Raw genomic sequence first — 549,071 nt, 5'->3', positions numbered from 1 at the left:
ACCTTACTGTGTTGCAAAAGGTTTTTGGTAAGCTACTTTTGTTTTAATAGAGATATTCATACATTTATAGCACATTACAGTTTCCAGTGAATTTTCACATTTCTCATTTGAGCAAGATACAGTGGAGAGGGCAAAGGTACTGGATTACACAGAACTGGGTTTGTCTTAATTCTGTTCTCAACCATGTGGATGATCTTGGGCATATTTTTGTTTTGGTTTCCTTTTCAAAGTCCTTTATCCTGCATACATGTTTTAGATCACCTTCAGCAATTATTGTTAAGCTGATGGCACCTATCTGCAGACTCAAGTCTGTCTCCAACCGAAATTTCCTTTCTGAGCCATGTAAACAACTGCACACTGAACATGCGTCTCTGCTTAAATATCCCACAGAAAAAAATCTCAGTGCCTTCCAAACTGACCTTCCCCTCCCCACCTACCCTATGTCCTGACAGTACTATGTTCTCTGCTCTGCTCTTTGGAGTTTCAGCTGCTTAATTGCTTAAGCCACCATCTCTAGTCAGCTCAAAATATCTTTCAATATACTTTTATAGTTCTGTTGCCTCTGTTCTATTCAGTCTTAGTTTGGACATACAGTGCCACAGCAACTTAACTGATCCTGCCTACAGGCCTGCCTCAATCTGATCTCCACTACAGCTACAGTAAACATTCCCAAACAAATCTAGTTTCATACCCCCTCTCCTGACTTAAACTAATGGTTCTTAACTGCCGTCAGGGTAGAGGCTGAACTCCCTTAGCCACTCACTCTGGCTCTACCTTCATTTCTGCTGTACAGCTGTAGCTAGCCAAACTGAACTAGCACCATCGATGGATCATGAGCTTTCTCTCCCTTTGCAAGTTGTGAAAACTCCCATAAAAGGTATAAAATCAGTAATGGTTCATTTGAATGGTACTCATCCCTCCAACAAATTCAATTAGAAATGTAAATTGATAAATGGCCAAAAGTTGTCAAAGTGCATTCTCTGAAGGTTGAAAGAAGCACTAAGGCACAGTTCTAACGTTACCATGTTCAGCTAAAGACCTGAGGAGCTCCACATGTAGCTCCCCCCTGTCTTGTGCCCCACATATTCCAGCTGTCCTCCCTAAACTCATTTGTCTCTTAACTGCAGTGCTCTGCTTGGTACTTTCTCCCTCTGCCATGACCCAGAAAGTGCTTCCACATAGCCATGGACTTGTCTCATTTGTTTTCCTTATTGGGGATCACAGTTCTGCATTGCCTGTTACCTAATGTCTGAAAGCAGCTGTTTCACTAGTTGCTTACATGGGAGGAAAAGTTCAGTGCCATTTGTACTTGTCATAGCTGTAAGTGGGAATCCAGTTACCAAAGTATCCATTATAAGGTCCAGAAATCATTCCTTTTCTTAGATGAGACTTAAAAGAGCAGAAGGCTACATACATAGAGTATTTTGTGACATTAATACCTTGAGACATCAACCACTGTTTAATTTCTTTTTTGAGGCAGGGTCACCCAGGCTGGAGTGTAGTGGCACAATCTCAGCTCACTTGCAACCTCTACCTCCCAGGCTCAAACAATCTTCCCACCTCAGTCTCCTAAGCAGTGGATAGCTGGGACCACAGGCCCCTGCCACCACCACACCCAGCTAATTTTTGTATTTTTTGTAGAAATGGGTTTTCACCTGCCCAGGCTGATCTTGAACTCTTGACCTCAGGCAATTCACCTGCCTCGGCCTCCCAAAGTGCTGGGATTACAGGCATGAGCCACCACAGCCCGCCTTCATTTCCTTTCTTAGCCATCTCTACATTTTGCTTAGAACAAAGACAATAGTTAATGTCACAGCAAGTGTGCAATGACTGAAAGTTCTTCCAAAATGAGAGCTTGAATACACACCGTTCCCATTCAGGAAATGGGAGAGAATTCGAGGAAAAAATAATGTAGGAAGGTTTCTGCTTACCACCCCTTCTCTCACAGCACATATCTGCCGGGGTTTGGGGGTAATAAGAGTTGGCAGTGACAACTGAGTCAGCCCTTCTAGAAGTTCAGACAGGAAAGAGTGGCCTGATGTGCACGTGTTTGGTCCGTGGTTGACAGTTTGAAAGTTAACTGGAAGAAAAAGCTGATGTGCCAATTTCTGGAAGCCATGCTGCAGACCTCCCTGTGTTAACAGAATGTGTAGGTACAGTGTCCTCAAGTAAGCAGCTACAATTTGGTGGGATCTTCTGTGCTGTGAAGCTACACTCCAGACCCTCTGAATGTCACCGATGCCACAGGAACAGATCAGAATATGAATAGTTGTGCCAACTTAGGGATCAGCCCAGACAACAAGAAAGAAGACATTAACTTTAGCCAAGCATGTATTTGAATACCAATTTCCCTCTTTCTGAATCTGGAAACAGAATTGGGACAGGAGGATAGTAAAGAAAACCAAAAATGGAATTTCTAATTTGGAACTGATGTGAATTTTGGTTTTGACTGTGAAAACGGCTCCTGAATTCTACTGTATTTACCAGAAAGACTTAGACTTGAATTACTGTCCAGAAGACAAAAAGGGAAGTTTTTTAAAGTTGTATTTGTGTAACTTTCATATTTGCAGACTGTTCTATTACATGTAGTATAAAATATTTCTGGACCATGTGGGGAAAATTTAATATTGAATCTCAAAGTTAACTGAGGTTACCTGAATTTCTGAGACTATTTTAGTGATAATTTAGCTTCTAAGAAAAGATGTTGAGGAGAGGTGGAGCAAGATGGCTGAATAAAAGCCTCCAGTGATCATCTCCCCGCAAGAACACCAAACTGAAAACTATGCACACAAAAACCTTTGTAAGAACCAAAAATCAGGTGAGCGATCACAGTACCTGGAAAGAGGTATATTGAGGAAAGAGGCATGGAAGAAGGTAGGAAAGACAGTCTTGACTGGCCTACATCACCCCTTCTCTATGCCCTGGCAGCGGCCACATGGCGCAGATAGAATCTGTGTGCCTGGCAGTGGGGGAACAGATTGCGAGACTGCGTTGGAACTCAGTGCTACTCTATCACAGTGCAAAGAAGAATTTAGCCCATGCCCATGGAGGAAACATTTATACCTAGCCAGAGATAGCTAGGTATATTGATACCTAGACACCTAGATATTTATAGCCAGAGATGAATTGTCCTTCCCAGTGGTTGGAACCTCACTTCTGGCAAGCCCTGCCACTGCAGACCAAAGTGCTCTGAGGTCCTAAATGAAAGGCAGTCTAGGCCACAAGGACTGCAATTCCTGGACAAGTCCTGGTGCTGTGCTGGGCTCTGAGCCAGTTCACTTCAGGTACACACAACCTAGTGAGACACCAGCTGGGGCAGCCAATGGAGTGTTTACGTCACCCCTCCCCCAAAACAGAAAGCACAGCTTGTGGCTTCTAGAAAGACTCCTTCCTTCAGCTGAAGAATGGTTCAACATACGCAAATCAACCAAAGTGATAAATCATATCAACGGGATGAAGGACAAAAAACATGATAATTTCCATTAATGCTGAAAAAGCATTTGTTAAAATTCAACCATCCCGTGGGGTGGGGGTAGGGGGGAGGGATAGCATTAGGAGATATACCTAATGTAAATGACTAGTTAGTGGGTTCAGCACACCAACATGGCACATGTATACATATGTAACAAACCTGCACGTTGTGCAAATGTACCCTAGAACTTAAAGTATAATTAAAAAAAAAACAACCATCCCTTCATGATTTAAATAAAACCCTCAAAAAAACTGGGTATAGAAGGACATACCTCAATACAATAAAATCCATATATGACAGACCCACAGCTAGTATCATACTGAATGGGAAAGGACTTTCCTCTAAGATCTAGAACAAGACAAGGATGCCACTTTCACCATTGTTATTCAACATAACTGGAAGTCCTAGCTAGAGCAATGAGACAAGAGAAAGAAATAAAGGGCAACCAAATTGGAAAGGAAAAAGTCAAATTATCCTTGTTTGCAGATGATATAATCTTATATTTGGAAAAACCTCAAGACTCCAGCAAAAAAACTACTGGAACTGATAAATTTGGTAAAGTTGTAGGATACAAACAGACATACAAAAATCAATAGCATTTCTATGCCAGCAACAAACAATCTGAAAAAGAAATCAAGAAAGTAAGTCAATTTACAATAGCTACAAATAAAATAAAATATCTAAGAATAAACTTCACTGAAGACATGAATGATGTCTACAATAAAAACTATAAAACACTGATGCAAGAAATTGAAGAGGACACCAAAAAATGGAAAAATATTCCTGTTCTTTGACTGCAAGAATCGATATTGTTAAAATGGTCATACTACCCAAAGCAATCTACAGATTCAATGCATTCTCTATCAAAATACCAATGACATTCTTCACAGAAATAGCAAAGATAATTCTAAAATTTAAATGGAACCACAAAAGACCCAGAATAGCCAAAGTCATCCTGAGCATAAAGAACAAAACTGGAGAAATCACATTACCTGACTTCAGATTATACTGTAGAACTATAGGAACCAAAACAACATGGTACTGTTAGCAGCAGAACATACCTGAGTCACACAGCACCAAAGTATGTTACTGGCGGTGAATTCATATGAGTCTGCAACGACCTCATTTCTTGCCTCCTCAGAGGAAAGAATTTGAGGGGCATAAGGCAGAAGGAGAGACTGAGGCAAATTTTAGAGCAAGAGTGAAAGTTTTCTTAAGAAGTCTTATAACAAGGGCCAGGCCCAGTGGCTCACGCCTGTAATCCCAACACTTTAGGAGGCTCAGGCAGGTGGATCACCTGAGGTCAGGAATTTGAGACCAGCCTGGCCAACATGATGAAACCCCATCTCTACTAAAAATACAACAATTAAGGCCAGGTGTGGTGGCTCATGCCTGTAATCCCAACACTAAGAGGCCGAGGTGGGCAGATCACCTGAGGTCGGGAGTTCGAGACCAGCCTGACCAGCGTGGAGAAACTCCATCTCTACTAAAAATACAAAATTAGCCGGGCGTGGTGGTGCACACCCGTAATCGCAGCTACTCAGAAAAGCTAAGGCAGGAGAATCGCTTGAACCCGGGAGGCAGAGGTTGCAGTGAGCTGAGATCGCGTCATTGCACTCCAGCCTGGGCAACGAGCAAAACTCCGTCTCAAAAAAAACACAAAAATTAGCCAGACGTGGTGGAGGTCACTTGTAGTCCCAGCTACTCAGGAGGCTGAGGCAGGAGAATCGCTTGAACCCAGGAGGCAGAGGTTGCAGACAGCCAAGATCATGCCATTGCACTCCAGCCTGGGTGACAGAGTGAGACTCCATCTCCCAAAAAATAAATAAATAAATAAATAAATAAATAAAAGTTTTATAACAGGAATAAAAGGAAGGAAAGTACACTTGGAAGAGGGCCAAATAGGTGACTCAAGACGCAAGTGTGCGGCTTGACCTTTTGACTTGGGGTTTTATACACTGGCATACTTCTGGGGTTTTATGTTACTTCTCCCCAGTTGCCAAACTCCTGAGCTCTTATCAGGAAGCTGCTGATCACCAGTTTCAGGTGTTTTCTATTTATTAGGAGAGACTGCCTTTCCTTGGCACTGGCTGTGACCAGTTATTAGTTTAGAGAGACAGTTGACCACCTGACCATCACCTGATGGTTGCCTGACACTCCTGGTGTATTGTGGGGGATGGGGGGAGGGGCGGAGCTCTCTTCTGCCCCACTCATACCCAACTAGCTACCCACTGTAACATTACTTGCATGAAAACAGGCACATAGACTCATGGAACAGAATAGAGAAATTAAAACAGTTGAACTCATGGAGATAAAGTAATGGTTACCAAAGGCTGGCAAGGGTAGTGGTGGTGGTAGAAAAGTGGGGATGGTTAATGGGTACACAAATATTGTTAGATTGAATGAATAAGATTTAGAATTTGGTAGCACAACAGGGCAACTACAGGCAACAATAATTTACTGTACATTTAAAGAAAACTAAAAGTTTCCTAGCCAGAGCATCAGACAAGAGAAAGGGCATCAGAGTTGGTAGAGAGGAAGTCAAACTGTCACTGTCAGTGATGTGATTGCATACCTAGAAAACCCTAGGTATGCAGTAAGACTCATCCTAAAAGCTCCTAGATCTGAAAAATGAACTCAGTAAAGTTTCAAGATAGAAAATCAATGTACGCAAATCAGTAGCACTGCTATAAACCAACAACAACTCAGCTGAGACTCAAATCAAGAACTCAATCACTTTTGCAACAGCTGCAAAAATAAAATACTTAGGAATATACCCAACCAAGGAGGTGAAAGATCTCTTCAAGGAAGACTACCAAACACTGCTGAAAGAAATCATCGATGACAGAAACAAATGGAAACATATCCCATGCTCATGGATGGGTAGAATTAATATTGTGAAAATGACCATACTGCCAAAAGCAATCTATAGATTTAGTGCAATTCCCATCAAAATACTATCATCATTCTTCACAGAACTAGAAAAAACAATCCTAAAATTCGTATGGACCCAAAAAAGGCCGGCACAGCCAAAGCAAGACTAAGTGGAAAGAACAAATCTAGAGGCATCATATTACCTGACTCAAACTATACTACAAGGCTATAGTTACCAAAACAGCATGGTACTGGTATAAAAAAAAGGCATGTAGACCAATGGAACAGAATACCCAGAAATAAGTCCAAATATTTACAGCCAACTGATCTTTGACAAAGCAAACAAAAACATAAAGTGGGGAAAGGATACTGCATTCAACAAATGGTGCTGAGATAATTGGCAAGCCACACGTAGAAGAATGAAACTGGATCCTCATCTCTCACCTTATATAAAAATCAACTCAAGATGGATCAAAGACTTAAATCTAAGACCTGAGACCATAAAAATTCTAAAAGATAACATCGGAAAAACTCTTCTAGATATTGGCTTAGGCAAAGAGTTCATGACCAAGAACCCAAAAACAAATGCAACAAAAACAAAAATAGATGGGACCTAATTAAAAACTTCTGCACAGCAGAAGAAATAATCAGCGTAGTAAACAGACAGTCCACAGAGTGGGAGAAAATATTTGCAAACTATGCATCCAACAAAGGTCTAATATCCAGAACTCAAATCAGCAAGAAAAAAAATCAAAAAGTGGGCTAAGGACATGAATAGACAATTCTCAAAAGAAGTTATACAGGCCGGGTACAGTGGCTCATGCCTGTAATCCCAGCACTTTGGGAGGGTGAGGTGGGTGGATCGCCTGAGGTCAGGAGTTCAAGACCAGCCTGGCCAACATGGTGAAACCCCATCTCTACTAAAAATACAAAAACTAGCTAGGTGTGGTTGTTGCACACCTATTATCCCAGCTACTCGGGGGACTGAGGCAGGAGAATGGCTTGAACATGGGAGGCGGAGGTTGCAGTGAGCCGAGATCGCACCACTGCACTCCAGCCTGGGCAATAGAGTGAGACTCCATCTCAAAAATAAAAAATAATAAAATAATAAAAAATTTAAAATTAAAAAGATATACAAATGGCCAAGAAACATATGAAAAATGCTCAACATCACTAATTATCAGGGAAATGCAAATTAAGACCACAGTGAGACACCACCTTACTCCTACATAAATGGCCATAATTTAAAAATCAAAAGAACAATGGATATTTGTATGGATGTGGTGAAAAGGGAACACTTTTACACTGCTGGTGGGAATGTAAACTAGTACAACTACTATGGAAAACAGTATAGAGATTCCTTAACTAAAAGTAGATCTACCATTTGATCTAGCAATCCCACTACTGGGTAGTTCCCCAGAGGAAAATAAATCATTATATGTAAAAGACACTTGCACACGTATGTTTATTGCAGCACAATTCACAACTACAGAAATACAGGACCAGCCTAAATGCCCATCAACCAAGTGGATAAAGAAAATGTAGTATATACATACTATGGAATACTACTCAGCCATAAAAAGGAATGAAATAATTGCATTTGCAGCAACCTGGGTGGAATTGGAGAACATTATTCTATGTAAAGTAACTCAGGGATGGAAAAACCAAATATTGTATGTTCTCACTTATAAGTGGGAGCTAAGCTATGAGGACGCAAAGGCATAAGAGTGATATAGTGGACTTTGGGGACTTGGGAAAAGGGTAAGAGGGAGTGAGGGATAAAAGACTACACATTGGATACAATGTACACTGCTCAGGTGTTGGGTGCACCAAAATCTCAGAAACCACAACTAAAGAACTTATTCATGTAACCAAACACCACCTGCTCCCCAAAAACGATTGAAATAAAATTTTTAAAAAAGATAACTAAAAGTGTATAATTGTATTGTTTGTAACAAAAAGAAAGAATAAATGCTTGAGGTGATGGGTGCCCCATTTATTGTGTGTGGTTATTACTCATTGCATGCCTGTATCAAATTATCTCATGTACCTCATAACTATATACACCACTATGTATACACAAAATTAAAGATTAAAAAAATAAATTTTAAGACATAGAAAAAAGATGTAAAAAGAATCTTTACTTCCTGGGAACTGACTAGAGTTGCCAAATGCCTCAATTGGCCCAGGACTATCTGTTTTCCTAAGACAGAAGAAGTGCTAAAACTGGGAAAGTCCTGGGCAAACTGGGATGAATTGGTCATCCTAGGATTTATCTTAAATGGAAGCACTTTTAGGAATTTTCAAACTTTGAAATTCCATATTTCTTTCATACCTAGAAATAAATTTAAGATAAAAGTAACAAAGCAGTTGGCTATATAATCAAATGTTAAATGTTTCTCATCTTAACAGGCATAACTGTCAAACATTTTTCATGCTAACATGTAAAAAATAACCAATAAATACATTATTTTAGTTTTACATTTTTGTGTTAATATAATACATTATATGTACATTATAATATATATCTATTATATAATAAATAATCTCACATCTCAAGTTTTGTTTTTGTTTTTTTTTGAGATAGAGTCTCACTCTGTCACCAGGCTGGAGTGCAATGGCGCCATCTCGGCTCACTGCAATCTCCATCTCTCCCAGGTTCAAGCAATTCTCCTGCCTCAGCCTCCCAAGTAGCTGGGATTGTAGGCACACGCCACCATACCCAGCTAATTTTTGTATTTTTAATAGAGACGGGGTTTCACCATGTTGGCCAGGATGGTCTCGATCTCTTGACCTGGTGATCTGCCCACCTCAGCCTCCAAAAGTGCTGGGATTACAGGCGTGAGCCACTGCGCCAGGCCAAGAATCTTATTTTTTTAAATATATGTATTTAAATATATATAATATATAAGAATATATACATATTTAAATATTTAAGAATATGTACATATTTAAATATTTAAGAATAAGTATATATATTACACTATATATTATTTATATATTTAACTATATAGTTTATAGATTATATTATCTAGTATATAATCATACATAGTTCTTATATATGATTATTAACTTTTAACATGTAAAATATATATTTTAAAAGTTAAGAATCATATATATATAATTATATATATAAAGTTAAGAATCTTGAGATGTGAGATTACCCTGGATCATCCAGGCAGGGTCAATCTAATCATATGAGTCCTTAAAAGTGGAAGAGGGAGGTAGAAGAAGGAGTCAGGGAGATGAGACAAAAGAATAGACAAGAGACTCAGAGGAGAGACACTTGATCCACTGTTGCTGGCTTTGAAAATGGATGGAGGCCATGAGCCAAGGAATGCAATCAGCCACCAGAAACTCAGCTGTCAACCGTCAAGGAAACAGGGAACTGAATCCTACAACTACAAGGAACTGAATTCTGTCAACATCCAAATGAACAAGGAAACAGATCCTTCCCTAGAGCATCCAAAAAGGAATGCAGGCCTGTCAACACTTTGATTTTGGCCCAGTGAGACCCATGTCAGATTTTTGACCTACAGAACTGTAAGATTATAAATCTGTGTTAAGCCACTAAGTTTGTGGTGACTTATTATGACTGCAATGGAAAACTAACACAATATATACAATATATAAATTCAGTCTTTCATTTATAAGGTATAGGGGGAAAAGTAGGGGTGGAAAGGTAGAAGAGGAAAAAAATTAATTTTATGAAATATCAAAATTCTTAGAAAATCTTAAAAATGCTTTATGCACGTTTTAGAATCATGAAACGAAAAAACAGCATCACTATATTCTGTAGTTGGCCTGGGAAAAGACAAATAGGTTAGAAACCAGTGGCAGCAACAGAAGGGAGGTAGATGGCCAGAGTAAGAAGTTTGTTTACACAAGGCTACTGCTTTTATTGTATACCTTCAAAGATATTACTTTGCCCATTACCTATTCTTTCTGAAGCCAAAAACTGAGAAAGGTAGGGGAAGAGGATGGAAAAGGAAAATCCCCACCCTTAACACTCACTACGTTCATTATAGAAAGATGTTTCTTGTTAAGGCCCCCAAGGACAATCCTGGAATTATTTTAACAAGTCTTTGTGTACACAGACTATGTATAATCAAAATCTATGGAACTGCCTATAGGTTTTCTTCTTTTAAAAAAGTGCTGTTGGGCCGGGCGCTGTGGCTCACACCTGTAATCCCAGCACTTTGGGAGGCCGAGACTGGCGGATCACGAGGTCAGGAGACCGAGACCATCCTGGCTAACACGGTGAAACCCAGTCTCTACTAAAAATACAAAAACAAACAAACAAACAAACAAACAAAACAAAACAATTAGCCTGGCGTGGTGGCAGGCGCCTGTAGTCCCAACTACTCGGGAGGCTGAGGCAGGAGAATGGCGTGAACCCGGGAGGCGGAGCTTGCAGTGAGCTGAGGTCGCGCCACTGCACTCCAGGCTGAGCGATAGAGCCAGACTCCATCTCACAAAAAAAAAAAAAAAAAAAAAAAAAAAAATCAACTCTCAGCCTCAAGAGATTGTTTATGGCAATTCAGCGTAACCTTTGTTAGGTTACAGATAATATGAAGTAAAAGTCAAAAGTTTAAGTATTTAAGCCTGAATGCTTAAATTTCTTTTTATATTCTTAAGTCAACATAAGCTCTGCTTTGGGAAAAGACCATTCGTTGTTTCTTAGAAAATCAACTCTCTATTTTAGAGGCCACATGACCATCCAATGTAAAGATTATATTTCTCATTTGCAGCTAAGCGTAGCCACATAATAACATTCTAGGTAGAAGCATGAAAGTCAAAATAATGTGTGCAACTTTGAAGAAAGGTTCTTTCCCTTCTGCTTGGCTGAAAACCAGGCATGAAAGCTTGATTACCAATTGCTGTCTTGGATCGTATGGTGATTTTTCATGGAAATCTTACAATCGTGAAACAATATAGAAGAAACCTGAATTTCTGACAACGCAAAACACCTACCTACCTACATACCTACCTACCAGCCCTACGCTGAGTTCCCACAAGGAACATCTATTAGCCCTATTCTCTGCAAGTCTTGACTATGAGGGAGAAATACATTTCTGTATTGTTTACCTCTCTTATTTTGGATTTCCTTGTTTCTTGCTGTTGAATCTATCCTATTTTTTTTCTTTTTTTCACTTTTTTCTTCTAAAATGTATACCTACAAGAATGAGCTTAAAGAACCTATCTTAATATATGACATATTATCTTATTCTGGTTACTGTGTATTAGTGATAAATTAAATTTTGTCTCGTCTATATGGAACACCTAATGCTTTTTATTGGAGGAGTATTAGAAAACAATATTTAAAACCATATTTGTTTCTGGATTAAATAGTGATGACTGTACTATATACTAAAAATATACTAATATCATTGAATTGTACACTTTGTAATGTGTGAATTTTATGGCATGTGAATTATATCTTAATAAAGCTGTTATTTTAAAAATATGTAAAATGAATCATTCAGTGAAAGCATGATATTTAAATATTTTTTAATTAAGCTTTGAATTGAAACTACCATTTCAGTGGGATATGAGAATCATGTATTAAACAAATTTGTGAAATATAAAACTTTAACATCAATTCAGACGCTTTAACTTGTGACTATTCTGATATCCCCCTTGACGTTTGCTTCTATCTTATTATTATTCATTTCCAGATTCAGATTTTGCATTACTTTGAAGAGCATTTTATCATCTTTTTTATCTCCTGAAGAAGCCCTTTTGTTGAGAGCTTCTTCTGCTATGATAAAAAACTGTTCCGTTGGTTGAAGAATGCTTACTCCATAGCCTTTGTTGCTATAAATATGATTATTAGTCATCTTCAATTTGGGTGCTGGAAGAACCTATTAAATTATTTGAGGAAATTAGTTTTTCAATGATTTTATTTAAAAAATGAAGTAATGAACATATAAAAATTAGCTTAGACTTTATTCTTGGATTAACAGATTTTTTAAAACAACCAAGACTCTCAATTTTGAACAAGTGTTAAGTACTGTTTTCATGACACCAACTAACGTAATATTAACTACAAAAAATATTTAATAAGAATTTTTTTTTTTGAGATGGAGTCTTGCTTTGTTGCCCAGGCTGGAGTGCAATGACACAGTCTTGGCTCACTGCAATGTCCGCCTCCCGGTTCAAGTGATTCTCCTGCCTCAGCCACTCAAGTAGCTGGAACTACAAGGCGCGTGCCACCACACCCGGCTAATTTTTGTATTTTTAGTAGAGACGGGGTTTCAATAATTTGGCCAGGCTGGTCTCGAGCTCCTGACCTCGTGATCCACCCGCCTTGGCTTCCCAAAGCGCTGGAATTACACGCGTGAGCCACCGTGCCCAGCCAATAACAAAATATTAAATGAGCCAGGTGCGGTGGCTCATGCCCTGTAATCCCAGCTCTTAAGAAGGCAGAGGCAGAAGGATAGCTTGAGCCCAGGAGTTCGAGACCTGCCTGGGCAATATAGCAAGACCCTATTCTCCACAAAAAGAAAAAGAAAAAAAAATAAGTGTAAGAAAATATTTAATGAAGTTTTCAATTTACTTTTATCAGTTATTGATAAAAACAACTAATTCTGTATGGCAATACAACCCATGAAGCCGATCTCTTATAACATAATAAACATGAAAATAAGTAATTTCAAATAATATGTGATTTGGAGAAAATAAGGTAATGTGATAGCATGACTGGGTGGGGAGAGGTTACCACTTGAGTGTTCTTTACATTAAAGGCTTCTTTGAAGAGGGACAACCACATTCAGATAGTAATAAGATCTATAGAAAGAGTGTTTCAGGTCAGGCGTGGTGGCTCACACCTGTAATCCCAGCACTTTGGGAGGCAGAGGCGGGCGGATCACCTGAGGTCAGTAGTTCGAGACCAGCCTGACCAACATGGAGAAACCCCGTCTCTACTAAAAATACAAAATTAGCTGGGCGTGGTGGCGCATGCCTGTAATCCCAGCTACCTAGAAGGCTGAGGCAGGAAAATCGCTTGAACCTGGGAGGCAGACATTGCGGTGAGCTGAGATCGTGCCATTACACTCCAGCCTGGGCAACAAGAGCAAAACTCCATCTCAAAAAAGAAAAAAAAGAGTGCTTCAGGTGAAGGTAACAGCCAGAACAAGGTTAATAATTTCTGGGAACACAAACAAAGCCAGTGTGGCTCGAATATAATGTATAAGAAGAAGATTGGAAGGAGATTACGTTGGAGAAAGCAGGGGCCAGATCTTGTCAGATTTTATAAACCATGTTTATCAAATTTTAACGTATGTATATATCATCTGGGGAGCTTGTTAAAGACCACATTTTGTTTAATAGGTCTGGCGTGAGGCTCAAAATTCTCCACTTCTAACAAACTACCAGGTGATGCCAGTGCTGCTGGTCCATGGCTCACACTTTGAGTATCAGGAATATGATTCTTAAAGTGTGAGTTAAACCAGCAGTATCAGCATCACCTAGGAAATTACTAAAACAAATTCTCAGGATTTACCCTAGGCCTACTGAATCAGAAAGCAGAGTGGGCCTCTGCAAGAATGATTCTGAGGCATGCTAACATTCAAGGACCACTGAAAAATTGAAAAATATTTAAGAACAGAAAAAACGTTTTAAGATAAATCAAAGATTTTAAAACTGCTCCTATTTACCATTTGTACCTTCTTTTCTTTTCTTTTCTTTTTTCTTTCTTTTTTTTTTTTTGAGACAGAGTCTCAATCTGTCACCCAGGCTGGAGTGCAGTGGTGCACTGCAACGTCCACCTCTCGAGTTCAAGTGATTCTCCTGCCTCAGCCTTCTGAATAGCTGGGACTACAGGCATGTGCCACCACGGTTGGCTAATTTTTTTTGTATTTTTAGTAGAGATGGGGTTTCACCATGTTAGCCAGGATGGTCTCAATCTCTTGACCTCGTGATCTGCTCACCTCGGCCTCCCAAAGTGCTGGGATTACAGGTGTGAGCCACTGTGCCTGGCCTTGTACCTTATTTTCAACCAATTATCTGACTTAGTGTCCAGAATCATACAGAGAGTGGGAGGCTACTAGTAATATATAATACAATTCCTTCCCTTAGATAATTTGTAATCTATTTGAGGAGACAAAATGTACATTCATAAAACAAAGAGTTAGAATGTTCTAGAAAAAACTTCACTAACATAAAAGTTCATTAACTACACAAGCCTAGAGAGGGACTTAGAAAGACAAGATTTATAGAAGCAGAAAGGATGGAAGACATTTCACCTAGAAATTATTGCTATTAATGTTTTAATTGGTTAGCTTAAATCATTTAACACAACTTTGAAAGTAAGACTTCAAATGCTTCTTAATATATTATTATTCTTAATTTGCTTTACTTTGTAATTTGAAATACCAAAATGTATTACAGATCTGATCAAAGAAAACTCTAAAATGTCTTTAAGAGAAAAATCTATCCCATTTCTCATATTCAAGGTTATTTGCAAAGAGTTTAAGTACAAATTATTAAATTATAAGGCTAAACTTATTTCCCAGCAGCCATCATTTAACCATATTTTATTACTTGTACTATTCTTTTCCAAATCAATGATAATATTTAGACTGCCTTTTAAGACTAAAACTAATATTTTAGTACTTATAATTACTTACAATTCTTATAACAATGCTACATCAAGAAATAAGAGAATACCTTCATATTAACTCCACCTAAGGTGCTTTTTGAACTGTCACTTGTTCTGAGGTTATTACAGTGATGAATTTCATTTCTTTCCAAAATAGCTATGCTTCCAGGATACAGTTCAACACCAGCACCCTGTAAATTAAAAGCAAATAAAACTATCTACAAAATATATACACAAACCTCTCTCCAAAATCTTTAGACTTGAAAATCGTAATTCTGTATTACCACTATAAACATTGAGTTACGTGCAAACACGTGATCATGCATGCAACTGTTAATTGTAAAGATAATATTTAAAAATATTGAAAATTTAAATATCTGTTAGAGAATCATTAGACTTAGAAGGTTGAGGTCATATAATCCATTATCTTACTCTTCCACCCAAATGATTCTCTAGAAAGGAGTCCACTCTTTAAGCAATTGTTTCAATAGTTATAAAAATTTATATCTACTGTAAATCCCACTTAATGCCACTAAAGTATATTTCCTCATTTTAGTGGAAATTTTAAAAATTCTTTAAAAAGATGCTCTTATTTTTCTACTTCCTTTAATCCTTTTTCCCATTCAATTCTCCAGTCCTTCAATGATCTTTGTGATTGTTATCTAAAGACTCAAGCTCTTAATTTTTAATTATTTATTTATTTATTGTTAAAGACAAGGTCTTTCTGTGTTGCCCAGGCTGGTCTCAAACTTCAGCTCAAGTGATCCTCCCGTCTCAGCTCCTAAAGTGCTGGGATTACAGGAGTGAACCACTGTGCTTGGCCTCAAGTTTTTTATGTCCTGATTATTCAGAAGCTGTTAGAACTAATCACAACACCTAACAGCAACATCTGATAACTTACATGTCTTATTTCTTTAAACTATCAAATGACTGACTCATGATTTATGTTATAGCCACTCTTTTCCAGATTTTAAAAAGTCACCCTTATAAAACAAAGCTAAATATTCTTTACTTTGGACCTAGCATTTCATTTTTCCTAAATGTACTATGACACTCCAGTACTCATTTTGTTGATGTCTACCAGTTACTAAGTTTAATTAGAATTCCACTAAAAGATGAAGAAATTGCTACCCTTTATTTGTATATTAAGATCACTCAAAGCTGTTATCTATAGTCATATAAGGCCATACTTTTTAAAGAATGAAATACCTGGGCGCCAGTTATTTCACTGTCTGTAATTGTCAAAGCAGCCCCTGTAAGAACACACACTCCTGTTCCTTCACATTTTAATATGCAGTTTTCTAGAGTCATGTGACCAGACTCCACCACCACGATACCATCAACCGTCCCTTGTTGTATCAAAGATAGATGCATTAGTTTCACATTGTCAGCTTTGGACACCACAAAACTGTCACGAGAAGGTTCAGAAGTAATCATAATTTCCTCTCTCTTTCCAACTCCTGATTCATAGGGATAAAAATACATTAAATCAGTAATCTCCCATTTTAAGGCCCTTTATTGTCATTCAACAATACTGCTGTTACTAAAGTTTTTCCCTGTGTGCGTGTGTGTGTGTGTGTGTGTGCGTGTGCGCATTTTTAGAGCTGGTTCTCGCTATGTTGCCCAGGCTAGTCTCGAACTCCTGGGCTCAAGTGATCCTCCTGCCTCACCTCCTGAGTAAGTTGGGACTACAGGTGCATAGCACAGTGCCCAGCTTCACATATTTTTAACACCAATAATATATAGTACATACATAACTATAGTGTAATCTTTTTCTTTTTTTTGAGACAGTCTTGCTCTTTCACCCAGGCTGGAGTGCAGTGGCTTGATTATGGCTCACTGCAACCTGGGCTCAAGTGATTTTCCCACCTCAGGCTCCCAAGTAACTGGGACTACAGGTGTGTGCCACCACATCCAGCTAACTTTTGAATTTTTTGTAGAGATGGGGTTTCACTATGTTGCCCAGACTGCTCTCAAACTCCAGGACTCTAGCAATCCACCTGCCTCAGCCTTCCAAAGTGCTGGGATTACAGGCGTGAGGCACCATATCCAGCTTTTGTTGTTGTTGTTGTTGTTGGTTAGACAATGAGAATACTCTTACTTCAACGTCAAAAAGAGAGAAAGTTTCTAAATATGTTCAGGACCTAAAATAAATTTAGTAAATTCTGCTTTTCTACTTCTGTTTTGGTGAGTTAGCATGTGATATTAGCTTTTTTGAGAAAATGATGAGCATATTTTAACATAGCTTTACATCTGGGTTTTCCTTAGTAAAGTGATGTGAAAAGCAGTAAAGATAGATAAGAAAAAAGTGCTTTGGGTAAAAAATATAAATGGAGCTATAGAAAATATGAAGAACATGTCTTAATTATAAAATGAACATAAAGGATTTTTGTAAAACAGAAATTCTATTGTAATTTCCAATAATTCCATTAAGCATGTTTAGAATACACAATTTGTCCAGTATACATTGCTGTAAAAAAAACTACAAAGGATGCCCTGCTAACCCTTTATAATGATGTCATCTGTCAACAAAGCAAGATTTGCAGCTTGATATTCTCCTGGAAAAATTATTACTGTATCTCCACTATAACAATTATCCAAAGCCAAATCCAAATCATCATGCTGTTGGAGAAGTGTGTCTGAAGATAAATCCTTTATCTAAAAAGAAATAAAACACTTGCGCTTTCAATAATAGGTTAAACTGAAACATGTCATTTTAATCAGTTACTTACTGGACAAGTACTTTTCCCAAAAGACTTATCATTTATTAAAGACTAGCATTTATTAAATGCTCAAAGTATCAGTTCATCGATTAATGTTGAAATAAAATTTTTCTTTACAATCGTTCATCATTTTATAACTATTAAATACTGGGTATTAGCTATGTGCCATATTTTGAACTTTACATATTACCTCCTTAAGCCTTGCAACAGTTCCTTGACGTATTATTATTATTATTTTGAGACGGAGTTTCGCTCTGTCGCCCAGGCTGGAGGGCAATGCTGCGATCTCAGCTCTGTCGCACAGGCTGGAGGGCAATGCTGCGATCTCGGCTCACTGCAACCCCTGCCTCCCGGATTCAAGCGATTCTCCTGCCTCAGCCTCCTGAGTAGCTGGGATTACAGGCGCACACCACCACGTCTGGCTAATTTTTTGTATTTTTAGTAGAGACGGGGTTTCTCCATGTTGGCCAGGCTGCTCTTAAACTCCTGACCTCAGGTAATCCGCCCACCTCGACCTCCCAAACTGCTGGGATTACAGGCATAAGCCACCGCGCCCGGCAACGTAAGTATTATTACCCCCGCTATAAGGTTAAGGAAATTGAACCTTGGCAAGATTAAATGAATTGTCAAAATTAGTAGTGAAGCCAAGCTTTAGATACAGTTCAATATGACACCAGATCTCATGCTCTTCCCTATGTATCATTTTGTTTTCTTTAACTCAAAATGACCCTCCAGTTTTAGTAAATGAACAAAATTCTTTTTTTTTTTTTCCGAGATCGAATTTCACTCTTGTCACCCAGGTTGGTGTGCAATGGCACGATCTCAGCTCACTGCAACCTCTGCCTCCCAGGTTCAACCAATTCTCCCACCTCAGCCTCCCGAGTAGTTGGGATTACAGGCGTCTGCCACCACACCCAACTAACTTTTGTATTTTTAGTAGAGACAGGGTTTCGCCATGTTAGCCAGGTTGGTCTCGAATTCCTGACCTCAGGTGATCCACCTGCCTCGGCCTCCCAAAGTGCATGAGCCACCGTGCCCGGCCCCCAAATAAACAAAATTATACTTATCAAAGATTCTAAAATATGCATTGGGAGTAGAAAAGAGGAGATAAATTTGTTATTAGTGTCGTAAAGACTGGAGGGCTTTATTTATTTATTTTGAGACAGGGTCTCATTCTCTCGCCCAGGCTGGAGTGCAGTGGCACGATCATGGCTCACTGCAGCCTAAACCTCCCTGGCTCAAGTGATCCTCCCACCTCAGCCTCCTGAGTAGCTGGGACTAGAGGCACACATTGCCATGCCTGGGTAATTTTTGTATTTTTTGTAGAGGTGGGGTTTCTCTATATTGCCCAGGCTGGTCTCAAACTCCTCAGCTCAAGTGATCACCCACCTCAGCCTCCCAGAGTGCTGGGATTACAGGTAGGAGCCATCATGCCCAGCAGTGTGAAGGACTTTTAATATAAAATATAAATCCTGGCCGGGCACAGTGACTCACACCTGTAATCCCAGCACTTTGGGAGGCCAAGGTGGGTGGATCACTTGAGGTCAGGAGTTCGAGACCAGCCTGACCAACATGGTGAAACCCCGTCTCTACTAAAAATATAAAAATTAGCCAGGCATGGTGGTACATGCCTGTAATCCCAGCTACTAGGGAGGTGGAGGCAGGAGAATCGCTTGAACCCGGGAGGCAAAGTTTGCAGTAAGCGGAGATGGTGCCATTGCACTCCAGCCTGGGCAACAAGAGCGAAACTGTCTCAAAAAAAAAAAAAAAGTAAATAAATAATAAATCCAAATATAAAATTTGGAAATATATTCTGAAAAAATGCCTATCATTCTTTGATCCCAATGAGAATGGCATTATCATGCATATATCTTTCTTCTTCTTCTTCTTCTTCTTCTTATTATTATTATTACTATTTTGAGATGGAGTCTTGCTCTGTCGCCCAGGCTGGAGTGCAGTGGCACAGTCTTGGCTCACTGCAACCTCCCGGGTTCAAGTGATTCTCCTGCCTCAGCCTCCCGAGTAGCTGGGACTATAGGTGTGTGCCACTGCACCCGGCTAATTTTTGTATTTTTAGTGGAGACGGGGTTTCACCATGTTGGCCAGGCTGGTCTCGAACTCCTGACCTCAAGTGATCCACCCGCCTTGGTCTCCCAAAGTGCTGGGATTACAGGCGTGAGCCACTGCACCCAGCCTTTTTTTATTATAAAAGTGATACTTGTTATAAAAACATGGAAAAGAAAGCATAACAAAAATTGAAAAATTAACATGTAAATTCTTAAAGAAAACCTTCATTTATATAGATATTTCCTTCTAGTATATTTCCCATGCATATATTCATTTATTCATATGCCAATCAATCATACCATATATTGTATATACTTTTGAATTCTGATTTTGTCATTATATCACCTTCCCCATGTCTTTAAATAATTTTTCAAAGCCTATTTTTTTAATGATTAAAGTTTCAACTTATTTTAGATACGGGGGTGCATGTGCAGGGTTTACTATGTTCGTTTATTGCATCCAGGTATTGAGCATAGTACCCGATAGGTAGTTTTTCAACAAACATCCCCTCCCTTCTTCCTCCTGCACCAGTAGTTAGCAGTGTCTATTGTTCTCATGTTTGTGTCCATGTGTGCTTAGTGTTTAGCTCCTGCTTGTAAGTGAGAACATGCAGTATTTGGTTTTCTGTTCCTGCATTAATTCACTTAGGATAATGGCCTTCAGGTGCATCCACGCCATGGCAAAGGACATGATTTCATTCTTTTTATGGCTGCATAGTATTCCATGGTGTACATGTACCACATTTACATTATTCAATCCACCATCAATGGGCACCTGGGTTGATTCTCTGTCTTTGCTATTATGAATAGCACATCAAAGCCTAACTTTTAACAATTACATACTAATGTATCAAACAGATATATTACAACTCATGTTATGAATTTCTCACTCTTATTTGGATGGTTTATGAGTTTTCAACATTATGAAAATACTATAACAGATCCTTATGTATATCTCTAGTTATTTCTTTAGGAAACATTACTAGACAGGAAATTGCTGAATCAAAAGGTATAAACATTTTAAGACTCTTGGATATACTTTGCCAAATTCCTCTCCAGAAAAGCTTAATCAATTAAAACTTGGGTTAAGAATGCTCGTTTTGTCATAAACAAAACAACATGGGATTTTTAAAAAATTTGTACAATATTTGCCATTTTAACGGACAAAAGTCCTCCTCACCTCATTTTCATTTCCATTTATTTGATAAGTGAGAGTGAACACTTTTTCCAGATATATGTAAAATTCCTATAAACCTTACTAAATCAGCAACCTACAAACTCATTTGTGCAGGTATTACATACATTGGAAGCAGATAGCACAAGACTACTTCTGTAAATAAATAATTTGTAAGAACTCTGAAACCCTCCTCACTTATATTTTTTTTATTCACTGAAATAAGAAACACAGGAGAGAGAAAAAAGTGTGATAGAGGAAGACGATGAGTTTAATTTTGGTGCCAATAAATTTGAAGTGCCAGTGGAGTCACTAGATAGAGGTATCCAGCAGACTATGGATATAAGGGTGTAGAATATAGGACCTGACTAGACATAAGGTCATAGAATTATTTACTTATATGATAATTTGAGCACAGGAATGGATGAAATTAGCTACAAGAATGCGTAAAGAGGGAAAGATAGCAACCTAGAACAGAACACTGAGGAATATTTAACAAACTGGCAGAAACACAAGATCTCACAAAGAATATTGAAAAGTAGGCAAAGAGGGGGTAGAAAAAAATCAGGAGACTAGGATGTCATGGAAGGAGGAAGTACAGTTGACCCTTGAACAACATGGGTTTGAACTGCATAGACCCACTTATACACAGATTTTTTTCAACCAAACACAGATCAAAATACAGTATTTGCAGGATGAAAATCTGAGTATATGGAGAGCAGACTTTGAATTTTGTATATATGGGTTCTGCAGGGTTGACAGCAGGACTTGAGTACACACGGATTTGGATACATGCCAAGTGTCTTTGGACTAATCTCTGTGTATACTGAGGGACAAATGTAGTTGGTAGTGTCAAATGCTGCTCAAAGATTAACAAGATGGTAATCTCTGAGTTGTACCTACTGCAATTGGCCAGAGGGAGATTCTACATGACCACAACAGCATTTTCAGTGATATTCTGGAGACAGAAGCCGGATCACAGTGAGTAGAGGAATAAATACGAAGAAGTGGAAATAAATGCAGATAAATATTTCAAGTAGTTTTTCTCTGCAAGGTAAGAAAAGAGATGTGGTGTTTAGGGTAGATATTGTTTTGCTATTTAAAATAGAACAGAATTGAACATATCTCACTGCATTCAGGAAGGAGAGAGTAGAGAGGAGAGGTTAAAGACACAAGGAAGAGATGACAGCACAGAAATGGTGAAGTAATGGCTCTTCCACTGAAGCAAACATTAAGTTGGCAAAAACTATGGAATCAACTTTTGGGAGCTCTAGAACCTAAATCAAACACAGCAACAAAGGAAATGCTTAATGAAGTGGCTGCTAAAATTCAGTAAACAAGTGTGGCATTTTTTTGCTTACCCACCTACCATCCCCCAATCCCCTGCTCTGCAGCAGCAATGGAAATGGCAGCCCACATTCCTGGTGTAGCTTGCTGGTGCCAGCAGGCCACCAGGTGGTAGGGTGCAATATAGGCTTTGTTCTCAAAATACTATGGTTGTAAATTCTGACCTATCTGGTAGTTCTCTGACAGACTGGCAAAGAAAGATGATTTTTTTTTCACCCCTCAGGTTGGAGTGGCTTTCCCTTTGCCCCATAGATGCCTAGCGCAAAGAACACAGAAAGAGACAAGCAAGATTCCTTAGACGAGGGGCTGAGGAGAAAGATTTTTGGAGGAATAAGGGCTTGAAAGGAATCAGGGCTTCCCATATACCAGGAAATCAATAGTGAAATGCACATGCACTGCAGGGTTAGACGTATGCTCAGAAGATACCCAAGAAGAACCTAGGCTTGCACCTTTGGCTGCTCTTTGGGCCTTGTGCAAACAGGAAGCAAAAGCTAATACAAAGTTTTAGGCAGCCTGGCTTAGCTTTGAAGGAGTGCCTCAGCTCAGAGACAATCTGCAAACACTGGGAGAGTTTTTGGTTTTGTTTTTCTCTAGTTATTTATCTATTTTTTTGTTGTTGTGTTTTTTTTTTGAGATGGATCCAGGCTCTGTCGCCCAGGCTGAAGTGCAGTAGGACAATCTTGGCTCACTGCAGCCTCTTCCTCCTGGGTTCAAGTGATTATCCTGCCTCAGCCTCCCAACTAGCTGGGATTACAGGTGTGCACCACTATGCCCAGCTAATTTCTGTATTTTTAGTAGAGGTGGGGTTTCACCATGTTGGCCAGGCTGGTCTCAAACTCTTGGCCTCAAGTGATCTGCCTGCCTCAGCCTCCCGAAGTGCTGGGATTACAGGTGTAAGCCACTGCACCTGGCCTTGTTTTTTCTTTTTAGCTGAGCCATTTAAGGAAATCTCTGTTAGATCACTCACTATCTACTGAGATAACACAACAAAGACTTCAAGTGCCACAAAGAAAAGGAATACAGCCTTTGCAAATTAGTTTAGAAAAGTCATTAAACAAACATATAGCTGCGGTCATAAACAACCGAAACAAACCCTGGGGAGGAGTAGAATCCAATTTCCAGAGTTACGATATTATAATATCTAAAATGTCCAGCTTTCAACAAAAAAATTGCAAGGCATACAAAAAAAATAAGATACCATGACCCATTCACAGGAAAAATAAATTGACAGAAACTATCCCTGAGGAAGCCCAGATAAGACTTTGGACTTACTAGACAAAGACTTTAACTCTACTGTTTTAAATGTGCACAAAGAGCTAAAGGAAACAATAGAGAACTAGAAGCAACCAGGAGAACAATGTCTGAACAAATAAAGAATATCAATAAAAATATAAACAAAATAGAAATTCTGTAGTTGAAAAGTGTGATAGCTGAAGTGAAAAATTCACTAGAAGGGTTCAACAGCAGATTTGAGCAAGCAGAAAAAATAATCAGCAATCTTGATGAAAGCACAATAGAAATTATCCAGCCTGAGATCAGAAAGAAAAGAACTATAGAAAAAAATGAACAGCATCAAAGGGACCAGTGGGATATTATGAAGCATATAAATATACTTATTAGGAAGTGTCAGAAGAAGAGGAAAGAGAGAAAAGGGTGTGTTGTTACTTTGTATGTATATATGGGTTTTCATTCACACCTCCTGACTCATAACTTCCACAGTCCTTATTACAGCTTTTTGTTATAATGTTGGGTGCTTTAGGCCTCATGAAACAGAATCTCCCTAACCTTCTCTTGCTCTCCTTTCACCTGCCCCAGGGCAGGACCCTAATATTCCTGTGCTTTTCTGATTGTGGGTCATAAGACCCTCATTCCAAACCAGATTCCGCCAGGCACGGTGGCTCATGCCTGTACTCCCAGCTCTTAGGGAGGCAGAGGTGGGAGCATAGCTTGAGCCCAGGAGTTTGAGACCTGCCTGGGCAATATAGCAAGACCCTGTTATCCACAAAAAAGAAAAAAAGAGACAAAACATAAATAAATAAACTGGGTTCCACCCCATAACTTGAGGCCAATCATGTTTTAACACAGTTGTCCAAAGAAACCTAAGAGGACTAGGTTCAGAGAGCCTTCAGAAAGCTGACCTCATAACATTTCCTGGAGGATGATATACCTGGAGGAGGGCATGGGAGCTCTGTGTACTTTCCCTGATACCTTCCCCTACACATCTTTTCATCTGTATCCTTTGTAATATCGATTTTTTTTTTTTTTTGAGACACAGTCTCACTCTGTCACCCAGACTGCAGTGCAGTGGCGCAATCTCGGTTCATTGCAACCTCTGCCTCCTGGGTTCAAGTGATTCTCCTGCCTCAGCCTCCCAAGTAGCTGAGATTACAGGTGTGCACCACCACACCCAGCAAATTTTTGTATTTTTAGTAGAGACGGGTTTTTGCCATGTTGGCCAGGCTGGTCTCAAACTCCTGATCTCAAGTGATCCACCTGCCTCGGCCTCCCAAAGTGCTGGGATTACAGGCATGAGCCACTGTGCTTGACTGTAATATCCTTTATAATAAACTGGTAAACATAGGCCAGGCACTGTGGCTCATGCCTGTAATCCCAGCACTTTGGGAGGCTGAGGTGGGTGGATCACAAGGTCAGGAGTTCAAGACCAGACTGACCAATATGGTGAAACCCCTTCTCTACTAAAAATACAAAAATTAGCTGGGTGTGGTGGTGTGCGCCTGTAATCCCAGCTACTCAGGAGGCTGAGGCAGGAGAATCACTTGAACCCAGGAGGTGGAGGTTACAGTGAGCCGAGATCGCACCACTGCACTTCAGCCTGGGTGACATAGCAAGACTCCATCTCAAAAAATTAATTAATTAATTAAATTAACTGGTAAACATAAATGTTTCTCTGAGTCCTGTGAGCTGCTCTAGTAAATTAATTAAACCCAAAAAAGGAGTTGTGAGAACCCCAACTTGAAGCCAGTCAGTCAGAAGTTCTGGAGGCCTAGACTTGTGACTGGTGTCTGAGGGAGAGGAGCAGTTTTGGAGGCTGAGTCTCCAAACTGTAGAATGTGACACTATCTACTGTATGCTGAAATAGAATTGTAGGACACCCAGTTGGGGTCTGCTGGAGAACTGATTGATTACTTGCTGGTGGGGAGAAAGCCCCACATATTTTGGGGTCACAGAAGTTTTCTGTGTTGATAATTCTTGTTTTGTTGTGAAAACAGAGGGAAAATATGGTTTGAGTGTTTTCCTAACAAAGGCAGAAAAAATACTTGAAAACGTAATGGCCGAAAACATCCCAAATTTCATTAAAGACATGAATCTACATATCCAAGAAGTGTAATGGACTTTAAGTAAGATAAACACAAAGAAACACACATTAACATATATTATAATCAAACAATTAAAATCCAAAGATAGGCAGGGCACAGTGGCTCACACCTGTAATACCAGCACTTTGTGAGGCCAAGGCAGCTGACCACCTGAGGTCAGGAGTTCCAGACCAGCTTGGCCAACATGGTGAAACCCCATCTCTACTAAAAATACAAAAATTAACCAGATGTGGTGCCACATGCCTGTGATACCAGCTACTGGGGAGGCTGAGGTAGGAGAATTGCTTGAACCCGGGATGCAGAGGTTGCAGTGAGCCAAGATCATGCCATTGCACTCCAGCCTGGGCAACAGGAGCAAAACTCCATCTCAAAAAATAATAATGATAAAAAACAATCCAAAGATAAAGAGAGAATCTTACAAGCAGCATGAGAGAAGCAATGCATTAAGTATAAGAGATCTTTAATAAGATTAAGGCTGCTTTCTCATCAGAAACCATGGAAGCCAGAAAGCAGTGGGATTTAAAAGTGCTGAAAGATAAACAACCAAAAATTCTATATCTAGAAAAAATACCTTTTCAAAATGAAGAAGAAATTGACATTTCTAGATAAAAAAAGTTAGGCTTATCCTAAAAAAAATGCTAAAGGAGTCCTTCAGACTGAAATGAAATAGATAACAGAAGTAACTCAAAGCCATATAAAGAAATAAAAAAATTCCAGTAAAGGTAAAATCAAGGGTAAATATAAAGGCAGTATTACTGTATTTTTGGTTTGTGACTCCTTTTTTTGTTTCCTATATAATTTAAGATACCGATGCCTAAAATAATCCTCGTAAATCCATGCTAATGGGGAAACAATGTATAAAGATGTAATTTGTAACAATAACAACATAAAGGGACGATGGAGCTGTATGCTATTAAAGCAAAGTTGGTATCAATTCAAACTCAATCGTTATAAATGTAGGATGTGAATTACAATTCCCTTGATAATCACCAAGAATACAACTAAAAAATACATACAAAAGGAAATGTGGAGTAAATCAAAATGGTACACTAAAAAAAAAATCATAAAACACAAAAGAAGATGGTACTGAAAGCACTGCATAACAAAAAAAAGATATTACTTGTAGGAAAAACAGTAGCCAATGACAGAAGTAAGTCCTTCCTTATCAGTAATCATTTTAAATGTAAATGGATTAAGATCACCAATTAAAAAAGACAGGTAGAAAGGATAAAGAAAAATAATCCAACTATATAATGTTACAAGAATCTCATTTCAGGCCAGGTGTGGTGGCTCATGCCTGTAATCCCAACCCTTTGGGAGGGCGAGGTGGGTGGATCATGAGGTCAGGAATTTGAGACCAGCCTGGCCAACATGGTGAAACCCCATCTTTACTAAAAATACAAAAATTAGCCAGGCATGGTGGTGCATAATCCCAGCTACTCAGGAGGCTGAGGCAGGAGAATCACTTGAACCTGGGAGGCGGAAGTTGCAGTGAGCTGAGATTGCACCGTTGCACTCCATTCTGGGCAACAGAGGCAGACTCTGTCTCAAAAAAAAAAAAAAAAAAAAAAAAAAGAATCTCACTTTAGATTCAAAGACACAAGTAGGTTAACAGTGAAAGAATAAAAAGATATTCTGTACAAACAGTAATTGAAAAAGAGCTGGGGTGGCTATACTAACATTAGATAAAATAGACTTTAATAACACAATTGTTGCTAGAGACAAAGAAAGGTATTATATATTAACAAAAGAGTTAATTCATCAAGAAGATGTACCAATAAGCATATGCAAACCAAACAACAAGGTCTCAAAATGTATGAAGTAAAACATTCACAGAATTGAAGGAAGAAATAGTTTTATAATAATAGTTGAAGATTTCTATACCACTTTCAAAAATAACTAGAACATCTAGACAGAAGAACAATAAGGAAATAGAGGACTTGAACAACAGTATAATCCAACTAGACCTAACATACATATATACACTGCCCCCCAAGTCCAACACAAAAGGATATGCATTCTTCTGGAATGCATATGGAACATTCTCCAAGATATACCATCTATTAGGCCACAAAACAAGTCTCAATAAATACATCTTCTCTGACCACAATGGAATTAAAGTAGAAGTCAATTATGGAAAGAAAACTGAAAATTTTAGACATATGTGAAAATTAAACAACGTATTCTTTTTTTTTTTTTTTTTTTTTTTTTTTTTTTTTTTTTTTGAGACGGAGTCTCACTCTGTCGCCCAGGCTGGAGTGCAGTGGCGCGATCTCGGCTCACTGCAAGCTCCACCCCCCGGGTTCACGCCATTCTCCTGCCTCAGCCTCTCGAGTAGCTGGGACCACAGGCGCCCGCCATCACGCCCGGCTAATTTTTTGTATTTTTAGTAGAGACGGGGTTTCACCGTGTTAGCCAGGATGGTCTCTATCTCCTGACCTTGTGATCCGCCCCTCTCGGCCTCCCAAAGTGCTGGGATTACAGGCGTGAGCCACTGCGCCCGGCCTGACAACATATTCTTAAATAACAAATGGCTCAAAAATGAAACAAAAGGAAAATCTGAAGATACTTTGAGATAAATGAAAATGAAAACACAACATACCAAAATTTATAGGATGCAGGAAAAGCAGAGCTCAGAGAGAAATTTATAGCAGTAAATGCCTACATTAAAAAAGAAAGATCTCAAATCAGCAATCTAATTTTACAACTTAAGAAACTAGAAAAAGCAAATTAAACCCACAGCCAACAGTAAAAGGAAACGATACAGATTAGAGTTCAATGAAATAGAGAATAGGAAAAATAAAAACAAAATCAAAGATTAATTATTTGAAAAGATCAACAAAATTGACAAAAGTTTAGCTAGACTAAGAGAAAGAGGAGGCACAAACAACTAAAATCAGATATGAAGGTAGATACATTACTACTGACCTTAAAGAAATAAAAATTATTTATAATGATATTCTATGATTATACTATCATTATATGTACACCTATGAACAATTGTACACCAACAAATGCACTGATTTCATACCAACAAAAATTAAGTATACAAATTCCTAGAAACACACAGTTTACCAAAACTGGCTCTAGAAGAAATATAAAATCTGAACAGACCTATAACAGTAAAGAGATTAAAAAATCAGTAAGCAAAAATCTCCCAACAAAGAAAAGTCCAAGATCAGATAGCTTCATTGATAAATCTACCAAACATTTCAAAAATTAACACCATGAACACTAAATAATAACTTATGAATGCAAAGAGGAAAACAACAGACACTGGTGTCTACTTGAAGGTAGAGGGTGGGAGGAAAGACAGGAGCAGAAAAGATAACTATTGGGTACTGGTCTTAATACCTGGGTGATGAAATAATATGTATAACAAACCCCCATGACATGAGTTTACCTATGTAACAAATCTTCACGTGTACCCCCAAACCTAAAATAAAAGTTAAAAAAAAAGAATTAACACCAATCTTTCCCAAATTCCTCCAAAATCTGTGAGAACACTTCCTAATTCTCAGGCAAGCATTATCTGATAACAAAGCTAGACAAAAATACCAGAAGAAAAGAAAACTATACAGCAATATTCCTTTTGAATATAAATGCAAAAATCCTCAATAAATCCTAGCAAACTGAACTCAACAACATATTTAAAAGGTTATACATGATGATGAAGTGAGATTTATTCCAAGAATGCAAGAGTGATTTAATATACAAAAATCAATCATAACACACCACATTAATAGAATGAAGGGGAAAAATAAATTACACAATAATCTCAATTGATGCAGAAAAAGCTATGCCCAGCTAATTTCTGTATTTTTAGTAGAGGTGGGGTTTCATCATGTTGGCCAGGCTGATCTTGAACTCCTGACTTCAAGTGATCCACCCATCTCGGCCTCCCAGAGTGCTGGGATTACAGGCGTGAGTCACTGCACCCGGCCAGAAATTTATTTTCTTACAGTTCTGGAGGACGGAAGCCCAAGATCAATGTGTCAACAGATTTGGTTTCTTCTGAGCCTCTCTCTGCTTGCAGGTGGTTGTGGTTTTGCTCCCTCTTCACATGGTCATCCTTCTGTGCACATGCACCCCTGATGTCTTTTTCTGTGTCCAAATTTCCTTTCTTTTAAGGATATCAGTCAGACTGGAGGAGGGCCAACCCTAATGGCTTCATTTTAATTTAATCATCTCTTTAAACACTTGCTCTCCAAATATGCTTACATTTTAGGGTACTGGGGTAAGGACTTCAATATATGAATTTTGGAGGGACACAATTCTGCCAATAACACCCCAAAGTATCAGAAAAGACAATGATGCCCACTTTTGCCACTGCTGTTCAACATTGAACCAGACGTCCTAGCCAGAGCAACTATGCAAAAAGAAATAAAATGTATCCAAATTGTAAAGGAGGAAGTAAAACTTACTGTTTGCAGATGACATGACCCTATATATAGTCTCCTCTCTCTCTCTATATATATATGTATATATACACATATATGTATATATACACACACATATACGTGTGTGTGTATATATACACACACGTATATATATGTGTGTGTATATATATACACATATATATACATATATACACACATATATACATATATACACACATAGATACATATATACACACATATATATACATATATATACACTATATATACATATATATACATATATATACACACATATATATCTCCAAGGAATGCACCAAAAACATATGATAGCTAATAAACAAATTCAGCAAAGTTGAAGGATGCAAAATCAGAACACAAAATCAGTTTTGTTTTTATATATCACTAATGAACAATCTGAAAAGAAAATTAAGAAAATTCCATTTACAATAGCACACAAAATAATAAAATGCCTAGAAATAATGTAAACCAAGGAGGTGAAGGACTTGTATACTGAAACTACAAACCACTGCTCAAAGAAATTAAAGAAGGTCAAATAGATGAAAAGCCATCCCATGTTCATGGATTGGAAGATTTTAATATTGCTAAAATAGCAATACTACTTACATTGATCTACAGATTCAATGTAATCCCTATCAGAATTTCAATAGCCTTTTTTTTGAAGAAATGAACATGCTCATCTTCAAATTAATAATGAATTGCAAGGGACTCTGAACAGCCAAACAATACTGAAAAAGAACAAAGTGGAGGACTCACTCTTCTGATTCCAAAACTTACTACAAAGCCACAGTAATAAAATAGTGTGGTACTGGCATAAAGATAGGCATATAGACCAGTGGGATAGAACTGAAAATCCAGAAATAAACCCAATTATGGGCAAGTGATTTTCAACAAGGGTTACAAGATCATTCAATGGGGAAAGAATAGTCTCTTCAACATATGGTGTTGGGACAAATAAGTATCTACATGCAAAAGGATAAAGCTGAACCCAAACCCAACACCATATACAAAAATTAACTCAAAATTGATTAACAACCTATATATAAGAGCTAAAACCATAAAACTCTTAGGAAAAACCATAAGGGTAAATCTTCATGATCTTGAACTTGGCAGCGGATTCTAAGGTATGACACAAAAGCATGAGTAACAAAAGAAAAAATAAATTTCTGCCTTAGTCTATCTGTGCTGCTGTATAACAGAATGCTACAGACTGTGTAATTTATAAAATAAATTTATTAGCTCACAGTTCTGGAGGCTAGGGAGTCTAAGGTCAAGGCACTGGCAGGTTTGGTGCCTGGTGAGGCCATTCTCTTCCAAGATGGCACCTTGCCTGCCACTTGGATCCTCACATGGCAAAAGGCAAGAACTCTGGAGAGGAACTCTGTCTTCACATGGCAGAAGAACAACAGAGGCAGAACCAGCTCCCATAATTCCTTTTTATAGGGGCATTGATCCATTTGTGAGGGCCCTATCCTCTTGAAATACCTCCCATTAGGCTTCATCTCCCAACTCTGTTGTGTTGAGGATTAAGTTTCCAAAACTTGAGTTTTGGAGTGGGGCAAAAACATCCAAACCAAAGCAGCTGAATTTCCTCAAAGTTAAAAACTGTAAGGCATCAAGGGACATTATCAAGAATGTAAAAAAGCCTAGGCACCATGCATAGACCACTGGGTGAGGGATAAGGTAATTTTGGGCAGGTCAATGGGTCAAAGCTAATTTCAATTATAAGCATAAGACTGGAATGGTCATTCACTGAGGAAGATCAAACTGGGTGTTTGTTTTAACATTTATTGAATTTTCTAACTATGGATCCATGTTTCTTATTGTTACCAAACTTGATAAAGATCTGAAAGTTGGAGGCCATGACTTGCTTGTTGTAACATATTAAATCAAGAAAGAGGGATCCACACAGCCTCCCCCTACCACATCATCCCCCACTGCTTTGGAAGTGCACACATACAGGCAGATGTCACCACCCCTCCCCTACCAGCACACATGCATGCACACTTTGTTGTCCTGCCACCACTAGCACTAATGCATACATACAAACACCACTGTCCCACCCTCGCTGGCACCCTGCCCCTGCTGATACATGCACACCCTGCTGCACCGCTGCCACTGTTGGCACATATGCAGGAGTGCAGACCTGCTGCCACTGCCCCAACAAAGGGCTTTGGTCAGCACTCACCATCGAAGTGTTGTTACCAGCAGACTGTGAACACCTCAGCCCCTCCAGTGCAGGAGGTGATTAACCTTGAGAGGCCAGAGAACAAACCTGTGCTGTGGGCCTGGTACCAGCCCCCCAGGGTTGCGCATGCAGCCCAGTAGTACTGAGGTAAGAATTGGACCCCTGACGTCTTCCAGAAATGAAGCCAGTTGACTGAACCCACCTTATACCACAGTAAAACCCTCACACGCATCAAAGAATATAAAAGCAAAAAAACCCCATCCAAAGGACATCAACTTCAAAGGAACATCGGCCCAAGCAGATGCGAAAAAAGCAGTGCAAGAACTCTGGCAACTTAAAAAGCCAGAGTGTCTTCTTACCGCCAAACAACCACACTAATTCCCCATCAATGGTTCTTAACCAGGCTGAAATGACAGACAGAATACGGAATCTGGATATGAACTAAGATCATCAAGATTTAGGAGAAAGTTGAAACCCAATCCAAAGAATCTAATGAATCCAATAAACAATACAAGAGCTGGAAGATGAAACAGTCACTTTATGAAAGAATCAAACTGAACTGATGGAGCTGAAAAACTCACTCCAAGAATTGGAAGTATTAATAGCAGAATAGACCAGGCCGAGGAAAGAATCTCAGAGCTTGAAGACTAGTCCAACAAAAATAAAAAAAAAGAATAAAAAAGAATGAACAAAACCTCTGACAAATATGGGATTATGTAAAGAGACCAAACCTACGACTCATTGGCATCCCTAAAACAGAGGGAGAGAAAGCAAGCAAGCATATTTCAGGATACTGTACACTAAAAATTTCCCAACCTCTCCAGAGAGGTTGACATTCAAATCCAGAAAAAGCAGAGTACCCCTATGAGATACTATACAAAATGACCATCCCCAAGACATAGTCATCAGATTCTTCAAGGTCAACGTGAAAGAAAAAATATTAAAGGCAGCTAGAGAGGAGAGGCAGGTCACCTACAAAGGGAACCCTATCAAGCTAACAGTGGACCTTTCAGCAGAAATCCTGTAAGTCAGAAGAGATTGGGGGCCTACATTCAGCAATCTTAAAGAAAAGAAACTCCAACCAAGAATTTCATATCCATCCAAACTAAGCTTCATAAGTGAAGGTAAGAAAATGCTAAGAAAATTCATTGCCACCAGACCTTACAAGAGGTCCTTAAGGGAGTGCTAAACGTGGAAATGACAGACTGTTATTTACCACCACAAAAACACACTTAAGGACATAGACCATTCACACTATAAAGTAACTGCACTATCAAGTCTGCATAACAACGAGCTAATAGGTTTGTTAGGTTTGTTTTGACAGGATCAAATCTGCACATATTAATATTAACCTTGAAAGTAAATGGGTTATATGCCATACTTAAAAGGCACAAAGTGGCAAGTTAGATAAAGAAGGAAGACTCAACTCTATGCTGTCTTCAAGAAATCCATCTCAGGCAGGGCATGGTGGCTCACACCTATAATCCCAGCACTTTGAGAGGCCAAGGAAGGTGGATCACCTGAGGTCAGGAATTCGAGACCAGCTTGGCCAACATGGCAAAACCCCATCTCTACTAAAAATACAATAATTAACCAGGCGCGGTGGCAATGTGCCTGTGATCCCAGCTACTTGGGAGGCTGAGGCAAGAGGCAGAGATTGCAGTGAGCTGAGATCACGCCACTGCACTCCAGCCTAGGCGACAGAGCAAGACTCAGTTCCAAAAAAAAGAAATCCATTTCACATACAATGACACCCATAGGCTCAAAGCAAAAAGATGGAGAAAAATCTACCAAGCAAATGGAAAACCAAAAAAAGCAGGGGTTACTATTTTAATTTCAGACAAAATAGACTCTAAACCAAGAATGATTTTAAAAAGACAAAGAATGGCATTACATAATGATAAAGGGTTTGATTCAACAGGAAGAATTAACTATCTTAAATATATATAATCCCAACACTGGAGCACTCACATTCATAAAATAAGTTCTTAGAAACCTATCAGGAGACTTAGATAACCACACAATAGTGGTGCAAGACTTCAACACCCCACTGACAGTATTAGACAGATAATTGAGGCAGAAAATTAAGAAAGATGTTTGAGACCTGAACTCTACACGACCAAATGGACCTAACAGACATCTACAGATCGCCTGAGGTCAGATCACTTGAGGTCAGGAGTTTGAGACCAGCCTGGCCAACATGGTGAAACCCCATCTCTACCAAAAATACAAAAAATTAGCCAGGCATGGTGGTGCATGCCTGTAATCCTAGCTACTTGGGAGGCCAAGGCGGGAGAATCACTTGAATCTGGAAGGTGGAGGTTGCAGTGAGCCAAGATCATGCCACTGCACTCCAGCCTGGGTGACAGAGCGAGATTCCATCTAAAAAAAAAAAAAAAGAAATCAATACTAAGAAGACCTTTCAAAATCATACAATTACTTGGAAATTAAGCAATCTGCTCCTGAATGACTTTTGGGTAAACACTGAAATTAACACAGAAATCAAAAAATCAAAAAATTATTTGAAACTAATGAGAACAAGGATATAACATACCAGAAACTCTGAGACACAGCTAAATTAGTGTTAAGAGGAAAGTTTATTCTGCTAATCGCTCACATCAAAAGGTTAGAAAGATCTCAAATTGACAACCTGACATCACACCTGGAGGAACTAGAAAAATAAGAGTAAACCAATCCCAAAGCTAGAAGAAGAAAAATAACCAAAATTAGAGTGGAACTGAATGAATCTGAGATGTGAAAAACCACACAAAAGATCAACAAAACCTTTGTTTTTTGAAAGAATAAATAACATAGACTGCTAGCTAGACTAAGAGAGAATATCCAAATAAACATAACCAGAAACAACAAAAAGGACATTACTACTGACACCACAGAAATACAAAAAAACCCTCAGAGGCTATTACAAACACCTCTATGCACAAAAACTAGAAAATCTAAAGGAACTGGATGAATTCCTGCAAACACACAATCTCCCAAGATTGAACCACGAAGAAATTGAAACCCTAAACAGACTAATAATGAGTTCCAAAACTGAATCAGTAATAAAGAGCCTACCTACCAATCAGAAAAAGCCCTGAACGAGACAAATTTACAGCTGAATTCTACCAGACGTATAAGAGTTGCTACCAATCCTACTGAAACTATTCCAAAACATTCCTCCCTAACTCATTCTTTGAGGCCAGCATGATTCTGATACCAAAACCTGGCAGAAGCATCAAAAAAAGTAAACTTCAAGCCAATATTCCTAATGAACACAGATGCAAACATCCTCAACAAAATATTAACAAACTGAATCTAGTAGCACATCAATGACCTAAGTGGCCATTAGTCAAAAAGCTAATCCACCATGATAACATTAGCTTTATTCCTGGGATGCAAGGTTGGTTCAACATACAAAAATCAATAAATGTGATTCAGCACACAAACAGAACTAAAAACAAAAACCACATGATCATCTCAACAGATGCTGAAAAGGTTTTCTATAAATTCAACATCTATTCATCTTAAAAACTCTCAACAAGCTAGGCACTTAAGGAATATACCTCAAGATAACAAGAGCCATCTATGACAAACCCACAGCCAACATCATACTGAATGGGCAAAAGCTGGAAGCGTTCCCCTTGAAAAACAACAAGACAACGATATCCACTCTTACCACTTCGATTCAACACAGTACTGGAAGTCCTAGCCAGAGCAATCAGGCAAAAGACAGAAATAAAAGGCATCCAAATAGGAAGAGGGGAAGTCAAATTATCTCTTTAGAGACTATATGATTTTATACCTAGAAAACCTCATAGCCTCTACCCAAAAGCTTCTAGATCTGATAAACAACTTTAGCAAAGTTTCAGGATACAAAAATCAATGTACAAAAATCCATAGCATTTCTATACACCAACAATGTCCAAGCTGAAGAACTAAATCAAGAACACAATCCCATTCACAATAGCCACACACAGAAAATAAAATACCTAGGAATACAGCTAACGAGGGAAGTGAAAAAGCTCTACAACAAGAATTGCAAAACTACAAAATGCTGTTGAAAGAAATAAGAGACAACACAAACAAATGGAAAAACATTCCATGCTCAAGAATAAGAAGAATCAATTTTTTTTTTTTTTTTTTTTGAGATGGAGTCTCGCTCTGCCACCCAGGCTGGAGTGCAGTGGCTGATCTCAGCTCACTGCAAGCTCTGCCTCCTGGGTTCATGCCATTCTCCTGCCTCAGCCTCCTGAGTAGCTGGGACTACAGGCGCCCACTACAATGCCCGGCTAATTTTTTGTATTTTTAGTAGAGACGGGGTTTCACCGTGTTAGCCAGGATGGTCTTGATCTCCTGACCTCGTGATCCTCCCGCCTTGGCCTTCCAAAGTGCTGGGATTACAGGTGTGAGCCACCGCGCCCCGCCAAAAGAATCAAGGTTGTTAAAATGACCATGCTGCCCAAAGCAATGTACAGATGCAGTGCTATTCCGATCCAACTACAAAATAAAGGAAAGAAAAGAAAGAAAGAAAGAAAGAAAGAGAAAGAAAGGAAGGAAGGAAGGAGGGAAGAGGGGGGTGGGGGAAGGAGGGAGGAAGGGAGGGAGGAAGGAAGGAAGGAAAGAAGGAAGGAAGGGAAAGACAAAGAGAGAGAGAGAAAGAAAGGAAAGGAAGGAAGGAAGGAAGGAAGAAAGAAAGAAAGAAAAAAGAAAGAAAGAAAGAAAGAAAAAGAAAGGAAGAAGGAAAGGAAGGAAGAAAGGAAGGAAGGGGAGGAAGGGGAGGAAGGGAAGGAAGGGAAGGAAAGGAAGGAAAGAAGTGAAGAAAGAAAGAAGGAGGGGGAGGAAGAGGGATCACGTATGAAATAGTGAATAAGGTTAACAGCAATGACAGTGATCACGGACAGGCGATGCTCCTAGCATCCCCTAAGTGGCAATAAAGAGCACAAAAGGAAGTGAAAAAGCCTAAGGAATGGGGGGTAAAAATTTGCAGAGCATATATCTAATAAGGGTCTAGTATTCAGAATATATAAATAACTCTTATAGTCAATAACAAGAAGACAAACAACCCAATTACAAAATGGGATATGAATTTAATAGACGTTACTCCAAGGAAGATACACAAATGGCCAACAAGTCCATGGAAAGATGTTCAACATCTTCAACATCATTAGTCATTAGTTAAATGAAAATCAAAACTACAATGAAATACCACTTCACACTCGCTAGGATCACAGTAATTTTAAAAATAAAAGAAAGAGAAAAAATAAATAATAAAAAAAGATAAAAGTTTTGGTGAGGACTGGAGAAATTGGAACTCTAATACTTTGCAGATGACAATGTGAAATGTTTCAGCCCCGGTGAAAAACAGTTTGGCAATTCCTCATAAAGTGGCACATATGACCCAGTAATTCTAGTCTTTGGTATATACCCCAAAGAATCGAAAACAAGTAGTCAGACAAACTCTTGCACACAGATGTTCACAGCCCCACTTTCCCCAATAGTCAAAAGGCAGAAACAACTCAGATATCCACCAACTGATGAATGTATAAGCAGATCATTGTATATACATACAAAAGGATATTATTCAGCCAGAAAAATGAATGAAGTACTGATAAATGCTACAATGTGGATGAACCTTATAAACATCATGCTAGATGAAAGAAGCCAGACATAAAGGTCAGATATTTTATGATTCCATTTACATGAAATATCCAGAATCATAAATCTACAGAGATAGCAGATTGTTGGTTGTCAGGAGGTGGGGGAAAGGGGAAATGGAGGTATGGGGTTCTGGTTTTGGGTAATGAAAATGGTTAGGAACCAGACAGATGTACACAGCATTGTGACCCTACTAAATGTCACTGAATATCACTTTAAAACAGTTAATTTTGCTATGTAAATTTCACCTCAAGTTTTTTAAGAAAGGAAAAAAGATACCAAAAAAAAGAAGGAATAACTGAGAGCACACTGTCTCTGAGGAGGCAGATGGCAACAGAATCAGTAGTACAGATGGAAGAAAACTGATTAAATTCTTTTTTGTACTTCGTATATTTTCAGACATGGTTATCACCTTCTGTAGCACTTCAGGAAAAATCTGGCAAAAATGATGGCTATATTATTGGGATATAAACTGCAAAATAGTAATAATAATATCAGTTGACATTTATTTATGTGCTAGGCATTTTGCTAAAAGATTTATATAAATTATTTCACTTAAGCCTAACACTCTATGGAACAGACTTCATTATTCTCTTTTACAGATGAGGAAATAAGAGAAACCATGTAATTTGTTTAATCTCATAGAAATATTAAGAAGCAAAACTGTGAATCAAATCCAGGTTTTTATGATCTTAAAGTCTATGTTCTCCAACATCACACTATACCGTCTCCAGATTGAAAGAAGGAAAAGCCTGTGATCAACAAGAGGATAAAGGCCTATGATACACAATGGGAATACCACTGTTTCTCCTAGATCTGGGAGAATGACTAATGTTTAACTTTAGTTCAGAAACTGAAACAAGTGGTAAACATTTATTGAGCATTTACTATGTGCTGGGCATTATTCTAAGCATATTACAAATATAAACTCATTTAATCTTTACAGCAACTCTATAAATATGAAACATAGGATTATTATCCCAATTTTACATATGAGAAACTAAACTACAGATGGGTTAAATAATTGGTTGAAAATCACCTAACTAGTAAGTAGCAAAACCAAGAATCCAGGCAATTTGTCTTTAGAGGCCATGCTCTTAACTAGCTATATATATATATATATATATATATATATATATATATATATATATATATATATACTCTCTCTCCTTTTAAAGCATTCTGCAAGTAAGGAAATTGAGGCTTAGAGGTTATGCGCTTTGCCTAAGATTGTTTATTAAGTGGTCTCAGGGTATTTGAACATTGGGTAACTAACTACAAAGTCCATGCCTTTCCACTGCACTGCTTGTAAAGATCACCAACATAAGATGATGGGCATGAATAAACTGCGTCCAAGGGGTGGGTATAGAGCAAGAATTCTCAGTCAAGAATCTTCAAAGATGAGGAAATTGTTAAAGCTAACATGCACAGCAGCCGGGCGCGGTGGCTCACGCCTGTAATCCCAGCACTTTGGGAGGCTGAGGAGGGCGGATCACGAGGTCAGATCGAGACCATCCTGGCTAACGGGGTGAAACCCCGTCTCTACTAAAAATACAAAAAATTAGCCGGGCGTAGTGGCGGGCGCCTGTAGTCCCAGCTACTCGGGAGGCTGAGGCAGGAGAATGGCCTGAACCCGGGAGGCGGAGCTTGCAGTGAGGCGAGATCACGCCACTGCACTCCAGCCTGGGCGACAGAGCAAGACTCCGTCTCAAAAAAAAAAAAAAAAAAAAAAAAAAAAGCTTATATGCACAGCTATACTACTATCAAACTATATTTCATGAACCTCAAAAGTAAATCTAAAATCCAAGGTCTAAGTAAAGTGGAAGCTGATGATACTTTCTCTTCACAGTAGTCTCCCTCTAATTATTCTGGCCTCCAAAGTTCAGGTATAATTACACAAATGAAAACAGAATTGCAAAGCACTGAACAAAAAAAATCATAGAAATTTCTCTCATATAAGAAAGTGAATAAAGACAGGACCTATTTAAAAGTGAAAAGGAGAAGTAAAAATAAAAATGACAAAATAAAGCTGAGGATAAAAGCAAGATTTATACCTTTTTAAAAAGATGTTTTAAAAGGTGTTTATAAAGATGTTAGCGGAATAATCAACATGATTGAATAATATGCTCCAATAAGTAATTAAAAGGAAAATTAAATTTTGTTGAAAAGAATAAAAATTGGTAGAATAGCAGACAAGACTGTCTAATATGCCAGCTTTATCTTTCATCACTCTCTTAGATGTTAACCACCAGCCTTGGTGGCCTTCTTTCAGTTCCTCATATATACTAACCTCTCTTGTTACACACACTAATTTATTCATTCACCAAAAATTGCTGGGCACCTACCATGTATCAAGCATCATGCTAGGTGACTGGATGAGTGGTAAATACTCTTTGCTCTCAAGAAGCTCACATACTAGTGAAAGAGACAGACATTAAATAGCCACAAAAGTGTTAAATGTAGTCATGATAAAGGAAAGTGCCAATAGGGAAAAGTACAAGGTACTATAATTGTATACAGCAGTCTAATGTATTATGAAAGGTTGAGAAGGCCTTTTCCTGTGGAAATATTTAAATCAAGACCTGAAGGATGAACAGTGGCTCAGCAGGCAGAGGAAACAACACAGCTTATCCCAGGATGTGGGGTGAGTGAAGGAAAAAAGTGAGTGTGTATGAAAGTGATGAGAAATATGAACAAGATAACTCCCAGAAAATTGTTATTAGCAACCAAGTAGATGATGGTACCATTTATTGAAACAGAGAACTCCAGAATGAAAGCAAGTCAATGGGATAAGATTATGAAATTAATTGCAGACAATTAATTGATGTACTGGTGAGACAATTAAGTGGTCATAAGCAATAGGCAGTTGGACACATAGGTTTGGGGCTTAGAGCAAAAGTTTGGGCTATGCAAATACACTCTGGAAAAGTACCTGTATATATAAGTGAAGTTATGGGAGAAGATCAGCTAAATCACTTCGGGATAATATAGTGCATAAAAAAGACAAGTACCAAGCATTTAGAGGACATGAGAAAAAAAGTAACTAGAAAGAATGAAAACCAGGAAAGTATACTAACATAAAACAAGGAAAGAGATTATTTCAATGAGAGAGATTTGAAATGCTACTGAGAGGTCAAGTGAAATGAAAATATTTGCTCTTTGGCTCAGAACATTTGTTTGTTCTTGAGCTGGATAAATTTATATTCATCCTTCAGGATTCAGCTGAGTTATTTCTTCTATTCAGCATTTCCAGACTCCTAATTCTGTCTTATGTACCCATCCTACATGTACCCTGTACATATCATTATCATAGCATTTATCATTCTGTGTCATAATTGTAACTGCCTATATACTTGTGTCCATATTTCCACCATGCTTGAAATTTTCAAATGTGTGAAGAAGGAAGACTGTGGGTCTGGATCAACATTTTGTCTCCCCTAAATGCAGTCTTTCTCACGTTTATGTCTCATCTTCACCAAGCAACTAACATAGTACCTGGCTACAAGGTTAGTACTCAGTAAATAGTTGTCACCATTTATTTATTTAGTATCTATTATATGGCAATAACTGAGCTGGAGGTAGTTGAGAAAATAAGGCATTAATGATTAGACAAGGACTCCACCCTCAGGGAGCTTCTCTTCCAATTATACACAGCTAATACTTAAATAACAAATAAGAATAGTTTATTTCTTACCATTTCAGTAGTCATCATTTTTGCTACAATATGTGTTATAGTCTTTCCAAATTCTCTTTTTCCTTTCCTACGCCTCAGAATTCTTGGAAAGAAAGGTCCATGAACTCTATAGTTGAAAATATTTAGTTATAATTAAATTAACATGAAAAAGACTGACCTTGTCCTTACTTGTAAATAAAAACTTGGTACTAAGCATCTTTGAGAAATGTTTTCATCAATTATAAGTTCCTTGAGAGCAATGAGCAACTTGAGAGCAATGTAATGATTCAGATCTTTTAGATCACTGCATATTTAAATCCTTAAACTCTAAAATATTTTCATTTTAATTGATAGTACCTGGAAATCTGCATGCAACCCTCTGCAACCATTGCCTCAGCTACCTCAACCTTCCAATACAGTAGAAAAATTTCCGGGGTGTACTTTCATAATCCATTGAGTTGTAGACTCACACAAAGATGGGTTATGCCTGTGACAGGGAGGCATCAGAATATTTTCGAATATACGTAATTTTAGATACTATGCTCAATTAATATATCGTTTTGTTTCAAAGGATATTATCTCCATAAAATAGTTGGCTGTTGGTCTCCCAGCAGAACTGTTTCAGCTTCTCTCTTAGTTGTTTTTATATTGTTTGCTATTCAGCACTTCTAATTAGTTCTTTCTCTTCTTCCTGCTTTTCTTTATGTTTCCTGTTCGTATCTCTATCATTTAAGTGTCTCCAACAGAAAGTCAGATAAAAAGTTTCAGTATAGCTGTTGGCTTTTATCATTACTGTCAGCCAAAAGGGACACTCTTTTTCCAATAGATATGGATTTACCAGTAATCTCTTTAGTATAATCTTTTGCATTCTCTGCTGCACTTTGATTATTGCTTTATGCTAAGAGGATGTGGCTTTAGTGTGTGTATATATATATATATTTTTTTATTAAAGACAGGGTCTTGCCCTGGAGTATATATGTGTGTGTGTGTGTGTATATATATATATATATATATATATATATATATATATATATATATATATTATTAAAGACAGGGTCTTGCCCTGGAGTATATATGTGTGTGTATATATATATATATATATATATATATATTTTTTTTTTTTTTTTTTTTTTTTTTTTTTTTTAATTAAAGACAGGGTCTTACCCTGGAGTGCAGTGGTACAATTATGGCTTACTGCAGCCTTGACCTCCTGGGCTCAAGCAATCCTCCCACCTCAGCCTCCCCAGGAGCTAGGACTACAGGCATGTGCCACCTTGCCTGGCTTTTTTTTTTTTTTTTAAGAGGCAGGGTCTCATTACATTGCCCAAGCTGGTCTTGAACTCCTGGCCTCAAGCAGTCCTCCCACCTTGGCCTCCCCAAGTGCTAGGATTACAGGCATGAGCCTGGCCAGTACCAATATTTTTGAGCTGTATCTCAATTATTATATATTTTTGTAAAACTTATGATTTCAGGAAACTTTCTAATAATTTTCTATGCAAGTTATTAAAAACTGAATTTAAACATATAGCAGTATCCTCCAAAAGTTTCATTAAACATTTCAAAATCAAACCCACTCAGCATTTTTATATCTATTTAAGCAAGTGGTCTTGATCTTGAGAAACAGGGAACCATTCATACATTTTTTTTTTTGCTATATACCAGTTAATTAGCTGCTCCAAAAGTAAGACATCCTAAACATTCAGGAAACCACAGTAGTTTATCATGCTATCCTAGTTTTAAAATCAAAGGTATATATAGGTGTTTTTTAATCAGGTTTATTAAGGTATAATTTACATACAAGGTATTCATTTTAAGTGAACTATTCCATGAGATTTCACAAATGTATATATGTTTTTAACTCAATCACAATAATAAAGATATAAAAAATTTCCATCATACTGATAAGTTTCCTCATGCATCTTTGCAGTCCTGAACAAACATTGGTCTGCTTTCTGTCGTTACGTATTTCCCTTCCTTCAAATTTTTCTTAATAGGCTTTATTTTTCAGAGCAGTTTCAGATTTTCAGCAAAGTTGATCAAAAAGAAGAGAGTTCCTGTGTATCCCTTGTTCCCCCCGCACACACAACCTGCCCCACTATCAATATCTGGCACCAGAGTGGTACACTCGTTACAACCGATGAACCTATATTGATACATCATTATCACCCAAAGTCCATAGTTTACATCAGAGTTGACTCTTGGTGTTGTCCATTATAGGAGTTTGGACAAATGTATAATGACATGTAGCCACCATCATAGTATAATACAGAAGAGTTTCACTGCCCTAAGAATTCTCTATGCTCTGCCTCTCCCTTAATACTTGGGAACCACTGATTTTTTTTTTTTTTTTTACCGCCTCCACAATTTTATCTTTCCAGAATGTCATATAGTTGGAGTCATACAGTATGTAGCCTTTTCAGATTGGCTTCTTTCACTTAGTAATATGCATTTAAGTTTCTTCCATGTCTTGTCATGGCTTGACAGGTCTTTTTCTTTTTCGTGCTGAATAACATTCCTTGTCTGGGTGTCCCACAATTTATATATTCACCTGCTGAAGGACATTTTGGTTGCTTCCAAGTTTCAGCAATTATGAATAAAACTGCTATAAACAACCATGTGCAGGTTTTTGTGTGAACATAAGTTTCCAATTATCAAGGAACATGATTGCTGGATCATATGATAAGAGCATCTTTAGTTTTGTAAGGAACTTCTAAACTGTCTTCCAAAGTGACTATACTGTTTTTCCTACCAGCAATAAGTGAGAATTCCTGTTGTTCCACACCTTTCTAGGAATTTTTTATGGAATTTTATTATTTATTTATTTATTTGAGTCAGAGTCTCGCTCTGTTGCCAAGGCTGGAATGCAGTGGCACAATCTCAGCAGCACGATCTCAGCTCACTGCAACCTCTGCCTCCCGGGTTCAAGCGATTCTCCTGCCTCAGCCTCCCAAGTATCTGGGACAACTGGCCTGCACCACCTTGCCTTGCTAATTTTTGTACTTTTATTAGAGATGGGGTTTTGCCATATTGGCCAGGCTTGTCTCGAACTCTTGACCTCAGGTGATCTGCCCACTTCAGCCTCCCAAAGTGCTGGGATTACAGGCGTGAGCCATCCTGCTCAGTCTCTCAATGGAATTTTAAAGTGGAATAATATACTATGCATTCTTTTGTGTCTGCTTTTTTCACTCAGCCTATTTTTGAGATCCATCCAGGTTATTGTTATTGTGTGTGTTAGCAATTTACTTCTTTTTTTTTTTTTTTTTTTTTGGAAACAGAGTCTCACTCTGTCACCCAGGCTGGAGTGCAGTGGTGCGATCTCAGCTCACTGCAACCTCTGCCTCCCAGGTTCGAGCAATTCTCCTGCCTCAGCCTCCTGAGTAGTTGGGATTGCAGGCACACACCACCACACCTGGCTAATTTCTGTATTTTTAGTAGAGACGGGGTTTCACCATGTTGGTCAGGCTGGTCTCGAACTCCTGACCTTGTGATCTGCCTGCCTCAGCCTCCCAAAGTGCTGGGATTACAGGCATGAGCCACCTCACCTGGCCAGCAATTTACTTCTTTATATTGCTGAGCAGTATTTCATTATAGGATTTTCTATATACAAGACCATGTCATCTGTGAATAGAGATAACTTTACTTCTTCCTTTCCAATCTGTATGCTTTTTATTTCTTTTTCTTGTCTAATTGCTCTGGCTAGAACCTCCAGTACAATTTGAATAAAAGTGGCAAGAGTAAATATCCTTATCATGCTCCTGATTGTAGGGGGAAAAACATCTCTTCTTTCACCACAAAAAATGATGACTCTAGCTGTGAGTTTTTCATAGATAGCCTTAAACAGGTTGAGGAAAATGCCTTCTATTCCAAGTTTTTTTTAGAGTGTTTATCATGAAAGGGTGTTAATTTGTCATATGATTTTTCTGTGTCTATTGAGATGACTGTGTGTCTTGTTTTTTTATTCTATTAATATTATATATTATACTGATTGATTTTCGTATTTTAAAACAACATTGGATTCCTGGGATAAATCTCACCTTAGTCATAGGGACTGATCTTTTTATATGTTGCTGGACTCCATTTGTTAGTATTTTGTTGAGGATTTTGTATCTATATTCATTAGTGATATTCGTGTAGGTTTTCTTTTCTTGTGATGTCTTTGCTTTTGGATTCAGAGTAGTATATTGGTCTCACAGAATGAGTTGGGAAATTGTTACCTTTTATTTTCTGGAAGAGTTTTTGAAGAATTAGTGTTGATTCTTCTTTAAACGTGTGTCACAATTCACCAGTGAAGACATCTAGTCCTTGACTTTCCTTTGTGAGTAGTTTTTCATTTGCTAATTCAATCTACTTAACTTGTTATAGAGCCAGTCAGAATTTATGTTTCTGCTTGAATCATTTTTGGTAGATTGTGTCTTACTAGGCATCTGTTCATTTATTCTTGGTTATCTAATTTGTTGGCTTATTTATACTATTCCTTTGTAATCCTTTTTATTTCAGTGTAGGTTTTTAATGTGGACCTAAGTTTTCAAATTAATTGGGTAAATACCAAGTAGGATTGCAACTGCTGAGTCCTATGGTTAAACTATGTTTCACTTTGTAAGAAACTGCCGAACAGTGCTCTAAAGAGGCAGTACCATTTTGCATTCTAACCAACAAAGAATGAGAGTTCCTTTGCTCAACATTCTCAGTAGCAATTAATATTATCAGCTTTTTGGATTTTAGCCATTTCTAATAGGTATGTAATGGCATCTCACTGCTGTTTTAATTTGCAACTTACTAATGACAAATGAGGTTGAGCATCTCTTTATATGCTTTTTTCTGTCTGTGTGTCTTCTTTGGTAAGGTGTCTATTCAGATCTTTGCCCATTTTTAATTGGGTTGTTTGTTATGTTTGAGTTTTATGAGCTCTTTGTATATTTTAGATACAAGTCTATCAGATATGCATTATGCAAATATTTTCTCCTAATCTGTGGCTAGTTTCTTCATTCTCTTAATAGTGTATTTTTCAGAGCAGTTTTCAATTTTAACAAAGTCCAACTTATGACTTTTTTCTCTCACATAACATACAGTATTGTTGTGGTACCTAAAAACCCACTGCCAAACACAAGATTATCTATAATTTCCTATGAGTCTTATAGTTTTGAGTTTTATGTTTAGGTTTATGGACCACTTTGAGTTAATTTTTGTGAAAGGTCTGTATCTAGGTTCACGTTTTTGGATATAGATATTCAATTATTCCAGCACCATTTGTTGAAGAGAATATCCTTTTTCTATTACATTTCTTTCGCCCTTTGTCAAGTCAGTCTACTCTATGTGTGGATCTTATGGACTCTCTAATCTGGACTATATAAGGACTCTATTTATGGACTCTATTTCCTTCCACTGATCTATCTGTCTCTTCCATTAATCTATTCTTTCACTTATACCATACTGTCTTGATTACTACAGCTTCATAGTAAGTCTTAAAATCGAGTAGTATGAGTCCTTCTACTTTTTGGCTATTCTAGGTTTCCTGCCTTTCCACATGAGTTTTAGAAACAGTTTGCCAATCTCTACAAAATATTTTGCTATGAATTTCACTGGGATTGCACTGGATCTACAGATCAAGTTGGGAAGAACTGACATTTTTAAAATATTGGGTCTTCCAATCCAAGAACATAAGATATCTCTCCATTTATTGTCATCAGTGTATTGTAGTTTTCTGCATTATAGGTCCTATATTTTGTTAGGTATATACCTAAGTATTTCACATTTTTGGTTCTATTGTCAATAATTTTTAAAATTTAAAATAAATTGCTCACTGCTGGTATATAAAAAAGCAGTTGATTTTTGAATATTAACCTTGCTTCCTGTAAACTTGCTATACTCATTTATCGGTTTCAGGAGTTTTGTTCCTTTTTGATTCTTTGGGATTTTCCACATAGACAATTATGTCATCTGCAAATAAAGATAGTTTTATTTCTTCTTTTCCAGTTTGTAGGCCTTTTGTTTCTTTTTCTTGTCTTATTGCATTATTTAGAACTTCTAGTATGAAGGTGAATAGGAATGGTAAGGAATTGTTACATCTTCCTGGAGAACCAAACCCTTTATCATCATGAAATGTCCCTTTTTGTCCCTGATAATTGTCCTAGTCCTTAAAGGCTGCTTCATCTGAAATTAATATAGCCACACCAGATTTTTATTAATTAGCATGAGCATGAAATATCTTTCTCCATCCCTTTACTTTGAACATATCTGAACCTTTATAAAGTGGGTTTCTTACAGATCACATATAGTTGGATATTGTTTTCTTAAATCCATTTTCATAATCTCTGCTTTTTTATTTAGACCATTTACATTTACAGTTATTTTGACATAATTAACATTTACCATATTGTAGCTGGTTTCTATTAATACAGAGGTTGCACTTGTCCTTTGTTTCCTTTTTCCCTTTCTTTTCTGCCTCTTCTAGTGTTTTGGTTGCTTTTTTGTTTTTTGTTGTTTTTTTTTTTTTTTTTTTTGAGACAGAGTCTTATTCTGTCACCCAGGCTGGAGTGCAGTGGCATGATCTCAGCTTACTGCAACCTCCACCTCACAGGTTCAAGTGATTCTCGTGTCTCAGCCTCCTGAGTAGCTGGGATTACAGGCATGCACTGCCACAACTGGCTAATTTTTTTATTTTTAGTAGAGATGGGGTTTCACCATGTTGGCCAGGCTGGTCTGGACTCCTGACCTCAGGTGATCCACCCACCTTGGCCTCCCAAAATGCTGGGATTACAGGTATGAGCCACCACACCCAGACCTGCCTCTTCTAGTTTTAATTTAGCATTTTATTTTGTTCCATTGTATCTACTCTCTTAAATCAATTATACTTCTTTTTTTAAAAAATTAATATTTGCCCTAGAGATTGCAACATATATTTTTAACTAATTTAAGTCCACTTTCAAATAACACTATACTACTTCACATGTCATGCAGATACCATATAACAGAGTATTCCAATTCTATCCTCCCATCTTTTATGATATTGTTTCATTTATTTCAGTAATCCATGAGCTTTAATTACCTAATGAATCATTACCACTATTATGTTAAATAGCTATCTTTTAGATCAATCAACAATAAGAAAAATAGAGGCTGGACACAGTGGGTCACACCTGTAATCTCAGCACTTTGGAGGTCGAGGTGGGAGGATCACTTGAGCCCAGGAGTTTGAGATCAGCAAGGGCAATATAGTGAGATCCTGCCTCCACAAAAATAAAAATAAAAAAATTAGCTAGGCATGCTGGCACACACCTGTGGTCCCAGCTACTCAGAAGACTGAAGTGAGAGGATCACTTGAGCCTGGGAAGTCGAGGCTGCAGTGAGCCATGATCACGTCACTGCACTCCAGCCTGGGTGACAGGGCAAGATAATAATGATAATAAAATAATTTATTTTACCTTTATTCCTTCTCCCACATTGTTCCTTACTATATGTAGACATGAGTTTTTCTCATTTTTCTTTTCCCTGAAGAACTTCCTTTAACCTTTCTTGCAGAACAGGCCTACTAATGATAAACTCTCAGTTTTGTTTGGTTTGTTTTGTCTGAGCAAGTATTTCTTGCTCACATTTGAAGAATAATTTCACTAGATACAGAATTCTAGTTTGGTGGTTCTTTCAACATTTTGAATATTTCTCTCCACTCTCATCTTATTTTCATAGTTCCTTCTGAGAAATTCTTGTTCACTATAGTAGGTAATGTGGGTTTTTTCCTTTGGCTTCCTTCAGGATATTTTTTCTTTATTTGTCGTTTTATGCAGTTTAAATATGATATGCCTAGGTGTTGATTCTTTGATATTTATCCTGTTTGGTGTTCTCTGAGCTTTATGGATCTGTGGTTTTGTGTCTGTATTTAATTTTGGAAAATTCTCATCATTATTAATTCAAGTATTTCTTCTGATCCATTTGCTCTTCCTTCTTCTTCTGGTATTACAATTACACATATGTTAACACCTTTTGAAACTGTCCCACAGTTCTTGAATGTTCTCTTCAGTTTCTTTCATTCCTTTCTCTTTGCATTTCTGTTTGGGAAGTTTCTATTGACAAATCTTTAAACTCATTATTAATTCTTTCTTCCCACAATAGATCATGTATCCCAGCTATTGATGAATTTTAAATTCTCTGACTGATGAATTCCAAAATCATACCTGAGTCTCTGTGATATTTGCTTTGTTTCTCTGAAGTGTTTTTTTTTTTCTTGCCTTTTAGCATGCCTTATAATTTATTGTTCAAAGCCCAACATTACAAATCAGGTAACAGAACAGGTTAAAAGGCCTTTAGTGTGAGGTTTTATATTAATCTGGCCAGGTTGTCTTTAATGGGTACTATAGCTGTAGGTGTCAGAAGCTTCAAATTCCTCTAGTTTCCTTGTTTTTGTCCCCCGTCTTGTCTTTGTGCTTCTTATTTTTTCTTTCTGAGACAGAGTTTCGCTCTTGTTGCCCAGGCTGGAGTGCAATGGCGTGATCTCGGCTCACCGCAACCTCCGCCTCCCAGGTTCAAGCAATTCTCCTGCCTCAGCCTCCCGAGTAGCTGGGATTACAGGCATGCACCACCACGCCCGGCTAATTTTGTGTTTTTAGTAGAGATGGGGTTTCTCCATGTTGAGGCTGGTCTCAAAACTCCTGACCTCAGGTGATCCGCCCACCTCGGCCTCCCAAAGTGCTGGGATGACAGGCGTGAGCCACTGCGCCCAGCTTGTGCTTCTTCTTTTATTTTTTTCTTTTAAAAGACAGGGTCAAAAAAACAAACAAACAACAACAACAAAGAGACAGGGTCTTGCTCTGTTGCCCAGGCTGGAGTGCAGTAGCATGATCGATGCTTACTGCAGCATCAAACTCTTCAGCTCAAGTGATCCTCCTGCCTCAGCCTCCCAAGTAGCTGAGACTACAGACATACCCCACTACATTCCTAGCTAAATTTTAAAAATCTGTTTGTTTATTGTAGAGATGGGGCCTCAATATGCTGCCCAAGGCTGGTCTCAAACTCTTGGCCTCAAGTGATCCTCCTACCTTGTCCTCCCAAAGTATTGGGATTACAGGTGTGGGCCACCATGTCCAGCCTGTCTTTGTGCTTCTTTTAAAAACTGTTATGTAGACAGACTCTGTCTATGTCTTGCTACTCTTTTAGCTATAATCCAGTTATCTTGTTTGCTTCACATATTATATATAGAGGAGGTCCACCTCTTCCTTTCTTATGCTTTGGCCAAAATCAAAAGAGTTAAAATGAAAGATAAGGAAAGAAATGGATTAATGAGTTCTTTTGGTCAAAAAAAAACAATGATTTCAGTGAATTCAGCTAATACAATTTTCTAATACTGATAGTTGTACCTTGTGCTTACCTCATAAATTAGACATCTAATTTTATACTTCACTTTAATCAGAACATATACCACAAATTAAGTGCTATGATAAAATAATAACCATGTAAACTTTTGCTTCTATTTGAAATAGAGCAAATTATTACCGGAGGCGTAAATCTTCCCACATTTTCAGTAATCCACAGAGCATGACTATCTCATAGTATTTTTTCCAGCATTCAACAGCCTCTGCTGCAGATGGATCTTCTTTAATATTGCTCTGATACTCAATGAGCTCGACACGTTTGTTTTTATATTTCTCCAAAGTTTTTTTAAAACGTTGTGCGATAGGACCAGGTATTGTTCCATCCTGTATATCACACCACCTGAAAATTATCAACATAATTACAATGTTTATTTTTTCTAATGTGCGGTATAAGTTTATAAACTATACTTACAAATTAATTCTTTCTTCAATAAGTGCAGTATAATTCTCACAACTTTCTTCATCATCCCAGTCTCTCCAAAGAAAGTCATAAAAAAACCTACGATAAACCAAATTAAGATGACAGTAATCAAAAACAGCCACTACTGATTTAGAGCTAAACAGATATTCTGATGTCAGAATTCTCTACCTCAATCTTAATTCTTAAGCAAAATATTTTAAAATGACCTTTGAGTGAACTAAAATAAAAGGTAAAACTTCAAAAATTAGATGATTTGCATTCTATTTTAGGTTACAGTAAATGAGATAATGAGTGGGACTGTAAAATTGTTTCTAAATTTTATAGATTTTGGCTATTATTTGCTCAAAAAATAAATAATATGTAAGATACTACCAAATTTGTATGGGAGGAAAACATTAGAAAAACAAAAACATGCCAAAAAATATTCTGTATTTTGTTTGTGGATAGCTTCCCTCAAATTGTATCAACTTATAAGAAGCAATCATAATGTGAATGATGATATCTAGTATTTGTAATGCCTTTAAATTTGAGAAATGAATGCTAATAAATTTAAGATGCTTAAATATGAATAGAAGTTAATGTTACTTATTTCAAGAATTCCTTTAAATTTTATTTTTATAAAATGCAAGATCAAAAAATTGCAAACTTTTCATTACCCATATATAATGTTTCTGCAAGGAAATGTTTTTACTAAAAGTTACAAATACAATATGTTGATTTAAAATGGACAAATTTAATCCAGCAGTAGTGAGTGAAAATTAAATCAGTAAGTGCTTGTAAAGCGATTATATGAGCAAAACCTTCACATTAACTTTTGGATATAATAAATTTAATTTTCAAAAGTAAAGGCCCTAATACCTGACAACTTCCAAGGCCAAAGCAATAACATGTATATCAGTATCTTGTCCCTCAACAGGATACACTTCCAAAAGAGGCACACTGTGTTCCAGTTCCTCCAAAATCTCATCAACCAAATCTCTTGGAATATTTGCAATGTTGGAAGAAAAGGGCTCAGCAACAGAAACAGTAACTTTGAAACGAGATGATGAGTCTTGGTATGGTTCACAAGTTACCTAAGATAAATATCATAAGAGATAAGAGATAGTTACAAATATCAGTAAACCGCAGGATTTCTTTCTCATATATGAGCTCATTATAAAGTTTCTTCTTTTAAATTTATGACTTCTTCAACAATCAACATACAGAATAATTATGGATCAATATTAAATATACTACCAATAGTTTTACAAACCCTACTTCTTAAATACATTTTTTTTCAGTTTCATGAAAGGAATTCTGTATCTCCTACATTATTTGTTTCTAAGATTGAGTTGCCAGACTTTGAGATTTCATAAAACAGTGTGTGTGTGTGTGTGTGTGTATATACACACACACATATGGCAGGGTCTTACTGTGGTTGCTCAGGCTAGTGTGCAGTGGCTATTCACAGGTGTAATCATTGCACACTAATCCTTGAATTCCTGGGCTCAAGCCATCCTCTTATCTCAGCCTCCTCAGGACCTGGGACTACAGGAACATGCCACTGTGCCCAGCTAATATTATCGAAAAATTTTTGAACAAATTTTGCCATAAAAGCATGTTAAATATAATAAATCATAATTATAAGCTTCCAGTGGGCATCTAGCACACAGTAAGCACTGAATAAAGTAGCAAAATAATAAAAATGACAATGATAATAACAAAAAAACAAAAACAAACAAAAGCATGTTAAAAAAAAAAAGCCCTGCTATCTGTATTACACCATTGGTAGAAGAATGGCTATTCAAACACCAAAAAAAAAAAAAAGGAGAAAGGACATAAAGAGTAAAATTCTTTTTTTTTTTCAAAATTGAGATTTTATTGGTTAAGGATCAGTTCAGACATTTCAATTTGTACACAATTCTTGACATATGTAACGAAAATCTAAAAAGCCATTTACTGTAATTCTTTTTTAAAGTTATTCCAGTGACTTTCCAGCTTAAAATTTGGAAGCAAATTTTCTTTACGAGGCTATCAAGTACCAGTACCTTCACATGTTGGTCAGCTGTTACATACAGCCCACCAGTTCACAACTGAATAGCACCTACACTACATATTCAAATTTGTAACCTTTCACAGCACAATAACAAAGTTATTAGGAAAACAGGACTACCACAACCAAAGATGTTACAGAGTGCACACAATTCTGACAGGGAGAGCCGTGATCAAAGAGTGGTTTTCTTTAGGAAACAATTCTTCTAAAAAACATGGGAATGGAAGTAATTTAAAATGTTCAAGACATTAAATGCAGTACTGACTCCATACTGCCATTTAATATGCTTTGTATTATAGGATATAAAAACTAACCCCCCACCTATGGAATGTTAAGCTGATACCTGAGACAGTCAAAGCCTCCCGTAATTCAATATCCCACACTATTTTCTGGTTGTACCAAAAAATAAACAACCAGCAAATGATTTCACCTCTTTAAAAAAAGCATTTACACTTAAAAAATGGGATGAGGTGGGATTCCCTCCTTCTTAAAAATGTTTCTAGAGCTACTAAAAAACTTGCATTTACAAAATAGTTGATAAAAATATTCCTCTGGATTGTACAAGAAGGGAGACAGGGACCACTGATAAGACATGGTATATGGTATTAATCAGACTTGGCTTCTTTCTCTCCTGCTTCATCAGAAGCTGGACTCTCCTCAGTTTTCGTTTCCCCATTTTCTGCAGGTAAATCTTTAGTTTCTTGGTTAGCCACTTCAGCCTGTTTTCCCTTTGCTCCCCTTTTCCCTTTTGTTTGCACTTTTTTGTCTGAAGATTTATCCTTCGCTGCTGCCTTTTTCGGCTTCGCTTCCACTGTTGCAGGAGGCTTAGCTGACAACCGCCCCGATCTCCTGTTGGGCTCTTCCTTGGCGGCCCCTTCGGCGGAGCTGACCTTCCTCTTGGGTATCCTGGCGGCAGGCAGGGCGCGTGCCGGGTGCCTGCGGGCCGTGGCGCGCCGAGAGCCTCCGCGAAACTGGGCTGCCTGGCCGCTGCCACCCCTCCCGCCGCCCGAGCTACTGAGACCTACCAAGAGTAAAATTCTTAAGTTGATTTAGCTTCATGAACAACATGCTATATTGTTTATTCATCTTATTTCACCATAGTATAGTGATACTTCCCTGCACTTGTCTGAAAATCAGTGCTTCAGAACCAAAGTTGATAGTTTTTTAAAAATTTAATAAATTACATATTAATACAAATTTTAAAATGTTGGCACAAAATTAGTATTAACACAAACACTTCCAAAATCTGTTCTAAAAATTTTCAAGTACAGCCAATGAAATTCTTTATTTTTCGGTAGAGTTATGTCACAAAAAAATTTTAAATATCCGTAAGTGTTATATAAGTGATAAAACAATAATCACTTGAATACAGGAAATATCTTCAAATCACTAACCAAACTTTGAAATACAAAGTTTATGACTAATTTAATATAAATTATGTTCTTCAAAGCAGTTATGGGACAGAAGAAAACTTAGAAAATAGAATAACAACTTAAAACTGGGTGTTTGAAGATAATAAATGATCTGCAATCCATATTTGTGACAGGACAAAAATATATTTCCAAAGAGTCATTACGAAATATGATACTGAGCTTTATATTTTAATATTTTAGTTCTCTCTCTTTTTTTTAAGAAACAGGGTTTCACTCTGTTGCCCAGGCTAAAGTGCAGTGGCACGATCATAGCTCACTGCAGCCTCGAACTCCTGGGCTCAAACAATCCTCCCTGCTCAGCCTCCCAATTAGCTAGGACTACCTGTGCCACCATGCTTGATTTTTTTTTTTTTTTTTTTTTTTTTTTTTTGGTACAGACAGGGTCTCACTATGTTGCCTAGGCTGGTCTTGAACTCCTGGCCTCCAGTGATCCTGCTGCCTCAGCCTCTCAAAGTGCTGGGATTACAGGAATGAGCCACCATGCCTGGCCTAGTTTTTTTTGTTTGTTTGTGTTTGTTTCTGTTTTTTTTTTTTGAGACAGGGTCTCACTCTGTTGCCCCAGCTGGAGTGCAGCGGTGCAATCTCAGCTCACTGCAACCTCTGCCTCCCAGGTTCAAGCGATTCTCCAGCCTCAGCCTCCCAAGTAGCTGGGATTACAGGCATGCACCACCACAGCCTGGCTAATTATTGTATTTTTAGTAGAGATAGGGTTTCACCATATTGGCCAGGCTGGTCTCAAACTCTCGACCTCAGATGATCCACCCGCCTCAGCCTCCCAAAGTACTGGGATTACAGGCGTGAGCCACTGCACCTGGCCTGGCCTAGTTTTGATTTTTTTCAGTATTATACATGCATATAGTTTAGAATCAAATAGCTGTACCAGGTTTGTCATGAAAAATAGAGTTCAGGCTGGGTGCGGTGGCTCACGCCTGTAATCCCAGCACTTGGGGAAGCCGAGGCGGGTGGATCACCTGATGTCAGGAGTTCAAGACAAGCCTGGCCAACGTGGTGAAACCCCATCTCTACTAAAAAATACAAAAATTAGCCTGGAATGGTGGTGCGTGCCTGTAATGCCAGCTACTCAGGAGGCTGAGGCAGGAGAATAGCTTGAACCTGGGAGGTGGAGGTTGCAGTGAGCCGAGATCGCACCACTGCACTCCAGCCTGGGCAACAGAGCAAGACTACTTCTCAAAATAAATAAATAAATAAATAAATAAATAAATAAATAAATAAAAGAGGCCGGGAGGCCGAGGCAGGCGGATCACCTGAGGTCAGGAGTTTGAGACCAGCCTGGCCAACGTGGTGAAACCCTGTCTCTACTAAAAATACAAAATTAGCCAGGCATGGTGGCGTGCATAGTCCCAGCTATGTGGAAGGCTAGGGCAGGAGAATCGCTGGAACCCAGGAGGCAGAGGTTGCAGTGAGCCAAGATCATGCTACTGCACTCCAGCCTGAGTGACAGAGCGAGACTCCATCTCCCATCCAAGCACTAACCAGGCCCGACCCTGCTTAGCTTCCGAGATCAGATGAGATGGGGCGTGTTCAGAGTGGTATGGCCGTAGATGATACTCAGTCTCAAAAAAAAAAAAAGAAAGAAAAATAGAATTCCTTGATGGTCTTCTATCACCCTCTAATTCTTGCTCCTCAGAGGCAACCATTTTTAACTCTTTTAGCTGATTATTTTTTGACATTTATATCTTCATCTTTAAATAATATGCTTATATTGCTACTTAAAGTTTTGTTTCCAGTTTTGGCATTGGATATTGACTTCCAACTCTGAAAGATAAGAATTTAGTTATCTCTTTCATTTTGCCTCATTTCCTTAATATACAACCACTCTTTCCTGGCCTTTCATTCACCAATATGGTTATATCTTAAGTATTCAGCATTTATCTTAATATGTTTGAAAAATGTGATTCACAGGTGAGCCATATGGTGTGAGCTGATTTTTCATTCCTGCAAAAAATGTTGTTTTCCCAGCAGTCAATAATTGTATTGCTTTTCATTTGCTCATTTTCTTTTTTCTTTCTTTTTTTTTTTTTTGAGACGGAGCCTTTCTTTGTCACCCAGGCTAGAGTGCAGTGGTGTGATCTCGGGCTCACTGCAACTCCTCTGCCTCCCGGGTTCAAGCAATTCTCCTGCCTCAGCCTCCCACGTATCTGGGACTACAGGCGTGCGCCACCACATCCGGCTATTTTTTGTATTTTTAGTAGAGATGGGGTTTCACCATGTTAGCCAGGCTGGTCTTGAACTCCTGACCTCAGGCAATCCGTCCGTCTTGGCCTCCCAAAGTGCTGGTATTACAGGCGTGAGCCACTGCGCCCAGCCATTTGCTCATTTTCTACGTGGCTTTCATTAATTTAGCCCCAAATTCCTTAAGTTGTAAAAATCTCCTTTCAATATGTTCAAAGCCAATAGATTGTGTTTGAAATAAAATACTGGTTTCATTTTATTTAAAGCACTCTTCCAGAGTTCTCTGACCAGTTCTATTCTGAAGTGGCTCTCTAGGCCTGCTATGTACATAGCTGTTATCACTTTGCCATCATCCCAGGAATTCCCTTTGTTTTTCTCTTAGGTTGTGGCTTCTCTACATTTTGAATCTGATGTCTTCATATTTCTTGATTTACTCCCTTGACTGTAGATGACATCCATTAACTTCCTAAGAAAGGGTGCATTGGACATAACTTTTGAGACCTCACATATTTGAAAATGTATTTTTTCTACACTTGACTTATAGTGTGCCTAGGTATAAAATTATACAGTGGGATATCACTTTCCCTAAAATTTTTGAAAATATATTTTCATAGCTTTTTAAAACTAAGAATTACTTTTGAAAAGTCTGGACTGGGTGTGGTGGCTTACATCTGTAATCCCAGCACTTTGGGAGGCCGAGGTGGGAGGATGTCTTGAGGCCGGGAGTTCCAGACCAGCCTGGTAAACATAGTGAAACCCCATCTCTACTAAAAATACAAAAATTAGCTGGGTATGGTGGCGCATGCCTGCAGTCTCAGCTACTCGGGAGGCTGAGGCATGAGAATTGCTTGAGCCTGGGAAGTGGAGGTTGCAGTGAGCCAAGACTGCACCACTGCACTCCAGCCTGGGCAACAGAGCAAGACTCCGTCTTAAAAAAAAAAAAAAAAAGGAAAGGTCTGATGTCTGATGCCATTCTATGTCTTGATTCTTTATATAAACCTATCTTTTTCCTCTCTGGAATCTTATTGGACCTTCTCTTTGGTCCCAGTATTCCCAAATTTCATTATGTGCTGGACACTAAGTGGGCCCTTTCAGTCTAGAAATTTATGACCTTTGGTTCTGAGAAACCTTTACAATTTGACAATTTGCTTTCTTCTGTTCTTGCCACCAACCTCTTCCCCCAACTCTCTTCTCTCTTCCTTTCTTCTCCTCCTCATCTCCTCTTCACTGGTTGATCCACCCAGGCTCTTTCTGTGGTAAATCAGTATCATTAAGTCTTTTTTTTTTTTTAGCATATGATCATACAAAAATATTTCAAATCTCATTCCTGGAGTGATATGCCTTAGCTGCCTGTGTTCTAGAAGCAGAGTTGGAGGGTAGAAGATAGAGGATCCCAACATTCAGTACCAGCAAATTTTCATGTAATTCCCTTCTTCCCAATGGGAGTACTCCCACCCTTAACCATGCTCCTCAATTTGGCTTCTTAAATTTGTAGGTTTATATCTTTTGCCAAATTTGGTAAATTTTCTGCCATTCTTTGAATATTTTTTAGCCCTCCCTCTTTCTTCTCTCCTTCTGGAACTCTGAAGACATGAATGCTAGGTCTTTTGTTATAGTCCAACATGTTCCTGAGGTTCTGTCCTTTTAAGTCTATTTTCTTTATGGTGTTAGGATTTGATAATTTCTATTTTTCTATCTTCAAGCACAATAATTGTCCTGTCTTCATTCTGCTTTTTGTTGTTGCTGTTTTACACGTTGATGTTTCCAGGTTGTTAGCTCTTCTAGTACCCCATCTAGAATATATGGTGCAAAGAAAAGCCCAGGTGGCTGGGCACGGTGGCTCACGCCTGTAATCTCAGCACTTTGGGAGGCTGAGGCGGGTGGATCACCTGAGGTCAAGAGTTCGAGACCAGCCTAGGCAACATGGTGAAACCTCGTCTCTACTAAAAATACAAAAATTAGCCGGGCATGGTGGCTCGCGCCTATAATCCCAGCTACTCAGGAGGCTGAGGCAGGAAAATCACTTGAACCTGGGAGCTGGAGATTGCAGTGAGCCGAGATCACGCCACGGTACTCCAGCCTGGGTGACAGAGTGAGACTCTGTCTCAAAAAAAAAAAAAAAAAAAAATCACCATGATCACCTTAACACCTAAATCTTTTTCTGCATTTCTACACTTGGATCTTAGGCAAAAGGCCAAGAAGCAATGTTTTTCCACATTTCCTATTTTCATAGAAGACATTTCCAGAAATAAAGTGCTAGTTTAAAGTTCTTGATATATTTTGCTAAACTGCTTTGTACAGAAGTTATAAAAAAGTTTTCTTAATTTCTGGACCATTTTATAACCAAAATTAAGGATATGCTAGATTTCCTTCCCATCAAATACAGTTGACCCTTGAACAACACATGTTCCAACTGGATGGGTCCACTTATATGCGTATTTTCTTCTGCCTCTGCTACCCTAGCGACAGCAGGACCAACTCCTCTTCTTCCTCTTCCTCCTTCTCCTCAGCCTATTCAGCATGAAGACAACAGAAATGAAGATCTTTATGATGATCTATTTCTATATAATGAATAGTAAATATATTTTTCTCTTCCTTATGATTTTTCTTTTATGAGACAGGGTCTTGCTCTCAAATTTCTGGGCTCAAGTGATCCTCTCACCTCAGCCTCCCATGTAGAGAGGACTATAGGTGTGCACCACCACCCAGTTCATTTTAAAATTTTCAGTAGAGATGAGGTCTTGCTATGTTGCCCAGGTTAGTCTCAAAGTTCTGACTTTAAGCGATCCTCCTGCCTTGGGCTCCCAAAATGCTAGGACTACAAGCACAGACCTCTGTGCCCTGCCTTTACAATTTTCTTAATAACATTTTCTTTTCTCTAGCTTACTTTATTGTAAGAATATAGTGTTTATCATATTTATGACATACAAAATATGTTAATCAACTGTATACGATATCAGCAAGGCTTCCAGTCAACAGTAGGCTATTAGTTAAGTATTTGGGAAGTCAAAAGTTATACACGGATTTTTGACTGTGCAGGGCCCTGCACTGTTCAGGAGTCAACACTATGTTTCTAAGTTTTTTGTTTGTTGGTTGGTTATTGTATGAATTCATGATAGGCATAATAATGGCCCCCAAAGACGTCCATTCCCTAATCCTAATCTGTGAATATGTTACCTTACATGGCAAAATGGACTTCACAGATGTGATTACAACTAAAGACATTGAGATGTGAAGGTCATCTTGGATTACCCAGTTGGGCCCATTCTAATCACGAGTCTATTAAAAGGGGACTGCCTTTTTAGCCTGCAGTGAACCAGAAAGATGCAGTGTGAGAAGCACATTGAAGATGAAGGAAGAGGGCCACAAGCCACAGAATGCAGGCTGCTTCTAGAGGTTAAAAAAGGCCAGGAAACAGATTCTCCCACACAGCCTTCATAAAGGTATGCAGCCTTGCATACACCTTGATTTTAGCTCAGTTAGGCCCATGTCAGACTTCTGACCTACAGAGTTGTAAGATAATAAATTTGTATTCTTTGAGCCACTGAGTGTGGTAATTTGTTGTGGCAGCAATAGAAAACTAATACAGCATCTAAAGAAAAAGCGAACAGGGGCCCATAGGAATAAATTATTGTGACATCAGAACAAAGAGTATTATATAGCATTATTAATACTTCAACTGAAGTAAGACTAAAGAAGCAGAGTCAGATAAAACAACAATATGAATTGTGCAGCACTATCTTAAGAGGTCCCAAGAGCCAGTCTCACTTGTTTTTCTGCCACAAAAGAATTAGAATCTGCCAATATACTGCTCTGCTTTTTCCTCTGTTCTTATGTTTCATCCTGTCTTTCTAACATTTAGAGGACATTACTAGACCCTCACAAATTCTAAAGCAAGGCAGGGACAGATTAAATAATCAATGTATTGCAGGTAAAACCTTAGAAATTGATAGAACTTTAAGGTTACCTAATCCACTGAGTTTCCATGGAACTTTAGAGATCTTGAAAAGTTTTATGGAGTATAGGGGCTATCATGAGGTATTGAGAGAGATGCTAAGACACCATCATCCATTTCAATCAGAAATGTTCTGCTTTAATGTTAAGCTTCCACATAAAACCTGATTGAAAAAAAACCCACAAACTTATACTAAAAAAAAAAAAAAGTCATAAAGCCAGATGAAAACCATTTTTATCCAGATGAAAAAAATTCAGAGAAGTTGTGAAAGATCTCGGCAAAGCTACTCAAAGTCTGAAGATGAGCAAACCTCTACAAAACAGAGTACTACTGGCTGGGCATGGTGGCTCCGCCTGTAATCCCAGCACTTTGGGAGACTGAGGTGGGTGGATCACTTGAGGTCGGGGGTTCGAGACCAGCCTGGCCAACATAGTGAAATCCCGTTTTTACTAAAAACACAAAAATTAGCCAGGTGTGGTGGTACACGCCTGCAGTCACAGCTACTCAGGAGGCTGAGGTGGGAGGACTGCTTGAAACCAAGAGGAAGAGGTTGCAGTGAGCTGAGATTGCACCACTGCACTCCAGCCTGGGCAATAGAGTTAGACCTTATCTTGAAAAAAAAAGAAAAAGGAAAAGAAACAGTATTACTGAAATATTAACTAATAGAGTCTTATTGAAAAATTAACTAATCCCAATAATCTTTTACATTCCCTTGTAATCTCTACGACTGAAAATATGGTATTCTTTTTTTTTTTTTTTTTTTTGAGATGGGGCCTCACTATGTCACCCAGGCTCACTGCAACCTCTGCCTCCCAGGCTCAAGCGATCCTCCCACCTCAGCCTCCTGAGTAGGTGGGACCACAGGTGTGTGCCTGTTTTTCTGGTAGAGATGGGGTTTCACCATGGTGCTCAGGCTGGTCTCTAACTCCTGAGCTCAAGTGATTCACCTACCTTGGCCTCCCAAAGTGTTGGGACTACAGGCGTGAGCCACCACGCCCAGCCGCCATTCTTTATCTGTAAAACTGACACTGACTTTTCCACAGAACACATATTTTTAAATTGTTTTCAAGTAGTATATAATACAACAAGTTACATACATAAGTTTTTCTTGTATCCAAAAATACAGATTTAAACTAACTATCTGGGGTAAGGGTATCATTTGTGGTTATAAATATTAATTTCTATATAAGGATAATTGACCTTTAACAGAATCAAACATGCCACAATGTTTAGCCTACAGGCCTAACAAAGAAAAATCTTATTAGGGCCAGGTGCAGTGACTCATGCCTGTAATCCCAGCACTTTGGGAGGCTGAGTCAGGCAGATCACGAGGCCAGGAGTTCAAGACCAGTCTGGCCAACATGGTGAAACCCCTTCTCTGCAAAAGATCACAAGGTTAGGAGTTCAAGACCAGCCTGGCCAACAGGGTGAAACCCCGTCTCTACCAAAGATACAAAAAATTAGCTGGGCATGGTGGCATGCGCCTGTAATCCCAGCTACTCGGGAGGCTGGGGCAGGAGAATCGCTTGAACCGGGGAGGCAGAGGTTGCAGTAGCCGAGATCACACCACTGCACTCCAGCCTGGGCGACAGGACGAAACTCTGTTTCAAAAGAAAAAAAAAAGAAAAATCTTATCAGATAAAGGCTTGGAAGATATTATACTAGAAGGGTACTTTTTTTTTTTTTGAGACGGAGTCTCACTCTGTTGCCCAGGCTGGAGTGCAGTGGCATGATCTCAGCTCACTGCAAGCTCCGCCTCCTGGGTTCACACCATTCTCCCGCCTCAGCCTCCCTAAAAAGGGTACTTTTCAAAGGAAAAAAATTTCAAATTTTGCCAGTAGTTTTCTGATCCATTTCTTTTTTTTTCCTCATCTGAACTAAACTTCATAATTCAGATAAATGAAGATTAAAGGGAAAAGACAGAAAAAGAAGGCCCAAGTTTGTTAAAGACTGAATCACTAATTTTATAAGAAATGCATTTTTGTTATTTTTACATTAGTTGAGCAAAAATTAGGCTAATAAATATTGTCTGATACTACTAGATTCCATTTAATGATAATGGTTTACAGGCACTAATATTCCCCTAACCTTCTTTTTACACTATTAATTTTCTCGGAAACTTAAAACAGAAGTAAAATGTGTCAACTCTTGTGTATCAATCTCCAAATAATAAAGTCATATTTTAGTCTTTAAAAGAACTGATTCAAAAAGAACAAAGATCAAATAAAATTTATTTACCTCAACCAATATACCAACAAAAGGGATAGAAGCTTCTTCATATTTCACAAAGAATACACTGGGATTAGTCTTCCAGACTCCAAGCCATTTGTCTTTCAACTTTAATTTTTCTGATAGGTATTTACCCATAACTTCATCAGCATCTTCTGCCTAACAAGAGAAAAAATGGATCTACATATAAATATATGAAATTATAGATTTTAAACTAAGTGGTTTTTTGGTTTTTTTTTACTGATTTCTATTTTAAAATGGAACCAATATAGCCTTAAATAATGAATGACCTGGAAAATTAAAGATTTTAACTGAAACCGCATCTAGTGGAAAACATCACCAACAAAAAATTAAACTTACTATTCACTCGAATAATTCATAGATAAGACAGCTAGTTATTGTTTATGTCTTAATTTTCAACTTTTTATAAATATCACTGCAGTGAATATGCAGGTACACAAATTCTTCTGCTACAACTTAAAAAAAATAGGTTAGAAACATGAAATATTTGCTCTATTCCGTTTTATCAGATATGTATTTTCTATAAAAGAAAGTCATGCCACCAGGCATGGTGGCTCATGCCTGTAATCCCAACACTTTGGGAGGCCGAAGCGGGCAGATCACCTGAGGTCGGGAGTTCGAGTCCAGCCTGACCAACTGGAGAAACCCCGTCTGCACTAAAAAAAAAATACAAAATTAGCCAGGCGTGGTGGCTCATGCCTGTAATCCCAGCTACTCGGGAGGCTGAGGCAGGAGAATTGCTTGCACCGGGAGGCGGAGGTTGTGTGAGCCGAGATTGCCCCACTGCATTCCGGCATGGGCAACAAGAATGAAACTCCGTCTCCAAAAAAAAAAATATATATATATATATATATATATACACACACACACACACATTTATATGTATATATATACACACACATATATATCATGCCGCATTGTGGACTGCTGAGTGGGAAGTACCCTTAAAGTAATTTCTAGCATTCTAGTGTAAAAGTCAAGGCTAAGTGATCTTACTCATGTTTGGACATAAACTGTTAAATAAAGGTACCAAGATTCATGCCTGTGCAATGATAAGGCCAATATATCTTCATTTTTTAGGAGCTCTCAGAAAATTCTCTCTCAGGGCTGTCCCGTTAACTGACGAATTTTGTCGGAAACTCGAACCTTAACTCCTCTAGGGCAGGACGCGGGCACCTCTAACAAGGTGAACGCTCTATACATGTTGACTCCATTTACTTTTTTGAAACGCAAGTTTTCGTTGTGCCCTGTGGACCCCCATCCGCCTAAGAGGGAAGCCCCAGATGCCTGTCCCCAGGTTCCGGCGAGCTTCCGACCGTCGTCTTCCTGTCCCAGATCCGCTCACCTTACAGTCCTGCAGCACTTCGTCGCAATATAGCGACACCTTCTCGTCCCGCCACATCCCCCTCATACGGGACACGCAGACTGGGGGCAGGGGCTGCGCCTCCTCTTCATCCTCAGGCACTGGCAGCAGGGGCTCCTCCTCCGCCGCCGCCGCCGCCTCTCCCGGGTCCTCGGCCTGAGCCGCGGGCAGGCGCTGGAGCCGCAGCCTGGCCGTCTCCCGGCCCGCTTTCCCCTTCACCGGGCGAGGGGAGGCCACCACCGACCGCACTGGGATCGCGGTGCCCTTCAGGGTGGTCGCGGCCGCCGTGTCCCCGGAGACAGCGGAGGCAGCCTTCTCGCCTCGCCTGTCCGGGCTGATGGTGCGGAATGAGTCCGCGGGCACCGAGGCCTTGGAGCCTGACGCCATCTCCTCAGCAGCCCGAGGGCCCAGGCAGCCGTTGGCCGCTTTTCCCGCCCTCGGCCGCTCTGGCCAATAGGCGCGCTGCGCTTCAGGCCCGCAACGAGCGGCTGCTCGAGGGCGTCCCGCCGGGTGGGGTGTTGCGGCTCTGGGAGGGATGTGAGGCGCGGCCCAGAGCTAGGGGGTGCGGGGCCTGCGGGTAGAGCGCGGGGTCCTGCGGACGCATTCAGGGTGCTGGGGGGCGCTGCTCAGAGCTAGGTGGGACAGGGCGAAGCGCCTGGGCTCAGGACAGGGGTGGGGGGGCCCGGGGCAGTGTTGGGTGCGGCTCCGTGCCGAACCCCCACCAGGTGCCGCACACACCAGAAGGTGCCGGACGAGCCCAACGCACTGGCTCTAACCCCAGCCCTCTGTCTCCCCCAGGAGAGGTTTCCTTAGGGTCCTCATACGTTTCAGGGTGATTATGAGTCACCTTCCAGGTCATCAGGACCTAAAAAAATGCTCCACCTACCACTCCACAAACAAAGCCTGAAAGAAAATTTATTTTCATACTGGGAGGTGACACTAACTGGAACCCTCTGGCTATTACTAGAGGAAACCCTAGTGACAAATCCAGCAACCTAGATTTCCCTTTTAGCCCCCACCTATTACAGGGTTCACCAAATAGGATTTCCTTTACATTTTAAATAGGACTTTCACTTTTTGCCAAGATGTGGTCATACCAAGGAGAAGTTAGTCTGTTTTCTTGTCTCTGTTGTGCTATTCAAAATTCTCACATAAAAGATTATATTATATAACTGTTAAACTGGACAACAACTTCCAGCTGGGAGTGATGTGTGCAAACTATGAACACTTTCACGATAAAAGTCTGTTCCAGATCATACATCTTGGAGAACAACAGAGACCACTCACTTCTGGTATTTTACTGTTGAATGTATATTGAGCCAATTGGAATTAACGTTTGTTTACAGTCTAGCTGTGAAATACTGCACTGAAGCTGACAGCTCCCAAGGAGAACAGCATTGGGAAAACACCTGCCTTCCTTCACACTCGTCTGGAAGAACACTATGTTAAATTCTGAGTTTATTTTGAGGAAAATATTAACATCATGTTACTGTAGTTTAGGGAATAATTACAACATGCATCATGTTTCAATTCTATTCTTACTTTATTCCTTTCGTTGAGTCCTGGACTTTGTTTATAACAATACTAACTGCATATTTCACTCACACACACACACACAAATGTTTTACTCTAGTGTTTCTTCAAAAGTTTGTTTTTGATAAATTATGGGTTTTTTAATTCTTAGGTTCTGAATAATAAAGACCACCTGTCCTGGGCCAAAGTTTAAAAACAGCAACAGCTCCCTTTTCCTCCAAAAGGCAAATACTTGTTAGAAATCTGTTACATGCCACGCAATGCGTAGATGCCACAGTTATAGAGGTAAAAGACCAAATCCCTGCCCTCGTAATCCTAGTGAAAGATACAGATGGGTCAGTAGATGATTGTGTTTGGTAAGGACCATGCTTTTATTTATGTATATACACATAAATACATACATATATATATTTATATACACACAAATAATTTGTATTTATTTATGTGTGTATATATATGCGTGTGTGTGTGTGTGTGTATATACACATATATTCCACATTGTAGGAGAAAAGGACCTTTCTTCTCCAAAGAAGGGATACTTAAGCTGAGTTTTTAAAACACCTTTTTTCTTTTTTTTGCCTCCCAAAGAAATTTAGCTTGTTTCTCCCACCTCCTGTCTCCTCCAGGATGCTTTGACAAATGGAATACCACTGTCCCTTTTTCCTACAATGACTCCCTTCTCCCAACACAGAGCTCCCAACGCCCAGGCTCAAGATCGGCTTTCAGTTCCACCCATGGCCACTGCGTTTCTTGGTCATTCTTCAAGGGGTCTTTGTGTTCTCAACCTTCTGCCGCATTCCCAAGTGGAAGCTCTGTTGGCTCGCCCTCTAGTCCTCTTCCTGCTGAGCCAGTCTTCAACTAGGAATCACACCAGAGTCACCAGGACAAGGAAAGCTAGGCCCATCTGAAGGAGATTCTGGGCAGTGTGGTCTCAGAGGGCACAGTCTTTCTGGAGTCCCATCTCTGGTTAAAAGGTAGGTGTCCCAAGAGCCAGAAGAGGTGGGGTCTGCTGGTGTTCTCAATGTCACCTATGATCAGGAGCTTTGCCAGTTCACTGGGGAAAGACCACACATGGTTGTTATAGGAGCCAAAACATCGGTATGTCCCTCTGTGGGTTGTGGTCACAGGGCCAATGGGGAACTCCGCCTGGACATTCCCATATCTGCACTGTATGCGGCTGGATCTTCCCTCCTGTTACCACCAGATCCAGAGTCACTGGGCTCCGACCAGAGCTCCCCAGCCAGATAGAAGCAGCTGTATAGCCCTGCTGTGTGGGAGGTCATGAGTAGGATGTGGAATTCAACTTTGTTAATCCATTCAGGGGGTTTTGGTCTCTCCATGGCAGAAAGGCTTCCTTCAAAGTACAGCTGGTATTCAACAGCCTCAGAATCTCCCCAGTGACAGATGGTCACCAGCTTTTCATTTGGAATCATGAACTGAGTTCAGCCCAGATGATGGGTTTTGGGAGAGTCTGCTGCTGAGCACTGATCCTCTGGCTCAGACACAGCCAGTGGCAGAGCAGGGCAGGGAGTGCAGAAGACATCACTCAGATTCTGCCAGGCGAGTGCCAAGCAGTGGGGTGGGGACTGAGCCCAGCAGGCCAGGAGATGCACAGTATGTGGTAGGTGAGGCCCAGCGCCCATCACCACGGGGCAACTTTCACCTTTTTTTCACAAGAAGGTTCACAGCTCCTCTCCACCTCTGACCATGAGTCTACAGAAAGGCCATGGTCCCTATGACACATCTGACCACAGCTGTGGTCTAGCCAGCTCCTCTGATAATTGTCTGCTCAGCCTGAAATGCATTTCTGGGTCAACTTCTCAATTCTGCAATGTGGAAGTCACGCCCAGGGCATGAGTCAGTATTCAGACCCATGATACCCCCTGAGAATCATATAAAAATATAGGGAATTTCACAATGAGATACCATTACCATCTCACACCAGTCAGAATGGCTATTACTAAAAAGTCAGAAATTCACAGACGCTGGTGAGATTGTGGAGCAAAGAGGAAGGTTTACACACTGTTGGTGGGAGTGTAAATTAGTTCAGCCACTGTGGAAAGCAGTTTGGAGATTTTTCAAAGAACTACAAATAGAATTACCATTCAGCCCGGCAATCCCATTCCTGGGTATATATCCAAAGGAAAATAAATAATTCTACCAAAAAGACACATGCACTTGTATGTCCATTGGAGCACTTCACAATAGCAAAGATATGGAATCAACCCAGGTGCCCAACAGTAGTGGATTGGATTAAGAAAATGTAGTACATATACACCATGGAATACTATACAGCTGTGAAAAGGCACAAGATTTTTGCAGTAACATGGATGCAGGTGGAAGCCTTTATCCTAAGCAAATTAACACAGAAGCAGAAAACCAATTACCACATATTCTCACTTATAAGTGGGAGCTAAACACTGGGTACATGTGAACACAAAGAAGGGAACAACAGTCACTGGGGACTCCAAAAAGGAGGAGAGAAGGAGGGGGCAAGACTTGAAAAACTGTGTATTTGGTACTATGCTCACTAGTTGGGTGACTGGATCATTAAAAGTGCAAGCCTCAGCATTACATAATATACTCATATAAGAAACCTGCACATGTATCCACTGAATCTAAGAAAAGTAAGTAAAAATAGGGACTTTTTAATGGTGGATCTTCTGTGTACAGCATGCACATGCTTGGATAAGTTAATTGGTTTTATCAGAATGGAATGATAACACTATCTTCTTCAATGATTTGTTATAATATTTCAATAAAATAAAATAAAAGTGAAAAGAAAAGCTTCCCACTTAAAGACTTAATAAGGGCTGGGCACAGTGGCTCTCACCTGTCATCCCAACACTTTGGGAGGCCGAGGTGGGCTGATCACAAGGTCAGGAGTTCAAGACCAGCCTGGCCAATATGTAAAACGCCGTCTCTACTAAAAATACAAAAATTAGCCAGGCGTGGTGGCAGGCACCTGTAGTCCCAGCTACTCAGGAGGCTAAGGCAGGAGAATCGCTTGAACCCAGGAGACAGAGGTTGCAGTGAGCCGAGATCACACCACTGTACTCCAGCCTGGGAGACAGAACGAGACTCTGTCTCAAAACAAACAAACAAACAAACAAAACAAAACAAAAAAACCTAATAAGAAAAGAAACATTTCTAAGTAAGTAACTAACTCTCCACTTAATAAAAAAAAAAAAAAAAAGAAGAAAAAACTCTCTACTGAAGTTGCGAAGATCTACGGTAAGAACAAATGTTCTATCTGTGAAATTGTGAAGGAGAAAAAAGTAATTGGTGCATATGTAGGGTATGGTACCATGCACGGTTTCCGGCATCCACTGGGGCCTTGGAATGTATCCTGGTGGATATGGGGGACTGCAAAGAAATGTGCTAATTCAAAACAGTGAGCAACATTGGAGAATCTCCCTGCAGGTACAAGAGGATGGACTGAGTGAGAAGTAGATTTCCCATTTACTCTTGGGAGATGAATAACAATAGCAACGATTAGAGTGATAAAAGCGCAACAGCAGAAAGGGATTCCTCTCTCTCTCTCTTTTTTTTTTCCAAGACAGAATCTTGCTGTGTCACCCAGGCTGGAGTACAGGGGCGCAATCTCGGCTCACTGCAACCTCCACCTCCCTGGTTCAAGCGATTCTCGTGCCTCAGCCTCCCGAGTAACTGGGACGATAGGCATGCACCACCATGTCTGGGTAATTATTGTATTTTTAGTAGATACAGGGTTTCACCATGTTGCCCAGGCAGGTCTCCAACTCCTGAGCTCAAGTGATCTGCCCGCCTCGGCCTCCCAAAGTGCTGAGATTACAGGAGTGAGCCACTGTGCTCAGCCTGATCCCTCTCTTTCTTCACCATCAAACTACTCTGTGCTGTATGAGAAGAAAGGGGTGGAAGAGTTTTTCGCACTGTTCCAAGTGGTCCTGAAAAGTGAAGCATGCACAGCCACTGTCCCTCTTCTTGACAGAAAAGCCTTGTCTCTTTCTCACTTCCCAAATTTGGCTTGACTCTCATGGTGTAGTCAACTTCTTGAAGATTGCAGGATAAGATGCCAGGCAGGACGAGGGTTCAAATACCAAGTCTCTTTTTTCAGTGCCTTCAACTCTTAGCCCCAAATTCCAGAATGTCATTCCTCCATCTAGCCAGTATCCGTCCATTCTACTTGTCTAGATAGTCCCTACCCAAATGTCCTTATAACATTTTGAGGGATGGCATCATTCTCATTTGTCTATAACATCTTGCCTAGAGCCATCGGTTTTACAGGCTGTACAGGAGGCACAATGCTGGCACCTGCTCAGCTTCTGGGGAAGCCTCAGGAAACTTTCAATCATGGCGGAAGGAAAAGAGGAAGCAGGCACATCTTACATGGCTGGAGCAGAAGCAAGAGAGCTAAAATAACTTTTATTGCTTTTTTTAAAACCTCTGATCTTTTTATTAGCCTCCTCCTCCCCAAAGAGTATCCTGCTTCTGCCGGTTTAATGTCTCAGAACTTTGGTGTCGTTGGTCTCAGACACCACTTTGCCATCCACTATCCAGCGGGTGGTGGTCTTTTGGATGGTTTGCACGGACTTGCTCCTGTCCAGGGTATCACCAAGATTGAAGTCCTTGCCATCTTCCAGCAGGCCGCAGTAGGTGGTGATCTCAGCCTCCAGCTTGACTTTGATGTTCAGCAGGGCCTCATACTCCTGGGCCTGGTGCTGTCCCTCTGCCCAGGTCTGTGCTAGCTCTGACTCCAGGTGCAGCAGGATCCCATTGAGCTGCTCCATCTGCAGGGTGCAGTGGGCCTCCGCCTCCCTCAGGCTGTTCTCCAAGCTAGGCTTCAGATTTCTTATGAAGTCCAGGTTGATCTCCAAGGACTGGACTGTATGTCTCAGCTCCGTGAGCGTCATCTCAGCAACTCCAACCTCAGTGGACTGCATGGTGACCACTGTGGTCCTCTCCTTAATCTGCTGAGACCAGTACTTGCCCAGCTCTTCTTGGTTCTTCCAAGCCAGCTCGTCATATTGGGCCCAGATGTCTGCCATGATCTTGGCAAGGTCCTGAGATTTGAGGGCATCTACCTCCAAGGTCAACCCAGAGCTGACAATCTGGGCTTGTCGGCCTTTTACTTCCTCTTCGTGGTTCTTCTTCATGAAGAGCAGCTCCTCCTTGAGAGCCTCGATCTCTGTCTCCAGCTGCAGCCGAGTGACACTAGTGTCATCAATGGCCTTGCGGAGCCCCTGGATGTCACTCTCCACAGACTGGCGCATGGCCAGCTCTGTCTCATACTTGACTCTAAAGTCATCAGCAGCAAGATGGGCATTGTTGATCTGCAGAACAGTGCAGGCATTGTCCACAGTATTTGCGAAGATCTGAGCCCTCAAATCCTTGATGGTCTTGAAGTAATGGCTCCAGTCTCTGACCTGGGTCCCTTCTTCTCCAGGTGCTCCCGGATTTTGCTCTCCAGCTTCCGGTTCTCGGTCTCCAGGCTCCTCACTCTGTCCAGGTAGAAGGCCAGGTGGTGGTTCAGGCTTTGCATGGGCTCCTTTTCATTCTGGATGCCTCCCATTTCTGCCAGACCCCCAGCCATCCCCGCGGCCAGGCCCCCGGACCCCATGCCGCCCTGGAAGCTGGTGGAGCGGGACATGGAGATTTGGGAACCAGAGCCCCCAACGCCTGCATAGACGCTGGCTGTGCTGCTGACTGGCGGAGGGCCATAGCTGGGCGCCTGGACAGAGCCCAGGGACTGGTAGTTGGTGGAGGTGGAGCGAGTGGTGAAGTTCATGCTGTCTGCAGAGGAGAGTAAGAAGACAGGACTCCGGCTTTGCCGACGACCTACTTTTTACTAATTATGAAAGCAATGCCTCTACCCTGAGCCAATTTGGACAATACAGAAAAGCATAAGAAAGAAGAAAACTTAAATGAACTGTAATTCCAATGCTCAGCAATAACTACTACTAGATTTTGGTATGTTTTCTTTTAGTATTTTTTTTTTCTATCACACTATTACAAAGTTTAGATCATATTAAATTTTATAGTTTGTTTTTCTATTTAGATAAGCATTTTCATATCATTAAAAATTACTTAAACACATAATTTTCAAGAGTGGCATGTAATTTCTTGGTATAAATATAATTTGTATAACCTTATATTTTCAAGCATTTGGGCTACACTAATTTCTATAGCATCAACTATGCCATTTTGAATATCTTTGTGCATAAGCTTTTGCTTATATTTCAGATATTCCTCTAGGGGAAGGTGGGATTACTGAGTCAAGATGTAGAAACATTTTAACGCTCTCAGTATTGCCAAGCCATTTCCCAAAAAGAATGTAATTAATTTCTACTTCTGTTAGCAGATAAAATTCCCAGGTTGGCTGAGTTATGAAAGAGAAGGAAACTATAGGCACCTAAAGCAGGGACAGAATGCGGGGATGGAGTAAGGTAAATATTCTAAGCAGAGAGAGTAGTTAGTGGCTTTATCCAGGGGTAGAAGAACTTGGTCTAGGTAGCTGAATATAACAGGAGTAGAGGACAATTTGGGACAAAAACTCAGGCTGTAGAGATATGCATAAGCCATGTTACAAAGAGTCACCTAAACTGGCTTTAGGTAAAAAGTTAGGACCAAAATTAAAACGAACTGAAGAATCTCGTTGGCAACACGCTTGAGATTCTGCAGAGGAGAGAGAATAGCTCATTTATTTTACAGATATGTATTGAGCACCTATTCTGTGCTGGCATGGTATTTGGTGCTGGTGCTGAAGACAGACAATAAACATGATTTTTTACGTAAAATTGTCAAGAAAATAAAAACACATATCTACCCCAAAACTTGTACATTCACGTCCATAGCAGAATTATTTATAATAGCTATAAAGTGGAAAGAACTTAAATGTCAATCAACTGATAAACAGATAAATAAAATGTGGTATAGCCATACAGTAGAATACTATTTGGCTATTTAAAAAGGAATAAAGTACTGCTGATACATACTACAACATGGATGAACCTTGAAAACATGTTAAATGACAGAAAATGAGGTCACAGAAACCCATATAACATATGATCTCATTTATATAAAATGTCCAGAATAGGCAAATCATCATAATAGCATACCTGTTTGCTAGGCATTTTTCTAAATGTGTTGTATCTATTAGAGACAGAAAGTACCTTAGTGGTTGCCTAGGGCTGGGGGTGGGGGGGTGCCAGGGAAGAGGGGCAGAGTTTGAAAAGGAATGGGAGCTGACTGCTAATGGGCCCAGGATTTCTTTCTGGGGTGATGAGAATGTACTATAATTGATTGTGATTATGACTGCCCAACTCTGAGAACTGAAACCATTGAATTGTATGCTTAAATGGGTGAACCGTATGGTATGTGAATTATATCTCAATTTTTAGAAGTAAAATTTATGGCACATTATGTGACAGTTAGGTGCTATGGAGAATGATAAAAATATGGAGATGGATAGGGCAGAGCAGGGATGAGGACATTTTGGAGAGTAGGCCCGGGATATAATTTTTGTACAGAGCACAGAGGGAAGGTCTCACCCGTAAGATGATGTTTGAGTAAAGATCTGAAGGAGGTCAAAAGGAAAATCTTGGACTTTGACAGCTGCAAAATAAGGAAAGTTTTTTCCATCACCAAGTCATTCCCAGGGTACAGTTCAGTTATAAAGAACATAGATAAATTAGTAGTAACACAGTTTTAGGAAGTCTTTAATACTAACACATTATTTTCATATTTCCCTATGTAAGAATAAATAAGGCTCACATCAGTCAGAAAACACGAAATAAGTACACTGGGGATTTAGGTATTTTGGAAGTTTTGTATGGTGGAGATTTGGTTTATATTATTTTGGAGGTGCACACCAGGATGCTGTGAAATGTAATTGTATTTCTTTTTCCTTTTGTTTTCCTCAATTGAAAAAATAAGTATTAATGAACACTTCATTCGGCCATTTATTCACAAATAATTTTTCTCTCTTAGAACACTAATTTTTTTCCTCCTCAACTCTTTGACATTAACTTTGTAAACCACAAAAAAACTAAACAAACAAACAAAACACTTTGTAGACAAATACTCAATGGCAGTAAGAAACACAACAGTTCTTTGAAGCCTGTACCTCTTTATTTTGACCAGAGGAGAGCACTAGAGAGCTTTCGGGCTATTGAAGGGCCCCCCCAGTCCCAAAGGGCTGGGTGGAGCCTGAAGCATTCCTTCAGCCAGGCGTAGCTTTAAGTCCTGACTCAGAAGACAACAGCACAGCACTTCGCTAAAGGGCAAGCTCGGACACATTTCCGTAACATATAACACTTCTTTCACCTCAGACGTGATGTTCTGCTAAATCTTCAACATTTCATAATGTGTACTAACCCCTTGATACTTGTTTTGTGTTCTGCTTTTGTTTTCAGCTCTTTGGGAGGTAAACAATGATTTTAATTTCATTTTACATAAACCACACAAAAAAGAAAGAATCACCATACATGTTTAAGGGCACATGAACTCCACTAAGGAGAGGCAGTACTGGGTATGGACAAGACACAACCTAAAACTTCCGACTAAAGCTACCCTGGTGAAAAGCCAATGGCCCAAACTTGTCTTAACTATCAGAAGTCTTAGGTTTCAATTTTGTTAGGAAAAGACACTAAGAATAACATCAGCTAATTATCCTACAATTTGAACAGTGTATAAATATCTAATAATGGAGCAGACACTTAAAATGTATAATAACTGGGGTATCAACGGCAGAAGACAACAGACACTCTCAACCACTGTGGATGGAAATAGAAATAGTTAAAATCTTATTGGAAGGCATCTTGTTAAAAAAAAAAAAACTTTCAAAATTTTAAGTGTGCATAATTTCAACCCAGCAATTCCATCTCTAGATATAAGTTCCCCCGAAATGCTGCACATGCACACAAAAAATTTATTTATAGTAGTTTTAATAATAATGATAATAGCATTTAGCACTTACTGTGGTAGGTGCAGTTCAAGAACTTTACATACGTTGACTAATTTATCTCTAAAAACAGCCTGGCGATCCCCATTTTATTGATGAGGAAGCTGAGGCAGGGACAGGTTAAGTAACAGCTGTGAAGAGGTGGAGCCAGGATTTGAATGCATGGAGTCTGATCCCAACGCCCCTGCTCTTAACCACTATGCTATGCTATGCAATACGAGGATATTTGTTGTAGCATTGTTTATAGTGGTGTAAAACTGGAAACAGCCCATGTCTAGCACTAGTGGAATCGTTAAATAACCAATGATGTATTCATATTGTCAAAATGAAGTCAATCTAGGTGCCCTGACTCAGAAAAGGCCCCAAAGGTATACTGTAGAGAAGGGGAGCGAGAGAAGCAATTCTCAGAATAATACATATCATATGATTCCATTTGTGTTTCTTTTCAATTACATGTTTGTATTTGGACATATATTCAAGCATAGAAAAAGGATGGAAGAACATACAGACACCAAACTGTACCTGTTGTAGTCTTTGAGGAGAGTGGTATTGGGAAGGGGGTGGTTGTAAAAGAGGAATTTCAATTTCATGTTTTACCCTATGTAATTCTGTATTACTTGAAAGTTTTAAAATAAAATATACTTACATACTACTTCTGCATCTTTTAAAAAACCGGAACACTCTTTCAAAGACTAAAAAAGGACACACTTGGGCTGGGTACAGTGGCTCACACCCATAGTCCCAGCACTTTGGGAGGCCGAGGTGGGTGAGCCAAGAGTTTGAGACCAGCCTGGGCAACATGGTGAAACTCCATCTCTACAAATGCAAAAGAAATTAGCCAGGTGTGGCAGCGAGTGCTTGTAGTCCCAGCTGCTCGGAAGGCTAAAGCCGGAGGATAGTTTGAGCCCTGGAGGTCAAGGCAGCAGTGAGCCATGACTGCACCACTGCACTCCAGCCTGGGCAACAGAGTGAGACTCTGTCTCAAAATAAAATAAAATAAAATAAAGACACAGTGTAAACATCGAAGGGAATCTTAGCAAACAGTTCAGTCAACTCCTTCATAGTACTAGTGAAGAAACCGCAGTGTTAGGAAGTAAAATGGAGCCTGTATTGTTACACCTATAATGGCTGCTCTAAGCTAGAGGCTGCCTGCCTGACTCCTGCCCCAGAGCTCTTTTTGTGTTACTACTTTGCTTTCACCTGGAGAAACCTCTAAAAGTGAGTTATGCACTATCTTAATGTGATTTGACAGTTACATTTTATTTCATAGATTCATAGTTATGTGGCCTTTTAAAACGTTTTGGAGGAACATATGTCACTCATTCATTCAACAAATATTTATTAAATAAAATAATTAGATATTACTAATTAGGTGCTAATTGTTATATGCCAGGTACTGTTCTAGGCCCTGGAAATATAACATTGCTCAAGATATACACAGTTGTCGCCCTCGAGAATTATGGGAAAATGTTCACCACCTAACCACATAGGAAAAAACACATTATGAAGCTGTACGTCCTAAATGAAAATGCACAAAAATGTTAACAGTTATCTCTGGAGTTTTAGGAGATTTTTATGTGGTTCTTTATGTATTTCTATGTTTTCTTTCTTTAGGAAGTTTTCAACTGGCATGTATTTCCTTCATAATGAGAAAAATATATTTTAAAGAATCAAACAGTAGCTCTTTGTGTAAGTTTTGAAACCTGTTGAACTATATGGAAAGAGAAAAGGGTCATTATACCAGGAGAAAGCAAATGGTTCCCTGAAAAGGAAAGGCTTAGACAAGCTCTTCTGTTCTTGTTGCTGAACCATAAGTCTATGGAATTCCCAGGGAAAAGGCTTTTCAGAGGGCACTTCTGGAGCTGTGAGACATCTTTTGTCATATTGCTAAGGAACATCAGACAGTACACTTTGGGGGAAAGAGCTATGGAAGCCAGTCCAGGCTAGTGGTTTAGTCTTCAGGCTTTGGAGACAGACTGTATGGACGCAGATCCCAGCTCAACCCCTTTCTAGCTATGCAACCTCAAGAAATTTGTTTGCCTTTTTGAACTTCGGTTTCTCCATCTGTGAATGGGAATAAAAATGGAACATACATCATTTGGTAGTTAGGAGAATTAAGTGAGATAATGTATATAAAGAGCTTAAAACTGTGGTTGGCACATAATTGTGTTTAGTTTATGTTACCTGCCACTTAGCTCAGAAGCGGAATCAAATTCTCACTTCCCTGACTACCCACCTCCCCACCACACATACAGTCTGCACATTCATATGCACCCACACACCAAAGAAATATAGGCTATACCTTAGAGAAAATGTCTTCAGTACTGTTTCAGCAATTACACAAATTAACTCATCTACCTAACAATTGGACTAAAAATAGAACAATCCTGCATATTAAAATATAATAAATAGAAAATGATACACTGAAATGTTTTTCTTTTCACAATGTGTTTTGGGCTTCCTCAATGTCCACAGAAATCAGTCTCAATATTTTATTATATCCTTTGCTTTATTTTCCAAATCCCTTAAAAGTAACTAATAATGGAGGAACTCTGGCAACAAAAGAAGGCTTAGCCCTGTGTGCCAGAGCTCCCAATTAAGCTAAGGTCTAGGCGCTGCCCTGACATATGACAAGCAGAGCTATCCAGCTTGAAGAGACCTTATAGGATTGGACAATGAGGACATCCACAGCACCCATGATACCTTAACCCTTACCCCTTGCCCATTATCAGAGGGTTGATGCGTCAGCACTTTGATACTTTGAAGAACCATTGTCAAAGACCCTGCTTTTGTGTAATGCAGTGTGTACTAGATTTTGAAGGAAAGTAAAACAATTTATTAAACCTACAATGAAATAATAAGATTATTTTCCAAGAGGTAGCCCTATTGCTGAGAGCCCTCTTGTAACCATGATGGAAGCCAGCCTGGGTACAAAGACAGCAGATGGCATAAATAATGGCAGAAAGAAGAAAAGCCATACTTCTGATCCAACTATGCCTGAAGCTTGGAACAACCTCTGGACTCCTCAGTTATGTGGGCCAATAAATACCCAAGCTTTTTTTTTTTTTTTTTTTTTGAGACAAAGTCTCACTCTGTCACCCAGGCTGGAGTGCAGTGGCCCAATCTCGGCTCACTGCAACATCCACTTGTGGGGTTCAAGTGATTCTCCTGCCTCAGTCTTCTGAGTAGCTGAGATTACAGGCACTGGCAACCATGCCCGGCTAATTTTTGTATTTTTAGTAGAGACGGGGTTTGACCATGTTGGCCAGGCTGGCCTCGAACTCCTGACCTCAAGTGATCCGCCCATCTTGTCCTTCTAAAGTGCTGGGATTACAGGTCTGAGCCACTGTGCCCAGACAGTTATTTTTTTTTTAATTAAACAATACAAAAATTAGCCAGGCGTGGTGGTGCACGCCTGTAATCCCAGCTACTCAGGAGGCTGAGGCAGGAGAATCGCTTGAACCTGAGAGGCAGATGTTACAGTGAGCCAAGATTGCGCCACTGCCCTCCAGCCTGGGTGACAGAGAAAGATTCTGACCCAAAAAACAAAACAAAACAAAAACTAATAGTTTATGTTGTAATGAAGCAATCAGGTATTTGGTAGAACAAGTGAGTTTCCCATTTTGGTGTTTTTGTTGTTTTGTTCTTTTGTTTAAGAAAGAGTCTCACTCTGTTGTCCAGGCTGGAGGGCAGTGGTGCAGTCTCAGGTCACTGCAACCTCCGCCTTCTGGGTTCAAGCAATTCTCATGCCTCAGACTCCCACGTAGTTGGGATTACAGGCATGAGACACCACGCCTGGCCAGTTATTTTTTAAAAAGTTTTTGGCCAGGCATGGTGGCTCACGTCTGTAATCCCAGCACTTTGGGAGGACAAGGCAGGTGGATCACTTGAGGTCAGGAGTTTGAGACCAGTTTGGCCAACATGTTCAAACCCCATCTCTATTAAAAATACAAAAAATTATCTATAAAAATTATTATATTTATTTTAAAAATATTATAAAATTATCTATAAAAAATTAGCTGGGCATGGTGGCCAGCTCCCATAATCCCAGCTACTCAGGTGGCTGAGGCAGGAGAATCGCTTGAACTCAGGACGCAGATGTTGCAGTGAGCCGAGATTGCACTACTACAATCCAGCTTGGGAGACAGACCAAGACTCCATCTCAAACAAACAAACAAACAAACAAAAACTAATAGTTTGTGTTGTATGTACTAGTAAAGCAATCAGGTATTTGGTAGAACAAGTGAGCTTCCCATTTTGGTGGGTTTTTTTTGTTTTGTTTTGTTTTTTTGAGAAAGAGTCTCACTGTTGTCTAGGCTGGAGGGCAGTGGTGCAATCTCGGCTCACTGCAACCTCCACCTTCCGGGTTCAAGCAATTCTAATGCCTCAGACTCCCAAGTAGCTGGGATTACAGGCTCACGCCACAACACCTGGCTAATTTTTGTATTTTTAGTAGAGATGGGGTTTCACCATGTTGGCCAGACTGGTCTCGAACTCTTGGCCTTAAGCGATCTGCCCACCTCAGCCTCCCAAAGTTCTGGGATTACAGGTGTGAGCCATGGTGCCTGACCCCTATTTGCTTTTGAGTCATAGACCCAAATTTACAGAGCATGGACTTTCATGCACAGTCACACTGAGTTTTTAACAAGAGTATGTTCTCTATCACTAAGAATTCCAAATCCTGTTTCTTTTGGAGTACTCTTTAACTTAGATTCATTTTATGTTTTAAAAGTCTAAGCCATAAATGTGTTTTGCTGGTAACATGTTTCATAGGTCAATTCATTGGTTGCAGGTTTGGAAGGCTCGCCACATGAAGGAATTACTGCTGGATGAGAGATGCTGGAGCTTTGGACTGACCAGGGACTCTGGCCAGACCTAGGCTGGCCCAGGGACTTAAGACCCAAGGGAACATAAGTGAACAAGTGCTGTTCAAGGGAGCCACTCACCCATCTTTTTCTGTGGATTCGTTCCTGCTGGGAACATACCAAACACGAAGGAAAGGGGAAACTATCTTCATTTTAGATAAGGAACTGCACGACTTAAACTTTATTTCTCCATACCATTCTCTTTGATCTTAGGGTGAGTAAGAGGGAAAAAATGTGCTTGTAGAGAGGTGAGTGAGAAAAGTGGTCATATCTTTGCCTCATAAATGCTGAAAAACTTGAATCACTGAATAGTTTTAACTGGCTTTTGCCTGTTGAGATAATAACAATCACCTTTAGGCAGCTCAGGGAAGAATATAGTTATGGGGAATTTTAAAACTCCAGTCAAGGTCAGTTCAAAGTAGGTTCCAATTTGTCTTATAAATGTAATGTATTTCATCTTGCCAACTTGAAAAGATATTTTTCCAAAGAGCTTAGAAATGGAGGGTAACTATGGACTAGAAAAAAATGGAACAGTCTGGGATAGAATGATTTGGGATGGGTTGAAGCTCCCCAGGCACAAAACAATTAAGATTTCATTACATTCATCATCAGGTGCCTCTCCCCCAAGTAGCATTTAAAGCACTCCACAATCTGGTCCATGCTGCCTTTTCTAGCCTTGTATCCTACTAACCTTTCCTTATCTCATGCAAACACCTGATTCCTTTCATGTCATTTCTTACCTCTGGGCTTTTTTCAAACTGCTCTATTCCTGTTTGGAATGCCGTCTTTCCCTTCCCCCCTGCAATATCTGCCCATCAAATTTGCACTATTTATTTAAGACATAGTTAAAACCTCACAGACTCCAAAATGTCTCACAAGGTTCTTGCAGAAAAGACTCTCACCATCCTTAACAGTTACATAATATTTTGTGTGTACCAATATTGTACACTTATCACCATCACTATCTGTCCTGTATCACAGTTTATGTGTTTATCTTCCACATTTTCTTTCCAATGCATTGAGTGCAAGGGTCACATCTCGTTCATCTCTGAGCCTCCATCTATGTGCTTTGCACATATTCTATAGTTCATAGGTTCAGTATGTTCCCATTTGGTTGTAGTACTTATTCATTACCCATTATAATAGCTCACTCTGATTCAGTCAAGCACTGTTTTAAAAGCTCTGCATACATTGACTCATTTAAAACATGCAATGCAGGTTACCATTATTATCCCCAGTTTACAGTTCAAGAAACAGATTACGTAAATATGCCCAAGGTTACACAGATAATAAGGAGCAAAACTGGGATTTGAATCCGGAAGATCTGCTTCCAGAGATCATGCCCTTAACCACTAGGAGAAACACAGTCGGCCCTCCATATCTGTGGGGGGATTTGTTCTAGGACTCCTGCAGGTACCAAAAACTGTGGATGCTCAAGCCCCTTATATAAAATTGTGTAGTACAGTCCTGGCATACTCCATACTCTATTGGCAGGTTTCCATCTGGTTGGTTGAATCCTTTGCAGATACAGAGGGCTGACTGTATATACAGTCACCACAGATTTTCTTGTATTCTTTTGGAGAAATCAGAGATTTGATAAGCCACACACTGGATGTGGAATTCTAGAGCTCTGGTATCATAAGTCCTGGATTAGGAGAATTTGACTGAACATACATACATCCACTGAAAATTGTAAGCTGTTGATATAGATATTTCTTATGTTTTTAGTCTGTCCAGCATCTTTTGATCATTCTTGCTATTTTTAGGAAATCTCTGGCCTTAGGAATTCTGCTTCCCAAGATACAAACCCAGAAAACTCAGTTCCCTGGGGTCTTTGTAGCTAGAACGTAAGCATGTGAAATTTTATTTCAGAAAAGTTCTCACCCAGGAGATAGCTTTGGTGCTGGGCCACAGTACGGGGCATTGTAAAGTCAGTCCTAGGCAGCAGGGCCAATGGTGTGCCCCTCAGTAGTGGGAAGGACAGAAGCAGCAGCAGCAGGTTCCTCATCAGCCAGTTCTGTACCATGGTCTTCAGTGTTATTCCTGGAAACGTAGCCTTAAGCCAGTCCTCCCACTCTTCTGTTAGCTACCCAGTATCCTTTTTTTCTTTAACAGCTTTATTGAGAAGTAGTTTACATACCCTAAAATTCACCTGCTTTAACCCAATATCTTTTAAATAAACTTAGGTTAATAAACTGCTTAAATATCCAGAGTCAGTTTCTCTTGCGTGTAACTAAAAATGCAAATTGAGTTGTTTATAATCATAAATGAAAAGGCATTTTCTTTGGAATGTTTTGTTGCTGCTTTTATTATTATTGTTAAGTTATTTATCAATCTCTCTTCATTGTTCAACTGCATTTCTTTGGCACACTTTTTCACATTCATGATACACTTTATACTTTTTTTTTGTTTGAGATGGAGTCTCGCTCTGTCGCACTGGATGGAGTGCAGTGGCACAATATCGGCTCACTGCAACCTCCACCTCTCAGGCTCAAGCGATTCTTGTGCCTCAGCCTCCTGAGTAGCTGGAACTACAGGTGCGCGCCACCATACCTGGCTAATTCTTGTATTTTTAGTAGAGACGGGGTTTCACCAAGTTGGCCAGGCTGGTCTCGAACTCCTGACTTCAGGTGATCCACCCTCCTGGGCCTCCCAAAGTGCTGAGATTACAGGCATGAGACACTGCACCCGGCCTATGATATACTTTTCAATAGGAATATCATAAAAACGGCTTAAGTCAACACTAAAATGTACTTTCTTAACAACATCCACCTATCTGAGCTACCTGATGCCTATAGCACTAACTCTTGTAGCCAGGAGGTGGCTACTCCATTATGCTTGAGGCATTTGTTCTGAGACTTTTTTATATCAGTTATTTTTAATATTGTGTCACCCACATCTAATTTGAAAACTAAAAAAGTTTAAGTGATTTAATCAATCAAGTGGTTCCAAGGCATTCAACTTAGTTCTCATAGAAACACTTTTCTTTCTTTTCACTTATATTTTATTTGCTTATATAATTTTAAAAATTAAATTTTGTAATTAGATAATGCAAATGGAAATGTCAAACTGAAGTATTACCAATTAGGAAATCTATTCTTGGAGGCTACTTCTGCCTAATGTCACTGTGATATAATATGAAACACTGCATAACTCATGAGAGAGTGAAGGCTGTCCTACGTCAGTGTTGAAAGCCAGGTTAGCTCAACAAATATGTTTTGCTTATCACCAGAGAAACTGAAGATGAACTGAGGAACCCAAAGCAGTTCAGGCCTTTAATTGAAAACTGACAGTTACAGCAGAGGAATGAAGAGTCCCATCCCATACAAGAGTTTGGTATCTAAATGATAGCAAGATTAAGTTAAAAATGACAAGCTGTTGGGGGGGTTTGTTCTTCTTCTTTTTTTAATCTGAGGTCTTAGGGGTTTTAAACATTAAATCAGTCTGCTTATAAATCTTGCCGTAAAATGGGCTGGGATGAATTCAAGACACTATAAGACATGAACAGTATCTTCAAATGGCATATTTTAGATAAACCTATCACTTATCTTTTCAGCATTCAGAATTCAACCGAAGTCCTCCCATACACAGCAGTACCCTATAAACAAAGGTGCAGAGTCTAAGACAAATAGGGAGGATCAATGCCCCTTGGAAGTTCCTTCTAACAAGAAAGTAAATATGGTCAAACAGTGGAGAAGGGCTGTGGTATTTTTCAGATATAGGCTAAATTCATCATGGTTCATTTCCAGTCCGCTCTTACTCAGTATGAAATGTTTCAGTTCACAAGAAGGTGTGAGGAGGAGTCTCAGTTTACTTAACTCGCAACTGTAGTTTTGGAAAAAAGATAAAGTTTAAAAGTGATTTTTCTCATTCTAAAGTTTATTTTTGGTTTTTAAGGACTCCGTGGTTTCTAAGGACATTGGGGCAAGGCATGCTTATTTTTTTATTTTTTATTTTTTGCCATGAAGTTACAGGATAGCTTACAATTACAGTAACTAGCTGGTGGTTTTTAAGAAGACATGGAATAGGGTTGCCTTTGTCAGAACGCTATTAGAAATAGACTGTTAATCAACCACTGCTCAAAGTCTGATGTTTAACTTCTTGAAGTAAACATTTGAGGTCACAGCAGTCCCTCCTTGTAAGTTTTATGCATTACTTCAGTTGGAGAGGTAAAGGCATTAAAACAGTTAACTACACATTTGATCAATGAACCAGTCTCCCATGTTTGATTTAAGGCTTGAAAGTGAATTAAACTTATGAATAAAATCAGGCTCTTAGATTCTAAACTATAAATTCATAATAATTTCATTAAAATGTTTATAACTTTCAGAATTTCAGTATGAAACCATGCTTTTTTGACATTAAAAAGTTTGCATCAGAAAGTATAACCTTTAAAAGGTTTATAAAACATTTTAAATTTGTTTGTTAAATTTCTATCAAACAGTAGGAATCTAAACATTCTAATAGTTGCTACACTTCTGGAAATAATTACCTGAAAGGAGATTAACATTGCTCAACTAGTTAGTGGCCCAGATCTCTGCTATTGTTTGTTAGTGAAGGGGCTATTCATTCATAAAGCTGGACCCACCCAACCGAACAAAGAGACCCTTGGTGGCTGTTCAGGTGGACTCTAAGCCAAGAAAAAGGAATTGCTTCATTTCCTCAAGACTAAACTTTTGATCAACGCTGTGCGGTCAGGCTAAGAACTTAGATGGAATTTTAAACAAGGCATTAATGGCATTTCGGAAGCCACCATCAAACATCCTCCAATTAAGGAAGCAACGTAACAAGGTAAATTGAACCAGACAGGAATTTATTAAGGAAATTCACCTCTATTACCACAAAACACATCTCCTGCCAAGTCCAATGAATATTTCACAGATAATAATCAATTATTGACTCTGGCACATCTCTGAATGTGATGTGGGTCTTACTTACAAGTGTGACGTTTTAGTAACCAAAATGGGATTAAGTTTTCAAAATGCTGGGTAAATGTAGCGAAAAGACTGACAAGGCTTCTGCTCCAATGGGGTTTATGTTCTAATGGAGGAGGCAGACTGTAAACAACTTTTTCAAATATATTTTTACAAATGTGATTACTGTTTTGAAGGGAATACAAAAGTTGCTGAGACAGAAAATAACTCAGGGGAACTAAATAAATAGGGTGGTCCGAGAAGTTCTCTCTGGGTTGAGGACTTTTAATTAAGACCTGAAAGATGAAAAGAGGCCATCCATGGGAACCCTGGCAGGAGGAGCATTGTAGGCAGAGGCAGTGCAAGTACAAAGGCCCTGCAAGGCAAAGGGCTTGCCATATTATGGAAGGACTGACAGTAGCCCTGTACAGCCATGGCGTCAGACCCTGGGAAAGGTGGCACAAAGTGAGGTTAGAGAGGCAGATGGGGACAGATCACGTAGAGCAGCTTTTCTCAAACATGTTTGACCATGACTCATAGTAGGAAATATATTTTATGTCTCACCCACTACTCAAATAAAACAAAATGTTTACATAGAAAATCCTACCCTTACAATATGTAATGCCTATGATATTTTCTATTCATTTTAAAATACTAATCAATATCCACTAAATTCATTTCTTCACCAATGAATGGACTTTTGCAAAAGCATCGATAAGAGTCTGGGAAACTTTTGGAAGTCTTTTTTTATTTTTATTTTTATTTTTTAAAATTTTTATTTATTTATTTATTTTGAGACGGAGTCTCCTTCTTTCGCTGAGGCTGGAGTGAAGTGGTGCGATCTCGGCTCAATGCAACCTCCATCCCCCGGGTTCAGGCAATTCTACTGCCTCAGCCTTCCCAGTAGCTGGATTACAGGTGCCCGCCACCATGCCTGGCTAATTTTTTTGTTTTTAGTAGAGGCAGGGTTTCTCCATGTTGGCCACGCTGGTCTCGAACTCCTCACCTCAGGTGATCTACCTGCCTTGGCCTCCCAAAGTGCTAGGATTACAGGCGCGAGCCACTGCGCCCAGCCAGAAATCTTTAAGGAAGGGAGAGCTTGATTGATAAATGGAAACTTCATTTTAGTCACTATAGAAAGATTGGATTTAAGGATAACAAAAATAAAAGTGGAAGGATCTGTTACGGTATCATTGCCAAAGCTCAGGTGAAAGACAATAGCTCCAGCTATGTTGGTGGCAATCGAAGTGGAGAGACATTCAGATTCAGGATATATTTTAGAGGTAAAGCCAACAGGACACAGTGAGGAATTGACTGGGTAGTGGTGAAGGAAAGGAAGGCATTAAGAGTTAGTGCCAGGCTACTGGCTTCAGTAGCTGAGAGTATGATAGTGCTGTTTATTAGGAGCCTAGAGTTGGCACTGGATGTATGGTGAAAAATTTAAAATTCCATTTTAAACATGTTAAGTTTGAGATGACTCTGAGTCATCTGAGCAGTTAATTACACAAATAGAGTTCAGAGAAGAAAGCTGAGGGTCAATAGAATTAGGGTCTAAAACAAACAAATGGTATTTGAAGTCGTGGTAATGATGCGTTCTCCTAGAGAAAGTGTGGATAAAGTTGGGAAAAGAAAGCACTCACTAAGTACTTTCAAGGAGCTCTGATTTTAAGAGGTAGGATAGAGAGGATTAAGAGAGCTGGTAAAATACAGTGAGGACGAGCTGCCTTTAGAATGGGAGCTATGTCAGGGGTGTGGTGCCTGAGAACCACTGTAGTGGAATGTGAACCAAGGAGGGAAAGACTGCATTGAATACTGTTGAGGAACCAAGCATAAGGAGAACAGAACATTGCTCATCTGGCACTATAGAGACCTTTGGCAACCTTGACAAATGTGTTTCTGTGTCATTGAAGGGACAAAAGCTAGATTGACCCTATACCCCAGAAATTCCACCTCTAAGTTATAGCAACTAAGAAACTTGTGCACATGTGCGCCAAGAGAACCGTATACAAAAAATTCATAATTGCTTTGTTCACTGGAACAAGAAACTGGAAATGACCCAAATTTGTATCTTTGGGAGAATAGATAAATAAATTATGATATATTTATACTGTGGGATGAGTGCTCTAACTTGAGCAAGTATATTAACAAAAAACACACAATAAACAAATGAAAAAGTCACAGAGTATATCTGTAGTATGATTCCATTTATACGAAGTTCAAAAAATGAAAAATAACACATTGTTTAAGCATACATAATAAGTAAGGGAATGATAAGCAAAACTGAAAAGGGCTATTACCTGGGTATGGGAATACTCAAAGATTAAACTCTATCTGTATTACACATGCATTTTGGTGTATATAAAATATTTCATTAAAAATAGCTACTTAGCACTGTCTCCTGAATAGGTCTAAATATATTGACCGACTTGGTAACAATAAGCATTGCTAGTATCCTACCTGTGGTCTCCAAATACTATTTTTTACTGAAAGAAACAAGAACTCTCTGAAAAAGGGCTGATTTTAAGAAAAAGGGATTGGGAATATACAAGACAAAGCTAGACAATCTTGTCTTTGGGGAACAGCTAGAGCTGTGTCAAAAGAACACAGAATCCAACTTGAAGTGGTTCTCAGCGGCAAAGATGGAAATGCTTGATAAGATGGAAATGCTTGATTATCGTTAAGGATATTTACTGCAATGGATTGAAAAACATAAAATATGCTTATCTTGCTTTTTAAAATATAAATTATTACTGTTGGTTATTCAAATAGTAAGTGAAAGAAGTTCCTCTTTGTAGTATTCCAGATAATAAAAGAAGAACTGAGAAAATATAACCATTTTTCAATTTGTAATAAAATAATGGGTTTAATTCTCATCAACTGCTGCTAACATCACAAAAGAGAGAGAAACAGACATTGTGTGCCTCCTGATGGAAGAGCACAAACCAACTGTGATGTCTAGCCAAAAGAAACTGAACCCGAATCTGATCAATCTTCTAGATCCAACTACCATTTTATAGAAAATACAGAGGACGGAGGAAATCTCACCTATACCACAGGGATGCATTCATTCTATGAAATCCACATTGTGGAGAATTCTAAAAGACAAATAGCTCTGTTTTTTCAAAAACAGCAATAAAAACACTACAAACTAGCACAAGAAAAATGAGAGAGGAGGGGAAAACAATAGCTTCAAACAGACTTAAAAGATATCCAACCACTCCCAATATGTAAACCTTATTTACATTCTGCTTTGGATCAACTACTAAAATTTTCTAATAAATGTATGAGATGATTGGAAATTTTGGATACTAACTGTGATATTATGATACTGGTGATATTGAGAAATTATTAAATATTTTAATAAGTGATAGGTGTATTGTGGTTATGTTAAAGGTAAATTTTACATTTAAAATGAGTTTTATTTAAGGGTAAAAATTGATCATGAATAGATTAATTTGCTAAATTAGCTTAATTAATTAATTAGTTAAAATAGCTGATTAAAAGTACTTTTACAGCTGCTTCTTCCCAAATAAACTAGACTGAGAGAAAATATGTACATACATGTATGAACTTTAAAGTCATAAATCCACACATATAATATAAAAGATAAAGGGGGCCGAGCACGGTGGCTCATGCCTGTAATCCCAGCACTTTGGGAGGCCGAAGCAGGCAGATCACTTGAGGTCAGGAGTTCGAGACTAGCCTGGACAGCATGGTAAAGTCCTGTCTCTACTAAAAATACAAAAATTAGCCAGGCATGGTAGTGAGCACCTGTAATCCCAGCTACTTGGGAGGCTGAGGCATGAGAATCACTTCAACCTGGGAGGCGGAGGTTGCAGTGAGCCGAGATCTTACCATTGCACTCCAGCCTGGGCGATAGAGCGAGACTCGGCCTCAAAAAAAAAAAAAAAAAAAAAAGAGAAAGAGAAAGAAACAACAACAGAATTTTGGACTTCAGAGTGGATCAAAAACAGTATTAAGTGAAAGTTTCCTTGGCCAATCCAACTTGGAGAGTGTTCATTTGTTATTGCTTTAATTTCCATTTCCCTAATTACAGTCATGTATTAATTAACAATGGGGATACATTTTGAGAAACTCATTTTTAGGCAATTTTGTAGTCGTGTGAACATCATAGAATGTACTTACACAAACAGAGATGTTATAGCCTACTACACACCTAGGTTACATGGTATAGCCTTGTGCTCGTAGGCTACAAACCTGTATAGCATGCTACTGTTCTGAATACTGTGAGCAACTGTGACACAATAGTAAGTATTTATGTATCTAAACACATCTAAACACAGAAAAGGTACCGTAAAAGTACAGTATAAAATATAAAAAATGGTACACCTGTATAAGGCACTTACTGTGAATGGAGCTTGCAGGACTGGAAGTTGTTCTGTGTGAGTCAGGGAGTGAGTGGTGAGTGAATGTGAAGGCCTAGGACATTACTGTACAGCACTGTAAACTTTATCAACACTGGACACTTAGGCTACTCTAAGTTTATTTAAAATTTTTTTTCTTTAATAATAAATTAACCTTGGCTTGCTGTAACTCTGTTACTTTTTAAATGTTTAAATTTTTAAAATTTTTGACTCTTTACAATAACACTTAGCTTAAAACACAAACATGTTGTACATCTGTCCAAAAGCATTTTCTTTCCGTATATCCTTATTCTATAAACTTTTCTCTAACTTTAATTTTTTTAAGCTTTTTTGGTGAAAAACTAAGACACAAACTTACACATTAGCCCAGGCCTACACAGAGTCAGGATCCTCAGCATCTCTGCCTTCCACCTTCATATCTTGTCTCCTGGAAGGTCTTTAGGATGGAGCTGTTATCTCCTATGATAACAATGCCTTCTTCTGGAATACCCCCTGAAGGAACAGCCTGAGGCTGTTTTACAGTTAACTTTTTATTTTAATAAGTAGAAGAAGTACACTGTAAAGTAATGATCCAAAGCATTATAAATACATATAACAGTAATACGGTCATTTATTATCATTATCAAGTATTATGTACTGCACATCATTGCATTTACTGTACTTGTATAGGACTGGCAGCACAGTAGGTGTGTTCCCACCAGCATCACCACATCCACGTGAGTAATGCATTGTGCTATGACATTTCCATGGCTATGTCAGGATAACTACAATGTCACTAGGCAATGGGGATTTTTCAGCTCCATTATAATCTTATGAGACCACCGTCATGTATGTGGTCTATCATTGACCAAAACATCGTTATGGAGCACATGACTATACTAGTGAGGTTGATCATCTTTCTTACTGACCATTTAATTTCCTTTTTTATGAGTTGGCTGCTCACGTATTTTGCCTGATTTTCTATTGGGTGGTTTGTTTTGAAATATTCTGAGTACTAATTTTTTATTAGTCACATATGTTGCATATATCTTCTCTGAGGTTGTCATTTGTATTTTAACTTGTTCATGCTGTCTTTTGTCATAGAGATGTTTTTAATTTTCTTTTTCTTTTTTTTTTTTCTTTTTGCCAAGACAGGGTCTGGCTCTGTTGACTAGGCTGGAGTGCAGTGGCATGATCTCGGCTCACTGCAACCTCTGCTTCCTGGGCTTAAGCCATTCTCCCCACCTTAGCCTCCCGAGTAGCTGGGACTACAAGCACATGCCACCATGCCCAGCTAATTTTTGTATTTTTTGTAGAGTTGGGTTTTTGCCATGTTGCCCACACTGGTCTCCAACTCTTGAGCTCAAGCAATCTGCCCACCTCAGCTTCCCAAAGTGCTGAGATTACAGACATGAGCCATTGCACTCTGCCTTTAATTTTTATAGTCAAATTTATCAATATTTTTCTTTGTGATTTATGGTGTTTATGTCTTGTTTAAGAAAACCTGCTCCTTTCAAGGTCATAAAGACTTTCTTCTACATTTTCTTCTAAATGTTTTAAGATTTTACCTTTCAGCTGCATGCAGTGGCTCACGCCTGTAATCCCAGCACTTTGGGAGCCCAAGGCAGATGGATCATGAGGTCAGGAGTTCAAGACCAGCCTGACCAACATGGTGAAACCCTGTCTCTACTAAAAATACAAAAATTAGCCAGGCATGGTGGCATGCGCCTGTAATCCCAGCTACTCATGGGGCTGAGGCAGGAGAATCGCTTGAACCCGGGAGGCGAAGTTTGCAGTGAGCCGAGATCACGCCATTGCACTCCAGCCTGGACCACAGAGCAAGACTCTATCAAAAAAAAAAAAAAAAGGATTTTACCTTTCATATAGAAATCTTCAATCCCATCTGAAACTGATTTTTGTGAAAGATTTGCTGTAGAAATCTAGTAGTTTTCAAAAATACATGAATTACCGAATTGTCCCAAGATCATTTGTTAGGTAGTTATCATTTTCCCCCAATAATTTACACAGCTTTGTGTTACAAGTAATCCTTTTGTTGGATTGGGCAAGTAAAAGAAGACTTTGTCTTTTCAAGTGAAATCAAAACATATTATTAGAAGAGAAAGGAATTAGATTGAGGAGAGAAATGGATACAAAAAAATAGAATGAATAAGACATACTATTTGATTGTTCAACAGGGTGACCATAGTTAATAATAATTTAACCATATATTTGAAAATAACTGAAAGAGTGTAATCGGATTGTTTGTAACACAAAGGATAAATGCTTGAGTGGATGGAACCCCTGTTCTCCATGATGTGATTATTTCACATTGCATGCCTATATCAAAACATCTCATGTACCCCACAAATATATACATCTATGTGCCCACAAATTAAAAATAATTTTTTTTTTTTTGAGACAGAGTCTTGCTCTGTTACCCAGGCTGGAGTGTGGTGGCATGGTCTCGGCTCACTGCAACCTCCGCCTCCCGGGTTTAAGCAATTCTCCTGCCTCATCCTCCCGAGTATCTGGGATTATAGGCACCCGCCACCACGCCGGGCTAATTTTTTCTCTTTTTAGTAGAGACGGGGTTTCTCCATGTTGTCCAGCCTGGTCTCAAACTTCTGATCTTGTGATCCACCCGCCTCAGCCTCCCAAAGTGCTGGGATTACAGGTGAAATTTTTTTTTTTAAAAGAGTGAAGAGACAAAAAGGCCATAAAATGCTACACTTTAAATAATCTATAATGGCTCATCGTCACTTTCAGTCTTTTTTTTTTTTTTTTTGAGACAGAGCCTCACTGGGTCACCCAGGCTGGAGTGCAGTGATGCGATCTCGTTTCACTGCAACCTCTGCCTCCTGGGTTCAAGCGATTCTCATGCCTCAGCCTCCTGAGTAGCTGGAATTACAGGCACACACTACCACGCCCGGCTAATTTTTGCATTTTCTTTTTTTTTTTATTGTTATACTTTAAGTTTTAGGGTACATGTGCACATTGTGCGGGTTAGTTACATATGTACACATGTGCCATGCTGGTGCGCTGCACCCACTAACTCGTCATCTAGCATTAGGTATATCTCCCAATGCTATCCCTCCCCCCTCCCCCCTCCCCACCACAGTCCCCAGAGTGTGATGTTCCCCTTCCTGTGTCCATGTGATCTCATCGTTCAATTCCCACCTATGAGTGAGAATATGCGGTGTTTGGTTTTCTGTTCTTGTGATAGTTTACTGAGAATGATGATTTCCAATTTCATCCATGTCCCTACAAAGGACATGAACTCATCATTTTTTATGGCTGCACAGTATTCCATGGTGTATATGTGCCACATTTTCTTAATCCAGTCTATCATTGTTGGACATTTGGGTTGGTTCCAAGTCTTTGCTATTGTGAATAGTGCTGCAATAAACATACGTGTGCATGTGTCTTTATAGTAGAATGATTTATAATCCTTTGGGTATGTACCCAGTAATGGGATGGCTGGGTCAAATGGTATTTCTAGTTCTAGATCCCTGAGGAATCGCCACACTGACTTCCACAATGGTTGAACTAGTTTACAGTCCCACCAACAGTGTAAAAGTGTTCCTATTTCTCCACATCCTCTCCAGCACCTGTTGTTTCCCGACTTTTTAATGATTGCCATTCTAACTGGTGTGAGATGGTATCTCATTGTGGTTTTGATTTGCATTTCTCTGATGGCCAGTGATGATGAGCATTTTTTCATGTGTTTTTTGGCTGCATAAATGTCTTCTTTTGAGAAGTGTCTGTTCATGTCCTTCGCCCACTTTTTGATGGGGTTGTTTGTTTTTTTCTTGTAAATTTGTTTGAGTTCATTGTAGATTCTGGATATTAGCCCTTTGTCAGATGAGTAGATTGCAAAAATTTTCTCCCATTCTGTAGGTTGCCTGTTCACTCTGATGGTAGTTTCTTTTGCTGTGCAGAAGCTCTTTAGTTTAATTAGATCCCATTTGTCAATTTTGTCTTTTGTTGCCATTGCTTTTGGTGTTTTAGACATGAAGTCCTTGCCCATGCCCATGTCCTGAATGGTAATGCCTAGGTTTTCTTCTAGGGTTTTTATGGTTTTAGGTCTAACGTTTAAGTCTTTAATCCATCTTGAATTGATTTTTGTATAAGGTGTAAGGAAGGGATCCAGTTTCAGCTTTCTACATATGGCTAGCCAGTTTTCCCAGCACCATTTATTAAATAGGGAATCCTTTCCCCATTGCTTGTTTTTCTCAGGTTTGTCAAAGATCAGATAGTTGTAGATATGCGGCATTATTTCTGAGGGCTCTGTTCTGTTCCATTGATCTATATCTCTGTTTTGGTACCAGTACCGTGCTGTTTTGGTTCCTGTAGCCTTGTAGTATAGTTTGAAGTCAGGTAGTGTGATGCCTCCAGCTTTGTTCTTTTGGCTTAGGATTGACTTGGCGATGCGGGCTCTTTTTTGGTTCCATATGAACTTTAAAGTAGTTTTTTCCAATTCTGTGAAGAAAGTCATTGGTAGCTTGATGGGAATGGCATTGAATCTGTAAATTACCTTGGGCAGTATGGCCATTTTCATGATATTGATTCTTCCTACCCATGAGCATGGAATGTTCTTCCATTTGAAAAATATGGAATGCTTCACGAATTTGCGTGTCATCCTTGTGCAGGGGCCATGCTAATCTTCTCTGTATCATTCCAATTTTAGTATATGTGCTGCCGAAGCGAGCACTAATTTTTGTATTTTCAGTAGAGACGAGATTTCATCATGTTGGCCCCAGGCTAGTCTCAAACTCCTGACCTCAAGTAATTTGCCTGCCTTGGCCTCCCAAAGTGCTGGATTACAGGCATGAGCCACTGTGCCCTGTTCATTTTCAGTTTCCTTTTTACAGAGAAGAATTTGTTCTAGAACAAACTGAACCTTTTTTGTGTGCTGCAACTAAAAACTAACAGAGAATTTATATTAGACAAAACAAGAACTTGTCCTTTTGTAGCTAATGTGTTGATGCATGGACTTAATTTTCATCCAAGTACTGATCAGATATTGGTTAAGCTTTTGCTGAAAGTGAACATATTATGAGTAAATTATCCAGATGAGTTACCTACTTTTTATCTAAAATGCCTAAGTACAACTTGCTATAGCGAAGCATGTGCCACACCATGGTTAGGAAAACCAGAGATATTCTGTTTTGAAAGATTTCTAAGTTGATAGAAACTGTGACTTCTATTAGTGGTTCTTTTAATAATTGTCTCACAAACAGCTCAGATCTGATATCCACTTGAAACAGTAAATCACTTTTTTAAGCAAGATTTTTTACATGATAGAGGTGGTTTTATGACAAAGCAGTATATTATGAGCCAATAGCCATAGTATAGAGAATTTAGACAACTGAGGCCAACAAATCTCATACACTCTTAATGCCCTAACACACATTTTTTACTATTATTTTAGTGAACATTTTCAGTATATTTTTCACCTGAATACATTTTTATTAATAACTTTTTATTGCATTATACATAGACAGGTAAAAAGGAATCATTTTCTATTTGATTTTTCACCTCGAATAGCTTGCTTGTTATATATTCTTTTACTATTCTTCTAGCAGTTGCACTATAGATTCCAACGTGCATTGTTCACTTTCCTAAAAAAAAAAGTTGTAAAATATACATAACAAAATTTGCCATTTTGGATCATTTTTAAATGAATAGTTCAGTAACATCAAGCACATTCACATTATTGTGCAACCATCATCACTCTCTACCTCCGGAATTTTTCATCTTCTTAATCTGAAACTGTACCAGTTAAACCATAATTCTCTATCCCCAGTCCCCTGTCCCCTGAAAACCACCATTGTTTGTTCTGTCTGCATGAATTTGACTACTCCAGGTGCTTCATATTAAGTGGAAGCACACAGCATATACTCTTTTGTGACTGGTTTATTTCATTTAACATAATATCTTCAAGGTTTATCCATGTTGTAGCATAGATCAGAATATTATTTCTTGTGGCTGAATAATATTCCATTGTATGTATAGACATTTTGCTGATCCATTTATCTGTTAATGAAAATTTAGGTGGCTTCCACCTTTTGGCTTATGTCAATAATGCCGCTATGAACATGGGTGTATAAATAACTTTTTGAGACTTCTGTTTTTAATTCTTGGGGGTATATACCCAGAAGTGGAATTGTTGAATCATATGGTAATTCTATGTTTAATTTTTTTAGAGGCCTCCATACTGTTTTACATATTAGCTACACCATTTTATATTTCCAATTCAAATTTACCGACACAGAATGAAGAATTGTGGTTGACAGAGGATAGCGGGGAGTGGGGATGGAGAGTTACGGTTTAACTGGTACAGGGTTTCAAATTGAAAAGATGAAAAATCCCAGAGACAGGTAATGGTGATGGTTGCACAATAATGTAAATGTGCTTGATGTCACTGAGTTGTACATTTAAAAATGGTTCAGGCTGGGCGTGGTGACTCACGACTGTAATCCCAGCACTTTGGGAGGCGGAGGCAAGTGAATTTCTTGAGGAGACCAGCCTGGCCAACATAGTAAAACCCCATCTCTACCAAAATACAAAAACCAACTGGGTGTGGTGGCGGGCGCCTGTAATCCCAGCTACCAGGGAGGCTGAGGCAGGAGAATTGCTTTGAACCCAGAAGGTGGATGGTCCAGTGAGCTGAGATAGCGCCACTGCACTCCAGCCTGGGCAACGGAGCAAGACTCTATCTCAAAAAAAAAAAAGGTTCAAACAGTACATTTTATGTTATGTATATTTTATATAGGATTTCAGTTTCTCTACATCTTCACCAACAGTTGCTATTTTCTGGTTTTTGTCTTTGTTTTAATAATAGTCTTTCTAACAGATGTAAAGGGGCAGCTCATTGTGGTTTTGATTTGAATTTCTCCAATGATTAGTGATGATGAGTCACTATTGACCTTTTGAAGTCTAATTCAAATTATCACTTTTACTTCTTCCTAAACAGTGGAAGGACCTTAGAACACTTGATCTCCATTTCCCCTCTTACTGCTCTATGTGCTGCTATCATCATGTACTTTAATTTAGATATATTTTTATTTTTTATTTTATTTTTTGAGATGGAGTCTTGCTCTGTCGCCCAGGCTGGAGTGCAGTGGCGTGATCTCGGCTCATTGTAACCTCTGCCACCCAGGTTCAAGAGATTCTCCTGCCTCAGCCTCCCGAGTAGCTGGGATTACAGGCGCATGCCACCATGCCTGGCTAATTTTTGTGTTTTTAGTAGAGATGGGGTTTCAGCATCTTGGCCAGACTGGTCTTGAACTCCTGACCTCGTGATCCACCCGTCTCGGCCTCCCAAAGTGTTGGGATTACAGTCATGAGCCACCGCACCTGGCCAATCTAGTTATATTTTTAAACCCTTCAAGGCATTATGATTATTTCATATAGTCAATATTGATTTATATTTTTTGAAATATTTACCCTTTCCATTCTTATATTTGTTCTCTCATTTTTAAGTTTCTATCTTAGGTAATTTTTCTTCTATACCAAGAACATCCTTTAGTGTTTTCTGCTGGTTTCTTGTTTTTTTGTATTTGAAAAAAAGTGTTTATTTAGTGTTTTGTTTGTTTGGTTGGTTGTTGGTTGGTTGGTTAGTTTTTATAGAGATGAGGTCTTGCTGTGTTGCCCAAGCTGATCTTAAACTCCTGGACTCAAGTGATCCTCACACTTTGGCCTCCCAAAGTGCTGAGAATACAGGGGTGAGCAACTGTGCCTGGCTTTAATATTTATTTTAAAGTATATTTTTACTGGATGTAGAAGTCTAGGTTGGCAGGTTTTCCCACCATCATTTTGAAGATATGATTCACTGTTTCATGGCTTCATTGTTTCTGTTGTGAGTGAGTAGTCAGTCACATTGTTGCTCTACTGCAGGTATCTGGGTTTATTTGACTTCTTTCATATTTTTTTTCCCTTTGTGTTTGAGATTCAGCAGTTATACACTGATGTGCTTAGGTGTGATTTTCTTGTATTTATTTATCTTGTTTAAGAGTCTCAATATTTCTTGAACCTGTACAGGGCTCAATTTTTTTTATCGGTTTTGGAAAATCCTCACCCATTATCTCTTTAAATATTGCATCTGCCCATTTTCTCTCTCTTCTCCATCTGCATCTCCACTTATATGTAGGTTAGACATTTTTAGTGAGTCTCATTTGTTTTTTATGCTTGTTTTGGTATTTCCCCTCTTTTATTCTCTCCATCCTCAATCTGTCTCTTTCATCTGACCTATATTTCAGCTCATTAATTCTGTCTGCACTTATGTATTCTGTTGTTAAATCCATCCTTTGAATTCTTAATTTCAGGTTTTTTCAGTTCTAGAATTTCCGTTTGATTCTTTATATTTATTTTTAGTTCTTTGCGAAATTTCTCCATCTGAGATTTTCTTTCTATTGTTTTTATCTCTTATTTTGGGCAGACTTTTAGTTCCTATTTTGGTTTTAAAATCAACTGTTGAGGCCGGGCGCAGTGGCTCACGCCTGTAATCCCAGCACTTTGGGAGGCCGAGGCGGGCGGATCACCTGAGATTGGGAGTTCGAGACCATCCTGACCAACATGGAGAAACCTCGTCTCTACTAAAAATACAAAAACATTAGCTGGGCATGGTGGCACATGCCTGTAATCCCGGCTACTCGGGAGGCTGAGGCAGGGGAATCGCTTGAAACTGGGAGGCGGAGGTTGCGGTGAGCCAAGGTCGCGCCATTGCACTCCAGCCTGGGCAACAAGAGCAAAACTCCGTCTCCAAAACAAACAAACAAACAAAAAAAAACAGTTGAATATGGAAAATTGCAGCCTCAAATGCCAGCTCACCTCTCTTGGTTTGTATGTTTGGCTATTTATTATTCTGTGTCAGATATTGTGTATTAAAAATTATGCAAAAAATTAATTTTGATGCTCTGGATGACATTATCTTTTTCCACAGGTGATCTCCTTCTGCTCCTGACAAACAGGTAAGCTAGGGAATATCAGTTTAATTCATTCAGGATTTAAGGTTATTCACTGTTTGGCTTCAGCCTTTGTGAGGTCTGGTCTCTTTCTGATCTACTTTTACTTCCAGAATAGAGCCTGTCAGGTCTCATTCAAAAGCCTAGTGCTTACTGGGATTTTTCCTCCTCCTTCTTGGGCCTGGGATTCCAATTTTTGTCTTTCTTTTACCATGAAATAATGAAAACTCTGCTAAGCATTGCACCCTTTGGCTGCTGCTTCCACTTTCAGAAGTGACAAGCACATCAAGGGAAAAAGCAATCCTAAAAATCAATAGCTTTTCTCCTCACAGATCTCAGTCCCGCAAGGTTTTATAGCATTGGAAACTTTCTCTTTAAATCAGTTTGCTTGACCAAGCAATACATTACCACATGTGAGATAAAGCTTTATTTAATGATGCTTTTTTTTTCCTTAACAGACAGGGTCTCACTTTGTTACCCAAGCTGGAGTACAAAGGTACAATCATACAGCTCACTGCAGCCTCAAACTCCTGGCCTCAAGCTATTCTCCCACCTCAGCCTCCTGAGTAGCTGGGATTACAGGCATAAGCCACTGCTCCAAGCTTTAATGATGCTTAATAGTTAAATATGTTAGCTAACCCAATTTCTACAAGGTACAGTTGAAATTTTTAGTCTCCCCAGTAAATGGTCATATAGCTTCTGCTTAAATATTTTCAGGAAGGACAAGTAGTTACACTCAAGCCAGTCCATTCCACTTGGGATGGCTATAATTATAGTAATGTCTTATTACATTCAACAATAACAACAATAAAACCCACTTATTTTCTCATAAATTTGTTAGTCCTAGTGTTAGCTTCTAAACCAACAGAGAACAAATTATTTTCCCTCTTTCCTAATGCATTCTTTAAAACATATTAGTGTGGCTGCTGCATTCCTTTTCATTTAAAACAAACAAACAAACAAACAAACTTCTACTGGCTGAATATTAGTAGCTTTTTTTTTTTTTAACCTAATCTCTATCAAGCCAGGCCTTCCCCTGGCTATGATGGTGAGTTATTTTTAGACATATATGTGGGATTTTATATTTAGAACTACTAACTTTCTTTTTAAAAAATGTAGCTTAATATCTCAGTCTATTGAAATCACTTTAAAACTAGGTTTTTGTCATCCCCATAAACTTTGTGTCATCTTAAAAGTGGCAAACATTCCTCCAAATTCTTAGGGACATTTATAAAGATTGTTGAATATTAAAGTGCCTTGAATAGATTCCTGTGGAAGTTGATGAGAGACTTTTCCAAGCTTGCTCCTCAGCCATTAATCACGTGTTTGGGCACATTCTACAACTAGATTTAAGTCCACCTAAAATTTATTGTCATTCCTATTTTTCAACCATCTTATTCACTAGAATATTTTCTGTGCCAAACTCCTTAGAGAAAAAATTCTTATGTCTATAGCTTTCCTATAATCAATCAACTTAGCAATGCTATGAAAAAAAGAAATGAGTTTTATGTGCCATGACTTATACTCAATGAACAAATCACACCAGTTAATCCAGGTTTTTGGAAGGTGGGACACACATTTTTAAATGAATAAATACAAATAGAATAACATGTAGGCTAAGTAAAAAACTAAGAAAAGACATTATTAGAACTTGGAATTTTATAAATGCTTGTTGAACGTAATAGAAAATTTTACTTACTAGAGTCAACTGAATGAATTACCTAATTATTTTTATTTACTTTATATCTGCACATATTTTCTCTGTCCAATTCGGTTGTACTCTAATTATATTTCTTTTGTTCCTCATTTCTACTTCCATCCCCAATATCTAGTGTAATACCAGGCACATTATAAGAACTCAATTGTTGGTTGATTCACTTTCTACCAGTGACATCAGTGAAATGCTTTATTCATTCCTTCAGTAAATATTTATTTATTTATTTATATTTTTTATTTTTGAGACAGAGTCTCACTCTGTCACCCCGGCTGAAGTGCAGTGGCATGATCTCAGCTCACTGCAACCTCTGCCTCCTGGGTTCAAGCAATTCTCCTACCTCAACCTCCCTAGTAGCTGGAATTACAGGTGCCCGCCACCTCGCCCAGCTAATTTTGTATTTTAGTAGAGGTGGGGTTTCACCATGTTGGCCAGGCTGGTCTCGAACTCCTGACCTCAAGCAATCCACCCGCCTCAGCCTCCCAAAGTGCTGGGATTATAGGCGTGAGCCACCACGCCCGGCCAGTAAATATTTATTGAACCCTTAATTTATTCTAGGCATTGTACCAGGAACTGGGCTACATTAGCACAATGCTCCCAAGTTGCTGTCAGTCTGATACAGAACTGGTGAGCAGACATCCAGACAAGTGGATAGGCACTTAGAATCCCATATATTAAAAAGCTAGTAAAAGATAGAGTTCCTTTACTTTTAAAGGCAGATTCTAAATCTAAGAGACCATTCTAAAACTAAGGGAAAAGTCTCCTTGGCAACATATATCCACTGAATATTTGAGTCACAATATATTAATAGATTAATTTAAATATAATCTTTACCTGGGCTATAATGTCTACCTTCTCCTGCCCCATGAGGTAGGAAAGTATTTTATCACATAAAAAAGTTATTGGTGGGGCATGGTGGCTCACGCCTATGATTCCAGCACTTTGGGAGGCCAAGGCGGGTGGGTCATTTGAGGTCAGGAGTTTGAGACCAGACTGACCAACATGATGAAACCCCATCTCTAGTAAAAATATAAAAATTAGCCGGGAGGTGGGCACACGCCTGTAATGTCAGCTACTCGGGAGGCGGAGGTTGCAGTGAGCTGAGATCACGCCACTGAACTCCAGCCTGAGTGACAGAAAGAGACTCTGTCTCAAAAAAAAAAAAAGTTATTGATCTTTTAATCTGTTAGGAAGTAGAAATTGGTGGTTACAAAAGAGTGTGTAAGAGATTGCCGCAATTTTTTAAAAAATATAATCTATGAATATAAAAGAAATGGGTTTGTGAGGGGTTTTCTCACTCTAGGCCGATTCTTCAAGCAATCACTATGTCAACAAAAACAGATGTTTCCCTTCCTTCATATGATGATCAGGCATCCAAACTTATTTGAAGAGCTAGAGAGGCACCATTTGTCCGTATTGTAATGGCAGGTTTTGCAGCAATTGTTGCATATGGATTATACAAATTGAAGAGCAGGGGAAATAATAAAATGTCCCTTCATCTGAACCACATGCATGTGGCAGCCCAAGGCTTTGTTGTAAGATCAGTGATTGTTGGTAAGGGCTATTCCGTGTATCAGGAATTCTGGGCAAAACTTAAGCTTTAGAAGAAGAGATGCTGTCTCGGTCTTGTTGGAGGAGCTCTCTTCAGTTAAACATCTCATTATCGAAGTTACATATTAATGTTGAAAATAAACTATTTGAGTAGATTCAGATGATGATAACATGGTATTTTGAATATCGGTTTCCTTTCTTGTAGGGTTGATCTGCCTGTGACCGAATTACTAGTAGTCACTAGTTTACTAACAAAGTCATTTGGGGGACTCAACACTAAAGAAACATGTCACTTAAATCCACTTGGTGGTTTTGAAAGGTCTAGCTTCTTAAACTGTTTAGATGAAATTAGTTCTAAAAAGGATAGCAGGCCAACCCTGAAGTACTCCCAGTTTGCTGCAGAAGCTTGCATATTTTGGATGTTATATGAGTCTTATTTGCCCCAGTTAATTTAACTTTTTTCTGCCTGTCCTGTGGACTAGCTTCTCTGCCTTAGAACTCTAGCAAAAAAGTGCATGGAATATAACTTGTAAAGCCTCCCACAACTGAAAGTATATATATATATGTGTGTGTGTGTGTGTGTGTGTATGTGTGTTTGATACGGAGTCTGGCTCTGTCGCCCAGGCAGGAGTGCAGTGGCGCCATCTGGGCTCACTGCAAGCTCCGCCTCCCAAGTTCACGCCATTCTCCTGCCTCAGCCTCCTGAGTAGCTGGAATTACAAGCACCCGCCACCATGCCTGGCCAATTTTTTTGTATTTTTAATAGAGAAGGGGTTTCACCGTGTTAGCCAGGATGATCTCGATCTCCTGACCTCGTGATCCGCCCACTTCAGCCTCCCTAAGTGCTGGGATTATAGGCGTGAGCCACTGCGCCCGGCCTATATGTGTGTGTTTTTAAACCAAATCTAGAAAGCTTACAATAGAACTGCATAGTCGTAGTATTTATTAAAGAATCACAATTGTAAGCATGAGAATAATTTATGAATTCTAATTTAGTTATTTTGTAATTGCAGAATTATATTTTTGCTGCTATTATATTAGAATACTTCTTAAATGTCATCTTGAAATAGAAGCATGTATTTTAAGCACATGTATTTAAGCAAAGGTAAATGAAGAAACTTTTAAAATGTGTGGGTTGTTTATTTTCTCCATAAGAATTGTAAACATTAAATAAATTACTTATAATGGAATTGATTAATGATTTATGAGAAAGCTAGCTTGACCAGACATTATACACAAACTTTCATATGCTACAGAATGCCATTGCACTTGTGAAATTCTCTTGTCTAACCTGAATTTACATTCCATGGTGATATCATGGTATATGCATTGTTATTAAAATAAGTGACCATGTCAAAAAAAAAAGAAATTAGAAGGTTGCACCTCAACATGCTAATAGTGGCTGACTATGGAGGAATTACTACTTATTTTATTTTCTTTGGGCTTTTTTGATATTTGCAAATTTCCTAAAATTGGCATATTTTATAAAATATTATTTGCAAAGAAGGTCATAGTTGATGAATCTCCCATGCTTTGAGAGGAAGAACTACTTTTAATTTCAGTATTGAGAATGCTGTAAGGATTAGGAACAGAGAAAAGACTGAATGAAACTAAATAAAATTCTTAGAATGAGAGAAGACATTGCTGCTTTATTTATCCAGGAACTGACTCTGAGTTTTAAATCCTAGGACTGTTACCACATGTGGTATTTCTCTGGTAGAAAATGAATGATCTCCATTTTGAAAAATCTGATTCAAGTGGCAAGCTGCAAAAGGGTCCTTTACCTTCCCTCATTCCAACATAAAAATATTGAGGTTTATCCATCTGTTCCAGGGCTCCCTACTTCATAATTTGTCTATAGGTATAAGGCCATTTAACCCATGTCACGTGACTGGTGTTTGAAATAGAAACAGATGTTAGCATTTTCTTCCTCACCACCCCCACCCTTATAATTTTGATGTAGAGGATTCAAAGACCATGAGGATGCCCTATGTCAGACATGAAAATTTGGATAGACAAAAGTTACTTTAATTGGATGGCAAAAATGCCATGAGTGGTTTGTTTTTATGGCATCTGCTATCTCCTACAGCACCCTAGAGTTATCTGTATACATTGTATATTTTTCATTTTGTTTTTATTTTTTTATTTTTATTTTTTTTTATTTTTGAGACGGAGTCTCGCTCTGTCGCCCAGGCTGGAGTGCAGTGGCGCGATCTCGGCTCACTGCAAGCTCCGCCTCCCGGGTTCACGCCATTCTCCTGGCTCAGCCTCCCGAGTAGCTGGGACTACAGGCGCCCGCTACCACGCCCGGCTAATTTTTTGTATTTTTAGTAGAGACGGGGTTTCACCGTGTTAGCCAGGATGGTCTCGATCTCCTGACCTCGTGATCCGCCCGCCTCGGCCTCCCAAAGTGCTGGGATTACAGGCGTGAGCCACCGCGCCTGGCCTTCATTTTGTTTTTAACCAGCAGGGTAAGCCTCCGGACAAAATTCTATTTCGATTTCTTTCGAAATTTCTTTTTCTTCTTTCTCTTTTCTTGCATACATTCCTCTCTTTAGTTGCCTCCTTCGGCTTTTTCTCCCTTTTGTCCTTAGTATCCAGTATCAGTCCCAGTCATTGCTTAATCATACTGGGGGTCAGTCCCAGTCATTGCTTAATCATACTAGGGGTATGGAAAGCTAAGGAACACAATAACTCAATGTGCCACATTTGCCATTTGTTCTCATCTCCCTTTCTCTCTGTTGCCCTGCTCTATTTTGCATCACAAGAATTGTGTTTCCCAGGATTCCTTACTAACTGCTTAGGTTCATCCAAATGGGAGGCAATGGCAAAAGACTGGAAGGTAGGAGAAAGGGTGCTTCAGGTGATATCTCCAGCAGTCACTGTGCCTCCTCCGTGGCTGCAGCTCCTACTGGGCATTCCTTCCCTCCGGGGTCCTAGCACCCACTGGCAGTCCCAGTTGTGGTGCTAGTTCCCTGTTGCACCCTGGCCTCCAGACTCTGGGAAGAGCTCCCCACTGCATTGTCCCTGCTAATATCTCGGTGGCTATACTACCCGCTGGGATAGTGCAGCTTCTCAGTTCCTCCATCATCTACGGAATCCGTTTCTCATATTTAAGTCTCTTGGTTTATAAGTCTTAGAGGGGTTTCCATTTCCTGACTAGACCCTATTGTTACACTCTAGAAAAAGATATTACATAGTTCTGAAAAGAGACCCAAAACGATGAATACAGTAAAGTCCATGTTAATTTTAATTCTTGGGAATGGTGTGGGTTGATTTCAGTTCTATTGTAAACTTTGGAAGCTTCAGATCAATGTTTGCCAAATAGGAAAGAATAAATACATTGGTACTTAGGGGAAGGAAATGTTATTTTTAAGAGTCTAAGCTACATGTTTAAAACAATAGACTGCTTTAAAAAGAAAATCTTAAGATATATAAAAATAATCCCATTTCCTCTGAAATATTGCAAATCATTATTTCCTTTATGAAAAATTCAGTCAATATCTATTTAGAAAATAAAAATATTCAGCTGTGCTTTTACAAACAAATTTAAATTTATTATGTTTTTAAATTAAAGTTTTAAATTTGAATTAAATAATTAAAAATATATGGGGTACCTGCTGTGTATTATGAAGCATACAAAGATGAATAAGACAAAAGTAGTTCAAAAGACAAAATACCAGAAAAAAATGCATATGTATGAAGACAAAGTCCACATATAAAATCACCCTTCATTTAAGTTAAATTTAACTGACATTTATATGATACCTATTTTTGTTTTGTTCTGGAATCAGAACAAAGATTTACTGTTAGGATACTAGTGATATAATGCTTTTATCTTTTTTTCAATCAGCTTCCTCAGGTTGAAAATATAATGCTGATTTCATCTTATACCACCTTCCTTCTTGCTCCCCTCACTCCTGCTATACAGGCCTTATTGCTATTCCTTAAACAAGCTAAACATGCAGCAGAGGCAGTGAAAGGATGGTTACATAACAGAAGATCAATGAAACAACAAAATATATTAATGATGATGGATGGGTGCCAGGTTCCTCATTGTCAGAGAAGAGAGTTACAGATACGTGAAGGAAGAAAAGTGGAATGAACATTCTGTGTTGGATTGCAGTTAGAGATATAAGTGTGAATCCCTGGATTTCAGTATGTATAAAAATAAATGTAGACATAACATACATGCATGTCTTAATTCTGGCCTGGAATGGCAATTCCCAAGTGCTAATGAGTACACCAAGTGTCCAGAAGTTGGCTCCTAAATACTATTCTCCACTAAAAAATCATCAGGACTCCTTATAAAAATGGCTGATTCCAGGGTGGTACAGGGAGGGTACAAGATCACCCTGGAACATTTTCTTGTGCCACTGAGAAAGAAAATACTTAAAAAATGATGGAGGTATGTCAAAGGGACACAGAAGCCAATCTGAAGGAAGTTTCCATTGGCCCCAAATGGGGACTATTTTAACAAGAAAATAAACACTGCTTGGAACATAAACTAATAAACTGAATTTTGGTGAAACTTTATATAGTTTCAAAGTACCACTTTACAAAATACTTATTAACTATAAAGGGAAAAAGAGTAACTGTAAAGTGGAGAAACCTGGCAGACATCACGTTAATCAAGTAATCAGAGTTAAATGGAACAAATCTAAGTTCTCTGCCCTCTGATAGGATGAGACGGGAAGAACAAAGCATTACTTCCTGACAAGGATTCAATACCTGAACTCATGAGGATCCCTCAGACAAATCCAAATTGAAGAACATTCTACAAAATAACTTGCCAGTAATTCTCAAAAATATCAAGGTCTTGGAGGTCAAGAAAGACTGAGGAATTGTTTGGTACTGAAGGAGTCTAAGGAGATGTCACAAGTAAATTTAGCAGGTGATTCTATGCTGCTTCCATTGTCTGTAAAGGAGATTTTAAGTGTTAATTTTCTGATTTGATGGTTGTACTGTGGCTATGAATTCATAATCTATTCCAAGTTATGGGGCAACTTAGCAACTTGACTCTCAAATGATATAAAGAAAATTTCTTTGTACTGGATTTGCAACTTTTCTCTGAGCTTCAGATGGTATCAGAATAAAATGATGTATACAAAGAAAAAGAATACAACTCTTATAATTCTGTAGGTCAGGTATTCAAGTGGGACTCAGCTGAGCAGTTTTTGTGCTCCGTGTAGCAAAGGTTTGGTCACTCACTCGGCTGCATTTAGCAAGATGCTGAGCTAGAAGTTCCAAGAAGTCTTCACTCACTGTCTGGCTCCTCTCTGCTCCTCCATGTGTACCACCCTCTTCCCCTGCATGGAGTGTCATCATTCAGGAGTCCAGCCCAAGATTCTTTCGGTCTGATGGCTGGATTTCCAGAGCCACAGAGGAGACAGCCAGGACTCTTAGTCTTTTCACCTGGATGGTGGTTACACAGGAGTGTTCGCTTTGTAAAAAATTAATCAGGCCATATATTTAAGCTTTTGTGTACCTTATAGTATATAAGAAATACTTCAACAAAAAAAGTAAAAATAAATTATAGTTACTGTTTTTCTAATTGCATATCCTCCTTTTTCACTTTTCTACTTAACACCATGTAATGGGGCAGATTCTTCCTCGGATGAAGCCAAGATGGTAACATAAGCATGGGCATTTGATCACCTCCCTATCCAACCCCCTACAGACACAGCCTAGGCAAATATAAAATGGGTAAGTTTTGACTTATTCTAGAAAATAAAGATCTCTCTCACCTCGATATCTCAAGACTCAAGGACTCTTCACTGAGCTAACATAAGAAAGAAAGGCCTATCTGTCAGCAGTATTCCTTTCCCCATTTTCTGTAGGGAGAGGTAGGAGGATAGCTTTGACGCATATCATTTTGCTTGCTATGAGAACTGGCTGGTCCACAATGTTAGTCTCCCACCTTAGAAGAAGCTTCTTCACAGGTCTGCCCCAAGGAAAACATGCCTGGCCTTGCTCTCAAAACCACTCAACAAGGAGGAAGCCTGCTTGAAGACTCACTCCAGGGAGATAGAATCTACCACAGGCTCCACTCCTGCTCAAAGGAAACAATCTGAGAATTTGAAAGAAATACACTTCTTATTTATTTATTTATTTAGAGATGGAGTTTCACTCTTGTTGCCCAGGCTGGAGTGCAATGGCACAATCACGACTCGCTGCAACCTCCACCTGCCGGGTTCACGCAATTCTCCTGCCTCAGTCTCCCAAGTAGCTGGGATTACAGACACGCACCACCACTCCTGGCTAATTTTTTTATATTTAGTAGAGACGGGGTTTCACCATGTCAGTCAGGCTGGTCTCGAACTCCTGACCTCAGGTGATCCACGCACCTTGGCCTCCCAAAGTGTTAGGATTACAGGCGTGAGCCACCGCGCCCGGCCCAAGAAATAACAAACAAACCCAGTTAAAATAGACTGCAACTGAATGAGTACCAAATTATGAAAAATTAAATGTGTAAATTAGGTCTTGGTCAGTTTTCCCATAATGGAGAACAAACAGGCTGATGAAAATTATTAGGAAAAGATTAGGCCGTGCGTGCTGGCTCATGCCTATAATCCCAACAATTTGGGGGGCCGAGGCGGGGGATCATCTGAGGTCAGGAGTTTGAAATCAGCCTGGCTAAAGTGGCAAAACCCCATCTCTCCAAAAAAAAAAAAAAAAAAAAAATTAGCCGGGTGTGGTGACACATGCCTGTAATCCCAGCTACTCAGAAGGCTGAGGCAGGAGAATCACTTGAACCTGGGAGGTGGAGGTTGCAGTGAGCCAAGATTGCATTACTGCACTCCAGCCTGGACGACAGAGCGAGACTCCAACTCAAAAAAAAAAAAGAAAAAAAGAAAAAAGGTTAACACATAAAATATAGATGAAAGTAATTTAAAAACATGAGTTGCAGAAGGCAAAAAAAGGAAGAGAAGTAAAAATAAAGTAAACAACAAAAAGAAGTTTATAAATAGATAGGCAGTCAGGCACTGAAAAAGATATGTATACTTGAACACATTCTAATAAAATTTATAAATTCCAAAGATAAAGAAGTTTTATATTGTTGTTGTAGCTGGGACCACAGGCACACGCCACCATGCCCAGCTAATATTTTTCCATTTTTGGCAGAGACAGGGTTTCACCATGTTGCCCAGGCTGAACATATGAATTTTGAAGGATACAAACATTCAGATTATGGCATCCACCATCCTTTTACTCCCATCTCAACTGATTGCCCTGTGGGCCTCAGGTATAGCTGTTAAAATAAGGCATTCCTGCATGATTTTCCTGTGGTGGATCCCTGTTCCCCTGCTTTCTGGCTCCCTATGGATTCTTTTTTTTGAGACAGTCTTGCTCTGTTGCCCAGGCTGAAGTGCAACGGTGTGATCTCGGCTCACTGCAAACTCTGCCTTCTGGGTTCAAGCGATTCTCCTGCCTCAGCCTCCCGAGTAGCTGGGATTACAGGCGCACACCACAGGCCTGGCGAATTTTTGTATTGTTAGTAGAGACGGGGTTTCACCATGTTGCCCAGGCTGGTCTCAAACTCCTGACCTCAGGTGATTTGCCAGCCTTGGCCTCCCAGAGTGTTGGGATTACAGGTGTGAGCCACTGTACCAGCCAGAGATAATCAAATCTTAACCAGTCCATTCTATATTCTGTAAGTTCAGCTGCTTTAGGAAAATGAATACATGGTGAGATAAGTATATCTCAGTAGTATCAGGTCACTCTTGCTTCTTTTGCTGTAAAATGAATTATTTGGACAGAAGCAATGTTGTGTGGAATACTATGTTGGGGATTAAGATATTCAGTAACCCCATAGGTAGTATTGCTGGCAGAAACATGGTAAGTAGTAAAGAGAAATCCATATTCAGAATAAATGCTTACCTTTGCCTTCACCATAATGGGAAATGTTGTTAGCCCCTGACTGTGCCACATTTCAAGGTCTCAGTGCTGATTTCTGTGTCACTGAGCATTGATGCATGGGTTGTTCTCACAATATTCTTTCTTTGTTATACAATAGTAGAGTTTTTTAGCTGCCCACTTGGTTGCCCAAAATAAAAACTACGTTTCCCAGCCTCACTTGCAGTTTGACCTCACAAATTAAATTCTAGGAAACAGGATGTGTAATCTCCAGTTCATGCCCTTAAGGGGAAGTAGTGGGCTCCCGTCCTATTTTCTTGATTTTAGCCAGCTAAACTGTGGACTTGATTGTGGGAGCTACAGTAGCTGCCATCAACCACAAAACGAAAATTGCATTTTGAAAATGACAGAAAAAAGCAAGCCGGAAAGAATCAGGATCCCCAAAACTCTAAAGCCTGGATTACCTACTGGGATTTTAATTTAATTTTAATTTTTAGAATAATTTCAACTTTTATTTTAGATTTAGGGGATACATGTGCAGGTTTGTTACATTGTTTGATTGCCTGTTGGTGAGGTTTGGGGTATGAATGATCCCATCAACCAGGTAATGAACATAGTTCCGTAGGTCGTTTTTCAGCCCCTGCCCCACCTCTAGCGGTCCCCATTGTCTATTCTTCCCATTCTTATGTCCACGTATAGCCAATGTTTAGCTCCCACTTGTAAATACATGCAGTATTTGGTTTTCTGTTCCTGTATTAATTCACTTAGGATAATGGCCTCCAGCTGCATCCATGATTTTATTCTTCTTTACGGCTGCATGGTATTCCATGGTATGTATGTACCACATTTTATTTATCCAGTCCACTGTTGATGGGCACCTAGGTTGATTCCATGTCTTTGCTACTGTGACTAGTGCTGCAATGAATACATAAGTGCATGTGTCTTTTTTGGTAGAATGATTTATTTTCCTCTGAGTATACACCCAGTAACAGGATTGTTGGGTCAAATGGTAGTTCTAAGTTCTTTCAGAAATCTCCAAACACTTTCCATAGTGGCTGAAGTAATTTACATTCCCACCAACAGTGTATGAGTCTTCCCTTTTCTCTGCAGCCTCACCAGCATCTGTTATTTTTTTACTTTTTCATAATAGTCATTCTGACTGGTGTGAGATGGTATCTCATTGTGGTTTTGACGTGCATTTCTCTGATGGTTAGTGATGTTCAGCATTTTTAATAGGTTTGTTGGGTGCTTGTATGTCTTCTTTTGAGAAGTATCTATTCATGTCTTTTGTCCACTTTTTAATTGGGTTATTTATTTTTTGCTTGTTGATTTAAGTTCCTTATCCTACTGGCATTTTTATATGAGAGAGAATCACACTTCATTCCTATTACTTTTGCTTTGTTTAAGCCACTGTATTTCCAGACTAATTTGTAACCTATTTTGTACAAGTACTTTGCAGTAGCAATCCTGAAATCGACTTTGATAAGGGGAAGTCCATTTTGCTGAGCTCATACATAATCTCCATTATTACCATCATAGCTTATTTGTACTTGTGCCCATTAAACATTAGAAGGCTGGAGAAAAAAGTTGACTGACATTCATTATGCAAGTCCACTTTTTCACCTAATTATTTCTCTATAAGGTAGGGTAGAGAGTTAGGAGCTCATTCAAATGGGACATAATGACCTCACATTCTGAATTTAGTCTGAGAAGCTCATATATATAGTTTACCCAAATCTCCTTGTTACTAATTCTTCCAATGAGCATTATTCCCAAGTCCCTGACCATTGGATAGTGTCCATAAATCATTAGGTGTTGTTCTGTTGTTGTTGTTGTTTTTTGGGGGGATTGTGTGTTTGTTTGTTTGTTTGTTTTGAGACGGAGTTTCGCTCTTGTTGCCCAAGCTGGAGTGCAATGGCATGATCTCGGCTCACTGCAACCTCTGCCTCCTAGGCTCAAGTGATTCTCCTGCCTCAGCCTCCCTAGTAGCTAAGATTACAGGCATGTGCCACCATGTCCGGCTAATTTTGTATTTTTAGTAGAGACGGGGTTTCACTATGTTGGTCAGGTGGGTCTCAAACTCCTGACCTCAGGTGATCCACCCACCTTGGCCTCCCAAAGTGCTGGGATTACAGGTGTGAGCCACCACTCCCAGCCTATTTGTTTTGTGACACAGAGTCTTGCTCTGTCACCTAGGCCAGAGTGCAGTGGCATGATCTCAGCTCCCTGCAACCTCCACTTCCCAGGCTCAAGTGATCCTCCTAGCTTAGCCTCCCAAGTAGCTGGGACTATGGGTGTGCACCAACATGCCTAGCTAATTTTTGTATTATTTGTAGAGAAGCAGTTTCACCATGTTGCCCAGGCTGGTCTTAAATTCCTGGGCTCAAGCTATCCACCTGCCTCAGCCTCCCAGAGTGATGGGATTACAGGCGTGAGCTACCGTGCCTGCCGCATAAATCATTGTTTATTTTTGCCTTTGGTCTTCCATCATTCCAGGCAAAGCAGGTAACCACATTGCTGCTTGAAGTTCCTCTTACCAGGAAGGGAACTGTCTTTCAGGGCCACTTCCGGGCAGAGGTCTAATTCCATAGCAGCCTACTTCTTGCCAGCACCAGTATATATTCCAAAATCATCTGTAAATCAGGCTTGAATTTTTCCTCCTCAATTAACCAATGATACTGAATCATGAAGTCATATACATGGATTAAGGGAAGGGAGCCAGTGTACAGCATGAACTGATGCATTGGAAGAGTGAGCCACTGTGCTTTAAGGGTCTACTTCAGATGAAACTCAGTTTTTGCATTCACTGGATGATGAAGCACAGGTCATGCCCAACTTTACCCTATAGTGGATTAGAGAAGAAGCACCCTGTTTGTGATGAGTAATCAGGCTGATTAATCATTTAGTGTCCTATGGCCATGTGAATAGTCTTTATCAGGTGAAGATTGAGGAGAGAATGTCTTTGTGATAAAATCCAAAGGGGCTTTGATGTGATTGTCTTGTTTAGAGCTGCCCCAGATTTCTACACAGCATTCTAAATTCACCATGAATACCTTAATCACCATTGTATCCTCTGGGACTCAAGGACCAGGTACTTTCATTGCAGCCGGGACCAGCTGACAGCTTCTCTTACTCTAAGCCTTACTCAACATGAATGGCATTATCAGTTACTTGGTAAAGAGGCCAGAGCAGTACACCCAATGATGGCACACATTAACTCCAAATGAAAACAATCCCACCAAGTGTTGTGTATTTCTCAAAGTAGATTTGCAAGGTGCATCAAGATATCTTTCCTTTTGGAGGGAATATCCTGATGTGACTCAAATAATTAGAATCCCAGAAACTTTACTGAGGTGACAGGACTGTGCACTTTTATGAGATGTATCTACCACTCTTTGGCACACATGACACCTGCCCACCAAGATAGTGAAAGTGTACTGCTGTCCTCGTTAGTGAAAGTAGGCTATTTCTAGTATTCTCAGCTTATAGGTAGAGAAAAAGTGCATTTATAAGATCAATAACTATATAAAATATGTGATATTTTGTTGATTTGATCCAGCGAAGAGATCATAGCTACAATTGTCAACTCTTCCTGATGTCTCCTAGAGCTTGTAATGCCAAGACCTATTTGTCTTTAGCAAAAGTCAATGTCAAGTTCAATGTAGATAAGATGGGGATTACTACTTTCATTTATTTCAAGTATTTTAAACTCTTTCAAGCACCAGTTTCTATGATTCTTCCAGGAATGCAGCATTGCTTTTGATTTGCTGTTTTGATTGTGAGGGACCTTCTACTTGACACTTTCTACCATAATAACACTTACTACTTGAATTAGGGTGTTAATGCTAGAATTCTACCAGCTGCTGAGTATACTATCCCAATTCTATACTCTGGAATCAGGGGAGTAAACATAGGTGGGTTTTTAAGTGTCAAGACCCCTTGTGAGATGGACTTAAGATCAACTCTATTTATGACCTGACCCCTATAAGTTAAATTCCACTAGTAATAATAATGTTTTGGGATCTCAGAGATTCGTAGCAGCCCAGAGCTGCCAGTGTCCACTAATCCCTGAAAGTTATTTCTCCTCCCCCAGTGCACAGTTTTCTCAGTAAGTAACACAGGCTCTTTTTGGGAAAAGATAGGAGCTCTAGATTTGAAACAGTATTATGGTGAGGGGTCATGACTATTGGGGTGTCTTAAATCAGACTCCATATACCAATTCAAGGGACAGACTCAACAAAGAATTATCCTGCATCCTGCGTAACATTCAATGTTCTCCCAGATATGACTCTGTGTGAAAAATCTGTATAATGATCTGAATCTAGAACTTAACACCATTTACTATATAACAGAAAAGCATTTTTGGAAGGTTTTAATATACACTAAATTTTCTGTAATGCAAGAATTATGTGCATACAGCTATTACTATGTTTTGTTTAAAACTTTATCAAGAGTTGTTTCATCATTTTGGAAAAATCGCATCACTGACTGCAATACTGCCTGCAAAATTTTATCTTCAAAACAACAGATCTGTATAAGTCTGCATATGGAGTTGTTGTAGTCATAGTGATTCCACATATATATGCAAACACATGGCTACTTTGCTGTGTCTTCTAGTAGAGTTGTGCCTAAGAATTCATATGTAGAAATACTAATACTTTCCTTTTATTTCTTCTCTATGTTATAATTAGAATATTAATGTTGATTTAAACAAAGGTATAGGTAGGTCATATTAACTATGAATTTCATTTGAGAATAATAAAAGTTGTGTTGTAAAAAATTATCAAAAAGGGGGCGTTAGGTCCACAGGGTTGAGAATCACTGTTTCATATAATACCAAGGAATTTCTCTTATCTCAACTTAACTCAGCTTAAGACACTGTTAAATCCTAGCCAACAATTATAACTATTCTCAGCTGCTTGAGTTAGCTCACTGATTCCAGAATTTCTCATAGACACATGCCAATTGAGAAATTCAGCCTAGTCTAAAATTATGTGCCCGCCTCCTGATCTAACACCCTTAGAATCCATTGCCACACATATTCACCAGGGTTTGGACGATAAAATTAGCACTTAGAAAAAGCCAGCCCACCTGACAGTTTTTGACTGCTTTTGCCCTCACTTAAGATATATTGCAGCAGACATGATGTCTCCTAGAGCCTTGCCTTCAATGGACACTTCCTTCAAAGTAATCACAGGTGGTAATTTAAGTGTTTTGTCACTAGGTGCTTGGACTACCAATGTCTCATCCTTTTTTCATTATTGTTTTCTGATACTATTTCATAGAGAGTATGTCTTCTGGAATTTTATGGAGAAGGCAAAAAAAAAAAGAAATTTTCTTCTGAATAATGCTCTAGATGATTTTCAGAAGTATGTTTCATCTCACTCTCTTCTTTTGGATTGTCAGTCCACAAATGTTTAGCTAATGTCCAGAATCTACTATGTGCTGGACATTAGCTTGGTGTGGGAGGCAATAAGCCTGGCAATGTCCCTGCTCAAATGGCATTTTAAAAATACTGTTCCTGGCCGGGCATGGTGGCTCACGCCTGTAATCCCAGCACTTTCGAAGGCCGAGGCGGGCGGATCACAAGGTCAGGAGATTGAGACCATCCTGGCCAACATGGTGAAACCCTGTCTCTACTAAAAATACAAAAATTAGCTGGGCGTAGTGGCATGCACCTATAGTCCCAGCAACTTGAGAGGTTGGGGCAGGAGGATCTCTTGAACCCGAGAGGCGGAGGTTGCGGTGAGCCGAGATCACGACACTGCACACCAGCCTGGTGATAAAGCAAGACTCCATCTCAAAAAAAAAAAAAAAAAAAATACTGTTCCTTTCTTCTTATTCTGCAGAATTGTTTCCATAGTCCACACTTAATTTTTATCTCTTTCCTCATTTCTCTCTGAGATGAAATCTTTCCAGACTTTATGTCTGTCTTTGTCAGTAACAGTGACATTTGAGTAGATCTGATATCTAATTCTGGGTTATGCCTAAGTGCCTTCTAATGTAATTCAAAGAGAATGTATCTACGATGTGAAGAACATTGTGCTGAGGGCTGGGCATGGTGGCTCACCGTGGCTCACAGAAGCAGATGAGGTGGAACATCTAATCCCAGCACTTTGGGAGGCTGAAGCAGGAGGATGGCTTGAGCCCAGGAGATCAAGACCAGCCTGGGCAACACAGTGAGACCTGTCTCTACACAAAATTTTAAAAATGAACTAAGTGTGGTGATGCACACCCTGTGGTCCTAGCTACTTGGGGGGCTTAGGTGGGGAAACATTGCTTCAGTCCAGGAAGTCAAGGCTGCAGTGAGCCAGACAGTGTCTCAAGAAAAACAAAAACAAAAACAAAACAAACAAAAAAACCACTGTGCTAAGAGGTGTGGCAGATAATAATATATAATAATAGCTAACACTGAATGCTAAATAAATGCCAATCACTTTTAAGTACTTTGCATGTACAACTTGGTTAGTCCTCAATCACTCTATGAGGTGTTGCTGTTATTACCTGTATTCCCATTTTACAAATGAAAGAATGGAGGCATTAATAGTGACTAAGAAGCTTGCTCAAGGTCACACACCAGTAATTAAATACAGGTAGTCTGGATCCAAGACCAACTCTCTTAACTACTTCCTTGTGATAAATAAGATATTAAGTTGAAAAACATGCCTTGCCTCAAACAACTTGCCATCAAGGGAATGCTGAGGAAATTACTAAAACTTACCAGTGTGAAAAGAGTCAACCAAGAGTCTTGAAGTTTTTTAGAACAGCTAGCTCAGGTAACCTTTCTGTTTATTTTTTTCTTTCTCTCTTTCACTTTTTTCTTCTCTAGTGATTCACTTGACAATTCATCGTGGAATTGTGCTTCTGTATTTTCACCTTTTGATCTTACTGCTTCTCTTTTCTACTAAAATGGAGAATTTCTTAAAGATAGGAACTATATATTATTTCTCTTTTTATCTTTAGCCCGTAGCATATAATAGAGGACCACTCAATATAAAGACTCAATAAATTATTATATTCAAAGAAATGACAGTAATTATTCATAATTAGTATCTATGAATACATTGCACCTAGGGGCACTATAGTATTTTAGAGCTTTTGATTGAGTAAGTCCCAAAACTACTCTGGTAAGAGAGTTAAACATTATTATCCATGTTTCACAATCAACGGCTTAATTGTCAAAAGGTCAAGTGGCTTACTACAAGTTAGTCAGTAGGGGAAAAAAGAGAATCTAGGAGTTTTTTTTTTTTCTTATTACAAAAAAAAAAAGAAAGGAAAAAGATTTCCTCAAAGTTAAATTAATGCACATAAGAATATCAAAAAATACAGCAAAGATACTTTGTCAAAACCAAGCAACACTTAAACACAAAACATTAATTTATGTTAACTTTATGTAAGTAAGTTATTTTGAAAGTCAACTCTAAAGATTATGTTCAGAAACTTCTATTTATACTATTTTTGTTTTCTACACATTATTTTAGTAATAAGGGCTATATCCTCCCATGAGATCTACAGGGCGGATATTAGATAAGCCACAGATGAGTTAACTTGTTTTGGCTTGAATGAGGAAATGTGGTGGCTCCAGATGCTTCCATGCTCCGAGCACATCGGATCCAGTAGGCAAGAGAAACTGGGCTAAGACTCAAAGAAGGGAGGTGCTTTTAGCTAATAACAAAGTCTACTCTTCCAGTGTTTCTGTAGGCAACGATTTTTTTTTAAGAAAAATATTATTACAACATAGTTATAGATTCGTCCTTGGTAAACAAACTTCAACAAAGGATGATCCAAAAGGCTTGAATTTCTAGCTGCAGAAAGAGTTATTTTTACTCTTCAGTCTGTTCCCGTGACTTTTTTCCCTACCTTTGTTAATGGCTTCACCATCCATTGAACTGACCAAGCTAGAAACCTCAAATTTATTCTCCACAGCTCCTTCTCCCTCACCCTCATATGCTACTGGTTTTAGTTTTACTCATTTGCCCATTCTGTCATCTAAGTAGATATATTTATTATATCTACTTACACATCTACTATATCTACATGTATAACACATCTGTTGTAACCTCCATGGCCTCTTCTAAAGGTTGAGCCTCTCACCTCTCTGGACTATATGACCATCTCCTAGATGGTTTTACTGCCCCTGATAAAGTTATTTATTTGCCTAAAAACCACCAATGGCTCACCCTCATCTACAGATCAGAATACAACCTCTTTAGCATATCTGTGCTCTCCCCAATCTGTATAATCACCTATTTTCTTCTACTTCCCTGAAAACCTCTACTCTGTCAGTTTCTTCTCACCATTCCCCAGACATCTCCAGCATATCCAGCTCTTACATATTTCAGTGGTTTTGTATGTGATGTTCCTTTAACTTGCGGTCCTTCCTCTGCCTTCATTACATGACCAATCCTAAGGATTCCTTTACTCCCAGCACAAATGTGGCCTCTCTCTCTGAAAGATGTCTTGACTCCTCAAATAATTAACTACTCCCATTTCATATTTGTGGCAGAGATTCTTGCTCCTCATTGAATAGAGTCTTTTGATGCTGCACATTTGCCAGCTCCTTTCCAGTGCGGTAAGGCCATGTGACTTCTTCTGGTCAAAGGGCTGTGAGTGGAAGTGAGATGCGCCACTTCTGATCCAAAACACCTAAGAGTTGGTGCATGACCCTCCAACTCTCTCTTCTCTTGGCAAGTGTAAAGGTCTTGTGATGGGATGGTAAAACCACAAGATGGAAATGGCCTAAACAGACCACATGTAGGGAGCTGCTCTGGGAAGTCCTCTGATCCTGCATTAGGCGTCATGTAAGCAAGAAATAAACTTTTGTGGGTTAAGTCACTGAACTTTGGGGTTTATTCACTACCACAGTGTAAACTCCCCTAACCAGCCTAACTCAACATCCTACATATCTCTATTTAGCCTTTTGTTTTACAAAACTATAATAATGGATATTATTCTGTATTGTTAACCCCAAGGTCAGGCACTACACCTTATTTAGCATCTAACACAGTATTATAAAGAAAATTGAACTTGAAAACTGGACTCTGTGTCTTCAAACTTAATTTCCAAACCTGTTCTCCTTCCAGTGCTTCTGATCTCAGTAAATGGCATCATCACTAACCCAGTCACTCAATCCAGAATATAGAAGTATATTTCTTATGTCTTTTCAAGCTTCTAAAGCCAGAAATACCTTGGAGGTTCTTATTCTACCTCCCAAGTATATCTTAAGTTTGCCATGTTTCTCCATTCTCTCATTCATCACTTTCTACCTCTTACTGGAGTGGTAGCCACCAGCTTTCTTTATATATATATATATATATATATATATATATATATATATACACACACACATACACACACACACACACACATATAGAGACATATATGTATGTACACACACACACATGCACATATATAAGCTTTCTTTTTATACACACATATGTAACATTATTAGGTAAATATATATGTATATTAACTTCAATAGCTTTTGGGGTATAAGTGGTTTTTGGTGACACAGATGAATTGTATAGGGGTGAAGTCTGAGATTTTAGTGCACCTGTCACCCGAGTAGTGTACATTAAACCCAATATGTAGTTTTTTTTTAAATCCCTCTTTCCACTCCCACTCACTCCCCTTCTGAGTCTTCAAAGTCCATTATACCACTCAGTATGCCTTTGGGTACCCATAGCTTAGCTCCTATTTATAAGTGGGAACATGCAGTATTTGGTTTTCCACTCCTGAGTTACTTCACTTAGAATAATGGCCTCCCGCTCCACCCAATTCATTGCAAAAGACGTAATTGTGTTCCTTTTTATGGCTGAGTAGTATTCCATGGTGTATACATACCACATTTTCTTTATTCATTCATTGGTTGATGGGCACTTAGGTTGGTTCCATATCTTTGCAATTGTGAATTGTGCTGCGATAAACATATGTGTGCAGGTGTCTTTTCGATGTGACTTCTTTTCCTTTGGGTAGATACTCAGGATTGGAATTGCTGGATTGAATGGTAGGTCTACTTTTAGTTCTTTAAGAAATCTCCATACTGTTTTCCATGGAGGTTGTACTAATTTACATTCCCACTAGCAGTGTATAAGCATTCCCTTTTCATCACACCCATGTCAACATTTATTGTTTTTTAACTTTTTTTTTTTCTGCTGGGCGCGGTGGCACACTCCTGTAATCCTAGCACTTTGGGAGGCCGAGGCAGGCAGATCACGAGGTCAGGAGATCGAGACCATCCTGGCTAACACGGTGAAACCCCATCTCTACTAAAAATACAAAAAATTAGCTGGGCGTGGTGGTGGGCGCCTGTAGTCCCAGCTACTTGGGAGGCTGAGGCAGGAGAATGGCGTGAACCCGGGAGGTGGAGCTTGCAGTGAGCCGAGATTGTGCCACTGCACTCCAGCCTGGGCAACAGAGCAAGACTCTGTCTCAAAAAAAAAAAAAAAAGAAAGAAAACTTTGTTTTTGTTGTTGAGATGGAATGTCACTCTGTAGCCCAGACTGGAGTGCAATGGTGAGATCTCAGTGCACTGCAACCTCCGTCTTCTGGGTTCAAGCGATTCTCCTGCCTCAGCCTCCCGAGTAGCTGAGATTACAGGTGTGCGCCACCATGCCTAGCTAATTTTTGTATTTTTAGCAGAGACGGGGTTTCACCATTTTGGCCAGGCTGGTCTCAAACTCCTGACCTCAGGTGATCCGCCCGCCTTGGCCTCCCAAAGTGCTGGGATTACAGGCGTGAGCCACTGTGCCTGACTAGTTTTTTAACTTTTTAATAATGATCATTCTGGCTGGGGTAAGGTGGTATCTCATTGTGGTTTTAATATGCATTTCTGTGATTAGCGATGTTAATCACTTTTTCATATGTTTGTTGACCATTTATACATCTTCTTTTGAGAAGTGTCTATGCATGTCATTTGCCCAATTTTTGATGGGATTATTTGTTTTTTTCTTGCCGATTTGTTTGAGTTCCTTGTAGATTCTGGATATTAGTCCTTTGTTGGATGCACAGTTTGCAAATATTTTCTCTCATTCTGTGAGTTGTCTGTTTAATCTGATGATTGTTTCTTTTGCTGACCAGCTGTCTAAATAGCTCTCTTCTATTACTTCTTTGTGATTCACTTTTTTTGCAATAAGATAAATGTTTTTTTAAAATTTACAAATATGATCATATTATTTCCATGCTTAAATAATTCCCAGTTGTTTAGCATTTAGTATTCCTTTCAATAATTTCCAGTAGTGGCTGTATTTCTTATATCATATACCATCTTACTTTATTTTAATTGTTTATTTAAATTTTTGTCCTCCTCATTAAATTTCAAGTGTGTTCAGGGCATAGCATAGCCCTGTCTTGCCTATTCACTGCTATATTTCCAGCTTCTGACACAAAACAGGCAGTAAATAAGTATTTGTTGAATGAATGAATGAATGAATACAGGGAAAATAGTATATAGTCAATAGGAGTTTACCGAATAGATAAGCAACCATATATCTTCAAGCAGGTATGAATTTTTCCATACATTCTGAAATATTTTATCAGCATATATTTTTACTTGCAACACTCTTTCCTTTCCTTTATGCTAGCCCACAATCCTTGCAACCTTTAAAATTCTAATTCATGGCTGATTTATTCACTCATTCATTGGGGGTGGAAGCCCTTTGCATATTAATTCATACCCGCTTTATACATTTGAGTTATATAATATGACTTAAGCTTTTGTTATTTTGTAAATGTGCTTGAATAATTTTTACACTTATATACTCTATCTTCTAGACTAAATTATAGATTCCCCTACAGTTGAAACCATGATCCCTATTTGTTTTGAAACTCTTCCCTCTCCTCATACCTGTAACCTCCAGGTACTTAGCATGGTGTTCTGCATTTAGAGATCACTGATTTTATTGAAGGATTGGCAAGAGTTAGCTTGTAAGAGTGAAAGCTGGATGGGAGAAATTCTCAACAGACAGACACTGGAATGGATCCTGGCTTTGCCTGGAGGGAGAAATGAACTTTGGGGAGGCTTCTAAGGCTTGAGTCAGTGGTACAAGGTGTTTGGTGTTCATTGTCTTAATTTTGCTGGGCTCTATCCCAAGATTCATTTTTTTTTGACAACTCAGTCAATCATACTTTCATGTATGTAGGTATGTATATATGTATGTATTTATTTATTTAAGACAGAGTCTCGCTCTGTCACCCAGGCTGAAGTGCAGTGACAGGATCTCAGCTCACTGCAACCTCCACCTCCCGGGCTCAAGCAATTTTTCTGCTTTAGTCTCCGGAGTAGGAGGGACTACAGGCATGTGCTACCACACCCGGCTAATTTTTGTATTTTTAGTATAGACAGGGTTTCGCCATGTTGGCCAGCCTGGCCTCAAACTCCTGACCTCAGGTGATCTGCCTGCCTCAGTCTCCCAAAGTAACAACTCAGTCAATCATACTTAACAGGACTTTGATATATGTAAGACACATTAAAAACAAAAATGGAGAAGAAAAATAAGTTTCTCTAATGTTCTTTTAAATTGTATTGAAAACCCACAATATCCGAGGTAAATTGCATTTACTTATTAGAAATAAGTTAATGTTAAGATTTGATTTATCTGTCCGGGCGCAGTGGCTCACGCTTGTAATTCCAGCACTTTGGGAGGCCAAGGTGGGCGGATCACCTGAGATCAGGAGTTCAAGACCAGCCTGGCCAACATGGTAAAACTGGTCTCTACTAAAAACACAAAAATTAGCTGGGTGTGGTGGCACGCATCTGTAATCCCAGCTACTTGGGAGGCTGAGGCAGGAGAATCGCTTGAATCCAGGAGGCAGACGTTGCAGTGAGCCAAGATCGTGCCACTGCACTCTAGCCTGGGCGACAGAGGGAGACTTCATCTCAAAAAAAAAAAAAAAAAAAAAAAAAATTGGTCTTTAACTTCAGGTAATCTGGAATATAAGAAACATACTAACTGAATGAAGTCAGGCATACCTGCAGATGTATTCTTTGTATGTCACTGGTCATGGCCCTGTTCTGCTGTGCTAAGAGGGACTCCTTGCTTGGCAGTTCTGCTATGGCAGTGGGAAACACACTCCATTCTCTGTAGCCTCAGTGCTGCCATGTAACTATATAACTAAGGATGGTGCATAAGACCAATCAAGGGGACAGCCTGATGACAATGATTCTTTCTTGTGCTCAAGAGACATTGATATGATGTCTTTTTTTTTTTTTTTTTGAGACGGAGTATCGCTCTGTCAGGCTGGAGTGCTGTGGCGTGATCTCAGCTCACTGCAACCTCTGACTCCCTGGTTCAAGCGATTCTCCTGCCTCAGCCTCCTGAGTAGCTGGCATTACAGGCACGCACCACCACGCCCAGCTAATTTTTTGTATTTTTAGTAGAGACGGAGTTTCACCTTGTTGACCAGGATGGACTTGATCTCCTGACCTCGTGATCTGCCTGCCTCGGCCTCCCAAAGTGCTGGGATTACAGGCATTAGCCACCTTGCCCGGCCCTTTTTTTTTTTTTTTTAATTTTTAAATTGAGATGGGAGTCTTGCTGTGTCACCCAGTCTGGACAACGGCATGATCTCGGCTCACTGCAACCTCTGCCTCCCGGGTTCAAGCAATTCTCTCACCTCAGCCTCCTGAGTAGCTGGGACTAAAGGCATGCACCACCATGCCAGCTAATTTTTGTATTTTTAGTAGAGATGGAATTTCACCATGTTGGCCAGGCTGGTCTTGTTCTCTTGACCTCAGGTGATCCGCCTGCCATGGCCTCCCAAAGTGCTGGGATTACAGGCATGAGCCACCATACCCAGCATGATGTCTTTATAATGAGCGTCTTAAGAAGGAAGTTCCAGCGTAAGAAATATTCCAGTATTTCAGAATAATGGTAAAGCTATCCTGTTGCTTAAAATGATCCCATACACAAAATAAGGGAAAAGTACTATTCTTAGTTTGTACACCTAACCTCCATGAAAATGTTCAAATGTCATACACATTGGGCAAAGAAAATCTATTCTTATAATTACTAAAATTAAATATCAAATACATAAAATTATAGCATTTCAGAGCTGAAATATACCTTAGAGCTATAGGCACACAGGATTTTGGCATTTTGTTGTTGTGATTAATTACTTGAACTTTACTGAGTTACTAAGGAGCTACTTTTAATGGCATATTTTAGAGGGCAGTGATTACTGGATTATGACAAACTTCGGCATTTTAGGATATAACTTACTTTTACTTTTAGTTTCCACACTGATTTAGAAAAAAAGCAGGCTCATCTTTTGTACACACAAAGGGTCACAATCTCTGAGATGCTGCTGGTTCATTTTGTGTCTACTGAAATCTGGAAGGTAGTTTTTAACAATTGTATTAGTCAGTTTGGGCTGCCACATCAAGTACCATAGACTGGGTGGTTTAAACACGGAAACATATTTTCTCACAGTTCTGGAGGCTGGAAGTCTAAGATAAGGGTGCCAGCCACTTGGGTTCCTGGTGAGGGCTCTCTTCCTGGTTTGTAGACAGCCTCCTTTTTACTGTGTCCTCACACGGTGGAGAGAGCCAGCTCTCCGGTGCCTCATTTTATAAGGGCACGAATCTCATCAAAATAGGGCCCCTCCCTCATGATCCCATCTATCGGGGAATCTGTCCCGATATTCACATAGGTTCTTTTCTATTTTCCTTAAGCATCAGCCAGCTTGAGAAATAAAGGCACAGAGTACAAAAGAGAGAAATTTAAAAGCTGGGCATCCGGGGGAGACATCACATGTCGGTAGGTTCCATGCTGCCCCACAAGCTGCAAAAACCAGCAAGTTTTTATTAGGGATTTTCAAAGGGAGGGAGTGTGTGAATAGGTGTGGGTCACAGACATCAAGTACTTTACAAGGTAATAGAATATCACAAGGCAAATGGAGGCAGGGCGAGATCACAGGACCACAGGACCGAGGCGAAATTAAAATTGCTCATGAAGTTTCGGGCACCATTGTCATTGATAACATCTTATGAGGAGACAGGGTTTTGAGATCAACCGGTCTGACCAAAATTTATTAGGCAGGAATTTCCTCTTCCTAATAAGCCTGGGAGCGCTATGGGAGATGGGTCTATTTCACCCCTGCAGTCTCGACAATAAGAGATGGGCATGCCCAGGGGGGCCAGTTCAGAGACCCACCCCCAGGCGTGTATTCTCTTTCCCAGGGATGTTCCTTGCTGAGAAAAAGAATTCAGCGATATTTCTCCCATTTGCTTTTGAAAGAAGAAAAATATGGCTCTGTTCCGCCTGGCTCACCGGCGGTCAGAGTTTAAGGTTACCTCTCTTATTCCCTGAACAATTGCTGTTATCCTGTTCTTTTTTCAAGGTGCCCAGATTTCATATTGCTCAAACACACATGCTGTACAATTTGTGCAGTTAATGCAATTATCACATGGTCCTGAGGTGACATACATCTTCCTCAGCTGACAGGATTAAGAGATTAAAGTAAAGACAGGCATAGGAAATCACAAGGGTATTGATTGGGGAAGTGATAAGTGTCCGTGAAATCTTTACAATTTATGCTTAGAGATTGCAGTAAAGACAGGCATAAGAAATAATAGAAGTATTAATTTGGAGAACTAATACATGTCCATGAAATCTTCACAATCCACGTTCTTCTGCCATGGCTTCAGCCAGTCCCTCCGTTTGGGGTCCCTGACTTCCCGCAACACCCATCTAACCCTAATTGTCACCCAAAATCTCCCTCTCACAAATACCATCACATTAGGAGTTGGGGCTTTGATGTATGAATTTTGGAGGGGACAGAAACATTCAGTCCATAACAATAATTTGAAGTTCTTTTTTTTTTTCTTGAAGCACTTCTGGCTGTTGGTTATTGCCATGGTGCCAATTTCCAGGGAGTTACTTTTATCTATCTATCTATTTATTTTTTGAGACAGAATCTCACTCTGTAACCCAGGCTGGAGTGCAGTGGCACAATCTCGGCTCACTGCAACCTCTGCCTCCCTGGTTCAAGGGTTCTCCTACCTCAGCCTCCTGAGTGAGTAGCTGCGATTACAGGCACGCACCACCATGCCCAGCTAATATTTGTATTATTAGTAGAGAAGGGGTTTCACCATGTTGGCCAGGCTGATCTCAAACTCCTGGCCTCAAGTGATCTGCCCACCTCGACCTCCCAAACTGCTGGGATTACAGGCATGAGTTCCCAGTCACGGAGTTACTTTTAAAAATATTTTGCTGATTATCGTGTCCCCAAATTTAGCAATTTGCTTTGATCTTGCTGAATGTTCATGGGCTGTTTATTTTGTGAAACACTAAGAAGAATTCTTTGAGGGTGATCATTTTATTTTTGGGCTTAAAGTTTCAAAACCTTTGAAATATTTTTTGTTTACTTGCCTTATGTAGTGATTATACTGAATTCCTGCTTTATAGGCTGGATTATTTTCTTCGCTAAAGCTGCAATGATGTCACAGAATTCTTTTCTATTCAGATTGTCCTTTCCACAACTCATTCCAGAATAAGTGATCAATGCTTCCATTAGCACAAATGTTCAGATGCTATTAAAAATAAGACAAGGGTGCTTTATGCCTGAAAAATTCTGTGGATGCTTGTATAAACTGGACATCCAAAAAGTCATCCAGCTCTTTGAATGAAAATGTCATTCTTGTATTCAGTGAGTTCTCTGATGTCAAGTTACTTCCTGGAATGACCTTTCCATAAATTCAGTTTGAATCAGTAGCAATCCTTGCTTTGGAAAAGCATATCCTGTGTGGATAACAAATGGATATAGTAAACATACACCAAAGACAAGAGGTGAAAGGTTAGTAGGAAATTATCATTACCACAGTAAAAAAATGATTGGATAAAGGATTTAAAGTCTTACACCTGGCACACTAACATTTTAAAAATTTTTCAAAAACTAAAAAAGAAATTTTTTGAGACAGGGTCTCACACTGTTGCCCAGGCTGGAGTGCAGTGGCACAACCTTGGCTCACTGCAACCTTTGCTTCTCAGGCTCAAGCAATCCTCCCACGTTAGCCTTCCGAGTAGCTGAGACTACAGGCATGTGCCACTATGCCCAGCTATTTTTTTTTTTTTGTATTTTTAGTAGAGACTGGGTCTTGCCATGTCACCCAGGCTGGTCTCAAACTCCTGGACTCATGTGATCCACCCAATTCGGCCTCCCAAAGTGCTAGGATTACAGGTGTGAGCCACTTTCCATTACAATTGAAGGACTGTATAATTTGCTGAACAGTTTTTAAAATGTGATGTATGGGGAGAGGATTCTTTGGCTTTGCTGCCAGTAAGCTTACTTGAGTATGGCCATCCTGTCTCTGGACTTGGATAAAAATGGACCCTTTTTTCCTTCCTGTGGAACTAACATTGAATAAGCCTTGTCTCCACAGCATATTTATGAAGTCCTTGAGTGGTTTAACATTAATGTTTAAGTTTTAACTTTAATAATTCAGATTGCAGCCATGGAAGAAATAATCTGTGTGCACAAATTAATGGAAATTGAATTTTTATTTCCCTGAGCTGATCTTATCTACAACAGTGATTCATTTTTGCCACAGAATACAAACTGAGAATACATGTATTTTTGTTTAATGATATTTATCAACATTATTGTTTGTAGGTTATTTCTATTATGCCTATAAATTATGTTTTTACATTTTAAAAATTCAAAAAAACTTTATGAAGATATTATTTATTAGCAAAACATCCATTCAAAGATTAATGTTTTGTTATTTTGGACATAGATATCAAACCTAGGTGAATGTTAATTTGTGACTGATAGTATGACAACATACACATGAACCGATGTTTGACACTTGCTGTGTCTTTGATAAGTCAATACAATTTGAGAGGCAGTATTATGTAATGGTGAAGACAGAGACTGCAGCCAGACTGCCCGTGTCTGAATCTCAGCTCTGCCACTTATTAGCAGTATAATCCTAAGTTACTAAATCTTCCTATGCCTCTGTTTTCTCACTTATAAAATGGGATGATACTAAAACTATATATCTCATAGGATTATTGCAATGATTAAATAAGTTAACATACACTGAGCACTTAAAATGTCATTGCTACAAACTCCAAATAAGTATTTGTTATTGTTGTACATAAGGGGTAAGAACATTGACTCTAATGTCAGACATCCCCAGTTTGAATCCAGCCTTCACCAGCAGCTGAATGACCTTGGAGAAGCTACTTAAAATCACGGGACTTTAGTTTCTTCATCTGAAAATGGGGATAATAACAAATACGAGCACTAACTAAAATAATAGAGGCAAAAGTCATAGAAGAGTGCCCAACATATAGTAAGTGGTGAGTGAATATTAGCAATGGGTATTATTTTCACATTAGAGAGACTAAATTATATATATGTCTCCTAAATATCAAACACAGTGTGAAATGATAAGTATGCTGTCAAATGAAAAATATTATTTCCTGTTTCACTAGCTTGGAGAATAACTTAAGGTCACATATTTTTAGTAGTAATATGACTCCAAATATCTATCCTGCTTATTATAAGAATGTCTTTCCTTTTTTAGGTCCCTATATCATGGTAAGTCCAGGAACCAGGGGTTGCTACTCAATTTCAAGGCATTGATTCTGATTATTCTTTTTTGCCACTGAAAGACCATTGCTACTTCTATAGTAGCTCCTCAGAGTAGTGGGTCAGACAGGTTGTGGTGCCAGCTCTCCTTTTCCAATTTGTTCAAACCACTGAGTCTTTCTTCTCATCTCTCTAAAGCACAGCTAGGACAGACTCCATGATCCATGCAAGGAAGAAAATCGAGTCCCAGTTATTTACTTTTAAATAACAATATATAGTAATAACAAACAGTATACTAAGAAAGATAACTAGAAAATCTCCTAATGTTTGGAAATTAAGCAACACATATAAGTAACCTATGGGCTAAAATAGAAATTGCAACCAAAATTAGAAAATATTTTGAACTGAAATAATAATAATAATAATAATAAGCCACATCAAAAGTCATGAGATGTGGCCAGGTGCAGTAGCTCATGCCTGTAATCCCAGCACCTTGGGAGGCTGAGGTGGGCAGATCACTTTGAGGCCAGGAGGTTGAGACCAGCCTGGCCAACATGGTGAGACCTTGTCTCTACTAAAAATACAAAAAATTAGCCAGGCATGGTGGCACACACCTATAATCCCAGCTACTTGGGAGGCTGAGGCATGAGAACTGCTTGAACCTGGGAGGTGGAGGTTGCAGTGAGCTGAGATCGTGCCACTGCACTCCACCCTGGAGGACAGAGAGAGACTCTCTGTCAAAAAAAAAAAAAAAAGTAATGAGATGCAGCTAAAGTGGTGTTTAGAGGGAACTCTATATCCTTTAGCATGTGTTAGGAAAAAATGGCTGAAATTCATTATCTAGGATTTCATCTCAATAGGTTAGAATATGACATCCATTGTTTAGCTCCCACTTACAGGTGAGTACGTGTGGTATTTGATTTTCTGTTTCTGCATTAATTCACTAGGATAATGGCCTCTAGCTGCATCCACGCTGCTGCAGAGGACATGATTTTGTTCTTTTTTTATGGTTGTGTAGTATTCCATAGTGTACACACACCATATTTTCTTTATCCAATCCATCGTTAATGGACACTTAGGTTGATTTCATGCCTTTACTATCATGATTAGTGCTGTGATAAACATACTAGTGCAGAAGACTTTTTGATAAAAGTATTTATTTTCCTTCGGGTGGATACCCAGTAGTGGGATTTCTGGGTTGCATGGTAGTTCTATTTTTAATTCTTTGAGAAATCTCCATAATATGTTCTATGGAGATTTAACTAACTTACATTCCCATCAACACTTTTGCTTATGTTTGAATTTTTTCATAATAAAAATTTCAAAAGGAGAAACACTATGAAAGAGGGAAAGACAAACCACAAAGAAGACATTTGCAACACATAGCACCAGAAAAGGGGACTATATCCAAAACATGTAAAGAATCCCTACAAATCAATAAGAAAGAGAAAGACAACTCAATAGAATAATTAGCAAAAACATAAAGTGGCACAAAACAAGATACTCAAATGGTTAATAAATATATGAAAAGGAGGCCAGTTGAATTAGTAATCAAGGAATTAGAAATTAAACCCACAAATTATATAGTACACATCCAATAATACACATAATTTATCTTTTGTGAAAATATGTATATAAACTGGAGTTAGAGTACCTCAAGTTCTGTGCCAATATCAAAATAACATTAGCCTAGAACAGCTACAGTTTAAAACACTCGAAAATACCAAGTATGGTTGAGGATGTGGTGAAACAGCAACTCTTTTTTTTTTTTGAGACGGAGTCTCACTCTTTCGCCCAGGTCGTACTGCAGTGGCGCCATCTCGGCTCACTGCAAGCTCCGCCTCCCGGGTTCACGCCATTCTCCTACCTCAGCCTCCCAAGCAGCTGGGACTACAGGCGCCCGCTACCGCGCCCTGCTAATTTTTTGTATTTTTAGTAGAGACGGGGTTTCACCATGTTAGCCAAGATGGTCTCGATCTCCTGACCTCCTGATCCGCCCGTCTTGGCCTCCCAAAGTGCTGGGATTACAGGTGTGAGCCACCGCGCCCGGCCGAAACAGCAACTCTTGTATGCAGCTGATTGGAGCGAATATTGGTACAATTAATTTGGAAAACAGTTTGGTAGTGTCTACCAAATTTGAATATATGCCTACCCCTATGACCCAACAATTCCACTCCTAGGTATATACCCACCAAAAATGTGTGTGTGTAAAAAACGTGTCTGCAAAAGACAAGTAAGAATGTTGATAATAACATAGTAACATTCTTCAGAATAGTTTCAAACTGGAAACTACTGAAATGTCCAACAACAGTAAAATGAATAAATAATTTGTAGTGTATTTATACAATATGATAGCATACAACAAAGAAAAATAAGGAATTTTTGCACATACATCAATTGACGTCAAAACCTAATATTGACCAAAAGAAGCCATTCCCACGCAACGTACAATGGACAGGGCTTTGGGGTTAGGGTAATATTTCATTTCTAGACCTGGGTAGTGATCACAGATGCATGCGCTTTGTGATTCCCTCATCCGACTTTCAAACTATACCCTTGGATCTTGTGTATTTTTCCATATCTACGCTGAATTTCAATAAAAGATGTCTATTACAACAAAAGAATGATATGAACTAGGAGAGAGTTCTGATAAATGAAAAAGCCATTTTAGTGCATAGAATTATGGGGGAAATGTTTTAAAATCTTGCTTTAATTTGGTTGTTACAATAAACACAGTTTGGGTGGGAAGAAAAAGTAATTAACATTTGCTCAAATACAGACATAAACTAGAGATGGAGGCTGTTAAGTTCTGTGCCAGGACCATAATAATTTCGGCTGGAATTTTTTTTTAAAGCTGGTGTTATAACATTCCACCACAGCCCCAAAAATAATCTTACTCAAAGAGCTGTAAACTTCTAATTTTGAACAATATAACTTCCAGGTACACCCTCCAAAAAAATCTGTTGCAATATATACCAACGTAGTGGAATGAGGTAATAAACTATTTAATATAAGGCAATTAAATTCTGGGGGAAACTACCAATAATAATAGTTTTGGTTTTAAAAGAATTACTTGGTCGGGCGCGGTGGCTCACGCCTGTAGTCCCAGCACTTTGGGAAGCTGAAGGGGGTGGATCACGAGGTCAGGTGTTTAAGATCAGCCTGGCCAAGATGGTGAAACCCCGACTCTACTAAAAACTACAAAAATTAGCTGGGCACGGTGGCAGGTGCCCAGCTATTCAGGAGGCTGAGGCAGGAGAACTGCTTGAACCTGCGCAGCAGAGATTGCAGTGAGCCAAGATCGCGCCACTGCACTCCAGCCTGGGCGACACAGTGAGACTCCATCTCAAAAAAAAAATTAAAAAATTACCCTTTCTTTCTAAGGGTAATCAGTTGATCCTGTCAGGGTCAACAACTTATTAAGGAAATTCTGAGTTCCCGTGACAAAACCATGTTATCTACATATAAAAGATTATTTATCTCTATTCTTTATAGTGGGATACAGTTCGCATTTGGTTAGTGGAATAATAAGATTTTTGAGATTTGAAGTTCTCTCTTTTCTTCATGGGAAAATTTTGGGTAGGGGTGAGGTTGGTCTTTGCTACTCATTTTTGGAAATACTTCCTTTTTTATTGTACTTGTATATTGTTATAAATAAAATTCTGGTTTAAATATTATGAATTATGGATGTGTCCTTTTGTCTCTCTTTTAAAACTAGTATCATGATATAAAGATAGTTTGCATTGGATGCATGGGTAAAAACAGGGGAACCCTTATACACTGCTGGTGGGAATGTAAACAAGTACAGTCATTATGGAGAACAGTATTGAAGTTCTTCAGCGAACTACAAATAGAACTATCATATGATCTGGCAATCCCACTACTGGATATATATTCAAAGAAAGGAAATCAGTACACCAAAGATACATCTGTTCCCTAAGTTTACTGCAACATTACTCACAACAGCTAAGATATGGAATCTACCTACCTGTCCATCAACAGATGAATGAATAAAGAAAATGTGGTATACACAGACAGTCACACACAATGGAATACTATTCAATCATTAAAAAGAATGAAATTCTGTCATTCATAGCAACATGGATGAGCCTAGAGGACATTATGTTAAGTGAAATAAGCCAGGAACAGAAAGACAAATACCACATGTTCTCACTCATATGTGGAAGCTAAAAAAGTTAATCTTGTAGAAGTAGAGAGCAGAATAGTGGTTACTAGAGGCTGGGAAAGGTAGTTGGGATGGGGGATAGATGCAGATTGGTTAAAATATATAAAATTACAGCTAGTTAGGAGAAATAAATTCTAGTGTTCCATATAGCACTATAGGCTGACTGTAGTTAAAAATAACTTATTATATATTTTTAAATAGCTAGAGGAGAGGCTATTGAATGTTCTTAACACAAAGAAATGATGACTGGGCACTATGGCTCACACCCATAATCCCAGCCCTTTGGGAGGCCAAGGCAGGAGGATCGCTTGAGCCCAGAAGTTCAAGACCAGCCTGGGCAACAAGGTAAGACCACATCTTTACTAAAATTAAAAAAAAATTAGTTGGGCATGGTGGCCCATGCCTGCGGTCCCAGCTACTGGGGAGGCTGAGGAGGGAGGATTGCTTGAGCCCTGGAGTTGGAGGCTGCAGTGAGCCGTGTTTGCACCACTGCACTCCAGGGTGGGTGACTTAAAAAAAAAGATAGATGTTTGAGGTGACATACATGCAAATCACCCTCATTTGAAGAATATACACTGTACGTATCAAAACATCATTATGTACTCCATAAATATGTATGATTATTATTAGAAAAGTAAATCTTTTTTCAAAACAAAGGAGTTTTGGCAATTCTGTTAAAAAAAAAGAATTGGGTGCATGGGGCTGGGTGGGAAGGAAGGGTTTTACCTCATACAAGAGGAATCCTGTCTTTACCTGAGCTTGCCACGAAAGATACCTTATCTTGTTTTGCTTGGATTTGTACCAAGGACCTAGGCAGGATCTATAAACCTAACACAAATCATCATGTGTAGTCATTGTAACTTTGAAGAGGGATATTGTCATTCTCTTCCAGTATCACATTAATTTTTACCTAATTTTAAATTCTTATTTGATAACCTAAAAACCTTGGAAATGTGAGAACGCTCTTCCCTTATCCTCTTTCCTATCATGACGTTGACATAACAGAAAAGGAAACAGCATTGGTCAGGGAGCCAGAAAGAGCAGGTTCCTGGCCTGACTTTCCTCCTACTTGTCTACAGAGGTTACTTAATCTCTTTGAGCCTTAATTTCTTCAGCTCTGCATAGGTGATAACATTCTTTGCTTCAGTGTAATTTTGAAAAGTGTAACATAGAATGTAAATATAGGCTAACATTGTCAATCATTATTAATAATTATTATGTTTAGGTTGCATTTCTAAATATAAAAAGATAAAGCATATAGTATAGTGATGCTTAGGCTTGGGAAGAATACAAGGAAATGAGGTCAGAAAGAATAAGGACTGGAAAAATAAACGCGTTGGTAATTACAAAAATATAAAAAAATGACAAAGTTGCAATGGAAAGGTCAATGCAAACTTTTAAATTATTTTTCTAATTATATCACACATTCTAAATCCTGCTGTAGTAGACATCCGTTGTTTTTTTCTGTCTTATAACCTGCCCTCTTCTGGTAACAGCAAGCTTTCCTTTCAATTGCTTTTCCCACATTCCATGGTTTTCTGTTGGGCTGCCAAACACCACACACATGGTATTCTATTTACCTAGCTTTGGGGGTATGCCAGGTGACCAAAGCCAAGCCAATCAGCATCCTTCCTTGAAATTATTTATATAGATTATGAAGGGAGAAATATCTTTTCTCTGGAGTTTCACATTTTTTTTTCTTTAATTGGAGCTCTCTTGCCCATACAATAAACAATAAACAATTACATTTCCTCATCCTGCCTTTGTTGCTGCATAGAGACACTGATGATTGGGCACTAAGATCATCTTTTGAGGGACCTGAATAAAATTTTCCCCATCCCTTCACATTTTTCTTCTAACTACCATGTCTGGAAGATAATGAAACTCCCCTCCCCCTCCCCCTCCCCCCTCCATCCCTCCTTTTTCTTTCTCTCTCTCTGTCTTTCAGATAATAGAATTCCTCTCTCTTTCTTTCTTTCTTTCTTTTTTTTTTGAGACAGGTTCTCACTCTGTCGCCCAGGCTGGATGGAGTACAGTGGCGCAATCTCGCTAATTGCAACCTCCGCCTCCTGGGTTCAGGCAATTCTCCTGCCTCAGCCTCCCAAGTAGCTGGGATTACAGGCATGGACACAACGCCGGGATGATTTTTTTCCTTTGAGACAGAGTCTTGCTCTGTCGCCCAGGCTAGAGTGCAGTGGCGCGATCTTGGCTCACTGCAACCTCCGCCTCCCTGGTTCAAGGATTCTCCTGCCTCAGCTGCCCAAGTGGCTGGGATTACAGGCATGCGCCACCACGCCTAGCTAATTTTTTAATTTTTTTAGTAGAGTTGGGGTTTCACCATGTTGGCTAGGCTGGTCTAGAACTCTTTACTTCAAGTAATCCACCCGCCTCGGCCTTCCCAAGTGCTGGGATTACAGGCGTGAGCCAACGACCCCAGCGGGCCCGGCTAATTTTTGTGATTTTAGTAGAGTCAGGGTTTCACCATATTGGTTAGGCTGGTCTCGAACTCCTGGCCTCAAGTAATCCCCTGCCTCGGCTTCCCAAAGTGCTGGAATTACAGGCGTGAGCCACCGCGCCCGGCTGATAATGAAATGTCTAAGCACTTAAGAACATGCATTCAAAAGACTCTGGAGTTTTTTGAAAAACAGGGTAACCTGCAGTAAAAGAAATTCTTACACACTTTCACTTTTTTTCTTTAAATACTAAGTCTGTTTAGTAGACTGTGGCATCTCTAGGTGGCTAAAATAATTTGTCGATAACATCAAACATCTAGTTAGTGTTCAAATTTCTCAAATTGTCTTAAAAATTTTGTTTTAACCGTTGATTTGTTTGAATCAAGATCCAAATAACGGAGCAAAATTTTTATCATCAAGCCCACTGGCTGGTTACACTTTACCTCTTTTCAAAATAGATGTTTATCACTGTGACACATTTCCATAAGCAAGAGAATTGAGAGATTAATTCAAGGTCTCTTTATGTGCTTTACAAATATCAGATAAGCTCTGGTAATTAAGTTACGGAAAATTCGCATAAGTAATATCTTGATGTTAGTCTTGGACATTAGGACTCAAAAGGCAGCAATGACAAACCCATTTATGTTGATTTCACAGCCTTTGGGGGTCTCCTTGTCTTTATTTTGATTGTTGGAAATAGAGACCCACGCTTTGGCCACTATATAACAAAGTACTAAAAATGTATAATAATGCAAATTCACTAATATGTTTATTAAAATATAAATAAACAAGTTTATTACAAATCTGTAGCTTTATTCACAACTAACATCCTTATTTTTGTCCTATATGCCCACGTTTGTCCTCAAGTACAACGAAGGACTGAGAGAGCATATAATCCCCTCTAGGTGTAAATGAACGTATTTATTTCGCTTCAACTCATGTATGAAAGGATTAAAAAATTATTAGTCCCCACAACTTAATTCTCCCAAAGAGAAGGTGCCAAGAATGAGGCACCTTTAGCCATGCATAATCTCCACCCATCTCATCAAATAAACGGAACAGTGATGAACATAACTTGCTAAGTAAGCTCAGCCGTGTAACAAGACCCTAGATTCCCCTCCCTTCTTCATCCTACCAGAACATTATCCTTAAGGTTTTCCTCATCAGCAGTCTGCGTCTAACCCTAACTATCCAGAGTCACCTAGCATATACTTATTTCCTTGTTTCAGATTCCCATTATGCCTATCTTAATGGGACAACTGGGTCCGACACTATGCATGTGTTTTTTTGTTTTGTTTTTGCGGTGTACTTATTATCCGCACCTTATCATTAAGTTCCTGAAAAGCTAGAACAAAACAAATCCGTGTCATTCACTATGTGCATCCTCTCTGCTTGGGGACGCCAAGGGTTTCAAGCTGCTGCCTCCCTGCCCTGGTCTCTGCTTGCCGTATCAGCACTGGGTAAGCGCCCAGGTTCTGCTCCGGGACTAAAACTCATGATCTTCTGGCTCAGGTTCTGTGAACTGAGTCATTCTGGCACTGAGAATATTCCGTGACTCAGCAGGCCCGAAAAGGAGGATGTCAGAATCCACATAATTTCGAGTCTTTTAAAGGCAAGCCGAGGAACACAAACAACACAGTGGAAGAATTTCGCAGTGGGTCGTGCGTACCCAAGGGAAAAATTCATTCCATTCCCAGCCTTTTCACTTCCTTCCTTGCCCCGGTAAAACGACTGGTTACACTTTAAATCAGCGGCAGGAAATCGCTTCACGAAACTCATCTGGCCGCTGCGACCAGGCCCTTCTGATTCTCCAGGGACCGTGTCGGCCCCATGAACGCCCCGGGACCTCTGTTCGGGAGGGGCTGGAGCGGGGCCCCGGGCAGCAGCGGGCGCTCCCGGTTGGGACCCACACCTGGCCGGGCGGGGACCCTCTTGCCGCAGCCCAAATTGGCGCGAGGCCCCAGGGACGACCCCGAGCGACCTCCTGACCCGGCATCGCCCCTCTAAGGCGCCCTCCCCCGACTCCTCCCGCAATCCGGAGTCTCCCAGGCCGCGGAGCCCAAGGACCCCAGCGACTCCCGCGCGGGGAGCGGGTCTGCGAGGCCGCCCTTCCCTCCCGGCATGCACCACCCAGCCGCCCTCCCCTCCCCTCCCCTCCTCTCCTCTCCTCTCCTCTCCCCTCCTCTCCCCTCCCCCAACCCCCTCCCCGGCTCCCCGCCCACCTCGCGCGCCCCTCCCCCCGGGTCGCGCGCCGCGGGCCCGAGCGCGAGACGCCGCTGCTCCCGCCCCCGCCGCCTCCTGGAGTCGCCGGGGCGGACGCGCAGTCCATGGGGCGCGGAGGGCCGGGGAGTTGCCCCAGGGGCCGCGGGAGTTGCTGAGAGGAGACAGGGTTGGGCGTTCTCCTCGCCCAGACCCCACCCCACCCTGCCGACCCCACCCCCTGCTCCTTCCTCCCCGGGGGCGCGCACTCGGGCACGCGCTCGGAAGTCGGGGGTCGGCGCGGAGTGCAGGCTGCTCCCGGGGTAGGTGAGGGAAGCGCGGAGGCGGCGCGCGGGGGCAGTGGTCGGCGAGCAGCGCGGTCCTCGCTAGGGGCGCCCACCCGTCAGTCTCTCCGGCGCGAGCCGCCGCCACCGCCCGCGCCGGAGTCAGGCCCCTGGGCCCCCAGGCTGAAGCAGCGGAGCGGCCTCCGGGGGACGCCGCTAGGCGAGAGGAACGCGCCGGTGCCCTTGCCTTCGCCGTGACCCAGCGTGCGGGCGGCGGGATGAGGGGTAGCCATCGGGCCGCGCCGGCCCTGTGGCCCCGGGGGCGGCTCTGGCCCGTGCTGGCCGTGCTGGCGGCGGCCGCCGCGGCGGGCTGTGCCCAGGCAGCCATGGACGAGTGCACGGACGAGGGCGGGCGGCCGCAGCGCTGCATGCCCGAGTTCGTCAACGCCGCCTTCAACGTGACCGTGGTGGCCACCAACACGTGTGGGACTCCGCCCGAGGAATACTGTGTGCAGACCGGGGTGACCGGGGTCACCAAGTCCTGTCACCTGTGCGACGCCGGGCAGCCCCACCTGCAGCACGGGGCAGCCTTCCTGACCGACTACAACAACCAGGCCGACACCACCTGGTGGCAAAGCCAGACCATGCTGGCCGGGGTGCAGTACCCCAGCTCCATCAACCTCACGCTGCACCTGGGTAAGCGGTGACAGCCCCGTCCCCTGCTACTGCTCGCCAGCAGCCCAGCTCCCGGACCGGCTGCGTCCCAGTGGCCGGCCTCACGGGCGCAGACAGCCGCGTGTTTGCTCTCTGTTCCCCGGCATGGGCCACACAGAAACTCCTTTCTCCAACTTCTTAAATAGATATCGCTTTTAACATCCCGTGAGGGCCAGGATGTTCCGCACGAGTCTCTCTGCTTTCCTGTTCTTTCTGACTTAACGGGATTCTGGCTCTCTGATTATTCTGCATTTCGGCTGTTAGGATTGTGATTTCCCCCTTTTTTTTCTGAAGCGTTAATCAGAAACTCCCATCCCCACTTTTCTCTTTGCTAGCAAGGTCATCACAGCGCATTCTTGGATCGGAAACAAGAAGGTCTGCCTTAAACACTTTCGCCTTTAAAATGTTTAGATGTCCTTCCAGGGCTGAGGGTGATTGCTCTGTTGAGTTAAGGGGGAATTTGAGGGGAGCAAATGCCTTCGCTGCCTATATTGCCTATGTGTAATTAAAACATAAATTCACTTTTGAAGATATTGTTCTTTATAGCTGCTCAGCCTTAATTAAGAACCACAAAGCGATTTGACTGCTAATCCTGGTGCAGAATGAACAAAAGGAAGTGCACTCACTGTAATTGCTGGGCATAGCCTTGTCCCTGGGTAAAAAGGCTCTCCTTTACTGTCTTCCCTTTTGCTTTCATTCAAAGCAAGTGTAGAAACACGTGTAAGTGATGTTTCAGAAATCAGGACAGGGATGTGTAGAAAACTTCATGGCAGGGCAGTGGATTGAGGATGGACATGTGTATCTGGAAGCACCAAAAATAATGTTCGATCTAGCTAAGGTTTTCTTCATCATTGAGATATGTAAATAGGCAGAAAGTTTCATTATTGTGCTTAACAGAGGAATCTATGTGTGAGAAACACGTTTGACTTAACACTTCACTCCCCGTTGCCTTGGAAGGCTTGATTATTACCAGTAGCTGGTACTAATGAACTTCCAGAGAGAACAGACTGCCCCAAGCCATTCTTCTGTCAAGGGAGGGTAATTTTGTGAGGCTAATATCACTTAGGGGTGTTGGAAAGGAACATGTTGTAGGCAAATGGTTCTTTTGATCATGATTTTGCTGCTCTCCGGTACACTAAACTTTATGTAAGTATCAGGATTCCAGAGAAAGAATTGGACTTACAAAAAGTACTTTGAAAAGTGGGATTAAATTATTGTGTGTGGAATAAGTGTTAGAAAAGCAGAATTATTTAACATGTTATTTCCAGTTGAGTCATTAAACAAATGAAACATTTTGAAAATAATTTCATAAAATGATACTATGAGGTATCTGTTTTTCAGGGATTGAAGAAGTGCACTGAGTTCAGTTTTTTACAGGTGCCTTTCTGAAGACATAGCTAGTGACCGAGGATATCCTAAGATCTGTGAGATTGCTCTTTATTTTCTCCTGTTATATTTTTTAAGTTGGCCAAAATTATTTTTGAAATGTGTATCTAAGTATTTCTGTTTAACTTTTGACTTGTTAAAGTTTCTGTGTTCAAGTTTGAATACTCTTGAAGTCTTATTTTTTTCATTTTCAGATTTTAAAATTTTCAAAGAAAAGGCGTTGCCTGATGTCTGAAATCTCAGATGCCTGAAATTCAATTGACAATTACTGAACAACAGTCTCTTATTTACATAAAGGTGGGGTTGTCAATCTTGGCTCTCAGAATTTTCTCTTGTAGGCACTGTGTAGCTAAAGGTTATTTAAGGTGATTTCAGAGGTAGATAGATTACTCAGTGATTACTACCCTGTTGCAAAGATAATGCGGTAGAGTAACCCGGTATCAGTTAAGTTAGACTGCTCCCACTGGGAGGCAGATATGTTAACTTTGGGTCATGGTTGATTAAAAGGTCAAAAGAGATCTTAGAGTTTACCTCTAACATCACTTTTTACCATAAAATGTTTTATGCTTGGACTTGGTTTTGCTGAAATTTTCCTCAACTTTTGGTAATATTCTTGCTAAATGAAATTCATAAAACTATGAGTTTAAAACTTGTAAGTTAAAAGTTAAAGTATTTTCTTACAAGCATTGTGATTAACTCTAAAAATATGTACTTTAAACTTCCAGTTTAAACTAACTTGACTAGGATACTTGACTTGTTCTTGGATCAGAAATGACATCCTGGAAGAAATCATGCATAGTGAAGGAGGTGGGAAGGGGGAAAGGTTTGTGTGTAGTGAGGTTGAGGTTTCTCTTTCTGTCCTCCCCCCCTTTAATGACAAGGTTATATGTATACATGTATGTTTCGATCAACAATTTATGACAAGTAGGCAAGGTGTTATGTGTCACTGTGTGTTTTGATGTTCAGCATATTCACTCCCCAACTCCAGTTACTCCATGGGCTGTAGCTAACTAATTATTTCCCATGAATTAAAGTACCATGACTGTTTTGTGCATCTATTAAATCTCCCTCCCAGTTCAAATTTCACATACCCTTAAACAAGTGATGCATATTGTGCTTTGCTCTTACAGAGCATGTGAAGCTAGAAATGAGTAGTGTGAAAGAACTAGGTCTAGCCACCACTTTTCTAGCCTTTCTTTTGATGTTGAACTTTAAATACAGTAAACTTTAAAATAAGCAGTCAAATCATACATAAGAAATGTAAGTAGTTATGTAAGTGTTTTGGCACTGACTTTTTTAAATTATGAAAATGAAACATGACATTGTAAATTCAAACAGTAAGTGTAATGACAAGTGAGTTTCTTTATCACTAGCTGCTAAGCTCCATGCCCTAGAGACCACCCTTCACAATTTCTTACATTAATATGACCCTCTAGAAATTTTTCATGCATACACATGTGTATATAAAATTATAGGATCATTTTAACTGATACTTTTTGGGAGGCTGAGGCGTATTTTAACAGATGGCAAATACAAATCTGATTATTGTGCCCGTATCATCACTTGCTGTACAAAAGCCAGGAAAATCAGTGTTGATTCTGAAAACAGCCGTCTCTTAAGCACCATACACAGTCATCCAGGGTTCAGGGTGCAGTGCATCCTCGGATAAAAAGAGTTAAAGTTGCTATGGGAACCAGAATTGCACTTTCTGCTTGTTGTGGGGAGAAATCTCCACCAGCCACTCTTTTCTAAAAAGAAGTCTTTTTTGTTTCACCTTCAACTTCTGGATGGATTATTCAGTTGCTGTTAAAAAGTTTGGGTTTTATGTCTTATAAGTTATAGTAAGTTTTTATCAGTACCAGTGGGGTAGTAGTTGATACTAAGATTGTAGCTAAGGATTTGCCTTTTATCAAAGCCCCATTAATTAATTTGATAATCATTGTGGATGGAAACTTGGCAGACAGGATCCTAATCTTGAGAAAGGTAGCTTTTCCTCTTTCTAAAAACAATTAGATTAAGGGAAAGAGTGCTTATAAAACCAACCCAATCAAAGTTTATGGAACTCCTAAAATTAACACTGAAACCAGATTAGTTTCCAAGCTCCTCATAAACTGTAGGAACCAATAGTGATTAAATGAAGCTTTTAAATCTGCATCTGCGTATCTTTTTTGTGTGTTTAAGTTAGAATAATTGATATATAAGGCTATTGCCTTTTATTCTCTTTGGTCCTCTGCTGAGTGTGTATGTATTTAACATGGAACAAATGGCAATTTTTCCCCCCAGGAAAACCTTTGCAAGGTGGGTTCTGACTATGTCAGGGAATAGCTCACTGTGGTGACTTCACTGTGGTATTTGTGCACCCTGAGGGGACACTATTTTAGTTTGTCTCACAAAGGCCTGATTTACATTTTGCAGGTTTCAACTTGAGAAGTTAAGGAGCTCTTCCTTAATGGCCAGCAGTTGTTGAACACAGTTTTATAAAGTTGCTGTTGGCTGCTTTCCTGTTCTACAGTTCACTGCTTTTTCTCCAAATTCCTTCTCCATTCTAAGGGCATTCAAAAAAGAATTTACACATTAGGGGAGAAGTTGGAGCTATAAGGCATTCCCCCCCCCGACCTCTTCCATTTGTCATTGGTCACATTTGTGGGAGGAATCAAGTTTTGACTATTTCAGTTCTAAATAATTTTAGAAAATTGGGTGTGCCTTTTGCTATGCACTCCTTCCTCCTGTGCATACATTCTCATGTTATTGCCGGATATTCTGCAAACATTTTAAAAAATACTCTTGAAATACATACCACTGTACCTGATAGAAAGATGTAGAAGATTGAGGGTCCTATCTTCAGAAGATTATACTCTGTTAGGAATTTACACACTCATAATGGCATTACAATAATAAATCAAGGATGTCTATATAATGTTTTACAGCTTATAAGGCCTCCAGTTTATCACTGATGAGATTTCTCACAACGCAAGGAAGGCAAAGATGCCTAAGGTTGTGATTTGCCTAAAATCATGTGGGAGATAGGTCTTTGACTACCTAGTTGATTGCATTCGTTCTTGCAGCTTGCAGCTTCTCTAACGAGTCTCTCAAAAGAATGTCTACTTTATTCTAAGCCACTTTTAAAATTTCATGTATACCCTGGTTCAGAGATACCAGACTCCTTTGGTTTTTCTTGTTTTTTCTTCTGCATACTTCTTTTTATTTATGTTCCTGGATTCCTCTCTTTTCATGCTGTTCACGCTTCGTGGATGAACTCGTGTTTCTCTCAAGGCTTTATTTGCAATTTCATTTGTAAATTTTTAAATTCTAAAGTTATATTTCTAGTCAGCTCTTTTTCCAGATCTAAAAACTTGTTGGTTATGGTCAATTTGGGATGTCCAGAGACCATATTCAAAACTAAATTCACTCCTTGTTGTCTCACCCAACTCAAAGCTCTTTTGGTATTCCCTATCTCAGTGAACTACACTGCTGTCTAACACTGAGGTTCTCAACCGATGTTGCCCACGTCTCTCCTGAAAGAACCATGCTTGACAGGCTTCATGAGTAAAGACTACTCTGGTGAACAGATAGGATCCACTGCTGTGAGGTCGGTCGGTTCTGGGTAGCTATAACTTCACCCGTTTCTTTCCCACCAATCGTTACTATAATCTGTCCAAGACTCTACTCTTACCTTCTATATCCAGACACTATGTGTCTTGAATGCTTATCTTTCTCTCCATCCTCTTTGTCTCTGCCTTACTGTAAGTTCCCATTGCATTTCACCTGGATTGTTGCCACAGCCTCCTAATAAACTGGTGGGCTTTCTGCCTCCAGTTTTGCCCTTTATATTTGGGCAGCCATCCTTTGGACTGAGTGATGATTCTAAAATGCAAATCTGATCATACAATTTTGCAGCTAAAAATTCTGCAGTGGTTCCTCAAGGTTTTAGGATAAAGTCCAAACTCCTTGGCGTGGTGTACAGGGTACTTTAGGATCTGGACCTTTTTGTTGCTTCACGTGTTCACAGGGCTGTTCTTTGGTTTGGAACACTTCTCCCAGGTGTTAGGACTCCTTCCCCAGTTTCTCTCTCTCTCCCCTTTCTGCCCCACTCCCTGGCTTGGATTAAGTCTCCCACTCACGCCACCCTGTAGGTATTTATCACAGTCCCTATCACATAGGATTATCTGTTTCTTTACTTGTCTGTTTCTACCTTTAAACCATGAAGTTTTTGAAGGACGAGTCAGGGGTTTAGTAATCTTTTAGTTCAGTTAAAGATGACTAATATTGGTTAATTGCTTGTTATGTATTAGCACCAATGCAAATTCCTGGATGTGTAGTGATTCATGGGACATTGCCCTGACCTCATTCTTAGATGAGGTGTAGATACAGAGACCCATGTCTCTCGATTTGGGGGTAGGCAAATGATGGCCTTCTTAGCCAAGTCCAGTCCAGTCCTGCCACCTGTTTTTGTATGGGCTGTGAAGAATGGTTTGTACATTTTTAATTGGTTAGAAAAAATCAGAAGAATAATATTTTGTGACGTGAAAATTTCATGAAATTCAAATTTTAGTTATCCATAAAGTTTTGTTGGAGCACAGTTTAGCCCATGTAACAAAGCATTGTCTGTGGCTGTTTTTGCACAATAAGGGCAGAGTTGAGTAATAGCGACAGACTCCATATGTCCCAGCCCACAAAGGCTGAAGTATTTACTATCTGGCTCTCATAGCACAGGTTTGTTGACCTCTGTTCTAGAGCAGTACTTTCATGTTATATAGTAAGTCCTAAGTGAGAGATGCAAGCACAGAGAGGATTCACTTCACTGACTGTTTGGGTGGAGGCTGGAGGCATTCTGTCTCCAGTGACCCTTGTCTGGCATAGTGTTCATAAAAATATATGTACAGTGAGTGAATAAATGAATGCCTGAATTATAAAACTCCCAGAACATTGAACATTAAATTCTTCAAAGCAAAACTTTTGAGCTTGTGTTTATTTTTTTATCAGTGCCATCTCTCCATTTTATAAGATATATGTCACTGTAATAGCTAATACTAAATGTAGTATGTGGTTTTATTTCTGTAAATTTTTTTAAAAAGTACTAAGGTATGGAACTGGTATGGAATTGGAAAGGCCTATGACTGTCCTTTTTTGGGTAAAAATTAGACTGTTATGTGACTTGAAGGCAGCCTAGATAAATCTTAGGAGAAAACTCATGAATTCTCACATGTGAATATGTATTTCTGAAATGTTAATTTGTATTTTTTTCCTGTAAAAATGGACATAAGCAAATTTTATTTAAAGTATATATATTCTGTAGTTTCAGCTACTTGGGAGGCTGAGGCAGAGGGATCATTCGAGCTAAGAAGTTTGAGGCTGTAGTACACCATAATTGCGCCTGTTGAATACCCACTACACCCCAGCCTGGACGACGTAGACCCTATCTCAAAAATTAAATAAATAAAAAATATATATTCACATGTACATTGTTGAAATAGATTCTTAAAGGGAATTATTAAGCAGCTGAGGGGAAAGGTTACAATGAAATATTTGCTTGTTGTATATAGCATCCTTTTAAGTTTAGTGAAGTCATCATGAGTAGATTTAGAAGATAGGCATACTGTTTCTTTAGGATAGTGAAGGAACTGTAAATGTAGAGTACGGTATAGCCCAGTGTATTCCACATTAAAGTGGTTAGGCCGATGAGCAGTAACCACATATTCATCTAAAGTTAATAGGCAGCAGCAACAGTTGCTTCTTTTTTTTCTTTTTTTTTGGAGACGAGTTTTGCTCTTGTCGCCCAGGCTGGAGTGCAGTGGCACAATCTTGGTTCACTGCAACCTCTGCCTCCTGGGTTCAAGCGATTCTTCTGCCTCAGCCTCCCGAGTAGCTGGGATTACAGGCAGGTGCCACCACACCCAGCTAATTTTGTATTTTTAGTAGAGACGGGGTTTTACCATGTTGGTCAGGCTGGTTTTGAACTCCCGACCTCAGGTGATCTGCCCGTCGTGGCTGCCCAAAGTGCTGGGATTACAGGCATGAGCCACCACACCCGGCCCTGCTTCTTTACTTGTTCATTTTTCCTGCTGGATTTTATTGACAGCTGTACCACTGTTCTGTTTGGGTTTTAGGGAAAGGTGTTAAAGTTTAGAGCAGAGCTGTTTGTTTATTTTTACTGCTGAAAATTTCTGAGAAGGTTTTTAAAAATATGGGATTAATGTTTCTTCAAGTTGTCAGCTTGAAAGTGTAAAATTTCAAGATGATTTTGTGCGGATCCTATTACTTTGCCTTGGTTGCTTGCTATAAGACTTGTTTAAGATAGAACTTGCCCTGTGGAGAAGAATAGAGTAGAATAAAATAATTTTAAAATAAGAAAAAAAAAAAGATTAAAGAAAAAAAAAACACACGTGTAAAAGGGCCCTGCTGGAATTTGCAAGCATCTCCTTTCTTGTGACATAAAGTTAGGTGTTTGCTCATTTGGGTCTAAAATTGACAGCTTGCTAATGGGGTTACCAGAAAACCCATTTATAGAAACATTCCTGAGATTTTAGAGTACTGCACCAGACTAGGGTGGCACTAATTAAGTATGTCTGCTTTTCTATGAGTGTGCTCTTCTAGGGGCCAGCCCGAAATAAGTGGGCCCAGTCAGCCTGGTACAGCTACATATTCATGAAATAAAATAAAGCAGACTTCTCTCTTTCTTAGACAATGGCACCCTCAGATCTCTTGTGGGAGAAGAACCTTATGGTAAGGCTGGGAAATGAATAAGGGGATTTACCTTATTTCTTTTGAACTTTAGGAGTTACATTTCCTCAGTTCCCTTCTTTTACTCTTTGTTTCCAACTGTGTGTGGCCGCTTCCTCTTATATTGAGGGCAACATTAGATTCTTTTATTTTTAGATTTTTGTTATTTTATCTTTCTGTTTTGAAAGTTGGAGGAGATATTAGTTCAAAATCAGTCTTCTTCACATTCCTTGCTTTTTTTTTTATTTTTAAAGAGACAAAGTCTCACTCTGTTGCCTAAGCTGGAAGTGCAGCGGTGCAGTCAGAGCTCACTGCAGCCTTGACCTCCTAGGCTCAAGTGATCCTCTTGCCTTGGCCTCCCACGGTGCTGGGATTATAGGCATGAGTCACCATGCCTGGCCTCTTTTTTTTCTTTTTTTGAATTTGGTACGTGGCCTTATATAGAGTTAAGGACTCAGTAAATTTTGTTTCATGATGATAAATCACAGTACTGTGTATATATGAAAGTTTCTGCTAACCAGAATGATTGATTGTGGCAGTGACTATACAGGTACCTGTCTGTTTTCAGAGACACGGTTAATGACCAGTCTCTTTTTTTCCCATCTTCTTTAGAGTTCTGATTTTGTGTTCTATTCTTGAGCTGGGTGGAGCTCAAGAATAAATTTACATATGTAAAATTTCAGAGCTATGCATTTAATATTTGTATACTTCATTATATGTAAATTATTCCTTGAATAAAAAAATGAATTAAGAAACTTTCAGCCAATTGTAGTACACTATAATATAGTTGATTTTGTTTGTTTTTCATATGATTTTTGGCTTAGGAGAGAACACAATGTGAGGCTTCATCATCTAAAATATATTTCTCTTAGTGTCTTTCTCCTCTCTACCAGAAGTTGCTGGCATTAATAGGCATTAACAGATATTTGTTGAGTGATCAAATCAGTGAACTGGCTGGTTTTAATTGAGTTATGAGCCCATTTTCATTGAAGTACCTGCAGAGCCCTCTCATACAATCAAGCTTGATAGACGCCTCAGGCAGTGGAGCATGGGAAACCTGGGGAAGAGCTGTCCTCTGTTCTCACCTCACTTTAAGCAGGTAGTGGTTTTGGTTGATGCTTCATTGTTTGATGTGGTAAAATGGTAAGTCTGTGGGTTTTGCTGCAGGTTTAGAGAATTCTTTAAGAATGTCTTTGTGTGGCATATGCTTTGGTCACAATGTCTGGTGCTTAGGTAACTTGCTATTTAATTTCCATGGTGAAATGTAAATGTTCCACATATCACTTAAATAATGGGAAGACCCCATCTTCATTCATTTAAACATGGTCTAGGTAATGGCTTTCTCTTATTGAGCCTTTTAGAAATAAAAAGTCTGAAGTTTGAATCATGTGGCTTTCTTGGAGAAACTTATTTTTTATTTTTTTTGAGACAGAGTCTCACTCTGTTGCCCAGGCTAGAGTGCAGTGGCATGATCTTGGCTCACTGCAACCTCCACCTCCCAGGTTCAAGCGATTCTCCTGTCTCAGCCTCCCGAGTAGCTGGGATTACAGGCACACACACCACCATGCCCTGCTAGGTTTTTTGTATTTTTTTTAGTAGAGATCGGGTTTCACCATGTTGGCCAGGCTGGTCTCGAACTCCTGACCTCAGGTGATCCACCCTCCTTGGCCTCCCAAAGTGCTGGGATTACAGGCGTGAGCCACTGTGCCCGGCCGGAGAAACTTATAAAGCTATGAAATATTTCCAGTGATCTGAAAAGATCTACCCACTTAAAATGAGATGAGCTTATTGCATTTTGATTCTAATTAGTGGACAAAGGACTTATGTAAATAAGACTGCTGGGGAGAAAATGGTTCACTCCGACGTTATAGTATGGGATGTGTGATTTATGATAGATGTTGAAGATACTTTTTATATCCTAAAGATAGATTTATTCGTAATGTATTTGAGATCAGACAAAAACATTGACCTGTAGGCAAAATAATTCAGTTGAAACTTTTTTTCTGAGATGGAGTCTCACTGTTGCACTGGAGTGCAGTGGCATGATCTAAGCTCACTGCAACCTCCGCCTCCCGGGTTCAAGCGATTCTTCTGCCTCAGCCTCCTAAGTAGCTGGGACTCTACAGGTGCATGACACCATGCCCAGCTAATTTTTGTATTTTTAGTAGAGTCGGGGTTTTACCATGTTGATCAGGCTTGTCTCGAACTCCTGACCTCGTGATCTGCCCGCCTCGGCCTCCCAAAGTGCTGGGATTACAGGTGTGAGCCACCGCGCCCAGCCCAGTTGAAACTTTTTAAATTGTTAGGAGAATACCTGCAGAGCATTTTGAAGAGTAGGGATTGAAGTCAGCCAGGAAAAGCTTCCTGGATCTTGAAGAAAAGTAATAGACATGAGTGTAGGGTGTTTCCAGGAAGGTTGAGTTGTTTGAATAAAGATCTAAAAGTAGTTAGATAATGGTGAAGGTATTATTTGCCATTCATGGAGCAATGAGGACGTGCCAGATGGATTCTGAGGAGAACTTGAAAGCTGGGTGACAAAAGAAACTAAATTACCTTTTGTCAAGTGCCTCCTGGTTACCTCTTTGAGTTCTTCAGTCTTGAGAACTATTGTTAGCCCCGGGGAAGAATAATATGACTAGTGACTTTTCTGAGGTTGCATAGGTTGAAATCCAGACCTGCTGTGGTACATAGATTATGTTTTTGCCACTCTGCCATTTTAGGTCAGACCTGCTGTAAGTGATAGTGAATTCTAGAAAGACCTCAAATTGAGGAGTAAAATGAGAGTGCTAAAGAACTAAGCATTGTTTCTCTGATAGACCACTGCTTTAGGATCTCTGAATTTCGACTGCTTTTGTTAAAAGGGCTTTACACTTATTCTTAAGAACAGAGGATTTTTTTTTTTTTAATTAAAAAAATATATTTTTTAGACAGGGTCTTGCTCTGTCATCCAGGTTGGGGTGCAGTGGCACGATCCTATTTCATTGCAGCCTCAAACACCTGGGCTCAAACAAACCTCCCACCTCAGCCTCCTGAGTAGCTAGGACTACAGGCATATGCCACCATGCCTAGCTAATTTTATTTTTTTGTAGAGATGGGGTCTCTCTGTGTTGTCCACACTGGACCCGAACTCCTGGCCTCGAGCAATTCTCCTGCCTTTGCCTCCCAAAGTGCTGGGGTTATAGGTGTAAGCCACCATGCCCAGCTGAGGATTGTTTTCAGTGGAAGAATTTTAGGTTTTGGGCATATGTACTAGTTGTATGATATTTAGCTGTTAATGCTTCTAGAAATTTCTAAGGAATTTATTGAATTTGAGAATGAGGTCCTGGATTTTGTCAGTGTCTGTTGATAGAAAAAATATGCTCTACCTGTGAAAAGAAAATTTCTACACGTTCTGAATTTATTATGCCAAGCGGAAAAGTTAGGCCCTGGAGACTGAGTCACATAACATGGCTGTTTTTCTTCTCTGGTGCGTGACTGTTGCTTAGGGACCTTTGTGTTGAGATGTTACCTATAACCAGATACCCTATTCTTTATTCAAACCTAGACTAAATGCAGCTGGAGGTAGAGACCCCTGTGATTGTTACTGCTTTACAATGGAGTGTTAAGCAACCCCCTTAGAGTATAATAGTAACCAATCAAATCTTGTATCTATATGTTAGCCTTATGCAGAAAATGTTGTAATCCTGTTTCACTCCCCTATTTTTCCTATATAAATGATTCTCACCTTTCCCAATGCTGGGGAGTGCTGAGCACCATTCTTCAGTGTCCATGTTTCCTGGAAAACTACCCTCACACTTTGTGCTTGAATGAATTCTTTTTTTTTTTTTTTAAGACAGCATCTTGCTCTGTCTCCCAGGCTGGAGTACAATGGCGCAATCTCGGCTCACTGCAGCTTCCGCCTCCCGGCTTCAAGTGATTCTTCTGCCTCAGCCTCCCGAGTAGCTGGGATTACAGGCGCTTGCCACTGTGCCCAGCTGATTTTTGGATATTTTAGTAGAGATGGGGTTTCGCCATGTTAGGCAGGCTGGGCTCGAACTCCTGACTAGGTGAGCCATCTGCCTTGGCCTCCCAAAGTGCTGGGATTACTGGCGTGAGCCACCACGCCAGTCCTTTTTTTTTTTTTTTTTTTTTGAGACAAGAGTTTCGCTCTGTCACCCAGGCTGGAGTGCAATGGCGTGATCTCGGCACGCTGCTACCTCTGCCTCCTGGGTTCAAGCGATTCTCCTGCCTCAGCCTCCCAAGTAGCTGCGATTACAGGCATGTGCCACCACACCCAGCTAATTTTTGTATTTTTAGTAGAGATGGGAGTTCACCATGTTGGCCAGGCTCCGACCTCAAGTGATCCGCCCCCCTCAGCCTCCCAAAGTGCTGAGATTACAGACGTGAGCCACTGCGCACAGCTGAATGAATTCTTTTAACTGGATCCTCTGTAAAAAACACATTACACTTATTTGTGAAGAACAAAGGATTGTTTTCTTTTTTTGTTTTGTTTTGTTTTGTTTTTTAGATGGTGTTTCACTCTTGTCGCCCAGGCTGGAGTGCAGTGGCACGATCTTGGCTCGCTGCAACCTCCACCTCCTGGGTTCAAGCAATTCTTCTGTCTCAGCCTCCTGAGGAGCTGGAATTACAGGCACCCACCACCACGCCCGGCTAATTTTTGTATTTTTAGTAGAGATGGGGTTTTGCCATGTTGGTCAGGCTGGCCTCGAACTCCTGACCTCAGGTGATCCATCTGCCTTGGCCTCCCAAAGTGCTGGGATTACAGGCGTGAGCCACCGCACCTGGCCCCAAAGGATTGTTTTCAGTGGAAGACTTGTAGGTTTTGGGTACTTGAACTAGTTGCATGATATTCAGTTGTTAATGGTTCTAGGAATTTCTAAGGAATTTATTGAATTTCAGGATGAGGTCCTGGATTTTGTCAGTGTCTGACAGGAAAAGTGTACCCTACCTCATTTCCTGAGGGATGATCAGTGGCTTCATTTATACAGGGAATGCCACCATCTTATCTCCTTTCTGCCTTATCCGTGACTTCTTTCTGGTTGTTGAGAATTGCTGAGTTTAGTTCACTTGCTTACTTTATCTGACATTATTAAAGATAAGGCTGCCTGGTCTGTCTTCACATTCTAGTTCTTTCCTTCTCTGCTCCAAGTAAATTCTAACCCTTACATGGTATGTTTTGTTGTTAAAGTTTGCTAACTGAATAGGTCTAACCCACCTTTTGTTAATTGATGGATAGATAGCTACTGTAGTCCCAGGAGCTTTCTTTGTCAGTATTAACATTATTCAGGTTCAGAAGTGATACTATTCACTTTGATGTCTGTGTATGTGAATTTGCAAATCTGTAAGTCTCTCTTTACCTCTTCCTCTCTCTCTTTCTGCCTCCCTCCTTTTCTCTTTAGTTTCCCCAGAGTGTTGCCAAGCTAAGGTTCAATCAGAGGACTCTTAGATACCTTAATTTTTTTTGGCTTTATTTTTGAAGAAAGGGATCATCGTTCCCATTAGGACATGTATTTACAATGTGTTTTCTTTTGCTCGCCCACCACACTCTACCACTACTTCTAGAACTTAAAATTCTAGGATTGTTTTTTTCTCCCTCATGCCCTATCCCCTTTTTAAAAAAAGTCAAAACTCTTATTATAGTAGAACTTCACAGGTTTGAAGTTGGCTGATTAAATATACTAAGTATTACTGAATCACTGCCCTGCCTTTTCTGCTTTCTTTACAGACCTGTTTAGTATACATTGTATGTATTTTTTTTTTTTTTTTTGAGACAGAGTCTTGCTGTGTTACCCAGGCTGGAGTGCAGTGGTGTGATCTCAGCTCACTGCAACCTCCGCCTCCCACGTTCAAGCAATTGTCCTGCCTTAGCCTCCTAAGTAGCTGGGACTACACGCATGGGCCACCATGCCTGGCTAATTTTTGTATTTTTAATAAAGATGGGGTTCTACCATGTTGGCCAGGCTGGTCTCGAACTCCTGACCTCAGGTGAGTCACCCACCTAAAGTCCTGGGATTACAGGCGTGAGCCACTGCTCCTGGCCCACAGATGATTTTTAAATGCTCCTGCTCAGTTTCCTTTCTTACAGGGAGAGTGGGTGGCACCCTGTGCTACACCGGAGGGCTGAGTGTTGGGTTTAAAATGTCCTCAATGTCTTCCCTTCTCTCTGCTGTTTTTTGTTTTGTTTTGTTTTTGGTCAATTGGTAAACTATGAATGCATAAATGTTTTCTCAGGACTTTTCCATCAACTTTCTTCAGAGAGAATGAAGGGATCCCAATGATTTCCAAGAAAAGAGTTTTGCAATTTTTAGAAAGAGGGTAGTGACAGCATGATGAAATGAGCTGAACAGCTTTTTTTGAGTTTTCACTGGCAGGGACTGGGAAGTGATATTTTCCTGCCCTGGCATCACGAATCCCAATTAGAGGCAGGAGTCTGCTGCCCACATGTTCTCAAAATCCTCGACCATTTTATTATCAAAAACTGTAAGGAATAAATAATTTGACAGTGTAAAATGGTTAGATCAAGATTTGGAGTTTAATAGACTCTTAGTTTTCTGGAATGTCCACAGAGACATCCGTGGACTCTGAAAAATATGTGGCTAACTAGAATAATAAAATCATAAAATTTTGGAGTTGAAAATTTAAGCTATAAAAAAAAAAAGAAAAAAGTTTTAGGGATAGGTCCTGGTTTAATTTATTTAATCTCTTACCAAATAATTTAAGGTAGGCGTAGTTGCCTTGGGTGAGCAGTTTTACCTGTAGACTCGTGCATCTGTGCTACCATTCTTCAGTGGTTCCCATCCATCATACCCCTATTATGATGGTGCTGGTGACATCATCTGTTTTGATGCCACTAAGTTTAAAGAATTTTTTCTAAAAAAATTCTGGATCATGATCTGATAGAGCTGAGCATGCCGGAATTTTCATTGAAATTGTGTTCTTTTGGAGGTGGGAATAAACAAGTGACTAAGGATAAAGATTGTGGTGGGGTCGGGGGAGGGTTAGAAACCAAAAGAGCAATTGTGTACTTGAATTGCTTTGGTCATGTGATTGCCCCTTCTTGGGTAAAGGGTCGTGATCAGTGGCCGTCAGTGTCTTGGATTAACTTTCGGAGCAGTCCATACATAGTTTTGAATTTGTGGTATTTTAGATAAGTTCATGGGATAGAAAGTCTATTGGAGACTATAAATTCTTAGAATTCTACAAATTATGAGCATTTGTGGGAACATCTGTAATGCAGCTGTAATAAAATTTGTTTATTATCAGGATTACTTTAGAGGCTCTTGCTGGGTTGTTTATTATTGTTTTCAGCATTTTTGCCATACGCCCTGAAATAGCATCAACTCCTGGGTAGACTTCAGGATCATTCAGTTTTGTAGCCATTCTAATCAGGTTTGGGTTTTAAACATATGTCCACTTTAGAGCTCTTACGTCCTGGCACAGACGTCGATGGTGAATCCGGACCATTTCAAGATGGACACTGATTCTGGAATTAACATACTTCCCAGATGTTTGTAGTACATATTTGTTTTCTGTGCTGTCTTTCATGTGTTCTTCTGTGTCTGTCTGTATCTGTGCTTTCCTCTGTTTTTACTTTTAGAACCCCTGGGGAAAGGTAGGTATCTGCTTTTTGGATTGGGAAATAGAATAGGTATTAAATTTTTGGTGAAAACCTTTGAGTGGGTATTGACATTTCTGTGAGAGGAGAGGCTGCTTTGTTCCCTCGAGGGAGACTGTTGGTGAGGGTGGTGTTGGGGGTGAGACTCTGAATGTAACTAGACTTGGACTTCTTCACATCTCTAGTGGTTTTCAATTATGAAATGGGCAACTGATGCTCTGAGTCAGCAGCCTTTTAACCATGCCTGACTGAAGAGAACTTGTGTTTGAAATTCACAGCATTGCCTGGATCCCTGCTGTCTTTTTGTGCCTCCCGCTAACACACAGCTGTTTTTGTTCGTACATCATTTTGTGTTCAACTGCCTGGTTACTTCCTCAGGTCCCTTTTATGGTGAATAATGGACACATGGGAGTTTGAACACCCAAGTGTGTGGTTATTCAAACAGGAAGTCTCAAGGAAGCACAGTAACTTTGTCAGAGGAACAAAAGATGGGACAGGAAAGGCTATTGATGATTCTAGGCTTCAAACATCTGCTGGGAAATCTGACAATTTCTGAAATACAGATATTCCACAGCTTACAAACAAGTTGGTTTGTTTATTTGGAACTTGTTCCATTTTTTAAAAATCAGGGTATTAAATCTTCATAAAATAGAATTGGAGGGGAAAAAAAGGATATAATGTGGCATCATTAGTGTTAAAAGGAGGAGAGAGGCTCTGCCTGTGGCTTGACTGGGTTTCAGGAGAAAGGCTGGAGCAGCTCATGTTGACTGAAGGTAACCCTGAGGCTGTAACCCAGGGTGAGCACATAGGTGGGACTTGACAGAGGCTGCTAGAGCTGACAGAATTGGATTAAAAGATGATTTTATGCAGAGCTTTTGATGATTGAGCACTGGAGGAATATGAGATAAAGAAGAATGTAGGTTGCACTTAAAGAGCATGCAGTCCAGTGGGAGAGTAAGAATGTGTGTATCAACAAATATTCTCTGAGACAAAACATAAAGTGCCGTGAGAGAAGGATAGAAATTCCATGTGATTGCAAAGGAGATATGACTATAGAAGATCAAAATAAATGCTTCCCAGAACGTTTATCTGGTGACCATGAAGATTCCTTATGACCTTGGGATTCCTTGTTTATATGATAAATGACTTGCCAGAAATAGTCAAATAAATCCTGATTTTAGATTTAAAAATGAAAATTAAATCTGGAAGTCAAAGAAGGGGGAGCTCTGGTTTCATAACAATTTATATTAAGCAAGCGGGGTGATGCAAATGCTACAGAAAAGAGTACTGTGTCAGGCTTAATTAATGGAAGTGATAGTATTCAAAGGAGTACAAGTTCTGTGCATCTTATTCCCCTGCCTTTAATTTCAGTCATGGTAAACTGTTCATAGTAAACATGCTCCCACCGTGTGGGTACTACTACATTTTTTTCTTGACTCTTTACTTTTCTGTTTTTTCCTTTGGCTACTTCCTAATCATCTTTAAAACTCCTGACAAATTTCAACTCCTCCAAGAAGATTTTGCTAATTTCTAATTCCTCTGTTCCCTCCAGAGCACTTGCCTTTATGTCATTTGATGTTTATACGTCCACTCACTTCTAAAATCCAGTAAGCATATTGCATACCTAGGACGTGAGGGGTGCTATATTGTATTGTTTTCTCTCTTTCCCCCATTAGCTGAGTTCATCAAAGACAAGACGAATTCATAGATTTCTTCATTCATTCATTTACAAAGATTTATTAAGCACCTGTTAACGCAAAAGGTACTGCATAGTACCGGAGACAGGGCAGAGAAGACCTAGAGCTTAAGTTCTGGGTAAAAAAGCATGCAGTACAAAGGACCTGACCTAGGGAGGATTTCATTGGCTTCCCCTCCACCACCCCACTGACTTTTATGTCCCTAGTGTACGGCATAATACCTTTTATATGGTAGTAGGGGTTCAAAAAAGTTTGCTGAATGAGTGAATTTCTGTTTCTTTGAGGCTATGGACACAGAATGCAGATGAGTGCAAGAAACAGCAATTTTGTTTAGGTTTTCCCATGATGGAATTTGCCTTGTAGATAGGGTTTTTAAAATTGATCAGGCAGAATAGGATGGCTAGTACATGGTATAGTTTCCTCACCAGCATTGTTAGATGAAGAGTAAGTCACTGTATCAAAGAGCCCGAGTATAAAGTAATAAAGTAAATAAAAACCCAGTTTTAAATCATTGAAGTTTGTTTCTCCTTCAGGTGGTAATTCTGAGGTCAGTGGTTCAGGACAGCAGGGTAGTTCTCCACGCTGACATTCAGGGACTCATGAGTGTTTCCTGGAAATAATCTGGGATCCTTTAGGATATCATTCTTATGTGCCTGGTTGAGGCTGGGTGATAGGCCCCTGTGCTTTCCAATTGGGAAGATATTGAGGAGTGTGTGCCTAAATCTTAACACTTGAAAATCTTACCTCCCCAAAGTGCCATAACACCTGAAAGTGTATTATCTGCCACCAGAGAGAGCTTAGTCACTTGGCCACCTCAAACACAGTAGAGGCTGGAAAATGGGGTCTAGCTGGGTGGTCTTGTGCCTGGCCACAGATCTATTACAGTGATGGATGGGTTGGTGGGGAGAGAACAGATTTTTGGCAGACAGCTCTGCCATGCCAACTCCTGTGCTGAAGAATCTGGTTTCTCCCAAGTTCTGGTCTTTCTGGAGAGTCTTCAGAGGTTCCCATTCTGTGGCTGGCAGTTGTAGGGAGTGGGTATAGAAAAATAGGGACCACGCTTACTGTGGATCCTCACAACTTTAGCTTTTCAGTAAAAGAGCCTCTGAAGAAAGGGTGTGTACTCATTCTGCTCTTAGTGCACAGCCTTCACTCCCTGACTTTGCAGAATTGGTTTATTCTTTGACCTTTTCCATTTTCACACCCCCAGCCCTCTCCTGGCACTGAGATCCCACTGTACCTTCTTGGTGTTGTGTACTTACACTGATGGGCTCTATGTCTATCTGCCTCGGAGGAGCATATCCCACATGGGCATTGTCTCAATTCACTTGACGATGCTGATGGTGTTTACCTTCAGCTGTGACAGACCAATCAGAGCTGTTTTAAAACCCAGATGTCTTTTAGGAATGAGAGTTCCAGAAGTGATAAATCAGTGCTTTTTGTGGCTTGAACATATACAGTTTTGTTGTGGAATCTTCTTAAATGTATATTTATCTTTTTCTTCATTGCGAGTTCATTGAAGGCAGCTGCGAATCATGTTTTAACCATTAATTAGGTGTCCAACTTAGAGTGGGGTGCTTATGATCTAGTAGATTTAGGAAGATGGGTGTATGTTACATAACACCCTCAGCAGGACCCCCATCTCCAAGCAATTGAATATATCTGCAGTAAAATGTATTCATACGAAACAGGCTGATGAAAGGCTATCATAGCCTCACACTAGGTCATGTTTTGTTGTCACACATTATGAAAATCTCCTGCTGTTTAGAGCTTTTTGAATTGAGAATCACAGATGAAGGATTATGGACTTATATCACATTTGATTACATAAGTTATATCACTTTTACAGATAGTGATAAAACTACTGAAGACTATATAAAAATGTGAACAATAGGCATCTGGTAAATTGGTTGTCTAAATAAGCAGATAAAGTTTAATAGGAAATTTCATTTCATTGAAAGGGTGAATTTTGACATGTTCTAACAATTTGAGTGAATGGATTATGAAATTATGGTAACAATATTTAGAACTACAGATAGGGCATTACATAAATATTTAAAAGAAGAAAAGAAATAGGGTTGAATTCTGATAAAAAGTGACCTATTAGAAAAGTATTTCTATTCCTCTAGGGACATCCGTTCAATTTTTGTTGTTGCTTCATTGATTTTTGTAAAAAGGTGTTGCTTCATTGATTTTTGTAAAAAGGTGTTGCCTTTTAAAAATCATTTTAAAAAGGCAGTGTCATTTTTAATGACATTACTACCATGCATAGTTTTGTGAGAAACCTGGCTATGTTAAAGCCATTTCATTTGAGATACATTTTGAATTGAAAGTTATTCTGTTGTTCTTGTTTTCAGAAGCAGATAATTTTGGCAATGTCTGTGTCCTTCTTGTCTGCTCTTTATCTGTTTACCTACCTGCTTATCACAACTAACTTTCTGTCCAGTTTTTTTTAATCCTTAGTAAATCAGTGTCTAGGAATCTTTAATCACTCAGTTTTGAGGATGACTGTGTAAATGGTTATAAATGATTGCTTTTGCCTGTTGTGTTCTGTCAGCTTGGTTTTTGCTTTCTAAAAGATTACAGTCTCCTTGAATTGACATCTTTCTTTTTTATTTTTTTAAAGTCGAACTCATTCTCTTTATTTGTGCAGAGTCCTTTGCCCAAAATACATCATGTTGTCCTCTGGGCTTTACTGTCCTAGTTTCTTTTGGAAGAAAAATGCCTTCTCTATAAATTCTTCCCCACATCTTAGAAGTGTGACACAGCAGTGCTTACTGTATCACTCATTGGTCACTTGAGCATACCATCTTCTTTGGGAATCTTTTTTATGTTTATTTATTTATTTTCATATGCACCCAGCGTGGGAACCATGTTTTAAACCATTAGGTCAGTAACTTAGAGCTGGGTACTTGACTTGTAAAACGATAGGCATTTAAATATTCTTTGGCTCTTTTGATAAATCAGAAGATTCAATTCTAAACTGACAGAGAAGCCTAGGACTAAATTAAAAAAATATATCCAGGCCATGGCTTTGGAAGGGTGTTTGGAAGAGCTGTGTTCACTAATCATTGGAGAAAGGCCACGGAACTATTTCCTCAAGATTTAAGATATCCCCCTTTTGTGGACAGTAGTAATAGAAGACCTGTCTGCTCTGTTGAACTTTCCTTTAAGAACTGGAAAATAACTGAAACCAACCACAAAATTGTTTCTTTTTAAGAAGTGTTGTCTTCCTTTCCAGGATCCACAATGCCAAGTTAAATACCTTTCTTTTTTTAGGGTAGCAGAGTTTCTCACACTGAGACTTTTAAACGTTTCTGTTATATTAACTGTAAAGTGTCATGAAGTTGGTGTCTCAATGCTTAAAAAAAAAAAAAAGATCCACTAAAGCCTTCTTCTTGTCATTTGAAGGTTATTAAAATGTAATACTTCCCTTGTACATTCTTAATACTGATTTCCAGTGAACCCAGGGATTATTTCTCAGAGAGGAAATTCTGTTGTCACCTAGGCTAATAATTACCAAGTGCTCACCAGTAACAACTAGAATCTTCTCAGTAGGTTTTTTTTTTTTGGCTTTTTTTGTTTTAAATATATATGGCCAGTTGATTAGTATGAATTATTGTTTTGTACTTGCAAGTCAATACAAGGTAAAATAGATAATTGTTTATGCAGCCAAGTATTCTGTTTTAGTGCACATAAATATGGAGTAGAAATAAAAGTTTCCATATGAAGTAGATTAGTAACTCTAGGGACATTTCTTCCAATTTTCCTCACCCCAGGTATCTACTACCATGGATTTTATGTTTTAGTCTTTTGCTTTTAAAAGAAAATAGTTTTGTAATTCCTAAACAATGTATTGTTTGTTTTTGAGCTTTGTAAAAATGGTGTTCTATATGTGGTAATTGGCAACTTGCCAATTGAAAAAAAGTTCAGTATGTTTTTGAAGTGTAGCTGTAGTTCATTCATTTGCATTCCTGTCTAGTTAAGATTATACTACACCTAAGCTTTTGATTATCCTGCTGATGGATTTTTTGTTGTTGTTGTTTTACGAATAGAATGCTCCTATGGGCATTCTCACACATGTCTCCTGATGCCTATGTGTGAGATTCTCTCTACCTGGGTTGCTGGGTCATAATACATGAGTTTTTCAATGTTATAAAATAATGCAAATTGTTTCCCAGAGTGATCGTGCTAGTTTAGATGCTCAACTAGCAGTGTTAATAGGCCTGTTGATCCACATTGGGTATTGTGAGAATTCTCAAATTTTGATCATTTGGTGGTATAAAATTGTATCTTAGTGGTTTTATTTATAAAGGAGAGTATCTTTTCATGTGTTTATTGGTCTTTCATATTTCCTCTCCGCAAAATGTCTCATCATGTTTTCTTTCCCTTATTGATTTGTAGAATTCTTCATATATTCTTTATACTAATCCTTTGTCAGTTATGTGTTTTCCTTATCTTCTAGTGTGTCCAGTGTATAATTTGTCTTTTACATTTTTTCTGTGATATCTTTTGAACAAAATATCTTAATTTTAATGCGATCACATTTGTGGGTACTTTTTCTGTTAGCCCTTTTGAGTCTTATGTAAGAAGTCTTTCCTTATATTTTCTTTTAAGGATCTTCTGAAGTTTTGCCTTTCTACATTTAAGTTTATCTGGAGTCGATTCATGTGCATTGTCTTTATCTGCTAGGACAATTTCCTTTCCAACTTATTCTTCTATTTTAGAAATATCTTAGCTATGTTTAGGCCTGTGCTTATCCATGTAAAATTTAGAATCAGGTTGTCAAGTTCCTCAGTAAGCTGTTTGCATCTCGATTGAAGTTGCATTGAGTTTGTGTATCCGTTTGGATTGAATCGACATCTTTATTATTGATTTTTTTCTCCATGAACATGGTATAATTTATATCTTCTCTGTTTAACTCCAATAATATTTAATAGTTTTCTCCTCATGAGCCTTGCTCTTTTCCTGATGGATTTATTCCTAGATACATTTTATTTTTTATTGCTGTTATAATTTTTTCTGAATTACACTTTCTAACTCTTTTGTCACTGGTATATAAAAATAAAACTTTTTGTGTGTGTGTTGACCTTATAACCACTTGCTTAATTGTTTTATTCTAATAATTTGTCTTTAGCTTCTATTGGGTTTATATGTAGGTAGTCATCATCTGTAATAATGACAGTTTTGTTTCTCCTTACCAAGCCTTAACTCTTTTACTTTTTTCTTTGTTGATTAGAACAATATACCGAATACATTTAAAAAAACTCCCCTTAAATATTATGCCTTTATAAAGCTCTGCTAATTTGATAGGTGAGATATGTTTTAAAGTTTATCTCTTTTATAATTGTGAAGGCCATTCTGAATTCTGTTGCATAATATTTATTTCTGTAAGCTTCCTCACTTTTTTTGTAAAGAGGTATGATACTAACAGTTTCTTTCAGCTTAATTTTCAACTTCTTTTGCTGTAAGGCCATTTTAAGAAATGTTTTGGGTACAGGTTTCAGTTAATTAAAATAGCTCTAAAATATCAAATTAGGTAGTATACAGATATTATTCACCTTTTTGGTAAAATTAGCTACCAAATTAGTTGCTGTTCGTACTGTTTGATGCAATAAGTGGTAATCTGGAAAATGGAAACATTTCTATTCATGAAATTCACTGGAGATTTGATTAATACATATATTTCCCTAAAAAACAAAGCAAACTGAACCAGTGGTAACTCAAGGAAGCATTGATAGAGGGACTTGGGTTTTGTTTTGTTCTTCATAACTTAATCACTCAATTACAGAGTGTGATAAATTTCTCAAGCTTCTGAGATATTTTAGGTCAGTCTTTATATTTTTATATCAATTCTGTGGATCATGTATTTTCTCTTTTTTCTCTTTCTCTTTAAAACTGTCTAACGCCCTCTGAAACCTTATTTATCATCTGAGAAAGGATTGCATTTAAAAGACTTGGAACAAAGAGTGTTGAATGTATGGGACCTTGTTAAAATGTTGTCTTGTAAAATGTGATAGATATGAGTCTTTTAAGTTTTGGGGATAGATAGACCCATGTAATTTGTCTGTAAACACTACAGAAGTAGTTCTCAAATGAGTGTGGTACTGTCCCCGTAGGGGTATTTAGTGGACAGGAGGGGGTTGTGGGGAATTGGAGGGGATGGGAGACAGTCCCATACAACAAAGAATTGCCCAAATCCTGCCTAACTTTTGGATTTCTCACGGGACATTTGTGCTATTAAAAAACCTGATTATAAATACCTGAGCCTAGAACATAACTTTGTCTTTACACATAAACAGTTTTTTTCATAACTTTATTATATGTAATTTCCCATGAATACAACCACCATGTATATAAATATTTTTTTTAGCTTACCGAGAGTTAGTTCACCAATTCGGAAGGCCCCATCTCTGCCAACGCTGCCTCTCATGATATTCAAGTTGCCCATACAACACATATGTAAATCAGTCTGCTTTTCTAGCAATCAGGGTGAATCTGTGTACCAATTTGTATATTCTTAGCCTCTTTTTTTCTAAAATATCAAATGTAAATAAAAGTGTTGATAGTAGCTGAAATTTTGAAATTTGCTTTCAACCATCTTTTCCTAAATGTGAATAGCTATTACTGTGTCTACCCTGTTTCTTCTTACGGAACAATGAAATCACTAAGAGTAAGTGAACATTTTACAAGGAAACATGCTGATAAAGTTGACAGAGATACGTCATTGTCCCTCAGTGTAATTTGTTCTGACCTGTTATACCTACTCAGTTAAAATGTCCTCTTTATCTTAAAACATACAGGTAAATCTGCTGGTGCTACGTTTCCCAACACTGATTTTTATTGCAGTGTCCACCTATAGCTCTATCCTTTCATTTCCTGTATGCCTTGTACAGAATGACATCCAATTCTGTTTTTAAAAGTATAAACTTGTTATAAATAAGTACAAATGTCTGATAGCTTTGTTATACATTCTAGTAATCCCTGAGCTATTACCTATTAAAAGGCATGTATTTCCTTTGAACTTCTGCTTTATGTTATAGTTAGAGCTACACACATGTACACCACCCACCCCACTTGTAAGTTATATATGTTGTAGATTATATAATTTATGAGTTTTATTTTGGGATGGTAAAGGAGAAGCATTTCAAAATATTTGTTATAGTAGTGGGGGCATGAGTGTCTGTTGGGCTTGAAAATCTTCACTTTACAGCACCTCATCCTCACACGTGTCTTTTAAATAGTCTTCTGCTCCTATATTCTCTCTCCCTTCCACTCTGTTGTACACAGGAAGCCAAAGCCCTCTTGAAAATACCAGGTATCACTTCCTCCTAATCAGATTCTTAGCCAAGTTATTACCTGGTATTAACATTGTGGTATATATATTGTCTCACCAACTGGAGATATGATGGCAGGGACTACATCTTGAATTTCTTCCTGTCTTTATTATTAATATAGTTCTTTGCATCTAATGTGTACTCCAGAAATGTTTGCTGATATTTCTAGTCTACTTTCCCACTCTTATAGAAGAAACTAAATTTGGAGCAAATTCTCCTAGTTTTCTTACTAAATCTTCATATTTGTTGTATACAACTGCTCTTTAAATAGGTCTCAGCAGAATCATCTTAATATTTTTCTTGGTAAAATGCCATCTATAGCATCCCCAGGTGTAGAGAAGACATACAGAAATGGAAAGACTTTAATACTGGTCTGATTGTAATTACAGTATTAGAATAAGTTGTGGCAGAAGTCTTTTTTAAAAATTGTATAATTGTGGTAAAAGAAATCTAATTTTTTAAGTTTATCTACAGAGGTTGTGTCAATACCATATTCTTGATTTATTTTCTTGTAACTATTTTCTCCAATTTTGAATTTAAGGTTTTTTTGGTTTTTTTTGTTTTTGTTTTTGTTTTTGAGACGGAGTTTAGCTCTGTCGCCCAGGCTGAAGTGCAGTGGTGTGATCTCAGCTCACTGCAACCTCCGCTTCCCGGGTTCAAGCAATTCTCCTGCCTCAGCCTCCCGTGTAGCTGGGATTACAGGCGTGTGCCGCCATGCCCAGCTCATTTTTGTAATTTTAGTAGAGACAGGGTTTCACCATGTTGGCCAGGCTGGTCTGAAACTCCTGACCCCAAGTGATCCACCTGCCTTGGCCTCTGAGAGTACTGGGATGACAGGCGTGAGCCACCATGCCAAGCCAAAAGTGTCTGTTTTCTTATCTCCTTAAATACCATACTCTCCCATTCTCACCAAACTAAAACAAAAAAAAAAACCATTCTGGATTTTCTTCCTTTGTGTCAATTGTGTTCTTTATTTTTTAAACTGGGCATAATAGGAATAGTTTGGGCAGCATCAATAGTAAATCAAATCTGTAGTAGATACCATTTCACATGTGTTTCCGTGCATTATTTTTTTCAAATTCAGTCTCCTTGCATAATACACTTAGAATCTTATGTGCTAAAGATGTCGTTCCCACTCAAGGTAGTGTTATCTGCCAGTTGACCTTTATCAATCAGATTTCAAAGTTGGTGTTGGTTATATTGTGTACTCTCCATGTGAGCTTTTATTATGTTGTTTAGTCATCTTTTGAAAGATAGTGTTGTCTCTATTTAACCCTATCTCTTATTAGAAATTACTTCTACATTGTGACTGTTGTAGTAGTTCTTTGATATATTTACCTCACTTTATCAATGTTTCTGCTTGTTTTCTCAGATTCTTTTTTGTTTTGAGACAGAGTCTCGCTCTCACCCAGGCTGGAGTGCAGTGGCGTGATCTCGGCTCACTGCAAGCGCCACCTCCCAGGTTCACGCCATTCTCCTGCCTCAGCCTCCCAAGTAGCTGGGACTATAGGCACCCGCTACCATGCCTGGCTAATTTTTTTGTATTTTTAGTAGAGAAGGGGTTTCACCATGTTAGCCAGGATGGTCTCGATCTCCTGACCTCGTGATCTGCTCGCCTCAGCCTCCCAAAGTGCTGGGATTACAGGCGTGAGCCACCGCGCCCGGCCTCTCAGATTCTTAAAGATAGAATCACTGGGCCAGGCTCGGTGGCTCACACCTGTAATCCCAGCACTTTGGGAGGCTGAGGCTGGTGGATCACATGAGGTCAGGAGTTCGAGACCAGCCTGACCAACATGGTGAAACCCCGTCTCTACTAAAAATACAAAATTAGCCGAGTCTGGTGGTGCATGCCTGTTATCTCAGGTACCTGGGAGGCTGAGGCAGGAGAATCTCTTGAACCTGGGAGGTGGAGGTTGCAATGAGCCGAGATCGTGCCGTTGCATTCCAGCCTGGGCAACAGGAGTGAAACTCCATCTCAAAAAAAAAAAAAAAAAAAAAAAAAAAAGAATTACTGAATTAAAAGACATGGATATTTTTAAGGCCTTTAGATGTTTCAGTCCTAAATTCTGAGTTAGCAGGTTATGAGAATATCAGTTCCTCTGAGAATTACCTTTCCTCTTCTCCTTTCAAATTATTTTTTTTATCTGAGGTGTTTACTTTTCAATATTCAGTAGTTAATAAGTCACAGCTGTCTAGGATGCAACTCTGATTTTGATTGTTATGATGGATTAAAGATGACCACAGATGCTTTGACACTCCTCCTTTTGTGTGTGGACTGGGCTGTGACTGCTTTAACCAATATGGGACAGTATGTGTGATGATATGGCAGTTCTAGGCTTAGCCTTTGAGAGGATGGGCAGCTTCCATCTGCCTTTTGGATCCTGAACTGCCTTGTAGAAGTTCAACTATCCTGAGACCACCATATTTGACAGGACATGAGCAGGCATTTCTGGTGATCATTCCTAGCTCTGTCCAGCCTTTCCTCCATCCGCATCAAGGCACCAGGCAGATGAGCCCACCTGGCAGCTGAGTACCACTGTGTGACTTCAGTCAATACCGTGTGGAGTACACGAATCATCCAGCTGAACCCTTCCCAAATTCTTGACTCTCAAAATCGTGAGATAAAAATGGTGGTTGTTTTAAGCCACTGAGCTTTGGAGTAGCTTCTTGTGCAGCAGTAGATAACTGGAACACTTACTGAGTCTCTGGGATTATTGAGTTGGAGTGCCTATGCTGCTCTTCCCAAGGGGAATCAGCCTTTTTTCCTTCCTGGAATGGTTGCTTAGAAGAACCTGTAGACACCCAGAGGAAGTTACACTTTTCTTTGGCTTTAACTAGAAAGCCATGGGAGAGGAGCCAGAAATATCCCGAGGCTATGCATTTCTGAGTTCTAACTGAAGCCTGGCAGAAATTTCAGACCAAGTTATCACAGGGATCTTGTGTCTGAGAGAGCAGACTGTCTTCTGGTCAGTATCCTTGTGTGTCTAATGAAGGGAAGACAGGTGCAGGGATCCATCTTCAGGGTGTTCTCCAGGAGAGCCATAAATGTAACAGTAGGAAAACAAGCTATGTTCATATTCTTGGTTTCTGCTTATTTCTCTGATAAAAAATCATTCCTTTCATTGGTTTCTGCTTGTTCATCTGATAAAAAAAAATCATTCCTTTTGTTACCTGTCAAAACATACAGCCCCCTGATTGTAACTCAAGGTGCTCTGCACTGCGTGTCCAAGAGTAACCATCACTTCTGCTTCCCCTGTTTTGTTGCATGTGTTGGCTAGCTACCTATCCATTTTTGTGTTCTCATCCCTTTTTCTTTCTGTTCTGTCTTTCACAATTACCCTACTTTCCATTCCTCTTCCCATCTCTCCCAAACTCTGCTAATTGATATTCTGGTCATACTAAAAGGCTAATCTATCTATCTTTCTTTTGTTCTTTCTTTTCTTTTTATTTTTGACACAGTCTCGCTCTGTCACCCAGGCTGAGTGCAGTGGCATGATCTCGGCTCAATGCAACCTCTGCCTCCTGGGTTCAAGCAGTTCTCATGCTTCAGCCTCCCGAGTAGCTGGGATTACAGGCATGCGCCACCACACCCAGCTAATTTTTATATTTTTAGTAGAGGTGGAGTTTCACCATGTTGGCTAGGCTGGTCTCTTAACTCCTGACCTCAGGTAATCCGCCTGCCTCAGCCTTCCAAAGTGCTGGGATTACAGGTGTGAGCCACCATGCTCAGCCACTTAACTTTCTTTTTCTTACATTTTCATCTCTTTATCCCTCCTGCTCATGTCCCTTCCTCTCCCTCACCTTAAGCACAGCCTGCTTGGGTTTTTGGGTGTGTGTCTTATAATAATATATCACTTAGTAAATTATAAGCAGCTTGAGAATAAAGAAGGTTCTATTCAGTCATAATGCTTAAGAGTGTTCATCAAATTATTTGGGTTAAATAAAACCCTTTATTTCCATTTTCTTCTCCCTTACTGAAAAAAGCTACACTAATGTTCTCTAGGGGTGATGTGCATAGAGAATGGGAACTTAAATAATTATTGTCTTAAGGGTATGTGGGTTTCCTTATCCAAACACAGGTAAACGAGGCAAGAGACGTAAACAACGATTACTCTGTTCTTCCTAGTGTTGGTTGGAGTTCTCTGTACTTCTGTTTCCTGTCCAAGGAGGGAGAGATCCGTCATTCTGAATTTATTTGTTTGAATTTATGGGACAAAAATGCTATAAATCAAATCCCTTGTTAGGGTTTTCCAGTGCGTTAAATGTAAAAACTTGAAAAGTTTGCTGAAAAACTTGGTTTCCGTGTCCATATTTAATAGATCATTTTTTCCCCAGATATTTTCGACTATAGCCATTATAAGAAATATATTTTGTATTGCCACCTAGTCAGTACATATAGCTGAAACAGGTTTATCAAAGCAAGTCTAACCATTATTTCCCGTATCATACTCTGATATTTTCTATTCACTTCTAATTCTTTTTTAAAAATGCTCATCTGGATCTGTTTTGTGTGTGTGTGTTTTTTTTTTCATTTCAAACTAATGGGATGTTTGAAAAGTATTGAGTTACATAATAGTTGCTTGAATGGTAAGGGTCTGATTCTGAGTCTCATCAGTTCTCCTGAGAGAATTGGTGTTCTTAGACTGCATTGGTGGATGAATCTGATCAGAACATTTACATTTTGTGAAGATCTTGTATAATCCAAAACATTCATAATGAAAGATAGTTTTGGTGTTTTTTTTTTGACAGAGTCTTGCTCTGTTGCCCAGGCTGGAGTGCAGTGGCACGAACTTGGCTCACTGCAACCTCCATCTCCTGGGTTCAAACGATTCTTGTGCTTCAGCCTCTTGAGTAGCTGGGATTACAGGCGCACACCATCACGCCTGGCTAATTTTTTGTATTTTAGTAGAGACGGGGTTTTACCATGTTGCCCAGGCTGGTCTCAAACTCCTGAGCTCAGGCAATCCACCCACCTCGGCCTCCCAAAGTGCTAGGATTACAGGTGTGAGCCACTGCTCCTGGCCAAAGATAGGTTTTATTATTGGGAAAAAGCGTTAAGATAGGTGAAATCTATAGTCTTTGCTCAAATGTTGCTTTTTATTTTCTAAGTGTCATCACTAGTGTTTTGCAGAATGTTCTCTCAACAAGCAGTACTGCCTATTGAGGTGGGTTGATTGGTTGTTCTGAGTAGTTCTGCCACCTCCAATTTCATTTTAAAGTCATTGATTTTCAGGTGCATTTGTAAGACTAGCATCATTAATATCAGCACTTAATAGCTAACATTTATTAACTACTATGTGCTATGCATGGTGTTGAGTGCTTTTCTTAGATTAATTTAATCCTCAGCACAACCCAGTGCGGATGGAGCACTCTCCCAGTTTACGGAGGAGGAAGCCGAGGCATAGAAGCCACACAGCTATTTGTGAGGATTCAGGCTGTGCACTCTAGGGTCTGGTTATAGAGGCTATTCTCTGAATCACACTGTGCTCTGCCTCAGAATAAAATGCCTTCTATACAACGTGGCTGTAACCTTAACTTCTGGGGACTGGTACCACTTGTTACTCTTTCCTAAATTTTGGGGTCATTTCCAGTATTCTAATGGCAACAATACTATAACACAGCCCCTAGGATACTGATATTCTGTTATATTGAGAAGAAACCAGGGGTAAATAAGGTCTTTTGACATTTTAATGAACTGATTGCTTAGGGTTTCAAGATTAACCCACCCCGTATATTGCAAGGTCGCTTCTCAGCCTGAAGTTTACTTAGGTGAAAAACAGGACATTTTATTTCTTTAGTGTCTACTTTATGCTAGACACAGTTCCTGGCTTGGAGACTACAAAACTCAATGTGGAGCATTTGGCTTTGATTAAGAGGGAAGCCATTGATTATTCATAGACTTCTAGGACCACAGCCACCTTAGAGCCTTAGGGGCTTTTCCCACTTGACCCCTTCTTCTACTGAAGAGGAGCAGGCCAGGAGGCCAGTGGTTCCTCATGGTATCAGGATTCCTTGTTCTTGGTGCTCTATTGTGTTGCCTTTTCTTCTGCCATCTTATTCCTTTGATTAGTGAGAACTTTGTGCATCCTTTTTTTTTTTTTTTTTTTGAGATGGAGTTTCGCTCTTGTTGCCTAGGCTGGAGTGCAGTGACGCAATCTCGGCTCACTGCAACCTCCACCTCCCGGGTTCAAGCGATTCTCCTGCCTCAGCCTCCCAAGTAGCTGGGATTACAGATGCCTGCCACCGTGCCCGGCTAATTTTTTGTATTTTTAGCAGAGACGGGGTTTCACCATGTTGGCCAGGCTGGTCTCGAACTCCTGACCTCAGGTGATCCACCTGCCTTGGCCTCCCGAAGTGCTGGGATTACAGGTATGAGCCACCGCGCCCAGACACATCCTTTCTTTATCATTTCTCTTCCTACTGTGTGAAATGTGGTGATAGATGTTTATAACCACTTACTAGGGATTGACTCAGCTATGAACTTGACACCTGCTTAGGGTGACTAATTTAGCCTCTTGAAGCCTCAGTTTTCTCATTTGTAAAAAAAAATAGGGTAAAAATATACCCTATTGTGTAAAAAAAAAACCTACTTTATAGGATTGATGTGAGGATTAAATGAAATAAAGGCATTAGGCCGGGTGCAGTGGCTCATGCCTGTAATCCCAGCATTTTGAGAGGCCAAGGCGGGCAGATCACAAGGTCAAGAGATTGAGACCATCCTGGCCAACATGGTGAAACCCCATCTGTACTAAAAATACAAAAATGAGATGGGCATGGTGGCGTGCACCTGTAGTTGCAACTACTCGGGAGGCTGAGGCAGGATAATCGCTTGAACCTGGGAGGCAGAGATTGCAGTGAACTGAGATCACACCACTGTACTTCAGCCTGGGCAACAGAGGGAGACTCCGTCTCAAAAAAAAGAAAAAAAAAAAAAGAAATAAAGGCATTAATAGTGTTTATGTGGTGTTTGGTGCAAAGCAAGCATACAATTGATGATTATTTTTCATGAGCTTAATAAAATTGAGGGTGTAGCTGGGGACACCTTTTGGAAGTGAGAGATTATAGAGTTACTGTTGCATTAAAAAGTGTCTTGTGTATGGATTAAGAATCAAGTGGCATTTTTATATTTTTATATTTCAGTCCTCTTTCTTTAGTAAAGATGGAGTAGAACTGGCCCAGTCCCCTCTGCTGCTGCCCAGTGCTGCTGAAAGGGCAGTGTGGTGCAGTGGTTAGAGCATGGGCTGTGGAGGCAGATGGATCTCAGGCCAGCCGTGCTTCAGCTGCCTGCTGCCATGTGTCAGGCCTCCTTGGATATAAAGTTCCATAATTTCCTCAGGTATTAAAAGTGAACCATAGTGTTTCCCTTATGGGATTGTAAGGATTAAATAGAATGGTGAACATAGAGCAGCCAGTGCAGCACCCACCCCATGGTCGATCCACCCTCTGCTTCCTTTTCATTTTCTCTGATACTTGACGCTTGCCATATATGGGCTCCTCTTGCTCCCAGTTTCTGTTTCTTCCCTGTATGACCTTACCAAATCTGGTGTGTTTATTATCCACCAGTCACGTCCCACTGTCTTTCAAGGCCTGACCTGAGCCATCTTCATCCTTGAAGAGTTCTTCCACCCTCCTCCCCCCATCCCCCTGTTCACCAATTCATTGATCTGTCCTGAATTTCTCCAGTAATACCTTTTTGGCACTTAACTAGTCCATGAGGGGGCATAAAGGGACCTCGTAGACCTTGGAAGTCATTTAGTCGACCACGCTCATTATACAGGTGAGGAAGCTGAGGTCCAGGGAGATAGCAATTGCTTAAGATCAGGTTTCCCATTTCTAGACTAGAGCTTTCTCCACCACCCTATGTACCGTTTCTGTTTTTAAGCCTGTAAAACAACAAACACCACAATAAACACCAAAACCTGGAAATAGGAGATTATGTATGCAGACTTGTACTTCATGGGACAGAGAGCTGCTTCTGGGTTTGTACTCTGCTCAGAAGGTGTATGCTTTATTTTACTTTAGTTGGTAGGTATACTATATGAGTAATTCTATTTTCTTTAAAATTGTAACACATGAATTAATAAACATACATTTACTAAGCATCTCCTGTGTGCAAAGCTTTGAGGACTGTGAGCTTCATAAAAGAGTCTGCGCTTTCAGGGCCTACTTGGGCTGTTAAAAAGCTGTAAGGATAAGGAAAATGCAATCTGTATTGAGATTCTTGAGCTTTCTAAAGTGTTGTTTCCCCACAAGAACTAAAAGGAAACAGATTCAGAGAAACACAGATTGGTGTTCTTACCTTGTTCTCTCCTGTACCCTCTCCAAGAAAAGGTATTTGGTAGTGGAAGGTATATTCGTTTATATTTCAAAGGCACAATGATGTCTGTTTCACAGCTTTCTGGATGTGGTGAGGGACTTTATTTGGTCAGCCCTCATTCCTTACCACTCCCTTTGCTATCTTTGATGGGTAAGCAGATTTCATGAGGCAGGCCAGTCTCTCGTTTCACTAGGTTGCCTGACTCTCTGAAAACTTCCTGACTATCCCAAACCATATAGAAATTTATTTTAAAAGTTTGACAGCTGGCCGGGTGCCATGGCTTACGCCTGTAATCTCCGCATTTTGGGAGCCCGAGGTGGGTGGATTACCTGGGGTCAGGAGTTTGAGACCAGGTTGGCCAGCATGGTGAAACCCCGTCTCCACGAAAAATACAAAAATTAGCCGGGCATGATGGTGGGCGCCTGTAATCCCAGCTGCTCAGGAGGCTGAGGCAGGAGAATTGCTTGAGCCCGGGGAGGTTACAGTGAGCCAAGATCACACCACTCCACTCCAGCCTGGGTGACAGAGCAAGACTCTATCATACTTTTTTTTTTGACAGCTGTCAAACTGTAGCCTAAGCCTGAAGGGTTGGGAAGTTGAAAATATATGTCATATATATCACCCTCATTTAATCTCTATTGAGATGTTCTTTTTTTCCTTCTTACATAAATATTATGTGCTCTAACTAAACATATTATATATTTTTATGTGCAGTTCAATGCATAAGGAATTGAATCACAATTGGAAGTCCTCTTTAGAAGGATTTGCTCTTGTTTGACAGATAATAGCAGACTTCATCTCTTTTTAAAAATAAACCATCAGTTTATGTCATTGAGTATATTTGATCCTTCTAAAAAGAGGTTCTCTCTCATATTTATTTTTTGTCTATGATGTAGTTTTCTAAAAGTTCGTCTCTGTTGGCTACTTCATTTCTGTTCTAAATGTAGTAAGTTCTTGGAAGTGTCCTTAGAGGCAATTTAAGGATTTTATCTTAAGCCTGCTGACTTGTGTAGTTGAGTGGATGCTAGTTTTTGGTCAGTTCTATTTCATACCTGTAACATAAGGATATTGAGGGTGACTAAATTTTACAATGCTTTGCATTTTGTACATCTTTATATGTGTCTGCTTCTTGAAATCATTGCTTTTTGTGATAAAGACCCGTCTATGGTTATTTCAATTTGCTTGGCAGGTGTATATTTAAGTCTGGTTTTGTTTCTTCTAGACAGTTATTTGATAATAGAGATTCATATTGTTTTCTGTCTCCAGCAAATACTCACTGAAATGAAGAATGATGGATTTGGTGATTTGGGAGTCTGGTGTGTGAAAACACATCTTAAAGGATTCAGGTTTAAGTTTTTTAGTTCTTATACACGGTTCCCATTTTTCTGTAATGTCTTCTTATGTCTCAATATGTAAATATTTTGTCTTTACTTATACTAATGTTTCTTGTTACCCAAATTATCTCCTAAGACTGTTTATGTAGACTTGAAATATTTCTTCTGTCTGTGGGTGTGGGTGTGAGTACCTTCCCAAAAACATCCAGGAATTTTTGCCCACCTACTTGGTTTCCCTGGAGCATGAAAGAAGGTGATTAATGGGGTAGAAAAAAACTCACAAAAAGCCACCAACAAAAAGCTACCTACATGTTTACATGTATTTTAAAGGAAAAGCCTGTCAGCTGCAATCAAAGCAGCAAGGGCTCTTCAAGGAAGGTAATATCTATATGTTGTTCTGTTTTATAACATGTAAAATTTTCTCCCCTTGGGAAAAAACGTCTCACAGAAGATTTTCTTGCAAGATGACTATGATATGACAGGCTCTGTTTTTGTTATGCATAGGCAGTTGCTTCTATTGTGTTCCCTGCAGCCTAGTGCGTGTGTATTTTCTTAGACTCATCTGTTAGTGAAGTGGCCTCTAGCTCAGGTCTTCACAGGCAGAACATCCATGCTTTGAGGAGGCTGTATTAGCAAAATAAGAAACCTACTCAGAGATAAGGGAGAAGCTTCATTGTTGATGCTGTTATTAACTCAGGCTCAGCTTCCTGGTTTGAGAGATGTTCTGAATACATATTGATGGATGGGTTATTAATACATTACATCATGGTGGAACTTGGCATCCCAGACTGGATAAGCCCACTTGCCCTGTTATATACCAGCATTTGTGGTTTGTATTAATAACTCTGTAATCCCAGCTACATGGAAGGCTGAGGCAGGAGAATTGCTTGAACCCAGGAGGTGGAGGTTGCAGTAAGCCAAGATCATGCCATTCTACTCCAGTATGGGCAACAGGAGCAAAACTCTGGCCCAATAATAAAAATAACTAACCCAGATTGTGTGACAGGAGATAATGGAAATGATCTGAGTGGCCACCTAATTTCAGTGAAGGAACTAGCCAAGGTAGGTGACTTGCTCAGTGTAAGTCCACAACTAATTTGTGGCCACTCAGGACATTGAACTGGGTCTCGGAGCAAATTATAAGATAGGTAAAACAGAGGGGACACAAATGTGGAATAGTGAGAGGGTGAGGAGAGTGCAGTTCAGGCTGGGATCGTGTGTGGCATATTCGTAGGAAACCACAGAATCTGAAGTTAGTTAGGTTTGGATTTCATTTACCACTTACAAACTACGTGCATCAGAGTAAGAAATTTAATTTCTCTGTAGGTTCCTTGATTATAAAGATGTTGTAAAGATTAAATGAGATGACATGTTGGAAGTGTCTGGCACTGTGTAGGGGACATCACATGTTCCATGATGGCAGCTGTTATTGTTCTGGTACCTGAAGTGGGAAGGGGAGCAAGGAAGGAAACGTGAGGATTGTGATAGTAGGGAGGGCTCTGTTGATTTTGAAAGGAGAGTCCTTTCAAAGCAAGCCTTTAGAAACCTCACATCTGATCATGCCACTCACTGTCTGCTTAGAAATCACCCTTGGCCCCTCATCATGTAGCTAGACTTTTAAGTCCTTGTGAATGTGCCTTTCCCACTTGCTCCTTGCAATCCATTTGTGCTGTATCTCTGGCAGTTCCTGGAACATGACATGCATTTTCATTTTCATCTTAAGTAGTATGGCATGCACCAATAGTTCCAGCTACTCAGGAGGCTGAGGCAGGAGGATTGCTTGAGCCCAGGAGTTCAAGGCCAGCCTGTGCTACATAGCAAGACCCCATCTCAAAAAAGAAAAAAAAAAAAAAGCAATTACCCCTTTACCCTGTCCCTCTGTCCTGCATTTGCCATCCTTTAAGACTCAATTCAAACTTTATTTCTACTGTGCAGTCTCTTGGACCAGGCTCTCCTCATGTCTTACTTTCTCTTGCAGTGACTCACTACGCCTATTGTGTTTCCATAGTACCCTGTACACAATATTACAGTGCTTACTACACTGTGTCCTAACGATTTGTTTACATGTCTGACTCATAATTATCATTACATTCCCTGGGGACAAGAGCTAGATCTTAATCATGTTTGTATTCTTAGCACTAAGTTGATGCCAGACACACAGTAGGCACTTATTAGATGCTTATATGACCGAATGAATGGGTGAAAAGCAGAAGTAGAGAAGTTATCTTAAGTTGATATAACAGTATGAGCAAAATATGGATGCAAAATCAGTGCTATTGTGATGGCAAGAATGAGACAGTTTGAGAAAATATTGTGTTGAGAAGTAGGTTTGTGTAAAATAGAGATAGGAAGATATGATCACTTCATGAAAGGCTTTGAATATGAAGCCGACCAATTGAGATGTGTTAGGAAGGGTAGCCATTTTAGTTTTTTTGTCGGAAGTGACGTGGTTAGATAGCAGAGTTGCAGGAAAATTAGTCTAATGGTAGTAGGTTAAGTTATTGTAGCAATCCAGATGTGAGTTAATGAGGGGTAGGACTAGGGTGATGTCGATCAGAAAGGCAAAAGGAGAGACACTGAAAACAGCAAACCACAAAAACTCTGGCAAACCAGTTCACTTTTAGATATCTCACATTTTGGTGTGCCAAGGTTCCCAGCCCCCATACTCCCTTCAAAAATAAAGTCCTTTCCGTTTTAGTCTTTGGTTATTAGTGTGTGAAAACTCTGCCTAAATCCTGAACTTTCTACTCTGATTTGTCAGAGGAACAGTTCTTTCAGTTTTAATTTTTGTATTTAGATTTTTTGGTTGGTGTTTTTTTTTTTCTTCCCCTAGGCTCATCTGTATAGGACTGTGAGCCCAGAAGGAAAGTTGGGAAATAATTTGTCAGTATTCTTTGGCATTTACAAGATGTTCCTATAGTCTCATTATAACATGGTTTCCTGACATTTTGTTATGGTTGTTGTTGATAGTGCTTTTTGGAAAACAACATCTATATCTTTTTTTCTTTTTTAAAAAGTGCTTATATCTTTTAAGTTTTATGTTACTTTGAGATATTCCTGTAAGTTCTTTTGTTCATAGATTATGAAAAATGTCAAAAGGAATTCTAATCAGAAATCAGTTTTGCTCTGTGAATTTGTACATTGAAATTTAAATGATTCTAGTTAATACATTCTGTCTCTTATTTTCATTTAATGTTGAGGTGAATACACACATGTAAGGCCATATAAGAAGAGAATAACTAATGAGTGCCTATTCTGTCCAGTCTTGGGCTTCACAGACATCATTTATATTGAATGCTCATAATACCTGATAAAGTAAATATTAATAATCTAATAAGGCAATTAAGACTTTGGGCAATGAAATTCTCACTGTACATCATTGGGACATGGCAGAGAAGGAAGCCTATGTCTTTTTCTGACTATAGTGCCAGTTGACTCTGCACGTTTGCATACAGCAGTTCTCAGATCTTCTTAGTAACAGAATCCTTTATCCCATGAAATCAGACTCCCAATATATAAAACAGGTAAGAATAGTGTTCAGTTATATACGTTTATTGTATTTGGTACATTAAATTTAAGGTGGAAATCTATGTTTCAATCTTCACTTGGTTTCATCTTGAAACTTATTTCTATATATTTTGTTTGCAAAATTTAAAAAGTTCAAAGTTTCAAAGATACGAAGATTCTAATAGCTTTTTTGCTGCATCAATACTATTTTCTTGTCAGAACATGATAAAAATTACAATGTGGAACTTTAATAGCTTTTTAAATAGTTTGTCTTGTAGTTTCAGGGCAGCGTTTGATTATATGGGTGCAGAAAACTTGAGAAATAGGAGGAAATTTTGTTTTAAAGTTGTATTAGGTGAGGTGCATGGATCACCTAAGGTCAGGAGTTCGAGACCACCTGGCCAACATGGCAAAACCCCTTCTCTACTAAAAATATAAAAATTAGCTGGGCATGGTGGGGCCTGCCTGTAGTCTCAGCTACTCGGGAGGCTGTGGCATGAGGATCGCTTGAACCCAGGAGGCGGAGTGAGCCAAAATTGCACCACTACGCTCCAGCCTGGGTGACAGAGCGAGACTCTGTCTAAAAAAATAAAAAACTTTTATTTACTGGCCGGGTGCAGTGGCTCACGCCTGTAATCCTAGCACTTTAGGAGGCTGAGGTGGGCAGATCATTTGAGGCCAGGAGTTTGAGACCTGCCTGGGCAATATGGCGAAACCCCATCTCTACTAAAAATACAAAAAAATTAGCTATGCTTGGTGGTGCATGCCTGTAATCCCAGCTACTTGGGTGGATGAGGCTCAAGAATTGTTTGAACCCAGGAGGCAGAGTTGCGGTGAGTCAGCATCACACCACTGCACTCCAGCCTGGGCAGATAGAGCAAGACTCAGTATCAAAAAATAATAATAATAAAAAGTAGTATTACTAATCATATTTAGTGACATCCACAGTAGTTATCAGTTAAGTACATTTTGAGGGCAGGAAGGGAGTTAGTGAATGCCTCCACATCCAATATTAAATTCATTGTTTGGCAGAAAAACAGTTTTTGAATGTACCTTGTAATCTTTTAAGATGTTACTTTGAACAGTCAAAAAAGGCTGTCAGCTTTTTACTCAAAGTTCCAGAATAGTCAAATTTCTTTTGTTTTACATGTTGAGTCTAAATGAACACTTTTCTGCAGTCCTTAGTGTAGTAAGATGGGAGCTTGTTCAGCAAGATAGGCAAGTTCATGCATATGCGTTTTATTTCAGAGCTAAGTAATTGACATAATTTATCAACCAAAGTGATTTATTTTTAAAACACCTCATTAGAAATACTCAGATCTGCACATTGCCACAAAGCAAATGAAAATAAGTTGGAAGTTGGAGTTGTAATGTATTGGGTATACATACCCTGGAAGTGAGAACTTCCAAGGTACCTTAGTGAAAATGACAGCCTAAATGGCATTGTCTGTTACTATTTGGAAGATGCTGACATCTGATGTTTCTAACTGACCACTAGAACATGTGTCAGCCGTTGCTTTTGTAGGGGCCATGCTATTCTCCTGCTCTTTCCTATCATTGCTTTAAACAGTACACTGTAATGTCTTATAAATCTTCCATGTATTTTTTCTGCAGAAACAAAAACACAGGAAGACAGAGACACATCTGTCTCATCAATTCTATTTGAATCATTATAAAGAGTTTAGTCAAATTCATACATCGGATGAACTTATCAAATACAGAGGGTGCTTTTGCTTGAAATTTTCCCCAGGTGGTATTGTGAGGATAATGCTCTTAATTTTATTAATTTTATTTTTGTAATACCTTGCTCATCCATCGTAATTGATACGGATCCCTCCATTGCCTTTGGATAATGTTTACCTCGCACATAGTTCATTCTGTGTTATGGTAATTTACTTTGAATGACAAATTACTTAAATTTTTATTGACAAGCTTTAAGTATAAAAAAGACCTGAAATTTGAAATCTGTATTAGGTATTGTGAAGCAAAGTGGGTAAACTTTATTATTGTAGAATTGACTCTTAAACTATGGCCAAGTACAGGCACCAGCCAGGCAGATGTGTTTAGGCTTTCTCTGGCATTGGAGCTTGGTACAGGGCAGTAATGATGTAAGTGCTTCTATATATATGTATATATAGTCATGCATTACTTAACAATGGAGTACGTTCTGAGAAATGCTCGTTAGGTGATTTTGTCATTGTGTGAATGTCATAGGGTGAACTTAGACAAACTTTGATGGTATGGTCCTACTACATACCTAGGCCATACGGGATGGCCTATTGGTCCTAGGCTATAAACCTGTATAGCATGTGACTGTATTGAATACTGGAGGCCATTGTAACACATAGGTAAGTATAGTAAGTCCTTACTTACTGGCTTCAATATGCTTCTGGTCACAAAAACATAACCAAACATAAACACTTCTAAAACTAAACTTTGAAATAAGCATGAGTTATATGTATATTTTTAAAAGATTAATAAAAACAAGTAAGACAATTTTTACCCAATTTTTGGTGAATCAATGAGTAACAGTGGCCGTAGTGGTGTTGGGTTAAATCAAGGAATAAAGTTTGTAAAGCAAAAATTGTAAGGGGCACCTCCTGTTACCATATAATTAAAAAACAAACCAAAAAACCAAAACAAAATAACAAATATGGCAGGTCACCACATACTTTTGTACTGTATCGTTCATTGTGATACATTTATATGATTACTGTATATTCAATGAATTTGTAGTTGACAATAATTTGTATTCATTTTCTGACTTATTCTAGTTTAGGGTCATATGTGGCTGGAGCCTATCCCAGCAGCTCAGGAACCAACTTTGCTAGGATGCCATTCCACTGCAGGGTGCACTCACACACACCCACGCTCACTCAGACTGGAACCATCTAGACATGCCAGTTAACCTAAAGTGCACATATTTGGGATGTGCACATGGGGAAAATGTGCAAACTCCACAAAGACAGTGGCCCTGACTGGGAACTGATTTTTTTTTTTCTTATCAGCATTATAACTGAACAGTGTTGAATGAAACAATGTTGAACAAAATGACACTACTTAAGGACCTGCTGTATTTGTGTATCTAAACATGCCAAAAGATAGGAAAAGGTACGGTAAAAATACAGTACTATAATTTATAGGAACACCATCTTATATGTGGTTCGTCTTTGACTGAAACATTGTTATGCAGTGCATGACTGTATGTATAGCGAGGGAGACAGAGACTGTATATATATAGAAAGAGATTTAAGTAATTGACTTATGTGATTGTAGGGGCTGGCAAGTCCAAAATCTGTGGGGCAGGCCAGCAGGCTGCAAATTTGGGTAAGAATTGATGTTGCAATCTTGAGTCCAAAAGCTGGAAACTCAACCAGAATTTCTAGGTTGCAGTTTGGAAGCAGAATTCCTTCTTCTGGAACTTAAGTCTGCTATTAAGGCCTATGACACATTGGATGAGGCCCACCCATATTATGGATTTGTTTTACTCAGAGCCTACTGATTTAAATAGGTTAATCACATCTAAAAATGCTTTAAAAGCAATGGCTAGACTGGTGTTTGATCAAGCAGCTGGATACCGTAGCCTAGCCAAGATGACACATGAGATTAATTGTCACGTGTATATTTTTGATTATAATTTTTGAAACATTAATATTTTAAAATTAAGTTTGATTCAGTGTGAATATGTCTTTGGAAGTCTGGAGCTCTGAGTAGAATGAAAAGTAGTTGTTTACTTTGAGAGGCAAATGGTATTGAAAGAGCCAGTGATTTGCAGCTGGGTGATTTGGGTTCAAATAAATTCCAGCTATGCCATTTACAGTTTGTGTGACTTTGGTCAGGTTTCTTGAACTTGAGTCTCAATTTCCATGTTAATAAAATAAGGTATTACTTTATCAAGCTACTTTAATAAGCGAGAGAATGCTTGTAAAACTCCCACTGAAGTGACTGGCATATAGTGGCATTTAATACATGATAACGCATTATTGTCATAGTGATTATCATTATAAGCTTAGGTTTATATATTACAAAGTTTTTTATTTCCCTTTATATCTTTTAAACTATATCCTTTTACCAAGTGTACTGTACTTTCTGTAGTTTATGGGAAAAATTGAATCAAAATCTAGCATTCTCAACTTTAGAGTTCTTTTTTCTAAGAATGTTGTAATTGAACAACTAAAAGAGACAATTGACATTATGCCATCAGAGGGTTGGACGAAGGTTAACTGAGGTATCCTGAAAAGCATCTGCCATGCTGGAGAGGACGTGGGGAAATAGGAATGCTTTTACACTGCTGGTGGGAGTGTAAATTAGTTCAACCATTGTGGAAGACAGTGTGGTGATTCCTAAAGGATCTAGAACCAGAAATACCATTTGACTCAGCAATCCCATTACTGGGTATATACCCAAAGGATTATAAATCATTCTACTATAAAGACACATGCACACATACGTTTATTGCAGCACTGTTCACAATAGCAAGGACTTGGAACCAACCCAAATGTCCGTCAGTGATAGACTGGATAAAGGAAATGTGGCACATAAACACCATGGAATACTATGCAGCCATAAAAAAGGATGAGTTCATGTCCTTTGCAGGGACATGGATGAAGCTGGAAAGCATCATTCTCAGCACACTAACACAGGAACAGAAAACCAAACACTGCATGTTCTCACTCATAAGTGGGAGTTGAACAATGAGAACACATGGACACAGGGAGGGGAACATCACATACTGGGGCCTTTCAGGGGGTTGGGGGCTAGGGAAGGGATAGCATTAGGAGAAATACCTAATGTAGATGACAGGTTGATGGGTTAATGGGTGCAGCAAACCACCATGCACATGTTGTGTACCTATGTAATGAACCTGCACATTCTGCACATGTATCTGAGAACTTAAAGTATAATTTAAAAAAAAATGTAAAGAAAAGCATCTGCCACAGAGCTTGGGCCAATAAGTTTGGTTTATTGTGTTTTAGTCATTGGTATATAGCTTTTCTGAAGTTATGCATTACAGTTAAGTACATTCTAAGAGTGCATTATAAGGTTAATTTCTTGTTTTGATACCAGGGTTTGTTAAAATGGAACAATATTTTCTAGAAAAGCTTTAAAGTAGTCATATTCTTACAGATTTTAAATCTAGGACTTTGTCTAACTATTGATGATTTATTGAGTAGCTCTGGGATTTTTTTCAGAAATTAAAAAAAATCTTTCATCTGTACAATTTTTCAGTTTTGTTTAGAATTCTTTTTTTGTCATTGCATTTTTAAAGCACTCATTTTAATTTAATAAAACGATGAGTGTGTCTCCTAAAGTTGACCACACAACTGCAAATTGTATTTTTTGCATTTCTTTGTTGGCAGTAGTAGTTTCCTATTGGCTGTTCTGTACTTAAATATATAGATATACATATATTTTTTTTTGTTGTTGTTGTTGTTGTTGTTGTTTTTGAGAGACGGAGTCTCGCTCTGTCACCCAGGCTGGAGTGCAGTGGCACGATCTCGGCTCACTGCAGCCTCCGCCTCCCAGGTTCAAGTAATTCTCCTGCCTCAGCCTCCTGAGTAGCTGGGACTACAGGCGCACGCCACCACATCCAGCTATTTTTTTTTGTAGTTTTAATAGAGATGGGGTCTTACTGTATTGGCCAGGCTGGTGTCAAACTCCTGACCTCGTTATCCACCTGCCTTGGCCTCCCAAAGTACTGGGATTACAGGTGTGAGCCACCACGCCTGGCCACTTGTCAATATATTTAAAAATTTTTTTATTTTTGGCTTGTCAGTATTGACCTTAATATTTGTAGTATTGGGAGTATCATGATAGCAGAAAGGACTTTGGAAAATCTATTATTAGAGGGCTTCACATGGGTGCTTCTGTAATAAAATGAATGGTGAAAAGAGACTTAACCATTTATAGTTGTTGGCTTCGGATAAATCTCCCAGAAAATAAGTGGATTGGAGTCCATTAACCCAAGCTTCCCATAGCATAATGGGAGTTGAGCTTAGGGCCTGTTTCCTAGTGAGTGACCTACTGAGGCTTAGGGGCTAGATCAAAAGGATCTGGTAGTACTGAGTTTCTTAGTACCAAATTGAAAATGGATTTCTTTTTTTTAAAAAAGGCCATTTCTTACAACCTTATTGCCTGAGATGATGTAACATGTTAATGGGTTATCCATTTTGTATTGTTTTGTGTGTGTGTGTATGTGTGTGTGTAAAGAATACACACAATCTCAATGCTGAAATGAATTTGAAATGTAAGCTAATTATTTTCAAGCGCTTAGGATATTACAGTCTAAGGTAAGAAACAGTAAGCTAGTACTCATTTGTTGTGCTAAGCAAATTACTAATTATTTAGGTGAGCATGAAGAAGAAATCCAAACCAGAAAGGTTTAGGGATATTAATGTTCTTCAAATTAGTTAAGAAAGTTAGCAGCAGCCACTGAATGAGGACCTACTATGTGTAAGCACTGTACTACTATTTTATGCTCATTTTCTTCACAAGAACTCTATGAAGTAGATATCAAATTATTGCAGGTCTCTAATTGCATATCCAACACTCAAGGCAAGAGGTGTTTCACAATTCATGACTTTTTTAGGTTTTTAGAAAAGTGACACATGGGCTGGGCGCGGTAGCTCATGCCTGTAATCCCAGCACTTTGGAAGGCTGAGGTGGGTGGATCCATGAGGTCAGGAGATTGAGACCATCCTGGCTAACATGGTGAAACCCCATCGCTACTAAAAATACAAAAAATTAGCCGGGCGTGGTGGCGGGCGCCTGTAGTCCCAGCTACTTGGGAGGCTGAGGCAGGAGAATCGCTTGAACCCGGGAGGCGAAGGTTGCAGTGAGCCAAGATCGTGCCATTGCACTCCAGCCTGGCAACAGAGCGAGACTCCATCTCAAAAAAAAAAAAAAGAAAGAAAAGTGACACATGTATATACTTTATATCAGTGGTCCCCAACCTTTTTGGCACCAGGGACTTGTTTTGTGGAAGACAGTTTTCCACTGTTGAATTCTGCCTGGAGTATATGTTTTAAAATTCAATATGTAACTTCGTATTACAGACTCTCTACTGTACCTGCTATATTGTGTATTACAACAACATCTGAACTCAGTGAATGGTTTTAGGTTCATTGTCAGGACTCTGGGTCCATTTATATGGCATATAAGCATTTTAACTTGTTTCTTGCCATATTTTCAAAACAGCCTTGTGTATGTCTTGGAACAATAAATAGGGAGTTTCATTATCACTGTTGTGCTAATGCATGTTTAAAGTTAGACAGATGAGTAGCTGTTCATCAATATATGTAAAACCTAGAGAAATGATTAGCTATTCATCAATATATGTAAAACTTAATTATTAAAAAAATGTAATGTCCTATGTCTGTGCATTGGGAGATCCAGGAAAGGTAAAAGTTAAGTCATTATCCTCAAGGAGATTACAGTCTAGTTGGAGGTGTATATTATGCTATTTATTGTGTTGTTTCAGTGGGATTTGTTGTGGGAGAGAAAGATAAGTTAAACAGAAAGCCTGAAGAGAGGTATGGGTGTCCAGTGTGTCAGGGAATGCCTCCTTCTTGTAGCATCCAACCAGATTGTTTTGGGAGTTAGAAATGTAATGCAGTCAGTCCCCCAACTTACAGAAATACAACCCAGACCATCTGGTATGTCACAGTTGTGTGGTAACAGCAGTAAGGAGCATCGGCTGAGTCTGAGGGGAGAGCTGGGTGCTCCTTGCACCTCCCTGGCCCTGGCAGGTCTCTTTGCTGATCTTGTGCTGCTTTCTGAGGAGCCTGTTTTTAGAATGCTTCTCCAGGTAGCCAGCACCAGTGGACCATCATTGAAATAGGAGTGGGTGTTGAAAGAGATAGGGAGGGCATTCCAGGTAGATAGTGTGGACAAAGGCACCAAGCCTGAAAAAAGAATGGCCCGGTTGAGTAATTTTAAGTAGTTTGAGATGGCACAGTGCCCGGCACACAGTCTCTTCATAAATGATTACTCAAAGATTGAGTGAGTGGACAGATGAATGAATGGGCTAGATTGTGGCATGTGTGTGGAATTAGGTAAGAGATTCTTAGACTTGATCATAATTGCCTAGTAAATCATTCTTCCATAGCCCTTTTATAAGGTAAATACCTAGTCGTAAAGTTCAATCTGTGATTCACTAGTTATATTTGCAAATTATTTAGTCTCTGGGCCTGTTTCCTCACCTATAAACAAGGTAGTTAGGCTTGAGAACTCCTCTATTCTTTCCATCTTTAGAATAGCTATGAGTTTAAGTAAAGGGACAGGGACCAACTAGTGCTTCTGTTGGGGGTTCAGAGCTGAACCTCTTCTGCTGTCCTGGCTCTTTAGGCATCTCTCTGGCCTGTCACAGAGGTTGGATGACTGGGATGCCTTGTGGATGCCCAGATGTTCCTGGGATACTTCCAGTTTTGTGGGTGATGGTAATGTCTGTGTGTTCTTCCTTTGTCATCTGGGCCGTGATTTGAAGGATATACCACCATTTGTATTTAATGTCTAGGGTGGTGAGATAAGAGCTCCTATTAGATTTTTTAACTAGAAATGGAATAAATGCTGTATCTAGTTAATAATTAGGAAAACTTTACTCATATTTTTTATTTGGGGCTTAAGGAGAAAATAAAATTTAATTTAGGGATTTTTTTTTTCCTGCTTGAATTCAGTGGGGTCTTCCTCAAAATCTTAAATGGGAGTTCTCAATTCCCCTTGTAATGTCAACCTCGGCAAATTTCTTCTGTTGATATGGAAAGAATTGTTGGACAGGTGGTAAGGGTAACTGAGCAGTGGGTAGGGATGAGTTCAAAGAAGAGAAATCCTACAGACGATGGTTGGTTGGATGATAAATATGAAGGATTGTGTGCTGATGTATTCCCTGTGGTGGTCTGCAAGAGTGTGTGGGAGACATTTGTTCTCATTTCCTGTTTCATCACAGCCTGCCACCTGCTGTGTCGCTATACAAAGTAACATCACTTTTAAAGATTGCTGTTTAGGAAATGATGTTTTATATGTCAGGAAGCTGGGTTTTTTTTGTTTTTGTTTTTTTTTTTGAGTCCCATTAAAGACTGATCCAGGAAGCATCTATATGAAAGTTGGTGTGTATGTGTGTGTTTGTGTGTGTGTTGACAACTTAGGAAATTGGTGATTGATGCAGAAAGGAAGACAATGAGTAACTTGGGATTGTGCCTGTATGGATGTTTTGTCTACACGTGGGTGGAGGAAAATACTTGACGCTGTGTTCTGTAGCTATTACCCTGTGGAGTTTCTCACTTGAAAATTGAAGCTGTGTCCAGATACAGCTGTAATTCAGAATAATAGCAAGCATAGTACTGTCTTTGTTTTTCTGGGCCCTGGGAAGACAAGTCTACAGCTCTTTGAGGTTCATGTGTGACTCTACATTCCGGCCTCATTATTTGCAGGTTTGATATTTGCATGTTTGCCTACTTGCTAAGCTTTGAAACCACAGAAATCAATCTTTATGGTAGTTTGTGGTCATTTGGGGACATCTACAGAGCAGTGAAAAATTTGAGTCCCTGAAACACACACAGCTCAGCTGAAGTAAAAGGAGGTGATGTTCTGCCTTCTTGTTTCAGCTGCACTGCTGTAAATAAATATCACTTTCTTAGCCTATTTAACGCCATATTTTCCCCATTTCTGTCCTTTTTATTGGTGATTTCACTGCCTAACATGACCCTCAAGCATAGTGCTGAAGTGCCGTCTTAAGTTCCCAAACACAAGAAGGTGTGTGCCTTAGGGAGAAGGTGCATGTGATGGGTAAGCTTTGTTCAGGCAAAACACATGGAAAACAAGGTTATATTCTGTCCAGTTGACGAAAATGTTGAGACCAGAGGTTTGCAGATGTCAACTTCTGGAACAATGATTCTGTATTCTCTAATGCAGTGTTATGTTATAGAAATACAAGTACCATGAGCAGTAAAAATTGTATTTAGAGTAGAAGCTAATTGGTCCTAGTCATGGTTCACATATCTGGGTGAACATGGGGAATTTTTATGCCTTGTGAAACATATTTTAAAAGTTACCTTTTGAAAGTTGAAGGAACTGTTTGGTTTGGAGCTAAGAACAAATAATAGCACATAGGTAGTTTGACTTTCTGAATTCTTTTAAGTCTGCTATTTGGAGGCACTGTTTGTCATAATGTGACCATAGTGAGCTTCTGAGTATGGATGAAATCTTGTTATAACACATTCCAAAGACGATGAGGCATGGGGACATTTAATTCAAGTGTTCATTGCAGGGTCTGCAGACAGCTCTTTGAATATCTTAAAACTCCAAGGGTCCTGTCTGACTTACGTATCTGTCTGCTTCCTTAGAGGCCAGCTTCATAGAGAGCCCTCTTTCCTCAGATTTTCAACATTGTATTCCGTTTGCAAAGACCCTTCTTTATGGGTGTGGTCACTTCTAGAACGAATGCCTCAATTGAAGCTGGGAAATGATGGAAGAGACTTTTTCCAAGTTGCTGTTACTGGGAGCTGTGAGAGACTATTGAGGTGTGATTAATGAATGTCTTTTGGATATTGCAGGTTAAAACAGGGGTCCCCAACCCCTGGGCCACGAACCGGTACCAGTCTGTGGCCTGTTAGGAACTGGGCTGCACAGCAGGAGGGGAGCAGCAGGCAAGCGAGCGAAGCTTTATTTGTATTTATAGCCGCTCCCCGTTGCTTGCCTTATGGCCTGAGCTCTGCCTCCTGTCAGGTCAGGTGCAGCATTAGATTCTCATAGGAGCATGAACCCTGTTGTGAAATGTGCATGTGAGGGATCTAGGTTGCGTGCTCCTTATGAGAATCTAATGCCTGATGATCCGTCACTGTCTCCCATTGCCCCCAGATGGGGCCGTCTAGTTGCAGGAAAACAAGCTCAGGGCTCGCACTGATTCTACATTATGGTTAGTTGCATAATTATTTCATTATATATTACAATGTAATAATAATAGAAATAAAGTGCACAATAAATGTAATGTGCTTGAATCATCCTGAAACCGGTTCCTGGTGCCAAAAAGGTTGGGAACTGCTGGATTAAAGGACAGAGTCAGCTGGACATCATTGTAACATCATTGCTTGGTGTTTTAGTAGCATTAAGACTGAAGTTTTGCTTTTTAAATTTACTTCTATATGTTGCTGGAGAGGATTTACTTCTGCCTCTGGTGATATTCAGCTAGGTTTTTTAGAATGGTCTTTCTGTGGGACAAGAAAAAAATCTCAGCTAACAAAATAGGTAGGGATTTCTGGATGTAAACCTAGGAGAAGTTAGGAACCACAGAAGTAAGCCTTAAATGCCTTTTCCAGTCTGAAAGAAATAGCTATAAAAACAAAGGTTTTGGCAGGCTTATGGGGAGACAGAGTCAGAGTTCAGGGCCTTTCAAAGATAGGTGGTCTGATAACCTCCCAAACCTTTGAGCTTGTTCTCTAAAAAGCTTTTATCATCTGTGTAAAGGGAAAACAGAAATACACCATTCTGTGAGTAGAGTTGGAGCCAGCTTTGCATCACCTAGGTAACCCAGCGGGCACTCAAGCCTTGAACTTGTGTTAAGGTCAAGCCAGTTTGGTGTTACTCCCAGGTGTCTGGTATAAGCAAGTGAACATTCTTTTGGAGCAAGATACTAGGCCTCAAAGTACTCATATATATGTGTATGTCTGTTTTAAAATACAGTGTCCAGCACATAGTCAAAGATGGTTAGGCACATTAAAAAACAGGGCTATAAATGAAAGAAAACCTAGCAAAATAATAGACAAGAGAAGCAGATACCCAAATTTCAGGTATAGAAATTACAGCTGTGTTTAGTATGCTTAACAGAAAAAAGGACAAGTTTGAAGATCAGGCCACTGGAAACAACAAAAAAGTGGCATAGATTACATAGATTAGAAAAAAACCTTGTAATTCTGGAACTAAAAAAATCCATTGCTGGGTTTAATTTGCAAGATTTACACATGTTGACCTATAATTTTTCTTACTCCTTTTTCCCTTATCTGATTTGGTATCAAAGTTATACTAGCTTCATAAAGTGAAATGGAAAATATTCTTTATTTTTCTGTTCTAAAAAAATGAAATTATGCAATTATTCAAATGGAATACATAGTAACATTAGTCATATGTATCTTTTACAGACTGACAGGTTAGTGCCACCAAGTATTCACAAGTTTCTGTTCATAGAGTATTTTTATACAGAAAAACAGTGAATTTAATAGCACTTTTTATTCTCTTGAGTTTTAGGGACGTATAACTCAGGAAAGGCTGAGTATTTGGAATCTAAGAGTGACATGTGCATGTGTAAAACAAGTGCTGTTATCTAAAAAATACATCATAAAAGTTTACCATACAGTGTGTGCTTTACCCTTGGACATGAATAGAAGACAAAAGCAATAAAGCCACTTAGTAGTGGTTTACTAAGTGTTCTGCCACTCTTGACAGGGTCCTGGTCTAAAGCTGACACTGTCAGCATGTGAAAGACTGCAGTCTGTAAGGACCTGGGGAAGAGAAGACATTTTCTGTATGAACATAATTGTACAGTAATACTGAGCCTGAGTTGTAGGTTTTATAAAGGAAGAGGAGGCTAAGTACTTACTGAAGGAAGAGCTAGATATAGAACACCTTTTCTCTTTATTCTATTATGGGAGATTTTTGACATTTTATGAGTTAGAAAAAGTTATCTTTTTCATTCTGATCTGTTAGTTTTATACCTTTAATCCCCAATCTTACTGTGAATTACTGGAGTCTATTTTTTAAATCTTGGAAATTTTTTATTTAGTGCTGCAAAAAAGAAAAATGAAACTACCTGAATACTAGGTAACTGAATAGACATAACGGAAACCTCTTCCATTTATCTACCTTGGGTGTATATATTGGCCTTCATGTCATTTAGTTTTTATTTCCTCCCAAATTCAGACACAACCTCAATCCCACTTAAGACTAAAAGAATTATACTGAAACAAGATTTGCCCACTGCTTATATTTTTCTTCTCTAACGGAAAGTATTTTCCAAGATAGATTATTAAAATTATAGATACATTTGAGCAAGAATGAAAAAGAAAAGGGTTACCTCAGAGTTCTGTCTGATGTGGGCTTTTTTTTTTTTTTGAGACAGGGTGTTACTCCTGTTGCCCAGGCTGGAGTGTAGTAGTGTGATCACAGCCCACTGCAGCCTCGACCTCTCCAGGCTCACATGATTCTCCCACCTCAACCCCAAGCAGCTGAGACTGCTGGTGTGCGCCACCACACTTGGCTAATTTTTACAAGGACAGGGTTTCGCCATGTTGCCCAGGCTGGTCTCAAAGTCCTGGACTCAAGCAATCCACCCATCTTGGCCTCCCAAAGTGTTGGGAATACAGGAATGAGCCACCGCGCCCAGCGTATCTGATGTTTTTAATCTCTTTACAAGCATGGGTTCCAAGTGGCTATCAGTCCTGTGGTCTCTAAACTTTGATTAAGCATGTAGTAGTAAAATATTTCTTGGCATACTCCTGTAATGCCTGTAAATTGATTTATACTTACAAATAATACACATATATGGTATTGTAATATATGTATTACAAGGATAGGAAATAGCTCAGAAGGATGTGGCAAAACTAAATATAGTGTTTTTAATATTTTCTCCACATCTCAAGGGACCTCTTGTTTACTCCTTTTGGATACTGATGATCCAGACTCCCCACTCCTTCTCTCAGAAACAGGGAATTTACACTTTCTAGAGTTAGCCCATTTCAAGTGTTGTGTTAGTTTGTATAGTACAGTGATTGGAATGAGTAGCCACAAGCATTTGATGGAGCAAAACTCTCATATTCTGGGAGAGTTTTTAAAACTTAATTTCCTTTCAAACAGATCCTTGAGTTCTGGGTATTTGAAATGTTTGGTTTGTGACTTTCAGCCACCTCCTTTGTGGAGAGGAAGAATAAGAGCTATTACAGTAACAGTTTCTTAATTTCTTGGCACTCTGGGACATATGAAATCAGTAGATTTGACATTATGTTGTCTGGTCAATTTCTCTAAATGTTTCTGCAGCTGTCATAAGCAATGGCTCATAAAACCTCATTCTGTCATTTTACCAGATCTTATAGCAATGGGTACAGAAAGAACTTTTTTTTCTTTAGCAATTCCTTTCCAACAGTAAACCTGTAACTATGCCTCCACAGTAAAGAAGGATGGATATGAAGAATCCCATCACCCTTTGGAAGTTTGCGTGCTTTCCAAGCTTTTTTTGTTATTGTTGGGCACACTTTATATTCATGCTTTCAGCTTCCTTTCGTTTTCCTTTATCCCTGAGTAGGGAAGAAGAACATTTTGTCTAATTGAGATTTGTCATTTTTAATTGTTAGCAGTAAGGAACAAAAGAGTGCTGCAGTGGGATTTTTGATGAAAAATGAGAAACTTGAGGGAAAGCACCTCAGTAGTTGTACTTTGCTCCTTCGATGTTTTCCATGACCGTTTGTTCATCCTTCTTTACCATCTTTGTCCATCAGCCCAGGGGAGCAGTGGAACCAAGCTGGGTGAGAAGGCAGGAGGGGCTAGCCTCCATTTTCTCTTCCCTAGTTATTCCCCCTCACATCAGCATATCCTACCTTTGTAGCCCTTTAGGAAGAGACAGTGTACCCAGACCATATTTCATCAAATCCCCCATCAAGACAAAGTCCGTCTGCCACTTGCTTTCCTTCTTTTCTGCCATTTGTTGCCAGTCCATCATGTGGATGTACTGTCTAATGTTGTAGGTTTGACCATTGGTTATTGAAGCTTGGATATACATTTGTATAGAAAATCACTGGCACTCAAAACATTTGTACACATGCAGAAGAAAAATCTCTTAGAGACCCTACTGTGTCTCCCCTTACCATCTAATACCTTGTCCTAAATACTTAAACACAGAAAAATAGTGTAACTTTATACCCAGGTACTTAAAGAAGGACCTCTTGATTTTAGTTGTTACCTAGTGACTTTTCACTGCGGTCTCTTGAAGTAGCCAAGATTGCATTTCATGAGTTCATTTTGGTAACTGATGTAATTAAGAGATACTTTGGAGAACAGTGTGGGTTGCTTTTGTCTAATTTAGAGAAAACAGAAGAAAGGACCTAAAAGGAAAACAATCTCAAACCCAACTTGCCCCTGCATTTCTCCTTTTTTTTTTTTTTTTTGAAAAGCATGGATACTTGGTGAAAGTCTTAGGGAAGGGATTCCTTTGAAGTACCCAGCAGAATAATTATATAGCATTTTCATTTTACATTGTGATCCTGTTAGTCGTTTTGGAGAGGGAAGACTAATGATAGCAGACAATGCTGGCTATTTGCAGGAATGCCTTTCCCTGTATCCTCTTCCCTGTTGCTTGTTCTCAGTGCTGTTCTGATGACTAGCTCTTTTTCCAAACAAATTTTTAATTTTTCCATAGGTTACTGGGGTACAGGTGGTGTTTGGTTACATGAATAAGTTCTTTAGTGGTGATTTGTCAGATTTTGGTGCACGCGAGCACTATACACCACACCCTATTTGTAATCTTTTGTCCCTTGCCCCCCTCCCATCCTTCCCATCAAGTCCCCAAAGTCTATTGTATCTTTCTTACGCTTTTGCATCTTCATAGCTTACTTAGCTCCTACATATCATTGAGAACATAGGATGTTTGGTTTTCCATTCCTGAGTTACTTCACTTAGAATAAGAGTCTTCAGACTCATTCAGGTCACTGCAAATGCCGGTAATTCATTCCTTTTTATGGCTGAATAGTATTTTTATGGCCATTGTATGTATATATACAGCACAGTTTTTTTATTCACTCATTGATTGATGGACATTTGGGTTGGTTCCACGATTTTGCGATTGTGAATTGTGCTGTTATAAAACTGATGACTAGCTCTTACCATTTTTCTCTCTCATGTGTTTGGGGAAATAAGTTGTCTCTTAAATTTATTCAACCGTGACATTATATTTTTCTTATCCCTTAAAAGTTGTGTTTTGCTTTTTGTTTGCTTGTGTGTGTTTGTGTGTTTGCATTTTAGTGTACTTATAAAAGCTTTTGGTTCAGAAAGATTACTCCCAACAAGAATTTTATTATATTTGATATTCTTGACTAGTTATGTATCCTGTTGTTTTCTGCATCTGGAGATAAGGTGTTAACTGGAAAGATATTTATCACATTGGAATGTTAGTTGCTTTTTAAAATGTGCTTAAGGCCCAAAGCTCAATTAATAAGATAGGATCCTCATATCCCAAAATCTTGAGCCAAGGGAGGGAACTAAACCTTTAACAGATGAGCTGGTCAGGCGCGGTGGCTCATGCCTGTAATCCCAGCACTTTGGGAGGCCGAGGCGGTGGATCAGGAGGTCAGGAAATCGAGACCATCCTGGCTAACACGGTGAAACCTCGTCTCTACTAAAAATACAAAAAAATTAGCCGGGTGTGGTAGCGGGCGCCTGTAGTCCCAGCCACTCAGGAGGCTGAGGTAGGAGAATGGCATGAACCTGGGAGGTGGAGCTTGCAGTGAGCCGAGATCATGCCACTGCACTCCATCCTGGGCAACAGAGTGAGACTCCGTCTCAAAAAAAAAAAAAAAAAAAATAGATGGAGTAATTTTAACTCATTCTTATGTTGTTGTTTAAAGGCAACACTGTGAGATGAAGGGGATCGTGACATGTAATTCATGTAAGAAATTGTAATAATAGAAGCTTTAATAACATATAAAGAATATTGAGTCTGGGCACGGTGGCTCACCTCTGTAATCCCAGCAATTTGGGAGGCCGAGGCAGGCGGATCACCTGAGGTCAGAAGTTCAAGACCAGCCTGACCAACATGGAGAAATCCCATCTCTACTAAAAATACAAAAAAATTAGCTGGGCGTGGTGGTGCATGCCTGTAATCCAGGCAGGAGAATCGCTTGAACCCGGGAGGCAGAGTTTGTGGTGAGCCGAGATCGCACCTTTGCACTCCAGCCTGGGCAACAAGAGCAAAACTCTGTCTTAAAAAACAAAAGAATATTGAAAATAAGGAGGAGTGAAGAGTGAAAATTTTAATCTCTGTCCTGCTCTCTGGGAGAGAGAGTGCTCTAATTTTAGACAACTAGACATTATTTTTAGACAGAACCATTGCTACAGAAGGGCAGTTTGCCATAATTTGATAGAACTGTTGCCTAAAAATGTTCAACTTTTATTTGTTCCAATTCTCTGCTTATCAAGCAACTTTCTGATCTCTGGTTTTTTTTTTGTTTTGTTTTGTTTTTTTTTGTTTTGTTTTTGAGCTGGAGTCTCACTCGGTCACCCAGGCTGGAGTGCAGTGGTGTGATCTCAGCTCACTGCAACCTCTACTTCCCAGGTTCAAGCGATTCTCCTGCCTCAGCCTCCCAAGTAGCTGGGACTGCAGGCACATGCCACTACACCCAGCTAATTTTTGTATTTTTTGGTAGAGACGGGGTTTCACTATGTTGACTAGGCTGGTCTTGATCTCCTGACCTCAAGTGATCTGCCTGCCTTGGCCTCCCAAAGTGCTGGGAGGCAATTCACCTTCCTCAGCCTCCCAAGTAGCTGGGATTACAGGTGTGAGCCACTGCACGTGCCCAGCCCTCTAATCTGGTCTTCTGTGAGGACTTGTCCTGTGCAGATATCTATTCCCATTGTTTTAACAAAAATAGCTTTCATTGAAATTTTACATATGATTGTTTATGGTATTTAAATTAGTTTGATTATCACAAGTCAGTTCCCTAGAACCTAATCAGCATTTAATGGACTGATAAAAATTCTGAATTTGAAGAGCGGTAGATCAGGTGATTTTACTTGAAATAACTAACAAGCATTATTAGATTACACAGAATTCTGCCAAAAAGAAACATAAATGTTTTTATTACTGTAGTCGTTTTACAGTGTTACTCAAGATCTCATTGAGTAATGATAATGCCATCCATGACAATGTCAAAAACGTGTTTTTTTTGCATGGGTGTGGTGGCTCATGCCTGTAATCCCAGCACTTTGAGGAGCCGAGATGGGTGGATCACCTGAGGTCAAGAGTTCGAGACTAGGCTGGCAACATGGTGAAACCCCATCTCTACTAAAAATACAAAAAATTAGCCGGGTGTGGTGGTGCACATGTGTAATCCCAGCTACTCTGTAGGCTGAGGCAGGTGAATTGCTTGAACCTGGGAAGCGGAGGTTGCAGTGAGCCGAGATTATGCAATTGCACTTTAGCCTGGGTAACACAGACTCTGTCTTAAAAGAAAAAAAAATTTTTTTTGCTTTTTAAAAATTGTACTAGCTATTTTTTCCACAGAGCTGTTTAAGTTATCACAGTTTCTAGGCTGTGTCCTTCATCATTGATTATCTACATCCAGATAGCTGATCACTGATGAAATATACATGTGCAAAACTTGGAGATGTGGACACTAGTTTTAGCTGCAGCTTCTGAAGTGGCAGGATGGGGTGGGGCGGGGTGAGGTAGTGGGTATAACTGGAGTCTTCAGCGGATCAGCCCCACTTTTGTCACCTCCCTTTCTCTGGAAGCTAAGGATTCCCTCAGCTGCAGCCTTGGGGCTTAGGATGATTGATAATAACCCCAGCTCCACTTATTGGTCACTGAGTTGAGTCAGACCTGCTGGGGATCAGAGGTTTTGTTTCTTCCTGTTTATTTTTTCCATACTCAGTAGCTAGTTAAATCTCAACCATTATAGTTTGATGCCAGTGTTTTAAATCCTGTGTTAAACAAGAAACTTACGTTGTTAGACTGTGTGGTAAGGTTTTAGTTTTTAGTTTGTTTTTTTTTTTTCAACACAGTCCTTGGCTTTGCTGATTTGGACCTAACAGCTGGCCTTAGGACAACTGTTTGGCAGTACTAATGTTCTCAGATATTTTTAAAATGTATTTTATTTATTTATTTTTTTGAGATGGAGTTTTGCTCTTGTTGCCCAGGGTGGAGTGCGCTGGCGCGATCTCGGCTCGCTGCAACCTCCATCTTCTGGTTTCAAACGGTTCTTCTGCCTCAGCCTCCCAAGTAGCTGGGACTACAGGTGCCCGCCACCACGCCCGGCTAATTTTTATATTCTTAGTAGAGATGGGATTTCACTGTCTTGGCCAGGCTGGTCTTGAACCCCTGACCACGTGATCCGCCTGCATCGGCCTCCCAAAAGTGCTGGGATTATAGGCGTCAGCCACCGCGCCCGGCCTGTTCTCAGGTTTTAATACTTTTGAATGTAAACTGCCTTTGAAAGGCTATAACACAGTTCAGTTGGCTTCTAAAACAAGTGTTTTAAATGAAATTTAGTAATAGTGTTTAAAAAATGAATAACTTTATGGCCAGGCATGGTGGCTCACACCTGTAATCCCAGCACTTTGGGAGGCTGAGGCAGACGGATCACTTGAGGTCAGGAATTTGAGACCAGCTTGGCCAACGTGGTGAAACCCCATCTCTACTGAAAATGCAAAAATTAGCTGGGCGTGGTGGCACACACCTGTGGTCCCAGCTACAGTGAGGTGAGATTGTGCCACTACACTCCAGCCTGGGCAACAGAGCGAGACTCCGCCTCAAAAATAAATAAATAAATAAATAAATAAATAAATAAATAAATCTTTAGAGTGTTTTTAGGTTCACAGAAAAATTAAGTCAAAAGTGCAGAAGTCCCACATATTTCCTTCCTGGATCACCACACACATAGCCTCTGCAATTGTCAACATTTCCTATCAGAATGGCATAGTTGTTATAATCAATAAAACATTAACATGTCATAATCCCCTAAAGTCTATAGTTTAGGCTCTCTCTTGGTGTTGTGCATTCTAAGGATTTGGACAAATGTTTCATGATATGTGCTGTTACAGTATCATTCAAAATAGTTTCATTGCCCTAACAATCCTCTGCTTTGTCTTTCATCCTTCTCTCCTCCCCCACCTCCAGGCAATCACAGACCCTTTTACTGTCTCCTTTCCCAGAATGTCATATAGTTGGAGTCATATGTTATGTAGCCTTTTCAGATTGGCTTCTTTCATCTACTTATATGCATTTAAGTTTCCTCTGTATCTTTTTGTAGCTTGATAGCTCATTCTTTTTATCACTGGATAATATTCCATTGTATGCATGTACCACAATTTATCCATTCAATTACTGAAGGACATACTGGTTGCTTCCAAGTTTTGTCAATTGTGAATAAAATTTCTATAAACACATCTGTATACATATTTTTGTGTGGACATACATTTTCAACTCAGTTGAGCAAATTCAAGGGATGGATTACCATACATTTATCATACCATTCAGCAATTGTATGCTAAGAGTATGTTTAGAAGAAACTGCCAAACTGTCTTCCAAAGTAGCTGTACCATTTTGCATTCCCACCAGCAATGAATGAGAGTAGTAATGCTTTTGAATACTAAAGAGATTGCAATGTTAAATGTATTTTTGATGATTTCCTTGTGGAGATATCATTATGGCAAAGGACCATGAAGCACGGTAAAGCAAAGGACCATGAAGGGTCATGGTAAAGGAGGTTACTGGTGATAGGTGTGTGTGTACGCAGGAGTTGAAGGGCAAGGGCTTCCCAGTGTTTTCCCATCTCCAAATTACCACAGCCCACCCAGAAACTGTGTCTTACATTTTAGAATCACTGCTGGAAATGGAGTTACATTGTTAATGTGATTATGCACTGATGTGCTTTCATTATATTAGTATTGATGATGAAGGTATCTCTGTCATTTTAGGCATGTAACTAGGCCTGTAAAGATGTCTTAATTGGGGGTTTATTAGGATTAGTGTCAACCGTATGGCAACCATATCCCAGTGCTGGGAGTCAAAGTTAGAACTGTGACTTTGGACATTGCTCTTTAAGGTCAGGGTAGTGTCCTGTGAGGTTCTGCCAGCCTCAGCCTTGATGTGGATAATGCCATCATTTGTAATGTTGTGATATGGTGGAGCAGGAGTTCTCTGGCCTCAGAAAACATAGCTTGTGTGAAGTTAGTGAAATGCTCATGCTTCTGCTGTCTGTGATACTGAATCTTTCAACATTTTTGGCCTTAACTGTGACTTGTTCTGGTGGGAGAACTTGGAAGAAGTGAAAAAAGATCAATAACTTTTTGAATTGGTGCAAGACAGGTAAAGAAGAGAAGTGTTGGGCTTTCTTTTACATTATTCTGTTACCATCAAAGGTAGATTCCCTACTATTGCCATATACAAATATTCTTTCATTCCACAGGATTAGAGTTGATGATGATCTATCTGTCTTTAAAGGTAGAACTCAACTTTAAACTTTAAAGTTGAGTTTTCTTTTGTAAAGTAAGAGTAAAATGGCAAGCAGATGGAAGCATCTCAAGCAAGGCATCCTTCCATCTGGGTGAATTGTAGCTAATGTCCAGAAACAGTAAGAATCACACCTGAACGAGTTGCCAGCCAGCTGCCCATATACTACCTAATGTATGCTGGTATGTCCTGAGACTGAAACTTTGGTATAGGTACTGCTCAGTTAAATGTAGGTCATTCTCACACAGAATCCCATTTGGGCTACCATCTTGTTTCTTTTGAATCATAACATGAAATTTACTATATAAGTATGTGTAAAACATTAGGCTATCATTTTTCCTTTTAGAAGTTTTTTAAAAAGGTTTTTGCCAACTTGAAGGTGTAAAAATTTTAATATAGGTGAAATAATCAGATGTATATTTAAAATATTTATTCATTTACATGTTTTAAATCACATATATACAGAATTGGGATTGTTTTCCACATTCTTAACATTTTACAGGACAATTTTATTCCAGTTCTTTTACATACATCTTTGATATCAGTAGTTATTGAAGTCACTTTTAAATCATCAGCATAATTTCCCATATCATATTATATTCATTTTCATGAATAAATTGTGATACAGTGCTTTTTTAAATTTGCGTAAGATTGCTGTCACTGGAAGTTTTATCTCAAGCCATGCATACTGATCTACATAACATTAGGATAGTTTTTCCCCCCATTTCTCTTATTGCTTTATATGTGGGATCTTTACAATATAACTACTCACTCTCCTGCCTCAAAGTATTCTTTAAAAAGCATATTATTGGCCGGGCGCTGTGGCTCACGCCTGTAATCCCAGCATTATGGGAGGCTGAGGTGGGCGGATCACAAGGTCAGGAGATCGAGACCAAGTGAAACCCTGTCTCTAGTAAAAAATACAAAAAATTAGCTGGGTGCAGTGGTGGGCCGCCCGTAGTCCCAGCTACTCAGGAGGCTGAGGCAGGAGAATGGCGTGAACCCGGGAGGCGGAGCTTGCAGTGAGCCAAGATCGCGCCGCTGCACTCCAGCCTGGGCGTCAGAGCAAGACTCCGTCTCAAGAAAAAAAAAAAAAAAAAAGCATATTATTTACAACATCAGCACTTTTAATTTTAAAGCCATACCTACTAAGAATGACTACATAAACCTGGGTTAATTTATTTTTCTCTTAAGAAAAGCAAAAGAAAACGAAACAAAACACTTTAGATTACATATCCCAAATAAGTTTCTGAAACTCGTATTATCTGAAGTCATATTAAGCTAATTTGATTTCCCCACAGTAATTGGTGGTCTAAAATGAAATACTTGGGAAGCTCTGTAAGAACTAGAAGATAAGACAGTTCTCCCTTTTCTGAAAGGACAACTTAGAGGAGAAATTCTTTCATTATATTAGGCATATATTGTATTTAGAACTAGACTCTGTCCCTATCTGTACATTTATTCATTTAAATTCTCCGTGGTTTCCTTACGACGCATCCTTTTTTTATTGTGTCATTAAGAGAGACAATGCTAGGCATTTTACTCAATGTGAATATTCTTAAAATTCATTTATGAAAACGTCAGGAGAAGCCCTGAAAGAAAATGTAGTTGAGGGTGTATATTTTATTGGTCCATTGTGTCAAAACCATCCATTCATATTTTATTACTTATTCAGAGGAAGAAATGTAGATTTGGCCGGGCATGGTGGCTCACGCCTGTAATCCCAGCACTTTGGGATCACGAGGTCAGAAGTTCGAGACCAGCCTGGCCAACATGGTGAAACCCCATCTCTACTAAAACTACAAAAATTAGCTGGGTGTGGTGGTGTGTGCCTGTAATCCCAGCTACTCGGGAGGCTGAGGCATGGGAATTGCTTGAACCTAGGAGGTGGGAGGCTACAGTGAGCTGAGATCACGCCAGTCTCACTCTGTTGCCCTCCAGCCTGGGCAACAGAGTGAGACTCTGTCTCAAAAAAAAAAAAAAAGTTTATGAAATCATCCATTTGGGCTCAGTTTTTGCTGTTTGTACCTTTCCTAAGGCTTAGTACACCCTGCTCTATGTTGCTCCTTGACTGGTGGTTTCACTGAATTGTCCCCATTTTTTGTTTGTTTTCTTGTTTGTTTGTTTTGTTTTTTGAGTCAGGATCTTGCTATATCACCCAGGCTGGAGTGCAGTAGTGTGAATATGACTCACTGCAGCCTCGACCTCCCAGGCTCAAGGGATCCTCCCACCTTAGCCACCTGAGGAGCTCGGACCACAGGTGCAAGCCACCATGCTTGGCTAATTTTTGTGTTTTTTTTTTTTTTCTGTAGCGATGGGGTTTTACCATTGTTGCCCAGGCTTGTCTTGAACACTTGGGGTCAGGTGATCTGCCTGCCTTGGCCTCCCAAAATGCTAGGATTGCAGGCATAAGCCAGCATTCCTGGCTGTATACTTTTCGAGGGGCGGGGGGAATGCATTTGTCCTTATAGGCTCCGTTACTGTAGGCATTTAGTACTGCTTGAAAATTAAATTAGAAAGTAAGTGCCACTTAAAAAGTTTATAAATATGCTTTATAAATTCTAAAGGTGTGGAAAATTGGTGATGATTGGTTTAGCCTCATACCATTCTTTTGCTCTTGTTCTCTACCACTTAGCTCTTTTTCTCCTTCTCATATACCTTTTATTTTTCACACTAATATTGTTCTTTTTCACTTATCACTGGACATTTAAGAACTTGGAGTGCTTGATCCTTAGCATACATTTGTGTCCACTTAGGTCTTTTAGGGGAGCCCTTGAAGGGCACTAAGTATAAGCAGACAATAAAAACAGGAATGCCTATATCCATAAATAAATAAATAAATAAATATATGTATATACAGGCCTCATTTATGCTAAATTACACAATTATACTATATAGTAGACTTGAAATTATATTTTTGTGGAAAGAAGGAAAGTAAGGAGACAAATCTAGTGAAGGCTGCCTTGACTTAACAGTGCAGAATCACTGTGCAGCAATGTGCTTATATGGCCGTGTTGCGATTATAATCCGCCTACATGCATAAGTCAATGGGGTCTTTGCTCCAAACTTGTGGAAGAATGAATGAGCCAAGTAGTGGTGGGAGTTCAGTTTAGTTCCACTGTTTTGTAAATTGGGCTAATTTTCAAAGGTATTCAGACATTTACCTTTTCAAGTGATAGAAGCAAGAGCAGAGAATTAATCCTTTCTTGCTACTAAAGAATTTATTCTAAAACATTACATGTCACTTGTCCCTCGTGGCTAGATGTGGATAGAGATGCTGGATTGTTTGTTTGGAGCATGCAGATTGCACTGTTTCATCTTTTGTAGACACAGAAATCAAGAGTTATCTTTTTTCATCCACAGATGGAAACAACTATTTGAGAACCCTATCATTAGAAAATTGTAAGCCTTTAAAATAGAACCTTACCTTCTATTATTCATTGCAAATTATTTTAACACAAACTTACCTGCAGCTGGGCATATAGGACTCGACTGAGTACAGAATATTGGCAAAAGCATTGTAGAGGGTCAGAAAATTACTTAAGTCTGAACTTGATTGGAAATCAGCTGATATTTCATGTCTCTGATGTCCTTCATCTTTGCAAAATCAGTTCCTGTGGCATTTTAGCATTTCTCTAGAACATTACTATGAGAAAGGAAAGTATTGAAAAGATCTAGTAATAGAGATATTTTCAGAACTCTAACAGATAAGATGGTAGAGTCAAGCTCTTTGGAGCTAGATGTATGCATTAAAGTTCATCTTGTATAAACTCTTTATTTTACACTTAAGAAAATTGAGGTATGGCTGCTCCTTACTCCCTAGTACAATACTTCTCTCACTGTGTATCTTAATTATTTGTATCTTATCTCATCTGTCATATGGAATTCCTTTAGGGCAGGTTCTCACCCTTATTTTATCTATGTATCTTCAGTACTCAGCCTATTGCCTGCAACTGAGTAAATTTCAGGGTATGTTTGTAAATTGAATGAATCATTGACTGAATTAACCAAACAGCAAGTCAGACTCACCTGGGTTCACTCTCTTTCTTCTATTGGGTTGCTGCTTATTTTACAAGTCAGACAATTCTCTCCCCATAAAAGGCAACAACAAAAACATACCTCAAAATAAAGAGATAGCTGGGGATGAGTCCTGGCCCTCAAAATCTTACGTTCTTATGTGTGTATGTGTGTGACATGTGAATAAAACATGCAGAAAATAAAGGGGATAATTCCAGGTACTGATAATACATGAAAAAAGTGTCATGAGCATCAGACAGTAATTATCTAAATGTCTTCTTTTTAGTAGAAATCTAACCCCACGCACTGGGCCTCAGTCCATCTATCTCACAGAGAGGAAATCCTTGCTACTACCATGAAAGCTTATCACATGCTCATGGCTGAAGGAGTTCTTCTGGAAAGCCAGAGCTGCTAAAAGGAACTTAGGGGATCTGTTCCTAAGTTCCTCTAAGATCCCAATAGAGGACTAGAGGCTTCTTTCCCTCTTGGGGGATGCCATGTTGATTAATGAAGTTTTTGCTACTTAGCTTTAGGAAAAGGGCATTTCTTTCTTTTCTTTTCTTTTTTATCTTTTCTTTTTTTTTTTTTTGAGACGGAGTTTTGCTCTTGTTGCCCAGGCTGGAGTGCAATGGCGCGATGTCGGCTCACCACAACCTCCACCTCCCGGGTTCAAGCGATTCTCCTGCCTCAGCCTCCCAAGTAGCTGGGATTACAGGCATGCCTCACCATGCCCAGCTAATTTTGTATTTTTAGTAGAGATAGGGTTTCTCTATGTTGGTCAGGCTGGTCTGGAACTCCTGACCTCAGGTGATCCGCCTCCCAAAGTGCTGGGATTACAGGCATGAGCCACCACACCCAACCAGAAAGGTCTATTTTCTTTGATCTTATTAAAGGCTGCCATATACAAAGGTTTTCTTTTAATGTTGATCTGTTTTTAAAATATGGAAGAAAGCCTTGAAAGGCATCATCATAAGCTCTTCGTCAATATCCAGAAAATATCGTCTTGTTTTAGAATTCTAGCCTGTTTTGTTTGGTAGATGAGTCAGTCTACTGTAAATAAATATTTATTGAGCACTTGTTTTGTGCCAAGCACAGTGCCCTGGGGATTGTAGTGTTTTTCAAATTGTGGGTCACAGCTCCCTAATGTCATAAAATCAATTTAGTGAGCTATAACCAGCATATTCAATCAAATGGAATGAAAAATAGAATATCAGATTGCATCATGGATACTATTGTATTATTTTATCAAACTTGAGTTTCAATTGTGTATGTATGTGTGCAAGGTTGCAATGTAAAGTGTCTTTTTTACTTGTGTCATGGTTAGAAAATCTTGAAAAGCACTATTATAAAGCATACCCAAAAGTATATATTCCTTGCTTTTGAATAAGTTAAACTCTTGTTGGAGCAAAGAAACACAAAAGAATAAATACTCAAGTAGTGAATTATAATAAGTGCTATGTGTTCGGAAAAGTAAGATGATAATACAAGTTGAAAGTGGCATGGATGGATATGGTGGAACTTGAACCAAATCTGGAAAGATGGATAGGGCTTGGAAGGGGTGAAGACTAGAGAATGGCTTAAAGGTGAGACGTGGCATATGGATAATAAAGATGGCAAGACTGGAACAGAGGTTTCAGTTTACATTAGAGAACTGTAGGATATAGTTTGGAGATAGAAAATGAAGCACAATTGTCCAGACTTATGGATGCCTTGTGATAACATGCCTGAGGAGTGTGTATTAGATCAGGTAAGCTGCACAGATTCTTAAGCTGGGGAGTGATAATGATATAGGGTGGGTTTATAGAAAACTTTCCATCTTCTTCCTAACTCCTCTTTAGTCATGGGGAGCTCCTAAGGGAATTTCTTCTAGGTAGGTGTTGGATACCAAGTCTCTGGCATCAGATCAAAGAGAGCCAGAAAGGACTTTGGCTGTTCTCCAGAATGTAAATAGAAAGGTAGAACAAGTCCCATTGTGGGTGCATGTGAAATACTCCCATGGAGGAGAACTGCAGTGCTGTCTGTTTGAAATACGGCAAAGAATGGATTAAAGAACATTTCTTCTGATATCACTGTTTAATGTTTGCTCTCAATGTAAAGGGAAAAGCAGATTAAAGGGCCCATGTTTTTGAAGTACTGGGAACCTGACTGACCTACCTGAAATATGCTGTGTAAATAATTTGTCATGTGATCTCCTTACCCTCAAGACACCTTCACTGAATATGCTATATACATAATTTATAAAACAGTTTCAAGCGTGATTGCAAAAAGTTTCTCCTCATTGGAAAGGGACGTTTGATATTTATCTGCCAAACTCTTTACTACTTTCCAATTAAAGATAAATTTAAAGAAGTTTCTGAAATGATAATGTGCTTTACGGGGAAGGTGATTTAACTAGAAAGAAGCTTTTAAAAAAATGACTATTTAATCTATAACACTAAATACACCAATAATTTAGATCGACTTCTGATTGAAAGTTATGATTCTTTGTTGTGGCAGATTATCAAATGTTCTAAATTGAGGCTATTCTAGGACATAGTTTTTAATCTAAGTCATATTAAATAAAGTTTATGGGGGCCCATTGTTTTAGACTAGCCTCTTGGACTAGGCCCCAGCAGACCAGACTAAACTAGAATGGAGTTGCTCATGCTAGGTACCACATAATTAAACTGAATTCTGAAACAGGCCTGGTTTGTTTAAGTAACAAACCAGAAGATTCACAACAACCAGTCAAAAGGGGCCCAGTTTACCTGGGCATGATAAGAAGTCTCCTCTGTTTTAACCCTAAAAGGAAAGTAACTTTTGAAACAGTCAATCTGCTTTTTGTTCTGTTTCTGCTTTTCTCAGAACTTTTTTGTCTATAAAACCAATTCCTCTGCTCAGCTCATTGGAACACTTATTCTATTTTATAGAGTAAGATGTTGCTCAATTCTGGAATCACAAATAAAAGCCAATTAAGACCTTTAAATTTGTTGTAATTTTATTTCTTAACAGTCATTAGAAAAAAAAAGCGGATGCATCTAGGAGTGCAAGATTATTTACATGTAGTCCAGGGGGATTACATACATTTTAGCTATTTTGTAGAAGGTATAATTTAATCAGGAACACAAGTTCAAGCACAGCCCATGAGAGATGAAGGGATATGAAGAACACTAACTTTGGTTTCTAAAGGAAAGTGTGTAGAGTGTACATTCTTACTCGTCTGCAAAGAGGGTGGATGAATGAAAAATGAAGAAGGGGGTGTATTCGTTTATACTTATGAAGGCATCTGCTCACAATCAGTCGCTTGTAGAGAGAGTGCCAGCTGGCAGGGTACTTGAGTGATGTAAATTGTCCATCCGCTCAGAAGAGCAGAAGTACAAGGAGGCCTTGTGCGAAGGACTGAATTCCTACCCAGAGGACAAGGGAGGGAGGTTCTTGTAGATATCTAAATGAGATCTACTTCCATTTTCCACTTTATTTGCAGTTTTCAACATGTCATTTTTCCTGCTGTCCCAGCTACGATTACTGTTTGACTTGAGTAATCAGTTTCCCCCCTTCACTGCAACTGCTGCTTATTAAGCCTCTGCCTGGTGGGGGGAGGGTGGGTATAGGAGGGGGCACTGCTGGAAAAATGGTGTCACTTTTTCCAAGAGTGTTGTTTTCCTTGTCTTTCTGCTTCACTGGTTGATTTTTGTGAGCTGTATAAGAGCTAAAGGATATTATTACAGATTTCATTTTTTGAAATGCATCAAAATCTCCATCCCCTCCCCTACCTGCTAATCTTTTTGCTTGTTAAGGAAGAAAGTGCTTCTTTCTGTGAAATCGTAGGTAATTCTAGGGGTATCAAATGTAATTGAATTAAATCTTATAAAATTTCTGAATGGACTTCCTTCTGCTTTTTTTTCATGATAGTAGAGAAAAAATTCAAACTTCCTTGGACCAAATTTTAAAACAGTATGCCCTGCAGAAGAAGAGGTTTTAGTAGAAATCTTTGTTTTTGTATTCTTTGATTTCTTAGATCTGGATTGGAGTGGGTCACCAAACTTTTTCTGTGAAAGGCCACTAAGTTAATATTTTAGGCTTTGCTGGCCATGCAGGGTCTCCACAATTGCTCAACCCTGCCCTTGTAGCCAGAAAAGCAGCGATAAACAGTGTAAAGCATTGTTTACAAAAATAGGTGGTGGGCTAGATTTGATCTTCCAGCTGTGGTTTGCCAGTCTCTGTCTTGGATTCTAAGCTACTTAAAGTGTGTCCTACCTCCCTGCCTCCCCCCTTCCTCTTCCTCCTTCCCCTCCCTCTCTAATTACTATGTGAACATCTGGCACTTCGTACTTAAGCCCCCCTTTTAATGTATATTTTTTAAATACCTAAAATTTCTTCTCTGAAAAATAAATATTTCTATGCTAGTCCGTAGCCAACAGAATGTAACGCCCTCCCTGAAAATGCCAACATTACCCGACACAGACTGGGATTAAACAAGTCTAGGCTTCTAGACAAAGAAGAAACAGTGTTTTCTTATCTTTTTGAGTGTACTGAAGCAGAAGTTAGCTCTTTGCTTTCAGATGTGTCCCTTATCATCGAGAATTGCTGGTGGTCCTGTATCATTTTATTATAGGAAGGAAGGATGGACACCAGAGAGGGTGGGGAATTTGGTTTACAGGGAATCTTGACCAGTGCCTGCCTATAAAGGGTACCACTGTGAAATCCCCAGCAGTAAGTAGGTTTTCTAAAAATCAAGTGTGTATTTCTACTTGCCTAGGTTTTAGGACCTTGTGAATGCAAGTTGAATGATAGAGGAAATTGGCTTGGAGGAAAATGTTGGGGAGTTTGGGTTTAGCTGGTGCAGTCACCCCTAGACTTGGATGTGGAGTGAGTACCCCTGTTGACTTTAACATCTGTGTGTGTCTTAAAGAAGACTGCTACTTTTCTGGTTTATTGTCTATGCCTACAGTTGACACGTGGAATAAATTGCACATTAAAATGTCTGACATGAAAATCAGAAGAGCTTAAGTTCATTCCACAGAAGCCTTTTGTTAGAATCTTCAAAGGATGAGAACCAGGATGAAGAAGAGTTTACAGTAGGGAAGTATTTCTCAACTGTAATTGTACATAAAAATTGCCTATGGTGCTTTAAAAAAATACAGAGTCTGGGGACACATGTTCTCGGGATCTCCTAAGGGCTGTCACAGACCATAAAGTTTAAGAAGAAAAAAAAAAAATACAGAGTTTGGGACCTCACCCAAAACCTACCAAAATGGAACTTGTGGAGATGAGGCTTAACAATTTGCATTTTCAAAAGCTCTGTGGGTGATTCTAATAGCCAGTCTGGGACCTTATTGTGGGCCAGATTATGAGAACTACTATAACAGGAAGACATAGACCTGGGCTGGCTCTAATGGAAAGGAGCCTTCTAGAGCGCCTGGGGGTTTTGAACTGTTGGGTACAGATAACTCTTTTTAGTCTGGATACTTACAGTGATCCTGAAAATGTATATTATGCCTTTTCTCTTTAGGAAATCTTTGGGAAGGCTTTTTTAGAGAACGTCTTTGTGGATGAAAGGGGCTCTCTTTCTCCACATCTCTTAGACCCACTCCAATCCACTCCAAACCACCAGAGAAAGTCCTCATTGTTCAGTAGAAATCCAGCTGCCACACTGGATCATTCCCATCAGCACAACACATGATGTCTTCCCATCTTAAAAAGCAATTTGTTCTTGAACACCCCTTTCCCCCTTCAGCTACTACCTCATTTCTTTATAGAAAAATTACTTAGTGGGCTGGGTGCAGTGGTTCACGCCTATAATCCTAGCACCTTGGGAGGCCCAGGTGGGAGGATTGCTTGAGACCAGGAGTTCAGTGTTGCAGTGAGCTATGATAGTACCATTGCACTCCATCCTGGGCGATTTAGGGCTCTCCCCTGTCTCTAACAGAAAATAAGAAAAATTACTTGGAAAATTGTTTTTATTACCTGTCTCCAATGCCCCCTTCCCTTGTGCCCAGCATTCTCTATGGCTTTCATTCCTGTCAGTTCTAACAAAGCACTTCAAGGTCACACCTCCAGGTTGCCAAATCCAGTAGCCAATGCTCAGTCTTCATCTTTCTTAGCATTTCAGGAGTATATGACAAAGTTCAGTTGGTCACTCTCTTCTTCTTTTTAAAAGAAGCTTTTTAAAATTTGGCTTCTGGAATTCTACTCTTTTGGTATTCTTTCTACTTCAATGGCTTTTCTCTCCAGTCTCCTTTTCTGGGTCCTCCCCATTTCCCCCATTGCTAAAAGTTGGTATGTCCCGAGACCCAGTCTGTGTACCTCTTATCTATCTATGTCCATTCCCTAGTTGTTTTCCTCTAATCCCATGGCTTTGAATACTAACTGTATGCTGACGACTTCCAGATTTCTCTCTCTTGCTGCAGCCTTTTCCTGAACTCCAGACTTTTATATCCTACCTGCTGAATTGATATTTTCACTTAGAGGTTTCGTGGGTATCTTCAACTTAGTATATCTGAAACTGAACTCCCAGTTTCTTACTCTCCATCCCCCCATGGCTGCTTCATCATTCCAGTTGTATAAGCCAAAGCTTGCACCCCACATCCAGTCCATCAGTAAAAGTGGTTTGTTCCACCCTCAAAATATGTCCAAAATACCATTATCTGTTAGCTGGATTGTTGCAAAACTCATCTAACTCATCTTCTTGTTTCTCTGTCATCCCTTCTGTAGTCTTTGGTCAGTACAGCAACCAGTCATCCTTTTGAAATGCTAGTTAGAGCCTGTTACTCCTTTGTATAAAATTCTCCAGTGGGTTCTCATCTTATTCAGAGTACAAACCAAGTCTTACAGTGACCTACAGAGCCCTCCATGTTGGCATTCCCTCCTCCTTTCAGCTTCTCTCACCTCATCTCCTAATACCTTTCCACCTTACTCACTGCTGCTTCAGCCGCACTGGCCTCCTCACCACTCCCTGGAACTTGCCAGCATGTGCCTGCCTCAGGGTATTGCACTTGCCATTCCTGGAATGCTCTTCCCATTCCTGGAATGCTCTTCCCCCAGATGTTGCACTGTTTTACTTCTTCAGGACTCTGCTCAGATTTCACCTTATCCATGTCATGAGACCATCTCTGATAATGCTGAATTAAATAGGCTCCCCACAAACTTTCTATTCCCACTTCGTTTTTCACCGTCATCTGACACACAGAATTTTCATTTTTATTTTAAAATCTATCCCTTACCCAAGCATGCTCCCTACTTTTACTGTAAGTTCTACAAGGTTGAGACCTTGTCTTATTCTCTGCTGATCCCCAGTGCCTAGAACAGGGACTGACACATAGTAGGTTTTCAGTAAATGTTTGTTGAATGAATGGAAGAATTTGGACTTGAGCAATTATCAAGACCAGTCATAGCTGTTAACCTTGACCTAATGGGTGGCTATGGTAAGAAATTAATAAGCAATTGTGAAAACTGAGAAAGCCGTTTTAGTATGTAAGATATCTTATGGTATTTGTAATTTGTAATTATTTCCTCTTTTAAGGACAGATGTAAACAGTACATGATCAGGGGAATTAGGGACCAAGTTTATTAGGAATGAAACTAAAGAATAAAAGGCACTGTAGCAAAATGAAGGATTGGAGGGTTTTTTTTGTTTTTTGTTTTTGAGATGGAGCCTTGCTCTGTCACCCAAGCTGGAGTACAGTAACACGATCTCAGCTCACTGCAACCTCTGCCTCCCGGATTCAAGCGATTCTCCTGCCTCAGCCTCCTGAGAAGCTAGGATTACAGGCACCTGCCACCACACCCAGCTAATTTTTATATTTTTACTAGAGACGGGGTTTCACCATGTTGATCAGGCTGGTCTCGAACTCCCAAACTAAGGTGATCTCCCGCCTTGGCCTCCCAAAGTGCTGGGACTACAGGTGTGAGCCACCGTGCCCAGTGGATTAGAGTATTTTAAATAGCACATCACAGTGGACTTTTAAGTTCACTTAGCAAATAGTTGTTGAATAAAAAAAGTAAACTATTAGTCAACTTTTTGTGACTTTGTGGGATTATTGGAGTTGACCTTAGTCTATTACTATACCACCATGACTAGGTATTAGAATCTTGTTTTTCTAATTAGATTGTTTTCTCTTTTTAAAAAAGCTATTTTTCACTCTTCTGTTATAGATAAAAGCCAAACTATAGCCAGCTTTCAATAGTATATGAATATCACAGAACAAGAAATAGCTTCCCACAAAATTATGGTGTCTTTTTCATATCTTAACAATTACACATTTCTGAAATATGGGCTTGTGTAGCTTATATTTAATTGCCTTTTTATTTCTTTAGTGTTATAATTAACTTAGTTGCCTTCTTTGTGACTCCGTTAAATCTCATGTCAGTCAAATCCCTGTAGTGGGATCTTTGTTCAGCAGAGCGAGTGGATTTTTTGCCTCAGCTTACACGAGTGGGGGTGAATATTGGCCTTGTTCCTTTAGCCCAGCTCAAGGACTTATTCATGCCTGTAGTCTACCACCATGAATTAGGTCTGGTATTGAGTCTTGGAAGCATGGGGTTTGGGTTAATAAGGCATATTCCCCAGTTCTTGGCTTAAAATTTCACTTGGGAATCTTATCTTTTTTGGTGAGTATATCAAATAAAATGGCAAAGATGTGCAGATTAGGATGAATTTATTGTATGTTTTGATAATGGAAATTGTTTGTACCCTCTAACAGTGATTTGCACTTATTTGAAATTACTCTCCAAGGGTGTTTGACATTCTAGTGTTCAGTTAAGAATTCTCTCTGTATGCATATAATGGCTGTTTTATGATCACATTTTAATTACCATGATAAGTCAATTTTGGCCCTTCAGTTTATTGAAGTGTATATGGCATTTTGGGGCATTGCAATTAGGCAATGCAAGCAGAAAGCTTTTATTTTTTAGAACTTCTGCATTAGGTTAGTGCTGTGATCTTATTTAACCATAGCACCAAGTAGTATTTTGAGGGTGATAGGGAAAGAGAATTGTCTTTTTGGCTTAAACTTTAATTTTGATACTTCATCGAAAAATCTAATTTCCATAGAGATTATGGGTTTATCTTCTCCAAAATCATACCGTCTATTTCAGAACTTTTGTTTTCCTCTTAGCTCCATAGTGATAATCATACCATTATTTTTATAATAGCTTTTGATACAGAATTCTGTTAGCTTTAAAAAATTCTAAAATGATATCTTCTGTTTTACCTACCTGCTTTGTTATATTTCACTGTGGCAACATAGAATTGAGACTTTCCATATTCCATCTCTGTTCATCTTAGTTAGCGTGTCTTTCCGTTATTAACAATGGCCCAAGTGTGATAGGAAGTGCTTATTGCCTGTACTCAGAAAACATGACTGTTGAAGCCCTTTGTTCATTCATTTGAAAGGGATACTTTCTCAAATTGTAAGTTCCATTGCATTTGTTGTCATAAATTTAGTTAGGAATTACTATTTTATACAAAACTGTAAAGGTTACTTGTCTGCATTTTTAAGTTGTGCTGATCTAAATATACTTTCTAAGGGATTGTCCTCTTGCACTGTTGGCATTTGACTGATTGACAAGGGGGAGGCCATGAAAAGGGAGTACAGAAATTTAGGGGAAAGGAACAGGATAATAAGTTTTTAAAAACAAACAATTTTGAAGATAAGTTTTAGCCAATAGAAACTAGCCCTTCAACAGGCAATAATGAGGACTGAGTTTTTCAGCATCTGGAGTGACTGCACTGTACCAGACCATCTTGGTATATTCCTTATGTGCTTAGTTGTTCTGTAGTGCTTCCGATCATCTGCCTGTGTCTGCTTGAGGATCCCACAGTCAGTATTAAGTTGGCCTTGGGTCGTCTTAATCAGTGAGGCTCTATTTGTGCAATCCATCCGCTGAGGTGGAACAATAACAGCTGGTGTGCAGCTGGATATGTTGTCCTGGGAACTCTTGTTTCAGCCAGCAGTTATGCTAACAAAATTGAAAACATTTTCAAATAGTTGCTTTCTGTGACTACTGTTTGTGTTAACTGTTTGGAGATCCCATTTAGTAGCCTAAACACACCCCATCTCTAATTGACTTTGTGCTACAACTTTATTAAAGTTTTATATGCCTAAAATCAAGTCTGGCTTCAAGGAGAGCATTCCTTTTCTGACTTCCAAAGAGTTAACACATAAGAGCCAGTAGTGAACCAGTGACTCCTAATTTGATACTTTAGAATGAACTAGTTTTCTTTTTCTAATTCAAGCTGTGGAAGGGCATTTTGCAATTTTGTAAAATTCTATATGGCTATTGTCATTCATTACTAAACTCTAAAGGAGGTTGTTTCACAAGATCCTTATGGAATTTTTCTGAGTAGCACATAACAGAGGAGCATTTATGTTCCCCAGCAGTCAGTGCTTGAATCCAATTCTAAGACAAGAAGAGTTTCTCCCTTATTCAGAGAGATGAGAAATACTTTACCACGTAGGAGGCTTAAGCAGAATTCCTTGGCTTGGTCCCACATGAACAAAGGCTGGATTCTCATTGTCGACGCGGCCTGTTCCCCTCCTCTCATTCCCTCAACCAGCATGAACTGTAGGATCTAGAGCAGGAAGTATTGGTTACTTTTGTGTGCTTCATTCTAAACATCTGCCCTTGAGTTTTTTGTTTATGGAAGGGATATGGCAGGGGGAGGAAGAGGGGCAGTAGAACACTCAGAAGCTAAACATTTTTTTGGTGGTGTGTATATCCATGGTTAGTCTTCGTGTGTGTGAACATGGGGTGAGGAGTGGAAGATGTTCTGGTTGAATAGTTGCTGGAATACATCCAGAAATGCACTTACTGTTTTCCTTAATCATTTAGCTTGGCTACTTTACCTTAAAGCCATACTGTCTACTTTCACTTGCTCCCGCAGCATGTTGATAATCTAGTAGTGTCATCAGACTGGAAATTAGAAGACCTGGTCCTGTTTTCTATTCATCTATCTGTTAACTGGATCTTCTTACTTTGTCAATTGTGAAAATGAGTAGGATGGACAGAGTAGGGAAGTATAGTGAGAGAGAGAGGACATGGTAACCCTCAGGTAGAGCTATTTAACAGAATAAAAAGCTCCTTAGTGTTCCAGTTCTGGTTGTAGTTAATTCCAGATAACACATATACCTCACACTTTGACCCCTCTATTCCATTTTCTGTATTTGCCTTCTTATTTATCCAGACTGGATTCCAAATTCCTTGAAGCAACTTTATTCCCCTTGTCTTGTTGTCTTTCTTTTACATTGGCAGAGGGGATGCTGAATGCTGCAGCAGAAATCACACCTCCACAGAGATGTTTGTACAAAGGCATGGCCTCCTGCTCTCTTCTCAGCCACCTGGTCTTCGCCCAGTAAGCCTTCTTTTTTCTAGTCAGCTATCTTTGCTGGACTTTACATTAGCTATTATAAAGTTTCTACACTCTGTTCAAATATTCCCCACCCAACATTACTCCCTGTCTTTGCCGCCAGTCTTTAGCAGGTATCCTTGATTTTCACTACACAGAAAAAAAGTCATCAGTAGAACTCGAATTTTAACTTCTGCCCCTTAAAACCTACAATGTCACTTTGCATATGCACCCAGACAGAGAGCAAAGAGGCAGGTTTGCTTCTGTAGAGAACCAGTCTCCCAACAAACATGGAATCCCATTCTTGTTTTCCAGCTTCTATTTTTCACCTTTCCCTCTCTGCTGACTCAAATACAACAGCATTTAATACACGTTCATCTCTATCAGAAAACAAAAAAGAAAAGAAAAGTCTTTCCTTGGCCCTGTAACCCTTCCAAATATCATCTTCCCCTCCTTCTCCTCTTCTTTAGGCAGACCACATGGTAGATTAACTACACTCACTGTGTCTGCCTGCTGTCTATTCTCAATTCCTTTGTTTTTGTTGTTGTTTTTTTTTTTGAAAGGGAGTCTCACTGTGTTGCCTAGGCTGGAGTGCAATGTCGCGATCTCGGCTCACTGCAACCTCCGCCTCCCGAGTTCCAGCAGTTCTCCCACCTCATCCTCCTGAGTAGCTGGGATTACAGGCGCGTACCACCACGCCTGGCTAATTTTTTGAATTTTTAGTAGAGACAGGGTTTCACCATGTTGGCCAGGCTAGTCTCGAACTCCTGACCTCAAGTGATCTGCCTGCCTCGGCCTCCCAAAGTGCTGGGATTACAGGCGTTAGCTACCGCGCCCGGCCCATTCTCAATTCCAACCACTGCCATCTTGTCCCTGGCACTGCTTTTGGTGCAGCTGTGACCTCTGTGGCTTGAAGCTGACGGATACTTAGTCATTATCTTACTTGACTCTCCTAGCAGATTTGAACCCCATTGATTCCTCCCTCCTCGAAACCATCTTTCCTTGGCTTCTGTGGCATTTTTATTCTTTTACTTGCCTTCCTCCCTCTGGCTGCCCCCTCATAGCCTCCTCTGTCATCTTCCTCTGTGTGTGCTGTGAATGTTTGTGCACCTCAGGGTGGTCTCAGAAGTCAGCTGTCACGGAACACACTTGCTCCATATGCTTCAACTGTACTCAAGTCTCCAGTGTCCATCTACATACTAGTGAGTCCCAAGTCTCTGTCTCTAACTCAGACATCTCTCTTGGCCCGTCAAACTGCTCACATCCAGCTCCCTACAGACATTTCCTCATCTACTGACCTGCAGGCATCCCAAAACTAGTGTATCTGAAACTGAATTCATCTTCCCATCCTGTCCCTGCGCCTGCCTCCAGTCCTGCCCACGCTTCTCTGTTCTCTATTTCAGTGAGTAGTACTAGCCTCCACTTGGTTCATTTGAAACTAGAAAACTGAATGTTATTCTTAATCCTTCCACCTCATGGAATGGGAAAAAGCAGCTTTGACAATGAAACAGGATACTAACAGTGACAAGTTGAGGAGCCTTTCAAAAGCAGCTCCCTATCGCCTTTGTAGTACATCAGTTACTAAGTTACTATTGAAAACGGCTTCCTACACCTCACTGAGGTCCATTCATTTCTCTCCATTCCTCTGTTCCCATTCTTAGTTCAACCTCTGTCATCTCTCCTGGATTACTGCCACATCTTGACCTCCCCATCTTCGTTCCTGTCCCTTCCAACCTAATCTCCACACTGATCTTTCTAAAAAATCAAACCTGATCATGTATTTTCTGGTTTAATGCCTTCAGTGGCTGGCCATTGCCTTTAAGCTGAAGTTGCTCCTTAAACGTGACCGTAGCCTGGTGTGCTCTGCTTCTTGTTTGCCTCATCTCCAGCCACTTCTGTAGTTCTAGCTACCCTAGACAACTCTAATTCCTACGGTGATCACTCCTCTGTGTTCTCTGGGCTTTCATACATGCCATTTCATGTGCCTGGATGATGGGTCCCTGTTTGCTTAGCTCATTCTAAGCATTCCTCGTGTCTTGGATTTAGATGCTACTTCCTCTAGGAAGCATTTCTTGAACTCATAAATCTGGGTTAGGTGATCTTCTCCATGCTTTCCAAACATGATGCACTTCCCCTGTCATGGAGTCATCTCATGATGATTTGTAAATTGCAGTTGTCTTTATGCGCCGTTGGGTTGACTGCAACTCTGAGGGCAGTGCACGTGACTCTCTTGTCATGGAGATGTGTGAGCCTCCATACAGACTGCCACAGAGCTCCCTCATTTCCAGCTGTGGCTGTAGATTGGCATGAGAAAGGTAGCCCTGCAAATGAAGCTCAGTGCCAGCAAGGCCAGGCCAGCACCTGCAAGTAGACTGCATCAGAGTTTAATGCTAGCATAATTGCTTTCTGGACATTTTGCTACTTGTGGCTCTGTGTCTGTGGCCGCAGCAAGAGACATATGCCTGGTTCTTTCAGAGGGTGGCTTTGTAGTACAGTTGTTGATTGGAACACAGGATGCCTTGATTGATTTTACCTTCTCTCCTTCGGCCCAGTCTGCTGCCGTTGGGTTGCTAAAGAACAATGAGATATCAGAAGGATAGAGAGAAAATAGAGAAGGAAGGATAATCTATAATCTACAGACTTAGTGAGCAAGCCTTTGAACAGTCCAGGCCACCTACTCATGAGTAAAATTACATTGTTTAACCATTCTGTAATGTCTTAGATAGTGAGTCTCTGGAATGCCACAGATACTGTACTATAACCTCGCCCTCATTCAAAGGTGATGTCTTGACATTTTTGACGCAACAAAGAGATACAGGTAAAACTTGCATTCTTTTAACAGAAAGTGTGTAAACTGTATTTGTGTGACCTGTGTCTAGGCAAAATGCACTGCATCCTAGATAGAATATTCATGTTTGTATAATATCCTTTGGTAACTGTACCAGGAACAGTCAGGTCCTTTTATGTGAACGTATTCAGAATCCCAGTTCAGGGATTTTCTTTATAAACCCTATTGTGGTAATGCCTTCTATTTGTATAGAATTTTACGATTAGTCAAGTATGTGTAGATCTTAGTTTGACCTTCCAACAACTCTTGAAGTAGGTGGGGCAGGGATTGTCTTCATTTTTACAAAGAGAAAATGGCAGAGCAGAAATCATATGGTTAGTAAAGGAGGGAGTCAGGACCTGAACTCAGGTCTCAAAATGCCCCATCCTGTGTTCTTTCTGTTATGCCACGTGGCTTTATGTTGAAGCTAATGTGTGTGCAAGTATGTTTCATGTATGTGGGGGACAGTTAATCCAACCTCCTCTAAGATCTGGGCCAGTTGAGAAATAGTCGGATATTGCTCATCCTGTCAGTTTTATTATAGAGAACGCTCAGTTGAAGAATGTGGCCTGGACACATAGCTCACATGGGCTTTCTGCTCTTTTCCTCCCTGAATTGACCTCACCCACTTACTCCCAGATCCAGCAGCAGGACAGCGGCAGGCCCCACCCCACACAGAGGCAGAGCCGCACTGTATTGCACTGAGTGCAGGAGAGGAGAGAGGGGGACTCCAGCCGGCAGCCAGAGAGAGACAAAGCGGGGTCCAGGCCACACATGAGGAATCGCTGCTTGTCTCTCAGGGACTAGTGGGTACGAGGAAGTGAAAGTGGCAGAAGTCTCTCCTCAACACTTCTGAGAGCACAGAAGTTGCTGTTCTGTGGGTTTTGTAGGAGAGGGTTGGGATGGTTCTTGAATTAATTGGCTTAGGGAGAAAAAACTGTAAGCTCCTTGAATACAGTGATCTCTGTGTCTTCACACATTCTGTCCCCTGATGTGTATAGCATAGAGCTGAGCATAGATTTGTGCCCAACAAATTCTTGTTGACCAAACTGGGATCTTCACTATAACATAGAAGTAGCAAAGTATAGATATTGTTAGAGTTAGCAAGACCCAATGTGTGAATGAATGGTGATTTTATATTTTACCCATGTGAAGACACACTGGCTGGCAACCAAGCCATCCTGACCATAAGATCACACTCTGGCTTTTGCAGGGAACTGTCTGCCCCAGTGACTGCTGTCTTTACCTCTCTGCTCAGAGCTCATTTCTCATATATTCTCTTTTGAACATATTCAAACAACCTTTTTAAACCTCCTTTCTCCCTGTCTCTTTTTTCCCGCATTTCATTGTTCATCCACTGAAGGAATTTTTTTTTCCTCTTTCTTATTCTACTCCCTGCTACATCTCTCAAACACTGTCCTCCCTTCTTCAAATGTCTGTATCTTAACTTGGTAGATAAGTAGAAGAATAGAGCTGATGATATTCTTTCTGCGTCAAGAGTAACGTTACAGTTAATAGAGAATGAGGTTTTTAAAAAGTCTTAAAGGGCCTGGAGACCCATTTAGAAAGTTAGCATATATTTGCTTTTGTATCTTTTAATTAAGCTTTTGCTGAAGTACCAGCATTAAGAATAAATGTACTTTTTATTCAACTTTAGTTTTAATTAATAGTATAAGTACAGTACTGACATATGCCACCAGTTTTCATTGCACACAACATTTCCACAATGCACATCACGACAGGCCTTTATGAGCCAACTTATGGACCCAACTGCAGTTTGTCATTTTGGGGGAAAATACGTAGTTTTCTGTTTAGAATAGCCTGTCTTCTTGGTTTGATGTGTACAAGGAGATTTATATCCTTTGTCAAGTTCCAAACTAAGCTGGGAATAGAGGGCATTTGTTTGCTTCATACGTATGATTTATGACCTTTGATGTGTTTGTCCCACAGGAAAAGCTTTTGACATCACCTATGTGCGTCTCAAGTTCCACACCAGCCGCCCGGAGAGCTTTGCCATTTACAAGCGCACACTGGAAGACGGGCCCTGGATTCCTTACCAGTACTACAGTGGTTCCTGCGAGAACACCTACTCCAAGGCAAACCGCGGCTTCATCAGGACAGGAGGGGACGAGCAGCAGGCCTTGTGTACTGATGAATTCAGTGACATTTCTCCCCTCACTGGGGGCAACGTGGCCTTTTCTACCCTGGAAGGAAGGCCCAGCGCCTATAACTTTGACAATAGCCCTGTGCTGCAGGTAAATTCTCACAGGTTGGCCTGAAGCCAGCTAGTTCTACAACATGCAAGGTGTGGGAAGATTATTGTAGTGGGGCTTGTGGTCCCACTTCTGAGGTACGGGGTCAGAGTAGAATACTTGAGCAACACAGACAGAGAGCTCGATTCTGCTCTCTGAGTACTATTAATAAGTGAAGGAAAGTAGTTTTGTTCCTGCTGCCTGGTTGATGTTTGTTCTTATGCACTTGCAGATCTATTCTGGGATGTAAAGTTTACACATTTTTTAAAAAGTCAAACAATTTTAACGTTAGTCTCTGTACCTGAGGTGGAAACATTTTCCTTCTGACCTTTTGAAGAGAACATTTGACCTAATTACCCAGATTTCTTGGATCTTTTCTTGCCTATTTTTTGATTTGACAAAATAAAATGTATTTTTTAAAATTAGCAAAGGGGAACTGTTGAAGCAAGATATTTAAGAATGCCATCTTCTTTCATTTTTACACAAGAAAATTTTGATTAGGTTTGTCTGGCACGATTGCTGATCATTAAAGAAACTCCTCATCACCTAAAATGGATGATGTTAGTAACAGGATATGGATGTTAGTAACAGGATATTAATTTAGGTACCCATAGCACTGTACTTAAACATTGTGATAGAAACATTTCCCTGTTTGAGAAGGATTTCTTTTTTCTCTTGAATTCTACATGCATATTCCTTATACACCATAATACGGAATTCTTCTATGTTGCTCATATTTCTGCGAACTTTTCATATGTCCTGGCTATTTGATTATGGAAAAGCTGGTGAGCCTCATGCTGTACTCAGCACTTTAACACAGAATTGGAGATGCTGCTGCATGTGGCTGAAGTCAACAACCACATGGGGATAGCCTTTGTCAGTTGACTGAAACAAGAAAGTCTGATAATGGGTTTTTAAATGCTGTGTACATTATATGAAAAGCTATTGTGATTTCTAAATAGGAAATACCCCATTTTTCTAGGGTTTCTAATTTGGATCTTCTTATTCTTTCTCACCGTTATTATGTTCAGGGACTCTCTTTCTAATTGTATGGTTTTGGACAGTGACAAAAGATAAGAATATATTTTTCTGTGGGTCCAGTTGCCCCCCTTCCATTGTATTTCTGTAAGTTGCTGGGAAAGCATGAATGTGAAAGCTGTTGGTAAACTCTGAGGTTATGGTGAGCAATGAGTGTGCTTGCCAACACCTTGCAAAAAAGTGTTTCTTGCAATGGAGATAAGTTGTGTTCAAAATAAATGGCCGAGAGAATAGCTGATTTTGATAGATGAAAAAGCAGGGCCAGGCGCAGTGGCTCATGCCTGTAATACCAGCACTTTGGGAGGCGGAGGCAGGTGGATCACTTGAGGTCAGGCGTTCAAAACCCACCTGGCCAACATGGTGAAACCCTGTCTCTACTAAAAATACAAAAAAAAAAAAAAAAAAAGTTAGTTAGGCATGGTGGCAAGTGCCTGTAATCCCAGCTACCCTGGCTGGGAGGCTGAGGCAGGAGAATCACTTGAACCCGGGAGGTGGAGGTTGCAGTGAGCAAAGATCATGCCACTGCACTCCAGCCTGGGCAACAGAGTGAGACTCCATCTCAAAAAAAAAAAAAAAAAAAAAAAAAAAAAAAAAGAAAAGAAAAGAAAAAGCAGAAGACCGAATGCCCAGTGGAGAGGTGACCTACAAATACTCTTTAAGTTGATCAGCTAGCAAACATTTGCCAGACTTCTTTCTTTCCTACAGCAAATTATTGCATTTTCCTGTCCTGATGAGGCAACAATAGAAAGAACAGAGAAAGAACAGTGTGGTCAGTAGAAAATGCAGTGATACAAAGTTGTAACTGTGGTTTTCTGGCACCTTTGCTAACTGTACACCCGGTCAGCCTGTCTTGAGCCATTTCCCCAACTGTAAGAATTGTGATGTTTGTTGCTCTTTATGCCGTAGAAACTAGTGAGACTATATGAGGTAATGAGACTATGTGTGGTAAAAATGCTATGGGTTATGACCTTGCATTTAAAAAAAAAATGCTGTGGGCATCTGCATAGACGTGGTCAGTCAGTTTCATTATGCAGTAACATGAGTTACGTGTCTCTGGATGTAAGAGCTCTGTCTCTGATATCCAGTTGCCAAGGAGGTTGAGCTAATTTGACTTTTAGCTGATCTGACAATGAGAGAGAACTCTTGCCTCTCTTCCTCTCTTCATTGCTCCCTAAACCTCCCTGCAGAAGCTGTAATCTCCCAGATGGGGAAGGAGACCCTTCTTGGTTTCACCATATTATAAGTATTACTAAGCATGTATTGATTTATGGTAATAATTTACATTTATTAAAGCACTTACTATAGCATACTATAATGTGACAAGCACTGTTCTAAGCCCTTTGATTTTCTACCTCAGTTAAACCTCACAGTAACCCTGTAAGGTAGATACTTTTATTGTCTCCATTTTACAGATGAGGAATCAGAGGCCCAGAAAGGACATAACTTGCCCCAAATCACACAGTTTAAGTGGCAGAACTGGAATTCAAAACCTGCAGGGTCTAGCTCCGGGGTCTGTTCTTTAAAGATGCCCATTAGGAAAAAAAAATGGCTTAGCTTTTTGAGAAGCTCTTATTCAAAGAGAGCTGTGATAAGGTCGAAGCCTTGTAGAAGATATAATAAGCATTAAACACAGAAATATGTTTAGCTATTTACATTACAGACGACTAAAAGATTCCTACTGTTGTGGCCATGAGTAGGAGTTGTTATTGGAGTTCCAAGTTTGGATATGGTGAAATCGTCGTCTCTTTTCCTTTCTAATTATACTTGAAGGCTTTGTGGAGATTAGCTTTTATGAGCTCTCCATGTTGTTCTATATGCCAGGTATTTGGTGTGGCTTAAGGCAGTGGTTCCAAATCAGAGCTGTGCCTCCCAGACTCACCTGGAGCCTTCTGAAAACATAGATGTCTGCACCTCTGCACTTGCTTGTTACGTCTCCAAAGGTGATGTTGTTGTGCAGTCCCTAGGAAAGACTTAAAATGGAAATGCTGTCTTTGAGTGGTTATATGTAATACACCACCCCAAAACCTAATGGTTTTAGATAACTGTGATTTATGATTTCTCATGATTCTGTGTTAGCCTGGGTCAGTCACCTGACAGGTCAGCTGGGGCCTGGGTCTCTGTCTCCCTGTGGTCTTTTATCATCAGGAAGCTTGACCAGGATTTACACCACAGCGGAAGTGATCTGGGAGGGTGAGTCCCTGTGCACAAGTACTTGTCAAGCCTCTGCTTATGTCACATTTGTTGATGTACCCTTGGCTGAAACCAGTCACACACCCAAGCCTAGAGTCAGCAGAGAAAGAGACTGCACTGGTTGTGGGCCCTAGCAGACATGATTCACTGGGATCATTAGTATAGCATTCTACCACACATGTAAACATCTGCCTAAGATTAGCTCAGTGTAAGGGCTTAGATCTCATAAAACCTAGGGAAAAACTCTACAGCCCCCATGCTTGTCCTCTGCCATTATGGTACACCTACCAACTTGATAAGTTGTGGTTTCTTCAAATTCATTCATTCACTTAGCAAATAATAGTTTGCATACCTACTGCATGCTAGGGAAATGGCAGTGGACAAAATAGAAATTTCCTGCCCTCATGGTACTTACAGTGTGGTGGGAAGGGGAAGGTGTGTGTGGAAAAAGACAATGTAAATAAAATGAGAGTGGGAAATAGGGAGTTGGGTAGTGGTAGCAATGTTAGATAAGGTGGCCAGGGAAGGCCTCAGAGAGAAGGTGATATTGTGGGGAGGGTCAAGACAAACACAGACAACATCCTGTTGGTTCAAGCCTAAGTAATGATTTATTAGCGAGTACTTGAGCATCTCCCTCAGATCTGTCAGTAGGGGATTGGGTTGGCAGGGAGGAATAGATGTTATAAAATGGGCAGGGGTGGCCAGGCGTGGTGGCTCACGCCTGTAATCCCAGCACTTTGGGAGGCCGAGGCGGATGTATCACGAGGTCAGGAGATCGAGACCATCCTGGCTAACACGGTGAAACCCTGTCTCTACTAAAAATACAAAAAATTAGCTGGGCGTGGTGGCGGGCGCCTGTAGTCCCAGCTACTCGGGAGGCTGAGGCAGGAGAATGGTGTGAACCCAAGAGGTGGAGCTTGCAGTGAGCTGAGATCACGCCACTGCACTCCAGCCAGGGCGACGGAACGAGACTCCGTCTCAAAAAAAAAAAAAAAAAAAAAGGGCAGGGGCAGGCAATGACCAGCATCTCTGATCCAAGTGTGGTGCCCCATGAGCTCTAAGCTGGTATCCCTTACTGGATTTTGGGTGCAGATACAGGATGGAGGGAAGGGGCATGTGTATCGAGTCCCTAATGTATGCTGCACATTATATTTTATTTAAGCCTCTCAGCAGCCTTGCAAAGAAATTAGTTATTATCCTTGTTTTTGGAGACTCCGAGTAGTAAAGTAACAAATTAAAGAAGGGAAGAGTCAAGAAGGAGAAAAATATTAGAAAATTAAAGAAGTCATTGAGTATTATAATAGATTTAGTGCTAGAAGAGGGCGTAAGTTAAATGATAAGTTAGTGATTTAGAACATTTTGTCACATTTATATCATTTTCAGTCCCTCCACTTCTCTTTTATGTTTCTATTTTTGCTTCCTGACAGGAATGGGTAACTGCCACTGACATCAGAGTAACTCTTAATCGCCTGAACACTTTTGGAGATGAAGTGTTTAACGATCCCAAAGTTCTCAAGTCCTATTATTATGCCATCTCTGATTTTGCTGTGGGTGGCAGGTAAGTAAACTATTAAATTAGTCTTGAAAGTGTTTGGAGCTTTTGCATAGAGGTGAATCTAGCAACTTGTTTACAACTATGTTAATACCGTTGTTAGATGTTTTCTTTACCAAGAATAGGAGCGGCAGTCCTTCCTGTGTGATAATGCTTAGCTGAAAAGACAGACAGCAGCCTAGGATATTTTCACTGTGAGATCTTCTTGTTGTTCTGGAAACTAAGCATGTAGGTTTTCCAAAACCTTGTCAAATCCACACACTTAGTGAATTCTTATTGACAATTTAAGTGCAAAGACACTGTGAAGCACTTGAGGAAGGGTAAGACTCACCTTATCCTACGGAGAAGTCCTGACCTTCTCGGATCTTACACATGAACAGGGTAGGCAATGTATGAATATGTGAAAACTGAAATACTTGTAATCACCTGTTTTTAAAAAATTGATAAAGCAGCAGTAGAAAAGATGCCACATATCAAGAATGATCCAAAACTGCCAGGCTAGAGAAGCAGATGCCATCTAAGCTGGGTCTTGAAAGCTTTGGATAAGGAAGGAGAGGATGCCTTGGTTGGATGCAAGAGGATGGACATGTCGTAAGCAGAAGTTTAGAGACGGGAGAGTATAAACACATTTAACTGAAGGAAAATCTCTTAAATTTGTAGAGTTGTAAACCAGAAAGATAGTTTCGTGGCCAGAGACCTTAAACAGCAGGTGAAGAATCTTGGACTTACCTCCCCTGTGTTAGACCATGAGATCCCAAAAGGAGAAAACTTATTTTTGTTTACATTGTTTCCGGTATGGGATTGGTGCTTAGTGAAAGTTGATGGGAACTGTACCCAATGAGAAATCAGGCAGAATTTTTGGAGTAGGACTCTGGTAAGAAAACAGTGGGCCAGGAGGATTAATGTGCAAACAGGGTAAAAATAGTGTACAATTGAGGGAATTTATATTCCTGTTATGATGCTGGATTAGGCAACAAATACATGACATTAAGCTGGTGGCAGCAGAATGGAAAGGAACATATAGAGGCATTTTATTGTGAAGGAAACGTTACCAGGACTTCAGTCAAAGGTCCTTTTAAGATTTAGTGATCAGGAGAATGGTTGGTACCATTAACAAAATAAAGAAGATGAGCTAAACTGAAGAGTTTGGTTATACATATGTAAAATTTCAGGTCATGGGGGACATCAAAGTTTGTGCAGCAGTCAAGGATAAGAGCTTGAGAGAAGATGAGAGCTGGAGATCTAAATTTGGGACTCGTCCTGCCACACTATCAATGATTCTGAAGTATTTTAGTGTATCAGTGAATGGTAGTTGAAGCTATGAGACTGATTGCTGTCATTAAGGAAGCAAGTGAGGGGAACATTACGACTCCATGGTGCACATTAGTATTGATGGGAATTTCCATGAGTCCTTAATTTGTTATCATACTTGCATCTAGGGGATCTTTCAGGGATTCTTGCTCCGGACAACCTCAGGGGATATTAGTCTGACTACCAAACATCCATATGGGGGTGAGGTATCTAATGTGTCTCACCACCTTTAGGTCGGAATACTTTAAAATCATTATGGCAGATAATTGCTGATGTTCATCAACTTATTTTGTGGTTTTGCAATCCTGAGCACATAAATAAAGCACTCCTTGATCTTCCCAATAACCTTATGAAATAGGCATTATTATCATCCCTGTTTTACAGGCGAGGCACGGAGGTTAAGTTACATTGGTAAGTGACAGGGAAGGGTTTCAAACCCAGGCAGCCTGGCTTCAGAGTCCATGCTTTTCTGAACCACTATATTCTGCTACCTCTTGACACACATGTTTGACTTCAGGAATTCATCCTACAGATAGCCTCAGAAATTGTCAGGGACTTTCTTTTCATGTCCGGTTAATCCCTACCCCTGTTAAGTAAAGCTACCTTGTTTAATTTTTTTTCATCCTTAAAAATTCAGACATCCATTACTTAATCTTGCTCAGTTCCTCAGTTTACACTTTTGAATGGTAAAACTTCTTTGTGTACATAGTTTTTCTGTGTGCCTTTCTGGGACTTTGCAGCTGTTCCATTTTTTGGAGTATCTCTTCTCTCCCCAGATGTAAATGTAATGGACACGCAAGCGAGTGTATGAAGAACGAATTTGATAAGCTGGTGTGTAATTGCAAACATAACACATATGGAGTAGACTGTGAAAAGTGTCTTCCTTTCTTCAATGACCGGCCGTGGAGGAGGGCAACTGCGGAAAGTGCCAGTGAATGCCTGCGTGAGTGCCCCATGGCATCAGTCTGTCAGTTGTCTTAAGGACTTCCAAGGGTGGAAGAAGGAATGGGTGACTTTCTTTTATTCCTCCTTGAAAGGAAAGCTCTGAAAGGCCAGCTTTTTGTGTAATTTGAGTAGTATTCAAGTCAGAGGAAAGTCATAGATGAGGGCAATTCACTGTAAAGGCAAACTGAGGGTTTTGTGTTTCCTTCATGAACACATGTCCCAGAGTTGGAGCAGCATCTGCAAGGTTTAGAAATTTGTTTGGATCCAAATACTGGGCCAGTGTAGTCTACTCCAGAATATGGTTTCTCTAGTCGTATTTGTTCCCCTTTAAAATACTATTATTTTTATCAATGCTCAGGCATCCAAGGTAATTAACATGTATCAAATATAATGAGTTCTAGGCTAAGAGGGCCATTCCAAGATTATTTCTTTTTTCTTTTCTTTTTTTTTTGAGACTGAGTCTCACTCTGTCACCTAGGCTGGAGTGAGTGATCTCAACTCACTGCAACTTCCACCTCCTGGGTTCAAGTGATTGTCTTGCCTCAGCCTCCTGAGTAGCTGGGATTACAGGTGCGTGCCACCACGCCGAGCTAATTTTTGTGTTTTTAGTAGAGACGGGGTTTCACCATGTTGGCCAGGCTGGTCTCGAACTCCTGACCTCCGGTGATCCACCTGCCTTGGCCTCCTAAAGTGCTGGGATTACAGGTGGGAGCCACTGCGCCTGGCCGCACAAGATTTTTTCTCAAAACTATTTTTTCTTTATCTCACTAAAGAGTACAACGGGGAGAATTTTCCCACTCCCCTGGTGGAGAGGTGGGTAGCTTTGGGAAGAAGAATAGGTCCTAGTATTCCTAGAAAAAGGTAAAAATGAAAAAAAGGTAAAATGAAAAAACTTAAAACATTGTTTATCCCTTCATAATGTCATGGTTTATTCTGAACAGAGAAAGAAATCTCTGGAGAAAGGAACCTTTTAATCATGATTTTAAAGCAGCAATAATTTTCTTATGTCCTTACAAATATTGTTTATCATATTCTGTTAAGAATAAAGAGAAAAAGAAGATACTCTTAACTTGCAGAAATTATTGGCAGAGGCTGGGAACGGTGGCTAACGCCTGTAATTTCAGCACTTTGGGAGGCCTATGGGGTTGGATCACCTGAGGTCAGGAGTTCGAGACCAGCAGCCTGGCCAACATGCTGAAACCCCGTCTCTACTAAAAATACAAAAATTAGCCAGGTGTGGTGGTGCACGCCTGTAATCATAGCTACTCACTTGGGAAGGTGAGGCAGGAGAATTGCTTGAACCTGGGAGGCGGAGGTTGCAGTGAGTCAAGATTGCGCCACTGCACTCCAGCCTGGGCAACAGAGTGAGACTCCGTCTCAAAAAACAAAAACAAACAAAAAAATTATTGGCAGAAACCCCGAGAAGGGACCACTATCTTAACTCACGACTATTTCCACTGAACTGCCGAGAGGAGATTTTCTTATTCATGTTTTCAACAAATCCTAAGATTTGCAAGTAAAATTTACAGCCTCCTCTAACATTTGTAAGCACTTGCTTGACCTTCTTTAATTCCATTACTGAACTGTAATATTCAGTGTTGGAAGCTCTACAATAAAGGCTGGTACAAGAATGAAATACTCCTAATATGTGGCATCTAAATAAATGGACATGTGTGCTTGAAAAGCATTCTGCTTAATAATGTCGTATTTTGAGTCTATCCAGGAAGTTACTTAAAGAACCAAACATTGCCAATTCACCTCTAGCAAATGGACTGAGTACTGTAGCTAAAGGACTTTGATGAGGAACTAAGTCAATTTGCTTTTCTCGTTGGTCCCTTCAGCACTGTGACACTTCAAAGAGTGACATTTCTGGATGTTGTGACAATACTACATTAATTGTCAGGATGCTAGGGCTAGGGAAGAGAACTACCCTCTCTCAAGGAGGGAGCCATGGCATTTGCTTTAGCTGTAGGTTGGGACAGTGTGGACAGTGGTGTTATTCTGCTTCACCGTCTCAGAACATCAGATCTTCAGGTGGGTTGGGCTTGGTGGATTGAGGGGTAAGCTAGGGCGTCTTGAGGGAAGAGAAATAGCTAATGAAGGAAGGAAAAGGGCACTTGAAAACTAACTTAACAAAACTCTAATTTTTGGTGGCAATAACTCAAGTTTCTAAAAAAGTTTTCAATTGTAATACTGTACTATGAAATAACTGATCATAAGAAAGAGAGAAAAAGAACAAAAGGGGCTGAGTATGGTGGCTCACACTTGCAATCCCAGCACTTTGGGAGGCCAAAGTGGGAGACTCATTTGGGACCAACCTGGGCAATATAGTGAAACCCTGTCTCTGCAAAAATAAAATAATTAGCAAGGCATGGTATGTGCCTGTACTCCCAGCTACGTGGCAGGATGAGGCAGAAGGATCACTTGAGCCTGGGAGTTTGAGACCAGTCTGAGCCACAGAGCAAGACCTTGTCTCTGCAAAATTTTTTAAAAAAATTAGCTGAGTATAGTGGCACACACCTGTAGTCCCAGCTACTTGGGAGGCTAAGGCAGGAGGAGGATCACGTGAGCTCAGGAATTTGAGGCTGCAATGAGTTATGGTGACACCACTGCACTTCAGAGTGAGACCCTGTCTCCAAAAAACAAACAAATCAAAATGTGTTCATGATTTTGGTTAGAAGTCTGCATTAAAAAAGAAAAATATATTCCAAAAAAGATGTGTTCGAATATTTTTTTTAAACATCCTGTTCGATTTGAAACCAAATAAAACTTCTTTTTATTTACTCTTCAAGATACTGTCTACATTTTGGGAAGAATCAATAACTCAGAAAAAAATCTTTTTATTATAAATATAGTAAGGAATTTTTGTGACTACAGATACTTGGTCTTGAAATATGGTTGTGCCCTGCAGGGAATATAGCTGCTTAACAGATCACCCATTTGGAGTTGAGGCTTCCCTGTACATGGATGTTTCTGGAGGATCTAGATTTCTTTTTAATTCTGCTTTCATCTGTCGTGGCACTAATTTTGACCCATATGTCTCAAGTTACCCCAGTCTAGATATATAAATAATCTGGCACTTTGGAAGTTAGTGTCTTAATGTATTTGACTCATCTGAGGCCTAAAAAGTTAAGGTAAATTGAAGCCTGCATATAAAATGGCACTTTGTTTTTGGAGTTGATACTAGAATAAAGGCTAAAGATTCAGGAGAATTGTAATTTGACTTGACTTTTACTTGTATATGAACAATTACCTGGAGGCAGATTATTTTCTAAGTACTAGAATTCCTTGTATCTTATGATGGTGCTGTTTTTTAGAGGGAGGAACATTTCTTTATCATCTGGCTGTATATACCCTTTATTGACATCCTGTTGGGTTTTGTTGGTGGTGGTTTTTTGTTTGTTTGTTTTTGAGACAGAGTTTTAGCTCTTGTCGCCCAGGCTGGCGCCCACTGGCGTGATCTCAGCTCACTGCAACCTCCGCCTCTCAGGCTCAAGTGATTCTCTTGCCTCAGCCTACGGAGTGGCTGGGATTACAGGCATCTGCTACCACACCCGGCTAATTTTTTGTATTTTTAGTAGAGATGGGGTTTCACCGTGTTGGCCAGGCTGGTCTCAAACTCATGACCTCAGGTGATCTGCCTGCCTCAGCCTTCCAAAGTGCTGGGATTATAGGCATGAGCCACTGCACCTGGCCTTCTTGTTGTTGTTAATGAACAGTGCATCTGGTAATCATTCTTAGTCTACCACCATCTGTCTGTCTTAGAGATGTGGGAAATTATGTTTGGTTTTAAGTCTTAAAATGCTCTTCTTAAAGGTACCCAGATCTGATGTAACTCGTGTGTTTTGACTGACAGCCTGTGATTGCAATGGTCGATCCCAGGAATGCTACTTCGACCCTGAACTCTATCGTTCCACTGGCCATGGGGGCCACTGTACCAACTGCCAGGATAACACAGATGGCGCCCACTGTGAGAGGTGCCGGGAGAACTTCTTCCGCCTTGGAAACAATGAAGCCTGCTCTCCATGCCATTGTAGTCCTGTGGGTAAGTGACAGGAAGATGGATTGAAAGACAAAATGATAGTTCCGTGGACCCCCAGAAAGGAAAGCTTTGTTTCCAAGGCATTTGAACAACTAAATGTGGAGATGTATACATTATTGTAACACAGAAATGAGTCAAGATCTGTCTCTACCCCATGCCTCCACCTTTTTTAACCAAGTTGAACTTTCAGATGAGTTTCTGGTGTGTAAGAGGGGGGTGGTGGCCTGAGTAATGGTTCTGCAAATAATTAGCAACAGGATCCTAGAGACAATTTGAACTTTGACTGTAAAAGGTTAACTGCTTTGTGAGTTCTTCCTTGTTAATGATTTTGTTTAGTCTAATCTCCTTAGAGTGCTGAAATATTCTTAGCATGTTTGTGTGTGTACAGAGATGCACAGCATTCTTAGTCTAGCCCATTCTTAAAGAGTTTAACCTTTATATTTGTCATTTAGGCCTATATATACTTAAATTCTAGACATGGGCCTTAAGGGGCTGTGATCACCCACAGAGAAGTAACTGATCTTGTGTGCAGTGTTTCATTGGGTACAAAGTGATTTTCAACATTGATGAGTAAATTCATCTTAGCATGTGTCTAGAAACTTAAAATCCCATGACTTAAAGGGTCATGATTTTGAGAAAGTTCTGATTTAAAATTTGGTTTTTATTACCTTTGTGACCATCAGGAGATTGCATACTGGTTCTCAGGCATTGCTTTTAATTACCAGTTATCTTTCTTTAACACATGGATTTTACTTACATATCTGGCCGAATTTTTGTTTGACAATAGGCATTTTACATTTTAGGCTCTCTAAGCACACAGTGTGATAGTTACGGCAGATGCAGCTGTAAGCCAGGAGTGATGGGGGACAAATGTGACCGTTGCCAGCCTGGATTCCATTCTCTCACTGAAGCAGGATGCAGGTAAAATATTTTCAAAGCCAGAAGAAGGGGGCAGAATCTATATATAGTCAACACATATTAATAGATCTTATGGCTTATTGGCAGCAGGGTAAACATTTTTCCTGTAATAATTGTCAATAAGACTGAGGACTAGCTGTAATGGTGAGCCACAAGGGGTTTGGCTTGTACAGAGAGTAAGCAGAGTTTTAATGGGATGACTATCTTAAACTGAAACCAAATATAAAAATGACTTTAGGCTCACGCCTGTAATCCCAACACTTTGGGAGGCCAAGGTGGCTGGATCACGAGGTCAGGAGATCAAGACCATGGTGAAACCCCGTCTATACTACAAATACAAAAAAAATTAGCCAGGCGTGGTGGCGGGCAGCAGTAGTCCCAGCTACTCGGGAGGCTGAGGCAGGAGAATGGCGTGAACCTGGGAGGCGGAGCTTGCAGTGAGCCGAGATCACGCCACTGCACTCCAGCGTGGGTGACAGAGCGAGACTCTGTCTCAAAAAAAAAAAAAAAAAAAAAATGACTTTAGGCTCCATTTTGTTCTATGTGTATTTCTTTTAAAAAAATCTGTTGGCTGGGCGCCTGTGGCTCACGCCTGTAATCCCAGCACTTTGGGAAGCCGAGGCAGGCGGATCACAAGGTCAAGAGATCAAGACCATCCTGGCCAACATTTTGAAACCCTGTCACTACTAAAAATACAAAAATTAGCTGGGTGTGGTGGCATGCGCCTGTAGTTCCAGCTACTCGGGAGGCTGAGGCAGGAGAATCTCTTGAACCCTGGAGGCGGAGGTTGCAGTGAGCTGAGATGGCGCCATTGCACTCCAGCCTGGGCGACAGTGTGAGACTCTGTCTCAAAAAAAAAAAAAAATCTGTTAACATGTAAAACAAAGGGCTGACTTGAAGAGTGGAAGTTTTCTCCCTTCTCTGATTGTTTTATCCATTTTTCATTGAATAGGCCATGCTCTTGTGATCCCTCTGGCAGCATAGATGAATGTAATGTTGAAACAGGAAGATGTGTTTGCAAAGACAATGTCGAAGGCTTCAATTGTGAAAGGTAGTGCATTCTTTCTCTAGCTGCATTGTGTTTTCTCTGTTACCATATTTCAAGTAAAAAAAGTAACTAATTGTGTCTTAATCTTTTTCAGATGCAAACCTGGATTTTTTAATCTGGAATCATCTAATCCTCGGGGTTGCACACCCTGCTTCTGCTTTGGGCATTCTTCTGTCTGTACAAACGCTGTTGGCTACAGTGTTTATTCTATCTCCTCTACCTTTCAGATTGGTAATTTAGACCTCATCCCCCAACCTGTTAGAACTGTGAGATTACACTTAAAATATTTTAAAAAATAAAATCAGTGACTCTTTGAGGGCTTTTTGATGGTTGGCAACACTTTGTATTATTTAGCATGCATAGTTTTTGTAGTTTGGCCTTTTAATTTAATGAAAATGTACTTTTGGCTTTAGAATTTATCTCAATGAATAGTGATTACAAATGTTATATAAATAGTAATAAAGTAAAATATAGTTTGAGTGGTATAGCATATATTGGTACTGTTGTAGGATCCATTTATTCAAAAAGGTTTATTGATGCCTTTCTGTATACAAGGTGTGGCCTTACACATTTTTATGATACATAGAGGACCTGAATTCAGGATGTTTACAGTGTAAAGTACTTGTGTTTTCCTTCTCTACCTGCAGATGAGGATGGGTGGCGTGTGGAACAGAGAGATGGCTCTGAAGCATCTCTCGAGTGGTCCTCTGAGAGGCAAGATATCGCCGTGATCTCAGATAGCTACTTTCCTCGGTACTTCATTGCTCCTGGTAAGTAAGGCTAGAAAGCAGTCTGACCTGCTGTGTGCCTCTGTTTAGTCTCAGTCTCACATTCTTGCCCACCATTGTGTCTGTATTCCAGCAAAGTTCTTGGGCAAGCAGGTGTTGAGTTATGGTCAGAACCTCTCCTTCTCCTTTCGAGTGGACAGGCGAGATACTCGCCTCTCTGCAGAAGACCTTGTGCTTGAGGGAGCTGGCTTAAGAGTATCTGTACCCTTGATCGCTCAGGGCAATTCCTATCCAAGTGAGACCACTGTGAAGTATGTCTTCAGGTAAGATAGCCTTCTTTGTAAAGTGAGACTTGACGAACATTGTGAAAGTGGTGTCTTTATTTAAGTTTAACTGGCCTCTAGATGTATTTTAAAGAAAAACTTCTGGGTTATTGTGGTGATTTTGTAAAAGGGAGCCTTCCTTTCTTTACCTTTATCTTTTCCAATTGTACTACCAAACCAATAGTCTTATTTTTTATTTGATTTGATTGTTAGAGCATTGCATTGTTGGGGCATAAATGAATAAGAAATATTTCCCCAACATCCAGAATTATCCTTACAGAGGTTAATGTGGCCCTTTCTTTCTCTCCAGGCTCCATGAAGCAACAGATTACCCTTGGAGGCCTGCTCTTACCCCTTTTGAATTTCAGAAGCTCTTAAACAACTTGACCTCTATCAAGATACGTGGGACATACAGTGAGAGAAGTAAGTTATGGTATAATTTAGGAGAGTTGTTTAAAAAGATGATTGGTTAGAAAGATTCATGATAATGCAAAAGTTTCTCTTTCCTAATAATATAACACTGAGAAGTGTATAACAACCACATTATACATGAATTACATATAAAGACAATGCATTTTTTAACTGCTTTCAAGGACCTGGAAAAAATTTGGTAAAATTAGTAAATAGTATTATTTACTAATTGATTACTCAATTGATCAGTAGGTCAATTGAGGTTATATTGTATATAAATAGATTTTCTAAAAAACCTAATTATAGGCTAGGCGCAGTTGCTTACACCTGTAATCCTAGCACTTTGGGAGGCTGAGGCGAGCAGATCACTTGAGGCCAGGAGTTTGAGACCAGCCTGGCCAACATGGTGAAACCCCGTCTCTATTAAAAATACAAAAATTAGCCAGGTGGGGTGGCGAAAGCCTATAATCCCAGCTACTTGGGTGGCTGAGGGATGAGATTCGCTTAAACCCGGGAGGCAGTGGTTGCAGTGAGCTGAGCTCATGCCACTGCATTCCAGCCTGGGCGACAGAATGAGATTCTGTCTCAGAAAAAAAAAAAAAAAAATCTGATTATAATTCTACTGGCTCAAGTTGCCTCATCTTCATTTCTTTTTATTTACTGTTGTGTAATTATAATTTATAATTTGAGCCATTGGTTAAATTATTAAAAGTCATAAATTATTGAATGATTTTGTTATAATTTTAGGTGAACAAGAGTTTAAGACTTAAAAAAATTTTTTTTTTGAGACGGAGTCTTGCTCTGTCACCCAGGCTGTGTTGCAATAGCATGCTCTTGGCTCACTGCAACCTCTGCGTCCTGGTTCAAGCGATTCTCCTGCTCAGCCTCCCAAGTAGCTGGGATTACCGGCACGCCCCACCACACCCAGCTAATTTTTGTATTTTTAGTAGAGATGGGGTTTTACCATATTGGCCAGGCTGATCTCAAACTCCTGACCTCAGGTGATCCCCCCGCCTCAGCCTCCCAAAGTGCTGGGATTACAGGCATGAGCCCCTGCACCCGGCCAAAATTTTTTTTCTTAAAAAAAAGTTTTAAACAAGGACCTTTTTCTCTAGCAAGGTACAGCTGTTTGGGGAGGTGGAGTTAGTGATGTGGTATTGGGAGAGGCATCTGCAGCTTAGATGTGTTGATTTTTGAAATGCCTGCATGAATATCCAGATAAAAATGGCTTATAAGTAGTTAGAAATATGAATCTGGGGCTTAGGAAGAGATTAGGACTAGCGATCCAGATTTAGAAGGTTGTCAACATAGGGGCAATAACTTTTAAACTTGGAAATATGACAGAAAATATAGATGGGAAAGAAGGATGGAATCCTGGAAACAGTTAAGTCCATGCTCTAAGACCCAAGGGCAACATGGCGAAACCACATCTCTACTAAAAAGTACAAAAATTAGCAGAGTATGGTGGTGCATGCCTGTAGTCCCAGCTTCTCGGGAGGCTGAGGTGAGAGGATCATGTGCACTCAGGAGGTCAAGGCTGCAGTGAGTGGTAATTGTGCCACTGCACTCCAGCCTGGACAATGAGTGTGACCCTGTCTCAAAAAAAAGTAAAATAAATAAATAAGAGCCAAGGGAGAAAAAGAATTTTAAGAAAGAGAAACAATTAACAAGTTTAGGAAGCTAGCATCGTTGGGTTTTGGATTGGTGATTCCTTAATCGCTGCTGAGTTTTTGTTTTTAAGAAGTGTTAAAACTGTCCAGGCATGGTAACTCATGCCTGTAATTCCAGTACTTTGGGAGGCTGAGGCAGGAGGATTGCTTGAGGCTAGGTGTTCAAGACCAGCCTGGGCAACATAGCAAGATTCTGTCTCTATAAATCAAAAAAATTAGCTGGGCATGGTGGCACACACCTGTGGTCCTAGCTACCTTGGAGGCTGAGGGCAGGAGGATGCATGAACCCAAGAGGTCGAGCTCGCAGTGAGCTGTGATCGTGCCGTTGCACACCAGCCTGAGTTTACAGAGTGGATCTATCTCAAAAATAAAAAATAAAAAAGGTGGCGGGGTGGTGTTGAAACTGAAAGATCACAGTGCTTTAAGAAGTAATTTGAAGTTGAGTAAGTAAAATAAAGAATGTTCTGTTAAGAAGTTTGGCTATAAGGAAAAGACATGGACTATAATTTGGGAGTAGGAACAAGATTGAAGAAAGAGTGTTTTTAGAATGGGGAGACTTAAGGATGTTTAGAATTGGAAGCACAGTAACCAATAAAGCCATATCTCATGACCTAACTAGGCAAGATAAACCTGTAAACATACTAAAAGTAGTACATTTAGGGCAGTAATGGAGGTGTCCTTCAGCCTTAGGTGGTTAATTTTCAAATGAATTTTATGAACAGCAAGTGCTATTTCATAACATGAAAAATACGCTTTAAGCATAAGACTGCAAAATACTAGAGTGGAATGGAGATTACAGGGAAATATGATGATGTTACTGAGGCCTGTACCTCTCTGATAAAATGTTCCTGTTGATGCTTGTATCAGGGGCACCACTAGATTGGATGAACCATTGGTCTAAGGCAATATAAGGTTTCCTCTGATTTCTTATAGAAATGGAAAAGCATTGAGCTTTGGAGTAATTGTATACTTGTAAGAAGTAACCCTGAGTATTAGAACTTTACTTGAGAGTTTTTGTTTTTTGTTTTTTGGGGGTTTTTTTGGCTGTTTTACAGAGGGCAGAAATTATATAACCTGAGTATTACCTGTTGACAGGTGCTTTCCCTTCTATCTTATCCTTGAACTCTGTAGTGCCTGCTTTTGTAGCAAAAGAATGAAAACACTCCTTAATGGCTGTAGACGTAAACTCTTCTTTTCCCCCCACACTCTTGTTCATATCTCTTCTCACTCCAAATGATTGTCTGATGCTTTTCATTTTTCACATTGGTGGGGACTGTAAAATTCAGCAAATCTAGGGGTACATGTGTGTGTTTTTAAAAAAATAAGTTTGGGCTGGGCATGGTGGCTCAAGCCTGTAATCCTAGCACTTTGGGAGGCCAAGGTGGGCTGATCACCTAAGGTCAGGAGTTCGAGACCAGCCTGGCCAACATGGTGAAACCCTGTCTCTTCTAAAAAAAAAAAAAATAGAAAAATTAGCCGGGCATGGTGGCACGCGCCTGTAATCCCAGCTGCTTGGGAGGCTGAGACAGGAGAATTGCTTGAACCCAGGAGGCGGAGGTTGCAGCGAGTCGAGATTGCACCACTGCACTCCAGCCTGGGAGATGGAGTGAGACTCCATCTCAATAAATAAATAAATATATATATAAACAAACAAATAAATTAATAAATAAAATAAAAGTTTGCTGTACCACCACTCCAGATACTTAGCACTCAGTGCCACATGATTGTTCTAAATGCTGTTTTCTAATTCTCTTCTCCAGGGTGTAGACGTGGATATCTTGTTTAGTGTATCAGAGCCCAGTTAAGCTAATGGCTAATTTTCTCTGGAATTTGGGGTCTAGTTACTTTTTAGTGTTACTGACTTTACACAAGGTTTGGAAAACAAGCCAGTTCAGTGATTTTCTTTTCCTCACTATACACAGGTGCTGGATATTTGGATGATGTCACCCTGGCAAGTGCTCGTCCTGGGCCTGGAGTCCCTGCAACTTGGGTGGAGTCCTGCACCTGTCCTGTGGGATATGGTGGGCAGTTTTGTGAGATGTGCCTCTCAGGTTACAGAAGAGAAACTCCTAATCTTGGACCATACAGTCCATGTGTGCTTTGCGCCTGCAATGGACACAGCGAGACCTGTGATCCTGAGACAGGTGAGATGATCTTTGGCAGCTCTTAGACTTAACTTCTCTTTAGCAGTTGTGTAGAAAGTGCTCATTGTCTTATATACTTGTACACTTGCCTGTTTCTCACACCTGCCTTCCAAATAGGTGTTTGTAACTGCAGAGACAATACGGCTGGCCCGCACTGTGAGAAGTGCAGTGATGGGTACTATGGAGATTCAACTGCAGGCACCTCCTCCGATTGCCAACCCTGTCCGTGTCCTGGAGGTTCAAGTTGTGCTGTTGTTCCCAAGACAAAGGAGGTGGTTTGCACCAACTGTCCTACTGGCACCACTGGTAAGTCTGCTCGCTTCATCTGCTTTCAGTGTTCCCTTCTATAAAAAGACCTAGGGGAAAGGGGCTTCGGAGTTGTTTTGGATCTTTGTGTTTGGTTCAGTTTCAGTGGTTATGGTTTTCCTAATAGGAAGCTGAGGCTCACTCTCCTTGTTTCCTTCCATCTCTTTTGGGTATCCCCTGATTGTCTCCATCTGTCAACCAAGGGCTTTCATGTCACCTTGATCTACCGTCTCCCCTTTAGGTGATCAAATCTCATCTTGAGGCTTCAAAAGCCTTTCTATATCTATGATAGCTAAGTTTGTATTTCCAGCCCTGACACCTCTCCTGAGCTACCTACTTGCCATTTCCACTTGTATGGTGGGGCTAGAAGCCTTCCACTTGCCTTTCCACATCCCTGTTCACCTTTCTCCACCCTGACTGAGACCTGCATGCACTGCATCAAATGTCAGGCTCCATTTGCATTCAGACAGCAGAAAGCACATACGGGAGCTCACAGAGAAGGAGGAGGGTGAGGACAGAGTATTTATCCCATGGCCCCTTCTCTATGGGGTTCTCTGGATTGATGACCTCAGATCCATCATTGATGAGCCAAATCAGCTCCTGGGAGGCCTTCTCCAAACAGCTCTTTTTGCCTTTAGGTTCTGCTAGCTGCCCCACCCACCACCTGAGGCCCGGGGTATGGAGCCTATCTCAAGTGCTGCACTCTTCTCGCAGTTTCCCTACACTCCGTGCTGATTTGATTGTGTCAGCCATTTTCTGCTGTGATTTTGATTCACATAGCCAAAGGAACTCAAATTTAAACAAATCCAAGTTAAATATTTGATTTCCTCCCTTTTTCTTCAACCTTTTGTTTCTCCTCCAGTCTTGTTCTTCTTAGTAAATATGCTGCCATTAGCCTAGTTGCTCAAGCTGAAACCTTAGGGCCTATACTTGATTCATCTTCCTTTCAAGTCCTAGAAACAGTCAGCAAATCTTACTGATGTTATCTCAGATCTGACCACTTTTCACCACTTCGACTATCACCAACCTGATTCAAACCTCTGTTATCTCTCACCTGGGATTGCCTAATTGTTCTCCCTGCCTCACCTGCTCCCCTACAATGGATCCAATCTCAACATGAAAGCCAAAATGGTCCTTTCAAAATGTACCTCAGATTACACCACTTTTAAACCCTCCAATAGCTTCTTGATACACTAAAACCAAATCCTTTACTCTGACCTCCATGCTTCTACATGGGTTTGAACTGCTTCCATGCCTTATCTTGTTTTTCTGAAACTTTCTTCCCTTGGATATTATCCTGGCTGGTCTCTTCTCTGTCTTTCCATTGCTATCCCAATGTCTCCTTCTTACAGAGGCTTTCCCTACCCACCAATATAAAGTAGCCCTCACCTTCACCCCATCATGCTGCTCTATTTTGTTTAAATTTTTTATGCTTATCCCTATCTGAAGTAATCTTGTTTATTTGTATGTCTGTGTATTGGTCTTCACCAACCGCTGCATACGCTTCGTGAGAGCAGAGACCTTGTCCACCTTGTTCACATCATCCTAATGACCTAGAACAGTGCTGGTATATAGTAGATGCTCAGAAAATACTTGTTGAATGAATTAATAAACCTCGGATTCCCAGAAATTTGAGTCTAATTCAGGCCCTACTGGTTACAAAGATATCACGAGCCCAACTTGAACTAATCAAGATAGGAAAGTGGAAAAGGAAGGATAAGGAGCAGTGAGTAGTAGAGTGGAAAGAGCTCTGGATTCTAGCTCTCCCTCTCTACCTGTCACTTCGTTGGTTGCAGGCAAATTACTTATCCTCTCTGTTCTCTGAGCTATAATATTTAATACAAGCAGTCAGCAGCTGATGATTTCTAAGTTCTCTTCTAACATGCCCTGATTCTGTACCAGTTGATACTGATTAACAAGGATTAGCACATGCCTCTTACATTTTAAGAGAATGGTTCTGCTCACCCTGTTGTGTGGGAAACTTACAGTGTCAAGAGTGGCGCTTCACCTCTTTTAATATCATCTGCCAAAACAACATATACGAATGTGCCATCCTTTGAGACTGGAGAAGTTTATAAACCTTGGGCTTGACTCATTTACCGAGCACTTTTAATACATGATTTGGGTTGATTGTCACAACAATTAAAGTGAAGTAGGCAGACCAGGTGCTTCCTGTCTAGTGAGGAAATAGAGATGTGCTCAAGGTCACTCTGGTGGTCTGGCCCCGTGCCAGGGCTGCAGCCCAGGTCCTCTGCCCTCCACTGCACCATGTCTTCTCTCATGTGATGATTACACTAGATTACCTGTAGCCAGTGGTAATCTAGCACCAAAAATGTCTAAGGCCTTTCTTTCATAACATCAGATTGTCTCATCCCCAGGTAAGAGATGTGAGCTCTGTGATGATGGCTACTTTGGAGACCCCCTGGGTAGAAACGGCCCTGTGAGACTTTGCCGCCTGTGCCAGTGCAGTGACAACATTGATCCCAACGCAGTTGGAAATTGCAATCGCTTGACGGGAGAATGCCTGAAGTGCATCTATAACACTGCTGGCTTCTATTGTGACCGGTGCAAAGACGGATTTTTTGGAAATCCCCTGGCTCCCAATCCAGCAGACAAATGCAAAGGTAATCAAGCCTTTGTTCAGATTCTGTCACAGCTAAATGCCCCTTTATTGTGAGAATTCTTGTGTGTCTCTTAAAATATGTATAGTTGTTTAGTCCAATAGAAATACATTGTGAACCGCTTTTGTCTTTTAAAATTTTCTAGTCACCACATTAAAAAAGTATAAAGAAGGACAGTCATGGCGGCTGACACCTGTAGTCCCGTAAAAAGAAACAGGTGAAATGAATACTAATGTATTTTATTTAATATATCCAACATATGATTTCAATAAGTAATCAATAAAAATTGTTAGTGAAATATATGTTCTTTCTCACGCTAAGCCTTCAAAATCCAGTGTGTATCTCACGTTTATAGCACATCTCAATTCAGACTCACCAGCCACATTAAAGTGCTCAGTAGCCATATGTGACCAGCAGCTACCAACCTGGCAACACAGGTCTAAAGAATCTCTTTAGGTTGTTTATATTTTAGTATTTCTCTCAGGTGATTTGTGTCTTTTGCCGTCTCTGTCTTCCTGCCTTAGCCTGCAATTGCAATCCGTATGGGACCATGAAGCAGCAGAGCAGCTGTAACCCCGTGACGGGGCAGTGTGAATGTTTGCCTCACGTGACTGGCCGGGACTGTGGTGCTTGTGACCCTGGATTCTACAATCTGCAGAGTGGGCAAGGCTGTGAGAGGTGAGACATGGGTGCCTTTGGTGAAAGTAATCTTTGCTTTTTCTGTTATAAAAAATGAATTTTTATAAGTACATTTAATAATTGACTGTTCAGAAATTACTGGAGCGCCTAATGTAGGCAAGGCATCCTTCAGGGGCAGTGCTGGAGAATTGTAATAAAGCTAATGAAAGAAAGGAGTGGAGCACAGTGGCCCCAGCTGTGCCAGAATCACCTGAGCAACCTTTTAAAAGCACAAATTGCCAGGTCCTTTCTGAGGCACTTAGACCCTTCAGGGTTGCAGCCTGGGAACTTCTGTTTTCAAAGCTGCTGCTTAGTGTCCATACAGTCCCAGGTTGGAGAGCACTGGTAGCAGTTAAGTTAGGAAAAGAGGTTCTGAATAGCACTCATGAAAATTACTTGAACCTTAGGGGCTTCATAACCCTTAACATTCCATCTTAGTAACCCTTACCATTCAGTTTTCTGATACAAGTTACAAATTACATCAGTGCTATACTAAAAAAAAAAAAAAAAAGGTTGTGCTTAAAGTCTGTTTTTCTTGCCTGAGAAATGTCCTGTGTTCATTTTCAGGTGTGACTGCCATGCCTTGGGCTCCACCAATGGGCAGTGTGACATCCGCACCGGCCAGTGTGAGTGCCAGCCTGGCATCACTGGTCAGCACTGTGAGCGCTGTGAGGTCAACCACTTTGGGTTTGGACCTGAAGGCTGCAAACGTAAGGGGTGTTGGTGGCATACAACTCTAAGCTTCCACTAATTCCAGTTAGTGTCTTAAGGCCAGAAAGGACTTTGACAGCCTCATTCTAGCCACTTGACTCATAGTCAGGGCTGTACCTAAGTCATCGTAGATGCTTTATTTGAAGAATATTATCCATTTCTAAAACTCTGCAGATCAAAGCCTTCTCTGGTTTCTTTGTATGTTTTCTTTTATAACGTTTCTGATTCTTCCTTTTTCCAATCTTTTATTTTTTCCAAGGAAGTCTTCCTTTGATTACTGAGCTTTCCCACTGTGGTTCATGAAACTTCTTTATTGATTGCATTCTTAGTGCAGATAATGAAATAGTGGAGGATTCTGTTCACAACGTGTTTGTTGACTTGCTGTAGTTGCTTCCCACCCTTGGGGCCCTTTTGGTATGATTACGTGTAAACATCTGCTTCTCCTTGGCATAAACACTTGCCTGGAATTGGGCCTCAGAACAGATCGGCTTTTGCTTTCTGAATTCCTTCATTTCTCCTGTGGAATGTAGCATAAGTAATTGACTCAGTTCAGAGAACACAGTGAATAAACAAACTATAAGATAATGCAAAAGAAGCATTAGCATTTGGGTTTTCTAGTTCCTTAGAGAAATATTAAACAGTGGAGAATTGAAGGTAGAGATGAATTCTTGAAGTGCATGAAACGAGCACTGATAGTTTCATAACTTCTCTAATTGCTAAGTAACCTGAAGTGTGTCCCAAAGGTTGCACGTTTTACTTTAAAGCTCATTTTGACTTTTAAAAATGTCAGTTTTCTCTGCTAAACAGACTTAGCCATTTAAGATCTCATAAATAGTCCTGTTTTTCAAAAAAATTATAATGACAGTATCGTCAGCTTATAGTCAGCTTATTGTTATCAGTCTGAATTAAGAGATATACTCTTCCTTCTTTTGCTAATTATGTATTATTTTCTCCTTATTCTGCAGCCTGTGACTGTCATCCTGAGGGATCTCTTTCACTTCAGTGCAAAGATGATGGTCGCTGTGAATGCAGAGAAGGCTTTGTGGGAAATCGCTGTGACCAGTGTGAAGAAAACTATTTCTACAATCGGTCTTGGCCTGGCTGCCAGGAATGTCCAGCTTGTTACCGGCTGGTAAAGGAAAAGGTAAGCTGTCAATAGTGCATTCATTCATTCATCCAGCAGACGTTGAGTGGCAACTTACTGTGCACTAATCTCTATAGAAAAAGTGGTGAACAAGATAGATGTGGTCCCTGTTCTTAAAGACTTATGTTCCAGTTGGGAGGCAAATAATAAAAAATAAATAAATAAACAAAACAAACACTGAGATAAGTGCCAGGAAGAATACAAATGGAGAATAACTGGGGGAAACTACTTTATATAAGGCCTCTCTACAGAATTCATCTAAGGTGAGATCTGATGGATACAAAGGAATGAGCCGAGTGAAAAGTAATGGTAGGTTTGTTCCAGGCAGAAGGAACCTGGTGTACAGAGGCCTGAAAGCTGGAGAGTGGCTGGAGCCTGCTGAGTGCAGAGGGTGTGTTCTGTTTTTTAAGACTGGAGAGGTTGGTACGGACAGGTTATATGGGAACATGATGACCATAGTAAGAAGTTCAGATTTTATCCCAAATCCAATAAGAATGCATTGAAGAAACTCTTAAAATCTGGGAAGTCCAGATTATATTTTAAGAGGAGCACTCTTGACTGATGTGTGAAGAATGATGGTTAGGAATGGGGCTTAATGGGAAGCCTCAGTTGGATTGGATAAATATGCGTGTTTGGGGACAGGATAGGAAAAGAGAAGAATAAGGATGTGTCTTGGGTTTTTTGCTTAAGGTAGCTGGAGGCCTTATTTACTGAGATGGAGATTCCTCAGGGAGAATAGAGGTAAGAGGTATAATTTTGGATGTTAAGTTTGAGATACCTATCAGAGAGCTGAGTGGAGGTATCACGAAGGTAATCTGACACTCAAGGGAGAGGTCAGAGCTGAAGACTCATCAGCATGCAGTCTTTAAAGTCAAAGGAACGTCTCTGAAGGTTTTTTTTGAAGCTGGAAAAATAAACTAGCCACGTCTTCTCTTCAGAAGTAGACATGCATGGAGTGGATAGAACTACATATTCATGCAGCACACCAACATGGCACATGTATACATATGTAACAAACCTGCATGTTGTGCACATGTATCCTAAAACTTTAAGTATAATAATAATTAAAAAAAAAAAAAAGAACTACGTATTCATGGAGTGCCCATGATTCCTGCAGGAAGTGTGATTGAGTTCTTCAGGAATACTTGTGTGTCCTACCTTTCCCTTTTCTTTCTTCTTTATGTTTAGGTTGCTGATCATAGAGTGAAGCTCCAGGAATTAGAGAGTCTCATAGCAAACCTTGGAACTGGGGATGAGATGGTGACAGATCAAGCCTTCGAGGATAGACTAAAGGAAGCAGAGAGGGAAGTTATGGACCTCCTTCGTGAGGCCCAGGATGTCAAAGGTATGCATGATTAAAACAGTGCATGACTTCTGTGAGATGGACCAATCTTTAGATGTGGCTCCTAAAGCAAGGTTATTAGTATAGTTTTATAAAATTCTTTCTCAGTTTTTAAACTACTTGTAGATTATAAATCATTTCATTTTTTAAACACTAATTCAAAAAGCAACCTGACAAATTTACTGCTTTAAGCTACAGTAAGCATAGGGTGATTTTCCAACAGATAAAAAACTATTCGATATTCAAATTTCAAGCATTTTATGAATCTGTTCTATTACAAGGTGTCTTAAAATATTAAAATAGTTTTAAAAATCATTAAAGACATGCGTTTTCATAAGCTTTTTTTTTTTTTTTTTTTTTTTTTGAGCCACAGTCACTCTGTTGCCCAGAGTGCAGAGCAAAGACTGCACTCTTTGCTGGAGTGCAGTGGCGCGATCTTGGCTCACTGCAACCTCCACCTCCTGGGTTCAGGTGATTCTCCTGCCTCAGCCTCCCAAGTACCTGGGACTACAGGCACATGCCCACCATGCCCGGGTAATTTTTTTGTATTTTGAGTAGAGATGGCGGTTCACCGTGTTAACCAGGATGGTCTCGATCTCCTGACCTCGTGATTTGCCCGCCTCAGCCTCCCAAAGTGCTGGGATTACAGGCTTGAGCCACTGCGCCCAGCCAAAAAATTTTTACATTATCAAATAATTGAGTAACCTTCCAAGCAGGACCACCATATATAGTTAGGCAAGAGTTTGTAGAATGTCACCTCTGCACATACATTTGGTAGCCAAGTTCCAAGCTGGTTTTTTCCAAACCTGTATTCATCTTCATTGGTCTTACCTTTGACTTCTCATCTTTTTTTTTTTTTTCCCACATTCCTTAGAAAATTTAGACCCCAACACCGAGCATGATGCTGAAATATGAATTGGTCAATTTACTTAATGGTTTTTATATATTAATAAAACCTCATGATACATGAGAGTTTTAATAATAACAGACTTATATTTATCTTTTGATTTGTTAGGACCTGAGTATGAGATTTAAGTTGAATGAGCATATTAATAAAGAATAATTTGAAGAACTATTCAAAAACAGAGATCAGTTTGAAAGAAATTACACTGATGTGCTGGCGCATGGGGGTGGCAAAAGAGTCTATTTAGTTTAAAATACAAAATGAGTTTAATTTGTCATACTTCAACTTATGTTTTAAACCTAGTTTTTTCTGGGTTTTGAAAAATGTTCGGCTTTTAGGGCTGGCAGCATTTTTAACAACATTGTATATTTATGACTAAATTGCATGTGCTGGTATTAAAGTCAGTCATTCTCACCTTCATTAAACATTCCTTGGGTGTCTTCTCTTTGCCAACCACTGCATAAGACCAGCGATATAGTGGTGAGTAAGAAAGAGTTCATAGTCAAGTGGACAGATGGACACACGGTTGGAGGTGTGATGAGTGCACAGTGAAGGACCTACTGGGTGTGGTAAAGGCTGTCCAGCTATGCCAGGGGCTTTGCAGAAACCTGACAGAAAGTTGCGATGTTTAGAAGAGTAGAGATACATAGGGCCTCAGATTTCATGTGAGATGATATGATCCTCTTCAGATAATTTACAGACTTTCTTCTGCAAACCATTTTAGATGTTGACCAGAATTTGATGGATCGCCTACAGAGAGTGAATAACACTCTGTCCAGCCAAATTAGCCGTTTACAGAATATCCGGAATACCATTGAAGAGACTGGAAACTTGGCTGAACAAGCGCGTGCCCATGTAGAGAACACAGAGCGGTTGATTGAAATCGCATCCAGAGAACTTGAGAAAGCAAAAGTCGCTGCTGCCAATGTGGTAAGTGATTGCAAACGTCTGAGGTGGGGATGGGGGAGGCCCTTGGGGTTTGTAGCAAGTCTGTTACTGGCAGTGGAGTGCTTCTTCAACTAAATTGACTCCATGCATCTTTTTATTTGTCCCTAAATATGGGGCAAAAAAGCCACATTGCTCATAGTTGGCATGAAACAGTTATTAAAAACTGGATAAAAACCAAGGGACATCTGGGTTATTTCTCTAGCTTTGTTCATTCTATGGAACTAGGCAGTTTAATCTTCCTTTATCCTTTACTGAAAATAGAATCTGCAATCAAGGGTGCTGATATTAAATAAAGATCTCTGAAAATAAGAAGAGGTATTCTTGGGGCCGGGCGCGGTGGCTCACGCCTGTAATCCCAGCACTTTGGGAGGCCGAGGTGGGTGGATCACCTGAGGTCGAGAGTTCGAGACCAGTTTGACCAACATGGAGAAACCCCGTCTCTACTAAAAATACAAAATTAGCCGGGTATGGTGGTGCATGCCTGTAATCCCGGCTACTTGGGAGGCTAAGGCAGGAGAACCACTTGAACCCAGGAAGCAGAGGTTGCGGTGAACTGAAATTGTGCCATTGCACTCCTGCCTGGGCAACAAGAGTGAAACTATCTCAAAAAAAAAAAAAAAAAAAAAAGGAAGAGGCATTCTTTTTGCCCTCTAACAAAAATTTAGTTTTGACTCTTGCTTTATTAAATGTAAATAATTCAGTCCTTTGAGAATAAGTGCTTTATTTCCTGTGCAGTCAGTCACTCAGCCAGAATCTACAGGGGACCCAAACAACATGACTCTTTTGGCAGAAGAGGCTCGAAAGCTTGCTGAACGGTAACTTCTAGATCCCTGTTTAATGGTTAAGTTGTGGCTTCCGTTATGGTGTGTGTGTGTGTGTCTGTTGTCTTATCCCATAACCCATAAACACTTTCTACATAACCCACTTTTGCACACTTTGCTCTCTTTTCTAAGATATTATCAGCTGTGTATACTCTTTTCTTCCTTTTACTTTGACATTAGAATATTCACTTTGAATATTAGAATACAATGGTTTGAAGACAAATCATATTTATATTTCTCAAAACCATAATATTTTTAGATTTTTAACTTATTTAAGACTGTAGTAACTGAATGAAACTAGCAGATTGTTGTTAATAAAGATTAGGCGTGGGATTTGTTTTTAACTAGATAAATGATTTCTTGCTGGCATACACAATTTTATATGTACATTACTCTCAAATAATTAAATTTAAAAGTAGTTTTTCTGAAGAATTATAAACATTTTCTCGTATAAATGTATACCAATAATTTTTTTGGAAAATATTCTCATCTCAGTTTTAGAATGCTATTCATAAATTCAGCCCCACTGAAATGATCGCAAAATTCCAAACGAATGACGTTTTCTAATATTTGTAGAATTCTTGCGCATGTTAGTGTATGTACATATAATAAAGTAGGCCGGGAGCAGTGGCTCATGCCTGTAATCCCAGCACTTTGGGAGGCCAAGGCGGGTGGATCACCTAAGGTCAGGAGTTTGAGACCAGCCTGGCCAACATGGCGAAACCCATCTCTACTAAAGATGCATTAGCTGGGCATGGTGTGTATGCGTGTAATACCAGCTACTCAGGAGACTGAGGTAGGAGAATTGCTTGAACCGGGAGGCGGAGGTTGCAATAAGCCAAGATCACGCCACTGCACTCCAGCCTGGGTGACAGAGCGAGACTCCATTTCAAATAATAATAATAATAATAATAATAAAGTAAGCATTACCTAAATTTTACTTATGTCCCTATCAGATGGTTGTTTCATGGCTTATTTTTTGTTTTATCTGTATAGTCATAAACAGGAAGCTGATGACATTGTTCGAGTGGCAAAGACAGCCAATGATACGTCAACTGAGGCATACAACCTGCTTCTGAGGACACTGGCAGGAGAAAATCAAACAGCATTTGAGATTGAAGAGCTTAATAGGAAGTGAGTATAATTTAAAAGTGGTTTACACCCCTTCAGGTGTTCTGGTAAGTAACACTAGTTCAATGAAAAATTAAATGCTGGTGCATTCAGGGCATACATTCATGCAGTAAGATTTCCTTTGTTAATCATGCTTTTGAAATGGGAAAGTAAGTAGAGAAGGGCATGTGAAGCCACAGAGATTTGGTTTGATTCAATTACTGTAACTACAGAGAATAGTAACAAGATGAGCCATGATACTTAAAATTCTGCACAAATAAAGAAGAAAAAAATATAATAGAGTAAGTAGAGGAAACATAATTGAACTACAAATCTTTAAAGGGTGTCTGAAATAAGAAAGTATATGGTAAGCCATACATTATAGAAAATTTTTTCTTTTTTTTGTTGTTTTTGTGAGATGAAATCTCACTCTTGTCCCCCAGGCTAAAGTGCAATGGCGCGATCTCGGCTCACTGCATCCTCCGCCTCCCGGGTTCAAGCGATTCTCCTGCCTCAGCCTCCTGAGTAGCTGGGATTACAGGCGCCTGCCACCACACCCAGCTAATTTTTGTATTTTTAGTAGAGACGGGGTTTCACTATGTTGGCCAGGCTGGTTTTGAACTCCTGACCCGAAGTGATCTGCTCACCTCAGCCTCCCAAAGTGCTGGGATTACAGGCGTGAGCCACTGTGCCCGGCCAAGCCATACATTATAAATAGAAATGATAAAAGAAAATGTAAATATGCAAAATGTTGGTATTAAAATGCAAGCATTTTAATGTAGCATTTCCTTTGAGGTTTTGGGCATATTATCACATGATCATGTTAATCTGGTTAACATTAAGATGCTAAAAGCAGCTAAGATTGTCATTAAACCACATTATTTGTGTCTTAGGTATGAACAAGCGAAGAACATCTCACAGGATCTGGAAAAACAAGCTGCCCGAGTACATGAGGAGGCCAAAAGGGCCGGTGACAAAGCTGTGGAGATCTATGCCAGCGTGGCTCAGCTGAGCCCTTTGGACTCTGAGACACTGGAGGTATGGGGGCAGCCTGTACGCACAGCCCCACCCCGTCTCTCCCCCAAGTCTATGTGAGAGCCGACTGCTCTGCACCTCCCTCTGTCCTCCCACTGACTCGCTGGTAAAGTTGAGTCTTACTTCACATACGCTAATAGAACTTACCAAGGTAGCCAGATGTGGTGGCTCACGCCTGTAATGCCAACCCTGGGAGGCTGAGGTGGGAGGATTCCTTGAGACCAGGAGTTCAAGACCAGCCTGGTCAACATAGTGAGACCACATCTCTTAAAAAAACAAAAACAAAAACTTACCAAGGTAAAGAATCCTGTGATTGTAAACATTAAATAGCAAAGACTACTTTAATGATATGAACAATCACTCCTAAATCTTTAGTGCAAATCCAAATTATAATAATACATTTGAATTGCTTAAAGCAGAGTACATGTAGACATTTACTCCCAGGCTCTGTCTAGTAGAGACCTAGAGAGAAATAAGAGAGAATGGTTTAATTAAAAGACTATAGCAGGATGTTCTGAGGCAGGTAAAATATTTTGGAATTGGTAGGATTTTATTTCATATCTGTACTCTTAATCATGGATCCTCACTCCAAGCTCTGTATAAATGGTATTTTTTTTGCATTAAGCTTGAGGTTTACTAAGTTTCACTTCTTATATCTGAGGTGTTGACTTGATTTTTACCATAAAGGTTTAGGTCTCTTTAGACATGTACAGATTGTCTGATTCTATGTATTTATAATTAGAAAATAGGCAGAATTAGTCTATGATGATAAAAATCAGAACAATGGCAGGCGGCACAGTGTTGGAAAGGTAGAGTAGAGATCGGGTGGAAAGGGAGAAAAGGGAGCTTCTTGGGTGATGGAAATCTGTATCTTGATTGGGGTGTTGGTTATGCAGAAATGCATTTGTCAAAACTCATCAAACTATATGTGGATGCTGTGAACTTCAGTGGGTGTAAAGTATATCTCATTTTTTAAAAAAGTCCATAAAATCTTGATCTGTGCAGTTCTTTTAAAAATATCATTGAGTATTAGGTGTTACAGAGTTCCTAAGCCTACCTTTTCATTAGTTTAAATGTTTTATCCAAAGTGTAGTGATCTTACTTGCTTTTCACAGAATGAAGCAAATAACATAAAGATGGAAGCTGAGAATCTGGAACATCTGATTGACCAGAAATTAAAAGATTATGAGGACCTCAGAGAAGATATGAGAGGGAAGGAACTTGAAGTCAAGAACCTTCTGGAGAAAGGCAAGACTGAACAGCAGGTTGGTTTGATTTGCAGGTCGCTTCATTTCTTGAGGCAACATTTGAACAGTCCAAGTGGGTCTGTGATGATGCCGTACTTTCAGAGACAGCAGACCACAGTGCTGAGAGAGCAGCCTAACAGATTTTATGCTGGCAAGTCTCAGGGTGGCACCTCTGGAGAGCCTTGTCTGTCCAGGAGACAGAAGGGATTTGCTTTGAGGGTTCATCCTCTCATCTGCCATGTGTTTGCAGACTGCAGACCAACTCCTAGCCCGAGCTGATGCTGCCAAGGCCCTCGCTGAGGAAGCTGCAAAGAAGGGACGGGATACCTTACAAGAAGCTAATGACATTCTCAACAACCTGAAAGGTAGAAAAGGCTGAGATAACAGGGGCAAATGCTTCCACCACTAGAGTGATTTTTTTTTTAAATCATGACTTTTACCATATTTATTACTTCATCCCCAACTCCCTACTTTTTTTTATGCTAAAATATTTCAAAGGGAAATCCCAGAGCTCCTGTCATTTTATCCCTGCATACTTCAGTATGGATTTTTTTTTTAAAGATGTTTTCTTATTAGGCAAACTCACATAACCAAGATGCCTATTTAGAGAACTTATATAGGTAAATGGAGATTACCTTTCATTTTCTCTGCCAGTGGCATCTGATTCTTTGTTGTTGTTTTTTTTTCTTCACCCCAGATAGAAGAGAAATGTGACCAATTCACTGAGCAACTGTGAATTCTTGTCTGATAAAACAGTCATAGGTTCTATAAATAGAGAAGCTTTACAGGATGCTTTACAGGATACTAGTTGAAAATATGGGCCAGGCACGGTGGCCTGCAATCCCAACACTTTGGGAGGAAGGATCACTGGAGGCCGGGAGTTGAAGACCAGTTCCTCACTGGGGAATATAGTGAGACCCCATCTCTATAAAAAAAATTTTTTTTTTAATTAGCCAGGCATGCTGGCACATACCTGTAGTCTTAGCTACTTGAGAGGCTGAGGTGGGAGGATCCCTTGAGCCCAGGAGGTCAAGGCTGCACTAAGCAGTGATTGTGCCACTGCATTCCAGCCAGGGTGACAGAGTGAAACCTTGTCTCTCAAAAAAAAAAAAAAAAAAAAGTAGTAGTTCAAAATATGGACTCTGGTGTCAGTGGGCCTTGGTTCAAAACCCTGCACCCTGCACCACAGGTCATGTAACTTCTTTAATCCTCAATTTTCTTATAAAAATGATACAGCCTATTTTATGTCAGAGACACAAAGCTCTTAACTCAGTACCCGACACACAGTAAACACTAAATAAATTGCAGCTTTTAATAATGGTTGAGGTAGTGGTAATGGGATGCTCAGCGCTCTGCATTTTAAAGCACATTGTTGAAGTAAGAATTCTATTTCCAGAAACAGAACATTTCTATAACACTAACTGGGAGACCTATTCTGTAGAGATGTGTAATTTCTAAAATTTCAGCCCATGCTGTCTTCCATTTTTTACCCTGACTTCCATTGTTCATAAAACAAAATCCAGTTGGAACTCCCTGAAAGGCCCCCTTTTTACTTGTTGGGAGTTTAGCTCAAATGTGTCCTTGAACTTGTTTCAGATTTTGATAGGCGCGTGAACGATAACAAGACAGCCGCAGAGGAGGCACTAAGGAAGATTCCTGCCATCAACCAGACCATCACTGAAGCCAATGAAAAGACCAGGGAAGCCCAGCAGGCCCTGGGCAATGCTGCGGCGGATGCCACAGAGGCCAAGAACAAGGCCCATGAGGCGGAGAGGATCGCGAGCGCTGTCCAAAAGGTGTGCGTTTCCTCTTCTCCAAGAGTCCCTGCCCATATCTTTCTCTGGTCACCTTCCAGTTTCTTTCCAGACCCTCAGAGCCCTTGCAGATTTTTTTCCTGAACTTCAGTAAAATTGTCTTAAACCATATTTGTCTTTTTTTTTTTCTTTTGACTAGGCATGAGAGTAGGTATCCACATTGATTGAGGAGGGGAACTCAGTAAAAGGGTGCTTTACTCTAAAATTTCTACTATGTCTCAGTGTGAGGTCTGGCTTCAGAGGTCTATAGAGCCCATTCCCACAAAAAAATCAGACTTTTTCTAAATAAACATTCTTCTTTGACCTAGACAGGTGGTATTTATTTCAATACTATGTAGTGTGCCTTATCAATATAACTTTCAAGTCCCCCTTTCAAGTATATTGCCATATGTAAGCCACTCCTAGGAGAGACTTCCCATAGCTGCCATTGCTAGGATTCTTTGAAGTCATCTTCAAGAATAATGTTTTTTAGTCTGGCTTTGTCTTATTTCAAGGTCAATCTGTTTGTTTTATTTAAAAGAGAGATTGGAGCAATTTTAGAATTAGGTATTTAAGAATCACAGAAACCTCTTAGTTTCCTTAGAACAGTTGGCTTTTGGATTAATTATATTTTATAAAATACTCGTATTTCAGGATTGTGGTCTTTTTGTACATTATGATGAACTGCCAAGAATGAACCAAGCTAGCTTTGAATTTAAATTTTACCTCAGCGAAAGCATCTAATCAATATGATGTCGTAGAAAGTGTATGCCATTAAATGTTTATCATTTGCTGTCTGTGTGACCCCAACTAAAAATGGCAATAATAGAACAGAAGTTTCCAGGATTAAAGAAGAGGATACAAATGAAAGTGCTAGATAAAATACAAAATGTTATTATGTGGGTAGTAATTTTTTTTATGATTATTTATAGCCCAAATTGATAATGTAAGTCATGAGATAGTATAAATCAATATATTATTATTTCTGGATTATATTTTTAAGACATTTTATAAATTATAAAAGGAGCGGGAGCATACTTGAGAAAAAGGAAAGCTTTTTTTAAAAAAGTGCAATTTTCTTTTGTGCCTAGAATGCCACCAGCACCAAGGCAGAAGCTGAAAGAACTTTTGCAGAAGTTACAGATCTGGATAATGAGGTGAACAATATGTTGAAGCAACTGCAGGAAGCAGAAAAAGAGCTAAAGAGAAAACAAGATGACGCTGACCAGGACATGATGATGGCAGGGATGGTAAGAGGTTTTGGTATATTTGCTCATTGGTAGAAAGTGAACAGTGTTTAATAATAAAGATCCCCCACTTGTTGAGAAGAGTCTTTTTTATATTGACTTCTGTTTTTCATCACATTGTCTCGTCAAGAATTGGGTTAGTAGCTTACATAGAAGACAAAGAATTTGGATCTTCTGCCAGGTATTTTTGTTGCACAATTGTCCTGTCCCAGAGTTACTCAGTTAAAAGTAAAACATTGCTTTACACATTTGAGGTTTTAGGACATTAAAAGTATGTGTTTATGTTTTTCACTGGGTAATTCATAAATGTTAATAAAAAAGGAATGCAATGAAGTTAATTTTCTTCTTAGTCTTGTTCTCCCAGCACCTTGCTCCTTAGAGACAAAGACAAGTTTCTTGTATATAAGAAATTTTTGAAGATGGCATTGTCTACCACCCCACCAAAACATATGAAACTTACATCTAGTTTAATTTTTCACGTTTTTTGATAATGTATATGCAAGGTACTATTTATAACGAAATTGACTTGTCAATGGATGGCCCAAGGAAGAACTAAGGTCCATTTTTCTGTTCTATGCTATATTTTGCTTTGAAAAGACTTTAATGGAGTCACAGTAGGAATATTCTTTTTCCAGTTGGGTGTAGCAATCACGGTAATGACATACACGAACTTGTGGTTACTTGCTCACTTTCAGTGGCAAGGAAGAGGCCGTCGTTCACTGCTGCCAGAAAACAGAGTCCCTCAGTGTGGGTCATTTTCACCTTGGGATGGAAAAAAGAAGTACAAAGCCTGTTAATCTCAGTAAAAACTCTAGGGAAGTGATAAAGGAAACTATCTCTATGCAACCACCTGATTTTATTACGCTTTTTACAGGTAGGGGGGTGGATGTTGGTTTGGATTGTCCTGATTTTCTCTGTTATGGTGTGGCTCAAGTAAAAATTCCCATAAAGGTGTCTGGGCGCAGTGGTTCACTCCTGTAATCCCAGCACTTTGAGAGGCCGAGGTGGGTGGATCACCTGTGGTCAGGAATTCGAGACCAGCCTGGCCAACATGGTGAAACGCTATCTCTACTAAAAATACAAAAATTAGTTGGGCATGGTGGTGGGTGCCTGTTACCCCAGCTACATAGGAGGCTGAGGCAGGAGAATTGCTTGAACTTGGGAGGTGGAGGTTGTAATGAGCCAAGATCACTCCACCTTGGGCCACAGAGGAAGACTCCGTCTCAAAAAAACAAAAATTCCCATTAAAAAAATAGATGTTTCTCACATATGTTGAGCATATATGGATTTCATTTTTAATATGGTTGTAGAAACATTAGATTTAAAGCATATTGAAAAAGAAAACAGTATATTCTTTAGGAGCTTCAAAAAAGGGTTTTGGTTTAGTTCAAAGGGTGAAAGAAGATCTTTTATTATTTTGGTAAATAACTTCTAAGGAAACAAACCACCCTCACATGCACTATCTCATTTGTATTTCTGTCAATTCTGAAAGGCCAGCATTTGGCCAGTATTATTTGAATCTGTATTGTATTTTTTAACCAGAAGAATGAAGGTTTATAGCTTCATTCTTTTGGAAGAGGAGGCTGGAGACCACAGGTTAAATGCAGGCGCATCGCTCTTGGCCGGCCCTGGCACGGTCCTTTCTCCCTCCTTTTACACTCGCAGACAAGCTTGTGGATGCTCAATAAGGACAGCTGCCGTTTGGACAGAGATTAATCATTTATTTGTGAAGGTTTTTTCTGCCTTGCTTTCTTGTTCTTTTTTAAATCTTCACATTGTTTTGATCCCAAAATGTTTGCGTTGTCCTTACTCAAAACTAGGAAAAACAATTATGTGGTAAGAGGCTCAGAGCCACTTACTTAAATCTCAACTAGATTTATTTGTGAACATCTGTTTTCTGATATTTAGACACTTCCTCTTCCATTGCTGTTTCCTATGACTCATGCACAGTTATTTGTTCAGGTTTCATGGAATTTCCCAAGTGTATTTACCTTTGTTTGGTTTTTAAAATGTAAATTATATTGCCCCAATAAACGAGTATGTATGTCAGGGGGACTGTGACTGGGTCATTGCATGTGGAAGGGGAGTTTACAGAAGAGAACTCCTAGAAGAGCTTTACTTAACTATGAAAATTTTCAAAGAATAGGACATTTCTAGTAAGTCCCTAAGAGTGTCCTGAAGAACATGTTTTGGTTCTGAAACATAGTTTCTATAATCATCCTTAAAAAATAACTTGTTTCTGCTTAGTAGGCTTTACTATGAATATACCTCCATATATTACTGAGTTAGAATGTGAGAAAAGGAGATAATTTTTGAAGTACAAATATAGTGAATTAGTGAGTGTAGGCATCCTGACTGTCTAGTCATAACTTTGATGAAGTAGAAATACCAACATCCTCAATATGAAGATATGCAGCAGCCCCACCAAAAAAAAAGAAAAAGCAATGAGAGGTTTCAATTTCCTAAGTTAGAAAAGGGAAGAAAATCTGGAAATTAGATTTGTTGGGTCATTGGGAAAAAAGATTTAAAGAAGATGAAAACATACAGTCAAGACTCTTTGCCTCATTTTTCCCTTACAGGCTTCACAGGCTGCTCAAGAAGCCGAGATCAATGCCAGAAAAGCCAAAAACTCTGTTACTAGCCTCCTCAGCATTATTAATGACCTCTTGGAGCAGCTGGGTACGTAGCCATAGAGTCATTTTTGTCAGTCTCTGAATCTTTTGTATTGTTCTTAGGATCTGATATAGTACAGTTGACTCAAAAGCAGATGATATAGGTTTACATGAATCCCTTTTAAATCATTAATTAAATTATTAATACTTCCTTTTGCTGTTGCTTATTTTTGAAAGCCTTATAAAATAAATGTTTGTCTTGCATGACAGGGTCTTTAAGAGCAACTTGCTTCTTTACCATACTTATTATTTGTCAGCTTTACAGTGTGACCTGAATCATGACTTTAGGCTGTATTAATGTGACAAGTACTTACTAGGTGCCTTCTGTGGACCTTGCCCTAAGTAGAACACTGTGGTCTGAGGAGTTTCTTTTTATATTTTGAAGATATATTGCCAGCTAGGGTAGCATTTATGGTCCAGTATCATTGTACAACTAAACAGTGATTTTTCTTAACTCATCTTGCTGGCAGTATCTTTAAGGGATTTAAAGTAAAGGATTTCAATAGTAGAATAAAAGAACACAGGCTGGGTGTGATGGCTCACACTGGTAATCCCAGTACTTTAAGAAGCCATGCGAGGAGGATAGCTTGAGGCCAGGAATTTGAGACCAGCCTAGGCAACATAGCGAGATCTCACCTCGTCTCTTCAAATTATTTTAAAAATTAGCTGGGTGTGCTGCTACACGCCTGTAGTCCTAGCTACCCGGGAGACTGAAGCAGGTGCATCACTTGAGTTTGAGGTGATAGTGAGCTGTTATCGTGCCACTGCACTCCACCCTGGGCAACAGAGCGAAACCCTGTCTCAATTTAAAAAACGAAAAAGAACACTTAAAACTGGTCATGACTTTACTGCCTGGAATTCTCTTCATTTGCTAAGTAAGGACAGTCCGATGAGGGGAAAGCTTTCATGCCAAAAGAGAGAAAAACCTTGATTTTTCAAGGAAATCTATGCATACGGAAACCTTCTTTTAATCCAATTTGATAGGGTGATAGGGAGCAGGCTTCATTTTAGGACAGATGCACTTTTGTCACCAGACTCCATTATAAAGTGTCAACACTCTAGCCAGGACTCTTTGTAGCAAGGCATTATATTTTAATTTGCCAGCCTTTAAAGACTGGTGCATTTTGTTTTGGTGGGGGGCTACAGAGGTATTTTTTATCGGTCTCAAATGTCAAGAATAAGTTATGTGCCAACAGATGGATATAAAATGAAAGTAAGCTAGAAGAGAAAGCTTTTTGTGGAACAGCTAGACTTTTAACATTAGTCTGACTTGGGTTAGTATCTTTGCTTTGTTGCCTATAGGCTGTGCAAACTTGGGCAAATTATTTAACATCTGAGAATCACTGATGTAAAATGGTCTTGTGAGACTTTAATCAAGTCAAGTATGCATGAAATGCTGTCTATTGTGCCTGCTTTTGTTTGTTATGGAAACATCTCATTTCTTCCAAAAGAACCTCTTTTTCTTGCTAAGCTTAAAGTGAAGACTTGCTGAAATTATTTCAGCATTTTACTCCTGGCCATTTTCCATAAGAAGGCTCCTAATAGTGTCTAACTCCTGAAAGCAGAAAGTGACCTTCAAAACTGACCCATCTTCCCTGGAATCTCTCTAAGAGCTGAGGGATTAGGGTTCTTAGAGATTTGTATATCTTTGATGGCACTAAAATGACATAGAGTTTACATGTATACACCTGGAAAAGGTATTAAATGTTATCAGATGGCCCTCAAAGGTCTAGAACATGGTAGCTGTGCATTGAAGAAACATTCTGCAAAAACCATTGTCTCAGAAAGAAACATCCAGCTCTATATTAATTGTATGCTCAGACCCATCCCTGCTGGGTTAGGTCAGCATTTGTACTTGGTTTGCATATTTTATACCATTGTGTGACATCAACAATCTGCAAGTCACATCTGCCGGGCTGCCTGTGCAGAATGGCAGCTGCTGGGCCTAGAGTCTAGTGCAGGTACTTGTGAAGGGATCATTCTTACTGAATATGTCTGTTCTCTTCTATGTACTTTCTGACCCTCCAGGGCAGCTGGATACAGTGGACCTGAATAAGCTAAATGAGATTGAAGGCACCCTAAACAAAGCCAAAGATGAAATGAAGGTCAGCGATCTTGATAGGAAAGTGTCTGACCTGGAGAATGAAGCCAAGAAGCAGGAGGCTGCCATCATGGACTATAACCGAGATATCGAGGAGATCATGAAGGACATTCGCAATCTGGAGGACATCAGGAAGACCTTACCATCTGGCTGCTTCAACACCCCGTCCATTGAAAAGCCCTAGTGTCTTTAGGGCTGGAAGGCAGCATCCCTCTGACAGGGGGGCAGTTGTGAGGCCGCAGAGTGCCTTGACACAAAGATTACATTTTTCAGACCCCCACTCCTCTGCTGCTGTCCATCACTGTCCTTTTGAACCAGGAAAAGTCACAAAGTTTAAAGAGAAGCAAATTAAACATCCTGAATCGGGAACAAAGGGTTTTATCTAATAAAGTGTCTCTTCCACTCACGTTGCTACCTTACCCACACTTTCCCTTCTGATTTGCGTGAGGACGTGGCATCCTACGTTACTGTACAGTGGCATAAGCACATCGTGTGAGCCCATGTATGCTGGGGTAGAGCAAGTAGCCCTCCCCTGTCTCATCGATACCAGCAGAACCTCCTCAGTCTCAGTACTCTTGTTTCTATGAAGGAAAAGTTTGGCTACTAACAGTAGCATTGTGATGGCCAGTATATCCAGTCCATGGATAAAGAAAATGCATCTGCATCTCCTGCCCCTCTTCCTTCTAAGCAAAAGGAAATAAACATCCTGTGCCAAAGGTATTGGTCATTTAGAATGTCGGTAGCCATCCATCAGTGCTTTTAGCTATTATGAGTGTAGGACACTGAGCCATCTGTGGGTCAGGATGCAATTATGTATAAAAGTCTCCAGGTGAACATGGCTGAAGAAGATTTTTCTAGTATATTAATTGACTAGGAAGATGAACTTTTTTTCAGATCTTTGGGCAGCTGATAATTTAAATCTGGATGGGCAGCTTGCACTCACCAATAGACCAAAAGACATCTTTTGATATTCTTATAAATGGAACTTACACAGAAGAAATAGGGATATGATAACCACTAAAGTTTTGTTTTCAAAATCAGACTAATTCTTACAGCTTTTTTATTAGTTAGTCTTGGAACTAGTCTTAAGTATCTGGCAGAGAACAGTTAATCCCTAAGGTCTTGACAAAACAGAAGGAAAACAAGCCTCCTCCTCCTAGTCTTTTCTAGCAAAGGGATAAAACTTAGATGGCAGCTTGTACTGTCAGAATCCCGTGTATCCATTTGTTCTTCTCTTGGAGAGATGAGACATTTGACCCTTAGCTCCAGTTTTCTTCTGATGTTTCCATCTTCCAGAATCCCTCAAAAAACATTGTTTGCCAAATCCTGGTGGCAAATACTTGCACTCAGTATTTCACACAGCTGCCAACGCTATCGAGTTCCTGCACTTTGTGATTTAAATCCACTCCAAACCTTCCCTCTAAGTGTAGAGGGAAGACCCTTACGTGGAGTTTCCTAGTGGGCTTCTCAACTTTTGATCCTCAGCTCTGTGGTTTTAAGACCACAGTGTGACAGTTCCCTGCCACACACCCCCTTCCTCCTACCAACCCACCTTTGAGATTCATATATAGCCTTTAACACTATGCAACTTTGTACTTTGCGTAGCAGGGGTGGGGTGGGGGGAAAGAAACTATTATCTGACACACTGGTGCTATTAATTATTTCAAATTTATATTTTTGTGTGAATGTTTTGTGTTTTGTTTATCATGATTATAGAATAAGGAATTTATGTAAATATACTTAGTCCTATTTCTAGAATGACACTCTCTGTTCACTTTGCTCAATTTTTCCTCTTCACTGGCACAATGTATCTGAATACCTCCTTCCCCCCTTCTAGAATTCTTTGGATTGTACTCCAAAGGGTTGTGCCTTGTGTTTGCAGCATCTCCATTCTCTAAAATTAATATAATTGCTTTCCTCCACACCCAGCCACTGTAAAGAGGTAACTTGGGTCCTCTTCCATTGCAGTCCTGATGATCCTAACCTGCAGCACGGTGGTTTTACAATGTTCCAGAGCTGGAACGCCAGGTTGACAAGCTATGGTAGGATTAGGAAAGTTTGCTGAAGAGGATCTTTGACGCCACAGTGGGACTAGCCAGGAATGAGGGAGAAATGCCCTTTCTGGCAATTGTTGGAGCTGGATAGGTAAGTTTTATAAGGGAGTACATTTTGACTGAGCACTTAGGGCATCAGGAACAGTGCTACTTACTGATGGGTAGACTGGGAGAGGTGGTGTAACTTAGTTCTTGATGATCCCACTTCCTGTTTCCATCTGCTTGGGATATACCAGAGTTTACCACAAGTGTTTTGACCTGATATACTCCTGAGCTTTCACTCTGCTGCTTCTCCCAGGCCTCTTCTACTATGGCAGGAGATGTGGCGTGCTGTTGCAAAGTTTTCACGTCATCGTTTCCTGGCTAGTTCATTTCATTAAGTGGCTACATCCTAACATATGCATTTGGTCAAGGTTGCAGAAGAGGACTGAAGATTGACTGCCAAGCTAGTTTGGGTGAAGTTCACTCCAGCAAGTCTCAGGCCACAATGGGGTGGTTTGGTTTGGTTTCCTTTTAACTTTCTTTTTGTTATTTGCTTTTCTCCTCCACCTGTGTGGTATATTTTTTAAGCAGAATTTTATTTTTTAAAATAAAAGGTTCTTTACAAGATGATACCTTAATTACACTCCCACAACACAGCCATTTTATTGTCTAGCTCCAGTTATCTGTATTTTATGTAATGTAATTGACAGGATGGCTGCTGCAGAATGCTGGTTGACACAGGGATTATTATACTGCTATTTTTCCCTGAATTTTTTTCCTTTGAATTCCAACTGTGGACCTTTTATATGTGCCTTCACTTTAGCTGTTTGCCTTAATCTCTACAGCCTTGCTCTCCAGGGTGGTTAATAAAATGCAACACTTGGCATTTTTATGTTTTAAGAAAAACAGTATTTTATTTATAATAAAATCTGAATATTTGTAACCCTTTATATTTGGTGTGGCCTGAGTGTGGTACTGGGGACATAAGATGTTTTAAAAGGTATAATGAATGAAAAGCCATACATAATACCTTCTTTGGGTGACTTATTTTCTTGAGAACAATTCAGTATACATTTTATATATACATATATATATATATGTATGTATATATGCCTCTCTCAAATTGGGATACTGCAGTGTAGTCTGGAAGTTGGTGAACTTTTTCTATAAAGAGCTAGATAGTAAATGTTTTAGGCTTTGCAGGCCATGCGCCTATGGGCTGTAGTTTACTGGAACCCCAGTGTAGCCTCAATACTCAGTAACAACTGACAGCCAGGCACAGTGGCTCACGCCTGTAATCCCAACACTTTAGGAGGCCGAGGTGGACTGATCCCTTAAGGTTAGGAGCTCGAGACCAGCCTGACCAACATGGTAAAACCCAGTCTCTACTAAAAATACAAAAATAACTGAGCATGGTGGTGCGTACCTGTAATCCTAGCTACTCAGGAGGCTGAGGCAGGAGAATAGCTTGAACCCAGGAGGTGGAGTGCAGTGAGCTGAGATCATGCCACTGCACTCCAGCTGAGGCAACAAAGCAAGACTCTGTCTCAAAAAAAAAAAAAAACTAAGATTTGTTGGACATCCTAAATTAGCAGATGTATGTTAAAAGTTGTCTTTCTGTCTCTCAATACACATGTGTCTAGCTTAAGGTAGTTTCTTTAGATGATAAGCTCTTAAACCTATGATTTAATAGAAAGTAAGTAATGTGCTGCACTAACAGGCTAGAATCGGGTAATTTTACTAGAATTTACCTCACTCTTTCTGGAGGGAGGACCCATCTGAAGTGACCTGAGACCAGGTGAGGCCTTTGGGAGCCACAGAGACAGCAGGGAGGCTTTGGGCCTGCAAAGGCCTTCCCTTTACTCTTTGATGCCCTGTTTATTGCCCTGGGCCTCTGTGGATTCCATGCCACCTTCTCAATCTTAGGAATTGTTATAACTATGATACCTGTAAAGAAGAACCTGAACTACTCTCATTAGACTTCCTCGGAGAAAGCTTTAGAGGGCACTAATTACTAGTACTATTACAGCTTTCTTACATGCCCTGTTTTTAACCTTTATTGAGGACCATTTCCCCTCATTTGTAGGACTAATTCAGATGCAGCTATGTCTCCTTTATCATTACTGTCAGAGTGATAAGTGAGATTTTAAAATTTTGCTCCTATTCCATCAGTCATTTTCAGGACAGCAGTTTCTCAAAAGTTGCTACTAGCATAATCTGATTCAGAATATCCCCAGAGGTTTACTCCATAAATAAACATCCTAGCCCCTTAATACACCTGAACTCATCAGCTCCGCTTCCATTAAGCTCAAAATGGAATGCCTGAAGAAGACCCCAGGCACCCAGGAAGGTGAGGAGGTGGGAAAGCAGGTGGATACATTCATAAGGGAAGGAAGGACAGGCCCGAGGAAAGATTAGATCTCTCCAGGCACATAGATTATGAAAACAGAAACAAGAGAATTCTAAATGGCAGATAATCTTGTCCACACTAAGCAGGTTTAAATGAATAATCATAGGTAGAGTAAAAAATACGAAGCTTTTTAGGAAGTTATCTGTCCAAGGCTCCACTAGGGAGCTATGATCAACTATATAGTGCCTTGTATTTGTATTGAGTCTCCTAGAATGACTGTATTTGTTCTACATTAGTGAATGAATTCTAAATAATAGAAGTCAAATGCATACTTAAGAGAATTATTTTTCTTTAAATCCAATGAAAAGCCAAAAGCCCCGACTAGGAATTCAAACATTAGAAACATCAACATTTCAAAACTTATGACACCTCCATGTCCTTGCCTTAACTCCTCTCTCTGCCTTGAATGTCCTTTCTTTCCTCTGCCCAGTATAGTAAAGCCTAAGGTCAAGGTATCACCTGTGTTGGGATTGGCCAGTCCTTCTTGTGTCCACCACTTCTCCCACCTTTGCTCTGTCTTCTAGAATGGCCCTTGGACACATCTTTATAGTTAGGTGCCACTAATCTTTCCCTCCCACTTTGCTCCCACCCCCAAAGATCAGGGTCTGTGTTATTCATGTTATCCTTGGGGCTAGGAGACATACACTAGGCACTCAGGTTGTATGATAGTGAAAAGGTAGCCTTTCTCCACCTATGCTCCCATACCTGTTACTTTTTTCCTACTGTGCACAGACAGGGAGTCTTGTGGCAGTTTGTTCACGCACTGTCTCAACTCCTAACAGCGTTCTGCTCTCTCAACATTCCCACCTAAGTGTGGATTGGCCTCTTGTTTGCAGGAAGATAATCAAAGCCACAGTCTTGCATTATATGGCACAGCACACACCACATACACTGCCATGTGGTCAGCAACTGGCTAGTGCAATCTGGTCTGCAAGGCCCATTGCCCTGGCTCCCAGCCTCAGACCCACCATTCCCAATGCAGGTTTTCTATACAGTTCCTCCTGCAGCCCAGCATTAATTTCCTTTTTCTCTAATTCCTGGAAATCATCCCAGTAAATTTCAATCAACCAATTAATTTGGTGTTTTATCCTGTTTGCATGTGCACTTTAGCAAGCCTTGTAATTAATACTGGCCATGAAGTTACTATTTATGATTAACTCAGTATAGTTTGCTTATTTCTATAAAAAGTCAAGCATCAGGCCCTTGATCAAGAATGTGACCTTCTATTACACTATTGTCCCCATGAGTAAGTCCAACTCAATTTAAGTGATCCTCCATGAAACGTGCCTGGTTTGAAGACAACCCTTCCATCTTCCCATCATTCTTTTCACCTTGGCTACTAACAAAAAAAATCACTTGAACTTCAGACCGATGCTTTTCAGGCCCATCCCATGGTATCTGCCCTAATACAGAGATCCTTTGTCATCTAGTAACTAAATGCAGCCATCAAATTTTGTCCATGTTACTTTTGTTAATGTTAAGAATTTCTAATCCAATTCCTTTCTGAATATTCAGTGCCTTCTAGGACATTCTGTCCTAATTTTCCTTACACTTCTCTGTTGATCCCCGCCACTTTTTCCATGGACATTTCTTTCCTCCTGACCATGGTCTCTGTGTTGGGGTTACTGCAGAGTAAGCACAAATCAGCCATGAGCAGAAATGTCTGGGAGATGTGCTGTCCTAGTGTGGATTATAAATTCCTGGGTTGCTGAGCTAGCGTCCAGAATAAAGGCTCAGGAGGCACAGCTGTTATTTCAATGATTATATGTCCGGCGTGGTCAGAGAGGTTTGTGTTACAACTTGCTGATCCTTCGTGGCTCAGACAGTCTGCTCTCGGAGCTGTCTCACTTGGGCTGATACAGGAGATCATACCTGGCCGGAGAGAGTTTTGCCTCATTGATTTCAGATAGGCTGCCCTCTAAGTTTCTGAAGGACTTAGGAAGGACTGGCATTATCAAGATAGCTTGTATGTTTTAAGGCACTTTCGTGATTATTTTCTTTCATTTCTCCCTCATTTGAAGAGAGTCTTCATTTGGCCAAGGGGGAAATTCAAAGCATGGTTTGCTATTCCACCACCTTTACCACTGTTGTAGCACATTGCCTTATTCTCTCTCATGATTTGGATCAATTTTCCTTTTATGAAGGAAATATACTTGTATTTTATTATAAGCTGCCTCAAATCTCTTTTTTGGAGAGAGTGAGGCAGGATTTAAATATATCAGCAACTTACCCAATATTAAGGAACCACTTAGTGGCAAAATTATTACGTGGAACCTGGTTGTCCTCAAGCAGCCTGGGCCACACGCACCATACCGCTCATGCTCCTCTCCTGCTCACACACCACACATTTCACACCCCTGTCCTCCTCACACACCACACAGCCCACACCCCTCTCCTGCTCACACACCACACAGCCCACACCCCTCTCCTGCTCACACACCACACAGCCCACACCCCTCTCCTGCTCACACACCACACAGCCCACACCCCTCTCCTGCTTACACACCACACAGCTCACACCCCTCTCCTCCTCACACACCACACAGGCCACACCCCTCTTCCTCCTCACACACCACACAGCTCACACCCCTCTCCTCCTCACACACCACACAACCCACACCCCTCTCCTCCTCACACACCACACAGGCCACACCTCTCTTCCTCCTCACACACCACACAGCCCACACCCCTCTCCTGCTCACACACCACACAGCCCACACCCCTCTCCTCCTCACACACCACACAGCTCACACCCCTCTTCCTCCTCACACACCACACAGCTCACACCCCTCTCCTCCTCACACACCACACAGCCCACACCCCTCTCCTGCTCACACACCACACAGCCCACACCCCTCTCCTGCTCACACACCACACAGCCCACACCCCTCTCCTGCTCACACACCACACAGCCCACACCCCTCTTCCTCCTCACACACCACACAGCCCACACCCCTCTCCTGCTCACACACCACACAGCCCACACCCCTCTCCTGCTCACACACCACACAGCCCACACCCCTCTTCCTCCTCACACACCACACAGCCCACACCCCTCTTCCTCCTCACACACCACACAGCTCACACCCCTCTCCCGCTGCCCTTGTTTCTCCCTCTCTTTCCCTTTCCCTACTTAGGCTCAAGGATAAGGCACATAAGGCTAGTTCACCTAGATAATTTTGCTTAATAAGGGAATTCACCTAGATTTTAACCCTCTTTGGAATATTTTTACACCATTTTCATTTCCCTATTCTTTTTGCTTTTTAATAACTTTACTCAGTTTTTGTAATTTTCTTCTTTCAAATAAGTCCCATTGTCACAGCATTTTATAAATGATGAGATTGTTTGTATTTTTATGAAAGACTGTTTTTCTCTTTTCTACTTTTTAAACCCTTTTATTTTGAAATAATTTTAGATTTGCAGAAGATTTACAAAGGTAGTACAGAGAGTTCCCATATACCCTTCACCCAGCCTCCCCCAATATTAGCATGTGACATAACTATGGTACATTTATTAAAACTAAGAAATTAACATTGGTACAGTACTCTTAAAGTACAGTCTTTTGCCTACTTTTAAACATCTTTTCTAAGGCTCCATTTTTAAAGTAATACTGGGTTTTAAAACAGAAAATCAGAATATTTGACATTAATACCCAAGTTATGGGGCAACAGGAATTTGAAGTCCAAAATAATTGATTTTACTTTTATATTATGCTGAAGACTTCCCAATGTATAATATATTCATAGTTAATTGCAGATAATGACATTAAGCAACTTAATAAAATACCCTTAAAGTTTTAGAAAGAGATATTAAAATATCCATCTGAATAAACATGGCATTCACAGTATGTCACAAATTTAAGTATTTATTAGATACAGGAAATTTACTTAGAAGGATTTGTTTTTAAATTTTTTGTATTAAGACATAATTTCAGTCTTATGAAAAAATTGCAAGAGTAGTACAAAAAAATCCCATTTTTTTTTTACCCAGATTCCCTCAGTGTTTTCATGTCTTTTGTAGGGACATGGATGAAGCTGGAAACCATCATTCTCAGCAAACTATCACAAGGACAAAAAACCAAACACCGCATGTTCTCACTCATAGGTGGGAACTGAACAATGAGAACACATGGACACAGGAAGGGAAACATCACACACCGGGGCCTGTTGTGGGGTGAGAGGAGCGGGGAGGGATAGCATTAGGAGATATACCTAATGTGGGTGACGGGTTAATAGGTGCAGCACACCAACATGGCACATGTATACATATGTAACAAACCTGCACGTTGTGCACATGTACCCTAGAACTTAAAGTATGATAAAATATATATATATATGTATATACAAAATTTTACTACTATTGCTTTATCCTTTCTCTCTCTGGCTCCCACAAATGAGAGGGAGAGAAAACTGTTTTAAGTTGCAGAGGTGATGCCCCTTTACCCATCATAATTCAATGTGTATTCCCTAAAGACAGAGAACTTTCTTATATAATTATAGTATGATTGTTAAAATCAAGAAATTAACATTGATACAATATTTTTAATCTACAGCCATTATTCAGATTTTACTATATGTGGTAAACAGAATAATGCCCCCCACAAAGATGTTCACTTCTCACTTCCTAGAATTTGTGAGTGCATTAGGTTACTGATGTAATTAAATTGTAAATCAGCTGACCTTAAAATAAAGAGATTATTTGGACTATCTGGGTGGGCCCAATGTAATCAAAAGGCTCTTCTAATAAGAAGAGGAAGACAGAAGCTGAGCGTGGTGGCTCACTCCTATAATCCCAGCACTTCGAGAGGCTGAGGTGGGTGGATCACCTGAGGTTAGGAGTTTGAGACCAGCCTGGCCAACATGGGGAAACCCCATCTCTACTAAAGATACAAAAATTATCCAGGCGTAGTGGTGTGTGCCTGTAGCCCCGGCTACTTGGAAGTCTGAGACAGGAGAATTGCTTGAACCCGGGAGGCTGAGGGCAGTGAGCCGAGATCATGCCACTGCACGCCAGCCTGCACGACAGGGCAAGACTCCATCTCAAAAGAAAAAAAAAAGAAGAGGAAGACAGAAAAGGACATCAGAGTGATACAATGTAAGAAGGACTCTGCACCATTGCTGGTTTGAAGGAGGAGGAAGGGGGCACGAGCCAAGGAATGTGGGGCAGCCTCTAAGAGCTGGGAAGGGCAAGGGAATGGGTCTTCCCCAGAGCCTCCAGATAGAATGCAGCTCTGCTGACACCACGATTTTAGCGCAGAGATCCCCATCTGACTTTTAACCCTTAGAACTATAAAATAATAAATGTGTGTTCTTTTTTTTTTTTCGAGACGGAGTTTCACTCTTGTTGCCCAGGCTGGAGTGCAATGGTGTGATCTCAGCTCACGGCAACCTCTGCCTCTCAAGTTCAAGCGATTCTCCTGCCTCAGCCTCCCAAGTAGCTGGGATTACAGGTGCATACCACCATGCCTGGCTAGTTTTTGTATTTTTAGTACAGACGGGGTTTTGCCATGTTGGCCAGGCTGGTCTCGAACTCCTGACCTCGGGTGATCCACCTGCCTCAGCCTCCCAAAGTGCTGGGATTACAGGCATGAGCTACCACATCTGGCCCTTTGTGTTCTTTTAAGCCACTAAGTTTTAGGTAATTTGTTATGACTGCCGTAGAAAACTAATATACCATTTGCCTTGATAATATCTTTTATAGCAAAAGAAGATCCAAGATCATGTGTTGTGTTCAGCTGTCTTGTCTCCTTTGTTTCTTTTAGCTCCTGATCTTTCTTTGCATTTCATGACATTGACATTTTTTTAGAATAAGGGTAGTTATTTTGAAGAATGAGCCTCGATTTGCTTTGTCTGATGTTTTCTCTTGATTAGATTCAGATTATAAGCTTTTGGCAGGGAGATCACAGAAGTGATGCTGAATTCTTTTTAATAATACATTGACTGAATCAGGAGGCACATAAGTCATTACTGACAATGTTAACTTTGAGATTTGATTAGGGTCATGTCTTCCAGGTCTCCATTGTAAAGTTACTCTGTTACCTTTTGTAATAAATGTGTATTTTGTGAGAAGATATTCTGAGACTATATAAATATCCTGTTACTCCCCACATTTTTGTCCACCAGTTTTTGTATCCAGTGATGATGGCTACTAAATGGAGATTTTCTAATACATTTTTGTTGTTTTGTTTTGTTTTGTTTCCGGGATAGAGCCTCTGTCGCCCAGGCTGGAGTGCAGTGGCATGATCTCGGCTCACTGCAACCTCCGCCTCCTGGTTTCAAGCATTTCTCTGCTTCCGCCTCCCGAGTAGCTGGGATTACAGGCGCCCACCCCCACGCCTGGCTAATTTTTGTATCTTCAGTAGAGACGGGGTTTCGCCATCTTGGCCAGGCTGGTCTTGAACTCCTGACCTGGTGATCCACCCGCCTCGGCCCCCTAAAGTGCTGGGATTACAAGTGTGAGCCACAACGCCCAGCCTATATGGCATGTATTAATTGGCATTATGCTGGAGGTAAAGCTTTTGCTTCTCCCTTATTTATTTACTTACATATTTATATTATTTTAGATTCATGGGGTCTTATTTTATTTAATGGGGTACAACATATTGTTCTTGATTTTTATTTTGATTCCTAATTGTCCCGTATTTGACCAGTGGGAGCACGTTTTATTTTGTTTTTAATTGACACATAATAATTGTACATTATTTGTGGGGTAGAGAGGGAAGTTTCGATACATGTGTACAATGTATGATGATCAAATCATGGTGTTCAGCATATTCATCACCTCAAACATTCATCATTTCTTTGTGGTGAGAACATTCAGCCCCCTCTTTTCTAGTTATTTAGATATTTAGAAATATACACTATAATATAATTTACTAGAGTCACCCTATTGTGCTATAGAACACCAGAACTTACTCTCATCTAACTGTAATTTTGTACTCTTAACCAATCTCTCCCCATCTGCCCCTCTTCTCTCCTCTCCCCAGATTCCGGTAACCACAATTCTACTCTATACTTCTGTGAGATTATCTTTTTTAGATTCCACAAATGAGTGAGATCATACTGTATTTGTCTTTCTTTACCTGGCTTATTTCACTTAACACAGTGTCCTCCAGCTTCATCCATGTTGCCAAAAACGACAAGATTTCATTAGTTTTATGACTGAGTAGTATTCCATTGTGTATATACTGTATACCACATTTTATTTATCATTTCATTCATTGCTGGATACTTTGGTTAATTCCATATCTTGGCTATTGTGAATAGTACTGCAATAAACATGGAAGTACAGATTTGTCTTTGACATACTGATTTTATTTCCTTAAAGTATAGCCCCAGGAGTGAGATTGCTGGATTATGTGGTAGTTCTATTTTCAGCTTTTGAGGAATCTCCATGCTGTTTTCCATAATGGCTATACCAATTTACATTCCCACCAGCAGTATGTAAGGATTCCTTTTTCTCCACATCCACAACATCATTTGTTATGTTTTTGCCCTTTTGATAATTGCCATTCTAATTGGGGTGAAGTGATATCTCACTGTGGTTTTGGCTTGCATTTCCTTGATGATTAGTGATTAGTACATGTTTTATGTACTTGTTGGTCATTTGTATGTCTTCTTTTGAGAAATGTCTACTCAAGTCCTTTGCCATTATAAATTGGATTACAGTTGATCCTTGAGCAATATGGGTTTGCACTGGAAACATTGGAAAATACTTTGGAAGTATGTGGCAGTTTGAAAAATCTCACAGATTAACTGCATAGTCTAGAAATATTTTTAAAATAAGGAAAAGTTAAGTATCTCATGAATGCATAAGATATATGTAGATACTAATCTATTTTATCATTTACTATCATAAGATATACACAAATCTGTTATAAAAAGTTAAGGCTAGGTGCGGTGGCTTACACCTGTAATCCCAGCACTTTGGGAGGCCGAGGAGGGCAGATCACCTGAGGTCAGGAGTTCAAGACCAGCCTGGCCAAAATGATAAAACCCCGTCTCTACTAAAAATACAAACAAAATTAGCTGGGCGTGGTGGTGCACGCCTGTAATCCCAGCTGCTCTGGAGGCTGAGGCAGGAGAATCGCTTGAACCCAGGAGGCAAGGGTTGCAGTGAGCCAAGATCATACCACTGCACTCCAGCCTGGACAACAAGAGCAAAAACTCCGTCTCAAAGAAAAAGAAAAAAAAGTTGGCCGGGCGTGGTGGCTCATGCCTCTAATCCCAGCACTTTGGGAGGCCAAGGCAGGTGGATCACGAGGTCAGGAGTTCAAGACCAGCCTGGCCAAGATGGTGAAACACTGTTTCTACTAAAAATACAAAAATTAACCGGGTGCAGTGGCAGGCACCTGTAATCCCAGCTACTCGGGAGGCTGAGGGAGGAGAATTGCTTGAACCCAGAGGTTGCAAGTTGCAGTGAGCAGAGATTGCGCCACTGCACTCTAGCCTAGGCGACAGAGTGAGACTCCATCTCAAACAAAAACAAAAACAAGTTAAAATTTATTACAATTTACACGCACAAACACAGGCTGTATGTGGTGCCATTTACAGTCAAGAGAAGCAAAAACAAACATAAAGATGCAGTATTAAATCATAACTGCATAAAATTTACCCCAGTACATACTGTACTACTGTAATAATTTTATTGCCACCTCCTGTTGCTCTTGCTGTGAGCACAAGTGTTGTGAGTGTCTGCTTAAAACACCCTATGACACTAATCATCTCCACATGAACTGTTCATCTCTTCAGTAAATTGTGTATCACAGAAAAAAGTGATCTCTTGCACTTCCCACATCTTTGTCATCATGTTTAGTGTAATACCATAAACCTTAAATAATGCCATCGGACCCATATGAACTGCCACTAATGATACTGGAAGTGCTCCCAAGAAGCAAAGAAAAGTCATGATGTTACAAGAGAAAGTTGAATTGCTTGACATGTACTGTAGATCGAAGTCTGCAGCTGTAGTTGCTACCATTTCAGACAGATGATTCATCTTATAAACAGATTATGTAAATTTATGGTATTCATAAATACAGTACAGTATTATAAATGTGCTTTTTCTTCCTTAGGATTTTCTTAATAATGTTTTATTTTCTCTAGTGTAATCATAGAGGATATGTAACATACAAAATGTGTTAATTCACTGTTTATGTTATCATTCAGGATTTCAGTCAATAGTAGGCTATTAGTAGTTAAGTTTGGAGGGAGTCAAAAGTTAAATGCAAATTTTTGGCTGCATGGGGGTCAGCACCCCCAACTCCTGCATTGTTTAAGGGTCAGCCATATTTGCTTTTTTGGTATTGAGTTGTTTGAGTTCCTTGTAATTTCCGGATATTAACCCCTTGTCAGATGCATATTTTTCAAAGTTTTCCTCCCATTCTGTAGGTTGTCTCTTCACTCTTGCTAATTATTTCCTTTTGCTGGGAGTATCTTTTTTTTTTGAGACAGAGTCTCGCTCTGTCGCCCAGGCTGGAGTGCAGTGGCGCGATCTCAGCTCACTGCAAGCTCCGCCTGCTGGGAGTATCTTTAGACTGGCTCCTGTGATCCTCTGATACATCCCCGTCATTCTTTGAGTGTTGTTTTACTTTCGGTATATCAAGACATTTCAGGCTAATCTTGTACCTTCCTTGCCTTAGTCCTGGAATCAGCTATTTCGACAAGAAGCAAACATAGGTTTCTTTAATTCTCAAAATGCCATTGACCAAGAGCAACAAAAATAACAATAAATAGGTTGCTCAAATGGATGTAAAACTCTCAAAAGTGATGCTGAAATGTTAAGCAAATAGCTCATTAGACTAATTGGCTTTAGGGGACATGGCCTTTTCTCTCCCTATAGATGATTGCTTTTTAAAAATGCATTATCAACAAATACTTTTGGAACACCTATGGCTCTTGTAGCCTACCCTACTGGTACCTATGGGTTTTACACTGTGACAAAGACAATTTTTTTCTATTTCATGAAACAAGACAAGAAGGCAGCAAAAAATAAAACATGAAAAACAGTAGAGTAGTCACCCCCTTATCCACAAGGGATATGTTCCAAGACCCACAGTGGATGCCTGAAACCACAGATAGTACTAAACCCTATTATATACTATATTTGCAATCTGCTGAGATGGCTACTTCGTGACAAAGGGGCAGGGTAGCATATACGATGTGGGTATACTATACGAGGGGATGATGCATGTACTGGGTGGGACGAAGCAGGATGGCACGAGATTTTATCACGCTACTCAGAACAACACACAACTTAAAATGAATTATTTACTTCTGGAATTTTCCATGTAATATTTTTGTAGCATGATTGTCTGCAAGTTAACTGAAACCACAGAAAGCAAGCCCATGGATAAGTGGAGACTACTGTATACACAAAGATAGAGGAAAATGTATTTTCATAAAATAGAAATACATGAGCATGTTAATTTAAAAATGCACAGGGAAATATATCTATATTTATGTCTAATCAATGTATATATAATGAATGTTCAAGACTGTTCATTATGGGAAGTCTTTGAAGGGCAAATTGTATTTGTATGAAAGGGTATATTTTTAGCTGTGTTGGAGAGAATATAATCTAGAAAATGAGCTTGGGGACATTGATCCAGATATGAAAATGCATGGACAGAGATTCAGTGATATGCCACTGAGAAGTTGAGTTTTTCTGGTTTTCGTCTCATCCATTCCTCTCTGTGTATTGATGTCCTGGAGACCAAGCCCTGTGGTCTGTATTCCTAGAGAGAACTCATGTTCCCTATGCTCATTGTCCATGTTCTAGTTTTTGGCTGATCATGTTGGCCACTCTTGTAATGTGATGTTGTTCTCATAAAACCAGTGACGGCCAGGCACAGTGGCTCATGCCTATAATCCCAGCACTTTGGGAGGCCAGGGCAGGTGGATCACCTGAGGTCAGGAGTTTGAGACCAGCCTGGCCAACATGGTGAAACCCCATCTCTACTAAAAATACAAAAAATTGGCCAGGCGTGGTGGCGGGTGCCTGTAGTCCCAGCTACTCGGGAGGTTGAGGCAGAAGAATCACTTGAGCCTGGGAGGCGGAGGTTGCAGTGAGCAGAGATTGTGCCACTGCACTCCAGCCTGGGCGATAGAGTGAGACTCGGTCTCAAAAAACAAACAACCAAACAAAAAACCACACACACACACAAACCAATGACAACATAGCAAGTTTTTGGTTATTTCAAGCTCTCGTTGCTTATTTGAGGCTTTAAAGTGCCTAGTCATTAATCAGGGCCCAGAGTATAAAGATCTTACCATGTTGACATCAAAAGCATACCAATGGTAGTCTACTGGTGTCTTATTAAATTCTAAGGAAGGTCTGTCAAAAACTATTGAGGGCTTTATTATGCTCTTGCACTGAGCTTTATGAGGGTTGAATATGTAATAAGACCAAGTTTGTATTTGCACAGGATTGTGGACTGCAGAACATCTCCAAGAGTGGTGGTTCTCAAAGTGAAGCTCTGGGCCCAGCAACATCTGTCTTGCCCGGGAACCTCTTAGAAATGCATTGTCAAACCCCACCCTAGACCGACTGAATCAGACAGTAGGGGTGGAAGGATGGAGAACAGTCTGGGTTTAATAAGCCCCTCACCCAAGTGATTCATCACACCTAATATATCTAGTAACTAGTGTACTGGTTCTTAACAATTTTCCCCCTGGTGTTAGCTTTCACCATTTGTATATCCTATGTGTCTGCATGTTGAACTCAACCAGACATTATCTTTACTTTCAGCTGCCCTTGCTAGGAAACAGTTTGCAACCTCTTTGAATGAGGAAGAGAGAAGTTCAGAATGTGTCTGTGCTCATCACAGAGTTAGAAACAATGAATGTTAACTCTTCTCTGAGTTTCTTAAGAAACTGAGATACTCTAAGCATTGTATAAACATTGACTTGGTTAATTAATCAAGATGTTCCATCTATGGAGGACAAAAGCCTTCTGAAAAACTAGGTGGAGACTGATACGACTGATACGGATTTTTAAAAACTTAACATAAGTATTTTAGTTCCCCATCGGTTTCTCTACTTTTCACAAGATTTTCTAAATGGCAATTTTTTTTTTTTTTTTTTTTTGAGATGGAGTCTCCCTCTGTCACCCAGGTTGGAGTGCAGTGGCCCGATCTCGGCTCACTGCAGCCTCTGCCTCCTGGGTTCCAGTGATTCTCCTGCTTCAGTCTCCCAGGCAGCCCGGATTACAGGCCTAAATGGCAATTTCTCTTCATAGATGTGAACAGGCTGAGAGATGGTGGAATGGACTGGGCTTCCTGGGGTTCATCATTACTCTCTACTGCTAGGACTTGGCACATTTGTTCTGCATGGTTCCATGAACATAAAATAAAAGCGAGCCAAGTCTTTTAATGTGGGAGATGCATTTGAAATCAGACAACCAGTAAATACACCTAAAGACATCAAAACAAGTTCAAGTAAACCTTAGGCCCTACTGAGTGGCAGCCACCGTTCATGGACAATTTAGGTGTGTGATCTCAGGTTAAATCTCTCAATCTTGCCTGTGTTTCCTGTAAATGGGAACAACACTACCTTATAAAGTACTTCACATAAATGGGTAAGTATATGAAACAATATACAAAATTTAGTATAGTCATGGCAAACTAAGTTTTTGTGGGGCCTGAAGCTTGTTCAATTTGGGAGTCCTCTTAAAAAAAAAAAAAAAAGAATATAGGATTTCAAAAGCAAGCACAGGGCTGGGAAGGGGTCCCTGAGCCCTGCTCTCCTCCACAGGAAATCCACCTTTGTGCAGTTACTCTGTTTATTTTAAGCCAGGGGAGAGCAGAGCAATTGCTTCCTTCATGTGGAGGTGTCCATCAGTGGCTCCGTCACTGGGCGTGTGCATGACTGTACTTCCCTCTGCCGCAGACACCTCAGCCACCGTCTAGCCAGGCAAACCTGTTTGGTGTGCTCACTGCATGATGAAGGCGGGTGTGGCTCCCAGGGGGAGTGTCCCGCCTCCAGAACATGGCCAGAGGCTACAGAATCAGACTTTTGCCAAAGGAAGAAAGAGCGCCTGAGGCATGTGTTCACCGGGCAACTATGAATGGCTTGACTGGGTGGAGCCTTCACTATCTTTTTAGTTAAGCCTTTTAGTCTCAAAAATGGAAGAGGCAAAGCTCAATTCTTAAAGATCACTCCTTTTTTTTTTTTTTGAGGCGGAGTCTCGCTCTGTCGCCCAGGCTGAAGTGCAGTGGCACGATCTCGGCTCACTGCAAACTCCGCCTCCCGGGTTCACGCCTTTCTCCTGCCTCAGCCTCCCGAGTAGCTGGGACTACAGGCGCCCGCCACCGCGCCCAGCTCATTTTGTGTGTGTGTGTGTGTGGTTTTTTTTAATTATTATTATACTTTAAGTTTTAGGGTACATGTGCACATTGTGCAGGTTAGTTACATATATATACATGTGCCATGCTGGTGTGCTGCACCCACTAACTCGTAATCTAGCATTAGGTATATCTCCCAATGCTATCCCTCCCCCCTCCCCCCACCCCACAACAGTCCCCAGAGTGTGATGTTCCCCTTTTGTGTGTTTTTAGTAGAGACGGGGTTTCACCGTGTTAGCCAGGATGCTCTCGATCTCCTGACCTCATGATCCGCCCACCTGGGCCTCCCAAAGTGCTGGGATTACAGGCGTGAGCCACGGCGCCTGGCCAAGATCACTTCTTAAAAGAGAATTCCATCTGCCTCCACCCTCATCACATTGCATATCAGAAATGGTAGTTTTGGGGTTGCCCTCAGACCCGAGCCTGCTCCAAACAAACACAAACTGAACAGCAAGAACATAGACCTCGACTTTTCAGCCAGGACTTGGTGCTAGCTTTATTTTTATGAAAACAAAACAAAACAGCAACAACAACCAAAACAATGCTATTTCACTGAGTTGAAAGATCTAAACTTTTTTTTTTTTTTTTTTTTTTTTTTTTTTGAGACTGAGTCTTGCTCTGTCGCTCAGGCGGGAGTGCAGTGGCGCGATCCCAGCCGACTGCAACCTCTGTCTCCCAGGTTCTAGTGATTCTCCTGCCTCAGCCTCCTGAGTAGCTGGGACTACAGGAACCCGCCACCATGCCTGGCTAATTTTTGTATTTTTAGTAGAGACGGGGTTTCACCGTGTTAGCCAGGATGGTCTTGATCTCCTGACCTCGTGATCGGCCCACCTTGGCCCCCCAAAATGCTGGGATTACCGGAGTGAGCCACCGCGCCCAGCCAGGGGAGAAAGTTCTATGAAGAAAAATAAAGCTGGGAAGGGAGAGATAACATGTTTGGGGGTAGGGTGAGCTTACAAATTTATACAAGATGGTAGAGAAAGCCTCTTTAAGAAAATGGCATTTAATTGAAGACTGGACCCATGTAGATATCTAGAGAAAGCACATTCCAGGCAGAGGCACCAGCAAGGGCAAAGGTCCTGCAGTGGAAGTGGTCCCGTGGCTGGGGCTGTGTGAGAAGGAGGACAGTGAGACCCATGGGGTGGGAGGTGGGGCAGGACACATAGTATTGGCTCTTGAGGCCATTCCAAAGACTTTGACTTTTACTCAGAATGAGATAGAATGCCACTGGATGCCTCTATAACAAGGAATGACATGACCTGAGTCACACTATAATAGGAGTTTCCTGGCAGTTGTGTTAAGGTAGACCAAAGTGGGACAAGGGCAAAAGTAGGGCGAGGAGATGGGATACAATGACAATCATCCATGCAAAAGACAAGGGGGGCTTGAATCAATGTGATTACAGTAGAGGTTGATGAGAAGTGATCCAATTCTGATTATGATCTGAAGGTAGAGTAAGACAGCAAGATTTTCTGTGGAAGAAAAGAGTCAAGAATGACTTCAAGATTCTTGGACTGAACAAGGGTATGGAAGACTGAGGCAGAAGAGGTCTAGGGGGACAGAACATCAGGAGTTCAGCTCTGCATGTATTACATTGGTGATATTAATTACCCATCTAAATGGAGATTTCGATTATGCAGTTAGATATATGAGCATAGTGTTCAGGACAGCTGTGCAAGCAGGCTGAAGACATAAATTTGAAAGTCATCAGCATATATGCTTAAAGCTTTGAAATTAGGTGGAAAATCAAAGGAGTGAGCGTAGACACAAAAGAGATTCAAGGCGTGAGCTTCTGGTGGCTTCTTCTACATTAAGGGGCACTTCTATGTTAAGAGGTGGAGAGAAAAGGGTTCAGCAAAGTAGGCTGAGAAGGAGATGCCTCATGGAGAAAAGCCTTATGAGCACAATGTCCTGGAAACTAAGAAAAGAAAGTGTTTTAAGGAGAAAGAAATGATCAGTTATGTTATATGATGCTGTCAGAGCCAAGAAGATTATGGCTGAGAATTGGCCATTGAGTTTACAACATGGAAGGCCCTGGAGACCTAGGTATAGGCAGTTTCATTGGAATAATGGAGGCAAAAACCTAATTGCCATGGAGAGGTTTCTTGAAACCTAATTGCAGCAGTTTCAAGAGAGACTAGGAGAACAGAAACTGGGGAGAGTCAGTATGGACAACTCTTTCGTATTGCTCTAAAGGGGAGCAGAAAAATAGGGCAGAAGCTAAAATATAGCATGGGTTCAAGGCAGTCGTTTTGTTTTTTTGAGATAGGAAAAACCAACAGCATGTTGTAGGCAGGCGGGCAATATCCTAGAAGAAAGAAAAAAACCAATGATGCAGGTAGAGAATCCCTGAGTGCAGTCCTTGATGAGGGCAAGGGAGGAGCCCTCCTGTTGACCTGAGATGGGATATGTGATCATGGGGAAGGTAGGCAAATTGTGGGATGTGGCTGTAGAAGTGTGTGGTAGAAGTTCTCTTCTGAGTACTTCTGGTTTTTTGTGTGTCTTAGGAAATAAATCATTAGCAGAGTGACATGGGGGAGGAAGAGTGGAAGGTTTGAAGAAAAAGGGAAAGTGTGAAACGGTCCTTGAGGAGAACAGGAAAGCCAATGGACTGGGGAAATGGATCTGATGGCCAGGTAGTATTAAGAACCCCTTGAAGCTAATGAACGTGAATTCAAAGTGAGGCAGTAAGTTGTGGGTGTGTGTGAAGGATGGACTCTAATGACTAACCATGGAATTTAAAATGGGTTAGGAGGGCTATAATGGTAAAGGAAGGTGGGAGAAGTGCAAAGGTGGCAGGTTCAATGGATCGTAGGCTCCAGAGGGTTGAGATATTATTAAAGTCTGGGCACTCGAGTGACTGAGCTTCAAGAATCAACGGTGGTGATTAGAGACGGGGTGCTTGAAACTGAGGTTGTGGAAAAAGTACAGGTGATTGAAATGGCACCATCTAGATGTGATCACAGTAGTGAGTAGCTGAAGTAGGTGTTTTACTAGAGAATTTGTTTGGTTAAGTAATCACACTTTTCTCTCTTTCAATCCTGTCCCAGTTGAAGCCACTTCAGTACATTGTCCTGAAGTTTTATTTCTCAAATAAAGCCTAACAAAATATTTATTCACTTTGTCAGCCCATAGGCCATGAATGACACATCGTGACTCATGGATGCCCTGGCTCTTTGCATCCTGCACACAGACACATGATGGACACTTGATGAGACTCCTTGACACAAAAGGGTGGGTTTGAGTCCCACATGAACACTAGCGTGCATGCTTGGGGTTGATGAAGTACACTTGAGTAATTTTTGTAAAGCCAGTGGTTTAAATAGGGATATCTGATTTACTCTAACCAAATATCAGATTACTGTATTTCCTTTTGTGGTTCCATGTGCATTCTGCAAACTAGCATTCTTTTAGTGTACCTCTGCAGGCAAAGAATTTGGAAACTACATACCTATAAAACACTAATCAAAGCTCTTAGATTGACTGGATCCCACCCACCACTCTCCCTGCTGAGCAATTGAGTTAATTAAAAGAAAAATATCTCAAGAATATAAGCTCATATCAATAATCTCATTTAAAAAAATAAACAAAGATTTCCAAAATTCCAAGTGAGCAAAGGGTGAGCAAAACTTTGACTTATACTGTCTGTATTAACTATAGTGCTGAATAAAAATAATGGTTAAGAATGAACAAGATCCAAAATCTTCCAGAAAGATCATAATAATCATGCTTTAGATAGTGGGTGACACATTGAGGACACCTAATTTGTTAAATGAAGGTGTGAGTGTGCCTAATCTGGAAATGAAGTGCCATACTTTAGAAAAATACTGTTAGCAGGGGTATAGTTGGCCAGAAACCACTTGCAACCCCAACATGTTCTTCCCTGAACTTCCTGTGTAATGAAGGCAGTTTTCCATTTGCTGCATTTGTAGGAAATGGGGAAACTGAGGAGGCTCTGAAATGGCCATGAGAATTCTTTTTAAGAATCTTCACCACAATTACACTGGAGCTGTTCAAGGACTTTTTTCCTTCTGCTCATTTTAATGGCCTGAGATAATAGATCAAAATGAAGGCCTGTCCTCAGATGTGTATGAAAGCACAGAAGAACAGGATAAGACAGGAATCAAGGCCTCTACCACTGGGGAATGCAGGTTGCTATATACCAGGCAATGGGTGGGTTTCCAAGGAGATGTGTCAGAGCCATGGAATGCTGCAACTGGGCTGTGCCTGACCCAAGGTGGGGGCGGGTGCAAGGAACCTGCTGGCACATTAGAGGTCTTTCCTTCTGGAGGCAAACTTTGGAGAAATGTACAACACTAGCCTATGTCTGTAAGTTCATGCTTTGGGAACAAAGTTTGAATTGCTTTCAGAGAAAAAAAATATACTGATGGGGTGAAGATAATGGTGGCTAATTTTGATCTGACCAAACAGATATAAAAACTACAGGCTGATCCAACAACAATCTTCTCCCATTTTCTTTCAAATGAGCAACCCTAAAGCATATACTTTTTAGTTTTACAAGGAAGGAGTCTCTCCAAGGAAAAGTTCAAGTGGATTTTTGGTTACCCAGCAAATTATTCTAATTAAGACATGGCTTTTATTCTAAAAATAATAATAATAACAATAATAAAAGGGTGTGTGTATGTGTGTGATTTTTAAGAGCATGTTAATTCTAGGACAGTCTGAACATCTGTGTCTTAGGAGAGGCATGTTTTAGGAGATTGCCTCCTTTTGGAGGAGGGGCAGGATGCCTGCCTACAAAGGGCGCCCAGTGGCCTGGAATACCGAAAGCACATTCTCAGGACATGCAGAGGTAACTGGTTGAAACTTGCCAAAGGATGCTTTTCCATTTGGCTCACAGCAATTCATTTATATTGGTTTTGACCATCCCACTCATTTTATTTTTAAGTCCTTATTCATTTTCGGGCCTTTCCGTATAGGGTTAGCAAGGAATTACTAATTCCGGATCTGCCCACTGTGACACTCAACTAGAAGATTAAGTCAGGTTTTAGAAACCTTGTTTTTGTCATATTTCCCCCATGCCCAGGCTTAAGAACACTCCAAATACTAATAATTACAGGAAATTCCATCAATTTGGGGGAATTGGCTTTAGACTATTTTTTAGTTGGTGTTCAGTGAAAATAAAATAATTCATTCAAGTAAACACTAGATGGGAAAAATTACTTGAGGAGAAAAGACAAATCTCCCTTACAGAGGAACTACAAATGATTTATGTAGATATTCTGCCCTCAAGGAGATGCAGGATAACTCACACTCCTTAAGTGTGGGCAGCACATAGCGACTTCCTCTCAGAGCACAGTATTGAAAAGGGCGGGGAGAGTCATGTTACCATGGGCAACACGACAAACTACTTCACCTAGGGGCTCCAGAGTAACCCCAACAGTGAGAAGTACTCTTGACACAATGAAATGAAAATGGCACTTGCCTCTGTGGTCTTCCTCACCAAAACTAGTAACCCTGTTCTATTATAATGAGAAAAAGATCAGACAAACCTCAACCGAAGGATGTTCTACAAAACGCCTGCCCATTACTCCTCCAAACTATCAAGGCCATCAAAAAACACAGACAGTCTGAGAAACTGTCACAGCCACGAGGAGTCTAAGGTGACAACCAAGTGTAACGTGATATCCTGGATGGAACCCCGGAACAGAAAAAGGACATTGGGTAAAAACTGAAGAAAATATGAAGAGAATACGAACTTTATTTATTTATTTATTTTTTTGAGATGGAATCTCACTCTGTTGCCCAGGCTGGAGTGCAGTGGCACAGTCTCAGCTCACCACAACCTCTGCCTCCCGGGTTCAAGCAATTATCTGCCTCAGCCTCCCGAGTAGCTGGGACTACAGTTGCGCACCACCATGCCCACCTAATTTTTGTATTTTTAGTAGAGACGGGGTTTCACCATGTTGGCCAGGCTGGTCTTGAACTCCTGACCTTGTGATCCATCCGCCTCAGCCTCCCAAAGTGCTGGGATTACAGGTGTGAGCCACCACGACCGGCCGAGAATATGAACTTTAATAATAATAATGTGCCAATATTGGTTTGTTAATGGTAACAAATTCCTAATTTGGGATGCTAGTAATTCCCCTAGTAATAGGGGAAACTGAATGTGCCATTTATGGGAATTCCATTATATTCTCAATCTTCTGTAAATTTATAGCTGTGCAAAAAAAAAAAAAAATCTGTTTAAGGAAAAAATTACTTGACTGAAAGAGAACACTCCACCCACCCCACCCAATCTGCCACTCCTGCTTTCACAGAGTCAGCCTGATGCAGAAAGTCTAATCATGAATTGTGCAGTTCTGGGTAGTTGGAACCCTGTAAATATGGATCATGCAGCAGGTGATGTTGTGAAGAGAAGTATGTTTCAGAGCTCCCAGCTTCTCTGTTCTGGATGTGCTTCCCCCTTCCCCTGCCCTGCCCCCATAATGATAGGGCTAATACTTACATAGTATTATGTAATATGTAGCCCATGTATTGCGTTTCTCCTTCATAGCAGCCAACACTATGGAATAGGAGGGTTCTATTAGCATTACTGTATCCATGAAGATGAGACCTAGAGAAGTTAAGGACCTTGCCCAAGATCCCTTGCCTGTAAGGATGGAGCTGGGATTCAAATTCAGACAGCCTGGGCCCCAGAGCCAGTGTGCTTTTAACCTTTGTCACATTGGTCTACTTCCCTCCCTCATTCACTTCTCTTCCAGGTATTCAGAAGCTCATACTTTCTTTAAGCAGGATTATCCTTAGTCTAAGAATGGTCAAGTTTACTACAACCCATGATGTCAGCTGTACTGTGTAGACTCCATCAAGAAATAATAGATGTGGAGGTGGGTGCTTGGAGCAGGGGAAAAGTGCCACTCTATGAAGTAAGGCCTGGTTAAAATTATAGCGTTGGCCCACAGCCTACACTCCGATCACCGCAGGACCTGGATGATACTGAATCCCATCCTACAGTAAATTCTAGCCGTAAAACTAATGTTGTTCCTGTCTGATGTCTTGGAAACAAACCAGCATTGGGGCATTTTCAAGTGGTTTCGATACTGAGCATTAGTAAACCCACAGGTGTGCCTAAGTGAGGATTTGTGAAGCTGAGCATACTTTCCCAACCCTACATTTCAGAAAAGTTGGCTCCCTTTTATTTACAAAACGAGGTGGAATTGGATGTACTAGTCCAAATGAAGAGAAATAGGTTCTCTTTCATGTTTGAAAGAGATGTACATAAGACTCTAAAAGATGTACATAACAATAAGTTATTCAAAATAGCAACTTCTCAAACCCTGCCCTTTTCCATAAATTTCTTTAAACAGTCAGAAAGTTCACAATTTAATAAAGACTCTCAGAAAGGCTAGTCAAAGAATAGGCCCATTCAGTAACTTCATAAATATAGGGGGTTAAAAAATGAAATCTTCCATGATGACTTCCTGCTGGAAAAGTCAAAGCTAGTTCAGACCACTTGGAGGGAAGACTTCACCTCTGGAACACATTGTTTGCTTTTAAAGTTCCCTGGGAGTGTGGGATGGTAACAATTTTTTTTTATTTTTGGTTATCTGTGTTTCTAATGTTTCCACAATGGACATTCATTGCATTTGTCATAATACAAGTAAATGAGAAAAGCTATTTTTAAAAGAAAGTTCAGATTGCTGTTTGAACAGGAAATCACTTACCTGGAAAATCATTGATGTGAGGCTGGGTGCAGTGCCTCACGTCTGTAATCCCAGCACTTTGGGAGGCCAAGGTGGGCAGATCACCTGAGCTCAGGCATTAGAGACCAGCCTGGCCAACATGGCAAAACCCCATTTCTACTAAAAATACAAAAATTAGCAGGTCATAGTGGTGCATGCCTGTAATCCCAGCTACTTGGGAGGCTAAGGCAGGAGAATCGCTTGAACCTGGGAGGCGGAGGTTGCAGTGAGGCAAGATCGTGCCATTGCACTCCAGCCTGGGCTGACAGAGCAGGAATCCATCTCAAAAAAAAAAAAAGAAAAGAAAATCATTGATGTAAATGTGGAGAGGAGCCATTCTGCCTGCGACTGACTGACAGGCATTGCAAAGCAGTGCCCTGGTTTTAGGGATGATGTTTCTTCTATGACTGCAGCAGGACTCTGGGGAATTCCATCTAACACTGTTGGTGGGTTGAAGATCTGGCAGATGGTTTGGGTAGTCCGGTTCCATGGAATTAACAAATAACTTCAAATCAATCCAACAAAATAACATACAGCCAAGGCTGGAACGCAGATCAATGTCAGGAACAGATACTCATCACTCTGTAAGAGAGAAATGCAGATCAGTCAATGGACTTACAAAAGTAAAGGCTTTCATTCTGAAGTTTGTGTGCTCAGTTCTTTTTCAGCTTTGCTTAGGAAATAACAAAAGAAAAAGCAACCTTAGGTTGACATGGGAGGAGATCCACACCGAGTCCAAACTTTCCCTCTCTGGGTAGCAGTATCATAGTTTGGGGGATTAAATATAGGTCCAAAGTAGACCCATGTTAAGGTAAACCAGGGCTTGGCAAACTTTTTCTGTAAAGGGCCAGATAGCAAATAGTAGAGGCTTTTGGGACTTCATGGTCTTTGTTGGAGCTATTGAATTCTGCCATTGTTGTAAAAGTAGCCATAGACAATATTTAGAGGAAGACGTAACTGTGTTTTAATAAAACTTCCCCCAAACATCTGGCAAGCAGGATTTGGCCTGCATCTATAGTTTTCTGGCCTCTGACTTAAGCCAATCATAAGTATGCCATCCCTTTTGCCAGTGATTAAGATACCCAGGCTTAAACTAATCAGCATGAAGCCTTTTCCTGGTGATAATCACAGGTTCGGAGATGGCATATGATAGGCTCAATCAGGAAAGATTTTTGTTTGGAGTTTGAGGGAGAAGGGTCTGATCTTTCCTGTTTACAAAAATAAGGAAGCATCCAACCTTAATTGCTACTGGCACCCAGTCTACAACTATGAGGGGAACAAGCCTTCAGATGAAGTGGACGATGGAAGAGAAACATAGAACTTGTATTCTTGATGATATTATTGAACTACAGGGTAATTTAACTCTATTTTCCACTCATCCTCAGAATTTTCCGTATGTAAGCCTATAAATGTGCTTATTATAAATACCAATTTTTTTTTTTCCTGAGACATAGTATCGCTCTGTCGCCCAGGCTGGAGTGCAGTGGCGCGATCTTGGCTCACTGCAAGCTCCACCTCCCGGGTTCGCACCATTCTCCTGCCTCAGCCTCCCGAGTAGCTGGGACTACAGGCGCCCGCCACCACGCCTGGCTAATTTTTTGTATCTTTTAGTACAGACGGGGTTTCATCATGTTAGCCTGGATGGTCTCGATTTCCTGACCTCGTGATCCACCTACCTCGGCCTCCCAAAGTGCTGGGATTACAGGCGTGAGCCACCGCACCCAGCTATATATAACATTTTCAGTTGAGACTTCTGTTACTTGCAGATAAATGCATCCCAGCTGATGGAAAGTTTAAAAATAAGTTTATGGCTTTCAAAGTTTGCAAACACTGAAGTGAGTTAGTTAACACCTGCTGCCATAAAATTTCCTTCCCATCACAAAAAAAAAAAGAATATGAAAAATAGGGAATAAAAACTACCCTGACTCTTTTTAACTGCCTAAATTGGTGAATGTGGGTCTCCCAGGGGACAGTGAAGATATCTTCGTTTGTTTTGTGCAGTTATAACAGATACCTGAAATGGGGTAATTTATAAACAACAGAAATTTATTTCTCACAGTTCTGGAGGCTGGGAAGTTCAAGGTCAAGGTGCTGGTAGGTTTGGTGCCTGGTAAGGTCTGGGTCACCACTTCCAAGATGGCACCTTAAATGCTGCATACCCCAGAAGGGAGGAACACCTTTCCTCAAATGGCAGAAGAGCAAAAGAGCCAAGAAAGAGAACCTACTCCTAAAAGCCCTTTTTAAAAAGGGAATTAAATAGACCCCATGGGAGTGGTTTAATACCTAATCACCTCTTATGGGTCATACCTCTTAATACCATTACAATGGCAATTACATTTCAACATGAGTTTTGGAGGGGAGAAACATTTAAAGTGTAGCAGAAGTTTTGATTAAATGACCCTTAATTTATGGAACTGTGGAATGCCTGGGTCGGTGGACACTTTCCCTGCAATGAGACCAAGAACTTGAATGCAAAGAGGCATTGAAGATTTAAACTTTCTTTCTGCCTTCCATTAACACCCTTGGTCTATGTGCAAGTCTCTTCCCTTCTTAATCTTCACACTCTAAACATAAGGAATGATTTATAAACAACAGCATAAGCATTATCTATTTTTTTTTGAGATGGAGTCTTGCTCTATCATTCAGGCTGGAGTGCAGTGGCGCAATCTTGGCTCACTGCAACTTCCACCCCCTGAGTTCAAGCGATTCTCCTGCCTCAGCCTCCCGAATAGCTGCAACCACAGGCATGTGCACCATGCCCAGCTAATTTTTGTATTTTTAGTAGAAACGGGGTTTCACCATGTTGGCCAGGTGGGTCTCAAACTCCTGACTTCAGGTGTTCCACCCGCTTAGTCCTCCCAAAGTGCTAGAATTACAGGCGTGAGCCACTGTGCCCGGCAGCATTATCTCATTTTGAGGTTCACTGGTTCTTACACAATTTCTATTATAGTTGTATGCCATTCTTTTATATATTAATTTTTGTTGTATGAATGTATGGTTTGGGATTATTTCAATAAAATAAAAAAATTGAGTTTTAGAATGGTTTGTCCTCCAGCAGGTCAAATCTGAATAACATTAATTATCTTCCTAACATTCTCTCCCTCTTTTTTTTTTTGAGATGGAGTCTCACTCTTTTGCCTAGGCTGGAGTGAAGTGGCATGATCTCAGCTCACTGCAACCTCCGCCCCCTGGGTTCAAGTGATTCTCCTGCCTCAGCCTCCCAAGTAGCTGGAATTACAGGCATGTGCCACCACACCTGGCTAATTTTTGTACTTTTAGTAGAGACAGGGTTTCACCATGTTGGCCAGGCTGGTCTCAAACTCCTGACCTCAGGTGATCCGCCCACCACGGCCTCCCAAAGTGCTGGGATTACAGGTGTGACCCACCATGCCTAGCCTTTCCTAACACTCTTAAGGGGTAATTTAATAAGTTATAACTTCTCTCTTCATACTAATGTTTAAACTTAGATATAGAAAGGTGAGTGATTCAACCTTGTAAAATAAGTACAAAACATGTATCATTTATTCATTCAAAAAGATATTACTGAGGGCCTATTAAGAGGCAGGCACTGTTCCATGCCTTGCTATAATGCAAAGTCCCTGCCATCATGAAACTTACATTCTATAGGGGGAGACAAATAATAAATAATGAATCTTATATTAGGAGGTGATAAGTAATAAGAAGAAACATAAAGCAAAGGAAAGGAATAGAGGCTAACTAAGCAGGAGCGGGAGGTGGCATGTGATTGTAGGCACCCTCAGGTGGGGATGAGCTTGGAGGTGGAGTTTGCTTCGTTGTCTGGAAAACAGCAGAGGGACCAGAGTGGCTGGAGCAGATAGGATGAGGAGAGAGAACTGCAGAGGATGAGTTGGAAAGGTGGGGCAGGGCATATCACATATGACCGGAGAGGACACAGAATGACTTTGGGTTTTATTCTGAGGAAGATGAGAAAATGGGTACCATTGAAAGAGTCCCCAGCCTACAGACTCTCTGACAAGCCCAACTGTCCCCAGCATACCAAAGACAGTAATATTTAAGATCCCTTACTATTCATCAAGCTGATTTATAGTCTTAACAGTTGAGTAGTCATTTATTAGAAAGATCAAAGTGGGGCTGGAAACAATGGCTCATGCCTGTAATCCCAGCACTTTGGGAGGCCAAGGCATGTGGATTGCTTGAGCACAGGAGTTTGAGACCAGCCTGCGCAACATGGTGAAACCCCATCTCTACAAAAAATTAAAAAATTAGTTGGGCTTCATGGTGTGCGCCTGTAGTGCCAGCTACCTGGGATGCTGAGGTGGGAGGATTGCTTGAGTCTGGAAGTTTGAGGCTGCAGTAAACAGAGATCACACTACTGCACTCCAGCTTGGCTGATAGAATGAGACCCTGTCTTAAGAAAAGAAAAAAGAAAGAAAGATTGAAGTGGTTAATTCATTGTTCTCTTGCAATGAAACTTACTCTATCAGGAAAAGCCTTGAAACTGTACCTCATAATCATATTTTTTCCTTTGGTTCCCTTCTTGCCTAGGACTTATCATCCTTTTCCATAGATTATGTAGGGTGGCACTGTATTATTTATCAAATGTCTACCACAATGCTGGCTTATAGCAGATAATCCAAGAAATTCACTGGACAAGGAAATAAAAGAATGAGCACAGCAAAATACTTTACTGTTAGACTTTAATATAAAGAATTTACTATAAAGAATTTTAATATAAATAATTTAGCCTACAGTCACCAAAAAAGGCAGGTTATAAGCACTTTTTTCTCTTTCCTGTATCATATTATTTTCTTTAAAAAGATTATATACTTTTGAAACCTGCAATTGTGATGATCGTTTTTGTAGGTAAATTCCATTTGTAGATGATTATAATAACTAAGTTTTCAAGAATGTACTAGAAAGCAAATTTAAACACATTTTTCTGATACATATTTTACAAACTGTAATCATTTCATTTTTCACAGGATGCCCTTCAAATATAGCAACTTTCCTAGACAAGTGTGAATGCCCTGCAATTGTGGAAACAAAAATATGCACAACTTTCCTAGACAAGTGTGAATGCCCTGCAATTGTGGAAACAAAAATATGCACAACTTCCAAATGTCAGTCTCATGAAGGTAAAACTAAAAGAGCAAAGGACTTACTCCCAAGTTCTAGGCATCTAGTTTACAGGGGTTTATTAACGTAAAACTGATATTTGGCTGAGCACGGTGACTCACACCTGTATTCCCACCACTTTTGGGAGGCCGAGGTGGGCAGATCACTTGAGCTCAGAAGTTTGAGACTACCCTGGGCAACATAGCGAAACCTCATCTCTACAAAAAATACAAAAATTAGCTGGGTGTGGCGGCGTGCACCTGTAGTTCCAGCTATCTGGGAGGCTGAGGAGGGAGAATCACCTAAAACCAGGAGGCTGAGGCTACAGTGAGCTGTGATCACTCCACTGCACTCCAGCCTGGATGACAGAGCGAGACCCTATTTAAAAAAAAAAAAAACAAACCCTGTAATATTTGCTAGTGAAAATTCAGGGTCAGAAGAATTTGTGTAACACGTAAGATAATTTCACAAGAACTTGGGGGAGAAACTGTGGGACTGCTGACAAGAAGAAGCAGTATTTTGTTGCAAGCAATCACTGTGAAGGAGGGACTAGTGTGATGTCCATTCATGAAAAGGGTTCCAGAGAAGGCCTTGGACCTGTAGTGTCCAATACAGTAGTCACTAGCCACAAGTGACTATTAAAATTAAAATTTAATTAATTAAAAATTCAGCTCCTCACTCACATTACACATGTGGCTGGTGGCTACCCTATTACGGAGCAAAAATATAGAACATTTGCATCATTGCAGAAATTTTCACTGGATAGAGCTGCCTGAGAATCTGTCTAACTCCGCTATACAGATAGGGAGTTAGGCTGATAGAATCTCTCATAAACATAGGCAAGCAACTTACTCTGGAAACGGAAGCATGGTTTCCTGGAGACAGGATCACACTAGAATGGCTCTTTGGGAGCATAAATAAATTTACATATAAGATAGAACAACAGTCATTTGTTTAGACATTCAAAAAAGTTACTAAGATTCCACACCAGAAATTATTTAAAAATTTTAAGTACCCCAGAACTAGAGGTAATATTTTGCTATACATACGGAACTGCTTAGAGAAAAAAGGCGGTTGTTTTTTTGGATGGAGGAAAATGTGCTGGAAGAGATATCCCCCAAAGATTGGTATAGTAAGCAATGTTTTCTACAATGACTGCAAATTACCTAGAACACGTAATACATGGTTTAATCTTCCAGATGGTATTTCACTGAAGTTGATGCTGAATATGAAATCAGTGCAGAGAAAAAGAAACCTTTTGGAAAAGGTCATAAAAACTGGAGTAAGCAGAAAGGTGAAATATGAAATTCAATGAAAACTGGTCTTATTATATTAAAAACAATCCAAATTAGAATTATTAAACGATGGGATCTGAATTATCAGCTTCATACCAAGAAGTCATGTAGACTGATCCTTTGGTTTTCATTTGCTGCTCATGGCTGAGGAGGAGGGCCATGGCAAGCTCAGCAAACACTTTGGTGCAAATTAGAAAATGTGACCCCTCCAGGCAGAAGGCTAGCAAAAAGGTGCTTCTTGGGCTTCTCAAAAAACTAAAAATATAGCTACCATATGACCCAGAAATCCTACTGCTAGATATATACCCCGAAATAAAGGAAATCAGTATATCAAAGAAATATCTGCACTCCCATGTTTTTTGCAGCACTGTTCACAATAGCCAAGATTTGGAAGCAACCTAAGTGTTCATCGACAAATGAATGGATAAAGAGAATGTGGCACATATACACAATGGAGTACTATTCAGCTATAAAAAAGAATGAGATCCTGTCATCTACAACAACATGGATGAAACTGGAGGTCATATGTTAAGTGAAATCAGCCAGGCACAGAAAGGCAAACTTCGCACGTTCTCACTTATTTGTAGGAGCTAAAAATCAAAACAATTGAACTCATGGAGATAGGGAGTGGAAGATTGGTTACCAGAGGCTGGGAAGGGTAGCAGGAGGTGGAGGAAAAGTGGGGATGTTTAATGGATACAAAAAAAAAACCAAAAAAAAAGCTGTGGCCAGGTGTGGTGCCTCACACCTGTAATCCCAGGACTTTGGGAGGCTGAGGTGGGTGGATCACGAGGTCAAGAGATCGAGACCATCCTGGCCAACAAGGTGAAACCCCATCTCTACTAAAAATACAAAAAATTAGCCTGGTGTGGTGACACACGCCTGTAGTCCCAGCTACTTGGGAGGCTGAGGCAGGAGAATCCCTTGAACCCAGGAGGTGGAGGTTGCAGTGAGCTGAGATCACACCACTGCACTCCAGCCTGGTGACAGAGCGAGACTTTGTCTCAAAAAATAATAATAATAATAATAATAATAATAATAAATTAAAAAATAAAAATAAAAGAGTATAACTGAATTGTTTGTAACACAAAGGACAAATGCTTAAGGGGATGGATACCTCATTTTCCAGGACATGATTATTACGCATTGCATGCCTGTATCAAAGTATCTCATGTACCTCATAAATATATATACCTAGTATGGACCCACAAAAATAAAAAATTAAATTAAGTTAAGAGAGCCTCTCTAAACAGAGCAATTAGAGAAAAGTTTTCTTTCCTCTAGATGCACGCAGGCCTGTGCCAGGGTGCATGGCATGGCAAGGGAAACTCTGTGCTGAATTTCAGTGCTCTGCCAATCCCACCCTCTGAACTGTCCTGTGCCAGGTGCCAGCACTGGGCTTAATCATACTAGGTGACCTGTCTGGAACTCCCCCCAACCCCCATCAGAAAGAGTTATGCCCCAGTATACAAGCTGCAGTGTATTCAAATGTGAGAAATTTTTACAATCTGATCTTTCTTTGTCAAGACACATGGGAAAGCTTAGAAACTTCCTAAGGAAAGTAAACAAAAATCATCACCAGGACAGGCTACTAGAAGAGTCTAAAAGTGGGATTTTTCAGCCAGAAAGGCAAAGAAACATATAGATAAAGTTAACAAAACCTTAAGAGATTGGAAAAAAGGATTAGCAAATCCTAAAGCACTAAAACCAGTAACAATTGTGAGGTCCTTGTATTAATAGTATAATAAAAGTTGATTTTATTTATCAGACCAACAACACCTAGAAAATATATTTTAAAAATATTTAAAAGAGTTGGTTAAATTTGTGGATGATAATTCCATAGCATGTGAATTAGAAAATATGAGGATCTTTTAGACTGTTTTCCTAAACACTGAAGTTGGTGTAATGAGAGCAACCCACTCCCAAAACATCCACTGGTGCTTCTGTCAGATACAGCTTGGTTCGGTGTAAGGATACATTGGTCTGAATCAACATGGCATTTTCTGTTATCACTGTTTCAGCTCTGTCTGTATTCCAGAGGAAAAATCAACAATGTGGTTGACTGATTAGACAAGATCTGGTTCTAAGAGGAAGTTCATTAAAATAATATTTATTAAAATAAATGTATTTATCAAGTTAATAAAAATTCTTCCGAAATTTCTAGCAAGAAAGATTAGCACGCAGATAACAATGAGACAGTTTCTTCTAACATGGGTTTTACATCAGGCCTCAAACGGTCCAAAGATTTAGAATTGCCGCCCCCTGCCCCACCCCTTTTAAAAGATAATAGGCTGGGTGCGTTGGCTCACACCTGTAATCCCAGCACTTTGGGAGGCCAAGGCGGGCAGATCATGAGGTCCAGAGATCGAGATTATCCTGGCAAATATGGTGAAACCGTGTCTCTACTAAAAATACAAAAAATTAGCTGGACACACACGCCTGTAGTCTCAGCTACTCAGGAGGCTGAGGCAGAAGAATCGCTTGAACCCGGGAGGCGGAGGTTACAGTGAGCCGAGATCACGCCACTGCACTCCAGCCTAGGTGACAGAGCAAGACTCCAACTCAAAAAAAAATATATATATATATATATAGAGAGAGAGAGAGAGAGAGAGTGCAAGATTAAAATCTAACAACCAAATCAACTGGCTAGGCGTGGTGGCTCACGCCTGTAATCCCAGCACTTTGGGAGGCCGAGGCAGGCACATCACCTGAGGTCAGGAGATCGAGACCACCCTGGCTAACACGGGGAAACTCCATCTCTACTAAAAATACAAAACATTAGCCGGACGTGGTGGCGGGCACCTGTAGTCCCAGCTAAGCCGAGATCACACCACTGCACTCCAGCCTGGGCAACAGAGTGAGACTCCATCTCAAAAAAAACCGAATCAACCAAAGCCCCCAAAATCTTTCTTAAAAGGAGATTTTCTACCTAGAGTTCAAGTAATACATATCCATGTGTGTGTAGAATTTTTAGCATAAGTGTTATCCACTGTAAACCAAAAAGTATCTTAGACAAATCTCAATCAATTTAGAAGTTTAGAAGCCAAAGTTAAGGGCATCTTACACCTGGAAGACAGACCTATGCCTTTCTCCAAAAATGATTTTGAGAACTTCAATATTTAAAGGGGAAAGGGTGGATATTAGGAAAAAAGGAAGGAATGTTTTGAAGGTGTGTATAGATAAGAGGCCAACGGTTGCATTCTTTTGAGTCTTCGATTAGCCATTCACATGTAAGGGTGGGTAAAGGAATAGTCACTTATGTATTCCTTTAGCTCAGCGAATCAGCATTTTAACATAAGATAAAATACAGGGCAGAGGAAGTGATCAGATATACATTTGTCTCAGGTGAGTAGAGGGATAACTTTAAGTTCTGTCCTTTGTCCCGTACCCGTAAAAATAAGCTATCAGTTTACCTTGTCAGGGTGAAATTCAACAGAACTTGATCTTGGGGCCCACAAGGAATTTCCTAGTGGGCAAATTGTGAGAGAGGTGTATAGCTTTTTTATCTTTGTAACTATCTTATTTAGAAACAAAATGGGAGGCAGGTTTGTGTAATGCAGTTCCCAGCTTGACTCTTCCTTTTGGCTTAGTGATTTGGGGGATGATTTATTTTCCTTTCACACCACTTTATGTTTACCTGAGGCACATAGATGTATTCAATTCCATATAAACAATTTTGTTGCAAAACCACGTAGCCATATTCTGCTTAAGCTGAAATTTTCAGAGTAAATTATAAGGGTTGTATTAATAGAGGACCCTGAGAAAAGAAAATAGCAAAGGCATTAGTTAATTTGATAAGGCAATGACAATTAAACCTTGTTTTACTTTGTATTCATATAATAAAAAACAGAGCACTGAAATAGTTGTCCAAATAATTCAGGCCTAAAATAAATTCACCTAAAACAGCCCGGTGGTTGAGGCAAATGTGTCATTTTGGTTTAAGTTGTCTGAATCACTGAATTAATTTTCCTACTAAATCTAAATAAACATATTGAGACTATGAGAAATTTTTAGGTTAGTGAGGAAGGTCTCTAGATTTTTCTGTGATTATTTGTAGCTCTCTCCATCATTAGAGCGCAGTGGAATAACCAATCTGCAAGTTTCCTGCAAAAGAACCACCCAGGAATGTTTGGGGATTTCTGTGTAACCCAGCCCTAGAAAAGCTGAGTTCGGAGATATAGCTGCTAAATTCTTGAGCTCTTACACAAGCTCAGACTATTATCACTATGCTGAAAATAACTTCCAGTTGTTCTAAGGCGTTCAAGAATCGAATTACTTAATAACGTACTCTTATATCTGGATTAAGGTATCAGACCAACAGAAAACCATGCAAGATCTGATTGGATGACATAAAAGGATGTTGCATAAGAATCGAAGCCGTCATATGCTGAAGAATAACAAAGGTAATATGACAAGGAAAATGCACCCCTAATAGCCAAACCTTGTTTATTGCTTACCTGCTGCAGAGGGGTGACTATAGAACATACAGTGTATGTTATAAGGAACAGGCATGTCATATTTTATGAAAGATCCAATTCAATTTTGTTTTTTAAATTATAGAGCGTATTTGTTCAGTGAGTGGCTTAATTTGTTTTTATATTGTAGTTGAATAATAATTCTAGAGAGAGGTATCAGTGTGGATTTGTGTGAGAGCCTGGGTAACCTCAAAATGAGGATAATAATAACACCTGCTTCATGGGATGGTGGTGAACAGTGAACTCCATAATCCCTATAAAGGCTCTCATCACTGAGCTGGGCGTTTGCAGAATATTCACTACAGTTTGGCTATTAGTATTGTAATTGTCAGGATTATTATCAGACATTGAAAACACACCCAAAGTTTCCCATTTAAAGGCAGAGGACAGGTTTCTAAATGCTATAGAGTTTTTCAGACTTTGTAATTTAAATTATTAAAGGTGGAAAAATTCAGATTTAAATTTAGAAATACATTTAGAAACACTGTTTCCTGAATTCATTTCTTCCTTACAAAGGCAAAGGTAGGATCTCTGATCTAAGGGTAGCCACCTCTCATTTCTAGTTTATCTTGTCAAGGCTGCATGTGATACAGCCCTGGCCCCCACCACTGCAATGGACACAAGAATTTTCACTGCAGTGGTCTCCTTTGCCTCTCATTCAAATTCGAATATCTATGGTCCAAGCATAAGCATGGTTGAGGAACCATGGGCAATGTTTCATCTACTAATCAACATTTCACAGATGCACGGATGCCCAAATTTCAGTTTAAGGGAACACAACAACTGACACAGCCTTGAAATCTACTAAATGTCCCTCTCTCAGAATCTTTTGTCCTCTGTTTTGTTTTGATTTTTTTCTGTGTCTATTTTGCTTTCTCTCAGCTTATGCCCCTCTTCTCTGTGCTCCTTCCCAATTTTTTTTTTTTTTGTCTGAGATGGAGTCTCGCTCTGTCGCCTAGGTTGGAGTGTAGTGGCGTGATCTCGGCTCACTGCAACCTCTGCCTCCTAGGTTCAAGTGATTCTCCTGCCTTAGCCTCCCAGGTAGATGGGACTACAGGTGCATGCCACTACGCCTGGGTTATTTATTTTTTATTTTTTTATTTTTAGTAGAGACGGAGTTTCATTGTGTTGGCCAGGCTGGTCTCAAACTCCTGATCTCAACTGATCCACCCGCCTCGGCCTCCCAAAGTGCTGAGATTACAAGCGTGAGCCACCACATCCGGCCTCTTTTTTTGTATTGTTTAACTATTAATTGATTTGAATATTTCTGTCTATAATAGCTACACCAAAAAAGACGCAAATGAAGTTCTTCTTCGTGTGTTGATTTCCCACCACATCTCTGGCCCAGGTGTACCACCAGCCAACCACAGAAAAAAGGATCATGTCCCTTTAATAAATAAACGGCATTACTTCAGTTCTGGTCTGGCCTCTACCGCTCCCTGAAAACTAGCTGTGGGCACACCACATATGTTTCTGCATAAAATGGAAGCTTGCCACTTCAGCCAGGGTTTTGCTTCAGAGAACATTGTTTTCTGGAGTCCAGCCAGCCTCAGAGAATTTACCCAGACGATCCAGGAAACACTGAACCATTTCCATTTATGGACATTTTCCTTTACCAATTAAGAACAAAGGGGAGTTAAAAAATTTTTTTTTTCCTAATTGCTATATTTTACATTTAAAATTGTAATGTGAATGCTGACATAATTAGAACTATCTGGGGAGATTTTTTAAAAGGCAGGGAACTGGGACCAACAGCCCTGTCCATTGCTGGCATGTTAACAGCCAGTACTTCAGTTTTTATCATAAGTGAGTTTGAAAGAGGATGACATGCCAGACATTCCTTCTGAAAGTAAACTAAGGTAATGATGGAACTCAAGGGAAAAATCAACATGTTACTTATAATTCTATTTGGGGGGTTGGGTGAAGAGATGACCATTCTGTGAAATGATTTATACAGCACTGTAGAAAGAAAAGTCCCCTGGGTGATGACTGTGAGCTGCAAAAGCAACAATGAACAAAGGGGACTTCCAGGGCCTCAGCCTTCCTGGCCACACCCGGTGGGAATGCCCCAGTCCTTTTCCGCTCTGTGGTTGGAGAACTTCTACGTAGAGCATTATCCTCACCAACACAAGGAGTTACACTCTAAATGGACAAATTTGGGGAGGATCAGATGAAAATTCAAGCGCTCACTTTCTAGAACAAAAGTCTGAGATGGGTTTAAAATTCATGCTCCTATGCAAACATTTCAAAAAGCATCTTTTACTTTTTGTAAATTGCCAAAACAGGTTTCCAGAAGAGGGGTCCTCCTGCAATGCTTGGGTGGTGTCTCTGCCCAAAGGTCTGAGCTGGCCACTTAGTGCTGATCCAAACCAGCAGAGATGGTTTTGTCAGGCCTGGTTTTGTCACACAACTTATGCAAACACTGGTATGTTTCCAGTGGTTGCTTTGAGTTTGCACATTTGAATTAAAGTATCTGAATTATGAAATATATTCTTTTGAGATTTTCTCTTTTTTATATCAGTTTATTGAGACATTTTGTATACAATCCAATTTTAAGTGTACAATAGAGTTTTTTTTTGTGTTTTTTTTGTGTTTTTTTTTTTGGAGACAGAGTCTTGCTCTGTCGGCCAGGCTGGAGTGCAGTGGCACGATCGATCTCGGCTCACTGCAAGTTCCGCCTCCTGGGTTCATGGCATTCTCCTGCCTCAGCCTCCCAAGTAGCTGGGACTACAGGCGCCTGCCACCATGGCTGGCTAATTTTTTTGTATTTTTTTTTTTAGTAGAGACGGGGTTTCACCGTGTTAGCCAGGTTGGTCTCGATCTCCTGACCTCGTGATCCATGCGCCTCAGCCTCCCAAAGTGCTGGGATTACAGGTGTGAGCCACCACACCTGGCCTTTTTTCTTTTTTTTTTTTTTTGATACAGAGTCTCTTTCTGTCGCTCAGGCTAGAATGCAGTGGCATGATCTCGGCTCACTGCAACCTCCGCCTCCCGGATTCAAACGATTCTCCTGCCTCAGCCTCCCAAGTAGCAGGGATTACGGGTGTGCACCACCAGGCCCGGCTAATTTTTGTATTTTTAGTAGAGATGGGATTTTACCATGTTGGCCAGGCTGGTCTCAAACTCCTAACCTCAGGTGATCTGCTCACCTCAGCCTTCAAAGTGCTGGATTACAGGTGTGAGCCACTGAGCCTCACCAGCAATTGATTACTTTTGACCACAGTAATATTTTAGAATATTTCTTTCATCCTCCAGAAGTATCCTCATGGCCCATTGCAGTCAGTCCCTGTCCCTGGCAACCACTGATCTGCTTTCTTGCTTTGTAGTTTTACCTTTTCTAGAATTAATTTAAATGGAATCACGTAGTATCTGGGCTCTTGTGCCTGGCTTGTTTTAGCACAATGCTTTGAGATTCACCCATGCTGTGTATGTATCAGTAGTTTATTCCTTTTTGTTACTGAGTGGTATTAAGTTGACTTTTGTCTGGATTTGAAAAAAATATATATTTATTTGGGCCACATGGAAAAGCAAATAGATTTTTGTTTTTGCTTTTTTGAAAAGCCATGTGTTAATTAAAGGTAATCCTAAGAATACATTTAAATCTTTACCTTTACCTTTTCCTTGAAATGTAAGATCCCTACCCGTCTGAAAGTGAAGTTTTAAATTCACAATTTTTTTTTTTTTTTTTTTTTGAGACAGAGTCTTGCTCTGTTTCACAAATTTTGAAACAGGCTGGGCACAGTGGTTCAGGCCTGTAATCCCAGCACTTTGGGAGGCTGAGGCGGGAGGATCACTTGAGGTCAGGAGTCCAAGAGCAGCCTGGCTAACATGGTGAAATCCCATCTCTATTAAAAAACACAAAAATTAGCCACGTACGGTGGCACCTGCCACCAATCCCAGCTACTCAGAAGGCTTAGGCAGGAGAATCGCTTGAACCCGGGAGGTGGAGGTTGCAGTGAGCTGAGACTGTGCCACTGCACTTCGGCCTAGGTGACAGAGTGAGACTCCATCTCAAAAAAAAAAAAAAAAAAAAATTGAAACATTTGGTAAGAAAATCTGTATGTGAAGGAAATTTCCAGATATGCAGCAAAAATATGAAATAATTAATAGCATCCAAGTAAATATTGGTAATACGGGCATGAACCTGGATTAGGCCAAGAGTTCCACAAAATTGTAAAATAATGATTCAATAATTAATTAGATGGATTGAAGCAAAAATTTCATCTTTCTCACATGGTATTTGTTAGTAATTTTAACAACAGAAAAATGATTAGTGCTCACTCAGAGATAATAATAATTTTTAAAACAATAATTATTGTTCTTATTATGGCTATATCTGTATAGTACATATTATGTGCCTGGTGCTGTTCTGAGCCCTAGATAATTCATTAACTCTAATAAACCTACTAGGTAAGTGTTTTAATATTATCTCCATTTTATAGATTAAGAAACTAAGGATCACAGAAAGCAAAGTAACTGCTTTGATGAATAGAAGCCATGATTTGGCCCTGGGAACCTGCCTAAGCCTCAACTTTTGGCCACTAGAACTCTCTTAACCTCAGGAATGCACTAGAGAAGAATTCTCAGATTAGTAAAAGGGGTCGATATTGTCCCTGAGCAAGGTAAGGGATGAGGCCAGAGCAGGGGCGTCAAGCCTGAGCCAGACAGTTGTTTGGATGTGTGGAGAAGCCCAGAATAAGGCAATGTGAAGAGGTGGGAACTGAGAAAAGTTGGGGAGTGCCTGCCTTAAGGCGTTTACATTTTAAAAATATGTTTTAAATCCTGCACTGCTCACATAAAAGAGGCTGCTGGTGGGTCTGGTGCCCAGGGGCCTGCTGCCCATTTGCTGCCCCTGGTCCAGATGACCTCTGGCAGTCCTTCCAGAACTAACATCTTGGAAAAATTGGAAATATTTGTTCAGAGTCTTTTGTGACTTGAATTTATCGATGTAGGCCAATAGTCTACAATCTGGCTAGGTTATAATGGTCATTGATAAATAACTTTTGATTGCATGTTGAATTCATTCAGTGTTGTGAATTTGTCTTTGTTTTTTATGGTACTTTTTAATCTGACGTAACAAAGAGCTAATGGATTGTGGAGTCATATGGCCTGGTTTTGAACCTTGGCTTTGCAACTTACTAGCAGTGTGACTTTGAGCATGTTACCTGACTTTCGCATGCCTGTGTTTTCTTGTCTGTAAAATGGGGAAATTAATAGTACACCTAATTCATAAAGTTGTTTTAAAGATTAAAAGTTTAATGAGATAATGGATTTACAACAGCGACTGGCAAATAGTAAGCATTACTTATGTGTTTGTATTGCTATTATCACTGTCCCAAAATGATGCTAGATGAAAACATCTGTTCCAACTTTTAACATATAATAAACTATAGCAATCTGCACTAAAATGAAATCTTCCTTCAAGACTTTATTTTGTAGGGCCCTGTTCCTTGTTCCTGCAGGACCGTGGTGAATTGCACAACAAAGATGGGACTCAGGGACAGGACCTCAGCCTCCACAAGGCACCAGCGACTAGAAGGGAAAATTCTAAATACCGTCTCTGTGAACTGAAACCTTAGCTGTAGCTGGAGACTCTGAGTTTTGAGAGAGAAGAATATTTGTGTAATTTGTTTGAATCCTGGGCAGAGTAGAAGAGAATCAAGCCTTGGATGAGAAAGTTGGAGTTTCTTTTCTATTCCTCAGGTTTTATTGCTGGAGATTTTAGAATAGGTGTCAGCCAGTTTGCAGCAACCTGTCTTGCCCCTACCATTCTTGGGTTCTGTATTCAGACCCCAGCTATTCCTAACACCCAGTTCATACTCCACGTTCTGTACAAAGCCATCCCTAGCTATCCCAGTCAGCCCACACTGGTCTCCATGACATGCATGAACCGAAGTTTTTAGAACCTTTGACACTTATGTCTGCCCTGGATGATTTGTTCATTATCTTATGTTGTTGTCATCCACAGAACAATCTAGAGAATATTCATATATTTAGTCAGCAAATAGCTATTTATTGGGGGCCTTTGTAGGCCTCAATGTTGAGAAGAAGGGTTGGTTGTTTTGGACAGATTGTGTATTTATAAAGCTCTAGCAATTTTTAAATCTCTAGCAGGAACCAAAGCCTTCTTGACAGCCACCTCTCTGAATTATTGTCACTAGCCTCCTTAGGAGAAGAGACAATATAGTTTATACCAAGATTTGCAGTTGTCTAGATATTACTCACTTCAGCTAGCACTGTGCTAGTGGATAACATTCAAAGTTGGTCTCAACAAATATTTTCTCTAGTGCCCACGGAGAGTGGCTGAGAAATACACTCTAAGATGTAAAAGAGTTTGGTATCTAGATCCTCTTTCTTATTCATTTCAAGCCAATATTTATTAAGCACCAACTGCAAGCTAGATACTATACTAGTTAGGAATATAAAGTGGGCCAGGGATGGTGTTTATGCCTATAATCCCAGCACTTTGGGAGGCCAAGGCAGGAGGATTACTTGAGGCCAGGAATTCAAGGTCAGCCTGCCCAACACAGCAAGACCTCGTCTCTACAAAAAATTTAAAAATTAGCTGGGTGTGGTGGCATTTGCCTGTAGCCCTAGCTCCTCAAGAGGCTGAGGCGGGAGGATTGCTTGAGCCCAGGGGTTGGAGGCTGCAGTGCGCTATGATGGTGCCATTGAAAACAAAAACAAAAACCAACCAACAAACAAAAAAAAACAAACAAAAAGAAAACGATACTCAGTCTTTATAGGGAGGTTGGCCAGTCAATAGGTTACTTTATGAGTTGCTAACCCTGGTGAGCAGGAAGTTATGTGGACCAGGAGAGAAACCCTTGGTTCAGCCTGGAGAAAGGAGAGGTTGACCCTAAACTGGAGGGTGGAGAGGACCCTGTTGTGACTCTCCGACTGACTTGTCTTCCTTGATGTCCTTTTAAGCCGGAGCTGATTCGGGCTGCTGCCTTATTTCTGAGTTAGCGCTCTTAAGATTGGGCCTCCCAGTTTGAGGAAGGGGCGGGCTGCTGTCTACCTCTGTGAATCTGCCCTGGACCACCCCGGGAGAGAAGGAGGGCTCCGGGGAATCTCGCACATTCCAGGCAAAGGCTCCCGGGCCGCAGCCTCTGTGCCACACCCTTGGCCCGGGCCAGGTGTGCGCCCTCCTCGCTGCGAGGGGGAGCGGGAGGCTGCGGGGAGCGATTTTCCAGCCCGGTTTGTGCTCTGTGTGTTTGTCTGCCTCTGGAGGGCTGGGTCCTCCTTATTCACAGGTGAGTCACACCCTGAAACACAGGCTCTCTTCCTGTCAGGACTGAGTCAGGTAGAAGAGTCGATAAAACCACCTGATCAAGGAAAAGGAAGGCACAGCGGAGCGCAGAGTGAGAACCACCAACCGAGGCGCCGGGCAGCGACCCCTGCAGCGGAGACGGAGACTGAGCGGCCCGGCCCCGCCATGCCTGCGCTCTGGCTGGGCTGCTGCCTCTGCTTCTCGCTCCTCCTGCCCGCAGCCCGGGCCACCTCCAGGAGGGAAGGTGAGTCGGCTTCCACAAGGCAACATCTCAGCCCTGGGCTGAGAATCTGTCTTTCTCTGCAGACCGTGATGGCTGAACGTACCTCCGAGGATTCCCACTTTGTCCAGAAACTTGTCAGAGCTCCCTTCTCCTCCCCTATCTGGGGCTCCTCCAGAGACGGATTTTAAATGAGACTAATACATAAAGCTATCTGCTTTTTAAAAATAGTAAGCCAATAAGCTGTGACAAAAGAGGGTCTTCCTTACCTTAAAAATGTTCCTTCTTGATGTCTTTTTTCGACCAAGGGGCCGCTATTTAATCAATAATGTGTTGTTATATACGTTCTTTCCCCAGCGTGTGCTTTTATTAAAAGGTTTTGGTGGCAATGTTTCCCATGACTGTGAACACCACAAAGATTGCAAAGGAACCTCTTCAATAATCCTGTAATTGATGTTTCAAATTTCGGATGGAAAAATGAGCCTTAATAGTATTAGCAATACCCTTAACTTTTGCATCACGTTACTTTTCATAGTATTTTCATGTAATATTCATTCAACAGGCACCTGTGTCATATATCATTTGATCTTATCTAGGGCACCTAGTTGGCTGTCATGTGTTAGACGTTAAGTTCATGTAAACAAAACTTTGTGAGAACCTAGCAACTCTTAACTGTAAGCATGTGTCAGCTATGGCAACATTTTATGGGTGTTTTCCTTGTCACTTAGTTCTATGGATATATGCCTGTATAATTGCCCTGATGTTTTATGTTTATATTGCATCCTGCATCTGATGGCGTTTCAATCATTCTTTCAATAGGTCCAAGACCAAGAGCCATTTCCACACAAGTGCATGCATGAATATGAGATAATGCTCACATGCACATGCAATTGTATAAGCCATTCCCAATATTATTGTGCATTCCGGGTGATGCTGGCCTGAATTGGATTTGAGTGGCATGAATAATGTTTGAGCATGTGTTTGAATGCAATGCTACAGTCCTTTTTGTCTAAAATAGTCTTGGAATTAACTTCCAACCTATCATCTCTGACTACCATTTTCAAAACCATGTATGATTGCCACCAAAAAAAAAAAAAAAAAAAGTTGGAGATAAGTATGTGAAATAATGAACATATTAATTTGCCTGACTAGAATACTATTTTACTGTGTATATCGAAACATCATGTTGTATACCTTAAATATATACAGTTTTAAAAAGTGATAAATAAAAGGTTCTGAAAATGGTCATGAAGGGTATGTTCTCTTAGGGCTGGGATAAGAAGTCTCAGCCTAATGGAAGACATCCCCAAAGTAAAAATAGTCTCTGAATATTAGAATTTAAAGGGACTGCTTATGGATCAACTACTTGGAATCTCTTGATTTGAAAAATGAGAAAATGAAAATGTGTTTCTCAAGGCCACACAGGCAGAGATGAAACTGGCTCTTGATCCAGGGGCTCTTAGGCTGGAGCTTTTTGAGCCACATTATAAAAGTAATAAAGGAATAAGATACATCTTTTATACATGATAAGTAATCATTTAAGCAATTTTCTTGTTGGCTATAGTTGAGTACATATGTGTGTGTTAGCATTAGGGAACAAAAATAAATATATAGGATGCTATCAATGCTATTTTAATAAAATCAGGCTTAAGAGGACAGAGCTAGGATTCTCACTTCTTAAAGACATACCAGCTTCTGGGCATCCATCTACCCCAAGAAGTCAGAAATACCACTGAGGCTCATTGCCACTTTCCCCTTCCCTGGAGGCAGACTAAGGTTTTATTCTCCCTCCTCAGAGGCCTTCATTTTGGGATTCAATGGGAATGTGAAGTTTGTTGCCAGGGTAGAACACACATGCTTTTTCATTCATGGGATGCTGGGATGTGCTAGAAGTTGGACTGAAAATATGGTATCTGCCATGTCTCAAAGTGACCGTGTCTGAGTGTCCTGTGGGCTGCACATATGAGAACCTAAAGCAGTGATGTTGCTTCCTGGTTGTTTCCTTGCAGTAGAAATTATGGCAATAGATGAAATTGGCAAGACTTCAGGGTTGGGCTCAGCTAAAGCACAGGCTTTAGAGTCAGCCTGACCTGGCTTTACATTTTGGTTCATTCACTTACTAGTTCCTTATTAGTAATACTTGGTGTCTGCTTCTTCATTGTAAAATGGAGGCAATAGTACTTCAACCTTGCAGAGTTTTTGAAAGGATGAACAATTACTGTAAAGTGCCTTAAAATGCCTGGAACCACATTTCTTTAAAAAGTCCAAAGCCAACAGTACAGTGTAGTGAATTCATTTGCCCAGAGATCAGAAAGACCAAGGCTCCCCTTCAGGATAGGATTGCCTGGTGTGAGATAAAGTGGCATGTGGCCCCAATGGTCTGGATCTTAGTTCATAGCAGGAGGTATGACTGGAGAAGGATTGAGAAAGAGATAAGAAAGAGACTAGAAACGTAGCCACCAATATGCTTGTGAAGGGCTTTATGTGCCAGGCTGTTCAGTAGGATGGTGCCCTGTAGGCAAAGAAGAGCTGTGAATGATTTGTAAGCAGGAATTAGTGTGACTGGATTCATATTTTAGAAAGGTCACTCACTCGAGGGCTTAGAGAATGAAGTGGAGCTAGGGAAGCCAGATAAATGGTGATTACCGTAATTCTCATGAGAGATGATGAAGACTTTCATCATGGTAATGAAAGCAAAGAGGAAACAGATTAAAGGGACATTTAGGAGGTGAAATCTAAAGAATCTGGTGATCCAATAAGTCTGTGTTTTAGGGATATGAGTATAGGAAAGTTGAGAGAACTAAGGAAGAGTCCAAGATGGATCCAAGGCTTTAGGTTTGTACATGGTTAGACAGTGATGCCATTAAAGGATGAGGACTATAAAAGAAGGATCAGTCTGGGCACAGTGACTCATGCCTATAATCACAGCACTTTGGGAGGCTGAGGTGGGTGGATCACTTGAGCCCAGGAGTCGAGACCAGCCTGGGAAACATGGAGAAACCCCACCTCTAGGAGGCTAAGGCAGGAGGATCACTTGAGCCTGTGAGGGCGAGGCTACAGTGAGCTGAGATTGCACCACTGCACTCCAGCCTGGGTGACAAAGCAAGACCCTCTCTTTTTATTTTAGTTTAGAAGGGAAATTTGAGATATAAATTTGGGGGCCCAGAGGTAGAAAGCAAAGCCTTGACCACAGACGAGATTGCCTAGGATATGGAGGTAAAAGAAACCTCAGCACTTAAAAAAGAGATAGAGGAACGATGGAGCAGAATCAGGAGGAATGAGCACTGAGGATAGAGGAAAATCAAAGAAGAAGAGGGTTTTGTTAGTCAAAGGAAGACTGTCAGCAACATGGCAGTAATAACTGGTGTTCAGATATCCAAATGTGTATATACAAAGAATGAGGACTATCACTGCTGGATTTAGCCGTCAGGTGAGTTTTGAAGCAATTGTTCTTCCAGAATGGCGAATTCAGAATCCACGATTATCATAGATCACTAATTTGGTTTTTCCCATGCCCTGATGCTAGAAAAAAGATGCTGTGGATAGTAGGAAGGATCCTTGGAAATGTTTATGCTCCCTCGTAGATTCTGTTATTTAAATCATTGAAGTGGTATAGCATCATACACAAAAGTGCAGGCTCTGGAGTAAGACTGCCTGGGTTCAAATCCCAGCCCTATCATGTACCATTGTGGCACATTTATATTTTGGGACTTGGGCAAGCTACCTCACCTGTTACTTAGCTCCTACATCTCAGAATAAGGATGATAAATCGATATGACCATTACACAAAAATCACTTTGCACATTGCCTGGTAAGCACTTAATACATGTTAATAGATTACTGTTATTGTTACAACTAACTGCCCTGCCAGCACTGAATTTGGTATATTGCTTTCTGTGTTTTAAGTGGTAACATTTTTGAAGGGCCTCCTTTTTACTCTCCTTTCGTCAGCCCAAGAAGGTGCTGAGGAGCCTTTCTGCTCAAGCAGACATGAGCCCCAAGTTTTACCCAACAAAACAGGAACCCAAAGCAGGTTGCAGTTTCAAGACTGGATCTCGTATCATTCCTTCTCCTTGCCTTTTTCATCCACCAGACCTCATCACACACAGATTCAGCAAATCTATTGCTTCTCAAAACATGCTCAAATATAAGATGACCCTAAAAAGATCATCTCTCATTTCCCAATGGGAAGAACTTCCCCCACATTCAAAGAAAGGATTTGGACAACTTGATTATGAGAACATTTAGCAATACAGAGGTAGTAGTCAAATGTCTCTTTATGTTTAATTTAGTAAATTAATTACACAGATATATTGAAAGTCACATAATTGATAAAATATTATACTTAGAAGTGTTGATTTGTTCACTCACATTTTATGAAGTAATTATATTCAAATTATATTCAGTTATATTCATCTCACCAGATGACTTGAGATACAGTACTGTTTGAATCTGTTTTTGATGTGGTCACTGGAAAGTACATCATTTTCAAAACATTTAAAAGATAGACAAATTATCCCTTAGTGTATATTGTGATCTTCACAGCATAATCACTCTGAAAGGCTTATATGCAACACCTTTCAGCACTCACAACTATGAAGAAATGCACCATTATGAGAATTGTTTAGACAGCTGGGCCCCTTTCTTACTGATAAGTCTCCAATACATTGATTGAGGTCATTTTAGCTTAATGTATCTTCCCCAAACAATATTTTTACAATAAAGTAATTGAGAAAGTACCCTATAATATGCAAGATTTTGAAAGGACTTAAGTATGATTTTTTTTTTCCTGAGGGATAATTTTGGAAAAATTAAAACCTCTACCTTATATTCAAGCATGTACAGAGATATAGAATTGGGTTGGAGGTGGGCTGGAAATTCCCATATGGGCTTAAATTCTGGGTGTTCTAAACTGGGGGCAGCCACTGGTTCAGCCTCACTGGCCCAAGAAGCTGAGAAAGATTGTTGATTTGTGATTCGTGTTTATGGGAAAGTCAGGGCATAAAGTTAAGGTGTTGAGAGAATCCTGGGAATATCTTTCCCATTTAACCCACTTAAGTTCTTAATGGTTCAAACTTACTGACTTTTTTTTTTTTTCTGTCCTAGAGAAATTTCTAAGGGCAAGACTTGAATCATCTATTAGAGATCAATGTAGAGGGCTGGGTGCGGTGGCTCATGCCTTTAATCCCAGCACTTTGGGAGGCCGAGGCGGGCGGATTACCTGAGGTCCAGAGTTCAAGACCAGCTTGGTCAACATGGTGAAACCCTGTCTCTACTAAAACATACAAAAATTACCTGGGCATGGTGGCATGTGCCTATAATCCCAGCTACTCAGGAGGCTGAGGCAGGGGGACTGCTTGAACCCGGGAGGCAGAGATTGCAGTGACCCAAGATCATGCCACTGCACTCCAGCCTGGGCGACAGAATGAGATTCCATATCAAAAAAAAAAAGAGAGATCAATGTAGAAATAGGAGCTCCATAGATTCTGGAATACTCTCATTTAGTCAGAAATTAAACCTAGTAGGTGACTGAATCATTACTGGGCTATGTTTTAATATAATCCCCAGATAGGTGATGTAATGTTTGAATCATGTCCAAAGCCAAAGGCTAAGTCTTTTCTGTCTGTGGGTGACTGTATGTCTGCATATGTAATTCCCCAAAAAGCATCTGCTTCTTTATGTCACAACCATGGAAACAGAAGAGAATGGTTCTTCCTCCAGCACTGATCTATGGAAGAACCTGAGTCTTTCCCTTCTGTTGTATCAGGTGAGGGGTGGAGATCAATTGGCCAAACGTATAGGGATCCTGCACTTATTCAGGGCTTATATTTACAGAATTCTAACCGCGTCTTTTTATTTATTGTGGGGATATGTATCTCCGCATTAGAAAAGAATCAAATTGCAGCCAAATCATTTCCCACAACTAACTTAAAACTTGGACAAATCATCCAAATGCTCAGCTGCACTGATGTGGGGCATTTCATACAAAGTATTTTATGTTTCACCATGTTTTTCTCTTATTACAGTATTGTAGAACTAAAATGAGAGTGGGCCTCAGGGGTTCTCTACAAGAGCCTCTCATTTTATGCATGAGAAAAATGACACCCAGTGAGGTAAATTAACTGCCCAATTTCTTACTGTTGGTCATAGCAGAGCTGGGCTCCGGCATGTTTCATCCTTTTATAGGTAGGAAAATTGAGGCACAGAAGAGTGACTGCTTTGACCAGGGCCAGATTTCAGTTACTAGTTTAATGTTCTTTTTCTGAGATAACTCCTTGGCATATTTCTCATTTTTCTTTTTTTGAGATGGAGTCTTGTTCTGTCACCCAGGCTGGAGTGCAGTGGCATGATCTTGGCTCCCTGCAACCTCCCCGCCTCCCAGCTTCAAGCAATTCTCCTGTGTCAGCTTCCCGGGTAGCTGGGACTTTAGGGGTGCACCACCATGCCTGACTAATTTTTTGTATTTTTAGTAGAGACGGGGTTTCACTGTGTTAGCCACGATGGTCTCAGGTCTCCTGACCTCGTGATCCGCCCGCCTCAGCCTCCCAAAGTGCTGGGATTACAGGCATGAGCCACTGTGCCCAGCCTGAATTTCCATTTAAACTAATCTTCGAACTTGATGGAACCTTTATCTACTGTTGACATACCACCTGTATTTCTAATGAAGACATCTATCTCGTCTTTTCAGAAGTCTCCATTTGTGTATATGATTCAATATATTGGCCTTTCCTTTAAAAATATCAGAGAACAACAGGTTAAAACTAAGCACAGCTCTAGTTTGTGGGGCATTAACAAGAGAACAGATTTCAAATTACCAAGTTTTCTCTTCCTTTTGTTCCACTCTGTTGTCAGGTTATCATGCAGCTTGGAATTGACCAAGTGGCTCAGTTTAGGATCGTTGATAGTACTGTGATAAGACTTTCTCTTTTAGCAATCATTGTTCTTTAATGACTGTTGACATTTTGCATCTGTATATACGTAATCATGTCCAGAGATTATTTCTGTCTCCCTGCTACAGACCCTTGTACGTTTTGGAGTCTTTCAGAAAGAGGTCTGTTTCATGGCCAGAATGTTGACCACGTAAGCTTTATACATACTTACTGCTGTTTCAAATCATGGCCCATTTTGCTCTTGGTAAAAGGATACTTTTTGGTAGGGGATTCCTAGTGTTTAAAAATCGTTTTTCATCCCAAATAGCCTGGCCTACTTTGGGAAGGCAGTGGATCCAACAGTAATCTGAAGCTGCTGCTCTTGCCCTATCCAGGCAGTTGTACCATGGTAGGAGGGGATCTTCACATTCTGAGATCTGCAGGGAGCAGGGGAAAGGCCACAGTGGACCTGGCATAGGAAGTAATAGTGGAGAAACAGCATATTTGTTCAACTGAGATGCAAGATACTCCCTGATGTAGTCTTCATGGTCCAGTCTCTTCTCAAAATGTTTGTTACTTCTCTTTATGGATGTGTAAAGGTAGTTTGGCTCATAATAGCTCATTTAATTCATTCTTCTGACTTTAGGCAATACAGTGTTTTTGTTTTTGAGATGGAGTCTCCCTCTCTCACCCAGGCTGGAGTGCAGTGGTGCAATCTTGGCTCCTGGGTTCAAGTGCTTCTCCCATCTCAGCCTCCTGAGTAGCTGGGATTACAGGCGCATGCCACCAGGCCCAGCTAATTTTTATATTTTTAGTAGAGATGGAGTTTTGCCATGCTGGCCAGCCTGGTCTCGAACTCCTGATGTCACGTGATCTGCCCACCTTGGCCTCCCAAAGTGTTGGAATTACAGATGTGAGCCACCATACCCAGCCAGCAATACAGTTTTAATTCATCTTTTTTCTGAAAAAAAAAAAAAAAAAAATCTGTAAGGAAGATGCTATAAATGCACTCCATGCATATTTTCCCAACATTGCAAATGCACATGAATTACCATTGTTCTTTTGTGAAGACTAAGAACTATATAATGGTATGTAAGCCCACACACATACCTAAATGCTTGTATGTTTGTGAAGGGATGTAGTGATAGCAAAAAATCTTTGCCTGATCTCCTTGTACAAAAAAGTATTGTTCACAAAAGCAGTAAGGATTTAAAAAGGAAGATTTATTGTTTTTTTTTAAGGAATCAATGAAACATAAATTTAAATAATTGAAAAATCATGGTTTTTATTTCAATTATCTCCAAAAGGCATTTTAGTACAAATTAGAATCTCCTTTTTAACTTCTCTTTATTCAGACACATCATAGAAGGTTTCTTTCCTTTTGGTCCTCTTTGCTTCAGGTATTTACCTCTGGCGTCCCTGGAATCTCTGATTCCCTTTATTTCAACTGCTTCTTAGAGGGGCATAGGATACCTTTTTCTAGGCCATGCAAGAAATGTCCAGAGAACACTGTGCTCTTTGAATAACAGTTAAATGTCCTTTCTATGCTGGAATGCTTTTCTTTGTAGGTAACTTCACAGAAATGTATAACCCTTTATTTCTGTGGTCAGAAGAGTGTGGGGTTCCATGGAGGTGGTTGCTCTCATATAGAATCTTACCACAATCACTTCCTGAGTCTATGCTGCAGCTGACAGCAGCTGTCTTACGGTAGAGCCTTTGACAGTGCCAGCTATAACTCTAATGTCCTCAGTTTGCCTTCCCTTTCACCTGTGAGCTTACTCAGACTGAACCCTCAGTTTTACCTTTACCCTCCACTCCTTTGCTAGTCAGACAAAACTTGGTGTCCCCAGTTTCCCTGTTCACTGGGACTTTCTTCCCCCTCCTCATTGTCTGCCTGGGCACTGGTGTCCCAGTGGAGTGTCAGGGGAAGACATCTCCAGGTGTGAACTCCTGATGGAGTCCTCACCAGGCTGAGTCATCTACAGTTCACACGGGTACATTCCCAAGTCTAGGCTGTGATATAATGTACTATGAACTCTCGGTGAAACAGGTGTCTCCTCTGAAGCCATAATCATTCAAAAGGAAATGGCAGTGATCTGAGTTTCACTGACTCTTGATGACTTTGGAGTATTCAGAGTTGAAAAAACTGACCCATACTTTATGATTCAAAATTGCCTGTGAGATTAGAGAACTGAGCTCTGTCATTCCTCTCATCCTAGCACTTCCTGCCTCAGCCTTACTCACATTGCTTGGACATTTAAATGTCAACTGGTGCCGTGCCCTTTATTTAAATGAAACAAATGGATCAGGCAGGATATGGTATCAGTTTTCTGGCTGTGGTGGCTTAAAATGTGGCTATGAAAAATTTGCAAAAGAAGCCTAAATTCAGTTAAAAGCCTTAGTGAGAGAAGTACCATTTCAGTTTTCTTATTCTAATTAGGGAACATATTGTGACATTCTTTAAGAAGATAAAACTAGAAGCAGATATTCACACATTAAACAATGAAGTTCAAGGCCAGTTTAAATGATGAAGGATTCAGATTTTGTTTTAAAATATCTGCTTAAGCCGAGAAACATATTAAAACTTGGAAAGAAAAATTCCATGTAGGAGGTTTTAAAACTAGAAAAATCCTTATAAGCATTTTCATCATCACATGTAAATATAATATAATAAAAACATTCATCTTTTCATCTTGAATGTCTCAGACTTGAAGACATGGATTTTTGCAAAGAGGATCATAGCTTCTGATGCCTTTGATATCAAACTGATAAATGACAGGTAGTATCTTGCTTTAGATTGCATACATAATATGCAATTTGAATATTTGTCATAATTATTTATTTTTGATAAAAATGATTTTTTTTTTTTTTGAGATGGAGTTTCACTCTTGTTGCCCAGGCTGGAGTGCAATGGCACAATCTCGGCTCACTGCAACCTCCGCCTACCGGGTTCAAGTGATTCTCCTGCCTCAGCCTCCCAAGTAGCTGGTATTATAGGTGTGTGCCACCACGCCCAGCTAATTTTGTATTTTTAGTAGAGACAGGGTTTCACTATGTTGGTAAGGCTGGTCTCAAACTCCTGATCTCAAGTGATTCACCTGCCTCGGCCTCCCAAAGTGGTGGGATTACAGGCATGAGCCACTGTGCCTGGCTGATAAAAATTTTTAAAATACATTAGGATAAATTTCTATTTAAAGGACCCTTTCAATAATTGCTTTTGTACTGAGAAAAACCTTTGCTAGATTTTTAAAAGTGGGTATATGCAACTGAAACTTTATTCACCATCTTCAGTATAGCTTTTTACATTTGGACTTCCCATTGAAAGACCTCATTATAGGTGACTTCATGGAGGCAACTGTTGCTATCTTTGAACATAAAAGAGTTGTCAGTTTACATGAGAGCAGTCTTTTGACTCAGAAGAAGGGAATGGTATCCAATAAGGTATATTAAGATTTAGTTTTTAGTGTAACTTCTTTGAAAAAAATGAAATAGGAGACTAGTTGAGATTGTCAGCCCCAATTTGTGTCTGCCCACCATGATGGTTTTCTTTTATAAAGCAAGAATTTTAAGAAGCAGAGGAAATGAAGACATAAAATGAAGTGTATGTGAATGAATGGAAGAGAGATGAAGATGTCCCAGTGGTGAGCGTTATATGAAATTAGGCTGGAAAAGTAGATAGGGTAAGACCATGATAGTCCTTGTAGGCAATATTGAGGAATTCTGGTGCTTAACTTCAAAGGAAAGGAAAGAAACTACAGAATATTAAGCAGAGAAGCCATGATACAGTTTGTATTTTGGAAAGATTTTCTGATTGCTGAGTGGAGGGAAGCAAAAGAAGTTGCAGGGAATTCAGCTAAGAAGTGATGGCAGGCAAGAGATGATTGAGGTTTGGTCTAGATATGACTATAGTGGAGATGGACTTGATTGGGTTTGAGATATTTAGTGGGTTATATCAACAAAATTCAGTGTTAAATAGGCAGGTGAGAAAGGTGGAGAACCTGTAAGGATAGCTTCCAGCTTTCCGACTTGAAGGCATGGCAATCATAAGTTTGGTTTTAAACAGGTTTTGTGTAAAGAACTTTTGAGATAACCAATTGGAAATGTAAAGTGAGCTGGGCGCACTGACTCATGCCTGTAATCCCAACACTTTGGGACGGCGAGGTGGGCAAATCACTTGAGATCAGGAGTTCGAGACCAACCTGGCAAACAAGGTGAAACCCTGTCTCTACTAAAAATACAAAAAATTAGCCGGGCGTGCTGGCGGGCGCCTATAGTCCCAGCTACTTGGGAGGCTGAGGCAGGAGAATGGCGTGAACCTGGGAGGCAGAGCTTGCTGTGAGCCGAGATCATGCTACTGCACTCCAGCCTGGGCGACAGAGCGAGACTCCGTCTCAAAAAAAAAAAAAAAAAGTAAAAGTAATAAGTAAATAAGTAAATAAATGAGTGGATGGCAGACATGAGGACCTGAAGTTGAGGATGAAGTTTGGGCCAAGGAAGTATCTTCGGATGTCAACAATTACGGTGGTTATTGAAGTCCTTGTCATGGATGAGATCACCCAAGGGAGACACAGACTGAGACGTTGTGGAGATTAAGGAGCCCTGAGGAGCACCGACATTTAGAGTTGGGGTAAGGAGAGGAGCCAGCAAAGCCTTGAATAGGGAAGGTCAGAAGGCAGACAGACACCTGGCAGTGTGACATCATTGTATCCAAGGGAAGAGAGTTGCACAAAGGAAGGAGGGAAAAAGATTTGATGTCTCAGAAAGAGAATGAGGGACACATGCAGGAAAGGAAACACAGGGCACATCCCTTTCCTCTAAATAAGAAAGATAATTGAGCATCATCTTTTTTTTTTCTTTCTTTCTTTCTTTTTTTTTAATTGAGACAGAGTCTCACTCTGTCGCCAGGCTGGAGTGCGGTTTCGTGATCTCGGCTTACTGCAACCTCCACCTCCTGCGTTCAAGTGATTCCCCTGCCTCAGCCACCTCAGTAGCTGGAACTACAGGTGCCTGCCACCACACCCGGCTAATTTTTTTGTGTATTTTAGTAGAGACAGGGTTTCACCATGTTGGCCAGGATGGTCTTGACCTCCTGACCTCATGATCTGCCCGCCTTGGCCTCCCAAAGTGCTGGGATTATAGGCGTGAGCCACCGTGCCGGGCTGAGCATTATCTTTAAATGGTTCATAGTTCGAGTAATTCACGGGAGATTACAGGTCACATCATATAAACTTGCTGCTGTTTCACTGAATCAGTTTTAGTGCACTAAGCAACCGAAATGGTAGCAACAGCAACAAAGCACTATGTAATAGCAACCAGCACACACTGTCAGGTTTAAACATGATGCTCAAATTCCTAGCTCCTGACATCGTCCCACACAGCCGCCAAGTACACTACCTATCAAGGCTGCCTGAGCACTGCAAACTGATTTCATGCTCTGAGGCCTGCCTCATCGCCTTGCCCTCCTCCCACACAGCCCTAGGCTCGCTGCCCTTTGAGGTGGCAGGCAGAAAGCATTGCAGCTCTGGGGTCATAGACCACAGATGGGTGGGCAGTCCTAGGGTGGAAATAGTTCATCTGGTATGAGCAGCAACCTGAAAGTCCCAGACCCTTAATCTCATTGAAAATCTCATGTTCCTCTCACAATTCTTTCTGTTCCCATCTCACCATGGATTTTTTTGCTTGGAACATTAGTTTTTTTACACTGAAGGTCATATATGTAGACAATGGAAACTTTGTGTAATGTATTGGGGAAATTTGAAAGTAGGCTTCTGGACGTCAGGGAGATTTCTGTATGTTCAGGTTCTTGTTGGCTTTTCTTTTCTTTTCTTTTTTTTTTTTTTTTTGAGACAGAGTCTCGTACTGTCACCCAGGCTGGAGTGCAGTGGCACCATCTTGGCTCACTGCAACCTCTGCCTCCCAGGTTCAAGGATTCTCCTGCCTCAGCCTCCCAAGTAGCTGGGACTACAGGCTTGCACCACCACACCCAGCTAATTTTTGTATTTTTAGTAGAGATGGGGTTTCACTATGTTGGCCAGGATGGTCTTGATCTCTTAATCTCGTGATCCACCCACCTCGGCCTCCCAAAGTGCTGGGATTACAGACTTTTCTTAGAGTCAGACTGCCTATATTCCTTCCTTCCTTTCTCCTTCCTTCCTTCCTTCCTTCCTTCCTTCCTTCCTTCCTTCCTTCCTCCCTCTCTTTCTTCCTTCCTTCCCTCCCTCATTCCCTCCCTCCATTCCTTTCTCTCTCCTTCTATCCATCATGCTGTCCACCATCTTTCCATCCATCCATCCATCCAAGCACTGCATTAGGTACAGTGGGGATATAAGGTGAGAAATGCTGTAGAAGAAGTAAGTCATAGACATAAACAGTGATGACACAGGATAGAACGAGGCAAATGCTGAGAGAGGTGAGGATGAAGTGCTCTGGGCTTTCACGGGAGAGAGAAGCTGCCAGAAGGTATCCGCAAGGAAGTGCACAATCTGATTTATGCACCTAAAAAGAAGACTGGCTGTTACCTGGAAATAGATTTAGGGAGGGTGGAAGCAGGGAGTGCTCCTGATAAAGGAAATAGCAAGCCTAAAAGCCAGAGGTGGGAAAGGGTTAGTGCAGCCTAGATCTGTGCATTGGAGCCCAGTGAACTCTTGATGAGGTAAAGTTGGAAAGGTTGGCAGGGGCCACATCTGCTGAGTTTTGAAAGAAGTTTGGATTTTTAATTTTGTCGTTACCGTTAAAGCACTAAAAAGCATGATGATTTCACAGATTATACAAAGACAGCGATTAGATCACCTTAGTGAAAAGCAGAGCATGTTTTTCAGTTTAGAACAATAGAAAGAGGGCCGGGCGCGATGGCTCAGGCCTGTAATCCCAGCACTTTGGGAGGCCGAGGCAGGCAAATCACCTGAGGTCAGGAGTTCAAGACCAGCCTGGCCAACATAGTGAAACCCCATCTCTAATAAACATACAAAATCAGCCGGGCGTGGTGGTGGGTGCCTGTAATCCCAGCTACTCGAGAGGCTGAGGCAGGAGAATCACTTGAACCTGGGAGGCAGAGGTTGCAGCAAGCCAAGATCGCGCCACTGTACTCCAGCCTGGGCGACAGAACGAGACTCTGTTTCAAAAAAAAAAAGAACATTAAAAAGAGGACCTGCTTATAGAAACACAATCATATGTATGCCAAGTGATTGAAATTTCTCGTAATTGTATGCCTCAAAAGGGCACTGTTTCTTATGGGAAATTTAAAATGAGATCCCGATGAACTGCTACTACTGATGATGATTATTCCAAGGCCTTGTCCTGAGTACAACCTGAGGAAATATTTTCTGTTTCCTTTTATTCTCCTAAGGCCACAGCTGGGAAACCGCCTTTGCCCCTTTGCTTCCTGTCCTAACCTGTTGGAGCTGCGTGTTTTAGTGAGGGGTGGGAGTGTTGTGAAGTGAGCCCGAGGGATCCTGCTCGCCTCACTCTATTGTTTAAGGAGGGGCTCCAGCTGCTTTGATCTGCGTCTCTGGGTGAGTGTGGGTGGTAGTGGGCAGTCCAGCCTGTGTCTGGCTGCCTGGCGGTCTTTCCTAAGAAGCACCTTGAGGGTCAGCAACTGTGTGCTATTATAGTTATTATTATAATAAATGCTTCAGTGCCAGAGAAGTAGCATACAGCAGTCAGACGCAATTACCATCCACGCACGCTTTACTAGACTTAAAGAAATCTGTGAAAATCTGACTCAAATGACTCCATTTCAGATGGGTTTATGTAGGACTTGAGGTAAACTTGCAGAGTCTCATTTCTTTGGCTGTGGAGAGAATGCTGGCTGGCAGAATCAAGGATTTGGAGGGAGCTGGAGTGAGGGGGCAGAAAGAGGAGAGGATGAAACCTTGAAGAAGTGTCCCTGGCTTTGTACCAATGAATAATCAAAGGAATGATGGATGGGACCTAGAACCAGAGTTCAGCGAAAGATGGAGGAAAACCTGCTTGTTTTGTTTACTGACCTTAGAATGGCTTCAGATCTGTTCAGGGTTTGAGTCTGATTTTTTAAATTTTATTTTCCGATGATGTGCAATATCTTAATGCCAGATCCTGAACCCATACCTGGGTTCCAACACACAAATCCTTGCATGAACTCTAGAATATACTGAGCTTTTTCCCACCTTGGGCTTTTAGGCTTGCTCTTTCCTTTGTCAGGGGCACTCCCTGCTTCCACCCTCCCTAACTCCATTTCCCCATAACAGCCAGTCTTCTTTTTAGATGCATACATCAGATCATGCACTGATTCCTGTTCAAGTAGGAAAACATGGATAACATGATACATGCTTAACACAGGCAAATATCTTTGGAAAAATAAAACATTAGCAACCCCCTTGGCTGGGTGCGGTGGCTCACGCCTGTAATCCCAACACTTTGGGAGGCTGAGGCAGGTGGATCACTTGAGGTCAGGAGTTCACAGCCTGGCCAACAGGGTGAAACCCTGTCTCTACTAGAAATACTAAAATATTCCATTGTATTTCAGAAGATTATAAAAGCTCTAAGGTGAATTTTGAAGTCTTCATCAGCATATCTATATTAAAAGGAGATGACAGAAGCCAAAATAAAAGAATTATGGGCTGACAGGCAATTGGATTAAAATAAGCATCAGTTTCATTAAAAATGACTAACTTGAAGATAAATCTTTTGACTCCAGCACTCTAGAGGATCTAAGGTGACCTTGATGGACAGTGGAAGAAATCACAACATGGAACTCCCTGAATAAAAATTTATTGACTTAAAAAAAATACTAAAATTAGCTGGGTATGGTGGTACATGCCTGTAATCCTGGATGCTCAGGAGGCTGAGGCATGAGAATCGCTTGAACCTGGGAGGTGGAGGTTGCAATGAGCTGAGATCACACCACTGCACTTCATCCTGGATGACAGAATGAGACTGTCTCAAAAAAAGAAAAACAGCAACAACAACAACAACAACAACAAAAAAACAAAAAAAACCACACACACACAAAAATTAGCAAACTCCTTCTTTGAAATGTTACTGGCTCATAAAGTCTGATTGTTCAAGCATGCAGTATAGCCTCCCTATTAGATGTGATGTTTATTAAATTAATAAAATAAATATACATCTCATTGACCAAGGATAAAAGAAGGAAGGGGGAAAGGGGGCTTAAATCAGCAAAACAAAATCTACCGATGAGGTACTTTGGAAATAAAGATGATTTATCAGGAAAGAGTAAAAGAAAATCTGCAATAAAGTGATACAGACAAATAGTTTGATGTATTTGTTATGTAAACAATTCATAAGAAAAACATTGTGCCATAAGAAAAACATAGATAAATGGACAAAGATCATGAAGCAGACAATTATGAAAATAGAACTAAAACAGCAAACTGGCATATGGCACTTTCTACCCTCCTTCCCACCCATCTTACTACTTCCCAACTTCCTATGCCTTTCCACTGCTTTATATATTTCTCCCTAACAAATACCACTATCCTAATATTCTCTCTTGATATTACTTATTTATCTTGTTTATTTTCTTTCCCCCCAAATTGCATGTAAACTCCATGAGGGCTGGGACATCTGTTGGTTTTGTTTGCTACTGTATGCATCCCATTGCCTAGAACTCAGGGAAGGTCCAAGACAACCATCTATGGGTTTTTTAAAGTTCAACAGAACATTCATTCATTCATTTGTTTGTTAAAAAAAGACTAAATGCCTACCATGGACCAGGCACTGTGTGATATAATAGGGCTTCCTTTTTCCTTTTTCAAAAGCATGAGATGTGTTTTCTACCTGTTAGAACTGCAGAGTTGAGTGCAGAGATTTGCCTGTGGACACAGCTTTGTTTCAAAAATATTTTTTTTTTAAATTTTGGCCAAAATTTTAAAACCAATAGATTTCATACACAAAGCTGGATTTCTGTCTTCTTTTAAAAGAAGAGTTGATGTTGACTACAACAGGCATCAATTGCATGTGGCTGCAACTGGCAGGGGGTGAAGTGCTGCTTCTTACGCCCTTTGGGCAGAATCCCCACCACTTCCTGTTGCCTTACTCTAAGCCTGGCAGTGCCCTTTGGCAACTGGTAGTTGCCAAACCATGGTAGTAGTTGGGCAGGTATTGGTCACAGAATAAAGACCACATACAAGCTACATTACACCGTTTTATTAAGCCCAGTTGCAGGAATATTCTAGAATTTTAAATAGAAAAGTTGTTTCCTGCCCCCCGCCCCCCCTCACCCCTAGTAGCAAGAGTAAATAATAAATGGTTTTAGGGAAGTTAGTCTCAATTTGGGAGATGGTTTGAGAGAGACCATTTTTCAAACACATTAATGATGAAAAGCATCATTCCATGCAAAAGAAGCTTGGAACAAGCTCTCCCATCATTTTCTTGGTGGGACCATTTCAAAGACTCAATACTGAGTTAAGTGCAATATAGCTGGGTGTTTAATCTCAGTGCAGCTTGGTAACTTCAAAGTCCTGCAGGCAAGGCTGTAGAGAGTGTCTTCACGGAGTTCTCATGCAATGCAGATACCCAAGGCCAATACATTCCCCAGACATGAGACCCATACATCCCCTCACTCTAGATGGCATTGCCCTTGGCTTTAAGGGAGACCCATTTGAAAGGAAAGGGGTATGTTTGCAATAGGCTTAGAATCTGTTGGGCAGGCTCTGGAGGGGAGATGCTGGCTAAGGACCTCCATCCCTGGAACCGTAATGCAACTCCATTGAAGGCTGTGCATTTAAAGGACAATGGGGCAGGCATGGTAGCTCATGCCTGTAATTCCAGCACTTTGGGAGGCTGAGGTGGGAGGATTGCTTGAGGCCAGGAGTTTAAGACCAGCCTGGGCAATACCACGAGAACCTGTCTCTACCAAAAAGTAACATATTTAGTTGAGTGTTGTGGCATGCATCTGTGGTCCCAGCTACTCGGGAGGCTGAAGTGAGAAGATGGCTTGAGCCCGGGAGGTTGAGGCTGCAGTGACCCGTGATCACACCACTGCACTCCACTCTGGGTGACAGAGTGAGACTCTGTCTCAAAAATAAAACAAAAGAAAATAGGCTGGGTATGGTGGTGCACACCTGTAATTCCCAGCACTTTGAGAAGCCAAGGTAGGCGGATTGCTTGAATCCAGGAGTTTACGACCAGACTGGGCAACATGGTGAAACCCCGTCTCTACAAAAACAAAAAACAAACAAACAGAAAAAAAAAACCACTACAAAAATTAGTTGGGCATGGTGGCACACGCCTCTATTCCCAGCTACTTGGGAGGCTGAGGTTGGAGAATCGCTTGAGCCCGGGAGGTTGAGGCTACAGTGAGCTGAGATTGTGACACAGCACTCCAGCCTGGACAACAGAGTGAGATCCTGTCTCAATAAAAATTAAAATTAAAATAAAATAAAAGAAGGACACCTATTATTTTCAAAGTAGAGCTTTAGAGGAGGAGACAGAAGAGGAGCGATGTGATAGAAAAAGATTATAACAAGTTTATATATTTTGAAAAGATTGCTCTGAATAAATATATAATGAGCTGCCCTTATGAAGTTAATTTTTACCACCACAAAGCATGTTCTTTTTTTTTTTTTTTTCTTTTTTGAGACAGAATTTTGCTCTTGTCACCCAGAGTAGAGTGCAATGGCACAATCTCAGCTCACTGCAACCTCCACCTCCCAGGTTCAAGTGATTCTCCTGCCTCAGCCTCCCAAGTAGCTGGGATTACAGGCACCTGCCACCACTCCCAGCTAATTTTTGTATTTTTAGTAGAGACGGGGTTTCACTATGTTGGCCAGGCTGGTCTCGAACTCCTGATGTCAGGTGATCCACCCTCCTAGGCCTCCCAAACTGCTGGGATTACAGGTGTGAACCACTGTGCCCAGCCCATGTTCTAAATAAGAAAGGCACAATGAAAAATTTGTAGTTATTTTGAGATTGCTTCCAAAAGGCATCCAGGGCAGGGAGGGCATTGGCTCATTGGGTTAGCCAGATGAAGAACCTCGCAAGGACTGCTGAACAGTGAATTTAGCTCTTGTACATGCATAGTCATGTACTTGGTACAAATTTCACAGCACATGACAGCTGTGTGGCACATCTGTTGGAGATCCAAAAAATCAGTTTCACAAGCATTGGTTGGGAAAGATTCAGCTTGGCACTAGTTCTGAGAAAAGCCCTGGGACTTTGAGTTGTGTGCAAATGTAATATGCTGTAAGTTCCCTGAAATGTTAGTCTTTGCCCATGGGATAAAAATATCTAGTCCTGTTACAAGCCAAGCTGTTTAAATCACACTTGCAGTACTGGTCATATGAAGAAGGATACTGGAAATTAGAATTTGTTCCTAGGATGGTAGACAAGAAGAATCTAGAAATTATGACATAGGAAGTGGTTGAAAGACTTGGAGATGACAGATCTGTAGTCCAACTTGAACAGGAAAAGACTAAGGAGGGAGATGCCATAGCTATCTTCAGATTCACAAAAGCCTGATGACGCAGGGCCCTTTGGATGTAAAACAACACCTAAAGATTTTGTCTGTTGGATAAATAAAAGAATAAAAAGAGAGTAGGGGTGTGTGTGTGTGTGTGTGTGTGTGTGCCTGAGTGCTGTATGTATCTATGTGTGTTGTGTGTGTATGTTTTCAGGCAAGAGCAAAAACACATGATGAAAATTACAGAAAGAGAGGTAGATTTAAAACACCATATAAAAATGTTACTGTTTGTAACAACCAAGCTGAATGACCCTCTATTAGGGATTTATAAAAAGAATGTCTACATGCAATGGTAAACTCAATCTTGAGAAGGAACATAAAATGGAAAGATGAGGGCTTTGGAGTCAGACACATCTGGGAGCAAATTACATCTTTGCCATTTAGCTGTGTGACTTTAGGCAAGATACCTAGCCTCTCTGAGTATTTGTTTTTCCATCTATTAAATGGGGATAATAAAACCCATGTTAAAATGTTGTGAGAATTAACTGAGCTGTCGAATGTAAAGTCCTAGAAACAGTACGCTTTGGATAAGTGTTAGCTGACTTTTCTAGATTAGATGTCATCCAAAGTAGAAAGAGTGAGTTATAGAAATTACTGTAAGGCAGTCACTTAGCAGGTCCATTAGATGTACGTGGTCACCGCTGGGCATGGTGGCTCACACCTGTAATCCCAGCACTTTGGGAGGCCGAGGCAGGCGGATCACCTGAGGTCAGGAGTTTGAGACCAGCCTAGCCAACACTGGCGAAACCCCATCTCTACCAAAAATATAAAAATTAGCTGGGCATGGTGGTGCGCACCTATAATCCCAGCTACTTGGGAGGCTGAGGCAGGAGAATCACTTGAACCCAGGAGGCAGAGGTTTCAGTGAGCTGAGATCATGCCACTGCACTCCACACTCCAGCCTGGGCGACAGAGCAAGACTTGGTCTCAAAAAAAAAAAAAAAAAAAAGATGTACATTGTCCCCTTGTATTGTCAGTGCCTGACACAGAGCCTGCACAGGGAGCCACTCAGCAGGTGATGGCACATCTGTTGACTTTATTGTCAGCACTATGGTTAAGTCACGCCCTAGAAACATATTCTTAATATGGCAGCATGGCCAACAGAGACAGCCTGTGTAGGGAAGGGAGGTTGGTGTTGGCATCAGACAGAGGTTCAAATCTCAGTTCTCCACTGGGTGGAGTTACTTCACCTTTCCGAGCTGCATGTTTCTCTTCTGAGGCAGTACGTGTTTCATGGAGTGAGTGATGAAATCGCATATGCAAAGGCATTTGATATTCTTTTCCCAGAGGGATCCTCTTTACAATCCAGGGAGGCAGATAATGCAGTCTGTATGGAAGAAAAAACAAGATTCAGAAAATTGAAGTGATGTGCCCAAGGAAATAGCAGAATTGGTATTTGATTCTTTCCTTTTAACCTGAAGGCCCATCATCTCTCTCTCCGAGACCATGACGGAAACATTTTTTGGTGTCTCAGTGTGCCGGGTACTATGCTGGGTGTTTCCGTGTTTCGCTTCTTTGCTGTTCGGGTCCTCATGGAGATGTTAGTCACTTTGCGAGTCTCTTTGGAACATCTGCAGGATGGGCTTCCTAGATACTTGAGAAAGGTCATTCTTCATGGGACACTTGGCTTTGGGAGGAGACATGTGCCCAGACGGTCACGTCCACTCCTTGCCTTGACGGGCACCGGTGGGATGGGTGTTGTGTATCTTGAGCAGCGACACCATCGGCTAATAGCTGTGCTGAGTCCGCAGCTGCCCATCCTCAGGTCTCCGTGAGCCCACAGACTTGCTCTGTGGGATTGCAGTGTTTTGAAATGAACTCCTTGCAAACATTTAAATCAGAAATATCCGCATAAAAATGTAATTTAACATTTTGGGTTTCTCTCGAGGAACTGGACAGTCTGGCAACCCTGAGCCCATGTTCTCCCAGACAGCAGCCCACCAGCATTGCATAGTGCCTACTTCCTTTAAGTGGAGCAGGCGTCCCCGGGGTCCCTGCACTGCCAATTGCACTCCCATATCTTCCTCCCGCAAGGAGTGTAGGTTACCATATAGTACTCATGCATAATTTCTATCAATAATAACATAAACACCTGCTAGAACAGTTCCTGAGGTGTTTTTTTTTGTTTTGTTTTGTTTTTTTGTTTTTGTTTTGACAATCTCTTTTGTATGCTTCCTCCCCAGTCTGTGATTGCAATGGGAAGTCCAGGCAGTGTATCTTTGATCGGGAACTTCACAGACAAACTGGTAATGGATTCCGCTGCCTCAACTGCAATGACAACACTGATGGCATTCACTGCGAGAAGTGCAAGAATGGCTTTTACCGGCACAGAGAAAGGGACCGCTGTTTGCCCTGCAATTGTAACTCCAAAGGTAGCTGAAAAGGGCGGAAAGAGGGAGAGGGAGATGGAGCAGTGGGGAGACAAGAGGGAAGGAAGGAAGGAGGAAAAGAAGAAGGAAGGGAACAAGGGAGGAAAAAAGAAAGAAAACAGGGAAAGCAAGCAGGCCAAGAGGGAGATGTTCAACTTCACGAACAACTGGGAACCTACCAGACATTGGTCTTTTTAGCAGTTTCAATCTGAAAGGAAACATGTTTCTCTTAAGTAGGGGTTGGTGGAACCAGCTGGGACCTTGAGGGCATGTTGTCTTGAATTCTAATACAAAGAGTCACATTATTAACTTTTCCAGGCAGGTGACAGTCTTTTGCAAGCAGATGACAAAGGAAGCTTGCACTCTTTCAGGGATAGTTCTTCATATCCATAGCCATCCATTTGACCAACCTCTTGAAAAATAAGGAATTAGAAAGATCTGTTTCTAGTGCTGTGCTAGGTGCTAGCAATATGAAGTTGTACTAATAAAGGAGACAGATAAGTAAACAGGAAAATTGAAGTCTTTCATTAGGTTGCTAAAAAGATAAAACAAAATAACAAATAGGAAACACCTAATGGGGTGGCTGGTTCATAGGAGAGCTAGTTTGTTTGTTTGTTTTGTTTTGGTTTTTTGAGACAGGGTCTCACACTGTTGTCCAGACTGGAGTGCAGTGGTGCCATCTCGGCTCACTGCAACCTCCGCCTCCTAGGTTCAAGCGATTCCCCTGCCTTAGCTTCATGAGTAGCTGGGATTACAGGCACCCACCACTACGCCCAGCTAATTTTTTGTATTTTTAGTAGAGATGGGGTTTCATTATGTTGGCCAGGCTGGTCTCGAGTGCCTGACCTCGTGATCCACCTGCCTCAGCCTCCCAAAGTGCTAAGACTACAGGTGTGAGCCACCGCGCCTGGCTAGTTGTTTTTTTTTTTTTTAAAGTATCCCACACAGTGCTATATTCATATAACTGTAGGTCTTTGCTGTGCACACAGATACATACACTGTGCTGTATTCATTGTGGACAGACAGTAAAGACAAGTTAGTAAATGTAAAGGGGGAGAGAGAGGTGGTTCTGTAAATAAGATTTTTTTTTAAACGGTTCATTTGTCTATTATCTTTCTGGCATTATCTACTTTTCTTTGCTAGAAAGTGTTTAACAGCATCCTGTGATAAATATTGATCCACTTAAAGCATACAGCCTTATTGCATGGCAATGACTTAGTGTAGTAGGTCTGTGGAACCAACTGATAGCTGCAGCTTGAAAGAATCTAAAAATGGGCAGATTCTGGTGCAGCCATGAGTTGCTGGTAGAGTGGGTTGGGAGTCTTATAGAAAACTGGGTGACCCTGTGGTGAGATAGACCCATATCGCAGCAGTCACCCCCCAAATTCACCTACGTTGCTGTCACAATGTGGTTTGACTCAGATTAGTTTAGCTTTGTTGTGTGGAATTTGCATCCAGAATCTTTTGGATTTAGCAGTCCTCCCTATGAATCAAAGAACTTCATAAAAAAATTAAAAGACAAATTATTCCATTTTAATGGGCATTTAACCTCTCTGAAGAGCTCCTATTGCCTTAGGTCATGCAGCTTCATTGTGAGTCACCAGAGTTGGGTCATCCCAGTGAAATGATCAGTGAGAATGAAGCTAGAAATTTAATTGGCTCAGCTTGAAAGCCTGGCCTGAAGACGAGGTTATTAGTCTCAGGGTAGACCAGGAACCTGCTGCCTAGCACAGAAGGATGGTAAAGAAGGATTTACCATGTCATCTCTTCTGTTTCAGCATGTAGTCTACTGCTTGCCCAGTGGTAGTGAAACTGGCTCCTTCTTTTTATTTGGATAATAGATATCCCAGACTCAGTGGGAACAGCTTGGCAGGAAGTGGTGGAGCCCAGTATTGATTTATGTCTTATATGATAGTTAACATGTGCCATGTGCCAACCCTGGGCCAGGCACTTTTCTAGGTGCTTTTAATCCAGTAATTAATTAATCTTCACAAATAACTAAAGAGGGGGCTATGTTTTTTCTCATTTCACAAATGATGTAGCAGAGACTTAGGGAGGGAGGGGAAGAAACTTGTCCAAGGTCATAGAGCTAAGGGGCAGAGTAAGAGTTCAGGACCAGGTTTGATGACATCAAAGGTAATAATGTAGAGTACAGTGGTGGGTTATGGAGCCAGGCAGCCAGGGTGCAAATCTGGACACAACCACCATCATCATTAGGTCACTCTGGGCAGGTTCCTTAACCTCTTGCTGCTCCAGCATCCCCATCTGTTAAAGAGTGTTCATGATATTCATGTCATGGGATCCTGTGGAGATAAAATGGTTTTTGACAAGCACATGGCGGGCAACTCAGTAAATTGTGAATTGATGTAGTTGTTTTTCTTATTAAGACAGTGGGGAAACTGAGACCTAGAAAAATTAGTGAATGGCCTAAAGTCTTCCAGCAACTGATTGCAAGAACTAAAGTTGTAAGCCAGATCTTCTGATCAAGAATAGTTCTCTTATTCCCTCCATATGAAAGAAAAAAAAATCAGAATGGCATTTTTCAATGCCCAAAAGCAGACAATTTATGTGTACACAAAAAGCTTGATGGATATTATTTCCTAAGATCTGACTAATGCTTTATAATTTTCCAAAACATTTTCATAGATGATGTCCTTCTTAGTCCTCATAACAGTCTGACAACAATGTGTTAACACATCCACTGTTAAAGAGATGAAGAAACTGAACTTTCAGGGTCCAAACTGCAGAGGCTGAAAGACACATTGGTGACAGAGACTGTTCCCACCATGTGCTGTCCCCAGCTGCTCCTCAGCTGCACATGTCACCAAACCACTAGCACAAGTTTAATTCCCTATGTGATTTCTCAGTATCCCAATTAGCCAGAGGATATTTTTCACTTTCAGATAATAACTTGACAGGGAAATTTGTTGTATATTCCATTTCAAATGCAAAATAACATGTCTTACAAAAAAATGCTATCATTACATGTATGTCAAATGAAGCCAATGGCATTAATAAACCCCAGAGTAGTCACCAATTTTGGACTTTATATCGATTTCCCAAAAATGCAGAAATTAGGCTTATTTTTAGATTATGACTTTGTGGGCTCAGCAACAGGGCTGAGTTATCTTCAGCTCTTCCAACCACATATTTAAGTCCTGATAACCTTTTGCAGATACTTTGAAATTCACTGTGCGTGCAAGTTTTTTCCTCCCATGACAGCTAAGTTTTTGAGGTCTATGTGATATTGGACTTACTCTCTTAATTTTATATTTTTTTACATATCTTTGATGCTGACAGTGTATTATTCAGACTATAACATTTGAGTAATTATTTAAAACATGTTTTTAAATGCAAGTGTATATATTTTTAAAAGGGTTCTCAAAAGGATGCAAATTCTCTGTTTATATGTTTTGTTTATTTGTTTTTATTGGGTTTGTTGTTGTTGTTTTGAGACAAGATCTCACTCTGTGGCCAAAGCTGGAGTGCAGCGGCTCCATCATGGCTTACTGCAGCCTCAAACTCCTGGGCTTAAGCAGTCCTCCTGCCTCAGCCTCCTGAGTAGCTCGGACTACTGGTGTGTTCCACCATGCCTGACTAATTTTTTATTTTTTTGTGGAGACAGGGTATATGTTGCCCAGGCTGGTCTCAAATTCCTGGGCTCAAGAAATCCTCCTGCCTCAGTCTCCCCTAACTGCTGGTATTACAAGCATGAGCCACCATGCTCGGCCCTAAATTTTAAATATTTATCATTTTTTAATACCTTCCTGAGTCTTCAAATGCATGTAGGCTATATCTATATAAAGCATGAATGTGCTTACTGGGACACAAATTTGAAACAGGAAGTTATTCCTTATCTATTCTTTAAAACCAATTGTTCACAATCCCTAAGTACAGTTCATGATGTGGGAATTGGGGCAGGTTGTTTTTTTTTTTGAGTGAGACTTTGAAGAACCAATGCTATTATTTTGGAAGTTTTGGAACATGAAATAAGTTAGTCATATTCAGAGTTAGAGCCTGAATTACTTCTTCCCCCACTTTATTAAAATAATTCATTTCTGAAAAACTACTGCAGGGAGAGTTTTCTGAAGTTGAAAGTGTAATAAATTTGGATGCAGAAAAAATGTGTTTCTGATCCCCAAATCAGCATCCATTCATGTTAAAAACAACCAAATTTCATCATGAGGGACTTCTATTTAACATTACTTATCAGAGCATTATTCAAAAAGGAATTTTCCTTCCTTCTGCTGACCACTCACAGAGCAATGATCATGACGTCTCTAAACATCAAACCAAATAGCCTCTCTTCATTCTCATCTTATTTAAAAGCTCTCTTGCCTTAGGCTCTGAAAACCTTCCCTCTCTCCTCCTCCCCTCACCCTCCTTAGACCTCTCCTCCCTGCCTTCCATTGCTCATTGTTTGATTAGACCCTGCCCTGAGACTTCTCCCTCTCCAATCATCCTCTCTTAATAGATGGGCTCTATCTCTGTCCTCACCACTTCCCCTCCTCTCTCCATCTACTTCTGGACTGATCTCACATTTACTATGGCTTCCTATTCAGCCTGTGTGTTGAGGGCTCCTAGATCTTCATCTCTAGACTCTGAGCTCCAGATGAACATTTCCACCTTTACATGCCCCTAGAAACTCAAGTTCATATACCCAAAACTAAACTCATTATCTTCTCTTGATAATTCAACCTGAGATCTTGGTCCTCCTCCTGTTTTCCCTGGTTTGGTAAATAGCATCACAGTCCAGCCAGGTGTGCACTCTGGGAACCTGAGTGTCATCAATGTGATCCTCTCTCCCTCATCATTCCTAACCCAAGAGTCACCTAAATCTGTTTGTTCTATATCCACAGTGGCTCTCACAATGCTTCCCTCCTTCTCTTCTCACTCAGACCCCTCTAATCCAGGCCATCATGGCATGGGAGGAGACATGCTGATCTTGCCTTCTCCAAGCCATCCTGCAGACTGCTCTAGAGTTCTCTTTCTAAGTGCAGGTCTGAACTTGTCACTGCCTGCCTAAACCTCTGAGAGTTCCTATTATGCAGAAATTGATCTGTTATTCTGCTGTGAACTTTTAATTCACTACTAAATAGCGTGAGCTAATACATATAAAGTGCCTAACTCAACATCTAAGGAGATGCTCAAAAAATGTCATTTATGCTATTATCACTGAAGGCTCCTTCAAGCCTTGCAAAGTTGATATGTAGATGTTCATAGACTCAAACTGTAAATGCGACTCATTTATTTCACATTCCACATGCTGCATAAAGTCTTCATACAGGCACAGAACCGATATCTTTATCGATTTGAATTCTACTAGTAAATTAAAAGTTCACAGAAAGATAATAAATTTAAAAAACAAGCATGTAGCGACTGGTCAATGTTCCCTTGACTTCATAGACTATGGATAGCCTAATCATTACAGATACTTAAGATATAGGCTGGGTGCCCTGGGTCATGCCTATAATCCCAGCACTTTGGGAGGCTGAGGCTGGTGGATCATGAGGTGAGGAGTTCGAGACCAGCCTGGCCAACATGGTGAAATCCCGTCTCTACTAAAATACAAAAAATTAGCCAGGTGTGGTGGCACATGCCTGTAGTCCCAGCTACTCAGGAGACTGAGGTAGGGGAATCGCTTGAACCAGGGAGGCAGAGGTTGCAGTGAGCCAAAAAAAAAAAAAAAAAAAAAAAAGATATACAGATCATGGCCAGGTGCGGTGGCTCATGCCTGTAATCCCAGCACTTTGGGAAGCCAAGGCAGGCAGATCACCTAAGGTTGGGAGTTCGAGACCAGCCTGGCCAACATGGAGAAACCCCGTCTCTACTAAAAATACAAAATTAGCTGGGCGTGGTGGTGCATGCCTGTAATCCCAGCTACTTGGGAGGCTGAGGCAGGAGAATCACTTGAACCCGGAAGGTGGAGGTTGCTGACCTAGGCAACAGGAGCAAAACTTCGTCTCAAAAAAAAAAAAAGATATACAGATTATTTTACAATTCCACTGAATTGCAGGGGAATTATAAGGTAGCTGAGGTGTACCTAGCTAGCCTTCCACCTCATCTTTTGGCTTTCTCTCAGCTCCTTCCACAACAGCCCAGCCCTCCTCCTTGGCATACACACATTAGTTGAACAGATTTCTGGGCACCTGCCTTGTGTCAGGCACCATGCTGGGCAGTGGGAATACGGCAGGTGACATAAGGTGAGATCATCCTAAGTCAAGTAGGGCTGAGGACTGGGGTAGGGGTGGGATGGGATTTTAGATGCAGGAGTCAGAGAAGATTTCTCTAGAAAAGTAATATTTAATCAAGACCTGAGTGCTGAGAATGTGCCAACTAGGGGAAGTTTGAGGAAAGAGCATTCCAGACTGAGGGAGCAGCAAGTGCAAATACCTTGAGGGAAGCTGCTTAGCACTTTGCCTGAACCAAGAGAGCTGGGTCGCTGGAACCTAGTGAAGGAGGGTAGGAGATGAGGTAAGAGAGGTAGGGTCTTGCAGATCATGATATGAAGTTGGCATCTTATTCTGCTTAGAGTGGGGGCCACTGGAGGACCTTACTATCGAATTACATTTTTAAAGAATATCCTGGCTTCTCTGTGGAGTGTGGAGAGGCAAGGATGGAGGCAGGGAGGAGAGTGCGAGGCAGGGCCTGGGTGAGAGAAGGTGGAGCTGGAATGGGAGTGAGTGTGGAAGGGCAGGTGGTGAGACCTGGCAGCATCCCACAGTGACACATTCTGTTGCCCTGAGTTTTTCATGAACACTCAATCTGAGAGGACCCATTTACAGCTAGGAGCATATCTGTAAAAAGTGGAATCATAAGACAAGTACAGTCCCCTAAGTAAGGCACACAGGGTACATCTCACTGGGGGGCGTACCACAGGGGACACTCTCCAGCACTCCTGGCAGGTGGATAGTTTTGGTTAATAGCCCTTTTTATGCTCTTAAAAATCATACCATATAAGCACTGACCCTTAAAAGATGGCTTTGCCTGCCAGGGATAAGGGAGAATGCTGCTCACTTTCAGATACAAACTCTCTTCTAGGAGGCCAATGTGCTCATTCACAAATTTTCCTTGAGATCTTAAAGATTTGATGGACTTCTTTTAAAAAGCAGTGAGCAATATGCTACCTACTGTCACAATCAGAGCAGACAAAGACAAATGCTTTTATGAGTAATTAAATTCCTCTCCCTGAGGAAGACATCCTCAGCTGTCAGCACCATCCCCGGTGATACGCAGGCGATGTGAAGTGACTGTTAAAAGCAGCAGATGGTGCTTCTTACTTCGTGTTTACGGAGCACCCATAGGGTGATAGTTGCTTCCAATGCCGCATACATTAAAATATTTCCTCTTCTTCTTTCCTTTCCCCTACCTTGTGGGTTTCAGGTTCTCTTAGTGCTCGATGTGACAACTCCGGACAGTGCAGCTGTAAACCAGGTGTGACAGGAGCCAGATGCGACCGATGTCTGCCAGGCTTCCACATGCTCACGGATGCGGGGTGCACCCAAGACCAGAGACTGCCGTGAGTATTTGCATCCCACCATGGCTGTCACTAACTCAGTGATGACAATTATATAAACCTTAGCAAACACTTGTATTTACTGAGCCCCTACCCTGTGCCAAACACTGCTTTGAGAGTACATCATGTGGGCTATCTACTTTAATCCTCACAATACCCCTAAGAGGTTGGGATTATCATTATACGCATTTCAAAGATAAGAAACTTAAACCATATGAGGTTAAGTTGCCTGATGTTACTGGTGAGGCTGGACCTAATACTTAAGCTCAGAGTTTTGGGTCCAGAGCCTATGTCCTTTTCTCTGGCAATTGCTTCCCTCTAGATGAACTGGAAGGGAGGCAACAAGTCCTTCAAGTAACCTGGGACCCATTTTGGCCCCAGTGAATTTGGGTGGAACTGTTCTGCATAATCTTGATCCCTTTTAGTTTGGAATATCCTGTATCCCTGCTCGGATATTTTTTGGAAGATGAGCATGCATTAAATGTCACATAACCAATCTGCAGAGATGCGGAGCTGGCAGGTGTTGGGATGGCTTGGCAGGGGCTTGGCAGTGAAGCATTGGGCATTGGCTAGCAAGGCTCCCACAGAGGAGGCGCGTCCCATTGCCCACTTTGCTGGCTCCTTGCTGGGACAGGAGCTGCCCTCCAGCCACACTGCATTGTCCCAGTTGTCAAGGTCCCAAGTTCTCATACTCTCTTGGCATTTGTTCTGGTCCGGCCTTCCCTGACCCTTTCAGATGGTCTTCAGAGATCACCCCTGCCCCACTCCTCCTTTGTAACCCTTTTAAAACATAACCCTCTGTTAGCTCCGCCTCCCCGCCCCAATTCAGAATGAGATAAAACTTATCAAGGTCCTGCAAGGTCCTCCTCCCTCTCCACCCTCAGCCTAGGTGCCTGCTTGGTTTCTCGTCACTTTCCTCCCTGCTCCCTGCACTCCGCAGGGAAGCCACAATAGCCTTCCTTCCCTTCTTCAAAGAGCCAAGTGCATGTGGCCTTGGCACATCCTGGAGAGCTCTGCCTTCCCCGAAGCCGTGCAGCGCCTCCTGCTCCATCCCCACCCCACTATCTCCTCACAGAGGCCTTTCTGCAGCAGTCCCACCCCTCTGTGTTCTCACTCTGCTGTTTCACTCCATATCTTATTTTCTATTCATGTTTGTCCATTTCTCCCACTAAAATGTAAGCCCCCTGTGGCTCTGTCTTGTTTGCTTCTGTGTCCCCATGCCTGGAGTGGGAAGAGGCACCTTGAGGATGTCCAGTGCATCTGCAGCTGGCCCTGTGCCTGCTGCCCTTGCGATCCACACACCTGACCTGGCATAGGACTCCTATGGAATGGGGACTGTTCCTATTTCTCTTAGCATCCCCGGTTCTGAGCACCCAGTAGATGCTGAATATGTGTTTGTCAGATGGTCCAGATAAGCAGTAGAGAGGGAGCTAAGAAGGAAGGAGGCCGTGAGAATTCAAAGATAAAGACTGGCAAAGAAATTCCAGCCATAAGCATTGCTAGACTTGGAATGTGACTGGATGAGGAATGTGAGGGAGAGGGAGGGGTCAAGTGTGCTCCAGGTTTGTGCAGGATTTGGGTGGGGTCATAGGGCAGGCAGAGGAGGAATAGATCAGTAGAGAAGAGACAATAAACTTGGTTTTTGAGCAATGAGATAAAACACATGATTGCGTGCAAAGTGGGTGACTGAAGCAGGGATGGATGAGATAGGGAGATTGTGCCAGAATTCAGTGAAAGCTCTGATACCTTCATTGAGAAAATCTTGCCACAAACAAACAAACAAACAAAAGTCTATTAAACCCAGCAATCCCAGCAATTCCACTCCTAGGTATACACCCAAGAGAAATGAGAAGGTAGATATCTGCACAAAAACTTGTACACACACATTCACAGCAACATTACTCATAATAGCTGAAAAGTGAAAACAGTAACCAAAAAGAATATATGTATTCTGTCACCAAAAAGAATTTATGTACTGACACATACTATGACATAGATGAACCTCAAAAGCATCATGCTAAGTGAAAGAAGCCAGTCACGAAAGACCACATATGGTATAATTCCATTGATAGGAAATGTCTAGAATAGGCAAGTCTGGAGAGACAGAAAGTAGACTGATGGCTGCCGAGGGCTGGAAGTGGGACTGGAGGGAAGAGATGTGGCAGGGTGGGGGACACAACTGCTAAAGGGCACAGGATTTCTTTCCAGAATGATCAAAATGTTCTAAAATTAATATTGATGGTGATGGCTGTACAACTCTGAGAATCAGCTAAGAACCATTGGATTGTACATTTTAAATGGGTGAATTGCATGGCATATGAATTATATCTCAATTGAGGAATTACCAACAGAAAGAACTGAATGGAATAAAATAGCAGGTAGATGGAATTAATCATGATAAAAAGCAGACATCATTTAATTAAACAATAGGGAAACAAATGATAATTTTTTTAAAAAATGTAAACTGAGCCAAACAGTGAACCAAAGTAAACTAAACAGTTGAGTGATGAACTTGGTTTACATTCTGGCACAAACCCCTGCTCTCTTTAGGAGTGGCAGACAGTTCTCGGCCCAGCTGCTACCCACCAAGTACACTCTGAGCAGCACTGGTGTAGGCAAGTGAGTCCTTAAGTGTGTGAGAGAGGTCCGCGCGGGCGAGGATGGCTAGGAGAAGCCTCATCGAAGAAGGACTGCCCAGCTTCGTGATGTTTGCTCATGAGCAGTTGATTTTTATGTGCATAGTTGTGAAGCATTTGGAAGCATGTCCCTAATTTTCTTTTTCTTCTTTCCCAGAGACTCCAAGTGTGACTGTGACCCAGCTGGCATCGCAGGGCCCTGTGACGCGGGCCGCTGTGTCTGCAAGCCAGCTGTCACTGGAGAACGCTGTGATAGGTCTGTGTGAACTGTGGCCCTACAAACAGCAGAGAGTCCCTTGCCAACTAGCATGAGAATTAATCCTCCGAGTGTAATTATGGAAAAGGGATACTTGACAAATGTTGATGACCTTCTTCCTGCTCTCTGTCCTCAAAAACTAAGCTTTTACAACAACAACAGCAAAAACACACACACACACTGAGCACCCAAATCTCACTGGACTCCATACTCTGCTCTGGGCCCCCTCTCTTTGTTTTGACTTTGGGAGAGGCACAGGACCCCAGAGATTCCTCCCACCAGCTGGCTCCAAATCCCAGGTGCTCTGTATGAGGCAGTAATCAATAGTGAGATCCTGGGACTCAGGCTGGTTGCAGGAAAGGCCTGGACTAATTAAACATGCTGCGAAAATTCTTGTAAGAGGGCCTATCACAGCATATGGCCATATATAACCATTGTGTACAGAAAAGGCACTGCCCTGGGGATAGGATGGCAGTTACATGCACACACATGAATGGGCATGGGGCTGGGAGGAGGTAAGAGCCCTTTGGGCCAAGCCACACTGGAGGAGGTAGAGCAGTGAGGCACCATCCCCGCAAGCTGCCGGTGCAGGACGTGCCTTAAGTACAACTGTGCTCTGGCTTTAAACTCTTCCCTCCCAGAGGCTGTTGAGCAGAGGGCTGTGAGGCTGGCGTCAGAAGCAAAGGCTTCCTCCTCATTTCCTTAAAAGTAAGAAAGCAGTTCTTTGGCACCCTGCCAGTCACTTATACCTGCACAGAGGAAATGTCAAATACACTCCTAGCTTGTGTTTTCAGGGGTTTCTGGCAGCTGAGGTGAAGGCAGGGACATAAAGTTTAAGTGTTAAAAGGGAAGTCACTTGTCGAAAGCCTTTTTAATTTCAAAATAAAAGAAAGAAATAGAATGCCACATAAAAGAAATGTCATCACCACCAATGGTAAGAAATAGACCTCTGCTAAAACTGCGTCCCAGTGACAATGCCCCCCTCCTCCCTAGAAGTGACCTCTATTCTGACTTTTATGGTAATCGCTTTCTTTCTTTGCTTCATAATTTATGACCCCAGTGTGTTCCTAAACACAATCATTTAGTTTTGCCTAATTCCCTTCCTTTCCCTTCTTTTGTCTTCCCTCCCCACTCCTCCCCTCCCATCCTTCCTTGTTTTTTTAAGCTCTTTTAATCGGCAGGTTTCTTCTCCGTAGAAACCATAATAATTCTTTCAACTCTTGCTCTTAGAGAAAAAACAAAGCTTGTTTAGTTACAACTGTTCTCTGAAGCACCTGCTCTTCACAGCTACCCTGCTTTTCTGTGATACTGTACTCAGAACATTCCCCCCAACATGTGGTGCAGTGGCTTAGACTACATGATTTGGAGACAGATGTACATGAATTTCAATCTTGCCTCAGCTACGTACCTGCTATATGTCAAGAGTTTCTTAACCTCTTGGCCTTAGTCTCCTCATCTAAGAAAATTGGAAATAGCAATTCCTCATAGGGTTGGAGGGAGGTTAAATGAGAGAGCACACACAAGGTGCCTGGCACAACATAAGTGCTAAATAAATAATCATTGAAACTATCGTTATTTCCCATTATTTCATGTGGAAGGATGTAGTTAACTTGAGCAGAGGACAAACAAGTCCTCCCCAGCTTCCCCTGCCCTCTTCTCTGTGACTCCAGCATCGAAGATGCGCCTGTTAGTCGTGGTTCTTATAGGAGCCACTGGAGGGATTGAGCTGGAAGCAGAGGTGGAATGCAAGCCTACACCTGGCTTTTGGAGAGTGTCTTAGCCATCCTTTTTCTTTGTCATATCCTCACCTGCCCTTTTCCCCAGTGAGCCAGAGCTCAGGTACAAGAGTCAGAGATGGGGATCAATACCTAAGTGGTCTTGGGGAGGGGGTCAATACAGCTGAGTGGTGCTGAGGCAGGAGCCTCACCTTTCCTGGTCCCCACCTCCCAGTCTTTGTCCCCATTAAACAGTAGCTCCAGGACAGGGCAGCATTGCATAGCCCTGCCCACACCCATTCTGCTCATCTGACCACCACTCAATTTCCTACCAAGGACTGGCCAACTACTCAGATGCCAGACCACCAAGACAAATGTGGCTCTGTTCTACAAAGGAACAGAAAGTGAATGTTTCTTATGCTGTCTCATTTAGGGGGGTCATGATTGTCCATCTGGTGGTCTGGGGGTCGGACTGATATGCGAAATCTGGTATTTCCCTCCTCTGAAAATTAAGAGGGCCAAATGGAAGAGAAGGTAGAGAGGCTGACTCATTCATCATATTTTTTCTATAGAATAAAAAATAACCTATAATATCCTGATTTCTACAATGCCACTGCAGGTGTCGATCAGGTTACTATAATCTGGATGGGGGGAACCCTGAGGGCTGTACCCAGTGTTTCTGCTATGGGCATTCAGCCAGCTGCCGCAGCTCTGCAGAATACAGTGTCCATAAGATCACCTCTACTTTTCATCAAGGTAAAGCCTTCTATTTTCTAGGTTTTAGTTTAATGTTGTACAGGGCTTTGTGTTTAGAGACAACCACCTCCGCATTCACAGGATGGATTCTCTTTAGAAATTCTCTTATAGTATTTAATGTACATTATTTTGTCAGGGCACTCAGGCATATCCTGATGTCTTGAAAAAGTCATAGGCTGAAAATAGTTCACTCATACTAGTGAATATAACTTAAAAGAATAACTAAAAAAGAGAGTAGATTTTTATTTCCCTGAATTTTCCATCCCCATCTGTTTCAAAACCACGAAGGAATCATTCATTTGGTTTGGAGAGTGTATGAGTCTTCCTGGAATTCACGTTCACTAATAATGCTGTTTTCACATATAATAAATGAGCTGATTTATGTGAAATTAGTTCCCAAGCTACAGAACACTATAAAAATATTGGAAACTGATATTATTTCAACACTAAGTCTGAGTTTCCCTTTGAAAAGACTGGACCCGGGCCAAGCGTGGTGGCTCACACCTGTAATCCCAGCACTTTGGGAGGCCAAGACAGGTGGATCACGAGGTCAGGAGATCGAGACCATCCTGGCTAACATGGTGAAACCCCGTCCCTACTAAATACAAAAAAATTAGCCGGGCGTAGTGGCGGGCACCTGTAGTCCCAGCTACTCGGGAGGCTGAGGCAGGAGAATGGCGTGAACCCGGGAGGCGGAGCTTGCAGTGAGCCGAGATCGCGCCACTGCACTCCAGCCTGGGTGACAGAGCGAGACTCCGTCTTAAAAAAAAAACAAATGAAAAAAAAATGAAAAGACTGGACCCTCTCACTTCATTAAGGTGAGAGCTTGTTTATATAAATACAAAAAAATGCAAATTACAGGCAGAAGAAAACCTGCTATCTTATCACGAGTCAGACTCAAAGATGAGAAATCATAGCAGCTGCGGGGTGGGAGCACGTGAAGTTGAGAGCCACATAGAGAGATACATGCAGAATTTTAAGGACCATTTACAAATGCAGAAATATTGAGAAAACCCCACTTTCTACTCACCACTAGGACTTGTTGGCAAGCAAATCTTTCCTTGTTTAACTTAATAGATGATGAGGGCTTGTCCAATGCAGACTGATTATGTTTGTGTTCCAGATGTTGATGGCTGGAAGGCTGTCCAACGAAATGGGTCTCCTGCAAAGCTCCAATGGTCGCAGCGCCATCAAGATGTGTTTAGCTCAGCCCAACGACTAGACCCTGTCTATTTTGTGGCTCCTGGTATGTGAGGAATAATGTCTCCTATAGAGGCCAGCTTATAGGACTAGGAAGTCAGGATAGAGAAATTGAGTTAGAAATTGTGGAAACCATATAACTTTGCATTCAGGGTAGCAGCATCTCCAGGTAGTGCAACCCCAGAAGAGAGATGGGGGCTAAGCCTGATTTGAGAGTCACTAAGGAATGGCCCAACAGAGCAGAATGTGGTGTCCCAGAGGTCAGACCCTGGGTGAGCTACCTCCTTTAATCAAATGGGAAGTTTCTACGTTTACCACCAAGGCAAGAAACCAAGGACTGTGGCCAAACCTATGGGTCTATTGAGAAGCAGGTGGAAAGCAAAAACAAAGAATTTCTTAAAACTTCAAATACCTGTAAGTTAAAAAAAAAAAAATCAATCAGTGGTACGTGACTTGGTGGAAAAGCGCTGGCTAGAATTCCGATCCCAGTTCGTTTCCTTAGCTCATATGTGATTCTTGGGCAAGTTGTTCTCTTAACTTCTCTGAACTTCAGTTTTCTCTACTGTTAAATGGGAATATTAATGTCTGCCTCCCAGAATTATTGCCAGCAAATGTGATATTTGTGAAGGCATTCTGTCAACTAAAGCATTATGTAACAAGTTGTGCTATGCTGATAGGCCTGGGATTTTTACAAAACAGTCTGTCATAAGGGCCACATCATGAATCACCTAATAGATGGAATTGTCTTATAACAAGGCCCTCTTATCATTTCAGTAACTAACTCTCCTTCATAGCCCAAAGTGTCATAGCCATGTCCAGTACCAGGTCCTGACTCTCCTAGCAAGGAGTTTTGGGGCAGCATGACACAGGACTTCAACAGAAATTGCCGACACCAGTGCAAACTTGCATGTGTTTGCCTCTCCAGTTTCACAACTGATCTCAATCTTTTAAAACTCTGTTTCACAGCCAAATTTCTTGGGAATCAACAGGTGAGCTATGGGCAAAGCCTGTCCTTTGACTACCGTGTGGACAGAGGAGGCAGACACCCATCTGCCCATGATGTGATTCTGGAAGGTGCTGGTCTACGGATCACAGCTCCCTTGATGCCACTTGGCAAGACACTGCCTTGTGGGCTCACCAAGACTTACACATTCAGGTAAAAAGAGAGACCATAAGTAGGTCAATTAGAGCAAACTATGATTGAAGTTCAAGTTTGTTCTTTATTCATTCAATCATCATTCATTTGTTCAACAAGCCTTTCTGAGCACCTTTTACGTACCATGAAGGTTGCTATGTGCTGAGAAAGGACATGATTCCTTCCCTCAAGCAGCTGACAGGCTAATGGGAGAGAAAAATGAATAGATAATTACAGTGCAGTTTGTCAAGGGACAGAAATAGGCAAGGTGGACACAGAAGTTCTGAGCACATAAAGGAGGCATGACTGACCCACACTGGAATGATGAAGGAAAGCTTCCCAGGACCACATGACAAATGTGAAAGGCAGCCCTCTAAGGAAAGAGAAGGGAGGAAAGGTTAACAAGGCAGAGGAAATGCAATGCTTGAAGAAGGTTTGTGCATTTAGAAAATTCCAGGTGGTTGAGCACGAGTGAAGCATGAAGTTGGCGATAGGAGTGCAGTCAGAAGTGAGGTAGGAGAAAGAGGTGGGAGTGACTTTATGGATGGCTTTGTGTGTGTCTACAGGGATTGCACAGTATCCTGTAGAATAGGGATTCTGCATGGTGTTTGCAGAGAGGTTGGGGAAGGGAGCTGTGCCTACTAAGTGCTCAGTAGTGCACTGGAGGCTGGGAAATAAAGATGGAACATGGTCTTTGCCTTCCAAGAGCTCATGGTCTAGTACGATGTATAACATGTCAAAAAGCAAGCATAATACAGTAGGATAATTGCTTTAGGGGTGGTGCATGTTCATGGGGTCTTGGAAAGTGCCCGATTCTGCCTGGAGGAGTCAGGGAAACCTTCAGGAGGAGGCAATGTGTGGTCTAAGAATGGAAAGGTCCACAGGGCTTTTCCAGGGAGAAAAGTCAGAGAAGGGCAACCTTCACATGTGAATATATGTGGGGATGCAGAAAGGCATAATATAGGGGAGAACTGGCAAGCAATATTTATGGCTGGAATACAGCATGCATAAGGAAGATGGGTAGATACATTTGCAAAGGTTGGAAAAGGACCCATCATGTTGGGCCTTGTATGTCATGTCAAGGAGCTTAGATCTTGTCCATGCTGGAAAGACGATGCAGAGCCATTGAGAGATTGTTAAGTCAAGAAGTGTGATCGTCAGGTGTGAAGGCTAGGTGCAACTACAGGCACCATATAGATGATAGTTTGGGTCGGGTCCTTAACTGGACCATCAGAACACATTCAGAGTGGCCCAATTGAGAGTGGTTAGGTGCCTAACCCAAGGCAGGGGTAATGGCAATAGGGAAAAGAAGACCCACAGAACACAAACAAAGAATTGATCAAATATCCAAGTATACGTGTTCTAATGATACACACACACACACACACACAGCTCTCCTGCCTGGAATACTCGTTCCCACCTTCCAGGCTTTGTGAACTTACTCTTTGAGATTCAGCTTACATGTTCTTCCTTTGTATTAGCCTTCTCAGAATCCCAGCTAAAGTTACAGTCACTTTGTTTTTCCATGGTACTCTGTGCATGCATCTGTTATAGCATTCATGGCATTGTATTATAACTGTGTCTACCCACCTGACTCCCCTGGCTTGATGTGATCACCTCTCCCTGTTGTCTTTGTGTCCTCCAGCCTGACATAGCTTCTAGCCCAAACCAAGTGCACAGTCAACTTTTATTTAACAAATCAGTGAATGAAACGAAGGTGGGTAGGGTTGTTCCTGGATGAGATACTTCAGTAAAAAACAAAACAAAATTTAGAAGAACAGCACAGGGGCTGGTGATATGTTACAGTGAGCCAAAATGATGCCAAATTAAAAAGTATTAAGTGTGGACAATGTAAAAGTGGAAACTGATTTTTGAAAAAAGTAAGTAAAGTGTGCTCAGATAACAAATAAATGAATTTTTTTTTTAAAAAAGAATAGTAGCTCTTGGAATCAGAACTTCTGGAACGTGGAGATGTTCCTAATACTAGCTTATGGGTGGCCAAGAATAGAAAGTGGTGTCTGAGAACTTGCAATCATCATGGTTTCAGGTGATGTCACCCCTGGATCTGGACTTCCCACACTGGGATGCCCTCCATCACTTCCTCTGGGGTTTGTCCTCCCCATGGAGTGAGGAAGGTCCAAGTACATGCCTATGAAAAGGTGGCTCTCAGTCCTGTGCCCCCTTCTAAGCAGGACTGGGAAGGGGCTTAGCTGTTCCCGTATCCTCAGGTATAATTTATAACAGGTAGGATTGTGGTAAGAATCGGATTTTTAAAGCTCTTGATTTTAAATTATGCAGGTTAAATGAGCATCCAAGCAGTAATTGGAGCCCCCAGCTGAGTTACTTTGAGTATCGAAGGTTACTGCGGAATCTCACAGCCCTCCGCATCCGAGCTACATATGGAGAATACAGTAAGTGGCTACGAGAAATTAATTTCTTTCTTCTTAGGTGTTAGTTTAATTTGATTCAGCTCTCTAAGGTGGCGGCAGTCTCCAAACAAATAGATAAGTTACTTGATGATCCTGACTTAGAATCACTGATTCAATCTGAATTTTTATATTCCAGAAGCTTTTTTAGAAGAAATGTTTCTCTAAAAAGATGTCAGCACCCAGCACCAATGAAGAGTAAATGATGCTATCTTGCTAAAAGGGCCACTGAATTTTTATTAAAGATGATTAAGTGAGAAAGATAATCTACAATAAATGGACACATTTCCTTAGCTAGGAAATGGCACCTACAACACAGTCTTATTTATTCCTTGAGCAGCTTTTCCTTTTGAGATTATACTCCATGCTAGCCTGTCTGAGTCATCATGTATTCTATTAATTCCTTTTTTTTTTTTTTTTTGGATTTCACATGTTGGGTCCTCCTAATCTCAACTGGAATTATTTAACAAGAGTTCCTTAAGCTTTTCTGCACTCACTCACCTAAAAAGGAAGCGTGGCTAGCATGCACCATTTCCATGTCACTGATGCAGTAAATAAAGTCGGAAGCAGAAAGGTGTAACAATGTATTGACTCTTACTGTATGCCAGATAGATTATAATATATGAATTATCTAATTTAATTTTCACAACGGACATAAGAGATAAATACCACCGTTACTTCTTGTCTATAGTTGATGAAACACAGTCATGGAGAGGCTAAGTGACTTGCCCAATTTACACAGCTAGTGAGGGTGGATTCAGAATTTAAGCCCTGGGTTTTCTGACCCCAGAGCCTGTGTGCTCAGTCACAGTGGGAGACTGCTATACCTCTCTACATGGCATGATATATGAACACCACCTGTCTTTGTTAGGGAGTTAAGAAAAATAAAATCCCAAGAGAGATCTGACTTGAGATCTTTAGACTGTACCACTTGCAACTTCTAACCTGTTCTCTCGATTGCAGGTACTGGGTACATTGACAATGTGACCCTGATTTCAGCCCGCCCTGTCTCTGGAGCCCCAGCACCCTGGGTTGAACAGTGTATATGTCCTGTTGGGTACAAGGGGCAATTCTGCCAGGATTGTGCTTCTGGCTACAAGAGAGATTCAGCGAGACTGGGGCCTTTTGGCACCTGTATTCCTTGTAACTGTCAAGGGGGAGGGGCCTGTGATCCAGACACAGGTGAGTGAAATGACACCTGGACCAGGTGGCTGGGGTGTCATGTGGAAGAGAGAGAGCTGTGTAAGAAAGACCATGGCTGAACTCACATCAGAGGTGGGAAAGGATTAAGGAGAGCAGAGCTGGAGTCAGGGAAGATGGACATGGTGCCTTATTACACTCAATCCTATTCACTGTGGAAATGCCACAAAGTTGTGAGAAAGGTGCCAGGTTACAGGAAATTGTCGTCATGGTTCAGTGCTGGGTAGAAGAGTTGGTGTCGAGTTGCAAGAATTGTGTGGGGAGATCAAAGACAAGTCCGGGTCTAAATGAATGTGCCGACAAATGGTGTCAGGCCACAGAGAACATGGGGAACAGTGTTAAGTTATGGATAGCAAAAGAAGTGAGTGTCTACTTTGCATAGGGGAGTGAGGGTGAGATTCAGGGTCTTGGCCATGTTTAGATTTGGTTCTATGGGAGGGGTGAATGCCAGTGCTCAGGCACTTTGGGGAAGGCTTCAGAAAGGAAGGCTTTGACATTCTACACTCTGACCCATGTTGAAGGAAATGTATTGTCTGACCCTTCTCACTTCTCTGCCCCTCCACTCTTCTCCTACCCCCAGGAGATTGTTATTCAGGGGATGAGAATCCTGACATTGAGTGTGCTGACTGCCCAATTGGTTTCTACAACGATCCGCACGACCCCCGCAGCTGCAAGCCATGTCCCTGTCATAACGGGTTCAGCTGCTCAGTGATGCCGGAGACGGAGGAGGTGGTGTGCAATAACTGCCCTCCCGGGGTCACCGGTAAGGCCATGGGTCTGCTCTGCCACCTGCCTCTTCCTGTCCTGATGCCATGAATGTGTGCAAATAGCTTCCATTCCGAGGAATTCCTAGGAAATTATAATGACTTCGGGTTCACCCAAATGTGCTCACTCTAAAGATAATATCTTAAAGATAAGATATTGCGATGCCCAAGAGGTGAAGTGAATTAAGCAAGAGCAGAGTGCAATTATGGGAGAAAACACCTAAAGCTGTTTTGAGAGGTTTGTCATTAGAAGATGACATTTTCAGACCAAGCACATGGTTTGTTTCTTAATGAACTAAGATAAAGAGGGAAAACTTAGTGACTTCTTAAATGTCACATCCTTCTGCTGGTCAATCTGAAAGAAGAATGGATTCTTCAGCAGCAGTTTTGGGGGTATTGCTCAAAACCTTACTACTTCTGTGGAGCTGCCTGCTTTTTCCCAGCCAGCTAGTTAAGCCTCCTAGTGGCGCTGCTGTGTTCTGCAACCTGCAGTGGGCATGGAGAGAGAGGGCCAGCCCTGCCTTGCATGCCTGCTCCTGAGGGCTTTGTTCTGGGGTCCCTAGGGAAGCACATTTCTCTGGCTCTTCTAGAGGGTGACTCGCAACTTTAGGCCTCTGCGTCTGGTCTTCCTCCTGATGGATGTCGACCTAGGCTTGGTCATTTGTTCCTTCCCAGGTGCCCGCTGTGAGCTCTGTGCTGATGGCTACTTTGGGGACCCCTTTGGTGAACATGGCCCAGTGAGGCCTTGTCAGCCCTGTCAATGCAACAACAATGTGGACCCCAGTGCCTCTGGGAATTGTGACCAGCTGACAGGCAGGTGTTTGAAGTGTATCCACAACACAGCCGGCATCTACTGCGACCAGTGCAAAGCAGGCTACTTCGGGGACCCATTGGCTCCCAACCCAGCAGACAAGTGTCGAGGTAGGACTCCACCCCAGGCAGGCTGTGTCTGTGCATGCCTGTGTACGTATGCGCTTGCTTGCCATCTAAGCAGGGACAATGGCAGTTCATATCATGATGTTACTTTGGTTCTCTGACCAAACTGGCCTGTGAGCACCCTGGGCCTTTAAAGGCCTTAAGACAGGTTTACCCTGTAGCCAGGCTCTGGAAGACAGAGCTGGGTTAAAGCTGGGTGGGAGAAGTGAAAAAGGTCAGGTTTACATTCCTACGCGGAAAAGGATGTAACACGGGGCCACATCCTATGCCCAATCCCAAGGCAGGGAGGCAGGGAAGTGGCTTCCAAACCTGTTGTAGGAGAGTAATAAATGACTCGAGAGTAAGCCTAAGCAAACTCAAGTGGGAAGGGGAGTGGGCTGTAAAGTAGTTTAAGAGACTCTCTCAGGAAGTCAGCGTAATTGATGTGTAGAAAGGTAACAGTCAACAGTTCTCCTAACAAGACAGCTTCAAAGCAGCAGCTATAGTGGAGCATTCCTGAGGCCTGCTGCAGATCAAAGCATGAATGTGCAGACTGGTCCTCTTGCCCAGCGTTTCTTTCAAATCTTTGCACATGTTATATTTTAGAGGCAAGTTCAGTTCTAGAGGAGCTGGCCTGCCCCACAGAATCACCCCTCAGTCCCAGGCTGACCTTGGTGCCCAGAACTCAGGAGTTTGTTTACCCTAACTTTGTTTATAAAGTCCAGAATGGGGCCGGGAATGGTGGCTCACACCTGCAGTCCCAGCACTTTGGGAAGCTGAGGTGGGTGGATCACCTGAGGTTGTGAGTTCAAGACCAGCCTGGCCAACATGGTGAAACCCCATCTCTACTAAAAATACAAATATTAGCTGGATGTGGTGGTGGGTGCCTGTAATCCCAGCTACTCAGGAGGCCGAGGCACAAGAATCTCTTGAACCCGGGAGGCAGAGGTTGCAGTGAGCCGAGATCATGTCACTGCACTCCAGCCGGGCAACAGCGCAAGACTCCATCTCAAAAAAAAAAAAAAAAAAAAAAAAAAAGTCCAGAGCCACTCTGGACACCCAGGTTGGAAGACTCTTGGTTCCTCATGAAGACCCAGAGGTTTGCATGGAGCTCACAGCCTCCCACTCACACCAGAGTCTCCACCTTGAAGTGCTTGAGGACCTCTGCAACCTGAGGCTTCTACTTAGTGGTACAAATCCCTTCAGGAATTCTAGGCCAGACCAGCCCGGACCCCAACCTCTGGGTTAGCTGTGATATGCTAGAAAGCACCTTATGAGAGGAAAAGCCCATATGACACCAACAGGACTGAGTTCAAGTCCAGTTTTGTAACATACCTATTATATTATGCTAATTATGCCAATTAATCCCTCTAAGCCTCAGTTTCCTTATATGTGTGATTAATATTTAACTCAAAGTGGTGGATACAAGAAAGCACACTATAAACACTATAATTCTAGTTATATATTCTAACTATATTCTGTCTTTAGTTTTAGCTGTAATTCTAGGTTACTAACAGAAATTTCACTGGCTTTACACCACACATTTCTTCACTCAACCATCCTTTATCAAGCACATACCATGTACCCAGTGTGGACCTAGATACTGAGGCCATAATGGTGAATAAGTCATCCCAACTCTCGAAGAGTCCGTATGATAATAAGGAAGATACACAAATATGTATGCAAATAATGATAACACACTTAGATACGTAATCAGCGTTTTGTGAGCACTGAAGATAGAACAACTCAGAGAATCACTGTAATCATCAGAGAAGTGTCTCACCCACTATCATATCCTTAACTCCTATAACAGAACCTGGCTTAATCAATTTGGTTGAATGAGTAAAGGTATTGCTTTCTTAACTGTATTTCCTACACCAAAGGCCGCAGAACAGAGGAAAGAACATTGGCTCTTCCTGAGCTCTCATTGTAGCTTGCCATTTACTTGCCATGTAACCTCAGGCAAATTAGTCAACTTCCCTGAGCTCACATTCCTCATCTGCAAAATAGAGGGGGATTTCTACATCTGGCATGTAATGGGCCCAGATGAAATGTTATTCACCTTGAAAGCAAAGCCAGAGTGCTTGCAGAATATCTAACAGGCTTTTAGTTTAACAGGGGGAGGAAAATGAGTGCTGCCAGAAAGGCTGTAATCTCCCTGCCTCCACACACACCAGGCAAACCTGCCACATGATTCCTAAGACCTATCTGTATTAAGAAGGTGCATGGAGGTATAAAAGGATTCTCTGCTGTTGGAGGCTTGATCTCCTTCCTTGTATCTTTGCTCTATCTCCACTTTCTAGACTAGTTTGATGTGAATACTCCATTTGTCTTTTGTCTCTAGCTTGCAACTGTAACCCCATGGGCTCAGAGCCTGTAGGATGTCGAAGTGATGGCACCTGTGTTTGCAAGCCAGGATTTGGTGGCCCCAACTGTGAGCATGGAGAATTCAGCTGTCCAGCTTGCTATAATCAAGTGAAGATTCAGGTATGCATTCTTCCCCTTACCACCCCCAACCCCACAGAATCAAATCCTTAAGTGTCCACTGGGTGGTTCTGTCACAGATCTAGGACACTCCTAGTCTCCTGAGGATGGGAGTAGTGATTACTATTTCTGTCTTTAAAAATTGCTGCATTAAAAAAATTCTGTATAATGATAATACTTCAGGTTTATGTCTTTATATATACCATTTTCAAAACCTCTTTTGCAGATACTGTTTCATTTGGTACTCATGATAACTTAGTTGAGTTGAAAGGAAAAGTATTCTGACCTCAGTTTTCACTGGTCAAATAAAGTCTCAAAATACTTGAAATTTTTCAAAGTGATATGGGTAGGTGGAACTGGGAATCCCACCCATGTCCCCTAACTTAGTTCAGGGCTCTTCCCACTATAATATTTCACTTTCCAGCTCGATTTTTTTTCAACAGATGTCTTTGTAAAACAAATGAAGAAAAACATAAACATAAAAGATGTCAGGAGTCCAGAAAGTATCAAGGCTTCCCAAAAAGGAATGGCCTCCAGAAATTTCTCATTTGAATTACAGAGAAGAATGAACTTGATGTTCTTGTTAATTATTAACTATTTTTCTTCCTGGAATGAGGATTGGGGAAGACAAAGGCCCAAACAGAACTCCAAATGTAGAGCAAACTCAACTTGTTTTTCAAACTGATCTATTTAACAAGCCTTTTACGCACTTCCTTTGTGTCAGGCACTGTTCTCTTGTCTCTAGCTTGCAACTGCTTTCACTTTACAAATATTAACTGCATTTTGAGCTTTACAGATGTTAACCCAGGTAGTCCAAGTAATAACTTTAGGAGACACTATTCTTATTTTCATTATCCTAATTTTATAGATAAAGAAAGTGACTTGCCCAAGGTCATACAGCTAGTGAGTAGTGAGGCCAGGATTCAAACTCAAGGACTCTCTAGGCTCCAGGGTCTAAAATTTTAACCACCATGACATGCTAAGCATTTCTGGACTTTTAGTATTATCCCCTGGGTACCTGGTATTGGATGATCCCTTGGGTACATGGTCTCCACCCTCGTTCTGATCTTTCCTTTGTGGTTTCAGATGGATCAGTTTATGCAGCAGCTTCAGAGAATGGAGGCCCTGATTTCAAAGGCTCAGGGTGGTGATGGAGTAGTACCTGATACAGAGCTGGAAGACAGGATGCAGCAGGCTGAGCAGGCCCTTCAGGACATTCTGAGAGATGCCCAGATTTCAGAAGGTGATGAAGGCCAACTTCCCTTCAGACAGAAGAGAATTCATAGTCCTAGAAGGAATGGCTACGTTAGGTCATAGAATCTTCTATGGATATCAGTTCAGCAGTTATCTCCAGCCAGCCCTTGCAGAAGTGGAAGGACTGTCTGTGGCATTCCCCCTGGGATCTGAATGATGGTGATAAAAGAATGGTTGGATGCATTTCTCTATTGGGTTTTTGTCATTTGACCATAAGCCAGTCAACCCTCCGTTATGTTTGCTAACTCTATGCTGACCCAGAAAGCGCTCATGTTCCCTTTCCTTCTTTGCGTTCAGGTGCTAGCAGATCCCTTGGTCTCCAGTTGGCCAAGGTGAGGAGCCAAGAGAACAGCTACCGGAGCCGCCTGGATGACCTCAAGATGACTGTGGAAAGAGTTCGGGCTCTGGGAAGTCAATACCAGAACCGAGTTCGGGATACTCACAGGCTCATCACTCAGATGCAGCTGAGCCTCGCAGAAAGTGAAGCTTCCTTGGGAAACACTGTAGGTTTTTGCTGGGCTAGAGTATTGAGAATACTGCTGTGTTGGGAGACCTACTTGTAGATCTCACTGACTCAATTTCTGTCTCTCAGTGGCTCACTTTCTGTTTCTCATCTACCTGACAGGTGGTTGGACTTCTTTTCCTTGCAACAGTCACATCTATTTATGTCTTTGGCCTTCTGAAGTTTCCTATTTTACTGCATTATGTTCTTCTCCTAAGTTCATTTATTTCTAACTACATCCTCATCTTGGCCCTGCCTCACCTCCCTTCTGCATATCTCCTAGCTTGTTAGCTCCCAGAGGGCAGGATTTACTTTAGTTCATATTTACTTTCTCAGCCTACAACACAGTGTATAGCTGTGGTAAATTTCTAGTGTATGAATGAATGGATAAATGAATGAATGAAAAAGGAAGGAAGGAAAGAAGGAAGAAAGGATGGAGGAAGGGACAGAGGGAAAGAAGAACAAAGGAAGAGAGTAGGGAAGGAAGGAAGGAAGACATGGTTTTGAAAATGGGAAAAAAATGCTGCCAGTATGATTTTCTTGATGTAGTTTGTAATGTGGTAGGAGGGAGAGATTTGATTGAGCACTCTTCTATTTCTGAATAAAGAAGGTTATGGTAACACTAACGTAAATGGAAGGGTGGGAGATGAATAGAGGAAGTGGAATGATAATCAGATACTATAATGAGGAAGTCACATTAAAAATAATGTGTATTGATTGTTTCCTTTATTACAGAAATGTTTGTTGTAGAAAATAAATAAAAATTCTCTATGATCCCATTACTATCAAATAACCACTGTTAAAACTTGGAATATATTCTACTGGACTTTAAATTCATATAAAAAATGTACATGTATATATTTTTATTTTTAATTTTTTTGGCTTCCAGCAGGAAAAGAATTTTTATTTTACTTTGTTCGTTTGTTGTTGTTTTGGATTTTTTTATGTATATATATTTTAATGCATCTATATCTATATACAGACTTTTTTGAACTTGGATTTCTTTGCTCTTGTCTATACATACTTTTTTTTTCTTTTTTTTTTTTTCGAGATGGAGTTTTGTTTTTGTTGCCCAGGCTGGAATACAATGGTGCGATCTCGGCTCACTGCAACCTCCACCTCCCAGGTTCAGGCGATTCTCCTGCCTCAGCCTCCCAAGTAGCTGGGATTACAGGCGTGCACCACCATGTCTGGCTAATTATTGCATTTTTAGAAGCGACGGGGTTTCACCATGTTGGTCATGCTGGTCTTGAACTCCTGACCTCAGGTGATTTACCCGCCCTGGCCTCCCAAAGTGCTGGGATTACAGGCATGAGCCACCACACCCGGCCTATACATACTTTTTAAAAATAGAATAATGGTGAATAGAGGCATGGTGTAAGTGTCAGGGTGTGGCTAATGACAAGTGGTTCTGACAGGACAGATGCACCTGCTTAAGTTCCATGGCCAAGTGCAAAGCCTTAACCGATTCGCCTTAACCGATTCTCCTTTTCCCACAGAACATTCCTGCCTCAGACCACTACGTGGGGCCAAATGGCTTTAAAAGTCTGGCTCAGGAGGCCACAAGATTAGCAGAAAGGTGAGCAGCATTAGAGGGCACCTCTGCTTCAAGCCGTCTCTGCAAGGCCAGACTTGAATAAGACTGTAGGGTATTAGGGACCCAAGCATCGTATTTATTCTCTCCAGGCTCCTTTGCAGCCATTCCCTACCTTGAAACCAGTTTTTAACCACTTGGCTTTTATTGTATGTAAGTGGCCACTGGGCAGGGTCATTTGGCAGGAGTTGGGGGTGAGGGTGTTTCTTTCCCACATTTCCCTATGACTCACAGTATGGCTGTGTTGTATGTCAGATGTGATTCCTCGGGCCACGTGAAATGAATCAGCCCTTGGAAGAGAAAGCTCTGCAGCTTTCAGGGACTCCCACACCAAGCCTGGGAACAAGTAGCAACGAGTTGTTTGTTAGCCTGTGGGGGCCAAGACTGCAGAGGGGGAACTTCCTCCTGAAAACCGGCTCTGCAGGGCCCCAATGATAACACGCAGCTCCCTTCATCCTTGGCTCTGACTAGAAATCCTACGGTGTTTAAGAGGTTTGCTGGTAGCGGTCTGCTCAGCAGGGTGGCAGGCTCTGTTAATCCCAAGTAGAATTCAGTCAGCGGAAGAGGGCTGATTTGTATATTTTGTAACATGAGCTGCCTCCTGAGCTCGTTTTTAATTTTGTTTCTTTGGGTTTTTTTTAAAGAAGCACTTTTTAGAACCAGGAGGAACCAAAAGTATCCAGGGAATTTTTATAGACATGCTTTGTCCCCCTAGTGGTGGGCCCAGTTTAGAACTGAAGCGAAAGTGCGTAAAGGTTGGATCCTGGGTGAAATAAGACCTAGAGGTTTCTTCCTGCAGCAAACAGCTTACAGATGCAGTGTTTTATCACCTGAGACTGCTCCCACCCATCTCCACACTCCACCCCGCTCCGGGACTCCAATGATTATGCCATAAACGGAAAAGATCACTACAAGGTCTATGACATAAGGCGAATTCTCCAAAACACTTTCTGCTTCTTGACAGCACCTCTAATTCCATGTAATTTGAGTCAGTTCTGTAGGGTTTTTCTAAATCAGACCAGCTCCCGTACTCTTTGCCCTTCGTGTAACTGAACAACCTAAAGGAAGCCCTTTGCGTGAAAACTCTTATTCTTTTGTTTTTAATCCTTTCAGCCACGTTGAGTCAGCCAGTAACATGGAGCAACTGACAAGGGAAACTGAGGACTATTCCAAACAAGCCCTCTCACTGGTGCGCAAGGCCCTGCATGAAGGAGTCGGAAGCGGAAGCGGTAGCCCGGACGGTGCTGTGGTGCAAGGGCTTGTGGAAAAGTACGTTCCTACGGGTCCTCCCGTGGCTCATTATACCTTGGATACTCCCAGGGCAAAATGCTAACCGTACTTGAGGGGCACCATGCTAGTTGTAAAAAACATATTATTAATGATAATAAGAGGGCCGAAATCATGGGAGTTTTACTTTGGGGAAAAGCAGATATTTTTAAGACTGGAAGAAAAAAAGATTGGTTAGTCTAAATAAAATTAATGTTTTGATTGAGATTACAATACTGGGAGGTATGGTCACCCTCTGGGGTTTGAAGGGTGTGAGTAAACCCATCTGATGGCATGGGGAGATATAAAAATACAGAAATATATTTCTGTTATCAAGAAGTGGGGAATTTGGGATTGAATTTTTCTGACCCAACCTGTGTAAATTAAAAGGCTTATGTTTAGTGGAGAGGGACAAGTATCTGATAAATAATTTTGTTTGGTTCTTCTGGTTATTCTAACTACATACTTTCAAGACAACAGGGTGAAATTTTGCTTTTGTTAAAAAAAAGGGGGGGGGGGGGCAGGTGTGGTGGCTCACTCTTGTAGTCCCAGCTACTTGGGAGGCTGAATTGGGAGGATTGCTTGAACGTGGGAGGATGAGGCTATAGTGAGCTGTGATCACGCCACTGCACTCCAGCCTGGACAACAGAGTGAAACCCTGTCTCAAAAAAAAAAAAAAAAAGAATTCTCAAAGTCCTCTTTTTATTACCGCCCCCTCCCCACCCCCAACACCAGATTGGAGAAAACCAAGTCCCTGGCCCAGCAGTTGACAAGGGAGGCCACTCAAGCGGAAATTGAAGCAGATAGGTCTTATCAGCACAGTCTCCGCCTCCTGGATTCAGTGTCTCGGCTTCAGGGAGTCAATGATCAGTCCTTTCAGGTGAGGGCATCTGGCCTGTGTGCTTGATATACAGGAGGGCCATAAATACTTTCTTTTCTGGGGGTGCCATAATATTGTTCAAACATTCAGCTTTTTCTCCATGTTGACCATTTCCGTTTTAGAGTGGGAAGAGTATTTAGCCTTCTCATTACCCATTTGCTTGTTCTTAAACCACAATCCTAGTCTCTGGAAAGGATTTGACCCATGCTAAACCTATTACTGGATAAAAGTTTTATGTATCTTCCTTAGTTCTGGGGATTGTTGAAACCTGTGGAAAATTTTTATAAAGTTTTTTTGTTTACGCTTGAGTCCAACCTGTAGTATATCTCTATGTATAGCCACTCTGAGATGACTTCTTCTCAAAAGTTTTGCATTGTTTCTGCCATCAGTTCCTTTAACAATTCCAAACTTATTCGATTAAGAAGATTTTGTTTACTACCTATAGAAAAAAAATTCACAATCCCCATGGATATATGTTCCCATAAATATATAAACTAACATGTAAACATTTAAAAAATGAAAAAGAACAGAGACAAAGCCTGTTTGACATTGAGGGGACCTGCTGCCTTACTTTCATTGGGCATACTGACTCATTTCTGTTAGGTTTTGGGCCTGGATGGCTAGTGACTATTTTCTTGGCTTCTTAAGGCTGTTGCTATTTTCAAACAATGGTGCCAGGTCCTAACAAGGCTGGTGTGGTAACTGGTAAGCAGAAGTCAGACTCCCTGGTTTCTTTGGGCTCACAGGTGGAAGAAGCAAAGAGGATCAAACAAAAAGCGGATTCACTCTCAAGCCTGGTAACCAGGCATATGGATGAGTTCAAGCGTACACAAAAGAATCTGGGAAACTGGAAAGAAGAAGCACAGCAGCTCTTACAGAATGGAAAAAGTGGGAGAGAGGTATTCTTTTGTTAATTCATTCACTCAATAAACATGTATTGAATGCCTACCATATGAATAAATATGGCAAGAAGAATAATCAAAAGCTCTCTGACCAGGCACGGTGACTTATCCCTGTAATCCCCGCACTTTTGGAGGCCAAGCCAGGAGGATCGCTTGAACTCAGGAGTTTGAGACCAGCGTAGGCAACGTAGTGAGGCCCCCATCTCTACAAAAAATAAAAAATAAAAAAATAGCTGTGCATGATGACACGTGCCTATAGTCCTAGCTACTTGAGAGGCTGAGGCGAGAGGATCACTTGAGCTCATGAGTTCGAGGCTGCAGTGAGCCATGATTACACCACTGTACTCCAGCCTGGGTGACAGAGCAAGACCCTGTTTCTGGAAAATCAACAATGAAGGCACTGCTTATGGAAGAAGTAACAGTTGCAGAGATCTTGGTGTGATTAGCTCAGTTCCACCCAGTGGGTCAGCCCTCAAACCTAGGAATAGGACCTAGGCCTCTTGGGTCTAATTTTGGTCTAGCTCAGTCTACTACTTGGCTTCAGGAAATATCTAGAGTTTAAAATTATGATTTATAAAACCGTTCCTGTCCCTGATGGTGGACTAGAGTTTCTCTATATGGAAAGTGTTGTGGACTTATAAAGTTTGCTCTGTCCCAGATTGTAGAGGGGTTTGCTACAGCACCCCTAGACTCTGCAGTGAATCACAATGATCTGCTGTCATGAAGAGAAATGTGTCAGAGTGATTTTGCCAGCAGGAATGTACTTCCTCTAATCTTGTTCTATCTGCCTTTTTACAGAAATCAGATCAGCTGCTTTCCCGTGCCAATCTTGCTAAAAGCAGAGCACAAGAAGCACTGAGTATGGGCAATGCCACTTTTTATGAAGTTGAGAGCATCCTTAAAAACCTCAGAGGTTAGTACTTCATGGTTCAGGTCACTTGAGTATTTTAAGTATATAGCCATGACCAATTTCCTTTGAATTCTCATATGTCTCTCTAAGTGGCAGGTATATTGGGATATTAATAGATCCTTAGTAAATATCTTTCTAAAGAAAATCTTAATGCATTAATATTTAATGTAGTAGTAATAATAGAGCTAGATATCAGAAGCCTTGAGTTCTGATCTCTGCTGGGCCACCTGACCAGGCCAGACTAGCTGTGTGACCATAGGCAAGTCATGTAACCTTTCCAGAACCTAGTATCTTCCTCTTTAAAGAGACGAGGTTAAACTATGTGATCTCTAAGTTCTCTCACAGATGCAACATACCACTACTGTACAGACATTTTTCCTTTTCCTGTGTAGTCTGGTTGGTTCCAGTATGGAACTGATATGTTTCTTTGTGGTGATAACAGAGCAACCTTTGTCACTGCATCTAGATCCCAGGAGATTTAGATTTGTGCCTCGCAGAGATTTCATTAAAATTTCAGGCTTCTTCACTAAAGCACAAAAGAGAAACATTCCCAAAATTTTGGAATTTTCTTCATGGAAAGTATTTCTCTACCCATTCAAACCTAACCCCAATTCTTATCATTGGAGCTTAGGGCTTAAAACTCTGGCTTGATGCTTTGGACTTCAAAGATTCTACCTGCTTCTGATGCACTCTGCAGTTTCAATACTCTTGCAGTGCTGTGGAACTCACGGCAGGCTGATTGTCAGTTTCTCTAAGCAACGGAGTAATTATAACCCCTCCAATGCATCTTTTAAGAAAGTTAATTCCAGCCGTAACTTCCCACACCGTCATCCCCAGTCAGTAATAACACTCTTTCAGGAATTTTTCTTTACAACATCAGCCCCTTTCACTCATTTGTAAATTTGCTTTCATCTTCATGGCAGTTTTTTCTTTTCTTCATTTCAGAGTTTGACCTGCAGGTGGACAACAGAAAAGCAGAAGCTGAAGAAGCCATGAAGAGACTCTCCTACATCAGCCAGAAGGTTTCAGATGCCAGTGACAAGACCCAGCAAGCAGAAAGAGCCCTGGGGAGTGCTGCTGCTGATGCACAGAGGGCAAAGAATGGGGCCGGGGAGGCCCTGGAAATCTCCAGTGAGATTGAACAGGTAAAGAGAAATCGACATGTGTGTTGGTGCCAGTAGCACCAAACACAAGGGTGGTGTGGAGGGAAAAAGAACATTGAGCTTATTTTAACCTCTGAGGCTCAGAGCCCTGTTGTGGCCCATGGGAGCCCCAGATTAAAAGACTATGGTAGCAAAGACGCATGACAGAGAATGATGTGTTTTTTTGTCCTCTGGGTTTTCCCAAATGGTTCCTAACTCTGTTCAACAGTTGGTGAGCATTGAACTGAGAGAGAAGCACTGTCTGGCTGCTGACCTTCCTAGTCATACCCCCAGATTAGCTTGTTTGAGGCAGAGCTTGGCAAAGTACCCCTGTCCCTAAGTCTGATTCTCTCATTATTCATCTAACTTACTCCATCAGGGCCCGGCTGCAACTGTATTTTTTCTACGGTTGTCTTTGGGATGTTTTTGTGCCTCACCCCTATCTCTCCTTCCGTCCCTGGCTCCTTTTCTTCTCTCAGGAGATTGGGAGTCTGAACTTGGAAGCCAATGTGACAGCAGATGGAGCCTTGGCCATGGAAAAGGGACTGGCCTCTCTGAAGAGTGAGATGAGGGAAGTGGAAGGAGAGCTGGAAAGGAAGGAGCTGGAGTTTGACACGAATATGGATGCAGTACAGATGGTGAGTTCCTGTTGCTTTCCACGGGAGATCCCTTTCAACTTGCCAACATGGAAAATACCTTTTCAAGGCTGGTTTGTGCTTATTTGTCCTCAGGTGATTACAGAAGCCCAGAAGGTTGATACCAGAGCCAAGAACGCTGAGGTTACAATCCAAGACACACTCAACACATTAGACGGCCTCCTGCATCTGATGGGTATGTGAACCCACAACCCACAACCTTCCAGCTCCATGCTCCAGGGCTTTGCTCCAGAACACTCACTATACCTAACCCCAGCGAAGGGGAGTCTCAGCTTTCCTTAAGGATATCAGTAAATGTGCTTTGTTTCCAGGCCCAGATAACTTTCGGCAGGTTCCCTTACATTTACTGGATCCTGTTTTACCGTTGCTAAGATGGGTCACTGAACACCTATTGTACTTGGGGGTAAAGGTCTGTGGGCCAAAGAACAGGTATATATAAGCAACTTCACAGAACACGAGACAGCTTGGGAATCCTGCTAAAGAGTCTGGCCTGGACCCTGAGAAGCCAGTGGACAGTTTTAAGCAGAGGAATAACATCACCACTGTATATTTCAGAAAGATCACTAGGGCAGCCGAGTGGAGGAAAGCTTGAAGAGGGGGTTAGAGAGAAGGCAGGTTGAGACTACTTAAGATATTGTTGAAATAATTGAATAGAGAAATGACAGGAGCCTGCTCTAAGGCAGTAGAATGGTGGCTGGGAAGATGTGAAGGAAGATTTTCCTAGTCTGTGAAGTCAAGAATCACTTGCCGGCCGGGTGTGGTGGCTCACGCCTGTAATTCTAGCACTTTGGGAGACTGAAGTGGGTGGATCACCCGAGGTCAGGAGTTGAAGACCAGCCTGGCCAACATGGTGAAACCCTGTCTCTACTAAAAGTACAAAAATTAGCTGGATGTGGTGGTGGGCGCCTGTAATTCCAGCTACTCAGGAGTCTGAGGCAGGAGAATCGCTTGAACCCAGGAGGCAGAGGTTACAGTGAGCCAAGATTGCACCACTGCTCTCCAGCCTGGGGAACAGAGCAAGACTGTCTCAAAAAAAAAAAAAGGAAAAATAAAAAAGAATCACTTGCCGATTTTACATTTGTTCCTCCCCAAACCAAAGTTATACCTTGATGTAACCAGTGGGAGGAACTTGAGCTGCTTGGGTAAATAACCCAGAAGAAATGTGATGAGAGTAGGCCTGTGAGATAATTTTAGGAAGATCTGATGGCACAGCGTGGAAGAAAATCAGGTTTCCCTACAGAATCGCTCTCAAAAGAAAACTTATTTTGGTTAAATTTCTGGATTTAGGTAGAGCTGATATCAAACCCTCATTTGGTCTGTTTTATCAAGCTTGCACTGCAGCAGATGTGGAACTAGAGATTCGTCACAGATTCCAGTAACATTTAGGAAAATGTTTGGCTTTGCTATTCCAGTTCAGTAGAACAACTTCGAAACTGGATTTTTCTGTAGGGTGTCATCATCACCCTGAGATGCCAATGTCATCTGTGTTGTTATAGTCTTGGGTCTGCTTTGTGATCCAATGAGCCCAAAAGAGTAAAATGCCCTCAAAGGATTGAGAAAAAAAAAAAAGGAAAAAACAAAACAAAGGAAAACAAAACCTCCCCAATTGAGACTTTAGCAGCGTTGTTTAGTGTTCTAAAAAAAAAAGAAAGGCAATGAAACTAATGAGACCTGTAAAGAGAATATGAGAGAGTAGGGAGAGCAGGGTAGATGGAAGCTATTAAACATTTACTATGTGTCAGATGTTTTCATGGTGTAATATCATCTGTCTTGTAAAAGTCCTCTGTGGTGGGTTTTATCATTTTTATTATTTTATTTCATGAAGGACTGAACTGAGGCTCAGAGGTTAATAATACCCCACAGGTCATGTAGTAAATTGTAGAGGCAGGATCCAAACTTATATCTTTTTGCCTCCAATGCTCGTGTTCTTTTCTAGTAACTCATGCCACCTTCCCATAGACAAGGTTATTTTGTTCCCAAGCTTACTTAACTTCCTCTGCATGTCGTAAAATCCTAAATTCCTAAATTCTCCCTGACCCCAAGTGAAAGATAGATCCATTTGGATCAACATTTTTGTTACAGTGTTGTTTCTACTCTGTGTGCTCTCTTAAGTCCTGGAGCAATATGAGATTAATTGTTCTAGGTATAATAAACTCATGCAGTCAAATACTATCACTTCAGCTCACATATGTGAGGCAACTTGACCTTGAGTTCGAATTGACCAAGGCCACTCAAACCTATTTGAACTAAATGGGTCTGGCCAGGTGCCCTTCATACTGACATTAGTTTTAAATAGTCTAAGGGTAACACATGCTTGAACAAACGTGATTTTATTTTAAATTGGAAATAAAATAACATCTAGTCAGATGACTGCTGTTTCAGGCTGGAATGATGTCTGACATCAATTTCTAGCAGCTGGAATCCATTCCCCAAGTGGCAAAGCGTACCTTGGCCTCTATAACCCTGAAGCTCAGCCAGTTTCTTAAGGTCTTCTAATAGAAAACAGCAAGATATTTCTTAAGGGTGGTTCAGAAAGCATAATTTGGAGTTGATTCTAATCCTAGCAGTGACCTATGTTAGGCAAATGCCTTGGATAGTGCTCAGTCCCCTATGACCTTCAGTCCTCTTTTTTTTTTTTTCATAGCATAAACTATTGACCTTAACACGAAAGGAAAACTCCAGACATCATGTTGCTGAACTAGATAGCTCAGAGTCTTGAACAGTGTTGTTCATAGCCCAGTAAATAGGCTAGCCCTCTCAGAACTCTTTCTAGGTGATTTCTAATTTAAAATAAGCTTTAAAATTCATGGTATACTATTTGCTGTAGGCAAGTGGAAATGGGAATTAGTTATGGGTATAGAAGGGCACGGGTGTTCAAGGAGATCTAACTACAGCTTTTCTATGTTAACTTGTGTCTCATTCCTTGAAATAGACCAGCCTGTCAGTGTAGATGAAGAGGGGCTGATCTTATTGGAACAGAAGCTTTCCCGAGCCAAGACCCAGATCAACAGCCAACTGCGGCCCATGATGTCAGAGCTGGAAGAGAGGGCACGTCGGCAGAGGGGCCACCTCCATTTGCTGGAGACAAGCATAGATGGGATTCTGGCTGATGTGAAGAACTTGGAGAACATTAGGGACAACCTGCCCCCAGGCTGCTACAATACCCAGGCTCTTGAGCAACAGTGAAGCTGCCATAAAGATTTCTCAACTGAGGTTCTTGGGATACAGATCTCAGGGCTCGGGAGCCATGTCATGTGAGTGGGTGGGATGGGGACATTTGAACACGTTTAATGGGTATGCTCAGGTCAACCGACCTGACCCCATTCCTGATCCCATGGCCAGGTGGTTGCCTTATTGCACCATACTCCTTGCTTCCTGATGCTGGGCAATGAGGCAGATAGCACTGGGTGTGAGAATGATCAAGGATCTGGACCCCAAAGAATAGACTGGATGGAAGGACAAACTGCACAGGCAGATGTTTGCCTCATAATAGTCGTAAGTGGAGTCCTGGAATTTGGACAAGTGCTGTTGGGATATAGTCAACTTATTCTTTGAGTAATGTGACTAAAGGAAAAAACTTTGACTTTGCCCAGGCATGAAATTCTTCCTAATGTCAGAACAGAGTGCAACCCAGTCACACTGTGGCCAGTAAAATACTATTGCCTCATATTGTCCTCTGCAAGCTTCTTGCTGATCAGAGTTCCTCCTACTTACAATCCAGCATGTGAACATGTTCTCCATTTTCAAGCTGGAAGAAGTGAGCAGTGTTGGAGTGAGGACCTGTAAGTCAGGCCCATTCAGAGCTATGGTGCTTGCTGGTGCCTGCCACCTTCAAGTTCTGGACCTGGGCATGACATCCTTTCTTTTAATGATGCCATGGCAACTTAGAGATTGCATTTTTATTAAAGCATTTCCTACCAGCAAAGCAAATGTTGGGAAAGTATTTACTTTTTCGGTTTCAAAGTGATAGAAAAGTGTGGCTTGGGCATTGAAAGAGGTAAAATTCTCTAGATTTATTAGTCCTAATTCAATCCTACTTTTTGAACACCAAAAATGATACGCATCAATGTATTTTATCTTATTTTCTCAATCTCCTCTCTCTTTCCTCCACCCATAATAAGAGAATGTTCCTACTCACACTTCAGCTGGGTCACATCCATCCCTCCATTCATCCTTCCATCCATCTTTCCATCCATTACCTCCATCCATCCTTCCAACATATATTTATTGAGTACCTACTGTGTGCCAGGGGCTGGTGGGACAGTGGTGACATAGTCTCTGCCCTCATAGAGTTGATTGTCTAGTGAGGAAGACAAGCATTTTTAAAAAATAAATTTAAACTTACAAACTTTGTTTGTCACAAGTGGTGTTTATTGCAATAACCACTTGGTTTGCAACCTCTTTGCTCAACAGAATATATGTTGCAAGACCCTCCCATGGGGGCACTTGAGTTTTGGCAAGACTGACAGAGCTCTGGGTTGTGCACATTTCTTTGCATTCCAGCTGTCACTCTGTGCCTTTCTACAACTGATTGCAACAGACTGTTGAGTTATGATAACACCAGTGGGAATTGCTGGAGGAACCAGAGGCACTTCCACCTTGGCTGGGAAGACTATGGTGCTGCCTTGCTTCTGTATTTCCTTGGATTTTCCTGAAAGTGTTTTTAAATAAAGAACAATTGTTAGATGCCTGGGGTCAGTTTCTGATTTACTAAACTCTAAGCCTATGATGGTACCAAAGTAATGGAAATGAAAATGCCACAGAAATGGCAATAGGTCCTAGAGTTAGCATCTTCAGTTCCCACTTCTGAGCATCTTACTTCGCCCATTCCAACGATACAGGATTGATGATGCTGTCAATGAGATTTTTATGAGGTTTAACTGATGCTGTCTTCTAAGCATAAAGCTTTATTTCTAGAAAAACTCTAGCTGGGTTGGGGGGGGATATAGTTAATATTCTTATCTTTTTTATCAGCTATAAAATGAAGGTAAAATTAATAGTTTGTGGTGCATATGTCATGCTTTTTAAGAAGTTAAAATGTACTAAATTAAGATCTTGAATTGGTCATCTACGCAAGCGGCTGAGGAAACAATTCTGCTTCTGTCCATTGACCCCCAAATTCTGATAGGTCTGGTCACTTTGCTTTACCTTCTGTGAAAATGAATTTGTAATCCTGTCTTGGCATACCCAATTACACATTCTACAGATCTCTTGCTATAATTAACGACCAGTGCCCAGACTCCACAGTCATTTCAGAGGCCCTGCCATTTACATGTGACTTCTAAGGTTGCCTGGGGGATGGAGGGTTGTGGCCATTCCAGCTGGTTGTCACCAGCTGATGGAAAGGGAAAAGAACATGGAGGAAGGATAAACAGGAAAGCCAGGCTTGGGAGGGCCTCACGTGCCATGGTCCAAAACCCAGCAAAACAATCACATCTGCCATGCAAAGGGGTCTGGAAGATGTAGTCCTTTGTTAGGATGCCACTTCACAGTGACAATTCTACATTATGAAAGGAGAAAATGCATTGTCGGTGATTGGCTGTCTCTTCCAAGTGTAAGATTAGACAGTACATGTTCTAGGAAACTTGGTGAGGGATCCCATTAGTTGATAACCACGGTATGTGTAATCATATAAGGATTCTTCAATGGAATAGATTGTTTTAAAAGTCGTAAGAGGCTGGGCGCGGTGGCTCATGCCGGTAATCCCAGCACTTTGGAAGGCCGAAATGGGCGGATCACGAGGTCAAGAGATTAAGACCATCCTTACTAACATGGTGAAACCCCGTCTCTACTAAAAATACAAAAAAATTAGCCGGGCGTGACGGAGGGCGCTTGTAATCCCAGCTACTTGAGAGGCTGAGGCAGGAGAATGGCGTGAACCTGGGAGGCGGAGCTTGCAGTGAGCCAAGCTCATGCCACTGCTCCCCAGCCAGGGTGACAGAGCAAGACTCCGTCTCAAAAAAAAAAAAAAAAAGGTCGTAAGACTGTCTTCCCTGACACATGGGAGATGATACCTGAGTAGAGATGGGGAGTAGAAAAATGACTTATGGTACTTCCCTTGATGTACAAATAATTCTCTCATTTCTAAGGACCTGAAAAGTTATCCCTAAGAAGAGAGAAGGGGATGTGGCTTCCCCAGGATCTAGCCTCATGTTGTCAGTCCTTAACCTGACCCTGCCAAGATAAGGAAGCTTTCCTTCTGATTTTTCATCAGTATTAGTAGTTCATAGTGAAAGCTTTCTTGCACTTCTCCTCTGAGAGTTTATGGTTAATTATGCTGTTGGTAAGCTATTACAAATGTCATCATCTACTTTAACTGTTAGGGACCTCTGTTTGGAGAAAGGGGTGGAAATGAAACTGCCCATAGACTATAACTTCTTAGCAGATGTATTTCTGGTCTTCTCCAAGGATGTGGTTTCTTTTCAGTACTCTCCAGTACTTCTCTCAGCCTCTTGGGAGGCTGGAGAAAAGGAGAAAAGGATAAGAAGATGCTTAGTAATATTCAATGTTTTGAACAAGTCTCAAGGACCAGGAATGTGTTTATTGTGTCTTCTTTTAATGTTTTGCATGGTAATGGGAATGTTATGGATTATTGCTGTGGCTCAATTTTCCCACCTGGAGAACATAGATTAGAATTTTTCTCTCCCTTCTTCATACTATTGGCTACATGGAACTTTCTAAGAAATCCAAAGATCCAAAGCTTACATATAGGTCATAAGGGAAGAAATGTGTATGTGCACATATGTTAATTCATATTTAGTATATATATTTTATAAGTTAGCAAATTAAACCAGTGTTTATATTTCACTTTAAATGAGCTCTTGGCTGAATGTGGTGGCTCACGCCTGTAATCCCAGCACTTTGGGAGGCCAAGGCAGGCAGATCACCTGAGGTCTGGAGTTTGAGACCAGCCAACTCCAACATGGCGAAACCCTGTCTCTACTAAAAATACAAAAATTAACTGCGCATGGTGGCAGGCGCCTGTAATCCCAGTTACTCTAGAGCCTGAGGCAGGAGAATCACTTGAACCCCAGAGGCTGATGTTGCAGTGAACTGAGATCGTGCCATTGCACTCCAGTGTGGGCGACAAGAGCGAAACTCTGTCTCAAAACAAAACAAAACAAAAACAAATCTCAAAGCAAAGAAATGAGATTTCATCATTATGTACTCTCAGGACAAGGAAAAAAAGGCAGTGTTTAGCTTTGTGAACAAAATAGCAAATGTAAACACGAGTGATCAATTTACAAGCATATCAAGCATCATTATGATGTGCCACGAAACCCACACAGATGTACACAAAGCTGCCACATCTCAATTTTAAGCCAAAAAAAAAAGATAAAAGAAAAAAATACGAAGAACCCCAAGAACCAAATGATTCGTTTAAAAAAATGAATCTGATAAACAAACGGCTAATCCTTCAATGAGCCAGCCTAATAGGGAATTACTGTTTCACCTTCTGAATCATATCTGATAATTAGCTAATGGCAATCACCATTCACACCTAACCCAATATAGGGTGTGTGATATGACTGAAGGTGAAATAAGAACTGATAATCACAGCAGGATTGAACAGTTAACAAATTGTTCACTTTTGCTTGTTTACATTGCCAAAGCAAATTGCGAGTTTAACAAGTTCTGTTTTAGTTAAGATCTTTCAAGCTAAAAAGTTGTTCAAGTTTTTCATTTTCACAAATATAATTTCATTTCATAAAATACTAATTTCATTGAGGAGCCAAAGTTAACCAACACTGGACTATGCAAATTAGTCAAGATGTAAGATTTAATGTTTCAAAACTAAGAAAACGGAGGCACAATTTACAAATTTGCTAATTATTCTTCCCTTTATCATCCTTGGATGTGGCTGTACATACTTTTATATAACACAAGTGGCATCAGCTGAACCAGGCAGGAAACTGCTTGTTCTAAGTACATTTTTACAACTGTTGTCTCCTGTCAAGTAAAATCATGAAGAAAAAGTGATTAATGCTGCAACTCACAGAGAAAGTTCTTGACCAAGACACAAGACTCTTGTAGCATTGTCTTATTTATTAACATAATTGAAACATTTTGCATAAAACTCTTGCCCATGACTATTCTAGCAACAAAATTGTACTCAAAATATTTCACTGTGAAATGGTATTGCAACTTGAATATCATTTTTTATTAATGAATTGATTTCCATAAAGCAAATCTTACTCTTAAAATGGCAGATTATGTGATCAAAAAGCGATTCAAAAAAGCTTCCCCCTCCTCATGCCAACCCTCAAGACCATGTGGATCCAGCTGAATCCTCAGCCCTGGGACTAGACTAAGGTTGAGGGAAAGAGCCGTTAACTCATTCCTAACCAGAACAGGCTAATAGGACACTCCAAACTCACACTACAAAGAGACCACATGAACAGTCGAGTGTGCTGGGCAGCTATAAGATGGTGCAGACTGGATGAATTTGGCAGAGCATATTCATCACCATTACTACAATGCTATTCCTAAGGTGTCCTAATTGTATGAGCTACAAAATCGGTCCCTGTTTCCATTCTTCCCATCTCACCTGTTGGCCCTCCTGCAGTAGGTAGCCTTGGGAGAGATCCTGAGCTTTTCATATTCTGCCGTTTTATTTTTGCGTTACTGTTTGGATGAGTAAAATGTAATAACATGCTTCTCTCTCTTAGTCCCCTAAAAGAGTGTGTGTATGTGTGTGTGTGTGTGTGTGTGCGTGTGTGTGTGTCAGTTTGAGGAGAGTAGAATTGGGCTGGTAAGTACAAGTTTTTTCTCCCTGTAATTCTCTGCCTTTTGCTGTAGTTCAGTTATTATTGAGTCTCACTTTCTACTTAATTTGAACAGCAAGTTCTTTAATTCTTTCTGAGAAGCTGGAGCTTGAAACTAGAGAACATTGTTGAAAGGCTGGCCAAGCTGAGACAGGAAGAACGGCGTCTCTAGAAGCTCTAGCTTTGGGTTTCAGGCACTTCAGTAAGAGACTTTCCCCCTTGTTCCTATGTACATTCAAGGAAAATGAAAGCAAGAAGGCTCTAGAGGCTGCCTGGGGTTGGGGGTGTGTGACTGAGGTACCCACTAGCAGCACAGCCCTCCCAGAGGACCATTCCTTAAGGACAGAGTTATTGACAAAAAGGGTTTTCCTTCTGCCTGTTCTTACATCAGCCACTTTCAGAAAAATGGGAGAGACATTTTTTGCTGGTGGACAGGAAACAAAGCTCCAGACCCCTCTGGACATGATTGTTCCAGTCCATGCCTTTCTCACAACCTCTGAGCCATGCCAGTCTTGGATTGGGCTTTGCAGGAAGGAACAGGACCCCAGAGACAAAGTCGGGGGGTAGAGGTTATCCTGTTGGCACCTGGGGCACCACTTCAGACTCTGAATCATCTTTCTGGTATTGACTGTGGCTGGGTCATGGTCACAATGTCCTGTCCTGGATTTAGTTGTGCTGTGACCTTCCCCTAGCAAATGAAGAGTAGGGCGTGTGTGTGTGGGGGGGGGGGGGGTAGGGGGTGCGGCGATGGGAATGGATGATTCTATCCAAAAGAAGATTCACTTTCTTCTTATATTAAATAGGAAACCTGTTTTTAGTACAGTGCCTGTAATCCACAAAGATAAGATCTGCCCCACTTCATTCCTAGAAATCTACTTCTATGGCACCTGTTCTTTGTCTTAATTCATCTCACTTTCCCTCCCCACTCCCACATGCTTTCGGACTGCATGCTGAGGGTGCAGAATCAGCCTCATTCCTTCTCATGGGCTGTAGACCAAATGGGGCTTGACCAGAGCAGAGTGACAGAGTGGACCAAGAAACAAAAGAAATCGAGCCTTCCTCAGGTCTGCTCACGTGGGTCCCATAAATTCCATCCATAACTCCAAGTCCTTAAACAAGCCATGTTTCCCCAGGAAATTCAGGCACCTGTTTTCCTTTGTTTCATTTCCTGGCTTATGACTGTTCTGCCTGGACAAGGCTGTTCCATCTTTCGCTCTCCAGCAATAGCATCATCCTGAGCACTCTGTGGGTCTTCCTTCACCTTCCACAAAGCAACTCTTTCTTGGATTGATGGAGTCCGCTTCTGGGATTTCTTCCAAGCTGCTGAGATCTCTTTATTTCTAAAGGAAACCTAACAGTGGCCTTCCTTACTATCACACCCTCCCCTGGGACTGGCATTACCATCCTATGTGTGGAGAGCACCTGGGACAGATATAATTTAAAAGAAAGATGCCAGGGTAAGGCTTGGGAAGTGTAGAAATCATATGGGCACCTGGTCAGCAACATGAGGAAATGGAGGGTGTGGTGTGACGGCCTAGGGGTCAGGGAAACAATATCTTCTTGTCAGGCCCTACACCTGCTGGCTGACCTGGACCAGCCATTTAATCCCATGGGCCTCTGCTCCCTCAACTTTTAAAGGAAAGTGTTGGATCAACTGAACTCTAAAGTTTTTTTCAGTTTATTATTTCATGATCCCTAGTCAAACACTGATACCCCAAAATAGGATTTTCCTTCCTTCCTCTGAAGATTATTTCAAAAAATCCAAGAGGAATAACAGACTTTCTGGATGCTGCTCTACCATGTTCTTCTGTTAAATCAAGTTCCTTTTCCCACAATTGAAGGATGTTGCAGATGTGAAACGTGTGGTAAAGAACATTGTCTTTGCTTTCAGGTCCCACCTGGCCCCTTCTGGCCGTAGCTTGTACTAGATTTTGATAAAAGTATCCTAATACTCAGGGACTATTTCTCAAAGACCAGAATCCCAAGAGCCAGAGACTGGATGAGAGACACAAAGCACAAGACAGCAATTTCCTTATGGCTCTCCAAGCAGGACACGCATGAGACCCTAGTAACCAGAAGCAAAGCTGGCAGAACTGTCTGCAGGAACAGAGAGGAAGGTAGAAAATTAGAGAAAAAAGGAGTGAAACAACTTAGTGGCTCCTGACCCCTCCCAGATCTCCCTTCTGGGAACCCACTCCCCTATTAGGGAGATTTTCTCAGACAGTTCCTGCAGCTCCCAGGCTCTGCAGGGGCTAGAACCAACCACAGAAACAAGACCAAGGCACTGCTTCTCAAGAAGAAACTGACCTCATGCACTGTCTGAGTTACCTCAGCTAGAGAGGGTGAAAATCATCAGTTATCATCAGGGCAACAAATTGCTTTCTCCTAGTTCATCCTGGACTTACAATATGAAAGAGACATTTCCCAGCCCAACAGACAATACATAATTCCAATTAGCAAAGACCTCCAGGGTTGAGTGGACTCCTAGCGTTTTTTTGTTTTGTTTTGTTTTTTTATGACACGACTGCACGATGTGGATCTGGTCCTGCCTATGTGGTTGTTCTCAGGTACAGGAATGTGTCTAAGCATGGCCTCCAAAGGTCCCTTGGAAACCCCTGGCTGGTAGGGAACCCGCACTGTGCCATCAGCTACAGTCCACATAAGTAAATGAACAGATGCCACCAGGAAATGAGGATGGACTGGCTCTGTGTGATCATAAGCTCAGAGCATCAGGGAAATGGTCATTTGAAACTAAGAAAACAGATTCAAATTATTCTGAGAAAACCGACTATTCCCAGACTCGTGTCCCAGGTTTCAGAACCCGAAAATCTCACTCCTGATCAAAGGTTGCTGCTGCTGCTGCTGCTGCTACTGCTATATGTGTGTGTGTATGTGCGTGCGTGGGTGCACACGCATGTGTGCGTGTGTGTGTGTGTGTGCGTGTGTGTGGTGCTGAAGAAGTGGAGGTTGCTTGGCCTTCTCTACTGGGTGTGGCCCTGATGAACTCACTGAGTGCTGAGGCTGGCTACAATGTCCTATCAGAGGGGAAGTAATACCACAGGAGCACATCAAGACTACAAACATAAAGAACCATGGACACTGATTTCATCCAAGTTCTACAGGGAGTGAACAAAGAAAAATAAATAAATAAAAGAAAAGAAAAATAGCCCTTTGTAGTAAAGGGCATGCTGGGAAGGCGAGAGCCAGAGCCGCCTCCCCAGAGCATGCTGGGAGGAGGGGCACCAGAGCCGCCTCTCTAGAGCATGCTGGGAGGATGGGCACCAGAGCCGCCTCCCCAGAGCATGCTGGGAGGATGGGCACCAGAGCTGCCTCTCTAGAGCATGCTGGGAGACGGACACCAGTACATCTCCAAGGACTGCACTTCCCCCGACTCCCACCCCATTCCCTCACCCACCCCCAACCCGGAGACTAGAGGAAAGTCTGTCCAAAGATGACTGTGGAATAGGGAATGCCATGGTTCTCTGCAGGTCCCCCACACTATGGGGGGTTAAGTCAGCAAGTAGGGAAAACAGTCAAGACGAGGAGATGGAGAAACAGAGAGGCAGGAGAGAAACAGGGGGCTGACAAAGATGGAGGGGCCATTGTGTTGCCGGAGGACGAGGGGAGAGTGGAGCCGAGCACTGTGTAGCTGCTAGCCGGAGGCATTGATGTACAGCTGGCTTTTGAGGATGTAGTCGATGACCGGCTGGGACAGGTAATCCACAACATGGCCGTCCCCATGCTGCAGGGCCAGCCTGCACAAGAAGAGATGACAATCAGATGGACATCCACACCCAAAGCAAGTCAGGAGGACTGGCATGCCCCTGTCTCCCCAGCACCCCATTTGTAGCCTTTTCTCAGGTTGAGTAAATAGTTCTGTATTAGGAAAAGCCCTCTTGCCTCCACAACTCCTTCCCCACCTTGGTGACATCATTCATCGTGGTTCTGCCACTTCCTAGGTGAGAGGCCTTGGGAAAGTTATTTAAGCCCCTCTGTTCTTCAGTCTTTTCCTGTAAAATGAGGGTAATATCTGGGCCCCTCTCATTTAGTTATTCAAAGGATTAAATGAGTCATTATGCAAAGCACTTAGAAGAGTGCCAGACACACAGTGGGCATCTAATGTATTCACTATTCTTTTTTCTCAAATAAATTGTATTGTGTATATTTAAGTCATACAATCTGATGTTGTAAGATACACATATATTATCATCATATAATATAGTATATTATCTATGTTATATTACATATTTATTATATATTTTATAATTTATATATTATACTATATTATATTATTTATATAATAGTGTTAATATTATATTATTTATATAAGTGTTAATATTATATTATTTATATAATATAGTTTAATGGTTACTGTAGTGGAACAAATTAATATTCATATATCCATCATCTCACTCAGATATGTATTTGTTCTTCTTGTGGCGAGAATAGCTATAATCTACTAATTTAGCAAAAACCCTAAATATAATACACTATTATTAGCTGTCATCCTCATGTCACACATTAGATCTTTCAACTTGTTTGTCCTACATATTTGCTACTTTGTATCCTTTGACCTGTATCTCACCACTTTCTGCCCTCCACACTTGACCCTGGTAATCATGTTTTATTCTCTATCTGTATGTTTAAGATTCCATATATATTCCTACATATTTGCTGCTTTGTATCCTTTGATCTATATCTCCCCACTTTCAGCCCTCCACACTTGACCCTGGTAATCATTGTTTTATTCTCTATCTGTGTATTTAAGATTCCACATATAAGTGAAATCATGCAATATTTTTATTTCTGTGTCTGGCTTATGTCACTTGGCAGAACGTCTTCCAGGTCTAGCCAAGTTGTGGCAAGTGGTAGGATCTCCTTTTTTAAGTCGAATAATGTTCCACTTCTGTGTGTGTGTGTGTGTGTGTGTGTGTAAGAACACATTTTCTTTATCTATTCATCCATTGATGGACGTCTAGGTTGTTTCCACATCTTGGCTACTGTGAATAATGCTGCAGTGAACTTAGAAATGCAGATACCTTTACAAGGTGGTGATTTCATTTTCTTTGGGTATATACCCAGAAGAGGGATTGCTGGGTCATATGACAGTTCCATTTTTAATCTCTTTAGGAACCTCTATTCTGTTTTCTATAACGGTTGTACCAATTTACATTCCCACCAACAGTGTACAAGGGTTCCCTTTCTCCACACCCTCATCAACATTTGTTATCTCTTGTCTTTTTGATAATAGCTATTCTAATAGGTGTGAGGTAGAATCTCATAATGCCTTTAATTTTTGTTTCCCTGGTGATTAGTGATGTTGCGCATCTTTTTATGCACCTGTTAGCAATTTTTATGTCATCTCTGGAGAGATGTCTACTCAAATCTTCTGGTGTTTTGTTTGTTTGTTTGTTTGTTTGCTTTTTGAGAGAGACAGGGTCTCACTCTGTTGCCCAGGCTGGAGTGCAGTAGTGAGTCATGGCTCACTGGAGCCTCAAACTCCTGGGCTCAAGCAATCCTCCTGCCTCAGCCTCTCAAGCAGCTAAGACTTCAGGCACATGCTACCATGCCTGGCTAATTTTTTTTTGGTGGGAAGGGGTAAGGATGGAGACAGGGTCTCACTATGTCTGGAACTCCTGGCCTCAGGCAATCTTTCCACCTCAGCCTCCCAGCATGCTGGGATTATAGGTATGAGCCATCACACTGTGCCCCTTTGCCCAGTTTTTAGTTGAGTAGTATGTTTTCTTGCTATTTTGAGTTGTGTAAGTTCTTTAAAAATCTTGGATATTAATCCCTATCTGATATATGATTTGAAAATATTTTTTCTCAATCCCTAGGTTGCCTTTTCATTTTGTTGGTTGTTTCCTTTGCTGTACAGAAGCTTTTTAGTTTGAAGTCCCATTTATTTATTTATTTATTTGCTTTTGTAGCCTGTGCTTTCAGTGTGGCATCCAAGACATAATTGCCAAGACCAATGTCAAGATTTCCCTCTATGTTTTCTTCTGTTTTTGTTTACTGTTTCAGATCTTACACTTAGGTCCTTTATCCATTTTGAGATGATTTTTGTGACTGGTGTAAGATAAGGTCCAATTTCATTCTTTTGCCTGTAGAAATCCAGTTTTTCCAGCACCATCTATTGAAGAGACTGTGCTCTCTTTATTGTGCTTTTTTGGTACCTTTGTCAAAAATCAGTTGACCATATATGTTTGAATTTATTTCTGGGCTCACTATTCGGTTCCACTGCTCTATGTGTCTGCTTTTATGCCAGTACCATACTGTTTTGATTACTACAGCTTTGTAATATAATTTTAAATGAAGAAGTGTGATGCCTCCAACTTTTTTTTCTCATAATTGCTTTGGCTATTCAGGGTCTTTTGCAGTTCTGAGCACATTTTAGGGTTGATTTTTCTATTTCTGTGAAGTATGAATGCTGCCATTGGGATTTTGATAGGTATTTCATTAAATCTTTATATTTCTTTAGGTAGCACAGACATTTTAGCAATATTAACTTTTCTGATCCATGAGCATGAAATACTTTTCATTTATTTGTGTTGTCTTCAATTTCTTTTGTCCATGTTTTATATATACTCCAGTGTACAGATTTTTCACTTCCCTTGTTAAATTTATTCCTAAGGGTTTTTTTTTTTTTTTTTCAGACAGAGTCTCACTCTGTCACCCAGGCAGGCATGCAATGGTGTGATCTTGACTCACTGCAACCTCAGCCTCCTGGGTTCAAGCGATTCTCCTGCCTCAGCCTCCCGAGTAGCTCGGATTACAGGCAGAAGCCACAATGCCCAGCTAATTTTTGTATTTCTGTTAGAGAGAGGGTTTCACCACGTTGGCCAGACTGGTCTCTAACTCCTAACCTCAAGTGATCCACCTGCCTCCACCTCCCAAAGTGCTGGGATTATAGGTGTGAGCCACCGTGCCTGGCTGTCTAACTGCTATTGATAGTACTTTCAGTACTTTGCTGAATGGAAGTGGGAATAGTGGGCATTCTTGCTTTATATCAGGTCTTAGAGGAAAAGCTTTCATTTTCTCCCCATTGATTATAATGTTAGCTGTGGGTTTTTTAAAAAAAATAAAATAAATTGCCTTGCCGGGAGTGGTGGCTCACGCCTGTAATCCCAGCACTTTGGGAGGCTGAGGCAGGCAGATCACGAGGTCAGGTGTTCGAGCCCAGTCTGGCCAACATAGTGAAACCCTGTCTCTACCAAAAATACATAAAAAATTAGCCGGGCATGGTGGTGTGTGCCTGTAATCCCAGCTACTTAGGAGGCTGAGGCAGGAGAATCACGTGAACCCAGGAGGTGGAGGTTGCAGTGAGCAGAGATTGTGCCACTGCACTCCAGCCTGGGTGACAGAACGAGACTCCATCTCAAAAAAAATATTAAAAAAATTAAAAAAATTAAAAAATGGCCTTCGTTATGTTGAGCAACTTTCCTTCTATATTTAAACTGTTAAGAATCTTTATCAAGAAAGGATGTTGAACTTTGTCCAATGCTTTATCTGCATCAATTGATATGGTCATGTGGTTTTATCTTTCAGTCTATTTATGTGATGTATCACATTGACTGATTTGCATATGTTAAACCAGCCTTGTGTGCCAGGGATAAATCCTACTTGATCATCATGTATAAGCTTCATGTTGTGTTGTTGAATTCAGTTTGCTAATGTTTTATTGAGGACTTTTACATCAATGCTCATCAGAAATATTGGCCTACAGTTTTCTTTTCTTGTGGTGTCTTTTTTTTTCTGTTGCCCAGGCTGGAGTGCAGCAGCGCATGATCTCAGTTCACTGCAACCTCTGCCTTCTGGGTTCAAGTGATTCTTCTGCCTCAGCCTACCAAGTAGCTGGGATTACAGTCACGTGCCACCATGCCTGGATAATTTTTGTATTTTTAGTAGAGATGGGGTTTAACCATATTAGCCAGACTCATCTTGAACTCCTGACCTCAAGTGATCCATCTGCCTTGGCCTCCCAAAGTGCTAGGATTACAGGCATGAGCCACTGTGCCTGGCCTCTTTGGTGTCTTTATCTGGCTTAGGTATCAAAGGCGATGCTGGCCTCGTAGAATGTGCTAGGAGGTATTCCTTCCAGCTGTATTTCTTTGAAGAGTTTAAAATGTATAGGCCAGGCGTAGTGGTTCATGCCTGTAATACCAGCACTTTTGGAGGCCGAGGTGGGTGGATCACAAGCTCAGGAGTTCAAGACCAGCCTGGCCAACATAGTGAAACCCTGTCTCTACCAAAAATACAAAAATTAGCTGGGTGTGGTGGCAGGCACCTGTAATCCCAGCTACTTGGGAGGCTGAGGCAGGAGAATCACTTGAACCTGGGATGCAGAGGTTGCAGTGAGCCAAGATCATGCTATTGCACTCCAGCCTGGGCGACAGAGTGAGACTCTGTCTAAAAAAAGAAGTATTGGTATTAATTATTCTTTGAAAATTTGGTAGAATTCAGCTCTGAAGTCATCTGGTCCTGGGCTTTTCTTTGTTGGGAAGTTTTTAATTACTACTTCATTCTATTTGTTATTGGTCTGTTCAGGCTATTCCTGATTCAATCTTGCCAGATTATCTTTTTAAAGGAATTTATCCCTGTCCTCTAGGTTACCAAATTTGTTTGCATATAATTGTTCATAATAATTCCTTATGATCCATCTTATTTCTGAGACATCTGTTATAATGTCTACACTTTCATTTCTGATTTTATATATTTGAGTCTTTTTTTCAGTCTAGATAAAGGTTTGTCAATTTTGTTTATTTTTTTCAAAAAACCAACTCTTCATTTTATTAATTTTTTCTATGGTTTTTCTATTCTCTATTTAGTTTTGCTCTAATCTTTATTATTTCCTTCCTTTGGGTTTAGTTTGTTCTTCTTTTTCTAGTTCCTTAAGGCATAATGCTAGGCAATTTATTTGGGGTCTTTCTTCTGTTTTAATGGGAGCAATTATTGTTAGAAGCTTTCCTCTTAGAACTATCCTTAGTTTATCCTTTTGGGTTCCTCTGCATGCTGGCCTCAAGAGTATGAATTCTCTTCCAGGGATTTTTGGGATTCACTGCATCTTTTCCTTCCTACAGGAGCCCATGGAGGAGAGGCACCAACAGGTATAAAGGACTCCAGTGACACATTTTGGCTTCTGCACAGTTTTTTTCCAGCCTTGGTCTGCCTACTTCCTGTTCTCTCCTAACACAATAGTCTAGGTGTCAGACCCAAACGAACTATTTGTAAAAATTCATATACTCCTCCACATACGTAGATTCTAAAAGGCATCTGAGCCCTGCCTGTGAGATCTCACTGGAGACCAGCTCACTGCCTTTCAATGCATGCACTGCCCTTGAAACCACCTTTGCAAAATTACGACTGAGGCAGTGAAAGAGAGCTAACTTAACCGACTCCATCTTGCTTCTAACCTCCAAGCTGTCCTTGTTCCTGGTGTAGGCTGAACTAACTTCAGGAGAAACTTAGTTTATAGTTTATAGTTTGGGAGAAACTTAGTTTATAGTTTAAAAAAGAGGACAACAGCCCTTTCCCAAAGCAGACCTCCTTCTTGCCTAGGGACTAGATTGACTTTGTAGGACTAACATTAGCCACAAGGTTAGAAATTACGGTTTAGGAGTCATGCAGCTGAAGGCTACAAGATCTGGCCCTCCCTAAACTGCTCCTAAGATCAGTGTTTGCAATATTTTGTAGACCCTGCACTTGATGGACCAGCTGGCACCACCCAGATCAATAAACTGGCTTATTTGAATTTGCGGCCCCCCACCTAGGAACTGACTCAGTGCAAGAAGACAGCTTCGACTCCCTGTGATTTCATCTCTGACCAATCAGCATTCCTGGCTCACTGGCTTCCCCAACCCATGAAGTTTTCCTTAAAAACTCTGCTCCCGAAATGCTCAGGGAGACTGATTTGATAACAATAAAACTCTGGTCTCCCGCACAGCCGGCTCTGCGTGAATTACTCTTTCTCTATTGCAATTCCCCTGTCTTGATGAATCTGCTCCGTCTAGGCAGCGAGCAAGGTGAACCCCTTGGGTGGTTACACCCTGACCTTGCAAGCTAGGTCCCTAAGTGCCTCCTCACATAGTTAAGCTTTTTGAAAAAGTGTGTATACCTGTGGCTCTGAAGCAGATTCCTAAGCCCACCCCCCATATATTCTGACTCAGTGGGACTGGGCAGGACACAGGAATTTGTACTGTTGTGTAACTCTGCATGGCGACTCTAATGTGCAGCCATGTTTGGAACCACATCCTGCCCCTCTCCGCTTATTGCCCATTGCTTCTGCCCTCACCTCACAGTGGATGTTACCCTTGTGAGTGTCTCTGTAATTGCCTTCCAGGGAAGAAGGCAATTACTTTTTAAAGTCCTGGTCTCATTTGATTTCTCTGAAAGATGTGACACAGATGGCAATGCTCTCCATCTTTGTCCCCTCTCTCACCTTGGCTTCTGGGCCACCACTGCCGGTGGTCCAGTGGTTTCTAACTGCCTTTTAACTTTCTATTAAATGCTAAAATGTTTGCAATGTTCCCCATAGTCTTCTCTTCTTGACTCTTTCTGTGAGCTTGTCCACACCTATAATTTTTTTTGTGTGTGTGACGGAGTCTCACTCTGTCACCCAGGCTGGAGTGCAGTGGCGCTATCTCGGCTTACTGCAAGCTCTGCCTCCCGGGTTCAAGCAATTCTCCTGCCTCAGTCTCCCGAGTAGCTGGGACTACAGGCGGCTGCCACCACGCCCGGCTGATTTTTTGTATTTTTAGTGGAGACGGGGTTTCACCGTGTTAGCCAGGATGGTCTCGATCTCCTGACCTCGTGATCCGCCTGCCTCGGCCTCCCAAAGTGCTGGGATTACAGGTGTGAGCCGCTGCGCCCGGCCTGTCCACATCTAGAATTTTAACTGACACTTACGTGTTCGTGGCTTTCAGTTTTACACTTCTAAGCCTCTATATTCCGTGTATTTCACCATTCCACTCAACATTTCCACTTTGGGTTTGTGGTAGAAACTGGTAACTGGCCCCTAATACCCATTCTTTCCTTCTTTGGGTTAGTAATAGAGCATCCTGAGTTTTATCTGGGCATGTGGCTGCCTAGCTACAAAGTCTATTTCCCAGCCGTCCTCCACCCTTGAGCCAGTGTGATGCAAAGGGAAGTGGTATGCGCAACTCTGGGTCACCTTAAAGACAAAGCTTCTTGCCATGGGCTTCACTTTGCCTTTTTCCACTGGCTGAGAAGAGCCACTGTTGCAGCAGCTGTGCACCCAGAGATGGAAGCTTCATATGGATGAGGCCATAGATTCCATCTTTGACTTCAGTAAGAGGGAACTAAACATCTAACATTTAAAATTCTGAATATTGGAATGTTTTTTGTTTTGGCAGCTTAGCCTGTACCCTTGTCAAATATTATTCCATAAGTACCTCCAACTAGAGTCCACAACTGAAAACACCCTGTTCTCCCCTTAAAGCAGCTAAGACTAGCTAATGGACTGTCCTCCCTTTTAAAAGTAAATGGCTGGGGCCGGGCACAGTGGCTCACACCTGTATTCTCAGCACTTTGGGAGGCCGAGGTGGGCGGATCACTTGAGGTCAGGAGTTCGAGACCAGCCTGGCCAACATGGTGAAATCCCCATCTCTACTAAAAATACAAAAATTAGCTGGGCGTGGTAGCATGTGCCTATAATCCCAGCTACTCGGGAGGCAGAGGTAGGAGAATTGCTTGAACCCAAGAGGCGGGGGTTGCAGTGAGCTGAGATTGCACCATTGAACTCCAGCCTGGGCAACAAGAGTGAGACGCTGTCTCAAAAAAAAAAAAAAAAAGGTAAAATGGCTGTGAACAAATGAGGTCCAAACAGGAAGCTAAACACCAGGGCAGCAGATGTCTGCCTGAATTTTAGGGTCATCTTTGATGGAGGAAATTTATGTGGAGACTTATAAGACAGTTTGACTAAAGTCTCTCTGGCCATTTGTCAAACATACCTGCTCTTGGTTGAGCTGACAACAGACATGGGATGGTTGACGTCATCCTTCACCACCATGATGTTGTTCTGAGGACAGAGCAGAGAGAGTCAGTTGCCAGTCCCTCCCACTAAACTCCTTTTGCTCTCTCACTCCTCCAGCTGCCAGGACTCTCAGAGAAGGGCCATAACACAGATGCGCTAGCAGGATGGAGGACTCACTTTGTATTTGCGGAGTATTGAGGAGTGATTCATGATTCGGTCTGTGTCGGCTGCATCCCGGGGCACCACCACAATCCCAAAGTCACCAACAATCACCTCCATCTAAAGAAACAGAGAGAGGGCCCTTTGGTGAAACCCTGATCCCAAACTCCTACCAAGCAACTACTTAGCATGGCAGAATCCGCTTCCATTCTTCCACATGGAGCCCCAAGCTTTAGTCCCAAACCGGCCTTCTTCTCAGCCCCATCAGCCAGCTCCTTCAAGGAACAACCCTTAACAGTGTTAATAGAATAAGTGAAAGCATTGACTGGTCACAGAAGTCGCTTAATAAATACCCTAGACTTAAGGAATCAGTGAACTCTTATATGTCTGGGCAAGATCTCTCCAATTCCTGAGGCTCCCGTTAAGTTCACAATGCTGCAGAATCACATGAATGACATCGCGTCCTTACCTGGTAAACACCCTCTGGAGTGAAACAGATCCCTCTGTTCAGCAAGCACATTTGAGCCCTCAGATGGACGTCATAAGAGGGACTAAATGCTCTTCTGGCTCACCCTCATAAAAACTTCTGTGGGACTCAAGGGGTAGCTAAGAGCTAGAACTAGAAGTTCTTGGAATGCATCACTGGGCACCCAGGCTGTGATAGGGAGATGATGATGATGATTAGGGTCACTTCAGAGATCAGCCTTTGATAGAAGCTCAGTGCCATGTGAGAAATGAAACTTTTTTTTTTTTTCTTTTTTTGAGGCATGGTCTCAGTCTGTCACCCAGGCTGGAGTGCAGTGGCAAGATCATGGCTCACTGTAGCCTCAACCTCCTGGTCTCAAGCAATCTTCCCACCTCAGCCTCCCAAATAGCTGAGACCACAGGTACAGGTACATACTACCATACCTGGCTAATTTTTTAAATTATTTTTTTGAAGAGATGGTCTCTTGCTATGTTGCCCAGGCTGGTCTCAAACTCTGGGACCCAAGTGATCATCCCACCTCAGCCTCCCAAAGTGTTGAAATTACAGGTGTGAGCCATTGCAACTAGCCAAAACCTTCTTTTTGTTTAAAAGAAATAACATTTTTATTTTCTGACTGTAGATGTAATGCAAGCTTAGAGAATCCAGAAAAAAAAAAAAAAAAAGAAATCAATCACAATCACACAATCCAGATAGTGACTGTGAATGGTCTAGTGTATATCTGTAGTTTTTTCTCTCTGCAAATAGGTGTATATATCCACAATTGGATTAAATTATAAAATTAGTCATTTTACCTACCTTTTTTCATTAGCATTATATTTTGAGCATTTTCTTACATTGTTAAAAATTATTTGAAAACATAACCTTTAATAATCTGTATATTTTACACTATGTGTACAGTTACTTCTGATTTTTGGCAATTATACATAACACTTTAATGAAGATCTTTATACAAAAATCTTTTATCACATCTCTGATTATTTTCTTAGGACAAGAAATGATATAATTGGATAAAAGGATATAAACTGTACATAATTCAAGCTTTTGAGACATATCACCAAGTTGCTTTCTGGAAATTTGTGCTAATTTTTATTTTGAAAGAGCCTGAAAGTTATGGCATTTAATACTCCTGGGTCTACCCTGGGCATATTACTGTTTAGATCTTGCCAATTACGGATCCCAGATGGGGGAAGGGGGGAGGAGGTAGGTGGCTTTTAAGCAGCACAGTTCACTGAGCAAGACCTGCTTTGAGGGCAAGGAACCCAGGTTTTTTCCCATAATTCTCTAAACAAGTGGCACAAAAACAAATATACTGGGGCACAGTGGCCCCTTCTCTCCAGAGGATTTCTATACCAGCAGAATTCCATTTCTAAGCCTGATTTACTGGTTTTGTGTGTGTGTTTGTGTGTGCACATTCTGAATATTTCTGTCCACCTTTACCCTGCTTCTCCTACTGCTTACAACTGGACCTAAACTTGCAGCTGGAGCTCTGATGTCGCTGAAATAAAAAGTTGGCTGAAGGTGTCTTAGGAGGAATGTTGTAAGAGAAGTTAAAAAGCTAGGTGTAGAATATTAGAGCCCCCATTGGATCATGTAATCTGGAAGATACAGAGCATTGCACAACACACTGCATCTATTGGTGGTGTTCAGATCAGGTAAACTGACACCAAATCTCTTGTCTTATAAACCAGAAATGGTAAGGAGAGTCAGGGCAGGGAGTTAGAGCCAGCTCCTTCTGCCGTGGCATTTAGGATACTGCACTGGGACTCACTACTTAGATACTGGTTCTCAAACTTGGCTGCACATTAGAATCACCTGAGGGGCTTTAAACAGTTCCAAAGCCCCGCTCACACCTAAGATCAATTAAACCAGAATCTCGGGCCGGGCGCAGTGGCTCACACCTGTAATCCCAGCACTTTGGGAGGCCAAGGCGGGCGGATCACGACGTCAGGAGATCGAGACCACGGTGAAACCCTGTTTCTACTAAAAATACAAAAAAAATTAGCCGGGCGTGGTGGCAGGTGCCTGTAGTCCCAGCTACTTGGGAGGCTGAGGCCGGAGAATGGTGTGAACCTGAGGGGCGGAGCTTGCAGTGAGCTGAGATCGCGCCACTGCACTCCAGCCTGGGTGACAGAGCGAGACTCTGTCTCAAAAACAAAAACAAACAAACAAAAAAAACCCCAGAATCTCTGGGGCTGGGACTCAGGCAGCAGTATTTCTTTAAATTCCCCAGATAATATCAATATGCAACAAAGTTGGCGAACCAGTGGTCTAAGTACTGAATTAAAGCTCCGGGGAAATTGGCAGAGAAAGAGATAGAAAAGAGAAGGGAGGAGAAGAGCAGAGGAAAGGAGAGAAAAAGAAAGGAGGACAGGAGAGAAGAAAGAATCTATCCAAGCTGGTATCCATGGGGATTCCTAAGTTGTGTGGTTATGTAGATGTTTCAAGATAACCTAGTGTAGATTGCATAATGTAGGATCTGCCTTCAAATTGATTCTGTAAACTTGATGAATGTTTCATATATGATGTTTGTAATAATGGGTCTATATAAAGTGAGCATTCTAATTTAAACCATGAAAATAATGGCTCAGAATAGCAGTCCTCATGGGGGAATCGCCCTGTGGGTGACATCAGTGCAGCTGCTGCTCTCCACTCAGTACCTAATGATCTGAGCACCCAATGAATAACTGTGCCAGGCTGTTCAGTGGGTGGCAAGCAGATGGAGGCCTTACTGCTTAAGATGTTTTCCTTTTCCAAAAACAGTGACAGACTTGTCCCTGGGAATCACAGATGGGTCGAGGGAGACAGGATCTATGAGACAAGATCTACAGCTTTAGGGCATCATGGCAGGGGTTCAGGCCAGAGACTGCAGATACTCTCTGCTCCTTTGGCCAGACACTGTTTTTGTAGCACCTGTTTGGAGAATTATGGGAGAAAATCTGGGTCCCTTGCTCCCAAAGCACGCCTTGCTCAATGAGCTGTGCTGCTTAGAAACAATGCTCATGGTGGACGGTATTTGCGTGTGTGCATGTGTGTGTGTGTTCGGGAAGGGAAGGTACTAGGTGCTAGAGTTGGTGAGATGTGCCCTCAGTCCAACGAGTACCCATCTCCCTCCAAGAGCTTAGCTGTCCTTCCCACCTCAAGCCCCCATTGCCAGCCTTCACCAGGCCTCAGGACACTACCCTCTCCTGGTTGCCCTACCTCTCTGGCTGCTGGCTACTCCTTTTTGGGCCCCCGTGCTAATTCCTCCTTTTCTATCTGACCTTGAGCCACTGGACTCCTCCAAGCCTCAGTCCCTGGACGTTTTTTCTTTTCTATTCACACTCACACCCTTCATGATTTCATTCAATTTTGAAGTTTTAAAAGCACACTAAAGGCTTCCAAATTAATGTTTCCAGCATTAACTTCTCTCCTAACTGGAGGCTCATATATCAGCTGCCTTCTCAATATGCCCACTTGGATAGGGCATCTCAAACTTAATATGTCCATGAGCTCCTGGACCTGCTAACATAAACAAATAGTTAAACCATCCACTCCCCTCAAAGAAATGGTTTTCCTATAACCTTTTCCATAAATAGAAATTCTCTTCTTCTTCTTCTTCTTTTTTTTTTTTTTTGAGACAGAGTCTCACTGTTGCCCAGGCTGGAGTGCAGTGGCGCAATCTTGGCTCACTGCAACCTCCACCTCCTGGGTTCAAGTGATTCTCCTGCCTCAGTCTCCTAAGTAGCTGGGATTACAGGCATGCGCCACCATGCCCAGCTAATTTGTGTATTTTTAGTAGATACAGGGTTTCACCATGTTGGTTAGGCTGGTCTCAAACTCCTGACCTCATGATCCACCTCCCTCGGCCTCCCAAAGTGCTGGGATTACAGGTGTGAGCCACCATGCCCGGCAGAAATTCTCTTCTTATAATTGCTCAGACACAAAGCTTTGGTATTTTCCTTGATTCCTCTCTTTCTCTTATATCCCACATTCAGTCTATAAGTTAGTCCAGTGGACTCTACCATCAAAACAAATCCAAGAATCTGCTCATTTCTCATCATGTCTGTCCTTTCTATACTGGTCCAAGCCTCTTCTGTTAGGCCGAATAATGAACCCGAAAGATATCCAGGTTCTAATCTCTGGAACCTGTGAATATGGCAAAAGAGACTCTGCAGATATGATTAAACTAAGGATCTTGAGATTATCCTGGTTTATCTGGGCAGGCCCTAAATGCAGTAACAAGTACCCTTACAAGAGGCAGAGGGAGATTGGACCCAGAAGAGAGAAGATAATGGGAAGATGGAGCAGAAAGAGATTTGAAGATGCTCCACTGTGGAGCTTGAAGTTGGAGGAAGGGACCATTAACCAATGAATGCGACAAATGCAGCTCTAGAAGCTGGAAAAGTCAAGGAAACCAATTTTCCCCTAGATTCTCTGGAGTTGTTGGCCTTGCCAACAACTTGGTTTGGGCCCAATAAAACCTATTTCAGACTTCTGACTTCTGGGACTGTAAGAGAATACATATGTGTTATCCTAAGCCACCAAGTTTGCAGAACTAGTAAACTAGTTCACCTCTGTCATCTCTCATTTGGATTGCTCTGGTCTCCCTGTTATTTGCTTGCCTTTTTTAGTCTATTCCCAATAGCCGGACTGATTATGTTAAAATATAAGCCAAATTATGTTGCTCCTTGGCTCAAAATCTTTCACTTAAATGTCACCTTCTTGGTGAGGTCCTGTCTGGCCACCCTAATTAAACCTGCATCCCTTGTGCGCTCCCACCCCTTAAGCCTAAATTCTCACCAGAGTTGCACTTTCACCCTTTTGGTTCTCTAAGCAGCACTAAGGTGGTTGGCAAGAATAGTCGCTTTACAAAAGGTGGCAAAAAGGGAGCCAAGAAGAGAGTGCTTGATTCGTTTTATAAGACTGGTATGATGTAAAAACACCAGCTATATGTTCCATATAAGAAATAACGGAAAAACACCAGTCCCAAGGATGCAAGAAACCAAAATTGCATGGGGTTGTGATAGCCTCAAGGGTTGTGCATTTGAAGTGAGTCTTGCTAATCTGCAGAAGGCTGAAGTTGCATTTAGAAAATTCAAGCTAATTACTGAAGATCTCCAGGGCAAAAACTGCCTGACTCACTTCCATGGCCTGGATCTTACCCATGACAAAATGCGTTCTATGGTCAAAAAAAATGGCAGACCATGATTGAAGCTCAGGCTGATGTGAAGACTACCAATGGCTATTTGCTTCATCTATTCTGCGTTGGTTTTACTAAAAAGAGGCAACAATCGGATATGGAAGACCTCTTAGGCTCAGCACCAACAGGTCTGCCAAATCTAGGATAAGATGATGGTAATCATGACGGGGTAGGGGGCAGAGGAGTTGTTGTAGACAAATGATTTGAAAGAAGTGGTCAATAAATTGATCCCAGACAGCATTGGAAAACAGAAAAGGCTTGCCAATCTGTCCTGTCCGCGATGTTTTCATTAACATCGTGGGATAGGGATGGGGAGAGGATGTGGTGAAGGTAGTGGCTCTGGAAAAACCGCTGGGGGAGAGACAGGGGCTAAAGTTGAACAAGCTGGTGGATAAAAGCCACTGGACCAAGACTCTGTTAAAATTCAGACTTTTAAGGGTGACAAATAAAAAGTATTATTTGTGAAAAATAAAATAAAATAAACAACAACAACAAACATATTCCCCAGACCTCACCTGAGAAATTTTGATATAGCATGTGTCAAGGGGCTGCAGCCTCTCTCTTAACAAAGCTCCCTAATCCTTCTGATGTGCGCCCACCTTTGGGAATTGTTGCTTTAAATCACATGGACAATTACCTAAGCTGCTAATATTCTGGCTTGTTTAGGGTGGGGTCAAAATGAGATACTTGTGGGACAGGTACCTCAGCACCTCTGAGAAGTCCAGCAAGAATAAGGACATTCCTCCTGTGCCCTGGGGAGTTGGGGGGTGTAAGGGCAGACATCTGACCCCAGGAAGCATAGGGCACTCAGATCCCCTTCCTATGCCGCCTGCAGGAGTGTGCCCAGGCCTCTGGAACTGAACTCTTTTTCTGCTCAAGGGGACCAGCACCTCCTGTCTTCATGAAGAGCTCTCTATGGGTCTTGCCCTTGGGGGTGGAGAGGTGGGGTGGGCGAGTGGCCAATGCGGTAGAACTGTCCTGATTGGTAAATCTCATTCGTGATGGTGGCCAGTGTGACCCCACACTGTGGGCAGGATCAGGACACAATCTTCTCCCCCTGCAGCGTACAGTGGCCCTCAGTTTAGCACTGGCATATGTCGAGCCTCAGAGGTGGGGGTCTGTGACATTTATCCTGCTTCTACTTCCTGCTCACAGGCACAGCTTTGATCATATCTTTTCATCTTCTGGTCAAAGGCTCCCCAGGGGAGGTAGGGATAGGGATGGGGAGAGGATGTGGGAGGGGGTAGACTCTGCTTCCCCAGATGTGGGGAATCTGAGGGAAGGATATGAGACATGTTGAGGCAGGAAGCAACTTGGCCTTGAAAGAGAAAACACTCATGATCCAGGCAGCAGAGCTCTTGGAAGGAACGTAGAGTTTGCATCATCCCTCCAAGAGGCTGAATTTCAGCCTCTTGCCCTGCCCTGCTGGATTTAAAGGGATGCTTTGAGTGGGTGGATGACTTGTGGTCTTAGCCAGGCACTTTCCTAGACACTAGGGATGCAGGGTTGAGCAAGGCAGATATGGCTTCATCTCTTGGACAGATCACTCTCTAGTGTGAGACATTAAACAAATGATTATTTTCAATTGTATCTACTGCTGTGAAGATACGAGTAGGTTACTACCGGGTGGCTAATATCTTACAGTGACTAATATGTTATGGGTAACTGGCAAAAGTTTGGGCCATATCCCATGGGGGAGGCAAACTGTCTTATGAGCTGAACTCCTCCAACCAAGTTGTTCTCAAGCACCCTTTCACTCAACAAACTTTTATTGAGCATGTATATGGTGAACTGGGCACTGTTCTGGTATTGGCAAATAAGACAGGCAGGTTTCCTGTACTCAAAGGGCTTACCTTCAAGTAAGGAGAGATCATAAACAAATAAATATATAAATAAGAAAACATCATGGCAAGGTGTGATGTCTCACACCTGTAATCCCAGCACGTTAAGAGGCCAAGGTGGGAGGATCACTTGAGGCCAGGAGTTCCAGACCAGCCTGGGCAACATGGTGGTAAGACCTCATCTCTACAAAAACAAATTTTATTTTAAATTAGCTGAGTGTGTTGGCACGTGCCTGAGTCCCAGCTACTTGTGAGGATGAGGCAAGAGGATCGCTTGACCCCAGGATGATTGCTTGAGTCTAGCAGTTCAAGGCTGCAATGAGCTATGATCACGCCACTGCACTCTAGCCTGGGTGATAGAGTGTGACCCTGTCTCTGAAAAATAAATAAATAAAAAGAAAACATCAAATAGAGTTAAGTACAATATTTATTATAAAACAAAATGACCTTTATGTTGAAACCTACGTGATACGAAGGGATGGGCACAGGGATATCTAGGAGAAGAGGATTCCCAATGAGGCCACAGCTAGTACAAAGACCCTGAGGTGGGGAAAACTGTTTAAACAAACTAGGCGGGACTAGGACACACTGCGGTTGGAAAAGTAGACAAGGACCAGGTCATGATGAAGACAGGGTTTCATTCCAATTGCAAAGAAATGCCATTAGAGTATTTTAAACACAGGGCTTGAAACTTCCATCGGCAACAGGATCCAATGTATGTGGATTTGCCCTGGCAGGCTTAACTGGCAAGATCCTCTGCAGGGCCATCCTGAGATCAGCGTTCTGAAGCCTGCGTTTCCCTCCCAAACAGTGTTCTCTTCTCAGGTACAGTACAACAGTGACTGCAGCCCATTTGTGTTTCTTCTCTGGATAAGGATAGTCAGGGATGCACATGGGCCCATTGGGAAGGAGGGGAAGAAACATTGATTAAGGTGCCTGCTATGTGCCATGCACAGTACTAGGGGCTTATCGCATTTAATCCTTATGACAACTGTCTTCTGAGATATGTGCCTCAGCTCTTATTTCATAGGTGGGGAAACCAAGACTCAGTGAGATTTAATAACCTGTCCAAGTTGCACAGCTAACGAGTGAATGGAATCCACCATGGTCTGCCTTAAAGACTCTTTCCTCCACATCACACCTCTTCTAGATCCATTTTTAAGACTCATATTGTAGTGACTTGAAACTTTTTTATTTATTTGAGACAGAGTCTCGCTCTGTAGCCCAGGCTGGAGTGCAGTGGCGCCATCTCAGCTCACTGCAAGCTCTGCCTCCTGGGTTCACGCCATTCTCCTGCCTCAGCCTCCCGAGTAGCTGGGACTACAGGCACCCGCAACCACGCCCGGCTATTTTTTTTTTGTAGTTTTAGTAGAGACGGGGTTTCACTGTGTTAGCCAGGATGGTCTCGATCTCCTGACCTCGTGATCCACCCGTCTCGGCCTCCCAAAGTTCTGGGATTACAGTAGTGAGCCACTGCACCCGGCCTTGAAACTTTTTTGGTTAAAGAAGTATTTCTAGTTGAAAATACATTCTACCTTATTTTTTCCCCCAGCTTACCAAGCTACTTGGGAGGCTGGGGTACTCTGCATCACCCTTAGAGTATTATAATTTTAGTATACTTCTGGATGACTTTAAAAAGATGCAAAGAGAGAACTTGTGACAAAAGCCATGCAGTACATGAGCAGCTTCTGAAACATGCTCCCTCCATTTCAGTAAAGGATCCTCCACCCTTGCTCTAGCCCCTGCCACTCACTGGAGGAAAGGCTGGGAGGAAACCAGTAAGGTCAGAGTCCAGCAGGTGGAAATGCATTTCCAGGATGGCCCTCTTAATGAAAAAAAAAAAAAAAGAGAGAGAACCGTTCTTAAGAGGGGCTTCCCAGATGAAATCATCCCCACTCCCACTGCCAACTTAACTGGGGGTGTGGGAAGGCAGGGGATTCCAGACTCAAGTCAACAGCCTGGAAACCAAACCAACAGTGCCTTTCACATGAGAACAGCCAGAATCCCCCATTGGCAGGAGCTGAGCCTCCTTCCCCTGAGACTGTAATTTGGTATCGTTTGGTATCAGTCGTATCAGTGTGGGGGCCTAATCCCTGGGGTGTAAGAGTCCATCAGGCTTCCTGGCTGGAGCTGGACTGTCTGATAAAAACCATCTGAGCCTGAATAGCCAAATGTTTGTCTTTGTTCCATTTATCCTGGGGCCCTGGGATTTCTTCTGGAGTGGCTAATGCCCGAGGCTCTTCCTCTGTTTATTTTCTTTGGTTGTTTTCCCATAGCTGATGGATGTAGGAAGCAGTTAGCCCATGGCTGGTTGGCTGGAAAAATGTAGGATACAGCCAATTAGAACCAGCCTGTGGAATGCTGGGCTTTGAGGAGTGCAAAAAGAAAAAAAGATAAAACAATTCCCTCAGTGGCCATCTCTGGTGGCTGATGTTCCATCCCCAAGTTTTTACTCTTTTGGGTTAAATATTGACTCTTGCTCATTTGCAATGCAAATACTCTTGAGAGCAGCTAATACATGTAATCATTAAACTTAATGATTTTGCTGCTTGCTCAAAAGTTAATACCTTCCCAAATAAATACCAGGATCCACCTATTTCAACCAACCAGAACCATCTCCCCAAAGGTCTTGTTCCCCCTACTGAATCTTTTATATCCTCTTCCCTCCTTAAAAAGCTCTTCTCTTTCCACTTACTTAACCCAGTCCTGCTCACAATTCAAAGCCCAGCTCAAGGGCCACCCCCTCCCACAGAAAGCAAAGTGCACGGTCAGGTACTTTGTCTACTTTGTTTTCTCACATGGCTGGGTGCTCAATAAATATTTTAAAATAAGTGAATAACGGCCAACATTTATGGAATGTTTACTAGGTTCAGGAACTCTTCTAAACTTTTCACATGTTATAGTTAATATAGTATAAAGAAATATTATAATGAAAAGTAAGATACTTTTAGACTGCAAGTGCCTCAAGGATAAATACATGCTACGTTTATCCTGGGCACTTAATAAGCATTTGTTGAAAGATTGATTGAAGAAAGGAATGCTTGAATCAGAATTATTTTTTTCTTTTTTCTTTTTTTCTTTCTTTCTTTTTTTTTTTTTTTTTTGAGATGGTGTTTCACTCTTGTCACCCAGGTTGGAGTGCAGTGGCGCTCTCTTGGCTCCCTGCAACCTGCACCTCCCGGGTTCAAGCAATTCTCCTGCCTCAGCCTCCTGAGTAGCTGGGATTACAGGAGCCTGCCACCATGCCTAGGTAATTTTTGTATTTGTAGTAGAGATGGGGTTTCACCATGTTGGCCATGCTGGTTTTGAACTCCTGACCTTAGGTGATCCACCTGCCTCAGCTTCCCAAAATGCTGGGATTGCAAGCATGAGCCACCGCACCTGGCCTTGAATCAGAATTAATTTGCCTGCTGGGCACAGTGATGGACAAAGCGGCTGGCAGCATCGGATCCCTGCACAACGGGTTTTGTTTTGGGGAGAGGAGTGAGTGCAAATGCCTTCTGCTTCACAAATCTGTCCATGGTTGACCCTGTAGCCTTTGGCCTTGGCTTCCCACAGTCCCTGATCCATGCCTGGATGCCTGCACTGATGCTGGTGTCAGGATGCAGCAAAGCAAAGGAGCAGGTCTCCTGGGAGAGACTAGTTCTCTAACAAAGAACTCAGGAATGGAGTGGGGTGGCAGGAGCTGGGTTCTGATCTCCGAGGCTGGTCCAGAAGTCTGGATCTTGATTTCCCATACAGCAGCTCTGTTCTATTACACTTGGGAGAAACTCGATGACTATGTATGGAATTTTTTCTCCATGGAATGTAAGGGGAAGGGTGTGTCACTGGTCAGAGAAGGTCAGAATTTGCTGTGGGCTAATGGATCTTTGTGCCTAATGGGAAATGCCACAAGGGATGTGTTTGGGGTGGGGATGGGGTCATCCCATTAGTCACATAATTAGATTTCTGGATGGAGAGCTTTGGTTCAAGAATCCAAAGTGAAAGAAAGAGCAAAACTGACTCAGTAGAGAGTGTGTGTTGGTGCTGGAGGAGGCCTTGTCAGTCCTGCTGTCCAACAGATGGTCTCAGCCGGTTCCAGCCTGGCTGGAGGCCGGGCTGCTCCACAGCCCCTTCAAGCTTTCTCCCCAGACCCATTTGAACCAGTGGCATCCCTCCTGCCTTGTTTCTGAAGATATTTGGAGAAGATATGAGAGGCTGGAGTGCGGGGCCGGGGCCTAGGATATTTCCAAGAAAAAGCTTTGACCTCCCTCCTGCCCTTCTGTCCCCAGTCATGGGCAGTGTTAAATCAAGTTTAGCCTAAAGCTGCCTCCCTGCATATTTTAAGTTCGGCCTAAAGATTTCTCTGTGTACATGGTGAACTATAACAAGTGGAGGTGTAAATAGGCTTTAGCTTACATTTCTGCCAATTACCAAGTTTTGGTCAATCAATGTAGCCAGCTGTTCGAACTGTGTTCAAATAAGACTGTTTCTGTACTTCACTTCCATTTTCTGTACATCACCTTCCTTTTTCTGTCCATAAAACTTCTACCACATGGCTGCACTGGAGTCTGAGAGCCTACTCTGGCATGGGACGCCGCCTGATTCGTGAATTGTTCATTGCTCAATTAAACTCTTTTAAATGTAATTCAGCTGAAGTTATTCTTTTAACAGCAGATTTCAGGGTTTTGGCCTCATGGTCTCCAAGCAAAGTCTGTGGTCAACAAGTATCACTCGGGGCACCCGATAATAAAGAGAAATGTGCTCTGAGAAAGGGATGAATGAATGGGCAAACGAATGAAACCTGAAACAGAAGCAGGTCTCACATATCTCGCTTCCAGGAGTCTCATGGTTAGGAACTGAAATTCCTAAAACGGGCATTTCCAGGCAAACCCCAGATGGTAGGACTTGATAGTACAATAAGCAGGGCTCATTCTGTATCCACTCCTGAAAGATGTTCCTTTTCCAGACCTTGAGATCCAACCTTCCCCAAATAAGGGCAGTGGACTAATTCACTGAGGTGCTAAGTAGTTTTGTGCTGCCTACACCCTCCTCTGCCAGCTCTATTTTTCTTTCTTTCTCTTTCTTTCTTTCTTTTTCTTTCTTTTTTCCCTCCCTTCCTTCCTTCCTCTTTCTTTCTTTCTTCCTCTCTCTCTTTCTCTTTCTTTTTTCCCTCCCTTCCTTCCTTCCTCTTTCTTTCTTTCTTCCTCTCTCTCTTTCTCTCTCTTTCCTTTCTTTCCCCTCCCTCCCTCCCTCCCTCCCTTCCTTCCTTCCCTTCCTCCCTCCCTCCCTTCTTTCTTGCTTTTTTGCTTTTTGGAGTCTTGTCACCCAGGCTAGAGTGCAGTGGCACAATCTTGGCTCACTGCAACCTCCATCTCCTGGGTTCATGCAATTCCCCTGCCTCAGCCACCGGAGTAGCTGGGATTACAGGCATGCACCACCACGCCTGGGTGATTTTTGTACTTTTAGTAGAGATGGGGTTTTACCATGTTGGCCAGGCTTGTCTCAAACTCCTGACCTCAAGTGATCCACCCACTTCAGACTCCCAAAGCACTGGGATTACAGGTGTGAGCCACTGCGCCTGGCTGTCCAGCTCTATTTCTAGCAGACAGCCAGATCTTTTACAGGAGGAATTTGCAGGACAAAACCAGAATGCTCTGAAGTCAATAACTTTATTTTATTTATTTATTTATTTGTTATTTGTTTATTTATTTAGACAGAATCTTGCTCTGTCACCCAGGCTGGAGTGCAATGGCGTGATCTCTGCTCACTGCAACCTCTGCCTCCCGGGTTCAAGCGATTCTCCTGTCTTAGCCTCCCAAGTAGCTGGGATTACAGGTGCCCGCCACCATGCCCAGCTAATTTTTTGTATTTTTAGTAGAGATGGGGTTTCACCATGTTGCCCAGGGTGGTCTTGAACTCTTGACCTCAGGTGATCCACCTGCCTCAGCCTCCCAAAGTGCTGGGATTACAGGCGTGAGTCACCATGCCTGGCCTGAAGTCAATGCCTTTAAACTCACTGAAGAAATTTTGAACCTAGTGCAGTGGCTCAGGTTTGTAATCCTAGCACTTTGGGAGGCGGAGGTGGGAGGATCATTTGGGCTCAGGAGTTCGAGACCAGCCTGGGCAACATAGTGAGACCTTGTCTCTAAAAAAAAAAAAAAAGAAAAAAAAGACATTTCATTAGATGTCCTGAAGCGGGGAGAGAAAATAGGGAAGATGACTTGGGGATAGAAAGAACAAAGAAGAGGTTCTGCTGCCCTCCCACCAACTTTCCCTACAATAGGAAGAGGCTAGAGGTCTGTGGAGCCCACTCCTCCTCTCTCCTGGGCAGCACACTAGGGGCAAAACCTCAGAGGAGAACGGGCCTGGTGATCACAATGGGGCCCAGCACGAGGCCTCCAGACTCAGCCAGGAGTTCCTGCCCCAGGTGGGTGTGGAGCAGGGCACCTTTGACTTCAAGGGACCACAAAGGCTTGGACAGGGAAGATGTCTGTGGTGACCATGGTGAACTGAGATTGAAGTCCTGTCCTCATGTTCGGGGTGTGCAAGAGACTTTCAGGTCTGCTACTTAATAATGGCTGAGACTAAAATTACCACCATCCCTGTGGGATAGGGATTTGGAGTGGAATGTTAATTTGATTTAAATACATTAACATGATATTTCCGGCACACCTCTGTCATAGACTGAGATTCACACTCATTATGTGAGGAAACAGCTTCTTGAAATTTTTCCCCGTCTCAGACTCAATGATTCTAAGGACCTCGCAGATCAGCTGTGGGTTGAGGCAGGGGACTGAGCAGTTGGCTGGCAGGGTGGGGAAGCAAGTCGGCTCCAGGCTCTAGAAAGCACTCTGGAGCAAGCTTGAGGGTCTGCTTCACCCAAATCCTTCTGCTGCCTCTGCAGGGGACTGGATTTCTCACCACCCTGGGCAAGCTAGATGTGGGGTCCCTGCTGGCCTGGGACGTGGTACTCTCTGAGCATAGCTAGGATGGATGTCCTGGGACTCCAGGGTGGCTAACCCAGGACTGAGGGAGATCCCAGGATATGAGCATTTCCGTATTTTATTTTATTTTATTTTATTTTTTAGACAGAGTCTTGCTCTGTCACCCAGGCTGGAGTGCAATGGCGTGATCTCAGCTCACTGCAATCTCTGCCTCCCGGGTTCAAGCAATTCTCCTGCCTCAGCCTCCCAAGTAGCTGGGACTACAGGAGCCCACCACCACGCCCAGCTAATTTTTTCTATTTTTAGTAGAGACAGGGTTTCACCGTGTTAGCCAGGATGGTCTTGATCTCCTGACCTCGTGATCCATCTGCCTCGGCCTCCCAAAGTGCTGGGATTACAGGTGTAATACGCACCCGGCCTAGTATTTCAGTTTTAAAACCGGGTAAGTCTTGCAGAAACGGGGACTAGTTGGTCACCTGATCTTGCTGTTGGTTCATTATCTCACCCGTCCCTGGCTTCCAGGGGATGTTCCAAAGTCATCCATCTCAGATGGGGATTGGAAATGGGATAGGAGAATCCCTCCCCTTTTTCCACAACCACCCAGATGGGACAGAAATTCTATGATCTCCCTGGGGAATCCAGAAAGGGAAGAGGGTTGGGGCTGGGACTTGCCAAGTAGTCAAGTGGGAACGTATTTGACCCAGTGAGTTCACTCCACCTCTGCTGTCACATCCCTGGTAAATCAACAGCTACTGGTTTCTCAGATTTTCTGTCTTAACCAACCAACCCTGGTCTCAGCACCAGGGACCAATCAGAAAAGGAGAGACCTGGGGCTCTTCTCCCTGGTCCTATAATGTTGGTATCTGACAACACCAAGACCAGCCATTTTGGAGAGAAGTTAGAGGACTGGTGATCTAAGTCAGCAATCTAACTGGGAGGAGAAGAGAGGGATTGGCCTGCAGCAAGGCCCCAAATTGTGTAAGTTTCACGCTCCAGGAAGCCTGGGTCTGCCCTTGAGAGGAGGCTCCTCACCCATCACACTTAGTAAATAGCCCCCAGGGATTCCTCCTCCACAGCACTCCAGGCTGTGCCACAGCTGCTGACCTCGTCCCTCTGAATTCCTCCAGGACGGCCCAGGCCTCCGCAATAAAATGGGGCCTCCGGCAATTGCCCAGATTTGCCTGGATTCTTGAAAGAGCTTTGATGAGCTCTTGTACAGAATTTTGCCCGCATTACTTTTGACTTTCATAGCTCCTTGTGAATTAGCCAGGAAAGCAAAAGCTAATTAAGCCACTTAATTAAGAACTGAAAGGAGGTTTAAAATTTCACCTCTAGGAAATGGTTCCAGGGTGGAGAGGACTGTATATTTCACACAGTATACTTTACTTCCCGGAAACTTTCCCTCCCATCTTGGTTATCCTACAGCATGTTAGCATTTATGCCCTCCACCTTACATAGCTTTGTGTGTATCTGTGTGTGTATTTAGGTAAATTCACTTATTATCTTTGCTGAGTGTGACTGTGTGTCAGGTGCTGGGGCTAGGCACTTTCAAAACAATACCATTTAAGCCTTCCAAACCCATGGGACGTAGGTACTATTATTAGGCTCATTTCAGGGATGGGAAAAACTGAAGCTTAGAATATAATTTGTTGGAAGAGAACAGTGCCTCATGCCTGTAATCCCAGCACTTTGGGAGGCCGCGGCAGGCAGATCACCTGAGGTCAGGGGTTCGAGACCAGCCTGGTCAACATGGCAAAACTCTGTCTCTACTAAAAATACAAAAATTAGCTGGGCATGGTGGCGGGTGCCTGTAATTCCAGGTGCCCGGGAGGCTGAGGCAGAAGAATCGCTTGAACCTGGGAGGCAGAGGTTGCAGTGACGCTTGAACCTGGAAGGCAGAGTTTGCAGTGAGCCGAGATCACACCACTGCACTCCAGCCTGGGTGACAGAGTGACTCCGTCTCAAAAAAAAAAAAAAAAAAAAAAAAAGGAATATATATTTTGTCATGAGCTGTGTTGGAGTAGAACTTGAATCTTGAGCCTGACCCTGTCCTGCCTCTGTCCTGCCTCTCTCTCTGTCCAGAGACACATAAATGTATATGAACATATTTCATATGTGTATGTCATGTCACCTATTACTTGGGGGCAAAGACTGTATAGTACAACGTTTCTTTAAAATCTCAGAATCCTGTAGATAACATTCTATAGATTTTACAGATTAAAAACAAACAAACAAACAAAAAAACTGAGGCAGGTCCAGAGTCACACAGCAAGTTAATCAAAAAACACTACATTTAGAATTGCTGCCTTGGAAATTCAATGTGCATAGAGCTATGGGGTTGGGAGCTAGCATTAGCTCAGGCTACCAGATGAATGAATTAATGAAGGAATAAGAATGAACGTATGTGTGAAGAGTGAGTAATTTATGGGTGAGCTGGTTTGAGATCATCACAGTCAGATCTGGCAACAAAAGGTGTCACTGAGCTCCTAAGTGGTGTAAGTTTAACCTCCTGGTTCCCTCAATGCCAAGTCAATTGCCAAGGATCCTGCTGACCTCTTGCCATGAACTTCTCCCCTCTGGACCAATTTTCTCTTTTTGAGGGGATTCCAGGGTGGTATTTACCACCTCTTCAAAAGGAATCAAAGGAAAACAAAACACACAATAATCTCAAAAGGGCAAAGATTTTTTTTTCTCCCTTCCTTCTCCCCACCGGCAACACATGCATACCCCAGCACTATTTGGTGCTAGATACTGTATGACTCAGCTTGCTTTTTTCCCAGGGGCTTTACTGGAGCAAGCTTGAGGAGGAGTAAGTGTAAAAATGCAGTAGGAGATAAAGCTTGGGGGTAGGTGAGAATTTTCTACCATAGTGATGTGAACGGACTGCCCTCTTAGGAGCTCAGAAAAAGTGAAGACAGGAGGCCAAAATCAAATGCACACTTCCCATCCCTCCCAGTCCCAGCTGGGTGCCGGGCAATAACCTTGCTACTCACATCTGCCTCGTTCCAGAGCCCTGGGATGCAGAAGGACTCCAGCAGGTCACTACCACACAGCAGCAGGATCCGCAGCTCTGAGGAAGGGGAGCAAAGTTTGCAAAGGGAGTAAGTAGTGGCCCGGGAAGCATTCGACCCTCAGCCTTCTTCCCCTGGCGAATACATAACTCTCCCACCTTTGGGGATGTGGGGCCCAGTTATCCCAGGTGCCTCTGCCCCTGAGTGTGTGCAGAGCAGAAACCCCTGCTCACCTCTTCTTCGGGCTCATTTCCAGACCACCCTCATCCCCTGTGGGAGGAATTACTCATGCAAGGAGAGTAGAGCATAGAGGGTGATCGACTGCCCTGGCTTTCCCAGGACATAGATCTTTCAGGGCTAAGCCAGGATGGTTCATTTTTGTAACCGTGGCTGAGCCAGCTACGCATCTTGTCTAAGGTCCGAGGTACTCTCTCTTGCTCCCTGTCAAGCTCAAACGCCAACAGAGTTTGGATTCTCTGCTACTGTGCATTGTCTGGAGTTTGTCTCCCTGACATGGGAGGGGGTGTGAGGGGACATTGAGTATACCTTGAGGTAGCTGAGTGTATAAAATGTGTCAAATGGCCACTGTCCCCAGCAAAGGGCTTGAGAGGCAAGGCTGAGGCCCCTCCCAGTGCCTATAGTTTTCCTGGCACCCAGGCGCACTTCCTGCTTGTCAGTTGTTTTTCTTCCCTCATTAAGCTCACTCTGAATTATCCCAGTGAGGCCCATTGTTGTTTAAAACAGGCAGCAAACTGACTCACTTATTAAAACTGAGCAGTGGGGAACAACATTCTGAGAACACCGTGAGGAGAGTCCTCACCCAGAATGTGGCTCAGGGTGGAGCACAGCATGGCTCCCAGGCGTTCCAGGCCCTCTCATCAAGAGGCCGAGGCTGTTGGGCATCTTGTCTGAAACAGTGAGGCAGGTCTGCACTGAGGGCACCACCAGCCTTCCAGAGACAGCTGCCAGCACAGGCCCTGGGGCCCTGAGGCCCAGGCGAGAGACAGAGAAGCTGCGGGCAGCCCTGCCTGCCTTAGACCCTGTGGCTAGTTCTGGGACCTGACGAAGGCTTTCAGGTGGTAAGCTGTCCCCTGCTGTGGAATGAGTCTCTAGGTGGGACTCCTGAAGCAGGGGGGAGGCTACTGGGCCAATGGTGGGCAATGCCAGCATCTCATGGTCCCAGGGTCAGGGCAGCCTTCCCACGTAAGGGAGCCCCACTGAGGACTGGATTGTAACTATGAAATATTCCTGCATCCTGTCTTCTCTCCTCTCTAACATACCTTAGTCTAATGATCTGTTTGTGTGCAGGGATTTTCCTTTATCTTTACAGCCCCAGGGTCTGGCAGAGTCACTGGCATACAGTAGGTGCTCAGGCATGTTGAATGGGTAAGGCAACAGATGAGCTGACAACAGAGATCCTGCAGGCTGCCTTCCGGGCAATCTGGGAGGGCTGTGGTGACTATCGTGGCCTCTGCTCTTGCAACGTGGGGTCACTGGGGAGAATGTTTGCCTGAGTCAGTGGCGCCTCTGCGTTGCGCCATAGGATTTCTGGCCCAACTCCCCAACTGTGGAGAGGAACCACGCTTGGTATTGCTGACAGGAGCCAGACTGGGCTTATTTCTGGGATTCTGTTGTTCCTCAGGCCCACTTGGAACCACCCAGGGTTCTAGATCAGTTCTCTGTTGAAAGGGCACGTCTCTGTAATTCTGACTGCCTATAAATTCAGTTAGATCAAGCTTGTCCAACCCACAGCACATAGGCCACATGTGGCCCAGGGTGGCTTTGAATGCAGTCTAACATAAATTCATAAACTTCCTTTTTTTTTTTTCTTTTTTTGGAGACAGAGTCTCCCTCTGTCACCCAGGCTGGAGTGCAGTGACACGATCTTGGCTCACTGCACCTCCGCCTTTCAGGTTCAAGCAATTCTCTTGCCTCAGCCTCCCAAGTAGCTGGGATTACAGGTGCCTGCCACCACACCTGGCTAAGTTTTGTATTTTTAGTAGAGAGGGGGTTTCACCATGTTGGCCAAGCAGGTCTCAAACTCCTGACCTCAAGTGATCTGCCCACCGTGGCCTCCCAAAGTGCTGGAATTACAGGCATGAGCCACTACACTCGGCATGTAAACTTTCTTAAAACATTATGAGATTTTTTTTGGCGACTTTTTTTTTTTTTTTTTTTGCTCATCAGCTATTGTTAGTATTAGTGTATTTTTTGTTTGTTTGTTTGTTTTGAGATGGAGTTTTGCTCTTGTTGCCCAGGCTGGAGTGCAATGGCGTGATCTCCGGCTCACCACAACCTCCGCCTCCTGGGTTCAAGCAATTCTCCTGCCTCAGCCTCCTGAGCAGCTGGGATTACAGGCATGTGCCACCACACCCGGCTAATTTTGTATTTTTAGTAGAGACGGGGTTTCTCCATGTTGGTCAGGGTGGTCTTGAACTCCCAACCTCAGGTGACCCGCCGGCCTCGGCCTCCCAAAGTGCTGGGATTATAGGCTCGAGCCACCGCGCCCAGCCTAGTGTTAGTGTATTTTATGTGTGGTCCAAGATAATTCTTCCTCTTCCAATGTTGCCCAGGGAAGCCAAAAGATTGGACAGCCCTGAATTAGATGGTCATGTCAACAGGGAATGTGCTGGCCCTCAGCTTTCTCTCATCAGTGGTTCTCAACCGAGGGCAATTTTTGCAATTGCCAGGGGACATTGGGCAATGTCTGGACATTTTTGGATGTCAGGACTGGAGGGGGAGGGTGGCATGCTACTGGCATCTAGTGGGTGGAGGCTAGGAGTGCTGCTAAACATCCTACAATGCACAGGGAAGCCCCCCTCCCCAACACATCTGTTCCCAAATGTCAATTAGTGCCAAGGTTAAAAATCCCTGCTTACAGCCATGAAAATAAATCTCTTTCCTATTCCCAAGCCAGGGACACACTATCCCAACCAAATACAATATGGGACTTTTATTTTTTAAGCCAAAGCACAAAGAGTTCAAGAGTACGGTCTCTGCCACCTTTTCTTGCAGGACCAGTGCAAACATTTAAGTCAGACAAGCGGCCCCAGCAGGGCTTGAGATCCCACATGTGGCCACTGGAGGGCAGCAGTGACTTCTCCCAGTTTGTCCTATGAGGCTAAGGCAAGTTTCCAGCCCAACAGCCTGTGGCCTAGGGCAGCCCTGGAGGAGCAGTCAGCTGTTAGAAGCATGTAAATAGGGTCAACAGATGCTAATGGAGCTAGGAGAAAATGGCTTTTCCTCCTCATTTAGTGTGCAAGGAAATACCAAAAAGGGGACATGTGAGCCCCAGCGCCTCACACAGCGCAGGAGTCGGGAGGCAGCGAGCTCCCTTCCAGCTCCTCTGGGCTGGCCTCCTTCCCCAGGTCACCCTGATCCAGGGCCACGAGCCAGAATGCACGCTCTCTGTCCACACTCCCCTCCCAGGAATCCGGGCTATGTGAAGCCCGGGCCCTGCAGCCCATCCCAGTTTCCACTGCATGCAGCCACCACCTGGACCATGCCAGGACCTGAGCCCAATCTGACAGCTGTGGCTGCTGAGCTGTCCTTTCTCAGAACCTAAGTGTTCTCCATTTTCTACCCCACACTGTCCTTTCTCCATCACATGCAGGTAGACCCTCCCTCTCAGCGAGCACAGGGGATGTGGAAGGGGACAGGCAGCGCCTCAGGGAAGCCAGAGGTGAGAGGTCACTCCCCAGCAGCATTTTTGGTCCCTGGCGGCTGGCTCACCATAACTCCAGAACTGCTATGGAGCAAGAAGAGTAAGCAGAGGCTCCTGCCCCACCCGAGGTAGCCGTGAGCTAATGGAAGTGAACACAGCAGTACGCTGTGCAATACTGATCACCACTGTCCTCTCCTGGAGGGGACTCCTTGAGTCAGGATGAGGAGTGCCTGATCCACCTGCCCCAGGCGCTGGGAAGGCAAGCAAGGCCATGGCTCAAGCTTGCCACAATACATTTCTGGACTAAGGAAAGAGAAATACGTTGGAATACAATGAGAAGTGCTAAGGCTGAGCTCTGCTGGCCAAGCTCTGTGTGGGAAGGCAGCAGGTGGTGACCAGGCTGGAACTGCAGGGAAGTGGAGTGCAGGAGCTTTCAGCCCAGCCCAGGCACCTTCCCTCCCATCCTTGCCTGTTGGGTGTTCTGGGTCTGGAGAACCTAGAGCCAAATGCTCCTGCCTGTTTTGGGGAGCAACCAGGAAGGCGGGTGCTCCTTCCTGTGGCCTTCAGAGAGTGACTTGCTGGTCAATAAAGGATATTAAAATTAGTAAAATAATCAAGAAGTGAGGAGTTTTGAGTATTCATTCCTTTTGTTTTTAATTAAATTTAATTTTAAGTTAATATAACTTAATTTTTAGTAATGGCTCTATTTAAAACTGGTTCACAAAATTCCTGAAAACTTTACAAATGGTTGTAGGAAGCCAACTGAGCCAATTCAGGGATACCACTGCACCTCAGATGAGAGGATGAGACCCAGAGAAGCCCCTTGAAATGACATCACATCTGCCGGGTCTGTGTGAACCAAGTGCTCAGGACAAACCCTGCCTCTCAGGATTGCAGTGGGAGCCGTGACTTCCAGTCCTTGGACAGAAAAGTACCAGGAAGGGATGCTTGGAGGATCTTTTCAGCTGGAAGTTGAAGATTGAGGGTGTGGACACCAGGCTGCCTTGCCCTAGAGCTCCAGGCATTCCTGATGTCACTGACCCTTCTTGTCCCCTGGTACCTGTGCCAGCTCCAGCTCTATTCTGGTGTCTCCTTGCCCTTTCCTCAGCTTCAGACACCTGCGTCTCCCACCATTCTGAAACCCTGGGAAGATTTCAGTGTTCCTATCTGCTTCTCAATTTGCTTGTAGGGGTCATCAACTCCTTCCCACCCTGACAGCTGTGTAACCGCCCTCCACCGGCTCGGGCCCGCCCTGGCCTGCTCTGGTATTGGGTTGGGCAGGCAGCCCTCACACAGACAGTGAAGTGCCTTAGCCTCTGCCCAAGGCTGCAAGGGAGGTGTGGAGGTGGCTTTCAGTCCCCTCTCTGTTTCTTCATCTACAAGCACTGAATGAGGAAGGCGGGGGTGCTCTTCTGCCTCATTTGTGTGCAGTGTCTGTGCCCAAAAGAAGGGTCTTTCCAGCTGGTGCCAAAGCTCAACTTTCATGTTTTTTAGAGGAGGGAGGGGAGGCTCTGAAGGAAAAATCACCAAACGATCCAGTTCTATCTCTTGGGAGTTGGCTGGAGTCCAGTTAAGAGATGTTAAAGGGAGCTAACTACAAATGCAATCTTAGCCTGGGAACGATCCTTCTTCTGAGAGGAGACCCTGCTGCAAAACAGTCCCTGGGTTTTCAAGCCTCTCTGCTCCCCATGTTGCCTGTTGTGAAGGCAGGGGGCTCCAAATGTCCCCATTTTCCGCACTTTCGCAGTCCCACTCACCAATCTCTTCATACCGCATCACCGTGCCCAGATTGGCATTCTCATCTAAGGAGGAAAGAAGGAAGGTAGGGCATTAGGGAACAGGCTTCCTGGTACCCAACACACAGTCTGCCTGAGGGCCTCAGCAGGAATTATTGGGATGGGGTGGGGTGGGTGCAAGTAGGGGTGTGGTGTGCCACCCCGCACAAGTGACACCTGAGGAGGGTGAATGGAGAGCAGTCAGGCATAAAACGGACAGGAAGCTCTCCTCCCCCTCCAGGAGCAGCACTTCACATTGCTGGGACTTTCAGAATGAGACAGCCTGGCTGGGGAGCCAATGCCGAACATACACATGCTCATGCTTAGCGCCTTCTGTTTCTGTGTTTGAGGGAGGCTGGCCACAAGAGCAACATCCTTACAACCTAGGGAGATGGCTTTCTGGGTCACAAGAGGTGGCTGGCTCTCCTTAGGGATTACCTGGTTTAAAGAACAAGCACACTGGGGGTGCAGAACTTTTTCACATGGTGGAATGTAGCAAGTGCCCGCAGGAAGATGTGAAAGACTGAGTCTTCGATGTGCCCTTGTGTGTGCAACGCCCGTGTGGGGGGATACGTTGTGCACAAGTACGCACACACACACAATCACGGGAATTTGCGGTGGGGGGAATGTGCTTGAGGATCTTTGCTGAAGGAATGAAGGGAGGAGAGAAAGAAAAGAGACAGGACTGGGAATCAAGTTCCTTGGTTCCTCACCTACAAAGGTGAAACGCTCCACCGGCGGGCGGACACAGCAGATCCGGCTGAGGCTTTCTCCCACCTTCCCCAAGATCTTGGCTATGGGAGAGAGCAAGACAGACAGGGACAGAGAGGGAGAGAACCACTCACAACTGGCACTCATGTCGGCCCGGCATTGGGGCCGCTGTAAACATCAGGGTGCATGGACGGGGCAGGAGTGGGGAGCAGGAGGTAGCAGGAGGGTAGAGAGAAAGAACAGAAATATGACAGCACAAATTCTTTCTTCTCACTCACAGTCTGAGGCACACGCATTGTGAGCCCTAGACTGGAAGCCATTTTCTGGTTATGTTTATTTCATTGTTGAAAACTTGGAAAATATAGAAGAGGGAAAATATAAAGAGGAAAACTTAATGCACCCATAATCCCACCCCAAGAGATAACTCCTGCCAACCTGTTGGCATGTTATTTATTTTCTTTCATGTTTTAAATGTGTATTATGCAGGTATGTCTACATAAAGTGGATCAGATTTTCCATTTAAAGGGCATATAGGCTGCTGGCTTCTTTCATTTTCTATATCATGAACATTTCTTCCCCAGGTTTGTCCCAAGCCTATCCTTAGCTGCTCCTCCCACTGGGCAGCTACACCCACATCCAAGGAGACTCAGCAAAGTACATGCTTGGAACCATTTCTGCTGGGCTAAGGCGTTCCTTCCCATGCAGATGGTCTTCAGAATCATCAGACATCCTATTTGGCTGAGAGGGATCTGGTTTTCAATTATCCCTCTGGGCTCCAATCCAGAAAAATTTTCTGAGCCCCCCACATGTAGCTGTATGCAAACTGTGAAATTCTGACTCTTCTTTGTGAATTACCCTGTTTATAATAGACCAATAATATAATAGCTTATGGTCTCCAGGCTTGAAAAGTAATATCAGAATCTGTCTCTTGGAGTTGGCTTGAAAGAAAATTTTAGAGCATGGACCTGGGAGCCTGACAGTACTGAATATGAATTCTAGCTCTTCTACTTTTGAGCTGTGTGACAAATCAGCAAATCACTTTTCTTCTCTGAATCTGTATTCTATTTGAAATGAGAACATAATGTCTATATCACAGTATTACTGCATTAAATAAGAACGCAGGTAAAGCACGAGCATCATTTGGGCACATAGTCCTAGGTTTGGGGTATGTGTTGGTGCTCTCTGTCACTGGATTGATGGCTAAGAGTGTGGGGATTCTGGGTGCAGACCGCCTGGGTGTGACTCATGGCCCTGCTTCTTCCTCACTGTGTGACCTTTGGCAAGATCCTCAACCTCCCTAGAAGAGGCAGAGAAAAATGCTCCATTTTGTATATTCAATTCCCAGTTAACACAATTATTTCTCAAAATTTATGTATTTTTTTGAGACAGGGTCTCACTCTGTCTCCCAGGCTGGAGTACAGTGGCACAGTCCCCCAGTCCCTGCAACCTCCTCCTCCTGGGCTGAAGAGATCCTCCCACCTCAGCCTTCTGAGTAGCTGGGACTACAGGTGTGTGCCACCATGCCCAGTTAATTTTTGTTATTGTTATTATTATTATTATTATTTGGTACAGGTAGGGTTTCGTCATGTTGCCCAGGCTGCTCTCAAACTCCTGGGCTCAAGCCATCCACCCACCTCAGCCTCCCAAAGTGCTGGGATTACAGGCATGAGCCACCAGGCCTGGCCCTACGTTTATATTTAAATGCAGGAGAAGAGTGCACACCACCACCTGCCTCTCTCTGATTGTGACTGGTTTGCTCTTATGCTCAGTATTCAGGGTCCTCAAAGTATTGTCTCTGGACCAGCAGCATCAGCAGCACCTTATTAAAAATACAAGTCCTCTTTCCCCTCTCAGACCTACTGAATCAAGTTCTGGGTGGATCCCAGCAGTCACTAATTTAACAAGCCCTCCACATGATTCTGAGGTCTGAGAATCACACATCAGTGTTCCCCTACCTGCAGTGGGCTTGGTGGCCACGTTGCTGTTCTGGTAAATGGGCTGGGGGGTCTCGTTTTGTGGCTGTCCGATCACAGGTGTCATGGAAGGTGTGTTGACATTGGAGAGGATGCAGCCAGTCACCCTCTAGGGAGAGAGAGAAGAGTGTTATTAGTCATGTGACTTTGAGAATCACTTCAAAGTTATCTCCAAGTGGTCATCTGCTTGTCCATCATGGAGAGGCCACCCAGAGCTGAGGAAGAGCCCTGGGGATGGGTTCTAGACCCAGCTGCATCACGTGGTCACTAGGCTGGCAGGAGCAGCTCAGTGGGAGAAGCATGAGATGTGTTATAATGGGTCCTGGGTCCAAATTTGGGCTCTGCCTCCTTCTAGCTATGTGACCTTGGACAGTTACTTCATCGCTCCTGAACCTCAAATCAGGAGTCTAACCATATACCTGTCTTTTTCAATTGTGGTCGGGTCACACAAGCGAGCATATGCAAAGTGCCTATGGGGTGCCTGACACATGGCAGGAGCTCTGTCAGCAGCAGGCGATGCTGGAACCTTCTGTGTAACATGAATATCTGCCCTCCCCAAATGCTTCATGGGGCTCAAATGAGATCATGTCTGCAAAAGGGCTCTGTAAGCTTGGGAAAGGTCATACAAACACAAGGCACGATCACCACCTGCGGCCTCTTCGGGCCAGAGCTGTCAGTAACACAGCCAAGCAAGAGGGAGAGTGGTGCCAGGCAGCACAGGATGTGTTTGTGCTGCGGGAAGCAGGGTGGGTGGGTTCTGAGCACTCTCTCGCCTGCTCAGTGTGAATACACATGACAGAGCCAAGTGGAAATTCTGTGTGTATTATCTATTGTCCTGAGTTATCTGCCAGGCTACTCCTCACCAGTGCTGCAGAAAACACAGAGCTGATAAGGCAGCATTCCTCACAGCTGACCCAGAAGCAACCCCACTGGGCCAAGGTGATGGGGAGAGTAGCTGTTGGGCAACAGAGAAACAAAGGACGAATTCCCAATCTGTTTAGGTTCACAGGGGCCACTGCTTATTCAAGGTTTCTTCGTTTCCAAAAGCCAGCTGCCTGGGTACCCACCACCCACTCCTGCACGCTACCCTTTCTGGATTTGGGTTCTGCTGCCAGGGGACCCCCAGGCCCAAGTCTGGGGTGATCTTCTGGGCACCTCTTCCACAGGCCATCTTGTGGGCAGAGCAGTGTACGAGTCCTTCTGAGCCCTAGAAGGGCAGGCATTTGTCTTGTGGGGTAACCTGTCACCTTCGTAAGACTCCTGATAGGAGGAGGTCATATCTGACCACATCTGGGAGCCAGCTGGGGTGGGTACCATGGGATCTTTTCACCTCTTGGTGGGATTCTTCACCCAGCTGTGGCTGGTGGGGTGGAAGGGATGGTCTGCCTCCATTTATTACTTCACCACCAGAAAAGACAACCCTGCATTCCTATTTCCTGATTGGCCTGGTAGCTGAGGAGCTTCTTCCTCTTGCTGCACTGTGGGTCACATTTGACTTGTTCTATCTCTGAGAAGTAGAAAATGGCTGGCTGCATTCCCCGATCCTGCCCTCGTCAGCCCCCATGGGCTCCTGCATTCTCAGAGGCCTTGACATTGGAGAGTTGTCCCAAGTCACCTGTTAAGTCATGCATCTATCTCTGCGGCAGGTCTACTCTCCATGCCGGGAACACCTGCCTCATGCTTGCTAGGTGTTTGAAGGCTGAGAGTTCTTAGGAAGCAGCTCCAAGCTCTTGCTCCAAGGCAGGGGGGCTGGCAGTGACCTACATTCTTTGCCAGCTTCTGCCCATCGCTGCAACAGCTGGGGTTCCTGGCGGAGCTTCTCTGGCCCAGACTTATACCCTGGGCATAAGTAACACAGGGAGAGTTCAGGAAGCCCGGGCATTTAGACAACAAATGATAGCCAGGCTTTCTGGCCAGTATGGCCAGCACTGAGGAATGCCTGCGGGGTCCCCATTCCTCTCTTCTGTCATGGAGCCTGAGGCTTCTGTGTGACCAGAAACAGCACAGGACTGCAGGAACTCCCCAGGTGACATGTAGTATGAGAAATAAACTTGTGTGAAGTCACTGAGCTTTTAGGGATGTTTGTCACCACAGCACGTCTTTGCCTATCCTGACTGATACAGTCTTACACAGTGTCTTTTATTACTGCTATTGTGGAGACCAGCACAGAGGAGCAAGTCAGTGTGGCCCCAAGTCAGCCTCCTTTGAAGGGGACCAGAAGGGTCAGGATATGTGAGAAGGGTTCTGAAAGCTGAAGGGAAGGGAAATCAGTTTTCTTCAATTCCGTGGGGAAGAAAACAACAGATGGAGAACAGCCAGCTGGTCCTCTCTACCTCACTTGCCCTTAGCTCCCCAGGATGGAGCAATGAAGCGCCACATCTGTTAAAATAAAGCCTGGCTTTGCAGCTGGTGGAGTGTGGGGTGGTCAGGGGCTGCTCCCCAGGAAGAACGTGGTGACAGGCCCTCTGGCAGCAAGGACACAGATGGGACATGGGCTCTCCCTGTAGGAGGGCAGTGCCAGGTGGACTGCTATCTGGGGCTGCGGAGGGCTCTGCCGCAGAGTCTGTGGAGGCGAGCAGAATTGACTGTTTGTTGTCTTGGTTGGTCAGGCTTCTCGCCATCGGTGGCATTGCTTTTCATCCTGTCACTGTGGAGTGGATGGGTTGTCACTGATCTGGGAAGGGTGCTTTCTGCACACTCTGGGCAGTGCTGCTGGCTGGTATGGAGCCCATTCTAACCTGGCAACTAGCCCTGAAGTCTCTGCAGCCCGGCCACAGGCCCCAGGTCCCAATGGGGAATACAGAAGCTCTCGCCTATCTGTGTTCACCAAACACTCACTGTGTGTGCTCAGATATGTGGACTCCTCTCTGTGATCCCTTTTACCCACTAATAAAACAGGCATCAGACACCGTCTGCCTGTGGGGCTCTTGTGAGGAGGAATGGGTGGGAATGGGGTGCAATGACTGGCAGGTGTGAAGTGCCCCAGCCACAGCAGCCTGTCCTGGAGTAAGGGGGCCAGTGGGGCCCCCACAGGCTGCTTGTACCTCCCTTAAGTGCTTCTCTCTTCTCCTGCCTTTCATTGTCCAGTTTCCTCCTCCCTCACTTTCTGAAGTCCTATCACTGTGGTCTCCTTAATCCCACCTTGAACTTGCTCCCAGCTAATAAAAGCTGCCCACCATACCCAGCAGCAACACCCCAAATGGGAGGTCAAGACAGAGGGTGGAAGACAGGGAACAGACCCTGGTGCTACTCGGGGTTCCTCATTCATTGTTCTTCATGCTGTTCACAGGCTGGTCTCTCTCACAACCGGCAGGGAAGTAAGAGGCTGAAAGCAGGTCGATAGGCCAGCAGCACCCTCTCCTCTCCCTGCCTGGCTTCTGTGGGTCCAGCCCCTTCCGCCCTTGCACTCTGGTGGTTCACGCATCCCCAGGCTTGGCCCAGCTCACCTTCATGAGGTCCCGGTGGTGTTCCAACACGCTGCAGGTCGTCTGCCAGGTGTCCTGGTAGCACTCCCAAGGGTCCACCCTAACATCATCGGAAAGAAGTTTCCCTTGGTTTCTGTTCTCATATTCTTTCCTTATTGTTACCTTCCAAAAATCATAGCTCAGGAAGCATGGCAGATCTGGCCATACCATGCGCTTAGATCTTGAATCAGATAAAACCTGGGTGTGAAACACTCTTCTGAGCTTCAGTTTCCTCCTCTGTAAAATGAGAGGAGCATGGCATAGGCTTATGAGAAGAGATGCTGGTGCCAGTCTGCCTGGGTTTAATTCCAGCCTCAGCTCTTTGCAACTGTGTGGCTTTGGGAAAGTTATGTGATCTCCCAGTGCCTCACCTTCCCCATCTGTAAAATGGGAATAACAACAGTAACGAGCTTACAGTTTTGTTAGAAAGGCTCGGTAAGTTTTATGTGTACAATGCTCAGTACAGCATCTTGCTCTTATTGTTACCTGCAAAATAAACCCTCCTTTGGACCCTTGAGGATTGTGACAAGGATTAGCTGAGCCAGGCATTTGTCAAGTGGTGGCCCAGGTTATCCTTGCCAGGCTGCAAACCCTCGAGAATCAGTCTTCCCTGCCTCCCTCTGCAGTGAGGTGCCTTGTGGGCATGGAGGTGAGACATGACAGTCAGATGAGAGGGCGCAGACACAACGATGGCCAGCCCCTCCAGGATACTGCTTGTGAAGTAAGCAGGAATCCAGCCCCAGACTGAGGCAGCACTGGGGCTTAATTGCCAACTTAATGATTTTTTTTTAGATGGAGTCTTGGTCTGTCACCCAGGCTGGAGTGCAGTGGCAAGACCTCGGCTCACTGCAACCTCCATCTCCTGGGTTCAAGTGATTCTCCTGCCTCAGCCTCCTGAGTAGCTGAGACTACAGGCACATGCCACCATGCCCAGTTAATTTTTGTATTTTTAGCAGAGATGGGGTTTCACCACGTTGTCCAGGCTGGTCTCAAACTCCTGACCTCAGGTGATCCGCCCACTTTGGCCTCCCAAAGTGCTGGGATTACAAGCATGAGCCCCCGTGCCCTGCCTTGTCAAACATTTTCTTAGCAGTCGTGCATCCCCTTAACACCACCACCCTACCCCACCACCCCACCACATACACATGCCTAAAGTGCCCAGAGATGAGATCCCACTAGCTGAAAACCCTTAGAGAGTCAGCTTGCCATTTGCCGGGACCCTGGCTCCCCCTAGATCCCTAGCCAGGCCCTGTGCCCTGGGAGCGCACCTGTGCCGGAAACAAACACTTCACCTGGCTAAATGGGATCCCAGTGTCAGGCGCCCCACCCCAGCCAACCCCATCTCTAGAGGCAGCTCTTAGACTCCCTAGTGATCTCAATTCTCAGGATTCTGATTTTCCAACTTAGAGCAGCCCAGGGAAGGTGGTAGGCACTCAGTAGATAGTTGTGGAATGCATGAGGGAATTATTCCAGAATCTTCTAAGCACATCCAAGCAGTAACAGTCTCCTGCCCAGTGATTTCCTCACTGGACCCTTATTCAAGGTCCCCAGCATCCCCAGAAGATCGGGAGTTACAATGTTAAGAGGCCTCATTTCTAATCCTTTCTTGCCTACGGATGTATCAATGTATCATTGCTCAAGCCCTTTCATTTCTCTGGGCCTGTTTCTCACCTGAGAAAAAGCAGCTGTCTCTCTACCTAAGCTTTATCTTTAGGGGGATAAGAAAGTCTATAAAGGGCATGTGCTTCTCACACAAATCACTGCGCACAAATAGCAAGGATCACTGCTGAATTATTACTGTGGCTTCCCTTCACTGCTCTCATTCCTGCCCACCCCGCTCTTCCTGGGCAAACTCTCTGCATTCCTCATTCTGAGGTCAGCATCCCGTCACTTCGCCCCTTTCATGGAAACCTCTAGGTGCTGCTTATTTTTCCATAGTGGGGGAAATTACAGCACAAATGGCATGCCATTATTTTTTTAAAACATCATCTTATCATGCAAATTATAACCGTTAAGAACTTCGGGGAACATCATTAGCATAATTAGTGGAAGCTTGCTTTAATTACACTGCAAGCTCAGCGGAGGGGGGTGGAGGTGCCTTCCTAGCAGCATGTCTGGCCAGAAAGGCAGTGAGCAGGAAAGCCACCCAGTGGGTGTGATTTGGTGTGGCTGCCCTTAAGGGCAGGCCCGCACCTGTCTCCTGGGGCCAGTGTGGGGCCCTTAGGGAGCCTGAGTTCAGGAATGGGAAATTGTCAAGGTGAGGGAACATTCCCTGAAAGGTAGTGAGGGTTCACGGAAGTTAGTGGGAATGAAAGTGAGAGGCATTTCTGATTTTCTGGTCATGCTTCACCCAAAACCTAGCGATATTTCTGGAAGCTCCAAGAATCATGCCAGGACTCAGAGATGTCAAAGCAGATGAAACATTCAAGCACATTCTTTACATTCATGGGCCTCACAGTTTGGTTCAAAAATAAAGTTATAGGTATCCCTGGAGGTCTACTTATTGCCTCCACAAGGCTAATATCTTGCCCCTGCCTCCCCATCCTTCCAGGATCAAAATTACTGCTGGAACTCTTCTTTTTTCCCCACCCCACTCCCAGTAAGTCTCCGGGCCGCTGCCTCTGGCATCTTCAGGCCAGTCCTACCTGATCCAATCAGAATTCTGGACGGCCAGCTGACACATGATGAGACGGTGCCGGCTTGACACGAGGCCCTGGGAAGCAACAGAGCAATCATTGGGAGACTCCCTCCGTTCCCCACAACATCCTTGGGATAGCAGCCCAAGCCCACCCATTGTTAAAGTGCAGCCATTTTTCAGTGGTGAGAGGGAATGAAGAATGTGACCCCTTTACTTGTCCGTTTGCCACACAGGCAGGCCTGGAATGGTGGTGGGGAAAGGAAACAGATAAAGGGTGTGTGGTATATACCACCCCAACAAGGTCGATAGATGAGCCTCCATTTGCGAAGCAGCCCCTGTGTGCCCTGCAGAGATGAGACTTAACTCAGCAAATGTGGCCTTGTCTTATGGCTCAGTCTGGCTGGTTAGGTGAGTTTCCCCAGAGCCCACCAAGGTGCATCTGTGGGAGAAAGGGGGAATGATGGGTGGAGCTCCTAGATTTGCCGGGACACGTGGCAGGGAGGGATGAGCAGGGATATGAATTTTAAATCAGATTATAAAAGGCATAGGCCGTTTTCTCCTAAAATCCTGAGAAGACTTGCCCAGTGCAGCTCAACCCATAACCAGCTGCCAATCTGGCATCCACCATACCAAGCCACACCCAGTGGGTGTTCCTGCTCCTCTTTCAGTGAGTCCTGACCAGCCCGTAAGTGGCTCTACGGTCATGGACAGCTGGTCTTTCCAGCTACTGCTTCAGCGCCCATCCACTCAGGTCCGACTGTGGTCCTGAGATGGGAAGCAGGATGGACGCATGGACCTGGGCATTTTGTGTTTCCAGGAATCTTAGCAGAGACAGAGCGGGGGCAGTTTTTCTGCCAGGAACTATCAGGCCAGGGATGGGGGGACGGGGATTGAAGAGGAGAGGGGCACAGCAAGGAACCCACCTGTTTTCCATAGGAGTCGTGGACAGGGGAGACAATCCCGCCAATCACAATAAACCTTCCAGTTTTGTGCAGATAATCCCTGGCTCTTTCTAATTAAGAGAAGAAACCCACACATTATAAAGAGGAAAGGCATGGATTAAAGGTGATAATTGAAATCAATACACTCAGAATGCTGGGGTTTATTTCCCATCTCTCTTGCCATTTAAATAGAAAATGTCAACTTTCAAAGCAAACGTTGGTGATTCAAAAGGTTACAGAACCAGATTTCAGCCCCCAAAGCAAAAGGATTTAGAACTCAAGGAGATTCATCCTGTTTTAAAAGTCCTCTGTGGGAGGAGCCAGTGTAGCTCAGAAGGATTTAAAACAAGCGCCTCATTAGCAGCCATTAGAGCTACAGATTGGAATTTACCCCTATTGTCACTTGCAGGAGTTATAACGTGGAGGAGTAGTGTTTAAAAAATAAATAAATAAAAGCCTCCTTATAATATGAAAGATGTGCTGATTGCCTCATCTAATTATTCAGAAGAGAAAAACCACCAAAACAAATTTAAAGGGTCTTGTAGATAATTACAAAGAATTAGCAATCAACCCAGAAGACCACCATCTTAGACTTGGTTGAGACGAAAAATTTGGCCAGATAAAAGCCTTTTATCCTTTGGAAGGTATGCAATATTGCTTTTTCAAATCTATCAGACAAACCCAATTTTATTTTCGCAATAAATTTCGGCAAACAAGGAAGGGACTGAAAAGTCTGGTTCTATCTTACTTCCAAAACAATTCCTTTTAAGAATGTCAACAGGGGCCAGGTGTGGTGGCTCACACCTGTAATCCCAGTACTTTGGGAGGCCGAGGCAGGTGGATCACAAGGTCAGGAGTTCAAGACCAGCCTGGCCAACATGGTGAAACGCTTTTCTACTAAAAATACAAAACTTAGCCACGCGCAGTGGCAGGCGCCTGTAATCCTAGTTACTTGGGAGACTGAGGCAGGAGAATCGCTTGAACCCGGGCAGCAGAGATTGCAGTGAGCTGAGATCGTGCCACTGCACTCCAGCCTGGGTGACAGAGAGAGACTCCATCTAAAAACAAAACAAAACAAAACAAAACAAAAATTGTCAACAGGGCCTGAGCTTATTCCACTGAGGAAAAATCTAGCATGGAGTTTATAGTGAAGGTATTTTTAAGTAGAAGGCGGCCTGGGCAGCAAAGCTGGCTGTGTAGTTTACAAGCAAGTTTTCAGAATTACTTTGCTGGATTTCTTAACACTTGAAAAAAGATCTCACCATATTTGCTTCTTTTTCTTTCTTTCTTTGTTTTTTGAGACAAAGTCTCACGCTGTCACTTAGGCTGCAGTGCAGTGGCGCGATCTTGGCTCACTGCCATCTCTACCTCCTGGGTTCAAGCAATTCTCATGCCTCAGCCTCCCAAGTAGCTGAGATTACAGGCATGAGCCACCATGGTTGGCTAATTTTTGTATTTTTAGTAGAGACGGGTTCCACGTGTCGGCCAGGCTGGCCTCAAACTCCCGGCCTCAAGTGATCTGCCTGCCTTGGCCTCCCAAAATGCAAGGGTTACAGGCATGAGCCACGGCACTTGGCTGCTTCTTTTTCTTTCAATGTGAAATTTCTTAGATTAAAAAAAAAAATGAATAGACTATTTTTAACACCGTTTTAGATTTACAGAATAATTGAGCAGATTGTACATAGACTTCCATATATTCAGACCCCTCCCACCTTTTTACCTCCCTTCATGCAGTTTCCCCCATTATATTAATAATTTTGCACTAGTGTGGCACACTTGTTATACTTGACAAATCAATATTAACACATTATTAACTATAGTCAATAGTTTACATGAAGATTTACTCTGTGTTGTAGAGTTCTGTGGGTTTTGACAATTATATCCCTCATTATAGTATCATACCCAGTATTTTCATCCCCTAAAAATTCAGTGTTCCACCCATTCATGCCTCCTCTTTTCCCAAACCCCTGGCAACCACGGTTCTGTTTACTATTTCTATAGATTTGACGTTTCCAAAATGCCATATGGTTGGAATCATACAGTATGTAGCCTCTTTGGACTTGCTGTTTTCACTAAGCAGCATGCATTTAAAGTTCCTCCATGTCTTTTCATGGCTTGATAGCTCATTTCTTTCTTTTTCTTTGAGAGGAAGCTCGCTCTTGTCCCCTAAGCTGGAGTGCAGTGGCGCCATCTCAGCTCACTGCAACCTCCGCCTCCCGGGCTTAAGCGATTCTGCTGCCTCAGCCTCCCAAGTAGTTGGGATTACAGGCGCCTACCACCATGCCCAGCTAATTTTTTGTATTTTTAGTAGAGATGGGGTTTCACTATGTTAGCCAAACTGGTCTCAAACTCCTGACCTCAGGAGATCTGCCTGCCACGGCCTCCCAAAGTGCTGGGATTACAAGCGTGAGCCACCGTGCCCGGCCGGCAGCTCATTTCTTTTAATCACTAAATGATAGTCTATTGTCTGGAAGTACTTCAGTTTATCCATTCATCTACCAAAGAACATCTTTGCTGCTTCCAGTTTTTAGTGATTATAAATAAAGCTGATATGACATTCATGTGCAGGTTTTTGTGAAGACGTAAGTTAGGGAATCTACACAAGGAGCCATATGAATCATATGGTAAGATTATGTTTAGCTTTTTAAGAGTCTGTCAAATTGTCTTCCAAAGTGGTTGTGCCATTTTATATTCCTACCAGGAATGAATGAGACTTTCTGTTGCTCCAAATTCTTACCAGCATTTGGCATTATTTGGATTTTAATAAGTGTGTCACTCTGATAAGTGTGTCACATTTGCTTTTTTTTTTTTTGACGGAGTCTAGCTCTGTCGCCCAGGCTGGAGTACAGTGGCACCATCTTGGCTCACTGCAACCTCCGCCTCCTGGGTTCAAGTGATTCTTGTGCCTCAGCCTCATAGGTAGCTGGGATTACAGACGTGCACCACCATACCCAGCTAATTTTTTTATTTTTTAGTAGAGATGGGGTTTCACCATGTTAGCCAGGCTGGTCTTGAACTCCTGACCTCAGGTGATCTGACCACCTCAGCCTCCCAAAGTGCTGGGATTACAGGCATGAGCCACCGCACCCAGCCCCATATTTGCTTTTTAAAAGAGTTGTAGTACTTCACTTGTTTTCAGATCTTATTCTGAGGCCAAATTAAAGGCCTTGCAACAATCTATTCTGATATTTGAAGAAATTGCACAGCTTCTCCCTGTTTCTCTTGGACCTTCACACTCCGGTCCTCTTCGGGGTCATTTCTATCTGGCCCTTGGCAGTCACAGACCCTCTGCTGCAATAAGCCAGAACTTCTTTACTCTCCCTGTCCTCCAAATAGTGCCTTCTAACTCTTCACTTCCCAAGCACTTCATTCAAACCCAGCTCTACCCTACCCCACGTCTAGCATGCCTTCCCTGCCCAACATCCTCCTGCTCTGGACTTATTTCCCGGCCACCTCACTAATCTCACTGTGCATCCAGTGCAGTCCAAGGGACCTGGAAACTGTTTCTGTAAAATGCCTTCTTTGCAAAGTTGTTGTGAGGATCAAATCAAATTACGAAAGTAAAAGTGCATAGCGCTAAGTGGTTTTACTGGAGAATTCCACATAAAGAACTAAAACCAAGTCTACATAAACTCTTCTAGAAAGTAGAAAAGGAAGGAACCCTTTTTTTTTTTTGAGATGGAGTTTCGCTCTTGTTGCCCAGGCTGGAGTGCAACAGCGTGATCTCGGCTCAGCGCAACCTCTGCCTCCTGGGTTCAAGCGATTCTCCTGCCTCCGCCTCCCAAGTAGCTGGAATTACAGGGATGTGCCATCATCCCCGGCTAATTTTGTATTTTTAGTAGAGACAAGGTTTCTCCATGTGGTCAGGCTGGTCTTGAACTCCCGACCTCAGGTGATCTGCCCACCTCGGCCTCCTAAAATGCTGGGATTACAGGCGTGAGCCACCATGCCCGGCCTAGGAAAGAACACTTTTCAATTTATTTTATAAAGCCGGTATTACCCTGATATCAAAACCAGGCAAAGATAGTACAAAGAAGAAACTACAGGCCAATATCCTTTATGATTGAATACTCAAAAATCCTTAACAAATGTTAGCAAATAGAATCCAGCTATATATAGAAAGAATTATACACTGTGACTAAGTGGTGTATATTCCAGGGATACAAGGCTGTTTTTTCAGTATTTGAAAAATCATTCAATGTAATCCACCAGCAAGCTAAAGAAAAATCTCATGATCCTATCAATTGATGCAGAAAAAGCGTTTGACAAAATTCAACATTCATTCATGACAAAAACTCTCAGTATAATAGGAATAGAAAGAAACGTCCTCGACTTGACAAAGAGCATCTGCAAAAACCTGCAACTAACATCATACTTAGTGGTGAAAGATTGAATGCTTTCTCCCTAAAATGAAGAACAAGGAAGGAAGTCTGCTCTCATTGCTGTTATTCAACCAGAAGTTCTAGTGCACACCATAAGGCAAGAAAAGGAAATAAAAGGCATACAGATAAAAAAAGGAAAATAAAAAAACCTGTCTCTATTTGTAGATGACTTGATGATCTACCTAGAAATCCCAATAAATTTACAAGGAAACTCCAGCAACTAATAAGTGAGCTCAACAAGGTCATAAGTTACAAGATCAACATAAGAAAATTAATTGTATTTCCATATGCTAGCAACAAACAAGTGGAAATCAAAATAAAAATACAAAGCAAATGTTAATCAATTCAATGAAATACTTAGGTATAAATATAATAAAACATATACAGGGCTTGTATGTTAAAAACTACAAGATGCTGATGAAAGAAATCAAAGAAGATCTAAATAAATGTAGAGACCTATGCATTTTAAATCTTAACTGAGAGTCCTTTTCAAGGATGCCTTCAACCCTTTATTCCCATATGCACTGTATCTATGTTGCCTCTGTGAACACAGGAACATATATTTGAATTCAGCGCCACAAAAAGTAGCAGAAGATGCTGACAATCCTGAATTTATTTGGGTGATCATGCTTCTATTGAGTTGGATGGCATAGTCTGGTGGTTAGGAACAACAACAACAACAAAAAGAGACATACTATGTTATGGATTGGAAGATGCAACACAGTCAAGATGCTAATTCTCCCCAAAATGATATGAAATTTAATGTATTTCTTGTCAAAATCACAACAAGATTTGTTAAAGTGTAAATATCAACAGAATTCTAAAATGTGTATGGAAAGTTATAGGAGCTAGAATAGTTCATAGCAGCTTTATTTGTAATAATCAAATACGGGAAACAACCCAAATGTCCTACGATAGGTAAATGGTTAACTAAACTGTGGTACACCCATACCATGGAGTACTACTCAGCAATAAAAAGGAACAAATTGGCTGGGCACCGTGGCTCATGCCTGTAATCCCAGCACTTTGGGAGGCAGAGGTGGGTGGATCACTTGAGGTCAGGAGTTTGAGACCAGCCTGGCCAACCTGGTGAAACCCCGTCTATACTAAAAATACAAAAATTAGCTGGGCATGGTGGGTGGCACACACTTGTAATCCCAGCTACTTGGGAGGCTGAGGTGGGAGGATTGCTTGAACCTGGGAGGTGGAGGTTGCAGTGAGCCAAGATGGCGCCACTGCACTCCAGCCTGGGTGACACAGCGAGACTCTGTCTCAAAAAAAAATAAAAAATAAAAGAAGGAACAAATTATTGATATGTGCAAGAATTTGGATGGATCTTTAGTTCATTATTCTGAGTGAAGAAAAGGCAATCTCAAAAGTTTTCTTATTGTATGATTTTATTTATATAACATGGTCAAAAAGTTGTTTAAAAGCCTGGACATTTCGGCTCATGCTTATAATTCCAACATTTTGGGAGGCTGAGGCAGGAGGCTCGCTTGACCTAGCAGTTCATGACCAACATGGGCAACATAGTGAGACCTCTGTCTCTTAAAAAAAAAAAAAAAAGGTGTTTAAGGTGTTAAGAAGATTAATGCTTTCCAGGGGTTAGGGATGGTGGGTCAGGGAAAGGGGTGGGTATGACTTTAAAGCTGTAGCTTGTGGGAGATCTTTGTGGTAATGGGCTAGTTCTATAGCTTACTTGTGTTGGTTCTGTAAATCTACCCTTTTGATAAGATAACATATAAACTATACATACACCTTATACCAATGTCAATGTTCTCATTTCGATATTCTACTATAGTTAAAGAAAATAGAACTGTTATGGTCTGAATGTCTGTCTCTCCAAAATTCATATGCTGAAATCTAATCTCTAACATGTTGCTATTAAGAGATGGGGCCTTTGGGAGGTGACTAGGTCATGAGGTTGGAACCCTCGTGGATGGAATTACAGCCCTTATAAAGAGGCCTGGGGAGCCCATTTGCCCTTCCTCCTTGTGAGGACACATAGAAGGCACCATTTAGGCTGGGCACAGTGGCTCATGACAGTAATCCCAACACTTTGGGAGGCCGAGGTGGGCGTATCATGAGGTCAGGAGTTCGAGACCAGCCCAGCCAATATGGTGAAACCCCGTCTCTACTAAAAATACAAAAATTAGCCAGGCGTGGTGGCACGTGCCTGTAGTCCCAGCTACTTGGGAGGCTGAGGCAGAAGAATCGCTTGAACCCAGGAGACAGAGGTTGCAGTGAGCCGAGATTGCACCACTGTACTCCAGCCTGGGTGACAGAGCCAGACTCTGAGACTCCATCTAAAAAAAAAAAAAAAAAAGGCACCATGGCACCATTTATCAGGAACAGGCCTTCACCAGACACCACATCTGCCTGGGCCTTTATCTTGTACTTCCCAGCCTCCAGAACTGTGAGCAATAAATTTATGTTATTTATAAACTACCCAGTCTAAGGTATTTTGTTACAGCAGCCCAAATGGACTAAGTCAGGTTTAACCACTAGGGGAAACTGGGTGAAGAGTACATGGTATCTCTCTGTATTAATCTTGCAACTTCCTGCAAATCTATAGTTATCTCAAAAAAAAGTTTTTGAAATGTTCATGATAAATTATAGAACACTGCAATTTTAAGGCGGTGGTGTGCAAACCCAGGCAGTGGCAAGCAAGCTGGAGGAGTTAGATGCTTCTGAAACTTTATTTCTGTTCATACCTTTCCAGCTTTGCTGCTGTCTAGATTAGAAGATTTTGGTTTGTTACATTGTGGGTTGTGTTGTCTAAAGCTGTGCTTCTTAAACTTTGATGTGCATATGAATCCTCTGGGGGTCTTTTTAGAATATAGATTCTGATTCTATGGGTCTGGGATGGAACCTGAGATCAGAGTCAAGATTGGCATGAGATAAGTGGGGCAGGATTGTTTAAGTGCTGAGTCAGATCTCGCCTTTATTTAACATGTTGATATTTTGTTTATCAAGGATTTTTTGCAGTGATTTTGATATTTTAAAATATTGTTTATTTTGATTACTGAGTTTGGGGGCACCTCCTTACATTTTGCACTAGAGGAGGCCATCTCTCACCCTAGTCCCAGGCTTGCCTGAGATTCAGCATTTCTGGCAAGCTCCCAAATGAGACCAAGGCTGCAGGTTTGCAGATTATATTTTAAACAGCAAGCGACTAAAGACAGGTGGAGCAGCCCCTGCCATGTTAGAATACCCACAAAAGAGGCTCTCCTCCCTTCCCCACTCCACCACCATCTCCAACTTGCATGACAAGGGCATTTCTGCACATTGGTAGAAAGCCAGCCCATTGGCAAAGCTGTAGCTATGGCCCTGGAATTTAATTTCATGCCAGGCTTCCCAAAATGAGGTCTATTTTTGTCCATCAGTTCTGCCCCAAAGAAGGAGCCAAATTACTCTAACATTAGACATGCAAGTCAGACCCGCTCTGCATTTGGTCACCATCTTTGCTCCTGTGCTCATGGAGGAGGACTCCATGACCATTGCCACATCCTGTCCTCAGGACCCTGAGGGTCCACTGTGTCTCATGGCTCATTCCAGGCCACTTGGAACCAGGTAAATCTCCCTTCCTTATACCCTGTGCTGGATGCTTGGATGTCCAGCCAAGGACAGACACAACATGAGTGATTTACCCATTAATAAAAATTCATGAGACACACATATCCTCCTGGCTACTCAGTGAACCTGGCTGACATGTGTAATCTACTCCTTCCTTCTAGGGAGTTAATGGAAGAGTGTTTCTTCCACCGTGGTCACAGCATCAACACTAACTCCATTCTTCCTTTTCAGCTGCAATTAGAAATGACCCCTTCTGAATTGTAGTCACAGCTGGAGCTGCCTGTATTTTCCCTGTTTGTAAATTTCCCAAAGATTGTCTGGATTTGTAAACATTCTAAATTTTAGGAAGACCAAGTGCTGGATGATAAAGGAAGAAATCAAGCTTTGAGTCCCTCTTAGAATTCCTGCTTAGGAGTTAAGAAAAAAACTTTAAGGAATCATCCCTGTGGCCTACTAAACTGAGCCTTGAGTGTTCCCTAACAAACATTTAATAAGTGCTTATTATGTTGAAGGCTCTGTCCCAGTCGCTATAAGGGACATAGACAAGTAAAAGACACAATTCCCATCTCCAAGGAGCCCAGGTTTTTGATGCGGGCCACAGCATATACTTTGCTGAAATAATAAGATACCAAAATGAACAGCAGAGACATTAAGTGCTATAGGACTTCAGGGAGGGAGTCATCCCACTGGGACGGGGTGGCCTAGGAAGTCTTCCTAGAACAGATTAGACCTAAGCTAGAATCCAACAGCAGAGAAGAGGAAGGTGTTATTAACTTTGTCTTTTTATTTTCTGTATTTTGATGTTTGACATCTGGGGACTTGCTGACCCTTGAAGGGAGGAATTATCCCTCTAGCCAATTCCTAGAGATAGCAAATAACTGGCCCTTGAGCACACTTTTCAAATGCAAACCAACCAATCCAGACCAACCATGCCCCTAACTACCTTCACTATTGCGCTCTCACACTCAGGGCCACTGTTCCCCTGCCCTAATCTCCCCAGGGCTAGGTACTGAACAACTAGGTATATCCCCTATGCCCCAGAGGCTGCTGAATTTATTTAAACTAGGCAAAGGAGAGCCTGCCTCACCTGTCATTCCCAGAACCACAATCACATCTTTTGCCCTTGTTTCTCCACTCCCTCTGCCTTCTGGCTGACCCTGGAGCCTCTGCCCTTGTTTTCCCCACTCCCTCTGCCTTCTGACTGACCCTGGAGCCTCCTTGCTGGCCCCCTATGACTCAGTGTGCCCCATCCTCTTGGGACCTGTGAGTATAACAACTTTCTTTTCAACAGCAGCCATCTCCTGATCTGTTGGCCTTGTCATACCTAAAAAATAGTAAAACCTCAATTTTAAAACAGAAGGAAGATACTCATTCCAGGGGGACAAAGCGAGGTGAGCAGATGAACTGAGTCAGGAACAAAGTCTCTAAGCCATACTGAAGCCTCCTTTTCTTGGCTTTATTTGTTTGAAAAGCAATGATACCATTTTCATCCACTGTCACCAAGGGAGTCTCACCCTCCCCCACACAGCCTGGAGCAACTTTGCAAAACTGAGGGGAAGAGGCTAGCTGAGAAGAAGGCAGGGAAGAATTAGGCCAAATTAGGAGGGTTTTGAGTGCCAAACCAAGGAATTAACTTACCGACCATTTGTTGGTGATCTGCTCTGTGTTAGGCAAAGTGTTAGGTACTTGGGTCTGTATTTTCTCATGTTAAATTTCACAGCAACTGTGTAAGTTGTTAGATGATATAATCACTATTTTCCAAATAAGGAAGCCAAGGTTCAGAGTCATTAAGCAGTTTTGCCTGAGACCACAGAGACAGGAAGTGGCTTTTGGAATTTGAAGTGGGATTTGAACACAGAATTTTCGACTCTAAGGTGAGTGCTTATTCGATTTGGTCCTTTAGTCCCAGATCCTTTCATTCCAGTCTGGATAGTTTTGGGAAGCAGGGAGCTGGGTGATCACATTCTTCAGGGAGCGTGAAACAGACAATCCTACCAGGCCCTCCCTCTTCAAGTTGTCCAGCCTAAGCCTTAAGACAGTTTTCCAGTGAGATAGTTCTACTTGAGTCTGAAGTAAGTCTGAAAGCACAGTACGGTCCATGAAGTTTGATCCATATGTGGGACCACAGGAGCCTACCATGCCATCCCTTGGAACTGTTAGCTGAGTAGGCTGAGGCTCCCAATAAATACAGGCTAGTTATGGATTTCCTCTCCACAGGGAGCAATTTTCCTTGCTCTTCCTCCAGCCAGTCAGCCATGCCTAGGCCAGCCATCTACTAACACTTGTCCTCAGACCCCTGGGCGGAGAATGTGGGTACACCAGCACAATGCCCTCTCCCTGCCCTCATACCCTTTATTCCAATGCACTATGGAGTCAGCATCTTCCCAGGCCTGTGTCTGTGACTCATGATGGCAGCTGGATTTCCCAATTTACCAATACTTATGTGACTTGTGTCTTGGGTATTTAAGGTTTGAGGCTGGGTGGAAGTTTTCTAGGAAGACAAAGGAACAGGAAGTAGTGGAAGACATTTTTGGAAAAGGGTGCAGCACGTATAAAGGCATGAAGATATGAGATTTTGCAGGTAATGAAGAAAAGAGCAATATGCCAGAAAGAAAGATGTAAGTAGAAGAAGGTAAGGCTGGAAAGAAAGTGGGGTAGATAGCATGATAGGAACAGGGTTTTCTTAGGAGAAACAATCGATTGCAGAAGGCACATGATGGCAGCTGGATTTCCCAAGGGGATGATAGGTTACCCACATTTGGTATATTCTTCTACCCAGACTCAGTGGCCAGTGACTGGCCAGCAGAAGGTGGGGGCTGGGCTTACATGCATATAGGGATCAGGCTGATGTCCCTAAACAGGCATGCACAGAGCAGCCCTGCAAACCTTGAGAAGCTCCGCTGGAGACAGAATCCTGTTTTCTTGACCATCTGCACCTCCCTCCAGCTGCCCCGCCCTCATGCCATGTGCCTCAGGCTGTCTGAACTCACCAGAGAGAGTAACAAACACTTCCCAGAGCCCCTGGCAGGCCTGAATTTCCTCTAGTTCCTGGATTTCCATCTATTTGTCTGGCTTTTGCAGCCACTACTTGCAGCCCTGCGCTGGCCATCAGAGAGTAACACAAAGTGGTGCAGCTGCTCCCTCATTGCTGCTGATCTTGTTTGCTCCACTACCTCCAGCTTGGGAGAATTTGAATCCCTTTGTCCTTACAGCCAGGAAATGATTTATGACCCTCCCTTCCATAACTGTCACTTCTGCCAGACCATGCTGAGAGAACCTCTCATATGCTCCCGCTTGTAGGAGCCACTCCGGAAGTGTGGCCTCTGTTCAAATCCTTTCCACTGGAAAAGCTACCCCATTCCCATCCCGCATCCTTTCCAAATCAGGCTCCAGGCTTCTTGGAATTCGCCCATTGTTGAAAAAGGCTTTTTGTTGTTGTTGTTGTTGTTATTTATTTCTTCAGAAATGGAAAGCTAAATATATATGTAAAAATGTGACACAAACTAAATATATATGTAAAAATATGACACGAAACCAAGGTTTCCCCTTCAGCGAAACTCAAAAACACATGAGAGAATTCTTTCAGAAACCCACAGACTGTGGTACTAAATATAGCTGGGTGGGGGGTGGAGTGGGGCAGGGGATAGAGTGGAAGGTGGGGAGGAAGCAATGAAGACAGGAGGAGGACATGTGATGGAGAAGCCCACCTTGGCTCCTCATTAGGGTATCAAGTCTGTGTCATTTGCATGGAATCAGGCTCTATTTTTAACTACACGTCTATTTTATTCTACACTTTTATTAACCTTTCTGAGTACAAGTTTACCATACACGCTTCTTAACATAGGGATAATTCAAGCTTTGAAATAGACTTTATCCAGGAGATAGCTGTTTTTCTTGGGTAAAACAGGTGACAGAATATTCAGCATAGATTCCTTTTTGCGAAGGTATGGCAGTGCTGAGGCTGCAGTGCGGGGATTTTTTGAAAGGTCAATAGTTGCTTTTTCCCTAAAGAATGATATTGGAAAAACAGTTTCCTTTAGAGCCTTTTTTTTTTTTTTTTTTTTTTTTTTTTTTTTTTTTTTTAAAGAAAGAGTTTCTCTCTTGTTGCCCAGGCTGGAGTGCAGTGGCATGAACTCGGCTCACTGCAACCTCCACCTTCCAGGTTCAAGTGATTCTCCCGCCTTAGCCTTCCAAGTAGCTGGGATTACAGGCTTGCACCACCATACCCGGCCAATTTTTTGTATTTTTAGTAGAGATGGGGTTTCACCATGTTGGCCAGGCTGTTCTCAAACTCCTGACCTCAGGTGGTCCACCTGCTTCGGCCTCCCAAAGTGCTGGGATTATAGGTGTGAGCCACCGCACCCGGCCCTTTACAGCTTTCTTATTTGTGTTTATCTTCCCTCTCTACTTCCTCTAGTAAGAATATCTTCGTGGAACAGAGTTCCCTTCTAGGGAACCAGCTGTCCAGGTTTGCAGGGGACTTTCTTGGTTTTAGCACTAAAAATCCCATGTCCTGGGAGACCTTAGTCCCCGACAAACTGTGTTGGTTGGTACTGCAGGCTGAATAATGGCTTTCCAAAAATGTTCACAATCTAATTCCTGGCACCTGTGAATATGTTATCTTAACATGGTAAAAGGAATCCAGATAGCCCCTGGAAGCTAGAAAAGCCAAAAGAATGGATTTTTCCAGAAAGAATGTTTTCTTCCAGAAAGAACATTCTTTGATTTTCAAACTTCTATAAGATCATAAATTTGTATTGTTTTAAGCTAATACGTTTCCAGTAATTTATTACAGCAGCAATAGGAAGTGAATACAGTTGGTTACCCAGCCCCTCCCTCAACCAGGATGCCCAATGAACCACTGAACCACTCATGCACTGAACCAAAGAAGCTCAATTACTGCATTGAGTGGAGAAACAAAATCAGCTCATTGAAAATGTACCATGTGTGAGAATTTCAGGGACACAGAAAGACACAGTTTTAAATTAATTCCACTGTTATTTTGGACTTTTCTCTAAGAAACCTGAAAGTAAAGAAATGCACAATAACCTACACGTGCCCCAAAATAAAGCCTTTGTAATTCCTTAGGTTAAAATACTAACCTCCCCCTAGAGGCAACAGAGCATGTTTACAGGTTCAGATTTAAATCCTGCCCCAGGCGTCACTAGCTGGGTGACCTTGGGTACCCAGCTAGTTACTCAATTGCGCTGGCTGCCAACTCTCATCCCTAGGCTGGAGGTAATAATATTAATCTGGCTCACAGTGTTGTTAGATAAACAGTATAAGGAGTTTAGCACAGCACCGGTACTCAGGGACGTTGGCCATATTTCTATTTCCTGAGGAAGTCCAACCACTCCTTGGGGAGGAAAGTAGAGGGGGACAAAGAAAACTCAAAAACTCTTTGAAAAAAAAAATGTGCAGCTTGCCAATGTGGGAGTTATTAAATCTGAGAAGATTTTCTTTTGACCAGCAAAGATTGTCCCTGGCCCCAGTGAGATGTTTTTCTTGGTCTCGCTGCCCCTTTTGTCCTGCTTCCCTTAGAGAGAGCAGATGTTCCCTTTCCGGCTTAGAAAGTCATCTCTAGAGAGTGAGGGTCTGACTACAACCAGACCCTGGTATCTTCTCTCCTCTTTAAGTGAAACCAAACGAAGGGTTTTTTTTTTTTTTTTTTTTTTTTTTGAGATGGAGTTTTGTTCTTGTTGCTCAGGCTGGAGTACAATGGTGTGATCTCGGCTCACTGCAACCTCTGCCTCCTGGGTTCAAGTGATTCTCCTGCCTCAGCCTCCCTAGTAGCTGGAATGTATTTTTTTTTTTTTTTTTTAGACAGAGTTTTGCTTCTGTTGCCCAGGCTGGAGTGCAATGGCATGATCTTGGCTCACTGCAACCTCTGTCTCCTGGGTTCAAGTGATTCTCCTGCCTCAGCTTACCAAGTAGCTGGAATTACAGGCTCCCACCACCACACCTGGCTAATTTTTGTATTTTTAATAGAGACAGGGTTTCACCACATTGGCTAGGCTGGTCTTGAACTCCTGACCTCAGGTGATCTGCCCACCTCGGCCTCCCAAAGTGCTGAGATTACAGGCGTGAGTCATGCATTCAGCCTAAGTTTTGTATTTTTAGTGGAGTCGGGGGTTTCAACATTTTGGCCAGTCTGGTCTCGAACTTCTGACTTCAGGTGATCTGCCCACCTCGTCCTCCCAGAGTGCTGGGATTATAGGCATGAGCTGCCGCACCTGGCCCAAACAAAGTATTCTGAGTAATGTCAGAGAAGCCAAGTTTGGGGAAGGCGTGTGCTGCACTTGGGCAGATTTCGACGGACTTTAGTGCTTCAGCTGAGGTGTGTTTGAATGATGGATGGGGGAGAGCCGCATGCAGGAATGTGAGGCTGGCCTACAGTTCTCCAGGTTATTGATTGAGCTCTGCTGGCATTGGGACAGAGGAAGTTTCTGCTGCGATGGATGACCCTACTTTGAAAAGTTTCATTTGTCTTATGAGTCTCAGAGCTCATAGAGGATTTTGCTGCTTTTCCCTCAACTGACCCAGAGGTATGATCCCAGGGGACACCAACATGAAGCAATCTTAAAATGGCCTTTAGGATTCTGATGTGAAATAAGATACCACTGTGTATCACTTAAAGCAAACGTTTTTAAAATGACAGTGATTAGTGCCCGTGAGGATGGGGAAGTGTGCATTCTAACACGTGGTTCACGAGAGCATAAATTGATAAAGCCTTTTAGGAGGGCAATATGGCAGTCAGCATCTATCAAAATGACAGATGGGCATGACCTTGACCTGGCACTTCCACCTCCAGGAATCCATACTACAGAAAAAACTTGCGCATGTGCACAGAGATATATTCAAAAAGATAGTTCACTTCCACATTATTCGTAATAGTAAAAAATCAAGACTAAAAAAGGAAGCTGTTAAATGTTGGTACGTCCATTTGAAGGAATATTATACAGCCATTTAAAAGAATGAAGTAGATTTATCTAATCTGACATGGGAAGATCTCCAAGACACATCAGTAGGTGGGGAAAAAAATCAAATCACAGAACAATACCAAATAAAACTGTGAGTCTAAAGTAACTTCAGATAGTCATAATAAGAGTGGTGAAGAAAATAACAGGGAAAGAAGGTAGAGATTGGGTGCTGTGGGTTGCTGGGGAGAGAAGCAAATGGCAAGCCATCAGCCACACGACAGTGAGGAGGAAAGCGCTGCAGAGAGAGGGAGGAGCTTTGTAGCCCCTGAGGTGGGAGAGCTGGTGGCGTGGCTGCAGTGCTGGGAAAACAGGCTGATGTCAGAGGCTTGAAGGATCAGGTAGAAAAGGCCTGGAAAGCCCTGGGAACAAGTTTGGGATTTTATTCAAAGCCTTTGGAGGGTTTTTGTTTATTTTGAGACAGGGTCTCACTCTGTGCCCTGGCTGGAGTGCAGTGGCGCGATCACAGCTCACTGTAGCCTCAAACTCCTGGGCTCAGCCTCCCGAGTAGCAGGGACTACAGGTGCATGCCACCACACCAGGCCAATTTTTAAATTTTTTGTAGAGATAAGGTCTCAGTATATTGCCCAGGCTGGTCTCAAACTCCTGGCCTCAAATGATCTTCCCACCTTGGCCTCTCAAAGTGCTGGAATTATAGGCATGAGCCACTGTGCCCGGCCTTTGGAGGGTCTTAAGCAGCAGAGTGATCTGAGTTACATTTCAGAGATTGGCTGTTGGGCAGAAAATAAATGTAGTGGAGCAAGAGCGGAGCCAGTGAGATCAATTAGGAGCCGATTCCAGGAGTCTGAAATAAAACAGGCACAAATCCACTCATCTCTAGGCCTCATGTCACTCACTCTGAATTAGATACGATACTAGGCACGTTAATGTGTTTGATAACTATGATATTAGTTTTAAAAGTAAAAAGGCCTACATTAAGCGGAAAGTAATATTATAGTAGAATTGAATTTTGTTACAGCTCATTCATTACACAGATTGTTTCGTTATGATTGTATTCAACCTGGTCTAATCCCGTCCTAAGAATATAGCAGTTTATTCAACAACCTGGTTTTATCTCATTGGTTTATGAAATGGATGGCAGCAATGTCCCCCCAAGCCCAAGAGTAGAAAGGAGACCCCAGGAATTACGAAAACCTGTACAAAATTCATACGCAAGGATAAGGTCCCACAGCCTCATGCTCTTAAGTGGGTTACTCAAGTGCTTCTGCATACTTCTCTCGCTCATTTTGGTTTCGTTCATTTTTTAGCTAAAGTTGCAGTGCCCCCTGGAAGATCAGACTTTCTCTTTCTCACCCTAATTTAAGGCATTGCAAATATTTTATCCTGGGTGAACCTTTTCAGTACTTTCCTGAAAATATAGGGTGGACACCTGAAGAATCATGGAAATTCGCGTTGAGCAGTCCATAGCTTTGTTCTTGGAATGTAAAAGATGAATTTGGTGACCTTTACAGAGAGGGCAGTTTTAGTAAAAGAAGAAGGAGAAAGACTGCCTGGAATAGGTAAATCTGGAGAGTCAACCTGGGTGGGTCTCAGATGGACTCTCCCAAACATTCTTAAAATACTGTATTTCTAATTGTTCAAAGACCTTGGCCTGGTGATCTGAATCTTAGTATCTCTAGGCCAGCTTCCTGTACTGCCCTGATCCTGAGACCGCTTTCAAAAGCTCCTTGCATGAACAGCAAATGCAGAGTACAACATCATTCTAATGCTTTAGAACTAGCACCAGAGTAATATAGCAAACCCTGTCTTCCAGAATGCCTCTGATATAAAATCATAATTATTCCTCTTTCTTTCATGAGGCTGAGTTTGAGTCAAATGCATCCAGCCTGCTCTGGTCCCTCTCATGTCTCCAGTGATTTCCCAGGAAAACCAGGAAGACCCCTATTCCTAAAAAGGTTCTAGATCAATCATTTTCAATCAGGGTTGATCACCCCCCAGGGCACATTTGGCAATGTCTAGAGACATTTTTGGTTGTCACAATTGTAAGAAGAAAGTGCTACTGTCATTTAGTTGGCAGAAGCCAGGGCTTTTGCTTAACATCCTATAATGCACAGGACAGCCCCACAACAAAGAATCATCTGGTCCAGTTTGTCAACCGTGCCAGGGTTGAAAATCCTGTTCTACACATAAACAAGGCCTCTGTTTTAAAGGGAAACTAGAAACTCATAATGCCAACACAGGTGGAAGAATTATGGCCCCAAGGGAAGGGAAAAAAAAAAAAAAGCAGGGGCATTGGAATTTCACAGTCTGTTTTTCCACCCCTTTTAGCACAAGAGACTGTTATTGGAAAAAGTGACCAAGTCAAATAGCATATGACAAATCTCCCACATGACAAAGGGATTTCCCAGCTACCCACGCGGTCGTAAGAGATTAGTCCTAAGGTTCCCGCTCACCCTGTGAGGCTGCTCATGGAGATTTGCCCCTGCTTGAGTGAGGTGCCCTGGTCTAGAACCAGCTCCTGCCCAACTGTCTTCTTCCTTCACTATCCACTCCCTTCCCTTTGTTTTGACAAACCAAATTCCAATCTAGGGTGTCTGGTACTGAAGCTTCAAAATTCACCCTGACCTGACAGAATTAATGGCTTCTGTGCCCAGTCATTAAGAGCACAGGATTTTGGAACAAGTAGAGTGAGCGATTTGGGGAATTCTTGGCCAAAGATCAAGAAAGCCTCTTTCTCCTTACAGGCCCTAATTAATTAACTGGTTCTTTATGAAAAACTGTGAGGGAATAATTCAGACAAGAAGCAGTAAAAGGATTTTTCAGCAGTCTTTCATTTTCTAGATTCAAAACAGTATTAGGTAATAATTAGGTAAAGCTAATTGCACTGGTGTCTTGGCACTGGCAAGGTTATTTTCTCCTGAAAGTGAAAATGGTGGGGATGGACAAAGAGGCCTGTCCCCAGTCAAGCTCCCTGACAGGACCTGCCTACCACTTCTCAGGGGTCTGCTTTACAACCTGAATGATTAATGGCCACCATGAAATCTAGTTACTGATTTACTTTTCTCACACAGGATCCAAGAAGTGGGCTTCTCAGAACAGAGTTAAGAAAAGAGTTGTGCAGTTCACATCACACGTCCAGCCCATACACACACACACACACCCACACACACGCCCTGGTGTTCTGCCCAGTGTAAACCATGTGACATGGCTTGGCTGTGTCCCCACTCAAATCTCATTTTGAATTCCCACATGTTGTGGGAGGGACTCGGTGGGAGGTAATTGAATCATGGGGGCAGGTCTTTCCCATGCTGTTCTCGTGATAGCAAATAAGTCTCACGAGATCTGATGGTATTATAAGGGGGAGTTTCCCTGCACAAGCGCTCTTTTTGCCTGCTGCCCTCCATGTAAGATGCAACTTGCTCCTCTTTGCCTTCCAACCACAATTGTGAGGCCTCCCCAGCCACATGGAACTGTGAGTCCATTAAACCTCTTTCTTTTGCAAATTGCCCAGTCTCAGTTATGTCTTTACCGGCAGTGTGAAAATGGACTAATACACCATGACAGATTTAGAAATTTATAAGCATACTATGAAATAGAAGATAATAATTTTTTTGGTAGGCACATTAGTCACAGGTTTGGGATTTCTTTTGTAATTTCCTTTTATTTTAAATAATTCAAGGCTTTTTTTTTTTTTTTGAAATGAGGTCTCACTATGTTTCCCAGGCTGGTCCCAAATTCCTGGGCTCAAGCAATCCTCCTGCCTCAGCCTCCCAAGTAGGTGGGATTACAGTAGGCATGAGTCACCACACCTGGCAATTTCAGATTTTCCAACAAGCTGCAGGAATAGTACAAAGAACCCTCATATACCAATCTCCCAGATTCCCCATTTGTTAATATCTTACCACATTTGCTTTATTTGTTTTGCTCTCTGTATATTTATCTTATTACTTTTAAAACTATTTAATAGTAATTGCCTTACAGTTCCTAAAAAAAAAAAGGACATATTGGTGACAGTTTGTCAAGCTCCTCTTTTTTCAGTTGAAGAAAGTATGAATGTTTGGCAAATGGCCTAGAAGTCTGGGCCTGCTAAATAGGATTTTCCAAGTATCCCTCAGGATATCTGGGTTCAAATCCTGACTCTACTTCTTTCCAGCAGTGTGATTTTGGATACCTTCCTAAGTCTCAATTTCTTCATCTGTAAGGTGGTGAAAGGAGCCGGGCACATTCCTCAGCCCCGGGCTCAAAACAAACAAGCCCAGTACAAACACATCCCATCCTCCCATCCCACCACATATCGCCATATATCTCCCAAACTTCCTGAGCCCAGTACAAACACCAGCAGGAAAGGCTCCGATAAGGGGACAGCTGTTCAAAGTTTTACTGAAAGAGTGGGAACCAAAAGAATTCCTTTGTTCCCCTGTAACTTTCAGGCTATAAAAAGCAAACACTCGCATTGTTCAGGGCCCTCTTGTATGCTGTGGAATGGAGGGACCAGGTTCGAACTTGTAGTAAAGATCCTTGCCGCTTGGCTTTGACTCTGGACTCTGGTGGTCTTCTTTGGGGAACTAACGGTCTGGGCATAACATCTGGGGGCTCGTCCCGGGATTCCCCAAGCTCACCAGACCCCTGGTCAACGGATCTGCTAGGATCGATCTACTGATAGGTGAGCTGGCTCGTCTCCGTTTGTCTGTCTGTGTCTGTTCTGAATCTGAATCTGTGACTCGCGAGGTCTGAAACTGGAGCTGGCACAGTCCTGGTGGACACGCTATAGGACGGCCAGCGGAGACCGGTGGGAGACGTCCCCTGGCTCTCATCTGATCTAACTTGCAATCTGAACTGCCCCGGTTTGGCGGGCAGCAGCTATCTCTGATCTGGGCTGCCCCAGTGCGATCTCGATCCAGGCAGCTAACTCTGACCCGGGCTTCCGGTGCGCGCTTGCAATCTGAACTGCCCCGGTTTGGCGGGCAGCAGCTATCTCCGATCTGGGCTGCCCCAGCGCGATCGCGATCCAGGCAGCTAACTCTGACCTGGGCTTCCGGTGCGCGCTTGCAATCTGAACTGCCCTGGTTTGGCGGGCAGCAACTATCTCCGATCTGGGCTGCCCCAGCGCGATCGCGATCCAGGCAGCTAACTCTGACCCGGGCTTCCGGTGCGCGCTTGCAATCTGAACTGCCCTGGTTTGGCGGGCAGCAGCTATCTCCGATCTGGGCTGCCCCAGCGCGATCGCGATCCAGGCAGCTAACTCTGACCCGGGCTTCTGGTGCACGCTTGCAATCTGAACTGCCCCAGTTTGGCGGGCAGCAGCTATCTCTGATCTGGGCTGCCCCAGTGTGATCGCGATCCAGGCAGCTAACTCTGACCCGGGCTTCCGGTGCGCGCTTGCAATCTGAACTGCCCCGGTTTGGCGGGCAGCAGCTATCTCCGACCTGGGCTGCCCCAGCGCGATCGCGATCCAGGCAGCTAACTCTGACCAGGGCTGCCAAAGTGCGCCTGCGATTAGATATCATTAATAAGTCAGATCAGATTTCCTTTACAGGATTCTAACCCACATTCCTTTATAGGAAGAGAGTACAAATTATTACAGGATGGGTACTACCCAGAGCACTCCTCTATCTCTCCTTACGAGTAATTTCAAAGAAGTTAGAGCAAGGGGCCATGATCTTGGTATAGAAATCAGGAAAGGAAAGCTAATTACACTGTGTCGCTCTGAATGGCCTGCCTTTGATGTGGGGTGGCCGCCCGAAGGGACCTTCCGACTTGCTGTCATCACTAGGGTAAAGTCCAAGATTTTCCTACCTGGGCATGCAGGCCACTTAGATCAAATCCCATATATCCTCATATGGCAGGACCTTGTTGAGAACCCGCTTCCTTGGCTGTCCCCTTTCCAATTAGTCTCTGAACCCTGTAAGGCACTGGTTGCTCGACCACTAAAATCCAAGCAACGAACTGCCCCCCCCATCCTGTTCTACCTGACAGCGGGGACCCACTGTTCACAGAACCCCCTCCGTACCCCTCTGGGCCCCAGGCCCCAGCCCCCCTGGCTGAGCTGCGGGAGGGAGCAGGCGGACGGGAGGCGGCTGGCACACACGAGCCCGCTGAAAGGGAAAGTAATTTTGAAGGGCCGGCGGGGCGGACGCGAGGGCGCACTTCGCGGACTAGCCCCCCTCAGCCGCCTGACTCCACGGTGGCTTTACCCCTTCGGGAAATAGGAACCCCAGATGACACAGGAATCCCCAGGCTCCAGTACTGGCCATTCTCCACCAGTGATCTGTATAACTGGAAGACTCAGAGTGCTCGGTTTTCAGACAACCCCAAAGATTTACTGGCTTTACTGGATAGTGTCATGTTCACCCACCAGCCCACTTGGGATGATTGTCAGCAGCTCCTCCGAATCTTGTTCACCACGGAAGAGCGAGAGAGAATACAGATAGAAGCTAGAAAGCTGGTCCCGGGGGACGACGGTCAACCGACTGCCAACCCCGACCTCATAAACGCAACCTTTCCTCTGACCAGGCCGGCGTGGGACTACAACACGGCAGAAGGTAGGGGACGGCTACACCTTTATCGCCAGACTCTAATGGCAGGTCTCCAGGCAGCTGCTCGCAAGCCCACTAATTTGGCTAAAGTATATTCTATTCTGCAGGGAAAGACAGAGAGCCCAGCTACCTACTTAGAAAGATTAATGGAAGCTTTTAGACAGTACACCCCCATAGATCCAGAGGCTCCAGGAAGTCAGGCAGCTGTTGTAATGTCTTTCGTAAATCAGGCAGCCCCAGATATTAAGAGAAAACTCCAGAAATTAGAAGACTTGGAGGCAAAGTGGATTCAGGACCTCCTTCAGATAGCCCAGCGGGTTTACAATAACAGAGATACTCCGGAGGAAAAGCAATTTAAGGCCACTGAAAAAATGACCAAGGTCCTGGCAGCAGTGGTACAGAAAGAGCATCTACAGCCAGAGTACACCCAACCTAGGCGGCCCCCCCCGGCATGATAACCTGAGCAAAGACCAATGTGCTTACTGTAAGGGGGCTGGCCACTGGGTAAGAGACTGCCCCCTTGTCTCCGAATGATTGCGGCCACGGCTCTGATGGTGCAAGATGCTGATAAACTTGTCATGGGGCAAGAATTGCGGGTCGTTACTCCACATGCCATCGAAGGTGTACTCAAACAGCCACCTAATCGATGGATGAGTAACGCCCGGCTCACCCACTACCAAGGACTACTACTAAATCCTCACAGGATAATTTTCCTGCCCCCAACGACCTTAAACCCTGCCTTGCTGCTGCCCAACCCGGACCTGGACACCCCACTCCATGACTGCACCAAGATACTAGCTCAGGTGCACGGAGTTCGAGAAGACCTGCAGGACCGCCCACTTCCTGACGCCTACCTCGTCTGGTTCACTGATGGGAGCAGCTTCATGCATCAAGGCCAGAGGTACGCTGGAGTGGCAGTAACTTCAGAGACTGAGGTAATCTGGGCGGAACCCCTGCCCCCGGGGACATCGGCCCAGAAGGCCGAACTTATAGCGCTCACCCAAGCTCTTACCTTAGGGGCGGGGAAAAAGCTGACAGTATATACAGACAGCCGATATGCTTTTGCAACGGCGCATATACATGGGGCCATTTACAGGGAGCGAGGGTTACTGACGGCTGAAGAAAAAGAGATAAAAAAACAAGCAAGAGATCCTAGCCCTGCTAACAGCCCTATGGAGGCCAGAAAAATTAGCCATTGTACATTGCCCAGGGCATCAGAAACTAACTACTCCAACTGCTCAAGGCAACTTTCTGGCAGACCAAACTGCAAGGAATGTGGCGAAGGCTCCCAGCCAACTCCTTGCACTCCAGCTCCCTGACCCAGGCCCCCAGGACTTGCCATATTTCCCTGAATATTCAGAACAAGATCTCCAGTGGATTGACAAACTTCCCCTGAAACAAATCCAGAATGGGTGGTGGACTGATACTAATGACCAAACCATCCTACCAGAAAAATTAGGACAACAGGTGTTAGAACACATCTACCGAACCACCCACCTGGGGGCCCGGCGGATGATAGACCTGATCAGATGCTCCAAGCTCAAAATCAGACATATAGCTGAGACGGCCAGCAGTATCGTGACAAGTTGCAAAGTCTGCCAGCTTAACAACGCATACCCCCAATCTCAAGCTGCAACAGGAACAAGGCTCAGGGGAACCAGGCCCGGTATCTACTGGGAAGTAGATTTTACTGAAATAAAGCCAGGAAAGTACGGGTACCGGTACTTACTTGTCTTTGTAGATACTTTTTCAGGGTGGACTGAAGCATTCCCAACCAAAAGAGAAACTGCTCAGTTCGTAGCAAAGAAAATTCTGGAAGATATCCTTCCCAGGTATGGCTTCCCCATCCAGATAGGGTCAGATAATGGGCCCGCTTTCGTCGCTAAGGTAAGTCAGGACTTGGCTTCCATCCTTGGGGCAAATTGGAAACTACATTGCGCTTACAGGCCCCAGAGTTCAGGACAGGTAGAAAGGATGAATCGGACCTTAAAAGAGACCTTAACTAAATTGACTATAGAGACTGGCGCTAATTGGGTAGTCCTTCTCCCCTATGCTCTGTTCCGGGCCCGTAATACCCCTTACAAACTGGGCCTTACCCCTTACAAAATCATGTATGGCAGACCTCCACCCCTGGTTCCTAGCTTAAAAGATGACCTGCTTAAGTCTGAAACAGAAAATGTCTCTGAATTCCTATTTTCCCTACAAGCCTTACAGAAAATTCACCAAGAAATCTGGCCCAAGCTGAAAGAGCTATATGAGACCAGTCCCCCACCGACACCCCATCCGTACCAGCCGGGAGACTGGGTCCTGGTTAAGCGACACCGACAAGAGACCTTAGAGCCCAGGTGGAAAGGACCACTCCAAGTACTCCTGACCACACCCACCGCCCTGAAGGTAGAAGGCATTGCATCGTGGATCCACTACACCCACGTCAAGCCAGTGGACCCAACCTCCGACCTTCTGGGGCCAATCACGGCGGCGGCTGAAGCACCGGACACGTGGACTGTGGACAGAGCTAAGAACAACCCCTTAAAACTCACCCTGCGCCGGCAGCATAGCTCACTGCAAACATGCAGTTAGGTAGTCTAACTCTAACATTTGTCGCCCTAGTGGCCGCTGGGGAAAACATAAAGCCAGCTCCTAATCCCTTTGTCTGGAGATTCTGGTTTTATGAAAACCAAACCCACCCTGGGCAACCTCATAAGCCCGGGAAATTAGTGGCCAGTGCAGATTGCCCCTCCTCAGGGTGCAATAGCCCAATTTTACTAAATTTTACCGATTTCCCAGTAGCCAAACCAGTGGCACCAATAATATGCTTTGAGTATGATCAGACTAAATACAATTGTAAGCACTATTGGTGGCACCAAAGTGCCGGCTGCCCTTATAACTATTGTAACATCCATAAATACCAATGGTGGGGTGGAAAAGAACAGATAGATCCCAGATGGCCATTCCATCGCAGACGAGATAGAGACCTTTCATATACATGGATAGTTAGAGACCCCTGGAACTCCCGCTGGACCACGCCTCAACACGGGGCTGTATACTACTCCTCCGCCTCCACATGGCCTAGCAGTCACCTCTATCTGTGGCGGGGTCTAGTGCAGGTACGGCCCCTGGTCCATGGAAATATCCAGCGACAAGAAAACCGCCTGACACAAGATTTACGTCCTTTTTCCTGGTTAAAATTATTACAAGAAAGATTAGAACTTGCTAACCTTACAGGACTTCACAGCCTGTCTGGCTGCTTTCTGTGTGCCACTCTAGGGCGTCTACCGCTAACTGCTGTCCCCCTGCCATGGGGATCCTCCACCTCTGCCCAAGCTAACAACCACCAAAACCTCTCATATGCCCCTATCCCTAACGTGCCACTATACCTAAACCCCAGTCAAGAAAAGTTTCCCTACTGTTTCTCAGGAACTAATTCCAGCCTCTGCAGCATCACTGCAACGCCCCCTAATATCACCTTAAGGGCTCCGTCAGGTATATTCTTCTGGTGTAATGGAACATTATCTAAAAACCTATCAAGCCCCTCTGTTACCAACCTACTGTGTCTTCCTGTCACATTAGTTCCCCGGTTAACTCTACTTACTGCCGGCGAGTTCCTAGGGTATACCAGTAACTGGACTAGTGCTGTTATTCACCCAGACCCTAGACCGAGGCCTGCACGAGCCATATTTCTCCCCCTCATTACAGGAATCTCCCTCTCCGCATCCTTCATGGCGGCCGGACTGGCTGGGGGAGCCCTAGGTCACACCCTCATAGAAAGTAACAAGCTGTACCAACAATTTGCCATTGCTATGGAGGAGTCAGCTGAGTCCCTTGCCTCCCTCCAGCGGCAGCTCACGTCCCTAGCACAGGTAACCCTGCAGAACCGGAAGGCCTTAGACCTACTCACTGCTGAAAAAGGGGGAACGTGTATGTTTCTAAAGGAAGACTGTTGTTTCTACATAAATGAATCAGGGCTCATGGAAGACCGGGTCCAACAGTTACGCAAGTTAAGCACAGAAGTAAGAACACGGCAGTTTGCTTCAGCTGCAGACCAATGGTGGAACTCATCTATGTTTTCTCTGTTAGCCCCCTTCCTTGGACCCCTGCTGAGTCTACTATTTCTGCTTACCGTAGGACCTTGTGTTGTTAACAGAATTTTGCGGTTCGTTAAAGAAAGGTTTAACACTGTACAACTCATGGTCCTCAGAGCCCAATACCAACCTGTAAACGCTGAAACAGAATCAGACTTATAAGACCCAAGATTGGCTCTAAAAAAATACCTGAAAAGAAAGGGGGGGAATGAAAGGAGCCGGGCACATTCCTCAGCCCCGGGCTCAAAACAAACAAGCCCAGTACAAACACATCCCATCCTCCCATCCCACCACATATCGCCATATATCTCCCAAACTTCCTGAGCCCAGTACAAACACCACCAGGAAAGTCTCTGATAAGGGGACAGCCGTTCAAAGTTTTACTGAAAGAGCGGGAACCAAAAGAATTCCTTTGTTCCCCTGTAACTTTCAGGCTATAAAAAGCAAACACTTGCATTGTTCAGGGCCCTCTTGTATGCTGTGGAATGGAGGGACCAGGTTCGAACTTGTAGTAAAGATCCTTGCCGCTTGGCTTTGACTCTGGACTCTGGTGGTCTTCTTTGGGGAACTAACGGTCTGGGCATAACAGTGGGATAATGACAGTATCCCTCTCAGGGGTTGCTGTGAGGATCAAATGAACTAAGTCACTAAATAAGTCCATGCATGGACAGGTTCAACCGTGTATGCCACCATGTTCAATAACAACATTGCTTCATTATTAGCTACTATTATCTCCTTTTCCTTTCTCATTTTCTTGTAATTATTCAAGGTTATTATTCTCAAATATTTCCCCAACTGTGTCTTTTCCAATGAAGCCCAATTCCAGTTTTCACTCGTGGAGCTGTCATGGAACACTCAATCTCCCTAATTTCTCTCTCCCACTGCCAGCCCCCAGCCCCCATCCCCTCCTCCCCCAACACGCACACATCTATTCAATTTAACCGGAATAAATTCAGAAGCTTACAAGCATACTATGGGATACCAAAGAACAAAGAACCATTTCTTGTAAGGTTGTTAAAATACTTGTGATTTAAAGCAGGACAAACCTGAAGAATCCAGCATGCCTGAGATCACACATCTCTGAACAATAGGCTGTGATTTGAGTAATTACCCCTGAAGAGAGGGAGGTACCTGACTTCTGGGTATTTGGTCAACCAGCTGGACTTTCTTTCTTTAGGCATGGATAACTGGGTATTTGGTTAGCAAGGAAAAAAGAAAATTAATGTTTAATATACACATAATATTCTTGGCACTTCCATTAGATGTTTAGAGATTTTCACTTTCAAGCATTTCTCTTTTTTTTTTGAAATGGAGTCTTGCTCTTTTGCCCAGGCTGGAGTGCAGTGGTGCAATCTTGGCTCACTGCAACCTCCGCCTCCTGGGTTCAGGTGATTCTCATGCCTCTGCCTCAGTCCCTCTGGTAGCTGGGATTACAGGCGCACGCCACCATGCCTGGCTAATTTTTGTATTTTTAGTAGAGATGGGGTTTCACCATGTTGGCCAGGCTGGTCTCGAACTCTTGGCCTCAAGTGATCTGCCTGCCTTGGCCTCCCAATGTGCAGGGATTACAGGTGTGAGCCGCTGCACCCAGCCAGTGGGAAATATACCTTTTAAAATCCAACAACAACAGCACATATTAATCAATTACTAATTAGTACCAATGGGCAACCCTGAAGAGGAAGGCTGGAAGAAAGGTCTTGAAGCAGAAATCTCTGCTTTCAAGGGCCCCAGCTGCAGCTGGGATTTGTCTCTAGGGCCCTGATAGGTGTGTGGCCACTGAGAACAGGGTGGCTTTTGCTGAGCAACAGCTTTGAGCCACATGTTTATGAGACAGGCTCTGCCAACAGCAACTCCATATGAACAACAGAAGCAGTCATCAGTGTCTGCCGTGTGGAACCTTGTGCCCGTTTCTAGAGGTGCCTATTCACTCTCTTACATGCCTTCAAACTTTGTGCAACTATTTGCCTGTAGGATAAGATCCAAACTCCCAAACAGAGCAAATATAAAGGGTTTTTTAAATCTGAGCCCTACAGCTCTCTCCTGAACCTGCTGCATGCCCTTTTCCCCCAGCAACATATGCCTTCACTCATGTGTTCCTTCTGTCTCAAATGCTCTTCCCTACCTTGGTAACCCCTGCCAACCCTTCAAAATCCAACTTGCCATGCCACCTTCCCTGACTTTCAGAGCTGGAATGATGTGTCCTTCCACAAGTCCATACATGCCACTGTAATAAGTTTGATCCCATTTTCTTGGGAGCAGCTCCAGGTCAGTCCTGTGCTTTATTCTTCTTTGCATCCCCAGCATCTTGTCCAGTGTCTGGCACCCAACTGATGCTCAGTTACTGTTTGTTGGGTTAAAATGGAAGGCATAACCAGGTCAGGGGCAGAGCAGCCTTGGCTATGGCATTTCTCTGTTTCTAGCTCCTCCTTATCAACTAGACATTTGACAATACTCAACAAGCACTCATGGTGTGCACAGCCTTTTGCTGAACTACAGTGTATGCATATGTAAAAGTGCAGACACCTTAAAGATAATAATTCACTGGACATGGTGGCTCATACATATAATCTCAGCTACTCAAGAAGCTGAGGCAGGAGGCTTCCTTGAGCCCAGGAGTTTGAAGTTACAGTAAGCTATGATGGCACCACTGCACTCAGGCCTGGGCAACAGAGTGAGACTCCATCTTTAAAGACAAACAAACAAACAACAAGCAAACAGGCAAACAAACCTAAGAATTCCCAGCCTAAAGGTAAATTGCTCTCATACAAGTGTAGAAATGTATGGGGGAAAAAGTCGTACACTTTGTATATGCTAGTTTTGCGAAAGTAAGTTTCTAACATCAGCTCATGCAGATTTCAAAAATCAAAAGTTTAACACCCCATCTTAATATTAAACCAATCAGATTTTTTGTCTTGTCATTCTGATCATTGGTCTATCTCAACAAAAATATGGGGAAAAAATAGAGGCAAATATTCACTTGGCCATCCGTCATGCTGTGATGGCTGTCCATAGCTGATTCTGAAATCACTCGGGGCAGACACACAGATAGGAATAAAATACTTCCACACATATTTTTAAAGGGTCAATTGATATCTCAGTTGTTTTAACAAAATAAAGAATAGCACTAAGTTCACCACTGACAAAGTATTTCCACATTGGTGAACCCTCAAAAATGTATCACGCATGTCGGTAACATGTGCAATAACAAGTCTTGAATTCCTTCAGAAGGTACAATACACAGAGGTCAAGTTGTGTGTGTGTGTGTGCGTGTGTAATTCAATCCAAATTAAAGACATCAAATCCAAACTACTTTTAAAATATGAGTAGCTTTGGGAGGCCGAGGCGAGTGGATCAGGAAGTCAGGGGTTCAAGACCAGCCTGGCCAAGATGGTGAAACCCCGTCTCTACTAAAAATACAAAAATTAGTTGGGCATGGTGGTGGGCGCCTATAATCCCAGCTACGCAGGAGGCTGAGGCAGAGAATTGCTTGAACCTGGGAGGCAGAGGTTGCAGTGAGCCGAGGTCATGCCACTGCACTCCAGCCTGGGCTACAAAGCAGACTCCGTGTAAAAAAAAAAAAAAAACAAAGAATACCTAATGTAGATGACGGGTTGATGGGTGAAGCAAACCACCATGGCACGTGTATATCTATGTAATAAACCTGCACGTTCTGCACATGTACCGCAGAACTTAAAGTAAAAAAATAAAAAAATAAAATGAGTAGCCCATGAACTAAAAAACCAACAAATTTAGAATAACAAAAGTCTTTAATTTTTGATTCTTAGAGCTTTTTCTCCTTAATTACTAAAAATCAAACACCCACCTTGGGAGAGGAGTCAGCCAGGACCTCTGTTCTTGGGCTGTTTCTGTCCATCCCTGACATCCTCTGCACATCAGGATGTTTGAGGCAGCGAGGCATGCTCTCCTTGGGAATGGAGGTGACATCACAGGCCCAGAGTCCCCACTGACCCTGAGTGCTCCAGTTCCCAGGGACTTCCTCCCTGGAATCTGGAATTCATTTTGGCACAGGTCATGGAGAGCCATATCAACAATGAAGAGGGAGAGGGTGGCAGGGCTCAGTGTCTGTGTCACCCAGGGTCTGTTGCCCCCAACTCCTCCCTGACATAAATGGCTGCTCTGTGGGGTGGGGAGCTAAGAGGAGAGGGCTGGCCCCTCTGTCCCCTGCAGGCCCTCCAGCTTGAAAAGAGAGCAAAATCCATGCCCCCTCACCTCCCCATACACATTCTTTCTGACCCATTTTCTTTCATGTCTGTGGAGATCAGATGCTGAGTCAAACGGCAGCCCTGGATTTCTTCCTGGGCTGCTGCAGTACCAGCTCCAGAGCCAGGGCTCGCCAGCCCCCCACCAGGCACCTCGGTCCCCTGAGCTGTCCAGGCAGGGGGGCCTGAGGGACTGGGCACTTTACTTCCCTCTGGAGGGCAGGCATTGTGTCTCATCCAGCTTGCTGCCTTCCTCAGCTCCACCCCCACAGCCCTTACCAGGGCTCCTTCTATATTGTTGATACTCAGCAAACATTGATTCATTGGGTAAGTGAACGTAAGCAGAGCTTGCCATAGGGAATATTATTCACTAGGTAAAATGTGTTGGAAATAACCCTTTATCTGATTCCCCTTCTTTCCACTTATAGAAATTGAGGTGTTTTCCTCCGGTCCTGCATTTTGGGACTCTAAGTCAGCATCCTTGGCATGCCTGTGTTCCAGATCTCCATCCCCCATGCCCTCAGCTAGTTGTTACCTAGTAGTCAGACACTACTAATCACTAGACCTGTGCACATTTGATAAATGTTACCTGATCCACATACATTTTAATAAGAGCCCCCAATGTCTCTCCCCAGAAGAATGTCTCTAAAATGGGAATTCCAGTAACCTGTGTCAAAGTGGAGTAGACTCTTCTAAATGGGAACCGTCGGGTCATACCTCAAAAGTGGCAGCCTCAGAGTGGGGTGGGCCTGGCTGGTCAGCCGTTTTATCCCAGAAAGTAGGCTCAGTTTCATCCCCCCGTATTTCAGCCCACATCCTCCAGCATACCCTGAGCCTGACTGATGGATTTTTTCTTTTTCCTTTTTTGAGACAGGGTCTGTCACCCAGGCTGAAGTACAGTGGCTACCTCCTGGCTCAAGTGATCCTGCTGGGCTCAAGCGATCCTCTTGCCTCAGCCTCTCAAGTAGTTGGCATTCAGCCACCATGTTCAGCTAATTTAAAATAATTTTTTTGTGTGTGGAGATGAGGTCTCACCACCATGTTGCCCAGGCTGGTCTGGAACTGCTGGGCTCCAGCTATCCTCCTGCCTGAACCTCCCAAAGTGCTGGGATTATAGGCATGAGCCACCATGCCTGGCCTTGACCCATGGATTTCTATGTACTCTCTTACCCACTCCCTCATCACCTACAATCAAGTCACCTCTTGCCAGTCTTTGGAAGCCGAGAAGACTTTTAGAGTTGACTCTGTTTTCCTCTCATTTTACTGACCAAGACTGCCTAAGATAACCCCAAGGGCTGGAAGTGGACTCATGAACCCCCACCCAAGTCTATTAACCCCAGGGCTTTTGACACTGGCAGAGGGAAAGGCTTCTATCCAGATTAATGGCAGGAGCTATTCAAAGATTCTTGACCAGTGTCCAGAAGAAAAAAATATTTAAATTAGCATCGACTGTGGGCTGGATTCTATGCTGAGCACTAGAGTCACAGGTGGAGCACCCACTGTGAGACACAAATACACAAACAGACAAACACAAAACAGTGTTAAAGGAGCTGTAATAGCCAAAATGTCTGAGTGTCTATTATGTTCTGGGCACTGTTCTATAGCCTTCACAACCAGTTATTCTAAGGGCAGAGGTAAGCTCATGGCCCTGTGGAAGCTCTGAGTTCCACTGACACAGTGGGAAATTGGGCTTCGACTCCCAGACACCCGGCCTAGGCTAGCGAAGTCTCTGCCTCACCTCCCCTGCAGGCCCTGGGACCCCAGTGACATGGCCTGAGCCCTGGATCCTAAGACCTCCTCTCACTTTTGTGTCACTGGGCCTTCTGTGCCCCAGCCTGAAGTCCTCTTGCCCGTCTGCAGGCTACAGTCTGTTAGAGAAAAAGTCCAGGCCGGATGAGGAAATGGGGCTCTGTCTTTGGGATGGGAGGAGAGGGACTGCGGAGGTGATGGCCCACAGGTGGGGAGGAATGACTTGAGTTCTGTGCTCGGAAGTCAGGACAGCTCTGCAAGATTTTTTCCTGGCCAGTTTTGGATTTCCAAAACCAGAGAGAGATTCATTGTGTTTGCCTTGAGAAAGGAAATCCCCCAAACAGGACGATGGGGGAGGAATTTCTGAGGGCAGAGAGTTTCTAGAACTGAGAAGGGAGGGTTTAGGGAGGCCAGGACAGAATCATTGCACAACCCTGCTCTCCCTGGGAAAAACCCTCAGTCCTTCCTGCCTTGAGCCAGAGGCCACGGGCTCCATCTGCTGAGAGCTTGTAGAGACACACATCAAACAAGTCCCAAACTGCTGACCTCTACTTCTACCTTTGCTGAACTCCCTAAAATCCGATGCAGGAGCAGAGGTTTGGGGCCTGGGAGCCTGGGGCAGGAAAGAGCCAAGGGCAAAGAAGTACAAGCCAGCTATGGATTTTTAACATCACTATTTTGTTGTTATTATTTATTGAATCATCACATCAGCTCTATTGGGGGTGGTATCATTAAGCACAATTTACAGATGAGAAGTTAAGGACTTGCTTATAAGGGCAGAAATGGGAATCATATAGGGACTCAGAGCCCCTGCATTCTCCTCATTGCAATGCTACTGTCTTGTGGGGACACAGGCATGTGCATGCCCCATACCCCCAACATACACACTACCTACCACTGTGCTGCAGCAGAAGCTATGCTGAAGTAGAAGTCAAGATTGCTGAGCTCCAGTCCTGACTCCACTGGAAAGTGGCTGGGGGCTCATTTGACTCACCCCAAAAAATCTGCTCCGGTTACTTCCATTCTGCCAACATCGAGCACCTACTGTGTACCCGTGCTGAGTGCCAGGAATACAAGAATTTAGAAAATGAAAGTCCTGCCCTGGAGGCATTTACACACCAGTCAGACTTATAAACACCAGAGAATGACTTATAAAAAGATCACTTCAGCATAGTGCCTACATTTCCAAGCAGTTGTAAAGTTTAAGTGAGATGATATATGCCACTGTTTAGAAAACCCAAGAACTGCTCCAATGTTCTCGAGGTTGAGCCAGCTCTCTCAGAGGCAGCAGGAGAGTCACAGGCAGGCTGGGACACTCTTGGTCATCCTTCCCTTCTCAGCAGCGCCTCTGGCCAAGGCCAGGCCTGCCTTCAGCTTCCACTTGCCATGGTGACAGTGCCATCCTTGGTTTCTTCCCTCCTTCCTTTCTTCCTTCTTTCCTTCTTCTCCTCTGCCTCTCTCTCTCTCTCTTCCCCTCTCTCTTTCTCTCTTCCTTTATTTTTTGGTTTCCACTATTCTATGTGTCCTCAGCAGGGAAACCGGCAGGATATTCCTCCTCCATCTGACTAGAGTCAGAAATTGGGGAACTTCCATAGCTGTGGGGTTGAGAGTGGGATGCAACCTAAGATGACCCTGGGAGGGAGTTTTCCATGATCTGCCGTGTCTTTGAGCATCTGCAGTTCCCATCCTCTCATTCCCGTTTTTCTGGACTTATCTCATTACGGTAGGAAAGTCATTTATTCACCACTATTAACAGCCTCTCCCCTTCTCTGCCCATGGCAGGGAATTCTGGGATAGCCTCTGTCTCTCTGGCTGAACTAGGGTAAAGGGAAAGGAGCGAACTGAGTGAAACCAGACAAGGTGAATTGATTTCCTCTAAAAATTAACTCTGAGTTCCTGATGAAGGAGAAATAAATAGATCCTGAGGATGAGATGAGAGGAGAAACAAGATGAGAATCTTCTGGGCTTAGAGAGAATTGTTAGGAATGAGGAGAGAGGTGATAGTATTTCAGAGGTAGTATATGTGAAATATACAGAGAAAGATAAAGTTTTTGAAGTGCTGCTCTAGTTTGAGTTGAACATCCTTTTGGTATTCTTTGAGAGATTTTGGCAGAGATTAAAATTTCTGGCCAGGCGCGGTGGCTCACGCCTGTAATCCCAGCACTTTGGGAGGCCAAGGTGGGCAGATCGCCCTGAGGTCAGGAGTTCAAGACCAGCCTGGCCAACGTGGTGAAACCCCTGTCTCTACTAAAAATACAAAAAATGAGCCAGGCGTGGTGGCGGGTGCCTGTAATGCCAGCTACTCGGGAGGCTGAGGCAGGAGAATCGCTTAAACCCGGGAGGCAGAGGTTGTAGTGAGCCAAGATCAACTGCACTCCAGCCTGGGCGACAGAGCGAGACTCCATCTCAAGAATAAATAAAATTTCTTTGTGAATTACTTTTTGGATACCTGACAGTTGTTTCTCTGAGTACATCATGATGTTAGGACTAGGTCACGAGACAGCTATGTTTTACGTGGGTTACACCAACATTCACAGAAGTTGATCTAAAGTCATCTATCCTAACCTCTTCATTTTACAGATAAAGAAACTAGGAGCCAAGCAGGTCACAGTTCTTTGTTTCTTTCCTTACCAAAGAGTGGAACTGCCTCTGTCCTGCTGTTGCCAAAAGGGAAGTAGGGGAGATTGGTGAACAGAAGAGAAGAAAGAGAGAGAAGTCATCTCTTTTTATTTCTTTCACTGGCAAATTTGATTTCTCAGCCACTTTGGCAAGCAATTCTAGTCCTTTCTGTGCCTTTTTAAAGTTACGTGGCTTGGGGTAGATGGCCTCATATCTGAACCTTAGGTTTCTCCTCTATAAAATTGGGTTAATAAGAACAATATTGCAAGATTTAGGGGCAGTTGCAATTCGATTACAGAAGTGTAATTCCACCTACATGTGTGTGCTGAAGCGAAAAAGCCCATTCCTTCATCCCACCAGACGGAATCCTTTAATTTCAACTCAATTTCATAAACGCCTTTCCCCACATACAAAAAGGATAAATTCCTCCCTTCTATTTTCCTTTACTCTTTCCTTTATTACGTTCATGAAGCCCAAACCATATACATAATAAAGGGCTAAGAGAGAAAGAAAAGCAGGACCAGAGGAAGCCTCAGAGGCTAGGGTAGGAGAAGAGTTTATTTAGATGAAAGAGAAAGAGGTTTGAGAATGGTAGTGCCAGAGCAGCTTTAGTCTGTAAGGTATTTGAATGGAAACAGAAATATTTGGCCAGGCGCAGTGGCTCACACCTGTAATCCCAGCACTTTGGGAGGCCGAGGAGGGTGGATCTACTTGAGGTCAGGAGTTCAAGACCAGCCTGGCCAACATGGTGAAACCCCATCTCTACTAAAAATACAAAAATTAGCTGGGTATGGTGGCATGTACCTGTAATCCCAGCTGCTCCAGAGGTTGAGGTAGGAGAATAGCTTGAACCTGGGAGGTAGAGATTGCAAGATTGTGCCATTGTACTTCAGCCTGGGCAACAGCGTGAGACTCCATCTCAAAAAAAAAAAAAAAAAGGAAGAAAAAGAAACAAATACGTTACTTAATGTTACTTGGACTAGATTTTTGGTTTTTGTTTTGTTTTGTTTTGTTTTTGTTTTGAGACAGGGTCTCAATTTGTCACCCAGGCTGGAGTGCAGTGGTGCAATCACAGCTCACTGCAGCCTCGACCTCCTGGGCTCAAGCGAGCCTCCCACCTCTGCTTCCTGAATAACTGGAGCCACAGGATGTTCCACCACATTTGGCTAATTTAAATTTTTTTTTTTTTTTTTGTAGAGACAGCGTCTCACTTTGCTACTCAGGCTGGTTTGGAACACCTGGGCTCAAGTGATCCTCCAGCCTTGGCTTCCCAAAATGCTAGGATTATAGACATGAGCCACTGCACCCAGCCTGGGCTAGATATTTGGATGCCTTTAATAACCCTCACATTAAACACCAAATTCCTTTTAAATTATAAGTAAAGATTGAACAGACTTTCCTGAACGTGACACCCCTCTGAGACTGAATTACGTGGGTTTCTGGATTCACAAGGGTTGCAAATGTGAGAGATCATGTCATTTGACTGTGATTTCCTTTAAGGGAGAATACGTTCAGGTATATGGTCCCAGGCTGTCAGACCTGGGTATGGGGGCCTCATGCTCTACTTCTTCATTATCTTGTACTGCACCTGCAGCCTTCAGGCTCAAAGGACAATTGAAACTCTAGGGCTAGGTACCTTCTTTTCATCTAGAACGATCCTCCTCCACCTGACCCATCCAGCTGGGCAGATTACTCCCCACTCCTACTCCTGCTCCTCCAAAGCTGGGCCTGTCCCAATTGCTATCCCCAGCTGAGAGCTCCCACAGATTACCAGACCAACAGTCTACAGACTGAGCAGCGGCAGCTCTCAGGGGATCAGTGATCCACTACCTGGGTCCCAATGGCCCCTCAATAAGCGATCTGGAGCCTAACCTCTTCCCCATACCCAAATCATAGGATGAAATTTTCAGGACCACACAGCAAAGCCTAAGGCCCTCCCAAACACTTGAGACTATTTAAGGTGCAGTCCCATGATTTAAAATACCATCTGTCTGCTGACATCTCCCAAATTTATACTACCTTGCAGACCTCTCCTCCAAGCCCTAATCTCAGAAATCTAATTATCTGCTTGACATCTCTACCTTGGCTGGCTCTCACAAACATCTCAATACACATAAAACTAGACTTTTTTTCTTTAGATGGAGTCTTGCTCTGTCATCCAGGCTGGAGTGCAGTGGCGTGATTTCGGCTCGCTGCAACCTCCGCCTCCCAGGTTCAAATGATTCTCCTGCCTCAGTCTCCTGAATAGCTGGGACTACAGGCATGAGCCACCATGCCAGGCTTATTTTTGTATTCTTAATGGAGAAGGGGTTTCGCCATGTTGGCCAGGCTGGTCTCAAACTCCTGACCTCAGGTGATCCACCCGCCTCACTCTCCCAAAGTGCTGGGATTACAGGCGTGAGCCACCGCACCTGGCCACAAAACTAGATTCTTCATATTCATCCCTAAATCTGCACTACCACTTCCTCCCTCCCTGCAATGGTGACACCACCTAGAACCCAGCTGCTGAAGCCAGAAGCCAGGGAGTTGTCCTTGCTTCCTCTTTCACCCTTCACCCTCATATCCCATTCATTGGCAGCCTCTGAAGTTGCTAGCTTCTTTCAACTCCACTGCCACCACCATACTTCAAGTGACCCTATGTCTTCTTCGGGCAACCAAAGGGTAGAGCTTACAGAATGGATTGGAAAGTGAGCACATGTAAACACATGTGGAGCCTTCTGCCCTACCCTCATTACCATTGCATGGGATCAAAACAAAAAGATTTGGAAATCTGAGAATGCAAAGAAGTGGGCCCCACTACCCTCTGCAACTCTGGAAGGAGACAGAGATTCCAGCACCAGCAAGAGATGCTCCATTAGTATGGGTGAGCTGATTTAGGCAGGATGTGGATCTGAGATACTATCTTCCTTACAACCTTCCCCCCAGCTTGTCATCCCTGCTTCCTATGGCATAGGGAACACATCTGACAAAGGTAGTTGTAAAACCTCTCCCCCCACAGGAGACAGGAAAGAATATCTTAGGATTTGGCCTCTCTCCTACGAGATTTGGCCTAAGAGGCTAAGAGAGAGAAAGGCAGGAGAAGAAGCCTCAGAGGCTGGGGTGAAAGAGGAGTTTATTTAGGCAAATGAGGGAGTGAGGTTTAAGAATGAGCCAAAGTCGGGTAACAGCTGAAACTTGAGAGCTTCGGGGCCTGCCGGGGGATCACCATAAAGTGGGCAAGGGGACCCAGTGGTGAGTCAGGGTGGATGACTCAAACTGGAGACCTGAGAGGTGGCATAACTGAGATGAAGGCAGATATAGGAAGGGGAGTTTCCTCAGCTCCACTAGAGAACAGATACTAAGGTGCATGAATGCAGCAGAAGATCAACATTGGTCAGACGCCCCTCCTGCAATGCCAGGAAGACACACAAGCCCCTTGGAATTTTGAGCACATCCGGACAGAAGGAAAAGGAAGGGAAGAATTCTGAAACTGCTGAGAGAGTACTCAAAAGAGACCGTGAGAACTGACGATGCTTCTTGCATTGACAAGGGGGAATGAGCTAAGCTGAATTTCATCATAGGAAAATAAATAAAATTAAATGTTTGCACACTGAACTGTTTGAAGTGGGAAATTTCCCACTTGTGAAAAGTAAATCCTACCATACTATTTCCTTTACTTAAAATAAACTCCGAACTGCTTATCTTGACCCAGAAGGCCCTGCATGGTTTGGCCTCTACCATTTTCACCATCCTCAGTTCAAGCCTCTCTGCCAGAACCAGCAGTGCAAACCACTCTGGCTTTCTTTGAGTTCCTCTGATACTCTGAGCGCTTTCTTGCTTTCACACTTGCTCTCCATCTCCCTTCCTCCTTTGTGATCCATCAAAAGGATGCCGCCTCCTCTGGGAAGTCTTCTCAGATCACTTTCCAAGTGGTTTCCCTGTGCCGCCCTTTATCTCAGCACCTTACTGCCATCCTCTTAGCACTTCACACGGTACTTCTTCCCTCATCTTTGCTTGCTACCTGTCTCTTCCATTAGACTTAAACTCCCCGGGGGCAGGGACTTAGCCTTTCCTGCATCACCATTACATGCCTAGCTCCTGGCACTGTGTGTAGTAGGTGCTTGATCAATGTTTGTTGAATGAATGGATCTCTGGACTCCAAGGCTCTACCCAGCAGAATATCTAACACAGGGTGGATGTGGGTTCATGACAGTGACCAAGCACTCCCTTACGAAGCAGACCCCGAGGAACCAGAAGTCACACCAAATTGTGTCTCTGGGTAGAGAGTATGTGACTGGGGGCCCTGGCCCAGGGTTTCCCATTTTGCCAATATCCGTCCTGATCTGCTGAAGTGGGAAGGAGGAAGTGAATTTAGCCCAGCCCCCGGATTCTCCAAGTCAAAAAGCTGAGGCCCAGTGAGATGATCAGAGTTAGTGGTAGGAGGGGACTCAGAATTTCAGCTTCCCAACTCCAACTCAGCAATCTTCCCTGCACATTTCACTCTCAATTCAATTTCTTCCTCTGCATAGAAAAGGAATTTTATTCCCTCTCCTTTAATTGAATGCAAACATGGCCAACTTGTTTAAGAACTAAAATTCATAAATACTCTGGAGAAATACATACATTTATCTGCATGAAAAGATGGAAAAATGAGAAGTGTCGTATTCTTTAAGTGACTCAGGACTATCTTTATGGTTTTCTTTAAGCTACTTTAATGTTGTAATGGCTTGACTAAGGAAAGCACTCCAGAAACCTCTAGAGAAAATGGCTCAGTAGACCCAAGGTTTTACACCTGGGCTGGAGTGACTTTAAATAAAACTCCCTTTCACCTCATTTCATTTCCTCAGTGGAACATTTCACATGTAGCAAACAGATAAGTCTGTTTTTCCTGTTTTGTTTCTTAAATGTAATTTCAGAGTGCTTTCAGTATTGAAAGAGCCATAACCTTTTCTCCCCTCACACTCAAACAATAGTGAAATCATGTGTAATAAGGGTCAACCCTATTGCCCAGTACATAGTACAATTCGTTGCACATAGTAGGTGCTCAAAAAAGAAGTAAATATTTATGGAGCACCTATTCTATCCCGGGTACCCAGCCTAGGTGCTGATGTTTAGAGGTGGGCCAAACAGACATGGTCCCTGCCATGTCCCTGCCACGAGTTTACAACCTGGGGAGGGAGACAAACAGCACACAAGTATTTAAGGATACACACAAACACACATATACATGTGAATCAAGAAAGGTGGTGTGAGAGTAATGAACAGAATGCAGTCATCAGGCACACACAAGACAGGGGAGCAGGCCAGGCACAGTGGCTCATGCCTGTACTTCCAACACTTTGGGAGGCTGAGCTGGGTGGATCACCTGAAGTCAGGAGTTCAAGACCAGCCTGGCCAACATGGAGAAACCCTGCCTGTACTAAAAATACAAAAATTAGCTGGGTATGGTGGTGCACACTTGTAATCCCAGCTACTTGGGAGGCTGAGGTGGGAGAATTGCTTGAACCTGGGAGGTGGAGGTTGTAGTGGGCTGAGATCACACCACTGCACTCCAGCCTGGGCAACAGAGTGAGACTCCATCTCAAAAAAAAAAAAAAAAAAAGACAGGGGAAGAGAACTATTTAGATATGGTTGCAAGGGAAAATATGTTGTGAGGAAGAAATAATTTCATTTTGAGGCATGAATGAAGAGGAGGATCCAGGGGCAGACTTAGAAGCTTAGCTTTCCATATGGAGACAGCAGCATGTGCAAAGGCTCCAGGACAGGGAAAATTTGATGTGTTCTAGAACTTGAAGAATCTATATCACTAGAGTGGTCAATAGGCACCATATCATGTTGGGTGTGCTCTAAGGGAAAAAGAAGTCATTGGGGGATTTAAGAAAGAGAGTGACATGATCTTACTCATGAAAAACACCCTGGGCTGTGAGGAGAATGGATTGAGAAGCTCGCAGAACAAGATTGCAATGGACAAGGTGAGACTCCATTAGAAAGATGGAAAGAAGAGGATGGATTTAAAATATACATTGGAGGAAGAATCACCAGGTGGGCTGAAACTTTGACTCTGAGGGTTAAAGAAGGGACTAGATAACCAGGTGGATGGAAGAGGACTGGGAGAGGACCAAGAAAAAGTAATGAATAGGATTAATCTCCAGTCACACAACAGAGAGGGAAAGAGTGGACATAGCTATCCCCATTACCCTTTCTCAGCAGTATTCATAATTATATTTTATGTATGTATGTATGTATTTATTTTTGAGACAGAGCCTCACTCTGTCACCCAGGCTGGAGTGAGGTGGTGCAATCTCGGCTCACTGTAACCTCCGCCTCCCAGGCTCAAGCAATTCTCCTGCCTCAGCCTCCCAAGTAACTGGGATTACAGGCATGTGCCACCATACTCGGCTAATTTTTGTATTTTTAGTAGAGACAGCTGGTCTCTACTAAATGTTGGCCAAGCTGGTCTCGAACTCCTGACCTCAAGTGATCCGCCTGCCTCGGCCTTCCAAAGTGCTGGGATTACAGGCGTGAGCCACTGTGCCTGGCCCTAATTATACATTTTTTAAATAACAAAGTGGAGACAGAAATTTAAGATAACTTCTCTCAGTTCACACAGCGAATTATGAAGATGTGTTGGCTCAAGCATCACCAATCCAGTACGCCAAAAGGGCCATATTTGCAGGCATTCCTTCTTGCTACCTCGACAGCTCATGTATACCAGTGCTTCTTACTGTTTGCCACAACTCTTCTCAAATTCAGATATCTGTACACTGCACAGACATCAGTATGTCCCAGAATCGTTTCCAACGGAGTGGTGGATAGGGGTGAGTGGCTGAAGAAGAGCAGGGATGTTTATTTGCCAGCACTGAGTTCTCTGTACTCACAAACTAGGCAATTTCTCAGTGCCACAAGGACATTTCTGAGTCACTTGGACAGATCTCTTGGGAGTGATGCCTGGAGAATTAGAAATAAAAATAGTCTTCTTAGCTGCTGTTTTTTTTGTGTGTGTGTGTGTGTGTGTTTTTCCCCTTTTGCCCTGGGAAGCTACTGCTTTCCCTCCCTGTCCTCGCTGGCCCTGTCTACTCCCTGGCTCCCCTGGGTTTCAGAGGAGCTGGCACTGAACACTGCTCTTTCTCACTTGACATCCTCTCTCCAACTTAGCAAGCAGGTCTTCTGCCAAATCTCCAGGTCAGTGGCTCATCAACGTCAGCTGCCCCCACAGCTTCTAGGGCAGGCGGAGAGGTTGTTCCCTCCAGGACTTGGGCCAGAGAGGGGAGAATAGGGGTCATGGGAGGGAACCATCACCTGGTCTCGGACCACACAGTATTGCAGCTGGACTCCAGCCACTCAAACACACTGAGTTGGCAGGTCCCTGAAAACTGAAAAGGGAGAGGGATCAGATGCCGCAGGCCAGGACCCTGGCTTCCTGGCTCCCTGGCTTCCTCCCCACCCATCTGCTCTACCCCCTCTCACCTCCAGAAGCTTTGGAGGGGCTATGATCGTTTTGGACAGTCTGAAGCTGAGATCAGCAAAATACAGACCCTCAGAGAGCATTTTGAAAAGAGCCTCTCTGGTGCTACATGTTAATAAGCCCTTCTAGGAGAATGCTCTTCTAGAATTTGCCATTTCTGCCTCCCTACCATTCCTCCTTGGGCAATGCCCTTGGGCAATGAACCCTCTGCTCTCTAGTCCTTTCTGAGGGAGATGGTGATCAGGACAAAGCCCTAGCCAGCCCCATGAGTCAGCATGGTCACTGCTGATCTGACCATCAGGCTTGGTGTCAGGAGCTAGCAATCCTCCTGGCTCCAGTTAGGTGACTTGTCTCTAGGAGCCCTGCCTACTGTCCTCCCAACCTCAACACCTAGTGCCATGGGAATGATGTTCTGCACCAACAAACCTTTGCCTCCTGTGAGGAAGATCTTGTGGAATGTCTGCCGCAATCTACAGAGTCTCCTAGCCTGACCTGTGGACTCACAGTAATAGTTGGTAGCCGCCTTGTAAAATGTGACCCTACTTCCCATTCCAACATCAGTTGATTGGACTATAAAAGCCAATAGAAATCCTTCCCCTGGTATTTGGATTGCAGGAGAGAGAGACAGAGAAACATGGAGACAGAGAGATTTGGTCCTTCTGTGGGGCTGTGGTTGTCTGTTTTTGTGCTGTGCAGAGGTAGCAGAGGTAGCAGAGGTAGAGGAGCAGAGGTAGCAAGTCAGTAGAAATAGCAAACAATGTATCAGCTACAGAGAAAGAGGCAAAGATGAGAGACAGACATACTGCAAGGGTTCCCTACAGCTTTCCAAATCAGGGTTCCTAGCCTCCCTGAAGCCCATTTCTGCCTATGGGGGTTCATGATTTCTATCCCCCTACCAGCATAAACTAGAGTAACAATCATGCTGTTGTATTTCTTTAATTCAAACAAATATCCATTTTAATTGTGTGTGTGTGTATGTGTGTGTGAAGAAACACTAAATTGAAGATAAATATTATAAAATTTATTGCAGTTTCAGAAATGCTCAGCATGAAAGTCATATATCTTAGCATTGAGGAAATAGGATACTTTAAACTCCCTGATCTGGACTCTTAATTAGGTAAAATGGTCCATTTTAACCCATTAAAGTGTACATTCCTCCAAGTCATTCAGGAGAGGTTGGAAACTATCTGTTAAAACCTGCGTGGGAGGAGACCTACTTGGATAATCTTCGGCTGGATAAGAATAGCTTTTAGCAATTTCTTACTGAGCCTGCCATGGGGATGACCCTGCTAAGATCATTATTCAAGCCCTCACTGTTCCCCTCATGGAGGGCTGCAGCCAGAGCCACACTGAGCTGTCCTCCCTCCCAACAGATACTGCCCACCCATCACCTTTTTGCTGAACATATTCACTTTCCTTCCTGCTCCTACCTTCTCTTGATAACCCCCAAGGTGAGATCCAGGAGCCTGCAGAGATGGTTGGTTCCAAGCTTGACTGAGTGCTCTATGGGGGCATTGCAAGCATCTGGTGTTAGAGAGGTATAGAAGTCATCTAATCTACTCCCTCCTCTGAAAGCCATGGAATTGGGGCTCAGAAAACTTAAGTGCATTGCATAGGGTCACCCAGCCAGATATCGGCACAACCCAAACTAGAATTCATGTTTACTGACTTCCAGTTCTGTGCTCCACTCACTCTATCACAACTCCTCTTCCCCGCAAAACCGGGAGGCTGGATATCGAACGGGGAGACAAGGGGAGCCATCATGAGATGCAGCAAAACAGTGACTGAGCATATGGATCTGGAGCCAGAGTGTCCAGGTTCAAATCCCAGCTCTACCACTCCCCAGCTGCATGGACTCAGGCCAGCTACTTAGCGGCTTTATGCCTCAGTTGCCTCATCTGTAAAATGGAGATAAAAACAGTATCCATCACATAGGATTGTTATAAACGTTATTTGAGTCAATGTGAGTACAGCATTTTGAACAGTGCCTGGCACGCAGTACACTCTATTTGTGCATCTGGTAAATAAAATCAAGCAGTCTCTGAAGACCCAGGATTTGGTGAGACATCTAGAATTACAGTTATCCTGAGACGTCAATTGAGCAGAGGCCCTCAACACCAGGCTCTGGGACTGTGTTACAAAAGCAGCCAGGCAGAGAGCAGAACAAAGGAGGGTGGGACAGGTGCTGGCTTTCAGCTTGGGCTGCTTCACCACGGTCCCTACCTACACTCCCTCCCCAGGAAGCCTCCCTGTTCTTCCTCAACCATGCCTTCACTAGGTGAGAACATTGTTGGTGGCATTGGCCCACAGCTGACTGGCCAGTTATCTCCCCACCCCAAAGCAAAACTTGGTGGGCTATGCACGCCTCAGAAAGTCTGGGTCAACCCGCTACAAATGTTAAGCACAGTGCTGGGGCACCCCTGAATTAATGAGGCATTTCTTAATGACCTAAAAATATATATTTCTTTTGCCAACCTGCATCTTTAATGGTTAATTCAAGCAGAATCAGCGAGGTGAATTCTATTCCAATTGGCAGCTCCTCCCCACTTTAATGTCCTTTCAGATATCTAGAGTAAAATGTGCAGAAAATAGTTTTCACCTCCTTCAGGGCTCAGAGCTCCCAATCCCTGTGTAAATGATCCTAATGTTTCCTTCAGATCTCCATTCAACCTCTCAGACATGTTGAAGGAGCCTCCTCTGTCTCTTTTCTTTTCTTTCATTTCTTTTTCTCTCTCTCTCCCCCTCCCTTTTTCCCACCCTTCCTTCCTTCCTTCCTCCTACTTTCTGGGGTTTATTCAAGATCCAGGCTGATTTTCAGCCTGCTACTCAGCTGGGAGCCCCTGCAAATGAAACCCCTCACTGCTCTCCCAGCAAAAGCACAGAGGCATGTGAAATCATGAGGGGCAGGTGGGGGTGGCCGTGGCGCACTGAGCACTGGAACTGGAAAGAGGGCAGACATCAATCACAGCTGCTGTCATAAAACATGCATGAAAAGCAGGGGTGGGGTATGGGGGAGGGTTGCCAAAGCCTGTTTTTCAGCTCACAGCTGGGGACTTGAGGAGGAGACAGGCTGACGGGAGGTGAGGCGAGGCGTGAAGGAGAGAGAAGGGAGCTGGAGGGTGCGGCACTGCATAGACAAGATGAAAGGCAGGTACCCAGAAGCTGAGTGCCAGAGGGAAGCAGAGGCAGATTTGGTCTCCAACAAGGGGCAGCCAAGGGAATCAGGAGCCTGGAATGTAAACACCTTTTCTTCCTACATGAAAAGCCACCAGTCTTTCTTTTTCCAACTCCCTGCCTTTCTGGGGGCTCCCTGCTCTCTCCTGTTGGGCCAGTGACCTGACATTCCAGCAGCTGCAGCCTCAGGCGTGAGCCTTCCAGACAGCCTGGCACCTGCACGCTGCTGCTGCTGGTAATGCAGGACCTTCCCTCCCCAGGGGAACACAGCCCGCCCCCACCACCCAGGCTACCCCATAGCCAGCCGCACGCCCCACGGTGCATAGTTTTTTATTTTCATTTATTTATTTTTTGAGACAGAGTCTCACTCTGTCACCCAGGCTGGAGTACAGTGGTGCAATCTGGGCTCACTACAACCTCTGCCCCCCTAGTTCAAGTGATTCTCCTGCCTCAGCCTCATAGCTGGGATTCTAGGCGCTCGCCACCACGCCCGGCTAATTTTTGTATTTTTGCAGAGACAGGGTTTCACCATGTTGGCCAGGCTGGCCTCGAACTCCTGACCTCAGGTGATCCACACGCCTCAGCCTCCCAAAGTGCTGGGATTACAGGCATGAACCACCATGCCTGGCCTCCATGTTGCACACTTTTGTAGCCCTCCATATCAAACCTGTGTCCTCAGATGCAAGCTCTGCCAAAGCACTATGCATACCTCCCAGCCAGGAGGGCCAGCTTTCTGTTAGAGAACTGTTTATTTTTAACATAAACACAAAGCCAGTGGGCCTTTTCTAGAATTTTCTAGACTCAGCAGGGCCCAGAGTCTTAAAGTTAAGCCTGCTCCTTTGTGTGTTCTCTGATCTCACCAATGTGAGATTTTTTAATAGACAACTTTATCTTACCTAACTGTCTTTTGGGGAAATGATAACCACGGATGCGCCTCAGAATTAAATTATAAGAGGCAGAATGTGATATTAATCATTGTGAATACTCAGGTTAAAAAGCACTAAATGCTGAATAAATTAGAGTACTCAGTCACATAGACTGGAACCAAAGAGGGGGAAAATGAGGGCAAACAGAATGGAGAAAAGGCTTAAAATGAGGTTTGAGATTTATAGGAACACATGGGTTGAAAGTGAGATGCAATCAGACAGTCACCAGCCAACCCTGCACATGGGGGCAGGGGAGGAGATTCCAAAAAGCCGAAAAGACACTTGCCTGCCTTTCAGTCTGACTGACAACATGCTAGCCAAGCCCAGGAGGGCCACCCCAATTCACTTTTAAACTACTCTGGACCAGAGGAAGTGGCACAGCTTCCTTGGATCTAACAATTTCTCTAGGGATTCAGACTTACCAGGGGAAATTCTCAGCCTTGCCCACGTCGGCGTGCACTGCCCTCTCACCCTCCCCTGCTGGTTTCTGGGCCTTCAAAAACTCTGCACATTTATCCTCATTTTGTTTGCAGTAGCAGCCATCAGCCTATTGGGAACCCCAGGGTGACAGCTCTCAGAGATGATGATCTTAGGACGGCCTTATGGCTGGATCAGGCCATGACATTAGTGTTACCAGGTAATGACATCCACTCTGACACAAAGCTGGGATGAAGCTGACTCCCATTGGAAAACCCCATAGAGAAGGACTCCAAACAGCTGCACAAATCTCTTTTAGGGGAAGGAACAAAACCCAGGTGGAAGCCAATGCCCAGAGAACCCTCCAGGGGATACCTGGAGCTGGTAAAAGTGTGGTCACTCCAGCACTCAGAGGCATTTACTGAACATCTTCAGAGAGGTCCTTGGGCCAAAAGAAAACTCAGGCTGGAGTGGGATGAGAGGGTCATCTCTACTATGGTAGGCAGAATAACGGCCCCCATGAAGATATCCACATCCTAATCCCCAGAATCTGAGAGTATGTTATCTTACATGGCAGAAGGGACTTTACAGATGTGATTCAGTTAAGGATCTTCAAATGGGAAGATAATCCTGATTATTTAACTTAAGGATCCTTATAAGAGGCAGGCCGGATTGTCAGAGTCAGAGAAGGAGATGTGAGGAAAGAAGCAGAGGTCAGAGTAATGTGGGGCCATGAGCCAAGGAGCGCAAGCAGTCTCTGAAAGGTGGAAATGGGCAGGAAACAGATTCTCCCCTAGAGCCTCTAAAAGCAATGCAGCCCACCTAATTTGTTTTGGACTTCTGGCTTCCAGAACTGTAAGATAATACATTTGTATTGTTTTAAGCCACTAAATTTCTGGTAATTTGTCACAGCAATAATAGGAAACGAATACACTTTCTAAGCAGCTTGACTTGCACATAACTCAAGTCATTGCTGGATAAACCTGAAACATGGTGCTCCTTTTGGCTTTCTTCACAGATAATCTGAGGCTGGTGCTTCCCCCTCCTGACTTATAAATGCTGCCGTTAGCTCTGTCATTTCTAGCTGTGTTCTTGTTCTCTTCAACTATCTCCGGGATCCACCAATGCCGTCTAATTGTCCCCAGTAAGTAAGAAAACTGAAAGGAGAAAATGATCTCATTGTTCCCAGTTAAGAAAGAAAGCCGAAAGGAGAAAGTGATAAAGACAAGTGCAGAGGCTTTGGGAAATGCGCACGATGCCTCTTCCTCACCGTCTCATTTTTTTTGAGACGGTGTCTTGCTCTGTCACTTAGGCTGGAATGCAGTGGCACGATCTCGGCTCACTGCAACCACCGTCTCTTTCGGGCTCAAGCAATTCTCCTGCCTCACTCTCCCGAGTAGCTGGGATTATAGGAGCACACCACCATGCCCGACTAACTGCTGTATTTTTAGTAGACACAGGGTTTCACCATATTGGCCAGGCTGGTCTCAGACTCCTGACCTCAGGAGATCCATCCGCCTCAGCCTTCCAAAGCGCTGGGATTACAGGCGTGAGCCACCATGCCCGGCCCTGTTGAATTTCAATAGACTCCTCGCTTTCTATGAAAGCCTCCTCAGACTGAAAGCCCAGATTCAACTAAGTTTATTTCAACACACTCAAGAGTCTGTGTCGCCACAGGGCCGGTGGAAGCAGGTGAGTTAGGTACAAGGCCACCCATTCTTTTTGTTTTTCTTTTGAGACAGAGTCTTGCTCTGTCTCCCAGGCTGGAGTACAGTGGCATCATCTCAGTGCAACCTCCGCCTCCCAGGTTCAAGCGATTCTCCTGCCTCAGCCTCCTGAGTAGCTGGGATTACAGGCACCCACCACCAAGCCCAGCTAACTTTTGTATTTTTAGTAGAGATGGGGTGTCACCACGTTGGCCAGGCTGGTCTCGAACTCCTGACCTCAAGTGATCCGCCCATCTCAGCCTCCCAAAGTGCTGGGATTACAGGCATGAACCACCGCACCTGGCCCAAGGCCACCCATTCTTCAGGTCGTGACCCAAACTGCCAGGACAGCTAAGCCCTGGGGTTGGGAGACTCCAGGGTGCCCTAGTAAGGAAGCTCTGGGCTGACTTCCTGTCTGTTCTGGGTCAGGAAAAAGTTACATGATATTGTCCTAAGTGGAGAGAGTTAAGGAACTGGAGCACAACTTGGAATTAGATTAACATAAAAATCTGATTCAGCCAGGTCTCTCAGCTCCTCACTACATCAATTAATAATAATTGTCAAGTATAACCTACCGGGTACCTTACAGGTATCTCCTCATTTAATCCACTCAACTGTTGCATTATTCCCGTTTTACTGGGCTTCTGTGAAAAGTCACCGAACAATCACAACCAAAATAACAATTCCCCAAACAACTAGTTTCCTTCTTCTTATTAGATCCCGTCTCTGTTAACAGCAACACCATCTACTCAGATGTCCAAATTAAAAAGTTCTTGTAGAAACAACATGGTCTCTTTCTACTCTATACCTCTGCACAAATCCGGCCCTATGTCTTGAAAAATCTATACCTCCAGCTGTGGATGCAAATAGGAAGGAAATAGCCCTTCACTCATTAGTGTAAAATGTGAATGAACCACCAACATGGCCACCACCTGAGTCTCCTCTGCACCCCTCTGTGGCAAGGTGATGTGAGGAAGCTCTTTTTCTGATTATGGATGCTTTTGCCACAGCCAAGCTTGAAGATGTTTCTGCTGTAGTCATCTTCAGTTCCAGCTTGGCTATGTTTCCTTGGGATAGACATGGGAGAAATGTCTATATAATGCCTTCCTAAAGCTTGGGGAAAATAGAACTTCCCTGGTGTCCCAGGATGGGGTTAGTTGATCATGCCTTTGTGCTGCCACATTGCGCGTACTCCTTTTTGCAGTTATCCCTGTGTACTTCATTCATTTTATTTCATTATTTTTACTATATGTTTTGCCAACTAGATTATAGGGTCTCAGAAGTCAGGATCATGTCTAATATATCTTCTGATCCCAAGTCTAACCAGTGCTTGACACATTACAGGCACCCATCAATGTTTGTTGGATAAATAATCTGTGAATACAATAGGCTGGCCTATCTTTGGGCACGGGATGATCTCAGGAGATACGGAGGTTTACAAGGAGAGTAGGAGGGAGAGACCTTCACAACAAGGGTATCTGAACTCTGTGAAACTCATTTCTGTGAGAAACTAAAACAGAGTCTGAAATTCTTCCCTAAATGTGTGTGATTTCTTCTCATACCAACTTTATTCCCTGGCAACAGGCTGTAATGTTTTCCTAAATCAGCCCAGTGAACTTAGGCTTGTTGGGTTTTAACCAACAGTAGCACTGTAGTGTTACTAGAGTAGTGCCACAATCAAATCTAAGCCTAATAGACTAGGATGAAAGTCATTTAATAACAAAAAGACAAACAAGGCAATTAAAAGAAAATGTATGAAAACTTGAACGGACATTTCACAAAAGAAGATATATATAAGCGGCCAATAACCACATGACAAAGTACTCAATGTCATTAGAAATCAAATAAATGCAAAAGAAAACTACAATGAGATACCACCTCATACCAGTTTGAAAAACCAATATGTGTTAAAACCTTTTTATTTTGAAAATAATTGTAGCTTCACAGGAAGTTGCAAAGAGAGTATGGAGAGAATACTCTTCACCCAATTTCCCCCACTGGTTATATATCGTATCACTTCATATGGATTTGAAAACCTACAATTAAAAAGACTGACATTACCAAATATTGTTGGTGATAGGGAGGAACTGGAATTCTCATACGTTGCTGGTAGGATTGTCAAATGGCAACCACTTTGGAAAACCATGCAGTAGTTCTTTACAAAGTTAAACAAACACCAGATGATTCAGTAATTCTATTCCTAAATACTTACCTAAAAGAAATGAAAACCTGTGACCACAAAAATACTTACACGAGAATGTTTCTAGCAGTTGTGTTTACAATAGCTACAAACCAGAAACAACCCAAATGTTCATCAATAGGAAATTGGAGAAATCAACTGTGGTAGATTCAAACAATGGAATACTTCATAGCAACACAAAAGGATACAATCTACTACTTGCAAGAACACAGATAAGTCTGTTGGGAGTAGAAAGCCAAATACAAAACAATGTATACTGTTTAATTTCATTAAACTAAAGGTCAAGAATGCAAAACTAATCTATAGTGACAAAAATCAGAATAGCTGCCTACAGGGAATAAGGACTGCCTGGAAGGGAGCAGGGGAAATCTTTCTGGGGTGATTAGAATGGTCTGTATCTTGATTGGAGAGTTGGTTACACAGGTGTATTTGTCAAAATTCAGTGACTTGAACATTTAAGATCTGTGCTTGCCACTCTATGTAAATCTTTTCCTTAATTTTTAAAAATGAAAATAATGGGAAAAAAGATTTCTACAATAAGAGAGAAAGAATGACATAGTGAAGGGATAAAAATAAGAAAAAAATTAGGAAGAGAGAAAATCCTGCTGTTTACTACCTGTCAGTAGTATTATATTTTTAAAATCATGAATATGTTTTACTTTGATGAAAATACAAAAACAAATTTATCTCTTTAAACTTCAAAATCCTCACATCACTATTTGATATATTATTTAGTGTTATCATTATCACACAGGTTCTATAAAGAAAAAACCCAAGACATAAAGAGGTTGAGTCATTTACTAAGAAATAAGACCTTGAATCTAGGTTTGCTTACTACCAATAATCTTAACCACCTCCTCTCCACAGCAAAAAAAAAAAAAAAAAAAAACAAAACCATACATTTGAGAAGCATCTGTAATTGAGAGTTGCCATCAGTTTGTGGGCTTTTATAATTATTCCTTCAAGAGTAATGCACCAAGGATTCAGCCGAAGCTTCTCTCTGCTGACAACAATCGTTTCCTGCTCCATTTTTAAATGTTTAATCACTTAGATACCTTTTGCCATCAATACTTTCCATCCATTTGCACTTTTATTGCCATTTTCCAAGGGTCTAAATGCCTCGTAGATGACTCTAGATGTCACAAACCTGGCTTCTTTGTAGAGAGAGGCCTGTGCTGTGCTTAGATGTTTAATGCAAAAGTAGTGGAAATGCTGGGATGTGCATATACTTGTCAGACTGTTTCTTTATTTGCTAGTGAAATCTAAGGAATAAACTGGTTGTTCTCTTATTATTGATTTCAAATAGATCCCCTCCCTAAAGAAAGGTTATGCCATGAACTATAACAATGGAAATGTTGCCAGGCACACTGGCCTGCATCTGTAGTCCTAGCTACAGGAGGATCACTGGAGCCCAGACCAGCCCAGGCAACATAGTGAGACCCCCATCTCTTTAAAAAAAAAAAAAAAGCAAATGCTACAGGATACAGATAGAAAAGTGGGAATAGATCTGACAGATCATTAACCGTGAGGCAGATATCATAACTCTGAGTTCTTCAGATGAATCAGGGTGCATCTGAAAACTGCAAGACACTAGATTCTACTTGAAAGCTAGAAAGAAATTCTGAGATCATTTATTCCAAATACCCTCACTTTGCACATGAAAAAATTAGATGTGGGGTTGGGGGAGAAATGACAACAGTGTAGAAATAGCATAGGAGTTTCTATTTAAAAATCTTAGCTTTATGTTCTGGTTTTCACTTACTAGAGGTACAGTCTTGAAGTGCTTAACCTCATGTTCTTTTCTGTAAGATGGAAATAAGAACCTGTTCTGATGACTCACACGGTCTTATGATAATCAAATGAAATAAGGTTTGAGAAACTGTTTTGTCGACTTTACATTAATGCGTATTATTACTGTTGCCCAAGTTGGTAAATGGAAAAGCTCAAACTGGAACTCAGGTCTCCTGAGTGCACTCTATCAGTCTGAAAAACTACTCCTAGGCTACTCAGCTGACCTCAGAGGGCAATTTATTATTAACCCCGGGACATAGGAAGTAGCACTGGCTTCAGGAGGCTACAGAGGAGGAGCAGGATCTGACCACTACAGTGAGACAGTGCTGGCTTGGGGAAGAGAAAGAAGCAACTAGAAACTGTCCTGTGTCAGGTAATGTGGCCAGGCAACTTTTGGAGACTCTCCCACTCTGTCTCGGGCTATGAGTTGGCATGAAACAGGGTGGGAAGGGCAGGACTGAAAGGGCATCAGAGCCAAGTGCCTCTATTTAGTAAGGCTGATTTCACAGGGTCCTGCCAGGCGCCCCTGCCCAAGGGCTCCCTTAGGGACAAACATCCCATCATGGGTAGGCACAACAGCTCCAGTTCCTGAGATCACAGTTTTGTTTTATTTTTATTTTTTTTGAGATGGAGTCTCGCTCTGTCGCCCAGGCTGGAGTGCAGTGGTACGATCTCGGCTCACTGCAAGCTCTGCCTCCCGGGTTCATGTCATTCTTCTGCCTCAGCCTCCCAAGTAGCTGGGACTGCAGGTGCCTGCCACCACGCCTGGCTAATTTTTTGTATTTTTAGTAGAGACGGAGTTTCACTGTGTTAGCCAGGATGGTCTCAATCTCCTGACCTCATGATCTGCGCGCCTCAGCCTCCCAAAGTGCTGGGATTACAGGCATGAGCCATGGCGCCTGGCTGAGATCACATTTTTAAATCCTCAGGGATGGGTACCCAGAGTCAGTGCCTGGATAGCACTGCTTGAGTCCTTTGCAGCATTATTGTAGAGAGTTTCGACAACATCGGAAGCCCAGTCCAGAGGAGCAGTACTGGGTTCAAATCCCAGAGCTGAAGGTCCTTGGACAAGATATTTACCTTGTCTGAGCTCCAGTGTCCTCGTTTAAAGTTGGCATAAAGGGTTATTGTGACAAAGATGATCACAAGGGTCAATATTAATTGAACACTTACAATGTGCTAGGCACTGTTCTCAGCATTGACATGGCTTATTTCATTTAGTTGTTACACAATGCATTTTTGATAACTGCCCTGCCACCCAGGGAGGTACCATCTGTACTCCAAAAATGAAGCTCCTTTTGAGAGAGCCTTTTTATCTCTGCCTTCTGAGTGGCCCAATGAGAGGTGCTGAAGGAGCTATGTCTGCCTCAGGTGGGTGTTGGAAGCATTCATGAATGCCTGGAACCACAGGCATGTACTGAGCAGCCAGGCCATTGCTATCACTAACAATCAAGATCCCGAAAACAAGAACACATAAAAGGGGAATGTCGGTTGCCGTAGGCCCTTGGCAGATCAGCAGAATCACTTAGGCCAATCACAGTGATTACAAGGAGCAGAGAGCCTGGTCCAGTCACCTTCTTTAAGGTCAATTGCCAATCAACCTTGCAAGGGCCTCAGGCTAGAGAATCAGACTTTCTGGCTCTCCCCTTCTGGGGTGCTGCCTCCCTGCTGGGGGCTAAAGCTCTGAAGAGCAGACATCTGTACTGGCAAGCACAGCCTCCCTCAACTGGCTTCCAGGGAAGACATCCTCAAATAGATACAGCTGGTTAGTACCCAGGTGGCAAAGTGGCTGATAGCCATTTGGATCCTGGCACTGTTTCCCTGGGTTAGCTTTTTTTTTTTTTTTTGAGATGGATTGTTGCTCTGCCACCCAGGCTAGAGTGCAGTGGCGCAATCTTGGCTCACTGCAATCTCCACCTCCTGGGTTCAAGCAATTCTCCTGCCTCAGCCTCCCTAAGTAGCTGGGATTACAGACATGTGCCACCACACCTGGCTAATTTTTGTATTTTTAGTGGAGACAGGGTTTCACCATGTTGGCCAGGCTGGTTTTGAACTCCTGACCTCGGGTGATCCGCCTGCCTCAGCCTCCCAAAGTGCTGGGATTACAGGCATGAGCCACCGTGCCTGGCCTCTGGGTTAGCTTCTTCCGATGAACAGCACACTGGGAAGCTTTGCAAAAACTTGCTTGACTTAGATGTAAGCATATCTTCCTGGGTGCTGAGAGGTACTTGTCCTCCCAGGCCTACCAAGCTGGGCTGACGAAACGTAATCGCAAGATGACCTGCTGGATTGCTGGTTTAATTACAGCATCCCCAGGTGCCCTGATGGCAGGAGAGCAAAAGGATTGTGACCTAAAAGCCCCACCTAACAACCTGGATTTATACGAAGGGTGGGGTAGTGATTATTAGACTAATATGCTTTACATGTGGGAAGGCTGTAGCTCACAAAGGCTCCACATGCATTATTTCATTAGATCCTGATGATGAGCTGTGAGAGGAGGCAACACCTGTCCTTGGTTTACTGAGGAGGAAACTGAAGTTCTGACAGGCTGGATGACTTGCCCAAGGTCATGCAGTGGATGGGCAGCTGGGCTAGAACTTGAACCCAGGTCGGCTAAGCCCACCTAAGAGTAATAGCCAGGTCGGCTAAGATTCCTTGGCCCTTTCATCTGTGGCAGTTTGCTCAGGTTGGTAGATTGAGCGCTGCGAGTCAAGAAGGCATCTGTGTGGCTCACTGTGAGACTCTGGGACCATCAGGTCTTTACTATGCACCTACCCATTAGTTGCTCCCATTCTGAAATGGCAACCACAATGCTATAAACAATATAAGTAAGGCATTTTGGGACAACTGGCCACACATAATAGACACCCAATAAATGTTGGTTGTTGTTAAATATGAGAAAGGCCAAGCATGGTGACTCACGTCTGTAATCCCAGTGCTATGGGAGGCCAAGGCAGGTGGATCGCTTGAGCTCAGGAGTTTGAGACCAGCCTGGGAAACATAGCAAAACCCTGTCTCTACAAAAAATGCCAAAAAAAAAAAAAAAAAAAAAAAAAAAAAAAATTAGCCAGGCATGGTGGCAGGCACCTGTAGTTCCAGCTACCCGGGAAGCTGAGGTGGGAGGATTGCTTGAGCCTGGGAGGAGGAGGTTGCAGTGAGCCATGATCATGCTACTGCACCCAGCCTGGTCAATAGAGAAAAAAAAAAAAAAAGAGAGAGGAAAAGACAAACAAACAAACACCAAAAAAAAAAAAAAAAAACCAAAAAACTGTTTCCTTCACTCCAGGTTACTTTCTGATCATGTGTTTATGATTACTTTAATTTCCATCAAAGAATGCTCAGAGGAAAAAAGTCCTTTCAGGAGCACACAGGAAAGTATATCAAAGTAGTTATATTACCTGATGGAATCTGTGCTCCATTCTTTCCGATGATTTGCCCTCAAAGACATTTACCTAAGGTGGAATCCCACCTATGAATTAAGGGGGAAGTTTCCTCCCAGACCAATTACGTCCATGTGGTTGTCTTTATCTTCCTTCCTCACCTTTTTTTTTTTTTTTTTTACCAACCCTTTGGCATTGGGGAACCCCTGCCCACTGCCCCTGCTGAGGCCCAAACATGCAAAGCAGTGTCTCTGAGTGAGAAACCTTCCACACTGCAAAAAATTCTCCATAGTGCTGGCTGCTACCTTCTCAGGCTTGCACTTTAGATCTCCTAAAGAGAACTACAGGCCAGGCAAAGTGGCTCATGCCTGTAATCCCAGCACTTTTGGGAGGCTGAGGTGGGAGGATTGCTTGAGACCAGGGGTTCAAGACCAGCCTAGGCAACATAGCAAAACCCTTGTCTCAAAACAAAATTTTTCCAAAAAATAACAAATGAATAAACAATAAAGAGAGCTACCTAAAGCCTCTCTGAAAGACTGGAGGATGCTTAGACCCATAGTGAGACTATCACAGTTCACATCCTTCTTTTATGTGTTAACTCCACAAAAGGGGTAGAGATTAAGACTTTTCTAAGAAGGAACTAGATGATTCCTCTTCCCTGTTAGGTTCTCCAGGATTTTGTCCTCCACTCTCCACTTACTCTGCACACACTTCCTCTTCTCCATATATGACTTCAACTGCCACCTCTATGTTGGCAATCCCAATCTTCATCCCCAGACAGTTCTCTCTCTTGGTCTTCAGAACTGCAATTCAAATGGTCTCTTGACATAGCCTGTTGGATACTCTAAAGTCATCTCAAACTCATTTTTAATTTAATTTAATTTTTTTTTGAGACAGGGTCTTGCTCTGTCATCCAGGCTGGAGTGCAGTGGGGCAATCACAGCTCACTGCAGTCTTGACCTCCTGGGCTCAAGTGATTTCCCCACCTCAGCCTCCCAAGTAGCTGAGACTACAGACATGTTCCATCATGACTGGCTAATTATTATTATTATTATTATTATTATTATTATTTTTGTAGAGATGGGGTCTTGCTTTGTTACCCAGGCTGGCCTCAAACAATCCTCCCACCTCAACCTCCCAAAGTGCTGGGATTACAAGTGTAAGCCATTACACCATCCAGCCTCAAACTCATTTTAACCAAAGTGCAATGCAAGATGTTTTGTCTTCATGTCTGCACCTCATTCTCCTTCCCATGTCAGCAGATGTCACCCCTGGGCCTTTGAGGCCAACCATCTTGGACTCTTCCTCTCTTACCCCCACATCCAAGCAATCACCAAGCCGTGTACTGGTGATTCTTCTTTCTGAATTTCTCAAATAGATATCCTTCTTCTCCTTCCCCACTACTACTCACATTCATACACTCTAGTTCATTAATTCTCTTTCATTTGGTGATTCACTCATTCAACAAATATCTATTGAACAACCACAATGTTCTCCTCATGCAGGCCTTAGTTTATCTGTCATATGCTCAGAGTGACTTTTCCTGACCATCCCATCTCCAGTTGCTTCTCTATCCCAGTCATTACATTATACTACTTGATTAAATTTTTCCACAACTTTTAAGTTCTATGTTTGTTTTCTTGTTTACTCTAAGTCTGTCTCACTAGAATGCAATTTCTATGCTATCAAAAATGTTGTCTTTTTCAGTATTTGGAACACCAAGAGCTTCATAGATGCTCTGTAAAAATTACTTGAATGAATGGAGATTATACTTTGAGATAAGGCACTAGCACTTGCTACCTCTCTCTCCTAGATTTTTGAAAAAGTCTCTTTATTTGTCTACTGGCCCCCTCCAATCTATCCTTCAAATTTTTTTAAAAAGTGATTTATTTTCCCTAATTCACAAGTCTGATCTTGTCACTACTCCTTTTAAATATTCCAGTGACTCCACAACTTACGGTACAAAAGCTGAGCTCCTTGGCATTGAATAAAAGGCCCTTCAGGATGGGGCCTCACCTCCCTATCCAGCCTCTTATCCTGCTGGCCCCTAACTCCACCCCCAGCCAACATCCCTACTTTCTTTTAAACTGAGTCGCACTGGGCTATTTGTAATTCTCCAAAAGAGTCACAAAATGTCCTCTCTCAGGGTCTTTGCCCATAATATTCTCTGTCTAAAAAGCCTCTCCTTCGTTGCTTACCTAGCAATTTCTACTCATCCCTCAAGCCTTGGGTTAAATGCTGAGAAGCTTTCCTAAATCCTGAGGCAGGTAAACATCATTTTCATCATCATTATACTCATCATTATCAGTAGTTACCACCTATTGACAAATTATTATGTGTTAGCACTGTGCTGAATGCGTTTAATTCTCACAACAGCACAATGAAGCAAGCATAATCATCTGCATTATAGATGAGGAAACCGAGGTTCGCAGGGGTGAAGTAGCCTGTCCCAGGAGGTACAGTATAACAGGGATTCGATTCCAGGGCTGACCCATTCCAAAGAGGCTGCCTTCAACCACCACGTGGCACTGCTTCCCGCTGTTCTACCGGCCTTTGTATATACCCCATGACAGCACATGCCTGATTTCCATATAATTGTTTGATGGTACATCTGTCTCCTCACAACACTGTCAGGTGTTTGAGAGCGCAAATTTGCCTTTTCATCTTTATATTCTCAACACTCTACTTAGAGCTGGCACTTAGTAGGTGCTTTATAAATAATAAATAAGTGGATTAATGCAGGCCTTCTCAGCCTCAGCACTACTGACATTTTGGAACAGATAATTCTTTGTTGTGGGGGCCGTCCTGGGCATTGTAAGATGTTTAGTAGCATAAACATAAATAAACTCTGGAAACACTTCCAGAGAAGGCAGAACAGAACATTTAGAGGCCCCACGAAGTACGAGGCATTTAAAACCATACCTCATTTAAACGCTATTTTACAAATGTGAGACCAGAAGCTGAGAAAGGTAGAGCATCTTTTCCACCACCACATAGTTAGTGATGATGTAGCTTAGATTGAGCACAAACCAGCCTCCCTGGCAGGGCTTCCTCCCCATCTGGGGGCCAATTCTCCAGCTGCTCTGTGTCTGTCCTCCACTAGTTCAGAGCCACAGCGGGGAGAAGGATTGTAAAAAGTTGTCATCTCCAATCCCAACTGCTCTTCCAAGGACCCCATCTCCTCATTCTACCTGTTGTAAATCTCTCTCTGGACATCATATTGTAAACTAAAATGACACCGCTAATATACAATCTTCTCTTCTCTTCCCCCACCCCACCTTGTCTCCCCCTAGCTGACTTGCTTCTACTAACATCACCTACCTCTTCAAGTTATTAAGCCTTGAAGTCATCTTTGACTCTTTTCATCCACTACCTTCTCCCCCACTGTGGTTGAATATTTGACCCCTCCAAAATTATGTTGAAATTCAATCCCCATGGTAAATTATGTATGTATATTTTACCTCAATAAAAATAAGAAATTATTACCCCAAAAAAAGGAAACTTAATCCCTAATGTGGCAGTATTGAGAGGTGAAGCCTTTAAGAGGTGCTTAGGTCATGAGGGCTCTGCTCTCATGAATGGATTAATCCATTCCTGGATTAGCGGATTAGTGAATTGGTGAATTAATGGGTTATGATGGGAGTAGAACTGGTGGCTTTATAAGAAGGGGAAGAGAGACCTGAGAGACCTCATTGGCCCTCCCACCATGTAATACCCTGTGCTATCTTGGGACTCTTCGCAGAGGCCCCCCCAACAAGAAGGCCCTTGTCAGATGCGGCCCCTCGACCTGGGACTTCTCAGCTTTCATAAACTATAAGAAATAAAATCCTTTTCTGTTTTTTTTTTTGAGACGGAGTCTCGCACTGTTGCCCAGGCTGGAGTGCAGTGGCGCGATCTCGGCTCACTGCAAGCTCCGCCTCCCGGGTTCATGCCATTCTCCTGCCTCAGCCTCCCGAGTAGCTGGGACTACAGGCACCTGCCACCATGCCCGGCTAATTTTTTGTATTTTTAGTAGAGACAGGGTCTCACCGTGTTCGCCAGGATGGTCTCGATCTCCTGACCTCGTGATCTGCCTGCCTCGGCCTCCCAAAGTGCTGGGATTACAGTCGTGAGCCATTGAGCCAGGCTAACATCCTTTTCTTTATAAATTACCCAGTTTCAGGTACTGTGTTATAAGCAGCAGGAAATGAACGAATATATCCCCCCACATCTAATAATTTGTCACCCCTCACATCTGTCCCCTGATTCCCAGCTCCAATTCTACTGCTGCTGGGTTCTCCTCACCTTTCAGCTGGACTGTTTATTAGTAGTCCATCTCTGTGATGGCCTCCAGGGTTCTTCCTCTCAGTTCCATCATTCCCACTGCCACCAGACTGAGCACCCCTGATCTCACCTTCAGGGTCAACACAAATCAGTCCAAACTCCAAATTTACCTTTACTTGCCTTTCCTCCACCCTTCCAGCCTCTTGCTCTTCGATTTCCCAGCCATAACCAACATGTTGTCATCCCCAGTGACCCACAACCTCCGTATCTCTGCTCTTACTGCCCTCTGCCTTGTTAATTAACATTTATAAATGGCCACTGGTTGGGACTGAGCTTCTGCGCCAGGCACAACAGACCATACCAAAATGGAGCCCCTCGTGCTGAAGTTCCACATCACCAAGACAAAACTAAGCTGTTGATCTGACCTTCCAAGAAATCAGGAGACAGAGATAATTGCCGAGTCCCCAAACAGGGCAGTTTTAGCAGGCATGATAAGGAAGTCTCCTCTGCTTTAACCTTTACAGGGGAGTAACTTTGAAATGACCAACCTTCTTTTTGTTTTCTGTTTCTGCTGTCCTCAGCCCTTTTTTGTCTGTGAAACCAATTTCCTCTGCTCAGCTCATCGGAACACTCATTCTATTTCACAGAACGAGGTGCTGCCTGATTCTAGAATCACAAATAAATGCCAATTGAGATCTTTAAATTAAATTTGTGTAATTTTGACTTTTGACAGCCTGAACAGCCCTACACCCCATTTTTACCCCATTATAGTCATTTCTCACCCCTTTTCTTTCTATGACAAAGAAAAAAAAAGAGCAAACACATAGAAACCCACCCTACTCTTCAAGACCCACTCAGATTCCACCTCCTCCATGAAGCCTTCCTTGACCTGCTGGGTGGGAACTCACTTTTCCTCCCTATAAACAGCTATTGCATTTCCTTTGTATCTTCTCTGACACTTAGTCACTTTCTTCTGTGAGTATTCCATCACTACTATAGAGAACAAACTCCTGGCTCATAATCTGTGAAAGGGGATAATAATAGTACCTCCCAGCTGGGCACTGTGGTTCACATCTGTAATCCCAGCATTTTGGAGGCCGAGGCTAGAGGATTGCTTGAGGCCAGGAGTTTGAGACCAGCCTGGGCAATATAGTGAGATGCCTTCTCTACAAAAAAAATGGAAACATTAGCTGGGCATGGTGGTGCATGCCTGTAGTCCCAGCTACTCAAGAGGGTGAGAGAGGAGAATCACTTGAGCCCAGGAGGTCGTGGCTGCAGTAAGTCATGATCGTACCACCGCACTCCAGTCTGGGTGACAGAGCAAGACCCTATCTCTCTAAAAATGATGATGATGATAATAATAATAATAATAGTACCTCTCTCATGGGACTGTTGAGAGGATTAAGTTAGATTAAGTACATTATTATATGGAAAAAGCTTGGGAAAGTGCCGGACACACAGTAAGCACTCTAAAAGTGTTTGCTGTTATTAGTACAATACTACCCTTGTGTTTTTGAAGCCCTCAGCACTGGACATAGGAATTATTTAAAAACACCTCTGAGTCTATGAGTGACTGCAGGAGCACTGTTTTTTGAAATGCAGTAACAGCTGTGCAGCATATAGCAGGGGCTCCCATTCAGTCCCAGATCTTTGAACGGAAACTGTTTTTCCTTGAGTGCTACCACTCTCCTGGTGTTAGATGGCCCCTAGTCATCACACTTTTAGACCAGTTGACTTCAGCCCTTTTTATTCATGCCAACACTCTGAGTGAGCACATGTCCTCCTTAGAAACTCAGTTCCCTTCAATGACTACTTGGGCTGGGAGGGGTGAACAAATGGGGACATGTCCACTAAAAGGTAACCCCAAGGGGATTCCTGATATACCTCCCCCATTCCCATACCACTCCCCCAACCCCTCCCATTCATTTAGAAAGATCTGTCTTTGACTGCCTTCCTTTAAAAGACAGGACCTATATATAAAATGCCCTGCTCTTTTATTTTCTCAACATGGGTGATACGTTGAGATACGTATCATTGAGATACGTGATACTCTCCTTTTCAATTTGACATGAATTTTAGTTAAAACAGTCAACCCAGCAAAGGCATCTTTTAGAGGTTTTTTTTTTTCTGGTCCCTTGAATAAGCAACATGGCTTGTTTGCTCTTAAGCTGTGCGTGCATGCACGTGTCCACAAGCATGAGTATGTAAGTGCACACACAGACCATACTGGGAATAGAAGTAATTTATTCTGGGAATGCTGAGTGAGTTGCTATTAAATCATTTCTATCTCCCTCACCATCAAAACCCATCCATTGAGCTCCCCTGTGTATAAGGAACTGCACCAAGCAAAATCTAATCCAATATTAGATTCACCAAAATATTTATGTTCTTTGTTCCTAAGACCCTTTTCTCAGTCAAAAAATCAGAGAAGGAGTTTGGGGGTGTGGGGGAATGACGGAGAAAATGTAAACATTTTTGCATAATACATCAGACCAGCCTTGCAGCCCAGTGTTTGGAGATTTGCTGGAACAAAAGTTCTTTCCTGATACTTGCACAATAAGGGGCATTTCAAGTAGGATCCCTTTGCTTTAATGAAACAAAAACAAAAACTTCTTTCCTTCACTCCATCCTGCCACACATTCCAGATGGAAGGAAGGTATTCTGCTTTCGGAGATCTTGTGTTTTGGCGAGATCTGAGTTCACTATTTCAGTCTTGATGCTTTCGTTAGCCAGTGAACATAACTTCCCTGAAATGACATCCCCACCAGAAGATCAGAATACAAATCCTTGGAAGTCAAGGTAGTGTCTCCTCACATTGCTTAGGAGAGATATGGCACCAGGTTAAGTCTTTGTCAGGAGAAAAGGACACCAAAGTGAACACAGCATGGACTCGGTGCACCAGGTTGACCCAGGCACGTCCACTGCAGAGTGTTACCTGCAAAACTCTGGCCCAGGTGGCTTCTGATCCCAAAGGGCCCAGCTCACCTGCTCTCTGATCTACACTGTCCTAGGCACTGGTTTCTGGTATTCAGAAATAGCCCTGGTGAAACCTGTCATATGGATTATGTTTCTCCCAAAGGACAGAGCTCTGCTGGTTTGAGATCCTGAATCATCAATTTAATAACACCATTCTGCATGATGGAATGGAAAGCAGGCTTGGAAATATTTGTTGCCAAGTTTAGCTGCCTCTGCTCTTTCAGGCAGCCTGGGAAGAGCTGTCCACATTCACAGCCAACATCTCAAAGCCTTTGCCTGCTCACAAAAGGACCAGTCATCCTTAAATGGTCATAGACAGAAGAGGCAGGACAACTCACAGGCAGCTCGATGCTGAAGGCAAAGGAAGAGGGAGAAATGAGAAGACTTTAAAAGCGTTCTCTTTCCAGCCCCCGCTGAGAATTTTGAATGCCTTTGCCTCTGGCGTATTTGAAGTCTGCATTTTACAGTCTGTTTAACTTACCCAGCAAGCCTTTGGGGCAGGCAAGAGCTGCGTCTTTGCATGTTTGTGTCTAGTGCTGAGTGTGCTGTTGGCACTCAGAGCAGCAGAAAATAATATGGCTAAAATCCACGGCAGCAGTGGGTGGCCTGGGCCCAGAAGGTAAAAGCCAAAGGAGAGATTTCCTATCTGCATGGTGTAAGGAGGGCAGGAGATTTCCAGAGCTCTGAACCAATGCTGGGGAAGGAAGGGAACATCAAATATTGATTTTCTCCTGGAAATGGATCTTGGCCTTGCAGACTGGGAGTCTGGGAGGGGGAACTAGGAAGCCCACCCCTCTGAGAAGGAAAGCTCAGGAGCCATCCCGATGTTGACTTTGCTAGAAGATGCATCTCTCAGGCCGAAATCAGGATTCCCTTGCTTGGACTGGCAGAATATAGTCTGAGGCTCCAGAGTTAGGCTCTGTCCTGGACTTGCTGTGTAACCTTGCCCTACCAGGCCACTATCCCACACATTCATACATTGAAACCCTGCTGTGCACCAGACATTGTGCAAACACTGAGCATATGAAGATATACAAGATACACACAATCCCTGCCCTCATGGAGCTCATCTTCCAAGGGGATCACTGTAGAGGGTGGTAAGTGCTGTGAATAAATGAATGGGGAGAGGTGATGGTGAAGGTCTTCTTTTTTCCTTCCTCCACACACCAAGTAAGAGCCATGAGCCAGGGTGTGCAGGAGAACAAGGGAGTCTCTGTTCCCAATCACCAGCTGAGATGGGGAACTGTCCTGGTCAACCCCTGTTAATTTGGGAGGAAAATTTGAGAGAAATCCATTCAAAGATACCCTGCAGCTGATAAAGGGAGAAGGAAAAAGGGGGAAAGAAAACAGAAAGAAAGAAGGGGCCCTCCTTCAGAAAGTGAAAAATCTTATTACCATAATTTTACCATTCAAAGAATGTAAGTTATCCTCAGTAAGGAATATGCATGTCTGACTTTCAAAGGCCAATGCTTCTCTATCAAAATTCACTTCTGTTATTAGGCTTGATCACAGTTCAGCTCCTGGAATACTTGAGTGAACAATTTTACATCTAAATGAGACTCTTGGGAGTGGAATAGAAGGAATTCTTTATGAACATCATTAAAGGAAGCTGTTACAGAAATAAAAGGAGAAATAATAATTTCCATTTGTTGTATGTCTACCATGCACAACACATTAAACATAATTTCACTTAATCTTCACAAACAGCCCTTCTGAGTAGGCATTGTTTTCTCTCTTTTATAGTTAGGTGAAGTAAGGCTCAAAGAAATTAAGTACTTTACCTAAGATCACAAAGTTATTGAGATAGCTGGGATTTGCTCCACGAGCTAGTTCACTGAGTTCAACATGGATTTGAAGGAAAATTTTCCCAGTTCCAGAACTGTGTCAGCAAAATGGCAATAAAATGTCGCCATGGAATCTTGTGCTAGGGATTGCGAGGTCCCAGAGAACTGTGTCCCATCACCGTTATTAGCCAATCTATCATCATTCAGCATCTCTATCCTCTTCTTCAGTGCCTCATACTCTAGGTCTTATTCTTTGCTCAGCCACTTATATCTTTATCTGTTACTGATTTCATGTAAAATGATTTGCATTATAATAGGAGTTTTCTGGAGATAATACTATAATCAAAAAAGAGGCCCAAAGGCATGATAGGATTTTCAGATACTCTGACAAAGTGCAGGGATTCCTGGCAGCAGGCTGTTCCCTTGATGCTAGACCCAACCTTCCCCTTACAATTCTTCATATGGGCCACAGGGTTCAGCTTTTTCCATCAAAGTGGCAGACACCCAGAGCCCTGGATGAACAGGAGTAGTGTAGTTCTAGGTGACTGAGTGAGCTCCAGGGGTGCTGAGGACACAAACTGCCAAGTCTGTGAACCTCTGAACCCTCCTCGCCTGCAGAACTTTGGAAAGGGGCTGACTACCCATTCCTGGTCTATTTACTCTTCTTTAGCATCCCCCACAGTGCCTAGAAAACCTCAACCACAGGTCAGGTACTGAACACACAGTTGGACATTGATAATATCTTCTGATTGATTTATTCCTTTCAGCCTAGGGTCTTTGTTGAAAGGACTGAACCTCTAGAAAAGTGGTGATTTCCACACTGTTGGCAGCATTCAAGCCAAGGCAGGCTGGAGATATGGCATTGGGAATTCTTGTTCTAAAGTGTTGGACTGGGTGAGCTGCTGGTCCTTCCACAATCCTGGAGGAGGCTCTAATAAGGTCCCTATAAGAATATAGAAACCAGGTACTCTTGGAAAGGGAGACTTGAATGATCAACTCATCCTAAGAGAATGTCAATAAATCAGGAGACAAGGTGACCAGGGTGTGATTTGTGAGGACATAACTGTAAATGACATGAGCATCAAGACAGTTGAAACCCAATGACATGCAATGTGCTACCAACAAGGACACAGTCTGAGTGGATCCCATGTAAGCCCAAGGGAACAGACATATCAATACTTATTTTCCCAGGGCTCTCCTGGGAAGAGAATGTCTAGTTCAGGGCACCTGAGCATTCTGGTATAACCCAAAAAAGTGTCTGTTGTTGGGCAGGGAGAGCTCATCAGGGGTTTCTCTTCAAGATAAAAAAGCCTTCAAAATTGTTCACCTCCCTTTGCTCTGAAGCGCTGATCACTAAGCAAGCTTCTGATTACCAATTTAATATCCTGAACACCTTGACATTGGATAAGAGATGTGTGAGAGGCCGGGTGCAGTGGCTCACACCCATAATCCCAGCACTTAGGGAGGCTAAGGTGGGTGGATCACCTGAAGTCAGGAGTTCGAGACCAGCCTGGCCAACATGGTGAAACCCATCTCTACTAAAAATACAAAAATCAGCCAGGTGTAGTGGCATGCGCCTGTAATCCCAACTACTCGGGAGGCTTAGGCAGGAGAATCGCTTGAACCCGGGCATCGGAGGTTGCAGTGAGCCAAGATCACACCACTATACTCTGGCCTGGATGACGGAGTCACAGTCTGTCTCAAAAAAAAAAAAAAAACAAAAAGAGATTTGTGAGTGAGAATTCTGGTCACTGAAATAGAATATCCACCATTATAAAATGCAAATATGGACATTTGTGTTTATATGTCAGTTTATTGCAAGCCTGGTTATTGTAAGTCCGTCTATGAGACTGGCATCTGTAAAACTAATAGCTGGTCCCGGGAACATGGTGATCACACCAAGGCCCTGCACTGTGGAAAAGGCCTCACCTGGTTGAAGCCTTGAAGTCTCAGGCAGCCCCATGCTCACCCCTCTCTGACTGAAGTACTTTGCAGCTCTGAGATTCTGTGATTCAAGAATTCTCTGACTGCTGAGATGAAGTGCTAAGGGGCCTGCATGGCCTGGGCATACAACTGACCAAATGGGCAAGGGAATATGAAGAGGGGGTCAGAAAGGAGGCTCTAGCCATCTTTTTCTGAATACATTCTCTTTTTTTTTTTGAGATAGAGTCTCACTCTGTCACCCAGGCTGGAGTGCAGTGGCATGATCTTGGCTCACTGCAACCTCTGCCCTCCGAGTTCAAGTGATTCTCCTGCCTTAGCCTCCTAAGTAGCTGGGATTACAGGTGCCTGCCATCGTGCCCGGCTAATTTTTTGTATTTTTAGTAGAGACAGGGTTTCACCATCTTGGCCAGGCTGGTCTTGAACTCCTGACCTCAAGATCCACCCGCCTCAGCCTCCCAAAGTGCTGGGATCACAGGCGTGAGCCACTGTGCCCAGCCCTGAATACAACCTCTTAAAAAGACAGAGACTAGGGCAAAGGTTCTCAGAGATCTTTCCGAAACAGTCAGTAGGATCTTTTCCATTCATCCTTCTCCTTTTGATATTTTTTCAAATCAGAAAAGTTGGAAGGTTTTGAAATGCCCTAAAAGAGCTTTAAGCTAGTAGAAAATCTCACTCCATTGGAGACTTAAAGTCAATCATTCTCTGAGGATCATGCAGCAGACCAGGGGAAAGACACATTGTGAGGTGGTGTTTCTGGGGCCTCTATCCTGAGACCACATCACCATGTGGAAAACCATCTGAAACTCTGCCAAATGCCCAGGACCCAAATCATCACAAATATCTCCAATCTCAGACATGAAATTGAAGAAATACAACAGGTTTTCAAAGTAGCAGTTGACTCACCCACGTATTGCTGGATTGCTGGTCTCAAAAAAGAGGTGGCATTACCATTGCCATGGGAACCTCCACTTTGACTTACTGGTATTCAGACCTCCAGCTGGGAACATCCTGTTCCTGTCCCTGATTGTGGCTCATGACCTACTTCTACTTGCTTGAGCGAGAGGCCCCAGTGAGATACCTGGGAGTCAGGAAGCTCCAACCCCCTACTCTGGAATTGGCTCCATTCCCTCTCTAGCAGAGGGCAAGGCATATCACTCCATGGTTCAGTGTTGCCACAGTTCACTAAGGATGGCAATGACAATCTTTCTCTGATGAATGTTTTATGAGTTTAGTAGATAAAATTTGAAAGGGATGCAGAGCCTGTGTGTCTGGACAATCCTTTTTCCCCACCATGTTTGTCACATAGGGAGCCCAAGCCCACAGGTCTTGTTCCGCATGGCCAGAGCCTTGCCCTTATCTTCAGATAGTCAATTGCTGCAGCAAATAGCTTACCTAGCCCCAGTGACAAGTGGATATAGTCTGGCTTGAAAACAAAGAGATGAGAGGCGAAAGAGATGAGAGAGGAGGAAGGACAACGAGTAAGGTTAGATAAAAACTGTCAGTGGATATGGACACAAAATTTTCATCACTTTCTCAGGAATCATCGTATCTGTCCTGCTGTTATAATTTAATCTTACTTGCCTGTGACCATCTTTAATGCCTTTTTTTTTTTTTTTGAGATACTGTCTCACTCTGTCCAGGCTGGAGTGCAGTGGTGTGATCATGGCTCACTGTAGCCTTGACCCCCCAGGCTAAGGTGATCCTCCTACCTCAGCCTCCTGAGTAGCTAGGACTACAGGCATGTGCCACTATGCCCGGCTAATTTTTGTATGACCTTGTTTATAGAGACAGGGTCTCACCATGTTGCCCAGGCTGGTCTCGAACTCCTGGGCTCAAGTGATCCTTCCACCTCGGCCTCTGAAAGTGCTGGGATTACAGGCGTGAGCCACTGTGCCAACCATCTTTAACTTTTTCCTCTTTCTCTCCTATATCCAATCCATCATCAAATTCTATCAGTTTTATATTCAAACAATATCCCAGAGTTACCTACTTCTCTCAATCACCACAGGCACCACCCACCTACCACAAAAGCAACCATTTTTTGCCAAGACATCTGTAAAAGCTTCCTAACAACCATTTTTGCTTCACTCCAATGCATCTGCCATACAACAGTAATAAGTTAAATTTTCGAAACATATATCAGAACATGTCAATTTTCTGCTCAACAAAGGCTCCTTCCATTGTGCTTGGCTTAGACCCATGGTCCTTCTACTCCACAGGCCCTGAATGGTCCATGCAACCCCTGGCCCACCCACTGCACTGTAGCCATGCTGGTGTCCGTTCTCCCACTCCCCTTGCCCCTTTCTTCCTCAGTTTCCACATTCTCACCCCTTGCATCCACCTTTCTCACCTATTCATCCTTCAAGGCTCTGTTCAAATGCGATTTCCTCGGAGAGGACTTCCGAGACTCTTCCAATCTGTGTTAGGTCCTCCTCATATGCTCTCCCAGAAGCCTCTTATTTTCCCCCCAGGGAACTTCTCTCACAGTTTGTTATGATATATTAGTGGTTCTCCAAGTGTGTTTCCAGACCAGCGGCACCAGCAGCACCTAGAATCTCCTTAGGAATGCAAATGATTGGGCGGCACTCCAGGCCCACTGAATCAGAGACCGAGGGTGGGACCCCAATCTGTGTTTTAACAAACTCTTCGAGTGATTCTGATGCACACTAAGGTTTGAGAGCAAGGCCCATGTTGCTATTCCTGTGGCAAACTGATTGACATCCATCTCCTTTACTTGAGTGAAAACTCCATGAACTCATTGCCTGACACAGAGCAGACACTTAATAAAATTGTGTTGAGTGAATGAATTAATAGATGTGCATTACATTGGTTTGTTTGGAAAGATGCTAATGAGGCCAACATCAGAAATGTAGCCCCAGCCTGGGCTCCTGTGGCTCACTCTGCTCCCTGGCTCACTCTCTAGCAGGCCTCCGGCCCGGATTGTGCTCACAGTGTGTTTCTGGGCCTGTACAGGTCGTGTTGCTGTTCAAACCCATGGAGGCTCTGCTGCCCTTCTCCTAGACTTAGACAATCAGTGAAAGGTTTTTGACGGCCAGGGTTGTACCATTATCCTCTTAACCTTTCCTTCCTCTGGAAATCTCAGAGCACCACTGAGGATACAGTGAACTCAGCACAGTCTTCATAGAGCAGTGCCTCCTGCTCAAAAGCCAGAACCAATGAAGAAGCATCTGTCACTCCGGAGGTGGGGCATCTGTCACTCAGCACATGGAAGTGGTCAACTCATAATAGCCAGCTAGCACACCTTGAGCATTTACCATGTGTCTGACACTATTGAGAGGTGCACAATCTCATAGAATCCTCAGGACAACGCCAGGAAGTGAGCTATTTTTCCAATTTACAGATTTTTAAAAATGAGCATTAATGACATTAAGTATTTTGTTTTACATTCCTCCTTTAGTAGTGGTAGGGCAGGACTTTAACCTTATTCTTGTAAACAGACACCTCGTTCATAACCCTTATACTATACTGTTCCCCATAAGTCATAGACAGCCATAGACTCTTAGAGCTAGCTCAGGTGAACAGTCAGCCTGTTGGGTGCCTTTAAGCAGCTCATTGGATCCCAAAAGCTTTCCAATCAGCAATACTAGGGAATGACCCAGCATACCTGGGCACCACCCAGCCAGGTGGGTAGTTTGCATATACCTGCTAAATACAGAGAATGAAAATGTAGCACCATCATCGTGTGCATCTGTCCTGGATCTCAAATCTTTTGTTTAAACTTGTGCTTGGACCTGACTTCCATTAGAACATGGACCCCTGTGGATCCTAGTAATGTCATGCCAGGGACAAGATCAGCTGGGTAAACTATGGGCCTGAGCCAATTGGTTATGCCTAACTGTATTCATACTGTATAGACACGCTGAGTTAACTAACAAGGAGATGAGAAATGTTCACCTTTGGAAGGAGCTGAAATTTCTTAGGCTGCCAGGGCCATTTATAGCAGTAGAAGATAGAGTTTTCTAAATTAAGCTTGGTATGTCTGAAAATAACTGTCTAAAACCCAAGCAACTTTTCATGCATAGAATCAGGTCTACCATTAGAATTCACAGCCAATATTTAACTTTTGTTGTGGCTGCATAGTATTCCATGGTGCATAGGTCTACTGTTAGAATTCACAGCCAATATTTAAGTTTGGTCTGGCTCTGTGCCAGATGCTTTGTGTATATTATCCATCTGCTACAGATAATATAAAAATGAATAAGACACAACACATGTCTCAAAAAGTTCATAATGTATGATTTGGGACGGCTATGGTGAGGTGGGGGGCAGAATGTGGAGAACGTTGGTGAGGTTTAGGGAAAGCACACTAAAACAATACACAGGAGAAGATGGGTGGCCAGGCCAACGGCTTTAGTGGCTTAGGGAAGAGAGACATCAAATTCTTTTTTTTTTTTTTGAGAGGAAGTCTCGCGCTGTCGCCCAGGCTGGATTTCAGTGGCGCGATCTTGGCTCACTGCAAGCTCCGCCTCCCGGGTTCACACCATTCTCCTGCCTCAGCCTCCCGAGTAGCTGGGACTACAGGCGCCTGCCACCACGCCCGGCTAATTTTTTGTATTTTTAATAGAGATGGGGTTTCACCGTGTTAGCCAGGATGGTCTCGATCTCCTGACCTCATGATCCACCCGCCTTGGCCTCCCAAAGTGCTGGGATTACAGGTGTGAGCCACCGCGCCCGGCCGAGAGATATCAAATTCAGTAGAACATCTCATCTTTGAGGAATCGCCCCACACTGTTTTCCAAAATGGTTGGACTAATTTACACTCCCATCAACAGTGTACAAGCGTTCTTTTTTCTCCACAACCTCGCCAACATCTGTTATTTACTGACTTTTTAATAATACCCGTTCTGACCGGTGTAAGATGATATCTCATTGTGGTTTTGATTTGCATTTCTCTAGTGATCAGTGATGTTGAACTTTTTTTCATATGATTGTTGGCCGCGTGTATGTCTTCTTTTGGAAAGTGTCTGTTCATGTCCTTTGCCCACTTTTTAATGAGGTTGTTTCTTTCTCGTAAATAACTGTTTAACTCAGTAATCCCATTATATTTATATATTCCCAAAGGAATATATAAATTCCCAAAGGAATATAAATTTTTCTATTATAAAGATGCATGCACATGTATGTTCATTGCAGCACTATTCACAATAGCAAAGACATAGAATCAAACTGAATACCCATCAATGATAGATTGGATTTAAAAATGTGGTACATAGACACCATGGAATACTATGCAGCCATAACAAAGAATGAGATCATGTCCTTTGCAGGGACATGGATGAAATTGGAGGCCATTATCCTTAGCGAACTAATGCAGAAACAGAAAACCAAAAATCACCTGTTCTCAGTTGTAAGTGGGAGCTAAATTATAAGAATGCATGGACACATAGAGGGGAACGACACACACTGGGACCTGTCAGAGGGTGGAGGGTGGGAGGTGAGAGAGGATCAGGAAAAATAACTAATGGGCTTAATATCTGGGCAATGAAATAACCTGTACAACAAACCCCCGTGACTTGAGTTTACCTGTATAACAAACCTGCACATGTACCCCTGAACTTAAAAGTTTAAAATATATATACAACTTAAAAAACTAGAACATCTCAGGGGAATCCTCACAAAGAACATGATTTTCTGAGCTGAGCCTTGAAAAGTGGGAGGAAAGAGGGAAGGCCTGAGTAAAGGTGCAAAGGTGAAAACATTGCAGGTGTGTTCTGCAACACCTTGATCCAAATGTCTAGATTGAGAAGGGAGAGCTGGAGAGTAAGCCAGACGGGAAAGGGAGAGCGGCTATCAGAGGGAACAACGGGGAGACTTGCCTCATCACTTTTTTCCCCTCATCATGTGGACTGCCAATTTTAGTTTCCTAAACATACTGAGTCCTAGATGTTTCTAGAATCTCCCAGCATGCTAAGAATGTGCAGCTTTCCTCTTTTTCTGCCTTCCCACCTTCCTCTTCTTTCTGGATAGCAGTAAACTGAAAGGTACAGGACGGACGATAAGGTTGGTGCAGGCTCCCCTCCAAGCCAGTCCTACTCACTCAGGCTAAGCTGTACAAATGATCCAAAGGTTGCAGCATCCTGATGATACAGAGCTAAGCAAGTGTTGATTTGAAGAAAGTTTGAGCAGATAGGCCAACAGAAAACAGCTGGACAGATATAGTGCAGTTAAAGTATCATTGCATATTGAGCTGTTCAAATGTACTTATAGAAATTCCTTTCTATCTTGACTTTTTTTTTAAAGTGTGATCTAACTATGGAACACATGAGGCTTATTTCATGAGATAGTTGATTTTATGTAATTTTAATAATTCTATCACATTTGCAGAAATGTCCCTCCTTTTGGAAATGGAGGCTAGGGCATGTCCCAGTCCCTTCAAGCCTCCCCAGTGCCACAATTACCAACAGATTATGTTAGTAAAATAAGAGTTTTTTCATAACAGACATATTTCGCTGCCATTAGGAACATTTCCATAAAGAGATGAAGAACTCAGGAAAAGGAAATCCCCTCTCTCCCCCACTGCCCACCCAAGAGATAGAAAAGAAGAGAAAACCCAGTGGTGTGTGAACCACCAGATTCTTACACTGTCTGGTTGCATGTGGGATGGGAACAGAAGAAAAGCCCTGAAAAGCAGACACCAGCAGTCTTCACCTCTTAAATTCTTAGATCACTTTATAACTTGAACCATGTGGTCTCTGAACTCTCCTTCTCTATGCGAGGTTGTACTGGCCTTGGGTAAACCTTTGTCCAAGCAGGACAGAGGGCATCTTGTCCTTGTAAGGGATATGTAAGGCGGAGACAGCTCGGGTTGTTGGGAACATCACCCTCAGGGCTGCCTCTTTTTTGCTCCCATGCCCAGATCTGGCTCAGCAGTGGGAGAGGGAAAATGGAGACACGTGTGGCTCAGAGTCCAGTGGAGATGGGATTCAGGTGTGATTGAAAAGGCAGGAAGCCCTGGGAGGCATTTGTTCTTGGAACTTTGGCTAGGATATAAAAACTTCTAGTTACTCTTATAAAGACACCTGCAAGATAATGATAGATTTTTTTCTCACAGCATTTTAGAACGTTTCTTCTTGGGTCCTTGATGTTGGCTCCTAGCATATACTCATCCTTATATATAGTTAAGTGTAAAACATTGGATTTTTGCTGGCTTTGAACTCTATTCTGGTGGGCTAAGTCTAAAGGTGAATTAAGTGCCTTCTCACACACTTGGGTTCCTTCGAGCCTGACAGTGAGTCACTCAACTGTGCTCTGTCTTTATTTCTGTATCGTTTCACTTTCCATTATGAAAATGCTCAATAGTTTGCTCTCAGAAGCCTTGCAATACATTTCAGACCAAAGCTAAATAGATTTCACCAAATTCCTGGAACAGAGGAAATATGAAGCCCAATTCATAGATGAGGAAGCCAGATTTCAGCCAAGGAAAAACAGCCTTCTAAAGTTGACATGGAAAACTTAGACTGGGCAAGACGGAAGCTGCGCAGCCTACCTACACCCCCCAGGGTAAGATGCTCGAGACAGCTTGTCATTCCTCACGGAGCAAGATACTAGCTACTCACCTCTTCATCTTCCTCCTTCTATTTAGCCCCAGGTCCCAACAATAATTGAAATTTTCAGACACCCATTTCACAGGTCTCCCCTACCCATCCACGAGTCTCCGAGAGGAAGACCCCACTTGGAGGCTCCTATAAACATCCTCCATCTAGGGAGTACCTAGCAGGGAGGAATCTGAGAGTTTCTCTGTGCAGAACTGAGGTCTAGAAATGTCTGCCAGGTCATCTATTAAGATCAAATGACAGCAAATTCCCCATAATGGAAAACAGGCTGAAGGAGAAAGGAAACGAATCTATAAAATTGGCAGTGTGCCTCTCACTGCAAAGACTCCGGACCGGAGGTTGCATACAGTAGGCTGACTTTTTGGGTTTCCCCAGGAATTAAAATAAGTGCAGATCCTCCAGGATTATTTTTTCCCCAAGCACAAGTGTTCTTTTATTGGTGGAAGCATTTTTATAAGCTGTGTTGTTTTTTATTTTTTTAAAAATACATAATTATAAAAATCTCAAACCTTATAAAAACAGAGAAAATATCCTTCTTTATTTACCCTAGCTCTCCACCAACCCCCCTCTCTAGAGTTAACCACGTTTTAACTGTAAATCTGAAAGGGGTTTTTCTGTCTTAATGATCATCAACCTCAGAGCTACCACACTGAGCATGTATGCATAAGAAGCTATAATAAAATTTCTGCACATTGGATGTTCAATACATGCCAACCACTGTTGTAAGCATTCTTGCATACATACACTTATTAAATTGACACAACATTCCCATGAGGTGGCAGAGGCAAGATTCAAACCCAGGCATTTGACTACCGAGTCTGGACTGAATGCTTCTCATATCAGGGGACCCTTATCCTCCCCATCGCCATGTGGTCCACACTTGGCAAGCCACGACTTGTTCTTGACTCTCCAGCCCAAACCTCTCTGGCCCTTAGCTTTGGAGTCAGACAAATCTGAAATCTGGGCACAAATTCTACCTCCACCACTCAATAGCTGTGTAACTTTGGGCAGTTTTCTTCACTTCTATGAGCCTCAGATTTTTCATCTGTAAAATGAAAAGACTAATACTGCATGAGCGAGGAAGTAAACATAATAAATTATAACACAACTAGCAAAATACCTGGCACATTCTAGATGCTCAATAAATATTTTTAAATAAATGAACAAGTGAAAGTGGCAATGGCAAATCCTAGTGCTAAGTCTACCTTCATCATGCTATTATATTATAAATGATGGCTGTGTCTCCTATTGACTGGATACTCTAGCACTGTAATCTCTTTGAGATACGCTAATATTACTTGTATTTTGTGAAGTATCTCCCCACAGATTTTTGGCTGTTTATCAAGAACCTCTTTTCTGAAGCTGTCATTTACAGACACTCCAAGCAAGCATTGTGTCAGTCATTTTATTTTATAATCAAATCCTAAATCTTGGTGGCATGTGCTCAGTGCCCTAGAGTTTTTCCTAGGTATGGCTACCTGACACTTGCTAAAGCCAGCCCTCTGGTCTCAGATGCATTTGCTATGATAACTTTATTTGTTTATTTATTTGAGATGGAGTTTCGCTCTTTTGCCCATGCTGGAGTGAAGTGGCGTGATCTCGGCTCCCTGCAACCTCTGACCCCCAAGGTTCAAGCGATTCTCCTGCCTCAGCCTCCTGAGTAGCTGGGATTACAGGCATCTGCCACCACGCCTGGCTAATTTTTGTATTTTTTGTCGAGACGGGATTTCTTCATTTTGGCCAGGCTGGTCTCTAACTCCTGACCTCAGGCAATCCACCTGCATCAGCCTCCCAAAGTGCTAGGATTACAGGCATGAGCCACCACACCCAGCCTCTATAATAACTTTATTGAGACATAATTCACATATCATAAAATGGGCCCTTAATTTTAGAGTGTGCAATTCAGTGATTTTTAGTGTCTTCAGAGTTGTGCAACCATCACCACTATCGAATTCTACAGCATTTTCATCACCCAAAAAAAGAAACCCAATATCCCTTAGTAGTGATTTGCCATTCCCCACCGCCCCCTGGCCCTGCAGTCCCTGACGGCCACTACTTTACTTTCTATCCCTACAGATTTGCCTATTCTGGACATTTCATATAAATGGAATCATACAATAGATGACGTTTTGTGACTGGCTTTTTTCCGTTAACAAAATGCTTTCAAGGTTCATCCATGTTGTAGTATGTATCAACACTATCCTCATTTTTATGGCTGAATAATATTCCGGTATATAGATATAGCACAGTTTTTCATCAGTTGATGGGTATTTGGGTTGTTTTTTTCCTTTTATCTATTATGAATAATGCTGCTGTAAACATCATGTACAAGTTTTAGTGTTTCAATTGTTTTCAATTCTCTTGCATATATACCTAGAAGTGGTATTGGTGGGACATATGGTAAGTCTATGTTTAACTTTTTGAGAAACTGACAGATTATTTTCCAAGGCAGCTGTACCATTTTATATTCCAATCAACAATTGTATGAGGGTTGATTTCTCATACAATTGTTGATATTCATACAATTTCTCTACATCCTCATCAACACTTGTTATTGTCTGTCTTTTTTATTATAGCCATTCTGGTGGGCGTGAAGTGGTATCTCACTGTGATTTTTGATTTGCATTTCCCTAGTGACTAATGATGTTGAGCATCTTTTTAGGAGTTTATTTGCCATTTGTGTATCTTCTTTGGAGAAATTTCTGTTCAAACCCCTAGCTCAGTTTTTAATTGGGTTAATTGTTGGTCTTGGATAATTTTATAACTGCTATTGCAAGCATGGTGTGTTGGAAAGATCACAGGCTTACCTGTACTTGACCTGTATTTCATTCTGGCTTCATCAGTTAGTTATGTGACCTCAAGAAAGATTTTTTTAAAATTTCTCTGAACCTTAGCTTTATTATCTGTAAAAAGGGATTGTATCTCTCTTATAGGGCTATTGTGAGGAACAGGTGAATAAAGCATCAAACACAGTTTGGGGCACCCAATAGACACTTGACATTTTGTTAGACCCTCTCATCCTTCTGCTCTGATTTTAGACATGTTTTCCCTTAGGAAGCTGTATTTGATTCTAGCAGACAAAGTGGAGTGAGTTGAAGTCTAAAAGGCAGGGCCCCCAATTGGAAGAGGTCAGTGAGTTTATTATGAGGAGTCCCCTAGAGACACACACACACACACACACACACAATACCTCCACTCAGCATAAGATCATTTGGACAAATACAAACTGTTTCAGTAGCTGAGAAAGAGGAGGAAAGAGACAGTTATAAAAGAGGAATTGAATTGTAACCCCTTATTCCAGCACCAGTACTCTGTCCAATCTGCAATTTTGAATAGTAAGGCTTTAAGAATAGGGTGGCTTGAGAGGGTTGGATAACATGACATTCAGTGTCTGGCTTTCCATAAGAACAAGTCTGGCTCTTGCTTTTTAACAGTCTGGTAATGCACAAGGCCTGTCACTTGTTCTTTCTCTAATGAATGGATAGAATGTTTAATTTCCTGATGGGCAACCTAGTAATTTTAGTCTCCCGCTTCCAAGCCTTTGTCTGGCTTGTTCCATGTGTATAAAAACAACCTCCTTCATCCTGCTATCATGTGCTGTCTTTCTTTCCATTAAAGCTCAGCTCAAAGGCCATTTCCTCTAAGTAGTCTATTCTATTAGGGAAGAATAAGCATTGAATGTGTGGCCAGACTGATAACTGCACTTAGTCACTAATTCTGCAATAATTTCTTGAGCAAGTACTATGTGCAAGACCTTGTGCTATGTACTAGGAACACGAAAGGGAATATGACACAGTCTGTGCCTTCAGAGCTCATAATGCATTGGGTAAGATGGGTGTGTAAACAGATATTTACAAATAATGTCACATTTCAATGATTGCTCTAAAGCAGTTTTCATCATCGGAGCTCACAGGGTAGGACTTGCAGGAATGGCAGATACTGAAGTTTCATCTTTCTTCTGGTATCCCATTGGCAACTCTTTCATCTGTATACAATCACTAGAAGGGAGGAGTGAAAAACATAACCCATTTCTTCATTATTCTATATTAAATAATATTTTGGAGAGGGAAACCAGCAGAGAAGAGAAGGCATGAAATACAATAGATTTGTAAATGGTTGTTCTAAATAGAAAAATGAAAGAGAAGTCACAGGAAAGTATTAAATTAAATTTATAGTTTAATTTTGTTATATATAAGTAGAAGCTGCAGGGATAAATTCAAGCAAGGGGAGGATGATTTCTTTCTTTCTTTCTTTCTTTCTTTCTTTCTTTCTTTCTTTCTTTCTTTCTTTCTTTCCTTCTTTGTTGTTGTTGTTATTGTTTGAGACGGAGTCTCACACTGTCTCCCAGGCTAGAGTGCAGTGGCGCGATCTTGGCTCACTGCAACCTCCACTTCCCAGGTTCAAGCAATTCTCCTGCCTCAGCCTCCAGAGTAGGCGGGATTACAGGTGCCCACCACCACGTCCGGCTAATTTTTTGTGTTTTTAGTAGAGACAGGGTTTCACTATGTTGGCCAGGCTGGTCAACTGCTAACCTCGTGATGGGAGGATGATTTCTATCTCCCATGTCCCCCAGAATCAGACGAGGGTTCCCATCCACCCAGTGCCCCATGAACAGGATCCTCAACCTTCTCTAGGCCTCCATTTGCTCATATTTAAAAGGAAGAAATCAAACCAGTGTGTTCTGAAGATTCCTTATAGTTCTGACAGCCTATGAATCAGAGTGGGCCGTTTATTCATGTATTTATTTATAGCTGTGAGAAAGGAAGAAAATAAAAGTGGCAGGAAAAGTGGAGGTGGCTTAACATTTATTTGATTGTAGAGGGCAGTGAGAGAGTGAGAAGAACCCTTTGCATTGCTTTTCTTTCTCAGTGGTCGGAGAAGAACCACAGAACGGTGGCACAGAGCCCTATGGCAACAGAGCGGCAGCCCAGGGAGGATTAGGAATTGAGAAAGACAGCAAACAGGTCCATGCAGCATCATTTTTCTAGATTAGGAAAATGTATGCCAATAGTTTGTGGTAACCAGCCTCCAATGTGATAGAGGAGATGTGGGGATGGAGAATGGGTTTTAAAAATAAGAAACAGGCCAGGCACAGTGGCTCATGCCTGTAATCTCAGCACTTTGGGAGGCCGAGGAGGGTGGATCACCTGAGGTCAGGAGTTCAAGACCAGCCTAGCCAACATGATGAAACCCCACCTCTACTAAAAATACAAAAAATTAGCTAGGCATGGTGGCGTGCACCTAGCTGAGGCAGGAGAATCACTTGAACCTGGGAGGCGGAGGTTGCAGTGAGCTGAGATCTTGCCACTGCACTACAGCCTGGGCAACAAGAGAAAAACTCCATCTCAAAAAAAAAGGAACAGTGACAGGTGGCCCACAGCCCCTGAGAGATGTCTGAGACACGGTGTTGTATAAACCCCAGGTATGTGGCTCCCTGGGGGACACTTGTCACGATGTTTTTGTAGCAAGGGCTGAATAAGGCAGGATGCCAGCATCACTCTGCAGGCACAGACTGCAGATAAACCACCCCTGACTCATATCTCCAACTGAAATAACACCTTGAATCAGCCAACTTCCTTTCCCTCTCCATCAAGAATGTTTTATCCTCTTATTTCTTTGGATCATGTATATCAGATTCCATTCTCTCTGGTATACCACTACACCCTGGGGTAAACTACAACTGCCAAAATAGCAATTAGTACCTCCTTAGAAAGAAACCCAAGAAATGGCTCCCAATCTACTAACTACATGCATGGCAGAAATTATCATTGTATGACCCATCCCGTCTTTCTGACCTCATTCATTTATTCTGCTATTTATGTATTAATTCACTCACTCAACTTTGGGCTGTTACAAGCTATACACCTTGGGCAAATCACTTCACCTCTGTGCCTCATTTTCTTCCCCTGTAAAAAGGCATAATAATAGTACCTACTTCATAGGGTCATTTTTAGAATTGAGCTATCACATGTGAAGTGCTTAGAATATTGGCACAAATTAAGCACCATGTAAGCATTAACTATCATCATCATCATTAATTAGTATTAGTATTATGTAGTAAGCAAAGCACTCTGCTAGCCACTGTTGATTCCAAGATGATTAAGTCTCAGTCCTTGACCTTGCCAGCATAAAATGGTCAGAAATAGTAGATTTATAAAAAGTGTTATCATTGTTGGTATTGCAGGAAATGTCTTTGAGACATGGTAAGAAGGTAGAATGGAATAGATATTAATAGAATGGGTGTGGGAGTGAGATGGGGAGGAGTCTGATGTGGGTGCAGGGATAGATGGTGGTGCCATTGATACACTGAGTGAGTGGACTGAGGGACATTTAAGAAGCATAGATGGATCTTATGCTAAGATGAGCAATCTGGAACTCAGATGACAATGGCAGGAGGGAATGAGAGCCAGCAATGAGTGTGAAGACCTCTATGCCTTTTTGCATGCTATTACTCAAAATATCTTACCTCCTCCTGTCAACCATGCAAAACCGGCTTATCTGTCAACATCTTCTCAGACATCAGCTTCACTGGGGGTATCTTTATCTAAGCACCACCCCCAGTGGAGTGAACCACTCTTTATGCTCCCAGTTTGTTACTTATACATGCTTACTTGATTTCACACGTTACACTTAAAGCAATGATCAATTTGAAAATCTCCGTCCCTGACTTAGATATGTCCACCCTAAGGAATGCAGATTAATTCCTAGCCATTTTCATATTTCCACATCCTAGCATGGTGCCTGGATCACATCCACACTTTTCTCAGCTTAGTAAATAAATAAGGGCCGGGAGTGGTGGCTCAGGCCTGTAACCCCAGCACTTTGGGAGGCTGAGGCGGGCAGATCACCTGAGGTCGGAAGTTTGAGACCAGCCTGACCTACATGGAGAAAACCCATCTCTACTAAAAATACAAAAGTAGTCAGGCATGGTGGCATGTGCCTGTAGTCCCAGCTACTTGGGAGGCTGAGGCAGGAGAATCGCTTGAACCCAGGAGGCGAAGGTTGCAGTGAGCCGAGATCGTGCCATTGTACTCCAGCCTGGGCAACAAGAGCAAAACTCTGTCTCAAAATAAATAAATAAATAAATAAGCATAAATAAGACACAGTTCTGCAAATAACTTATAATTTTATTATAATTTTAGGTCAGGCATAACTATTTGAAATCTTAAATAATAGAAGCCCAGTGCAAGATGAGAGATATTCCAAAGAGGCGTAGCAGTAACTTTTACATGAGTAGTCGAGGGCAACAGATTTCAACACATTTTTGACCATATAACTGTTTCAGTAAAAAGATTTGGGGCACAACTTGTCATATATAATTTACTAACCTATAAATTATATATGTGTCTTATTTTACTATTGTGCTGAGTACATTGAAGATATACACAAAGATAAAAATTAAATGAAGATGCAATAAAAATATAAATAGAAGTGCCAATATTTTCTTCCTGTGCCCAGTGGATTGTCTCAGCACACCATTTTAGATACCAGAGGTCTAGAGCAAAGCTATTCAGAATGAGGTCCCCCAGCATGGCACAAGTTATTCTGTTACTAGTCTGCAACTCAATAAGCAAAGAAATGGAGAGCAAGCATCTAGAAACTTCTGTAGTGATTTTGGTATGTCTATGTATGTCTGCTGAATGTGATAATTAAACGTGGTCTTGTGTTTTGTATCTCTTTGTTTCTTATTTCATTTTCTAATTTATTTACTAAACAAATTTAGGAATTAATATTTATTATATAAAAGTATTGATCCCACAGTGGGTTGGAAACTGAAAAGAAATCAAAATAAAAACCTGGTCTTTCACCACAGAGAGCTTGAGAAGCACTAGAACAGACGGCAAGTCTTAGAGCCATTAGCTCGGAGGGCCTTGCAGAGCAAGTCCCTGCAGAGTGACAGGGTCCTCTGGGTTCAGAATTAAGGGCAACATCATGGCTGCAGTGGACTAGAGAGGGTTCCTGGAGGCCAGAATAAGGACAGAGAAGTCTTTTCTCTTGACCGCTCCCTGCCCCTGGGCTGCGCTGTCTCATCTCTTTTGAGCTCCTGAGGCCTCTACACACCACACAATAAATGCCATTGATCTGAACAGAATTGGGGTGTTTGGGGAGAATTACATAAAGGAAGTCTGAAGATCTGAAGGAGCTCAACCGCTTACAAGGGTGCCAATTCTGTCTCCAGATTGACCGTGTGTGTCTGTCTTCCCTCCTCTGTCCCATAACATGCCACTAGCCATTCCTGATCTCAACTCTAAGCACTTCGCTTCAGCACCTTCTAAGCACCTTCTTGCCTCCCTATTGACACTCCATAAATATTTGTTGGCAAGGCCGATGAAAACATTAACACACCATTCTCTTCTCAGTCATCCTGCGTTGATACCATTTAATTGGATGTATTCCCCAGTAGGTTCATAGTTCTTTTGTTCTTGCTTAATCATCAAATTCAGCCACACATCAGAGCTGGCAGCTCATGAAGTGAGTCTGTGCAAAATGGGGCAATTTAGCAAGCAGTGTTCCATTTATAACCTTGCTGCTTAACATGGGCAGGGAGAGCTCTTCTATTAAAATGCACAGTCACCAGTCCCTGTCCTGACAGCTGCCTAATCACGGGCATGGGGAACACTTCCAGGTCCTGGCTGTGAGACCCCTTCTCACGGCAACTCTGAGCCAGCAGCAGGTGTGCACTACACAGCTCTGCCCCTGGTTTCCAGGACTTCTCTTGAAGAGATGAAAGTTGGAGCATAGAAGAGCTCACATTTATGGAGCATTTAACATGGGCCAGGTTCAGTCTTAAGTGCTTAAAATGCATAATCTCATTCTCGCCTCCCCAAATCCTTTGAGGAAGGTATTCTTTTTTTTTTTCTTTTCTTTTTTTTCTTTTTTATTTATTTATTTTTGATGGCATCTTGCTCTGTTGCCAGGCTGGAGTGCAGTGGCGTGATCTCGGCTCACTGCAACCTCCACCTCCTGGGTTCAAGCGATTCTCCTGCCTCAGCCTCCCAAGTAGCTGGGACTACAGGCACGCACCACCATGCCCAGCTAATCTTTTTGTATTTTTAGTAGGGACAGGGTTTCACCATGTTAGCCAGGATGGTCTCGATCTCCTGACCTCATGATCCACCTGCCTCAGCCTCCCAAAGTGCTGGGATTATGGTCATGAGCTACCGCACCCAGCCTATTCTTTTTTTCAATTGTGGTAAATATTCATAGCAATAAAACTCAGCACTTTAAATGTCTTTAAGCAAACAGTTCAGTGGCATTAAGTATATTGCCACTGTTGAGCAGCCATCGCTGTCATCCATTTTCAGCACTTTTTCATCTTCTCAAACTGAAACTCTGTACCCATTAAACACGAACTCCCCATTCCTTTAACTCCTCATTAAACACTAACCTCCTCCTGGTCCCCGGCAACCACCATGCTACTTTCCGTCTTAATAAATTCATCTATTCTAGGAATGAGAATGGTACTCTTCTTATTATCCCCATTGCAAAATAGGAAACTGAAGCACAGTCAGTTTAAATAAATTGCCCAAGGAAACACCACGAGCAAACAGAAGAGCTGGGATTAGCATTCAGGAAATCTGGCTCTGGAGCCCGCTAGGTCATGCTAAAGAGAACAGAGGACCCTCCAAGGAGAGGAAAAAGGGCCTCTTTTCCTTAACGCCTCCTGCATTCCCAACACATGGCTGCAACCTGATCAGAAGCAGAAGGGTGGCAAAGGGCTCCTCCGTCCAGGACCCAAGGGGGAGAAAAAGAGCCTGGGATGATTTCTACTGCTCTGTTTATCCACTCCTAGTACTTCCTACCACTACTATCAACACATACACACACACACACACACACACACACACACACACACACACAGGCTGCAGTGGCAAGAATTTGAGTTCTGGTACCAGACAGACCTGGTTCCACGTACAGTTCTGTGATGTGCTAAATGTCTGCCCTTTACTGAGTTTCCATTTCTGCTTCATTCATGTGGGGATGGTGTTATCTATCTTACTGGTATGCTGAGAATAAGGGTTAAATGAAATGAAGTTGTGAAAGCATCAGGCAGAGTGTCTGACAGACAGCAGAAACTCAATAATTGTGAACTCCTGTCCCACTTCTCCACTTCACCATAGAAGGAAACTGAAAAACCTCTGTGAATGCCCTGGAGCCCAGCCAGCCTAGGAGTGCTCTCCATATCAGGTGTGCTGGGGCACAAGGAATGAGGAAGAGGAAGAGGCAGCATTGAGGAGAGTACTGGTGGGAATCCATTGATTCTGGGGGAATGAAATAAAATCCCCAGAAAAATATGCATGCCTCTTGTATCTCAAGTATTGGCAGGACAATTAGAACAAGGGGATGCTGGTGGGCTCCCAGTAACACTGACGCTGTAAAAAGCCAAGCTTCTGCCTGAACTTCTGTCCCTTGACTGGTGGGCAGGCTGGACAGCTCCTGCCCTGTCCGGTGTGCTTTCCCACTATAGCCCCAGAGCCTCAGGGAGGGTTGAGGATGCCGGGGAGGTTGTGGTATATACATGTTGAACCAATGAGTGAGTGAGTAAATGCATGGTGCCTGACCACGGTGCCCCGCATGTTTTTACTTAGGAAAAGCAAACAAATGACCTGGACAAATATTTCAGGATGGATTCCCCCACACCTCCACAGGAGCAAAAAAAGGCCAGGGGCAGGAGTGGTATATGTGGACAGACTGATTTTGATTGATACTTCCAGCCACCTGGGGCATTAGACGCACCTGATAAAACTCTTCATCCCAGAAGAAGTTGATTACTAAGTGAAAGAAGCTGATGTGAAAAAGGCTATATACAGCATGATTCCAATGATAGGACATTTTGAAAAAGGCAAAACTGTGGACACTGTAAAAAGATCAGTGGTTGCCAGAAGTTGAGGGGAGGGAAGGATGGGCAGGCAGAGCACAGAGGATGGTTAGGGCAACGCAACTACTCTATGTGATACTGTGGAGGTGGTTACATGTCAATAAACATTGTCCAAAACCATAGGATGCACAACACCCCAAATGAGCTCTGGTGTAAACCATGGCCTCTGAGTGGTGTGTGGATGCCGCTCCATCAGCTGTAACTAATGTACCTCTCTGGTGGGGGATGTTGATAATGGGCAAGGCTGTGCATGTGTGAAGGGGGGAGTCTGTGGGAAATCTCTGTGCCTTCTCTGAATTTTACTGTGAAACTAAAACTTCTCTTAAAAAACATTTTTTTAAAAAAGGAGTTTGAAGGGCCTGAAACTCCAGGGTATTCTGAGCTCTGCTGGGTCTGCTGCTGGCTGGAAGGCAAGAAGAGAGGAAGCTGCTGTGCTTCCCAAGTACCTTCTTTTCTCTTTTGTTTCTGTTTGTTTGTTTTTTGTTTGTTTGTTTTGAAACAGGGTCTTGCTCTGTCACCCAGGCTGGAGTGCAGTGTTGCAATCATGGCTCACTGCAGCCTTGATCCCCTGGGCTCAAGCAATCCTTCTGCCTCAGCCTCCTGAGTAGCTGGGACCACAGGCGTGCACCACCACAGCCAGCTAATTTTTTCAATTTTTTGTAGAGATGGGTCTCAACACATTGCCCAGGCTGGTCTTGAACTCCTGGGGCTCAAGTGATCCTTCTGTCTCAGCCTCCCAAAGTGCTAGGATTATAGGCACAAGCCCCTGTACCCAGCCATATCTTCTCCTCTTTGCAGGGAGCAACATGAAGCAAACAAAATGTGACCTATGTCCACTCTTCTGGAAAACAGGGGGGCTGCTTCAGGAGGACGTTTGAAACAAGTAAGGGTTCCAGAAACAAGGGCGTGCCTCTCAAGGAACTGTACTGCCCGGCATTGGCTAGTGAAAAAAATTAGAAGCAGAGGCTATCCATCAAACCAGAAAAAACAGAGACACAGAAAAGAAACCGAGAAGGTGGAAACAGAAGCAATGACTACAGAGAAATAGACTCCACACCACAGAAAGTGACAGGAAAAGTCGAAGGAGAGAACAGCAAAGCCAGAGAGTAGAGATTGAGCAAGGGAGTGGAAGCAAGATACCAAGACAGAGCCAGGAAGAGTGAGACATAACAAGCCTCAGCCTCCAAACACAGAAATTTAACTATTACCTGTGTTAGCCACCTGTATGGCTCCCAGGTTCTTCCTGTTCCTCAAAATATAATAGATCCCAATGTTCAATGAAACTAAAGTTCAGAACGTACTGCAAAATTGCTTGGTTCCTTGACCTCTTTCTTCAAATGTTTTGCTTCTGCAAACAAAACAGCAAAAATGCCCCCTCTGTTTTCTTTTAAAGCTAGATAATTTCCAAGGAGATTTTGGAAAGCAGAATCCAAAAGCGTGATCCTGGAAGGTGACCAAGATGGACAACAGGGCTTCAAGGCATGTTGTTATAGAGATGAGATACTCTATGACATAAAAAAGAATTCAGCTCTGATGCCACGTGTGCAGGTCAGCCTGGAAATTGGGTCAGGAGCCAACATCAAAGGTTAATATCACAGGGCCTGGAGGTGAGAGATTCTCCATGGATTCTTCTTGTGAATTGGAGGGGCCAAGTGTCTTTCATCTTCTAGGCTCCACATAGGAGGGGCCAGCTCCCCCAGGGAGGCCATCAAGTCCAGGCCCAGATGTCTCATCCCTGCAGCTGACAGACTCTAAACAAGCTATTGGGCCAGAGAGCCCTCAGAATGGGGCCAAGTGAGCTGCGTTACTGAGGCAGTCAGCCCTAGGTGGTGAGAGAGGCCCAGGCCATTCCCTCCAGCTGAAAGTAGCTTCTCTTTTCAGCCCAGTGTGCTCTTCAAGTTGTCATTTCCTGATACTTTAACATGAAAACGTAGGGCAACATTGCCGAATAAAATGTCTGGCTCTCTTTAAAAGTCGGTATTCTCTATGTGGTCAGAAACCTAATGTCCTAACTGAGGGGCCTGATTGCAAAATGGTCCTTTACATGGGACTTCATACACCACCAGATCCTTCTCCCTTCTCCTTTCCATGACCCCGTGGAGAGAGAATAAGCAGAAATATAACAGAGTCTGACTGTCATGGGGCAGCACCAGGCCTGACAGGGCAGTTGACTCCTTCTGTAATAACCACTGGGGGAAAAGCCTCAGAATATCCGTGAAATTCCATGGAGTCACCAAGGAAAAACAAGTGTCCACAGCAAGGGTCTGCACTTATTCTAAAGCTTCTGCCACTTCTGTTGAGATGGTTGATCTTTATTCTTTTTTTTTTTTTTTTTTTGAGACAGAGTCTCACTCTATTGCCCAGGCTGGAGTGCAGTGGTGCCATCTCGGCTCACTGCAACCTCCGCCTCCTGGGTTCAAGTGATTCTCCTCTCTCAGCCTCCAAAGTAGCTGGGACTACAGGCACGCGCAACCATGCCCGGCTAATTTTTGTATTTTTAGTAGAGATGAGGTTTTACCATGTTGGCCAAGCTGGTCTCAAACTCCTGACTTCAAGTGATCTGCCCGCCTCAGCCTCCCAAAGTGCTGGGATTACAGGCATGAGCCACTGCGCCTGGCCAGTTGAACTTTATTCTTTATTAGTAATTAAGAAGTGCTACCTTGTATTGAGCAATCATTATGTGTCACTTTGCTAAATACATTTTGTATATTATTTCATGTAACTCTTATGCAATAACTCAGGTGTTGGATACAATAACTCAGGTGTTGTTGTCCTCAAATTTTAGGTAAGGAATCTGAAGTTCAGAGAATGTAAGTAACTGCTCCAAGGTCATCCATGTAGGGTTGAGGGTCTGAACCAATTCCCTCTCTCCCTAAGTCTACACTCAACCAGTATACTGTGGCACCATTTATTTTGACAAGAAGAATTACCAACAGATAAAAAGCAAAAAAGTGATGTTTCCTCCAAAGGGAAGATAGACTTCAGGAATCTGCTTGCACCCCCCTGGCTCTGGGCACCTCATCTGTGCAATTCCACACCAGGCCATCTGTCCTCAAGAGGCCGCTGGCCTCAGAGCCTTCAACCCCGTCAAGAAGAGCCTTTCTCTCCCCACTTATGGGGGATCATCTGCTTAAACTAGGCCAGAGTCATAATCATTCATTCCAGAAGGGGCTGTGATTCACATCTGAGCTTCAGAAAATGGTTTAGTTTGATTTAAAGGGGAGATGAAAGCAAAATAAATGCTCAGATGCTGACAAATTTCTCCAGATCTTAATTTACATTCATTTTCCTTTCAGAGCATTTGATTTGTTTTTATTTTCAAACTGTGTTGTACCACATGCAAGGAAAATAGATTTACTTAGGCCGTATCCTGTGATTTCATTGTTTATTAATATCAATACCAAGTAGATGAGGAGTGCTAAGAGAGGAACATCAGATGGCTTTCCATCTTCTCTCTAGGAAGCCATAATGAGAACCATCAAGCTTAGGAGTTTCAGAGGCTTAAACAGTCTTCAGGGCTGACAGCCACACTGAGTATCACTTCCCCAGATGCTCCCTTGTAGTCAGACTGACCTTGGAACAATGCAACTGGAAGACTTTAGTCCCCTCTCTAGGAATAGGATGTGTGTTGATATTCCTAGTGTGTGTCTAAACATGGTCTGCATTTAGCTTGAGTGTTGACATTCATCGATCCATAAATGTTTCAAAAGAGGGAAGCATTCCAGCCTAGCTTTTCAGGGAAGCAGAGAATCAGGTTTTTCAGGACTGGGGGCAGGAAGGCCTCTTAGGACAATCGCCACAGCTTCCTAACTCATGCCCCTACCCCCATCGGCTTTGTCTCTCCTTTGTCCTCCACAGACCTGCCATCATAATATGATCTTACCACCTCCCTATTCAGAATTCTTCACCATTAGCTACTAAAATAAATAAATAAACAAATAATAACAACCCATGGCCAGTGCTTCCCTTTATTTATCCAATCATTTGACAAATATTTATGGAGCACCTGCTCTGTGCCAGCCATAGTTTGGCTCTGGCCAGCCTCTTCAGCCACATCTTCTACTCCACCGTCCCCCAACTCCACACCCTACTCCCCACTTACTCTTCAGCACTTTCTATTTCCTGAGCCTGACTTGTGCTTTCCCTCCCCTATGCCTTTGCCCAGGCTGTTTCCTGTGGCAAATTCCTCTCTTCCACACACATATATCCAAGTTCTACACAGCTTCAAAGACAACTCAAGTCTCCACTCACTTTCTCTAAGAAAACTTCTTGGATTTCCCCAAGTCAGCATTAATTCTCTGACCACCTGCAGCCTCCCCTATCTCCTGGAAGAAGTAGCTGCTCCCCTCTCAATTCCTTGACCACCATGCTGTTTCCAGTCCCTCCATTATTTTCTTATACCTTGGTGGCATTACTTCTTGACTACTATCCATTGAACGAAGAGTCCATGTTTATTCTCCTCCCTCCAACTAAGTCCAGAACAAAGCCTCTCAGAGTACTTATGAGTCAATGGGTACGTGAACACTTTCTCCTCTGTTCTCTTGGCACTGCGTTTTCATAATTAGGTTATTGATCACACTCTGGTATTAGAATCACCTGTGCTGTGTAGATAATTATAAACCACTTAAGGGCAAAACTCTTGTCTTGAGTATCTTTTTCATCTCCCACCACATCTGAAAAGAAACACCTCACTCAAAGTGGTCACTCACTAAATGCTTTTAAGATGAAAGGTAAAAAAATTAAATTCCCATCCTTCCAGGTAGGCCTAGGAGGTACTGGGGAAGACCTAAGGAGTGCTGAAGAGGTCATGATATCTTGACATTCAGTTCTGTTCAGCTAACATTTATGAGGACAACCTATGTGTGTTATTAATACTAATGTACTGATATAATAAATTAATGGTATTAATAATTAATATTCATTATTAATCTCATTAGTTGAGAACCTATTAAGTGGGTCACATTTGAGGGTAAAATTGGAGAAACCGAGGTGAATATGACATGATTCTCCTTTCCAGGAGGTTACAACAAAAATATAGAAGATAGAGCTATGTGAAAAAACAGCCAGGCTCTACAGCAGTGGCTCATGAGTGATGGCTGAGGACTTGTGCTGGTCCATAAGTAAGCATCCATTGATCTATGATGAGGAGTGGAAAAAATTGACTTCACTTTATTGAGGGCTAAATTTATTCCAAGTAAAGGGCTGTTCACTATTCCAAGAGTATATCCTTTGTACTTTGGTGGGTGGGTGTGTCCTTTCATATTGCCATGATGCGATGACAGGTGAGTGATTTTTGGTTTGGAAACTAAAAAGTTGAGAATCTAACGTTGACCCTCCCAATTATTTTTTATTTTAATTTTGCTGTCCCATAAAATTCAAACCTGGAATTCACCATTTCCCTATATAGAACTTTAGGATCTTGAAGATGCATTTGACTGTGTGGTAGGTAGAATGAAGACAAGCCTGTTTTCCATTAAATATCATGGCCCTATCTACAGGGGCTCCAGCAACCCCTTCATGCCGAGGTAGAGTGCCCATCTCCTTGGGCCTGAGAACTGTTTGAGAGCTTTAGCTTTCTTGAGAGGAGTTCAACTCTGCTCAGTTAACTATCAAAAATAAGGTTCTCCTTGTGGATTTTTTCTTCAGGAACCCCACCAAGGGCTTCCAGGGAAGATCAAGGAGAAAGCTCCCCTCTTGGTTCTGGGTGGGAAGGAGAACAGCAACTGCTGGAATTTCAACTCCCCTCTCTTCCTCAAGGAAGGAAATATTCAGCAGGAAGTGCGACACAGCTGTAGTCCGAAGGCACTGGTGGAAATTCACGAAAGCTGGGATAAGGGAATAGGGAGGAAAAGGAACTCTCTACCTGTGGTAAAGAGGCAGGAATTCTTGCTGGGTGCAACATTATATCTGGAGAAGGGGTAAGAACACCTGAGAGAGCCACAACCCTGAGTTCCAGATTGACAGTGACTGCCTACGACTGAGGCTTAATCAGAACATCAGAGAAGGGACCCTCCCCATACCCACCACCTCCATGCTGTCAAGCATCAAGTAAAAACATCACTGGAATACAACTGGGAGGGTGGCAAAAGGCAGTTCTGTCCTGGGAGCAGTGCAAAAGGAGACTCAAATCCAAGCAGAAACATTAGAAGTCACGCAGAGTACAGACATTGACAAAAATTCTGTTTTAAATTAGTCTATGCCATAAATACAAGTTACCGTTAAAGGAATTGGAAGACTTTGGTGCACTAAGGGTAACAGCAACATAGACTTCAAACCCAGTCCAACCTCTGACTAAATTAACATAAACTCTCTACACTAAAGATCTACCAAAAGGAAAAATGGATTCACTTCAAGAATGAAAAATATACTCCTCATTATCTACTGTCCTATACAACATGTTCAGTTTTCAACAATAACAACAAAAAGTACAAGGCAACAAAAAGGCAAAGAAAAACAAAGTCTGAAGAGAATCACTAAAACCAGATTCATAAATGACATGGGTGTTGGAGCTATCAGATTAGGAATTCAAAATAATTATGATTTATATGTTAAAAACTCTAATGAAAAAAGCAAACAAGGATCAGATAGGTAATTTTTTCAGGTAGTTGAAAACTATAAGAAGGAATCAAATGAAAATACTAGAAATCAAAAACACAGAAACAGAGATAAAAATGTTAACAGTGGGTTCTTCAGTAGACTTAACATAGCTGATGGAAGAATCAGTAAATCATTAAACTTGAAGATAGGTCAATAGAAATTACCAAAATTGAAACACAATTTATAACATAATAATAAGTCAATTTTAAAAAAATAAAAATAGGCTGGGTGCGGTGGCTCACACCTATAACCTCAGCACTTTGGGAGGCCAAGGTGTGCAGGTCACCTGAGGTCAGAAGTTCGAAACCAGCCTTGCCAACATGGTGAAACCCTATCTCTACTAAAAATACAAAAAAATGAGCTGGATGTGGTGGTGGGAGCCTGTAATCCCAGCTACTCAGGAGGCTGAGGTAGGATAATCGCTTAAACCTGGGAGGCAGAGGTTGAACTGAGCCAAGATTGCATTATTGCACTCCAGCCTGGGCAACAGAGGGAGACTCCATTAAAAAAAAAAAAAATTAGCCAGGTGTGGTGGTGCACACCTGTAATCCCAGCTACTTGGGAGGCTGAGGCAGGAGAATCACTTGAACCCAGGAGGCAGAGGTTGCAGTGAGCCAAGATCGTGCAACTGCACTCCAGCCTGGGCAACAAGAGTGAGACTGTCTAAAAATAATAATTATTATTATAAAATAAATAAAAATGGAATCATGAAAAGTTTCAGTTAAACCTAGAGAAGACAGAAAAAGAAAATGGAAGCAAAGAAAAACTAGAACAAATAGAAATCATTGAGGAAGGTATCAAGTTTTAATCCAATCATATCAATAATCATTTAAAATGTGAATGGTCTAAACACACCAGTTTAAAAGCAGATATTGGCCAGGCAAGGTGGCTCATGCTTGTAATCCCAGCACTTTGGGAGGCCATGGCAGGCAGATTGCTTAAGGCCAGAAGTTCAAGACCAGCCTGGCCAACATAGTGAAACTCCATCTCTACTAAATATACAAAAATTAGGCAAGCATGGTGGCACATGCCTATATTCCCAGCTTCTTGGGAGGCTGAGGCAGGAGAATCACTTGAACCTGGGAGGAGGTTGCAGTGAGTGATCTCAATCACACCACTGCACTCCAGCCTGGGTGATAGAGTGAGACTCTGTCTCAAAAAATATCTATATCTATATCTATATATCTATATCTATATCTATATATCTATATCTATATCTATAATCTATATCTCTCTCTATATATAGCAGATATTGTCTGATTAGATTTTTTAAAAGATCCAATTTTACACTGTCTTCAAGAACCTCATTATTTATTTATTTAAGACTATATCTCGCTCTGTCACCCAGGCTGGAATGCAGTGGCATGATCATGGCTTATTGCAGCCTCAACCTCCTGGGCTAAAGCAATCCTCCTGCGTCAGCCTCCCCAGCAGTTGGGACCATAGGTGTGAGCCATCTTGCCCATCTAATTATTATTTTTTTTTGTAGAGATGAGGTCTCCCTATGTTGCCCAGGCTGGTCTTGAACTCCTGGGTTCAAGCAATCCTCCCACCTCAGCCTCCCAAAGGGTTGACATTATAGGCATGAGCCATCATGCCCAGCCATGAACCCCACTTTTAATATAAAGATATAGATAGGTTAAAAGTAAAAGGTTGGAGAAAGATATACATGCAAATTCTAACTAAAAGAAAGCTGGAATAGTTATATTAATTTCAGGCAAAGTAGACTTCAGAACAAGGAATATTATCAAGAATAAAAAGAGACATATAAAAACAAAGTATTCAAGTCACGAAGAAGACATAACAATCCTAAATGTGTATGCACCTAACAACAGAGCTTCAAAAACAAAGATCTATCCATAATTGGTAACAGTCATCACACTCCAGGATTTGGTCATAGACTCTATAGCCTTCAACTCTCTCAAATAGTAACAAAAGATACATTCATGATATAGTCATATTAAGTCAAGGGATTGCTTGAAAGATAAACAGAGAACCCATTTCTATAGTTAGTTTAAACTTTTCTTTCTAATCCAATGAAACTATTAGAAAGCTGTGCACTTGAATCATCATACTTTAGTCCTTCATGGAACTGTTTTCTTAATTGTACTTCGATGTTCTGCCAGCAACTTTAACTGAGAGATATTATGAGAAACAACCTATACAATTCCCTATTGGGTTTACCATACGGTTATTGTTGAGAAAGCTATCCCTTACATCACAGCGTTCTCTTCATAAGGGCTCATGAGAGAGATTTTCTTCAGGTTTCAGAACTAGGAAAGTCTCTATTTTCTCTGGTCATAATTCTCTATTTCCTTTGGCAGCTGGGAAGCTCAAGAAAAACATCTTTAGTCCATGGAAACTTATGGCATGCATTCTTTAATACTAACCTTACCCCTGAATTTATTTTACTTTCCTACCCTTATTTTCCTTCATCTCAATTTTCTCATCTGTTTATTTTTTATTTTGCTATGGTTTTGCTGTAGTTTTTCTTTTAAAACCAATTTTATTGAGGCATGATTTGCATGCAATAAAATGAATCCATCTTAAGTGTATAGTTCAATACATTTTGACAAATATTACCATATAATTTTTGTTATCCATATAAAGGCAATTTTGAAAGAGTAAACATAAATATCATGAGACAATCTGTGCTAAGCATTATCATAGAGACACAAACAAATGACTATGGGAATATGACAGAGGGTGAAAAATTCTGACAGGACAGTTAATGGGATCAGAAGGGGTGCAGCTGTTGGAAAATAGTTCTCATTTTAAAAAGTAATATCTCTCCTTCAATTTAAAAAATGGAAATTCGACAGATCAATGTGGCAGGAAAGGTAAGTTAGAAAAGGAAATAGCTTGAATAAAAGCATGAAGCAAGAGAGGTAGGCACTGTTTCAGTTCGGTTGGAGTAGAATGTGAGAGGAAAAGAAATACGGAGAAATGAGCTGCTTGTCACCTTGTAGGAGGTTCTCAAAGCCAAGCAATGTCTTCCCACATTGTTGTGCAGGTAACTGGGAGCCAGAGGAGGTTTTCAGTAGAGGAGAGACATAATGAGACTTGTGTTTTAGAAAGGTCGATCTGGAGGCAGTGTGAGGAGTGAATGAGGGCCTGGAGGTAGAGGGGCCAGTGGAAAGTCTTCTTCAGTGGCCCAGGGATGATATAATGAGGACCTGGATCAACCATTGTGAGAATGAGGGAGAGATGGAATGAGCTGCACTGTGGCAGAAAATCTCTAGGAAGGGTCAAAGGATGGTTGTGAGAGTGTGTGGGAGAGAGACTGATTACATATATGACCAGGAGGATGGGCAGCCCCATGACTCCTGTTCTGGACAGAAGATTGGCAACCTTTTGGGTCCTCCCTCTCTCAACCTCTGCAAGCAGAGAAAGTTCAGGTTACCAATCAAAAACCAACCTCTATTTGGGCTGGTCATGGAAGTCACTCCCTTTCCAGTCAGTCCCTGTAACCAGAGCCAACAGCACATACAATAATAATGGGTACTATTTTACCTCAATAAAAAATAAATGAATAAGGCCAGGCACAGTAGCTCATGCCTGTAATCCCAGCACTTTGGGAGGCTGAAGCAGATGGATAACTTGAGGTCAGGAGTTCAAGACCAGCCTGGCCAACAAAGTGAAATCCTATCTCTACTGAAGATACAAAAAATTAGCTGGGTGTGGTGGTGTGCACCTATAATCCCAGTTACTTGGGAAGCTTAGGCAGGAGAATCGCTTGAGCCCGGGAAGAAGAGGTTCCAGTGAGCCGAGATCATGCTAGTGCACTCCAGCCTGGCCAAAAAAGTAAGACTCCTTCTAAAAAGTAAATAAATAAAATAAAAAATAAATGAGTAAAATGATAACTAATACCTAAAATATCAGTTACTCTGTGAGGCACTATTCTAAGCACTTTACTTATTTTAACTCATTATTCCTCACAGAATTACTATGAGTTACAAATTATTATATACTCATTTAACAGATGAGAAAATCAAAGCAGAGAGAATAACAGTCTTGTTCTAGATCACATAGCTGGTAAAGAACAGAACCAGATCCAAACCAGGCATCTGATTCCAGAGTCCACACTCTGTTGCGTTATGCTCTGATACTGATTACTCTGTGCATTAGTCCATTCTCACATTGTTATAAAGAACTACCTCAGACTGAGTAGTTTATAAAGAAAAGCGGTTTTATTGGCTCACAGTTTCATACGCTGCACAGGAAGCCTGACTGAGGAAGCCTCAGGAAACTTACAATAATGGTGGAAGATGAGAGGAAAGCAGGCTCATCTTACATGGCTGGAGCAGGAGAAGGAGAGCAAAGCAGGAGGTGCTACATAATTTTAAGCAACCAGATCTCAAGAGAACTCACTATCATGAGAACAGCAAGGGGGAGATCTGCCCCCATGATCCAATCACCTCCCACCAGGCCCTTCCTCCAACACTGGGGGTTACAACTCAACATGAGATTTGGGCAGGGGCACAAATCCAAACCATATCTTTTCCACCCCTGTCCCCTCCCAAATCTCAAGTCCTTCTCACATTGCAAAATATAATCATCACTTTTCTACAATCCCCCCAGTCTTAACTCATTTCAGCATTAACTCAAAAGTCCACATTCCAAAGTCTCATCTGAGACAAGGCAAGTCCCTTCCACCTATGCGCCTGTAAATAAAAAACAAGTTAGTTATAGTTAGTTACTTCCAAGATACAATGAGGGTATAGGCATTGGGTAAATACACCCATTCCAAAAAGGAGAAATCATCCAAAACAAAGATTCTATAGGCCCCATGCGAGTCTGAAACCCAGTAGGGCAGTCATTAAATATTAAAGCTCTAAATTAATTTCCTTTGACTCCATGTCTCGTATCCAGCCCACCCATCAGTAAGGGGCAGGCTTCCAAGGCCTTGGGCATCTCTGCCCCTTTAGCTCTGCAGGGTACAGCCTCCTCAGCTGCTTTCATAGGCTGGTGTTGAGTGCCTGCAGCTTTTCCAAGTGCACGGAGCCTGGAGGATGGTGGCTCTCTTCTCACGGCACCATTAGGCAATGCCCAAGTAGCGACTCTGTGTGGGGGCTCCAATCCCACATTTTCCCCTCCACATTGCCCTAGTAGAGGTTCTCCATGAGGGCTCCACACCTGCAGCAGACTTCTGCCTGCACATCCTTGCATGTCTGTATATCCTCTGAAATCTAGGCGGAGGCTCCCAAGCCTCAACTCTTGTCCTCTATGCACCTGTGGGCTTAACACCACGTGGAGCTGCCAAGGCTTATGGCTTGTACTCTCTGGAGCAGCAGCCTGAGACATATCTGGGGCCATTTTAGCCACGGCTGGAGCTAGAGTGGCTGGGACACAGGGAGCAGTGTCCTGAGGCTGTGCAGGGCAGCAGAGGCCTGGGCCCAGCCCATGAAACCATTCTTCCCTCCTAGGCCACCAGGTTTGTAATGCGAGAGGCTTCCACCAAGGTCTCTGGAATGCCTTCAAGAAATTTTCCCATTATCTTGGCTAATAACACTAGACTCCTCATTACTTGTGCAAATTTCTGCAGCTGGCTCAAATTCCTCCCCCCAAAATGGGTTTTTCTTTTCTACCACATGGTCAGGTTACAAATTTCTAAACTTTTATGCTTTGCTTCCCTTTTAAACATAAATTCCAGTTTCAGATAACCTCTTTGCTTATGCCTATCACCATACGCTGTTAGATGCAGCCAGGCTACATCTTGAATGTTTTACTGCTTAAAAATTTCCTCCACCAGATACCCTAAATCATCACTCTCAAGGTCAAAGTTCCACAAATCCCTAGGGCAGGGGCACAAAGCCTCCAATCTCTTTGCTAATGTGTAACAGAAATTACCTTTGCTCCAGTTCCCAATAAGTTCCTCATCTCCATCTGAGATCTCCTCAGCCTGGATTTCACTGACTGTATCACTATCAGTATTTTGGTCACAACAATTTAACAAGTCTCTAGGAAGTTCCAATCTCTCCCTCATCTTCCTGCCTTCTTCTGAGCCCTCCAGACTCTTTCAGACTTTGCCTGTTGCCCAGTTCCAAAGTTGCTTCCACATTTTCAGTTATCTTTATAGCAATGTCCCACTTCTTGGCACAAATTTTCTGTATTAGTCCATTTTCACATTGCTATAAAGAGCTACCTGAGACTGGGTAGTTTATAAAGAAAAGAGGTTTTATTGGCTCATGGTTCCACAGGCTGTATAGGAAGCATGACCAAAGAGAAACTTGCAATCATGGTGGAAGGTAAAGGGGAAGCAAGGCACCTCTTATGTGGCCAGAGCAGAAGGAAGACAGTGAACAAGGAGGCACTACACACTTTTATTTTTTATTTTTTTGAGACAAAGTCTCACTCTGTCACCCAGGATGGAGTGCAGTGGCACGATCTCAGCTCACTGCAACTTCTGCCTCCAGATTCAAGTGATTCTCCTGCCTCAGCCTTCCGAGTAGCTGGGATTACAGGCATGCATCACCATGCCCAGCTAATTTTTGTATTTTTAGTAGAGACAGGGTTTCACCATGTTGGCCATGCTGGTCTCGAACTCCTGACCTCAAGTGATCTACTTGCCTTGGCCTCCCAAACTGCTGAGATTACAGGCATGAGCCACTGAGCCCAGCTGGTACACACTTTTAAACAACCAAATCTTGTGAGAAGTCACTCGCAATCACAAGAACGGCAAGGGGAGAGTCTGCCCCCATGAACCAATCACCTTCCACTAGGCCCCTTCTCCAACATTGGGGATTACAATTCGACATGAGATTTGGGTGGGGACACAGATCCAAACCATATTACTCTGGGCCTGTAATAATTTCCCAGTTCACATCTTTACTCAAAGATGTCTCTCATTGCCTTGAGGTTAGAGGTGCTAATATTCCCGGCAGAGAGTAACACAAATGTGAGAGAAAGCATTGAAGATTAATGTCTGTGATATATTGGGTGCCCTACCAGTCACTAGGTATAACTGAGTAGAGTGCTGGGCAGGATATTGTATATATACTATGACAAAGACCATTACAAAATATGGAATAGGATTGGGTGTGGTGGCTTACACCTGTAGTCCCAGTGTTTTGGGAGTCCAGGGGTGGGGTGGGAGTTGCTTGAGGTCAATAGTTTGAGACCGGCCTGAGCAACTTAGTGAGACCCTGTCTCTACAAAAAATAAAAATAAAAAATAAAAAAAATTAAAAATTAAAAAAAAATTAACTGACACAACTTGGGAGACTCAGGCAGGATGATCACTTGAGCCCAGGTGTTTCAGGTTGCAGTGAGCTATGATTGAGCCACTGTACTCCAATCTGGGTAACAGAGTGAGGCTCTGTCTCTAAAAAAAACAACAAAATATGGAATAGATGCAACAAAAACATTGGCAAAATGAACATCCACAGGTATATACATGTGCCTGCCTGTTTAGAAAATGTGAGCTATTTGACAATGGCTGAAGTTAGCTAAAGCAATAGCCTAAAACCCACAGACACCAGAAATTTCTGGAAAAATATTCACCAGCTATCTAACAATCTAAAAATACACCTATACACCTAAATACACCTATGGAAGATAATCTTGAAAGACAGCAGGCACAGGTCTAATTGAGATAAAACAAAACCAAAGCAGATTACCAGTCTGTAGACCTGCTGAACTTGCATATATTCTGTGACAGGGGTGTGGCCTGGCACCATCACAAAACCAAAGCCATGTGATATAAACAGACAGAGCCTGGATTTTTTTTTTTTTTTTTTTCAGAAAATCCTCCACATTTAAACTATAGGCATTGCCTGTCCTCACTTCATCACCTCACATATGAGATTTGGCCACCCATACATTTAGGCAACAGATGGGAACTATCTGAATGTGTGTACATAGCTGGAATCAACAAACATTAAAATCTGCATATGGCATCATTTGAAATTTGCACCAACTCTCTAAGATATTGGAATGATTCTCTGTCATATGAGGAAATGTGACTCTTATTTGATCGTTCCTCTCTCAGACCAAGACACAGTGCCTGTCCTCAGGATGCAACGTGCCTATTTAGAAAGACAGACAGGCAAGTCGGTGCCTATGAGTCACTGATGAGGGTCCGAGGGGATGAGGCCTGGATGCTGACAGCATAGAAGGGAACTGGGCCACAATGTCAGGGAAGCTCCAGAGAAGAGACATAAAAACTGAGACCGGACGCTACTTGGGAGGACTGCGCTAGGGGACTTAAAAATTTTTTGTGTTTGTTTTTGTTTGTTTAACTCTACTACAGCATAGTATTTAAATATATTTTGTTACCTGAAGGACTATCTTTTAAGCAAAAATTATATCCACTTCGAGAAGATTAAAAGTCATGGAAGATCTGTGAACAAAGGTATCATAAGATAGCTTTGAGAGATTTAGAAAGCCATATATATCCAAATATAGGATAAGGTGTCCCCCACAAAAAAAAATCCCTCAGGAAAGACAGAGTTATCTCATGTATAAATCTTTACAAAGTTTCCAATATCTTGAGGTGCCCTTTCAATTACCTTATTTTGAATAGCAATGTACCATTTGGGGGAAGTTATATTCACCTAAAACAAATGCTATCTATGCTAAGTTTGAGTGTTTATAGAAAACATCTTATGAAACTGATAAAAAGCAAAAGCAAAGAAATTTAACACAAACATAATAATTATTTTTGGAGAAATAACCTCACAATAGCAAGGGCTGGTCATTATATATGAATTTTTAAAAAGATCACTTTTAAAAAGCAAAATAATTGGTTTAGATATTATTTTTTCATAGTTGAGGTCATACTATCTTTCTATAGTTATGTATTCACCTTTTTCACTTGACATTCTTGTGTCAACATTTTGCACAAAATAAAAAATTATTTAACAATTACAAAAGCAGTATAATATATAGTTATGCTGTGGAGCTCATGGATCGCTAGTTATAGGATAAATGAAAAAAATCAAAACTGTTCTTACATTATACAAATGGACACATAGTTAGGACACTTAGAGTAATGATAAAATTTTATTATACAGAGATGCAAGAAGTAATTTATATCAAACAACTTAGTTAAATGCGAAGATGTTGTGCTCTGGAAAACTATTAAAAAATGTTTTGATGATTCAAAAATTCAGTTTAATGACAACAGAGACATTGATGTTGAAAATGCCTGTGATTAGTTTGAAGAAATTGTTTGATAAAATGTGCATGAAGAAAAGCAATAATAATATAATATATAAATAATGTATTAGTTTATATTTATAAATTAATAATATATAGAGTATAATTCTAAATCTGTGTAAGTAGTTATATTCATGAATTAAATGTTATTTTGAAATTTCATCTACAGCTCTTAGTTTATATTTCTGTGATGGAAAATCCCTGTGTTTTGTTTTTTTTTTTTTTTGCCTATTCTTATTGAGAAAATATTAATGACCCTTGATTTGGAATATATAATTAATTCATTGCCCAATCCCTGTAGAGCACCTAATGGATAGATAAGACTAGTAAGAAAAAAATAATTGAAGAATTCAGAAAATTACAGTAGTTTTGGGCCATTTAACATTGAGGTAAACAGCTCTTACACCCACACACCTACTTTATAGCAGAGAACAAATCTGGATCCTTAAAAATCCACAATAGTTTTCAATTTGCCTACAAGGTCTAACACCAATAACCTTAACATTCACATGCCTCCACAATTTGTCAACTAACCTACTATGTTTCCACATCTATCTCTTGGTCTTAACCTGGTGCGTTCAATGTTGAGACAAATCAAGCCAAACAACATTTCAGTGCTGGCCCCAAATGCCCAGCTTCTGTCCTTTTGCTCATGGTATTCTCTCTGATAAAATGGCTTTCCCCTCCTCTTCCCCACCAAATGTTTGCATCCTCCCCATCTCCAGGGTCCATCTCAAATACCACTTCATTGGTGTTTTCATATGTCTCACGTAGAGGTAAATCTCTTTTTTGTAATCCCAAATCTGAAGTGCCGAAGACTCAACACTGGTGGCCTTCCTGTTTGATTGGGAGTCAGGAGGTAGATTCTCAGTCGGGTGGTCTTAAGGTACTAGTGAGTGAGGTCAGTCCAAATAGTAATAACGAACCCTTAGAGAACACCAGAATAATGTTAATAATAGCTAACTCTAACTTGAAATTTGCTATGTGCCAGGCACTCTTCTAATTATATAAATTAATTCATTTGATCTTCACAGGAAACTCACAAAGCAGGTACAATGATATCTGCAGTTTAATAGATAAAGAAACTACAGCCCAGGATCAGTAACTTACCCAAAGTGGTCCAGCTACAAGTGACCGAGCTGAGAAACCGTGGACCTAACCATTATGCTCTCCTACCTTAGTGAGGACTACCAGAAAAAAGATGAGCCATGAGCAGGAAGACAGCCTGGTAAACTGAGGAATACGGAGGCGCACACATTTATTTGGGGAATAAAAGGTGAAACCTTAAGCAAGCAGGGATGTAGCAAACTGGGGGCAGAATGGGGCCCTTCTAGGGCTTTCTTTTCACTCTGGGCCAATTTCAGGGTCCTAAAGAAAAACACCTCTGCCAAATGCATTGGAAGGTTCATGGCATTGTAGGTAACTCATCACTTCTAAAATTACTAATAAACTTGTCACATCTCCCTTATTAACCATATGGTCCTTGAGGACCTATGTTCAGTTCACCTGCTACAATATCTAGAATTCGATGTTGCACCTTGTAATTAATCAGTAAAAAACTGTTAAATGTTTGCAACCACTAGTCCTCAGTTCAATTATCTGTCTTTAATAAAGAAGACTCCTGTCAAAGTTATTTAAGGACATTCTACTCCAACACTTTTAAAATAATTCTCCATTATATCTTTCTTCATAGCATTTCTTTGTTTTCTTATTGTCAGTCTCCCCCAACTATAAACTACATAAAGGCAGAGACTTCATTCTTGTTTATCGATGTATTTCTGGTGCCCTAGAACAATGCCTGGCACACAAAAATAACTCAGTAAATATTCATGAGTTCTTGAAAAAGAATGGGCTTTGAAGATCCTCACCAGACCCTTGTGGGCAGCCTTTGTTCTTGCCAGCCAACCTTGAGTAAGTATACCAACGTGATTCCATTACCCTCAAAGCAAACACACGTCATGGAGCACAAGGAAAAGAAAGGGTTTCGCTGGTGATTTCAGGAGGGAGTTAGGGAATGGAGGAGAGCGTCAGCCTTATGCAGAGCACAGCACTTTGCTCTTCCCTAAATCTTCATCAGGCATCTCGCCTGCCAGCTGGCCATCCCTTCACCCTCTCACAGTGTCACCCCTCCAGCACTGCAGGTCGCCAGCTAACATTCTTCCTGAATCTCTATATCCCCCTTATTATTCTGCTGAGTGATATAGAGTCTCTAGTTTACCTTCTCACACTTGTCATCTCTGTTGAGCAAAGAACACATTCCCTTGGGATCCATCCTCCAGGAGGAAGCATGGAAATTAAAAATTATATTCTCTTTCAAAAATATTTTTATTTGTTTTGTCACACACCAAGAATTGAATTTGAATCCAAGCTTTACTATTCTGTAGTTGCCTTATCTCAGTCAAATTACATAACCTCTCGCCACCTAGGTCTTCTCATCTTATAAATGTGAGGATAAAACCAACTGACAGGGCTGTTTTGAGAATTAAATGGGACAAAACAGGCAAAAGCACCTTGTGCAAAGTAGGTATTAAAGAGGTTAGATTAGCAGGGCATGGGGGCACATGCCTGTAGTCCCAGCTACTTGGGAGGCTGAGGTGGGAGGATTGCTTGAGCCCTGGAGGTTGAGACTGCAGTGAGCTGAGATCATGCCACAGAGCAAGACCCTGTCGAAAGAAAGAAAGAAAGAAAGAAAGAAAGAAAGAAAGAAAGAAAGAAAGAAAGAAAGAAGAAAGAAAGAAAGAAAGAAAAGAAAAGAAAGAAAGAGAGAGAAAGAAAGGGAAAGAAAGAAAGAAAGAAAGAAGGGAGGGAGGGAGGGAAGGAAGGAAGGAAAGAAGGAAGGAAATAAAGAAAATACGTTAGTTCTCTCTTTGTCCTTAAAGTAAACTCTTAACTATCTAAAAGGACCCATGCACCAAAGCTTTTACAGGATAGTGCAATAGAAGCTCATCACCATATAGAACATTGTTTCTGTGGTGCCAGGGGTTTGGAAGGCATTAACTACACAGGGCATTAACTACACTACTGTGGGCAGCAGTGGTACGGGAAGGTGGGGAACATTGCTGTTTTCTCTGTGTGTTTACAAATCAGAAATTACTGAATAGAGTGAGCCACATGAACATCAATGTTAAAACGGCTACTCAAAAATGCCCATGGTACCAGTCAGCCTTGGAGAATGAGATACACAGATCTTAATGAATTAAGTGCTCACTTAGTGCTTACAGTGAGGAAATGTCAACAGTCAAAGTTACCTTCACACCCTAATCTTGTCTCCATGCCCTCAGTCCTCAGTTTCCTTATTATAACAGAGCTGAGCCTGAGAAGGCATCCCATCTTGTCTTCATCAGCACTTTGTTTAACACCGGGTATGCTATCACCACACATTATGATTTCTAGGAGAGTACATCATAATTGTCTCACATATACTTGTTGGCTGCTTGATTCTGATGGTAGTTATACAAATTATACTTAAAACCCAAATTGAAGACTCTTGGCTGCTGTTTACAAGGTAGTGATTTAAGAGAGCACTTACAATTGAAAAAACACAAAATAACTCATGCTTCGGATGCCTGGTGAGATAAACCAAAGTAGTTTTTGCTGGGGAGAAATGTAAAGGATAGCACATTTGTCTAAAATGAAAGAAACAAGTAATTCCTCTTTCAGGCCAGAACGGACTCCCTAACTAATGATGTGATGGTGAAATTCAACCACGTGATGCTGCATGCATTTGGAACATTTTGAAGGTCAGCTTGGGTCAGAGCAAAACCTATTTTTTTCTTTCTATGAAGTCAATTTCTGAAAACATCATGACAGTTCTGATAGCCTCCACAGCCTGAAATCATTTGGGGTGATGCACATGAGTTTCAGGCAAAACTTATGCCTAAAAATTAACACAAGTTTCAGGCAAAACTTATGCCTAAAAATTAACACAAACCTGACCAAGAAGTTTTGAAGGAGGGATAGGGCCACCTGGTATTTTGCAGCATCAATGAGCATAGAAGAGTTCCCTCACTGGAACTAATGCCAAAGGCCTTGGAGAAATGCCTCTACACCACATCACTTAGGCTCTGTCTCTGCTTCTTTTGCATGCTTCTTCTCTCTTCAAATCCCATTGCTTCCTCCCATCCTCATCCTCACTCTGCAAGGATGACCTTTCTCCCTATTTCACTCAAGAAACAGAAGCTCTCAGAAGGGAATTTCTCCATGTTCCCACCACTTCTATCCACCTACCTGTCTGTAACTCTGTATTCTCTACTCTTCTACATGTAAATGAATTGTTGGTGCTTCTAGGCAAGGCCAACTCCTCCATTTTGGCTTGACCCAATACCTATAACCTACTCTAATGTGCTTGGACATTCTTTCGAGATTTCTCCCTTCTCAGCCTTGCCCCATCCGTTCTTCCATATCTTTTGGATGATTCCCATCTTCATAAAAGCATGCTGTTATTTCTCTCATCTTAAAAAAAAATAAGCAAAAAACAAAGACCTTTTCTTGACCTATATCTTCCAGCCATACCCTGTCTCTGCTCCTCTTTAGAAAAATACTCCTCAAAAGAATGTTTAAATAGGTGCTCTCCATTACACTCCTTTTACTTTCTGACACTCACTCCAGTCCAGCTTCTGCCCCTTTCATTCCAGCAAATCTGCTCGTGTCAAAGCCTTCAAAGTGGGCTTCCACTTCAGTTCACTCCAACAATCACTTCTCCGTGCTCACCTTACTTGTCCTCTCAGAAATGTCTGACATGATTGATCGTGCCCCCTAAACACTGATGGCATTTGACTTCCAGGGCATCACTGTCTCCTGATTTTCCTCTGTCTCCCTGGCTGCTCTTTCACTGTTAGCATTGCTGCCTCTTCCCCATCTCCCCAATCCGCAAACATGGCAGTGCCCCATGATTCAGTCATTGACCTCTTCTCTAATGCATTCACTCCCTTGGTATTCTCAGCCAGTCCTATGGCTTTAAATACCAACTCTATGCTGATGCCTCCTGACTTTATTTACTTATTTATATATTTTTATTTTTGGCTCAGGCTGAACTATGCTTACTCAACATCTCGACTTGAATGTCTAATCATCCTTTCAGAAGCAACATGTCCAAGACCGAGCTCCTGACATTTCCTCCCAAACCTGCTCTTCCCACAGATACCCCACACCAATAAATGGAAACTCCATTCTTCCAAGGGTTCAGGCCAAAAGCCTTGGCTCATTCTTAATTCCTTTTTCTCTCTCACCAAAGCCAATTCAACAGCAAATCCACCTACAAAATATATCTGATACCCTATCACTTTTAACCTCTACCTCCCTGGTTCAAACCACCATCACCTCTCCTATAGATTACACGCAGTAACTTCCTAACTAGTTCCCCTGTTGTTATTCTCAACCCCTATGGTTCTCATCAGTGCAGCCAGAACAAATATAATGAAAGACAAATCATGTAACACTTTTCTTCAAGACCTTCAAATGGCTCCCTTTCTCCATTGGAGTAAAAGCCCAAGTCCTCACAATGTTACATAAGGCCCTACACAACCTGGGCATCCACTATGTCTCTAATCCCATCTACCACCCCCTCTCTCTTCCTCCACTCCAAACATACTAGCCTTGTTGGCTTCTTGGACATGTGAGGGAAGCGCTCAGCTTCAGGACTTTGCAACTGCTATTCCCTTTGCTGGGAATGCTTTCCCAGAAGCATTCTTCATATGGCTAAATCCTTCATCTCCTTCAAGTCCTTGCTCAGGAGTCACCTCAATGTAATTCCCCCAATCACCTTTTGCAATTGCAATCCCCCAACCCCATACTCACTACTCCTCTATCCATTTTATTTCTTTTTTAATTCCTGATACTTGTAACCCTAACATACTACATCATTTCCTTATTTATTTAGTTGATTGTTTTTCTGCCTCTTCTAGACTATAAACACATAAGGGCAAGGATTCTGTTTTGTTCTCTATGACTGTCTTAACATAGCAGGCACTCAAATGGTGGTGGTGTCGGTGAGCAAACTCACAGAGAGCATCTCTGGAGATCATATGATCCTTAGCTGCTCCAGGAATTAATTTACCTCGAATGGAAGATAAATTCCTTCTCAGACTAAATATACTTTCACTTTATCAAGATTATATAACTTCAGTTGTCATCATCATCATAACTCATGTTTATATATTATAGTTTTCCAGCTTACAAAATTCTTTCTCTTATACAGTCATATTTCAAACTCAGGACAACCCTGTGAGTTAAATAGGGCAGATGGTGCCAATCCCATTTTACAGATGAGGATGCTAAGTCTCAGAATGGTTAAACGCCCAGCTTCAAGGTCACCCAGATGATGAGTGCAAACTTGGGATGAACTTTGGAGTAAATCCTAAGTCCCCTCACTCAAGGACCATGGCTGCTACACAATTGGCTTAAAAAAAAAAAAAAAAACAGCTTGCCGTTCTCTGGAGTGCTTGAGTGAATACTGACAGAATCTGGAAACTTCACTATCTTAATTTGGCTATTTATTTATTTAGAGATGGAGTCTCACTCTGTCACCCTGGCTGGAGTGCAGTGGCGTGATCCTGGCTCACTGCAACCTCTGCCTCCCGGGTTCAAGCGATTCGCCTGCCTCAGCCTCCCGAGTAGCTGGGATTATAGGCACACACCACCACGCCTGGCTAATTTTTGTATTTTTGGTAAAGACGGAGTTTCACCATGTTGGCCAGGCTGGTCTCGAACTCCTGACCTCAGGTGATCCTCCCGCCTCGGCCTTCCAAAGTGCTGGAATTACATGCGTGAGCCACTGCGCAGGGCCTTGGCTCTTGATTTATTCAAAAAACATTAACTGAGTGCTTCCCAGATTCAACATTGTTCTCTAAATGGGATACAGTTCAGGACAACACAAACTGGGACAGCTTATGCTCTCATGGACTTTATATTCTCAGAGAAGAGATGGACAATAAACAAATAAATGAATCACCTAAAATAAGTCAGAGGATGATAGTGCTATGAAGGGAAAAGAGATAGAGGTTGTTGAGAAGCATAGCAAGTGAGCTATGTTTGAGATGCCCACTAATAACTTATTAACATGTTACCCACAAATTTTCAACTGGTAACAGGATGGACAGTGCCTCTACTTGCTGGCTGGTGATGCTACAAATTGTATTATTATGCATTTGGGTATCAAAGATGTTCAAGATTCTGTCTAGGTGTCAGGGAATGGGGGTGATAATAAAGCAAAACAAAGCAGAGCCTAGTCAAGAGTTTCAGAAGATAGTGCTAAGACAAACACTAAGTTGTAAGAGCACAGATTTTATTCATGACAGAAGAGCTTTCTAATAAATGAAGCTGCCCAACAGTGAAACAGTCTGGAAATGAGCACCTTGTCATCGAAAGTATCCAATAAGCAAATTAATGACTTCTTTTCCAACTGCAAATTTGATTATTTTCTATTCTGTAGAGCCTCTCTCTACCCTAAGTCTCCATTATTTTCAGTGAAAGGCTTTGTGAGGGTGAGAAAAGACAATGGGGTAGGACAGGAGCAAAAATCTGGCCGAAAACCATGGTTCTTTTGCCAGCACTCATACAGGATGAGAGCCACCTGACTGTCAGCCCCAGATCCTTCCAGCAGTGGCTAAAGTTGCCTCTTCTACAGCGAGATTAGGGGCATAGCCTCCTCTAGCCTTCCACTGCAGAACCCACCAGGGGCTCACATCTCAATGAGGTCCTCTGCCCAGCAGGAACAGGCAGATGTCTTCGCAAGTCACTCCATTCTCACTGACAGTGAAGCCACCAGTGGTTACAAAAGAGAGAGGAGCAAACTGTCCTTGGCAGGAGGCTGCTCCTCTAGTGATTTCTGGATGCTCATTGACAATGTCCACATGTCTGCAGGCCTCTCAGAGATCCAGCCAGCCCACAATATCCCCGGATGGTAGTTACCCACCCTTCTTTGCCTTTCAGCCATTCTCCCAGCCCTTCACTACCATGGGCAACCAGGTATTCAGGGGCGACTGCATACTGGCCCAGGAAAGATATCATGGGAAAGACACTGGCAACAACTGATAATATTGCTCCCATTTATCCATCACTTACTCTGGACTAGACAATGTGCTAAAAACTCCATATGTGAAAGGATAGGCTATAACCTTACATATATATGCAGGGGCATGCTTGCAGAACTACATCTGACCAGAGTTTAACTAGCAGTGGTGGATTTTGCTTGCTGAGCAGGGCAGGCCAGCCTCTATCACCTTTTCTACCACTCTAAATCCCTTGATTTGCAGCCACATCAAGGGATTTAGAGTGGTAGAAAATGTGATAGAGTTGGGTCAAGGAAGCTAAGTAGGGGGCAGGGGAAGCCAGGGCATTTTGTAGGAAGGACATGGCCAAGAGGAGTTTCAGGAGGAAGAGAGATAAACCTGCTTCCAATAAGAAAAGAACAAAATTTCCTCTCCCTAGAGTTGAGTGGGATATTTGGAAATGGTGGGTGATGTACACTATAACATCTGCCATCTCTTTGTAAAATGTTTACTGAAATTTACATCACTTGTCAGTATGTAGGGACTGGAGCCATGATTTTGCAGGGGGTGAAATGAAGCACTGGGACCCAAGGTAAGAGTCAAGAGGTCCAAGGAGGTGCCTTACCATATGGTCACAGTATTTCGTTTAATTCTTACAACAGTCCAATAAAGCAGGTGTTACACTTTTTACAGTGTATTGGGAGAGGGGAGGTTATTGAATAATAATCTGTAGACATTTCTGCCAACTGCAATGTAAAAGAAGGGGGGAATTTCATATTTGTATCTGTCTATTCTGATCCTGTACCTTTAGCGTAAAGGTGAGTGTGGCTTCTTCGCAATGTTCATCCTCATCACCCAGGACCCTTCTAGATTTGGTCCCAGACTTCTCCTATTTCCCAGCAGTGACTCCTAGTTTGCTGTTGACCCCTTCCTTTTGCTCCTCTCACTGTCCTCTGGCTTTGTCCATGGGTCTCTTTGGTGGCCTGTAGAGTCCTCTGGCCCTACCACACTTGGAAGCCTTGAGCAAGATCCCCAGAGCAGTGCCAGCCTTTCTGCAAACAAACCCTGGCACTAGCTTACTTGGTAGACGTAAGTGCCAGAGGAGGCTATCTTCTGTCTCTGAGTTGTCACAGCCCCTAACACAATGCTGAGGGTTCCTTTATTATAGTAGGTAGTTAGGCATGAGCAGGGCAGGAGAGGTCTCCCCTGCCCTACCAGGAATGTCAGGCAACCATCAGGTGATGGTCAGGCGGTTGTTAACTGTCTCTCTAAAATAATAATTGGTTGCAGCCAGCACCAGGGAAAGGCAGTCTCCCAGTAGACAGAAAACACCTAAAGGTGGTGATCAGCAGCTTCCCAATAAGATCTCAGGAGTTGGGCGAGTGGGCTCAAGCATGTGCACTAAGAGGCAAAATGGTGGAGTTTAACTGGTATATGACCTCCTTGGGACATTTGACTGGTAAGGGAAGAACGCCTCAAGTTAGCATGCATATAACTCCAGTAAGCACACTGCACATGCTCCCCTCCCAAATGCTAGTCAGGCCACTGCACATACGGACAGCCTGCCCCAAAATCAAAGAGAAGGAATGCAAGACCCTGGGAGCATGCCAACATATAAAACCCCAAGTCAAAAGGTCAAACTGCACATTTGATCTCTCAAGTCACCCCCTTGGCCCTCTTCCAAGTGTACTTTACTTCCTTTCACTCCTGCTCTAAAGATTTTAAACAAACTTTCTCCTGCTCTAAAACTTGTCTCAGTCTGTTACTCTGCCTTATGCCCCTCAGTCGAGTTCTTCTGAGGAGGCAAGAATTGAGGTTGCTGCAGACCCATATGGATTTGCTGCCACTAACATAGTTTGGTGTCATGTGACTCGGATGCATTCCACTGCTAACACCTTCACACTCAACAAATGAGTAAGGCAGCATCCTGCAGTAGTCAAAACTGTGACCTCCAGAGTCAAAGCACATGGGTCTACATTTCTGCCCACCAAACACTTGCTGTGGGGCTTTGAGACAAGGGTGGTGGCAGGAGAATGGAAAATATGTCTGCACTCCCTTTTCTTGAGTGTGTACTTTTTACTTTGCAATAAATCTCCATACTTTCACTGTTTTCCAACCCGTCCTTGAATTCCTTCTCAGGACAGTGTCAAGATCCTGGACACCAGCCAGGGTCGAGGTTCTGCTGGTGTTTGGGGACCTCTCCTATCCCACTGGTATCAGCTTGACACAAGTTACCTAACGGGTATCAGTGATTGAAGATTAAATGAATGAAATGAAGCGAGAAAAGAACTTTAGAGAAAAAAGAGTAAAAAGAAACGAACAAAGCCTCCAAGAAATATAGGACTATGTGAAAAGACCAAATCTATGTCTGACTGGTGTGCCTAAAAGTGATGGGGAGAATGGAACCAAGTTGGAAAACACTCTGCAGGATATTATCCAGGAGAACTTCCCCAACCCAGCAAGGCAGGCCAACATTCAAATTCAGGAAATACAAAGAACGCCACAAAGACTCCTCGAGAAAAGCAACCCCAAGACACATAATTGTCAAATTCAACAAAGTTGAAATGAAGGAAAAAATGTTAAGGGCAGCCAGAGAGAAAGGTTGGGTTACCCACAAAGGGAAGCCTATCAGACTAACAGTGGATCTCTCGGCAGAAACTCTACAAGCCAGAAGAGAGTGGGGGCCAATATTCAACATTTTTAAAGAAAAGAATTTTCAACCCAGAATTTCATATCCAGCCAAACTAAGCTTCATAAGTGAAAGAGAAATAAAATCCTTTACAGACAAGCAAATGCTGAGAGATTTTGTCACCACCAGGCCTGCCCTACAAGAGCTCCTGAAGGAAGCACTAAACATGGAAAGGAACAACTGGTACCAGCCACTGCAAAAATATGCCAAATAGTAAAGACCATAGATGCTAGGAAGAAACTGCATCAACTAACAAGCAAAATAACCAGCTAACATCATAATGACAGGATCAGATTCACACATAAAAACATTAATCTTAAATGTAAATGAGCTAAATGCTCCAATTAAAAGACACAGACTGGCAAATTGGATAAAGAGTCAAGACCTATCAGTGTGCCGTATTCAGGAGACCCATCTCAAGTGCAGAGACACACATAGGCTCAAAATAAAGGGACGGAGGAAGATCTACCAAGCAAATGGAAAACAAAAAAAAGCAGGGGTTGCAATCCTAGTCTCTGATAAAACAAACTTTAAACCAACAAAGATCAAAAGAGACAAAGAAGGCCAGTACATAATGGTAAAGGGATCAATTCAACAAGAAAAGCTAACTATCCTAAATATATATGCACCCAATACAGGAGCACCCAGATTCATAAAGCAAGTCCTTAGAGACCTATAAAAAGACTTAGACTCCCACACAATAATAACAGGAGATTTTAACATCCCACTGTCAACATTAGACAGATCAACGAGACAGGAAGTTAACAAGAATATCCAGGAATTGAACTCAGCTCTGCACCAAGGGGACCTAATAGACATCTACAGAACTCTCCACCCCAAATCAACAGAATATACATTCTTCTCAGCACCACATCACACGTATTCCAAAATTGACCACATAGTTGGAAGTAAAGCACTCCTCAGCAAAAGTAAAAGAACAGAAATTATAACAAACTGTCTCTCAGACCACAGTGCAATCAAACTAGAACTCAGGATTAAGAAACTCACTCAAAACTGCTCAACTACATGGAAACTGAACAACCTGTTCCTGAATGACTACTGGGTACGTAATAAAATGAAGGCAGAAATAAAGATGTTCTTTGAAACCAATGAGAACAAAGACACAACATACCAGAATCTCTGGGACACATTCAAAGCAGTGTGTAGAGGGAAATTTATAACACTAAATGCCCACAAGAGAAAGCAGGAAAGATCTAAAATTGACAACCTAAGATCACAATTAAAACTACTAGAGGAGCAAGAGCAAACACATTCAAAAGCTAGCAGAAGGCAAGAAATAACTAAGATCAGAGCAGAACTGAAGGAGATAGAGACACAAAAAAACCTTCAAAAAATCAATGAATCCAGGAGCTGGTTTTTTGAAAAGATCAACAAAATTGATAGACCACTAGCAAGACTAATAAAGAAGAAAAGAGAGAAGAATCAAATAGACGCAATAAAAAATGATAAAGGGAATATCACCACCAATCCCACGGAAATACAAACTACCATCGGAGAATATTATAAACACCTCTACGCAAATAAACTAGAAAATCTAGAAGAAATGGATAAATTCCTAGACATATACACCCTCCCAAAACTAAACCAGGAAGAAGTTGAATCCTTGAATAGACCAATAACAGGCTCTGAAACTGAGGCAATAATTAATAGCCTACCAACCAAAACAGTCCAGGATCAGAAGGATTCACATCTGAATTCTACCAGAGGTACAAAGAGGAGCTGGTACCATTCCTTCTGAAACTATTCCAATCAACAGAAAAAGAGGGAATCCTCCCTAACTCATTTTATGAGGCCAGCATCATCCTGATACCAAAGCCTGGCAGAGACACAATAAAAAAAGAGAATTTTAGACCAATATCCCTGATGAACATTGATGCAAAAATCCTCAATAAAATACTGGCAAACCAAATCCAGCAGCACATCAAAAAGCTTATCCACCATGATCAAGTTGGCTTCATCCCTGGGATGCAAGGCTGGCTCAACATACGCAAATCAATAAATGTAATCCATCATATAAACAGAACCAAAGACAAAAACCACATGATTATCTCAATAGATACAGAAAAGGCCTTCGACAAAATTCAACAGCCCTTCATGCTAAAAACTCTCAATAAACTAGGTATTGACAGGGCATATCTCAAAATAATAAGAGCTATTTATGACAAACATACAGCCAATATCATACTGAATGGACAAAAACTGGAAGCATTCCCTTTGAAAACTGGCACAAGAAAGGGTGCCCACTCTCACCACTCCTATTCAACATAGTGTTGGAAGCTCTGGCCAGGGCAATCAGGGAGGAGAAAGAAATAAAAGGTATTCAATTAGGAAAAGAGGAAGTCAAATTGTCCCTGTTTGCAGATGACATGATTGTATATTTAGAAAACCCCATCGTCTCAGCCCAAAATCTCCTTAAGCTGATAAGCAACTTCAGCAAAGTCTCAGGATACAAAATCCATGTGCAAAAATCACAAGCATTCATATACACCAATAATAGACAAAGATCCAAATCATGAGTGAACTCCCATTCACAATTGCTTCAAAGAGAATAAAAAGAGAATAAAATACCTAGGAATCCAACTTACAAGGGACGTGAAGGACCTCTTCATGGAGAACTACAAACCACTGCTCAACGAAATAAAAGAGGACAGAAACAAATGGAAGAACTTTCCATGCTTATGGATAGGAAGAATCAATATCGTGAAAATGGCCATACTGCCCAAGGTAATTTATAGATTCAATGCCATCCCCATCAAGCTACCAATGACTTTCTTCACAGAATTGGAAAAAACTACTTTAAAGCTCATATGGAAGCAAAAAAGAGCCCACATTGCCAAGACAATCCTAAGCCAAAAGAACAGAGCTGGAGGCATCATGCTACCTGACTTCAAACTGTACTACAAGGTTACAGTAACCGAAACAACATGGTACTGTTACCAAAACAGAGATATAGACCAATGGAACAGAACAGAGCCCTCAGAAATAATACCACACATCTACAATCATCTGATCTTTGACAAACCTGACAAAAACAAGAAATGGGGAAAGGATTCCCTATTTAATAAATGGTGCTGGAAAAACTGGCTAGCCATATGTAGAAAGCTGAAACTGGATCCCTTCCTTACACCTTATACAAAAATTAATTCAAGATGGACTAAAGACTTAAACATTAGACCTAAAACCACAAAAACCCTAGAAGAAAACCTAGGCAATACCATTCAGGACATAGGCATGGGCAAGGACTTAATGACTAAAACATGAAAAGCAATGGCAACAAAAGCCAAAATTGACAAATGGGATCTAATTAAACTCAAGAGCTTCTGCACAGCAAAAGAAACTGCCATCAGAGTGAACAGGCAACCTACAGAACGGGAAAAAATTTTTACAATCCACCCATCTGACAAAGGGCTAATATCCAGAATCTACAAAGAACTTAAAACAAATTTACAAGAAAAAATCAAACAACCCCGTCAAAAAGTGGGCAAAGGATATGAACAGAACTTCGCAAAAGAAGACATTTATGCAGTCAACAGACACATGAAAAAATGCTCATCATCACTGGCCATCAGAGAAATGCAAATCAAAACCACAATGAGATACCATCTCACACCAGTTAGAATGGCGATCATTAAAAAGTCAGGAAACAACAGGTGCTGGAGAGGATGTGGACAAATAGGAACACTTTTACACTGTTGGTGGGACTGTAAACTAGTTCAACCATTGTGGAAGACAGTGTGGCGATTCCTGAAGGATCTAGAACCAGAAATACCATTTGACCCAGCCATCCCATTACTGGGTATATACCCAAAGGAATATAAATTATGCTGCTATAAAGACACATGCACAAGTATGTTTATTGTGGCACTATTCACAATAGCAAAGACTTAGAACCAACCCAAACGTCCATCAATGATAGACTGGATTAAGAAAATGTGGCACATGTACACCATGGAATATTGTGCAGCCATAAAAAAGGATGAGTTCATGTCCTTTGTAGGGACATGGAAGAAGCTGGAAACTATCATTCTGAGCAAACTATTGCAAGGACAGAAAACCAAACACCACCTGTTCTCACTCGTAGGTGGGAACTGAACAATGAGAACACTTGGACACAGGATGGGGAACATCACACATGACATGGGGGCCTGTCATGGGGTTGGGGGAAGGGGGAAGGATAGCATTAGGAGATATACCTAATGTAAATGACGAGTTAATGGGTGCAGCACACCAACATGGCACATGTATACATATGTAACAAACCTGCACGTTGTGCGCATGTACCCTAGAACTTAAAGTATAATAAAAAAAAAATATGCTAAGAGGGTAGTCAAGCCCTAGAGACTGGGTCACATAGCATGTTTGCAACTTCTGTTTCTTAGATTATAGGCTGACTCTCTTCTTCATTGTTCTTGTTCTTAAATGACTAGGAGAGACCAGAGATCAGACCTCCTTTCCTTCAAATCACTGATCTTTGTTATAGATTAACTGCCTCCTTTATTGTCCTGAACCTAACTCAGACTCAGATGGTGCCAAAGACCCTACGACTGTTACATCTTCAGTGTGGAAAGTTAAATATTATCTTTCCTAAAATAATAAGACCATCTTGACTAATCAGATTGTTGTAACTATGCATTAAGACTTACATAGAAAGATGTTGAAATTTTGTTAGGCTTCCCTAAAATTTGTCTGTATAAATGATTTCAAACTTCTACACTTCAGAATACTGACTTCCATTTTTTGAAATCTGTGCTTCCCAGGTGGTTCTCCTCAAACGCTGCTCTTGAATAAACTCTCTTTAAACTAGATTCTGACCCATTTGATTATTTTTTGTTGACATGCTCAATAAATATTAGTTCACATATTAGTTTATAGTGATTATTTATTGCAGGGGATGCTCAGAGTTACTCACAACACAGGCCAAAAAAAATTTTCAGGATGTCAGGCCACTGCTGCTCCCCCCTCCACTCCCTCAAGGCAGGACAAGTGTCTGTAATTTCCCACGAAGGTCTTTGGACAGGTTCCCTCTGGGGATAATTCAAAAAGGGAGGGGAAAAGAAGCTGAGCATCACCTAATTGACAAGTTGGGTTTTCTTTCCTCTTTCCTATTCCTTTAATCTCTACAGATTGGACTTTACCCCAAAGCTGCTGTCGTGCAATAAGACATCATGTCATGCATAAACAACATCATATCTTTTTTTTTTTTTTCCGAGATGGAGTTTTGCTCTTGTCACCCAGGGTGGAGTGCAAAGACGTGATCTCGGCTCACTGCAAACTCCGCCTCCCAGGTTCAAGCAATTGTCCTGCCTCAGCCTCCTGAATAGCTGGGATTACAGATGCCTGCCATCACGTCCAGCTAATTTTTGTATTTTCAGTAGAGACGGGGTTTCACCATGTTGGCTAGGCTGGTCTCGTACTCCTGACCTCAGGTGATCCACCTGCCTCGGCCTCCCAAAGTGCTAGGATTACAGGCATGAGCCACTGCACCCGGCCAAACAACATCATATCTTATTCCTCTTTTCTCCCTCCCAAACTTTTCAAGGCTGCAGAAACATGTCATTTCTCAATTTCTTTAAACAAACAAAAAATGTTTGATCGCAATAGCCTGAAATAAGTCAATTTGCATGTAAAAGAAATGTGTGTGTGTAAATTACTGTGGGTTCTATTGAGTTGGGGGAAGGGACAAGTGAAGAGGAACAACCACCCCCCCCCAAAAAAATGGCACTAAAACATCTCAGTAGCCATGGGGAGCCCCCACTCGGGAGACTGTCCTTACCCACCTCCCCACCATTCCTTCCATCCACTGTGAGAGCTCAGTACGACCACAGATGAAACCACAAAGAACCAATCTTAACAAAGCAAGTGCAGTGCGAAGGGCAAATTCCACATGGAGAAGTTGTTCAGGCCTTTTTAATGAATATTCATAGCCATATGATTTACTGGGCAAACTGGGATGTTGGACTTAAACATTCCACAAGGGGTTCAGCAGGGAGTTCTTTATTCACTACATTTAAATGCAAATGATAACAAAATTGCATGACAATACACATTGAAAAGTTGATTTAATGCAGCATAAGAGAAGGATTAGGGAATTAGTAAGAAGGATTTTATTTCAATTCTTTACAGGGGTTAAAGTCAGGCCAGACAGAAGCCAAGAATTCAAATGCTATTACAGGGGACAACCTTGTCACCAAACAGGATTTGTTTAATTATTTTTCTCCTTTTGTGAAGAAATGGAAGAAAAAGGTCCCTATTTTTGTTCATCAAAGATATCTGCAGCTACCCATTAGGACTCCTGATCAGCAGGAGTTTATCTCACCAAACTGATAATAATTCAGGCAAAAGCCCAGAAATGTAATTTTTTTTGTTGTTTTTTTTGAGATGGAGTCTCACATTGTTGCTCAGGCTGGAGTGTGGTGGCACAATCTCAGCTCGCTGCAACCTCTGCCTCCCAGGTTCAAGCGATTTTCCTGCCTCAGCCTCCTGAGTAGCTGAGACCACAGGTGCACACTCGGCTAATTTTTGTATTTTAGTAGAGACGGGGTTTCACCATGTTGGCCAGGCTGGCCTTGAACTCCTGACCTCAGGTGATCCACCTGCCGTGGCCTCCCAAAGTGCTGGGATTACAGGTGTGAGCCACTGCACCCAGCCTCAGAAATGTAATATTATACTTAGCTAGCCTGTGCCATATTAAGGGGGAATGCATATGCTTAGAAATACTGGAAGCATTTCCCAGACCCTTTTTCTGACTGATGAGAAATGCTGGTTGTTGAGGGACTCCAAGTTGAAAACCACTGATATAGGAACATCTTCTAACACAGACATTCGTGGCTTTGAAGGGAAAGAGAACTGAATGCTCCATTTCAGAGGAAGAATGGCCCATTGTGTCCAATAGGAGCTCTACTCTGGAGGGAAGCCTTGGAGGCCCCTCATGATGTGAGAAAGATGTGAAAGACAGTGCTTTACAGGCAATGCTTTAAAGGCAATGCCAATGCTAAATTGCCACCCCCGCTGTTGGTCTAGGGTGGAAGCATTATTATATCTGCTCAAAGAAAGGAATTAGACATCTTCCCATACCAGCCCTGTCTGCAACCCAAATGGTCAAGCAAACAAATACAAAATGGGGAAGAAAAACATCCTGTCTGCAAAGGCAGGTCAGATAGACAGAGAAGCAATTATGCACCAACTAAAAGGATCTCAGGCTGGGTGAGGTGGCTTAAGCCTGTAATCCCAGCACTTTGGGAGGACGAGGTGGGATGATCATTTGAGTCCAGGAGTTCGAGACCAGCCTGGGCAACATGGTGAAATCCCATCTCTATAAAAAAGCAAAAATTGGCCGGGCGCGGTGGCTCACGCCTGTAATCCCAGCACTTTGGGAGGCCGAGGCGGGCGGATCACGAGGTCAGGAGATCGAGACCATCCTGGCTAACACGGTGAAACCCCGTCTCTACTAAAAATACAAAAAATTAGCCGGGCGTAGTGGCGGGCGCCTGTAGTCCCAGCTACTCGGGAGGCTGAGGCAGGAGAATGGCGTGAACCCGGGAGGCGGAGCTTGCAGTGAGCCGAGATCGCGCCACTGCACTCCAGCCTGGGCGACAGAGCGAGACTCCGTCTCAAAAAAAAAAAAAAAAAAAAAAGCAAAAATTAGCCAGGCACGGTTGAATGTGCCTGTAGTCCCAGCTACTTGGAAGACTGAGGTGAAAGGATCACGTGAGCCCAGGAGGTCAAGGCTGCAGTGAGCTGTGGTGGCACCAATGAACTCCAGCTTGGGTGACAGAGCAAGACTCTGTCTTTAAAAAAAAAAATGAAAGAAAGGATCTCACCTTCGAAACAATAGGATTCTAGGATTTGCTTCAAAATAATATAGGGCAAGGATTGGGAAGTGGGTAGGGGTATCAGCACATCAAAATGAGCAAGGAATTGATAATTATTGAAGCTGGGTGATAGGTGCATCAAGTTCATTGTTGTATTGTTCTGTTTACTTTTGCATAGGTTTAGAATTTTTCATAAGAAAAATGGCTTTTTTATTACTTGGTTTTTAAAAGATTCCACTTCACCCAATGTAAATATGACACTATCCACCTCTGTTGGGACAAAGTCATCATTGCAGGGAACAAGGTCATTTAGCCACTTACATAGGAGCCCTGGGAATAGGGAAGCGTCCACCACATGGCCATGAGGGAGGAGCTAGACAAAACTAAGACTTTAAGACATGGACAAGAGTTGACTGGAGCTTTCAACAGAACTCTTTTTATTTTTATTGTTTTTTTGTTTGTCTTTTGTAGAGACGAAGTCTCACTTCAAGAGAACTTGTTTTAAAAATAACAGCCCTTTCAGTGAAATATCAGAAAACAAAGTTGATAATTTCAGAATTCAGAAACGCTTAGGCTCAGCCCTGCCTGGGAACGTGCAAAGTGTCTTTGCTATTCCAAAGGCAGAATGTTATTCCCAGTGTGTGGTTGACATCTCACACAACTAAGTATGTGCACTGACCTGCAAAGTTCTGGAAGGTACCACGTCTTGACAATACACCAGATGGATTTTTTAATAAATTGGAATAGTTTAGCTGTTAGTCCACCAAATGACAAATTTTTCAGAATGTCAGGACATTTTAACATGCAAGTAGCTATAGCTAACCTAACTTGATTCATTTAGAAAAAGAGAGAGACAGTGCCACAAATAAAGGGATTACTTGCTATGCTAAGTTCAATGATAGATAAGACAGCAAAATCAGGCCACATCAGAATGCAGCATCATGAATTGAATTGAATAGAGGGATGTAGACAATGAAGGTATGTTTAAAGGGGATAAGGCAGGATGCTATGAAGACTGGGAATGTAATGACATCCAGATAAAAAGAACTAGAGCTTGTGAAGCCGAAATAGAAGGGTGCTGGGACAGAGTAGCTGTCTCCACCTATTTGAATGTCTCACAGTGGAAGACAGATTAAACTTGCTGCATGGATCTCGAGGAAAAGAACTAGGTCCAACACGTGGGAGTCTCAGGAAGCCCAGTGTCAGCTAGATAGAAGGGACAATCTTGAAAAAAGTGCAATTGTGCCAAATGCTATTTGGCTGCTTTGGAAAATAGTGCATTCTCTGGACCTGAAAGATCTCAAGCAGAGATTGGACAGAAACTTGTAAAGATGTTTTAAAAGGGATTTCAGAACTGGAAGACTATCTGCACAATTTTGAAATCTGCTTCAAATGGAGATTCTGTGATTTCTGAAGATGCAAACTTAACAATTGATAAACCAATGGTTTTTGGTTTTGTTCGCTCAAAGTAGAGTAAGTACTTTAAAAAGCTTCACTTCACTAGGTGTCATGTACCTAAAACCTTTTTCAAACTGCAACTAAATAAAAAAGAAACTCAACTGCTCTGCCATTCCTTTTTTTTTTTTTTTTTTTTTTTTTTTTTTTTTTGAGACAGAGTCTCACTCTGTTACCCAGGCTGGAGTGCAGTGGCGAGATCTCAGCTCACTGCAACCTCCACTTCCTGGGTTCAAGCAATTTTCCTGCCTCAGCCTCCTGAGTAGCTGGGATTACAGGCACGTGCCACCACACCTGGCTAATTTTTGTATTTTTAGTAGAGATGGGGTTTCACCATGTTGGTCAGGTTGATCTCGAACTCCTGACCTCGTGATCCACCCACCTCAGCCTCCCAAAGTGCTGGGATCATAGGCGTGAGCCACTGCGCCTGGCCTGATCTGCCATTCTTAAACCTACTTTTGCCTCACTGAAAAATAATTCCTACATGTCCCATGCACCCGCCTGAAGTGTCCAGTGGATACTTGGCTCCATATTTTTCACTCCTGCCAAGTTACACACTTCATAGCTCCCAAACATGAGTTGCAGGTTCCCACTGTGGATATCTGGGAAGAAGCATGAGCTTTTCTATATTGAGGCAAGAATTATCTTGATTTTGAAGTCCCTAAGTCACTGACACCTCGTGTTTGCTGTCTGTCCTGTTTTTTTGGTTCTGTCTTGCTTGAATCTCTGTTTTCCTGTATTTTCTGTTTCCTAAATGCTTGTCTTTTTTTTTTCTGAGCATCTATTTTGCCTAGATGTTGAGATTCTGAATATTCCTAACAGTTTAATCATTCATTCATTTGCTAAATATTTAAAGTATCTTCATGTTCCTAGAACACTGTGCTGGGCACCTTAGGAGATACAAAAAACCATATGACCTTGGCTAGAACTTATATCTGATAGATAATATGAGGAATGGACAGAAATAACTACAACCCATAGCACAATGTGCTAAGTACTATAAAAGAGGTACAAACCAAGTGCTATCAGTGTTCGGAGGGAAGTGAGATGCTGCAGAAAAACTAGATATGACTGCAAGAGCATGCCTGATGCAATTGGTGTGCTAATTTTCTAATCATCAAATATAAGGTATATAAGATATTACGTTTAAAGAAGGAGGTAGCTATGAAACAAGAAAAGGATAAATGTGTTCTGAGAAAGTATACCTAATGTTCAACAGCAGATAAATGTCCAACATTAGCCAGAGTGGTGAATCAATGTCCACTGTAAACCAAACACCAGAAAATCATCCCCACCATGAACATGGCCATTTACCCAGTCAGCCAGAAAAATTACAATTATGAAATTGAAACTACATTTGCTGCTTAAATGAGTCTTTTCAGAGATTTAGTTTAGACTGAAAATTGTTCGTTAAACAGTTTCTCTGGGTAATGGACTTCAATAGCACTTCCTATTTTAAGAACACTTTAGATACTTCCATTCCAACACCCAGAGGTAGGTTATTCCAGGGGTTGGCAAGCTTTCTGTAAATGTCCAGATAGTAAATAATTTTGATTTTGCAGTCCATAAAGTTTCTGTCACACCCACTCACTTCTGTTGTTTCAGTGCAAAAACATCCAGAGATAATACATACATGAATGAGAGTGGCTATGTGCCAATAAAACTTTATGAATAGTAAAATTTTATTTTATAAAATTTATATGTATCACAAAATATTATTGTTATTTTACATTTTTTTCAACCATTAAAAAATGTAAAAAGCCATCCTTAGCTTGCAGGCCTTAAAAAATCGGGTAGCTGTCCACATATGGCCTGCAGGCCATAGTTTGCCGACTTCTGAGTTATATCAATCACCCTATTTTACGAATGAGAAAGATAAGGCTCCAGGAGACTAAGTATATTCCCAGATCAATAGCCATTCAGTTTATTAGTTTCCATATAAACAGAAAAAATGGAGTGATAGGAAAAACTGGGGCCTTTACCCATTCTTTGTCAACACTGGTAACAGCAAGAGAACCTGATGTAATATCTATAAATTTTGATTCCCTGGGGTATAACAAGTAAATAATTTTTAAATGGTGCTTAGCAAGATTGGTTCATGGAAAATGAAGCAATTATGGCTTGAATTTATATGTACAATATTTATTGTCTTAATTTTAATTTAAAACGAATGACGTCTCTTTTTTAAAAAAAAAGTCTTCTTTTAAAGATCTTGTAGTTGATGTGATGAGCTAGGCACTGCTAAATATTTAGCCACACATAAATATTTGAAAAGGAATATGAATAGTCATGGATGTAGTTTCATCTCAGTGCTCCATGGAGGAAGTATTTCACCTCTCTGTGGGTACTAAGATGAAGGGTTGGAAAAATGTTGAAGAATAAAGCATTGGTGGGCATGGTGGCTCACACTTGTAATCCTAGCACTTTGGGAGGCTGAGACAGGAGGATCGCTTTAGCCTAGGAATTTGAGGCCAGACAGGGCAACAAAGTGAGACCATGTCTCTAAAAATTAAAAAAAATTTAAATTAAATTTTAAATAAAGCATCAGAAAACCCAACCCCTTACCATAGTGTCACTTTATTGAGTTTTTTAAATGGTAAATAATTTCAATAGTCATGGAGAATGATATATTTTTGTTTTTGTTTTCTTGAGACAGAGTCTCTCTCTTTCACCCAGGCTAGAGCACAGTGGCATGATCATGACTCACTGCAGCCTCAACCTCATGGGCTCAAGCCATCCTCCCACCTCAGCCTCCAGAGTAGCTGGGACTACAGATGCACACCACCACACCTGGCTAATTTTTAAATTTTCTGTAGAGATGGGATCTCCCTATGCTGCCCAGGCTGGTCTCGAACCCTTGGCCTCAAGTGATCATCCCACCTCGGCCTCCCAAAGTGCTGAGATTACAGGTGTGAGCCACTGTGCCCAGCCAGAACCATAGTTTTATAAGAATAGAAATAGGTCTTGATCAAGACCTCCAGGATTAGTGCTAAAAACAAGTGTCAAAGGACAGGATCTCTACAGTGCTTACTTTTCAGACAATTAAGCCTGTGGAGAAGAAAGCAGGCACATATTCAAATCCCACAAAATCATGGAAGATAAAACTAGGGTGAACTGAGTTCACCAAATCTGAGAATACTTGAGCAACAAGGGCATTCCAGTGAAGCACAGTAAAATCTAGATCCTAGGCAAGAACAACCTATCAGGGGAGTGAATTTTTTGCTTATTTGTTGTTATTTTGGTGGGTTGTACAGCAATAGAATTTCTCACTTGTGTATTTCATCAACAGATATACTTTATACAATGTACAATGGTTCCATTTCAGAAAATAATAAAATCGTGGCTGGGCATGGTGGCACACCCCTGTAATCTCAGCACTTTGGGAGGCTGAGGCAGGCGGATCACCTGATGTCAGGAGTTCAAGACCAGCTGGGCCAACATGGTAAAATCCTGTCTCTACAAAAATAATACCAAAAAAAAAAAAAAAATTAGTCGGGCATGATGGCGGGTGCCTGTAGTCCCAGCTACTCTGGAGGCTGAGGCATGAGAATCACTTTAACCTGGGAGGTGGAGGTTGCAGTGAGCTGAGACAGAGCCACTGCACTCTAGCCTGGGCGGCAGAGTGAGACTCCATCTCAAAAAATAAAAATAAATAAAAAATAAATAAATAAAATCATGAAAAGAAAGAAAAAGAAAAAATCCACTTCAAAGAGTGATACAGAAATAATAACTTTAAAATGTTTAGATAAAATCACAATGGCAGCTCCCTACTGAACTGCTAACAAAGGGAACACTGACATTTGGGATGCAGGTCCAACATCTGCCATGTACTCCTTTGCCCATCACCTTTCGAGGCCCACTAAAAAAAATGCTGGGTCAGATCTGAACTGCTTGGCACTGCCCCCCTTCCAACCTGTTTTCTGGCTCTCTCATCTGTCCTTCCCTGTGCCCACCTGCACTCTAGCAAGTTCCCTAGAAATTCCTTAATGCGCCATGCTGTTGAGGCTTCCATATATATCCTGCTCTCTTCCCAGAATGCCATTCTCTCTCTCTTTTTTTTAATTTCCCTTTTTTTTTTTTTTTTTTTAAGAGATGAAGTCTTGCTTTGTTGCCCAGTCTGGTCTTGAACTTCTGGGCTCAAGTGATCCCCCCATCTCAGCCTCCCAAGTAGCTGGGACTACAGCCACATGCCAACACACCCAGCTAATTTTTTAAATTTTTGTAGAGATGGGGTCTCATTATAAATTCCAGGCTGGTCTCCATATCCTGGGCTCAAGCAATCCTCCCATCTTGGCCTCCCAAAATGCTGGGATTACAGGTGTGAGCCACCACGCCCAGCCAAGAATGCCTTTCTCTATTCTGTCCACTTGGCAGCTTCAACTTTCAAGCTCAAACTCTCACTAACACCTGCTCTAATGGCCCATCTACCATGTCCAGAGTGGTAACTTCCTCCATGTTCCCACTTTACCTCATTCTCACCTCTTTTGTAACACTTTCCACCTCAATTGCTTTGTTTAGTTTGTTATCTCCTCTAGAGATCATCAATAGCCATAGAGCCCTCCTGACTCTATCATTCCTGGCAGTAAGTCTACCATAGACTTGAGATGAGGAATCTAATATCTCACTCATTACTCATTCAATAAACATTTTTTTTTTAAGATGGAGTCTCACTCTGTCACCCAGACTGGAGTGCAGTGGTGCGACCTCGGCTCACTGCAAGCTCCACCTCTGACCGTCCCACCTCAGCCTCCTGAGCAGCTAGGATTACAGGCATGCACCACCACGCCTGGCAAATTTTTTGGAATTTTTAGTAGAGACAGGGTTTCCCCATATTGCAGACTGCTCTGAAACTCCTGACCTCAAGTGATCTGCCTGCTTCAGCCTCCCAAAGTGCTGGGATTACAGGCCTGAGCCACCGCACCTGGCCTCAACAAACGTTTAATGAGCACTCACTGTATGCCAGGCACTGTCCTAGGAGCCTGAGATACATTAATGAGCAGAGTAAACAAAGATCTCTGCTCTTGAGGAGCTCTAGCTGGGGAGACAGGCATTGAATAATAAGCATAAGAAAACAAGAAATAACATGCTTTGTTTAAAGGTGATAAGTAGGAAGGGGAAAAGATATAAGTAGAGCAGAATAACAGGGACTGGGAGTGTGTGAGGTGCAATTTTAAATTATGTGATCAGGGGAGTAGGATCTGCCAAGTGGACAATGAGGAGAAGGTTACATTTGAGTAAAGAATTGGAGGAGAGGAGGGAATGAGACATGGGCTAGGTGGGGAAGGGCATTCCCGGCAGAGGGAACATTCAGCACAAAGACTCTAAGGCCAAAGCAAGGATGTTCCGTGGGGTTAGGTAAGAATGAAGTGGAAGAGATGCGTTAGGGTGGAGGTGGGGGCAGAGTGGCTGATCATGGAGGCCTGTAGGCTATGATGATGACTTTGACTTTGACTTTGACTGACGGAGATACAGAGCTCTAGAGGATTTGGAGCAAAGGAGCAACATGATCTGACTTAGATTTGGCTTACATTTTGAAAGGATCACTCTGTTTTTTTGTTTGTTTGTTTATTGAGACGGAGTCTCGCTCTGTCTCCCAGGCTGGAGTGCAGTGGTGCAATCTCGGCTCACTGCAACCTCCGCCTCCCGGGTTCAAGTGATTCTCCTGCCTCAGCCTCCCAAGTAGCTGGGACTACAGGCATGTGCCACCACGCCCGGCTAATTTTTTGTATTTTTAGTAGAGATGGGGTTTCACCTTGTTAGCCAGGATGGTCTCGATCTCCTGACCTCATGATCCACCTGCCTTGGCCTCCCAAAGTGCTGGGATTACAGGTGTGAGCCACCATGCCCGGCCGAAAGGATCGCTCTGATTATTTGTTAAGAAATGAGTGTTGCAACCAAGAGTGGAAGCAGACAGACCAGTTAAGAAGCTATTGCAATAATTCAAATGAAAGATAACAGTCGCTTGCACCAGGGATGTAGATGGAGAGAGGTTGTTGGTCTTAGTTATATTTTGAAGATAAAGAGATTCCAAAACATTTGGACATAAATAGTGTGTCCAAAACAGGGAATAATTAAGCATTAGTCCAAGGTTTTTGGCCTAAGAAACTGAAACAAGAATAAAACTATAAGCATTTAGTCTTATCTAGGGAATATGCTTTACTATCTCTTCTACTGCCTGGTAAATATTAAATGAGGTCAATATGTTGCAGCATGTCTATTCATGTGGAGGCAATTTGATGTAGGAGGAAAAACAGAAAAAGAATGCTATTTAGCTGCCATCACTTCCAGGGGTTAGCCTCAGAGTCTTGCTCCCTTGCTACTTCCTCCTCTTAACCTCTTATTGCCACGATTATAAGAATTTTCCTGGCTGGCTCACTCGTATAATGCTAAAGAGAATTATGCATTAAATTTAATAAAAATTAGCTTAATGGCAGTATGGTTTAAAGAAGCTCAAATAAAGTGGCTTCATGATTAGGATGATAATGGGGAAGATGATGATACTAGTAGTGGTCATAATATTTGCCTTTGCTGCAGAGTTTACAAATCACGGAGACACTGGAAGATGTAAAGGGAGGAGGGAGCCAATACCAGGAGGATGGCCTTGGTCACACCACGTAAGCCACTGAAAGATCTTTTTAAGCTGAAAGACTTCTGAGGCTAGCTGCCAAACTCCAAAAAAAGCAAACGCGTTCCATGCAATTGAGTGCTTATAACTGGAAGATCTCTGGCAGTGGAAAACGTCCCTCCTTGTAAACTGATGCTGCATTTACATATATTGAGATATGGAACACATCCCTAAATAAAGTTATGTAATTCTCTATAAAATGAACTCCTTTATCTCAGGTCTTAGTCTGTAACATCGAATCCTAAAGAATTACTTCAAATGCCTTTGTTTAACCAAAATTTTGTGTATTGAATATGTTTTAAAAAAATTTTTAAGACAAGGTCTTGCTCTGTTGCCCAGGATGGAGTGCAGTGCTGCGATAATGGCTGACTACAACCTTGAACTCCTGGGCTCAAGCAATTCTCCTGCCTTAGACTTCAAAGCACTGGGATTATAGGCATGTGCTACCACACCCTGCCTGAAGAAAATATTTTTGCGTTCCTTTGTGTAGTTAGGATCTTTTTGAGCAATTCAGGATGATCCAAAAACCAAGAGTGAACAAGAACTTACTAGAAAGTGTATTTCACAGCATCATGAAATATTAGCTAAACAACCACCAGAACACTGTTCTGGTGGCCAAGAGGACAATTACATTGAAAAACTAAGACTTGAATTTTTTGAAAGAAACACTTTCAAAACTGGATTTTCATTATCTCTTCCAGTCATGCATGGATTAATTCTAAACTATTGCCTATCAAAAGAAAAATAACAAAATAAATATATTATCTGTCTACTTTTTCATTTTCCTTTTGTGTCTGTGAATATCTTTGAAACAGAGAAGTTCAAACTTGAATGTTGGCAGGTTATGCTTTTTAGTTTGTCTCCACACTTTAGGCTGTTCATTTGACTTGATCTAAAATTGGAAATGTATGTAGAAATGTTTCTCTGAGACCCATAACATTTCAAAGGATGTTCCTACTAAGCAATAATCAAATGATTTGAGAAATAATTGAATTACCTTAATTCTGATAGTTCTAAGCAGAAAGGCTTACAAATATAGAATAGGGTCAAGTAAAACAAAAAGAGAAGAGAAACTGAAATAAATATTTCAAGACTCTTAGGACATCAGCTCTGTTCTTCATTATACCCTATTGCTTATTTTGGAATAAATTCTAGATAGGAGATTTGCCTCTCATGGTGAGGTTGTTTTCATATGAGCCTCAGTTAGTCAGTGCAGCAGAAAAAAGTAAATTGAGTCAACAGTTTGTGTGAACACAAATGTCTACATTTTCTTTTTCAGCCCATTATTCTTGTGTCATGAGCAGACACTGCTCCTGCTAGTGAGACCACCTTGAGTGATCCATGAGTTACCACTTGTGTACCTTCAACTTACCAACAAATTAGGTAGGATTCCCAAGCACCTACATTTTTTTTTTGAGATGGTGTCTTGCTCTATTGCCCAGGCTGGAGTGCAGTGGCAAGATCTCAGCTCACTGCAACCTCCACCTCCCAGATTCAAGCAATTCTCCTGCCTCAGCCTCCCGAGTAGCTGGGATTACAGGTGCCCGCCACCACCCTTGGCTAATTTTTGTATTTTTAGTAGAGACGGGGTTTCACCATGTTGGCCAGGCTGGTCTTGAATTCTTAACCTCATGATCTGTCCGCCTCAACCTCCCAAAGTGCTGGGATTACAGGCAGGAGCTGCTGCGCCTGGCTACTTTTTTTTTTTTTTTTTTTTTGGAGACAGGGTCTCACTCTGTTGCCCAGGCTGGAGTGCAGTGGTGCCAACATGACTGATTGCAGCCTTGACCTCCTTGGGCTCACGATCCTTCCATGTCAGCCTCTCATCACTCAAGCGATCCTTCCACCTCAGCCTCCCATGCAGCTAGGACTATGGGCACGTGCCATGAAGCCCGGCTAATTTTTATATTTTTAGTAGAGATGGGGTTTCACCATGTTGCCCAGGCTGGTCTCAAACTGCTAGGCTCAAGTGCTACACTGGCCTCAGCCTCCCAAAGTGTTGAGATTATAGGCATGAGCCACCATGCCCAACCCCAAGCATCTACTTAAGTATACTGTCACAGCCATCATCAGAGTGGTGGGCAAGTCAAAAGTGGTTTTGTGAACTACTATCAGTTATTCCCAATTTTACATCCTCAACATTAAAAAAGAGTCAAATTTAGGATATTGATTCTCTTCCATTTTATAATTTTTTTAAAAAAGCGGAAAATCTTTCTTTTAGCATTTTATTTCCATACTGTTAATAAATTTAATATCTTTCTTGCATGAAGAAATTTTAATAATCTAACTGGAATCTACTGGGAGCTTTCATTATAAGACTCAGATATCCCAGGTCACAAAGAAACTTTGAATTTAGGTATTCTGCCACATCAGTGCTTGGTTAGAACACATATTACCAAAATTTTAAAGTAAGAAATATGAGTCTTTATTTTCCCCACCAACCCCAAATCTCCTTCTCCTCTAGCATTTTCTATTCATCCACCTTGGACGGAAACCTACAAATTACCCTGGACTACTTCACCATCACACACTCATCACATCACCAAATGAAGATCTCTCTCTCTCTCTCTTTTTTTTTTTTTTTTTTTTTTGAGATGTAGTCTCACTCTGTCACCCAGGCTGGAGTGCAGTGGCGCGATCTCAGCTCACTGCAACCTCCGCCTCCCGGGTTCAAGTGATTCTCCTGCCTCAGCCTCCCAAGTAGCTGGTACTACAAGCGTGTACCACCACGCCCGGATAATTTTTTGTATTTTTAGTAGAGATGGGGTTTCACCATGTTAGCCAGGATGGTCTCGATCTCCTGACCTCGTGATCTGCCCGCCTCAGCTTCTCAAAGTGCTGTGGTTACAGGCGTGAGCCACTGCACCCAGCCAAACGAAGATCTCTTTTACCTCCTAAATAACCTTCGGATACACTCATTCTCCATCCCAGAAACCACCAGCCTGGGCCAGGTGACCATCTTCTTTGGGTTGAATCCTGTATTGCTGAAATACATGCCTAATTGGTCACCACATTCTTGCCCTTCACCAATCTACATTCAACATTTAATTAAATCATAATTTAAAGATATGGCTATGTTACCCCTTTACTTTAAAAACAATGCAATGTCTTCTCATTGCCATTGCGATAAAGTCTAAAGTCTTTAACATGACTTAGGAGCCTTCATAACTGTTCAGACATTCAACTACCTCTCTCTAGTCTCACCACTCACTCCCCTTCTCCTTGAGCCTTCCTGAATTTTCCTTGTTCTATTATTCTGTGTCTCTGTCTCTTCACCCTAGCCTTTGCACATGGCTGATTTCTCTGCCTGGAACAAGATTCTATACATTCATTTAAAAAATCTATTCAACAACTGTTATGGAGATCCTACTATATGCTAGGTACTAGGAAATATATCAGTTATGACATCAGGCGTTGTTTCTGTCTTCAAAATCTTAAGGTCTACCATGGGAAACAGCCGTAAAACATATGAGATGAGAGTTATGGCCTGGAAAGCATAAGGTGATGTGGGAACAAATGTCAGGGTAGCCAGAATTAATTTAGGCGTCAGTGGAGGTTCCCTGAGAAACTATCATTGAAGCTAAAATCTGAAGAATGAATAGGTGTTAGCTGAGGTAACAGAAGAGTGGGAAGAAAGGAGGAAGTTGGGGGAGTTATGAAAGCCCATTCCAATGACAAAGTTAAATGAAAAATATAAGAGTATTCAGAAAAGAAAGACCTTTTTGGTTAGACACGGCTATCTTTGTTGGATATATTTTGTTGGTGGCCTGTGTTGCCAAGGAAAAAAATTTGTAAGGTTCTCACGACCCTTTGTTGACAGCTAAGTTCAAATGGCTTCTTCTTTCATAGGTGCTATTGCAATTATAAGGGAATAAAAAAGAAACATCATGAATGAGAGAGTCTAGATATCAAGAAAGTGGTTCTACACTGATTTTTGCTGATGAATTTGACCCAATGACTTACACATGTACCTCTGCCTTATCAATTGTAAAAGGGGATACTATTATTCAGTTTACCTTACAGGGTAGGATCAAATTAGACAGTGGTACAAAGGAAAAGAGTACCACATCTTCTTAATAGCTTTTTTAATATAAGAATTTCAATCATATTCAACAGCTTCTTGATTTATAGCGGTTCTCTATATATTAGTAGCAACTCAAATTCATTTTTCTTATGGTTTCTAGCTGTAGCAGTAGGGGCCGCATCTCCAATTTTGCAACAAGTAGAAGGCCCTCTTTATTACCCTTTAAGAAGGACAAAATTGGATTATGTCTCTTCAAATGATCCAGTTCGAAGCAAAAAAAAAAAATTTTTTTGATAGAAAAACTGGAAAATCCAGTTATTTTACAATTATCAAAAAGCAGGATATAGCTGGATGCAGTGGCTCACATCTATAACCCCAGTTACTTGAGAGGCTGATGTGGGAGGATCGCTTGAGGTCAGGAGTTGGAGACCAGCCTCAGCAAAATAGCAAGACCCTGTCTCTAAAAGAATTTTTTTTTAATTAGCCACCAGGGCGTGCCCATGGTGCCTGTAGTCCTAACTACACAGGAGGCTGAGGTGAAAGGTCCGCTTGAGCCCAGAAAAAGAATTGAATTTGGTCATTTCTGGCTATCACAGCCACCATGTCCTCCTGTTTTTGGTCACATTCTCCTGGATGCTGGTGGAGGGACTACTGCTGGAGAGCAAGGTGGTGGCTGTGAGCATGCACCCAGCCTAAGCATGAGACTGTACTATGCCACAGGCTGGGGTACTTGGAAAATGATTATAGTAGATCTTGTGCCATTTGAGTTATCAGTATTGTGGGTCTTTTCGAAGAAATATGATTTTTCTAAAGAAATATTAATTTTCTTTTTTTTTTTTTTTTTTTTTTTTTTTTTGAGATGGAGTCTTGCTCTGTCTCCCAGGCTGGAGTGCAGTGGCGCGATCTCGGCTCACTGCAAGCTCCGCCTCCCGGGTTCACGCCATTCTCCTGCCTCAGCCTCCCGAGTAGCTGGGACTACAGGCGGCCGCAACCACGCCCAGCTAATTTTTTTGTGTTTTTAGTAGAGATGGGGTTTCACCGTGTTCGCCAGGATGGTCTCGATCTCCTGACCTCGTGATCCGCCCGCCTCGGCCTCCCAAAGTGCTGGGATTACAGGCGTGAGCCACCGCGCCCGGCCTAGAAATATTAATTTTCAAAAACAGCGGCTGCCATAAGTTCCCAATTCCAATTGTTCTCACTGAAGCTTATTTCAGAAAGCTCTCCCTGGTATTAACCACCCGACCTGAATGAATGACTCCTTGCAACCTGGTCATTCCTCTCTGTCAGGCATCAGACCTCTGACTGGCTTAAAAGGAGGAAAGATGCTAGACTTTGGTAATTTTTGGAGACAATATCAGAGCGCAGTGAAAAGATAATAGTTTTTGGATCCAGTTAGATCTGGATTTCTGCAGCTAGCAGAAACAGGAGTTTGAGGCTGCAGGAAGCCATGACCCTGCTGCCGCACTACAGCCTGGGCAACAGAGCAAGACCCTATATCTACAAATTAAAATAGAAAAAATACAAAAAATAGCTAGAAATATTTCTGCTGTGATGAAATTCCCCAATTCCTCTGTTTTTGTTTATATAGCCAAATTAATCTGAGCTGTCCTTTCTTACTTTTCTATTTAAACTTGCTCTCTGACTTCCCAGTGGTAGATTTATTGACAAATATAGCTATAAATGTAAAGAAAGCTACATTAAATTATAATCTCTACATAGTTAAAAACTAAGCAGTTACATTTTTTAAAACTTCCAATTCCACATTATCTTCTTATGTAATGAGGCAGACCCATGAGATATGACATCATTCCTTTATGAGTTTACTTTGCCAAAAACTTTTACTCATCCCTGAAAGCATTTTAGTTACAGCTGAGTATACAAGTGTCAAATATCTCTCACAAATACTATTTTTTCCTGTATGTTTCTATAGTTTCAAATAGGAGAAATAATATCAACTTCCCTTTCAGAGTAAAAGAAAAGTTCATTCTAAAAATATTTACAAATATTGAGAATTGTACAAGTGCTACTTTACAAAGATGAAGAGTGAGTCTTTAGTTTTGAATGCCACTTCTCTTTTTGTTTACCGTCTCTCTTTTTCCTTTGGTAAGAAATTGAATTTCAGGATATAGGAGCTCTATTTAAAATGACTAATTTCAAAGTCCTGTTTGTGTCCGTTTTTAAAAAAAAAATTATTACAAATTTCAGTCACCTTAAAGAAAGCTTGAAAAAAAAAATTTAAGGCAGAGTCTGGCTGTATTACCTAGAATAGAGTGCAGTGCGCTATCTTGGCATACTGCAACCTCCGCCTCCCAGGCTCCCACCTCAGCCATCCTCCCACCTCAGCCTCCAGAGTAGCTGGGACTGCAGGCATGCAGCACCATACCTGGCTAATTTTTATGTTTTTTGTAGAGATGGGGTTTCATCGTGTTGCCCAGTCTGGTCTCAAACTCCTGAGCTCATGTGTTATGTCCATCTTCACCTCCCAAAGTGCTGGGATTGTAGGAGTGAGCCACCACGCCTGGCCAAAAGTTTGATAATTTAGTTGTATTAATTATTTCCGTGTTGTCAGAGAGAAAATTTTTAAAGCAATTTAAAAGGAGGAAATAGTTCATAAATAACTGGTTTCTTTAGACATGAGACAAAGATCTTAAGGAAATGCATATACATGAATCTCACTTAGTTGATGGCCAGTTTAATTCTCTTAGTTTATGGTTCATGAAAATAGAGTGTTCATGGAATTATGCAGTCAGAAGATGAGCGGGCACTTCCTCCAGCCTTTGTTGCAGTATGAAGGCCTCTGCAAGAGGAATCAGGAACATGAGGCTCAAGTCTCAGTGCCACCCATTCTCCATGTGTGTTCATAAGTCACTTGGCTTCTGTCAGTTTCTCATTTGTAAAATAAAGGTAATAATGTTTTTCTTATAAGGTTTTTAACAGGAATAAGTAACATAACATAGATGAAATGGCTTTGTTAACCAGAACTGCTCTACAAAAATAAATTATAAAATTTATCCAGAGCTCAAAGATTCCAATAAGACATTCTACCAAAAATAGTTTAATGTGTATTTTGTGTTCTTATTCTTGCCTCATTTTCACCTGTTTATGTGCTAAATTCTTCATTAGGTAATAAACTCCTTAAAGCCATAGTGAGTGAACATATCATATCCTTTTTTTGTATTACTCTCTGAATTATACTTTAATGGACATGCAAAGGACTTTGTTCACATTCTGCCCTGGTCCTCAGTTCTTATACTAAGTAAATAATCGTTACTGCCAAAAGTCTCCTTTCACCTTTCTATATCTAAACCCTTCCACTGCAACTCAGGTCTATTTCCACATAGTCTATCCTTGAAGCTCATGGAGAATTGGCAGGTCAGCATTCGCTTAACAAAAGCCTTTATTACTGTTAACAAAGAATCTTCAGCTACAAGACAGAATCTTTGGTTCTCAATCCAAATCTGTTTCTCTTGTAATCTAAAACAACTGGGATTTCCTAGCTTCAGGAAGAAAGGAGCAGTACCCGCTGGGTCATCAAAGATTCTTAGAGCCACAGAGTTTCATCCCCAGCCCAATGGCTCTTCCCTACTCCTCCTTTCTCTTGGTTCCAAAGGAAAACCCATCATTGCCTGGTCAAGGGAGAGGAGTAAAGCGCATCAACATAAAGTGCTAGAGGACATATGGACAGACAGGAAAAGAAGGAAAGGGATGAAGACACCAGCATCAAAGGAAAGTGAAAGTGGAGTGTTCTTAGGGCACTGATAGTCCTTAGAAGACTGACGACATGCTCTTGTCTACCCTGATGCTTGAACAGAAGTCCTTATTTAACAGGCAAGTTGGCATTGGTTCTTAATAAAAGACTTTTAAAAGCTGAAGGAATGGTGAAGAAGGGATGGCTATCTCTCAGCCTCCCTCCTTCTATCGTGTAGATATGCCTACCCGATTTGCCCTTTGCTCAAAGTAGTTCTATATTCTTTCCATGAGGTTTTTAACAAGCGAGCCCAGTTCAGCGCACCTTTTAAGTTTAAAGATGAATATTTTTAGCCTAAGCCACCTCGCCCTGTCTTTACCGCTGTGGTGTGGTTTTCACTAAACCTCCCTAGGAGGGCTCGCGCAGTCCTCAGGCTCCGGATAAACACGTGTGCCCGCATCCAGCTCCGGCGCACCCTGCATTTCAGCACCGCCGCCTCTGGAGAGCGCCTTGCTGGCGGGCCAGGTCAGGGCCTCCCACCCGCTCTCTCATCCATCCCAGCCCACTCGCTCTTCCCTACTCCTCGCTTCTCTCAGTTTCAAGAAAAAGCACCCCCAACTTCTAACTTCTCAATTCCTGCTTCTAAAGTGACCTCCGCGTCCCTCTTTCCGTGTCTAAACGCTCATGCCCCGCGCCTTTGAGTCCTACGAGCAGCTGCGAAGCCGCGTGGTTTCCCACCGGTGGCGCGAGACCTCCAATAGGCATCTATCGATCACTTTTCCCCTATCGCTGCTGGACCCCGAACCAGCCAGCCGGATGCCCCCGCTCGCTCTCTCTGACTCCACGCCCCAAAGCTTCTAAGAAACAAACGCGCGATGATGAGTCCCCTCCCCCCAACACGCACACGCATATACTCACACACAGTCATTCGCACATTCGTACACACACTAGACGCCTCAAGCCTTCCGAGTGCCATCGCCACCCTGGGCAGAGCCTCAGCCAACTTGGGCCCCGATCCTTCGGCTCCGGCTCGCGCAGGGCCTCCCGCAGCCTCCGCCCGGCCCCCTCCCCGACCTGGGCAGCGGGTCCCTGAGGCCGAACCTAGGCGGAAAAGGGCCCCCTCCCTATTCACTCAGCATCCACCTCGCGCGGGCAATACACGGCCCACAATTCCCAAACACTCGTCCCTGGGCCGCCCAGAATCACCAGCCAAATCCGAAATTAATCTTGAAGCCCCAGCCCCTGTCACTGGTGTGTCGGGCGCGAGTGTGTTTGCGAATCCCAGGCACATACATGACTTAACTCCTTCGAGCTTTCGGCCCATCCTAAACAAACAGCACGTTATCTCCAGCCCCCTCCTCCCCTACTCGGCGCCCCAACCTCTGCCCCCATCCCGGTCTTCGCCAGCCAGGTAGCCGAACCACCGCACCGCCGCACTCCAGTTCTGGTATCTCGAACCCCTGCCCAGCCCCAAATGATACTCGTCTCTAGTCCCCTCCCATCCCCCACCTTTGGCCCCCTGCGAGCCGGGTCTGGCCCCGGCAAGTGACGCCTCGGAAACGCAGTCTGCGTCCCCTCCCCTGAGTCCAAAATAAAGGGGCCGACCTCCACCAGCTGGATGAGCCGGCGCACCCTTCGGAAGGGGCACATGCCTTCCCGTTCGATCGCCCTGGAAAACACAGGTGCCTGGGAAAGGAGAGGAGCGGAAGCGGCTTCCAGAGGTGGGCGGGAGGACTCACCAAACATCTGAATGTGCCCTTTGGTGATGGGATTGAAGCTGCCGCAGGCGAGCAAGATAACGTGGGTCTTGGTGGTCTCGGTCATGGTGCAGATGGGTCCTTCGCAGTGGTCTAGGGGTTGCCTCTCTTTTTGTGTCTCGTTGTGTCTGCAGAGGGAGAAAGGAAGGCGAGGCTCCGGCGGTGGATGCTGTGGACTCCAAGGAGCCGCTCCAGACGCAAACCGCGTCACTCTCCGCCTCCCCTTAACGCTTGCAGCTCCGGCTAGATCCGAGGCTGCTTTTGTATTGCTCTGCTCTCTTCTCTCCTCGGTCGCTCTCTTTTCGTTCTAGCTTCCTTCGCATCTCTCGTCCTGGTGCCCCACCCCATCCTCGCTATCGCCCCCAGCCCACTTCACTCCATCACTGTCTTCCTTACAGTTTATCCAGAAGGCAAGACGTGGTATCCAAGCTCAGAACCAAGAGCCCACAGCATGGTGTGAGCTCTTTCTGCCTCTTGCCTCATCTTGATTCAGTTTTCCTTCTCACTCTAACATTTTTCTGTCCCCCCTACTTCCTCTAACATCTCCAAGTTAAAAAATGTTTGATCTTAAGGTATTTTTTCTTTCTCTCTTCCTCAAAATTTTAAGTGAGAAATGACCATTGTTTATTTCAGTAGTATTCATTTCTGCTTTTCCTTTTTCCTTTATCTGATGATTCCAAACTATTGAGTTGAGTCCAAATCTTGATCTGCTGGCTGCAGAGAGATAGGGGTGATCTAAGCCCTTCCTCTGCAATACTGATCCTTTTCGTGGGCGAAGCAATGCTATCCGTTTGAGAGAACATGAAGGGGGCAGAGTTACTAAAACTGTATTAGAAAATTATGGGGATCCGCCGGGTGCGGTGGCTCATGCCTGTAATCTCAGCACTTTGGGAGGCCGAGGCGGGTGGATCACGAGGTCAGGAGTTCGAGACCAGCCTGGCCAGCACGGTGAAACCCTGTCTCTACTAAAAAACAAATACAAAAACTAGCCGGGCATGGTGGCACGTGCTTGTAATCCCAGCTACTCAGGAGGCTGAGGCAGGAGAATTGCTTGAACCCGGGAGGCAGAGGTTGCAGTGAGCGGAGATCGCACCACTGCACTCCAGCCTGGGTGACAGCGAGAATCCATCTCGAAACAAAAAAAAAAGAAAAAAGAAAATGATGGGGATCCTCCATAAGCTACCAAAGTTGAGACAAAGACTTACCATTTAACAAGTGTTTCTTGAGGGCTCATTATGTGTCAAGTATTGCTATAAACCCTGCTGGTGAAGCAAAGTCACTGTCTTCATTTTACTGGAGGAAGATAGACAATAAATATTAGATGGTAATTGTGCGATGCACAGTAAGTGAATGCAATTTACTCTCTGACAGAGCAGAGAGTGAGTGGAGAAGAGAGGACGAATCAAGTAGTCTGAGAAGGCCTTTCTGGGGAGGTGACATTTCAGTGAGACCTGAGTGACAGGAGTAGTTGCTAGCTCACATATTCAGGGACAGGGAAGGGCTTACTGTATTCATAGAAATGAAAGGCCAGTGTTGCTAGAAAGTATGGGCAAGGGGAAAAATGATACAAGACTGAGCAGCAGGTGATCAGGGCCAGATCAAATGGGGCTTGTAGGCTAGGGCAAGAGTTAGACACTTTTCTAAGTGGAATAATAACAAAAGGAAGCCACTGAAGTTTTTAAGCAGGGGAATAATATGTAATTTACATTTTTATAAGATCACTCTGGCTGCTGGGTGGAAAGGGAGGGCAAATGGGAAGACAAGGAAAGCATTTAGGAAAATCTGGTAGCCTAGGCAAGTGGAGTTGTCCTGAGACTAGGGTTTATAGAGACGGGAGCAATGAGAAGTAGATGGTCTCAGGATACGTTTTATAGATTTTGAAATTTGGCTTAAACAATGAGTAGACTGAAATTGAGAATGGTAGGGGAAGACAGATGTTCTATGCTTATACAACAGAAAGAACCAATAATTCTTTGCAGATGAATTGGATATAGAAGATAATTCTTTTTTTTTTTTTTTTTTTTTTTTGAGACAGGATCTCACTCTGTCACCCAGGCTGGAATGCAGTGGCATGATCTCAGCTCACCACAGCCTCGACCTCCTGGACTCAAGCAATCCTCCCACTTCAGCCTTGCAAGTAGCTGGTACTACAGGTGTTTGCCACCATGTCCAGCTAATTCTTTATGTTTTTTGTAGAGATGGGATCTCACTATATTGCCCAGGTTGGTCTTGAACTCCTGACCTCAAGCAATCCACCCATGGCAGCCTCCCAAACTGTTGAGATTAAAGGCATGGGTCACAGACCCAGCCAGAGCCAATAATTCTTAACTTAGAGATTGACAAGTACAAATACGTACCTATCCTGGGCTTCAAGTTTCTTGGATAAATTTCCACCCCATATTAGTGAGTTGGTCACTGTGTTTTTTCTTACCGAAGAGCATGTGGTAGGTGTGGAGTAAATATTTGTTAAATTATGATGAATAGCAAATCAACCCTAATACGCATAAAATTTCTAGTTTAAATAGAAGACTCCTAAGAACTGATGTATATTTATAATGGGGTTTTTATCTTCCCTAATATGATATGCAGATTAGTGGCTTAAAAAGAGCAAGAACTTGTAAAGGGAGGCTGACTCAGGTATGAAACTGACACTCACTAGCTAGGCAATTGACATAATTATAGTTAAGCAATCAATATTTATTGAGTGTCAGCCATGCACCAAGCCCTGATTTAGGGGCTGTGAACAAAACAGAGTCCCTGCTTTAATACAGCTCACATTCCAGGGGAAAACAACAGACCATAAACAAATGAATAAACATAATGGTAAAAAGTACCATAAAGAAAAATAAAGCAGAATGTGAAGAAAAGAGAAAGAAAGAAAATCCTCTTTTATTTGCAGTGGTCAAAGATGGCCTCTTTGATAAGACAGTGTTTGAACAGGGACCTAAATGAAGTGAAGGTGTGTGTCACTTGAATATCTAGGGAAGAATATACCAGGCAGGACTGCTAGTATAAAGGATCGGAAGACTAACAGTGCTTGGGGGTGTTTGACAAGCACACCAAGGTGACTGGAGAAAACAAAGAATGTGGAAAGCACTCAAAGACAGGTCCAAAAAGTAGGACAGATCATACAGGGCCTTGTAGGTCTTAATTAAGGCTCTGGTTTTTTCACTTAGAAGGGATGGGAAGCCATTCGAGGGTTTTGAGTGGAGAAGTGACATGAGGTGACTCAACGTTTGAAAAGTATGTTTGGCAGAAGATATAAATTTTGGAGTCTTCAGTGTAGTTTATATTTAAAGTCATGGGACTAGATGAGGTTACCTAGGGAGAAACAGATATACAGAGTGAAAAGGAGGTCCTCAGTTTCAACCCTGGGGCACACCAAATTAATAATAGTAGCTAACATTCATTGGGTGTTACTAGAAGCCCAAGCACTGTAAAATGTTTACAGATGTTAACTCATTTAACACTCACAATAACTCTGTGAGTCTGTATGATTTTATTCTATCTTAGAGATAAGCCTACAAGGACACAGGGAAGTTAAGTAACTGGTCTGGGTTGAGACTGCTAGCATGTATGGAACCAGATTCAAACCCTGACAGTTTTGATTGAAGGCCCTACTCTTGATACAAGGCTACTCTCTCATCTTGTTTCACTGCTATGCTATACTGGCCATATTTGTAAAATGAGGAAAACAATACCCACCAAGCTGCAGAGATGTGAAGATTAGAGGTAATGTATGTAGAACACCTAGCATATAGTAGATGATCAATAAATGATAGCTAGTTCATAATTGAGAGAATAGGACTTCTTAGCAGAGATTGGAGAACAGACTGAGAGATACCTTACCATGTGCTAAGGTCTGAATATTTCTGTCCCCCAAAATTCATATATTGAAACCTAATCCCCCATGTCATGGTCTTAAGAGGTAGGGTGATATGGTTTGGATCTGTGTCCTCACCCAAATTTCATGTTGAATTGTAATCCCACATTGGAGGTGGTGCCTAGTGGGAGGTGATTGGGTCATGGTGGCAATTTCTCATGGTTTAACACCATCCCCCATGTAGGTGTTGTCTTGATAGTGAGTTCTCATGAGATCTAGTTGTTTAAAAGTGTATAGCATCTCTTTCCACCCACTCCTCGTGCTCCAGCCATGTAAGTCCTGCCTGCTTCCCCCTTGACTTCCACCATGAGTAAAAATTTCCTGAGGCCTCCCTAGAAGCCGTTATGCATTCTGTACAAGCTGCAGAATCATAAGCCAATCAAACCTCTTTTCTTTATAAATTACCTAGTCTCAGATATTTCTTTAAAGCAGAGCAAGAACATACTAATGCACAGGGCCTTTGAGAAGTGACTAGATCATGAGCTGGAAGCCCTCATAAATGGGATTAAAAGAGGCTCAAGGGAGCTCATTTGTTCCTTCTACCAAGTGATGACATATCTATGAACCAGGCACCAAGCCCTCACCAGACACCGAATCTGCTGGTGCCTTAATCTTGGACTTCCCAGCCTCCAGTGAGGAATAATTTCTGTTGGATATAGCTGTTCCTAAAGCTAGATCTACCCATTAGACTTCCCAATTAAGTAAATCAATAAATTCCTTCTTTGGCTTAGTTCCAGTTGATATAATAAAGGCTTACCAATAAATGACTTGCCCAAAGCCACACAATAAGCAAACTCTAATTTGAATAGGGTTATTGTTATTTGTTTCTGAAATAGTCCTAAGTAATACAAGCAAGTTACAACATCTAGAAGTGTACAGTTACTAACCTTGAGCCACTTCAACTCCAGTAATAGAATGAATATGCATGTGAATACTGAGACTAGCAGGTCTAATTGGTGCAAATTTTTCTTATGCTTCCATTTCCACTGAAATTAGTTTAGTTATTACTAGGAAGTGTACTTTACGGGTTTGCTATATGGATCAAATAAAACCATGTGTGGTCCAGGCACGGTGGCTCATGTCTGTAATCCCAGCACTTTGGGAGGCTGAGGTGGGAGGATCACTTGAGACCAGGAGTTCGAGACCAGCCTGGCCAACATGGTGAAACTCTGTCCCTACTACAAATACAAAAATTATCCGGGCATGGAGACACGTGCCTGTAGTCCCAGCTATTCAGGAGGCTGAGGCACAAGAATCGCTTGAACCTGGGAGGCGGATGTTGCAGTGAGCCGAGATCATACCACTGCACTCCACCCTGGGCAATAGCGAGACTCTATGTCAATAAAACAAAATAAAATAAAATAAAATAAACCATGTGTGAGTAAAGAACTTTGTTAAAAAAGCATATTGTCAACTTTAGGTCAAACTTCACAGCTGCTAAATACAAACGCCAATTGTTTTTAAGTGTTTAGTTGTTT

At 41.9% G+C, this 549,071-nt stretch overlaps 6 protein-coding genes, 2 long non-coding RNA genes, 1 other non-coding gene and 1 pseudogene across 11 annotated transcripts; 3 read left to right on the top strand and 7 right to left on the bottom strand.

The window, feature by feature from the left end:
* Positions 1 to 11,840: 11,840 nt before the first annotated feature.
* SHCBP1L (SHC binding and spindle associated 1 like) lies at positions 11,841 to 64,971 on the bottom strand. The gene is given in 10 exon segments (NM_001246493.1): positions 11,841 to 12,210; positions 15,017 to 15,139; positions 16,158 to 16,408; positions 17,453 to 17,606; positions 41,552 to 41,657; positions 51,014 to 51,232; positions 51,305 to 51,391; positions 52,172 to 52,386; positions 63,165 to 63,314; positions 64,522 to 64,971. Coding segments are annotated over 10 exon segments (1,962 nt in total). The 5' UTR covers positions 64,927 to 64,971; the 3' UTR covers positions 11,841 to 11,958.
* LOC107973509 (non-histone chromosomal protein HMG-14-like) lies at positions 53,852 to 54,388 on the bottom strand (the record flags this gene model as incomplete). The annotated part of the gene is made up of 1 exon (XM_054661188.2): positions 53,852 to 54,388. A coding segment is annotated over one exon (438 nt), but the record flags the coding sequence as incomplete, so codon positions are not given.
* A 1,825-nt stretch (positions 64,972 to 66,796) lies between the features above and the next one.
* LOC112206060 (natural cytotoxicity triggering receptor 1-like) lies at positions 66,797 to 67,615 on the bottom strand (annotated as a pseudogene).
* Positions 67,616 to 70,550: 2,935 nt separating this feature from the next.
* On the bottom strand, positions 70,551 to 71,851 carry LOC100612366 (keratin, type I cytoskeletal 18-like). The gene is given in 2 exon segments (XM_054656575.2): positions 70,551 to 71,479; positions 71,482 to 71,851. Coding segments are annotated over 2 exon segments (1,287 nt in total). The 5' UTR covers positions 71,840 to 71,851.
* Positions 71,852 to 93,759: 21,908 nt separating this feature from the next.
* Positions 93,760 to 93,866, bottom strand: LOC112206957 (U6 spliceosomal RNA). Its single transcript, XR_002941429.1, has one exon. It is a non-coding gene; the product is annotated as a U6 spliceosomal RNA (small nuclear RNA).
* Positions 93,867 to 136,880: 43,014 nt separating this feature from the next.
* On the top strand, positions 136,881 to 259,139 carry LAMC1 (laminin subunit gamma 1). Its single transcript, XM_001162648.7, has 28 exons — positions 136,881 to 137,595; positions 216,852 to 217,156; positions 221,809 to 221,939; positions 224,021 to 224,187; positions 228,046 to 228,234; positions 229,035 to 229,152; positions 230,102 to 230,200; positions 230,292 to 230,428; positions 230,845 to 230,967; positions 231,059 to 231,248; positions 231,559 to 231,671; positions 235,252 to 235,473; positions 235,591 to 235,779; positions 238,158 to 238,403; positions 238,925 to 239,078; positions 239,646 to 239,788; positions 240,755 to 240,933; positions 242,122 to 242,278; positions 243,904 to 244,109; positions 244,863 to 244,942; positions 245,945 to 246,082; positions 246,952 to 247,096; positions 248,209 to 248,358; positions 248,591 to 248,705; positions 249,937 to 250,136; positions 251,225 to 251,383; positions 253,960 to 254,059; positions 256,081 to 259,139. The coding sequence occupies exons 1-28, from the start codon at positions 137,178 to 137,180 to the stop codon at positions 256,335 to 256,337; spliced, it is 4,830 nt and encodes a 1,609-aa protein (XP_001162648.2). The 5' UTR covers positions 136,881 to 137,177; the 3' UTR covers positions 256,338 to 259,139.
* Positions 144,458 to 146,870, bottom strand: LOC129135673 (uncharacterized). Its single transcript, XR_010151626.1, has 2 exons — positions 146,715 to 146,870; positions 144,458 to 145,305 (listed from the first exon to the last, which is right to left on the bottom strand). It is a non-coding gene; the product is annotated as an uncharacterized LOC129135673 (long non-coding RNA).
* A 15,473-nt stretch (positions 259,140 to 274,612) lies between the features above and the next one.
* On the top strand, positions 274,613 to 358,497 carry LAMC2 (laminin subunit gamma 2). 2 transcript variants are annotated; one of them, XM_009439410.5, is made up of 26 exons: positions 274,613 to 278,270; positions 286,609 to 286,761; positions 292,343 to 292,439; positions 299,807 to 300,028; positions 321,517 to 321,705; positions 329,086 to 329,221; positions 332,012 to 332,110; positions 334,445 to 334,581; positions 335,705 to 335,827; positions 336,748 to 336,937; positions 339,215 to 339,327; positions 340,306 to 340,524; positions 341,123 to 341,305; positions 341,982 to 342,227; positions 344,566 to 344,708; positions 345,792 to 345,948; positions 346,257 to 346,462; positions 347,961 to 348,040; positions 349,169 to 349,324; positions 350,057 to 350,201; positions 350,948 to 351,100; positions 351,902 to 352,016; positions 352,959 to 353,158; positions 353,635 to 353,793; positions 353,887 to 353,986; positions 356,744 to 358,497. In XM_009439410.5, the coding sequence occupies exons 3-26, from the start codon at positions 292,394 to 292,396 to the stop codon at positions 356,995 to 356,997; spliced, it is 3,771 nt and encodes a 1,256-aa protein (XP_009437685.3). In that variant the 5' UTR covers positions 274,613 to 278,270; positions 286,609 to 286,761; positions 292,343 to 292,393; the 3' UTR covers positions 356,998 to 358,497. The 2 variants fall into 2 exon arrangements, with proteins under 2 accessions (XP_009437685.3, XP_054512560.1); XM_054656585.2 differs by lacking the exons at positions 274,613 to 278,270; positions 286,609 to 286,761 and having other exon boundaries at positions 291,166 to 292,439; positions 297,951 to 300,028.
* A 4,464-nt stretch (positions 358,498 to 362,961) lies between these two features.
* Positions 362,962 to 543,933, bottom strand: NMNAT2 (nicotinamide nucleotide adenylyltransferase 2). 2 transcript variants are annotated; one of them, XM_001162779.8, is made up of 11 exons: positions 543,693 to 543,933; positions 407,320 to 407,408; positions 406,404 to 406,471; positions 403,741 to 403,819; positions 400,277 to 400,403; positions 398,324 to 398,404; positions 397,593 to 397,637; positions 392,154 to 392,230; positions 374,746 to 374,847; positions 374,546 to 374,613; positions 362,962 to 366,331 (listed from the first exon to the last, which is right to left on the bottom strand). In XM_001162779.8, exons 1-11 carry the CDS (start codon positions 543,775 to 543,777, stop codon positions 366,229 to 366,231), a joined length of 924 nt encoding a protein of 307 aa, XP_001162779.2. In that variant the 5' UTR covers positions 543,778 to 543,933; the 3' UTR covers positions 362,962 to 366,228. The 2 variants fall into 2 exon arrangements, with proteins under 2 accessions (XP_001162779.2, XP_054512567.1); XM_054656592.2 differs by lacking the exon at positions 543,693 to 543,933 and adding an exon at positions 418,286 to 418,466.
* LOC129135678 (uncharacterized) lies at positions 366,202 to 372,516 on the top strand. The gene is made up of 2 exons (XR_008536672.2): positions 366,202 to 366,291; positions 372,270 to 372,516. It is a non-coding gene; the product is annotated as an uncharacterized LOC129135678 (long non-coding RNA).
* Positions 543,934 to 549,071: the final 5,138 nt, after the last annotated feature.

The sequence above is a fragment of the Pan troglodytes genome, chromosome 1, assembly GCF_028858775.2.
Source record: "Pan troglodytes isolate AG18354 chromosome 1, NHGRI_mPanTro3-v2.0_pri, whole genome shotgun sequence".
NCBI lineage: Eukaryota > Metazoa > Chordata > Mammalia > Primates > Hominidae > Pan > Pan troglodytes.
Note: the sequence above shows the minus strand (reverse complement) of the source record. Positions and strands in the feature narration are given on the sequence as shown.

Coding starts and splice junctions, on each gene's coding strand:
- LAMC1 (XM_001162648.7), top strand. CDS start 137,178: ATGAGGGGTAGCCATCGGGCCGCGCCGGCCCTGTGGCCCCGGGGGCGG. Junction 230,201..230,291: donor GAAGGCTTCAATTGTGAAAG/GTAGTGCATTCT, acceptor AATCTTTTTCAG/ATGCAAACCTGGATTTTTTA. Junction 248,359..248,590: donor AAGGCAAGACTGAACAGCAG/GTTGGTTTGATT, acceptor ATGTGTTTGCAG/ACTGCAGACCAACTCCTAGC.
- LAMC2 (XM_009439410.5), top strand. CDS start 292,394: ATGTTGCATAAGAATCGAAGCCGTCATATGCTGAAGAATAACAAAG. Junction 332,111..334,444: donor ACTGGAGAACGCTGTGATAG/GTCTGTGTGAAC, acceptor ATGCCACTGCAG/GTGTCGATCAGGTTACTATA. Junction 353,794..353,886: donor ATATGGATGCAGTACAGATG/GTGAGTTCCTGT, acceptor ATTTGTCCTCAG/GTGATTACAGAAGCCCAGAA.
- NMNAT2 (XM_001162779.8), bottom strand. CDS start 543,777: ATGACCGAGACCACCAAGACCCACGTTATCTTGCTCGCCTGCGGCAGC. Junction 406,472..407,319: donor ACGACTCCTATGGAAAACAG/GTGGGTTCCTTG, acceptor GTTGCTTCCCAG/GGCCTCGTGTCAAGCCGGCA. Junction 374,614..374,745: donor CAATACTCCGCAAATACAAA/GTGAGTCCTCCA, acceptor CTCTGTCCTCAG/AACAACATCATGGTGGTGAA.